General features: G+C 43.2%; 4 protein-coding genes and 1 long non-coding RNA gene across 23 annotated transcripts in view; 3 read left to right on the forward strand and 2 right to left on the reverse strand.

Annotated features, from left to right (window-relative positions):
* The first annotated feature begins 2,838 nt into the window (after positions 1 to 2,838).
* Positions 2,839 to 139,272, forward strand: LOC125464655 (uncharacterized). Its single transcript, XR_007250059.2, has 4 exons — positions 2,839 to 3,121; positions 3,779 to 3,917; positions 137,123 to 137,423; positions 138,965 to 139,272. It is a non-coding gene; the product is annotated as an uncharacterized LOC125464655 (long non-coding RNA).
* Positions 85,025 to 268,619, reverse strand: gtf2ird1 (GTF2I repeat domain containing 1). Of its 13 annotated transcripts, none has more exons than XM_059655254.1 (30): positions 268,325 to 268,470; positions 227,007 to 227,132; positions 218,272 to 218,413; positions 216,026 to 216,172; positions 215,315 to 215,498; positions 214,138 to 214,454; positions 202,151 to 202,249; positions 185,672 to 185,755; positions 178,631 to 178,814; positions 176,382 to 176,407; positions 171,368 to 171,476; positions 160,910 to 160,938; positions 154,885 to 154,965; positions 153,117 to 153,206; positions 150,808 to 150,861; positions 148,748 to 148,813; positions 148,081 to 148,264; positions 145,568 to 145,623; positions 139,291 to 139,359; positions 136,025 to 136,117; positions 133,511 to 133,594; positions 132,179 to 132,362; positions 131,319 to 131,347; positions 124,644 to 124,793; positions 120,249 to 120,296; positions 109,944 to 110,021; positions 109,188 to 109,380; positions 93,459 to 93,496; positions 91,797 to 91,912; positions 85,025 to 85,666 (listed from the first exon to the last, which is right to left on the reverse strand). In XM_059655254.1, exons 2-30 carry the CDS (start codon positions 227,124 to 227,126, stop codon positions 85,598 to 85,600), a joined length of 3,123 nt encoding a protein of 1,040 aa, XP_059511237.1. In that variant the 5' UTR covers positions 227,127 to 227,132; positions 268,325 to 268,470; the 3' UTR covers positions 85,025 to 85,597. The 13 variants fall into 13 exon arrangements, with proteins under 13 accessions (XP_059511237.1, XP_048413255.1, XP_048413256.1 ...); XM_048557298.2 differs by having other exon boundaries at positions 148,748 to 148,810; positions 216,026 to 216,175; XM_048557299.2 differs by having other exon boundaries at positions 124,644 to 124,760; positions 216,026 to 216,175.
* A 43,206-nt stretch (positions 268,620 to 311,825) lies between these two features.
* On the reverse strand, positions 311,826 to 452,657 carry clip2 (CAP-GLY domain containing linker protein 2). 4 transcript variants are annotated; one of them, XM_059655531.1, is made up of 20 exons: positions 452,219 to 452,656; positions 451,890 to 452,107; positions 394,242 to 394,789; positions 373,629 to 373,753; positions 369,987 to 370,200; positions 368,515 to 368,712; positions 366,134 to 366,237; positions 364,075 to 364,135; positions 358,808 to 358,912; positions 354,269 to 355,183; positions 348,729 to 348,786; positions 348,546 to 348,629; positions 347,595 to 347,751; positions 337,857 to 338,016; positions 334,051 to 334,221; positions 331,417 to 331,503; positions 323,559 to 323,662; positions 320,865 to 320,973; positions 319,697 to 319,816; positions 311,826 to 317,031 (listed from the first exon to the last, which is right to left on the reverse strand). In XM_059655531.1, exons 2-20 carry the CDS (start codon positions 451,990 to 451,992, stop codon positions 317,023 to 317,025), a joined length of 3,432 nt encoding a protein of 1,143 aa, XP_059511514.1. In that variant the 5' UTR covers positions 451,993 to 452,107; positions 452,219 to 452,656; the 3' UTR covers positions 311,826 to 317,022. The 4 variants fall into 4 exon arrangements, with proteins under 4 accessions (XP_059511514.1, XP_048413139.2, XP_048413141.1 ...); XM_048557182.2 differs by lacking the exon at positions 358,808 to 358,912 and having other exon boundaries at positions 452,219 to 452,657; XM_048557184.2 differs by lacking the exon at positions 319,697 to 319,816 and having other exon boundaries at positions 452,219 to 452,654.
* Positions 452,658 to 458,126: 5,469 nt separating this feature from the next.
* rad51d (RAD51 paralog D) lies at positions 458,127 to 478,112 on the forward strand. Of its 2 annotated transcripts, XM_048557564.2 has the most exons (10): positions 458,127 to 458,344; positions 459,679 to 459,740; positions 460,898 to 461,016; positions 465,956 to 466,037; positions 467,645 to 467,779; positions 468,004 to 468,099; positions 468,283 to 468,373; positions 471,262 to 471,332; positions 473,241 to 473,408; positions 474,436 to 478,112. In XM_048557564.2, the coding sequence occupies exons 1-10, from the start codon at positions 458,263 to 458,265 to the stop codon at positions 474,538 to 474,540; spliced, it is 1,011 nt and encodes a 336-aa protein (XP_048413521.1). In that variant the 5' UTR covers positions 458,127 to 458,262; the 3' UTR covers positions 474,541 to 478,112. The 2 variants fall into 2 exon arrangements, with proteins under 2 accessions (XP_048413521.1, XP_048413522.1); XM_048557565.2 differs by lacking the exon at positions 467,645 to 467,779.
* Positions 478,113 to 481,954: 3,842 nt separating this feature from the next.
* Positions 481,955 to 549,772, forward strand: part of LOC125464473 (complement factor B-like) — a 76,518-nt gene continuing 8,700 nt past the window's right edge. Inside the window, exons 1-16 of one of the 3 annotated variants that reach the window (XM_048556811.1) lie at positions 481,955 to 482,073; positions 494,210 to 494,416; positions 501,769 to 501,954; positions 509,197 to 509,367; positions 512,263 to 512,337; positions 512,807 to 512,940; positions 515,533 to 515,665; positions 516,985 to 517,119; positions 520,048 to 520,128; positions 523,655 to 523,807; positions 530,312 to 530,442; positions 533,939 to 534,041; positions 537,033 to 537,177; positions 542,026 to 542,111; positions 544,776 to 544,906; position 549,772. The exon at position 549,772 is cut by the window's right edge and continues 81 nt beyond it. In XM_048556811.1, the coding sequence (XP_048412768.1) occupies positions 481,968 to 482,073; positions 494,210 to 494,416; positions 501,769 to 501,954; positions 509,197 to 509,367; positions 512,263 to 512,337; positions 512,807 to 512,940; positions 515,533 to 515,665; positions 516,985 to 517,119; positions 520,048 to 520,128; positions 523,655 to 523,807; positions 530,312 to 530,442; positions 533,939 to 534,041; positions 537,033 to 537,177; positions 542,026 to 542,111; positions 544,776 to 544,906; position 549,772 (1,978 nt within the window). In that variant the 5' untranslated portion in view covers positions 481,955 to 481,967. Of the gene's footprint in view, positions 482,074 to 488,787; positions 488,809 to 494,209; positions 494,417 to 501,768; positions 501,955 to 509,196; positions 509,368 to 512,262; positions 512,338 to 512,806; positions 512,941 to 515,532; positions 515,666 to 516,984; positions 517,120 to 520,047; positions 520,129 to 523,654; positions 523,808 to 530,311; positions 530,443 to 533,938; positions 534,042 to 537,032; positions 537,178 to 542,025; positions 542,112 to 544,775; positions 544,907 to 549,771 lie in introns of those variants that run through there. The other 2 variants (XM_059655496.1, XM_048556812.1) reach the window with 2 other exon arrangements.

The raw sequence follows: 549,772 nt of genomic DNA on the forward strand, positions 1-549,772 counted from the left end.
ATTTTTAAAAAACTAACCAACTAACTGGCTTCCTTGCTGCTTCTAACCAACTAATTCTCTCACTTTTAAATTCAAACTGATTAGCTGTCTCTGCCAGCAAAAGCCTCTTTTGGTACATGTCTTTCTGATAGGCTTTTGCTGGCTAACACAAACTTGACAAATGTTATCTGTTGACTGATGGCTGACAAATTGCTAATGCAAAAATGTGCCCTCTTATTATAATTTTATTGAAGGCAACTTTGTAATCACTCTTAATCTGTCCCCACGTTATTAATGGAGATAACATGGTGTAGAGCTGGTTCTTCATTTTCTGAAGAAGTGTCTCAACCCAAAACGTCAGCTTTCCTCCTCCTCTGATGCTGCTTGGCCTGCTGTGTTCATCCAGCTCTACACCATGTTATCTCAGATTCTCCAGCATCGGCAGTTCCTACTATCTCTCCACAGAATTAATGATCTTTTTAATTTACAATGTAATATTTACAATCTTTGACCAATGGAAAACCTTTTAATAGCCTTCCATAACAATTTTAACACTCAGACCACTTCACTTGAGCCTATTAACCTGCACGCATTCTAACTGCCATCTATCATTTGTATCTAACAAAGGAGGTCCTAGAATACCAAGTGCCCTGGTTCTTTCCTGGATAATTTCCATATTCCTCTTAGAGCCAGTGAGCTGGCCTCAAAGAGTCACTAAAAATAATCTTCAATCAGTCAAGTTACATGTTGCAAAATATTGCTAATTTTAAGCCCCATTACCTACAAAACTACGTCAGAAAGGTGAATTTTAACAAAATGTATAAGTTTCTTCACATCTGGTAGGTATGGTGACAAACAACTTCCTGTCAGGTTTACTCCCTTGCTAGATGTGTGCTGGATGTCATGTTTATTAATAATGCCTTGCAGCTATTCACTTGTAACCATCCCTCCACAATTCAAATTCTATGAAACCCTTCTTGAGTGTCAAACATGAAGGTGTAGGAAGAGTATCTCACAACATCCTGAGCAGAGAATATTTGTTATGTAAAGATGACTCTTTAAATGCCCTCATCAATAATTATTTCTAATTATATCACACTTTTTAAACTATTTTTAAAAATACATCCCAAGGTGTCTCCCAGTTAGGTGAACATAGAAATGAACAGCAAATCTGGTAGGGAAAGACTAGGAGAGATCACTGAAAAAGAGTCACTAAACTCTGCTTTCTGTCCACAGACACTGCCAGATCTGTTGATTTTCTCCAGCATTTGCTGTTTTGATTTCAGATTTCCAGCATCGACAGTTCTTTGTTTCATATTGGACTAGGAGAAGTAGGTTTTGAAACAGTTTTTAAAGGAGAAAAAGGAGGAGAGACAAAGACAGGGATTTGGAAAGAAAGCTTGAGAATAAGACTGGTTGTGTAAAATAAAGTCAGAAAGATGTTTATTAATGCATCCATCTGTGGTGAAGGTATCTGCAAAATTGCAAATTTTTTTCTGTGTCTTTGTAAACAATTTAAGGTTCTTCTTTGTAAATTTGTAAGGAAACAGAAATGGGAATATGTATGACTGAACCGGCTTGCTCTTGGTGTTGTGGAGTACAACATGTCCATTAAAAATTTATCTGCATATTGGAGGCGGAGAGGGAGAAAACATAGGCCAAAAGGCATCCTCCATCTGACCCCAATTGCACACGAATTCTGTCTAGACCAACTTGGAGAGCTCAGTAAATCAAATGCTTTTTCTCAATCCCTTCCTCTTGCCTGGTGACCAGGCCTTGGGTTTCAATGTGTCTTTTTTCTCAAGCGCTGCTTTTGAAGCAAAAGTACAAAGAAGATTTTATTCAGGAAGCCTGATGCTTAGCACTTTTTGAATGGTTATATTGATTAAATATTTATCTTTTAAAAAATCAATTTGTTCCTTTGACTTTTTTTCTTGCTCAGCACATTTTTAAATATTTTCTTGACAACCTAATTTGTTTTTAAGAAAACATAACACTGCAACCCCTCCATTCAAGAAGGGAGAGAGACCAGAAGCAAGAAACTGTAGACCAGTTTGCTTGACTCTATTGTGTGGAGAGTGTAAGAATCGATCCTTAAACAGATTTCAGCTGTGCATTTAGAAAGTCTGAGATAATTAGGAAGATTTAGCACAGAAAATCAAGTTTATCCAATTATTAGAGTTCTTTGAAGGAGCAGAGTGTGCAATGGGTCAAGAGGACCTTCTGTAGGCAATATCCGTATACATGTAGACATGCCTTAGATTTCTAGAAGGCATTTGGTAAGAGCACATGACAGACTATTTGGGGAAATAAAAGCTCATTGTGTAAGCGGTAATATAGACTAGATAGAAGATTGGTCGTTTGGTAGAAAACAAAGAGCAAGCATAAGTTTATCTGATTGGCAGGACGTGATGAGTGGAACGCCACGGCGGCCTGTGCTGGACCTTCAATTCCTACTGTACTCCTTTTACACCTACAATTGTGTTGCCAATTTCCAAATGAACACCATCTAAAAGTTCACTGATAACACCACCGTAGTGGGAATAATATCTAACAACGACAAGTCAAACTACAGAGGGGAGATAGAGGGCTTAGTGATGTGGTGCTATGAAAACAATCTGTTTCTCAACATCGGCAAAACTAAAGAATTAATCATTAATTTCTGAAAGAAAGGAGGTGAACACGCCACCAACTACATCAATGGAACTGAGATTGAGAGGATGAAGAACATTAAGTTCTTCGGTGTGACGATAACTGACAACCTGTCCTGGACTTCCCATGTAGATGCAACAGTCAAGAAGGCATAATAACGCATCTTCCTCAGGCAACTCAGGAAATTTGGTATGTATATAAAGTCCCTCACCAACTTCTACAGATGCTCCACTGAAAGCATACTGTCTGGGTACATAATGGCCTGGTATGCCAACTGCTCTGCCCTGGACCGTAAGAAACTACAGAAGGTGTTACGTGCAGTCGAGACCATCACAGAAGCTAACCTTCTATCCATGGACTCCATTTGCATGGCTCGCTGCCGTGGAAATGTGGCCAACATCATCAAAGATCCTTCATACCCTGGTAATGATCTCCTACGACCTCTTTCGTCAGGCAGAAGATACAGAAGCCTCAACACACACATGAACAGGTACTGGAACTTCTTCTTCCCAGCCAATATTAGACTGATGATTGTGCTCTCTAGTCGTAAATAATGCTGATCTTGCTAATGTTGATCTCACCTAGTGCACGCCCTGTGCAATGTAATCTGAATGCCTCTATCTAAGTCTTTTTGATATGTACATCCTTTCCTTACTACAGTCTGCCTGTAAAGCTTGTAAACAAAGCTTTTCACTGTATTTTGGTACACGTGACAATAAATCAATCAATCAATCAATAAATTTAAAATTTGCATCAATGACTTAGATGAGGGGAGCAAAGGCATGGGAACTAAATTTACAAATAACATCAGGATAGGCATAAGAGCATGTTGTGAAGAAGACGTAAGGAAGTTGCAGACAACTGTCGATAGGCTAAAAGTGAGTGGGAAACATCTGACAGATAGCGTATAATTTTCACTTTGAAATGGTTTACCACTCTTACAGGCCTCAAAAAGTAAGTAGATGACGCGTGAGCTTCTCATTCCTCTAACAAGAAACCGTACAGCCTCCTGAGATCTGGTTTGGTGCAACAATACAGATACATATGAAATTTGAGCATAAATAGACCATTGAGCCTGTAAGCCTGCTCTCCATTATTCAATAAGATCATGGCTGACCAATTTGTGTTTTGAATTCTACATTCCCAGGTACAAGGAGCTGAAGGATCTACTTGTCAAACTTCGCTCAAAGGGGCTGACAGACTACTGTCACAAAAAAAGGACCTGTTGGAAAATCAAGATTGTAGCACTTACACAGTTATTTCCTCAGTAAATACTGTCAAAGCAGGTAAAGTTCATGACAAAACAATAGTTTTCCCCTTGTGTATTTATAGTGTGAACTGGGTGCAGGAAATGATAGAAGTTTCATGTTTGAGGGTAAAATGTCCTAGTATTTGTATTGTTAGGTTAGTCGTTTAAATAATATTGATGATATAGGCTGACAGAGTGACTAACTTTATCAGGTAAACTGAATTTATCTCCAAATATTTTGCTGAATACAAAGGTACTAGTTCAGGGCTTGAATGGATATTTAATCATTCCTTTGTATAAGGTTTTTTAAATTATGGTTTAGTTGTTGATCTTGTTACTATTGGTGTCATCCCAAATTTGCCCAATTTAAAATATGATTCTTTTTGTGAAAAATTGTCTCAGTATAAGGTTTTGGTGCCTCCTGTGGTTTCAGAAAAGCCCACTGAAGCTACAGAAACTATGGCTATGGGTAAACAAAGTAAACATTTCATTTTGTAAAACTGCTGCTAAGAACAATGTTCCTACAAAAGTCATGTTGGAAGAATTAAACACTGGACTTGTTGGTTAAAAAATAATATTACAGTATTAAACTATGGAGGAACAAAATGGCTTTTGTAGAAGCCTTAAAACAATTTGGACTAAAATTGTAGAAAAAAATGACAGCATGTGGCAGAGCAGATAGCAATAGTACGCAACGCAAATAACAATGAATGGAAGAAAAATGTGTTGAAAGGAATTGAAAAATGTAGTAAGTATTGGCTTTATAGACCTTTAGGGAAAGATATTTGCTCTTGAATGCAAAGTTAGATTGTCAAAAAGAAGCAGCAACAGCCATTCCCAAGTTGAACTGTGAAGAGTGAAACTTGGTGAAACAAAAAGAAACAGGGACAGACTAATAGAAAATGTGCAGTAAATAAAAAAGATTGTCAAGCTTTCTTAGCTAATAATAAAGCTAATGGGGTACTTAATGCAGCTAGAGAGGACTTTACCCAGCAAGAAATGAGCTGCTACACGAAAAAAAAGCCAGGATGGAAAAGCAAATCAGTTTGTCAGATCATGAAATACTTACAGTTGAAAATATTGCTGAAAATTGGCGAGATGAGGTAGATTCAATTATTGTGTGGAACAGTTTGGATGTCTTGTCGGCTGAAATGTTTTACAAAAATTTAGACATTTAAACAACATGCAGATAAAGAAGAAAACAGGGATCAGGTGTTGGAGCCTGAATTGAATGTTTCAGAATGCATTTTAAAAAAGCAGTATTATCTGAGACAAGGACCAACAAAAACTCTAATGATAGCCGGTGTCCTGCTTCAAAAAAGACTAAAAACTGCTAAACCTTGTGATTTTTTAAAAAAATATGATATGTAACAGAGGGGAAATGGCAGTAACTACTATCCAAGCTAGTTGGACAATTGTTTACAATAGTAATAACCCCTACTGTAAAAATATTAAAAGGAAGCCTTTACTATGGTAATGTTTTCATTTTTCCATGTTGAGGGGGGAAGTGTGATGAAATCTACAGCATGTAGGACCTGTGGGGAAGTGTGCTCAAGCTGTTGTCTGCACAGATGGCTTGACAAATGTTCTGTTTGTTGCATTAAGGTTGTTTTTTTAAAGACATTTGCTACTAGCAAAAGACTCTTAAGATTTCAGGTTTGTGGGAATAGCTGTGACTTCAGGATTTTGTGAATGAGTTCTGACTTTATGTTGCTAGGGAAATAGAAATCAGGCAAAAGACAACATCATGGCTAGTGAAGTGCAGTATGGATGGGCTGTAAGAACGTTGTGTTGCAGCTGAGAAAAAAGACCCAGCAAGGATGGATTTGTGCATGGGCAGTATTGTGAGAATTCTGAAATAGTGTGCCTTTTGGTGTAAGCTAGGGTTAATGCAAAAATGTTGTCAAATGAGACTTTGTGTCTTCAGCCTCAGCAAAGGATATGGAATTTTATTTTGGAAAGACAAAGTTTTGAGGGATCTTGTGGGTGAGTTAAATATCATGCTTGCTGAAGTGCCTACCTGAGAAATCCATCACAGTTACCTTTGTTATAACTACTATTTAAAGTATAATTTAAAGTACGCATTGAATGTAATTTTTCTCTTAATTCATAAGACCATAAGACATAGGAGTGGAAGTAAGGCCATTCGGCCCATAAGTCCACTCTGCCATTTAATCATGGCTGATGGGCATTTCAACTCCACTTCCCTGCACTCTCCCCATAGCCCTTAATTCCTTGTGAGATCAAGAATTTGTCAATCTCTACAAGAGGTTTATCTTTTTAACGTGTTTGACTTTATTCTTTATAAAATTTGTAGAATATGAAATCTTGCTCATGATTTCTTCTGTTGCAGTTATTCAGTAAATTCAGTTCTGTTAGTTTATTGGTTTCCATGGGTTGTAACTCTTTAAAGGCAATGTCCCTTCTCATAAAGAGGTTACCTATATATTACACAATAGCAATTTGTCCACAAACATACGTATCCACGTGTTTACTTTGATCCACTGATTACATTGACTGAGTCATAAATTAATTCAAGACTTTTCTATCAAACTTCAAGTGAAGTTTCAATCTTCTGTTCTATGTGTGAAACTTCCCTTGCCCATATTGCCTACTGATCAGTGTTCCCTCTAATCTCTTTAGTGGTGAGCAGGCAATTTATGTTTACAAGTTCTATAAGAATTGACAAATGGCAACTTAAAGGGCTGACTTGTGCCCAGCTTGTCAGGGGTGTTATAGATATTGTATATCCAGCTGACTCCCTAATCCTTTGGCTATAAATGTGGTTGGTTCTGGTTGTTACTGAGGCAGCATAACTTTTCAATCTTTCAATCTGTGTTGATATATCACCTCATTTTCCATTTCCTCTTTTAAAATGTTGCTCACTCTAGCTTTGTGTCTGAACAAATATCTTGCTTTTCATTTTTTTTCTTGTTCATACACTTCTACCTTTATATGGCCCATCTGTTCAGGTCATTATGGTGGCCAAAGTATCGCTACCAATTACATCATAAACTTCTTGTGAAGAACTTTCTTAGTAGTCACCACGATTACTTGACCTACTGAAAAGATTAACTCACAATCCCACAAGTGATTTCGTATTTAAATGAAATTTGGACATTTTGGCTGTCCCGCCTGTCCAACCAAAACTGTCTCCAAATCTCCCTATTTCCAGTCACTGAATCCAATTGCTGGGGAAGTAAGCATCAAAATACTCTCTATTGTTATAAATGATGTTTGGCACTGAGGCTGCAGAAAATGACCAGAAGCTGACATGGTTGAGAAGTTTACCCCGCTGGGTTCATTGTCAGGAAACAGGTCCTTCAGATATTTTCTAATCAGCCTGTTTCAAGATACAGGTGGTTCTCCTATAGTGGGATAGTTGCATTTTTGCATGACCTTGCACTATAGAAAATCGCCATAGAAAATTGTGTTACGGGGAAATCATTGTACTTGTACGGCAGGAAGTTTGCATAATCCATACAGAACATAAGAACCAGGAGCAGGAGTAGGCCATCTGGCCCTTCCAGCCTGCTCTGCTATTCAATAAGATCATGGCTGATCTTTTTATGCCCCTAGTTCCACCTACCCACCCTCTCACCATAACTCTTAATTCCTTATTATTCAAAAATTTATCTATGTTAGCTTTAAAAGCATTCAGTGAGGAAGCCTCAATTACTTCAGTGGGCAGGGAATCCCACAGATTCTCACCCTTTTGGGTGAAGAAGCTCCTGCTCAATTCTGTCCTAAATCTGCTTCCCCTAAGTTTGGGGCTATGTCCTCTTGCTCTAGTTTCACCCATCATTGGAAACAACCTCCCTGTTTCTATCTGTTCTATTCCCATCATAATTTTATATGTTTCCATAAGATCCCCATTCATTTTTGTAAATTCCAATGAATATAATCCCAGTCTATTCAGCCTGTACTCATAAGCCAACCCCCTCGTCTCTGGAATCAACCTAATGAATCTCCTCTGCATTACCTCCAGTGCCAGGACATCCTTTTTCAAGTAATGAGACCAAAACTGCACTCAAAACTCTAAGTGTGGCCTCACCAGCACCCTATACAACTGCAACATAACCTTGCTGCTTTTAAATTTAATCCCTCTAGAAATGAAGGACAAAACTCTATTTGCCTTCTCAATTACCTGCCAACCTTCTTCAATTCACATACAAGGACACCCAGGTTCCTCTGCACAGCAGCAGGCTGCAATTTTTCACCATTCAAGTAATAGCCCCTTTTACCATTATTCCTACCAAAATAGATGACTTCATATTTATCAACATTGAATTCCATCTACCAGACCTTCACCTGTTCACTTAAACTAGCTATATCCTTCTGCAAACCTTCAGAGTCCTCTGCACACTTTGCTCTACCCCTCATCTTGTTTCATTTGCAAACTTTGATATACTACACGTGGTCCCTAGCTCCAAAACATCTGTGTAAGTTGTAAACAATTGCAATCCCAACACTGATCACTGAGGCACATTATTAGTCACTTTTCGCTAACCAGAAAGGCACTCAGTTATCCCCATTTCTTTCCTTCCTGTTAGTTAACCAATCCTCATCCACGCTAATACAGAGTTAATGCAATGCTGTTCACTTTTATCTTATGCAGAAGCCTTTTGTGCAGCACCTTGTTGAATGCCTTCTGGAAATTCAGATACACTGCATCTTCTGGGTCCCCGTGGTCCACTGCGCTTATAATGTCTTCATAGAATTCCAGCAAATTAGTCAAGTATAACCTGCCTTGCATGAACCCATGCTGCGTCTGCTCAATGGGACAATTTCTATCTAAGTGTCTCGCTGTTTCTCCCTTGGTGACAGATTCGAGCATTTTCCCCACTACAGAAGTTAAGCTGACCGGCTATAATTCCCCATCTTTTGTCTACCTCCTTTTTTGTCAATGGTGTCACATTGGCTGTTTTTCAATCTGCTGGAACTACCCCAGAGTCCAGCGAATTTTGGAAAATTACCACAAGTGCATTTGCTATTTCTCCCGCTATCTCTTTTAGTACCCTGGGATGCATTCCATCAGGGCCAGGAGACTTGTCTACCTTTAGCTCCGTTAGCTTGCCTGACACTACTTCTTTAATGATAATGATCGTGTCTAGGTCCTCACCTACCTTAGTTTCTTTGTCATCAATTATGGGCAAGTTATTCGTGTCCTCCACTATGAAGACTGACACAAAATTCCTGTTCAATGCCTCAGTTATTTCCTCATTTTCTGTTATTAAATCCCCCTTCTCATCCTCTAAAGGACCAAAATTTACCTTAGCCACTCTTTTTTATTTTATATATTTATAGAAAGTTTACTATGTCTTTATATTCTGAGCTAGTTTAGTCTCATAATACACCTTGCTTTTCTTTATAGGTTTTTTTCTGGCTTTCTGCTGATCTTTAAAGTTTTCCCAGTCTTCTAGTTTCCACTGGTCTTCACCACTTAGTATGCATTATCTTTCATTTTGATAGCCTCCCTTATTTCCTCAGACATCCATGGCCAATTACCGTTTTTCCTTCAGTTCTTTCTTTTCACTATTTCTCACTATTCATCAATCGCATTACAGCCAATTCATGTTAACGAAACACACATTATAGCAGAATTACTTCAATTATTGCACACACCTGGAGAAGGAAGGAGTTGAACTCAGGCCTCCTGGCTCAGGCAGGAAGCTAAGGGAGCTGAGGACCTAGACATGATCATTATCATTAAAGAAGTAGTGTCAGGCAAGCTAACAGAGCTAAAGGTAGACAAGTCTCCTGGCTCTGATGGAATGCATCCGAGGGAAGTAAAAGAGATAGCGGGAGAAATAGCAAATGTACTTGCGGTAATTTTCCAAAATTCGATGGACTCAGGGGTAGTTCCAGCAGATTGAAAAACAGCCAATGTAATGCCATAGGGACACTACCACAGCATCACAAGAACCCAATTTCCATTTGTATGATAGTAAATGTGTAGGACAATTAGGATTGCTAGACAGATTCTGTTGCTACCACCAGTTTCTAAGATAGCTTCAATCCACCACCAAATGTGATTTGCGATGTAGAGTGTAAATTTTGGAGAATTCATGGATGATTTCTGTCCACAAGCTTTAGCAAGTTATCTCAGGAAATCCTCTGCTTCTCACGTCACCATAAACACCTCAGCTCTATGGCACCTTTCGTGCCATTTTGTACTCGCCAGTGACAAACATTATCACAATTGCGAAGATCCTCCAGGATTTCCGCTGCCAGCACCATATTTAAAGCCCAACAGTGCACCAGATCAAATACTGCCAGTCACAAATATCCCTTTCCAATCCAAATACCGGGAGTGAATTGAAAATGATTGGCTTCTGAGAGCACATGGTGGCACGGGTAACACTTCATTGCAAGTAGAGCCTTGCAATTGTAAATTACTTCTTTACATCATCACTTGTCTGATCAACTGTAATTGTAACTGTAGCCATAAGTGCTGCACCGTGTTAAATGCTGCCTGAAGGAGGGCTCCTGTTGCCCGAACACTCAGTGTAGCATTACATTTGTCATTGTTCAATGTGGGAACATCACATGTTGGAAAACCTTCAAACAATTAAAAATATTAAACATTTATTGAGCAGCAGGAAAGTGAAGAAAAACAAAAAAATAGCCATGTTTGCTTCTGTGAATAAACAGGAATTGATTGCCTTTCATTGATTGTAAATTTGTTGTTTGAATGATGTCCTTTTCCAATTCTCATGCATTGAAAGTGAGAATCAATCAAGTCCTTTCTGGCTTGTTGTGATTGACACTACATCACTATCATGGTGGAGGTGATACTGTTCTTGCTTAATGTCTTTATTTTCCTCTTTGAAAGATTGCTACTGTGTTTCCAGCCCTTGAGCGTCCATTAAATTGCCTCTTTACTTGCTCCAGTTACATGTAGAGTAGCATGCAAGCATTATATGACAGACTCTGTCTGGAATGTACTGCAAGGATGCCAACTCCCCAAACTGATTTAAGCATTGGAACTTCATCATCAGATGCCTTATTGTTTACTTAACAGTGGCCCTGGTGCAAGAATGGGGTGCATTGTATCTGTGCTTGGCTTCAGTCCGTGTTGCATAGCCAAGTCCTCACCATAACTGCAGAGGATGGTCCCTGTCACCCACCAGCCATTCTTGTAAGGCCTCTGGCCCCTGAAATGAAGCAGGAACCTAACAGTTATCAAGAATATAGGTAATGTGGCAGCTTCCAGCTATTTGGTACCAATCTTTAAGAGGAAGTGCCAGTAATCACAGATGAGTTGCATGTTTACTGAATGGAAAATATTTCTAATGATGAAGTCAACCACATTATGATGTGGCACTCTCAAGGCGACATTTATACAGTTTATAATGCCCTACACCTGGGCGATTTCAGGTATCACAAAGCCTACTGCCTGCGCTGAAGCACTGATCTTGTCGCGGGGAAATGAGCTGAAGAGGTGTAATCTGGCACAAATTGCCATCAGTAGTAGCCTTGATACATTTGTAGGTTGAGGATTGAGAGCTCCCATACAAGTGCCATTGGAGCTTTGGAAGCAACTAGTTGCATAAACATCCACCGCACCTGTCACCTTGGCAGCCACCAGAATAGAATGGCCATCCTTCCCCTCAGTTCAAAAATCCTGCTCCAGCAGATAATGCAGTTTTGCGATGATGTCCTGGGTGATCCTCAATCTGCAGCAGCAATGTGCCTTGCTCATCTGGAGGATATGGTAATAAAGACAATAGACTTGAGGCCACCAAACTCATCTAGATCCTGAGGACACTTCTGCTCTGACTTTTTCATGTAACTGCTATTTAGCTACTGCTGAAGGTTGCTGCTTGTCCTGGGCTGGTAGGTACATTGCTCTTCCCTGCACTTTTGTTGCACCACTGCCTCAGTAACAATAATCAAGCTGTAGCTGGATCCATTGGTCATGGTTCATAAGAGCCTATATGGCAATACTGAAACCAGAACAGGTTCTTAATAAAGTGAGCAGTCAGCGTTCATATCACACATAAATGTCAGTTTGCCATAGTTATGGACATAGTGGGACCTGGAGGACTCTGATAAGAAAGGCCACAGAATGCCTTATACACAGACCTTTGACATATTGGACCAGACAAAATAGGAACAGGTGTACACTGGTCAACTCCTCAAGTCTTCTTGATTATTCAGTAGGACCATGGCTGATCCAACATTCCTCATATCCACTTTGCTGTGTTTTCCCCATAGCCCTTGATTTCACCCTCTGATTAAGTGCTTATCTATCTAAGCCTTAAATATACCCAAGGCCTCTGCCCCCACAGCTCTCTGTTGCAAGGAGTTCTAAAAACTCTCAACCCTCTGTGAGAAGAAATTCCTCCTTATCTCCATTTATTATTTATTATACTCCATTTGTCAACTTTTTGCTCCTATATTCTGAGACTATGTTCTCTGGGTCCTAGACTCTCCCATGAGGGGAAACATCCTGTCAGTATTTACCCTGTGAAGTCCTCTCAGAATCCAATATGTTTCAATGAGATCATCTCTCATTCTTCTAAACTCCAGTGAATCCCAACCTTTTTAGCCATTGATTTTAAGATAATCCTTCCATACCAGGGATCATCCTAGGAAACCTTCCCTGACAGCCTCCAATGTATATCTTTCCCTAAATCGGGGGTGAAAACAGCTAATAGTGTTCCAGATATAGTCTCACTGGCACCATGTACAGTTGCAGTAAGACTTCCCTGCTCTCATACTCTAAGCTGCTTGAAATAAGGCCAACATTATTCCAGCAGTCTTCCTGATTACCTGCAGGACCTGCATGCTACCTTTCTGTAACTCACATGCAAGCACCTCCAAGTCCCTTTTAAATTGCAACTTTCTACAGTTTTTCTGCATGTAAATTATATTCTGTTTGTTGGTCTCTCTAGTAAAATGAACAACTTTGCAGTTTCCCACATTATACTCTATATATCAATTTTTTGCCCATTAACTTAACCTATCGATATAATTCTTAAACTGTTAGTAATCTTCTTGCAACCAGCCTTTCCACCTATCTTCATACTGTCTGCAAATTTGGCTACAGTACAGTCACTTCAGTCCTGCAAGTCACTGTTATATATTGTAAATAGTTGCAGTCCCAGCACTGTGGAACCCCACTGGTCACGGGTCACCAACCTGAAAAAGAAGCCCTTATCCACACTTACTGTTTCATGCCCATGAGCGAATTTTTTATCCATGCCAAATTGCTACCTCCAACACAGATGGCTCTTGTGACAACATTTTTTGTAAAATACCTCGTTGAATGCTTTTGGAAATCCAAATGCAACACATCTATTCGTTCCCCCTACTTTCTCTGTTTGAGAAGGTTTCCTCAAAAACATTCTTAAAAAAAAGTCAAACAAGATTTCCTTTTCATAAAGCCATGCTGCCTCTGCTTGATTAGCTTATGATTTTCTAAATGTTCTGCTATTCATTGCTTAATAATTGATTTCAATACTTTTCCAACAATAGATGTTAGGTTAGTGGCTTATCAGCTTATAGTTACTGCTTTTTGTTTACCTCCCTTTCTGAATTAGGGGTGTCCAGTGAGCACTCATGTAATGCTCTGATACTTCTCCAGAATCTAAGGACTTTTGAAAAATCACAACCAATGCATCCACTATCTCTGTAGCTACCTCTTTTAGGATCCTAGGATACAAGCCATCAGGGCAGGGGGCTTATCTGCCTTTAGCACCCATTAGTTTGTCTAATACCACTTCTTTAGTTATGATGACATTTAATTCCTCCCCCTTATTCTGATGTTTGCAACATGACGTACAAATGCAGTCGGATGTTCTAAATGTTATGGAATTACTGGAACATTGTCCCTCCACTCCCAAAGCCCCACCACTTTCAAGAAAGACTGTGTTGTATATGACAGTATGTTGTCAACTACTTATACATCAAGATGAGAGAAAATGAACTTTGTATCTTGTGCAGCTGAAGCGATCTTGGATTGTCTTGGCGAATTGTGGACCCACAAGTGTAACTTTTAAAGATAGTAGAAACTGCAGATGCTGGAGAATCTGCGATAACAAGATGTAGAGCTGGATGAACACAGCAGGTTAAGCAACATCAGAGGAGCAAGGGTCTAGGCCCAAAACATCAGCCTTCCTGCTCCTCTGATGTTGCTTGGCCTGTTGTGTTCATCCAGCTCTACACCTTGTTATCTCAGTGTAACTTTTAATGTTGCTTGTGATTACTTCAGCTTTGCAGAGATGACGATGATAAGTTTGTAATGACCAATCACCATATTGCAACGATCAATCTGTGGCTAGTATTTGTATCCATCACAATTGGTCACTGCATGAACTTTGCATACTGAATTCTATGATAATTGACATCTTAAACTTGTACTGTGTAAACGCCTGATTAATCCAATTGAAATTGGGTAATCTTGAAGGGCCTTGCATCACCCACAAGTAGACTCTGTGCGCTTAAAGACATAAAATAATCTTACTGATTCTACTCTGGATGTGGTTGCTGAAGTGATTGTAACAAGGTCAGTCAGCTGGACCTTACAGAATATGAGTTCTCTGTTTGGGACTGTTAATGAAGACTGTTAATGTGGAAAAACACAGGCTGTGATTTGAATGTTAGTCATAGGCTCAGCTGGTTATCTAGATGATTCACCCAAACCTTCATGTTCCTTTCTTGTTTGCGCTCCTTATCAACTCAGAGCTTCCACATGTTCCTAATGATCATTTTTGTTTATGTCTTCATCACCCAACATTACCCCCTAAGCTCCAGGCCTACAGTCTTAGTTATGCCAACCTTAATAATGCTCTGCACTCCATTGAAGCCAGGGTGTTGGCTCTCCTGCTGTAATGCATGTCCTCCACTGCACTACCATCTTCCAACCTTATATGTTGAGCTGCCTATCCTTCACAATTATTGCCCCTTCTGTATCCAAGCATGTTGCCTCAATTCCACAGAACTGACTACCTCAATTTACCTGGCTCCTGATAACCCATCTTAACTTACAGTAAAAATATCCACAAAACTGGCTCTGGCCCCGAGCAATCATGAAGGAAAGCGCTAATTGATCCATGACCAGTACCCTAACTAATCTCTGCTGACTGATTTACCACTAATCCCAGACTAATTTCATTGGACCTGCAGGATTGACCATGCCCCATTCCCTCGACTGTAATGATATGGAACTTCTGATCCTGACTACCTCAAGTGACAACTGACTGTGTCATAGCTCCTGGACTGAAATCAGGCATTGCCCTTGACTGACAGTGGCGAGGCACCCTGATTGATATCAGTCACCCTTAACTGGACTGAGAATTACTCTCCTTAGACTTTGAGACATGGCCATCTTGCTGACACATGTTCAATGTGTTTGCCGTGAAAGCTGCTATAGTGTGACATTGATGCAGCACTTTGCTGTGAGCAACACTTTCACCCCTTTGATTGATCATTGCTGATAAACTTGACAGACAGCTGGTTTTGCATCTGTACTAAAAGGCAAAGAGAGTACAGGGAGGCTGAAAGTTCTGAATGAGATGGTAATGTGCAAAAAGGAAAGGCAAGGAAACCCTTGGATAGAAAATCAATTAAAGTGAAGAAGCCATTTTCACTGGTGGAAGCTCAAACCAGAGGACAAGCTTACAGAATAAAAGGGCATCCATCTAAAACTGGGATACAAAGATATTTCTTCTTCCAGAGGGTATTGAATGCTGGACTCTCTACCCTGAGAGTTGAAGGCTAGTTCACGGAAAGTATTTAAGGAGGAGTTTGAAATTTAAAATTTGAAGAGTTGAGAACCATGAGGAGCTTGCTTGAAAGTGGAGTTGAGGCCTTAGGCAGAACAGCCATGATCTTTTGGAATGGTGGGGTAGGTTTGAAGATTAAATGGCCACTTCTTCTCCTATTTCTTACGTTTCATGATCCCCATCTTGTCTACACTCACAGCATGGGTCCCTTGGTGATCCTAGGCTTTTGGTAAATATGTTATCAGCAGAAATGGCTTTTGGTGACATGATAAATAATGGAGAGCTTCTCACCTGTATTTGGCTGGCAGCTCCCAAGGGTGAGATTTCTTGTAGTCCTAAATTCTGGGGAGGCCCAACAGCAAACATTTGTGTGCCTGGTGGACAATTATTGCTGTAGTCTGTTACCTAAACCAAACATAGGACTCCTGCTCATTCTATAGTCAGAATATGAGACTTACATCGCCATTAAGTTCTGCTCAGTAAGTGTGTCATTGTGTTTCAGTGAGATGAATTAATCCCCCTGTGTTCCACAGTCTGGAAAATTACCGAGGCTCAATTTAGTAAACTTTTATATTGGTTTCACCTTGCAGAGCTTAAGCTTCCAAACATTTAAAATGACAGAGGAATATAAATTCTGTTTTTCTCTCGACAGATGGTCCCAGCTGAATTTTCCCAGCACTTTCATTTTTGTTTGAAATTGAGTTTAATAGATCACATCTTGTTTCATTTTGGTTTTAACAACATGATCTCTTACTGAAACATAAACATGCTATGTTGGAAATTTTGTAAAACCATTAAACAGAAGTTTGTTAACCAAAAGTAATAACGTTAGAATATATGGAGTTGGATTGGGTTACTCTAACACAAACTTACAGATCTTAGACGTGTAGTAAAGGTCTAATCCAATTTAGCCCAAAACACTTCTTTACAGATCTCTTGTTCATCGCTTGTACAGTACATACACCTAAGCTTAATGGTATTCACTTTCAAGTAGCCTCTTCAAGGTTTAACCAAGTTGTGCCCTGTGAAGACTTTCCCATGAATATTCACACAACTGGGGCTTTAAATATTCTCAGTTCAATAAGTAGCCTGTAGTGTTCTAATCAAACTCGCATGGTCTTGAAGTTTCACAAACTATACTCTTTCACTGAGGTAACTTATTTGCAGAACTGTTCTGAACAATCTCAATTTTTCCAGGAAAGAGTATGTTTACATCTGACTTCAAGGAGGTCCCCTTCAAAATTTCCAACATCTTTTAAATCCTTGGGTTTTTCTGAGATGAAAAAAAATCCTTGATTATTCAAAATAACAAATCAAGCTCATGTCTTTAAATGATTTCTCTCTTCAATTGTCAACACCCACAATATAAACAAATTTCCAATGATACTCCAGGAGGCTCTGCAGTCAGATACACCCTGATGATGATTGATTTAATATCATGGCTCCAGAAAGACCAGCCTAGTTCATTTTTAAATCCTACTCTAGACAGGCCCTTCTCAATGTCAAGGCTAAAAAAAATTACATTTACCAACTAAGTACTGGACGTTGAGATGAGATTCTAATTAGTTAGTGTGACATGCCTATTAACAATAATTATTACTCATCAGGCAAGGGGTTGACAGTTTACTTTAGAGTATTGTCCTATCTCAGTGTCATGTTCATAGCATGAGGCATCTTCCTAGTCAGCAAATAAACTCCTGTGCACCAACTATTGGTCATGTCTCAAAGTCTAAGGGAAGTAAGTCTCAGTAAGTCCAGGGGCCTGCCATCATTTGGGGGTTCCTATACAGTCAATCAAAGGTTTCATCCAATATCACTACAAGTGATTGAGCACAGTCAGTCAGACAGTATCCTTTCCTTGTTAGTCTAAATGTTGGGCATTCATCTTCTTTTTAGTCATTTTCTCCTGGATTGGGACAAAGAGATGGATTAGTGAATTGAGTGAAATGAAAGTGGCTATTACCACTGAGGCAAGAGAGGGAATAGTGGTGAAGTGCCCCTAAAGAGTGAGTAGGAGGCACAGTGGCCATGCAGGCTTACTGGTCCGAGAGAATTTGGTGGCTGAGTGAGTGAGGGAAGATGCATGCAAAAGTGAGAGAAATGTATGAGCCTTGATGGGAGGTGGATGCAATAGCTGAGGCAGAGTGAGTGTAAAGATGAAGAGACAAGATGATGATGCCCTGCCAGAGTGGAGAAGGCTTCTGACCTTCCTACTACATTGCTAACCCTCCATCCCAGTGATTAAGACTACAGTGACACAGTTGGTAACTTGAGTCAGGATGGCAGGTTTGGTGTCGTGGTCTCCTCTGCAGTTCCTGCAGGAAGAAGACTGCACTCAAGTGCACCTATTCATCAGAACCTCCAGGTCCCTGTCCAGAAAATGCAGTGCTTGATCAGGTCTACAATGGCCTTTTAAACATGCACCAGGACCAGGAATCCCAAGTTGTCCTGGCAGTGTCTTGTGTTTCTGGTTACAACAAGTGGGAAAATCAGACTAGCATCAGATGAGAGGTGTGCCAAAGGAACATGGTATGTGGCTAATGAGGTTAAAATATTTTAAAATCTGAAGTAATAAGTCATCTACTTCAGCATGGATGTGAAGGTAGAATGAGAATCAAATTCCACTGACAAGCATTGGAGATGTGGTGAACCACTAAGAAGAACCAAACAATGCGTAAGGATCCACGATACAGCAAAAAACACTACTGATGCAGGGACAACTATTAAGGATATACATCCATTCGTGAAATCGTCTGCCAAAGAACTAAAGAACCTTCAGATCAAGGGAGAGCTTTGGATCTCAGACTATTAGAAAGACTGTAAAAGTCAATTAACTTCTAACCAACAAATTACCAAACTTCCAAGTCCAAAGAGAACATGATTGTAAAGAATATTAGAACCTTCAGATCCTCTGAATTTGTAAAATCAAAGTGTTGGAGAGATATACGGTTGTTAATGTAAACATATAAATATATATATATTAATAATGGTATGAGGGAAAAATAATTTGGGCTGATGTGTTCTAGTCTGAAGTTGTCTAAAAGCATTATATTTGAATTTGGCTAGTAAACACCAACCACTGTGTAATGGGGACTTGGTGAGAGTCAAGAAGGAACTTGTAGGAGATGGATTAGAGGTCCTGTTGTGTATTTATATAAGTATGTTGGATTGTCACTTTAAGAGCCTGATCACATAATGTCATGATGATGTAATCAGCCATTTTGGAGGGAAACAGCTCAGTTTAGTCTTGCTGCCTTGTAGAGTGAACACCTCGTATAGGAAAGGTTCTGCAGTCGTTATATGTTTTGGCCATAACATGTTATGTTCTTGAAACATAAAGAAGAGGAAAACTGGCAATGAGGATCAAACCTGCTTAAAGATCAATTAGGGTAATCCACTTAATAATAATAAATATGTGGTCATCAGTACAGATATCGGGGCACATACCATAAAAAAGAAGAAAGGAAATCAAAAGACTTATTGCTGCATTGAAGCAGGTACAGTCAGGAGAAAAAAGGTAATTCACCCCAGGGAAGAGGTGAACAGTGTGAAAGGAGCTTGCTACACACTACACCACGTGCAACACTGTGAGTAATGAGTACTCCACATGGGGAGAAATATTTTGAGCTAGTATTATAATCTTGGAAAGAAACAGGCTGCCTCAGGAATACCTTGTTTTAAATGGGAGGAAGCAAAGTAGTACTAAAATTTTTATGTTTCATCATGCCGTGCAGACCCTTTCCATTATATAAAAAAATTAGAATGGCAGGAAAATTTGGTGGCTTAGCAACGTATAATGGAAATGCAGAGAGCTGGCACTCCCACAAAGTGAGATTCTGTTATTTTCTCCAAGCTAACAGATTTGAAGCAGATATTGTTATACCTGTGGTCCTGAGTAATTTGATGGGAGAAGCTTTTAACCTTATGAGGAGCCTGGACAGACAGAGAAGCCAGATTCTAAAACTAATGAAGAAATTGTAGGAAATCTATGGAATAAATTTTTTACCAAACCATTGGTATTTACTGAAAGGTTCAGATTCCACAAACAAAACCAACATGATTGTGAATGTATCACCATCAGTTTTTTTTTTCAATTTTCAAGAAGTTAGGAGAATTTTGTGAATTTGGACGTATAAAGGTGCTATCAGAGATAGATTGGTGTGTGGTTTAAGATGTAAAGAAATCCAGAAGAGGTTACTGATGGAAAGGGTCCTGGACTTCAAGAAAGCACAAGAAATAGTAGTTTCGGTGGAACTAGCAGCCCAAGAAAGCTCAACACCTAAGCTCGACTATGACAATCCACAAAATGGTGGCTAAGAGACAAGCACCAACACAGACTCAAAATTGCCATTGCTGTGAATAAACAAGTCATGCAGCAGCAAGTTACTGGTATAAAGAAGCTGTATTCAGAAACTGAAGCAAAAAAGAGCAGATTAAATAGGTCTGTTTGTAGAAGAAGCACAAACAATGTATACAGAAAGTACAGAAACAGAAGGAAATCTACATGGTTAAAAAATGGGCTTGATAAAAGCCCAGACTCTCAGTCCAAAGACAAACTGTTATTAATGATACTGGCTGTTGCTGGTGACACTAACAAATACTGGGGCACTCCCTTACTGAATAGCAAACTGTAAGAATGCAAGTGGATGCTAGAGTGGCGGTTTCATTTATACCTGAAAGTGTGTATCAAAAGCAAATCCTCAAAAATTATACTGATAACATACAAAGTTGAAGTCTTTAAGGGATTATATCAATGCGAATGGCCAGTTATATGATCAGTCTGAAGGTTTGACCTTACACATTATCAAAGAAAATCCTGCAGTTTTTATGGGAAGGAATTCAACTGGGCTGAAAGAAATCACTTGTCAGATTCTGAGATTGATGTGTTATGAATTCTAAAGAAACATGCTTTGTTTTCAGTGGGGACCTGGGAAGCATGGAAAGGATCTTTGTCAAATTGAAAATGAAGGATAGGAATCAAGCAAAATGTTGCGAGGCTAGATCAGTGCCTCATGCATTCAGAGCAAAGGTCAAGTCAGAACTAGAGACACTGGTCAAGACAGTTGTCCTTGAACCCTAAATGAGAGTGATTGAGCCACACCTATGAAATTAATGATAATAGAAGATTGATCGGTATGCATCTGCAGGGATTTTAAGGTCACTATTAATCCTGTACTGTGTGCTGAACAGAATCTTTTGCTTTCTATCAATTACCTATTTGCTGGATGAGTTGGAGGTCAGCTTTTTCAGTAAAATGGGCCTTACTCAAGCTTGTCTTCAGATGAATGTAGATTGCGAGTCACAGAAATATGATTATAACTCATAAAAGACTATTCAAATACAAAAAACTGCTATTTAAAATCACACCTGCACTTGTGTTATTCCAACGTGCCATGCATCAGATTTTAAGTTGATTGGGAGGAGTCTCATGTTACCGAGATGATATTTTAGTCATGGGGAAAAATGAAAAAAAGCATCTCACAACTTAGATGCTACTCTTCAGAGAATATTTAGGTCATGTCATTGATGCTAAGGGACTACATAAGTCACCTTCAAAAATAAAAGCCATAACTGAGGCACCAGCACCTAAAAATGACAACCAACTATGATCATTTTTGGGCTTGCTAAGTTACCTGGTAGGTTTGTCCCACATCTTGCAACCATTGTCAAGTTGTTGCATGATTTATTGTGTCTAAACAATAATTGGAAACAAGAAGAACGGTGTGAAAGTGTTATTACACTAACCAAAGAGACTACATTAAAGTCACAAGCCCTGATCCAAAGTAACTTTTGTAATTAGCAATATTGTATGGGGTGGGATCTGTCATTTTTCATATATTAACAGATGATGATGAGAAATGAATATCTTTTGCATCAAGTTCATTAAACAAAGCTGAAATGAGTTTTGCAAGATAAAGAAAGAAGCTCCAGGAATCATTTTTGGCATTTGATGATTCCACCAATATAAATATAGCCTGGAATTTACGTTATTAACAGACAACTGAGCATTACTTCATTTATACAGGGCACAGGTGAGACCTCATATGGTGTACTGTGAACAGAATTAATCACTTAATTTAAGGACAAATATAAATGTTTTATATGTAGTGAACCCTTTGCTACACAGATATTGGAATTGGAGCTTGTCTTATGAGGAAAGTTTTGATTGGCCAAGTTTGTATTTGCAGGGGTATGGAAGAGTAAATGGTGACTTGATTGAGACTTGAAAGATCCTGATGGGTCTGGACAGGGTAGGTGTGAAATGGTTGGGCTGAATCTTATTTTTTTTGGCTGAATGTTTGTTGCACAAGATTTTTTAGAGGCAATTTTTGCTACAAGGTTGAACGGGTTTTCTTTCTATTTCTTTACCAAACTCAAACTACCTGCTCTGCTCTTTGGCATCTTACTTGTTCTAGCCCCATCCTACCACATGTGTTTCGTTGGACAACTTGCCACTGCAGGATATTCTGAAATTGATTGGCATCCCTGGCACAGGTGCCATTTTTAAATGCACCTAGACAAGCACCGTCAGTACACAGTGGCCCTGTACACCTGTACACTTCCTGAAATTTAGCCTAGATGTAGCAACAGAGGTGAAATTTGATGCCCTGCTTTGTGGACAGAATCCTGGATATCGTGTTGGATGGTATGATGCATGTTGAGTGGGGGGCATCCTTTCCAATCAGGAACAGGAGAAGGCAACACCAGATCATGTTAGAGATAGTAAGAACTGCCGATGCTGAAATCAGTGATAACACAGTGTGGAGCTGGCGGTGTACAGCAGGCCAGGCAACTTCAGAGGAACAGGAAAGTTGAAGTTTTGGGTCATCTATTTCTCCCACTAATAGTTTTAAAATCATCAATTTGCATTGTATTTTCTGAAGAAACTGATCTTGGAATATTTTCAATGTTTATGGTTTACCATTTTGATATTCATGTGCCCCTTGAACTGCAGGAACTGAACAGTATGTTTCTGTCCAAAGAGCTCGAAAGAATCTTTCAGAGCATTCTTCTACTAGCATATCTTACTCCTTTTTTTCTCAATCTTCTTCAACGATGGCTATCCCTTGATTCAAGATGATGTCCACTCAAAGTCCTTTGTCACTACAATAGATAACTGAACATGTTGATTTTGCAGAAACTTTTGATCACATCATAACATCCTATGAGCTTGCGGGATCTGGAGTACAAGATTTGTTTCATCTTTCTTTATATGCCACTGCTTTGTATTTTCACGGATTTGTACTCAGAGGATTTGGACTTGTCATGATATCAACTGCTATTATTATGGAATAAATTAGGTCCCACACTGCAGTCTGGTTTTATAAATCTTACTTTGCTTTGTTTTGGTTTTAACAAGTGGTCTCTCACTGAAACATAAACTATTCTGTAGATGTAGTCTTCAACAATAAACCAGAAGTTTATTTAATAAAATAAATGAAAATACAATATGAAAAATCCAAACACATGACATGCTTAGAGATTTTGAAACACAAGTTAAAGTATAATCCCAAAAGACTCCTTTTTAGATCCCCCAAAATACCCATGTACAGTACAAGCCCCCTGTACAGTATTCATCATAACATTTTGATAGGATTAATTTAATTTTGACATCAAGTCCCAAACTAGAAAGTATGATAGCCTCTTTCTAATGCTTTCATACACCTGAGTTCAATTTTCTGAACTTCAAGTACACCGCTACAATATTTTTATTGTTCAAAAACTTCTGTTCTGGAACTAATACTGAATAAATTTTCCCCAAGTTAGAAAAAAAGGACAGAAATTTCTAACAAAAACCCTGATGTACGATTGCTTACCTTGCCCTGATATTGACTCTCCTATTGTACTCAAAAGCCAATTAGTTCTGAAAGCTACCTCTCTATCAAGTTTGCAAAGTATTCACCAGCGCCACAGAAATACTTACAAGTTAATCATTAAATCCTTCAGACACACAGAAAAGAAGCATATGTCAATGATTAAAAATGCAAACTTTAAGCATAATTTAAATTTAATTAAAATATGTATATTTGCCTTCTTGAGGGATGCAATGGTCTAGTGGTATTATTGCTGGACCTCGGGAATGTTCTCAGACCCAGGTTTGAATCCCACCATGGCAAATGATGGAATTTGATTTGATTTTTAAAAAATCTGGATTTAAGAGTCTAATGCTGACCATGAATCCATTGCCGATTGTGATGGAAAACCCATCGGGTTCACTTATGTCCTTTAGGAATGAAAATCTGTCATCCTTACCTGGTCTGGCATACATCTGACTCCAGGTGCACAACAATGTGATTGACTATTACAGATGGGCAATAAATACTAGCCTAGCCAATGATGCCCTCATTCCATGAATGAATAAAAAAAACCACACTGTACATCACATCCTATATTCTTCGGTATATACTTTTTACTATTTTTCTATTTATGTTAAATGTTATTCTTCTAAGCCTGTAAGTGACAATGGTTATCAATTATATATTAAAAAAAGCTTTTTTTTACTGAGATGGCTGGAGTTCCAATGCATTGGAACATGGATCTGATCCCTTTATATAAATATGTACAGTTTTCTTAGAAGCTTGTGTTGGCTTTTTGTTTTTTGCCACTTGAATTATTAAATAAAATCAGAAAAGTTAAATGCACATCATTCAACAGCTTTGGAATTGATTTCTGATGTTAAGTCACACTTAGAATATCTGCCACAATTTCTGTTTCAGTTCTTTATGACCTACTGCACGAGTACCAATTTTTGTTTTGATTCAGATTGGAATCAGCTTTCTTATTTGCTTTGTCAAAGGGCAAAGCAAAAACCATTGAAGTCTACACTTCCTGAAATCTGCTTAATTTCAAAAGTAAAACTTGAGACCTGCTGTACTTGTAACAAGCCTGTCATAATGCTAGGAGCAACAGCAGCTGGCATTATGTAACAACAGGCGTCAGCAATGTTCACAGATCTGAACTACTGAACTAGCCTGAGGCCTTACAGATTGTGAAGATCGAGCTCATTGAAGGACAAAGTAAAGATGCAGACAAAGCAGCAGATTACAGCAACAGTGAATCAGCAATGGCAGAGGGAAAAATAGATAATCATGAAACTGGAAAGGTGAAAATATCGAATTAAACAATTTTTTAACAGCTGTCATCCTGAAAAGGAATAAAATGAAAGAGATTGACATACATAAGAACTAAAGATTGACTTTTGAATTGATCGATGTCAGTGCTATGATGTATCTGTTAAATCTATCCACAGTTACATGAAAAACTAAAAATAACAAAGAAACTGTGTTTAAAAGATATGATTTTTCTGTAAACGTTATTCTGTGGCATTGTTCCCAGTGAGTCAAAGAGCAGTGTCCCAGATGTAACGTCAGAAATAGGATGCTGGAGTCAGAGATAACACAGTGTGGAGCTGGAGGAGCACAGCAGGCCAGGCAGCATCAGAGGAGCAGGAAAGTTGATGTTTTGGGTTGGGACCCTTCATCAGAAATGGGGGAGGGGGAAGGGAGCTCCAAAATAAATAGAGAGAGGAAGGGTGGGGCTGAGGAAGGTAGGTGGGATGGTGATAGTTAAGTGCAGGTAGGTAGTGGTGGGATTGGTCAGTGAACTAGGAGGAGCAGATAGTTGGGAGAGAACAGGTTGTGTCAGGTCAAGGAGGAGGGGATGTGAAGGAGGGTTGTTCATGGGATGAAGGCAGGTGTGGGGAGATTTTGAAACTGGTAAAGTCCACATTGAGATCAATGGGTTGTAGGCTTCCAAGGCAGAACATGAGGTGTTGCTCTTCCAGTTTCCAGGTGCCTTCATTGTGACACTAGAGGAGGCCCAGAGTGGACATGTCGCACAGAGAGGAGGAGTTGCAATAGTTTGTGACTGGAAGGTGTTGTCGTTTGTCGCGAACAGAGTGTAGGTGCTCCAAAAGTGGTCTCCGAGTCTCCACTTGGTCTCACCAATGTGTAGGAGGCCACATCGGGAGCGGTGGCCCGATGGGCAGATGTGCAGGTGAACCTCTGTCTGATGTGATAGGTTTGTTTGGTGCCTTGGATGAAAATGAGGGGTAGGTGTAGGGGCAGGTGTAGCACCTCCTGCGGTTGTAGGGAAAAGCGGTGGGACTAGTGGAGAGTGTGGAGCGGACGAGGGAGCCGCAGAGAGAGCAGTCCCTATGGAAGACAGATAGGCATGAGGAAGGAAATATATCTTTGGTTGTGGGCTTGAATTGCAGATGGTGGAGAATGATACGTTAAATATGGAGGTTAGTGGGGTGATATGTGAGGACAAGGGGATTCTGCCTTTGTTTTTGTTACGGGGAGGGCACGTGAGGACACAGGTGCGGGAAATGCAAAAGATGCAGTTGAGAGCATTTTCAACCACTGAAGAGTGGATGTTGCAGTCCTTGAAATAGGAGAACATCTGGGATGTTCGGGAGTGGAACGCCCCATCTTGGGAGCAGGCGTGGTGGAGGCAGACGAATTGAGAGTATTCTCGCAGGAAGATGGGGGAGAGAAGGTGTAGCCTATGTACCTGTGGGAGTTGCTGGGCTTGAAATAGATGTCAGTTTTGAGGTGGTTACCAAAGATCAAGATGGAGAGGCCCAGGAAGGAGAGAAAGGTATCAGAGATGGTCCAGGTGAACATGAGGTTGGGGTGAAAGGTGTTTGTAACGTTGATGAACTATTCAAGCTCCTCATGGGAGCACAAGGTAGCGCCGATAGTTGTCGATGTAGCAAAAGGAGAGGTGAGGAATAGTGCCAGAGTAACTCGGGAAGAGGGACTGTTTCATGTATCCTACGAAGAGGCAGGCATAGCTTGGGACCATGGGATTCCAATGGCTACCTCCTTAGTCTGTAGAAAGTGGGAGGAGTTGAAGGAGAAGTTGTTACGTGTAAGGACAAGTTCGGTCAAACAGATGAGGGTGTCGGTGGAGGGGGACTGGTAGGGTCTGTGGGAGAGGAAGAAGCAGGGGGCTTTTCAGCCAGCTGCATGGGGAAAGCAAGTATACATGGATGTCCATAGTGAAGCTGAGGTGTTTGGAGCCAGGGAGTTGGAAGTCTTGGAGGAGGTGGAGGACATGGGTGGTGTCCCGGACGTAGGTGGGGAGTTCCTAGACCCGGGAGGGGGGGGGGGGGGTGGGGGGGTTCTAAAACAGAGTTAAGGTAAGCGGAGTGGGGCAGGAGCAGGCAGAGACAATGGGTTGGGACTTTACCAGCTTCAAAATCTCCCCACCCCTGTCTTCATCCCGTGACCAACCCTCCCTCTCATCTCTGCCTTCTTGACATGACACAACCTGTCCATCTTCTCTCCCACCTATCCACTTCTCTCACCTACTGACCAATCCCCATGACTGCCTACCTGCACTCACCAATCGCCATTGCACCTACCTACCCCAGCTCTACCCATCCTCTCTCTATTTATTTCAGAGTTCTCTTCCCCCTCACCCATTTCTGATAAAGGGTCCTGACCTGAAATGTTAACATTCCTGCTCCACTGATGCTGCCTGGCCCGCTGTACTCTTCCAGCTCCACACTGTGTTATCCCAAATGTAATATGTCAGTTACTGGCAATGGATGTTACCCACAAGTTTTTTGACAATTTCTTTCTTCTTTAAAAATGTTACTGCTTAAGATATTTCTTCTCTGTAAGTAGCTTCCAAAGTAAGCTCTAATCAGGATAAGATAGAGCAAGTGGTACACTACAGTTTGTGCAGTTAACTGACCTCAGCCATGATGGTCTGGGAATTTTACATTTATTGCCCTAGGAAACTCATCATTTCATTTAGCCCACCTAAACTAGGATGAAGAAACTAAAGTACACAATGTTCTCACTTTTGATTATTATCCAGTGATCTGTGCTCAAAAAAATTGGCATTTGGATGCTGCATGGAGGCAGAATTGAGTTGGATGTGATACCAGAGTTGCCAAATACGTGTTGTCCTGGCATCTCCGGGAATCAGGATGCATTAGCTGGACACTGTTAAGAGCAACCAGTGGTTTAGCAATATAATGAGGTCAGCCAGGTGGACCTCTTCGAGTATGAGTTCCCTGTTTGTGGCTGTAATCTGGTCCAATGAGGGAGCCCTGGCTAACAGATAAGAACAGGAGGGTCAAACATCCTGGTCATCCTGACAGCTGGCTCATGAGGGAGCTGGATCAGTGTCATGGACTCTCCACATGTAAATTAAGGTTGACTCAGAGACAGGGTACCAAGCTCTGTGGAGTTATTTCAGTGGCAACAAGACAAAAGCGCGCTCCTAAAAAAATTCGCTTGGAACAGTCTTCTTTGAGTTGCAGTAAACATTTCTAGCACCATGCCCTTATTTGGGAAGCTTGACTCATTTGATCCTGCCGTCCACATATGTGGAAAGAATGCAAAATTTTTCTATGGGCAAATGACACTGGGACAGCTGAAAAGCAATGAGTAAATCTCCTGACAGCTTTTGGACCTTTGTGATCAGAGATAATGGGAACTGCAGATGCTGGAGAATCTGAAATAACAAATTGTGGATCTGGATGAACACAGCAGGCCAAGCAGTATCTTAGGAGCACAAAAGCTGATTTTTCGGGACTAGACCCTTCATCAGAAAAGCTTTTCTGATGAAGGGTCTAGGCCCGAAATGTCAGCTTTTGCGCTCCTAAGATGCTGCTTGGCCTGCTGAGTTCATCCAGCTCCACATTTTGTTAGCTTGTGGACCTTTGTCTGTTATTAAGAGCCTAACTTCTACTGAGGCAACAGATGCTAAAATGTTTCAAGAGTTGCTGGATTTATTTAAGTGTCAACAAGGTCAAAACCTTACTGGCGGCAGCTCCCCCACATTCGTGGGAATGGCCAGGTAAATTCTGGACTCAGTTACACATCAACTGTGCAGGCCGTTTCATGGGCTGAATGTTCTTGCTCATTATGGATCCCCATTCAAAGTGGCTGGATGTGCATAGATTTCATGTCAAACTTGGGGACGATGATACAAAAACTGCGCACACCTTTTGTAAGACAGAAGTGTTGGTCACAGATCATGGGCCATTGTTTACCACCAGGGAATTTGAGTAGTTCCTAAAGCTGAATGGTGTTTGACATATAAGGACAGCTCCATACCATCAATTATCCCAATGGTCTGGCAGAAAGAGCAGTCCAAACTTTGAAGGCAGGCTTAAAAAAACAGACTGCAGCTTCATTAGATACCAAACTGTTCTGTTTCCTAGTTGGTTATAGGACCACACCTCATGCAGGGATAGCTCTAGCAATGTTGCAAACGGAGAGAAGACTCCACAGGATATAGCAAGAACTGCAGATGCTGCAGTCAGAGACAACATATTGTGGAGCTGGAGGAACACAGCAGGCCTGGCATCTTCAGAGGATCAGGGAAGTTGACTTCTTGGGTCAGGACCTTTCAACAGGTCCCGACCCAAAACACCGACTTTCCCGTTCCTCTGATGCTGCCTAGCCTGCTGTGTTCCTCCAGCTCCACACTGTGTTGTTTCCATACCAGGTTAAATTTGATCTTCGCAGACCTGGGCGGAAGGGTGAATCAGCATCGGGAACACTAATGGTGGACACAAGACACCGCTAAGCAAGAGAGAGATAACTTCAGGGAACAAATTTTGGTGTAAGAACCACTGGACTGGCCCGGCATGGATAAGAGACATGATGGGCGTGAGGTCAGGTCCAGTGATGTGTAAAGTTTGAGTAGGTGTGCCAGTCTGAACAAGCACCTAGGCCATATAAGAGCTGCAAACTCACAAACAAACATAGCAAGGTATAGAGCTGGATGAACACAGCAGGCCAAGCAGCATCAGAGGAGCAGGAAAGCTGACGTTTCAGGCCTAGACACTTCTTCAGAAAATTACTTCCACAGATACATCAGCACTGTTGGTTGAGCTAAATGGATTAATAATACTTGGAGCCCAGTCAAATATTGAACCCCTCTGACAACTGTATCCACATTGTTAGAAAACAGTGTTTTTTCCAGATTGCTAGCTACCTGAATCTTTATTCTATGCTGAAAAAAATGCTAGAAACTATAATGGGGGTGAGATATTCAAAATCAGAATACACTTGGCATCTTTAAAGTCTTCCTGACTTGATTTGGTTCCATGAAAATCTGGTCTGTTATTTCTGAGGTGACACTTTGACAGATGTCCATAAAATGAAACCTATAATCTTGTTCTACTCCCATTTAGCTTTTCAAGTATAGACAAAACGTCTTTTAAAATATACTACTGAAAGTGATTGTGCTACCTGTTTAGATATTGTATTCAAGACAATAGCTAATTGTTTCATTTGAACAAAGCTCCTTAAACCATTTTTTTTGCCAATTATCTTAAATTTATGTCCTATGGTTACCAGTCTACTTACCAATGATAACAATTTCTTTCTTGAGCGTTATTCCTACAAAAGAACAGCATCTACAGAGCAGAATTTCCTGAGTCATTAAATATAAAGATTGTTAGGAATGCAGAACATCGTTGATGACACCTGTTAATGGTACCAGCTGTTGCATTTGGCCACCATCCCTTTACCAATGCAATATTTTGACAGTGAGGACAAAATGGGGTGCAAACAAGATTATTATTATTGCAACTGTCTTGTGCAATTCATGCAGCAGCATACCTTTAATGCCACAGCTATTAATTAGGTCATTAGATGCTGCATTATTTCATTTCATATTAAATTTCCTTTCAGCTCTATTTCCGTTGATATCCCTTCTCATCTACCTAACCCTTAGCACAGGCTGACAAATATTTGAACCTATTTTGAATGCTTATGGCTGTTCCCATGTGCAGCCACTAACCTTTAAGTAGCCACATTTCTTTAAATTTGAGATGCTGCAAACTCAATGTTCCATTTAGAATTAGTCAAACATGTACGAGAACTCATGTTCATTGTTCATGTGATCAGATCACACAAAATTGCCATAGTTAGTTCAAGATACCGCAGACCTTCTCGACTTTGACAGTAGCTGCTTTGCTGATTAAACTCACATAACAAAATGGATGTCAACAAACAGGTCAAATGCAACATTAGTACAAGTATAGTACAATCGTGTAGTGAAATATGATTCTATTTATAATTTAACTAGAATAAGGGAATTGTACCTTTTACAGAATTATGTCAATTTAATCAGGATCTGAAGAACAAATGTTCTCACTCCATCAAATGAAAAGATAGCATACAGGATGCTGGCACCAAGCTTTCAAGAAAAGGCTTTCAATGAGGTCCAACTAAAGCCGCATTTTAAACAAATGAAATTCCACAGTTTAAGAACTGAGGGACAGAGTTAAATGGTAAACTGTACACCTATTAGCCTGATTTCAACAGTTGGGAAAATACTTAAAGGTCTTATTAAGCGTGCTGGGAGATGAATATAGCAGCAGCAATAGATTGAGTGTGAGGTATCAGAGAGAAAATGTTGGGCACTTATGCTGGTAGCCCTGGCGAAAATTGATACACAGAGAGATCTGGGTGTTCAGGTCCATTGTACCCTGAAGGTGGCAAAGCAGGTCGATAGAGTGGTCAAGGAGGCGTATGGCATGCTTTCATTCATTGGACGGGGTACGAGTAAAAGAGTTGGCAGATCATGTTGCAGTTGTATAGGACTTTGGTTCAACCACATTTGGAATACTGTGTACAGTTCTGGTCAACACATTACCAAAAGGATGTGGATGCTTTGGAGAGGGTGCAGAGGAGGTTCACCAGATGCTGCCTGGTATGGAGGGTGCTGGCTATGAGGAGAGGTTGAGTAGATTAGGATTATTTATATTAGAAAGACAGAGGTTGACCTGATTGAGGTCTGCAAAATCATGAGAGGTATAAACAGGGTGGATAGCAAGAAGCTTTTTCCCAGGGTGGGGTCTCAATTACTAGGGGTCACGATTTCAAGGTGAGAGGAGAACAGTTTAAGGGAGTTATGTGTGGAAAGTTCTTAACGCAGAGGGTGGTGGTTGCTGGGAATGCGTTGCCAGTGGAGGTGTTAGAGGCAGGCACGATACGTCTTTTAAGATGTATCTAGACAGATACATGAATGGGTGGGGGGAGAGGGATATAGATCCTTGGAAAATAGGCAACAGGTTTAGATAGACGATCTGGATCGGCGCAGACTTGTAGGGCCGAAGGACCTGTTCCTGTGCTGTAATTTTCTTTTCTTTGTTCTTAGATTGAAGAAGGTCATTGACCTTCTTCCTGCAATTGCCTTGCACTGACCTGAGTGGCAATCTCAGACCATACTAGCATGGTCTGGTGTTGTGGTGTCTTCTAGTCCTGGGATAAGAGGACATCCCACCTGCACACCACCCAATACAGTAGGTCATCCAGGTCCACTGTATATACAAAACTGGGCTCTATTGTTGCCATGATAATAAAATGTGAGGCTGGATGAACACAGCAGGCCAAGCAGCATCTCAGGAGCACTCCTGAGATGCTGCTTGGCCTGCTGTGTTCATCCAGCCTCACATTTTATTATCTTGGAATTCTCCAGCATCTGCAGTTCCCATTGTCTCTATTGTTTCCATGCCCACTGCAAATGTCAGGATAGGTCTAGTAGTGTTATCACTAGACTTTTATTCCAGAGACCCAGGTAATGTTCTTTGGACCGGGAATTTAATCCCAACATGTCAGGTGGTGAAATTTAAATTTAAGAATAATCTGGAATTAAGAGTCTAATGATGACGATGAAACCATCGCCAATTGTCAGAAAACACATCTGATTCACCTTAGGGAAGCAAATCTATCATAGTTTTCTGGTCAGGCCCCAGACCCACAGCAATGTGGTTGACTCTTAAATGTCCTCTGGGCAATTAGGAACAAGCAATAAATGCTGGTCCAGCCATTATGCCCATATCTTGTGAATAAATTTTTTAAAAAAGTACAAGGCAGCTCCAGACTGATAGTCCTTTTTGGGTGCATGATGGCTTTTAAAACATGGTTTCTTCTGACAGAAATGCATATCAATCCTCGTGTATCATGGCAGTGGTGAGTTTTTTCAGGAACAGTGTGTGGTATGAAGGAGATAGAATCAGAGAGGAGGAATGTCTATGGCTGCAGTAGGTAGTTAATGAGGCAATTTGATAAATGTAACCAGAAAATTTGCTTGGTCTTACAGTTGTCCAAAAATCTTGATACAACTTGCACTTAGTCATAAAAGTAAGGCTATGCCCATCAATCGCTCTATTTGGATCATTGACATAGAGAGCTTATTTTGATATATGCATTGCAAAATGTGCCACACAAATACGTAGGAGATTGTAAGTGCAGTAAGAATATTAAATCTTTGTCTCCACCAATCCCAGCCACCACATCACCCAAGAAAGATATTATTACACTTAACAGCATTTTGTCAAATACTTACAGTTGAAGGTGGGTACAAGTCCAACAATTACAGGGCATCTGGAGGCGTAAATGGTGAGGAAGGGTTTAGAGAGATATGGGCCAAATGCTGGAAAATGGGACTAAATCAGATTGAGATGTCTGGTTAGCACAGATGAGTTGGACCTAAGGGTTTGTTTCCCACTATTTGACTTTATGCACTCTGATACAGCCCATAGAATCTTGGATTATCTTGGTGAATTGTGGCCTGCAGATGGCATTTTTAAATATGTCTGTGATTGCTTCAGCTTCACAGAGATGACTGGGATCAATCTATAATGATCGGTGTCATGGCTAAGATTATGTATCCATGTTGTTTTCAACACAGTTGAGTACTGCATGCACTTCACATGCATAATTCTATGATTACAGATGTCTTTAACTTGTACTGTGTAGGTGTTTGCTCAATGTGATTTCCCCTTGAAGAGCCTCATATCACTCACTGAGGACATCAGCTAAGACAGGAAGTAAACAGTTACTGCCCCACTCCAGATGTAGTGGCAGCCATTTTTCATTTTCATTTTGTGTTTGTGATTCAGATATGTTTATAAGGTAGCATAGGTTGTGCTTTACAGAGTGAATCACAGGCTCAGTCTGTTAATCAAGGTGATTTCCCCAAACTTTCATATTGCTTTTCTCTTGCACTCACTCCTTGTCATCCACATCAGTTCTGAACTTCCCAACATGTGCACTTGATTGTTTCAGTTAAATTTTCATCTTCACATGTTACTCCTTGACCTTCAGGTTTACAGCATAGTTATGCCGACCATCGTGTCGCACTGTCTGCCATTGAAGCCAGGGTGGTGCCCCCTCCTCCAGAGCATTATTGTCTCCCACTGTTATATGTCGAATTGTCCCCAGTCAAAAGTATTATCCCTTGATTGATCTCTGTGTAGTTCCCTGACTGACTTTGCACTATTCCCTGGACTGGTTGCACTGGCCCTGTAGGACTGATCATGGCCCAATCACTGGACTGTAAAGAAATTGAACCCCTGATACTGACTGCTTCAAGTGGCTGTCTGTGCACAAGGCTCTAGACTGAGGTCAAATTATGTCTTAGACTGACTGTGGCAGGATCCGTAATTGTTGACAGTCACCCTTGAGTTATTTGAGGACTGGACTTCTTAAACTTTGACACATGATCATTTGTTCAAAGTACTCCCAGTGTTTTCGCATGAAAATTGCTATAGGTGTGACATTGACATAATACAATGCCCTACAGCAACATGTCTACTCCCCTGACTGATCATTGGTGGCAAACATGGCAAGTTCTCAGGCTTTGTGTCTGCACTAAAAGAAACTGCCATTGTTGTAGAATACAAATTACGCATTAAAGCTCATTAAACAAAAACCCATATGCCACTAGTTCAAACTCCAAATGCTAAAATAAATTATATTAAAATAAAAATTGTAAACACACCTTATATCACGAAACTCACAGTATTGCTTAGAAGGGAGTTCCAGGACTTTGATCTAACAACAGTGAAGGTACAATGATATAGTAACAAATCAGAATTGTTTATGGCTTGGAGGGGAACTTGCAGGTGGCAATGTTCCCATGAGTCTGCTGCCTTATACTTCTAGGTGGTAGAGGTTGTGAGTTTGAAGGTGCTATCAAAGGAACTGTGGTGAATATAGCTGTGTATCTTTTGGATGCTTCACACTGCTGGCATTGTGTGTTGGTGAGGAGAGTGAATGATGAAGATGGTGCATGGGTGCCAATCAAATGTGTTGCCTTGTCCTAGGTGGTGTCAAGCTTCTTATGTGTTGTTGAAGCTTCATGCATCCAGGCAAGCTGGGAGTATTCCATTTCACCCCTGACTTGTGTCTTGTAGGTGGTGAACAGTTGTTGAGGAGTCAGGAAGCAAGGTATCTGTGGTGGAATTCACAACCTTTGACTTTCTATTGTAGCCAGTTTGGTTTCTGATCTTCATAAACTGTAGAACGTTAGTCGGGAATCAGCAATGATAATGCCTTTTTGAATGTTAAGTCGGATTGGTTAGATTCTGTCTTGGTGTCGATGTTCATTGCCTACCGTTGGTGTGATGTACATCTTACTTGCCATTTATCCACCCAAGCCAGGATCATGTCCAGGTTTTGTTGCTTATGGGCGTGATGATATAAAACCTGTCAGAATGAGAGCCAAGCATGCTAATAGCCGAGACAATTAAATTACCTTGACTAAAGGACAGTGGATGTGCCCGTACCTAGGCTCAACCAATACCAAATATAGAAGCATGATTTCACACTTTTAGAACAGCACGTTTTGATCAGTATAAAAGTCTGATCTCATTTTTCAGTTTCTTATGTGATTTGCATTCTTACTTTAAATCTTTGTATCTGTATTTTAGCAAATAATCATATCACAGTTTAATAAATAACTCTCAGCAATAGTTATGTAATGAATGAGCATTTTCATTCTTTTTAAATTCATAGAACTGTGCTGTTTGTTATTTTTAATATTTAAAAATTCTTTAATTGGATTTGAGTATTGCTGACAAGGCCAGTATTTGTTGCCCATACCAAATTACCCTTGAACTTAGTAAAATGCTCAGAAACAAAAAAGGAGTTATATATGAGCTTAAAACATTTGTTATTAATGGACTACACTAAGGAAGTATCTGGTCTGGCCATGATGCACATAAACATTCAAGTTGCAGTTATTTGGGTCCTTGGTTGTATATTCATGTCTTTAATGGGCAGTCTTGTGATAAAGAGTGAATTATTGTCATATTAATCAATGTCACTGCTGCAAAAAAAACTGCTTACATATCTATCAGAAACCACGGTAAACTAGAAGTTGGTTGGACAGCCAACCAAGAACTTGCATAATTGATGCAGATATCCCTCCCAAGGCAACTTGTCACAACTGCCAACCTCCATTTCTATTGAATGATCAGGATCCTGAAAGTAAACCCTCAAGTCAGGCAGAAAGTCTTCAGCCTTTCTCTTCTCAGAAATTTTGAAAGCCACCTTGTTCCCAGAGTATTTATAACAGTCAGTTGCCAGCTGTTACCCAAACTTTGTAGCTTTTGCCCGAGGTAAATGCTGAGAAACAGCAGAATAAGTATTAGGAGTAGTATGATTAAATCCATGGCATTTGTCAGTTTTTATCTGCATAAATATTTTGTTAAATAATCTGGTGGGTGCATTGACTTTCATTTCAAAAGCTGTATTGTTGAGACACACTCTAACTGAAAGAATATAAGGGAAAGGGGTTTGCGATTTCAAGTTCCTGGCTGTCACACCAGATGTTAAGAAAAATGTGTGACCTCCAGTTGCTTTGGACATAGAAGCTAATTGAAACCGAAAGGAAAACACAACCCTCAGAGATCAGATTTCAACAGCAGTACAGGTTAGTCAGACTGAGGAGACGATGTGTAGGAAACAGCTGAAAACAATGAAACTTGAAAATAGGGATCGCAGCAGGGATAGTGACAAAAAGTGCTGCCACTGCTTGAGTTATTTTGAAAGAGCCATTGATTTTCTGCCCAATAAGAATGGTAAGATGACCAATAAGAAGTTTACAAGCAACAAATGAGCTGCTGCCTCCTGTTGCAGATAAGATAAAGGAGAGAGAGGATACCACCATCTTGAGGTAGCAGACTGAAATTTAAAAATGGCCTTTTACATTATCTGAACAAGTGCCCCGCCAGATCTGAGTGGAATAGCCATTCAGTCAATCAGATGACATGTAATTTTTTAAAAAATTCAATCATAGGACATGGGCGTCACTGGCTGGGCCAGATCATCTCTAGTTGCCCTAGAGAAGGTGGTGGTGAGCTGCCTTCTTTAACTGCTGCATTGTGTCATAGAGTCATAGATGCTGTGGGTTGACCCACATGCCCTTAGGGAGGGAAGTTCAGTTCTTTGACCTAGCAACACTGAAAACAGCAATATATTTCCCAGTCTGGATGATGAGCAGGTTCAAAGAGAACTTGAAGGTGGTGGTGTTCCCATGTATCTGCTGCACTTGTTCTTCTGGATGTAAGTGGTCATGGGTTTGGAAGGTGCTGTCCAAGGAACCTTTATGAATTTCTGCAGTGCATCTTGTAGATTGTACACACTGCAGCTACTGAGTGTTGGTGGTGGAGGGAATGGATGCGTGTAGCCTTAGTGTTAAGGGTATGTAACTCTCACCTCACCTCTACAATTCATGTCTTTTGTCCATGCTTGAACTAAGGCTGCAATGAGGTCAGAAGCTAAATGGCCCTGGCAGAACCCAAACTGTTTACCAGTGAGTGGTTATTGCTGAGCAGGTGCCACTTGACTGCACTGTTGACACCTTCCATCACTTTACTGATGGTCGAGAGTAGACTGATGAGGGGATAATTGGGCAAGTTGGATTTGTTCTGCCTTTTGTATACAGGACACACCTGGGAAATTTTCCACATAGTGTTGTAAGTGTTTGAAAAATTTGGCCAAGAGAGTGGCAAGTTCATGAGCAAAAGTCTGAAGTACTACTTCCAGAATGTTGTCAAAGGCCAGTACTGCAGTATCCAATGCCTCCAACTGTTTCTTGATATAGAACATAGAACATTACAGCACAGTACAGGCCCTTCGGCCCTCGATGCTATGCTGACCTGTCATACCAATCTGAAGCCCATCTAACCTACACTATTCCATGTATGTCCATATGCTTGTTCAATGACGACTTAAATGTACCTAAAGTTGGCGAATCTACTACGTCGCAGGCAAAACGTTCCATACCCTTACTACTTTCTGAGTAAAGAAACTACCTCTGACATCTGTCCTATATCTTTCACCCCTCAGTTTAAAGTTATGCCCCCTCGTGCTCACCGTCACATCCCAGGAAAAAGGCTCTCCTTATCCACCCTATCTAACCCTCTGATTATCTTATATGTCTCAATTAAGTCACCTCTCAACCTTCTTCTCTCCAATGAAAACAGCCTCAAGTCCCTCAGCCTTTCCTCGTAAGACCTTCCCTCCATACCAGGCAACATCCTAGTAAATCTCCTCTGCACCCTTTCCAAAGCTGCCACATCATCCTTATAATGTGGTGACCAGAACTGTACGCAATACTCCAAGTGTGGCCGCACCAGAGTTTTGTAAAGCTGCAGCATAACCTCAAGGTTCTGGAACTCAATCCCTCTATTAATAAAAGCTAAAACACTGTATGCCTTCTTAACAACCCTGTCAACCTGGGTGGCAACTTTCAAGGATCTGTGTACATGGACACCGAGATCTCTCTGCTCATATACACTACGAAGAATCTTACCATTAGCCCAGTACTTTGATTTCTGGTTACTCCTACCAAAGTGCATTACCTCACACTTGTCTGCACTAAACTCCATTTGCCACCTCTCAGCCCAGCTCTGCAGCTTATCTATGTCTCTCTGTAACCTACAACATCCTTCGTCACTATCCACAACTCCACCGACCTTAGTGTCGTCTGCAAATTTACTAACCCGTCCTTCTACGCCTTTATCCAGGTAGTTTATAAAAATGGCGAACAGCAGTGGACCCGACATCGACCCTTGTGGTACACCACTAGTAACTGGACTCCAGCATGAACATTTCCCATCAACCACCACCCTCTGTCTTCTTTCAGCAAGCCCCCCTCTGATCCAAACTGCTATATCTCCCACAATCCCATTCCTCTGCATTTTGTACAATTGCCTACTGTGGGGAACCTTATCGAACGCCTTGCTGAAATCCATATACACCACATCAACCAGTTTACTCTCATCTACCTGTTTGGTCACCTTCTCAAGGAACTCAATGAGGTTTATGAGGCACGACCTACCCTTCACAAAACCGTACTGAGTATCCCTAATCAAATTATTCTTTTCTAGATGATTATAAATCCAATCTCTTATAACCTTTTCCAACACAATACCAACAACTAAAGTAAGGCTCACTGGTCTATAATTACCAGGGTTGTCTCTACTCCCCTTCTTGAACAGGGGGACCACATTTGCTATCCTCCAGTCTTCTGGCACTATTCCTGTAGACAATGACGAGTTAAAGATCAATGCCAAAGGCTCGGCAATCTCCTCCCTGGCTTCCCAGAGGATCCTAGGATAAATCCCATCCGGCCCAGGGGACTTATCTATCTTCATACTCTGTAGGATTTCTAATACTTCTTCCATGTGAACCTTAATCCCACCTAGTCTGGTAGCCTGTATCTCAGTATTCTCCTTGACGACGTTGTCGTTTTCTAGAGTGAATACTGTCGAAAAATATTCATTTAGTGGTTTCCCTATCTCCTCTGACTCCACACACAACTTCCCACTACTTTCCTTGATTGGCCCTAATCTTACTCTCATCATTCTTTTATTCCTTAAATACCTATAGAAAGCCTTAGGGTTTACCCTGATCCTATCTGCCAGCAACTTCTCATGTCTCCTCCTGGCTCTTCTGAGCTCTTTCTTTAGGTCTTTCCTGGCTACCTTGTAACCCTCAAGCGCCCTAACTGAGCCTTCACATCTCATCCTAACATAAGCCTTCTTCTTCCTCTTGACCAGAGATTCCACTTCCTTCGTAAACCACGGCTCCAGCACTCTACAGCTTCCTCCCTGCCTGACAGGTACATACTTATCTAGGACACACAGGAGCTTTTCCTTGAATAAGCTCCATATTTCTAATGTGCCCGTCCCCTGCAGTTTCCTTCCCCATCCTATGCTCCCTAAATCTTGCCTAATCTCATCGTAATTGCCTTTCTCCCAGCTATAACTCTTGCCCAGTGGTATATACCTATCCCTTTCCATCACTAAAGTAAACATAACAGAATTGTGATCGCTATCATCAAAGTGTTCACCTACTTCCAAATCTAACACCTGGCCGGGCTCATTACCCAGTACCAAATCTAATGTGCTTCTCCACTTGTTGGCCTATCTACATACTGTGTCAGGAAGCCCTCCTGCACACACTGGACAAAAACTGACCCATCTATAGTACTCGAACTATAGTGTTCCCAGTCAATATTTGGAAAGTTGAAGTCCCCCATGATACCTACCCTGTCTCTCTCACTCCTATCGAGAATCATCTTTGCTATACTTTCCTCTACATATCTGGAACTATTCGGAGGCCTATAGAAAACTCCCAACAGGGTGACCTCTCCTTTCCTGTTTCTAACCTCAGCCCATACTACCTCAGTTGACGAGTCCCCAAACATCCTTTCTGCGACTGTCTTTGACCAACAATGCCACACCTCCCCCTCTTTTACCATCTTCTCTGTTCTTACTGAAACATCTAAATCCCAGAACCTGCAACAACCATTCCTGTCCCTGCTCTATCCATGTCTCCGAAATAGCCACAACATCGAAGTCCTAGGTACCAACCCATGCTGCAAGTTCACCCACCTTATTCTGGATGCTCCTCGCGTTGAAGTAGACACACTTCAAACCAACTTCTTGCTTGCCGGTGCCATCTTGCATCCCTGAAACTTTATTTTGGACCTCCCCACTCTCAACTTTTTCTATACTCAAACTACAATTTTGGTTCCCATCCCCCTGCTGAATTAGTTTAAACCCACCCGAATAGCCTTAGCGAATTTCCCCCCCCCAGGATATCGGTACCCCTCTGGTTCAAGTGAAGACCATCCTGCTTGTAGAGGTCCCACCTACTGCAGAAAGAGCCCCAATTATCCAAGAATCCAAAACCCTCCCTCCTGCACCACCCCTGTAGCCACGTGTTTAACTCCTCTCTCTCCCTATTCCTCGCCTCACTAGCACGTGGCACGGGTAACAAACCAGAGACAACAACTCTGTTTGCCCTAGCTCTAAGCTTCCATCCTAGCTCCCTGAATTTCTGCCTTAAATCCCCATCTCGCTTCCTAACTATGTTGTTGGTGCCTATGTGGACCATGACTTGGGGCTGCTCCCCCTCCCCCTTAAGGACCCCAAAAACACGATCAGAGACACCACGAACCCTGGCAACTGTGAGTCTCTCTCGTCCCCACAGAACCTCCTACCCGTCCCCCTAACTATGGAGTCCCCAATGACTACTGCTCTGCTCCTCTTCCCCCTTCCCTTCTGAGCAGCAGGGCCAGACTCTGTGCCAGAGACCTGTGCCCCACTGCTTTCCCCTGGTAAGTCATCCCCCCCAACAGTATCCAAAACGGTATACTTATTGTTGAGGGGAATGGCCACAGGGGATCCCTGCACTGCCTGCCGGTTCCCTTTCCGTCCCCTGACTGTAACCCATCTGCCTTTTTCCTGTATTTGAGGAGTGACTACCTCCCTGTAACTCCTCTCAATAACGCCCTCTGCCTCCCGAATGATCCGAAGTTCATCCAGCTCCAGCTCCAGTTCCCTAACGCGGTTTTCAAGGAGCTGGAGTTGGGTGCACTTCCTGCAGATGTAGTCAGCAGGGACACTAGTGGTGACCCTTACCTCCCACTTTCTGCAGGAGGAACATTCAACTGCCCTGACCTCCATTCCCATTATTCTAAATTCCCAAAGAGCCTGTTGAAAAATAAAGAATAAAAAATAAACTAGTTACCTTACCAATCTGGCGCACAGAACCTTTTTTTCGGTTAGAGGAGGAGGATGGGTGGGAGACACTACGCGAGTATTGTTTCTGGTAACGCAACCACACAAATTTACTGATAATAAAATGTGAGGCTGGATGAACACAGCAGGCCAAGCAGCATCTCAGGAGCACACTGAGATGCTGCTTGGCCTGCTGTGTTCATCCAGCCTCACATTTTATTATCTTGGAATCTCCAGCATCTGCAGTTCCCATTATCTCTGACACAAATTTACTACCTCACTTACTCAACAGTCCCGTGTCCGCTCCTGCTCAGCGTACGCTCCGCCTATTCACGAGGTAAGTTTTTAAAACAGTGACTCACCTTCCCGGCAGCTACCTGGTGGACGCTTCTGCTCCTCCTGCTGCTGAAACAAAAATGGAGGGCCCCAATGCTCGCGGTAAGTTTTTAAAACAGTGACTCACCTTCCCAGCAGCTACCTGGTCGACGCTCCCGCTCCTCCTGGTGCTGAAACAGGAGCATCACATAGAGTGAATCGAATTTGGCTGAAAACTGGTATCTGTATTGCTGGGGACTACTGGAGGAGGCGTGGATCATCCACGCGGCACTTCTGAATCGTTTATAAATTGACTATAAACTAAAAGCATGCCAAACAGCACAAGTAACAAGTCATATAAGTGATCCCACAGGTCTATGCTTGTCAGTCTAACCACATCCAGTCAGAAATGACGGTAGATAATTAAGTAGCTCACTAGAAGAGGAGTTTCCACAAATATTTCCATCCTCAATGATGAAAGAGCCCAACGCATCAGCGCAAAAGACAAGGTTGAAGCATTCACAGCAATCATCGGCCAGAAGTGCCGAGTCAACAATCCACCTTGGCCTCTGTCTGTGGTTGCCAGCATCACCGATACCAGTCTTTAGCCAGTGCAATTTATAAATTGATCATGAGATAGGCAGGTAGCACTTGAACCAGGGAACAATTTAGAACTCTGTAGAGGTCCGCAGCTAGTCCTAGACTGTCCAAAAGCTCCTGCTTTGGGGTTACCTGACCCATTCTCTTAAAGGGGCTACAAGCACCCCCAACTATATATATTACATCTCTCCCCCTTTATTACAAAAATACCCATTATTGAGCATATATTCAATTGTAACTATTCTACAGGCATCATAGACAACATACATAAGTAGTCAGAAATATTTGCAAAAAACATGGAAAACACGTGAGAACAACCAGTCCCCCACTAATCAAATCATTGTTTCCGTCGTCTACATTGACATGGTTAGTCTGTTGGGGGATGATGTTCTCTAAATGACCATCTTCTACTCAGGAGCCTTTTCTGGTGCAGTCTTCCAGACTTGCTGCCATTCAGTAGATGCGTCCTTCTCTGACTGGCTGCCGTTGTCCTGTGACGCAGCTGCTGTCTCCTCCCTGGGTATGGTCAATGCTGGCTTGTAGACACATGACTCGGTTTACACCAGCGGTTCCATCCTGGCCAGCTCTAAATTTTATGGGACTTTCCCCTTGTTGATGAAGTGCAGTAACCAGGTAATCCACATATCTCCTCCAGACCAGCTCATCTCTGTTCTGCACTGCATACAACACTGTCACTAGAACCCATTTTCCCCCAGATATATAGTTCCAGGCCAAGATGGTCTCTTCTTTCAGGAATATCCTCAATCTTGTGATTCCCACCGTCTGACATCTGTCCTTGATTTTGCTCAACCATTTCCCTGGTCTCTCCTGGATGCAGCAAGCCAGACATGGTTCTCAGCTCAGAAACAGAAGTTGCTGGAAAAGCTCAGCAGGTCTGGCAGCATCTGTGAAGAAAAATCAGAGTTAACGATTCTGGTTCGGTGACCCTTCCCCAGAACTGGTTCTCAGCTGGCAGTTAAACATTCAGGATGCTGCTGAACACTGGGTCATCAAATGTGGCGTGTTACTCTACATGCTGAGGAATTTACCAATTACCCCTCTTAGTGAGCCCTCCCTGTTGGGAGGTTTTTAAAGCTTGCTTCAGGGTTTGTACAAATCTCTCTGCCTGCCCATTTGTGGCCAGGTAATATGTAGCTGATCTCACATGTTTGACTCCATGGTATTCCAGGTACTCCCTGAACTCTCACCACAAACTGTGAACCATTGTCTCTCATGACTTGTTCAGCAAATATCTCATCTTTTTGTCTATTGTTGTTTCTGCTGATACCAATTTCATAATTGCCGCCTTGGGCCACTTGGAGTGGGCATCCATGACCACTAGTAACACTTTTTTACCTTTTCAGCACAGGGCTTCTCTAATCCAATGCGTTGACTCTTTGTGGCTAGACTTGCCACATCAGCGGCATTGTGCAGTTGGTACCACACTCTGCTGAGCTTCCACTACTTTGTGCACCCAGGAACTAACAATCAACTGTGTTGCTTCGCTGGCTACCAACCTCATCAAAGTAGCAATTTTGAAAACTCCCCTGAAATCCAGGTTTCTTCTTGTTCATAGCTTCCATTGAATGGCTTCATGTTGAAGGCCACAAACCAACCAACCTTGAATTTGCTGTGTTCTGCTAACCTCTGAATTGGGCAATGGACTCTCTTTCTGGTTGTATACAACTATAAAAACAGAAATGTTCCATGAACGTCAGTGACTCTGATGCAAAATGATTTTTCAAATTCCACAAATTTCATTTTAGGTCTTTGCTGGTTTCTTTGGTTCACCAGACTCCTTAGAATCACAAATGTCTTGCTTCCAATGGCGCTTAGGAAACCCAGAACCCTTAAGTTTTCAGCCATTCTGCTTTCCCCCGAATAAGCATTAAAATGTTTGGTGTCCAGAATCCAACTTTCCATCTCTTTGTTAAATGGTCCCATCATTCCAAATTGGCCTGCCATAGTTTATCTGTCGCTTGAGTTTAGATAGCTGATAGCTGACTTGCAACTTGAACCCCCTCAATGATGCTCTCTATGGCAATTTCAGTAAACGCCTGGGTGAGTACTTCCCTTTCCAGCCATTAGCTGCAGCCTGAGTCTTCTCACAACTACCCTCGAAATTTTGGTCTATCTCCCAGCCAGTCTACCTCCTTAATCCGGCAGCACTTTCAAAATCTTGGTGACATTCGATTTCCTCCCTTTCTTCTGAAATGACGGCAGCATTCAGTTAGTGGGCTGTGACTCAGCCCTATCACCAGTTATTAGGTTTATAGTCAAATTATAAATTATAAATCATCCATGAAGTAGGCCAGTATCATATGAAGCAGGGAACAATTTGTTACACGTCTGTACAGTTGCACAGCTGGTCCTAGACTGACCCAAAGTTCTTGCTCTGTGTCACCTGACCCAGTATCGTAACAGCAGCAAACACCCCAACTACATGCATAACACTAGTCCTGTTTGATAGCTTTACCAGATTGTCACCTCATTTTTAGGTATGCTTGGTGCTGTATCTGGCATGTCCTCCTGCACTCCTGAACCAGGGTTGGTCGGTTAGCTTGATGGTAACAATTGAATGGGGGATATGTTGGGCCATGAGGCTGCACATTGTGCTGGAGTACATTTCTGCTGCTATTGATGGCCGCAGTGCCTCAGAGATGCCCAAACTTCAATTGCCAGATCTGTTCAAAGTCTGTCCCATTTAACTCCACTGCCGCCATCCTTCCTCTGCTAGCAGAGTGAAAGTCCTTCCATATCCTAACTGACTCTGATAGTGGACACAAAATATAAGTGATCATTCATGGAGACTACAGTAATACAGTGGTTCAATTGGACTTGTATCATGAATGTACTGAGAAGAGACAAAAGAAAAGTTGTAACTGATGCCCAAGGTTTTTCAACAGTGAGAGAACAGATGTTATTGCAAAGATTTGTTTAAGGAAAATTAGTGTTAGTGCTATAATTGGCAACTCTATTTCATGCTTGTGTAGAATATTCAAACAGTTATGCATAATGTGTAATACTTATGTATAACATATAATACTATTTTCATCTCCTTGTTTTGATTTAATATATATCAGTCAAATAGTACAGTGTGTCCTGATCCTTTAACATAGAGGGAAAGGATATACAAAATATTCTTTATAAGCCCAATGGGGGTCTGAACAGGCAATGAGAGTGAACAGGAATAAGAATTGTGGAAGAGGAGAGCAGTCGGGGCAGTTTTTTTTTGAAGAAATAAGGATTTCTGAAATGCTGAATTCAGGGTACTTTTGCAGGTTTTTTTGGGCTTGAATATTGAACATTGTCTAATAATGATATTACTAGAAATGAGAATGACTGCTTGAGTTGTGAATTATTTTGAGATTAAATAGAATGAGTAAGATCATGGAAGATAAGGAAATGGTTAGTCTTGATCGTATTGAATGAGAGCATCGTCTTGGCGTCCCTACACTCACATTCCAGCACATAATTCTTGAGTGGTTGGGAGAATGTTTTTTTTTTGCCACATGCAATGTGCCCTGTGTATTCTTCAGTTACAGCATCCCATATGCAGACCAGCCGTTCTTTATGCTTAGGTGCACATCCTTTATGCTAACTTGCAAGCGTTTTTGATTGTCATGATAAAAACTTGCAAATTGTGTATTTGGGGCACTATGATCTAACATGTGTCACTACATCATTGCTGTTACCTTTCAGAAGGCAGACTGCAGAAGAGACTAGCAATTAAATACCATTTTAACATAGTTTTGCTATTGACTGGTACTGGCTTAAAGTGAGGTGTTTCTGTCTCTCCCATGCTGAAGAAAATACTGCAATTTGTTACTCCGACTAAGTGAGGAAGACAAAAGCCTGACCTCAAATGCCTCCACAGCTCTTGTTCTTTCTGCATTGAGCTTTGGCTTGCTGGGCTCATCTACAAAGTTTTCACCTTCAATAAGGAGTCTGCCTCTGCCTGCCCCAATGTGGAAACCATGGCAACAGTATCGCTATTTTTCTAAGATCCCTGCAGGTGTCTCTAAATGGAAAGCAATTCAATATTACAGGTATAAATCCCTTGGGAATGTACTAATAGCCGCCTTATTGTCTCAAATTGGTATTCTATTATGTGAATTCAAAATGCCAGCAGCCATTTTGTTTGGTTTCTATTATAGTGCTGAACCTGCATCCTGGAAAACACACATTTAAAAAAATTAACCCTTTGTGGACCAAACCTAATTTGTGTTATGAGGTAGTAACGTGATCTATATCAACATCAAAATCCATTTTAGGCCAGATAGGTTAAAAATCTGCTAATATGTCACATCTATTAAAATGTTTTGGCTCACACTGACAGATAGTCACAGCCTAGTTAGCAGCTGAAAACTGAAATACCAAAAATTCGCAGCAGGCAGACAGAATCCATGGAGAGAGAAATAGTTAAAAGTTCGGATGAATGACCTTTTAGCAAAGTCTGAAATGTAACAGGTTTTAAGCATACATACAAGATGAGGAGACAAGAAAATAAAATTGGTATGCCTAAAATAAGATAGAAGAAAGCTAGGATTAAATGACGGAAAGGATCATTGTACAAGACAAAAATGGTTGGTATAAGTCAAGATGGTAAGATGTGTTTAGGACATAAGAACATAAGAAATAGGAGAATGAGTAAGACATTCATTCCCTTAAATCTTTTCCCCACTATATAAGATTATGGCTGATCTCTTCCAGACTTCAACTCCACTTTCGTGCCAACTCCTCATTAACCTCAACTTCCGAGTATTTCAAAAATCTGTCCACGTCCCCATTAAAGACTTCTGGTAATCTAGCCACCATAACTGTCTGGGGTAGAAATGTTCAAACATTCACTACCCTCTGAGAGAAGAAAAATTTTGCATAAAGGTTAATCATCACTAACTGCGTTCATCTGAAAAAGTGGATGTAACAGTTATAGTCAGGAAGACCTAAAGTACCTGATCAAAAGATGAGGTGCTGCTCCTCAAGCTTAATTTGAACTTTGTTACAGCAATGGAAGAGGCCAAGGAAGAACAGAGAGGTCAGGTTTTGAAATCGTACGAAGGTTTAAAATGACAAACAACCAGAAACTCGGGTCTCGCTAGAAGACTGAAAGGAGATGTTGAGCAAAACGATCATTCAATTTCTGTTAGGCCTCTCCAATGTCGTAAGCAGCACGAATACATGGAAAGAGCTATATAGCCGGTTTCAGTAGGGATTTGTGGGCGTGGTATATAAGACGAGTCCTGCCAGATTTCATGATTTACACTATTGCAGGAAAGTGCCATGATGTTGGGGTGCTTAAAGAGTAACAGAAGGGTGACAGAAAGACAATAGTGCCCACAGAATACTGAAAAGCCATAGGAGCAAAAAGTATATTTGTTGTTAGCATTGTGATGGTGGTGGCAGAAATGACAATAATCTTTTGAATTTGGAGATCAATTGTGTGACATGTCATAGTTCTAGAAACGAAATGGGACGGACATACCTGAGGGACCTGTCAACCATGACACAGGGGAATCCTTAGCTGAGGAAAGGTTGTAAAATCTTATACATAAGAAATACAATGGACATGAGGTCGTGTTTTCCAGAATTCAGGCTGCAGTTTCCTGGACTACTGCATTTTATTGTGTACATTAATTACTTGAGCCTAGGGCACAATTTCGAAATTTGCAAGACGCTCACAATTTGGAAGTACCTTAAAACAAGTGAGAAAAATAATAATCAATTACAAATTGTTAAAACTGGTGGAATGGGTAGATTCATGACAGATAAAAATCAATGTAGAAAAGTGTGTCATGATGTGTTTTGGGAGGAACAATGCTGGGCAGCCTACTTAAGGAAGTATTTGAAAACTTTAAGAAGGATACATAAGTATTTTACGACCAATGCTGCAGAATGAGTGTATTGTAGTTACACAGATAGATAGGAAGATATAATATTATTTCTTTAAAAGTCCAGAAGACTTAAAAGGAAATTTCTGACAAATCTTTAAAAATCATAAGTGGTTGAATAAATTGAATAAAGAGAAACTATTCGTTAGTGCTGGAATTGAATCATAAATGGACTGAATTGACTTTGATGTACTATTGAGGGGTGCAGTGGAGTGAATATTGGCATCCTCAGGTCAGTTGAGGCAGAGATGAACAATCTCAGAAAAAGGAATAGTACCCTTACAAGAAATGGAGTGGGGCAAAGGAGTTGTAGGCTTAAGGCAAGTTGCAGTGGCTTTGAGCTGACAACTGATTAGAGAAATAGAGAAAAAAAAGTCAAAGAAAGAAAGGAAAGTGTCAAAGATGGACCAATGGGAAGGGAAGAAGAGATGGAAGTAGAAAGAAATGTTGATGACATTTTACAAATTGGGGCAGCAACAGAAAGCAACATTGATAAAGTTATCATTGTATTGGTAAAAGAGGCAAAAGAGTATCTGTGCAGCACTGGAATAAATAATTTTTCCACACATCCTGTAAAAAAAGTACACATAGCCATGACACAGGTTGCATATTATTCCTTCTATTTGGAGGAAATGAGTGGGGTCAAAGCAGAATCTATTTAATACAAGATCTATTTCAGCCAGGCAGAAATGACGGTGGATTTGATGCTCATGTATGTTCATGGTGATGAATGGACTTCTAGAGGATATGCACATTCATTGGTGAAAAGGGAGATTATCAGGACCAGGAAACTGGAAATTGTTAAAGTGCTAGGGCATGTCAGAAGAATTATGGATGTAGGTCCAGAGTCAATGGAGCAAAACGCAAAGAAACCCATTCTTTGGCTACAACTGAATGGAAACGAAAGGAATCAAGCAAGGATATCAAATTCTAATTGGATTATACTGGAAAGATGTTAGAGGAGCGTGGTTTGTCCAGCCATGTCAATGTCTGCAAACAGGTTCATATGTATGAAGAAGGATGTCCAAGTTATATTGGATGTTATTTGAAATTTTGATAAAGACATTTCATTAAAAATTTGATTACACAGTTCAAACATGCAGTTGTGGGAGCAGGAACTTGGTTTTAGGAACTGACACATGTTTTTGGTGAAGAATGAAGCTTTGGAAATGGGGATTTAGTTACTGATTAAAGAAATTGATAAAAAAAAACCTCCTATGAGCCAAAGATTGGAAACAAAAGATAAAATGTGATAACTTCACATGACCACTGAAGTCTCCTGTCAATGGAACTGAATTCCTGACAGCTATAGATTGATGATAAATTCTTTTGCTGATTTCAATCAATTTCCATTGTTGAGAATAGGCCATAGTCCATCAATTCAGGCATTACCAGGTACATAAAAATTTTGTTGTTTGGAAATTCTATCAAGTTCCCAGGCCCTTATTCTAAGAAACAGATGCTATATACAACTGCACTTAAACAGTCAAAAACTACACTTTTAGTGAGAAATTTGTTCAGTTAACCACACTCCATAAAATTCACGCATTGCTGATTTCTAGCACCCCAGATTTATACAAGCCATTCACACTGAATTAATCCTTAACTAACAGATATCTTTGCACCCTCTTTGGCCTCAGGTAAGGTTCCAGAGAACTGGCTAATGGCCAATATTGTTCCTTTGTTTAAGAAGGGAAACAGAGATAATTCAGGTAATTACAGGCTGGTGAGCCCAACATCAGTGGCGGGGAAGCTGTTGGAGAAGATACTGAGAGAAAAGATTTATTTAAACATGAAAACGAATAGACATGTTGGTGATAAGCAGCATGAGTTTGTGTGGGGAAGATCATGTCTCACCAACTTGATTGAGTTTTTTGAGGAGGTAGCAAAAGTGACTGATATGGGAAGGGTAGTGGATGCTATTTACATTGACTTTAGTAAGGCATTTGATTGGGTACATCATGGCAGGCTGGTACAGAAGGTACAGTCTCATGGGATCTGGGATGAGCTGGCTAGATGAAGACAAAACCGGCTTGGTCATACAAGGTCAGAAATCACTCAACACCAGGTGAAGGTCCGACAGATTTATTTGAAAACACAACCTTTCAAAGCCTTGGTCCTTCTTCAAGTGTTACTGAGAGAGGTAATATCAGACCCCACAGAATTTATAAGTAAAAGATCAAAGGTTCACACCATTGATGAAGATGTACTAAACAAACCAAAGATGCTGTTAAATATTGAGTCAGTTATTAGGTTTTAGTTGATTAATATACAAATGTAAATTCCCGAATTCCTTTCAAGTCATGGTCCTGAGAAAACTAAAGTTGGAAAGAAGTGGTGACATTTTAGGCTAAACAATGCATGTCAGGTGTGAGATCTTGTTTAGAATCTGTTTATGTTTTAGTTTGGAGTCAAATTGGTTTTATTTCTAAAGTAGGAATTTATAAAATGCTATATTGACTGTGTATAAATTGCATGCTTTTTGGACAAAATAAAGTGCGTGTGAGTGTGTGTGTGTGTGAGTGTGTGTGTGTGTATAGTGTGGTAGGATCACCCTTAATGCAACATGAACCCCAGATCCCAGTTGAGGCTGTCCTCATTGGTACCAAACTTGGCGATCAGCCTCTGCTCAGTGACTCTGCATTGTTGTGTTTCCCAGAGTCTGCCTTGGAACCCACTGACCCAAAGATCCAAGGCCAAAAGTCCTTGACTGCCCTCCCCCCACCACCCCGCTCAATCTCTCTCTCTCTCTCCCACACACACACACACACACACACGCACACAAATCTATGGGGTGAATTTGTATTTGCAGATACATTTTATTTTGTTCAAAAAACACATAGTTTATAGACAGTCATTCAATATGGTGTTTTATAAATTCCTACTTTAGAAATAACTGATTCCAAACTAAAACACAAACAGATTCTAAACAAGGCCTCACACATACCATGCATTGTCTGACCTGAAATGTCACCTCTTCCTTTATTCATTCATGGGATGAGGACATCACTGGCCAGGCAGCATTTATTGCCCAGAGGATTGTTAAGAGTCAACCACACTGTTGTGGATCTGGAGTCACATGTAGTCAGGTAAGGATGGCAGTTTCCTTCCTTATCGGATGTTAGTGAACCGGATAGGTTTTTCCCCAACAATTGGCAGTGGATTTATGGCCATCATTGGACTCTTAATTCCAGATATTTATTGAATTCAATTTCCACTATCTGCGATGGCAGATCACCTGGGACTCTGGATTAACAGTCCAGTGGTAATACTGTAGACCATCGACTCGCTGTACACTGATAAAATCTTTAGCTCTTTCAGGACTGTGACTTGAAGGGAATTTGGGGATTTACATGGGCATATTAATCAATTAAAACCTTACAACTGATTAAATACTTAACGGCATCTTGGACTGTGGGAGGAAACTGAGCAACCAGAGGATACCCATTGGGAGAATCTGCAAACTCCACACAGACATTTGCCCAAGGGTCAAATTGAACTTGGGACCCTGGCACTGTATGACAGCAATGCTAATCACTCAGCCACCATGCTCATCTTTGATGGATATAGTTAAAGAATATTACAACCTCAAATCTCCTCTAATTCTGAAATGCTGTTGTTTTTACTTGGCAATTCTCGAACCACCGGAATCCATATTGGGATTTCTGACTAGGTTAAGACAACTGGCTATGTTGTCAAAGACAACTGTGACTTTGGTTTAACCCTTAATGAGATACTTAGTGACCATTTGGTTTGTGGGATTAATGATGTAACTGTGCAAAAATGCCTATTAGCTGAAGCCCAACTGGACTTCAAACAGACACTACAACTGGCTTTTTCATTTGAAATGCGGAAAGTGAAGCATATGAGTTGCAGGGTAGTCCGATGGAAGTGAACACTCGCCAGTCCGACTGAGTTTGGGGAACACCATTTGAGTGCAGGCACTTGTACAGCCTCTCTTGGACATATCCGGATATGAGGCTCTCTAGATCAGCCCACAGCCATACACCAAAACAAAACCAAACCTTGGCCAAACGGTTAAAACTTTCTTCAGGATCCTGGCCTGCAAGCCATTGTAGGTGCTGCCAATATACAGACTTGAGACAGGAAAGAGTCTGATTAGACCTACATTAAGTAAGATAATTCATTGGCCACTATCCAGGAGAGTCATACCCTGGAAAGTCGACCCACACCTGGTTTGGAACAGTTAAATTGTTCAGCAGCATCCAAATCCGAACCAATCAATATAAGCATCTGGTTACATGGTCATATGGTTCTAAAGGAGACCATTGCCGGCATAGCCATATCAGTGATCACAAAACATGATTTTAACAAAATTCACTCTGGACTCCAGCCTTTAACTTTGTGTAAGATCTCGGCCAGGCTGGGAATCTATACTGGGGAACTTTACAGATCAAGGGTAGAACTTAGATTCTGGTGCTTTATGAAAGCAGCTTGTTCAGTTACCAGAAATAGTGGGAACTGCAGATGCTGGAGAATCCAAGATAACAAAGTGTGGGGCTGTATGAACTCAGCAGGCCAAGCAGCACCTTAGGAGCACAAACGCTGACATTTCGGGCCTAGACCCTTCATCAGAAAAGGGGGATGGGGAGAGGATTCTGAAATAAATAGGGAGAGAGGGGGAGGCGGACTGAAGACGACTAGAGGAGAAGATAGGTGGAGAGGAGAGTATGGATGGGGTGGTAGGGAAGGGATAGGTCAGTCCGGGGAGGACGGACAGGTCAAGGGGGCGGGATGAGGTTAGTAGGTAGGAAATGGAGGTGCAACTTGAGGTGGGAGGAGGGGATAGGTGAGACGAAGAACAGGTTAAGCAGGGGGGAACGAGCTGGGCTGGTTTTGGGATGCAGTGGGGGGATGGGGAGATTTTGAAGCTGGTGAAATCCACGTTGATACCATTGGGCTGCAGGGTTCCCAAGGGAATATGAGTTGCTGTTCCTGCAACCTACGGGTGGCATCATTATGGCACTGCAGGAGGCCCAGGATGGACATGTAGTCTAAGGAATGGGAGGAGGAGTTGAAATGGTTCGCGACTGGGAGGGGCAGTTTTTTGCTGCAAACCAAGTGTAGGTGTTCCGCAAAGCAGTCCCCAAGCCTCCGCTTGGTTTCCCCAATGTAGAGGAAGCCACACCGTGTACAGCGGATGCAGTATACCACATTGGCAGATGTGCAGGTGAACATCTTGATGTGGAAAGTCATCTTGGGGCCTGGGATGGGGCTGAGGGAGGTGGTGTGGCGGCAGGTGTAGCACCTCCTGCGGTTGCAGGGGAAAGTGCCGGGTGTGGTGGAGTTGGAGGGGAGTGTGAAGCGGACAAGGGAGTCGTGGAGAGAGTGGTCTCTCCAGAAGGCAGACAAGGGTGGGGTGGGAAAACTGTCTTTAGAGGTGGGGTCGGATTGTTCAGTTACCAGCTGGATTGTAGTAAAAGTCTTGGGCCCAAGCTTGATGGTACAAAATTTGTTGCGAGAGATCCACTAAGATTGGCTCAACATTTTTCAATTAGAAAATGGTTGCCTGAGTGAAGTCCTAATTAAACACATGGAAGTCCAGGAAAGTCTAGGGACTTTCAAAGGAGCCAAGTCTACGTTGAATGTTGACCAGGAAGCAATTCCATGAATGTGTAAGGCCTGACCAGTACGATTTGTTTCATGGGCAAAAATAGAGGCAGCAATCAGAAGGCTGGAAAGTGAAGGAATCATCAAATCAATTCAATTTGCAGAATGGGCAGCAGTGGCTATACCAATTATGAAGCCCGATGGCTTGGTTCGCCTTTGTGGGGATTTGATTCTAATGGTAGACCACTTTTTGCAGCTGAATAAATATCCAATTGCTCAGTTAGAGGATTTATACATAATCTTTACACAATCTATGGACATGAGCCAGACTTTCTTGCAATTGCATTTAGACTAGGATTCCTAGAGGTATGCTACAATTAATAGCCATAAGGGTATTATCAATATACGAGACAGCCATTTGAGGTATCATCAATCTGCTCAATTTTTCAGTGGACAATGGAGAACATTTTGCAAGGCCTACCTCAGATCACCATTTACCTAAATGATGATGTCCTGAAAACAGAGAAAACTACTAAGGAACATTTGGAGAATGTGGATATAGTCCTAAGGCATTTTTCCAAAGCCAGCATACATCTAAGAAGGAGAAGATGGGTGTTCCAAGCCACTCAAGTGACTTACTTGGGATACAGAGCAGGCAAGGTCTGTTGGAAGATAAAGTGAGGGCAATCAAGGGTTCCCTGACTTTCACGTCTGTCCAGGACGTCATTTCTTGGGCTGGTACATTGTATGGGAAAATTCATCCATCGCCTGGGCTCTATTCTGGCACCTTTGCGTCAATTTCCAAAAAAGGATCAGCCTTGGAAATGTGTGCATAGACAAACCCTAGCTTTCAGTTATTACGCTCTAAGGTGTTGGCTCACCATGACCCCAAGTGAGATTATTGGTATAGATATGCGATACCTTCCCATATGGCATTGGGGTAGTATTAGCTCATAGCTGGCCCAATAGAGATGAATACCAATAGTATATACATCCAGAACTTTAGGTACAGCAGAGCGTAAATACACCCACATAGAGTTAATAGGATTAGCGGTCATATTTAAAGTCAGGAAGTTCCACCAATACCTTTGTGGATGAAAATTTGTAATAATCACAGACCACAAACCCCTACTTGGTTTGCTTAAAGAATACAAGGCAGTGCCTCCAATAGCTTCAGGCCATGTTCTGCAGTGGGCTCTAATATGAAGTGCTTATAATTACATGTTAGAACGCTGCCCAGGAGGCCGGATAGTGAATGCAGATGCATTGAGCAGGCTCCCATTAGCACATACACCACTGACGGTACCGCCCATTGCATTGTCTGTAATGATATTAAATTTTCTGGACATGCTCCCAATCACAGCTGACAATATCAGACTTTGGACGCAAACGATCCAGTCCTTTCAAAATCGGAACAACTGGTTGTGATGGAGGAAACCAATGGGCAGTCACAACTAGAATTGAAACCTTTTTGGACTTAAAGAGACCGGCTCATTGTAGAGGACGGCAGTTGTCATGGGGAGCAAGAGTGATTGTCCTGAGCAAAGGTTGCTGCCAAATACTGGTTGAACTCTACCGGGGCCATCCAGAGGTCTCCAAAATGAAAATGTTGGTGAGAAGTTATGCCTGGTGATCAGGCCTAGAGGCAGTCATAGCCATGCTGGTGGGACAGTGTCCAGAGTGCCAACAAGGACAAATATTATTGCCGGCTTTCACCACTTCCATAGGAATGGACAGGTAAATCTTGGACTTGTTTGTCTGTCAACTATGCAGGTCCCTTCATTGGCTCAATGTTCATAGACATAGTATACACCCACTCAGAGTTGTTGGAGACGTGCATAGCGTCCATTTGTCAAACATGGAAACAATGATAGCAAAAACTTCATACATCTTTTTCAATCCACTGAGTCCTGGAAGTATTGAGCATAGATAATGAGCCATCGTTTACCAGCAGGGAGTTTGGATATTTCTTAAAGTAGAATGGTATTCAACAAATAAGGACAGCTCCATACCACCTGTTATCTAATGGCTTATCAGAGAGACCAAACTTATTCAATTAGAGGAGCACCTGTCATGCAACTACAGGGATAGCTCTGGCAGAGTTGCTAATGGGTAGAAGACACAGCACCAGGTTACGTCTGATTGTCCTGTACCTTGGGGGGGAAGATCAAGCAGCATCAGCAATACCAGTTCCATACACCAGACTCTGCCAAGCAAGAGAGACAGTTTGATTCAGAGGATGAAGTTCAGTTGAAGAACTATGGAAATAGCCCCACATGAGTCAGAGGCATTGTCGTCATGAGGTCAGGACCAGTGATGTATAAAGTTTGGTTAGCGTGATAGTCTAGAACAAGAATATGGACCAAATGAAAGCTGCGAATTCGCAAACAATGTGGGAGCAAAACATGCTGTGCCTTGATAACACCATTTGTTTCATACATCCTCATTAGTTGTCTGACCCTTTGATTTTTTCCTTGTAAATTCTGTGTCTGATGCCAACTCTCTCACTAACACCTGTAGAAGAATCCAGGCTTCAAAAGTTTGTGTTTTCAAATAAACCTGTTGGACTATAACCTGATGTTGTATGATTTCTGACCTTGTCCACGCCAGTCCAACACTCGCACCTCTACACCATGACACCCCACTGCATTTGGTGCCTTTTTTGGATGCTGAAGATGCATTTCCTTGTTAAGTTGATCTCCCTGCAGAAATGCAGCCATAACAGCAATTGATCTACACTCCCAAGCATTTGTTACTAACAAAGCCAGAAAATTTTTCAAAATTGTTTTTTCCTGCTGTCAGTAAATGTATTGTTATATCTTTATCATCCGGTTTTTCTTCAAGATATTATGCAACCAGTCTTGCTTTAGCCTTATAAGTTTCATCAGGGAGTGTAAGTTTGGTGGATATCCACATTTGATAGAGCTGGTTGTCCCTTATCTGGCACTTCGATGTGCATCCATATTGTCTCCAGTTCTGTTTATTGGCATTTTTGAACTTCTAGGAACTTGTCTTATTGTTTGTTAATGAAGATTTTGTCATTTATGTAAATGTTTTTCTGTCCACAGATGCTGCTACACCTGCTGAGTTTCTCCAGCTCTTTCTGCTTTTGTTTCAGGTCTCCAGCATCCTCAATCTTTATTTTAGTGATTTCTTTTCTGTACTCACTTTTCTGTATCATCTGTTCAGTTTCTATCTTCTCCTCTTGTATGTCTGGAACCTGTCTGATAGGAATACTTCTGTTTTGCCTGTTCCCATTGTGTTCCAATCTTAGTAGACGCCTTTTTATGTAACTTTCTTACTACTTGGTCTTATAGATGTAATTTTGACCAGTCTAACATTGTGGACATTTACAAACTGCATCAGATTTTTCCTTTTGGCTCAATGTTCCCTGTAATGGATCCCTTTTTGTTATACTGGTTGTCCTATTTGAGGAGACCAGAATTAAATAAATAATTCTTTCTATCCTTGCTGTTCTCTTTGTTTCTGCTCAGTTTCATTTGTCATTAAATTTCTAGTTGTACCACTCTATCCCTCGCAATTTCAAGACTGTCAGAAGTGTTTTAAATTTTACCAAACAATAATGATTGTGGAGTCACTGGAGATACTGTACAATTTGACTGTAATGAATGATTGTTTAAAGCATTTTGTACATCTTTCAGTATTGTCCTCCACCAGCTGCTGCCTACAAAAAGTAGTTCTGACCTTTCTTTACTTCATTGCTTTCTCTTCCTATTATTCCAATTGCTTCAGGGTGCTAAGAAATACTATGCTATAAGGAGATTCTTTTTACTTCTTTTTTCATCTCTATCAGAGTGCAATGTCCTAGACATTCCAACAATTAAAATTTACTCTCCATCAAGAATTTTGCATTCTGCATTTTGAAAAGGCAAATCAGGGCAGGTCTGATATACTTAATGGTAAGGTCCTGTGGAGTGTTGCTGAGCAAAGAGACCTTGGAATGCAAGTTCATAGTTCCTTGAAAGTGGAGTCACAGGTAGATAGGATGGTGAGGAAGGCATCTGGTATGCTTGTCTTTGTTGGTCAGCACATTGAGTGTCGGAGTTGGAAGGTCATGTTGCGGCAGTGCCGGAAATGTCTTTGGCCATTTTTCGAATACTGTGTGCAATTCTCGTCCCCCTGTTTCACAACAGATGTTGTGAGAGAGAGAGGCTGAATAGACTGGGGTTGGGGCTATTTTCCATGGAGCATCAGAGGCTGAGGGGTGACCTTACAAAGGCTTATAAAATCATGAGGGGTATGGATAGAGTTAATAGACAAAGTATTTTCCTGGGTTGGGGGAGTCCAAAACTAGAGGGCATAGGTTTAAGGTGAGAGGAGAAAGATTTAAAAGGGATCTAAGAGGCACCTTTTTACGCAGAGGGTGGTATAAGTATGGAATGAGATCCCAGAGGAAGTGGTGGAGGCTGATACAACTACAATTTTCAAAAGACATTCAGATGGGTATATGAATAGAAAGCATTTAGAGGAATGATAACAACTAGGACTAGATTAATTTAGGATATCTGGTCAACATGGATGAGTTGGACCAAAGAGTCTATTTCCGTGCTGTACATCACTATGACTCAAAGAACTCCAATAAGTGCATGTTCTTTTACATCTTTGGGATACACAATTCAAAAGATATAATGATCAATATAAACAATTTCATATAAAAGTCCAAATAAAATCAGTTATAGTCTTTATCTAGTGTATGTTCTGTCTTTTTGAATATATGGGTGTTTAATCTGTAGAATGATTGTCACCTGCTTTTGCAATGTAATACTTAAGCATTTTGGGCAACAATTGTTTTGTTAATTTACAAAATGTTCCCGTACCTTCTTGGCATGGTATTTTTCTCATTCCTTTGGTTAGTTCTATCAGAGCTTTGCGTTCCAGAGTTTGGTCATTCCAATGTCTGTTTGGATGTGCTAGTGGGTTTGGCTGTGAGAAAGACAGTACTTGTTATTATGTACCTCTGTCTATATTTTCTACAGTTTTTACTCTTGTAACAACTAGAATTTTTTTTCCATTTGGGGGACTCACCTACTGCTGCTTTTGCCATTAGGACTGCCATTTTTAAAAAAAATTGCTTATGAGATGTGGAATGTAGACATTGCTGGCTGAGTCAGCATTTATTGCCTGTCCCAAGCAGCCCTTGTGAAGGTGGTGGTGAGCTGCTGTTTTGAACCGCTGCAGTCCATGTGCTGTAGGTAGAAACATAATGCCATTAGAGATGGAGTTCCACAACTTTGACCCAGTGACAGTGAAGGAACAGAAATCTATTTCCAAGTCAGGATGGCGAGCGGTTCGGACAGAAACTTGCTGTTAGTGGTGTTCCCAGGTATCTGCTGCTCTTGTCCCTCTAGATGGTTGTTGTTGTAGGTTTGGAAGGTGCTGCCCAAGGATCTTTGGTGAATTTCCACAGTGCATCTTGTAGATGATGCACACTGCTATATTGTTCCCCATAAAATGTAGACCATCCTTTTCTATGTCTTTTGTTATGTCTGAAATTTGAGGAGTGCATTCTCTACTAGTGACGATCAGAATTCCATGGGTTACAATTTAAAATTAAATGTTACTGATATGGGCTTGTTGCCTGTGCTTTGTATGCTTCGACCAGTTTCTATGTAAATTCATTTCATTCAGGTACTATAGTTGTGAGATGAACAATAGGGCCAGAGTCAATTTGGAATTCAACACAATTTTATTCACAAAATTAAGATACAAATGGGGCCATAGAGCTGAATATTACCTAAAACCCTGCTCTTTTGTTATAAAACTCCCAATTCTTACATTAATTACTCTACCAATTGCAACATCAAGTCTTTGTCGCAATGCTTATCTAAAATACTAATGACTCCCAGATGAGGATCAGATACTACCTGTGCAGATGAACTTGGTCATGCTATGTATTTGGCTCTGGTAAACTTGGTGAAAGGTTGATCTCCCATGTGGTCATCTTCTCTCTCTCTCTCGCTCTCCCTCCAGATGGTCAGAACTCTACTGATGGGCCAGGTCAAGATTTCACTGAGGGAATAGCCACCAGGTGCCCCTTCTTAACCCTCCCAACTGTATCCTTCCAGAATGTTCTCTGTCCTTCCAGGTCATTGGGATCCCATATATGGAAGACAGTGGGGCTGCATATTCCTTTCTGTATGCATGATCATGACTGGAACCTGGGGTTCCAGTGAGTCTGTTCCAACACACAAAATAGTCCCATTTCCCAGGTAAGTCTGGCTTGTCTTGGTCTGCCTTTGTCTTATGCAAATGTTTTGTGCTTGACCTGTCCTTAAACGTCCCCATTGGGACTGGCTGCTCAAAACTTAACCATTCTCATTGCTAGCTATTGAGGTCCTGGACAGTCTGACCACAGGCAATTATATCTGTGTCTATATCTATATCTATGTTGGGTTTAGAACGAAAAGATCCTTTACCAAGTTTATTTAATAACCAAAAAAATTATTGCTTGATAACAAGACATTTTTTGGCAAACATGTAACCATGTTTGTTATATTAAAGTATGACTATCCAGCTTTTTCTAAATAGCACCACTCACACAGTGATTAATGTCCTTGATGGTGAAATGAATAAGGCATGGAATGTTCAGATGGTTGGCATTCTGGCATATGTGGACTGTTCACTGGATACATATATTTGTCAATGGGATCTTTGCAGATGCAGTCATTCAGGAAATATTAAGATGAAGTTCCTTATAGGCTTCTCACAATAACAGATCAACTAATGTTGCGGGAGCAATATCGGAAGGACAACAAGGACATTTTCCAGAAGCAGGAGAACTGATTTGGTAAGCTTCTTTTCTTCAGCAGGCTGGACACAAACTCCCACACATCCAAGATGCTATTCAAATAAAAACTAGATCTCTGGCAGTCATAAAACCCTGACTTTTCCAAACAAGTCGAGCAATTAGCTAGAACCAAATTGTTAATTAAAAAGAGAACATTCCATCATCTAAAGTAGCTGTTTTGAGATGACCACATGGGAGATCAACCTTTCACCAAGTTTATCAGAGCCAAATACATAGCATGACCAAGTTCAGCTGCACAGGTAGTAGCTCAAACCTTCAAAACTCAAACTGTCAAAAAAATTACATAATCACCCTTTCTAACACCTTTGACAAGTTTTACCTTTGACAATCTGGTCAAGCTTTCCTAGGACTGGCTGTATTTCTACATTCTTACATGGTGTAATGGTTTATTCCCATGGTGTCTGAAGTCATTTATTTCTCAGAAGGAACCACCATGATTATAGCCACTAGAATATTAACAACTACATGTACAAATAGGTGTCAGTTGATGCAAAGCTCCTACAAAAATGGCCATTCTAAGATGGCTACATCAGCACATTGTGCATTATATGAAACTAGTTTCAGTAAAAAAAATTCTGTCTGTCATTATTAAGTTTTCTTTGGAAATTGCCTAATTCTGTTATACTGTTCCATTCTGACCTTTTGAGCTGCTCCATCACACACATAATCTCAATGCACTGAAAATAAAAAAAAATCTTATTTGCATTTTACTTAATCTTCTCGGCCAATGTCCTCCTGCTGTGGTAAATGTTCTTAAACTAATGTTTATCTTATTAATTATCAAACTATAGTTTCATTTTCTTTTATTAAGCTACCCCATCTCTCATATTTGGCAGTGGTTGTCTTTCTTTCAGGAATTGTCATTTGCATTAATCTTTTATGTCTAATTTTTCAATACAGATTGAAATCCTATTTTCCTTTATAAGGCTCTTATTTAAAAGAGTCTGAAGAACTATTATCATAATACTTTCACTACTCTCACCTCGTTGTGTGGATGGAAAATGATGCAAGTGAAATTGGTTAGGAATGACTCCTTTATTGTAAAGAGCAGCTTTAACACCTTAATATCTAGTTTAGATGTGAATTACTAACCTAGTTTCTGATTTTCTCTGTTCTAATTATTTTTGAACCAATTTTATGAATAGTTTTAAAATTCAAATCTTTTGCAGTAGTGGCATGGCCTGTTCACTCATAGGGTTTTTCTGATAATTTTGCTGTAAAAATTTGTCCCAAATTTAAATTACCTAAAGGTAGGGCTTTCAGGGTTTTTTCTTTGCAACGGTTTTTTATTGCATTTTTGTTCTTGAGGCAAGCCTCAATCTAAGACTGTGTTTGTCAAACCTAGGAAATCCACCTCCTTTCTTATAAAGGCTTAATTTTTAAAATTGATGATCGTATGTTCTTTGAGCAGCACAGTTTTCTACAATGTTTCAAATGTTTTGCCAAGTCAGTGCAGGATATGTAAGCAAAATTTCCTTGGATACGTTGAGTCCAACAATGTCAATGTTGATTAGAAGCTATCATTACTGTATTTTTTCCCATAATTTGGGTGCAAAGGATATGACCACAAACTATTTGATAAATTAATGGTAGTTTTCTATGTTCTTGTTTGACTATTGTAGCATCCGGGCTTAGTTCTGAATTTGGGCTGCAGAGGTTTTGTTAACTTGTTTAAAACAGCATAGTCTACTATTAGTCTCCCATCTTATAGTAACTTCAAACAAAGGAAAATTATTTCAGGAATTTTGTTCTTTTTGTATTCCCTGGTTCCTCAAGTGTTCTAATAGTTTCAATTAGGAATAATTTGCCATTGGCCTCTTTAATAGCCCACTATTTTATGAGAGGCATAGATAAAGTGAATAGCAAGGGTCTTTTCCATAGAAGAGTTCAAAACTAGAAGGTATAGGTTTAAGATGAGAGGGGTAAGATTTGAAAGGAACCTGAGGGGCAACTTTTTCACAAAGAGTGTGGGGAGTAAATGGAATAAACTGCCAGAGGAAGTAGTAAAGGCCGATACAGTTACAACATTGAAAAGATATTTGAACAGGTACTTGAAAAGTTTAGTGGGATATAGGCCAGGCAAATGGGACCAATTTAGTTTTGGAAATGCAGTCAGCCTGGACGAGTTGGACAAAAGTACCTGTTTCCGTCCTGTTTCTGAGACTCTAAATCCTCTATCTATTTGGCGAAGTTGAATAAATATACATGCCCACATTAATTTGAGAATTGTTATAGTCCTTCATAATGTGTTCTAATGAGGGTTTTAAGTCTTTTTTCAGTTTTTGCTTTTGGCATAATTTCATTGATTTGTGACTGTTTACGTCGTTGTCATTGACTTTTGTCTTCAGTAAAAGATTGATAAAGGGTTCAATATCTGGCTGTCCTATTAACAAATCAACTGAGAAGTTCTTCACCACAGCTAACTGTAAACTTTTATTTTTGTTGCAATAGTAAGCTGTAGGCTTTTCAATAAGGACTTGAGTGGTTTTATCTTGCCCTAACAGATTGGCATATTTTGATTATTGGGGATAATCTGTACTATTAGTTAAAATAGTTTATTTGATAACAGAGAATTCAGACTCAGTGTCATAAAATATGTTCTAAGCTCCTTGGTTGCCTATATAAGTACTTAGAATTTAGAATTGGCTTTATTGTCAATGAGTCCAATGAAAAGTTTACAATGTTGCCACAGATGGTGCCATCACAGGTACAGGATACCTAGGTACAGATACTTATGTATTTGTTAAGGATTGAAAGCATAATAAAGAAAGTTCAGCATAGGAATACAAAGTTCTCAAAAAGAATTACTGAAAAAGTCCAGCACAAGAATAAAACATTTTTAAAAAAGGACTCAAATTACAGTCTTTTTCACCAAGTCCATGCCAGCACCAAGTCCCCACACTGCACTGGGCTTCAAAACTTGAGACCTCGCTTTCAGTCCACAAGGGTCTTGCCTCCCCCATGGCGGCCTCCAGCCTGGGACTTGCCCCAGGACTCAGCTTCCCCACGCCGGCCTCTGGCCTCCTCTTCAGGGGAATTTTTTTCTCTTTTCCTTGTCATTCCTGTTAGATAATTGTTTGTTTTTACTATATTCACCTCTTAAGGTGTAATCCCTGTAATGGGTTAGCAGTGCGGTTTTGTGAGCAGCTGGTCTACTGTGACCCCATACCTCTTATTTATCATCTTGTGCAGGGTTTCTGTGTTGTGAATGTGGAGGCTGCTGATCTTAACTTTCTCTTACAATAAAAGTCATTCCCATATGGATCACAGAGTCCTCTCTCCCTCACGTGGTCTATCTGTTCTAAGAGAAGCATCTTCCCTGACTATTGAAGCTTATAATTTCATGATTATATTCTACTTTGTGTATCCTGATTTCCAGGTTGCACTTGGGCATATAGACTTGGAGGATTATTACTTTTTGGTCTTATCCCCTCAGCATGTTGTTTAGAGGATGAATTAATTTGATTTTTTTTCTCTTTTACTATCAGACACATGAGAACATGTGCATTTTCAATAATTATTTGGACCTGTAGGAAATTCAACTGACCATTTTGCATATTAACTAAAGCTAAATTTAGTGACAGCACAGTGGAGTCTGTGCACTATGCCCCAATTACTGCCTGTAAGAATTTGATCTTGACAATAGGAGGTCCATGTTCTTCCATTATTTATGTTATGTCTACTGGCATTGGAGGTAATTCATAAATGAGTTGTTTAGCATGTATTTTTTCATGGACATGGATGTTTATTGTCTCCCAGGTAGTTCAAGTATCAGCAGATGGAACAGTTGAAGAGTTTAATGTTTAAATCACTACAGTTTCCATTTCAGAACATCAGTCTCCTTTGATTGGCAAGGCTCAGTCTTTGTACTAGATTATTTTACAACCATTCTAATTTGTTTTGGTATTTGCCCTGGTTTTTGGTTTTCGATAAATATGTTAAATACTTCTTTTTGTCTACTGGGCTAGACAAAACTGATGTTACCAGACCATCTCGAGCAGCTGATCTGTTCTAAGCTCTCTCAGCAATTAAAACATTTCTGTAGGCATTGAAATGATGTCCAGGATCCGACAGGACTGTAAGATAGTATTGACGTCACAGTTGTGCACCAAAAGTGTCTCTAATTGAAAGCCATACACAAAGGTGCATCCACGCCCCCCTGTAATGTTGAGAGATCCTGGTGCACTTGAAGGTTATGTGCTAGGGAGCTGAGCACCTATATTTGTCATGTAAACAGCATAGTGGTTGAAAGGTTGTAAAACTATATTATTTTGCTGTGTGTTTTTCCAATTCTTGCTTTGTTAGGTACTACTCAACCTGGAGTTTTGATGGTACCTTGATTGTTTCTGCCTCCTTCAACAGGAAAAAAAAACATACTACTTGGGTATAGATAGAACATTTGGATTTCAAGCAAAACAGTTTGCCTGGCACCTAAGTGCCTCTCTGATGAAGGGTCTAGGCCCGAAACGTCAGCTTTTGTGCTCCTGAGATGCTGCTTGGCCTGCTGTGTTCATCCAGCCTCACATTTTATTACCTAAGTGTTGTACCAGTTTTTGATCTGGTTATGCTATAGTTTACTTTTCACAGCCTTATCTTAGCAAGTTTTATTCGTGCTTAAGAGGGTAACTTTATTTTGAGTGCATTTTTAAATGGTATTTATCTTGTGCCTGAATGCCTTTGGGCACTAACTGTAATCATTCTACTATATTTAATTAACCCCAGCAAGACAAAGTTACTGTGTTGAACTTACTCTTGCTTAAGTCCTCGACAGGGTGTGATTTTAAATCATTATAGAATCTTAGCATTACCAGCTGTTGACTTGGTCCTGAAACAAAATATTCTCACTCCCAGGAGTATTCAGGCTATTAAAGGTAGTTTAAAATAAAACATACTCACAAGGTATTTTATAGCAGAGGAAGTTCCCCTGTATTAACCAATCTGAGTCCATTGAATTTACTAGTTAAAAACTTAATTGACTTTTTTTGCATCCTAAGATAAAGGCGTGGGTCTATAATTTTCAAAAAATGATTACTTAATCATTTGTTATAAGAACTAATCTCAGATTACAATGTAGAAACTGTTACAATATTATGGTGTTGTGGTGGTTTAAAACAGCCACTTAGTGTCTTGGGCACGGTTATTGCAGACTTTATTCAAGCATATATGAAAAAACATACCATAAAAAGTCCACCAATATCTCTCCTCAAAACATAGTTAGGACGACCATTTATCTTAACTCTTACATTTCATTGCAATGGTTTACAGTTCATTTGTCATTGACTATCATAGTACTTATATATTACATATCCTTATTAATAAACATGACCATATTGCAATATATCCCTTTCATGTTCTCATTAACCCTGTGATGTGTTCTTAGCTCTACATTCTCTGTCTGCTCTGTTATCACCTTAAGTGTTACTCATCCATGTGAAGGTCATTCAGATTTGTAACTTAGTTAAGTTCTCACAGAATTACCTTCATATTTTCATCCTGCATATATTTCTGCTTTAAGAAAATGCTCGTAGCAACATTTTTCTAGTCTGAGCTATTAGTGTGCATTTAAGTATCAATCTTAATCAATGGGCTCACTTCTATACAATATAGAATAGTTAGAATAGCTAATACACCCCTAAGTTAAATGTTGGAATAATAACTCCGAGAAAAATTCACTCAGAAATCTACTGTGTAATGTTCAGTAACAAATCCACTTAAAATTAAAAGTGTGAAGTATTCAAATCCACTTAAAAATAGGCACAGGATGTACTTATAAAACAAATAGTACACTACAATTGTATTCGCAAAATACAAAATATGGTGTCTTGTCTCAGTTTAAGAGGAGTTTTTTTTAATACCTTGACTTGTGTTTGTGCTCAAGATGGCAGGTCTCATCTAATTTTTTCCTACTGAATGAACCTAAAGGAAAATCTGTGGCTCTGGATAAACAGCTTTCAATGTTCTTTATTCTGTTGTCAGATTAAAACAAGGTCTGGGAATGTATGTATGCTTCTTGTAACTTATCTCAATGTTCCTGTCGTGGTGGGTGTGATTTTGGCTAGGAGGGCATGAAATATGGTGGCTAGCCCAGTACATCTCCACCTCCGAGCACATTCTCATGTGCAGTATTAAGGATCTTGTTTGAAGTTCAATAGGCTCCCAATATTATGCTACACCATGGCATGGGCAAGTGCACAGGAGTGCATTTGCAATATTTTTTTAAAATGTTTAAAATGGTGGGAAGGAAGGGCTGAGTTACTATCTTTGATGGGGTTCCCTTTGCCACCTCCACCTAACAGAAAGTAGTACCCTATTCTATCCTATTAGCATGTTCTTTAAAACCCAGACACCACACCTTCTCTCAGGTGCCAAAGACCTTCCTGCCTAAAAGCCCCTAAATTACTTCACCCTGAAATCCACTGGGCCTTCTGCATTGGTTCACCTGCAGTTCTGCAGCACCCACTACGTGGTTCTGGTACCGTCAGGAAGGCCGATTGCCGACAGTTCCAGACAATAGCATTTCCTCCCTCTGAGCAGCTAGCCTCCCACATCAATTTAGATCACGTACAGAGCTTAATAGCTGTGGGAAAGACTTGTTGGCTTGTCAGCTCACTCATGACTTTTCGTACAAACTGGGATAATCAGCTTTCTCCAAAATTTTCTAACCCCTGCCTCAAAGCCACGAGCTACAAGTTTTGTGTATCACTCTGCTTTTGGCAAATAATCAAATCCTACATTTTTTATTTAAATTCCAACACTTCAAATTCTGCACTAATTGGGTTCATTATTTTACTGTTTCAAAAGAGATATTGGAGGCATTATGGTGGCTGTTCATTCATTCAAAGGTGCTCTGTCATTAAGACAGGTAGGTCCTTTGTTTATCGTCAATTGGTTCTTCATCCTGGTCTGTTTCTTTGACAGTTTTTGTCAGTGGTCCATTGCCTTCCACTCTCAAGGACACGAGGAGGAGGCAGGTCCCAAGTTTACCTCAGCTAGAACAGGGAGAAAATCCACACAGTTGGTGTAATTTTGAACCACGAGCTATTCAGCCTGCTGTATTACTAGGAAATTAACCGCTAAGAAGGGTCATAACTTATTGTAGGACAGAAGAAAAATGGCCCAAGGCTCCTGAGTTAATACTTACACTTGCTGGTTCCTGACATTAGTTCATGTTGCCATTTCAGCTTAACTAATATTGCCTCCTGAGTTTAAAATGTAGGTTCCTTCAACCAACATCATCTACTCTTCTCCAGAAGACTTTTAAAGTAGATTGGGGTGAATATCGTCATAGCAGAATGGAACCTTGACCCTGGAGACCTTTGCAGGCATTGTTATCACTACTATTTCAGAGGTGTTAAGAGCCTAGCCCACACCCCCACCATGATCTAGTAGTTCTCCTTAAGCAGTGCATAAATGCCTTTGGCACGTTGCAGTCTCTGGTCTCATTTCGCAATAGCTTGTCATAATCAGTGGGGATTTTCTCAAGTTCTAGAAACACAACTTGGAAATTTTTTCAAGTGCATGTTCTTTTTAACCTAACCCATATGAGGCTGACATGCATGCAATGGATTTCTAAATGTAATCCAGCATTAATAGCCATATAATTAGCATGATATTTTTAGTATCTTTCCTACAGGTATTATTTGTCTGTAACACTCTGTGTTTACATAAGTTGGCTCTGATATGTTGTATGCATTTGAGTTTGATGACAAATTCTCATAGGGGCAACAATTCTCCTGGGAAGAAGTCACTCGGCAGCTGTCAGGGGATGGGAATCAAGAGGGAATGTGTATCATTTCAGATCTTGTCAACTTTACTATTTGCTTCTTCTCATCATTCCTGATGGTACTGATTTAGCTAAGATGCAGCTCTGAGTGAATTGTCACTTCCCTTTTCTGTAAGCAAATGACCATTCTTTCATATACATCATTATGATCAAGTCAGGAGGGGTGAACTGACTTCTCTCTTCATTTCACTTCTTAAATAGTTTCAAGACAGTTTGAATTTAAAAGGAGGTAATATTAGCAATTTCATTAATGCATATTTCGCTATGGATAAATTGGCCTAAGAAGTAAACCAGCCCGTTTATTTAATACAACAAATAGAAAGTTTTACTTTTAAAACTTGCTGAAGTGAAAATGTGGAAATCATTAACTAAAAATTTAAAAAGTATAATTATATCTAATTACACACTAATGCAGAAAAAATCTCCCTGAAGCTTACTCAAAACAGAACTTAACAGAGTATCAAATCTTAGCCAAGTAACATCTAAAGCCAGTAAAACATTATTCGTGAATTATCTACTGTTGAAGGGCCACTTTCTGCGGTAGCTGTTGCTCCTGGAGTTTCTCACTGGAGCAGTTGCAGCTGATTGATTCTTCTTTCCCAGATGCAGACAGTGGTGTTAATTCAGAGTTCTCCTGTTAAGAACTCTTCGCTTCTAGCAATGACGTTTTCAAGTAAAATCTACCCACACCCTAAATGACAATGACAATGGCAGTGGCATGTCAATTGGGAAAATTGGAGAAATTGCAAATATTAGATTCTTAATGCCAGAAAGAAAGGCCCAATTTTCCACCCAAGGTTTTAACAGCGAGATGATAATCTCACTAGTGAGTAGTGGGTGGGCTTACATGCACTATATTATTACATAATTACATTTTCTATACAATTTGTTATTTTCCTAGGCAGTGGAGAGAAACTACATAGTGACAATTCATGACCTGGGAACCTGATGGCTCCAGTTCACTGCTTGCTCTTCTGGGCATCCATCACGGCCAGCCCAATATCTCAGGGTGCGCTCACGGACAGTGCCTTCTTGCTTCCTTCACCCACACAAGTTAGCATTGGATAGCCTCACCTAACCTAGGAACTCTCACCTATCCTAGCCTCACCACATATTCATGGTACATCTTTGACCTACTTAGAATACTGTTCACCATTTTAATGGTGCATGTTGAAGCTCACTGACACCTGAGGACTTACTAACGTTGCACCTATTTGGATATATATAGCATCCCAACTTTGCCTTACCATTCGCTCATTATAGCTTCATTCAGAAATACAGCCCCACAGTTCTTCTGTGTTGTCTTGCCTTTCACTACAGACAAAAAGCCAGATGCATTACCATAGTTGTCAGCAGTGTTCAGTCAAGGCTGCAAACATATCATTGTATGGCAACGTGCTACATCAGTGTCACCATACACAATGTGTCAGCAGCTTCTGTGATAAATACATTAACACATGGCCATTTGGCCAGAAGCACAAAGTTGAAGGAAGTAGTGTACACTACAAGTCAACGGGGACTGTTGTCAGTCAGGAGGTCCAATCACAGACAGTTGAGGGCATCGTCTGATCTCAGTCCAATGACTTGAACGTTGTCATTTGGTTACTTGGGTTGGGATTCTGGATCATTACAGTACAGGATGTAGGCCACAATCAGTCCAGGAGATCCAGGGATTAAGACCAAATTAACTGGGGAGCTGTATAGATATCAGTCAGGGATCTGGTCAGTCATCAACCATGCCTATCTTTTTGATTTGGTAAAGGGGGTGAGCTACAGTAAATCCTAGGAATCCACTTACTGAAAGTTAAGTGGATTATCATGGGCTATTAGTGTGGTAGAAAAGTTGTGAGAAGTCAGTTCTGGAGATCAGAGGCAGCGTGCTGTAATGTGAAGGATTACAAAAAGATGGGGGTCAATTTCACATTGAAAGAAAGAGGTTGCTCCATAAAGGATGTAATCAACCGTCACCACAACCCTGGCTTTAGTAGGGGTGACAGTGTGTTATGATGATTGACATAACTATGCTGTATGCCTGGAGCTCAGGGGGGTAAAGTTGGAAGATGAAAAAACTTAAATGAGGAAGCTGGATGGGAAAGTGTGAAAGCTCAGAACCGATAGGTTCAACTGAATATATCAGGATAAAGAAACATGAATGTTTGGGGGATGGCAGTCATCTCCATTAACAGGTTGAGCCTATATCTCGCCCCACAAAGCACAAACTGTTACTTTCCACTCCCATACAAATCAGATATTTAGTACACATTTAAGATATCTGTGATCACAGAATTCTGCACATGAAGCGTATACAGTGACCAACTATGTTTGTGACTAGGATTTATGTTCAACAATCTTGACCATATCATTAGTCATTATAAACTGATCATTGTTATCTCTATAAAACTTAAGTCTACTGTGATGACTTACAAAGTGTCACCTGAGGGTCATATTTCACGAAAACTATCTAAGTCTCATAGGCAGCAAAAGGATAGTTCTCTGATTTCAAATTGCAAGTATTCACCAATGTGCTCATATGTAATGCTGCCTTTCTTGGGTGATAGGGTGGTGGGAGGCAGTGTCAGAAATCAAACTGCACTTACAATCTCCCACTGTGTTTGTGTGTTAAGGCTAGTGTTGGTACTCATTGGAATAAGCTCCCTATGTCAGAGGTCCATGCACTAGCATTCCATGGCTCTCCTTGCTGGAGTCCTCCATGTCCCACTGAATTGATAATTTTGTAAACTGCCACATGTGTGTGGCGAATGCTGACTACTCACATTTCCAAGAATCTGTTCTATTTCTTATATTGCCCACACAGGTTAATTGGAACCTTGACCATCCAACCTCAGCAGGAGTTATCTTCACTATAGCCACCGTACAACAAAGATACTGAGAAATTGAGGAGGAATAAAATACATCAGCAATCTTAATACCGGCAGCCATCTTAGACAGTTGCCATACAGCCCTCAAAAGCAGGAATCATAAAAAGATCCTCTCAAGATTGAGGTACAGGAGGCCCAGGGTTCATTTTCTTCAGTGCTACTTCTTCCAGCTAATGGAGGTGCAGAGCTGCCACTGAATAAGGATGTCTCAGGACACTGTCTCAGAACTGTGTCATCTGCTGGACTTGTGACATGAATGGATGAGTAACCATCAAAGTGACAGCTGCACTAACATTTTATACAAATAGCCGCTTCCAAGAATCCACTGGGGACTGTGTGGGATCTCTCAATCCTCAACCCACAGATGTACCAAGGCTGTTACTAATGGCAATTTGTGACAGATCACACTACTTAATCTTGTTTCCGTGATAAGGCCAATGCTAAGCCCAGGCAGCAGGCTTTGCAACATAGGTGGCTTCACCCACATTGTTCACCCGACGAAGGAGCTGTGCTCTGAAAGCTTTAGATTTCAAATAAAGCTGTTGGAGCATAACCTGGTGTCGTGTGCCTTCTGACTTTGTCCACCCCAGTTAAACGGGGACACTTCCACATCATGGGCACAAAAAGTGAATCTTGAATGATTTTAATGCAGAGGCCAGCAGGATCTGGTCAGGGGTTGGAATGGAAGGCAGGGGAAAGGGTGAAGGTCCAACTGGTCAACCTGTTTGAACCATGGGCAGGAAGGAAAGACCAGTCCCTGAATTGGGAACTGCTCTTGGATGAGAGTCAAGATCTCCTGCATGGCTATGGGGCTGTTAGCATTGATGGATTCTTCAGGTGGCGTGGAGAGATAAGTCTAGTCCTATGTACCAGGATTTGAAGAACCATTTTTTGGGTCTCACTGGTTGTCATGGTGAGAACCCTCATGACATTTAAGAGGCATTTAGTTGCCATAGCATAGAAGGCTACAGGCCAAGTGATGGAAAATTAGATTAGAATAGGTGCTTGATGACTGTTGCAGACACAATGAGCCGAAGGGCATCTTTCCATTCTGTAAATCTCTATCACTGTATGATTCTTGAAAATTTGCTATGACAAACTACCCAACTGATCACCCCTAATTCTGAAAAGAAAACCTTCAACCTCGGTTCAGGATGAAACTGATCTGTTCTTTTGAAACAAACATGACTGAACAAACATCAAAGATTGTATTTCCTGAGCAATCAGTGTCTGCAAGACTTCAGAGACAATGGTTTGAACCCATGTGCCCGAACATCAGAGCAACAGACTCCAGAGCATGCTACGTTTTATCCTTTTGCATTCAAGAATAACCAATTGGCCAAAGTATTTTTTTAAAGAAAGCTTATCAGTCTGAAAAAAAATCAATTTATTGTCTTTTTCCTGAAGAATCTGTGTGTTTGTGTATGGGGCTTGAGTATATTTAAGAGGATTAAGTACTTATTCTTCTATATACTTATACTAACTATGTGTATTAACTAGTTATTGCATTGATAATCAGTTTTCTTTTGATAAAAAAAACCACACAATTGTGTTTATGATGAGGCCCAGTTGATATACAGTGTTTAACGCCTCATATAGATAAATTACTTAAACGGTCATTAAGATAGCCAGAAAAAGTATTCTTATTTTACATGGATTAGAGGAACTAGAGCCACAGTGAACTCTTCCATCTTCAGTCACAACAACTGCATTTTAGCTTTTGAATGATCTCTTCTTTTGTTGGTGAAAATGACCAGATATACTCTCCATAGATGCTGGCAAACCTACATACTTGCAAAATTACTGCAGTTGCTTCAACTTCTCAGCATTGGCAGCTTCTCCCCACTTCATTCGTCTTTCAGTAGCGCAATGGCTTTTCAAAGTAATGCAAGTGCAATCTCAGTTTAATCGGAGCAGGGCTTAAACTGTCTCTCTCTGCCAATTCTAACCCATTATCCTCTGAATAATCTTGTTGTACACTTACCAGTACAAAATCAGAAATTGCTGGAACAACTCAACAAGTCTAGCAGCATCTGTGGAGAGAAAGTAGAACTTGTGGTACACTAACTCCAGCCAAATGACGATTATTAACGAAGAGAATCATTTACCTAATTTAGTTGTTCTGATATTTTACGCTGACCAATAGGAAGATTGACAATTGTACACTTTTTAGGGAAACAGTTCGAATATTTCTTCCTTTGTCCAGTTCCTGAATGAGGTGTTAACACTCCTCTGTAAGTGATATCAAAAATATGAATCAACTTCAGAATGATAGGTTCAAGAAGTGAAACGAAAGCAAGTGCATTCTAATTCCAGAGGCTTGAGCATTCTGAAGCTGATAGCTCATTTCAGTATTGAAGAGGTTTTGCATTGATGGAAGTGTCATCTTTCAGATGGGGCCCGGTCTGCCCTGTCCAGTGGACATAAAAATATCCCACAACCCAAATTTGAGAAGACTAACAAGCTTTCTCAGGTGTTTTAGCCAATGTTTATCCTTCCGTCAACACCACAAAGAAAGCCTCGCTCCTCATTTATTTCAATGCTGTTGGTTAGTGTTTTCTGTACACATATTGGTTGCTTCATTTTCTCCTTTACAGCTGTAACTAAAATGAAAGTACTTAATTGGTTGTAAAGCACCTTGACGTACCCCTTCCTTCTGAAAAGTGCTGTATAAATATAAACTTTTACTGACTGGAGAATTTGATATTGGAACTACTATAGCAATTAACTTTGAACAAAATTCAGTTGTATTTATTTTCATTTCATAATGACTCTAGATGTGCCTCCAAAGGAAAGACCAATGAAGCTGACAAATCTGCTTCCAAAATGTTCACCTCCAAAAATTTAGATTACAGCAGCCTTCCCACACCAGCCTATGCGGCAGACTGCCATCAAAACTGTTCACATCCATTTAGTTCAATTTCTACTTAAGATTTCATTCCATTGTATATACAAGGCTGCGCTCCAGGACCTACTCTTGGACACAATTCCAGTTCTTTTGCAGAAAGTAGGCTTCACTAAATGGATATTAGCCTTGGAGTGTCCAAGTTCCATTCTTTCTCAGATTCACCAAGAACATTCTTCTTTTGGGTTCCTTTCCTACACTGAAACATCAATGGTTTTCAGGGTATTTTCTGGTCTTAAATTTCCATCAATAGCAGGTCAGTGGTCTTTCAACACTTTGAGGCTTCTTAGGAATTCCCTGGAGTCCTGGCTGTAGATACTGCTAACAATAGCATTTCTGCTGCCTAGTGCTTCTTTCACCTAGTTCTAGACACTTTAATGATGCATATCTCAGCTGCCTCTGACCAATATTAACTTCTCTGACTCTTTATTGCACTAATGAAAACTGATGCTAATCCTTGAACTGCTATCCATTAAAATTTGAATTGATCTGGGTAACCAAATCAGAACTTTCCAAAAGAGCCTAGCCCTTGTTACCAGACGGGAACAAATGTTTCCAGTACTGGAATACTTGGTGCTTAAATGATGTAATCTTGACAGGCTGCCAGCCCACACAGCACAAATGGACAAAAATGCATTTCATCACAGTTTTCTTCAAATGCAGGTCAATACAAGTATTTTTCAGCACAGTTTATACCACCGGTTTTTGGCAGATTTTTTAATGAGTTATCTTCTTGAAACATTGGTGAAGGTAGATCTGCAATGCTATTAACAAGAGAGTTCACAGTTTTTGAACTGTCAGCAGCGAGGAAATCACAAAATCATTCTAATTCAGGAAAAAGAGTGGCTTGGAGGGAATCTAGGAGATGGCACTCTTGTGCACTGCACCCCTTGACCTTGTAGGAGGTAGATGTTCAGAGTCTGGGAGGTGCAATTGAGTTATTTTATTGAAGTACATTATGGAGTTTATGCTATGCACCTTGTATCATGGTTGGAGGGCTTGAATGCATAAGGTGATATTTTGTCCTGGACGGTGTTGAACTCTGTTTTAGGAGCTGCATTCGAGGCAAAGGGAAGTTATTCTGTCACACTCCTGACTTGTGCTTTGTGAATGATGGACAGGCTTTGGAGAGTCAGGAAGTGAGATACTCAAACCAGAACTACTAATCACTCTTGTGGCGACTCCATCCCCATCCTCAATTATGGGGGGAGCCCAACACATCAATGCAAAAGATAAAGCTGAAGCATTTACAACAATTTTCAGATAGCAGTGTTGAGTGGATGATTCATCTCGGCCTCTTCTGAAGATACCCAGCATCACTGATACAGTCTTGAGCCAATTTGATTCACTCCATATGATATCAAGATTGAAGGAACTGCATACTGCAAAGGCTATGTGGCCTGACAACAGGCTGGCAACCAAAGGCTGTGCTTCTGGCAATCGAGTGGCTGCAACAGAGACTATTGGTGGAACATGCCGCAGGAGGAGGCTGACAGAAACTTTAGGCCAGGGCTAGGCCTGGGAGATAAGACTTTAAAATCAGAACTTTTTCCTTTTCTTTTGGATAAGGACTTATAGATCTGGATGCTTTTCTTTTTTCTTTTAGCTCTGTTTCTTTTATTTCTTGTCATTTTTCTATAAATTCTGTTTTTGTATTTTAAGATGGTGCCATAAAATGGTGACTTGGTACACTTTTCACTGTACTCCTGTATTCATGTACTTAAAAACATGTTACTTGTATATAAATACATAATTCAAAGAATGCCACACCCCTCACCAAGCTGTTCTAGCACAGCTACAGTACTGGTACCCATCCAGCAGATTGGAAAATTGTCCAGATATATTTTGTAAACAAAGTAGAATAAATCCAACACAGCCAATTACCACCTCATCAGTCTACTCACAAAGTGATGGAGGGGCTGTCAAGCAGCACTTGCCCAGCAATAATTTTCTGACTGATGCTCAATTTGGCTTCAGCCAGGGCCACTCAACACTTGACCTCACTACAACTTTGGTTGAGACATAGACAAAAGAATTGAACTCCAAAGGTATGAGTGAATCAATTTGCATTTGACTAATTATAGCATCATGGATTCCTAGCAAATATAGAGTATATTGGGAATTATGAGGAAATGCAAGAGGGATTTGAGTCATGCTTGGCACGAAGGAAGTTGGTTGCGATTGTTGGGGGTTAGCCATCTTGACTCCAGCATATCTTTGCAAGAGCTCCTCAGGGTGATGTCCTCGGCTCAATCACTGTCAGCTGTTCAATAAACTTCCCTCGATAAGGTCATAAGTAGGGATGTTTGTTGGTCATTGCACAATGTTCAGCACAATTAGCAACTTCTCCAATACCAAAGCAGTCCACATCCAAATGCAGCAACAGCTAGGCAACATCCAGCAACGGGCTGACAAGTGGCAGGTAACATTCACATCACACAAGTGCCAGCTAATAACCATTTGCAGCACCAGTTAATTGTACTGACATTCAATGCCATTACCATCACTGAATCCCTACCGTGATGGTGTTAACTTCAGAACTTTAGTAACTGTTCATGGATTGAAAGAATCAACAGTAACTCTTTCTGGAATAAACTGTTCAGGGACAAGGAGGAAAAGTTATAAAGGAGTTAAAAACAACCTGCTAATTAGCTATCCCTGGGAAGAAAGAGACAGCAACATAAATAAGCTGTCTACTGGGAGAAAAGAGGTAACACTGCTTGATAACCTGCTGCCTCATGATAAATGGACAATTAAGACTGACTGCAGATGGAAATGTCCTGAAGTAAAGGGGTAAGTTGTGAGACAGGTAGTGTCAAACAGAAAGTCAATGCTGGGTGTAACAGGAACAGGGGAGCTACTTCTGACAAGAATGTAAAGAATCTAAAGGAACATCAATAATGCCACACCACAAACAAAGTCAAAACTATACAAGAATTCAACTCCAGGAATCTTCAGCTGTAGAGCTTTGAAGAACACTGCACAAGGATTGAATCCAGGACACATTGAGAGACAGTGTTGGTTGGAATCATAGCCAAATTCCACCATTAATTGGGTAACAATTGTCTTATTGCTTAGTTGAGAGGTCTTATTTTGGTTGCTACATGCAGTAAAATTTAAGTAATTGTTGCAGTATTTGATTGTCTGTGAGATTTCTTAATAAGTAGCCCAAGTAAAGGTAACTTGTGGTAGTTTACCCACACCACCACTCACAAATGAGGGGTTACCATTGACCCACAACTGAACTAGCCATATAAACACTATTCTACAAGAGATGGTCAGAGGCTAGTAATGGTGTAGGAAGTAACTCACTTCCTGACTCCGAAAGGCTGTCCACCATCTATAAAGGCAACAGTCAGGAATATTCCCCACTTGTCTAGATTTGTGCAGCTCCAACATTACTCAAGAAACTTGACACCATAGTACAAATGTGTTAATATATTAAAGAGATGCTACAACGGGCAGCTTAGAAAAGAAAGTAAATTTAAGTGGTAAAAGAAATAGGGAGTGAAATTTAAAAAAAGTCAGTATGATTCTAGCATGAATCAGAAGCTGAAAATGCAGAAACTTACCCTCCAGATCAGATTGGATAATACAAAACAGCTTTAAAACATCTTCTGGAATATTACACTTTATTTCAGAAAAAAACTACTACTAATGAAAACTATTACACAGTCTCAAATTGATTTGTCTAAGACTGCATTTATTGCCATCACTACCAGCAGTATGTGCCTTGACTATAAGAAGTAGGAGCAGAAGTAGGCCATTTGGCCTCTCGAGCCTGCTCCACCATTCAATAGGATCATGGCTGATCCGACATTCCTCACATCCACTTTCCTGTCTTTTCCCTGTAACCCCTGACTACGAATCTATCTCAGCCTTAAATATACACAAAGATGCTGCCCCACAGTTCTCTGTGGCAAGGAGTTTCAAAGACAATGAACCCTCAGAAGAAATTCCTCCTCATTGCAGTCTTAAATTGGCACTTCTTTATTCTGAAACTACGCCCTCTGATTCTAGACTGTCCCATGACGGGAAGCATCCTCTCAGCATTTACCCTGTCAAGCCCCTTAAAGAATCCTATATGCTTCAATGAGATCAGCTCTCATTCATCTAAGCTCCACCACACTCAGAGTCCAAAGTGATGAGCATTGCATTAGGAGATGTGGCTAGCAAGGGATGGAGGCAGGGACCAGCATACCATGTATAGAACCTTCTGGCCAGTTCCATCACAGTAGTGTGATATCATTGTCCCTATCTGTACACGTAGAGTTGACTCATGCAATCTTGGTGCTGGCAACACATTGCCACTTGTGTAAATATTCTAGGAAAAACATCTTTGATTATACATGATGTTAATGTACGGAGTGCGTTATAGATAGCATTGTTACACACTCAATCTAGAGAGGTTGGCTCAAGCTAGGAAAGGGATTGGATTCATGAACAATTAAATTATTGAACTGACTCATATTAGCTGCAGTTCATCTTTCGTGACAGTGCCGAAATTGGATGGGTCAGAATGCGTTTGTATTGATTACAAGTCAACCCAGTACCATAGACAGATTGGTTCTATTGAGAGATTAACACTAGCGTTCTTTGTTCCAAAATTTGATTTGTTAAAAGTATATTGGCAAGTGCTATTGATCAATATAGCCAAAGAAATAAAAGCTTTTGTAACACTGGATGGGACCTTATCAATGTAAATCAGTGACAGATGCAAAGTTGCAATATTCTTTCTTTTAGCTTTCAACTGGAATTACATTCGTGAACAAGTTATTGTTAATACAACAGTAAACCACAAAATAACCAGAAGCATTCAATTGTTGGTCAATGGAACCAGTGACCTTAGGACCAAACTTGGTCATTAACTATTTTTGAGTATTGATTGTGTCAGCACATGAACTGCACGAGGTGAAACTTACCATGTGACGTTCAGTAAAAATAATGCATTTAAACAGAATCTCTACCAAATAAACAGAACTCATCCATAACCACAGAATCTATTGATCAAAGTAGAATTATTTTTTCATTGGAAATGCATTGATTAGAAGATATTACATAGTATAAATTGCTTGTAAAATTAAAGCATGGAGTCATTGACATCTAAAGCACTGAAAAAGACCCTTCAGCCCACTAAATCTGTCCTGGCCAAAAATAGCCACCTATTATAATCCCATTTTCCAGCACTTGGCCATGTACATCTTGGCATCACAAATGCATATCTAAATACTTCTTAAATGTTATGAGGGTTTCTGTCTCAACCACCCTGACAGGTAGTGAGTTCCAGCTCCTCACCGCACTCTGCGTAAAAAATGTTTTCCTCTCATCCCCTCTAAAACTCCTTTCCCTTGTCTTAAATCATTGCTCCTGGTCATTGATCTATCCACTGAGGGGAAAAGTTCCTTCGAAGCACTTGATTGATAAGGGGCTGGGTCATTTTATTGCAGCCGTGTATGTTTTCTTAAAAATTATACTGGAAGGTCCAGTTGCAGCTAATGGCCCGAGTACCATTTGCAGTGCAGAATCATCCGTTCTACTGAAAAATGCAGCCAGTTTCAGGATATACAACATAAAACAACAATATATTAACACAAGATTAACAAATTTACTGGGCACACCATTCCTGTATTTCCTTTGCCATTGTCGGCTTGTGCTGAAGGCAGAATGAAAAAAGAAGAGCATTAATCTCTTACAGTCTGTGCTGGAAGTGATGAGCGAGCATGAAGAGATAAAGGAACTCTTCAAAAATAGATAAAGTGTTTCCTTGGGCATCAACTATAGCTGCAACTCCAATTTCAAACCTTGGGGTAGTATTATGCAAACAGTTTCAAATTAAAACTTGTTAAAGACAAATAATTTGTAAAGCATCTTTCATGATGTCAGGATTTCCCAATTCAGCTAACCTCATCCTTTGTTGTTTTGTGGCAATAATAAAAATTGGATTCTGCAATTAGTAATGTGCCAGCCAGATGTTCCTGATTTGTCTTATCAAAAAACTCAGAATTGCCCTATCATTATTTCCTCTTAAGATAACAAGGTGTAGAGTTGAACGAACACAGCAGGCCAAGCAGCATCAGAGTAGCAGGAAAGCTGACGTTTTGGGCCTAGACCCTTCTTCAGAAATCAAAACCATTTCTGAAGAAGGGTCTAGGCCCGGAATGTCAGCTTTCCTGCTCCTCTGATGCTGCTTGGCCTGCTGTGTTCATCCAGCTCTACACCTTGTTATCTCAGATTCTCCAGCATCTGCAGTTCCTTCTATCTCTGAAACAATATTTCCTCTTAATCTTTGTTCTCAGGAAAATAGCCTTATTTCTTTCTCATAACCAGTGCTCCTGATCTCAGGAATCAGTGTGAATCTCTCAATACTCTGTTCCTGACCTTGACCTGATAAAGGTGCTCAGTGCAAGTTCTTGTTTCTTGTGTTTGTAGACTTATGTTGCACTATCTCCTTCAAATAGAAAGTTGTGCCAACTATTCTATACCCGTATCCGTAGCTCTATAATCATAATGTCTGCACATTCTCTTTGAAAGCCAAAAATTTGCGCTGCCATAATATTTCCTTGTAATTTTCCCATTATTTCCCCCATTGTTTGCCCTGTTTTTTTTTGCTATTATAAGCTTCTATATAAGCTCATACACTTTATAAGCTACTTCATAGTTTCAAGTTGGATCTAATCACCCTTTGAAATTGATTAAACCCATGCCTTAATTAGATTCCTTTTATCATTCCAAGAATGTATTTGTATTCTTACAAATTTTATATGGGAGCAGAGCCTATATATCCATCACATTTAAAAAACTTGCCTCTGTATATTATGTCATGTTATGCAATTTCTTCCGATAATGTCACATTTTAACCACCGTACTTTACTGAAATCAGAATCCAAGGGAAGAGGGAACACATAAATGAAAAGTCAGGGAAGAAGCTCGAAAACTACAAATAAGGAACTATCAGTAACTTAGGAAACAACAAACTCAGATTAACAGTCAGGAGAACTTTAGAATTTAAAGGAGAGCTAATTGAAGAACTCAGAATATTTCCTGAAAATATTTTAATCGATTATTTTGTTCCTCAGCAAGTGAAATTTCAAAAATGCAAAATAAGGTCCGTGATCTTTAAAAGTGTATCAAAATTAGATATTTCACAATAGTAGGATTTTAAAATTGTCTTGTGTTTTTGAGTATCTTCGGTAATCTTTTTACTTGAAGACCTTGGTGTCCCTTAATAGCATGGGATTAGATTGGATACTTTTAAACAGAGCTGCGATTGTTAACTGAAGGAAGTTCCTGCAGTCCAAACACATGCACAACTGCTCGAGATAAACGAGCTGTATTTACAAACTCTACTGAAACAACTGCTTCTCTTTGGCTTCAACAGTTAGCATTCTTTAGTATTTATTGAATTAAACCACAAGCCAAATGTCAAAAGCTTCATGCACCTGAAAATCTATAATCCTGAGATAACGAGCTGTAGAGCTGGATGAACACAGCAGGCCAAGCAGCATCAGAGGAGCAGGAAGGCTGACGTTTTGGGCCTAGACCCTTCTTCAAAAATCAAAACCCTTTCTGCTGTCGTCATCCAGCTGTACACCTTGTTACCTCAGATTCTCCAATGTCTGCAGTTCCTACTACCTCTGAAACAATTTATAATCCTGGACTCTCCTGTAGTTCAAAAATTGAACTCGGCCTTGAATATATTCAATGCAGTAGCCTCCACAACTCTCTAGGATAGAGAATTCCAAATATTCATTACCCGACGAAAGAAGAAATTCCTCCTTAGCTCCATGGGGAGACCTCTTAGTCGGAAACTATGCCTGCTAATTCAAAACAAAAACAGAAATTGATGGAGAAGCCCAGCATATCTGGCAACAACTGTGAAGAGAAAAACAATGAATGTTTCAAGTCCAGTGATGAGATGTCAGTACCGGCTAATTCGAGCTTGCCCTAAAAGAAGAGACATTCACAGCTTTGAGCCCATCTATCTCCTATTAGAAGGTTCAATGTCACCCATGATTATTACCTTTTTAATGTGCCCCCTGTTATTATCTGACCTATCATTTACTTTACAGGGTAGATCTTGATATGATTTACATCTACTCTTTTTATGTTACCTTACTATGTTAGAGAATCTGAGAGATATTCCTACCAATCTTCTTTTGTTTGTTATTCCTTATTTCTACACAAACCAATTCTACATATTAAAATTTCAAGCCACAATCATTTCATAGCTGTACTGATCTCATCCTTTTCTTATAACTCCACCTTTTTTCTTTCTGCCTATCCTTCCAAAATGTTAAGTATCCCGAATATTAAGTTCCTTGCCTTAGCACCCTTGTAAACCATCATCTCATTCCCATTTATTTTTATTTGAGCCATTAATTCATCTTATTACAAAATCTGCGTACAGGAAGATAAAAAGCTACTAATTCTGTCTTTTTGCTATTTTTCCTACTTTGACCCTAGCGCTGATGCTATCTAATTTTTGTATGTTTTATCCCATCAGAGACGTAAAACAGGAGCTATATCAGTACCAGTCTGACATTAGAGTAGGTTTGTTCAAAATGAGATGCCATTGCCTTGATAGATTTGAAAGGCCCTTCATGTCACCTCTGTATAAATGTCCAGGAACCTGTTGCACTCTGTTCAACATGGCTCTGCAGGAATCGCACCTGAGGAAGGTGAAGAGCTTCAGGTATCCTAGAAGAAACATCCTGTACACTGTAAAAGTGCCTTTAGCCACAAACCTGCCTGTCAGAGAAACCCTCATTTAGATGTGCTTCACTCCAGGTGCTTGCAGCAATGAAAGCTCACTGTTTCAGTTGCTGAGCAGGCATTGAAAAAGAGTTGAGTGTGTCCCATCTCCCCTTACTTTACCACATCAATCTCATCTTTAAATGTCATTTCTGTTCTTCCTTCACACCCCAACATTCCCATCTTCATCTCTCCACTCCAACCACCATCTGCCCCCCATTATCCCAACATACCCATTCCTTCAGGTCCCAATCTCCCTCTCTTTCACCCCTGACTCTCAATGCTTCTTCCTTCAATCTCTGTTCATCTCCCCCGCCATCACCCCTCCATCCCATCCTACATCCACTGCCTCCTATCACGTTGGTCCCCAATCCCCATTCAGCCCGATTTCCCCCAACTTCACCCATGACTTACCTTCCTGTCACCCAGTCACACTCCCTTCGACACTACCTCCTCCCTCACTTGGGAGGAGCTGATGAAATTAAAGCAGAGTTACTCAAAATCACAAATACCCAACCATCCCCCATGGTTTTTGTTGCAGCTGCAAGGAGCAGTCTCTTAGGGTGTACCCGACAACCAAAATCCTAAGGATTTAAGGGACCTCACAGTGTGTAAGAAATCAGTCTAAGATTCCCTGCGACCTCAGAACCTGCAACCTCAAAACACCTCAGGTCATGACACCCAGTGTGGGAAGCACAGAATGAGATGATTTTCTTAATTAAATTCATCTCCTGTCACTAAGTAAAGAGCTTTCCCTTACCGTGTATATTCACGTGATAGTCAAATTTTTCAGACTATTTTTTAAGACCAAACTTATGGGGTCAACTGTTACATGGATACTGCTTTTGAGAGGCTGAAATTCATGCCCATCAAAATTCGCACCATATCATTAGCAGAAGCCAATTTGATCTCTAAACAAATAAAGAAATAAAACACAATGAATTATGGTAACTACTGGGTAAAGACAAAAGGAAACAAAACTTAATTGGTAATTATTCTGTCTGCTTTTCCTTCCTTTTTGTTATTCCCTTTATAAAAAAAAACTTATCTTGGAGTGGCAATGACATCATCGGTGCAGCTGAGCACCAGAATGGCGAAGGCTGGGGACCTGGAGTGGAGCGGGATGGCCAGCAGGCTGGAGATCCAGAGCAGAGCATGACGGCCAACAGGCTAGAGACCCAGAGCAGGGCGGGACAGGACGGCATGGCTAGCTGGCTGGAGATCCAGAGTGGAGCGGGACAGCCACGCAAGAAGTGAACACATAATTATAGTGCTCATTCGATAATGAACTTAAGAAATCTGTAGCCTAACACAATGTTGATGTGAATTGTACATCAAAACATAATAGAATGAAAAGAATTCATTTCCTCATCATAACATTTATTTGCAGGATACCACCTTGACTCACAAATGTTGACCTGTTATCTCTGAAGAATTAGGGTTGACCTTTATACGAAATATGTGGAAAATTCCAGATTTTTTGACCAAAAACAGGTGGTCGCTTTTTACATGAGTATATATGGTGTTGTCCTCTAGGTTTTATTAATAACTGTCTTGTATATGTGTGGGCTCTAGATTTGGACTCTCACCACATGCACATTGACTAACACATTTCCCAATGAGCTTTCTTTTTCTCAACATAAAAGCTCCAGCAAGTTCACTTTCTTAATAGTCATATACTGAGTGCTGGTGCAATTCTTGTAAACCTGTTTGGCTCTTTCTTCAGTGCTTTGTATATTTTGTTTACAGAATGGAGATCAAACCCTGCGCAATATTTCAAATGGGGTCTTTACAATTCTTTTACAGATTTAGCATACATTTCCCACTTTTAAATTCCATACACTTGGAAATAAATTCTGGTGCTGTGTTAAAATTTTTTTTTGTCTTGCTGATCTAGTATGCTGCTTTAAATGATTTTTCTACCTGTATCACAAAATTCCATTGGTATTCTACCTGATGAACCACCTTATTTTCTTAGGCATGGGCACTGCTTCAATTTTTCCTCCCAAAGTGTAACTCATCATATTTATCTTAAAGTATGTTTGACATTTAACTGCCAGTACATAACAGCGGTTTATAGGAGTTTAGTAAGGTTCCCTGAATTTAGCAGCTGGACCGATGACTGTGAATATTCTGCACATTATTACACTTATAAATTGAAATTCTCTGTGCCCATTTGAACCTGAAAGTTGGGCAAAACACACACCAATTCCTGTCTCATCATCTCTGAAACCATAGCTGCTCTGTGACTAACTTCCAAATGGTGTACACGTGGTGTTCAGACAAGACAGATGAAACTTCCTTCACTATTTCCCTTCTTGGATGCAACTCAGAATTTCAAAAAGACTATCTTCATCAATTCTGTAGACAAGTTTGAGCATCGATCCAACTGAAATAGAGTCCAGGATTCCCTTGGAGAAAGCCCTGAAATTTCATGGCTCTACAAGCCTTCATGAACAGGTCTTTATTATAAATAATTTAGTCACTATGTGCGAAAGCAAGGCAGCACATTTATTTAAAGCCCTTGATCACATGGAGACAGTGTAAAAATCAGGATGTGTTCTAGAAGGAAATATTAAAGTTCATACTATATGGTTATGGTACATAATTACATATGTCTTTTTTTCAAAAATCATGCTTGTTCTTGAGAAGGTTGTTAATTAGAAATTTACAGGCCCCTGGATCTGCATGTTGACTGCACCGTAGTCTACCAGGTACATCGGCCATTGCTGTAGAGAAAGGAAGACATGACAGCATCATTGTACAGAACTGGCAGGACATTGAGTTGAAGATGAAAACAAATCAACATTTACTCCTTTGAGTTGTATTTATTAAATGCATAAAACTGAACAATAGAATGAACTCTGCAACTTGCTACAGAAAGTTATGAATTACAGTATATATGAGTTAAGAATGTAGAATAGTAACATCCTTCCTCAAAAACCAACCATCTTCACTCTCCACTATGAAAATTTAAGCCCTGGTTCCCAATGCAGTAATGCATCTCCCTCACCCACCACATTGCAGAGCAGAAGTGGCTTCATGTCCATTTCAGTTCATTTTAATGGTTTATTTTGAAACCATTGCAAAGATTGTCAGATTTCAGTATTTTTCTACATTTGCTCACATATGGTGACTAAGCATAAAGAAGGCCTTTCAGCCCATTTTAATTCATCCAAATCTTTCTGTAATGAACAGAATTTCACTTTTATCAAGAAGTTAGTTCAATGTTCCAAAGGCTGTTGCCAAGAAGAACATGCTGATTTTTTTCTTAATTTTAATTTTTATTAATTTACTTCTAGCTCTGTTTCAAACTCTCAGCTCCTTTATTACCATTCACGTTGACCATCTGTGGTATCGTTCCTATATAAAGCACTTTACATTTCTTAGTAAATTTTATCTATGATTCTCATACAAACCACAAATTGAACCAAATGTAATTGTTGGAGGTCAGTCATCTCAGCTGCAGGAGTTCCTCAAGGTAGTGCACTGGGCCAATCATTTTCAGCTGTTTCACCAATGACCTTCCCTCCATCATAAGGTCAGAAGTGGGGAAGTTTGCCAATGATTACACAATATTCAGCACCATTCAGGACACCCCGGAAAGCAAAGCAATTGTGCCCATATATAGCAAGACCTAACAATATCCAGGCTTGGACTGTTAAGTGGCAAGTAACACTCACGGGCCAGGCAATGACCATCTTCAACTAAAGCGAATCTAATTATCACCTCTTTACATTATTATTGCTGAATCCCTCACTAGTAACATCCAGGGGGCGACTAAATTAGCAGGCAAATGTTCGCAAATGGGATATAGTGTGGTAAAATGTGAAGTTGTTCATTTTGCAAAGAACAAAAGGACAAAAGTATTATTTAAATGAAGAAAAACTGCAACACAAAGCAACTTGGCAGGAACTTATGCACAAGAGCAAGACTTGGTACAGCAGGAAGGCAAATGGAATACTGGTCCTTATTTCAAGGGGGTTGAAGTATAAGAGTAGGGAAGTCATTCTGCTGTACAAGCTGCTTGTGAGACCACATCTGGAGTATTGAGAGCAGTTTTTGATCCCCTTATTTAGGAAAATATTTTATTTCGTCAGGGACAGTTCAGAGAAGGTTCACTGGGATGGTCCCTGGTATGGATTATCTTATGAGCAAAGGTTAAACAGGTTGGAACTCTACTCATTGGAATGTAGAAGAATGAGAGATGAGCTCACTGAAACGTGTCAGATTTTTAAGGGGCTTGATAGGGTAAGTACTGAAGGAATGCTTCTTCTCATGGGAGAGTCTAGGACCAGAGGTCATAGTCTCACTGTTAAAGGGTCCCCATTTAAGACTGAGATGAAGAGGAATTTCTTCTCTCAGAGGGCTGACAGCATAATGATTGTAACAAGGTCAGCCAGATGGACATTATAGAATATGGGTTTTCTGATTGGGGCTGTTAACCTGGTCCAATCAGGAGTCCTGTCTGACTGATGCAAACTGGAGTAACTATTAAGTTTGACAGCCGACTCTGAGGGAATTGGATTAGGGTCAAGAACTCTCCACATGTAAATAAAGGGGGACTTGGTGATGGAATACTAGCTTCGTCAAGTTATTTCAGTAACGATGAGAATGGAATTAATGATGTAGCCTGCAAAAGCACCCATTAGCTGAACCCCAGCTGACTTTCAAACAGATAGTACAACTGGTTTTATCATTGGAAAATGTGGCAAGTGGAGCATATGAGTTGCAGGGTATCGGACACCCTCACCAGTTCGACTGAGCTTGGAGAACATCATTCGGGTGAAGGCAATTGTGTAGACTCACTCAGGACATATCCTAAACAGAGAGACTCTAGGTCAGCCCACAGCAAAACCCCAAGACAAAGTCAAGCCTTGGCCAAATAGATAAAATTTTCTTCAGGATCCTGGCTGGCAAGCCATTGTAGTTGCTGCCGGAATGCAGAGTCAAAGCAGCAAGAGTCCCACTTGGCCCAAACCGAGTAAGAGAACTCATAGGCCAGTATCCTGGAGAATGCACACCCTGGAAAGTCCATCTACTTCTGGTTTGGAACAGTTAAATTGTTCAGCAATATCTGAATCAGACCAATCAAAATAAACAGCTGTTTAAAAGATCATGTCGTTCTAATGGAGCTTGATACCAGTGTGGCTGTTTCAATGATCGTAGAACCAGTCTTTAACAAAATTCGCTCTGGACTCCATCTCTTAGGTTTGCATAAGACCTTGGCTGGACTGAGAACCGATGGCATGGTGCCAGGGACCAAGTTCAATTCCAGCCTCGGGCAAATGTCTGTGTGGAGCTTACACATTCTTCCCGCTTTTCCATGGGTTTATTCAGGGTACTCCAGTTTAGCCCCACAGCCCAATGATGTGCAAGTGAGCTGGATTAGCCATGCTAAATTGCCCATAGTTTGTAAGGGGGGCAATGCAGGGATAGAATAAGGGGTGGTTCTGGGTGAGATGCTCTTTGAGGGCCATTGTGGTCTTGATGGGCTAAATTGCTTGCTTCCACACTGTAAGGATTCGAGATCCTATACCGGGGATCCCTTATAGATTAAGGGGGTATCGTCAGTTTTGGTCTCTTATAAGCAGCCGCCGGTTCAGTTACCACTGATTGTAGTAAAAGGCTTGGGCCCAACCTTGATGGGGTGAAATTGATTGAGAACGATTCACCTTGAATGGTTTAACATTTTTTGATTAGAAAATGGCTGCATGAGTGAAGTCCTAATTAAAGAACATCAGACGCCATTTTTGCCACCTCCAGCATGATGCCACCACCAGACACATACTCCTCTCCCCTCCCTTGTCTGCTTTCCACAGGGACCTTTCACACTGGGACACCCTGATCTATTCTTCCTTCACTTCCAACACACCCCGATAGTCCCTTTGAACCTTCCCCTACAACCAGTGAATGTGTAACACTTGCCCATTTACCTCCTCCCTCCCCAGTACCCAAGGCCCAAACATAACTTCCAGGTGAAACAACATTTCACCTGCACTTCCCAGAATCTAATCTACTGCATTTGCTGCTCACAATGTGGTCTCCTCTACATTGGGGAAAAGAAGCATAGGCTGGACGACTGCTTCACAAAACACCTAAGTTCTATCTGCAAAAAAAAAACCCTGAGCTTCCCATTGACTGCCACTTTAACATATCACCCTGTTCCCTGGCCAACATCTGTGTCTCAGGCTTGCTGGATTGTTCCAGTGAACCTCAGCGCAAGCTAAAAGAACAACACCTCATTTTCCACTTGGGGACCCCGCAGCTCTCTGGACCGAATACTGAGTTCAATAATATTAGTGCCTAAACTCACCCAAATCCTAGGCCCCTACCCCACACACCAGGCCTTGTTATCACATAACCTGCTATTATGTACCACCTGTTGTTAGTCACTAATAGTCCTCATTACAACTATTCACCCTCCTAGCCAGATTGTTACCATCTCCTTTTGTCTGTCCAACAGTTCTTCTCTCACTTTGGGCTCTATCCTTCATCCTAACATTTACTCCTATCCCATCCCCCTGCCTATCTTCTGCATATCAGCCAACATTTTCCCAGATAACATCAGTTCTGAGGAAGGGTCACCACACTCCAAAACGTTAACTCTTATTTGTTTTTCCACAGATGCTTCCAGATCTACTGAGCTTTTCCAGCAACTTCTGTTTTTCTTTCCGATTTAGAGTATCTGCAATTCTTGCGGTTTTCATTCAAAATTAAATACCCAGAAGTCTTCCAGCAAGTCTAGGGACCAAAGGAGCCAAGGCAACCTTGCATGTTGACCAGAAAGCAATTCCATGACTCTGCAAGGCCTGCCCAGTGTCATTTGCCAAATATCCAACCCCTTACATACAGGACTTGTGCGCTAATTGTACGCCCGAGCCTCTTAACCACCATCAGTGGTAACTGAACTAGCTGCTTCTTATAAGGGTGTACCTTATAATGGTATGCTGTTCCAATAAACACAACTTACATTTATAAAAGATTAGAATTTACTCTCTCAAAATTACAGCCAGGTTGTGTCTCTTCTGGAATTTTCTGTGCCTTTTCCGTTGATTCTTCTGTCAGAATATTAACTAATTGTGCCTTTGGACCTGTTGATATTTAGATGGTGCTTCCTCTGCAACATGGAGGAGGCTGATTGAGCTAGCGATTCTCTTTTGAGAGCTGATGGTCGTCAACTCTGGCAGATGGCCAGTTGTCCCCATCGTTTTATACCAATTTTTGACTTATCAATATTTTTCACAACAGTATTGGTCCTAGTGGTCAAAATCATAAGGCTTAGATATAAAATATTTGTGTGTCTAAGTTCGACAAACAGGAGGCTGGAAGAACACAGCAGGCCCGGCAACATCTGGAGGAAAGGAGTGGTCAACATTTCGGGTATTACCCTTCTTCAGGTTCAAATTAATTGGCTAAATTCAAAAACCTGTTGTCTTGGTAAAAACTGCTCCTTAGCCTCCTAACTGTACGGCCTTTCAATTTGGGTGCTCTCTGTGTACTTGCAAACTTTCAAGCTGCTGCTCAGAGATATCCATTTTAAATCTCTGCACAGAAGAAGCACATGATCTTTTAAAGGGACCATGCAATGCTTTCTCCCCCTAGCACTTTACAAACACCAAATTCTAACTTCCTACCACCCAATCCACAAGTACTCTACCCAAATTTGCAACAGTCTTATTGACCAGACACTGAACTGGGGTCATACAAGTGGTGTGGAAAGAAGGGCAGGTCAGACGCTTGGAACTGTGCAGTGAGTAACGCGCTTCCTGTGTATCATCTTCAAGACACAACTCAGGAATGTAAAGGAATACTCCCCTCAAGAAACCCAACATCATCCAAGATAAAGCAGCCCTGTTGGTTAGCACCCCATCCGCTTACTCCCTCATCGCAGAAGCACAGTAACAACAGTGTGTACCATCTACAAGATACACTGTAGCAAATCACTCAGGCTCCGTCACCAGCACCTTCCAAACAGATGACCTCAACCACCTAGAAGGATAAGGGCTGCAGATGCTAGGGAACACTGCCACATCTCTCCAAGCAACACATCATCCTGCTTGGAACTGTACTGACATTTATTTACTGTTGCAGGGTCAAAATCTGAAACTCCCTTCTGAACAGCATTGTGGGTGCCTCAACACCTTAAAGACTCTAAGTAGCTTAAGAAGGCAGCTCACCATCATTTTCTCCAAGGCAATTTGGATGTGGCCTTGCCAGTGATGCCCACAGATGAATGAATGATAAGAAGAAATAAAAAAAATCTGAATGTAGCAGCCCTTCTTAATGCTTCAGAAATTATCCTTGGAATTATGCTATCTAACTTTGCAGGAAAAACTCAGTAACTTTCTACCCATATGAGTAGTGTTATAGGTTATTGGAGACTTTGAACTCTTTGGTATCTCACCAAGTGATCAGTGGTTAAGTCAAGAAGACTTTGCGTCTTGTGTCATCCCCTCCCAGCTGGTAGCAAAGTCACTGTGAGGGAAACCAGGAGCTGTGCCATAAGAAATTTCACCTTCTTTTCTTCACACAGCCAAGGGGGATTAAAGCCAATGGTTGTACCCCGAAAGCCACATTAACTGTTCAAGGCCAACCAACCAATATCAGGCACTGTTCCTGAGATCTGGGCCTAGCTAGCTCAGTGCCACAACTAGTGTGACAATTACGCAGTCAACCACTTTGAGAAGTCCTCCTGCAAATCATTAAACAGTTCTGACCCACAGTAGCACTGACAGAAGCTGAGGCAACAGCCTCTACATTCAGATATGACACCTGCTTAATAGTATGCGATGTAATGTCAGCACAGTGAAATAAAACTAATAACTTAATGTGTATTTAATTTGCAAAATTAGTTACCACAAGAGGGACTGGATTCGGAGATACGCCTGCTTCCATGTTCGAGGATGATGGCACAATGCTCCCCTCTGAAACTCTTCTTCGCTTCCGTTTGTGTGTTGCATCTTGTTTGGATGCTAAAAAGAATTAAAAGATAAATGTACACAGTATTCCAACTGTTAATATGATTCAACAAAACTACATCATCAAGCTGTGAGGATTGACAGCAGTTTCCTATTCCACAAGCTGATACCGTGCACCTTATTCCCCTATCAATGATCTTCCTTTCTAGACCAGAGTATGCAAAATCCTGTTGGGACCACTAGGGATTTCTCCATTTGTTTCTGTATATTTTCAAACATCAGCTAATCTTTATTAGAACTGGATTGTAATTCCCTCCAGAGAACACAAGTTCAAACCCCACCATGACAATTTGAGAGTTTTAATTTAATTAAAAGTAAAATGAAGAAACAAAAAGCAGTGAGACATGAAAGTAAGAAAATCTGACAAACAACTAAGATCTGTACGGCACCTAATTACATAAAATATCCAACGGCTGTTCATAGCAGCACGATAAAAAGAAACATGAAACTAAGACACATTTGACGATTCTAGGTCAGATAACTGAAGATTTGTCCAGGAATACCTGGAGGAAGAAAGCAAGGCCATGAGGTGAAAAAGTGTAGGGAGGGAGATCCAGAGTTTGGGACCTAGCAAATGACCACCCAAGAGGAAGGATAAAAATCTTGGCTGATCAACGGACAAAAATGAGAAGAGACTGCCAATATGTCAGAAGATTGTGGCATTTGAGATTACAAAGACTGAATGGAACAAGCAACTGGTAATAAGGATGACAATTTTAACATAAGAATGTGCTGACTAACTGTCATTGTAGGTCAGCTCAGGGGGTGATAAATGAATGGGACTTCTTAAGATCCACTTATTTAACATTACCCTTCAGGGAAGGAGATCTGCCATTCCAACTTGGCATATATGCGACTCCAGTCCTGCACCAATGTGGCTGAGCCTTAACTGCTTCATGAACCCCGCACACACATGCATACACATATTCAATACGTGCACATATAAGGACACTCGCAAATAGATATATACGCTTAGACTCATGTACATATGCAAATACACAAATTGCACCAGCTGAGGTGGTCACTGCTCAGTACTGATTAGTGATTCAATGAGGCAGAAGAGTAGCCACTGACACTACCAGATCATTCTACTATAACATGATAGCTATGTTCTTGCGTAACCTTGTGCTACAGAAAATTGCCTTGAAAATCACATTATAGGGAAATTGCTGTAGAAAATCATTATACCTGTACAGCAGGAAGTTTGCATTATCCAAACAGCGTTCACTATCCATCAATTGTGTTACAGCCAATTTGCATTAACAAGACACACGTTATAGCACAACTACCTGTACTGCAGTCCTACTACTTTGCAGCAGAAGTCATAAGTCAGCATTTGGCAGCAGGAGTGGGAACTAAATTGTCCTTCCACATAAACAATCTCAGTACCGGTAGTGTCTCTGGATGTAAATCAGGGATCAAAGGCATGCATAGTCCTGGTCCATTTAGATGCAGAATCTACTAACCTCACCATTAGGGGAGCTTGTGTGGGAAAATTTTGAATGTATTAACTGGAGGATTAGATAATACAGTTTCTCACCTGATTTTGATGCTTCATTACAAATCTCTGCAAAAGGCCTGTAAAAGATTAAAAAATGAACACAAGTCATCACCTGTCATTTAACAATGACTAAAGTGAAGCCACTACTGACATTTACTTCAATGGAAGATCTGGAGGTGTGCTTTCCTTCCTCACTAATTACTGCTGCAGTGTGCCATTATTTAAGTATCATATGAATTACTGGCATACACGCTCTTGACTTCAAAAAGCAGCAACCAGGAAGATTGGTCTGGCCCCTCACACTTACCAGAAGTCAGGTTATAGAACATACAACTTAGGAGCAGGGAGAGGCCATTTGGTCCTTCAAGCCTACTCCACCATTCAATAGTATCATGGTTGATCTGATTGTAATCTCAGCTCTACTTTCTTGCCCATATCCCTTGGCTATTGCAAATCTACCCTACTCAGCATAGAAAAACTTAAAGACCCATTTCCATTATTTCAGGGGAAGAGAATTCCATACTGAAATTAGCCTTTAAATGAAAGTAAATCGCCCTACTTATATCTAAAAAGCCAACCTCCTATTCTTAAACTATGTCCTCTAGTTTTATTCTCCTCCACAATGGGTCCTCTTTTCTTTGTCATTTATATCAATGATTTGGATGAGAGTATAGGAGGCACGGTTAGTACGTTTGTGGACCACTTCAAAATTGGTTGCATAGTATACAGTGAAGAAGTTTTTCTAAGATGACAAAGGGACATTGATCAAAAAAGTCAATGGGTTGAAAAATGGCAGATGGGGTTCAATCTGGATAAATGCGAGGTATTGCATTTTGGTACAATAAACAAGGGTAGGGATTATACAATTAATGGTTGGGATTTGGGTAGTAAAAACTGAAAGAACTAGGGATACTAAATCAGGAACAAAAACAGAAGTTGCTTGAAAAGCTCAGCAGGTCTGGCAGCATCTGTGAGGAAAAAATCAAAGTTAAGGTTTCGGGTCTGGTGACCCTTTCTTAGAAGTGTGTTGTAGAACAGAAGGACCTGAGGGTGCAGATTCATAATTTTTTGAAATTTGCATCACATACAGACAAGGTGGATAAAAAGATGTTTGGCATGCTTGCCTTCATTGTTCAATCCTTTTAGTATAGGAGTTGGGAAGTCACGCTGAGGTTGACAGGACATTGGTGAGGCTTACTGTGTCCAGTTCTGGTCATCCAGTTATAGGAAAGATATAATTAAGCCAGAGAGGGTTCAGAAGTCATTCACCAGGATGTTGCCAGGTATGGAAAGTTACCGTTATAGAGAAAGGCTGGGACTTTTTTTCACTGGAGCATAGGAGGTTGAGAGGCAACCTGATAAAAGTTTATAAAATAACGAGATGTATAGATAGAATTAATGGTAGTTGTCTTTTCCTTAGGGCAGAGAATCTTAAGACTAGGGGGCACATTTTGAAGGTGAGAAGAAAGATTTAGAAAAGATATGAGATGCAAATTTTTTACACAGAGGGTGGTTCACTTGTATGAACTTCCTGAGGAAGTGGTAGATATGGATACAATTATAACGTTTAAAAGACATTTGGATAGATATACGAATAGGAAAGGTTTGGAGGGATATAGGGCCAGGAGCAGGCAGGTGGGACTAGTCTAGTTTGGGATAATGTTCAGCGTTAGCTGGTCGGACCGAAAGGTCTGTTTCTGTGCTGGATGACTCCAAGAGGAAACCCTTTCAGTATCCACCCTGTCCAGTCCCCTCAAGATCTTACGATGTTACAATAAGATCACCTGCCAGTCTTCCAAATTCCAATGAATGCAAGCTCTGTCCATTCAATCTTTTCTCATCAGATAAACCCTTCACTCCAGAAGTGAGTAAAGTGAACTTTCTGTGAACAGCTTCTGAAGCAGTAGCTTATTTCAAGTAAAGAAATCAAAACTACATAGTATTCCGGATGTGTTCTTGTCAATGGCCTGCACAGCTGCAGTAAAACCTATTTTTGTATTGCATTCCTCCCAAAATAAAGAACAATATTCCATTCACCTTCTTAATCACTTGCTGTAACTCCATTCCAACTTTATGTGGTTCACGTAGCAGGACATCCAGATCCTTCTGCACCACCAAGTTCTGCAATCTCTCTCCACTTAAATAATTTACTGCTTAGGTCAGTAAATGCAGCTGCTAATTTGCACACAGCAAGGGATCAGAGTCATGAAGTGGACAAATGACCCAAAATTGTATTTTTGGTGTATTGTTGATGGAACCAGGAAGTCAAGAGAATTAGGTGAAAACATGAAAAGATGAGGAGGATGTAAAGAGGCTTCTGGGTAATTTAGATAAGTTGACAGAGTCAGCAAATATGGGGCATTATGGCCTGGATAAATGTGAAGTTGCCCACTTCAGCAGGAAAACTAGAATGGCAGAGAGTATTTAAATTGTGATTGATGGGGAAGGGTTGATTTCCATAGGGATGTGGGTGTCTTTGTGCACTAGGGTTTGGAAGGGGCTGAGTACAGGAACAAGATGTCTTGTTGCAGCTGTACATGGCCTTAGTGAAACCTACCTGGATTACTGTGTGCAGTTTTAGACCCTTCTGCCAAGAAAAAATTACTTGCAACTGAGAGAGCATAGTGAAAGTTCACCAGACTGATTCTGTGGATGGCAGATTTGTCAAACAATGACAGATTGGTCAACTGGGCCAGTATTCACTGGTGTTTAAAACAATGAAACGAGATTGCATTGAAACACAATGTTCTGACAGGGTTGGATAGACTGGATGCAGGGATGATGTTTCCACTGGTTCGGGCTCTAGGATAAGAGGGACACAGTGTCAAGATTGTTTCAGAGATAGCAGGAACTGCAGATGCTGGAGAATCTGAGATAACAAGGTGTAGAGCTGGGTGAACACAGCAGGCCAAGCAGCATCAGAGGAGCAGGTAAGCTGACGTTTCGGGCCTAGGCCCTTCTTCAGAAAGGGCGTAGGCATGAAACGTCAGCCTTCCTGCTCCTCTGATGCTGCTTGGCCTGCTGTTTTCATCCAGCTCTACACGTTGTTATCACAGTGTCAAGATTTGCAGTTTTCAGACTGAGGTTAGGAAAAATGTTTTCACTCATGGGGCGGTAAGCGTCTGGAGTTCACTACCACAGAAGGCTGTAGAGACAAAGTCACTGAATATATGTAAGAAAGGAATAGATTTTTTAAAGTTAAAAGGTGTCAAGGGGGTGTGGGAAGAGAGCAAGATATGGTTTTGAGATAAAGATTGGCCATGATCATGTTTAATGGTGGATTGGGCTCAATGGGTTGAATGGCCTATTCCTTCTATTTTCTACATTTCTAAGTTTTAAATATTTTAAAATTCTGTCACGGAATCTGTTTTGACCACTGACAGTCATGGAGTCACACAGCACAGAAACAGACCCTTTGGTCCAATCAATCCATTCCGAACATTATCCCAAGCTAAATCAGTCCCACCAGTCTGCGCCTAGCCCATATCCCTCCAGACCATTCCTATTCATGTACCTATCCAAATGTCTTTTAACCTTTGTAATTGTACCCGCATCCACCCACTTGCTCAGGAAGTTCATTGTACACGTGAACCACACTGTTAGAAATTTGCCTCATGTCTTTTTAAAATCTGTCTCCTCTAAGCTAGTCTTGAAATCCCCTGTCCTAGATAAAACACAACTACCATTAACTCCATCTATACCTCTCATTATTTTATAGACTTCTTCCAAGTCACCTCTCAACCTCCAACACTCCAATGAAAAACGTCCCAGTCTATCCAGTCTTTCTTTACAACTCAAGCCTCCTGTACCTAGTAACATCCTGGTAAATGACTTCTGAACCCTCACCAGCTTGATAATACCCTTTCTATAACTGGACAACCAGAATTGGACGTAGTATTCCAGAAGAAGTCCTGTACAACCTCTGCATGACTTCCCAACTCCTATACTCAAAAGGACTGAGCAATGAAGCTAAGTGTGCCGAACACCTTTTTAACTAAGATAACAAGGTGTAGAGTTGGAGGAACACAGCAGGCCAAGCAGCATCAGAGGAGCAGGAAAGCTGACGTTTCGGGTCGAGACCCTTCTTCAGAACTGGGGGAAGGGAAGCAAATTCTGAAATAAATAAGGAGAGATGGGGAGGCAGATATAAGATGGATAAAGGAGCAGATAGATGGAGAGGAGACAGACAGGCCAAAGAGGCAGGGATGGAGCCGGTAAAGGTGAATGTAGGTGGGGAGTTAGGGAGGGGTAGGTCGATCCAGGGACAACCGACAGGTCAAGGAGGTGGAATGAGGTTAGTGGGTAGGAGATGGAGGTGGGAGGGGTGTTGAGGGGATAGGTAGAAGGAAGGACAGGTTAGGGAGGTGGGTCGAGCTGGGCTGGTTTTGGGATGTGGTCGGGGAGGGGAGATTTTGAAGCTTGTGAAGTCCACGTTGATACCAATGGGCTACAGGGCTCCCAAGCGAAATATGAGATTCTGTTCCTAAGCTTTCGGGTGGCATCATTGTGACAACCTTTTTAACTACCCTGTCGACATGTGACACAAACTTCAAAGAAATATGTACTTTCACCCGTAGGACCCTCTGTTCTACAATACTACCCAAAGCCCCACCATTAATTGTATAAGCCCTACCCTTGTTCATTGTATTAAAATGCAATACCTTGCATTTATCCAGAATGAATTCTATTTGCCATTTTTCCACCCATTGACCCATTGGATGAAGATCCCTTTGTAATCTTAGAAAACCTTCTTCACTATCTATCATGCCACCAATTTTGGTGTCATCCATAAACTTACTAACCATGTGTTCCACATTGTCATTTATACAAATGATTTGAATGAGAAACCAAAGAGAACCCAGAACTGATCCCTGTGGAACAGTGCTAGTCACAGGCCTGCAGTCTGAAAAGCAACCCTCCACCATTACTCTCTGTCTCCTACCATGAATCCCACCACGTATCCAATTGGCAAGCTCACCCTGAATTGCACATGACATAACTTTATGAATTAGTCTAACACGCAGAACCTTGTTGAAGGCTTTACTAAAATCCAAATAAGCAATGTCTACTGCTCTGCCATCATTAATCTTTCTGGTAACTTCCTCAATCACGTTTGTGAAACACGATTTTCTCGCACAAAACCACAGCAATTATCCCTCATCAATTTTTGCCTAAGTGCCCATAAATCCTGAATTTTTATAATCACCTCCAACAATTTACTCTCAACTGCAAGTTAGACTCACAGATCTATAGTTCCCCACTTTCTCCTTACAACCTTTCTTAAACAAAAGTACAAGGTTAGCCACCCTTCGGTCATCAGGCACCTCACCGTAGATCCAGATGATGCAAATATTTCTGCAAGGCGTCTCGTAATTTCATGCCTTACTTCCCACAATGTTCTGGAATACATTAGATCAGGTCCCAGAGATTTATCCACCTTAATATTTTCTCAGACCTCCCGAACATCCTGTTCTGTACAGTGAACTGTTTCTAAAACATCAAAAGTTTATTTCTCCACAATCTCTTGACTCCATTTCTTTCTCCACAGTAAAAACTGACACAAAATATTCATTTAGTACCTCTCCCGTCTCCTGGGGTTCAACACAAAGGTGACTTCCATGATCTTTAAGAGGCTCTACCCTCTCTCTAGTTACGCTCTTGCTCTTCATCTTGTGTAAAGTTTGAAGTGAAATGTGGAACCGTAACTACTCAGTCATCCATCTGGACTGCTGTGAAGTTTCATTTCAAGTTATGCACTCTCAGTGGTGGGTTGAATGTGAATGCTCCCACATGGACTACCCAATGACAATAACTGAAATGGCATCCAGGGGAAGCTAGCTATGTTGGCAAATTAAAAGCAATGTTGATTTGTTGTCAACGAAAATGTTGTTTCTGCCACAAGTGGTGAGGATCTGGAATGCACAATCTGAAAACGTGGGAGGAGGCATATAGACACAAGGCCTTTGAAAGTAAATTGGGTCATTATCCACAGAGACAAAAAAACACAGCCATGGGGAGTGGCATTAAGTGAATTCCTCTTGCAGAGAGTGTGCCACAGGCGTGAGGGGCCAAATGGCCTCCTTTTGTCCTGTAACTGTTCTACAATTCTAAACACAAGGGTGAAAGAACAAAAGGATACACTGCTTGGGTTAAAGGACTGTGTGTACTGAGTGCTGCTCTGTTCATTACTCTACCTGAAGGCTGTGATTGCATGAGACAGGGTGCAGAGGAGATTCATCAGGATGTTGCTTGGGATGGAGCATTTCTGTTATAAATCTCCAACTTCTTACAGTGCAGAAGCAGGCATTTGGTCCACCATGCCTGCACAAGAGTAGGTGGACTGGGGCGGTTTTTCTGAGAGCAGAGAAGGCTGAGGAGAGGAACCAGATTGAGGTATACAAAATTCTGAGGGGCATAGATAGGGTGGGTAGGAAAAACTTTTCCCCTTAGTAGAAGGGTCAGTAAATGAGGTATATATTTAAAACAAAAGGAACAGGGTTTCGAGGGGAATTAAGGAAGCTTTTTGTATCCAGAAGACGGTGGGGATCTTGAGCTCATTGCCTTGAAAGGGTGATAGAGGCGCAACCCATTATAACATTTAAGAAGCGCTCACAAGTGATGGAGTTGCCTTATTCATAAGAAATGAAATTAAATCAACGGCAAGAAACTAATTAGGGTCAGATGATGTAGAATCTGTGCCGGTAGAGTTGAGGAAGCACCAAGATTTTAAAAAAAACCATAATGGGAGTTATGTATAGGCCTCCGAACAATAGTCAGGATTTGGGGCACCAGATACACCACGAGATAGAAAAGGCATGTAAAAAAGGCAAGTTACAGTGCTGGTGGTGGGGTGGATTTCAATATGCAGGTGGACTGGGAAAATCACATTGGTAGTGGATTGCAAGAACGTCCAAGCGTTGGCTTTTTGGAGCAGCTTGTGGTGGAGCCCACTCAAAACGCAGTACAACAAGGCAGACTTGATAAAGGACCTTAAAGTGAAGGAACCCTTCGGAGGCAGCGATCATAATATGATTGAATTTACTCTGTAATTTGAGAGGAAGAAACTGGAATCAGATGTAATGGAATTACAGTTGAATAAAGGCAACTACAGAGACATGAGGGAGGAGCTGACCAGAATTGACTGGGAGACGAACCTAGCAGGAAGGACAGTAAGTTTCTGGGTGTAATTTGGGAGACACAGCAAAAATTCACCCTAGGACAAAAGCAGCAAACTAACGGGAGGACAAGGCAATCCTGGCTGACAAGGGAAGTCAGGGACAGCTTGAAAGCAAAAGAGAAAGCATATAATGCAGCGAAGGGAACTGGGAAACCAAAGGACTGGGAAACCTACAAAGACCAACGGCAGACAACTAAAGAAGAAATTAGGAGGGAAAAGATTAAATATGAGGGTAAGGTAGCCAATAATATAAAACTAGATTGCAAGAGTTTCTTTAGATATGTAAAGGGAAAAAGAGAGGCAAGTGTGGATAATCGACTGCTGGAAAGTGATGCTGGAGAATTAGTAATGGAGAACAAAGAAATGGCAGAGGAACTGAACAATTATTTTGTGTCAGTCTCCATGGTGGAAGACACTTGTAATATTCCAAAAATTCAAGAGAGTCAGTGGTAGTGGTCGCGGTGGTGTAGGCGAGGTGTAGAGGAGGTAAATATGGTGGCCGTCACCAAGCAAAAGTTGCTAGAAAAACTGAAAGGTCTGAAGGTGGAAAGAAAACCTACTTCAGCTGGACTACATCCCAGAGTTCTGAAGGACATAGCTGTAGAGATAGTGGATGTGTTAGTGATGATCTTTCAGGAATCACTGGAGTCCGGAACGGTCCCAAAGGACTGGAAAATCACTAATGTAACCCCTCATTTAAGAAGGGAGTAGGGCAGAAGATGGGAAATTACAGGCTGATTAACCTGACCTCAGTTACTGTTAAGATTTGAGTCCATTGAGAAAGAGAGGATTTCTGAATATTTGGAAGTGCATGGTAAAATAGGGCAAAGCCAGCATAGCTTCATCAAGGGGAGGTCATGCCTGACAAATCTGTTGGAATTCCTTGAGGTAACAAGCAGGTTAGACCAGGGAGAGCCAACAGATATTATTTACCTGGACTTCCAGAGGCCTTTGGCAAGGTGCTGCACAGGAGGCTGCTGAGTAAAATAAGAGCCCATGGTGTTAGAAGCGAGGTACTAGCATGGATAGAAGACTGGCTGTCTGGCAGAAAACAGAGAGTGGAGATAAAATGGTCCTCTTCTGGATGACAGCCAGTGACTAGTGGTGTTCCGCAAGGGTCAGTGTTGGAACACAAATTTCCACTTTAAGCATTAATGATCTAGATGAAGAAACTGAGGGCATTCTGGCTAAGTTTGCAGATAATAGAAAGATAGGAGAAGCACAGGTAGTATTGAGGAGGCAGGAAGGCCGCACAAGAATTTAGACAGTTTAGGAGAGTGGGGCAAAGAAATGGCAGGTGGAATATAATGTGGTAAAACGAGGTCATGCACTTTGGTAGGAAGAGGAGGCACGGACTATTTTCTAAATGGGGAGAAAATTCAGAAATCTGAAGTGCAACGGGACTTAGGAGTCCTAGTCTAGGATTCTTTTAAGGTAAACTTGCAGGTTTACTCAGTCGTTAGGAAGGCAAATACGAGGTTGGCATTTATTTCAAGAAGGGTAGATTATAACAGCAGGGATGTAATTCTGAGGCTTTATAAAGCTTTAGCCAGACTACATTTACAGTATTGAGAGAAATTTTGGGCCCATACATCAGAAAGGATGTATTGGGCCCACAGCAGGTTCACGAGAATGATCCTAGGAATGAAAGGATTAACATGTGAGGAACATTTGAGGAATCTGGGTCTACACTTGATGGAGTTTAGAAGGGTGAGGGGGAGATTATAGAATCAAAGAAACATAGAAGATAGTCAGGAGGCCATTCAGCCCTTCAAGCCTGCTCCACCTCCTTCACAATCATGGCTTAGCATCCAACTCAATAGCCTAATCCTGCTTTCTCCCCATAATCTTTGATCCCATTTGCTCCAAGTGCTATATCTAGTTGTCTCTTGAATACACTCAATGTTTTGGTATCAACTACTTCCTGTGGGAATGAATTCCACAGATTCACCACTCTTTGTGTGAAGAAATGTCTCCTCATCTCCATCCAAAATAGTCTACCCTGAATCCTCATGCTGTGACCCTTAGTTCCAGCCACACGCACCATCGGGAACTTCCCCCTGTCCTGTTATAATTCTAGGAGTCTCTATGAGACCCCCCTCCCATTAATCTGAACTCCAGCGAAAACTATCCCAATCTAGTCAATCTCTCCTCATACTGCAGACCCGCCATCCCCAGGATCAGCTGGGTAAACCTTTGCGAGCAAGAGCATCCTTCCACAGAAAGAGGCGCCAAAACTGCACACAATATTCTAGGTGTGGCCTCACCAAGGCCCTGTATAACTCCAACACATCCCTGCTCCTGTACTTGAAACCTCTCACAATGAAGGCCAATGTACCATTTGCCAATTTTACCACTTGATGCACCTGCATGCTGACCTTCTTGAAACTTACAGAACACCGAATGCCCTGGACAGAGTGGATGTTGGGCACAGCGTTAGAGTAAAGGGAAAACCTTTTAGAACGGAGATGAAAAGAAACTTCTTCAGCCAGAGAGTGGTGAATCTATGGAATTCATTGCCACCGAAGGCTGGTGAGGCCAGGTCCTTGAGTATATTTAAGGCGGGGTAAGATAGGTTTGTGATTGTTAAGCAGATCAAAGGTTATATGGAGAAAGCAGGAGAATGGGATTCAGAAACTTATCAGCCACAATTGACTGGCAAAGCATACCCGATGGGCCAAATGGACTAATTTCTGCTCCTGTGTCTTCAGGTTGATTATCAGTTGAAACACCACAGTATACAAGGGCTTACGGGTCAAATACTAGAAAATGAGACTAATGTAGTCGAGCAGACACAATGGGCTGAAGGGCTTATTTCTATGGTAGAATGTGAGGGAGTTTGACTGAAGCAGAATTTGATCGATTCAGTCTGCTTAGCCCAGCTGATTGGATTGCTGGTGAAATAACTGCACAGAGGCCAGTATCCCATCACCAAATTACCCCTTATTTATGTGCTCAGTATCCTGGCAGTGGCCAGCCAGCTCAGAGTCGATCCCTTAAGTCAGGAGATACTTTGAATCCCCTGTTTTTAGCTGTCAGCCAGGGCTCCTTGATTAGCCCAGGTTAACAACCTTAATCAAGGATCTTATAGTCAATAAGTCAATCACTTCAGTTGGTTTGTGATGCAAAGTGATGACAGTAGTGTGGGTTCACAATTCACATACTGGCTGCCCATGAAGGACAGCTCTTCTCAACCATGCCGGAGGACTGGGGACCCCCAGGACACACCAGCACCAATCATTCTCTCGAATGACAGAACAGTACTGTGGTGACTTTATACATAGATTCTTTTCAATACTAAGTAATTTTCACAGTTATCCACTTTTGAGCTTTGGAGTAACAGTTTAAGTTATTATTTTACTGGTTACCATGGCTGTTAAGTCATTTGAGGCACAAATGGTCAACTAAATGCTAAGAAACAAATCAATTGAGCACTAAGCTAGCACTTGCATTCACTGATTAAAAGAAACAAACAAAGGTTTGATTGAAATCCCGCTTAGTGAAAACATATACTTCTCACTCTTACAAATTGAGCTTTTCTAAAAGTATGGTCTCCAGAAGTTCAGGTTTAACCAGGTTTTTCTTTCTAATAAGCTCAGGGCAGTGATTTATCCCCTACAATTCCTGCACCTGAATGCATATTTATCCAGCTATTTTCAGCAGCTTTGAGGTACATGCTCCTGAAGGCGATGGGGCTGCTTTAATTATGCAAAACAGTTGCCATTCATGACATCAAGACCTAACTTGCAATTTTAATCTCAGGCCATGGGTAACATTATGTCTGTTAGGTGACCCAGATTTCAGCCAGAACGTGGTGTTAGTTGGTTTAATTTTATTTTTGTTTCTTTGTAAGCTGAAAGAGTAGGGAGTGCTCCTCCAGACCACACAAAGGAATCTTGGGGATCTCCTATTTTCTCTGCCTCATCCTTGGCTGTCCGCCATCTAGCTCCTAAACTCTGGAATTTGTTCCGTTTAGCTCTGTGCCACTCTTCTCTTCTTTAAGGCACTCCTTAAAACCAACCTCTTGATTAATTTTTTGATCACCTTCCTCTTTTGTTTGGTTTTTAAATTATGTTCCCGTGAAGCACTTTGGGATGATTGTGGTGAGGCTGACAGATTTACAAATATGTATTTTAATATCATTTACTGCAAGTTTGAGCTCTTGGAATTCTAAGCTGAACATGGATTTGTCTGTGTGTTTTTAAATTAACAATCCGTTTTTTAAAAACTACAATATGTAGAATTCCAAGCAAGGCCAAATTACCCAGAGCTCCAGGAGAACTACCCATAAGGCTTAGTGGGAGAACTCTCCAAACTTTTTTCAGTCTGTTCTGCAAAGTCGAAAGTGAACAATGTTTCAAGCTCCAACCTGCTGCCTTTTGATGGAATAACATGCTAAACAACGTTCCTAATGAAATCATCCTAGAGTAAAACATTATTAGTCCTGGATCAGAGTGTTGAGATACACAGTGGAAAAGAAGTGAAGGTAAAGTCTTATAGGTTTGAAAATAAAAAAGAAGGAATGAAAGCTGCTTCAGGAACTGTATAGCCCTGAATGGAAGCTAAATCAAGAGCAAAATAGTAAGTTTAGAAAGTCATCAATAGTTGAAGCAGAGGAGATTAAGTTTTAATAACTAAAAGCCCATCAGAATATTTTAAAAAAAAGTCTCTTTCTCCCTTGTAAATGAGATGGACTAAGTCTTTCGTAGGTACAGAACTAGATATTCCTGGAATTGCAACAACGTTTGGAAGCTGTAGCAGGGTGTACTGAATCTAATATGAAGCTGATGTTTCTCGGTCAATCTATAAACAGTACTTGGGTTACTTCTGATATAGATTTAAAATTCTTTGAATCTAAGTTCTAAGGGAATAGAGTGGGTTTTGTTTATCTTCATGATTGTTAATAAACTTTTGTTTTGTTGTATTGTTTAAACAAAGACTGCAACATTGTGTCCTTCTGTTTTAAGAAGAATTAATTTTATCAAAATGTATGATGTATCCAGGAGGTGTGTGTCAGAGGTCTGATTTGACTGGTACTAACTTTAACTGGACATTACTCCATTACAGTTGGAGTCATGAGATCATGACATGATTTAGTACTTTAAAGGTGATTGTAAACATATGAGTTGTTATAATTGTGGGACTTTAAATTATACTGGACAACCTGCTTGTTGCATCTTTTCTGCACCATTAGAATGGGGGTGAATGCATGTGTTAACTGGTCAGAGAAATGTGATGTTGGCAACCTTCATCGTACTGTTCTTCAGCAAGAAACATTACATCAACAAATGAAAAGGGCTCATTACTCCACTGCCACTGAAGGTAGGCGAGGTATTATTTTCACCCCTGTAAATAGGAGTGTGGAGTAATCAGATCAGCCATGAATTCATTGAACTTAAGGGGCCCATAATTCATACATTATCAATATATCGCCAATCTTAGTGGACACATTTCAACAAAACTTGATATATAGAAGGGTTTGGCCCAAGGAAGAAGTGATTTGTTTTTGGTGAAAATGTCAATCCAGACCTAGATCCTGGAACTTTTCAAACATTCTGTTAAACATTGGGAGAAAGAATAAATTGACTTTAAAAAAATGTGCTGGACTGTTTTAGGAAGTGTTGGATTGTCTGGGCTGCCAAAGCAGTTACAATTGTCAAGATATGAGCAGAGTTCTAAGAGCAGGTTCTCAGATGTGGACTAGCCTGAAGCCTCCTCAAAGACAGGGTATATTCGACTACAATTATCTTTTTAAAACCTGTAGCTACAGAACCTCAATCAAGCAGGGGAAAACTTAAAGGAAGAGCTGTGCAAATGTAATAGTTTTGAATTAACACAACATGGGAAGGTATGCAATCAACTGAGAGCCATTTTCATTATTTTCAAGGGGTTTATATGAAAAATAAGGTTTGTCACAAAAATTTCTCATCTATTTTTCCCCCACTGTAAATCGTGGTAAAATTACACAGCATTTTAGCCCTCAACCTTATTGTGAGAAACCAACCTTTATTCACTCAATAAAATAATTATGCAACAAAATAAATTAACTCTTATTACATCTTATTAATGTCATTACAATATATAACATGAGAAGTTAGACAGTGGGTTCCTACCCAAAACACAGACTCCACTTTAATAATTTAGGCTCTATCTGCCAGCTTTTCAAAAGAAATTTCTTCTTCCAATCGTTTGCAGAGTTCCCATAAACAAACTGATCATTGTTACAGTGCTTTCTCGTGAGCTGATTTTGCAGTGTTGAGAGAACCCCACAGTTAACAATGACCCTGACTTACAGTTATCTTTTTACAGCACTAAATGTAGCCTCATGCTGTTCAATCCTACTCACTTCAAATGGTGGAATTTGAACATAAGTAGGCAGAACAAATTTATCTGTAAATAAATATTAATTAATAAACACAGCACAAACATTCAGCAAAAAAAAGGCAATTCAAACAAAATGAACATAAAAACAAACACCCATATATTAATTATTCTTTGAAAGAAATATCTTTGTATGTAAGAACTAAAATGAATGCCCTTTAAAGACAAAGAACTGGATACTGACAGAAGAAATTCAGTGAGAATCAGCCTGCACAGAAGGAGGCCACTATATATATCCTGCCTACGTCAGTTCTTTGAAACAGCTAACCAATTAGCCCTATTCCCCCGCTCCTTCCTCACAGTCCTACAAATTATTCCTTTTCAAGCTGATTCCTCTTTGTAAGTGACAATTGAAACAGCTTCTACTGCCCTTGAAGGCAGTGTGTTCCAGATCATAAGAACATGCTGAAAAAAAAATCCTCTTCATCTTCCCTCCTCCACCTCTCCTTGTTTTCTTTTTGCCAATTATTACAAATCGGTGTTCTTCGGTTACTGACCTTCCTGCCAATGACAAAAAAGGATTTGCTTTCATCATAGCCTAACACAAGTTGAAATGCCTCCCTGAAAAAGGGAGCTCAAAGCAAACCTTTCATCTGCTCAAATGTATCCCTGTCCTGTCCTTAACCACACAGTTAGACTTAGCTGTACTATACAATTTAATGGGAATATAATTCATACTTTTCAAAGCCAAAATGTTAAAATATACACATGCAAGTGAAGCTCAACTGGATAATACAAGGATTACCTCTTTGTTCACCTCTTTTAGAAGTTGCACATTTCTAGGATATGCATGTTCCAACACAATCTCAATGAATTAGATATTATTTTATATGGCTCACAGGAAATCTATGCCCTGGTGCAGTCATGTGCAATTTAATCAGTGAATGACAAGATTTCTTCACAAAATGTAGTATTTGGATTCTGACCCTCAAGGATGTGTTCTCAGCCCTCCACTGTACGCCCTGTACACCCACTACTGTGTTGCCAAATGCCAAACAAATGCCATCTACAAGTTCACTGATGATACCACCATGGTACAGCAGATATCAAACAACAATGAGTCAGAATACAGAAGGGAGATAGAAGGCTTGGTGATGTAGTGCAATGAATACAAACTCTCTTCAAATGTCAGCTAAAGAACTGACCATTGACTTCAGAAAGGAAGGAGGCAATCCCTACTGTGCCCCCCACCCCCCCACCCAACTACATCAACAGTGTCAAGTTCCCAGGAGTGATGATAACTGAAAACCTGTCCAGGACTTCCCACGTAGATGCAACAGTCAAGAAGGCAGAACAATGCCACTTCTTCCTCAGGCGGCTCAGGAAATTTGGCGTGTCCATAAGGTCCCTTACCAACTTCTACAGATGCACCATTGAAAGCATACTGTCCAGGTGCATAACGGGTTGGTATGGCAACTGCTCCGTCTAGGACCATAAGAAACTACAGAAGGTAGTGTGCCTAGCCCAGATCATCACTGAAGCTACCTTCTATCCATGGAGAGAGATAATGGGAACTGCAGATGCTGGAGAATCTGAGATAACAAGGTGTAGAGCTAGATGAACACAGCAGGCCAAGCAGCAGAGGAGCAGAAGGCTAACGTTTCAGGCCCAGACCCTTCAGTTTCTAGGCTCGAAATGTCAGCCTTCCTGCTCCACTGATACTGCTTGACCTGCTGTGTTCATCCAACTCTACACCTTGTCATCTCTCTTCCATCCATGGACTCCATTTACACTTCTTGTTGCCAAGCAAAGGCTGCCAATGTTATCAAAGACCCATCATACCCCATAATGCTCTCCTACAACTTCTTCCATCAGGCACAAGATACAGAAGCTTGAACACATGCACCAGCAGAATCAAGAACAGCTTCTTCCCTGCCATTATTAGACTGCTGAGTGAACTCTCAACTTCAAATAATGTTGAGCTTACTAATTTTGTTCTTGGCTTGCGCATGTCCGATGCAATGTAACCTGTATGCATCGTTTTGTCCAAGTTTTCTTTATTCTATGATCTGTATGTCCTCATTTACAATGATGTGCCAATAATGCTTGCAAACACAGCTTTTCACTGTACTTAGGTACACATAACAATAAATCAAATCAATCAATCAACCATGAAACAAATTTTGTATCTTTGTGACTCAACTGAACAACATTGCCATTAAATAGTGAACTATGAATTTCTTGTTAATGATAAGGATCTGCACACTTACTGTAACTGACTTTTAATGGTCATCCTGATTCTGTCTCGGACTGTTAAAATTTTTTCCAATCTGCTAAGATCGTAAGTGGTCGGGTTCCGGAAAAGGATGTCCTCAGGTAACCCAGTCACTTCAATCGCATCAGGATTATCTCGGATTAATTTGTATGGCACCAAAACAGGCCGGTTCAGTCCCAGGGCCTCTCCTGAAAGATAACGTATCACAAGTATAAACTATAAAGTGTGTTAATTTACCCCATTGCAGGCTATGTACCTAGTTGGATGAAAAAGCATGCTCCTTTCCTATGGCATACCTTTCACTTCACTGCTGTCTACCTTGTATGGTCACAGCTCAGTGATTATGAGTTGGCTGAGAACTGACAGACTAATGCATTAGAAAAGAGAATCTCCCTGAATCCAATATCGACATGTGTCAATGATCAAAGGTTATCCCAGCATTTAAAGCCTTTAAGGGGAGTTTTCCAGATGCGTGTTTTTAAATAAGACTGGTGCTAATGATTAAAAACTTATGCTAACTGCTATTAATAGAATTTATGTAAAGTTACAGATTATATATCTTCAGAGTTTTGCTGTAACATAATTCATAGTGGAGCAAACAAAATTACAAATAAACTGAATTTAAAAGCATAAACAGAATTTTAAAGATCACTAAAATAATAATTATAACATTCCCAAATATTAGAACTGGAACACAAATTTCAGACAGGGAAAAATGTTTAACTCAGTATTGAACGCTGAGGAAACTCACCGTATTTTTCATTGAATAATTCCTTCACTTGCTCTCTGAGTATCACCTTCTCTCCAAGTCTGTTTGCCTCTTCATCCTCTAAATTGTGAAGAGTAACCAAAATATTAAAACAACACATGAAGAGGTCACCAGGTAAAGTGCATACATTCATCACTTTGTCAACTCAATATAATTACAATTACACAACTCCGCCATGAGACTTCCGTCTGCCTGGTTGAGACCCTGTAACTATAAAACAGGAAAAGGAAATATTTTTAATTTCCCATCTCACAGAACATTAAAGCAACCCACAAAATTCTTTCAATGAAAGGTAATTTGCCCTATCTCCCAAAGTTAACAATCCTTTAAAACACTCCAGGAGTTGGAACTGCCTGTCTAGTTATTCCTTGTGTTGAACAACGATGTACTGTTGAAATGCTTTTAACTTCAGGATATATTGTTTACAGACAAACGAACTAACAAACTGGAGAGAAAACATGAGGTTGGGGGTAATAATCACACCAAATGCACTTGCATAGTTGAGGTATCAAAAATGCTGTACATATCTATTACTTAGTTCCAGAGCAGAAGAATAAACCTGAAGTTATTTCAAACTTTCACCACACATGATACCTAACCACAGATTCCTCACTCTATTTACATTAAATAATCCCTCCATGCTCTTTATACACTAATAATCCCCTGACACAGTTTGCACTAAGGAGTAAAATATATTTTTCCCCCTGAAGACATTCCTGAGTTAAAAGGACTACTACTTATTTTTTGGGACCTATGTTTTAGCTTTCAAAGGCTCCTTTTTCTTGATCACTAACTCTCATTAGATAATACCAATGTTATATGACTGCATTGTTTGCTTGGAGGATTTCCTTCTTTCAGCACAAGAAAGGAAGAAAAACTCCTGTCTGGCCTTGGAAATTCTACTCTCCTTAATTTAGAGGTAATCCAAATCTTTGCTGCTGGCTAAAATCGCGGTGTGCTCCTTTCCCCTGTGATCCCTACCCTTGCTACTCTATATAACTTCCCAATTAGGTGTCTTGATTTTAAACATATCTTCTTGGCGAGTGTTTGCAGAGGAGTCTGGGTGTCACGGTGCATGAGTCGCAGATAGTTTGTCAGCAGGTAGAGCAAGTAATTAGGAAAGCTAATAGAATGTGAACATTTATTGTTAAGAGGAAGTGAATATAGAAGTTATGCTTTAATTTTGCAGGGCACTGGTGCAACTACATCTGCAGTACTGTGTACAGTAATGGTCAGCTTACCTAAGGAAGGATATAAATGTTTTGGAACAGTTCAAATAAAGTTTACCGGATTTATACCTGGAATGGACAAGTTCTTACGAGAAAAGGTTGGACAGACTGGGCTTGTATCTGCTAGAGTTTGAAGAGTAGGTGGTGACTTGATTGAAACATGTAAGATTGGGTGGGGTCTTGACAATGAGGTGTAGGAATCATGTTTGTTTCCACTTATGGAAAAATCTAGAACTACGGGTCACTGTTTAAAAATGTGGGTGCCACTCATTTAAAATAGATATTAAGCACAATGCTTTCTTGTCAGAGGGTCTTTGGAACGGTCTCCCTGAAAGGTGGTGGAAGCAGATTCTTTGACTATTTTAAGACAGATGTTCATAGATTCTTGTTAAACAACAGGTTGTACGGTTGTCAGGGTAGGCAAAAATGTGGATTTTAGGTTCATAATCAGATTAGCCATGAACTTTCTGAATGGCGAAGCAAGGTTGAAGGACTGAATGACTCTTAACTCATATGTTTAATGTTTCCAAATCCCTCCATAATAAACCCAAACCACACACCCCCCATAATCCCTAACCCTAGCACAATCTCATCCAGAGCCACAACTTCCAAAGATACGGAGTTCTGGCCTCCTATGCACCAACTTTATTTGCACCACCATTAGTGGGGGTCTTCAGTTACCATTTCTCCCTGCACATCATCTCTCTTTAACAAACACTTGTTTACTCGATCTAACATTTCCTTCTCCTGTGGTTCATATCATATCCTGGTCTATAATGCTCCTGTGAATTAGCTTGGCCTGTCTCATTGTTAAAGATGCAATATAGATTAAAGCTGCAATACTGGACTTTATTTACCCAAATCTAATTGCTGCTTTGTTATCTAAGGTTTTGAGTCCTTCAGACTCCTTTTGTACCCCTCTCACTTTTGAGTGTAATTCACAAGCACTATAACTCAGCTCAGGTTACTGATGGAGATCAGGAAATGTTGGCATAAACTGATGGCACACTCAACTTTTCCATCCTTATCTCCAGGTTATGAGGTAGGCCTTTGACTGGAGAATGTATTTGCAAAGATACAGAAAACTGTATTGCCATAGTCATGTGACTTCTCATGATTGCTTTTAGTTTAGAAAGGGAAGACCTTAAAACCTACAGATGGAACATGCTGGAAGAACAGTTGAAATTGCATACATTTTGAGAACTGTAGGAAGCAGCCATAAATAAATAGAAGAGCAATCCGTCATTGTAAACTACTGGGTGGGTCAGGTTGACTTTGAACTTTCCTGTCCCTTCAACTGTGAAGACGAAAGGTGACATGAGACAGAATTGGAACCTCTTCCAATATCAATGGCTGATCACAGAATTGAATTGAAAACCTGAACAAATATGAGTATTGACTCAGTTCTGGAAGAAGGTACCACAAGCTGTATTGCATTCCAGAACTCACTGAGGAGCAGAAAAGTCAGACTGGAGAAATATTGACAACCTTAAAGATACATTATAACCCTTTACTAATGTTATTTGTGAGCAATATATTTTCAGAATCGGAGCTCACGGAGAGTGGAAGAATACTGATCAGCATTGACCTGCACAAAGACATCTAGCTGACTGTTGCAAAGTTGATCTCATAAGAGATGGGATAATCTTAAGAATAAGAGATTCCACCATGTCAGCACACCTGCTGAGATAAATGTACTCAAAAACTATTGTGCAAAAGCTCAGAGGTTGTTAATCATCAGTTGGGGAGAATTAATGGGAGAACTCGTGAAGCCTGAGTGACAGTCCAGGCCCAGAAAAAACAACACAATGTAAAAAGAAAGAGGAAATACTTACAGAAAAGACAAGTCAGGCCAGAACACAGGATGGAAATATTGCAGAGGACACCACAGTGAAAAAAAAAACACGCCCAGTGCGGGGAAAGCAGTGTTCAAATTACAACATGCTGATTCACTTTATATGCAAGTATTTATTTTTAAAAAAGTAAAACAAGCCAATAAAGATTGTTGCTGGAGAGATGTTGAATGACACCATCTAGCTTAATGACAAATGGAATATGATTGTTAAAATGGTCGCTGCAGAAGGACAGCATCAACGATAGGCACTGTACTATGAAACATCATGTGTGTCCCAGAACTATTAGAATTGGCTCACGATGATCATCTAAAATTAAAGGCTCCAATGGCAAAGTTGAGGCTATATGATAGAATGATCCTCATCCCAAGAAGATATCAAAGCAATGGAAGATAGTATGCAAAAGTTACTCTTCTTACCTGAAACATAGAACGTAGAACATAAAACAGTACAGCACAATGCAGGCCCTCCGGCCCACAACGTTGTGTCAAATTTTTACCTTAAACCAAAGGACTATCTAACATCCACTCCTACCTTATACTATCATCCATATGCCTATCTAGTAGCCACTTAAATGCCTCTAATGAGGCAGACTACACTGTCCGTTCCAGTGAGGCATCCATGCCCCGATCACTCGCTGAGTAAAGAACCTACCACTGATGTCTCCCCTATATCTATCTCCACTCACTTTAAATCTATGCCCCCTCATAATAGCTTCCTCCACCCTAGGAAAAAGTCTCTGGCTGTCCACTCTATCCACTCTGATCGTTTTGTACACCTCTACCACATCACCTCTCATCCTTTTCCCAGTCGCAAACCATTTTAACTCCCCCTCTCATTCTTCAGATGACATGTCCATCATGGGCCTCCTGCAAGTGCCACAATGATGCCACCCGAAGGTTGCAAGAACAGCAACTCATATTCTGCTTGGGAACCCTGCAGCCCAATGGTACCAATGTGGACTTCACAAGCTTCAAAATCCCCCCTTCCCCCACTGCATCCCAAAACCAGACCAGCTCATCCCCTCCCCCCACTGCATCCCAAAACCAGCCCAGCCCGTCTCCGCTTCCCTAACCTGTTCTTCCTCTCACCCATCCCTTCCTCCCACCTCAAGCCGCACCTCCATTTCCTACCTACCACCTCATCCCGCCTCCTTGACCTGTCCGTCTTCCCCAAACGGACCTATCCCCTCCCTACCTCCTCACCTATACTCTCCTCTCTACCTATCTTCTTTTCTCTCCATCTTCGGTCTGCCTCCCCCTCTCTCCCTATTTATTCCAGTTCCCTCTCCCCATCCCCCTCTCTCATGAAGGGTCTAGGCCCGAAACGTCAGCTTTTGTGCTCCTGAGATGCTGCTTGGCCTGCTGTGTTCATCCAGCTCCACACTTTGTTACCTCTCATCCTTTGTTGTTCTAAAGAGAAACGCCCTAGCTCTCTTAACTTTTCCTCATAAGACCTTCCCTCCACTCCAGGCAGCATCTTGGTAAATCGCCTCTGTACTTTTTCCAACGCTTCCACATCTTTCCTGTAATGAGGCGACCAGAACTGGACACAGTACTCCAGATGTGGCCAAACCAGCTGGAGCATAACTTCTCAGCTCTTGAACTCAATCCCTCTATTAATGAAAGCTAACACACCAAGTGCCTCCTTAACAACTCTATCCACCTGGGTAGCATCTTTCAGGGAACTGTGAACATGAACCCCAAGATCCCTCTGCTCCTCCACACTGCCAAGAATCTTTCTGTTCACCCTGTATTCTGGTTTCAAATTTGTCCTTCCAAAATGAATCACCTCACACTTTTTCAGGGGTATACTCCATCTGCCACTTCTCAGCCCGGTCTGCATCCGATCAATGTCCCTTTGTAACCTAGAACAGCCCTCCGCACTATCCACAACTTGATCCACCTTCGTAATCCACCCTTCCACTCCTAGATCCAAATCATTTACAAAAATCACAAATTGATGAGGACCCAGAACAGATCCTTGTGGTACACAACTTGTAACTAGGCACCATGTTGAATATTTTCCACCTACTGCCGCCCTTAGAAGACAAAGGGTCAGCCAATTGTGAATCCAATCTGCCACATTTCCCCTATTCCATGCCTCCTTACTTTCTGCATGAGCCTACCATGGGGAACCTTATCGAATGCCTTACTTAAATCCACGTATACCACATCCACTGCTCTACCTTCATCCACGTGTTTGGTCACCTTTTCAAAGAATTCAATAAATTTTGTGAGGCATGATCTACCATCACAAATCCATGCTGATTATCACGAATCAAACTATGCCTATCCAAGTGATCATAAATCCTATCTGTCTGAACCCTTTCCAGTAATTTGACCACCACTGACGTAAGGCTAATTGGCCTGTAATTTCTGGGGTTACCCCTACTTCCTTTTTTGAAATGAGTCTAAAGCTTGGACTGGCAACCCTACATGTGCCTGAAGAAATTTATGGAATATTTCAAGCGTCTAAGTCATTGACCACTGATCAGGTCCTAAAAGATTATAAAGACATTTGCACAGGTTTTGGATATCTCCTAGGTGATTATCACAAAGTGAATGAGAGCATGAAACTAACTCAGTACTGCTGAGCAAAGTTCCAGATGCTATCAATTCTATCCTCAAAGGCAAGGTGAGGGAATAATCACAAAAGTGGCAGCTTCTATAACCTGGAAGCATAACACAAGCAGTGTAACAACCTGCAAAGCTGAGGGTGAGCACAGATCCAAAAGGATTTCAAAGTTTTGAAGAGATCTCACTACCCTGGACAACCTTTGAAGAAATTTGGCCAAATTGGCCAAGGCAAAAGGTGTGTGTTTTCCCAGCTGCAAAGGACAGTGACTGGAAGCATATTTAAAATAATATTTCTATGGACATCATCACCCTGTTCCAGATTGTATCTCAGGTTTGGTATACACCACAAACATTGAAATATTTCTTCAGTTCTTAAGGTGTCACATTGAGCAACATGTTGAATCAGTGTGTGAAATTCAACACTAGATGCTATAGGACCTTTATCTCTTTAGTAGAGAATTTATTTGTGGAAGTTTTGCAATATATTACAGGCAATAGGGCAGTAACTGACCACTGCAGGTAGACAGTTAGAATTCACAGCTGAGTTAATGGCTAAGGACAACATATCCTCAATTAGCCTGGCTTCCCTTTAGGCAAAGTGCATAGGTCTCCTCTCTGCCTCCTCCCGATTGTATAGCTGCAAGCCACAGTACTCCCCTCAAGTCATCCATTTCCACGAAATGATGCCCCTGTCTTCTAGCTGGCTGTGTAATGCAAGTTATTGATAGCTAGATTTCATTTCCAAAGAGGAGGAAGGATTTCATACTGAAAGTGCTGTACCTACATAATTGGCTTCTCTAATAACATCAAAACCTAAGCCTGAACGAGTGCCATAAATGGAATAAAACATAAAATGGAGTGGATTTTAATTGCTTACGTCTTCTAAATCTGAAACTTACTGAGTTAGTTAAAACACAACAAACATGGCAGGAGAGGCGATGTGTTGAAGCTGTAGCATACGGACACTACTGAAAACCTGTATGATCCACTGCAACCATATCTGTAATAACTGTCTGCAGCTCAAGGAATTTTGCCTCAGATACAATGCATCAGGGAGTGGGAATTGCCTGGGTGTTTTGTTCCAGGAGACCATCAGATCTCTTAGGTTAGGTACAGGTACAGCATCTTAAAACCCATTGGAAAATTGGACACTTTATTAAGCTGCAGAGCATGAATTTTAATTATTATGAAATGAGTAAACTAAATTTGTCCTCACGTTTGGCTAAGTGCTGCACTGGTGCAAAGGCATTCCCAACTAGTTATTAGGCTTCACGTGTCTATCTTCACGCACACTTCGAGTGGTGTGACTGACCCTCAACTGCCCTCAACCTGGTTTGACCTGACAACATCAAGATCCAGCATGGACTAAGCCTTGAGGTTGTGGATTTGAGACACCGTACCTATGCTTAAGACATGATCTGAGATCAGGGCAGGAGCATGTAACAGCGAGTGAGGCAGGTATGACAATCAAGAAGGTACCAATGAAGGACCCTCAGCCTTTGTAGGTACATAATACTTTTGGTGATTTTTGTAGCTTGTATGGACAAAGCAGATACTGCAGGAAGTTTGAGCAAATTGACAATAACTCCTCAATGCTGGGCATCATTCAAATGGGCAGAGTAAAATGGAATGTAATTTTATCAGGGGATAGTATAATTCAGGAGATAGATACCATTCTCTGCAGCTGAGGGTGTGAGTCTGTGTTGCATTGCTTAGAGCATTCATAATGAAGTGGATGAATTCATGGTGCAAATACAAATAAATGTTGAGAATACAATAGCCATTGCACAGAGGTACACACAAGGTGCCCACAGCCAGTACCTGAATATTTTAATGTATCTGACTTTTTGGAAGACCACGATGAATGGTTAAAAAGGTGGTGATGGAGCTCTATTAATAAAAATAGAAACAATCTTGGCTCAGTGGAACAAGATGCAGAAACAGTTTGGAGGGAAGACACAGTGGTAAAAGGAAGTTACCGGTGACATGGTTCATAGGCCGACAAACACTAGCTCCATTAGGCCAGAGGATAAACAAAAAGAAAGTCTTATAAGAAAGGTACTGCAATAACCTTGGGTGATTTAATCTTTGTTCAGAGGTTGTGGGCATTGCTGGCTGGACCAGCAATTATTGCCAATCCCTAGTTGCCCTTAACAAGGTAGCCGTTGCAGTCCATTTGATTTAGGTAGACCCAGAGTGATGAGGGGTAGAGTGTTTGTGGCCCAGCAAAACTGAAGGAATGGCAGCATATTTCTAAGTCTGGATGGTGAGTAGCTTAGAGGGAAACTTGTAGATGGATGTGTTCCTAAGTATCTGTGTCCTCAATGATAGTGGTTACGGCTTCAGAAGGTGGTCTCTCTAGAAACGTGGTGAATTTCTGCAGTACATCTTGTAGATGGTACATATGCTACTACTGAATATTAGCAGTGGAAGGACTGAATGTTTGTGTATGCATTGCCAATCAATCAGGCTGGTTGTCCTGGATAGTGTTGAGCTACTTGCGTGCTATTGAAGCTGCACTCATCCAGGAAAATGGAGAATATTCCATCATACCCTTGACTTCGGCCTTGTAGCTGTACACAGTTCAATTTCTGATCAATGGTAACTCCCAGGATATTGATAGTGGGAGTTCAGTGATGGTAATGCCATACAATATGAAAAGCAATGGTTATATTCTCTCTTGTTGGTGATGGTCATAGCTTGGCACTTGTGTGACTTAAATATCACTTGACACTTGTCAGCCCAAATTTGAATTTTGTCTCGGTCTTGCTGCATTTGAACATGGCCCGCTTGAGTATTTGAAGAGTCATGAATGGTGCTTAATGTTGTTCAATTGCCAGCAACATCAACACCACTGACCCTACTACAGAGTGAAGGTCATTGATTAAGCAGCTGAAGTTAGTTGGTTCTCTGGCACTACTCTGTGGAGATATCCTGAGGCTGAGATGACAGACCTCCAACAACCACAACCATGGTGTGCCTCTAGGATCTGTTTTGGGACCACTGCTATTTGTCATTTTTATAAATGACTTGGGTGCAGGCATAGGTGGATGGGTTAGTAAGTTTGCAGATTACACTAAAGTCAGTGGAGTGGTGGACAGTGTGGAAGAATGTTGCAGGTTGCAGGGAGACTTGGATAAACTGCAGAATTGGGCTGAAAGGTGGCAAATGGAGTTCAATGTGGATAAATGTAAGGTGATTCACTTTGGGAAGAATAACAGAAAGGCAGAATACCGGGTCAATGGAAAGATTCTTGGTAGTGTGGATGTGCAGAGGGATCTTGGCGTCCATGTACGTAGATCCCTGAAAATTGCCACCCAGGTTGATAGTGCTGTTAAGAAGGCTTACAGTGTGTTAAGGTTTTATTGGTAGAGGGATTGAGTTCTGGCGCTGTGATGTCATGCTGCAACTGTACAAAACTCTAGTGTGGCTTCACTTGGAATATTGCGTGCAGTTCTGGTCGCCCCATTACAGGAAGGATGTGAAAGCATTGGAAAGGTTGCAGAGGAGATTTACCAGGATGTTGCCTGGTCTGGAGCGAAGGCCTTATGAAGAAAGGCTGAGGGTCTTGGGTCTGTTCTCATTGGAGGGAAGGCGGCTAAGAGGAAATTTAATAGAGACATTCAAGATGATCAGAGGAATGGATAGGGTGGACAGTGACAGTCTTTTTCCGAGGATGACGATATCAGCTTGTACGAGGGGGCACAGCTACAAATTGAGGGGCGATAGATTTAAGACAGATGTCAGAGGCAGGTTCTTTACTCAGAGTGGTAAGGGCATGGAACGCCCTGCCTGCCAATGTGGTGAACTCAGCCACACTGGGGGCATTTAAACAGTCCTTGGATAAGCATATGGATAATGATGGGATAGTGTAGGGGAGGGGCTTAGATTAGTTCACAAGCCGGCGCAACATCGAGGGGCAAAGGACTTGTCCTGCGCTGTATGGTTCTATGTTCTATCTGCCTGTGTATTAGGTATGACTCCAATTGGCGGAGGTTCTTCCCCCACTTCCATTTTTGCTAGGGCTCCTTGATGCTGCACTCGGTCAAATGTGGCCTTGATGTCAAAGGCTATCACTCTTACCTCCCCTCTGGAGTTTAGCTCTTTTTTTCTATGTTTGAACCAAGGCTGTATAGACACCAAGCGTTGAGTGGGCTTGGCGGAACCAAAACTGGGTCTCAGTGATTGTTACTGCTGAGCAAATCAAGCTTGATAGTACTGTTGATGATCCTGCCTTGACGCACCCCACCCCCATCCAAATCCCCAAACGTACACTTGTACACGAAACAGTGGGCAACCTGAAACTAAACTCTGGAGCTCGGATATTCTCTGCTTAACTGGCTAAAATAAAATTAATTGCAAGAGTAAAAACTGCTTCAATATTATTTACAGATCAGTTGAGAGACTATGGTCATTCGTCAGTGATGATAAATTGAACCTTTAGCTTAATGGTTGCAAAAGGACACAAGGTGGTGTGTGTGGGGTACGAGACAGTGCAATCCTCAGCCCACATGGACAGACCCTTGTGCAGTCAATGAAAGGAGTCAGCAGAAATATGATGCAATGCCCCATGTACAACTGGATGAATGCAAGTGTAGCTGTCAAAATACAATAAGGAGGTCTTACCCTGTAAAGCAGCATATGCTTTTTCCAATGACGTTATTCTTCTAGGTGCTTGAATTTGGAGAAAGCAGAAAGTAAAATAAAAAAGCAACAATTTCAGTTACAAACTCAGACCCCCATTAGAAAACCAACAAAATATGTAGCTCCTATTATTTTACTCTGGACTAAATGGGATTGATCCATTTACTCAAAGTCCATGTCATAGTAAAGTGAGAACCAGTCTCATGGAGTGGATTATTATACACCATCATGATATTTAAATCATCTTCAAAGTTCAGTTAATTAGGCACTTCACCAATCAACCCAATTTAATGATGGCAGGTTTAGTTGGTTTTCAAGTTCATCTCTGCTGAGATGGTATACCCAACTGCCATGCGATGTTCCAAGTGTGGTTTCAACTCACCCAACTCAGATGAGCAATTTGGAGTGATTCACAATCATGCCTTTCCAGGGCTGTCACATTAACTGGGGCTAATTGCACTCAGATCGCACCTCTTTCTGACTGAAGCAGAAGCAGCTTTGAGCTCAGACAATGATTGCGGAATTTGAGTTCAAGGAACTTACTGGAAATAAAACAAGGTCAAAACAAATCCTGTTCCACAGAATGTTTCCACAGCAAAATGAAGTGTGATTCCATGTTGGTTTCACTCATTATTGGATAGTGAAAGATTTGATGACCTGACAAGCATCGGCAAGCTTTTGGAACTTGCTTCAGTGAAAAGGTGCCCACAACTAGATTTCATTATTAAGGAAATCCCAGATGACAGCTACTTATTTTTAGCAATACACTGAGCAACATGCTTGGGCGGACTGAATACTTATTGGTTAAAATTGGTTTATTACATAAACACTGATGCAATTTTGGTATGGTAGGAGTTAGAGCTTTGTGCAGTCAAGGGCACCAAACTGTGGTGTCTTAAATGAGCTAAAGGTCTGGAAGTCAGAAGCAAGGAGGTTGGCTTGGAGAGCATTAGGAAAAGCCAAAGTAAAGGCATGGATGAGACTACCAGCAGTGATGAAATTTAGGAACAGTCTAGAGTGAAAGTAGGTAAGATGACCCCCAGAGGCTTGTGTTGTTCTTGGAGGATGAATTGACACTACAAATAGTTAATGGCAACCAAACCTAACACAAGACTGGCAAGGGACAAGCAGCCTATGTACATATGAATTTTAGGACTGAGATTAGTGCTATCACTACAAGCCATGGCATGTTATAAGTTTTGTAGGACAACAGGAAACAAATACAAGTCATGTGAACAAGGATGTTGATTGAGCATACATGGGTTTGGGGATGGTACTAAAACATGTTTCGGGTCTGGGACAATTGGAACGCAATAAAATGTGGCCCAAATAACTTCTCAAAGCTATTGTTAAATGTTACACTAAGACAAGAGAATACAGAATCATGAAACACAAGAAACTATTGGGTTCATCCAGTGTCATTGCCAGCTCCTTGTTCTCCAGTCAGTTCTATTCTCCTGGCTTTTCTGTACAGTCCTGTAAATTTTCTTTTACAAGTTATTTTTGAATCCATTCTCACCATTCTTTCAGGCACCCATTCCAGCTCATAACAACTCAGTCAGTAATAACAAAAAATTCTCATCACAATTCTTTTGCTAATTCCTTGAAATCCGTATTCTCTTGATATGAGCTGTTCTGTGCTGGGAATAGTTGCTCATTGGAATAATTACTCATTTCAACAGTTTCCCCAGGATCTCATGGCCAAATCAGCTTATTCGTACTGTCTAAACAAATAATCCCAAAGAACTGAGAATCATGGTGATCAGACAAAATCAGAAATTGCTTGAAAGACTCACCAGCTCTGGCAGCATGTGTGGAGAGAAAGCAGAGTTAACGTTTCAGAACGGAAGTTCTAAAGGCGGCTCGCTGGACCCAAAACATTAATTCTGTCTTCTCTCCACAGATGCTGCCAGAACTGTTGAGTTTTTCCAGCAACTTCTGTTTTTGTTTCATGTTTATTGTCTTTTGGCTTGTATTCTGAGTGAGGAAACTGTTAGTTGCTCTGCCTGTTTCGTTTGTTTTACAAAGGAAGAAGTTCGGTTAAATACATGTTTTGATCAATGTTGCTTTCTCTTGCAAAAGTTACACCGGACCAGAAATCCAGAGGCATCCATACGTGCTACAGCAAATGAGGTATTGCCTCATGAGTAGACAGTGCAGAGCACATCAATGTCAGGATCACTGAAATCAGGGTGTGGCTGCAATGTCTCACAAAATGTAATAATCCTACTCGAGTTGAGGTGAGGATACTGTTCTCTGTTCACCCCGCAGCCTCATAACAGCAACAATGATAGGATTACAAACTCCTTTCACCACTCCTTTCAATCTCCAACAATTATTTCACTACAGTTTCACTACACCACACTGCCCACATTTCAGCTGTTCTATCACAACAACTACAATCTCCAAGTAGCTGATATACCTCTCACTAAGTACACTACCTATCTTGTGGGAGAAGATGGTATGGAATTCAGGGCAGCAACATAGGTGTCGAATAGGAAGAGCTCACGTGTGCACTCTTACCCCCTCAAAGAAAGACTCCTTGCTACCATGGACGGGGCAGAGTTGCACCCGTGGTTATGCAACAACATCTTGTGTTAATAAAACATGGCAGAAAAGGCGCCAGGCCATTATAAACAGCAAATGTAACCACGATCAGGAATTTCCAATCTTATTTCTGCCACAGTCCATTTCCATTGTAGGAAGAGCCTTAAATTTGTAACTTTGTCACTAAAGGTTATGTGGGAGAGATAAAGGTCAAGTTGTGCAGTTAGTTAGATCCTCAGCCCTTTAAAAATTAGACAAAATGCCTGCCCAGGTCAGTGAGCACTAAAAAAAAATCTGCTCCAGTAGTTACAATAACTGGCTTTGATATTGTCACAATGACTACCATTAGATCATTATTAATACTTGGCTGCTTTCAAAAACCTGCAATTACCCCTGCAGAAGATTGTCCATTTATAGTTTGAGTGACAGTTTTAAGAGGAAGTTAAAGGATCAGATGCCTTTGATTTGACTTTATGAATGCAAACCTGTTAGCTTAATAAGGAATTAAGTGTTTGTTGGTTTTTAAAAATGTTGAATGGGCTTTCATAAATGGAATTTCAAAGACAGTAATGCATATTTAATTTTTTTATTTCAACTCCACTTGGTTGTTTTTGTCTGCTCTTGGTACATAGCTGATGAGTTTGCATGGAGGATTTATAGGGTAAAGGTGGTGGGTGGGGGATAGGTTGGCACAAACGATGCATGGGACTATTAATGGGTGATGAGGTGTGGATGAGTAGGGGTTATGAGGCCTATTTAACAAAACAACTCAGACAAAATCCCAGGAAATAAGGTGGATGCTTTAAACAGATATAACATATAGTGTGGAGCTGGATGAACACAGCAGGCCAGGCAGCATCAGAGGAGCAGGAAAGCTGACGTTTTGGGTTGGGACCCTTCTTCAGAATTGGAGATACTTAAGAGACCAGAATGATAGTGTGGACATGTCGGAGGGTTGTGGGACTAGAGGATATTTAAATTGAGCCAAGGTTGGTCAATTTTTATAGGTGTGAAAGGTTGTGATGTGCATTCAAACTTTGGTGGAGGTATTGTACAGCAATTCTTCAACGTGATCATTGTATCCCTTTGGACGCCCTTCCCATCCCATACACACTGTAGAATAACCATCTAGAATCCAATTCTTCCTATGCTTCCCACCACATGCTAATTCATGTTCTTTTCAGCACTGAAAATATGGAAGCCCTTGTACCCCCTGAAAAAGTGTAGGCAAGTCTTCAGGAAGAAGCACTGTCACTCAACCAGATTCTCAGAACCAGCCCAGACAGTAGCACACTTTGCAGGCTGGTTTCTTGCACATTGTGATTCACTGGATCCAAGTTTACAGGAGCTGGAGAAGGGGAAGAGGATGGCACAGGTACCAGTACACCAGTGGGCAAGGCTACTACTGACTTTGCTGTACAAAATGTAGTCAGGGGGTCGAGGCTACCAAAGAGGTTAGTGGAAGTTGTGCAGGAAATGCCAGACTCATTGGGCAGGCCATCAAACAAGACCTCGAACACAATCTCCTGAGACAGGGAGGAGTTCAGCTCCAAATTATCTCAAGGCTTCAAACAAATCATGGAGCCAGTACTTTCCAATGTGGACTGAGTAGTCAGCTCCATTAGTATCACAGTGAAAGCCACCATTATGCTGCCCGTTCTGACAACCTCCTCACTCAGAAGGGAGGAAAGAGTAAAGAACTTCAATATTTATATCGTAGAGCAAAATGTTTCATAGCCAAGGGATTTCAAAGAGTAGTCACTGTTGGAATGCAGGAAACAGTTCAGACAATTTTGACGAAGCGTCATAGATCTGAAAGTGTGACCCTACCTTCTTCATTTCGTTGAGTGTTTCCAGCATTTTCTGTTTTTATTTCAGATTTCCAGCAGCATTTTGCCTTCTGAGGATCTTGAAATTCTTTTGCGGGGACACAGGCAGCCAGCGGCACTGGGTGAGGATAAGGTTGATGAGTGTGCAGGCCTTGTGGGAAATGCAGAGTTGTGGATTAGCTGAATGCGTAGAGGGTGGAAGCAGAGAGGCCAGTGAGGAGGGCTTTAAAGAAATCACTCTTCAAGATGAAGATAAAGTGGGCCTGTCAGGTGGTCCATAATATAAGGGAGCACTGAAGGCCTGGCACCTTGCATTGTTGGGAATGGTTCACTGAGGCCTGCTCCATGCCCAACAATGCTCCAAACACATGGCTGTGACAACCGAAAGATTCACCCCCACAAAATGCCCAGGAAAATTCAATCATGCAGGTGGCCAATGAGAGATCCCAAAAATGGAATGGACAGAATCTGTGGGGAACTGCCCATCCAGTCGCAAGCTCTTTCGCTCTTCCATTTGTTGCTGGAAGGCTCACAGTAACATGAGAGAAGCAGCCTGCAACTGGAGGAGGTGGGCGGCAGCAGTGAGTGAGACTGCCATGTCTGCTGCAGGAGGACAGGGGTGGGCGAGAAGCAAGGCCGGTGCTTAGGGACCCTTGGAGTAGGTAAGTGAGGCTGCAAAAGGCAGTGAAGAGCTGCAAACGGGGACAGCAGCTGCTAAGAGGAAAGATAGGCTGCCAATGAATGTAGGGGAGGGCGCTGTATAGAGGGTCTGTCAAGGGTGGAAAACAATGGATTGTGGGACTGTGACAGGGAGTTGCACTGACAAGGGGATGGGGGGGGGGGGGGGGGGGGGGAGAAGCGGAAAAGAAAAAGGGTCCATAAAAGGGACAGAACAGAATTAAACCTTTTAACAATGGAATATTCATCTATGTGAGAACCAGGAAAACTTGAATTCACTGAAGTAATGAATTTCTTACAAACGACTAGAGAATCTAGCTTATGCCTGATAATAGTTCCAGGGCTACTATATGGGGGAAAATATAGTGAATGCTATTGGAATGAACATTAAATTGGATAATTTAACATTAAACAGTTTTATCATAGAAAAATTTGCACTGTGTATTATCTATTGCATCTCAGAAATGCCTCATAAATTGTGAATTATTTAATACAGTGATTGTAGTAGAGAATTATGCATCCATTTAGCTGTGCCCTCACAGTCCACAGAAACCATGTTTATGGCCTTTTTCCTTGTGGAAGTGAGTCAGGGTCATGTCCACAAAACCACATCCTCACAAAACTCTATTTTATTGTATACATTTTAAGGTTGACTTCTATGGACTAAACATGGCTTCGGTCAATCGTAGGATTCAAGTTGAATGTAATTTCTGGAAAGCTTCAATCAGCATTTGTCAGGATTAAGCTCAGATCTCATTCTCCTGGAGTTTCATAATCTGGGGAGATGCAGCCTCTACTATTCTTTTGTGTTTGCAGGCTGCAAGTGACTGAGGAAAAAAAGACAGCCTGAAGCCACCAATGCATCCACTACTTCTAGAGCTATTTCCTTACGTACTCTGGGATGTAGATTATCAGGCCCTGGGGATTTATCAGCCTTCAATCCCAACCGTTATCTCAGCACCATTTCTCTACCAATATAGATCTCCCTCAGTTCTTCCCCCTCACTAAATCCTGCATCCCGCATCCTGCAACAATTCTGGTATCCGATTTGTGTTGTCTTTTGTGAAGACAGAACCAAAGTATGTATTCAGTTCCTCAACCATTTCTCTGTCCCCTATTATACATTCCCCCATTTCTGTATGTGGGGGAACCTACATTTGTCTTTACCAGTCTGTTTCTCACAAACCTTATGGAGTTCTTTGAGGATGTGACTAGAAAAGTTGATGAGGGTCGAGCTGTGGATGTGGTGTATATGGACTTCAGCAAGGCATTTGATAAGATTCCCCATGGTAGGCTCATTCAGAAGGTCAGGAAGAATGGGATACAGGGGAACTTAGCTGTCTGGATACAGAATTGGCTGGCCAACAGAAGACAGCGAGTGGTAGTAGAAGGAAAATATTCTGCCTGGAAGTCAGTGGTGAGTGGTGTTCCACAGGGCTCTGTCCTTGGGCCTCTACTGTTTGCAATTTTTATTAATGACTTGGATGAGGGGATTGAAGGATGGGTCAGAAAGTTTGCAGACGACACAAAGGTTAGAGGTGACGTTGACAGTATAGAGGGCTGTTGTAGGCTGCAGCGGGACACTGACAGGATGCAGAGATGGGCTGAGAGGTGGCAGAAGGAGTTCAACCTGGATAAATGCGAGGTGATGCATTTTGGAAGGTCAAATTTGAAAGCTGAGTACAGGATTAAGGATAGGATTTTTAGCAGGGTGGAGGAACAGAGGGATCTTGGCGTGCAGATACATAGATCCCTTAAAATGGCCACCCAAGTGGACAGGGTTGTTAAGAAAGCATATGGTGTTTTGGCTTTCATTAGCAGGGGGATCAAGTTTAAGAGTCGTGAGATCTTGTTGCAGCTCTATAAAACTTTGGTTAGACCGCACTTGGAATACTGCGTCCAGTTCTGGTCGCCCTATTATCGGAAAGATGTGGATGCTTTGGAGAGGGTTCAGAGGAGGTTTACCAGGATGCTGCCTGGACTGGAGGGCATATCTTATGAAGAGAGGTTAACTGAGCTCGGACTCTTTTCATTGGAGAAAAGGAGGAGGAGAGGGGACCTAATTGAGGTATACAAGATAATGAGAGGCATAGATAGAGTTGATAGCCAGAGACTATTTCCCAGGGCAGAAATGGCTAACACGAGGGGTCATAGTTTTAAGCTGGTTGGAGGAAAGTATAGAGGGGATGTCAGAGGCGGGTTCTTTACACAGAGAGTTGAGAGAGCATGGAATGCGTTGCCAGCAGCAGTTGTGGAAGCAAGGTGATTGGGGACATTTAAGAGACTGCTGGACATGCATATGGTCACAGAAATTTGAGGGTGCATACATGAGGATCAATGGTCGGCACAACATTGTGGGCTGAAGGGCCTGTTCTGTGCTGTACTGTTCTATGTTCTATGAAGTGGTGCCAACAAACTAACATCTATCTCATACAATGTCCAATAGGTTTTGACATGGACTAGAAGATTAACCTTGTTATACCTGTAGAGGTGTTAATAGCCCCATTGATCACTAAAGGTGAACACTGAACCCCTGGCCTGAGAGACAGAGACGAATGTTTAAACTGGAACTGACTCCTTCATGGCCTCATCACATGTTCAAAGCTCCTGTGCTCTTTGAATAAAAACACTTTAATAATGCATTTTCTGAGCATTTGTCTCAGTCTGGTTTAAAACAAAATCTAGTTTAAAACAAAATCTAGTCTGTCATTAACATCAGTTTGTTAGCAATCTGACCAGTGACAACAACTAAACCTCAGGCTTAGCTAAGGTTGGCTCCCATCTAAATCCCCTTCAAAACCTGGTTAAAGGAGAAAATGCCTTTGCCCGAGTGTCAAAGTCTGTACACCAAATGATTTTTGTGACATACCTACATCAATTGTAAAGTGAATTGTGTAACTTTCCGACTGCACCCACCTGAAACTGAGATGGGTTTTTCTTTATGGAAAAATAACTTAACTGGACACCAATTTTGGGACTCTGACAAAAATCATGCGAATTAACATCCAGATCTTTAATTTCTGTTTTTGAAATTATTCTTAGCTGGAAACTTTTTCCTTTCTTTACCTCCCACTCGCCTCATTGTACGCTTATGTGTGCATATGTTGTGACAATCAACTCCCAAGTTTGAATGCATAATTAAAACATATTTCATTTTCAGGGTTAAAGAATTTGTTCTGGGTTATTTTTAATTTAAACTTAACATTTTGAGATTTGGGGAAAATATGTCACAGCCCACATCAGACAAATTTCCATCCTTGAAGACAGGAAGACAAGAAACATTTGAAAAAAACATATATCCCTCTGGACAGAAGAGAAGAAAATAAAATATGATTTAATTAACTTATCTTCTTTTCCCATCTATAACGGTTACGTTTAAAAAAATTGTTGCTAACTTATGCTTGTTGTCCTGTGCCAATTTCAGTACTATAGCATCTAGGAAATGTGTCCATCTCGTGTGCATTAAGTATAATAGATTGACGATGATTACTGAGGATAATAATGAATTCTTCTAATTCTGCTTCTGTGCAAGTGCAAATACCCAATCGTTCAATATACCCATAGAAGGTAATGTTACTATATGATTACACCACCTCATAAAAGATGAGAGAGATTGAAAAAGGAACGCTTGAAAACTAGATCGTAGCCCTTGAGAAAATCTCAGGGGGAATCCTGTGAAGTAACATACTTTGATCTCTGATATCCAATATGCATTGTATCTGAAATTGTAGTCTAGAAGCATTTTGAGCATTCAGAGCCTGAAGGCAGATTGTGTTAGACTGATTAACATTTCATACAAATTATGGAAAGCTCTGAAGAGCCTCTGATCACCTTCAAGTATTTTATCATTTAAAAGAAATCTGTAGCCATGACCTTTTACTTGTTTTTCTCCTTAAAAATAATGTAAAGCTTTGAGTTGTTTCTTAGAACAAAAACGCTTTAATCATTTCTTTAAAACTAATTCCATCTGCCACATCACTCTCTTGACTCAGGGACATTTCATACTGTCATATGTATATGAACATTTCTGTGTTTAAACAAAGTTATGGAGACAGTGGCTTAGACAGAGTCTGAAAGGAGGCAATAGTTGTGGAGGAAGCTCAGAGATGGTGGTGAGGAGGAGACCCAAAAAAGACATGCAACTTGGTTAAAATGCTTCTTTTGTGCAGATTTAGGATGCCTTCTCATCTTGCCTATCCATATAGGCCCTGACACCTTGAACCTGGAAATGCTGGAAGATGCTTCCAAGTGGTGATAACATATTCTTGTGGAACCTATCAGGGAATAAGATTCAGTCCTGCAGCCGTACTGACAAAGCACATCCAAGGTCTGGCAATGTGTTCACAGCTGACAGGGTAACCTCTGAACTCTGGCTTCACCATGTCCTTCCAAGCCAAGTCAGATAAATTTCCACCCACAGTCACCATTTTTGCACACGCTATTCAAGCCTTCCATTTTCCCACAAACAATATGACATGATCCTGTAGTATAATCATGATTGAGAACAAGATCGAATAACCAGTCAAACGGCCATTCAGCGAACTAGTAATTTGAATGGTTCAAATGTTATCATCACAAGCACCAAATAATCCGGTCAAACAAGTGACAATGGCTATTTACCATAGTTTTACATACTGATCATGTACACAGCAACTTTCCTCCCTAACAACTCATGTGGGATCTTGCCAGAAGACCACTCCTAGTTACTTTGTGGTATGTGCCCACTCTGCCATTTTGTGCTGCTCACTAAGGATTGTTTGAGGTAGTTCACTGTCACCAATCTACCTTTATCTTGGGCTTATCCACAGGTTAGTGAAGGATACTCAGTTGTACAATATCTACAGAAGAGGCACTGTTAGATAATTAATTAATTGCACAATAGCAATAAATACAGCTACATTTGGTTAGGTACAATTATTAGGGCCGTAGGAAACTCTTAGGTGATCTACAGAGATGGAGTACAGCTCCCAAAGATTGTGTGTGATATCAGTAAAATGAGTGGAGCCAATAAAACATCACCATTAACCCCTTTACCACAATTCTCTTACACAATGCTTCATGCTATCCAATCTCAATTGAAACAGTGAGGCATGCTGAGTTTCTAATTAGACCAAGTGATAGTGACCTTCACAGAGTGGTGCACCGAGTGCATCAACCTCAATATCTTCATTTTTGGGAAGATACATTTTGTATGTTTTCTAATTGCCAAATAGGTTCTGCTTCCAAGTGGGGAATGCAAGATGGTCTCAATTTCTCTAGGAACAGAGGTGGTCCAGTGCTTATTTTGCAGGGTCAGGAGATAGCCTAGCAGCTACAAGTGCTATAGGGCTTGAAATGGTAGCTGCTTTAGTTCAATGCATTCCTTGGAGCAAGTCAGTGATCTACTGTGGGTGGGGCACCAATCCGAGAACCAGCTCCTGCCATTCAGCTGTTGGTGGGCTCAGTCTGCATACCCACACAAGACCAATCCATTTTCCTGTCAGTCAGAGATAATGTCAGCAATTATCCAGTGAAGCACAGCCCATAATACTTCCCGTGAACCATGCTGAAGATTTTTCTGAGCTTTATTATTGTCTACTGAGTAGAGTAGAAGACTTTCCTTACATTGGTCAGGTCTCCAGCACACAATCCTATCTATGTATACACCAACAAGCTATGACAGGATCAGATATATTGTCAGCTCTCTCTGTCTTATATCTCACTCAAAGAGAAGGTCAATCTTATGAATGTGTGCTCTCAATGGAAATCTTCTCCACTACAAGTGCATATTGGGGATGAGGATTCGGGAATTTGTTTCTGGGACATGTTACCTGACCTCATTTACACCAACGAGGGAGAATTGGCAGTGTAACTGATCTGTAATCACTTTCTAGGGTCTCATTCCTAAAATCAATGATTCCCCTTTAGCACAGTCACTCAGAGAAGCAAATTTATGAATTTACTATGATTACCCAGGGTTAGGATACAATGGACGTAGATGGTAACTTTGTGTCCTTACCGGGTTTGGGAATGAGTCCTTGGAAAGGCCTGTAAAATGACAAAAGCATACAAGTTTTACAAGTGTGTGAAACCATTCATCAGAATGTAGTGTGACTGAGCCTGTGAGGACATCAGAAAAATGAGAATAAAAGCCATGTGGCCCTTTAAGCCTGGCTAGCAATTCATTAAGACCACAGTCAATCTTCTGCCTCAATGCCACCTTTATACATTATCCATGTTATTCTTTGACTCACTCTATCACAACCATGTTTTAAAAAAAAATATCATCACTGCAACTATGCTGAGATCTGGAGTACCGCGCACTGTTTTGGTTGTGTTAGTAAGGAAAGATATAGACCTGTCCTAAAGAAAGTGCAAAGATGAACAGATTGGTTCCTGCGTTGACTGCATTGTCCAATGAGGATGTTAGAATAATGAGCGATAATCTAATGGATATCAATAAATCTGTCATGTCTGTGTGAAACACACTCAACAACAGGGCATCTACCACGCTCTAGGTTAAAGATTTACAACCCTCTTCAATGAAGCAATTTCTCCACACCTTGGTTCTAAATAGATGGCCCCATCATTCCATGTCTGTGACTGTTAATTCCAGACTCCCATGCCAAGGGAAATATCCTCCAGTATCCACTGTCAGGTTCCTTTCAGATTTCATATGTTTGTGGTGGATCAGTGGAAGAGCAGAATGTGTATAATTCTGGTTTCCACACCATAGGATGTTGAAACAGTGGGGGAAGTGCAGTACACATTGACTTGCATGGATGAATGGAGAAATACTGGTACAATGAAATAATTGACAAATTACAGTTGTTTTTGTCAAAACAGAGGAGCTCGCAGGTTTGGTTTGATAGAGGTTACCTGGTTATGGTGAATTTGATTTTGTCAGCCACGGCCAAGATCCTCTCCAGGTTCTGGGATCCAAATGTGCAGGGTTTTCGAAACGGTATGCCAGGCGGAAGCCCTTCGATTATAACAGAGCCAGGGTTGCTTTTTATCCGTTTATATGGAACTTGCACGGGATATTTTATACCTAAAGCTTCTCCTATAAATAACAAGAAGTGAGGCAATCACACTCACAGCTCTGCAATGTTTATGGAGTGTACAAACCAACATAAACAAGGACTGACACAGATGACTGGGACACAGAATGATGACACACATGATGAATTACCAACCTCAACTGCTGTGTGGAAGGGAGCACCAAGCAACAGTTAGGTAGTTCTCTACCTCATCTTATTCAGTGCTCAACAGTGAGGGGGGTGGGGAAAAAGAAGTGTATCCTTAACATTTCTAGAGCAGAGATAATCTAGCTTTGTGATCAACTCAGAATTGATTAATAATATATGTGCAAAGTAACAATTAACTTTGAGTGGTCTTAATCAAGGACATGGAATTTCTAATACTGCTGAGAAACCTATTGAAATATGAGCTTAAAAATGATTACTGTGATGCAACTGTTTAATATGCGTCTGAATTCCTCTGTCCATTATGTTCGCAGAGGCATTGGGCGTGTCTCCTGCCTGTAGAGACACTGCTGTAGTTAAAACAATACAAAACTGACCATACTTCTAAAGTACTGGGGTGACAGTGAAGTGCTTTGAAACTTACTGAAGCTGTGACAGGTGCTATACAACTACAAGATTTTACTTTTGCCTTCCTTCCTTTAGCTAAGTCCGAATCCCGGTCAGCTGGGAAATTTGTCCTTAAGCAAAGTATGTGACAAAGTTGAAACTCTGGAGGGAATACAATGAAGAAAATAATTCATTCGCTAATGGACCAATGAATAGCATAACCCGTATACTCTTTGATTAAGTTCATGCTGCCTAATACATTCTTTCAAGCAATCCATCTTCTGATTGTGCAAGTGATGTGCCGTTGGATTCCTTTCTGCATTAAAGGTGCTATATGAATGCAAGCTGCTGTTGTTGCTCACTGTCCAAGTTTATGAAGCTCTATAAAATACTAAAATGAAACCTCTACTCTTGCACTGTCCACTTAGCATGATTTATGCAACCCTCCACGCTCTCTCGCTCACTCTCTCCAAAGCAGGTGAAAGAGGGAGTAACATATCGGGATATTGTAACTTAGTCCCACTTATTTGCAACTACAAACAGAGCAGCCGTTCTGATTTAAACTCATCCACAAATAATGTAACAGTGCTGAATGCGACCCTTCCCATGTCCCCATTACCATATTTGCGATTGAACAGGTCCTGAACTTGCTCCCGTAGGTTATTGGCAATGTCCACTCTCGTGAGCTTTGCATCGTAATTTTCTGCAAATTAAAAATTTCCAGAACTAGAGTTGGGCTCCACAGACCATCAAGTCAAAACTACAGATGCTCCTCCAGGAACAGACATCCACCATTTACATAAGGCACTTTACAAGGTCCTTCAGCAGGATCACACTGGTTACTGTCTTGAGTTTTACCTAGTCATAACAGAAAACATGGGGTTTTCACCACCCTAGACTGAGTAATCATGGGCCTAGAGCACTGGGTTTTATAATACAGTTGACAGGAGTTTACCGACTCATTGTTTCTGGGCCAATTTGTTTCCTCAACTGGTGCATAACAATTCTCACAAGCTCAAAGGATAAGTACTGGAGCAAACAGCAATGCAAATTGCCCTCAGCAAGACCCCAGGGCAGTGCTTCCCAAAATTATTTCCAGGGCAATCCTACTTTAATGCCTTAGACCTTGTGTAATCCCAGGTTGGGTTGATGAGCAATTTGTTGGGGAGGGGTGGGGGGGCAGGGAAGAGGAGTTTCAGTCAAGTAGTGGAGGAGTTGCAGGGCTGTTAGGTTTGGGAGGCAGGTGTGAATGAACAGAAACAGAGTTGGGGGGCGGGGGGCGGTAGTTGATGTACTCAGATAATTTTTTGCTGCACAAGCAGCAATCAGGCCCAAGACAGCAGTTCATTAGGACAGACTCACCAACAAAATAAACACAAGGATTGCAAAAGGCCACAGGCTGAGAGACACGAATAGGAAGGCCCATCTTCTATTAGTACGATCAATGACCAGGGGCCATAGATTTAAGAGATAAAAGGCTAAGATGAGAGTTGAGGAGAAACTTTTTCCACTCAGGAGGATGGCGGGAACACATTGCCTCAAAGGTCGGTTCGGTCAGAAACTCTTGTAACATTTAAGCAGCATTTAGACAGCCTCCAGGCCAAATGTGAAAACTGAAACATGGGATTAGTGGAGTCAGGTCTTTGCCAACAGGCACAGAGATCATAAATGGCCTCCCTCTATGCTGTAAACCTCCGAGTCCTGCCAGATATCACTCTCAGCTCCACATGGACCTAAGTGTTGCATTAAAGCTCATGACACCAAAAATCTCACCTCTCAACCCCAGTGGGGTCACAAGTCTTGTCCTAGAGGCTAGATCGGCTTTCAAGTCAAATTCATCCTTGGATAATGGATTAGGCTTCATCCTCAAAGGGACATGGCTACAAACTGTCAATTGTGTTACGAGGTTAATGTTCAGAAATAGCTATTACTAATCCAATTGCCTGACTATCTAGCATCAGCAGGATTCAAAGCCCCTGTCTCCTCCAGCCCCCCTGAGAGTTTGCAGCAGCTTCAAGTGACAGGCTTTACTGGGATGCTCAGGCTGCACTTCAATCAAATTCTAATCATAAAAACCCCTCAAAAGCGTTCTGCATTTCATGCATTCCTGGATCAAACATCACTACCGCATTCCACTGAAGCATCCCTAAGTCTCATGTATCGGTAGAACATCGTAATAATTAAAGAGAAAATTAGACAGTGCTTGTGCTGAATGATAGTTTCATACTGTGGGTGCGTGGCCAACTGACAGCTGTGATATGACCCTTCACCAAACCCAAATCTCACAAGGCTAAGTGAGTGATAACGGGAACTGCAGATGCTGGAGAATCCAAGATAACAAAGTGTGGAGCTGGATGAACACAGCAGGACAAGCAGCATCTCAGCAGCACAAAAGCTGACGTTTCGGGCCTAGACCCTTCATCAGAGAGGGGGATGGGGAGAGGGAACTGGAATAAATAGGGAGAGAGGGGGAGGTGGACCGAAGATGGAGAAAAAAAGATAGGTGAGAGGAGAGTATAGGTGAGGAGGTAGGGAGGGGACAGGTCAGTTTGGGGAAGACGGACAGGTCAAGGAGGCGGGATGAGATGGTAGGTAGGAAATGGAGGTGCGGCTTGAGGTGGGAGGAAGGGATGGGTGAGAGGAAGAACAGGTTAGGGAAGTGGAGACAGGCTGGGCTGGTTTTGGGATGCAGTGGAGGGGAGGGGGCAGGCTGGACTGGTTTTGTGATGCAGTGTTGGGGGGGGGGGGAAAACTGGACTGGTTTTGGGATGCAGTGGTGGAAGGAGATTTTGAAGCTTGTGAAGTCCACATTGATACCATTGGGCTGCAGGGTTCCCAAGCGGAATAGGAGTTGCTGTTCCTCCAACCTTCGGGTGGCATCATTGTGGCACTGCAAGAGGCCCATGATGGACATGTTGTCTGAGGAATGGGAGGGGGAGTTAAAATGGTTCGCGACTGGGAGGTGCAGTTGTTTGTTGTGAACCGAGCGGAGGTGTTCTGCAAAGCGGTTCTCACAAGGCTGGTACAGCATTGGCAGGGACATGGGTGGAAAACCAGCTCAGAATTAGGATCTGTGCTTTCACTGAGCATCTTTATCAGGTAACTCCCCAAACAGAAATGAGCACTTGCTCACCTGGGATTGTCACTTCAATAATGTTGAGGGAATTGTTGACCTTATTTCCATCTGAATTTGTCAGGTACTTTGCTGTCGTCTTGTCTGGTGTTTCTAGCGTAAAGAAAAACTGACATTAGACGGGAGGGTGAGATTGAGAGACTTCTGAAATATCAACCTCCACTCTCCCCATAAACTTGCACCTTTTCCCCCCGCCAGGAACCTCCTCCACCCCCTCCCCCACCCCTATCCTTACTCTGTTACTAATTTTGGTTTCTATGGGGAGGCTAAAAAGTTGCGTGACAGAGGAAGAAAAGTAGAAAGATATGCTAATAATGTCAGATCAAGAAAAACACAGGCCAGCTGGACCGAACAGTGTCATTCTATGCTGTATATAATATGCCTTAAAGTATCTGACTGTGTCATAGACTTTCAGCCTCTTTGTCTCAGTAGTAGCTGAATTAACTCTGAAAATTTTGAACAATGTATTATTCTTGGAGCAATTTTAGCAAATCAGTCACTGGGAGCAAAGACACAGCCACTGGTCCCTAAGATATGGAGTTAAAAGAACAAAAAGCAGTTTTTCCGATTGCCTGATTTTCAAGTATTTTGCTGAGAATAATGTAGAGTACGTTACCAAGGTGATTCACGGAACAGTAGCCAGCAAACAATCAAATATCTCAATGCTTTCAAAAATTGCAGCATTCTTCATCATTTTACACATCTTTCAGCAGTGCTGTGAATATCTAGGTTTTAATTCATATAAATCAGAATATAACATAGTTGTAGGAACTACAGTTTTTTCTTAATCTAAATGGAAATACCTAATTAAGAAACTGGCATGAATCTCAAGTGAGTGCAATCAAACAAGTATGAAGTTAATTACAGTTAAAAATCCTACCTATGTTTATCAGTAAGGCCAGTGTTAGAAATGTAAGCACCAAAGAAAGGGTGACCTATTTCTGGATCACTAGGTGAAGCTAGACTGTCAATCATTACCAACATAAAAACAGCTAAAAGCTAGCAATTCTCAGAAAGAGGGTCATGAGACTCCATTAGAGATGGATATCTGAGTGCTGCATGGAACATAACTATAATTAGTTTGCATTTCTGTTTCAGGGCATCGTGAAACATGGTGGGTTGTCATGGAGATAGGCTGTAATGGTGAAGATATCCCAATGTTTAATCACTGCATCCCTGGCCACTGCAGAGGAACAGGAAGTAGGTGCCAGTGATATAGTCAATACGTGCCTGGAACTGGAGCTGAGCACCCACTTCACTTACAGACACCAGCACCATGCTAATGATGCTGGCCATCCAACTGAATGTTCACCCTCACCATCTACAGTCGCCACTCTGTCGTTCTGCTTGGAGCCCTACTCACTGGCCTGCTCCGCACTCCATTTCATTCGCCTGCCAGGTACTTTGCACACCACTCCCTTGACCGTCCTACTCCCTCACTCTTGATGCAGTGGGTCATGAATGAAAAAGGAGGCTCTGAGGAATTGGGAGTAGGACAGCCGGAGAGGTAGTGAGTGAGGCTGCCAGGTTTTGCTAATAGGGCAGTAAACATACCACACAATCCCAGGATTTGAATTGAATTGATTTAAAATATCTTTTCAAAAACATTTTATTAGCACTGCAGTTTTTAAAATATCTTTTGACTTGATAGAGGTTTACAAAATGATCAGAGGTACAGATAGAGTGGACAGCCAGAGACTTTTCCTAAGGTGGTGGTAGCTATTACAAGGGGGCATAGTTTTAAAGTGAGTGGAAGTAGATATAGGGAAGTGGTCAGGGGGTACGTTCTTTACTCAGAGTGGTAGGTGCGTGGAATGCATTGCCAGAGTGGGTAGTGGAGTCAGCCTCATTAGGGGCATTTAAGCGGCTATTAGATAGGCATATGGTAGATTGCAAAAGGAAGAGGCTGAGATTAGACAGGCCTTAGGTTTAGGGTAAAAGTTCGGCACAACATCATGGGCCGAAGGACCTGTACTGTTCTATGTTTTATGTTCATTGCTCAATGTTACAGATAGTCCCATTCTTTGATCCAGGCAATCAACAAGCACTGTCCTCACAGTTGTTTGAGCTTCACGTCTGCACTTATAGTGGCAGCAAATACAGGTTGTTTAATTTATGTGCATGTGCTTACTAACAAAAACGAACAGTTCAGTTTGGAAAACGACAAGAAGCAATTTCAGATTTGATAGTCTACAAGCTATAACTCTGAGCTGTGGCAGCTAAAAGGAAATTAACACTCATCACACATGCATTTAAGCAAAGAAAATACTAAGTCTGTTGCTCATTGTGGTGTACGTGTTGGGAAGGATTTGGGAAGGTAACTGTATTTGTGCCAACAATCAGGACAAGGAGCTGACGTCTTTCAGAAGTTGGGGCTCACTTGGCCAATAGCTAATGTACGGTTTCCCGCAAATCTTGTAACTTGATTCAAACTGGGTAACTAAAATACATTCTGGACGGCTATGGCATACATTTGGATTGGTCCCCAAAAGAAGAGAATGAACTTTTCCAGCTTTTATTTGATAATGGAACTCCTGGAAAGTAGAAAGTAACAAATAGAACTGAGCATACACTATAACCTGTAGAAACCATAGGGGATAGTGATGAATTCTTTTTACATACAATAAATATTGTTTTTGAATAGAAATATGATATTCTGGAGATGCTGGAGAATCCCAGATAACAAAGTGTGGAGCTGGATGAACACAGTAGGCCAAGCAGCATCTTAGGAGCACAAAAGCTGACGTTTCGGGCCTAGACCCTCGAAGGGACTAGGCCCGAAACGTCAGCTTTTGTGCTCCTAAGATGCTGCTTGGCCTGCTGTGTTCATCCAGCTCCACATTTTGTTAGCTTGTGACATAGTCTTGTCATTTAATCACAGTGTTTGGATTTCTATGTTCTCTGACAAGATCATAGCAATAATTTCCATGTATTGTTCAGTTTATTCCAGGTCTGCACAAAGATGTAATTTTAGAAAGACCCTCCAACATTTGTTGTCCACTACTTCACCTGACAAAAGGAGCAGTGCTTTGAAAGCTTGTGATTTTAAATAAACCTTTGGACTATAACCTGGAGTCATGTAACTTCGGCTTTATAGGTATGACAACTGATGCTCGATAAATGATTAATTCTAAACACAAGACTGATTGACTGTCATGATCTCAGTGAATGGTGGAACAAGCTCCGAATTAAATGTCCTGCTCTTGGTCTGGTAACTGGGGAGAGGGTTATTCTCTTTGACTGACTATGAATGGTATTGCACAAACCTGTTTGGATCTGTCTTTTTAGCTGCGTTGCTTCACCTTTCACATAGTCATGAGGCTCTTGTGTTGTTGCTGGAATAAACATAACAATGGTTACAATGATCCTGAAATCTAAATGATTCAAACACCAGTGGAACAGCAATACTCAGAAAACAGCAGAATTTCTTCCACTCAACAATTTCATCTAGAATTTCTCAGTGGGAGTACAGCAGAGCAGATATACCATTCTCCTCCATTTATAGCACAGACCCCTGCAGTTCTGCTCTTGTGCGATTGTGCACCCTCTATCATAGATCATCATAGACCAAAGAATCCCTACAGTGTGGAAACAGGCCCTTCAGCCCAATGAGTCCACAGTGACCCTCAGAGCATCCCACCCAGACCCATCCCCCTATAGCCCACCTAATCTACACATCCCTGAACACTACAGGCAATTTAGCATTGTCAATCCATCTAACCTGCATGTCTTTGGTCTGTGGGAGGAAACTGGAGCACCGGAACGAACCCACAGACATGGGGAGAATGTGCAAACTCCACCAAGACAGTCGCCCGAGAATGGAATTGAACCCAGGTTCCTGGCGCTGTGAGGCAGCAGTGCTAACCACTGAGCTATGTATGGTGCCACAACTGAACACCAAATGTGTGTTACGAGCTGGCTAGGGACCAATAACCTTTTTTTAGAGCAAACAATGTTTATCCAGGAGACTTGCCGAGAGAATAAAGGTCACAAGTTTCCACAGTTTTAAACAGGAAACTATAAGCTTTACAACGGCTTAAGCAGTAATAAATTGCATGTGTTTTGAAGCTTGTATTACTAACACCCAGAATTAATCGGCTGGTATCAGACACCCCACAGTGCACATCAAACGCAGTCAGGACAGATCCCATAGATTTCCCAGCATTTTCACCCAGTTGTTAACAGCTCAGTGAATCATCAAATTTCATCGTAAACATCCGCTCTGTCATGGACTATATCAATGACTGCTCCTCCTCTGGTCCTCCTTCATGCTTGTTTCTAGGGCTTGCATTCCTTTAGACTCCAAAACTACACTCCAGTCTTCATTGAGGAGTATAACCCCAGCTCTTCACTGACAGCTAGCTTCATGAAGCCAGGGCTGTCACTAGGTTTCTGCCAGAGCTCCTATCTTGCTCAGCTGCATCAAGCAGATACTAGTGGTAAGATTTTCAACCCCATCTCTCTCACCTGCTCTTAACTTGTGAGCTCTGAACCTCTTGACAGCATCCTCCAAAAGAAAACCAGTGACCTTTCCACTTACTCAGCTTCCCAGGTCTTATTCACAGCTGATTCCAACACTTAGCTGCAGACTAATTCTGAGAACATCTTCCTAAGTTCTAACAGCACAGAGCCATTCAACTGCATCTCCTCACCAAGTCTCCTCCCGAAATGTCAGCTTTCTGCTCCTAAGATGCTGCTTTGCCTGCTGTGTTCATCTCGCTATACACCTTGTTATCTCGGATTCTCCAACACCGGCAGTTCCTATTATCTCCTCCACAGAATCTGCGTTCAGCTGCCTGTAGCACTCCTAAGATGTGGTCTTGTGTCTCTCTGTTTCAGCAAATAGCTGCGTCCAACCACCATCTCTGGTGGCTCAGTTGCTAGCGCTGCTGCCTCACTGCGCCACAGAACTGGATTTGATTCCACTCTCAGGCAACTGTCTGTGTAGAGTTAGCACCTTCTCCCCGTGTCTGCGTGCGTTTCATCCGGGTGCTCCGGTTTCCTCCCACAGTCCGAAAGATGTGCAGGTTAGGTGGTTTGGTCATGCTCAATTGTCTATAATGTCCAGGCATGTGCAGGTTAGGTGGATGAGCCTTGGGAAATTCACAGTTACAGGGACAGGGGTGGGTCTGGGTGGGGCATTCTTTGGAGAGTGAGCGTGGACTCAATGAGTCGAATGGCCTGTTTCCACAATGTAGGGATTCTATGATTCTTTGAACTCCTCTTCAGCAATTCTGAAACTGTCCTGAATGACTTATTGACAACTTTGTGTTAAGTTCCCTCCCTGTCAGTGGATAAAACCAAATGCATCTAACATTTTTGAAACTGTCGAATGTAGCACCTTGAAGGTTATATTCTCACAGGAGGCTGGAAATGGATTCATCATATCTGAAATTAAAGGATAGTTGTGCAAGGACTCCTGCCAGGATAAGAGGAGTCGAAGCTGGGTGAGTCACCACATTCAGGATGGCAACAAAGGAGTTCTTCGGTCAAACTAGTTAGTCTGGAGATAAGGTGTTCCTGTGGATTTCAAAGCATTCCTGCACATTAGGTTTAAGACAGTAGACATAATACAAGTAACTGTAGCCTCTTTCTGAGCATATTTTAATACTTCCTCAATTTTTTCTCCTCTTTCTATGAGTTCAAAAGGCTTTTGTCCTCAACTCTCTTTTAAGTCTGCCTCCCCATTCACATCAATCCCTTCCATCCTGCTTTACATCCCTTGATCTGCGAAGCACTTTGGAAGTGCTGTGTGGGTGCATGCTGTTTCTAAGGAATGCTCCGGTTATTATATATCAGTGGATCGCCAAAGCGCCAAAATTTGTCTAAGAGCATACTACGAAACTGAAGAGGAACTGAAGAGCTCTGCTGAAAGCAGACATATCACCTTATTTGAATCAACACAAGAACATGGTGGCCAGGCTCAAAATAAAGATATCAAAGTGTGTGGCTGGATGAACACAGCAGGCCAAGCAACAGAGGAGCACAAAAGCTGACGTTTCGGGCCTAGACCCTTCATTAGAAGAGGGGGATGGGGAGAGGATTCTGAAATAAATAGGGAGAAAATATAAACTGTCAGAATTCGCAATGTCACTGACTCCAGGGGCTGATTATATATTCACAACCTCATTCAAAGCAATCCTTCGTCCTTGGTTAGTTCAGTTGAGTGGATGGCTGTTGTTTGATACCAACAGCATGGTTCCAATGCCTGCACTAGCCGAAGCATGAAGGTTCTGTCTTCTCAATGTTGGCCCTTGTCCAAGGCATGCTGACCCTCAGGTCAAAGTCACCACGTTTCATCTCTCTCTGATAAGGGCTACGAGACTTTCCCTTTTCCAGTTGACGTGTCCAACCCATTCAAAAGAACAGAAGCATGAGCAGTCATTGTAGAGGGAGATTTTCCGGTAATGATACGATAGCAAAATAATGCCAATGGAAGGAGGTGCTGACAGTCTGCCAGGGTATATCCACTTTCATCTTCCATTACATAATTCCAGGTTCCCTGTGTGAACTTTGGCTGACAATGTGAACTTGTGCCCATCACTTTTTAAGCTTTAATAACAAAGTGTGGAGCTGGATGAACACAGCAGGCCAAGCAGCATCTCAGGAGCACAAAAGCTGACGTTTCGGGCCTAGACCCTCCATCAGAGCTCTGGTGTGATTTTTTTTTCCCAGCAGGGTGATTGTCCTGAGGTGGTAATGGTTATATTCTGTTCTGTACAATGCAAATAACTAGTTTAACTGCATATGCACTGCCAGGTCTAGGGGGGGAAACCTTTAGGTCCTGCTTTCTTCTGCCAAAAACACTCATTATTCCAGAATCACCCTGGAATGTAAAAACTACCCCAGGCTTCTGTTCTCCACGACAAAGAGTCTTTCGAAAACACCACTCTGCTGCATCCTCCAACCCCATGTTCAGGGACCTCAGGGATCTGTTTGTCATGAAGGTTGATTCCAGCTGACCAGCTGTCTCTCCCACCAGGCCCAAACGTCATGAGGTTCTGAGCTAGCTTTGAACTTGCATATTTCCCAAATCTCCATCCAATTTCCCACTAGAAAAGAAAGCCTTGCATTTAAAAAAGTGCCTTTCACAACCTCAGGATATCCCAAAGTGCTGTCCTGTAATTTCCACAGGCTCTGTATATCCATAGGACCCCGCCTCCCAATCCATCAAGGAGCGCATTAAACACTGCCCAGATGATGACATCATATCGACAAGGGCATGGGACCTGTTTTTGCTCTCAGATGTGTCCCTCATAGTCTCAGTGACAACGTGTAATCAGACCAGTGTAACTTGTATCTGGTGCTTTCATGCAATAACCTACGTATTGTCGAACATGAAAGCGCCTTCTAAGTAGACTAACAAATGGTTTACCTTGTCCACATTGGACCAACCAGGCCCTGAAGATCCCTAACAAGGAGGAAGGCTGTGCCAGCAAATCTACCATCTTTCATCATGATAAGCAGTGGTGACAATTCATCCTATAACAGAACAACTTCCTCCTCTCCTGTCCCAGACAATTCCCAGACTGCTCACTACCTTGGTGCCATATCTGACTCTGAAAACAGTTTCCAACATCCAGAGTTCCCCATCACCAAGACTGCCTAGTCCCTCTTATGTTAAATCACCTGACTCCACCCATGCCTTAGCTCACTTGATGCCAAAACCCTCATCCTTCACTACTCAGATATTCTCCTGGTCAGACTCTGAACATCCATAAACCCGATCACTTTACAAACTCCACTGCCTACTTCCCAAATGACACTGAGTCTAGCTTACCCATAACCGATCACTCCACCTTGCCCCCAACAGCTATCTTATATTCGATTCCCAGCTTGGCAATGCCTCAATATTAAAATCCAACTGCTTGTTTGCAAGCCCCCTCTATTTCTGTACTGCCTTCCAACTCTGGCTTCTTTCATAACCTGATTCACTCCATCACTGGTGGCCGTATCTACAACTGTCAAGGTCCTAAGCTGGGAATTCTCCGTATAAGCCACTTTGCCACTTGCCTGCTTTAAGTCGTTCCTTAAAGGCCACCACTCTGTGCCAGCTTTTGGCCAATTAATCTTCCTTTGTAGCTTGTTATCAAATAATATGCAAAGGAACACAGGGGCTTGTCTGTTCAGTAAAACAGCTTTCCTGCTCCTCTGATACAGCCTGGCCTGCTGCGTTCCTCCAGCTCCACACTGTGCAATCTCTGCACGTTACTTTTTCTCTCTGATGAAGGGTCTAGGCCCGAAACGTCAGCTTTTGTGCTCCTGAGATGCTGCTTGGCCTGCTGTGTTCATCCAGCCTCACATTTTATTATCTTGGAATCTCCAGCATCTGCAGTTCCCATTATCTCTGTTACTTTTTCAGGTTGATTTTGGAGGCCACACTACCATCCAGTGGTGAAAGTGAATATAGCAGGTGTTGCAAGGACTCAAATGGAGTGTGCCTAGTCATAAGACCATATGACGATAAGACATAGGAGTGGTGGATATGACTGAGTTTATCAATCTCTTTGTAACTTCTTAAAAGAAAAATCAGAATTAGTATCTCACTACATTTCTGACTTCTGTCTTTCAATCAGATATTCTGATCTGAAACATTGCTGCAGTTTTCCACTCCAGGATTAAAAGACTTAAAATTTTACACATTTGTTATTGTTCAGCGTAAAATACAAACATGGAAATCTCATTTTCCTGCCGATTAAAGAGCATAGTACTCGTCTCTGATTGGATTTGAGTCTTTTTCCAGAGACTGCAAAGGAGAACAAATTAGAAAACAACAAAAAGATTGCAGTACACGGTGAAACCTGATCATTTACAATTGAAAGGGATAATGCAGGCCTGACCAACCAATCACACATGGGGCTAATTTTGTACTGGGATATTCCTTCAGAGCTCACTGTTATTTACAGCCTGATGCTGTTGTCCATAGCAACTGTAGATCCATCCCTTATCACCCTCTTAGCTCATTCATGATCTAAATCTTCGATGGTGGAGATCCTTTCACATGTGAGGAAAGGCAGGGAAAGATTCATTGCTGGCTGTCTAAGATAGGCCCAAGCAGCAGACCAAGACACTACCAGGAACTAGGAGTGGATCACTGGTATCACCTTTCAACCTCAACCACTGGAGTCAAGGAAAGTAAAAATCAGAAGCGTCTTAAACATATAAAGCACCTGTTGGACTCAGCCGGTATTTCTCAAGAACACGTTCTCGGAATGGGGGCATTTCTTATAAGGCCTTCATTTACTGTCCTTCCTAGTTTCCTAGTGTGGGATCAAATGGAGTTTGTCTACTCGTGAGGGAGGTTAGGAGCCAGCGCTGTTATTCTGTGAATGGAGTCACAATTGGGTTATTCAGACAGAGAAAGGAATCAGATTTCTCTCCCCAAGGAAGGGTGAATGAATCTGTTGGCTATTTACAATTACCGTATCTTTGTGTTCACTTTTACTGATATTACATTTTGATTTCTAGGAATTTATTTCAGAAGTCTAAACTCAAATTCTCCATCTTTTGCTACACTTGGCCTGGTACAGTCTACTTTCTTACCTGCTGTATTCTTTTTCTCCTTGCATGAATCTTGTCCTTCAAGTAGAAGTTGTGGCCTGCAAGCATAATTTTAGCATATTAATGATGAGCTTAACTTCCATCAAATAAAAAGCATCCAGTTCTTTTCAAAGCAAAGCATCAAAGGGAAGAAAAATCTCCACAAAAGGCCTGGAATGAGGAAACTAATTTTAAAATTACAACACGCTGAACCAACTTCCCACTGTTGGTAGGGTGTTACAGCACTTCCTGTCAGGAGTACCTGATGGAAAGATGCCATTGCTGTGGACAGCTGTTGTTTAATCGCTCCGTTCAGAATCCTCGATCCCAAATAGGACTGGTGTTCATTAGTTTGCCCACAAGCAGAAATTTGGAGAACAGTTCTCAAAATATACCAACAAAAATATAGATTTTTCTCTTTGGAAGTAGCTGCTAGTTTAGTAGAATGGGTGCAGCACACCAGGGATGAGGGAGGGGTTGAGAAGTTCTTGAAGTGGCGAGAATTGATGTTTTGGATGTGAGTGTGCTCGCTGAGCTGGAAGGTTCATTTTCAGACGTTTCATCACCATTCTAGGTAACATCATCAGTGAGCCTCCGGTGAAGCGCTGGTGTTATGTCCCGCTTTCTGTTTATCTGTTTAGGTTTCCTTGGGTTGGTGATGTCATTTCCTTTTCTTTTTCTCAGAGGGTGGTAGATGGGCTCCAAATCAATGTGTTTGTTGATGGAGTTCCAGTTGGAATGCCATGCTTCTAGGAATTCTCGTGCATGTCTCTGTTTGGCTGGTCCTAGGATGGATGTGTTGTCCCAATCAAAGCTTCTATGGACTACCAAAAATTCACAAACCAGGAGCCCCCCTCACACCCATAGTCTCGCTACCTGAAACACCAACGTACAGGTTAGCCAAGGAACTACACCAAAGACTAAAACACCTCGTAGAAGACTCACGCCATTCCATTCACTCCACCCAAGAATTCCTGAACACCAAAGACACCAAGATAGGAGAGGATGAAATAATGGTCTTCTTTGACGTAACAGCCCTGTTCACATCCATCAACATCAACCTGGCCAAAGAAACACTGAATACACTATTAGAAGAACCAAAGACACATACACCAGACACCACCAACCTCATCAGCAAGGACATCATCATCAAACTAGTGGACCTATGCCTTACCACCCACTTCACTTTCAATAACAAAACCTACAGACAAACCAACGGTACGCCCATGGGATCCCCGATATCAGGGTTCTTAGCAGAGGCAGTAATGCAGAGACTCAAACAAAAAGCTCTGCCAATCATCCAACCCCAACTTTGGGTCCGCTACGTGGATGACACCTTTGTCATCACTAAACAAAACAAATTAGAGGAAACCTTCAAGACCGTCAATAATACCCTTACTGGCTTAACATTCACAAAAGAGGAGGAAAACAACAACAAACTGCCATTCCTAGATGTCACAGTAGAGCGAACAGCCAATGGGGAACTTCAAACCAGCGTCTACAGGAAAACAACACCATACGGACCAAATACTGAACTACAGGAGCAACCATCCCAACACCCACAAACGAAGCTGCATTAGAACATTATTCCAACAAGCCACCACACACTGCAGCACAGAGGAACTACACAGAGCAGAAGAAAATCACCTACACAGCGTATTCAAAAAGAATGGGTACCCTATGAACACAGTCCGCTGATTTCTCAGCAACAAAACGGGCCCAGAAACCATAACCACTCTCGCCGACATCAAAGACATTTCCAAAATGACTGCCAGACTACTCGGACCTCTTGGCATCATGGTAGCCCACAAACCCGCCAGCACACTAAAACAGTAGCTAATGAATTTAAAAGACCCTATACAGACAAGCAAAACGAACGTCATCTACAAAATACCTTGCAAGATCTATGACAAACACTACATTGGACAAACAGGCAGAAAGCTAGCCACCAGGATACATGAACATCAACTAGCCACAAAACGACATGACCCACTATCACTATCATCCTTACATAGATGAGGAAGGACACCACTTTGATTGGGACAACGCATCCATCCTAGGATAAGCCAAACTGAGACATGCATGAGAATTCTTAGAAGCATGGCATTCCAACCGGAACTCCATCAACAAACACATTGATTTGGAGCCCATCTACCACCCTCTGAGAAAAAGAACAGGAAATGACATCACCAATGCAGGAAATGACATCACCAACCCAAGGAAACCTAAACAGATAAATAGAAAGCAGGACATAACACCAGCGCTTCACCAGAGGCTCTCTGATGATGTTACCTAGAATGGCGACGAAACGTCTGAAAATGAACCTTCCAGCTCAGCGAGCAAATTCACATCCAGAACCTCAACTTGAGCTACAAATCTTCTCACTAACTGATGTTTTGTTTCTCATGTGCACTGTTCTAATGAAGGTGTTGGGGTGGGAGAATTCTTGCTATCTCAAGACTTGCTCAAGCATCATCAAGCAGTTACTCATTCACCATGTTTCTGATAATTCTTACTTTTTGATGATAAACTGAATGCCTTCGCTCGCTTCTAAAATCTTCTGAAGCTTCGAAATTCCAAAGCAATTGGGTCTCCTGAATGGGATACCCTCTGGCAAACCTTCTACAAGTAATTCCTCAGGATGGGACTGGAATTTCAAATAAGGGATCTTCACAGGATTGGAAAGTCCCATCGCTTCACCTGAAACAGAAATGGCAGTGGTAACACCTTTGAAGGCTGAAGGAATCCAGGAGACTGCGAGTCTGTTGAATCTTACACTGGGGAGAGGGTTACAGTTGGAATGCTCTCCAGTGGTTTCACTTTGGTGCTCAAATTCTCGCTCTGCTGTGTGAAGTTACAAGATGGGTTCTCAGAGTAGGCCCGGTGCCCTCACTTCTCTGGCCACTCCTCCTGCTTCAAGCAGGCTGGATGTGTTCAAAACTGACCCACCATTGTATCAGGATGTTCCATTTGTAGGACATCGTACACTTACTACCACCACCCACCATCTTCCTTAATCTTGCAGTCAGCAGTGCACAAGTTTAATATCTGATTGTGGGGAGAAGAAAAGACTCCAACAGTGCACTCATTCCCAAGCTCAGTTTAATAATGAAAACCTCAAGCCTCTAAGTGTAGTTCTATCTGATGAGCAATATACAATATTAACAATGCCTTCTAACTCACCATACTTTCTGTCGAAAAGGATCTCAACCTGCTTCCTCAGTTCTGTAATCTTTTCATTCCATTCTTCTGAAGGAAAGTACAGTGTGAGAAAAGAAGTCATATAAGAGCTTGTACATAAATCAGAACTATTGACTATTATTAATCCTTTAGGGAGTGAGGACAGAGTGTGGCATCAAGGAACTTTAGTGCCAGTTGGACAATAAGATCATAAGCTGCAGGAGCAGAAATAGGCCAATCAGTCCATCGAGTCTTCTCCGCCATTCCATAGCTGTTCGGATAATCCTCAACTCCACTTTCCTGCTTTTTCCCCATAACCCTTGATTCCCTCACGGATTAAAAATCTACCTCAGCCTTGACTATCCTTAACGACCAAGACACAACAGCCCTCTGCGATAAAGAATTCCACAGATTCAATACCCTGTGACAACCATTCCTCATCTCTTCCTAAATGGGAAGCCCCTTATTCCGAGATTATGCCATCTGGTCTTGGACTCCCGCAGAACGGGAAACAACCTTGCTATATCTATCCTGTCAAGTCCCCTAAGAATCTTATAGTTTCAAGAAGGTGTCTCGTTCTTCTGAACTCTAATGAGTGTTAGCCCAACTGACTCAACATCTTCTTGTAACAGAAACTCCGACTCAACACAGTGAACCTTCTCTGGACTGGCTCCTTTCTTTAGGGATGGGGACTAAAACCGTTCACAGTATTCCAGCCATTGCCTTGGATAGTTTTAGCAAGCCAGTCAGGAAGAAGGGTCACCGGACCCGAAACACTAACTCTGATTTTCTTCTTTACAGATGCTGCTAGACATGCTGAGCTTTTCCAGCAACTTCTGTTTTTGTTCAGCAAATATTCCCTATTTTTACTCATTCCCTTTGAAATAAAGGCCAACATTCCATGGCCTTCCGTATTACCTGTTGAATTTGATGGAGCCTTTTATGATTTATGCTGTAATACTCTGCAATCTTTCTCCATTTAAACACTATTCAGTTCCTCCAATTTTTTTTTAACCAAAGTGCATAAACTCACATCCTTCCACGTTACATGCCTGCTAAGTTTTATCACACTCACTTCACCTTTCTGTTTGCTTGTGTCATCTTCAACACATGCAGTGCACAATACCATGCTACCCCTTCTCCTGCTGGGTGGTCTATGACCCTCTTATTATATTGGCGTGCTATATCACGATGCTATTCGCTGCCACTGTTCTCTTCAGGCAGAAGAGGAGATCAGGACCTGCTTGGTCTAGTGTGGTGGAGGGCAGCCACTGACTGGTCTAACTAGAGAAGTTAACGAGGTATAGCTTATTGCACTGCAGCAAAACATTACAGGTTACAGAAATGATGGACTTGGTTACAGAGACGAAGACGAAGATCTGATGATAGATCCCACTCTTTCAAGACGGTACTGTCCTCAAAACCATGTCATCATAACAGGTGGAGCTAACGGCATTCCTCAGCATTAGCCCTTTCACACCCTACACATCACCTTTCACCGACTTCTCAGTCGCAACTCCCAGTACCTTCAGACAAATAATACAAAACCTAAGGTAACAGTCTCAGTCCTCTGGTAACACTCACATCAGAGTCAGTGTGTTCAAGCCCAACTGCTGACTGGAACTTATAAATTAATATTAAAAAACTAAGGGACTGCTGCATTATTGGTCAATGTCACCACTACAGAGAAGCATATCATTCTGTCTCCCCTCTTATGTGGGCATAAACACCTCGCAGCAGAAGAAGGGAGAATGCTTCCTCCTATCACGGAATATTTCTCTCTACCAACGTCACTAAAAACAGATGAACTGTTCATTCTCTGTGCTATTTATGGGATCTTGCTATGGTTACAGATTAGCTGCTTGGTGATGGGGACATCTTGAAACCATGAGAGGCACTAATTACAGAATGATAAATTCCTCCTTCTCTTCTCCCCCTTTCAGTTTCGGGGTGCTCTCTGTGCTAAACTTCCAATATCAAAATGGTAAGATCATTCTTCTGCACACTTTCTCCCAGCAGCATCCTATCAGCCCAATTGGCAGTAACAGTCACAAATTACTGACCTTTGACCAGCATGTGTTGATCTTCATGATTAGAAACATTGTCCTGTGCAGCATCTGAGGTCAGCAAAGTGGAACACATCAATGTTGCAGTTAGTTACGATCAACAATCTTTCATAGATGACATGAAAATTGACAGGCTGGTAAATCATAAAGAGAATAGCTGAAAACTGCAGGAAGACATCAACAGACTGTTCAGCTGAGCAAAAGAGTGGCAGAATTAAACCTGGAAATGTGCAAGGCAGAAAAGGTTTACTAGGATGCTACCTGTATTGGAAGCTTTGAGTCATAAGGAGAGAGAGAGCGCGAGAGAGATCAGATAGGCTGGGACATTTTCCCCTGGAGCTAAGGAGACTGAGAGGTGACCTCACAGAGGTTTATAAAATCATGAGACACATACATAAGGCAGACAGCCGACAGCTTTTCCCCAGGGTAGGGGAGTGTAAAACTAGAGGGCATAGGTTTAAGGTGAGAGGGGAGAGATACAAAAGGGTCCAGAGTGACAAATTTTTCCCCCCCAACACAGAGGGTGGTGAGTATCTGGAATGGGCTGCCAGAGATTGTGTTGGAGGCGAGTACAATTTTGTCCTTTAAGAAACATCTGGATGGGTACATGGGTGGGATAGGTATGGGGGGGGATATGGAACAAACACAGGCCGATGTGACTAGTTTAATTGTGAAAGCTGGGCTGAAGGGCCTGTTTCCATGCTGTAAACCTCTGTGACTCTTGTGTCTTTGGGCAGAGCTAATAAGGGATTTCATGATGAATGGCTGAACCTTGGAAAATACTGAAGATCAAAAAGACCTTGGTGTGTATATTCACAGCTCACTTATCAGGGCAGGTAGATAACGAAGACATATGGAATATGCAACTTTACTAGTTGATGCATACAGTACAAGTGCAGGGAGGTTATGCTAGAAATTTGTAAAACGCTGTTAGGCCACAACTGGAGTATCAAGTGCAGTTCTGGTCACTACATGACAGAAAGGACGTGATTGCATGAGAGGGGAGCTTTATCGGGATGCTGATGGGGTTGGAGGAGTTGGGCTGTGAGGATAGATTGGATAGGCAGAAGTTGTTTGCCTTGGAGCAGTGAAGGTTGAGCAGGGACTTGATAGAGGCATATAAGATTGTGAGGAGCAGAATAGGAATAGGATGAATAGGAGTCTGGGTGGGATTGGGGTGCTAGGAGAGTGGAGGAAAAACGCTTCCTGCCCAAGAAGATGGTTGGAGTCTGGAACACACTGGCTGCAAGAGTGGTTGAGTCAAAAACTCTTGTAACATTTTCAGCAATAATCAAAAGTCACTTATATTACTATAAATGTCCAGGGCAATGGACCAAAAGCTGAAAAATAGAACTAATGTAGTTAAGACTTTATTGACTGGCATTGACACAGTGGGCTGAATGGCCTTCTTATGTTCTATAATCATCTATGAGACTCAAGTCCACAGCACATAAAAAGGTGCTGGAACAGCTTGGCAGTGGTGAGGAGTAGATTGCAAACCAATCAGGCTGCCTCTGCCAGCCTGGAACTGCTTCCGATAGGCACATCTGCCAGATTCATCCACAGACAAAGCAGCTCAACTATTGGGAAGGAGTTGGGACTGGTTGAGTAGAAATATAATCTTTATTTTAAAGAATTCTGCATATTCAGCTGTGGCTGAATTGGCAGCAAAAATGTATGCCTTTAATCAACAGTTTGAGAGTTTAAGTTCTGCTCGAGGATTGATGTACAAAAATCAAAACTGACACTAGTGCAGTACTGGGAGAGTGCTGCAATGTTGGAGCTGCTGTGTTTCGAAAGGAGATGTCAAACTGAGTCCTTGGTTTATATAAAAGATGCAAGAGATCTGAATACATTATTCTGAGGTCTTGGTCAATATTTAAACCTTAATCATCATCTCATCACAGACTGTGTAGACCTTTCAGCTTGGGTGCTTCATTGAGGAGGTTTGCTGTGCTACACTTTAAAATACAAATGTATTTCATTGTCACAGTGCCTTATAGCCATAGTTGGTGGTCAGGAAAACTGGATATAAAAGTAAGAGATAGCAGGAACTGCAGATGCTGGAGAATCTCAGATAACAAGATGTAGAGCTGGATGAACAGAGCAGGCAGGCTGATGTTTCAGGCCTAGACCCTTCTTCAGAAGGGCCTTTTCTGGAGAAGAGTCCAGACCTGAAACATTAGCCTTCCTGCTCCTCTGATGCTGCTTAGCCTGCTCTGTTCATCCAGCTCTACACTTTGTCAACTCATATAAAAGTAAGTCTTTCTTTTTTATCCACTAAGTTACAAGGAGAGATCAGGTACCTGATGCAGATTCCAGCAATATGCTAGTTTCCTCAGAGGGGGATTTGGTGGACAGGTTTTCACTGATGTCCTCCGAGGTAGCATGTGGATCTGTTGGGAGACGCAGAACAATAACATACCCAGTGAGAACGAAAAGGCTGTTAGAGTGGATGATCTGAAGCTTCGTGTAATCCTGCTGTCTTGCTCTTTCACTTTTTCACAGATATACAGACACAAAGAAATATGCATTTAAGTTAAATAAAATAAATAGCAAAGAAAAATGGCTAATCCCTCATATCCGCTTATGAGTGTGTCATTCAGGGCTGCCACTTTAATAGCACCAGGCAGCAATATTTATCTTTGTTCACACATTGCCTGACCAATTCATTGCAGATCTTTCTCTTCTCCTTCAGGCTACAGGAACCACCAGATTCCCAGCTCCTGGGCTTTTAACAAAAGTGGAGCATTGGTCAGCAGCAATTTTCATCAGGTTGCAATTGCAATCTTCTGAAAATATTCCTACCTGCTGTCTAATGTCTAATTTAAAAAGAAAATGTGCAAAATGCAGAGGAATGCTCTGAACGTAAGAAATTATACAGAAAATGTCTGGAAGGTCTGGCTTTTAAACATGTACGTAGATAAGCAACATGACTGAAGATTGCCCACAAGAACAAGGACAAAGATCTGACTGCTGGATGACAATTTGATGCCATTACTTCCTCACAGACATCCTTGACTGCTACAGGATGCTGATTTACAGAGGCAACATGTACCTTTGACATCACCATGAAGGGATTTAGCTTTAACATTTATCTATGCCTCTGCTGCTCAGTCACAATCTTGTAGAGAACAAACATTCTACTCACATGTCTCTGGCAGAAACAGAGATTCACATTTTAGGAAGTATTTACAGAATTCACTGCATTGTTGGAGACTATTCAGCCCATCATACCAGTGCTAGTCCTCTGAAAGCTATATCCAAATAGTATTCTGCTCCTGCCCAACAATAATCGTTTGAAAAAGATTTATCCATTTCCTTTTTTGATAACTATCCTACATTTATTTCCATCTCAGCTTCTGGTCAGCTGATCTATGGCCTAAAAACATGTGGAAAAAGTAAATAAATTTCCTTCAATTTTAACTAATGTCTTCATTTACTGTTTAGTGGAAGTATTTATTGCTGATTTATCTCAAAGAGCTTCCATAACATTGGCCACTTCCACCAGAAGGGAATGAGCTCCATTCCAGTTTTGTTTAAACCTCTCTCTATCGCTCCATTGCAGTTATTCCGCATGCTGCCCACTGCCTTCATGTTCATTATAAAGATGGCTGTCAAAATAGGGACAATGACTGATGACTTAAAACGGGCTAGCTCCGAATTTTGGACCTTTTCCCATTTTTACATCTAGTGGCTGCCTGTTTGGAGCACCTGGCTGGTCAAAATCGGAACCTGTCCGGAATTGGTCCACATCCTACCTAGGAGTCAATGAGGTGCAAACAGGAAAAGGGGCCAGAGAATATGAAATGGTGCTAGGGACAAGTAGTTACAATTTTTTTTGTAAAAGATTTATTTACAAAACTGCTATGGTGTAGAGGAGGCCAGTTGGTCCATCATGTTTGGACTGGAAATTTCCGCTGTCATCATTAATGGTGGAGCTTCTGTCTTTCACATTTCAGATCTGTCTGTAACTGTATTTCCAAAGACAATCAAATCATGCAGTCAAGTGTGTTCAATCAGTTCAAGAATTACTCTCCTCCCATCTCAGGGCAGGGTTTATTTACTTTTTACCTTGAACAGTGATTTGAATGATTTCTGAATCTTCTGGCTCTGTCTTCACTTTTTTCATTGTTGACAGATCAATGGAGGCACCTGTGGGTCGAGGTGGAAAAGGAAATGGATCATCACAAAGTCCCTGGTACAGTTGCCCCTCGGCTTTGTGGGCAGCATGCTCACAAACTGGTGAAAAAAACTAAGAGGCACAGGATGTTTCTTGTATTGTGCTTTCAACAGATGTATGTGGAAGAGTCCACTGCATTTAGAGTCATAGAGTCACTATGCTTCTAGATTCACATGCCAATAAGGATGGCAGATTTCCTTCCCTAGTGAAGCAGATATGTTTATACTACTATCAACGATGGTTTCACAGCCACCGTTGCTGACACTCATTTTACACTTACGAATTGAATTTAAGTTTCACCAGCAGCCATGGTGGGATTTAAACTCCTGTCCCCAAAGCACTAGCCTAGGCCTCAGGACTACTAGCCCAATGACATAACCACAATGCCACTGCCTCCCCTTCCCAGTGACTGGTCACACGAGTGAGGTGAGACAATGAGCCCAGTATAAGCTGGGAAGGAAGGGAGGGAGGGAGGGAAGAAAAGACAAGAGGATTGAAAAGCCTGCCTCTTGTACATCTCCCAGCAGCACACTAGTCACCCAGAATTATTTGTGGATCCAAGGATTTGATTCTTGCTTTCCCTCTCTCCTGGAAATTGCCAGAAAAGCCAACACAAACAGTTAACACGACCGCTAACCTGTTCCTTCCAGCAGAACCCATCATGGGCTTTCCTCAAGGTGCTTCTAAAAAGACCACAAGCCACTGAAGCAGAAGTTGGCCATTCAGCCCATTGAGTCTGCTCCACCATAAAAACAGTGCAAAAGAGTAGTCCAGTTTCAAACTTGAGTCAATAGAACTCCAGGCTATCACATCAATCTTCCCCTTCCACCTGACAAATCTCCCCTGTTTACTGTTTTCCACTAACAGTCTTCTAAGGTCCTGTTCCTACTGATGCTGCCTATAAACTGTGTGAAGTTTGATCCTTTGTCCATGCAATATTTAACTTGATAACCTTTGCTTCTCTTTCAATAGTGACAGAATTGAATAGATACCACATTGAGTATAGTTCACCAATCTACTATTGCCTGGAAAAGTTAACTCCTATTAAGCCCTCACCCGAAGGCTGTTGGTTAACTGATGCCCCTTAGTTCTAGCACTTTTAGACTAAGTTAAATTAACTACAAGCCAGCAATACCAAATTTTCATACGCAGGTAAAAATTACCAAGGTGTCATAAAAATCCTGTGTTTAATGCCCTGCTCTAACATTAACAGAGTTATCAATGCAATAAAAGGTGGCATTTGCTATGCTCGCCTTTAATGGTCTGGGCATTGAGTATAGGAGTTGGCAGGTCATATTGCAGCTGTAAACGACATTGGTTAGGCCACTTTTGGAATACTGTGTTCAATTCTCGTGCCCCTGCTTTAGGAAAGATGTTGTGAAACTTACAAGAGTTCAGAAAAGATTTACAATGATGTTATCAGGGTTGGCGGGTTTGAGCTGTAGGGAGGCTGAATAGGCTGGAGCTATTTTCCCTGGAGTATTGGAGGCTGAGGGGTGACCTTACTGAGACTTATAAAATCATAAGAGGCATGAATAGGATAAGTAGACCTGGTCTTTTCCTTGGGTTGGGGGTGTCCAAAACTAGAGGGCATAGATCTAAGGCGAGAGGAGAAAGATTTAAAAGGGACCTGAGGGGTACGTTTTTCACACAGAGGGTAGTGCACATATAAAGAGTGAGCCATCAGAGGAAGTGGTGGAGGCTGGTACCATGACAACATCTACAAAGCATCTAGGTGGTACATGAATAGGAAGGGTTAAAAGTGATATGGGCCAAATGGGGAAAAGTTAATGTAGGATATCTGGTTGGCACAGACAATGCAGAGCAAAGGGCCTGTTTCCATGCTGTACATCTCTACGACTCTAAATGGGCTAAGAAAGAGGAGAAACAAGTTAGTTGTTTGAAGAACATTATCATCTGCATGTGCAATGCAAAAATCACAAAACAGTTTTAATGGCCACTAAGATAAATTATATTTCCAACGAATGGACAACTTGAAACAGCACAGAAATAGACCATTCAGCATAGTTAGCCCGTGCTGGTGTTTATAGCCTCCTTCACACCATTTATTTCATGTCATTCTTTCAACATTTCTTTCTGTAATGCATCTATCTAGTTTCCTTCTGAAAAAAAATCCATATAATTGGGGTCAACTACTTTTTGGGGTAAAGTTCCATACTTAACTGAGTCACATATCCTCCACATATCCCGGTTGGATTTATCAGTAAAATTTTGCACCCTCGTCTTGAATCCTCCCAGTAATGGAACTCTCTTTTTGACCATCTTGTATAACCTATTCATGTTTACATTGACCTCAATCACAAGTCCTTTAATCCTTTTTGAAAGGCTTCCCTGCCTGTCCAATGCTTGCTTTGGTACAGAATCATAAAATGGTTTCAGCTCAGAAGGAAGCTATTCATCCTGAAACAAAATCACAGCTAAGGAATTGCAATTTGTTTCTGTCTGTTTAAAAATAGAGAATGAATAACAATGCTTCCTCAGCTGTAGACACTCCATAGTGAGAAACATTAAAACAGGGAGGCGCCATTTTCCTCCACCAGTAACGGCCTCAAGGAACCTTCTCCTGTTTATGTGGTTAAACTCACTCTCTGTCTCCCCAAAGCCTGTCCACTATTTACCAGACACAAGTGAGGAAGACTCACGATTTGTCTGCATGGTACATCACCATCACAAGACATTATCCAGGACAAAGCAGCCCACTCGACTGGCACCTCATTCACCACCTTCAACATTCACTCCCTTCACCACAGATGCACAGTATCAGCTGTGCGTACCATCTACAAGATGAATTACAACAACTCACGAAAACTCCTTCAACAGCATCCTCCAAATGCGTGACCCTCTACCATCTAGATTTGGACCAAAAGGAAGTGGATGTGCGGACGCGCTACCAGTCGCACAGTCCTCTCCAAGCCTCACACCACCCATACTTGGAAATATATTGTTGCTCCTTCAAATGTCACTCGGTCAAAATTCTAGAATGACCTTCCTGACAGCATCGTGGGGGTTACCTACAGCACATGGCAACACTTCACAAGGTGAATTAAGGATGGGTGACAAACACTGGCCCAGCCAACACAACCTGTGAATCAGTTTAGAAAGTGTGTGTGGCTGTGTGTTGGGATGAGAATTTAAGAGAAAGAAAATCTGGGTGGAGTTTGTTCTGATCCTGGTGCTTTCCTCACCTTGGCGCTCTTGATACACCTTCATTTAAGAACAATTCAATATGGACTGGAACATTAAGAAGCAGAAAAAAAAACTGTGCAAATAAGTTTGAGAATTTCCAGGAAGATCAGACTTACAACTTTCAGAGTGTAGTACAGAAATCACATAGTTACTTGTGATAATGGGGACTGCGGATGCTGGAGAATCCAAGATAATAAAATGTGAGGCTGGATGAACACAGCAGGCCCAGCAGCATCTCGGGAGCACAAAAGCTGACGTTTCGGGCCTAGACCCTTCATCAGAGAGGGGGATGGGGTGAGGGTTCCGGAATAAATAGGGAGAGAGGGGGAGGCGGACCGAAGATGGAGAGAAAAGAAGATAGGTGGAGAGGAGAGTATAGGTGGGGAGGTAGGGAGGGGATAGGTCAGTCCATGGAAGACAGACAGGTCAAGGAGGTGGGATGAGGTTAGTAGGTAGGAGATGGAGGTGCGGCTTCGGGTGGGAGGAAGGGATGGGTGAGAGGAAGAACAGGTTAGGGAGGCAGAGACAGGTTGGACTGGTTTTGGGATGCAGTGGGTGGAGGGGAAGAGCTGGGCTGGTCGTGTGGTGCAGTGGGGGGAGGGGACGAACTGGGCTGGTTTTGGGATGCGGTGGGGGAAGGGGAGATTTTGAAGCCAGTGAAGTCCACATTGATACCATTGGGCTGCAGGGTTCCCAAGCGGCCTGCCCTGGTCGACCCATCGTCTCAGCCTGCTCCTGCCCCACCGAACTCATCTCCACCTATCTGGACTCCATTTTATCCCCTTTGGTCCAGGAACTCCCCACCTACGTCCGTGACACCACTCATGCCCTCCACCTCCTCCAGGACTTCCAATTCCCTGGCCCCCAACACCTCATTTTCACCATGGACGTCCAGTCCCTATACACCTGCATTCCGCATGCAGATGTCCTCAAGGCCCTCCGCTTCTTCCTGTCCTGCAGGCCCGACCAGTCCCCCTCCACCGACACCCTCATCCGCCTAGCCGAACTCGTCCTCACCCTCAACAACTTCTCTTTCGATTCCTCCCACTTCCTACAGACTAAGTGGGTGGCCATGGGCACCCGCATGGGCCCCAGCTATGCCTGCCTCTTTGTAGGTTACGTGGAACAGTCCCTCTTCCGCACCTACACAGGCCCCAAACCCCACCTCTTCCTCCGTTACATTGATGACTGTATTGGCGCCGCCTCTTGCTCCCCAGAGGAGCTCGAACAGTTTATCCACTTCACCAACACCTTCCACCCCAACCTTCAGTTCACCTGGGCCATCTCCAGCATATCCCTCACCTTCCTGGATCTCTCAGTCTCCATCTCAGGCAATCAGCTTGTAACTGATGTCCATTTCAAGCCCACCGACTACCACAGCTACCTAGAATACACCTCCTCACACCCACCCTCCTGCAAAAATTCCATCCCCTATTCCCAATTCCTCCGCCTCCGCCGCATCTGCTCCCACGATGAGGCATTCCACTCCCGCACATCCCAGATGTCCAAGTTCTTCAAGGACCGCAACTTTCCCCCCACAGTGGTCGAGAATGCCCTTGACCGCGTCTCCCGCATTTCCCGCAACACATCCCTCACACCCAGCCCCTGCCATAACCACCCAAAGAGGATCCCCCTCGTTCTCACACACCACCCCACCAACCTCCGGATACAACTCATCATCCTCCGACACTTCCGCCATCTACAATCCGACCCCACCACCCAAGACATTTTTCCATCCCCACCCCTGTCTGCTTTCCAGAGAGACCACTCTCTCCGTGACTCCCTTGTTCACTCCACACTGCCCTCCAACCCCACCACACCCAGCACCTTCCCCTGCAACCGCAGGAAATGCCACACTTGCCCCCACACCTCCTCCCTCACCCCTATCCCAGGCCCCAAGATGACTTTCCACATTAAGCAGAGGTTCACCTGCACATCTGCCAATGTGACATACTGCATCCACTGTACCCGGTGTGGCTTCCTCTACATTGGGGAAACCAAGCGGAGGCTTGGGGACCGCTTTGCAGAACACCTCTGCTCGGTTCGCAATAAACAACTGCACCTCCCAGTCGCAAACCATTTCCACTCCCCCTCCCATTCTTTAGATGACATGTCCATCATGGGCCTCCTGCAGTGCCACAATGATGCCACCCAAAGGTTGCAGGAACAGCAACTCATATTCCGCTTGGGAACCCTGCAGCCCAATGGTATCAATGTGGACTTCACCAGCTTTAAAATCTCCCCTTCCCCCACTGCATCCCAAAACCAGCCCAGTTTGTCCCCTCCCCCCACTACACCACACAACCAGCCCAGCTCTTCCCCTCCACCCACTGCATCCCAAAACCAGTCCAACCTGTCTCTGCCTCCCTAACCTGTTCTTGCTCTCACCCATGCATTCCTCCCACCCCAAGCCGCACCTTCATCTCCTACCTACTAACCTCATCCCACCTCCTTGACTTGTCCGTCTTCCCTGGACTGACCTATCCCCTCCCTACCTCCCCACCTATACTCTCCTCTCCACCTATCTTCTTTTCTCTCCATCTTCGGTCCGCCTCCCCCTCTCTCCCTATTTATTCCGGAACCCTCACCCCATCCCCCTCTCTGATGAAGGGTCTAGGCCCGAAACGTCAGCTTTTGTGCTCCTGAGATGCTGCTGGGCCTGCTGTGTTCATCCAGCCTCACATTTTATTATCTCACATAGTTACTTACCCGTTTCACCATCTTTCACCTTCACCGACCTGAAATGAAAAGAAAACACACTTTTCAAAATCCAAAATATCATTACACAGGGTAGGACATGATGAGTTGGTAGATGAAATAAACAGCTAGAATTTGTCCTTGTGACAAAGATTGGGCAGGTCCTCCAACATTTTAGCAGTGAGGACAAGCACGAGATTATATTCCTAACAATTGACCATTCAGCATAATTAGGTGGGTTATAAGGGGATGGGTTAAACTCCATGCTGGTGTTTAAAGTCTTTTCCACACCATTTAATTCATGCCATTCTTTCAACATTTCTTTCTGTAGTGCACTTATCTAATTTCTTATTTCTGAAAACAAAATCCATATAATGTGGGCCAACTACTTCTCGGGGTAACGTTCCATATTTAACTGAGTCAGGAAATTCCTCCTCAGATCCCTATTGGATTTATTAGAAACTACCTTAAAATTTTGTACCCTGGTCTTGAATCCTCCCACTAGCGGAACTCTCTTTTTGATTATCTTTGGCCCAACAAGTCCACACCGACCCTTGGAGCATCCCACCCAAACCCATCCCCCTTATAACCCACCTAATCTACACATCCCTGAACACTACAGGGCAATATAGCACGGCCACTCCACCCAACCTGCCCGTTTGGACTGTGGGAGGAAACCGGAGCACCCGAAGGAAACCCACGCAGACACGGGGAGAATGCGCAAACTCCACACAGACAGTCACCTGAGGTTGGAATCGAACCTGGGTCCCTACCACTGTGAGGCAGCAGTGCTAACCACTGAGCCACCGTGCTGCCCCTAATCGTCCTCAATCTATTCATTGTTACCTGGACCTCAATCAGAAGTTCTCTAATCCTTTTCGAGCTTTGGCACATAATCAGAAAATGGTTTCAGCTCTAAAAGGAGGCCGTTCAGCCTGTCTGTGCTGTACCCAGTACTGTTGGTTGTGGAACATGGACTGCAGTATTTTCATAAGGCAGCTCATCACGATCTTCTACAGGGAAATAAGGGATGGACAATAAATGCTGACCTGGCTAGTGATACCCAGATCCCATGAGTAAAATTTTTAAAAAATCTATAAAGGAGCAGAATTGTAAGCCTGAGGCACAACATTAAAGGGAAGAGATAACAGTTAAAGAATTGGAGGCCCATCACATGACTGATTGTGAATTACACGATAAAAACCAGAAGAATTGTGGGTGCTATAATTCAAAAACAAAAAATAGAAACAGCTGGACAAGCTCAGCAGGCTTGACAGCATCAGATTTGCACTGGCACAGACCACAACACACAAGGGTCTACCCTTTCACTGAGGAGTTGGGACCAGGCACGACAGTTGCTCTCAGGAGCCTGGGCTGTGAGGGAGGGGTTAACAAACAGAGCCCCAATCCCTCCACAGCATTCAATACCTCCCAGCGAGAACGCACAGTGAGATCAAAATGGAGTTCATCTCTGATGGCACCCATTGAAAACCCTGCTCATGCATGAACACCATCAGCTCGGGTAAACCACTAGAGGCTGCCAACCAGCACCATATGGTGGGCTGGTGGTCACATTTGTGAATTAGTAATCCAGAGATTCTGATTGACATTCCTGGGAATATGCACTCAAATCCTATCATGAGCATCTGAATTCAATTTCAACATAAATCTGGTAATAGACAGCTGGTGTTAGTAAAAATAAACAGAAAACATCTTATACAGTCTGGGGAAAAAGAAATCCTTGTCATCTTGCACTTTGTTAACCAAAACCAGAGAAATCCTTCAGCAAAATTAACCATCCAGTACTCGTTCCTGATTAGCTATAACCAAACAATCAAAAAGGTGCTTGTGGTGCAGTGGTAGTGTCCTACCCATGGGCCAGGAGACCTGGATTCAAGTCCCACCTGTTCCACAGCTGTGTAATAACATCTAGAACAGGTTGAATAGAAAAACAGGTTTGATTTAAAAGAAAACCTAAAGAATCGAGGGTCCTCGTGACACAGCGGTTGTGGCTCTGCTTCGGAGCCTGGAGGCCTGGGCACAAGTTCCACCTGCTCCAGAGGTGTGTAATAACATCTTTCAACAATTTTCTACAAATTGGCTAATGCGTTATGAAAAGTCTTAATCAACTACTGATATCATGATTTATGCAGCCAAAGGAAGGAGGTAAAAAACCAAATCCTGACCTTTGTCAAATTAATCAAATCCATCCATGACAGCTTCTTACAAATCTCAGTGAAATGATACCTTGGGAAAGCACTGACTGATTATATTTGTTGGCATCGATGGTTTGCTTTCAGTTTTAATGGGACTTCCTTGTTAATAGAGTCACTCAAGCCGTTCTTAACTTCATCCAAATCAGAATGTTTCTGTGTATTTTTGATGGTTAAAGGGATGTTGTAAAAGCTTTGGAAGCAGATCTCTTAATCCAAGAATGAAATCTGAACAGTTTAATGCAGAGTTGAACAGAAACACAACAACAAGTTCAGTTAACTGAACTTAAAAAGAAAAGGGCAACATAACAATGTAGAGAAATTAGATATCTGCAGAGGAAAGGATGACTAAAGAAGGAAACCAATGACTAGGTAGGATGAGAGATCATCTATGTCTACAGAAATGAAGACCAAGTATTCCAGAGAATACCAGCATTACATTACTTTTCACTGCAAGTTGATACTATGACAATGTGATTTTACCTGCTTTGCAGATCGAAATTGACAAATATGACTTGGTGGGCATAACGGAGACATGGCTGCAAGGGGATCAGGATTGGGAGCTGAATATCCAAGGATATACATCTTATCGAAAAGATAGGCAGGTGGGATGAGGGGGTGGGGTTGCCTTATCAGTAAGAAATGAAATGAAATCAATAGGAAGAAACGAAGTAGGGTCAGATGGTACAGAATCTGTGTGGGTAGAATTGAGGAACCGCAAAAGGTGACAAAAGCATTGTTGGAGTTATGTACAGGCCTCCAAACAGTGGTCAGGAGCTAGGGTGCAAGATACACACCTTTTCTATCTCCTGGTGTAAGAAAGGCAAAGTTACAGTGATCATGGGGGATTTCAATATGCAGGTGGACTGGGAAAATCATGTTGGTAGTGGATTGCAAGAAAAGGAGTTTGTCAAATGTCTATGAAATGGTTTTTTGGAGCAGCTTGTGATGGAGCCCACAAGGGAACAGGCAATTCTGGATTTAGTGTTGTGCAATGAGGCAGACTTGATAAGGAGCTCAAGGTAAAGGAACCCTTAGGAGGCAGTGATCATAAGATGATAGAATTTGCTCTGCAATTTGAGGGGGAGAAGATAGAATCAGAGGTAACATTATTACTGCTGAATAAAGACAACTACAGAGGGACGAGGGAGGGGCTGGGCAGAATTGACTGGAAGAGGAGCCTAGCAGGAAAGACAGTGGAGCAGCAATGGCATGAGTTTCTGGGAGTAATTCAGGAGACACAGCAAAAATTCATTCCTAGGGAAAAGCAGCATGATGCAGGGAGGATAAGACAACCATGGCTGACTAAGGAAGTTAGAGATTGCATTAAAGCAAAAGAGAAAGCATATAATGTGGTGAAGGGCAGTGGGAAACCAGAAGACTGGGAAGCTTACAAAGACCAACAGAGGGCAGCAAAAAAAAACAAGGAGGGAGAAGATTAAATATGAAGGTAAGCTAGCCAGTAATACAAAGGAAGACTACGAATTTCTTTAGATATATAAAGGGCAAAAGAGAAGCAAAAGTGGATATTGGACCACTGGAAAATGATGGTGGAGAGATAGTAGTGGGGAACAAGGAAATGGCTGAGGAACTGAATTATTACTTCACGTCAGTCTTCATGGTGGAAGACATGAGTAATCTCCCAAAAATTCAAGAGAGTCAGGGGGCAGAGCTGAGTATGGTGGCCATCACCAAGGAAAAGGTGCTAGTAAAACTGAATAGTCTGAACGTTGACAAGTCACCTGGACCAGATGGACTACATCTCAAAATTCTAAAGGAGATAGCTGATGAGATAGTGGAAGCGTTAGTGGTGATCTTTCAGGAATCACTAGAATAAGGGAGGGTCCCAGTGGACTGGAAAATTCCTAATGTGACACCTCTGTTTAAAAAGGGAGTAAGGCAAAAAACTGAAAATTACAGGTCGATTAGCCTAACCTTGGTCATGGGTAAGATTTGAGTCCATTGTGAAGGATGAGATTTCTGAATATTTGGAAGTGCATGGCAAAATAGGGCAAAGTTAGCATGGCTTCATCAAGGGGTGGTCATGCCCGATAAACCTGTTAGAATTCTTTGAGGGAATAAAGAGCAGGGTAGACCAAGGAGAGCCAATGGATATTATCTGCATGGACTTCAAGAAGGACTTTGGCAAGGTGCCATACAGGAGGCTCCTGAGTAAGATAAGGGCCCATGGTTTTAGAGGCAAGGTGCTAGCATGGATTGAAGATTGGCTGTCTGGCAGAAAGCAGAGAGTGGGTTTAAAAGCAGAGAGTGGTCCTTCTCAGGATGGCAGCAAGTGACAAGTGGTGTTCCACAAGGGTCAGTGTTGGGGCCACAACTTTTTATATATTAATGATGTCGAGGAAGGAACTGTGGACATTCTGGTTAAGTTTGCAGATGATACAAAGATCAGTAGAGGGACGGGTAGTGTTGAGGATGTGAGGAGGCTTCAGTAGGATTTGGACAGGTTAGGAGAGTGGGCAAAGAAGTGGCAGATGGAGTACAACATTGGAAAGTGTGAGGTCATGCACTTTGGTAAGAAGAATAAACACATGGACTATTTTCTAAATGGGGAGAAAATTCAGAAGTCTGAAGTGCAAAGAGGCTTGGGAGTTCTAGTCCAGGATTCTCTCAAGGTAAACTTGCAGGGTGAGTCATAATCAGGAAGGCAAATGTAATGTTGGCATTTAATTTGAGAGGACTTGAATATAAAAGCAGCGATGTACTACTGAGGATCTATAAGGCTCTGGTCAGGCCACGTTTGGAGTATTGTGTGCAGTTTTGTGCCCCATGTTTCAGGAAAGATGTACTGGCTCTGGAGCCAGAGGTTCACAAGAATGGGCCCAGGAATGAAAAGCTTAACAAATGAGGAATGTTTGAGGACTCTGGGACTATACTCATTGGCGTTTAGAAGGATGAGAGGGGATCTAATTGAAATTCTCAGAATACTGAATGGCCTGGACAGAGTGGATGTTGGGAAGCTGTTTCCATTGGTAGGAGAGACTAGAGCCTGAGGGCACAGCCTTAGAGTAAAGGGAAGACCTTTTAGAACGGAAATAAGGAGAAACTTCTTCAGCCAGAGAGTGATGAATCTATGGAAAACACTGCGACAGAAGGCTGTGGAGGCCAGGTCATTGAGTACATTTAAGACTGAGATAGATAGGTTCTTGATTATCAAGGGGATCAAGGGTTATGGGGAGAAATGGGAAAATGGGATTGAGGAATTTATCAGCCATGATTGAATGGCAGAGCGATCAGGCAAATGGCCTAATTTCTGTCCAATGTCTTATATAGTCTATGCTATCCCTTACAACATAAGAAACTACGCATGGGTATCTTGGTATTGAATGTAACAAACTAATAGCTAACTACTCCATATGGGCATTCCGTTTACAGGCACATAAATGTCTGGACTAATATTAAGATATTAGATTATATCAGAGCAGTGTGTTTTCAATAGCATGTCATGCCTCAAGTGATCTTAGGATAAGATTGAGATATGAGATCATTATATCCTCATGTCATATCATATCATGAGTATTTCTCTTAAAGGTATACTGACCATGAGATAGAACATGACAAAATGGTAGAGTGGTGCATTCCATATCCACATCACAAATAGATAGCTTCATGTGGAGACATATGTGTGACAGTGAGTTTTGAGAAGATTTGTAGCTCAGGTTGAGGTTCTGGATGTGAGTTTACTCGCTGAGCTGGAAGGTTAGTTTTCAGACGTTTCGTCACTATTCTAGATAACATCATCAGTGAGCCTCCGATGAGGTGCTGGTGTTATGTCCCGCTCTCCATTTATCTGGTTAGGTTTCCTTGGGTTGGTGATGTCATTTCCTGTTCTTTTTCTCAGGGGATGGTAGATTGGCTCCAAATCAATGTGTTTGTTGATGGAGTTCCGGTTGGAATGCCATGCTTCTAGGAATTCTCGTGCGTGTCTCTGTTTGGCATGTCCTAGGATGGATGTGTTGTCCCAATGACCCAAGAATGGGTACCCTATGAACACAGTCCGCCGATTCCTCAGCAATAAACCCAAACAAACAGACAAAACGGGCTCAGAAACCATAACCACTCTCCCCTACATCAAAGACATTTCCGAAATGACTGCCAGACTACTCGGACCTCTTGGCATCAGGGTAGCCCACAAACCCACCAACACACTAAAACAGCAGCTAATGAACTTTAGACCCTATACAGATAACAAACAAAATGAACGTCATCTACAAAATATCTTGCAAGAACTGTGACAAACACTACATTGGACAAACAGGCAGAAAGCTAGCCACCAGGATACATGAACATCAACTAGCCACAAAACGACATGACCCACTATCACTCGTATCCTTACATACAGATGAGGAAGGACACCATTTTGATTGGGACAACACATCCATCCTAGGACAAGCCAAACAGAGACATGCACGAGAATTCCTAGAAGCATGGCATTCCAACCGGAACTCCATCAACAAACACATTGATTTGGAGCCAATCTACCATCCCCTGAGAAAAAGAACAGGAAATGACATCACCAACCCAAGGAAACCTAACCAGATAAAGAGAGAGTGGGACGTAACACCAGCGCTTCGTCGGAGGCTCACTGATGATGTTACCTAGAATGGTGACGAAACGTCTGAAAACTAACCTTCCAGCTCAGCGAGCAAACTCACATCCAGATCATATGTGTGACACTTTATGTATAACAGTAATCCTAATCTTATCAAGCTGTACTGTAAATGTGGCCATTACCAAGTTAGTCTGCAATCATGGACCTTGGGATAACATCATTACACTGTTACTCAACAAAACCAGCTAACCCTGGGTCTTAAATTTAAATTAGGACAATCATGCTTCTGCTATTATGATTTTGATGAATTATATCACAGAATCCCTACAATGGTGAACATCTGAAAGGAATCCTCACTCATTAATTGCCTGGTAGTAATAACAAAAGTCTTTGATCATACTAAATAAAGTAATGCTAGGTTAATGGGACTTTCATATTTAATTACACTTTGCTCTGTTTAATCCAATGGTCCTGTTGTGATTAGTTTGGCCTAGTTAAGCATCACATAATTTGTATTGAGCTTTTCTTTTAAAAAAAATAGTTCAGAGGTGAACTAATTCAGGCAGTTTTAAAGTCACTCAAATATGAATGGCAGATCTAATCTTCTGACATGAGCTTGGTGTAAAGCAAGAAAGATCAGTCTGATCTTCTTTAAACTCACCATCGTAGAATCTCTACAGCGCAGAAAGAGGACATTCGGCCCAGAAACTGACAGTGACCCTCTGAACATGCCCCACCTCATACCTACAACTGCACAGTTACCCTGGTTAACCCACCTCCATATCCCAGGGCATGGTGGGTAATTTGGCATGGCCAATACACCTAATCTAATCTTTTGACTGTGGGAGGAAACACATGCACTCACAGGGAGAAGATGCAAACTCCACACAGACAGTTGCCTGAGGTTAGAACTGAACCTGGCACTACAAGGCAGTGGTGCTAACCACTGAGCCACTGCTCTCCCTTCATAATGAGTAGGTATTGAAAACTTTGATATAATATTTCTTGTACTACTGTGCTGAAGTTAGCATTCAAGTGTGATAAGTCACACCTTTGTGAAACATTATTTCTGCAACTCTTAGTAATTTGTACCGATTTTAAATAGGCACAAGTGTGAAAAAAATCCAGAGCAGTCTAGGAAGGTAATTTTGTTTATTCATAGCACACTCTTCAAACCATTCCGTTTTCATGGAGGTAATTCCAGTCCTGAAAGCAGACTGTGACGTACAAAGAGACGATTCAGCTGACCACGTCTCAGCCGTGATTATTGTTTGACCCAATCCCATTTTCCAGCTCTTGCTCTTTGTGACGTAGGATGGCTTTAGCACTGAATGCAGATCCAAGCACTTATTAAATGTGTTTTTGCCTCTGCTACCCTGTCAGGCAGTGAATTCCCGATCGCTCTCCCCACCCTGTCTCTGGGTGGAAAATAAACCCTCTCATTCTCTAATGCCCTACGATTAACTTAAATCATGCCTCCTAGCTATTGGCTTCTCTAGTCTTCCTATCCTCTCTATCCAGGCTTTTCAATTTTAAATGCCTCAGATAAAGCTCTTCAGACTTATCTCTTGCAAGTAAAGTAACTTTCACCTCTTCAAGCTGTCTTTAAAGCTGAAATTTTCACTTTCTGGCAACATCCCCATGAATCTCCTCAGTATGTGCTGTGGTCCTGTTACATCTTTCTGGAATGTGGTAACCAAAACTGACCTAACACCGGTTTTATGCACTACTAGCATAGCTCCCTTGTCTTACTTCTCTGCTTAGATTAATAAAGGAAAGTATCATACCTTGCCAAGGGAACCAGTGAGTTTGATGGCTCAGCACGGATTCAGGAAAACCTCAACTGTGTGGGTTCAATTCTTGTTCTGGCTAATGTGGCCTAATGACCAGCCTCTCCACGCTGTCCCTGTGAAAGGGATTACAAACCACCCACCCACCAAATCTGCCAAGAAAGAACAGCTCAGGATAAAACATCAGACGATTCCACCTCTGGGGCAGACCACACAAACTGCTACCTGTTTTGGTCCCATCAGGGTTCTGCAGTCACATTCTCAAAAGATACTGTCGTTTTTCTGCAATTCTCAGATATCCACTGTTTATTGTGTATTCCATTGTCATGCTGGTCTTTCCCAAATGCATTCCATCACACTTCTGCAAATTGCCTCTTTCCTGCCCACCTGAACAGCCCATCGATATCTCCCAGTAGTCAACAGCTTCCTTCCTCATTATCAACCACAAAACCAATAGACAATTTCTTATTAAAAATGTAGGGCAATGGTTAAGTGTTGGATTTTTAAATCCAGAAGCGAGTCACTGTGTTCCGTGGCAACCCACTGGAAATAACCAAGTCAAGAAACATCCACTAAACATAACGCTTTGCTTCCACTGAACTTATTTTGGATTCACTCTTGTCACTTGCTATTGGATCTCATGTGCTTTCACTTTTTGGGTGAGTCAGCCATTTGATGCCTTGCCTAAAGCCTTACTAAAATTCATGTTACCCCCATTAAACTTTTTAGGTTAATCAAGTTAGTTAAACAGTACCTACACTTATCATATCCATGCTGATGTCCTTTGCTAATCTGTGCCTCTCTAAATGACAGTTTCATGTGTCCTTCAGAATTTTTCCCAATAGTTTTGTGCATTACCGGAGATTAGGCTGAATCACCTTTAATTACACAAAATATCCCTTCCTCCCTTTTAAACCACAGCATTACATTAACAGCACTGTGCCTGTAGCCAGAAAGGATTGGGAAATGATGGTCAGGGTCTCTGTACTTTCCACTCTTGTTCATTTCACCAGCCTGGGATTCATGTAAACGAGGCCTGGCAATTTATTCACTCTCCAAGATGCTAAACTCTTTCTCCTCCATCCAATATTTCACACTCTTTATTCTGAACGCCTGATTTGTTCCCATCTTTGTGAAGAAAGATGGAAAGTATTCATTAAGAACTATATCTACATCCTTTGCTTCTGCACAAAAGTTACCATTTTTTGTTTCCAATCAACCTTACTCTTTGCTTAGTTATCCAAATTATGTTGGAGCCTTGTACGTGAAGCAAACTGATATCCATTAAATGAGTACGGGTGGCTATAAAAAACTGATTTTAAGAAACTTTTAAAATATAAAAGTGCTGTTCTAAATTTTTGGGCCATTTGCTTGGTGATTGATATTACATTAATGAAGGATATGAGGACAGGATTATCTATGTTGGGACTTATGAAAGAATGATTCAATAGGTAACAGCCATGGCTGGATGGGAGCATTGAATTAGGAGAGTGAGGATTCACACCAGAGGCTTGAAAGTCAAGGATGACTGGCCAGAACAGGACTGAGGAAGTGCTGTACTGTCACAGGTGTCATCTTTTGATGAAACAGGCAAGATGAGGGTCCAAATGTCTGCTCAGATGGATAAACAAAAATTCTAAAGCATTATTCAAGTACAAGGGAAGTTCTGGGAATACAGACTGTTTTGACCCCTCATTAAAACCAATCCCACTGTGAATTATTGAGTTGAGTGGTTTAACGTGTACAAATTGGATCAGCGATTTGTACACTGTCATGATTAGTACACTTCAAAGAGTAGTTCAATGGTAATAAGTTGCGTTGGATGTCCTGAGGTTGTTACATAAAAGCAAGTTCCATCTTTGTCAATGATTACTCAATGAAGTTCACGATTTCCTACCTGCAAATGTGGTTCTTTGGGGTCATGTCCAGTGCCATTGTTCTGTGAGACTCCTCATCCAAAGGGGAATGGCTATCCGGTTTGGAACCATCCCGTATGTATTTGTTCCCTGGAACAAACAGAACATTCATATTCTTAAGCTGCCTTTGCAAGAACTGCTTGGTTTTGAGGTTTCCAATTACAGCAAAGAATTCAGCAATGCAGATAGGAGAGCATTTCCTCACCAAAGGCCTGCTCTGTTTTGAAGAATCAATTTTAACAAGGCTTTTCTGCAGTGGTTGCAAGAAAGTACGACGTTTAAATACAATATTGATTCTAATTGTGTCATTAAACAGCACTAAAATCAGTGGGCAGGGAGGAGAGAGGTGGACCTATTTACATTATAATGACATTGTCAATTCCAGCAAAATGATGCAATTTTGAGCCATTAATATTAGATAAATCAGAGAAACTGACTGGCAACCATGTATATATGGGGGAGTAGGTAGGTTGAGTGAGTTGGCAAATAGAGGATAATGTGAAAAAGTGTGAACTTGTCCATTTTAGCAGAATAGTAAAAACAGCTTTATGTAAATGGTAAAAGTTTACAAAGCTCAAAGATGCAGAAGTAGCTGAACGTCATAGTGCATGAATTGCAAAAGGTTAACGTACAAATACAGCAAATAATTAGGAAAGTTATTAGAATGTTGTCATTTGCTGCAAGGAGAATTGAATATAGAAGTTAAATGATTATGCTTTAGTTATACAGGCCATTAATGAGACCAGATCTGATAATACTGTATATCATATTGACCACCTCGTTGAAAAAGGATAATAGTACAGGAGTAGCAGTTCAAAGAATATTTATTAGACTAATATCTGGAAATGGCTGGTTGCTTTATGAGGGAAAATTGGACAGGATAGGCTGGTGGAATGAGCTTCCAGAGTAAGTGAGGGATGCAGGTACAGTTATAATGTTTAAAAGACATTTGGATAAGTACATGAATAAGAAATGTTTGCAGGGATATGGGCCAAGGTCAGGTAGATGGAGCTAGTTTAGTTTGGGATTATGGTCGGTGTAGACCAAAGGGTCTGTTTCCATGCTATATGACTCTTTTGTATCTGGAGTTCAGAACAGTTTGTTGATTGATTGAAACATGTATAATTTTGAGGGGCTTGTGGACAGAATGGTTCGCCTTGAGGGAACATGTAGAACAAATGGTCACCATTTCAAAAAAAGTATTGTCCATTTAAGAGACAGGTGGCTCTGCTATTGTTTGGAGCCTCTTCCTTGGCTTAGTTAATTGTCTACCACCATTAATGATTGGATGTAGCAGGGCTGTAGTGTTTTGATCTGATCAGTGGTCATAGAATCACTTAGCTCCATCTAAGGCATGCTGCTAAGGAGGCAGGTATCCCAGTTTTACCAGGTTGGCAACTCATTTTTCCTTCTGTCCGGTGCCGCTTCCACATGCTGCCCTGCATGCCTCATTGAACCAGCTTGGTTCCCTGGCTTGATGGTAATTGTTGAGTGAGGGATGAGATTACAGCCTGTGGTTGAACAATTCTGCTGTTGTTGATAGCCAGCATCCCCTAAATGGACAATGCCTGGTTTTCAGCTGCTGGACTTGTGTTGAAACTATTCCATTTAGCACAATGTTAGTGCCAAATAGTGTAATGGAGTATGTTGTCAGTGTCAAAATGGGACTTTGTCCCACAAGGTCTAAGAGGTGGTCATTTTGCAATTCATGCACCATGACACTCAGCTCCTTCTGCATCTCTGAGCTCTGTAAGCTTTTACTATTCATATAAAAGCACAAAACTGCCATAGAGTCAGATGCATCAATGGCAGGTGGATGGATGAGAATGAGGTCACGTAGGTTTTCTTTGTTGTTGGTTTTCCCACCACCTACAGCAGGTGAAGTCTATATCCCTCAGGAAACTGGAAGCTCTCTGTATCTACCTTATTGAACTCCTGATAGAGAGAAAAAAACAATTGATCTGTTTGTTGTTCCTAATGGTTAAAGCCTCTCAGTTTATGTTGTCATCGACACAAAACTTTTGTGGTTTCACTTCTAGCTTATTCTACATTGTTTGTATAGAATGAGACCCAATATGTGCATCAATCGTGTCTAAACAGAGTTAGACAAAAGCTTAACACAACTGCTTCATTTCCGAATTCTGCTACATTGAGAAAGAAACCTAGTCTTTTGTTGGCATCCTCATGCTACTGGTCACCAGTGCTGCCACTTCTAATGATGGAGAATCTGTACCCAAGATCTCTTTGCCCCTCTACCCAATTTAGACTCCTTTTTTCAAGGAGTACATGTACCCCATTTTCCTGCAACCGAAATGCACTATTTATTTACAATTAACTTCATTTGTCAATAACATGCCCAATCTGCAAGTATTTTGGTGCAATTGCCTTCGGTGTTAACAATATGTAGAAACTGGTATCATCCACATATTTTGAAATTTTACTTCCAATTCTGAAATGTGAATGGTTTGTAAATTGTGAACAAAATAGTTTCCCACACAAATTCCTATGGAACAAGCCACCCCTCACCTTTCAGCAATCTGCGTATGCATTGTGTACTTTGTTTTGTAACAAGGCTTCTGTTTGAGGAGAGATTGAGTAGACTGGGACTAGACTCATTGGAATTCAGAAGAATGAGGGTGGGGGTGGAAATCTTATAGAAACATATAAAATTATGAAGGAAAGACATAAAGGTAGAAGCAGGGAGGCTGTTTCCACTGGCAGGTGAAACTAGCACTACGGGGCATAGCCTCAAAATAAAGGGGCAGCAGATTTAGGACTGAGCTGAGGAGGAACTTTTTCACCCAAAGGGTTGTGAATCTGCAGAATTCTCTGCCCACTGAAGCAGTTGAGGCTACGTTATTGAATGCTTTTAAGGCAAAGATAGATAGATAGATTTGTGAACAGTAAAGGAATTAAAGGCTATGGTGAGAGGGTGGGCAAGCGGCGCAGAGTCCACAAGATGATCAGTCATGATCTTATTGAATGGCAGAGTGGGCTCGAGGGGCCAGATGGCCTACTCCTGCTCCTATTTCTTATTGACTGCTTTATTTGACCATGTGGCACCTTATTAAAGGACTCTTGATAATCTAAGCATTTTACATCTACCTCATTATCTTTCCCCACTGTCTTTGTAACATCTCAAAAGAACACATTTGCTCAACCATGACCTTCCCTTCTAAAGTGCTTGTTCATTATTGTTTATGATGTACTTTTGGTTTCTAAAGGTTTTTCTATTACGTTTTGAAGTAAAACTTCCATTATCATTCCTACTGTTAAGCTCACCTGCCTATAGTTCCCTAGAGTTGTTCTTTCCTTTCTAAGTATGAGAATAACATTAGCTGTCCACCAGCTCTCCGGTTCTAATGATTTTTTAATTTTTATATGCTGCTCGAAAGGATTGCGCTGACTGTTTGGCAGAGGCATTGCCATGGAGAATGCAACAATTAATGATCACTGACACTTATCTACCATGCTTTCTTTAAATGTTAAACTAGGCAGATTGATTCCGATCGGACAGGATGTTAGCTCACTTCTTCAGACAGTGAAGGCTGCTGCCTGTTTTGTTGAGTTGAAACAGGTGCAACGTATGCATATATTCTGTATACAATGAACAGTGCCGTGTGTATTCAAATATGTAGCTTCTATTACACACAAGTGTGCTACACCACACAGCCAATTTAACCAATTTGTCAATTTGACAGTGAAATTAAATTTGCATCACTGTGGCATACCTATTTGGAAATGACACTGGCAATAAAATATTACAACCCAAATATCATTAAGTAATACAATGGTGCTGTACAGCAGCATGTTGTTTGGCCATCAATTTTGCACTGGCTCTTTTGAAGAGGATTTCAATTATGTTCTTGACAAATAATTCACAGCATTCTCACTTGAAGGCTTCTCATGAATCCTTTAAAACACTTACATGGCATGGAATGCCTCAAGTCTGGCGATGTTTTGAAGTAAACATGGGTTATATTTGAAAATCTCTTTTACAATGAATGATCAAATTACAGAACATGAAAGCATTGCCACAGCAGGTTTAACAAGATTAAAAGGATTGAATAAACTGTGCAAGCATCAAGTTATGCTGTTTATCCATTGTAAACCTCAGGGCATCTCACTGTTCCCTGCCACCCCTGAAATACAGCCACACCTCCAAGGGATATGAACTGACACAGAGAAAACAATTAAAGCAGCTGCCTTTTTGTGGCTGCCTGCAGGCTCTTGGAATGAATTTGAACACTGTGCTCTTAGTGTGCTCACGCTCCTTGAGTAGGTAGGCCAACTCAGCAGATATGAGGAGGCGAGGTTGTGTCTTTCTCTGCGTCATGGTTGACAAGCACCTTGGCATTTATTTCATTTTCTGGAATTAGGGATGGGGAGGGAGCGAGTAAGGGAGCAATCAAGGGACGGGGAGGGAACGATCGAGGGAGCGAGCAGCAATTCCATAAATTTTACAATTAGATGCTCTCTTTCCCAGGTTAATGCTACAACAACTCTGAAGCCAAAGAGATGTGTTTTTTATCCCCCCCAGGGGACTTCCAGGAAGAGTAGCAAACAGCATCATAATGGCAAGATTCTACTCTCATTGTCTGGAGGTCACCAACTCAAACGTCCAAGGAGCTTGGCACGACTACTTTGCAAATGAAACCATTCTATGATCACACCTTGGGCAGGGACCACAGGGAGATCCAAACTACCACTGATCCATGCTCTAGGCCACTTTGTTGATGGTTGGAGGGGGCTTTTCAAGAATCTCTCTGACACAAACGTACCTCCCTCTAATTAATTCAACAGAAGCTTAACCACCAATGTTCTCACTAAAACGGGATTCCCCATCAATTCCATCTGTCGAACATGATTGCTGAAGGGAGGCTGAGTTGAGCATTTTCATGGGGCCCATCTCAGCAGCGCAGGTCACAAGGCAGAGGTAAACAGAAGGCCTGACTTTACCAGGCAATAGCCATCTACCGTTCACTGCCTACTTACCGGTTAGAACTCGCTCATCAAACATCCTGTAGGAAACAGAGACAAATAAAAAAAATGAATTTGGCGTTTACAAAATGCACAAGCATTTCAATCAGCACAAACCTTCTGATTTAGCAACCGAAACTCAATTACAATGAGTAGCAGGCCAACGGCTGCACAACAGAGATGCTGTGTGCAAACATAATGAGGACGCGCTCCTGATGTTATTGTCCAGGTGACCAGCAACTGAGATACACATTACTGTAGCTGCGTACCCCAGCAGCCAGAAACCAGCCACACAACGATATGCAAACCTTCTGGTTTTAGTTTCCTTTAGCAGAACACAACTTACGATGCGCCCTTCCCCAGACTCACTGTAATACAAGGCCAAGTTCAATCCACTGGTGGCTCAGATCCTATGCAGGAGGCCCTTTAGTTTTCATTGGAAAGAGCTAAGCTACTGGTCATAGTACATAGGTGTGAGGTTATACACAGTTCGTTATAAATCAATCCTCCTCACTCTTCGATTTTCAAAGTTTGTAAAATGTATTTGAAATGACAAGACCTCCCAGCCTACAATGTGCTATATGACTCTGACTCTATGAAGGAAAAACAGCAGCACCTTTTGTTTCAATCAACACAGACCCTGCTGGTACCCTGTGGCTCACGTGTAGTCACTTTGACTGTCTGGTTTAAAGTTGCTGAGAGTACCTTTAAATCCGGTCACCATGGCTGGGGTCTTTAAGCCTCTTTGGGGGCAACGTGCAGATGACAGTGCCAACATTCACACTGCTTTGCAGTGTGCCAGTTTGGTGACTCTATCCTACCATCGGATCACATTTTCTGGAGATGGAATTAGAGGTGACATGCCCTTGAGAAACAGGTAGCCAAATACCTGATGATTAAAGACCGCCAGAAAGATGATTCTCGTTCAGGCGCCCTCAAGTTGACCAAATGTCTGGAGGTAATCTCCTGATGGTGAAGCTCAGGGCCAGCACTCTGGCGCATGCTTCGAGGGCTTCCTTGAAATTAACTGCAGCCCTCCACAATAGTGGCCTCAAAACTAAGGCCCCCTTTCTGTCTTTCACCCAAACTGCTGCTTCTTTGGGCTGGTGAGCCTATCGTTGGACGCTGATTGGTCAATTCACAGAAAATTCTTGGTGACTGTATCCCACACAGTGCCAGGTCTACTCCATTTGCCTCACTTGGCCCCAACATCAGGGTAAATCCAGCCCCCACATAAGAAGTTTTAAATGAAGAACTGCAATTCTCACACTGGTGCCAAGCTTAGCTCAACGCATTCCTCGGGTTTGAATTCCATGACAACCAGCAATCAATAAACATCATACAGAGATGAACTTACTGCAGGAGATTGTACTACAGTTGGTTTTTGAGTAGCTCTGACTGGATTTAAACGGACAGCCAAGAAACCAAAACTATGCTAATAAAAGTATGACATATTTGTCACAGGTACAGTGCCCCCTCTTAGCACCAAGGCGACATAGCAAAAAAAACAGTTCGTTCAGCTTTGCCTCATCTGTATTCCAGCACATAAAACCAGCAGCAAGGCAAAAAGGAGGTGCCGGGAATGCTGCATCCATGTGAAATCCCAATGGGATAGTAATGAGCAGAGACTCACTGCTTCTGTACAAGGTTCTTAGGGAAAATTGGTTGGATGTCTTTGAACACCCCCTTCTGACCGATTGCAGAGTAGAATTGATCATGAGTAGGACACAGGCACTCTGGAACCAGAGTCTGGTTTGCAGAAAAGTGCAGTTTGAAAAAGCAGGAAATTCCTTCAACATCTACGATGATCTGTCAAGTAAATGGGGCTGTGGCATTCCATCTGCACAATGCAGTGTGTTTTGCTTGGGGTTTGTTTCCATAACTAATGACCTCAGAGTAAAAGGCACAATCCAGCTTAAAAGCCAGAGGCTAATCAGAACCAAATGCACCCACTGACAATTGATGAGATTGAGTGAGATGTCAAACTGCACAATGAAGTCAAAGGGCAGCAATATTTATCCATTGCAATCAATCCTGTGGACTTCATTCATAGAGGTCTAAAGCCTCACTTGAACCGCTTTATTTCAGCAGGGGCATCAGCTGGCCAATACAATTGGCATAGCCGACACTGAAGCGAAAACCAGCCAGTATTCTAACTCCTGATCCGTGAGCACAGAATGACTCATGTATGCTGCCTTAGACTCGGCTGTTATGTCACCTGTGAGTGAACTGCTCACTGGCCACAACTCCCGAACCCAGCTTACCTTTTAATAACAAACCGAACTTTGTGTCTTGCTTCCAAGATACGTTTCAGTTTGGGAACCCCATAGGTGCAAGGTCGCTTGAAGGGAATTCCTTCTGGTATCCCTATGATTTCCACCGCCTCTGGGTCGCAGGCAATCTTCCTGTATGGAACAGGAACCATATGATCCAAACCTAAGGCCTCAGCTACAGAAAACACAGATGACAACAGTTTAAAATATGTTAACATTTACCAGCTTGCTGAGCAAGGCCTGGGCATTTGTACACACATCATATCATACAGCACAAAATCAGGCCATTCAGCCCAACTACTCTATCTTGGTGCTTAGATTGCCCTCAAGCCTCCAGCTTTCTTTCCTCTTCTGGGTCAGTCAACATTACTCTATAGAGACAATAAAGATTGCAGATGCTGGAAGCCAGAGTCTGTGGAAGTGAAGCTGGAAAAGTACAGCAGGTCAGACAGCATCTGAGCAGCAGGAAAGTCAACGGTTCAGGCCAAAACCCTTACTGTATAATTCCCGATCCCTCATGTGCTAACCTTTCCTCTCGAAGTATATCTGAACTGTTCTCTTTTAACCACTCCCTGTGGTAGCAAATTCTACATTCTCACCACAACCCTGCTCAGAGGGGTTTCTCCTGAAGTAAATCGCTAATTCTTGCATTAATGAGACACTAGGTTGGCTCTTCCCTGCCACTAAAAACACACTGGCTGTGTCCGCCAAAAGCTTATTTTAAAATTTTAAAAGACCGTATTTGTTCTAGTCAAAAATGGTTTTTGGGAAGAAATCACTGAGGTATACAGGCGCAATGAAAAAGTGTAAAACAGGCAGTAAAGTGGACACCTGGCTGCCAACTAGAGGGCATGGCAGGCAAATTAGAGGCAGTGGGTCTTGATAGTAGCGTTAATTATACTGTTCTCACCAAGGAAACTCAGCAACATCACCAAATAGACTTACTCACTTTTGTGCTGCACGTTTCTTGAACTTTCTTCACTTACCCCACACCTCCCTGAGATCTAGCTTAATAAATAGATGACTTTAATCTCAACAAATATCGAGTTCGGTGTTGGGGGGAAGAGAGTGGGGGTGAGGGGGCTGGCTGCAGGGAGAATGAAATGAAACTAGAAATTTTTAAAAGGAATGCAAATTCTGCAGAAGTTCACTGTTCTGATTTTGCTGTCAGACCTCCCCTGGCATTCACCCCATCTGGCTGCTAAACCTGACAGGACCCCTGGAGGGCACAGCTCCGAGCAAAAACATCACAGGTAGCTGCAGCAGCATATTATCTGCTGAGGTCAACCTGAGAGCAAGTGTAATTAAAATTGCAGTTTCCAGCTTAATGGCTTAATTTTTTTTAAAAATTGCTTTGCAGCACCAAAGATTGACACTTGGAAGGGTAGTATCTGTTGTCTGAGGAACTATTGTTCAATTTGAATCAATGAAATGAAGAGGTATTCGTGCTGGGGAAACACAGCATTTTGTTTTCAGGGACTAGATTGAGTACTTTCAGGTTAGTCACAAGATGAATTCATAGAGTGTACTGCAGCATGCAAATGAAAACAACTTGTACTTTGTCTCTTTCCCCAGGATCTAATTTTCACAGTCCTATTTTGTGAACAAACATTTCTGGGAGAAATTTTAAGTGTGTGTATTTTAACTAATTCCTTTTAATGAATGTGACGTGTGGGGCAGAGGATCAGCCAATGTGTTGTAACCTATACAGTCACACGCTTTTAATGGTACGTACAGTTATATCATCCATTTCAGGATTAAATATAGACAATACATTCACATAAATATATACCAACCGCCATCTGAAACATTTGTAAACTCTCCACTTGGTGAGCACAACTAAATGGTGCTTCTTTAATTCCATATTTTAAATATAGGTCAATGCTATATTTATGAATATTGAAACATAGAAACTCAGCAGGCTGGAGGGAGAAACAGATTTAATGTTGAGTCAATGTGACTTTTCTTCAGTTCTTCACTTCTGAAGAAATCATGAAGGATTTGAAATGTTAAGTCTGTTTCTCCGCCCACAAATGCTGCTAGACCTGCTGAGTTCCTCCAGCTGTTTCTGCTTATATGTCAATTCTCAGAATCCACAATATTTTGCTTTCATTAGAGTGTTTTATTGACTAAACTGTGTCATGATGACTCTGCGAACATCTCACCTGACACAATTAGTGACCAGAAAAGGATGACAAAATCAGAAGTTACTTGACACCAGGTGATAATCCTATAGATTTATTTGAACACACCAGCTTTCGGAGCATTGCTTCTTCCCTGGGTGTAGTGAGAGAGGTGTCAAGACCCAGAATTGAAAAGTAAAAGATCAAAGAATCATACAACTGATGTGAATGTATTGAATAAAACAAAAATGCTGGCTCACTCCCTCCTGTTAAATCTTTAACCAGTTAGAAACGTGATGCAGGTCTCCACTGATTAAAATGCAAATCCCAGAATTTCTCTCAAGTCACTGCCCCAAGATAACCAAAGGTTTTATCAATGTATACAAGAGGTGACATCTCAGGCCAGACAATGCATTTTAGGTGCGAGGCTGTGTTTAGAATCTGGATGTGTTTTAATCTGGAGTCAGACTGGTTTTACTTCCAAAGCAGGAATTTATAAAATGCCCCATTGACTGTCTGTGTCTGCAAATTGTGTGCTTTTTGAACAAAATAGAATGTATCTAAAAAATACTGTTCAAATAAACCTGTTGGACTATAACCTGGTGTCATGTGATTTTTGACTTTTATCAGGCGATGAAGGAGCAGTGCTCTGAAAGCTTGCTATTTCAAAATAAACCCATTGGACTATAACCTGGTGTTGTGTGACTTCTGATTTTGTCCACCTCAGCCCAACGCAGGACCTGAAAAGGCCAAACAGAAGACAGAGAAACGATCTCACATGCAAACAGTGCCATTATTTACACAGTAACCAGCTGGTAAACCTGTGGCATTGGTTGGGAACTGTTTTTGGACGATGAATCAACATCTCACAGCACTCACAGCCAGACTTACTATGCCCCAGGGCCTGTGCTGACCAAGGCGCAGTGCTTTTATATCAGTGCAAAACATACAATGGGGAAGGAGATGGTTAATTCTATCCAGAACCTATTTAAACCAAGCTGACTGTAATGAGCAAGCCTGAGCAGTCCTGCTGGGATTCTGCAGCCAGGCTGGCTACACAGCACTACTGCAGCAAAAAGCATCTGTGGCAATCTAAATTAATTTAGATTCAGTATTTTTATTTTTCTTGGACAAAGTATGCAAACTTCAAGACAGATAGATAATCATTCTAACACATTGTGCTTGTTTCACTCGTTCATTCACCCAGCATCAGCCAACAGGAACACCCTCCACTCTGTGGATACGGGTGGAAAATTACCCATTTAAGCCTTTGGAGTAATGTTGTTAAACATGTTTAAAAGAACATTCTACAGATTGGAACATTTCAGATAAATGGATGGTTACACAGGTAATTATCATGCACATGGACTGACTACAGCAATTTATGAGCTAATGTAGAAAGATTTTATAGGAAATCTGCGGAGAATATACAGACTAGATTCTTCCAAAATTGATCGCTCCTCAACCAAGTCTCTCATTTCCATTCACTTTGGCCAGATGAACAGAACTGGATTTTAAGTCAACAGCGTAATCCTGACTAAAAAACTGTAAGAAACCCAGATTACGACTGCATCGGAATTAAAAATCAAGCCTGTATGCTGCAAAGTTGTAACTTGGGGATCTACCAGAAGCAGCTCACATTTTCCTGGCAGCCACATCATTTTCAAATCCCTTCCTTAAACAGTAGTATTCTCAAACAGACCAAAAACACAACAATCAAAATTGCTAAGTCTTAAACATTCAACTGCCTGATGTCTACATGACATAGCAATAACAGCTTTCATTCCAATATTTTTCAGTGGCATTATCTTAGATGAACACTACTGGTATTGCGTGGATTTGGCCACTTCTGCCAGTATGTGGTGTTGAGATAATTCTCCTTTGTCTTGGCAATAACTAGTGATTAGTGGTAGAGGATACACCACAGAGTATTTACAGAAGAGGAACTGTTCTTGGATAGCAATAAGATTTGTTACATTTGATCAGGCAAGGTTATAATGAGAGCAGCTCCAGATATATCTGCTCCCTCTGAAAGCTCGAGTAGAACTCAGGTCTCCACCCACAGACTGTGGGGCATCGGTAAAATGAGGGGTTGAGCCAATAACACTTTCAGAACCATTGCCCTATACGATATCTCTTCAAAGCTTGTTTATTTTGCCACAGTTAATCCGTTATACAATCACATGCACATCTGTATGACATGGACCACATCCCGGTCTCTAACCTCACTAATCCAGGTGGTCTAGCTTTTCCACACTTTTCTCAGAATCACCATCTCTTTGAAAGAATGGGAGGGCTCGAGATAGGAGATGGTCGATTTTGGTGGGGACCTGCAGATTGCTTCTCTGTTAGAAGTCAGGGGTCCGTTCTGTTCTTCGTGGATATTATGATTGATCTGTTACCTTAACTGGAAAGCCCTTAATCTCCTGAATTTCCTTCCTGGAAGGCAGCTACTCTATTGAAAGAAATACTTTCTTCCATGTGGCATTCCTGTATTTCTGGGTGTGGCAAACACTTTCCAATTGGAAGAGGTAATCTCTGTCTACAGCATCTTGGATGCTTACACCAGGCAGCTTCCTGGACCTGTGAACATTGGACTGGCTCCAATGGAGTCATAGGCAGCTCACTCTCCTCAAATTGATCAGCAGGCTGGAGACCTTCAGGCATCTATTGTGGGTTTAACTGCGGAAGTAGGCTTTTCAGACACTCATCATGCCCCTGAAAGATTGCTGCTCGTTCTGTACTGCTTCTGTCCGTTGACTGTTCTGTTTTCAAAGACAGAGATTGTGGTCTACTTAGATGTTGAGGAGGCCATTTGACAATGTGTCACACAGTAAGCTGCACCCATGGGTGTTAGAGACAAAGGTACTGGCATGGATAAGGGTTGGCTGACTGGCAGAATGTAAACAATGGAGATCAAGGGATCTTTTCTCAGCATGGCAGCCAGTGACTTATGGAGTTCCACAGGGGTCCACATTGGGACCACAACTTTCACATTATACATTAACGATCTGGTCAAAAGGACCTGAGGGCATCGTTGCAGAGTTTGCAGATGACACAAAGATAGGTGGAGGGACAGGTAATGTTAAGGAAGCAGGGAGGATGCAGAAGGACTTGGACAGGCTAGGAGAGTGGGCAAAGAGTGAGATTATACACTTCGGTCAGAAGAATAGAGGAGTTGAGTATTTTCTAAATAGGGAAAGCCTTCAGAAATCTGAAGCACAAAGGGAATTAGGAGGAGTCCAAGTTCAAGGTACCCTGATGGTTAAGACATAGGTACAGTGGGCAGTTAGGAAGGCAAATGCAATATTAGCATTCATTCAAAAGTACCAGAATAAAACAGCAGGAATGTACTGCTGAGGCTGTATAATGTACTGGTCGTACAGAAGTTGGAATATTGAGAGCAGTTTTGGGCCCTGTATCTAAGGAAGGCTTTGCTAGCCTTGGAAGACCAGAAGAGGTTCACAAATATGATCCTTGTCACATAAGGAGCGGCTGAGGACTCTAGGACTGTACTCAATAGAGTTTAGAAGGATGGTGGGGGTGGCAGGGAAAATCTGACTGAAGCTGAAAGAATACTGACAGACCTTATTGAGTGGACATGGAGATGATGTTTCTAGCAGTAGAAGAGAGTAAGATCAAGGGGCACAACCTCAGGGTGAAGGGTCAACCCTTTGATTCCTTCAGGCAGAGGGTAGTGAATCTGTGGAACTGATTGAGTATATTTAAGACAGAGATAGGTTCTTGATTAGTAAAAGGATTAAAAGTTATGGGGAGAATGCAGGGGAATGGGGCTAAGAAACATACGATTCGATGGTAGAGCAGGGTTAGTGACCTGAATTCAGCTCCAATATCTTGGTCTTATGAACTTTTCAACTAGTCTTGTGAAGTTTGTGACTACAGCCTCTCTACTGACAACTTTGTTGATAACTGTGTTTTTGATGCTGACTGATTGTCGGTGTCTTCTTAAAGTGGCAATGCTTTTAAAGTGGTAAACACACTTGAATTTTTTTTAAGAGAAACTCAGGAGGTCTGGCAGTATTTGCAGAGAGAAAGCAGAGTTAACATTTCAAGTCCAGCGACCCTTCTTCAGAACTGAAGAACTGTTGTTTTCTCTCCACAGATGCTGACTTTCTCTGGCAACTTCTATTTTTGTTTCGGACTCCCAGCATCTGCAGTTCTTTGTTTTTATGCTTTCTTTTTATTCTTCTGAATTTCTTCTCATGCTGGGAGTCAGATTTCATCCACTACAACCATGTGGGAATTTCCCAGGTGATCATTCCCTGACCTCTACCATTACAAGGTACTGGGTAAAAGGCTGTTTGAGGCACAGTCAGTTCTGCTATAACATGTTTCTTCAACGCAAAGTGGCTTTAACTCAGTTGAAGAATTTAGACCAAAATTTGTAGAACGCGAAGTTACCTTACCTGTACTGGCTAGTATGCGATTTTGGCCCCATTAGTTTAAATGGAGCAGCTACTGTGGGATTTTCTTATACTGCGAGATTGCACAAGAATGAAACTATCACGTTATATCAGAACCTATTGCAGTGTCCTGCCACCGGCTACTCCTTTGTCTTGGGCCTATCGAGTGATTAAAAGTAGAGGATATACCACCATAGACTCTGTACAGGAGACACGCTGCTCTGGATAACAGAAAGATTCATTGCAATGACAGCAACTAGAAGAACTACATTTGGTCAAGCAGACTTATTCAGAGCTTGGGACCTGCTACAGATATATCTACTCCATCCAGAAGCTGCAGTAGAACTCCTTGTTTCTACACACAGGCTGTGCACAGCCAATGTAACATGAACATTAACCCCTTCGGGACTATGACTTAATTCACTACTTTCAGTCAGTGCGAGTTATAAACATGCAATGAAAAGTAAACTGAACTCATGACTCACCGTATCTGCTGTTGAAAAGAATCTGCACACATTCCCTCAGAATGTTGATATCTTCCGTTTCCTTTATATACAAGTTCCATTTCTCTGTGAAATAAGATCAGAGATACTGTAAATCTCTCCTACTCGGGAAGCCCAACGAGTAGTGGCCTATGGGTGTCCAGGGACTCTTACCATGTACAGCCCCCTCCTGTAGAGTGTTCCCATGCACATGTTCCCTGTGCCCTTGCCCGTTTGCAGCAGTAAGATGGGGGCATGGGATGGGGGCGGGGGGTGGTGGGGTGCGGGGAAGGTTGGTAGATTCATGTGTTGCATTCCAGTCAGGGCCTGCCCCAGTTGGGGGGCATCTGGAGGGGACGGGGCTCCCCACAGTTTGCCACAATGGGCTGAAGGAGGTAACTGGGCTTATTGTAAAACCACAGGGTCTTCAACATCCATTGGAAACGCAGGCCCTGAGGGGCATTATTCCTGGCTCTTGCTTACAGTGCCTGATCTCTCCTTAGTAAATCAGCTGGGAATGACAGGACTAAAATAGGGAACTCGCAGCTAACGGAATCAGCAGCAAAAGCGGCATCCCATCGCTCCATGTTGCAGCAATTAGATTAAGTCTTAATTAAGACCGTTTGTAATTAAGAAAACCTGGACAAAACAACAGGAAACACAAGTTAAAGGCCCTTCAATGAACAAACAGGATATCACTGTGCTCAGAGAAGAGTACAATACTCATTCCATGGGTGAAGGGCCACATGCAAGATGGAAGAATTTACATTTAAACAAATATATCACACGCTTCAGATCTCCAGAAAATGCCTTGATGCATTACAGCCAATGGATTGTTTTTGGATGTGGTTATTGTACAGGAGCACAGCAAGGTTCCACAAACATCAATGAGATAATGACATGTTTGTTGAAGTATAGAAGCTGATCAGGAGAACTCCTCCCTGTTATTTTCAAATAATGCTGTAGACTCTTTTATGGACATTCAAGACAGCAAATGGAGCTTTTGTTTGACACAGCCTTTCTGAAAGGCAGCACCTCTGACAGTGCTGCACTCCTGCAACACTATGCTGAAGTGTCAGCTGAAATGCAATGCTTGGTCCTGGTCTGGAGTTTGAATCCAGAGCTTTTCCTAGCTCGATGATGAATGGTACCTTTAAGTCAAACCAAAGAAGGTCCACACTAACTGCAGGTTATATATAATCCCTGCATGCAGGTGCATTAAGTTGTAGAAAGTAGTTGCCCACTTGCTTTCTACCACAACCACAAACAGAAAGACAGTTTTATTTAAAGCTGTTCAATTTTATTTCTGCCAGTAAGCATGCAGTCTGTTCGAATCCTTTCAATACGCTGTCCAATATCTGTCCTAACTCTCACCTAGGGACCTGCCTCTGTTATTCAGAAAATCCTGTGAATAGTGATGAAATACTAAGAGCAGTTGTCTACTCATGGACATGATGAACTGAGGATTGTAAGCCAGTATCTGAACCAAGTACTCTGGGGCTTGGGTGGCCCGGCAGTGTAAAACTCACTCTGCGAGGTCCCAAACTGCGTCCATCAGAGCAGCACATTACATTCCCCACACCAGCCACCCTGGGGTTGCTCTAAATGATGCTGCCAACCTGGAGCCTGTTGTCTCCTTGGTACTACGCACCTCCTGGAACCCTGCAGTCTCAGCTCAAACGTTACGCATTTCATCTCCTGGACAAGCTACACCCACACAAAGCCAGCCCAGGGATTACACCTGCAACAGTGTTTAATGAACCTATTACATATAAACACAGAAAATGCTGGACAAATTCAGCAGATCTGCCAAAAGGGGAAACACAGTTAGCTTTTGATATCAAGGACCTTACTTCAGAATTGAAAGCTGGAGAAACGTCTGGCGAGGAGAGTAAAGAAGATGAAGAACAACAAGAGTAAAGGACAGGGGGTGGAAGAGATTTAAAGGAACCAAAAGCAAAGGGAGTGGTAATTTTTATGGGTTCATAAACAATAAAAAGAGTGGGTGTGGATGGCAGAATAATGAACAGCTGTGAGGAAGGGAAAAATATCAAAGGATGAAATTAAGACCAGCCCATACAAAAAAGAAAGGAAACAGCAAATAAAAGCTTGTGGCATGAAATTGTTAAACTGAATATAACGTCCAGAGGGCTGTAGATCACCCCATGAAAAGATATGGTACTGTCTGGTTGCCAATTACCTCACCAACTCCCAACACAGTTGTCTATTGACCTTCTGCTTATTATAAAGTTGGAGTATGTAATGAATAAGAGGCATCCTCTCTCAACCTATGCCAACAACAGTTGACTCTTGTGATGCGGTGGTAATGTCCCTCCCTCAACACAGGAGGCCTAGAGGCGCAATAACATCTCTGACCAGGTGGATTCGATGATAACACCACCAATAACAGACACAGAGAAATGGTGTATACAAAGTAACTGAAGATCATTTAAACAGTTGTCAGGCTGTCAAAAGAAACAGGCAAGGACATGTTTTTGTTACTTTAGTCAAATAGAATCATGAGTAGCTTGTACTGAATCCCTGGATCACTAGTTGGATTGACAAACCAAATCGATTCTGGTACTACTCTACAATCACTTGAAGATGCTCTGAGAAAGCAACTTCTTCAAATGAGGATTTCTGGCCTGCATTTCTGGCAAGGTTTTTTTTAAAAAATTCATTCATGGGACGAGTGTGTCACTGGCTAGGCCCAGCATTCACTGCCCATCGCAGAGCATAAGCTAAGAGTCAAATGCAGTCCAGGCCAGGCAGATTTTCTGAAGGGCATTTGTGAAACAGATGGGTCTTCCTAACAATCAGATTCATGGTCATCATTAGATTCTTAATTCCAGATTTTTTACTGAGCTCAAATTCCAGCATCTGCTGTGGCAGGATTCGAACCCGGGACCCCAGAACATTACCTGAGTCTCAGGAGTAATAAAACAGAAAGAACTGCGAATGCTGTAAAAACTGGATTTGCTGGAAAAGCTCAGCAGGTCTAGCAGCATCTGTAAAGAAAAAAAACTCAGTTAACATTTTGGGTCCGGTGACCCTTCCTCAGAACCAGCCCCGAAACGTTAACTATGAGTTTTTTTCTTCACAGACGCTGCCAGACCTGCTGAGCTTTTCAGCAACTTCTGCTTTTGACTCAGAATTAAATAGTCCAGCGAAACCATTAGGCCATCATCTGCCCCACATGTTTTTATAAAAGAAAGATCCAAATATACTCTGATATGAAGTCGTTGGGACTGAAACGTGATGTTCACATTCACAGAATGTTCTGAATTACTTTTGAAATGCAGTCACTGCCGAGTAAGTGGCCATATGTTGTACAGTCAGTAGGTAAATGCAGCATTAAAATGTGCATACTGCAAAGTTCCATTAACTGCAATGAGATCAAAGAGCAAATAACTTCATCCAGTGAGAGCACAATGATTTTTGGCCGTTCTCTGCCCACTTCTTCTTTGAAGATGAGGTGTGCTGAGTTTAATGTCTAGAAGGCAAGCAGGACCTGGGCTTAACCGTGCCTTCGTTATAACAGCACTCGGTCAGTTCAGTAGCAAAGTATCAATCTACATTACATCCACAAGGCCCGAGATGCAGCTACAAGCCGCCATCTTTTCGATTCAGGGGTAAATGCCTAATTCTCCGATTAATTTCTCATTTTGATTACACTGTGTCGCATCCATTAGTCTCCATTTAGCCCTCATGCTTAAACAAACATTTGTAGGTTTGATATGATTGTGGTAGAGATGACAGCTCTAAAAAGATCCCAGTCATACTCTTCAAACCTTGCTCTAAGTATTTATTCTCTTTCAAAGGTTGTGGCACCTCCTGCAGTCAGGTTGGTGTAGTAGCCTGTCTACTGTCTCCGTTCAGTACCCACTCCTCTCAGATAAATCAGGACAAGGGCCGCTACCAGACCATGTATCCAGGCAATCAGAGACAGTGCTCCTTGCTTCTGGTCACACTGGCTGATGTTTCACTCACCTTAGGCCAAAGGCACACGGCTGCATTGTAACCTCCCGCAGCAAATGCTGACAAAGCCCAGGCAGGGGAATGACCCTGCACCGTTTGGGGCCGATCAGTGACTAATTCAGGGTCCAGGGCCCCCGGAGAGATATTCCGACTGTAATTTGCATTGACAATCTTTGTCAGACAATCAGGGATATAAGACAAAGTATCCCAACTGTCACTTTTACCCCATGCAGAAATAAAGCAGAAATTTACTGAGCTGACTCTGACCAAATGGTAATAAAAAACAAAGCAGTGTGGTTGCTGGATATCTGAAATAGAAACAAAGTGCTGGAGAAACTCAACAGGTCAGGCAGCATCTGTGGAGAGAGAAACAGAGTTAACGTTTCAAGTGTGATGTGGCTCATCTTCAGACTGAGGGGGTGGGCTGAGAAAAGGTTTTTTTTGACATTGTTCACAAGAGGGGCATGTGGAACGAACGGCGAAGGGGACCAGAGTAAAAGACAAAGGGAACGCTAATGGCAGTAGGGGACAGATCGCAATGAAGAATGTGCTAATAGCAGAAAATCGATTATGTGGACATACGAAAATTGGGAGGAGGCCATTCAGCCCCTTGAATCTGCTCCGCCATTCTGCAAGATTTTTACTGTAACTTCAAATCTGAAATCCTACCTACTCTGATGATCTTTCAACCCCTTGCTTAACAAGAATCTATCTACCTCAGCCTTAAAAAATATTCAAGAATCAACTCTGCCGAGAGCAAGCCTGTTTAAACAAGAGAAAAGATGATGGCACGTGTTTCAAACTGAGGACAGAGCTCATTCCTTGAAGTGGTTGAATTCAGTGAGGAGTCCTGAATGTTATAAAGTGTCTAAGTGGAAAATGGGTTACTGTTCTTTGAGATGCAAGTTAAACTGTGCCCACTGCATTTTTCTCCCGAGATGCCTTCTGTGCTTGAGACCTAGTAATGAGGGTAGAACGAGAGGATTTTAAAAGTGCCAAAGGACGCTGTTCAGCCCATTATGTGCTTACTCTCTGGAAGAGATATCCACTGAAGCCCATTGCACTGTACTGGAAAAATGCTCTTTTCAGACACTATTACGGATCAGCTTCCACCTGCTTTCTTGGCAGCGTCCCCATTCTAAATAAAACACTTCCTCCTATCTCTTCCTCTGCTCTTCTGGGCAGATTTGAGAGTTAATTTGCTAAAGCAGCATTTAGGAGAGTTGAGAATTAATTGAAAATTGCCCAGCCCGCACCTTTATTACTTTGCAGGGGGCCTTTTTAAGATCTGGTGCGTTCCAGTTGTGGGAGGAGGAAGGAATGCAGCAGCAATACAACTGATGGACCAGAAAAATCAATTTCTCTGCAAAGAGTGCAGTGAGGTTTGCAGGGGCACACTGATTAGACACAGGGATAGGAACTAATGCACCGTACTCACTAACAGCCCATACACTTCATACTCCACAGGATGGTTATTAATGCACCTCAGGAAAGATTACAGAATTAGCACAATGCAGAGAATAGAACTAATCTGCCTTTTCCCATCTCCCTGAGCACCACTTCCATCAAAGTAATCATCCAATGCTATCTTAAATGCCTCAACTGAACTTGTCTCCACCACATTTCCAGGCAATGCATTCCAGGCCCTAACTACAACTCAACTCGTGATAACTTCTCTCTCACATCATCTCTGCTTTGTTTGCACATTCACTTTAAACCTATGCCCTGTCGCTGTTTCTTTCTGGGAACAGCTCCTCCTCTATCTACTCTGCCCAGTCCTCATCAAGGCTCAAAGAGGAGCATGATTGTGCAGCTTGATAAAACAAGAAGCTAAGACACATTCCAATGTCTGCACAATACCATACAACAGTGGTTAAAACATTCTGTGACCCCTCAACTACAGGGCCACTTGATTATTCCAAAGGGTCATGCGTACTACTAGCTGTATTGAAGCAGCCACAGATGTCCTACTCTACAATTGAACCACCTCCAGAAACGTCAAGGCAGAGATCCCCTACAAAGGCACAGATGAGGCAGGGGCTGTGCCTGTGATAGGGTTAGCACTGCAGGGCTGCATGCAGGCTGTTCTTGCCATCGCCCATACTCCACAGCAGATAACACAGACTGCTCAACAGCAGAGTATTGCACAGACCTTGCACATTCCTCAAGTCTAACACTGCAGAACCACCCTGAGCAGTGGAACAAAGCTACCGGCAAGAACTGCAGTGATGACTGACGGGTGATCTTACACCATCCCGGCAAAACACTGAGCTGGTGATTCCCAAATCCCAAAGTGGTGCAGCAGGATCGATCAGTCTCACTCAGCACCAACAACTCAGCTCATGGTCCTTGCTCAAACCTAGCCCCTTGGATTGAGCTTTTCTGCCCAAGTATGCATTCAGGTCTGATCCTGGGTTCATATAGGGAAGCAATTACAGAATCCATCACTTCTGCGAAGGAAGATGCATTAGTGTGAAACTGTGCTCTGTGTATTATTGCAGTGTGACCAGTGTACAACATCTTCTCCAATAGGGATCACTGTGCAACCAATTAAACACAGCATTGCAATGACACAAAAATAGGTGCTTGATCATAATGCTATCTTGCTGTGATCATCTTGTCTTTATTGACTGTTATTGTATTCGCAAACCTGTGAGGCATCATGACAGTTATAGACAGGCAAAATAAATACCTCATTCTACCTCAGTGAGGCCATTGCATGAAAATGCTTGATGGGCAAACACATCTCCATGACGACGAATGGAACAATACAATTTGTATGGCATTGCTTAGTGGGTGTCGTCGCTTCTGTGACTGTTAGCTGTGGCTACACATCTAGATATTTAAATTAATCTCTTCTGCAGCTGGTATGTCCCAGCATGTCCACTCCTGTCCCCAGGTATTCACATTAATCTTTGGTGCTTACCTTAGCCATTAGTTAGCGAGAGGATTTCTTGTACTCTTCCTGTAATGTCTGTAACGACCCTCGCTTTAATTTATTAACATCTCGGACATGCTCCTTCACTTGTGGGGAAGTGTTCACACTTGGAGTTCATTTTACTTCTGCTTCACGCCAACCATGAATGCCTCTTTCCTCCACAGACCATTTCCAGTCAACACTGCACAGTCCAGGGCAGGACTAATGGAACTTGGGGATTTAAATCCATTACCACCTCCTTCAAACAGCAAACCTTACTAAGCTGATGTCTCTGCAGATATACATTGTGGTGCACACACACATTTGAACAAAATCTCATTGTACAGATACAAGGTCTGCAGGGGAGCAGAACTTCTGGATAAGGCAAACTCATTGTGCAAATAGAGGTTTCACCCCACGGTGGTTTCCAGATGAGATGTCATCAGCAGCATTAACAGGATAAACATCATTGGGTCAGAGCAAAGTAAAAATTTTAAAAAAGTGTTTAAATCTTAAAAATCATAAAAGAACTGGTCATATCAATAAACTGTAAAGATTTAAGCGCATTCAAACTCAACCTGGTCCCTTGGATTTAGTAGATACAAACGCAGAATGATTAGAAGGTCTGTTCAATTCCCAGCTGTTCTTCAGTGCTGACCATCAACCATTGAACCTTCAGCGCATGATGCTGGTTTGTCAACAGCAAAGTGTTTCACTGAGGCTAAATGCTTACGTTATCTCCTGTAATGTGGGGAACTGGGCATAGATACCCTGGTATTGATGAATCCAACAGACATTTATTACATCTACCCACAAATCTTACATTCCTCAGGCACATACATGTCTGAGCTAACATTAAATGATTAGGCTACAAAGGAGGAGCATGCATTCAGCAGCATGTCATGCTTCAAGTGATCTCTGGGTGAAGTACAGAGGCCAGTATGCCATTACCAGGTCACTCTTTATTTACTTGTGCACAGTACATTGGCTGTGATCAGCCAGCTTAGAGACAGTCCCCTGAACTGAGGAGACTCTCTGAATCCCCTGTTTATAAATTCATTCACAGGATGAAGGCATTGCTGGGATAGGCCAGTATTTACTGTCCAAAGGGCAGTTTAAGAGTCAACAACATTGGCTATGGGTCTGGAGTGGCATGTAGGCCAGATCAGGTAAAGATAGCAGTTTTTGGGACTAAAGGACTTTAGTGAACCCATTGGGATTTTCCCCCCAATTGTTAGTCAGGGCTCCCTGATTGGGGTTGTAAAGACCTCAGTCAGTGAGATCCACCTAGTTCCAATCCCTACACTGGGTAAGCTGAAATAGAAGATCTTTACAGGTCACAGTAGGATATCATTAGCATGTTTCTTAAAACCTTTCTAACGGAGAGACACAACAGCAAGAATGAAAAATAGCTAGGAACTAAGTCCCCACAGCTTGAATTTTAGCAAGTTAAATCCACAGTACATTTAGAGTCATACAGTTATACAGCACAGAAACAAGTCCTTCACTCCAACTCATCCAATGCTGACCAGATATCCTAAAGTAACTAGTCCCATTTGCTAGCATTGGTCCATATCCCTCTAAATGCTTCCTGTTCAGGTGCCCATCCAGGTGCCTCTTAAATATTGCGATTGTATCCTCCTCCACCACTTCCTCTGGCAGCTTGTTCCATAAATGTGCCACCCTTTGCGTGAAAAAGTTGTTCCTCAGGTCCCTTTTAAATCTTTCCCTTCTCAATTTAAACCTATGCCTTCTAGTTTTGGACTCCCCTACCCTGGGGATAAGACCTTGGCTATTTACCTTGTCCATGCTCCTCATGATTTTATAAACCTCTATACGGCCATCCCTCAGCCTGTGACACTCCAGGGAAAACATCCCCAGACAATTCAGCTTCTCCCTACTGCTCAAACCTGTCTACCTTGGCAACATCCTTGAAAGGGCTCAGAAAAGATTTACATGTTTAACAACATCTTTCCTACAACAGGGAGACCATAATTGAACACAGTATTCTAAAATGTCTGCACCAATGTCCGGTACCACCACGACATGACATCCCAACTCCCTGACTCGATGCAGTGATCAATGAAGGGAAGCATTCCAAATGCCTTCTTTATCGCCCTGTCTACCTGCGAAACCACTTTCAGGGAACTATGCACCAACACCTCAGGTCTCTTGGTTCAGCAACACTGTCCAGGACCCTACCATTCACTGTACAAATCCTTCCCTGATGTGCCTTTCCAAAATGCAACACCTCATATTTACCTAAATTAAACTCCATCTGCCACTTTATAAAATTTATTAACTCATTATTCATAGAAGCAGTAAGGTGACTTAAATTCTACCCAGACCTTTTGGGGCAAAATGGAAATTGAATAAAATGACAGGACATGGCTCAGCTGTGCTGCATCTCTGCTCCTAGGTAAGGAATGGCAGTCTACAATTCCCAAGGCACTGGGCCCTTCCAGGACTCTGGATGTGGGGAAAATTACTCCCCAAACCCTACACGTTTACCTTCTCGGCAGAGAAATTGTTAGGTATAAAAACAAGGAAGCTGCACCTCACTGGGTATTGTACATATGTTGCAAGATCAGTGAAGTGGGTATGGCATGGAAGTGGTAACAATTCCATCAGAATGTCATTTTTTAAAAATTTGATCGTGCATTGCCAGTATTTGTCACCCATTACTAAGTGCCCTTCAGCAGGTGGTAGTGAGCCAATCCAGAGGGTAATTGGAATTGACTCATATTGGTGCAAGTCTGGAGTCACATGTAGGCTAGATCAAGTAAGGATGACAGATTCCTTCCCCGAGGATAGTTGCAAGCCAGACAGCATTTTATAACGGAGATAGCAAGAACTGCAGATGCTGGACTCAGAGGCAATATAGAGTGGAGCCGGAGGAACACAGCAGGTCTCTGATGCTGCCTGGCCTGCTGTGTTCCTCCAGTACTTTATAATGATCTGGTAGTTCCATGATCACGACTGATGAGATTAAATTTTTACATCTGATTTATTGACTCATTGATTTTAAATTCTCTCAGCTGTTATAGTGCGATTTGAAACCCTCTTTGCAACATTAGGTTGAGCTTCTGGATTACTATTCCAGTATGACCTCTACATTATTATTGTTAAAACTATAAAGGCACTGGTCAGACCGCAGCCCGAGTACTGTAAAACATTCTAAAGTGGAGGCAGTCTAGAGAAGGTTCACTCAGCTGACGTCAGGTATCAAGGGACTGGTCTCAAGGATGAAGTTAAGTTGGTTGGGTCTGTACTCATTGGATTTTAGAAATATGAGAGGCAATGCTATTGAAACATACAAGATTCTTAGGGGGCCTGATTGTGTAGATGTAGAGAGATTATTCTCCCTTGAGAGACAGTCGAGGACCAGAGTCATAATCTCAGAATAAGGGTCGCCCAGTTCAGGGACGAGGAGGAATTTCTCCTCTCAGAGAGCAATGAATCTGTGAAATTCATTACCGCACAGGGCTGTCACGGCCTGGTTATTAAGGCTGAGATAGACCGATTTTTAAATTGGTAAGGAAATCAACAGTGATAGAGGCAGGGAAATGAAGTTGAGGATTATCAGATCAGTCACAAACTCAACGAATGGTGGAGCTGATCCAATGAGTTAAGTGACCTACTTCTGCTCCTCTGCTATATGGTCCAAACTCATTAATAAACACAAGTGTAAAATAATCTTTCAAAGGTTGCCCGATCCCCAGTGAAACAATGGGTTAGAAACTGGTCTTTCTCTGGGTTCATGCCCAACTCAGGCTGAATTGGAAAAGTGTAATGAATGCAGGCCATCTCAATCTAATCTGGAGATCTTTCTGGCGCATCAGAAATTTGGCACCGATTGTCAGTATCACTCAGAGCGGATGTTTGGTGTGGGTAATGAATTGTAAATATCAGTAAGGGATAATCTTCAGAGACTGGGGCCAAGAACAGTGTGCACCCAGTTTTATGCTGAACCTGATGCACTGGACCTGGCTGATCCTGACAGGAAGTGGCTCAAAAGTGACCACTGTTCAGCATTGCAAGCTTTCCTTTGAATGAGGTAAACACAAAGATATTTTCACTCAATATATACCAAATCAAAATGGCACCAAATATATTTAGACTATCTCAATCCACAGTGACTACAGGAACACTTCAGTCATGTTTCACAGTTTCCAACTTTACCCTTTTGGAAATGTTTATTCATCCTTGTGGCCACTTCTGTAATTAACTTTGAGGTTCAGATTCCCTTATGCCTGTCCTAGATGATGTTTCAAGATTCCCTGTGTTACATCACTCTGGGGTAGCGCACTGGAAATAGAAGCTCGCTAAATTTGGAATGGTCACAGAGGTTAAAAATTTTACAGGATAATAAAATGTGAGGCTGGACGAACACAGCAGGCCAAGCAGCATCTCAGGAGCACAAAAGCTGACGTTTCGGGCCTAGACCCTTCATCAGAGCTCCAAGATAATAAAATGTGAGGCTGGACGAACACAGCAGGCCAAGCAGCATCTCAGGAGCACAAAAGCTGACGTTTCGGGCCTAGACCCTTCATCAGATGTGTGCAAAATTCACCAATTTACCCAAATTTCAGACCGAAGTTAACAGAAAGCATGGAGCATGTTTCTGTGAATAGCAAGAATTATTATATATTACACAGACAGATTCTGGCTACAGGTAAACAATTATGATTCATCTGCATATGATTCTGTTTAAAATGCTAAGCCTCTTATAGAACATCTACTTGTACTACATATTCTCTACACGTACGTACATGTTCTTTTTTAGGGTGTGGATGGTGGGAAAGAATGGGAAGGCAGTTCAGCGGTCTCTGTTCAAAGGTTTTACTAAATAGTCCTTTTGGCTTGGCCTTCATTCTTCAGCCAGTTTCATTAGTGTGCAGGTGGCATAGAGCAATTAGTTTGCACTTATGAAGTCTCTGACTTACTGGTTTAAAAGCTACAACTTACAGAAACTGACAGAGGAAATCAACTGGCTTTCTTCAGGCTTAAGGATTTTTTTTAAAAAAGTACAGAATAAAAAGACAGCTCCTTCCTTCTTGGAGGTCTGATGGCTTCCACCAAACATTCACATGCTCAAGTCAATAAATGTGGCGCCGGAAAAGCACAGCAGGTCAGACAGCATCTGAGGAGCAGGAAAGTCGACGTTTTGGGGCAGACCACTTCTTCAGGCCCCGATGAAGGGTTCCAACCTGAAAAATCAACTTTCCCGCTCCTCAGATGCTGTCTGACCTGCAGTACTTTTCCAGTTCTACATTTATTGACCCTAACTTTCCAGCATTTGCAATCCTTACTGTCTCCATTCACATGCTCAAGCTGTTCAGCTACCTGGGAGCCAATCACATGGTTGTTGGTAGGCAGAAGGATTTGTCATTGGTCTACAGAACCAATAAGCTACTTGTTGCTTACCGAAACTCCCTTTATTCACATCCCCAGGCTCCTGTTAATCTGCAGTTATTCCTCTACTTCTTGAGCAAACAGCAGTGTACCACAGCGCTAACAATGAGTGCCAGCTAAGTTGCTTTGAAAAGTGTAACAATTCCTTCAACAGTCCTTAGTGTTAAAAAAAAACACAAAAAACCTTCAGATCTGCAATTAGTCTGCCCTCAAGTCGGCCCATACTTACAGGAATTGATTCAAAATTATAATCACTACACTCAGCCTACCTTCTCTGGAATGTAGTCGGCAACACAGCATGTGATTTCAAAACAGTTACTGACAAATTTTACTTGGCAAAATTAAGCTCAGCCTGTCCTGCCTACTGTGTTAATCCTTTATTATTATTATTACTACTACATCACCCTCTAACTGCAGATTATCCAAAAACAGATTCTTATCGGTGATCTGTTAATATCACTTAGCAGGTAGTCAGTAGATGAAAGGGATTGACCGTTTCTGTGACACTGCTCACTCAGACTGGCTCCAATTTACTGCACCTCCCTGCAAACTACAAGTAGATGTTTTATTCTCCTTTTATTTGACAAGCCTCATTGGAAAACAAGGACCCACAGGATCGGATTTAAAAAGCGGTCCAAACACTCATTCAGCTCATCACCCAGTCTTATCCAAAAAAAACAATACAGCAAGCTATCAATACTGGAATGTTGAAAAGTATTATATATACGGCCAGACAAGTCTGTTATTTAGCTAGAAAATTCCAAAACTAGTAACGCTGAACAACCACTCTTATCAAAAATGTATCCAATGTCCCTCAACATTTTCAGCACTATCTACAGCCACTGACCAAACTGCTTCACATCATCTACAGATAGTCAGTGGGACAGAGTAGACATTGAAACGATTTTCAAGGATAAAAACAATGGTTCTAGAAATTGTAGCAAGAAATTGTGCTTATAATTCTTAAGTATCTTCCTTGACAGTTAATTTAAAACATTATAATACAGTAATTTATAACATAAGTTAAATAATAACATCCTCCAAACTAGTGGTTTCTAGTGCAGTACAATTTCACTATACGTCTATGCCCCTTTAGTCTATCATCTCACCACCAATAATCCAATTCCCAGGCACTGGAATTCTCTACATATACCCCATCACCTCTCATAATGCCGATCCTCTTTTTAGACTATCCTTAATCTCTACCTTTCTCAAGAAACATTTTGGTCACAATCAAAGCACTCACATGAAAATGCATTCTCAATTCAGCCTACACTGACCCCATAGCTCGTGACTGATTTCTACAGGGCAGTGAGTCGAAATTCTGCCTGCTCAGATTTGTCAGTGTAAGGCTGTTACAAAGAATTTCATCTGACACTTGTCCTACATCCAGGGCATTCAGTCCTATTTTGCACCACACAGATCACATTTAGTATCATTTCGTGGGTTTTCGCAGCTGCAGATGTGACTTTTAAGTGTGTATAAAGCTTAAAGAACAGTAGCAATGCCTTCTTATGAATCACAGAGTGTCTAGCTGTACTGTACCTTTTCTAGACATTGTTACAATGGGGGTGGGGAGGATACTTCAGTTCCCCAACTTTCAAATTCCCAGTGGATTCATTTTCTTCTAAGCATGAGGCTACATATCTCTCTAATAAAAATATAGTCAGCCAATATCCATTGCATCAGTAAGAAGTCAATTACAAGATTTTTTTTGAGTAAAAGCAAAATGTAATTTTATTAAAAACCAGAAGAACTGCGGATGCTGTAAATCAGGAACAAAAACGAAGTTGCTGGAAAAGCTCAGCAGGTCTGGCAGCATCTGTGAAGGAGAAAATAGAGTTGACGTTTCGGGTTCCGAGGAAGGGTCACCAGACTCGAAACATTAACTGCTTTCTCCTACACAAATGTAATTTTATTATTTATTAATCCCAAGATAATATAATAACTGGCATAGACACACACAGGTACAAAAGGTAAAAAGGATAGTGTCCAGCAGGACACTAAAGGAAGATGAAAGGAATATTTGGCTTAGTGTGTCATTAAAGGATAAGGTTTTAACCAGAAGCCAGTGTTTAATTAGTATCTTGGGACATCAGCAGTAGTGAAGGTTTCCATTGTCCTTTGAGTTTTCTCTGAATTATGTTTCTTTTTATTTTGTTGTATCGCGGCACAGTTTCCTTCTCAAGATGCCAAGTGAATTTTTGTTTTCTAACTTCCTGGTTCAAATTCTGCAGACAAAAATCCATCTCCCTGATGTGCAGAAAAGCATCTTCTTGAAATACAACCTGGTTTGTGTGTTTCCATGTTTGAGTTCATTGTTTCCAAGCTTGACAATTGTTGATGATTTCTTTCATCTTCAACATGTGAAACTGATCAAATAAGTGAAAACGAAAATAGGAAATAGGAATCTAGACTGGGTGGTCTAGTTTCAGGGGTCTTTTTCTCCCAACCCCATAAAATGTTAGAAAATTGTCTGAATTAAAACTTGCTTCCGCATAACTTGTGTGGTTAGAAGATTGCTGCTGCCATTTTAAGCCAGTGATTTGTCCTTTTCTGTAAACCATTCCAATCTATAAAAATCCCTAATGTTAAAATCAGACCGTGGAATTCGCAGTCGTTGTGACTGTTTTATATTATCACCTGTGCTATATATTACCCTGTGTTCTGCTGTGTATTGGCTCAGCCTATTTATGGTACTGAAACGCTCAGGTCAGGATTTAAACTCTAATACATGCCGATCTTATGAAGTGAGATACTGATTCCAGTGTCTCTGGAATATGGGAGAAAGCAAGCATATTTCATCAACTGGATCAAAATGGTTACAAAGTAAATAACATACCAATTGCACACCTGTTTACTCGTTAGCAAAAAGCCAAATTTATCACAGCTGATACACCAGCTTTATGTAAAATATGGGCCTGGTTGGCTAGAGACTTGCTGCTGCTCTTTGTCAGTGAGTTACAGACGAGAGCGATAGTTTGCAGGGGATAATCACACACATTTTGTTTCACCCTTAAGATGTTAAAGAGTACTTGAAATGTCATAGTATGTAAGGCTCTGAGCCAACTGCTGGAAAATAATTTAATACAGATAGCTGCTTGATGACAGGCAAATACAATGGGCTTGCTTATGACACCAAAAGTTTGCGGCTTGAGGTCACGTTGGTAGGATAAACACCTGAAGAGCTTTTTTTTGGTGTAAGATGCAAAATAAAAGGTGCAGACGGAAGGCTGGGCAAGCCATAATACTGTAAATACAACTGTTATAGAGTGCTCACCAATTATTGATGGGAGATATAAAGATTTATCAGTTCGTCAGCTCCTATTGTAACTCGTATTGTTGTGCAAAGAGTTTAAATGAACTATGTACTATCACATTACTGTCACTGTGAACAATGCAATTAAGTGACCAAACTTAGTAAGCAACACTAGTTACAAGATTCTCTCTTTAATGAATACATAGTTATGGACACCATCTTGACAGCCTCAACACAACTTGATAAATAATCCCAACAAGGAAATATTTGAAATAATTTAAGTTGAGATAATAATGAAGATCATAGATTTCCCTGACAAATCACCACGAGCAGGGCCTTAGTCAATTCTGCAGTAGCAGAATAGCCCAGCCCAGAAGTGTAATAGAAAGCATGTGTTGCACAAACATAACTATGTGGGTGTCTGGAAGGAATCTCAGGAACATGTTAATTAATCTTGGAGGTTAAATACAGAGAGTGTTATTGAATTTGATGTTACTGTTATTGCCCATGAGTCTACTGATACAGTTGGACACTTGATTTCTGTGAGAAGCCTACAGGTCAGATAAGCTGGTACAGAGGCTCCAGATTGAGGGAAAAGTTCTGTTTGATACAGAATACAAATAGATGTCATGGTACTAAAGGAAGAGCAGTAGCAAGGGCAGCTACACTCAGAGATAACCCAGGACCTGCCAGTCTGTACAGCACAACTATACAACACAACAGCTGCTAGCCTCACACTGGGACCCTGGCATCCTACTGCATTAATGTTGCCCATACCCTAACATGCCCCAGCAGAGTCTGTCTGGTATTACCCTGCGCTGCTCCCCTCAATGAAGATCCCATTGCTCCACTGACCAATGTGTCATGATTCCCTCCCCTCTGTGCTCCCGAGAGAACATGCAAAATGTGTTACCTGCTTTATCGTGTACTATAGAAAAAAGGAGCCGCTTTGAAACGTGTGAATGTTGAGAGATGTTGCTGAGTTCACCAATAAACCCTGTTGTATTTTTACCTAGAAATGAGGAGAACACAGTTAGCATGGAGATGGAGTACACTGGAAATATGTCCTGAGACTAGGGAGGAAGCCAGTACATCGATATCCCTATTTCCACTTTGTAGGATGTGACAGCATATTTAGACTCCCCAAAAGATTAAATTACAACTCCCACCTTCAACTCCCCTTCCCCCAGCTCCATCTTGTTTTTAGCCCAGCAATTACAGTCATTCCTTTATGAAAGGACAGGCAGAGAATTAAAAATCAGGTTATAATTTAAGTGTGTCGCGGGGGATGGGGGGAGGGGAAAAGGTTCAATCTGATGTATTTTGCTATTATTGTGGGGTCAAGAACCAAAAGGACACAATGAGGGGTAAGGCAGTGGGAGAGTGAGACAGAGACTATAGACACTGGTACAACAGATACTGCCACTGTCCTGTTCTATTCTCCGGCAATGTAACAGTAAGACAGAGTAAGTTACGTTATATACAATTAGGTAGGATATATAGAAACAGGCCATTTGGCCCAACCAGACTATGTCAGTGTTCGTATCCCATTACAGTTTCCTCCCATCTTTCATCTAAATCTGTCATCATAATCATCCAATTCTCTGTGTTCTGAGGACGGGTCACTTGACCTGGAATGTTAACTTTGATTTCTCTCCACAGATGCTGCCAGACCCGCTGAGCTGTTGTGATCATAATCCTCTATCCTGCTTTCCCTCAGTCTCCACTAACTCCCTCTTAAACTATTCGTTCAATCAGTCCTTGGGGCAGCAAACCCATATTTAACCACTCTGGGGAAGAAAGTTTCTCCTGATTCTCCTTCTGGATATCTTGGTGACTCTCTCACATCAATGGTTATTCTAGCTTGTCTCTTTGTCTGAAGTGGAAATGCTTTATCTACCTGCACTCTATCAAAACCTTTCATAATTTCAAACACCTTCATCAGGGGAGCTTACTTTTTCTCGTGAGAGAAAAGACAAAGCCTGTCATTTCTTTCACCGAGATGTGCCCCCAAGCATTTCTGGGATCAACCTGTATCCTCTCCAATTCCTCTTGATCCTTTTTTTTTTACAAATGCAGATGATCATTCCTGCAAACAGTACTAAGCATATGGTCAGACCAGGGTTTAATACAGGTGTAATGCAGCTTTGTTATCAACTCTATCACTTTAGATAAAGCCTGCTGTTTAGTTTGTAATTTGCTGACCTTGCTAACTTGTGCAGCACCTTTTAGAGACTGGTGTATTTATGTTCCCAGATCCCTTTGTTCCTCTAGCCCATTGAGACTTGCACCTTTCAAGGCTTAAGTGGCCTCATTTCAGTAGCGCCCGACGCTTCACCATGTTAAACTTAATTTGCCAGTTACTCATCCATTCTACAAGTTCAAGTATTTTCAGATTCATCCATTCAGAGATGTTATGACCCAACCCTGGAGCAGGTAGGACTTGAATCCAGCCCTCCTGGTTCAGAGGTAGAGACACTACCACCTGTCAAGAGCCATTCCAGAAGTTCACCATGTTTTGCTAAATTGCTGCAGTTGTCCACCAAATTGGATATTGTTTCCTATTTAATGTCATCTATTAATTTAGAACTTGTTATTGCAAATTGAACACAATGGCAACCCTATCCTCTGTCACTTTCAATACTTTACTCCCCGTTCTCTGCTTTCTGTCTAGCAAACCATACTCCCTGATTCCAGACTCTCTAACCTTATTCATTTGTCTATTACTGCGCTCCTTACTGAAGGCCACTTGCAAATCCAGACAGATTACTTCTACTGCATTACCATCACCTACTGTTGCCTCCAAAAGTAAAAATTCAGCATGCTTGGTCAAATCAACATTTTTCCCTTTAGAAGTTCGTGCTGAGTTTCACTGCTGTATTTTTCATTTGTGAGTTCTTCTACATGCTCCTGATATTCCATTATTTTCCTCCCACAGACAGTAAGCGGACTGGTCAATAATTCCCTAAATGTGTTCTGGCTCCCTTCCTGAGTAGAAGCTAACTATCAGTTCTCTGGCTCTCTGAATGAATAGTCAATACATGTATGAAGGTCTTTGCTATCTGATCTATACACACGTTCTTTCAAAATGTGTACATTACAACCAGACGAGGGGTTTTATCTTCAAGTCTATCAGTTACATCAATACACCCCTCATTGTTGTTAAATTTTAAATGTACTTTTAAATCTTTTCATAATTTGACATGTCAAATTATCCTGCCTCCCTGTTTAATTATTTGCTATTTATGTCATCTCTATACCATTATGTGGTATTATCCTGAGGTTAGTGGGTCTATTCCCATCACAGCAGTTTTTTAAAAATAGATGTAAAACATTTGACTATTTTGTTTTATTGTTCTTTTGATCTTTGATAACTTAATGTTGTTCCTCTTTACTATTAGAATTTTTCTAAACTTCTCTCAATCTCTTATCCTGCATTCGTCTGCTCTCTACGTCCTCTACCTGTTTACCTCTTTTTGAAGCCTTATTTACTCCCTTAGATCTACTTTCATGCACACAGCACTATTAGAATTGGGTTTTTTTCTCTTCTTAAAGCGCAATACATTTACTTGCACATTCTGTTGAACTTTTGTAAAAGATGTTTTGCATTGTTGTTCACCGAATTTGCTGCTCTATTATTTCTCCCAAGTTCAATTCTCAGTCCCTCAAAATCAGCTTTTCTCCTGTATGTTAACTTGATCTTTGTCATAGCAGGAGCTATCTTTAAGAACTACACCAGAAGCTACATGAGCTGCACTATAATCTATATGAAGCATGTGTTAATAAGAACACAGTCTACCATATGAGTAAACTTTAAAAAATGCCATACATCACAATAACCAGGTCAAGGTAGTGCAGCTTAAAAGACATTTCTGGGTATAATACCTTTAACCTGGCAGGTCATCCAGCCCTACAGGATAAAAGATAGGGAAATAGTTCTGTTGAAGAGTGCAGGTTGGAGAGGAAGGAACTCAAGGAGAGGGTGTTGTCTGGACAGAAATTCCATGATAACCCAGGCCCCATTATAGTTTATACCAACATCAGGAGGGGATAGTACAGGTGAGATAAACTGCCTTCATCTGAATACGTGACCATGAACATCCAGACTGACTGCTTCCACATCATGTAGGAAGTGACATGATCAGCTCCTCAAACAACAGTGTCTCATTAACAGAAACACAGCATTAATGCTGAGTGTACTATGAGGCTGTGATCTCACTTTCCTGATCCCAGATTCAACACAATGACAGTGACTCTTAGCTTGGTGATTTGTAAGTTAGTTCCTAATCAGCTCTATCATCTTGTGGGATTAGGGAAGTTTCTGAGGCGGCTCAGTGTATGCCAGAGAGCTGACCTGGACACTTGCAAGGACCTAGCTTTGGAACTGAAGGAACAGGTTCAGGTCCCAGCTGCTCCAGAGGTATGTAGTAACAGGTTGATAGAAATACCTGCCCTGGAGACAGAGTTTATCCACTAAATTTACAAAAAATTAGAAGACTAGAAGGAATAAATTATGAGACCACTCTCTGTGCAATGTTATAGTACCATAGTGATAGCAACTGCATTTCTTGTAAAGTTTTGATTTGCCAAAGTGGTGTAAAGGCAGCTGACCACCACAACCCCTCCCTCACAGGGAGTGACCCGCCCCTTGCTCTCCCCTTCGGCAGAGAGCAAGTGACGCCGCCCCCTCACTCTCCCCTTCGGCAGGGAGCGACGCCGCCCCCTCACTCTCCCCTTCGGCAGGGAGCGACGCCGCCCCCTCACTCTCCCCTTCGGCAGGGAGCGACGCCGCCCCCTCACTCTCCCCTTCGGCAGGGAGCGACAACGCCCCTCACTTTGGTGCAGTGCAATGGATCAGCCTAAATGATCCATATAAAGAGTCTATGTACAAATGTATTCTCCCTGTTTTCTCATTAAAACCTGTTATGATTATGTATGGATGAATACAGCTCAGTGCAGTTAGAGACAGATTCACTTTGTGAAGAATATAAATAGATACAAGATGCTCTGCTTAAATGTAAAAGCTCAGGGTGAGGCAGCTCTAAGTTGGTCTCCCAGCTCCAGCATTTCTGACAACTGGGAAATGGCTTTGCTTTCAATTTGAAGCCAGCTTTAATGTGCTAGTTAAGCCAGGAAGATTTCTTCTGATGTGAATATCTTTCAACTGTGTCTCATTCAACGTGGAAACGAGACTCCCAGTCAAAGGAAATGTCAAGCATTAATAATGCATTGAAGGTGGTTTAAAGGCCAATGGGACACTTGATCCTCTAGCCTGAGAAAGAGAAACACAGTCTGAACCATGAGAAGCTTGGCTCCTGTTGTACAGACATGCCAGCTCACAGCACTGTCTGAGCTGCTGCACTTAGGATGGTTTCCTGCTACAATCCTCTTCAACTGTAGCGAGCCTCAAGGTCCAACTGGTTAGAGGGAAACCACCATCTGTTTAATTAGAAGAGTTTCTTGTATTGAACAATAAATAGTGTATTACAAGCTAGCAACTAACTACGTAAGACATTGTTAGAGAAACTCTGAGGAGGACCCAGTGCTAGGTCACACCCTTATAAGATCATAGGCTGTTTTGCCCACGATCCATATGGCATCATGCAGGTGGGCTGAGCTAATGGCATGCCTCAGTATTAACCCTTTCATGTACAGCAGCTATCAGAGTCATCCTAGGTTAAACAGAACCAAAACTTGAGCAGGAACATAAGACACATTTTGTCAAGTACTCTCAGTACTATTCCTGCTGCTGATGATTAGAAAAAGACTGTTTGAGAGGGGAAACATTGAAAAGGGACCTAAGGGGCAATTTTTTCATGCAGAGGGTGGTGCATGTGTGCGATGAGCTGCCAGAGGAAGTGGAGGAGGCTGGGAACAATTACAACATTTAAAAGGCATCTGGACAGGTACATGAATAGGTAGGGGTTAGAAGGATATGGGCCAAATGCTGGAAAATAGGACTAGATCAGTTTAGGATATCTGGTTATCAATGACAAATTGAACCAAAGCATCTGTTTCCGTGCTGTACAGCTCGATGACGCAATGTTACTAACGTGTGCACACTTTTAGTCTTCTGCACACATCTGATCGGTATAATGTGCTAATCACAACCATCTTGCATCCATATGTATTTCCTGACAACATTGCCTCAATCATAGATTCCTGAGTCCCACTTTATAATAGCAACTGCAACAGCACCCCTGGAGGGAAGCTGTTATTAAACAGTGACAAATTACAAAGGGAATTTCCATTGACACAGGAGTTAAAATATGGAAACCCAGAACAAGAACAAGATGTACAAATTCAAAATGAAAATTAAATTAAATCTACATGCCTTGGTCCAGTTAACTTCTTTATTCAACTCTTGTCTTGATCCCCTGTGTGCACTTCCATTGGAGATTAACAAAAGGTTCTGAAGATTTCCTATTTGTCAAGCCCATTTCCCGTTATCACAATTATTTTTGCTTTGCAGTATTGGTAATGCTCATTGTGTGATGGTAATTCTAGCTCTGTCGCTTCTAAAGGTTCGCGACATGACACTTTCAGTTGAGACCTCCGTTCGCTAGTGGCACTGTTGTGGGAGTTCACTATTGTGGCCTGCTACAACAAAGGCATTCCCTCTGACTCACAACAAGCAAAGCCACAAAAGCCTCACCCACATCTCAAATAAAATTCTCCATTACCTTTCTCACCCCAAAACATACAATTGGTTAAAAAAAAACTGGCACATCACTGCACATTTACGCAACTCTCAATGGTTCTGCAGGATGTCGGGAGGCCAATTCATAATTCATTCCCACAAGTCATTCTGACAGGACCTCCTTCTTGGTTTTCCCTCATGCAATAATCATGGAGTACTGCACCGTTCCACGCAAATCTTAAATGGAGATGCATGCAATATAACGACCATATAGTGCGGACGCAGGTCATTTGGCTCATTGAGGCCACAGTGATCCTCTGAAGAGCATGCCACCCAAACCCACCCCCTATCCTATCCCTGCATTTTCCACCTTACACACTCAGGGCAATTCACCTAAACTGCACATGTTTGGACTGCGGGAGGAAACCCATGCAGACATGGGGAGAACGTGCAAATTCCACGCAGACAGTCACATGAGGATTGAATCAAATCCAGGTCCCTTGGCGCTGTGAGGCAGCAGTGCTAACCACTGAGCCACCGTGCTGCAGTGCTGATATAACAGGGCTTTTCAAAAAGAAAGTTTTCTGTCAAGCACTTACTCAGTAATTTATGTTTTGCCAAGAATCCGGAGTTAGATAAACCACTAACAAAGCGTTACAAACCACCTGTTAATCTGCACTGGTTTTGATTTTGAACAATAATTACTGTTGATTTACCTCTCCAGCACTGGTCACTTAAACAATGAGGGGGTAGGCTTGGTGTTTCTGCAGTAGTGACAATTTGTTATCTTATGCTGCTGTAACTCTCAATTACCTATTGTCATGGCTTCAATTTACATTTTTCTTCACGATAAATTAAATATATTTGTTTTCAGCAATGTAAGAAACTGCCTAATGATGGGTGATCACTATTTGTTGTGAACGATCTTGTGAAGTCCATATTCTCCGGTAGTTTAAATACATGGTTTTTGTCAAAGAGCAGGCTACGCTGGACCTGAATGAGACTGTGATCCGAGGCCAACACTACGTTACCACACAGGTTGGGTGAGTTATGACAAGGGATATGAGCAGGTCCCCTCAACCAAGATTCACCCAAAAGGAAGCTTCCTTTAGATTTCCATAAAGGATGATTGATAGCTGTCTCGCCTCAGAAAATTGGTGGTTGAGGCCTTGTTACATATTCCAGATCACACCCTCGAAACATTTCTGCCATAACCTCAGCGGGCATCAGCAGAAACCCAGTTCAAATGTGTTATCAAAATAACTGCTGAGTTTCCAGCACAATTTTAGAGGTGGAGGAAATGCCAAATTGACTCAGGGAGGTTAAAGATCCCACGGCAGGTACTGAAGAACATGATGCTCTCCCAGTATGTCAGGCTCTATAAATCCTTGCTGAATATTTTCCACATAGAGAGAGAGAGAGAGAGAGAGAGAGAGAGAGAGAGAGAAACAGCAGCAGCAGTTACTGGCCATCCAGTAGAGTAGCTCATTGGTTTATGAAATGCTCTGGAACATCCTGAGGATATAAACAGTGAAATATCAAAGCACGTTCTTCCTTTCTTGACTGATTGAGGTCATCTTTAAATTTAGCCAATGAACTGGTCCATTTCTTCAAGAGCAGGAGTAGAGTTTTTGCTTCAAACTCTGGCTTGCGTTGCACACCACACATCATCCATAGCCCAGCTGAGAACGGGCACCGGCAAGTGCCAGGGAGCCCTGTTGATGCCTACTCAGATATACCAGGGTGGAAAGGCAGGTGGGTCATAGTGGCAGGCTCCTGCACCTATAGCCTGTCTCAAAAGATCAGAAGTTTGCCTGGCACTGTACTTATCTAGTAAACTGCTGGGGCAGGGGCTGGGAGTTAACATGGTGTCGTACTTAAAAAAGTGGCAAAGTCATTTCTATTCCTTAACAACAAAGTACAAGGAGTACAAGCATCACACAGAGTATTCTACAGCGACTGTGCTGAAAATGCCAAGGCTGTTCAAATAATTATCTGTAAAATGTGAGCCAACACTGCAGAAAGTAAGCAAATATTGATATAACAGTATACCCCCAAAATCCGACTAAATGGCACAATCCCCTCCTTAAAATTTTGCAAAGCTATGAATTCCGTCGTTCAGTGTTGGCAGGTTTTCAATTAATATCCCATAACCACAGGATGTTGCTGCCAAAACAGGACAGGCTTTGCCCCTGAGCCTTTTAAATGCTCACTGTGGAATGGAGCTGGTGTGCCGGTCTAGAACACATCACTGGCAAGAAGGATCAAATGGATGACAACAACAACAAAATAAATGGAAAGATGGTTCAGAGGATGTTAGATTTAGCTTTGCAAATTAGAAAGCTGTACTTGTGTGTACAACCATTTACTAGATAATTGTTGAATATTTTGCAAGTTTTTTGCTTCTCTTTAAAGCACTCACAGACTGCTCAGCTGCCTGCACCAGTTGTGTTGTCTTGTCAAACACCCAGTTTTGCATTTTCCCCGAGCGGTGCAAGATGTGAAACAGAATCCTAACGCCACCCAGGCAAGTTCTCAACTTTGCTCGGGGCACCCCCATGGCACGAGGCTTTTAAAGCCAGCAAAGACAATCACAAACTGCATCCCCCTGCACCAGTCCCTGTCATAGCTGATGTTTAATGGCTGGCAGCAGCCACAACACCTGAGGGAGGTACCCGGGGCGCCTGGAGGAAACCCAAACAGGCACAGGGTGAATATGCACACTCCACACGGACAATCACCCGAGGGTGGAATCGAACCAGTGTCTGTAGCAGACGGACATGAATCTGTGGGAAAAGGCACTGAGTCTGAATTGGATTCAATTTCTGAGTCTAATCGGCTCGGTCATCCTCAACTGAGTTAGAATCACAGAATCCCTACAGTGCGGAAAGATGCCATTTAGCCCATTGAGCTTGCACAACCTAGCCCTGTAACCCCACCATGACTTTTACCATGGCCAACCCACCTAAGGGCAGCACAGTGGCTCAGTGGTTAGCACTGCTGCTTCACAGCACCAGGGACCCGAGTGTGATTTCACCCTTGGGGTGAAAGTCCCTGCGGAGTGTGGGCATTCTCCCTGTGTCTGCGTGGGTTTCCTCCCACAGTCCAAAGATGTGCAGGTGACATGGATTGGCCATGCTAAATTATCCATAGTGCTCAGAGATGGTTAGGTTAGGTGGATTTGACATGGTAAATGCAGGGTTACAGGGAAAGGGTAAGAGGGATGGGTCTGGGTGGGAAGGGGCAGTGTGGACTTGATGGGCTGAATAGCTTGTTTCCATACTGTAGGGATTCTTGGATTCTGAGCCTGCACATCCCTGGAGACTACGGGGTAATTTAGCATGGCCAATCCACTTAACTTAATCTTTGGACTGTGGGAGGAAACCTGTGCACCTGGAGAAAACCCACATGACATGGGGAGAATGTGCAAACTCCACACTGGTACTGGAATTGAACCCGGGTCCCTGGCGCTGTGATCCATTGTGTCTCCCATTCCCAAACCAGACAAAAGTTCTGTTCAATTTGACATGAAGAAGGTAGTTCCCTGGTTTATGTTACCCGTGGGACGCCATGGCCATCCTATATCATGTACATCAGGCAAATTGTATGTAGTTTGCCTGTGCTTTTCCACCCAATCCAACTCAAGGGAGGCTGAAGTGGGAGCTGGAAAAATGCTAGCAACAGTAGTCACATTGCTTGGCGCATACTGTAGACTCCAAACAGGCAGCGGGCAGCAGAGGAGCAGGTATGTAGACAATTCATTAAGGTGCGTAAAATAATTCTATTCGAGGATTTCAACTTGCCCAACATTAATTGGGATAGTCAAAGTGTAAAGGGGTTTAAAAGAAGCTGAATTCTTAAAATGTATTCAGGAGAGCTTTTTATATCAACATGTAGAAAGTCCGATAAGAGACGGTGCAGGGCTGGAACTAATTCTGGAGGGTGAAGCTAGATATGTGCGCAAGGTGGCAGCGGGAGACCATTTTTGTGACAATGACTACAACACCTTACATTGTTATGGAAAAGGTAAAACATGGTCTGCATACAGGGTTCTGGACTGGTGGGGGGGGGGGGGGTGGCGGTGTTGGTGTGGAGGTGCGGAGAAAGGCAGATTTCATTAAAACAAGGTCAGAATCTGGCCAAAAGTAGACTAGTACCAACTTCTCGGTAAATTCAAAGCAGGACAGTGGAGGGGGCATTCAAATGTGAGAGTACAGGCCCAACTTGAAAGTGAAACGTAGGAGCACAAGTCCAGAGAACCCTGGGTGTCAAGGAATATTCAAGACTAGATAAGACGGAAAAGAGGAGCTTTTAACAGGTACTAAGAGAGCAAATCAACAGAGGTCCCAGTGAAGCGTAGAAAGTGCAGTGAATAGTTAAGGAGGAAAACTTACGAAAGCAATTAGGAGAACGAAGAGGGGAGATGAATAAACACTTGCTGGTAAGAGCCGGGAGAATCTCAAAGTCATTCCACATATCAAGGGGAAGATAACCAGGAAATGAAAAGGGCCTACTGGCTACCAAGAGGGCATTCTGTGCACGGAGGCAGTGGACATTGGTAAAATGTTAAATGAGATCTTCTTGTTTGTATTTACTCAGCAGAAAAATACAGAATTCAGGAAGAGTGGCTGTGAGGCTCTTGAGCAGATTGATGTAGGGAATAAAGAGGTATGGAGGCTTTGGCAAGCTTAAAACTAGACAAACTGGAAGATTCATAATCGCAGGCTGCCATGGGAGAGGAGGGAGGAAATTACAGGGCCCTGACCACAGGGGAGGCTGGTAGAGATAAACCAGGGAATTATGGGCCAGAGGGAAACTATTGGAGAACATTTCTGAAGGACAGAATTAATCTCCACTTGGAGTGCAAGGTGTGATCATGATTGTCAGCATGGCTTTGACAGGGGGAGGTCATGTTTAACAAATTTGAATGAAATTTTCCAAGGGGGTGACCAGGAGTGTAGACGAGGGCAGTGTGGTAGATGTAGTTTATACAGATTTCAGCAAAAGCTTTGATAGGGGCCCACGTGGGAGACTGATAAAGAAGGTAAAAGCACACGGGATCTAGGGTAACTTGGCAAGTTAGATCCGAAATTGGCTTAGTAACAGGAGACAGAGGGTTGTGGTAAAAGGCTGTTTGAGTGACTGGAAGCCGATGTCCAGTGGCATACCACAGGGATCAGTGCTGGGTCCCTTATTGATCATGATATATTGTAAACACTATAGAAGAAAATGCTGAGGGGTGGGGAATGATAAATATTTTTGTGGATGACTCAAAGACAGGCAGGGTGGTTGACCCGGAGGAGGGAGATGTTAGGTTGGAGGGAGATTGGTCAGATGGGCAGATCAGTGGGAAATTTAACCCTGATAAGTGTACGGTGATGTACTTTGGAAAAACTAACAAGATAAATGTATACTCAGGACCCTAGGAAGCTTGTCCACAGATCCTAAAAGGTGGCAAAACAGATTAATAGGGGTCATTAATGCGGCATAGGAGTCCATGACCTGCGTTTATCAGTTATAGCATAGATTATGAAAGCAGAGAAATCATGCTGAAACCGTACAGAAAACAACTTTGGCGAGGGCACTGCTGGGGTGCTATGTGCAGTTCTGGTTACTGTATTATAGGAAGGATGTGATTGCACTGGAGGGGTTGCAGAGGAGATTCACCAGGATGCTACCTGGATGGAGCAGTTCAGTAATGGAGAGAGGCTGGATAAGTTCAGGTTGTTTTCTTTAGAGCAGATAGAGGTGTACAAGACTAGGAGGGGCATGGACAGAATGAATAAAAAGCAGCTGTTCCTTCTACTTGAAGGGGACACAGTTTTAAGCTGAAAGGCAGGAGGTTTAAAGGGAATGAGTGAAAATTTCTTTCTCCCCCATTCAGACGATGATGGGAATCTGGAATGCACTGCCTGGGAGTGTAGTTGAGACAAGAAACCTCACAACTTTAATAAAGGTATCTAGATGAGGACTGATGGGACTAGTGTACATTTAGAGTAGTTTTGTCAGCGCAGACTCTATAGGCTGATGTATGATGCCATGCTTGCGGTGGAGAGTGAGGGACATTGTTAGCATATGGTGGATTAGCTACACACTGAAACTAATTATGTTCTAGCTGTTCGGGAGGAGATCCGGGGGAACAAGAGAGACTTTACAGATCTCCTGACACTGTGCAATCTGCACATAACAATCCCTCAGCATTTTTACTGCCTTTTTTCTTTAAGGCAAGTGCGTCTGGTTTGAATATAAAAGGCTTTTACCGGTATCATCAGCACAGTCTCGAGCAGGGGTGAGCTTATTCGAGTCCATCACAATTGAGGCTCCAGTGGGCGAAAGGCCGTGATTAAGGTTTGTCATAGGCCTCACAGTCAAAAGTTCTTGGTTTAAGTCCAATGGAATCCTGGATCCTGGGAGGTCATAAAGAAATCGTGGTGGTGTCCGTCCATTGCTCATGTCCTGATTGGATACTTTAGTCACCGGACTCTCCCGATTAAAATCACAAGTGCTTTTCCCAGGCTGGATCTCCCGATCCCGGTCCACATGAGACCTCACCTCCTGAAGATCCTCATCAAATGACCTGGAGAAAACAGACGGGTACAGGGATAGGAAAATGAGAAGATCATTGAGCCGCAGTGACAATTCAGTTTTAAACTTAAAAACACACATACATTCGCTGTACATTCACTGGGACTCGGACTGAAGCTCCTACATACTGAGATTGAGGAACTGCAGATAAGGGACATCTCACAACGGGGACTCCCCAGATTTGAGGAGGGCAGTGTACAATTCGGAAGAACTCAAAAGTGTTTGAGTATCACAACTTGCAAGCTCACAATCTCACCATCAAAAGACAGGAGTGTGTAAGGCTACACATCTACAAGCATTTACGTCACAGATTAATTTTGGCTCAGTGGCAGTCCTGTCACTTCTGAGTCAGAGTTGTGTGACAGAGACTTGAGCAGAATCACCTGACTGACACAAACACCGCAATGAGAGTGTGTGGCACTGTCAGAGGTACTGCACGTTGATGGGACATTGAACTGAGGTCTTGTCCCAAAATAAAAATGCCTTGACTCCGATCAAAGAAGAGCAGGTGGGTTTTCTACCAGTGTCCTTGCCAATATTTTGTCTACACGAACACCTAACACAGATTTTGTACTATTGTTCATTGCTCTTTGTGGGCACATCTCCTATGTTACAAACAGTGTGCAACTTAGAACGTATTTCATTAGCCATAAAGCTCTTTGGAATGCCGCGGAGATGCAAGTGTTGTTCCTTCACTACATTCTGAATGTCCTTTATTTGATATCAAGTTTGCTCAGTGATGGAGTGGAATGGGAAAAAAAAATACTGCCTTGCTCAGCCTCTGAGTGTGCGAGTGAGTCAGCCTTCTCTCTCTCTCTGTCCTGTCTAACAATACATTTCACGGGCAAATACCTTTTTAGAATAAATCGGATTCGGTTACTCCGCTCCAGAATTCTCTTCAGAGTATGGGCTTCGTACTCGGTTGGCCGCTTGAAGCTGACCCCGTCAGGCAGCCCATGCACCACGACCGAAGGTGGATCCTTCAAGATTTTCTCATAAGGCACGGGGACAATTGAAGACTTTTCCAGTGCCTCACCTGAAACCAACGCGGGTTTTCATCATTAAATGACTTCGAAAATCCAAACCCACCCCAGACAGGTTGTAATTCTCGACATTGTCCCACATTACCTCACAGCAACCACATTTCCTTTAGTCTCACAGGGATGCTGTCACGTACCACAAATTTCAACAATGGTGCTGGAAATAGTAAAATGATGCTTAGTTTAAAAAAAATTGATGACAGCTAGTATTGACATAATTCTCCACAATAAGTCTTTCCTGATTAAATGATGACAGTCTTTAAACCTACAAGAATTAGACCTTAAGGCCTTAAAATGAATTACACCCAGCAGTGGGTCCAGAACGGTAGGCCACCAGAGCCAGGGAATTCGAGTGGAACTGTACCCCCAGCAGGGCAAGGGAGTGCCAGTGGAGCAGTGCCCCAGCACACGCCTGCCGCAGGGTTCATGCTGTGTACTCTACTTTGTGTATACCTGAAACCCCATCAAAAAGTAGTACAGCCGCTCCTCCGAATATGTAACTGCCCAAACTCCACACACTCACTGTAAAGCACAGCAAACACTTCTTCCACCATTTTGCGCAGGACAAAAACATCCGCCATGGGATCCAGCGAATCCCTTTGAACATTCCGGCCATTGTCCGTCACCATTTTCAACATCTCCATCTCCCGGAGGTGTGCGTTCCAGTTGGCTGCTGGACAGAGAGAGGGAGAGACTGAGATTTAGCTCACAGATCAAAGTAAGGAGACAACGCAAAATCTATAATGTAGTTCTCAGTGCAGAAATGTGGCCTAAGCTTTAACTGGCTGCTATATTAGTCAGAAGCTCAAACTCTCACTTTAAACAGGGTCAGAGCATCCATTAGAATAAGGGAGGAAGGACTTAAGATCAATATTTTAAGCCTACGGCTGGAATGACAGTGTTAGCCTTACTGTGCGTTTAAATTTATTTAAACCACATAGCCTTACTGTGCGTTTAAATTTATTTAAACCACATATTGGAAGACAACCCAGGGCCACCTTCCCAGCCCAAGGACACAGAACAAATGCTCACATTGAAAGAAGAGGCAGATGATTTGTACCCCTAGATCTGTTTAATTTGGTCCTGAGCCAAAAAGCTATCCGGGGCAATTTGAGATAAAACGGTGTGAAGCTGGATGAACACAGCAGGCCAAGCAGCAGAGGAGCAGGAAAGCTGAAGAAGGGTCTCGACCCAAATCGTCAGCCTTCCTGCTCCTCTGATGCTGCTTGGCCTGCTGAGTTCATCCAGCTTCACACCATGTTATCTCAGATTCTCCAGCACCTGCAGTTCCTACTATCTCTGGAGCAATTTGGGCATGGGATTCAACAACCCACAGATGACCACGCACTGCACTGCCTTGTGGGTTGCATTAATATTTCCTCCACAAAAACAGCAATGGCTGGAACAGGTCAACAGGTCTGCCAGTGTGTGTGGAGAGAAATCAGAGTTATTGTTTCAGGACGAGTGGCCTTTCCTCAATTGCTGACAGACCTGCTCAGCTTTTCCAGCTGGTTCTGTTTCTGATTTACAGTGTCTGCAATTCCTTTGGTTTTTAATTAATATTCCCTTGTTTTTCACCTCCTCATTGCGCAGGATTGTCTCCTACTCCTGAACAAAAGGTGAATTTGGCTTCCTCTGTCTCACCCGAGTTGGCAGATAGGAAAAGTATTCCCAGACTGTAACTCATAATGCTTTAATAATTTGCGCTTTGCTCCCATCTGGATCCAGGAATGGTGCTTCATGACCATTCTGGGCTCAGGATTTGGATACTATACCAAGCTCACCCCAACGGATTCCGTAACAATTCAGAGTTTGGGTGTTTGCCTGGGACTATTTATAAAAATGGATACCATAATATCCTGGGCGTCCAATTAAATCCTTTACATAAAATAAATGAAGCATTAACTGCTCCCCCTTTGTCTCTGAGGAGATATCATAATCAGTAGGAAAAAAATCCGTGTGTAACCTCAATAAGTACGGACACAGTTTGGGATAAAGCCCAGAGATGTTCTAAAGCCCAACACCAGCAAAATACAGCATATGTTTTATTAACTGGCACCTATGAATCAGCAGGGTGCTGGTTAATCAAATATTCTGGATAATCAAGAGATATACATAACGACAGTAAACTCTGACCAAACAAAGCTTCAATATCCCTGAAAAATCTATGTTAAAGACATCAACAGACCTCCTAAAATCATTGTAAAAACACACATTAAGTAATAGGAACATAATGCAGGGGTTATACACATTGTTATACTCTATTTACAGCATAAAGACTCAGCATTGCTGTAGACAGTTATGTTTGAGTTACATTTTGCTGGTTTATCAAAGTGCCAGTTAAAATAAAGTTTGCCAAACTGCATTGGTCACCGTTGGTACATATTAATCACCCGTGTGCCTTTGTACAGAGCAAATTTGTCCCAAAAACAGTGACAAAATGAGCTACAGTTGCTCAAAGGCACCATAAGCACTTCCTTGTGTTTCTTTGAAAGGCGCACTGGGACCTTGTATGTCCACTCTGAGGCAGTAGCACCTTTGCATAACATTTTCCCCAAACGTGGCATCTCCGAGAGTCCAGCACTCCCTCGTCACTTCTCTGAAGGTTCAGATGGTGTTAAGCGCTCAAGCATTGCAATGGAACATCAAAGCAATGGAAATATCAGTACAAAAACAAAGCACAATATTCAGTCTTTAAAGTCAGTATTAGAAGCTTGCAGAGCAGATCAAGTAGTCCCAGAGTGCAGTAACCAAGAGGTGTAAACTTACTGCAATATTTGACAAATTCTTTTTGCAGTTCCCTCCTGGCATTTAAAAATAATTTTCCTTTCTCTGTTCCCAGAACAAACATGGTTTCCTCATGAACGGCAATACAGGCCACTTCAGTGTTTAACTTTGAGAGCGCTGTGCACTGCAGAACGCAAGAGATCACAAAGAGGTTAGTGTCTAGAGATGGCTGGAAACAAGCAAGAAGTCAAAATCCTTAGACTGTGAAAGGAAATTCTGCCGTGCAATACTCAAGAAATTTAATGCGCAAAAGGAATCTCCATGATCTCACCCCTGAAGTCATCAATAAGGAGGGTAAATATGGAGATGGATAGTCTGCTGTTTCACTATTCACAATGTAAGTTCTACACTGGGGAGACAAAATATAAACTGGATAACCACTTTGCAGAACACCTACCCTGTCTATAAAAATGACTCCAAGATCCCAGTTGCCTGTCACTTCAACACACCACCATGCTCCCTGGCCAATATTTCTGGTTCAGGCGTGCAGGGGTACCCCAGCGAGGTTCAGCACAAATTGGAGGAACAGCATCTTATTTTCCACTCGGGGACCCTGCCGCTTTCAGGGCTGCACAAGGTTAGCACAGCTGCCTCACTGTCACGGTGGCTCAGTGGTTAACACTGCTGTCTCTCAGCAGCAGGGGCCCGGGTTCAATTCCAGCCTCGGGCAACTGTCTCACAGAATCATACCACAGAGTCCCTAGAGTGTGGAAACAGGCCATTCGACCCAACAGGTCCACAGTGATCCTCTGAAGGAAATCACACACAGCCCATCCCCCAACCAATATTTCCCATGGCTAACACATCTAAACTACGCACCCCTGGCCACTACGGGACAATTTAGCATGGCCAGTCCACCTAACATGTACATGTGGGAAGAAACCCACGCAGACACAGAGACTATGCAAACTCACACAGCCTAAGTCCCTGTGTTCCGAGGCAGCAATGCTAGTCACTGAGCCACCATGGCACCCCTGTGCCTATATGGGTTTCCATTCATTCCCTCCCACAGTCTGAAGATGTGCAGATTAGGGGGAATTGGCCATGCTTCAATTACCCCATAGAGTTCAGGGAGGTGCAGGCTGGGTGGATTAACCGTGGCAAGAATAAAATGGGCAGGGTTACAGGGGTAGGTCGGGATGCTCTTCGGACAGTCACCACAGACTCTCTGGGCCGAATCACCACCTTCTGTAAGGATCCTATGACTCAATATCAAATTCAATAATATTAGAGCCAGAAAACCTCCTTCCATGCCTTTTACCCAGACTCCTCCACACCTCAGGTCCCGTCATCACATATTGCTTTTAGCACAGCCAACCCATTCTCACTCACTCGTTGTCTCCATCATCACCTATCTTATCTATCTTATCACCTTCCCTGGAATACGATCAACAATCACTTGATCTGCCCAACTTCTTTCCTCTCTCTGTCCCTCTGTGGGCTCCACCCTCACTTAGCTGCTCACTTCCTCCACCCTCCTGCCCCTAACCACCAAAACAAAACACCACTCTTTCCTTAGCGAGATCACTTCCAAAGAAGGGTCACCTGTCGCAAAATGTTAGCACCTATTGGAAGAAAGCAGAGTTGTCACACCTGCTGAGTTTCTCCAGCAATTTCTGTTTCAGGCTGATTTCTAATTAACTAAGCGTAGCTCTAGAATGGGAAGACCTCGGATTTCCAAAAGAAAATCCCGGCATCCTCTGTGGGAACGTTTGGATTAGTAATGGTCCTTAACCCGGCCGCCAAATGCAAGACAAAAGGAAGGGACTTCCAAACATTGTCAAGAGATACAAAATATCAGGAAGAATCACAGCATTTACAACAAAATTCAAACCAATAAGACAGTCTTCAGACAGGTAATTTTGATTGGAGCTCTGAGCTTCAGGAATGTACAAGTTTAGGTCTGTCATCAGGAAATGTTTTCCAGGGATCAATGTGGAATAAAGGCAGGTGATGGCCTAGGGGTGTTATTATTAGACTATTAATCCAGAGACTCAGATTTGAATCCTGTCATGGCAGATGGCAGAATTTGAATTCAATAAATTGTAATTAAGAGTCTAATGATGAATCCGTTGACAGAAAAACCCATCTGGTTCACTAATGTTCTCTAGGGAGGGAAACTGCCATCTTTACCCGGTCTGGCCTACATGTGACACCGGACCAACAGCAATGTGACTGACTCTTAACTGCCCTCTGGGCAATTAGGAATGGGCAATAAACAGTGGCCTAGCCAGCGATACCCTCATCCCATGAATGAATTAAATCAAGGTAGGATTGTTTGGAAATGCTCCATTATAAATGACTTGCATATGTCAAAGCTTTAATTGAATGGAAAAAATGTTGGCTGAAAGAAACAATAGTACCTCACAAGTGGTTTAACTGCTTCAGTCTTTCCTTCATCGCATTGTTGTTGACAGCTTGTATGTTACTTAAGTGTCTCATCAATTAATAACACACTGAGTTTCACACAATTTCCCCAGTCCACGGATGTTCTACCCCTTAACTGTGATTTGTCTCTCCTTTTCTTATTTTGTGAACAAGCATGACACAGAAATTTGCTTGGGATTCTTACTGATACTTCAGAGCAGCCCAGGGAATGCAACTGGCAAACACATACAATAGTACCATGTTAAATGCTATTACAAATCATTCTCCTGGCTGCATTGTTGTCATTCGAATAGATTTGGTGAGAGGAATATTAAACCATGGGCACGTATTTATAGTTAAACACAAAGACTTGCCTTTTTATACCATCTTTTATCTCAGGTAGTCCCAAACCAAGTACTTTGGGGATGGATATTTTTAATGGACGTGCTATGACCCACAGCTCTGGAGCAGATGGGACTTGAACCTGGGTCTGCTAGCTCAGGTAGGGGCACTATCACTGCAGGCCAGCATTTTGGGGTGTAATCATTGTTGCAATTTGGGAAAGGCAGCAGCCAATTTACTCATAACCAAGTGCCACAAACAGCAACAAAGTAAAGGTCAGCTCATCAGCTTTAGTTGAGGGACAAATAATGTGGACACTGAAGAACTGTCAACTTCTCCCCTCAGCAGACAGTTTCCAGCTATTTGTTTAAAATTATACTGCTGGTACTTCTCAAAAAGACAAGGAATAAGGAAGCTTCTCACTCGTTACTTTCGACAGTTTATGACATCAGCACCTGATCTTGGAAAATTAGTCCAACTCCCATTTTAAAGAAGATCAGTAAACCACCAGGAAACTTCAATGTTAATACAAGCTAGGAGAGGGCGATTGTTGTACATGGAGGGGAATATTGTGCATACACCTTACTTTAAGACAGATTATTTTTTTCAAGATTCTGTGTGCTGGATATGTACAATGTTACAACTCTGCCTGACAGTTAGTCTACTCTGTGTCTAAAAGTTATACACGCAGAAATCAATTAGATTGCCTCAACATCTGCTTCACAACTTTAGAGCATTTTATGGTTTTAAATTAATTAGCCCACAGAGTTAATGAACACCTAATGAGGGACAGATTGTTTAGATTATTATTAACATGCCATAGATGATACTGCAAATTACATTGATTTTATTCTTTCTTGCATTTTCAAAGAGAAAAGTATATATAAACCACTGCTACTTGTATTGAGTTCTGATCACCAACCTGAAAAACTAACGCTGCCTTTGTCTCAGCGGTGCCGCCAATTAATTCCAGCAGTTTCCATTTTATTTCAGTTTTTATCACAAACAGTATCTTGTCTTTGTGCTATTTGAGTCATTTTTCATGTGCCTGTCTTCAATTTTCACTTTACTGAGTCACTAGCTGTGTTATAGCTCATCAGTTATAGCACAGCTTATAAGTAGCCATCTCTGTCGATATGCAGAAAGAGCTGGACAGTATCCAGGCTTGGGCTGATGAAATGATAAGTAACATAGAAATGCCAAGTAATGACCATCTCCTGCAAGACAAAATCCGACAGTTCCAGTCCTTTACAGGACTGTGGGTGTACCTACACCACATGGAATACACGGTTCAAGGTAGCTCGCCACCCTCTCAAGGGCAGGTGGGTTTGAGACCGTGATCAGATGGGCCAGTGGGCTGACAAGTGGCAGATGGAGTTTAATTCAGATAAATGTGAGTATTGCATTTTGGAAAGGCAAAGCACGGCAGGATTTATATACTTAATGGTAATGTCCTGGGGAGTGTCGCTGAACAAAGTGGCCTTAGGGCGCAGATGCATACTTCCTTGAAATTGGAGTTGCAGGTAGGCAGAGTAAGTGAAAGCATGCTTGCCTTTATTGGTCAGTGCATTCAGAATAGGAGTTGGGAGGTCATGTTATGGCTGCACAGGGCATTGGTTAGGCTACTTTTGTAATACTGCATGCAATTCTGGCCTCCCAGCTGCAGGAAGGATGTTGTTATACTTGAAAGACTTACAAGGATGTTATCAGGGTTGGAGGGTTTCAAGTATAGGGAGATGCTGAAGAACATGAAGCTATTTTCCCCGGAGCGGAGGTCGAGGGGTAACCTTACAGAGGTTTACAAAATCATGAGGGACATAGATAGGGTGAAAAGCCAAGGTCTTTTCCCCAGGAAATGGCAGTCCAAAACTGAAGGGTTTAAGGTGAGAGGGGAAAGACTTAAAAAGGGTCCCAATGGGTAACTTTCTCATGCAGAGTGGTGTTTGTATGGACTAAGCTGCCAGAGGAAGTGGTAGAAGCTCGTACAATTACGACATTTAAAAGGCATCTAGAAGGGTACATGAATAGGAAGGGTTTAAGAGGGACATGGGGCAAATGCTAACAATTGGGATCAATTTAGGATATCTGGTGGGTGTGAACAAATTGGACCGAAGGGTCTGTTTCTGAGCTGTATGACTCTAAATGGCTTTTGAACAAAAGGAGACTCAAATCCCATGAGTGAAAGGAACAAAAAGAAAGCCTGAGAGACCATAACATGTAGGAGCAGAATTAGGCTGTTTGGCTCATGAAGTCTTCTCTGCCATTCAATGAGATCATCTTTGATCTCATAATCCTCAACTATTTCCTGCCTTATTGTCAAAAACCTTAAGTTCCTTATTGATTAAATTTGACTATTACAGTCTTGAACATATATAGTGATCCAGCCTCAATGGAATTCCACAGACTGACTACCCAATACATTCAGTATTTCCAGTTCTAAATATTACTGTTTTTTGATCAGAGCATTGACTGTAGGGGATAACGGGAACTGCAGATGCTGGAGAATCCAAGATGATAAAGTGTGAAGCTGGATGAACACAGCAGGCCAAGTAGCATCTTAGGAGCACAAAAGCTGACGTTTCAGGCCGAGACTGTAGGAGTCGGGGCATCAGGTTCTAGTGGTACAAGATATTGATGAGGCCACTTTTGGAGGACAGCATACAATTTTGGTTGCTGTGCTATAAGGAGGATGCTGTTAAACTAGAAAGGGTGCGGAAACTCTTTACAAGGCTGTTGCCGGAACTGGAGGGTTTGAATTATAGGGAGAAGCTGAATAGGCTGGGGCAGTCGTCTCAATCCAAAATGTCAGCTTTCCTGCCCCTCTGATGCTGCTCGGCCTGCTGTGTTCATGCAGCTGTACACGGAATAGGCTGGGATCGTTTTCACTGAAGCAGAGATGGAGGGGCAACCTTGGAGAGGTTTATAAAATCATGAGCGGCATAGATAAAGTGAATAGCAAAGGTCTCGTTAAGCTATATCTTTCTGTTTCAAATTCTTAAAACTATTCAAAATAGAGCAGGATTGTGGCAATTGCAGGAAAGCTTTTCACTATATTTTATTGTTTTTGTCATTGTAAAATACACAGGACAATAAAATCATTCCTTCTTTTCCCCAGGGTAGGGGAGTCCAAAACTAGTGGGCATAGGTTGAGGGTGAGAGGGGAAAGATTTAAAGGGCACCTGAGGGGGCAATTGTTTCACATGGAGGATGGGGTATACATGTAACAGCCAGAAGTAGTATGCAGGTCCATTTACAAGATTTAAAAGACATTTTGACAGGTACACGAATAGGAAAGGTTAAAGAGGGTTATGGACTTAAATGTAGGCAAATGGGCCTAGTTCAGTTTGGGGAACCTGGTCAGCACAGACAAGTTGGGCTGAAGGGCCTGTTTCTGTGCTGTGTGACCCTATGACTGGTTCTCCTTCTGGGCGGGAGCAGGAGGACAAGGGGATTTCCTGCCCCATCCATTTGGAAGCACGCTTACCCTCACTTAGCTTTATCCTCAAGAATGTGCACAGAGTCCCAGTGAGAGTGTCTGATTTCCAATAGTGCAGGCTTTTGACCTACATTTCTGCCTGGCAGCCAATGCCCAGAGGGAAAATGTGAGTCCAAGTATTTCCCCCTCTGAGGCTTTTGTGTGTATCCCACTCTCTTAGTACTGCCACTTGTTGTGGGTTTGCTTCACGGGACACATGCTAATGCTGCAGCATGCTGGGAAAAGTACCCCCAGTGTTTGCTGGGAACTGATTTAGACAAATCTCTCCATCTGTTTTGTGCAGCAATGAACCTAAAATCTTTCAAAAGATGTTGAGGCCTCTGAGTAGAAACACTGCTCAAAGTACACAAACATAATTTTACACATAACTGTCTTAGGACATGATAAAATTGATGAGAAAAACAGCAGCTGGAAGAATAAAGTGGTCACATGCTGCTTTGATAATGACTGTACCGATAGGATGCAGCAACTAAAGGTCCACAAGCCGCATGGACAGTGTTAATAAACTTAATAAATTAACTTAAAGCTAACAAAGCCATTCAAAAAAAGAAATCAACCCAAGCAATAAAGGCTCTCTTCTGGGAGGAGGGAACTAAAAATGAGAGAAGACATATTCAACAATTATTCAAACATTCATACTCGTTATGATGGTTTGGGTTCTGCCAGGGCCACTCAGCTCCTGACCTGATTACAGTTTGGTCCAAAACATGGACAAAACAACTGAATTCCAGAGGTGAGGTGAGAGGGACTGTTCTTGATATCAAGGTAGCATTTGACAAGAGGCATGAAGGAGTCCCAGAAAAACTGGAGTCAATGGGAATTGGTGGTTGGGCTGAGGTGGGGGGGTGGGTGGGGAAACTTTGTGCAGGCTAAGGTCATATCTAGCACAAGGGAGATCATAGTTATTGTTGGAGGTCAATCATCTCAACATCAGACATCTCTGTGGGAGTTCCTCAGTGTAGAGTCCAAAATGCCATCATCTTCAGCTGCTTTATCAATTACCGTTCCCACCATAAAAACATCAGAAAGTGGGAATGTTTGCTGATGATCACACAATACTCAGCAGCATGCAGTCCATGTTTGAATGCATCAAGACCTGGACAATACCCAGGCAAGTAATATTTGCACCACACAGCTCGTGGACAATCACCATCTCCAACAACATAGTTATATTCTATGTCCTGACGTTCCATGCCGCTACCACTTCTGAATCCTCCATTATCATCCATTGCTCAGAAAGGGAACTGGACTGACTATACAAGTAATGTGGTTACAAGAACAGGTCACAGGCTAGGAATCATGCAGCAACTAACTCATGTCCTGTCTTCTAGACAAAAGGCAGGAGTGTGATGGAAGACTTCCTACTTGCCTAGATGGGCGCAGCTTCAACACTCAAGAAGCTTGACACCTTCCAGGATAAAGCTGTCTGTATGACTAGCACCTTCAACATTCACTCCCTCCGCCACTGATGCACAATGTGTACCATTTACAAGGTGCACAGCAAGTCAACAAAGCTCCTTTGGCAGCATCTCCATTACCCAGAAGGGAAGGACAGCACATGCATGGGAACACTACCACCTATAAGTTCTCCAAACCTCACATCTTCCTGACTTGGGATGACATTGCCGCTCCTTCACTGCCAGACAGAATCCTGGAAGTCCCTTCCTAACTGCACTGAGGGTGTACCCCCAACCAAGGGCAGAAGCCCTTCAAGGAAAGCAGCTCCACACAGCCTTCTCCATAGCAATCAAAGTTAGGCAATAAAAGTGGGCCTAGCTAGCAAAGACCACATTCAAGGAAAAAAATTTAAAGGAAGAAATAAATGGTGATACAGGACAAGCGGGATCCCAGAGTGAAACCTTCACTGACAGGCCTCAAGTTCTACTTTTGCTCTTTCTTTACCATGGTGGTTATTAGCCGCTGAACATATTCATAAGATGCTACCGATATACTTTTAACAAAAGAATGTAAAATACTTTTTCACAAAAGCAAAACATCACTATTACAGCATACAAATACTATTTGAAACAATCTCACTACAAACATCAAAAATAATAACTCAATAACAATCTAACAAACACTAAAACCTTAGAAAAGGGGTCTCTACTTGCAAATTCATTGTGAAGTTGACGTGACTGTAATTGATTTCTTTTTGGGAGATTTCAGCATTCGCTTCATGTTACCTTCTTTAGCTAATGTCTCTTCCCGAGGCTCTTAAACAAGCTGCTAACACAGCTCACTTGATTCTTTACATGGATTACTTCAACTTCTCTCCCATGGCTTTTCTCCTACTGACTGCCCTGCTGCTCTTAGAGATGGTTTCAAACCCAAGTTTCCAAATAATAGCGATATACCACAAATATTTATCAGATGAGTAAATATCTGATCCCCATGTTAAAAGAGAGAGATTGAAACAATGCAAAGGTCGCAAAAAGATTCACGGGAATGATATCAGAGTGGAGAAGTTATACTTAGCAGGCAAGACTGTCCTAATGGAGCAGATTGCACTGACCATGGAGTCCAAGGCAGACACCAAGCTGGTGATAATGTCCTTCTTGTCTCGGAAGTTCTGTAGATGTTCGTGACAGTTATTACTCCTGGCACCTTCTTCCAGACTCCCAATATGTGCCATGTTTACCTTGAGAAAGAGATAACAAGAGTAAAGAATCCACTACTGAAACTCAAGGGCTTTCCTATGTACCATTACACTATAACATTGGTTTCCTGTCTCACATTTCCATCCGATTCCTTTGGAGGATTATAATCAATTAGGCCGGATAGACTTCCTGTTTGTGTCACAGGCGTTCTCGGTCAGGTCCACCGGCGTCGAGCCGGTGTTCTTCTCTGACCACTGCCTCCTGCTGGCCGACTGTCACTTACAGGACGACCAGCCGGCCAGCAAGGGGACGTGGAAGCTCAACACGACTCTGTTGACCCCAGAGAACGTCGAGGAGCTTCAGGGGGAGTACGCTGGTTGGAGAACCATGAAACCCCTCTTTGAGTCTCCGGGCGACTGGTGGGAGACGGTGAAGGAGAACATCAAGAGGCTCTTTGTCCTCAAGGGTGTTCGCAAGGCGAGAGAGAGGCAGGAAAAGCTGTCACAAATCAAATCATTCACAAACTAATGTCAGCACAGTGGTCAGGCAGCACCAGAGGAGCAGGAAAGTCGACTTCTCGGGTTGGGACACTTCATCAGTTCCTGACCCATAATATTGACTTTCCTGCTCCTCTGATGCTACCCGACCTGCTGTGTTCCTCCAGCTCCACATTGTATTGACTCTGACTTCCAGAATCCGCAGTTCTTGCTACGTCCAATTCACAAACTAAATGCAGTCAATATGATGCTCTGAAGGTGTCATTTCCTATTGTTGAAAATGTATTGATGCTGCAAATGACTTTGGTTTCCAAATTACTTAATGTCAAGTCAAATATCCCAATAAAACATAATTATCAACTTTTACTATTAGTTTTGACCATCCCGCTCTCCTCAAGCCATTGAGCCATTGTTGGGATATTGGCCACCGGTTAATGAACCCTATTCCTAGGGTCATCGAATCCCTACAGTGTGGAAACAGGTTATTCAGCCCAACGGGTCCACACCAACCCTCCAAAGAGCATCCAACCCAGACCCATCCCCCTACCCTGCATTCTCCGTGGCTAATCCATCTCGTGTGCACATCCCTGAACACTACAGGCAATTTAGCATGGCCAATCCTCCTAGCCCGCATGTCTTTGGACTGAGGAGGGAAAATGGAGCACCCGGGAGGAAATCCACACAGCCACAGGGAGAAAATGCAGACTCCCGAGGGAGGAATTGAACCCGGGTTCCTGGCGCCATGAGGCAGCAGTGTTAACCACTGTGCCACCGAGCTGCCCCATGTGATTAGGTTGCGAACATCAACCGGTAGGGAGGGAGGCCCAGGGGGTTGACCTGATAATGTTTGACAACTCTCCCAATGTCTGAGGCTCGCTCATAAGCATCAAGAGAAACTGTCAACAGGAACCACATGGGAGAAGAGGATTGTCTAACATTGACGCCCATAAACACATTACCAAACGGTAAGGAGCAATGGGAACAAACACTGATTCCCTACCCTTCTCATTGGGGTCGGTGCAGCTTCGGAACTTAGTGGCTTAGATCACTGGCAGGGTAGGGCAGGGCTTAAGCAGAGACCAGTAAGTGCTTCAGTGCAGTCCTCCACTAGGAACTGGGTTGTAGTACTCTTTTTTTAAGAAAAGCATGAAGTAGACCTGGGCACCATTTTGGCAAAGAGTCAACGCCCTTGTCCACTCTGATCAGCCATTGCATCCAATGCTGCTTCGTGTTACCAGTCCAGCTACAAGTGCCTGGTTCAGATTTCCAGGACCTGTACATTTTCTGCCCTTTTGTTTAGTGCCGACTGTTTTAGTTTCTATTGCAGCTCAAAGTCTAACGCCAACATTTATCTTTCCCATCACCAATATCAACTCTTTCAAAGACACTAAAAAAACTTTCACTTGTCTTCGAACTGAAAGCCACACACCCACACATACACACAGCAGCATTTATTGCTGATGAGTCAATGCTAAGCACAGACATGTCCAGCTCCAAGAAGCGACTGGAGTTCTGTGTGGGTCCTCTTGAAACCAAAGTAAGAGATCCCTGGGAGAATGCACATCTCGGAAATAATAATTCTTAACCAATCCATCTAGAAACAACCACAGCCTTGGGCTCCAGCAATCTTGATGAGTCACCATCATGTTACGAAAGAGAAATGCTCCTACTGTAATATCTGTGATTCACATGCACACTGTTACATACATGTGAGCTCTTGATTTGACGCAATCACATTATATGGTTATTAAACAGTCCAGGCGGATCTGGCTTCTCCTGCAGTGATCATGCTCTTTTAAGCAAATATTGAATTTCTTATGATCACCGCAACAACAAAAAAAAATTTGTTGATAGGCTATAATTAAACCTGTCATTCAGTGCATGACATTATATGTAGTAAATTCGCCTAATGACAACAAGCATTTATGCAGCTCCCCTAACAAAGTAAAACATTCCACGGTCTTGTATTATCAGACAGATAACTGGCACCAAGCAGGCAAAAAGACAAGTGGAATGATGGCCCAAAACTAAAGGCTTAAGAAATGCCTTAAAAGGAGGTGAGACAAAGGCTTATAAGAACAAGGCCAACGTGACGCTTGAACACAAAGATTGGAAGGTTAAATTCCAGGCTCTAGTAAACCTGGTGCCCATGTAGGTCAGTGTGCACACGTCACTGTACCCTCTAAGACACCCACTGGGTTAAACTCTCCAGTTACAGCTCTCTGCTCCATCACTGATTGTACCATTACACACCCACACATTGACACAGGTGTACGCCAACACATCTGATCATGTAGTGCCACTGAACAGCCTGGGACCATCCAAGTTGATTTCTAGTTGGGCTGCAAAATGTCAGGTGTCTCCCCCTGTGGAAGAGAAGAATTTAAAAACTTCTGATGAGATTCCTTCAATCCTGGAAGTTACTTCTGTACCCAAAGGCAGAGTTGCTCCTTTCAGGATTTTAAGGTCAAAAAATCCCCCACTGCTCTGTGAAATTCAGATTTAACAACATAAAGGCCAGCAGTAATTATGCCCAACTGAATTAGAAGGCCCACAGAAAGCTCACTGTTATCACCACAGTCACAATAACTTCACCCCATTACATCCCATGCTCAATCCATGAACACTACGGGGACAGAATGCAATACCTATACAGAGGCTGCCTGATGCCAAAAAACAAACCAACAGGTTCAGCAGAAAAATGTTCAAACCCTGGAGATCAGGGGATAAAACCGAGAGAAGCAGATGGACAGGTCAGTGGAGGACAACCTCACTCTTGGTTCCAGGTCAGAATTTCCAGTGTCCTCTCTACTTGTGCACAGCTTCCAGTCTGTGTGTACCGCCCTACATTACAATCAGCTAACACTTAGTACAGACAGACGCTTGCTGTCACGCTGATATGAGATACAGGCAGGGGGCTACCTGGACCAACAAGCAGTGGCTCTTTAGCATTTGTTCAGTGCCATGTTCAATGGTCCAACCAGTGAGACAAAGTGCCCTGTTACAGCAGAGATTATAGTCCAGCAAGCAAAAGACCTATAAAACAATTGTCAGAATGCTCCCTTGACTAATCTTTCAGCAAGGTACTGTGTACAGGTATATTCAAAAACACAATTGTAAAACTATGAACGTTTATCTCAGCAACACAACAGAGCCAACTTTCCCTCAGGACAGTCAAAACCACACTGTTTTTCATCACCTCGATCCATTCAGAGTTGCCTGACCTCTTTCTCCCTAGAAGCTGTAAATGGAGACATTCTGCTGCATCACCAAGTCCTCCCAATTTTAACGGCTGCTATGCTACCCTCTTTGGATACGCAGAGACTCAGAATCCCTAGTGTGGAGGCAGACCATTCGGCCCATCAAGTCCACACCAACCCTCTGCAGAGCATCTCATCCAGACCCACCCCCCTACCCTATCCCTGCAACCTGGCATTTCCCATGGCTAACCCACCTAAGCTACACATTTTTGGAATGTCGGAGGAAACTGGAGCATCCGGAGGAAACCCACTCGGTCCACGCCCACCCCGAAGACGAGGGGCCGGGGCCGGGGCCGGGTCCGCGCCCGCACTGAGGCCGGGAGTTCTGGTACTGGTCCGGGTCCGGGTCTGCCCCGAGAACGGGGGTCCAGGTCCGCGCCCACCCTGAGGCTGGGAGTCCTGGTACTGGTACAGATCCGGGTCTAAGTCTACCCTGTGGACGGTGGTCTGGGTCCACGCCCGCCCTGAGGCCAGGTGCCCTAGTACTGGTACAGGCTCGGGTCTGCCCGAGAACGGGGGTCCGGGTCCGTGCCCACTCTGAGGCCAGGCGCCCTGGTACGGGTACGGGTACGGGTCCAGGTCCGCCCAAAGGCCAAGAGTCCACGCCCTCCCCAGCTTTTACCCCGGGCATCGACAATGCAGTCCGAACATGGGAGAATGACGGGGTGGGGGTGACGGCAGTAGAAAGAACAAAACATCAAGGGAGACAAAAGAAACATAGCAAAGAAAAATCCAAGTGTCAGATTTCCATGGAGTCGTGATTCTATCATAGCCATCTGAAAGGGGTAGGTCTGGAACTCCTGTCTAGTGCCTGTCATCTCTGTTGGGTTGGGACAAAAGTACAGGTACCAAGAGGGCACACACCATTCCTGACTCCATTGTAGGGGTAGGCACCTCAGTCTAATCTACAATCTGTGCGGAACCTGGGTGAGCTTTTGATCGTTCACAGCCACTCAGTAGGAATCATAATCCAGAGTCTGGATTTGAGAACTTTTGGAGACCGTGCCCTATTTCCCAGCCTTCCTCCTCAATGGTCTTCCAAGCCATTTCACTCGGAATGCACTATGTACAACAGAAACAATGGCAAACATGGGATTGCTGAAAACAGCACACTCATTCAGAAATCTTTAAAAAAAACCTGCAACCCTCTAAATCACACAGTGTAATTATATCTTCAGTAATAGAGGTTTTAATCACTACACAGCTCCGAATCTTACCCAAATAAACTTAGAGACGTTGTTCTTTTTGCAATTTTTTTGGTCAATTTATCATACTCACAAGAGGTGATCAATCAAGCAAGTGTAATAATCAGCTTCAATTGTCAATCGACAGGTCCCTGGCTGAGGTGATGCATCCGTTAGTCTTGGCTCTCAGCCAAGCATTCATAACATGCACAGGTGCAGAGCATGTCTGGTCGCTTCTACTGAAACAGCAGTTTATTTTCAATGAATGTTTACAAACTGGTGTTTATTTATCCCCATCAACATTTTCCAGCTTGTTATTATAAGTCTCATTGGTTCTGTACATAATGGGTGAAAGTGTGTTAAGAGGGTCATGAAAGGGACAGGTGGAGGATGTGAGTTGACATGCTGGGCATACTGGTAATGAAAATAGTTGGGTAGGCATGAGGATAGAACAAGGTTCTGAGCGGGGCTAAAAAGGCCAAACATTGTGTGAAATAACCAGAATAAATCCCCTTGGAAAGGCTATTAACCAGTCCACCTCAAAGCTCTTAACTACTTACTACTACTACTGGGGTTGGTGGGCCCAGCTCCATCTGACTTGAACTATCTGCCTCAGTCACCAAAGTTCAACGCTTAATCTTTTTCAATCCACAGGTGAATTCCTAGAGTCAGACTCAATTACAAACATTTTTTCAAAAGCCAGTTGTTGATTCTTAGTAAGACACATCCTTAGGGTTTAGAAATCACAGTGAAAGGAATGCTTAGCATATCCCTAAGATATTTCATACATTTTTCATACACCATTTAACTGAGGTGGTGCCTTATGCATCTTAAATGGGTTAATGCTGCCACTAAAATGGCATGTACAAATGTCACAAACACATTAATTGACTCAAAAGTTAAAAAGGTTATTTCAATGCTACTGTCTGATTCTTAGCCACATTCATGCAGTCTGGACAAACAAAAAGGGAAACTGCTTTTGCCTTTCGGGACTGACTTCGGGGTCGATTTGTTGAACTGTAGTAAGAGAAAACTGGGAATATTCCATCCATCACTCAGAAAATTTAAACCAAGAGTAAATGGTAAACGATTGCTTTGTTAGAATTCTAACAAACCTCGAGGTTCTTCAGCCAAGTTAAGGACAGAGTTATTCTCAAACAATTCCAAAATGGACAACTTGGAAGCACACCAGCAGACAAAAGATCTAACAGAGTCACAAAGGGAAAAGTATAGACACCCTATAACATGGTTTTAGACCAGTTTAGGATATCTGGTTAGCATGGATGATTTGGACCAAAAGGTTTGTTTCTGTGCTGTATAACTCCATGACTCTGAACTCTTCTCTTTGAAGCACAGTCCAGGCAATTACAAGATATTCCTGGAGGATTGACAATCCTGAGACAAAGGGAAAATTACTGCTGGCTAGGATCAAATGCAAATTTATCTCAAATCTGATCAGTGACACTGAAGATCTGAAAAAAGTGAAAAGTGCTCACAAGGAACACAGTATGGAGTTGGAGGAACACAGTAGGCCAGACAGCATCAGAGAAGCAGGCAAGTTGACATTTCGGGTCAGGATCCTTTTTTAGCTAGGGTTTGAAGTAGCATTTCTGAAGGGTTCCAACCCAAAATGTCAACTTTCCTGCTTTTCTGATGCTGCCTGGACTGCTGTGTTCCTCTAGCTCTACACCTTGTTATCTTGAACTCCAGCATCTGCAGGTCTTACTCTCTCTAAGTGCTCACAAGATGGACTGTTAACATGAAGTATCAATGATCTGAAATCAGAACCTTGTGGTCAAGGAGCATGTCTCCCAAAATGCATTTCACAACACAATCAATCTGTAACAGCTAACTATGATGATATAATGTGTGATTTATATACTTTAATGTCATTTATTTTAGTTTTGGCTTCTGAACTAGTGGCACATGGGCTTGATTTGTGTCTGTGAAGGGATTTAAGAATTAACTTGTACATATTTCTGTAGCCATGGTAAGTTCTTTTTAAAAAACAACTCAAGGGCTCAATGTGGACTTGACAAGTTTCAGGATCTCCCCTCCCCCGACCTCATCCCAAAGCCATCCCATCTCGTCCCCGCTTCCTTGACCTGTCAGTCTTTACTCCCACCTCACTGACCAACCCCACCCCTACTTCCTACCTACTAGCCTCATCCCTGCCTCCTTGACCTGTCGGTCTTCCCTCCCACCTATCCATCCCTCCCTCCCCACTGACCAACCCCCATCCCAACTCCCTATCTACACTCACCTTTACTGGCTCCATCCCCACCTCCTTGACCTGTCTGTCTTCTTTCCACCTACCTGCTCCTCAATCCACCTTCCATCATCGCCTCCCCTTCTATTTATTTCAGAGTTCCTTTCCCCTCCCCCATTTCTGAAGGTGGTCCAGGCCCAAACCATCAGCTTTCCTGCTCCTCTGATGCTGCTTGGCCTGCTGTGTTCCTCCAGCTCTACCAATTGTTATCTCAGACTCTCCAGCATCGGTATTTCCTACTAGCCCTTATGAGAAAGGCCACCTGGGAAGTAATGGGTTTTGATTTCTTTGCATCAGTTTTATGAGCAACACAAGAAATAATGCTATATTACGTTTCAGTTTCGACTGTAAGGGATGATTGCTTTTTGATTAGGGAAATTACCCTTAGGCCAGAAAGCCCTTTTGTTTTCAGATTTGTAGAAGTCTTGGCTGGAACTGGATGTGTAAGATAGTTGCTCCTGCAGAAAGGGAGATAACTTAGAATTGCTCAGAAATAGGTTAACTGAATATGAGGAGTTTAATTTGAAACATTCAAGACAAGTCAAGAAGGACTTGGTTCGAGCCCTCAGAGGGACATCTGAAGCTGAAAAAGTTCACCTGTATGAAGACAAGGAAAAGGCTAACAGATGATTAAGAATGGGCACTGACACCACAATTAAACTAACCCCTGTAAATATGAAAGAGAACAAAATTCCAGCTAATGTGAGCACTTTGAAGGAGCTGTGACAAGATTAATGTGATTGTATTTTATCATGTGTTTCAAAATCATTAAAAACTTGCGTTGTGTGTACACTGAATTCTGCTAATAATGCATGCTCTGTCAAGGCAAATTGGCTATAACGCGTTAGAACGTAGAAAAGTACAGCACAGTACAGGCCCTTTGGCCCACGATGTTGTGCCGTGGAATAATCCTAATCCAAAAATAAAATAACCTAACTTAACCTACATTCCCCTCAATTCACTGCTGTCCACGTGCATGTCCAGCAGTCGCTTAAATGTCACTAATGACTCCGCTTCCACGACTACCACTGGCTAACTACTCCATGCGCTCAACTCTCTGGGTGAAGAACCTCCCTTTGACGTCTCCTCTTTACCTTCCTCCTAACACCTTAAAACTATGACCCCTCGTGGCAGTCGATCCTCTTGACAAACAGGGGGATGCCAGAACTAGGGCGGCACCATGGCTCAGTGGTTAGCACTGCAGCCTCACAGCGCCAGGGACCCGGGTTCAATTCTAGCCTCGGGTAACTGTCTGTGTGGAGTTTGCACATTGTCCCCGTGTCTGTGTGGGTTTCCTCCGGGTGCGCCGGTTTCCTTCCACAGTCCAAAGACGTGCAGGCTACGTGGATTGGCCATGCTAAATTGCCTGTAGAGTTCAGGGGTGTGTGGGTTATAGGGGGATGGGTCTGGGTGGGATGCTTCAAGGGGCAGTGTGGACTTGTTGGGCCGACGGGCTTGTTTCCATACTGTAGGGAATCTAATAATAACTTGCGTTGGCTATAATATGATTCCACTGGTGCTCGGAGGAGCACACATCGACATCACGCTACAACCTCTTCCCCATCAAGTCATCTTAACAATTTTTCCCCCCGAGGTGAAATATTGAATTCACGTTTATTTCATTATTGGATATGAATTAGACATTCATTCAAATTGTGCTATCTTGTTGTGCAGTAAGGCACCATCACATTAAAGCAGAACCAACTCTAAACAGCTCAGATTATTCTGATATTTTCATTCTTTTGACATAATAAACTTCTGTCTTATTATTTATACTCTCAAACTGGCGACTGCTAAACCCTGTTTAAGTGCTAAGGAGAAGAACTACTGCCCAGAAAAGAGAATGAGACATATCTCTGCCACAGGTAATTACCAAGCAGTGACATGGTAGAACTAACATCAATTGTAACACCTCACAGCAATATGTCTGTTTTCAAAACACTGCTTAGTAATACAGATCTTGAACTGAATAGAACAGAATTAGAAATAGGTTCTATTGTCACTTTTACTCAACTGCAGGGATACAGCACTACAGTGAAAAGTTTACAATGTCATCACTCAAGGCACCATCCTAGGTACAAAATCTGAGGTAAAAAGTGTAAAATTAAAGAAATAAATTAAAAGTTCAACATTACAGTCCACTTCTGTGTAAAGTAGTACATAAGAAATCAAGTTAAAGTTCCAAATTACAGTCCTTCTTGAGCCATGGGCCTGCAGTCGCTCCACGCTGGGCTTTCCCCAAGAGGGCTCAACTTCCTCCCCCGTGCTGGGCTTGATCTCTCGATCCCCGTGCCGTCTCACCGCTGACCACCATCCGGGCTCACCAGTTGCCTCGCCACAGGCAGCCAGGGTCCCTGTCTGGTGCCGCTCCGGGCCTGCAGCTGTTTCCATAGAGCCATTGACTGCCAGAGTTCGGCATGGGCACACCAAACACCAAAGACAGACATGCTGTTGAAGTTTCTTTTCTAGCCTTCCAAGAGTTACAAACAAACAATCTCAACAAGTCAGAATTCAGGGACAAAGCCACCATACTTTTCCCTTATAAATCAAAGGTGTCTCTCTTTTTCACAATATATCTTTTCTTTCAGGGCTGGGGTAGACAAAGGGAATTTTAGATGGAGTTACTATCATCTTGAGGCACGGACACATTCAGGCATACTCTCCTCAACTGGGTCTTCTGTTCTATCCCTACAGTTTGAGGCTTTGGCCCTAATTTTAATTTTAATAAATTTTAGCAGGTAACACCTTTTCCAATGCTTGCTTGTGTGTCCATCTTCACCTCAATACAATTCCGTTTCATAGAAGAAATAACATGCACCTGAATGAAAAGGCCCATTGTTTATCCCAAATGATAATTTCCCCATTGCACGCCGAGAAGGACAGAACTCACAGCTTCCTTTCGACAACTCCAATATCGACTACTAGTTTGACACAGTCAGCTTGATCTCCCTTGAAATTCCTCAAAGTAAATCTGGAACACTGCAATGAAAGTAGCCTGTCCCTCTGAGGCCATAACACAGCTTGATGTTTATAATGATGATACCTTGGCTTTGAGAGGTGCACTTTGTCCTGTGTTTTTTTTTTGAAGAGAGGTTTTAAGAGAACTGTCTATTTGAATCCAATAAAATAAATGGCTTATGATGTCTTCAGACTATTTTTAAAAAATTGGAACAATAGAAGCAGCTTGAATGGGTGGGGTCAAGCTTCCACAGAACCAAGGTTTTAAGTTTAAATTTCAATACCAGTTGCTAGGGTCTCGAAGTGGAGGGGGGGGGGGAGAGGAGAAAGGACCCTCATCCCATGAATGGATCGTAATGGGTTATTTTAGAAAAAGCTTTGAAAACTGTGTATAATTTTGGTCTCTATATTTGAAAAAAGCAGAAGCAATTTGACAGAGATTTGACGAGACAGATTCCTAGGAATGACAGGTTATCGAGTTATCAAGAACAGTGAAACAGGTTAGAAGAACAAGGGGTGATCTTGTTTAAGCATACAAAAGATTCTGAGGGGATTGCTGGGGTAGATATTGACAGAATGTTTCTACTAGGAGGGAAATCCTCAACAAGAGGACATAGTTTTAAAAGAAAGTCCCTTATTCTGTACCTAAGAGGTGAAGGAATTTATTTCCCACAGGATAGCAAATGTCTGGAATTCTCTACCTCACAGTTGGGGAGGCTAGATCACTGGAAGTATTTAAAGAGGTAAAGGTTAGATTTTTGAAATAGAGGAGTTGAAGGCAATGAAGAGCTGGCACTGAATAGTTGAAGCCTGGGGCAGATCAGCCATGATCGTATTGAATGGTAAGGCAAGTTGGTGGGGCTGAATGGCCTACTCCTGCTCCAATTTTTGTTGTTCTTAAACCAGAATGATTTCTTAGATAACATATTCAAGAGCAGCATGCAGATGAGAAATAGGAGGGGTCCAAGAATACATCTTTAGGAGACACCAAGGAGTAACAGTGTGGGGCTGGGAAGAGCAATCGTTGCAGATGATGATCTGATAATGGTTAAATAAGAATGGACGCTTCCTGAAACTCTTCATCTCCCTTTCCTCCCTGAAGAAGCTCTGTCAAACTTGGATCTTTGGCTGGCTACTAGTCCTGATTCATAGTAAGTTAATCAAGGAAGTTATGCAAGTCTGAAGCACTGCAGTGCTGTTGCCAATTCTGGGCTTCACTCTTTAGAAAGGTTGTAACCCAAGGACAGGGATTTTAATTGACTGGCAACGTAAGAAAACTTGTTCTTTGTTTTGAAAAAAAAGACAGCATGTTACCTAATCTGGAAACAGTCCAAAAAAGGTACAAGTTGTGTCAAATATAATAAGTTTGTTTTTTTTTTAAAAAAAAGTCTTCCAGATTTATATTTTGAATGTGAACCGTCACCTCAGAAGCAGAGTCTACCCTCTTAGTATCTAAACACCAACAGGATGCTAAAAACTTTGGAGTTTAAAAGGCAACAAAGTAACAGATGGTATGAACTAATGAGTTACTGGTTTGAAAATATATCTAACATCTTTTATGGCACAACAGTAATGTCCCTACCTCTGAGCTACCTGCTCCAGAATTGTCTCTGAATAGATTGATTAGAAAATATTTATTTCACGTGTATAACCAGGACTCCACGGCGCAATTGGCAATAAAGATTTTTGTAGAAATCTGAACATTTCTTCAGGATTAAATGATTGGCTCCCATTTGCAAAAACACTATTTTGGAACTTTTGAACGCACTGCATGCAAACAGAAAGGCATTTGTTAAAGACCAAGTTTCAGAAATATTTCAGTGAAGCCTGAAGGTATAAAAGGTAAGGCCATGGGAAACCAGCTTCAATTAGAGAGTAAAAACTGAAAGAACTGCGGATGCCGTAAATCAGGAACGAAAACAAAGTCGCTGCAAAAGCTCAGCAGGCCTGGCAGCATCTGTAAAGGAGAAAATCAGAGTGAACGTTTTGGGTCTGGTGACTGAGAAAGAGTCACTGGGCCCGAAACATTAACTCAGCTTCTTCCTTTACAGATGGTGCCAGATCTGCTGGGCTTTTCCAGCAAGTTTGTTTTTGTTCAATGAGAGAGATATGGTTCATTCTAAGAGAGGGGGCCGTAAAGAATGGAGAGATCCAGGGAAGTTCACGGGTAAAGACTGAAAAAATGATCATTGTACAATACGGTAATTCAAACTGTTCAAGATTGTTTAGTGTTGATGATAAGTGTGCAGATTCTGTAGGAGTTATAGAAAATAAGGAGGGACCTCTCATACCCAAGTCATGCACCGCCCACGAGGATCAAACTGTCACAGTTGACAGTTTGCCAGATCCTGGACAAATCAGTTTTGATGATCAATAAGAGACCACTAATCCCAAAGAACCCCTGCCAAAAGTGGGTACTAAAGTCAAATATTTACCAGAGAGAGCTATTCAATCAAGAAATGTAATGAACATCAGGAGATAAGGGAAAACTGTTGGAAATTATGAAAGCTGGACGCAAGTACAGGATGAGGGACATGACATTAGGGCCGTGGATTGGGAAGACATGAAAACGCAATGCAGGTTCAAGCAGTAGTTCTGGGAGCAAACATGCCCCTACAAAGAGATCATAAACCGTTGAAAGAAATTCTGTTAATAGGAAACAGAAGCTGTTCAAAACAGTAGCTGTCCAAAAAGAGAGAGAGGGGGTAAGATAGAAAGTATACTTTAACAAGGACAAGAAATATAGACGAAGCCAGCATTACCACCAAGAGCAGAGGCCCGTGAGATTAACAAGGTCTTAATGGCTATGAACAAACTGGAAGATGCCAAACTACAAAAATGAAAAAGCCAAAGAGAATTTGGGCCGTAGAGAGAGGCGCCAGATAGGGGAGAACGAGCTGCCTATGTGGAAAAAGTGTCTCCTGATGGGACTAATAAGACCAAATCAAGGCTCGTGACACAAGATAGCACAAAGACTAACGGTGGGACAAAGATATGGGAATAGATTCGTGGATGGTAGGAAAGCCACCATCTTACATTCAGTGGCCAGAGATTGGGACAGTGACCAGGGTGAGGGGCTGAATGGAAGAACAAGGGAGTGAGCATTCAACCTTGAATGATGCAGCAACAGGAGGAAGAATGGTGCATGTGACATGGACAGAACGACTGGCAGTTTTATCTTCCTGTTCAGTGTCAGGAGATGCAGGGTTTGGTTCTGTTTCACTCACTTGCGATCTGTGAGAACAAATCAATCTTCCCAGGTCTTTTCCCTCCCCTCTGGATAAATTAAATGTCTTTCACAGGGAACATAAGCCCTCGTTAACTTTGATACATTGGCTCCGAGTCTACTCAAATGAAGAAGCTAAGTATGAGATTAGACAGCGAGCCAAAGAGATCTTGCAAGGTTGTGCTGGCTCCTTGACTGAGTGCACCAATGTCAGGCCCAGAGCCCAGAAAATAAACAAATAATGTCACAAATCCTGGCCTCAAGAAGACCCTGAAATGCATTTGCCACTCATCAGGCAGGAGCAAACAGTGTTAAAACCTCAAATTAGACCTTGAATTGTGACTCTAAGTCAGAATTAAAACACTCCAAACCCTGCCCTAAACCACCCACCTCAATCTCTACCCTACCCAAGGTTGGTGTCACCTGTGAATTTGAACACTTGTGTCTGTAATTTCCGTCTAGGAACAATCTGGAGGATTCTAGCATGGCCTGGTTTATAAATCACCTCAGTTCCTTCCCTCCCTGACAAGTTTACTTGAAGGCACAAGCTGGAATGATGTGATTTTTGACATTGTCCACCCCAGCACCTCCAGATCTCTCCCTCCTGGAAATTTCACTCCTCTTCCAGCTTATAGTCATGCCCCCATATTAAACGAGTCAAGCAGGAGACAACGTCAGTGCCCCGTGTTAGTCACTGCACCCTTTGTGGGCCAACTGCCTAACAATAACATGGCTGTGAAGCAGTTTCCCCAATGGCAAAACAACAGGAGCAACATTAAGCAATGTAGACCCTGGCAAAACACAAATGGCAAACATAGTTTCTGCGTACAGATATGGTACTTGCCATATGATCATCAGATGCTAAGCATGGTTGGAACATTAATCCCTTCCTGTACCCACTGATTATTTTCAATAAAATTGAAAAACCCAGAACAAGAACATGCTGCAAAACTTCAGGGGGAGGTAATGGCCTAGTGGTAATGGCTGGACTGTTATTGCAGAGACCAGATAACGTTCTGCGGACCCAGATTCAAACCCTGCCACAGCAGATGGTGGAATTTGAATTCAATAAAACATCTGGAATTAAGAATCTAATGACGACCATGAATCCATTGTTGGAAAAACCCACTTGGCTCACTAATTTGTATCCCTATAAGTTGGTATTATTTGTCCTTTAGGGAAGGAAACTGCCATCCTTACCTGGTCTAGCCTACATGTGACTCCAGACCCACAGCAATGTGGGTGACTCTTAACTGCCCTCTGGGCAATAAATGCTGCCTGGTCAACGAAACCCTCATCCCGTGAATGAATAAAGAAGTAAAATTCAATATGACTGAGCAAACCAGATAAATACGTTGTATATTCTTGTAGGACACCTGATTTATTTGAGTTCTCACAAAGAAAAGCCTCAAAGGGATTCGTAGAACTAAATCTGAAAAATGTCTTTGTTTTTATGTCTGTTAGAAAACAATTGTGGGATAACACTGCGTAGAGCTGGAGGAACACTGCAGGCCAAGCAGCATCAGAGGATCAGGAAGGCTGATGTTTCGGGCCTAGACCCTTCTTCAGAAAGGGGGGAGGGGAAGGAGATTCTGAAATAAATAGCGGGGGGAGGCAGATGGAAGATGGATAAAATGAGCAGATAGGTAGAGAGGAGACAGACAGGTCAAAGAGGCAGGGGATGGAGCCAGTAAAGAGGAGTGTAGATAGGGAGTTAGGGTGTTCCCTTGTCCTTCTAAATGGTGGCGATCACAGGTTTGGAAGGTGCTGTTGGAGGAATCTTGGTGAGTTACGCAGTGCATCTTGTAGATAGCACACACTGGGAAGGGAGAGGCGGTGGATATGGTGTCATTAAAGGACGCAATGTCTTTGAGTGCATTGAATTTCTTCCCTTGTTGGAACTGTACTCTTCCAGGGAAGTGAGGAGTATGCTTTGTAGGTGGTGGACAGAGGGCATATAAGTGACAGGAGGCAGGTTACCCCCTACAGATTTCCCAGCATCCGACCTATTCTTGTAACCACTGCACTGATACGGCCAGTCCAGATCAACTTCTCAACTTATCAGCAGTAACACCAGGATGTTGATTGGGCGGGGGGGCGGGGGGGGGGGGGGGGGGGGGGGGGAGCGCAACTCAAAAAAGGTGGTAATGTATTGAATGTCAAAGCCAATGGCTAGTTTCTCTCAATCCTATTTACTGGGCACTTGTGTGGCACAAATATTACTTGCCACTTTTCATCCCAAGCCTGGATATTGTTCAGTTCTTGCTGCATTTGACTTGGACTGCTTCTGTATCTGAGGAGTTGCAAACGGTGCTGAACATTGGACAAATCAGTGAAAATCCCCACTTCTGACCTAATGATGGAGAGAAGGTCATTGATGAAATAGCTGAAGACGGTTGGGCCTAGGGACACTACCTTGAGGAACTCCTGCAGAGACAGAGCCATTCTGTAACAGTGATGACTGATCTCCAGCAACTACAACCATCTTCCTTCGTGCTCAGCAGGGGTCCAACCAGCAGAAAAATTTCCTCAATTCACAATTACTGCATTTTTGCAAGGATTCCGTGATGCCACATGCAGTCAAGTACACCCTTAACATCAAAGGGTAGTCAATTTCACCTTTGCAGTTCAGCTCTTCTGTCTATATTTCACCAAAGATCTAATAAAATTAAGAGGCACGAGGCTCTGAAAGCCAATGACCAGGTATCAAACAAGTGCAGTTTGATAGCACCACTGACAAATATCGATTTGCTGATGATTGAGAATTGACTGGTAGGCTGGTAAATGGCTGGCTGGATTTGTCTTGCTTTTTGTGGATTACATATGACTACAAAAAGTGACAAAACACACTGAATAGAAAACATTGGCACAGCCAGCAATAATAGTCCAAATTATCGAGTTGTAGAGCCCGAAATCAGACCCTTCGGTCCAAACCATCTCTACCAATCAGATATCCTAAACTAATGTAGGCCCATTTGCCAGCATTTGGCCCATACTTCTAAACCCTTCCTATTCATGAACCCATCTGGATCCCTCTTGAATGCTGCAATTGTTCCAGACTCCTCCACTTCCTCTGGTGGCTTGAAAAACATTACCACAAATTAGATTAGTACATAGAAGGTGTGTGTTCCACCAGAGATTAATACCAAATTATAGGGATACAAATATTGTTATTAACCAATTAGTTATTTTATAAATGCACTGCTTTGGCAGATTCAGAAGGTAATGGAGAAAATAATTAATACTTGTACAGTTTATCACTGGAAGCAGAAGTTTAAGTTGAGAAGGGCGGATTACATTTCTGCAGACTTTGCCGTTTAACTAAAAACTCTCAGACAAGCTGTCTATACTGCAGATCTTTATTTGGAAGATCTTTTCTTCACCAGCATCAAACCCTCCATTTCTGTAGTATCTATCAGGACTGTAAAGATACTATGAGGCTGTGTTGTGCTGTTTCGAAATAAGACTCAAGCTCCCATGAGTCCTTCTTCGGAAATCAACCTTTCCAGTTGTGTTATGAAACACTGTCAAGAGCATGTAGGACTTGAACCCTGGCCTTCTGGACCAAAAGATGGGGACACAATGGCTGCATGACCAGCTCCTGTGGGCGTTTGCTAACAGAGACTTTATCAGCACGACTGACCTTGGGCACAGCAGTATCTGTGCTAACATCTGGCTTCTAACTGCTAGCCGTACACACGCTTTATTGACAGCAGATAGCTCTGGAGAGTACTGGGGCTCTCCAAGTCCAGCCTGAGCACTGTTGTAATCCTAGCCCAAGCCAGCCAAGGTCATCACACACAGTGTAGCCATAGTGGCTTCTATCTCTGTTCGAGTCCCTGGACCTTTCTAACCCTGGAGAATATAAGGAGAATGTGTTAGAACCACCAAAGCCTTCTTTATTGCAGTCAAATACAAAGTCCTGTTTCCAACAACATATTAATTGAACATTAATAATTTACACCTGGCATTTTGCCATTTTTCAACAGATTTACCTGAAATTGTTGACAGCTCTGAAAGCTGGCCACTAACATTAGTCTCCCCAAAATTGAAGTTCCAGAGTCATCATTAACTTCCATCAATCTCAGGAACATCCTGAAGGTCTCAGGGTATGCTGTGATTGGGGGACTTCTTTAGAAATTCCACATGCACGTTATTCGAGACCAGTTATTATACGGCTTTGATCTGGCAAATTGCTTTAAAACAAACTCACCTAGTACCTTATGTACATTGAAAGGCTAATTCTCAACTAAACAGACAACCCTTCCCAGTAATAATGACAGGGATCAAGGATAAACAGAATGCCTTTAAGATTCCAGTGACTCTACAGGACCAAAGGCTGTCCAATTAAAATTGAGACCTCAAATAACAATTATTTCAAAGCTTCAAACACTGCAGAGATCAGATCCTTGTAGCCTAGTTACCGGTACAAGTCAAATGCTTGCTTTGGCTCTCCATAATGTTTGATCTTCCTTTCATTCTCTCCATGGTGTCTCATTTACATTTGAAATTGCCTTCAATGTTGAAAAATCATCACCTTCAAGATGTGCAGGTCACTCCCCAACATAACATCAATGGTTATTAATGTACACTGTTCTGCTCACTCCAGCCATCCTTCCTGTGGAAAATTATTTCAGTACATGCATCCTTCATGTCCAGTCTCCATTCTGGCCACTCTTTGCTAATATGTCCCTTGCCTCCTCCTGAGCTCTTGCTCAGCATTTTTAAATGGCAGGAATACAGATCAAAGAATCATGGAAGACACAACTTGGGATATCGAATCTGTGTTGGTCCTTTCACAGGACAATCCACTGGTCCCATTGCCCCACCCTTCCTCCACATCACGTCAATTCTTTTACAAAGGTTACTATGCATCTGTAACCATCAGCCTGCCCAGCACTCTAACCCATAAGGTAAAATTTTACCTCATGCTGCCTCTAGATCTTTTTCCAATCATCCTTAATTCAGTGTCCTCTGGCAGATCCCACCAGAATCTTTATTTATGCAACAAACTCAAATCAACCATCAATGCTCGCCTGGTGTGTGACTGAGCAAGTAGAGTCCCAGTACAGAAGGATGAATGTAGAAGGTGAAAATTCAAATACTATTCATCATTTTACAAACTACCCCAGTAATTGCAGATATCCTGCACCAGTGTCATTATAATCACTAACGTCACAGGCATGTTGTTTCGTTAAAGTGACAGACAATCCTGCAAATGTCACATGCTGAAGGAGCAGGACAAAATCAGTCAAGTCCCTCGGCCACGCTTCGTCAAGGTAGATCAAGTGATGTTGCTACTTGAATAATCAAATCCCAGAAAGAAGTCTGGCTTGATAGATTGTATTTTGTTTCCCTTTTTGAACATGCTGGGTGATCTTCCAAGCATGCAGCTTTGGTTTTAACAATAAATCAGAAACTTGTTATAAAAGAGGAATTTGATTTTTGTTTAAAAAAATCAAGCTACTGAAATGCAACATTTTGAAAGATTGCAAAACACACAACAAAACCAAATCTCATCTAATCTCCAGCATCATCACCTTACTAGCAGGCAAAAATCCAGAGGAATACCTTTCCCATCAAATCTGATGTGTAGTTTCCTCAATTCCAGTCTCATGAGCTATAAGGCCTTTTCATTTAACCATTCACACAACTTTGACATTAGACTTTGTCTGTGAAACTCCCAGACTGACTGTTTTTAACTGAAACTAAGCCCAAGCCTATCTCCATTTTTTCCCTTGGGAGAAGTCATACTTGCATCTGACTTCAGTCAGGTCCTAGAAGTTTTCCAATCTCCAGGTTTGTTTTCTAAGCTAAAATCAAGCCTTTATGATTCCAAAAAACGAATGTCTTGATTTCTCTTGCCTGTCTTAAATTATCTATAATCTAAAAGTCAAACATCCATGCATACTCCAAGAGGCACAAACTGGTTTAAAGTCATAGTTGCTGAACGGCTGGTCCAGTTCAATTATTAAACCCCCTTTGCAAAAATAGACCACTAAAATTAAAAACGCAGAAGAAAAAAACATGAGTATTAATAAATCACAAGGCCCTCAGCACATAATCCACATAATCCATTTGATTATATTTTAACACGTTGCTTACCAAAAATCAAACTTGTGCCTTGCACTGGATCTATCATATTTTCAAGTAGACCAATCCAAAAAGGCAAAACATTCTGTGAGAGAAAAATGCCTTATCTGTTTTAAATGAGTAACTGCCTGCTTTTGAACAGTATCTCCGAGTTCTAGATTGTCCCACAAGAGGAAATGTCATCTCCACATCTACCCCGAAATACATTAACCCCGAGGAGTCTTTGACAATCAATGAGAAATCACTGTAAAATCAGCAAATGAAAGGGAGTCAGGAAAACTACAATTACTGGGGAAGTGGCACTGAGCACATCATTGGAGTTGCAGGCTGGGTCCTGATGGACTTCATCCCAGAATCTGAGAAGTGACTAGTGAGATAGCTGATAGAATTTCCAAAATTCTCCAGATTCGCCACAGATTCCAGTAGATTGGAAAATAACAAATGTAACACCTTTATTCAAAAACAGTGGGAAAGCAAGTTAATTTAATGTTTGTTAATATTAGAAGTTATTACAAAACATGTTACACAGGCATTTAGAACGTTTGGCGGCAACTGGGCAGAGTCAACATGGTTTTGTGAAAGAGGAATTATGTTTAACCAAATTATTATAGTTCTTTGAAAAACTAACATGGATTTGGGATAAAGAGAAACCTACCATTCCGGAAGGCATTTGAAAATATGACACACCATAAAAGGTCATTGTGAAAAACAAAAGCACACAGAGGAGTTGGTAATATTCACACAGATAGGAGATTGGCTGGCTAACAGGAAACACAGCTGGGCGTAAACAGTACATTTCCTGGTCTGCTAGAGGTAACAAGCAGGGTGCCACACGGATCTGTGCTGGGCGTTCAACATTTCACAATCTATTTGATGACTCGGATGAAGAGACTGAAGATATGGCCACCTTTGTGAACTCATTTACACAGTAAAACATTCCAAACTACATTAATCATGGTTTCAATCAGATTGGCCATGACTTTATTGAGTGGCGGGATCAGGCTCCAGGGCAGAGAGAACAGTGTGGAGTGGAGGAGCAGGGAGAGTCAATGTTTCGGGTCAGGGCGCTTCTTCAGAACTCGGTTCAGCCAAGAGTTCATACATAGCCTGTGAATGAAGCAAACCATCAATGCTGACAACTCAGTCAGCTGAATCTAAAACAGGTAGGGTTGAAGAAAACTCAAAATCATCTGCTAAGCAGAATGGATGAGCCAAGGCTGCCCTATCACCCTTGCCAGGAAAAACAGTGGCAGAGGAAAGCAAGAAACCAGAGACCCCAGCAAAAGATCCACAATGTCAGAGGCGCAACTACAGTCTTAAAGGAGCCGCATTATCCAGTAAAGCAGATTACCAGCTTAAAACAGCTGAGCCAATCAGGTCCATGGCAGTATATTTCCAGTCTTCTAACATTTTATCATCGTTCAGGTTGGATAATAATCAGTAATGTTCCCTGTTCAGCTGCAGAGGAATGTCAGCAACTTACATTTATTTGGCACCTTGAACACAAAGCATTTCGGTGTGTGGAGATTGGAGTGGAAATAAAATAACTTAACCCCAATCCCATTTTGTCAAAAAAATAGGTTTGCATAAAAGGGGCACCTTCCACAACTCAAATTGTTGAAAATTTATCTACAGCCACCTGCGATAGGGTAGTCACTGCTGTAAAACAAGGAATGTGGTAATCAGTGTACACAGCAAGCTCGCACAAATAGCAAAGAGATAATGACTAGATGGGTTTTTCTCTCTAAAAATGTCTGTTGAATGAGACACAATTATGACCCGAATGAGATAATCCCTTGCTCTTTTTCAAATTACAGCCAAAGAGTCATTTAGATCAATTAAAGAGGGCAGGCAGAGCTGTTACAACGTGCCTCACCCAAAATGGTTTTTAAGATTGAGAGGGAGTTCCAGGAATGCAGGCTGAAGTGAGTATAAAACAGAGCATAGGACTCGAAGAACCTACCATTGCTTTATTTAAAAAAAAGGGTTTTATAATATTCACTCAAGGGATGTTGACATTGCTGGTGAAGTCGATATTTATTGCTCATCCCTAATTCCACTTTGGAGGTGGTGATGGTGAGCTGCTACAGTCCAGGTACCGTAAACACACCCACAGCACTGTTCAGGAGAAAGTTTCAAGATTTTGACCCAATGCAGAAAAGCCAATACAGTTCAAAGTCAGACCGGTATGACTGACAAAGATGCAAAGCTGGTGTCATTTCCTTCTGGATGGAAGACATCACTGGTTTGAGAAGAACTGCCAAAGAAGCCATGGTGATTTGCTGCACTGCATCTTGTCGAGGGTACGCGCTGCAGCCATGCTGCACTAGCATGATGTGAATGTTTATGGGAGTGGATTGGTTGACAGCCAGACAGGTGACTTTGTTATGGATGGTTTGAATGTAATGACAGAATGAGGAATACTAAATTAATATTCCAGCTCATTAAATTAAAGACTGTGGTGGATACCATTCTCTTGATGACCACCCATAGTGCCTCAAATGCCTAGTTTGGAGCTATGAGATCTGTCCAGAAACTATCTTGATGAACATGAAGCCAGTGCCACACAAACACAAGGTATGGAGTCCTAACACGAAGACAGGACCTTGCGTGTATACCACTCGGGATAGTCAATCCTACTAATGAAAAGGCGCCAGGAAAACTGGGGACGATATGTTTCTTCTCACGTCGCTTCTCTCACTACTTGCTTAAGACCATTGTACCAGCTCTGTTTTGCTTTATTGTTATGCAGTCCTGCCATGAGAAGGTGGTTGTGTGCTGCATTCTTGAACTGCTGCAGTCTACGTGCAGTAGGTAGAGCCACGGCACTGCTAGAGAGAATTCCCAGTTATTGACCCAATGACAGTGAAGGGATGGCAATATATTTCAAATTCAGGATGGTGCCGGGCTTGGAGGGAAGCTTGCTGATGGTAGTGTTCCCATGAAATGCCTATCCTTGTCTTGCTAGATAGGATTGGTCACCATTTTGGAAGGTGCTGTCTAAGAAGCCTTTGTGAATTTCTGCGGTGCATCTTGTAGATATTAGCAGCAGTCAATGGTGTCAATGGTGCAGGGAGTGCATGTGCCAATCAATCAGGCTGCTTTGTTTGTGTTTGTTCATTCAGAGGGTGTAAGCATCACTGCCTAGACCAGCAGTCACTGCTCCAATAGGTCGGCATTTAGAGTCAATCTCATACGTCACACAAAGTAAGGATACTTAAAGGACATTTTACGACAATCGATAGTGGGCCAGGTCTTCATTCCAGATTTTTGCATAACTTAAATTCTACTACCTGCTATGGTGGGATTTGAACCCACGCCCCCAGAATATCGCCTGGGGTTCTGGACTGCCAGTCCAGTGCCGTTACCACTATGGTACCACCTCCCCTGGACATTGTCAAGCTACTTGAGCATCGTCAGAAACGCAATCATCCAGCACCTTCCTGACTGGTGCCATGTAGATGGTGGACAGGTTCTGGGGATTCAGGTGGTGAGTTACTCACTACAGTATCCCTGTCTTCTGATCTGCTCTTGTAGCCACCGTATTTATATGGCAGTTGAGTTTCTGGTCAATGGTAACCCCTAGGCTGTTGACAGTGGGGGGAATTCGGCAATATTTAAAAGATCTGGAGGCAACACCTGAGATAAATTTTAGCTGGTCTGTGCCTGGGTGTGTGCTGAAGGGAGACTCAATCACAGTATTCAAAAAGAGAGCTGGAGAGCTTTAGGGGGAGAGAGAGAGAGGGCATGTAGGGCCATGGGGTAAAGCAGAGAGCTGGCATGAACATGGCATATACTGTAATCATCCTATGATTCATTATTAGTGAGGAGTCTAGTTTTCTAGACTTACCGTGCCTTTGTCATGCCTGATATTTAGGTTAATGCTGGACGATCCATCCAAGTTTTACGCTTAATCTTTTCATTTATCATCGTAGTTTGGTCCAACAAAAAAAAAGCATATTGGAGTAAACTCAAATATTATTGTCTGGAAAGTCATATGTAAGCCAGACCAGGCAAGGATGACATTAGTGAATAAAATAAATTTTAAGAATAAAAGTTTCACGATTACCATTATTGACACCAGATTGTTTATTTCAGATTTACTAAATTAGATAAATTTAGAATTCCCTAGTTGCTGTAGTGATATTTTAACTCAAGGTTTCAGATCTTTAGTTCAGCCCTCTGGAGGATAGCTCAGTAACAGAACCACAATCATACCATTCTTGGATTGTGGTTTCCTTGACCTGACAAAACACAAAGCTCTCACTCAAATATTTAAAAGTAGACATTTGTTTTTCAAGTTTAGGATCATAATTAAGGCAACACCCCCTTAACCTGAGCAGTTGGGTGAACAAGTGATAAAAACATTCCTCTCTTGCGGCCACTCCTGGAAAACAGCAAGTGTGGGAATTAAAAGGCCATTCTCAGGTTGGTCCCAGAGAATAAGGTTAAGAACAAGCAGGACTCAAGTCCCTGCAGTTCTTTTAAGACCTGCCTCCTGCTGCCTTCTCCAATCTCACTGGTAGGATCACTGTAGCAATCCCAATGCTCTCCAAAGACAGGATGAGAAAATGGCTGCTTCTCTCCATCCCCTTGAAATTGGATGAAGTGGTTAGTCGGGAATCCAAACTCTGGGAAAATCTAAAAATCTTGCATGATCAGGCTCTCAATGTTTCCAGATTTGGAATACTGGAGCAAAAATCAATTGTAAAGATAATAAAAAAAACACAATTGATTAAAATGATTTAAAATGAATGCACACACAGTTGGCTGAATGGTCTTCCTCTGCACTGCAACAGACTTGTTTCTGCATTACAAACAGAATACACAGAAATTAATGAGAGGGTGAGACGTTACTCAATTGGCCTGCACAGTTCAATTAAACTAGGGCTTTCAGACCTACCTGCAACTAATCCTCAGCAGCTAATTTTGCATTGATGCCAGTCTGTACAGAGCAAACCTATTGTCAGAGGAGCTGCAACAAGCATGCCCAGGCAGAAAATGGTTTCCTGTACAACTACAATACAAGCACTTCAGCACACTGCAAAAACGAGGTTGATGCACTGACTTCCCTCCAGGTATTCAATTAAAAGCAACAAGTCAGCACAAGCACAGCCAGTTTGCCTTTCTCACACCCTAGTTGTAACTGGGGGCCAGCTCTCAGTTAGTGGGCAGAGATGGCATTCAGAAAATCACCTACTGCTCCAGAAGGTCAAGGCACGATGGTAGAGAGCTCACAATAAAGGAAAAGTCGCTTGGTTATCTGGTGCAGAGAAGGCCCAGCATTTGTTGCTGGTATTTTGTCTGAGAAGAAATACACCTTTTTTTTTGTTCTGTGCTGAACGCAGCATCTCTCTGGTTTGGGTAGCCTAGGCAGGAACACACTGCTATTTCCAACCTGGTAAAAATTACGGGCAGACCCTGATGACATTATGGAATCCTAAGATGTTCATGTTAAAAAGAGGCTCTGTAGTCCTGAATGGAATATCACAGTCTGTCAGATCTATAGGATTTCAGGATGATGAGTGAGCAGCCTATTCACTAAATGTTCAATCCAGCATGAGAACTGTGGGCCATCAGTGATCACTGACCTAGCCATCTACTGATCAAGGTCACACTCTGATCAGTCAAGTAGAATGTCACAAACAATAACTGCTCTTCCCTTCCTGAAGTCAGTATCTCTCATTAGCAAATAGCATGAGGCCAGGTTACGAGCTGTACAAATGTGAGATGCTGGTATCATTGGCAAATAAGCACACGTGCTGCAATAGCCAAAGGACAATAACGTAAAATGAACAAGATCCGATCAAAGCGGGCATTGTAGCTTAAAACACAAAGCAACTTAATATCCCATTGTACCCAAAATCAACGATGCTTTCCTCATGCGCTATCTGGATTTGTGGTAAAATAAATTGTGAGTGCTTTTATGACTAAGTCAACAACTAATTCTGTATTGAATGACGCAGCCACCAGTCTTCCTTGTATAGTAATTCCCATCTTCTTGTATCTCAAATTATGTTTTAACCTAGTGGTGAAATGAATTTCACATTAAACCAGTTCCTAGTGGCCACAAGCCCACAACATTCAATAATCTCCGCTTCCCAACTTCTACACAAACTTTCAATCCCACACAGAGAGATCACAGGTTGGCTGCTGTGGAAATCGGAAAACATCACACTTGCAGAAACCTAGTTCTACTTATATTAAAAACAGCAAGTGCCAAAGAAACTCAGCAGGTCTGGCTACATTTGTGGAGAGAGAAACAGCGTTAACATCTCAACTCCAGTATAAATCCTCTTCGAAACTATTTCTTTGCCCTAATCTTTGTAGGTTGATTGACTGGACTGGAGGGAGATTTTCTTTAACAATGACAACACAAGAGCAAGCATCCCATGTGGCTGGACTACACTCCCCGACTTGATAAGACCAAAACTCACAAGAATAAGTTAATGCATACTTACCATAGGCTCAGACCATCAAAAGGTTATTTTGTACTTGTTTATTAAGACAAGACCTCAAGACATGGGGGCAAAAATAGGCCATTCAGCCCATCAAATTTACTCCATCAATCAGATCGTTGCTAAACTGGTCAGTGTCAACTCTACTTTCTTGCCTTTTCCTCAAAACCCTAGATTCCCATACTAATTAAAGATCTATCTCAGCTTTAAATAAACTTAATGAGCCAGCCTTGACAGAACTCTCATGGCAAAATATTCCACAAATTCGCAACCCTCCAAGAGGAGGCAATGGAGCAATTTCTTCAGCGCACAACCCCTTATTTTGAGATGATGCCCTCTGCCCCTACACTGCACCTCAAGGACAAACAATCTTTCCACATCTACCCGGTCAAGTTCCCTAAGAATCTTTGTTTCAATAAGGTCTCTTCTCATTCCAAATTCAAACAGGACAGGTCTCATTTACTCAACTACTCTTCACAAGACAGTCTCCCAACAGCCTAGTGAACCCTATCGCAGCCTGCCTCCTACACCAGTATATCTTAGAGAATGGCCTCAGAACTGTTCACAGTATCCCATCTGAGGTTGGACTGCTCTTGACTTAAAGTCCAACATTTAATGTGCCTTCCCAACTATCTGTTGAACTTGGGTGCTAGCTTTCTGACTCGTACACAAGGTCTCCCAAATCCCTCTGTTCTGCCACACTCTCCATTTAAATAATTATTCAACTTCTCTACCCTTCCTTCAAGTGCATAACCTCACATTTTTCCACATTATATTCCTTTTGCCATCTTCTTTCACACCATTAGTGAAGTATTCGAAAAAGAAATATCCTACAAAAAAAAACAAATCATGCGTCACGATAGTAACTGGCATGGACAAAAATCTGAGAAAGCCCCCTGCTCACTGTGTTCAAAGGAGCCGGACTCATTCTGTAACCGAGTTAGGGCAAACGTACACCATCACCAAGAAGATAAAAACGCTCTCCTTAATGACTGACGGTTAATCCAAGTCTTTAGATATCTGCCCATTTTCATCACCTAACTCAGTTAAACAACAGGACTGGGCCAATATCCCAGAATTCCTTTATCACGTCCTTAGCTAATCATCCACCATTGTTCCGCCTCTGCTTGAAAAGAAGGGAGGAGAGACTATCTGGAAGTTTAAGTGCCTTTGGTGATAACTTTCCCATCCATTTGTCTAGTTTCAGGCTTATTTGCTTTGCACTTGTGTCTCATGTGTGAAGTTAAATAATTGGTTTAAGTACATCAGCATTCTGCACAGTGTTTTAACACCTAGATCATGTTTCCTTTCAATTAAAACAAATTCAAATGTTGCTGGTCTCTCTTTATAGTACCAAGTCATCAATGCTTCTCTGAACCTTTTCCAATGGATTTTTCCTATTTATATAAACAGTATCGAAAACCACACACTCTATTCTCCACTTTGTCAACCATATTACTTTCCATCACCAAAACTACCTACTTCCAGCTGCAGAACATTGCTCTTATCTGTCTTGTTGTTGAAAGTCTCACCCATGCCTTTGTTACCTTCTAGACCTGACAAGTTCGATACAGAGATAGTAGGAACTGCAGACGCTGGAGAATCTGAGATAACAAGGTGTGGCGCTGAATGAACACAGCAGGCCCAGCAGAAGAGCAGGAAGACAACAAGGTGTACAGCTTCATTTTTGAAGAAGGGTCTAGGCCCAAAATTTCAGTCTTCCCGCTCCTCGGCCTGCTGTGCTCAACCAGCTCTACACCTTGTCGTCTCAAGTTCAGTACAGTCCTGCTGGTCTCCCACTTCTAAAATTAAACTTTATCCACAACTCTGGGGCCCATACCCCATCAAGTTCCATTCACCTACCACCTCACAGCTCTCTAACCTAAATGGTCTTTCCATCAGAAATGGCCCAACAAAATTCTCGTCTTTGTTTCCAAAGTCTATGGTCTGAGCCCTTGCAATCTATGTAACTCCCAGCCTTTCTAGAACCCTCAGCAATATTTCAACTCTTCCAACTGACCTTTTAATGTTTTCCTGATGTTATTCATTTCACTTCCAGTGGCTCTGCCTGGCCCTCAACTCTCCATTTCTTTAGTTCTTGTTCCTCTTTTATGACAGTGCATTTTTGGGGGAAAAAAGCTTTTTGTCAAAGTAATATTTTGTACAAATTGACTTTTAAAGGTATTTATCCCTATATTAAAATGTCTAAAATGCATATTGACTTATCCAGTCTCACAAAAATATGACACTTGACATTTCTTCTCTTTTTCCCAACTGAGTCAATACACACCTATTGTGAATACAGGCTGCCTAAACTAGTACATAAAACTCGTTCAGAGTGTGTAGTCATAAGTTAACAACAGCACACCCTCAGGACTGCAGAGAGTGTTGCGCTGTGTTATGTACTGTACTGAGAAAATATTAACATGTGCCTCCTAACAGGCAGTGATTATTAAACTAACTTTGAAAGAGAGACACAATCAATTGCTCAGATCTTGCCATAAACTATACTCCCTCCCCAGTTAAAAATAGCAACCATGTAAAATGTTAACATGTAAAATGGTACAAGTGGGCCATTTTCCAAAATGGAATATGACTAAACCAACATTAACAATACCTGAAATGTAACAGGTCAGGTTGCATACTCATGTCTAAAACACGTGACCAAATCTGGCAAGAAATTTGCATAGAAATGAAAAAGAATGCATAACAATAATATATGCTTATCAGAATTACCATTTGACATACAACAATGAAAACAACCTTTTTTTTCCTTCCTTCCTACATAGTAGTAATTAACCTATCTGGCTTCTTTTCATTTTTTAAAATTTATTAATGGAATCAGGCATCACTGGCCTGGTCAGCATTTGTTGCCCAGAGCTAGTGGGTCTGGAGTCACATGGAGGCCAGACCAGGGAAGGTCAGCAGTTTGCTTCCCTGGAAGAACATTAGTGAGCCAGATGGGTTTTTCTAACAATTGACAATGTGTCTGGATATCTGCTTTGATTTCCATTAGCTTGGCTCTGCTCGGTCAACAGCTCAGACTTTGTCGAACTTGAACCGGACTTTGACTTTTACCAACTCCCCCATTAATGGTTGGGACTGTGATATCCATTGTTTTTCCCCCAAAGACCCTTACTCACTTTCTATGACTGGACGATATTGTAGAGGCAGTAAACAAACAGTTTCTTTCTGACTTTCAGAAGGGCTGTCAGAGGAATTTGGACTATAAGGAGGCGCCCCCTGCTTTCCTATTATCAGTTTGGCTCCTTCAAGCAAATAATCTGCACCACAGTGATGGAGTCTCTCTCTAAACATCAATAAGCATGTAGATGCAGCTAGTCTTTTCACAGCAGTTCCTTTTACTATGACCTCCTGACCACTGCTGAACATGTGTTTCATAGCTCAGTCTCACTTTGTCTTTCTTTTCTCCTAATTTGTTACGATGCCAAAAAATAAAGCAGAATGCACTTTTTTCCAGCTGCATGTTTAAACATGCTTGTGCAACCGGTTATATACCATGGGATTATTCTGTAGCAGAACACAACACTATCCAGCATGTGCTGAAGAGAAACATTGAAACTAGATTGCAGCCGAGCAAACACGGCTCAATCTGTACATTTCTTCCAGCAGTACTGTGTGATATGGTGATACCCATTGGCATTTAACGTCATCCTTATGCAGAAATATTCAAACTCTGATGTAAATTGTGGACCATTATCTGATGCCAACACCTCCAGCAACTCAAATTCTAAACCAGCTTCTGAAAACCTCAACAACTTTTGTACTTGTGGCACTGGGCACAGATTCAATGTTTATACACTTGCTACAGGCTGTTGACAAAAACAAGTTACTCTTTCCGTTTCACTTCAAAGAAATCGGCGTTGTGCTCACGCAGCAGTTTGTTTTTGTAACCATGGAATGAAACGGTTGGACAATTTCATACTCTCAGACACACTTCATAACTTTTCACCAATTTGTCAATATCTCTAAACCAAAACAAAGACCTGCAGACACTGAAGGTTTGAAACAAAAACAAACTGCTTTCTCTCCACAGATGCTGCCAGACCTATTGAGTCTTTCTATTTTTGCTTCAATATCTCTGAACAACTGGAGATAACATAATTAACTCCCTATTACTCTGAACCATTTCCGTGGGCTCTTGAAGTTCCTTTAACAATCTCGCACTGAAGTTGATAGAACAGTGACTTGAACCCTGTAAGACACACCTTTGATCTACACTCAATTAACTACATGCGATATACTTCTGCACTGTGCTATCATCACAATAATTACATTAGCCATCCATAACATATCTGAGCAATTTCCTGGGCATCACACCCGTTTGGGTTGCTTTTCTTATTTCGCTGGCAGACATCTCATGTCACTTTCTGTGTAAAGCAATACACAGGTAACCTCAATGGCTAGTAATGGTTCTGATCTCCTATAGTGTGGAACATGTTAGGTGCAGCAGACACTAGTGGGAACTTTTTGCACTGGTGTGTGTGACCTCTCTCCAGAAAGGAAAACATCTCACTCGTAAAAAGTGCATTCCCTGATTCTGAAATTCTGCACAAGATACATTCTCCCAAAATGCACACTATAAAATCCTGACGCAACTTAATCTGATTTACTGAGATCTCCTCTCGTTCTTCTCACATAGGCCTAACTTATTCAATCAATCTTCACAAAATGAGACCTTCATCCTCAGACGAAATCAAGTGACCTTTGTCAACATTACCCCTAAAGCAATGATATACTTTTTCCAAAGGAAGGGAGGTCATGTTTCAGTTACACAGAGCAATGGTGAAACCACATCTGGAGTCCTACATACAGTGTTAATCACCTCATTCAAGGGAGAACTTAAAGCTTTCAAAGCAGTTCTGACATCATACTAACACCCAGAATTGACGAGTTGTCTTACGAGGCATGGGTTGTACAGGCTCAGCTTATGTGTGCTCGGGTTTGGAAGATTAAGACGCTGGGCGTGAGGATGTTGCTTCCTCCTGTGGGAGAACCTAGAACTGGGGGTCATGGTTGCAAAATAAGGGGTCACCAGTTAAAACAGATGTGAGGTGAAATATTCTCTACCAGAGGGTCGATGGCCTTTGGAACTCTCTGCTTGAATAGGTATTGGAAACAGAATCCTCGAATGTTTTTAAAGCACAGTTGGATGAACATGTGGTAAGCAAATGGGGTGAAAGGTTATGGCGGGGGGGGTGCTGGAAATGTGGATTTAAGGTACCATCAGATGCGCAATGATCTTAAGTGCCAGAACAGACTGTAGAACCTGAATAGCCTACTTCTGCTTATGGATCATATGATTGTAAGGAGACCAAAACTATGCTGATAATTCAGATGCCATCTCCTGAAGGCACTATCCAACCTAGCGAGACTTCCCTAATTTTATTGCAAGGGAAAGGCAACATTAGGGACAAAATTTCGTTTGCTTCGAAATCACTTGCTGTACTTATCAGGTCTCTCAGACAGCCCCGTACCACCAAGTGCTGCAATCACTCTCCATTCAAATAACGGGCTGATTTTCTGTTGCTCCTGCCAAAGTGAAGACATTCACATTTCCTCACATTATATTCCGCCTGCCAAAATTTAACCACTCACTTACATCTCTTCGCAGACTCTCTACCTTCTCTTGACAACTTAATTTTAGCAAATTCAGCCACTAATCAGCTGGTCCCTTCAGCCAAGTCGTGACTATAGATCGGAAATGGTTAAGGCCACACCACTGATCATGAATCTATCCGCTAGTTAGTCCTTGGCGACCCAAAATACCCAGACATTTGCCATTACAGTTTGCTTCCTACGAGATAACCAATCTTTTATCCATGCCAATGACTAGTTCTGAAGACTGGATTGGAATGCAGTTATGCTTTCTCCCTTTTCTCCATCTGCCCCTCCACTACACTTTAAAAGAGAAGGTCTTGCAGAAGCTATTCTGAGGATGACATCGAGAAACCACCCCAGCTGCTATCCTCCTGTAAATGGCTCAAGACTCACGCAACTTTAGCAACGTGCCCTGACACAGAACTAAAAGTGTAAATAAATAAAGACAAAATTAGCTCATTATTCCTGAAACATCAATCAGATTTTCCCCAAATATCTCATCCTGCCCTTTACCTGCCAGCAACCCAAGGTGACATCAGGAAATATTACAAATCTCTCCCACAAACAGTTTATAACAAGCCTGTGTAAATTGCAGTAGTCCCAAAATAGGCCAACTGTGTGGAAATTGCTGCTTGTTCATCCTCAGGCAAAGCTTTTCCATTTAACACCACCTTCTACAATTTATCGTTGACCCAATTTGTAATCAAGATTACTAACTTAGAAGCTCTGAACAGCTTCTTGGATTTGGCACATCACCAACCTTGCCTCGGGGAATATAAAGTTTTATATCTCTCTAGAAGGATTTTTATTACTTTGTTATTGCCTTGGTGTAACTTCTACACAGGTGTTGTAACACCAGTGGGAATGTCCTACTGAACAAGAAGTGTCATATCCCCCAATACAGCTTGTGATATTCAGCTGATGGCTTGTTCGATCTTTAAAACTATTTGTCCCAGTACACTCTATAGGAAATTAATTAAATTGGTCCTTAGATCAATCAGATTTTGTTGTTGCCTGAGAGAAGTATGCAAATCACCAGCAACTTGTTAATATCAAGTCTTAGTCAAGAGGAACAGCACAGCTTTATAAACTTAAAATAAACTTGATTGTATGAAATATTATGGTCATCTTAATTCTCTTCTATGTAGAATATGTCGGAAAATATTTACAATGCCTAGTATTTTGTAAAGCAATTCTCTCTCTCTCTCTCAACAGTTTAATAGCCACATCACCAAATGTACCAGGTCTCCTGAAGTCCAGAAACTGCCTTTTCAGTCAATTGCTCTTGTAGAATTAGTTATTGGGAATACATGTCTTTTTTATGGACTGTGGTGAACTAGAAGATATTGAATTGTTTGGACACTTTCTGGATTAAATGGGTATTACTATGTCATTTTTTGATCGTCAACAATTGGTTGGGGACCATGACCTGCATGCTGATTACAGCAAGTGAACACAGTCTTTAGAAATAACCACACAAAGCTTTGAGGGACAAAAAATATGGAGTTCATTGATCTTAAATTGTTAGAAAACTCTCTTTGGAAGATATTATGAGGGTCCCTGTGCTGATGGCGGCCTGGAAACCCATTCTGAACTTGTCTTTTGGTTTCCTGAGCCTAAAGGTCTCCATTTGATGTTGATTATCTTATGAAAGATGAAAACCTGAACCTCGAACAAGAGTAAAAGACTTGCATCCAGTCTGGTTTCCATCCAAACTAAAGCCATGTTTGGAAGATCATTCTCCAGCGACTAGAAATTTGATTTTAAAATCAACAAGAAAAATGGTAGACCTTGAAAATTCACCAATTTCTAACTTTCCAGACCATCGGCCAAGTAAGGGTCCTTTTTTTTGCATTTTAAAACAAAATATCTCTACAGAGATTTGGTTGCCTTTTGTGTTGTGTAAATGCAACTGCTTTGGGATATAGCTCCAAATCCAGATTACATTTTAGATATTTATCCAGTTTTTCCACTTGTTTTAAAGTGTGTGTTGTTTTATAATAAGTGGATAATGTTGAGCTCAGAGAAGCCTGGTCAAAGTCTCATATTCTGGATAATGGTACAAAACTTTTACATCAACAGTGCAACAAGTGGAGTGGTTGAGGCTTGATCACCAGGGTATTCCTCCCATCATAGTCATAACACATGATTCAAGGATTAACAATTATCCTACTCACAGTAATCGGTTTACTGGATTATACGTGTTCTCGAACTATCCTCCCAATTCATTCCAGACTCAAATTTTACCAAACTCAAATCAGACTTTTGAAACTGCAAAATCCATATTCTCACAATGCAGTTACAATATAATAAAACCAATACTAAAAATTATATAAATACACATTGGAAAATGTCAGTAGGAGGTCAATTACCCTTCATAACGACTGCTTTTGAAGAAATACTCAGGTTGTTTTAGCTACTAGTGGATTAGCAGGTTTTTGTCTTTTTGTAAAAGATTCAGTGTTGGTGTAACACATCTGATCAAACAAAGTCACCATCCCCAGGCAGAGGGTTACAATTGATTCTAACTTAACAAAACAGCAGAAATAAAATGCATTGCAGTATGGTTTTGGAAACCTGCTTCTAACCATTAATTCTTTTTGAAATCACAAACTTCCAGGAGGAAGCATTCAAAAAAACTTAACAGTACCTCACTTCTTTATATCTGAAAAAAAAGACCAATCCCAGAATTGGTAATAGAACTCTCAGCTGTACAGCTGTAATGATTCACCAGTTGACAGCTTTCCAGACATATTGGTCCATTAGGTAAAATGGAACCAGACATTCAAAATGGACACACAAGTAGCTTGTTCAGATCAGAGCAATCCCCATACCATTTCAATCCATGCAACCGTTAGCCGTTTAAAATCATGACCAACATTATCTAGGAGCAAAAGAGACAATTTCTCACATTTTAAAGAAAACTGAAAATTCTATTGATGTCAACTATTTTGACAGCAATCTTTCACTAGTGTAAAATGGTACAGTGTATATGGGGCATTAATACCACCTTATAAATAAATCAGAATATGGAACTTGCAAATATCACAAAATAAGCTGAACACTTTGCACACAGGAAGACTTTTGTAGATGTAGCTCTCATTTGGTCAAATAGTGACATTAAACTACAGGATAAATGTTGAATGTCAAGATTTCTTCAAGTTAAATGATGTGCAGCAGCTCAGAATAAACTTTGCAGGGCCCCACCATAAGCCTGGAGGCCAACACATCAGTCTGCTTTCACACTCTCAACAAGACCTAAAGAATGCAACAATCTTACATTCAACTATCTTCTTTGTGACATTTTCAAAGCCATGTGATATCACTTTGCTATATGTCTCCATCACCCCCACTGCACACTCCCCACCCCAATCATACAAACATCAATTATAGATTCACACTTTTCTAGGTAAGGTTCAGATATTCGACTGCGAAGAGAAAGCCTGGAACAGAAAATGATTTAAGACTGCAGAAGGAAATAGATCCACTTGACTGAGCAATTAGTCACTAGCAGAGGGCAATCTGTTTCAGACCAATCTCTGACCAGCAGAGCAATGACTAACACCAGATCACCAGGAAGGAATGCAAAGACGAGAAGCAGGACTTTCCAGCAATACTTTATTATTGAAAAAGCAGTCCCACAATTTTGAAGGAAGGCAAAACAGGGAGGATAAAACAAAAGTCTGATGACATCTTTTACATTATCTAGCAAAAAAGACAAAGTTATTGACTAAACTAGTTAAATCTCTCTCCTTCTTTGAACGGCAATCATTGTAACCAGTGACATCCAACAACTGTCAAATAAAGTTCACAAAAACTGAAAGAACTGTAGATGCTGGAAATCAGAAACAAAAAACAGAAATTGTTGCAAAAGCTCAGCAGGCCTGGCAGTATCTGTGGACAGAAATCAGAGTTAATGCTTTGATTCCAGTGACCCTTCTTCAGAACTGGTGTTACTCTCAGAAGTAAAGTCCTGTTACTGTCAGAATGAAATGCAGTGCGAATCTCTTTACAGAATCTTTTTCTTTCTCCTTTCCCCAACCCCAAAGAGAGAGAGTGGGGCGCGCGCGCACACTCACACACACAGAGTTGCATGACAAGGGTGAAAAATCGCAATCCTAATTCCAGACCCTTTGTGTCCATGGCGACCAGTATTCATCTCCTAGGAAACTAATCTCGTGGTATTTGAACAATGTAACTATGGTTTTTACACTCTCGGAGACTGATCTTTTTATCTGCACATAACTCATTCTATCATTACACCACCAAAATAGCTAAACACAAATCCAACCTCTAACTCTCTGCTGACACCACAATTCAGACTTTATAAAGGGCCAGGGCTTGAAGATTCAACAACACCACGTAGAAGTAGAGATTAAAACCAAGTGACTGCCCAACACAGATGAAGAAAATCCTCAACTCAGTAAAATTTATACAATGAATGAGCATATGAAAACATCAGAGTGGAAAGTTCGCTGGCCATCTGGCCACTCCCACACGGTTGTGGGTCCACTATCCACCTTGCTAAGAGGTGGTGTATCCCTCAGTGCTAATCCCTGGGAAGGAGGTGAAATGATTTAAGGTGCCAGCGAAAACATACATCATTTACGATGAAAACTATAAGAGTTAGAAGTGAGATAAAGTTATACTGCAGCAGATTCAGGAGAAGGAGAGGTTTACAAATATATGATCATGAAAACACAATAAGAGCAGCACCAGGACATTCAGCCCCATGAGACTGTCTCACCAGTTGTTAAGATTGACATTGAAACTATTTTGCCAGCTGGAGACCAATTTCACCCTGCCCCTGTAGCCAGCAGTAGGTTTTGTATGCAGGCCATTCACTCAGCATCTCTGCCAAAATGACACAATCCCTTATCATTTGTTTCAAAAACAAAATGGTTAAATTGCATTCTTCTGACTCCGATATCAACTTCACCTTCTGCATAAAATTCCAAACCTCAGAGACCAGAAAAGTCAACTTTTGATTAAGTTCTGCCAGTGTGGATCGTCAGCTCTGTGCATCTCAGGCAGTTTTAAAAATTGGAAACCTGGCCAACCAAGGTGGCACTGGAATAACTTCAGGAAGAACTGAGAGAGTTTGACAGCACTGTGCTGACTCGAAACAGCTGGAGAATGCTGCATCAAGTGGGATTGGTTCATGTTGGGAAACGTGATTGGAATGGATGAATTGGACCAAAGGGTCTGTTTCTGTGCTGCATGACTCTAGCATCATCCAGCTCGTAAACTGGGTTGGTCTTATCAACACAAAAATCTGAAAGTGACTCAACCACCTGTGCCTTGCCAAGACTGAGTATCTTGGCTCGTCATTCACCAAATCCAAATAATGTTACGTGGCAATGAACAGGACAAACAGGTTACTGTCAGATCAGTTTTAATCCCCCAGGGTCACGCTGAAGCTGGGCAGTGACCTGGTCAGGTTGTACCTGGAGAACTGGAGGCAACTCCAGCTGATGTGATATAGAGGGCCAACAAATATCCCGAGGCCACATCGTGAAGAGCGATAAAAGGTAAGAGGTATAAAGTCACCAACCTGGGCTGTTCAGACTCAAAAAGGAGAAGATCAAAGAGCACTTTAACTGGATACAATAAAATGAATTAATGGGCCAAATGATGGGTTTGTAATTCTGAGCATAACGGCCTTTATCTACACTTTCTAGCAAGTACCAGTGAGTAGCTCACGTGCACGTACTGCGACAGTGAACACTATACGCTGATTGTGGAGAGATGAAAGAACACAAATAGAATCATGGAATCTCTATAGTGTGGCAGCTGGCCATTTAGCCCACTGAGTCCATACTGACTCTTTGAAGAGCATCCACCCAGCCCAACCCCCTACCATACCACCCCGGCATTTCCTATGGATAATGGGAATAATTTTTTTTTTAAAAAGGTGCAATTCAGATTTTAGCAAAAGTAAAGGGTACTGAGTAAAATTCTGTGCTGTGTCTATTTTAAATATGAAAAGGATCCAATAGGGCAGAATTTGCCCTTCTAAAATTAGGATTTATGTGGAGAATTTGTTAAGGGCAACTAGGGACGAGAAAAAAAAGTGCTGGCCAGTCATTGACCCTTGGGTCCCAAGAGTGAATATTCAAAATAAAAATGCTACAATAAAGTACTAGGGAGAGAAACCCGAGACAATAAATTAAAGAGCATCACACCATGTTACATAAGGGGGGCTTAATCACAATTCTTCGTATACTATATTGTAATTGCTACACTCAGTTCATCTCTTGCAAAGCTGAAGGAGAAATGAAAACGTGCAAGAGGTTAAAAGGAGTATCTGTATAACTGAAAGGTGCTTCAAGTATTCTGTACCAAGAAATGCAAGGCTATTAATGACATCTGTGGGATCCACTTATTGCATTACAATTAAATGGCAGGTCAACATTTATCCTTGACAAGGGTGTTAATAGAGTCCGGCATCTTCTTACAACATGAGGTGTTTGTTATGGTTCAGTGGTCAGCACTTTCACCTCTGAGTCAACAGGCTATGTATTGAAAACCTGAACGCAACTTTGAGATTGATGCCCCAGAGGGCGCTGCACTGCACGGGGTGGCATTTTTCAGAGCTCAAGTCAAACTGAGGTCCTCAAAAGTGGATATAAATAATCCCATTGCATTTCCAAGAAGAACAGTGGAGCTCTTCTTTGATGTCCTGCTCAATATTTATCCCTTAACCAACATCACCGAAACAAGCACAGTGGCTCAGTGGTTAGCACTGCTGCCTCACCAGTGCCATGACCCAGGTTTGATTTCACCCTCATGTGGCTGCACAAACTCTACACAGATAATCTCCCCACGTCTGGACTCCTCCATGCTAAATTGCCCATAGTGTCCAGAGATATGCAAGGTAAGTGGGTTAGCCATGGGAAATGCAGGGTTACAGGGATAGGGTGTATCTGGGGTGGGATACTTTTTGGAGGATCTGGTGCTCAACTGGCCAAATGGCCTGGACCTATACCGTAGGGATTCTATGATTCTAAACGATCTGGTGCTCACTACTGTTTGTGGGAGTTTGCTCATATTAGTTGTTGTGTTTCTTACACAACATCTGTGATAACCCATCAAAACATACATTGGTGGCTGTAAGGCACTTCAGAGCTTCCTGTTCTCTCTAGAGTTTAGGATAATGAAGTGTGACTTCAGTGAGAAACACAATCTTCATAGAGACTCGACAAGGTAGGTGCAGGAGAGAAGTTTCCTGTGGGGGAGGGTTGGCAATTGAAGGAATCAAGTCTAAGGATTAGGCCATTAATGTCTGAGATGAGGAGATATTTCTTCAAAGGCTGGTAACTCTTTGGAATTCTTTATCCCAGAGTGCTGTAGACACAAAATCGTTGAGTATGTTCAAGACCATCATTCCCACTAATTCTTCAATCTTCTGCATGGACCGCCAAGGTGTTGTTCAAGATAGAGATTGATAGGTCTCTAAGCATTTAACACGTGAAAGGATATGCGCGCCGTGTGGGGGAAATGCCACTGAGGTGAAGATGAGCCATGATCCAGTTGAATGGCGAAGCAGGCTGAAGGAGGCTAATGGTCCATTCCTGCTCCTATTTCCTATTCAGCCATAGGAAGCATCATATAAAAAAGGTATTTCCTTTACAAATGCACCTGGTCACAAATGAGTAGTTTCATGACTGGTCAGATGGAAGTCAAGGTTCCATGGGAGAGAATATTAACAATCACTTAGGGGCACTCAATGCAAATTTATTACTGACATGGAGCTCCACTGCACATATTGATTACCCCCATCGTTCTGTAAATATTGCAAATACTGGCACACTTTCAGAGACAAGCTAGAAATAAAGAAAAAGCTGAGAAGCCAAGTGTACAATAACTTTATCTAATAGCTAGGGCAGGTTAGGGCACACTGAATGCTCTATCATTGCTAAAAACTGTTGCTTTAAAAACACAGCACTGTAAGTAACAATTCCCTCAACAAGAACAAAATACCCACAAGCTGATGACCTTCAGGGACCCCTGGAGTTCACAGTTGAAAAGAAAACTTAGTCACAGGAAACACCAATACTGAAACAAGCACAGAAGCACCCTCAAAAGGAGGTAAACGGAACCCATTCACTGCGAATAAAGTCAAAAGCTTGAATTGAAATCAGGAAGGAAAACCTTTCAGACAATACAATACTGCGGTTATAATTATTAACAAAGTTGACACAATCCAAGTGAAACCCTACACTTTAGATCAGTGACAGAGTTGGGAATATAGAACTGGAGGAACTGGGTCAGTTTGGTGTGTTCGAACGTTCACAAACTGCGGAAATGGGCCTCGCACGAACGTGCAAACCGACAAGGGGAAAGGAAAGTGGGCGACTGCTAGTGACTGACCGCGGCGCAGTGAGGGAGTCTCGGCCTAAAGAGCACGCAGCAGACCGCTGCACACAGGTCGCAGCTGGAACTACCAGGAACTGACAGTCGGCGGGGGAGGGCCGTACAAAATACCAGATTAACGAAAACAGCGGCATCCGTGAAAAACCTTACAGCCCAAACCCAACCCCGAACCCCTTCCACTGCAAAACACAAGTGAAAACCCTCACTGCCTGATCTCCTGGCAGCGTGACCCAGCCAGTCACGTGTCGCCGCAGTATACAATATGTATCTGTAAAAATATGAAACATTGTTACAAGTTGCTCGTGTTTGTTTCTCTGTTTGTTACTTACACCATTCAATTTAGTCGGCCCACCACAGCGCTGATCTCTCTTCTTTCTCCCAAAAAAACCACACACACATATACACAAGGGGTTCCTTATTTTTTAAAAATATATTTTGAAAAAAAAGTCCTTAATTTCTCCTTTAGACCAATCCGGATTTTTTTCTGTTTCTTTTTTGTTTTGAAATGTACAATCCGGAGTGTGTTTCTGATACAGAGGAGAAAAAAATAAATGGGATGTCTTTTTGTCCTGATTGCAGACTAGGCACTGAAGGAGGTTTGGCAGATTTTTTTTGCTGGCTCTGCTCAGACTAGCCTTTGTTCTCTAATCCCAGTAAAGCGGCAACTCATTCGCCCCTGCTAATCCCAGCTCCAGTCCTACACACTCCTTCATTGGCTGTAATTTACATACGGATTAAGGCACACACACATACATATGTCCCATTCTTTTTGCCAAATTACGGCACCTTCAAACTGACAAGAGGAAGAATCGGGGGCGGTGGAGAGACGTGAAATTGACAAAAAAGTGCCTTAAACCGCGTCAATTTCCCGAATTAAAATATTCCCATCTTCCCCCACCCTCAAACAAAAACCCGAGGGAGGGGGGTTGCATAAATTTAAAAACAAGTACGACGTGATTTTTTTTCCCTGAAAAGGGATCTTTCACAGGACGGTTGCTTTTGTGGTGCAGGATGTCATGGGTTTGCAAGATTGCAGCCCTGCATGAAGTAGCCGTGTCCGTTAATCTGCAGGATTTAAAAACCGTGCAAGGGTTTTTCATTTTGCTCTCCCTTTCAGGTTGTAGATTAGGCAGAACATGTGATCCTCCCACGGGGCTGATAGAAAGAGACAGATATATATATATATACACACACACGCGCATCAAATGGCCGACTGCACGGTTACGTTTGTGCGTCTGAGGTTTTATCACTGTGTAGGCTGAAAGGGGAGAGCAGACCGACGACACGTACCTGCTCCGAAGCATAATTTGAAGATTCAGCGGTAGTCCCGAATCATCGACAGTTTGAGCGTTCCTTTACAAACATTAAGGATGTGATGCGTTTCAAAGCCATATTCAGGAGTTAAACTTTGCAGCGGAGAGGCTGCGCAGTAAAGCGGACAGCTGATAAGTAAATTGAACTCACCTCTGTGTTCTTCACTTTACTGACTTCTCAGTTAACTCTCTGCCTGCTGCCGTTCCTCCCAGACACGGGCCACAGTGCAGTTCCATGTTATTTGGCCCTAACAGGGAAAGGGGCTGCCTATACGGAAATAAGGTGAATTCGCCGCTCAGTAACCCGGAGCCGTTTTAATCGCTCGAACCTCGAGGCTGTTCCTTTGGCAGAGCGGTAATGTTCCCTATCTCTGAACGATAGGGCCTGGGTTCAAATCCTGCTTTTTTCCCCCCAAAGGTTTATAACGTGCCCAAACTGGCCGACTGGGTGAAAGTACTCCATCAAGTCAGGCTTAGAGGGTCAGTTACTGAACATAATCCCTGGAGGTTAACAAAATAATGTAAAAGTTTATTACAAAAAAAAACACAAACTATATTTGGCCAAAAATTTCTTTTCAAATGGTTACATTACAAATACAACAGAACTCTAGGTCAGCCACACTAGTTTGCACTGTCTCCATATAGGATCCCTAGAGTTTGGAGCAGATCATTCAGCCCATTGAATCCACATTAACTCTCCAAAGGGCATCCCATCCAGACCAACCCCACCAATTTTATCCCTGTAGCTTTGCATTTCCCAGGGCTAACCCACCTAGCCTGCACATCCCTGGACCACTATGGGTAATTTAGCACTGTCAGTCCACGTAACTTGCACATCTTAGGACTGTGGGAGGAAACTGGAGTACCCAGAGGAAACATACGCAAAATGTGCAAACTCCACATAGTTGTTCAAGGGTAGATTTGAACCTGGGTCCCTGGCACTGTGAGGCAGCAGCGCTAACCGCTGAGCTACCATGTTGCACAAAAATCTCCTTGGAGTTTCCCAAAATCTGTTCGCCTCAGGACCAGTTGTGGACTGAACAGGTCAAAGCTGTCTGGGGTAGAATCCCAAAACTCTGGAATGAAGACTGTGGAAATTGTAAGGAGCCGGACCTTATACAATATGAGTTCCCATTTGGGGCTGTTAATCTCATCCAATCAGGGAGTCCTGGCTGATATAAAAGGATGACAATCAGGGATATCAAGTCCCTGAAAGCCTGACTCAATGAGGGGCAGTGCTATTTGTCAATGACAGTGTGACCCCCTTTGGAAGCATATACATGGGGAAGGAAGCTGTCTAAGGTTGATTGTATAGATAAACTGAGGCTAAAACAAATTGCAGGAAATAAATTTTCAAAGAACCAATTGACAATATCCAACAGAAATATTTTCCATCACAAAACAAAAATACGCTCACATTTACTGGCTCCATCCCTGCCTCTTTAACTTGTCTGTCTCCTCTGCACCTATCTTCTCCTCCATCCATCTTCAATCTGCCTCCCCCTCTCTCCCTATTTATTTCAGAACCCTCTTCCCCTCCCCCATTTCTGATGAAGGGTCTAGGCCCGAAACATCAGTTTTCCTGCTCCTAAGATGCTGCTTGCCCTGCTGTGTTCATGCAGCTCGACACCTTGTTCTCACAGTGAGAAAGGTCTTGGCTAAGTAAGGAAGTTAAGAATAGGGTTTGATTAAAATAAGTTTATAATGTTGTGAAGAGCAGTAATAGCTTGAGAATTGTAAGTGTTTTAAGAAATCAGCAAAAAGTTGAGAAATGGAGAATCGATAATATGAGAGTAAACTAGACTGAGTTTAAAAACTGATCATAAAAACTGTTATGTGTACAAAAAATGTGTCTTAAGAAAATTTTGGTCCCTTGAGGGAGGGACAGAAGCAATGATCATAGGGAATGAGGAAACAGCAGAGATTTTCAATTAATATTTTATGTTTGTTTTCACCAGAAAATACAAATTACATCCTGGAAGAGACAAATATCGACAGAGGAAAAGTACTTGAGGACCCTTAGGGAAAAGTTCTGACAAATCTTTAGGATCTGATGGCTTAATTCCTGGGGTTTTAAAAGCAGTCCTTGCAGAGATAGTGAATGCACTAGTCATGCTTTCTGAATGGCCCACAGATTGGAAGTTAAATGCAAAACTGCTTTTCAATAATGGAGGAAGAGAGAGCGTCGCTGTATTACCCAGATATTGGTAAACAGGATTCCAGAACAAGCCCAAGAATGAAATTCTGAGGAAAAGCCACTGGACCTGAAATGTTAATGATTTCTCTCCACAAATGCTGCCAGACCTGCTGAGCTTTTCCACCAACTTCTGTTTCTGTCCCAGAATGAAACCTGACTTGTTAGATCACAAGTTTTATTTTTGCAAATTGCTACTGTGGAAGTCAGACACCGAACATATCCCCAAGAGACTGCCAATGTACACTTAACAAAACAGCATAAATGTTTATTACATGAAAAAAAATCCTCACAAACTACATTTGGCTATATAATTATTTTCTAATGATCATATTACACATATCATAAAGAAAGATGTAACCATTTTACCCACAACAATAACCTTAAGGACACTGAAACCTCTGTGAATGATTGCTCTGTCTCCACTTCAAAAGTCTTTGTTCATTTGACATGGTTATAAATAACTTAATTTTGACAAATTTCTGCATTCACTCTATGGAATTTCTCTCAGTTAATTTCCCTTCCTGAGACTCTTAAACAAACTACTATCCCAGCTCACTTATTATTTAACATTTTCTGCCTCTAGATTCTTCTTCTAAACACTGCAACACTTTTCTTTTCTGACTATCCCTGCACAGACAGATGTTAACCATATTTCGCCTTTGGGTGGACCTCTCTGAACAAAAGCTGCGCACTACCTGACTACTGTAGGATGATTTTGTCCTTCTATGATACTGGACACTTGTCACTATGTAAAAGCAGCTTTTTGAAATACATGTTTCCCCGTTGCACTGAATTGCTCACCTCAAGGGTTTAGCTACTCCATCTTCCGAACAAACACGTTCCCAGGAAGCCCATTACCACTGACAGATCTCACAAATTAAACCAAAACTATATCTCCGCTTTCTGAACATGCGTTATTAAAGTACAAATCAAATTTGAAGCTAAACATTATATCTCCACTTTAGAACTTTGTTACAGACCACAAAAAGCTCCCTCAAAACACATTACAAAGATAGCCTGGACCCTAGAAGATAGCCTAACATTTTCTTATCTTAAAGATAAATGTAGGGCTTTGTGTTCCAAGTACAATTTTAATGATTAAACTAACCAATTTCAAGGAAAATATAAGACCATAAGACATAGGAGTGGCAGTAAGGCCATTCGGCCCATCAAGTATATTCTGCCATTTAATCATGGTTGATGGGCATTTAAACTTCACTTATCTGTACTCTCCCCATTGTCCTTAATTCCTTGCGAGATCAAGAATTTATCAATCTCTGTCTTGAAAACATTTAACGTCCCGGCCTCCACCGCGCTCCGTGGCAATGAATTCCACAGGCCTGCCATTTTACACTACTGTTAAATTATAGACGATAAAAAATAAAAGAAAAGTGTTAGCTTATTTGTAACTCTATTGAATTGCTTAACAAAATAATATACATACTAACTACTACTAATTAACTGTTCCAATATGGTAGCATCGCATAAATGCACCCTTGGCAAAGGCAAATTCAGTAAGATAAACTGTTTCCATGCAATTCTAACAGCAGGAAGACAGCCCCAGCTTTTAGCTGTAACAGAGAGAGGAAAAAAACCTTCCATGCCCAGCTGCAAGGCCGCAGCAACTGCCAGAAGTTAAAATTAAAAATGTGGGAGCTTCAGCCCACTCATTAAGGCTGTTTCTGTTGTTCCAACTTTGAAAAGAAAACAAGTCTTCACAAGCTGTTTACTTTATTGGCTTTGAGCAGATTGCTCGACACCTCTGCCTCAAACTTTCTTCATTAAAAAAGCCAGGGCAAAATATATCTCTTAAAGCCATAGTATCATCATTACCTCCAATTCTCTGATTATAGTAATGTATTGTGAGTTTGTAGCACATAGGATAGATAGCGTGCCACCAGTCATTGGCAAGATACAGGCATTTTTATTAGGAAAGGATTGATGGAAACAATCACATTTTGTCAAAGCTTTTCATTTTGTGCCTATCAGGACAATTCACAAGAATACCAATTTGGGGCAAAACCTACATTACAACGCAGAGTGGAAAGTTACACTCTGTCATCCCAAAATTTATCATTTTTCTTCCGACTCTGTTTTCTATACATTAACCAATTCTCGATATATGCTGATATATCACACTGATTCCATAATCCCCAATTTTGCATATCATTCTCTCTTGTGGTACATGATTGAATGCCTACTGAAAATCCAAATATACCACATCTACTGTTTTCTCTTTATCTAGCATTTTTACAGAAGTTCATATTTTTCCTTTGGCACTACAGCAATTAAGAGTGAACCACATTGCTATGGGTCTGGAATCACATGTAGGCCAGACCAGGTAAGGAGGGAATTTTCCTTCCCTAAAGGACTTTAGTGAAGCAGATGGATTTTTCTAATAATCAACAATGGATTCATGGTCATCATTAGATTCTGAATTCCAGATTTTTTTTTAATTGAATTTAAATTCCACTGTCTGCTGTGGCACATTTTTCTTCAACTTGAAGATCAAGTGAGACTGTATGGTTTACATTTCAGCTGCACAAATCTATCAATGTAACCTTCCCAATGCCCAAACAACATTAGCAACAGCAAGTCAGTTGGGAAAATATGGCAAGAGCAAAAAAAAATTGAGATTGTCAATGTTGAGGAAAAATTAGGCAATTTTCCACCCAAGGTGTGAGATAGAATCTCACTAGTCTAAGGTTAAAGGCCTATTTCCATGTATTAGCAACTTTTTATCGTCTAATCTCAACTCATTTGCATAGTTTGCTACTTTTCTAGAAATCTGGTGGTGACAATGGCCAACATGAATATCTGAGCAGGTATTTGGAACTTACAGCTTGATGCTTGCTTTTCTGGGCCTCAATTTCAGCCGACCTTCTCCAACACCTCAGGGTATGCTTCAGGGGCAGTGACCACCTGCATCCTACCTCCAAGGAGGTTGGCATCAGGCAAGGACCAGCCTCATCTCATTACCAGGTCACATCAATGACTCACTTGTATAGGTTCGTCACTTCAATGCTTTGGAGCTCACCTGATGCAACGTTTGCAATGCTGCTGTGAGGTCACATTGCATGGTGGGATAGGCAGCATCACAGGCATCAGAATGCAGTGCCCCTCAGGGCTGTCAACCTGCTTACTTAGAGCTCATCTACTTCGCGCTTACGTGGGTAATCGCTGCATCTCGACTTCACCTTTTTGTGCACTGTCACATCTTTCTGAACTTTGCGCATCACAGCATTTCTGTCTTGACCTGTCATGATTACCAGTAATGACTTGTCGAGAGAACAGACATAGAATCCCTAAAGTGCTGAAAGAGGCCATTCAGCCCATCGAGTCCACACCAACCCTACAAAGAGCATCCCAATCAGACCCACCCCTCCTATCCCTGTAAATCTACATTTCCCCTGGCTAACCCACCTCGCCTACACATTCCTGTGGGCAATTTAGCGTTGCCAATCCACCTAACCTGCACGTTTAGATTGTGGGAAGAAACTGGAGCACCCAGAGAAAATCCATGCAGACATAGGGAGTATGTGCAAACTCCACACAGTTAGTTGCCCAAGATGGAATCAAACCTGATCCTCTGGCACTGTGAGGCAGCAGCGCTAACTGTAGAGGCACTGAGCCATTCCATATGTATGGCGTAGAGCAGTGTGTTACATCAGTGTCAGACTTATGGTAAGTACCAGCAGCTTGTGTGCCAAACGCACTGCATGTGTTTCAACCAAATGACCATGTTTCGAGGTCGAAGAGGAACAATCCTGAGTCAAGTCATCGGTGACAGTCAGTCAAGCACATTGTCTAATGTCAGTCTCAGTATGGACATGGTCAGTCAGGTGTTTAGGGCATTGAGGGTCGGCGGTCTGTACCATTACAATCCTGGGAGTGAGCCATTGTCAGTCCTGCAGCTCTAATGCAATCAGTCTGGGCATTACTGGTATGGTAGTTGGCAAAGAAAAACAGAGATCACTCAGGAGTATGGTCAATCATCAGTTGGGCTATCCTTCCAGCTCAGTCAGAAGGTGGGCCATAGACAAGACTTGGGGGCCAGTTCACTGAAAATCACAGAGGCACCCTGCTTTGATGGGCATTTCGGGGAAGTCAGGAGTAGGGATTGCAGCCAGAATACTGGGAGACAGATGGACCAATAATTATGACGGCATTGTGATTGAGACAACAATGCATTGCAAGACATTGTTCATTGTGTTGGGGAGATTGGTAATTTATGGTCATCATCATCTGTTCCACTCACTTGTATTTGGCGGAATGGTGGCTCAGTGGTTAGCACTGCAGCCTCACAGCGCCAGGGACCCAGGTTCAATTCCAGCCTTCCAGTCTGTGCGGAGTTTGCACATTCTCCCCGTGTCTGCATGGGTTTCCTCCGGGTGCTCTGGTTTCCTCCCACAGTCCAAAGATGTGCAGGCTAGGTGGATTGGCCATGCTAAATTGGTCGTAGTGTTCAGGGGTGTGTGGGTTATAGGTGAAGGGGTCTGGATTGTATGCTTCAAGGGGCGGTGTGGACTTGTTGGGCCGGAAGGCCTGCTTCCATACTGTAGGTAATCTAATCCCCCTTCTATCAATAGCCGAAGAAAACCACAGCAATTTCCTGTCCTCTTCGGTTCTGAAGAGGACTCATATCAGACTTAAAACATTTCACTCTGTTTCTTTCCCCCTCAGATGCTGCCAGATCTGTGATTTTCTCCAGCTTTTTCTGTTTTCTTTTAAATCTAAGGTCTCATACGCTGCACAAGGGCTTTGAGCTCATTTCCCTTGATCTGAAATGTAAAGTGGTCACCAATGCTCTCTTACATACAATGCTGCCTTTCCTGGATGATAATGGTGAGGTGGGGAGGGGGTGTTGGATGCTGGAATGACAAGGTCTCAGTAATTCTACCTCAAACTCAGACTCTTATTATATTGCTGTAACAGGGCTTGGCTGCACATTGGAAGGTCCACATCTGAAGGTTCACAAAGCAGAATTCCATGTTATAGACCTCCATATCTCCCTGTATGGAGGACTATGCTAAACTACCATTTGTATGTGATGTGAATACTGACTGCTCACATTGCTAAGAATCTGTTCTGTTTCTGATAATCGCCACACATTTGTTTGGGACTATGATCCTTCCAACTACAGCCAGGGCTATCTTTATTGTATCCACAGGGCAATGATGTTGCAGAGAAATTGGGAAGCAGTAGACATGCCATCAATCCCAGCACCAACCTCCATCTGAACAGCTTCCACATGAAGATGTTGCTGCAGAAAGACCCTCACGATGTAACGAGGAGAGAAGACCCAGACTGTGCTGCCATTTCCCCCTGATGAATGATGCCCAATGCTATTGGTGGCACCATGGCATACACTCGGAATGGAGCTGCAGTAGGAACCCTCAACATTGACTCTGGACCCCATGAAGTCTCATGGCTTCAGGTTAAACATGGGCCAGGAAACCTCCTGCTAATTACCAAGTACTGCCCTCCCTTAGCTAATGAATCAATACTCTTCCATGGTGAATAACACATGGAGGAAGCACTGAGGATGGCAAGGGCACAAGATATACGCTGGGTGGGGGATTTCAACGTCCAGCGTGAGGAATGGTTCCGCAGCAATGTTACTGATCGACCTGGTCGGGTCCTGAATGAAATAACTGCTACACTGGGTCTGTGGCAGATGGTGAGGGAACCAACAAGAGGGAAAAATGTATTTGACCCCATCTTTATCGATCTGCCAGCTGCAGATACATCTGTCCGTGACAGTAATGGTAGGAACAACCTTTGCACAGTCCTTGTGGAGATGAAGTCCCCCCTTCACGTTGAGAATAACCTTCACCATGTTGTGTGGCACGATCACTGTGCTGAATGGCTCAGACTTTGAGCCAATCTAGCAGATCAAGAATGGATCCATCCATGAGGTGCTGTGAACCATCAATGGCAGCCGAATTGTATTCCAGCACAATCTGTTACCTCGTGATCTGGTATATCCTCCCACTCAACCATTACCATCAAGCTAGGAGGGCATGCCAGGGCCAACACTGGGAATCTCTGAAAATGAGGTGTCAGCCTGGTGAAGCTACCAAACAGCATAGTCACTTCCTGACTCCCAAATGCCTGTCCATCATCTAAAAGGTACTAGTCAGGAGAGTGATAGAATACTCCCCACTTGCCTGGGTGCAGCCCCAACAACACTCAAGACAACAGGACAAGGCAGGCTGCTTGATTGGCACTACATCTGCAAATATTCACTCCCTCCACCACCGACACTCAGTAGCAGCAGAAATATGTACTATCTATAAGATGCACCGCAGAAATTCATCAAAGATCCTCAGACACCACCTTCCAAACCCATGACCATTTATCTAGAAGGGCAAGGTCAGCAGATCCATGGGAACACCACCACCTCCAAGCCACTCACTATCCTGACTAGGAAATATATCACTGTACCTTCACTATTGCTGGGTCAAAATCCTGGAATTTCCTCCCTAATATCATTAATGGCTCAACCTGCAGCAGGTGGACTGCAGCGCTTCAGGAAGGCAGCTCACTGCCACCTTCTCAGGAGCATATAGGGATGGGCAATAAATGCTGGCCTAGACAGCAATGCCCACATCCCACAAGTGAATAATAAAAAAATCACGACTGATGATGTTCCAGGAGACTGTAACAGAGCTGTGTCACCTGCTGGGCCAGGAACTTGTGAACTGAGGAGCTGGGTGGCCATCCAATCCCAGTGACTGCCAACATGACAGGTGTATGGGCTTTTCATGCAACTGGCTGCTTGCAAGGATCCACTGAGGACCTGCATGGGGTCTCTCAATCCTCCACAGATATATCAATACTGTAACCGATAGCAATTTGCGCTGGATTATGTCGCTTTACCTAACTGCCCGGTGATGAAGTCAGCGCTGTGGCCTGGGCGGTAATCTTCGCAACGTTGCTGGCTTTTCCCGAGTGTAGGGTACCTCAGGCTGTACACACATTGTAGTGAAAGGGCCAGATCATAAGCCGGCTAACTTCATCAATAGGAAAGGGTTTATTTCCATAAATGTAGAAGTTATTTGTGATCATTAGTACCACTTCTCAGAGGTGTATGCTGGTGCCTGGACAGCTGCCATGATGTCTGTATACTTGATGTTCCTGCTCCATTTCGAGGGCAGACCAGTCCAACTCCTCCCTGCCTCGTTGATCTGTCCATCCTCCTTCCCACTATCTGCCCCTCCTCAACTGGCCAACCCCCAACCCACCTACACTCACCTTTACTGGCTCCATCCCCTCCTCTTTGACCTGTCTGTCTCCTCTCCACCTATCTGCTCCTTTATCCACCTTCCATCCGCCTCCCACTCTCTCTCTCTGTCTCTATTTCAGAGCCCCATTCCTTACAGGAATGGTTCCTGGGAAACAAGGGCTACCCTCTGCAACTGTGGCTGATGCCTGTGTTACAAAACCCCTGACTGAGCTGGAGCTAACTCTCAACTCGGGCAATAGTGGACCAGCTGACAGGTTTCCTGAAGAACAATTCTGAGGCTTGGATTGGTCTGGCCAGGCCTTGCAATCCAATCCAGACAGAGTGTGAGGCATGATCCTCGCAGGCTGTGCTCCGCACAACTGGAACTGGCAGAGGGGACATGATGGAATCTCAAGATCTGGGAGGACTGGTTTCTGAGGAAGAAATTGAGGCCATTGAGTAGGAAGAACATCGCCCTCACTGTGATAGAATGGTGCAACTTTGTGTGCGACAAATCAGACAGGGCATAATGAAGAGAAAGTAGGAACTGCTGATGCTGGAGTCTGGGATAATAAGGTGTGGAGCTGGATGAACACAGCAGGCCAAGCAGCATCAGAGGAGCAGGAAAGCTGACATTTTGGATCTGGACCCTTCTTCAGAAGTGGGGGAGGGGAATGGGACTCTGAAATAGAGACAGAGGGAGAGAGTGGGAGGCAGATGGAAGGTGGATAAAGGAGCAGATAGGTGGAGAGGAGACAGACAGGTCAAAGAGGAGGGGATGGAGCCAGTAAAGGTGAGTGTAGGTGGGATGGGGGTTGGCCAGTTGGGAAGGAGGGGCAGGTAGGTGGGAAGGAGGATGGACAGATCAAGGAGGCAGGAAGGAGTTGGACTGGTCTTGGGATGCGGTCGGGGGTGGGGAGATTTTGAAGCTTGTGAAAACCGCGCCGAGACCATTGGGCTGCAGGGTTGCCAAGCAAAATATGAGGTGCTGTTCCTGCAGCCTTCGGGTGGCATCATTGTGGCAGTGGAGGAGGCCCAGGATGGACATGCCGCCCAAGGAGTAGGAGGGGGAGTTGAAGTGGTTCGCGACTGGGAGGTGTTGTCATTAGTTGCGAACCGAGCATAGGTGTTTAACAAAGCGGTCTCCAAGCCTCCGTGTAGTTTCCCGGATGTAGAGGAGGCCACATCAGGAACAGTGGATACAATATACCACATTAACAGATGTGCAGGTGAACATCTGCTTTTTGTGGAAGGTTTTCTTAGGGCCTGGGATGGGGGTGAGGGAGGAGGTGTGGGGGCAGGTGTAGCACATCCTGCGGTTGCAGGGAAAAGTGCGGGGGGTGGTGGGGCTAGTGGGGAGTGTGTGGAGCGGCCAATGGAGTCATGGAGAGAGCGGTCCCTCTGGAAAGCAGATAAGGGTGGGGAGGGAAAAATGTCCTTGGTAGTGGGGTCGGATTGCAGATAGCGGAAGTGGTGGAGGATGATGCGTTGAATGTAATTAACTCTGGTTTTAATAGACGTAAGCCTGAACAGTGATGATTCATTGACAGTGGCATATCAAGGAAACAAACTAACATTGAAGGCTGATTTTATCCAGACAAACTAAGGACGTCTCTTACAGAAACAATACTATATTTACACGCATTTGAGGCACTAGGAGGACTCAATAACTGAACGGACTCCCAATTAACTTCAGCAGCAAGGCCTGAGCCAGTGATCTTTCCCCACTGCGCATTGGCAGCAGCTGCCCCAAGCTTTAGTGCCTCCTTCAGCATTTAGTCTTGGAACTTGGAATGTTCCAGTCTGCAACACTTGGTCAAGGTCAACTCCTTACTCTGGAAGACCAACAAGTTTCAGGCAGACCAAAGAATGCTCTTCACTGAGTTGATTGTCCTCCAGGTGCAGTTCATGTTAGTCTTGGGGTGTATCCTGGGGAACCACCCGGACAGCACAGAGTCCCGCATCATGGAGCCGTTCGGGACAAACCACTACAAAAATCATTGCATCTCTCTCCAGAGCATCTTTGCAAAGGCACATTCCAGAAAGAAATATGTGACAAACGCTACTGCACAGAACCAAACTGCATTTATGACTAGGTTTATATACAAGGATGTTTTTTATTATGAATAAAGTATATTTTTGAAATTAAAAAAAGTGATTATTCATTGAGAGTAAATGGCGTTATCTGAATGGCGAAGCAGGTCCTATTTATTCTCAGAAACAAATGCAATAATTTTGTTTATCTTTTCTTCCCTTTTTCTGTTGCTGAATAAAAGCTAATGTTAATGGTTTAAAGGCTGTACAACACGCAATGGCCCATATTAAAACAAATAAGATGCTACACAATTCTGGATGTTGGAGAAAGAATGGTACTGCTCAGGGAGAGATCTAACAAGGTGTGGTGCTCAGGCTGAGCCACCTCTGTATCATCATTCTTGTAGCTGCAGTTACCATGACCAGTTGATCAGGTGATGTAAAGAGGAAATTTATTTATGAATGAGATTTTCTGCTTCCAATGAAAAGTCACTGTGCAATCTTGTGCCTTCAGCAGCTGTTCTTTTATATTTCCCTCCAATAACATTGGCTGTGAAGGGTTATTTGTGGCTGGCAGGGACTGAGCTGAGACACAGCTGAGCTTTAAACATTGTGCTGGTGATGTCAAGCCTCAAATGTTCTAGCAGCGGTGAGTATTTCTGCTGTTGGTTGGCGCTCACAAGTGCATTGTCATAGAGGCATGGTAGACACACAATGAAGAGTTCAGCAGAGAATTTTGTGGCATAAATCTCTAGAACTCGTGGAAAGAACCTCTTTTGCTCAACATTGAAACTTGCAATTTGCCATTTTGATCAAGGAGAGCTTCTCTATCAAGTTGTGTATCCAAGTGTAGATTACCAGTCTATCAGTAATGTTAACCAATGGGTAAATGTTGGCATGTTTATCTCACCACCTTTGATCGGCTATGAGGGTCTGATTGACATGAGACTCCCCAAGCAGGTGCTTTACTCCCAGCTTCGAAACAGCAGGCAAGCCCCAGGTGGACAGGGGAAGTGGTTCAGTGATACCCTCAAGGCCTCAATAGGGAAGTGCAGTATTCCCACAGACACCTAGGAATCACAGACCCAAAACCATCCAAAGTGGAGGAAGCATCCAGGAAGCACCTTGAGACCTGTCATTGGGGAAAAGCAGAATCCAGGCAAAAACAGTGAAAGGTGCATGCTGTTACACCAACGTGACACCCACTCCTTCCTGCGATCACCTTCTGGCCCAAGTGTAACACAGCCTGTGGGTAACCATTTTGGTCTATACAGCCGCCTACGGACTCACCCTGAAAAGAGTCATCTCCATCTGTGAGGGACTGGCGGTGATGATGATGTTGATGATGATGTTGGCTGGTACATCATGTTGGGGGTGATCTGCCTGCTCATCTTTGAACTAGTGCGATGCTTTATTGTACATCTCCCTGATGGACTTCCCAAAAACAGAGCAGCACTTGACTGTCACCCAAAATATAGTGCCCTGGTGAGATTGAACCCACAACTTTCTATCAGCAATGCAAGAGCCCTAACAATTGAAACATTCCAGTCTCCAACATTCTTGGCTAATTCACGCTTGCTTTTCCTAGACATACTGGGGTGGGGGGAATGAGAGAGGAAAACGATACCCCTGTTTCCATTTTTCTGGTGAAGGGTTGACATTCTGCACATACCTGACTGGAAGTGACATGGTGTCTTATTCGAAATTCTGACGCTGGACAAAGCTGCATCTTTCAGTCACGAGCTAAGCTGACACAGGGGAAGCTAGCAGGTACAAATTAAGATTGAAACATTTTCCGCTCCTTTGAGAGAAGGACTTCAGCTTAAGATGAATGGATTGATGCATCTGTCAAAAATGAACAACGGGCGAAATTTATTGAATACTCTATTCCATGTGGCTTCAGTCTGTTTTCCCAGTCTGTTTTCAGAGCTGGATATTGATGCCTGGTGAGGCATAGGGACCTACACTCCAGAATGAAGCTGTAGCTTCAGCACAGAATGATTTCCACAGGAAAAAAAAGAAAGCCTGTGGACAGATGAAGGGTCCTACAGTGGAGCGTTAAGTACAAATTACCATGCACCATTACCTTTCGTCAATTGTTAGTTATTTGTCTCTCTTTTTTTGTTCTCATTTCCACAATGGAGTCAGGGACTTGCATTGGATCAGTCCATGCTTAAGGAGAAACAACTGCAAAAGTTTGCCATTGGCTTCCATAGCTCCCACTCTTACTGCCTGCCATCAGGCTTATTGGAAGGATTTACAGACTGATAATCAACCTGTTTGGTAACAACACTAACAAATCTTCCATGACCAACAAGTCTTAGTGTGGGTCCCAAACCTGGTGATTCCAACTGAGAGGGAAGGACACTGCCACTAGACCATAAGATCCCCCTGTGGGTAATTTTTGGAGCAATCGTTAGATTGGATGCCCAAAATGTGACGTCACAAAGCATAAGAATAGATGCAGGCTACTCAGCCCATTGAGCCTGTTTTGCCGTTCAATGAGATTATGACTGACCTAATAGTCCACAACTCCATTTATCTGCCTTATCTTTACGTATCTTGACTTTTGATTTCCTTACTGATTAAAAATCTGTCTTAGCCTTGACTATACTTAATGACCCAGTCTCAACAGTCCCCTCTAATGAAGAATTCCACAGATTCACCAACCTCTGAGAGAAGAAATTCCTCCTTATCGCTTTCTTTAATTGGCAACCCCTTATCGCGGTGCCTGAAGTGGGGATGGCCGAAACCACAAAGTGTGATGATCACCAGCAATCTGTCCCAGTCCACTCACATTGATGTGACAGCCAAGAAAGCACAACAACACCTCTACTTCCTCAGGAGGCTCAGGAAATTCAGCTTGTCTGCGAAGACTCTCACCAATTTTTACAGATGCATCATAGAAGGCATTCCATTCAGATGCATCAAAGCTTGGTATGACAACAGGTCTGCCCAGGACTGTAGGAAACTTGAAAGAGTTGTGAACACAGCCTATCCATCCTGCAAGCCAACCTTCTGTCCACTGACCTCATCTGTAATTCTTGCTGCCTCAGGATGACTGCCAACACTGCCAATAAAAGATTTCTTCCACCCTGAAATATTAAATCTATTGGTTCCCCCTTATCTATCCTGCTTCTTATCCCCTCAAATAATTCTAAAAGATTTGTCAGGCAAAATTTCTCTTCTGTGAAATAATGTTGACTTGATTATATAGAAATCCATTTCAAAACGTTTTATTAGTTATCTGCTATATTAGCTCAAACATTTTCCCAATGACGGAATTTAGCTAACTGGCCAATAGTTACCTGTTTTGTCTCCTTCCCTTTCTAAACAAAGGAATTACGTTGGCAGTATTCCCATTCCCTGGGATTTTTCCAGAATCTAAGGATTGTTGAAGGATTACTATCAGTGTATCCACAAACTCTGTAGCCACATCCTTTAGTATCCTCTGTAGCTACTTTGCTTAAAGCAGTAAGTGAGTGGTTAAGGGAGGAGAAGGGCTGATCAGACACCAAAAAAGTGTTTTACATGGAGATAGGCTTAGGTGTTCAATGAATGTTTGCATCTGTCCCCTCCCCTAGAATAGGAACTCCATCACTAGAAGGGTTCAAAATGAATAAGGAAGCAGTCTTGGATAGACTATCAGTAGTTAAAGTAGAAAAGGCGCTGGGACTAGATAAGATGCATCCAAGGATTTTAAAGGAATTGAAGGGAGAAGTTGTTGAGGCACTGGTCTTAATATTTCAGTCTTCCCCAGGACTCAGGGTAGGTGCCAGAAGCATGGATAATTGCCAACATTCATATCCTTGTTCAAGAAATGTTGTGATGCTTATCCCAGCAATTATAGACCAGTTTGTTTAATTTTGTTAGTCGGGCAAGGTTTGGAAACAATTATTCGGGATAGAATCAGTAGTCCCATGGAAAAAGGTGGGTTGATTCGAAAGAGTCAGCATGGATTTCTAAATGGGAAATCATAATTTAAATAACTTTTAGAATTTTTTTGACAATGTGATGGACAGGTTTAATAAAGGTAATAAAAATAGACATCGCTGGAAAAGCTCAGCAAGTCTGGTAGCACCTGTAAAGAAAAACCAGAGTTAACATTTGGGTCCAATGATCGTCTCTCAGAACTGATGATAGCTAGGAAAATGTCAGTTTATATGAAGAAGGTAGGGTGGGGGGAGGGGCTAAAGACTAAATAATATGTGGGGATAGAGCCCAAAGAGAGAGCGCAGTTGGACAAACAGAAGAGTTGGTAACGATCTGGCTGGGAGGATGAATAGTTGTTAATGGGTTCTGTTAGTAGCTAGCAATAGGTAGTCTGTAATGGCAGGCTGTGTGATAATAAGGCCTGGTGTGTGGGGTAGGGGATTAGGACATGAGAGAGTTCAGGCCCTAAGATTATTTAATATTGAGTCCGGAGGGCTACAGGGTCCCCAAGCGGAAAATGAGATGTTGCTCTCCCAGCCTGTGCTGGGCTTCACTGGAACAATGCAGCAAGCCTGAGACAGAGATGTTGGCCAGGGAGCAGGGTGATGTACTAAAGTGGCAGCCATCTGGAAGCTCAGGGCCTTTTCTTGCAAGCAGGACATAGATATTCTGCAAAGCAGTCACCCGGTCTACACTTCTTTTCTTCAATGTAGAAGAGACCACATTGTGAGCAGCAAATGCAGTAGGCTAAGGGAAGTGCAGGTAGAGTTTGGTCCTTGGATACAGAGAAGGGAGGAGGTAAACGGGCAGGTTTTACACCTTCAGCAGTTGCAGGGGAAGGTGTATGGGGCTGTGAGAATGAAGGAAGAGTGGACCAGGGTGCCACAGAGGGAAGCGTCCCTGTGGAAGGTGGACAAGGGAGGGAAGGAGAAAGTGTCTAGTGGTGGCACCTCACTGTAGGCAGCAGAAACAGCAGCTGATTATCTTCTGGATGTGGATGCTGGTAGGATGGTAGGTAAGGACAAGGGGGCCGTATTGTTGTTATGGAAGGAAGACAGGGGATGAGGGTGGAAGTGCGGGAAATGGGTCAGACCTCGTTGAGGGGCCTGTCACCAATGCTGGGAAATCCTTGGTTTAGGAAGAAAGTGGACATTTCGGAGGCTCCATCTCAAAGTTGGCATCATCGGAACATATGTGACAGAGACGGAGGAACTGAGTGAATAGGATGGAGTCTTTTCAGGAAGCAGGTAGCAAGGATGTATGGCCCAGGTAGCTGTTGGAGTCAGTGGGTTTATAGTGGATATTAGTGGCCAGTCTATCTCCAAGAATGGAAACAGAGATGTTGAGGAAGGGAAGGGAGGAGTCAGAGATAGACCAGGTGAAAGTGAGGGCAGGGTGGAAATTGGAAGTGAAATCAATGAACTTTTCCAATTCCCGATGAGAGAGGGAAGCAGCGTCGATGATGTCATCAATATGCCAGGGAAAAAATTGTTGGTGGGCGCCGGAATAGGACTGGAACAAGGAATGTTCCAAGTACCCCACGAAGAGACAGGCATAACTGGGGCTCGTGGGTAGCCATGGCAACCCCTGAGACCTCAAGAAAATGAGAGGAGCTAAAAGAGATGTTGTTGAGGGTGAGGTGGGTGGTAGTGGGTGGGGATGGTTCAGGCCTTTGCTCCAGGAAGAAATGGAAAGCCCTAAAACTCTCTTGGTGGGGGATGGGCGTGTAAAGGAATCGCATGTCCATGGTAAAGAGGAGGCAGCTGGAGACTGCAAACCGGAAATTCTGAAGCTAGCGCAAAGTGTCAGTGGAATCACGGATGTATGTTGGCAGGGACTGGACCTGGGGAGAGAAGACTGCGCCAAGTTAGGAAGAGATGTGTTCTTTGGGGCAGGAGAAGACATTGGACCTGCCAGGCAGTGCTGTTTGAGGATTTTTGAACGGATGAAGAAGTGAGCTGTGCAGAGCTGGGGGACTATCAGGTTGGAAGCTCTGATGGGGGTTGGTGGGGTGGTGGGGGAAATCACCAGAAGAAATGAGATCCATAACTGTCCTGGATACAATGGCCTAATATGTCATGGTGGGATCATGGTCCAGGGGAAGATAGGAGGAGATATCTGAGAGTTGGCGCTCAGCCTCTGCAATATGGACTATAACAGACTATAACAGCACCACCCTTAATGGCATGTTTAATAACAAAATCAGGTTAACAACGGTAATGTTCATTAAGCGATAGACATGGATTTCCAGAAAGCATTTGATACAGTGACTCCCTACAGACTTGGGAGGAAAGTTTTAGATCGGTGTGTAAAATGGACAGTGGCAACATGGATAAAAAATTGGCGTAGTGATAGGAAACAGAGAATATTGGTCAACGGATATTTTTGGGTTGGAGGAATATTTGTAGTGGAGCTGCCCAAGGGCTCAGTATTGGGAACCTTGCTTTTCCTAATGATCTAGATCTTGGCATGCAAGGGACAATTTTCAAGTTTGCAGATGACACTAAACTTGAAAGAATTGTGAGGAAGACAGTGGGGAACTCCAGAAGGAAATTGATGAATTGCTGGAGTGGGTAGATAGGTTCAGTGCAGAGAAATGGGAGATATTGCACTTTGGTAGGAAGTATATTGAAAGACAATATTAAATAGCATGACAACCCTAAGGGGGTGCAGAAGCAGAAGGATCTGGAGGTATATGTGCAGAAATCATTGAATGTGCAGGGCAGGTAGAGAGAGCAGTAAATAAAACATACACTATTCTTAGCTTTATTAATAGGGCATGGAGTACAAGAACAAAGAGATGGTGTTGGACTTGTACAAGACACTTGTTAGACCTTGTGGGCACCACATTATAGGAAAGTTGCAAATGCATTGGAGAGAGTGTGGAAGTGATTTACTGGAATGGTTCCAGGTATGAGAAATCTTAGCTGTGAGGACAGTTGAAGAAGTTGGGACTAGCCTCCCTGGAGAAACAAGAACGTGCCGAGAGGAGATCTGATGGAGGTTTTCAAAATCGTAAGTGGGCTGCACAGTTGGAGCTGTTTTGGCTTGTAAAAAAAACAAGAATGAGAAACATTGGCTTAATGTGATGCACAAAGCCAGGGGGACGTGAGAAAAAGCTATTTCACACAGTGAGCAGTGAGGGTTTGGAATGTACTGCCTGGTAGGGTGGCAGAGGCAGGTTCAATTGAGGAATTCAAGAGGGTTTTGGATGATTATTTTGATGGAAATGGTTTGCAGGGATATGGGAAAAAGGCAAGTGATTGGCTCAAGGGGATGATAGAATTGGACTAGATCATAGTGTTGTAATGGGTAGAAAGACCTCCATAACAATTGTGTAATTTTGTGATTCCTTGGAAGTATCCTATCACCAGCATTTGCCCCCATTAGTTTCCTGAGTACAACAACAAAGTTGCTGGAAAAGCTCAGCAGGTCTGGCAGCATCTGTGAAGGAGAAAACCGAGTTAACGTTTCAGGTGCGGTGACCCTTCCTCAGGACTCCTGAGTGCTTTTTCTCTGATGGTAGTTATTGATCTATTTTCTTCCCCTTACCTTCATCTCTTTGATTACTTCACAGTTTTGGAATACCATTAATGACATGTGCTGCAAAGACAAAGTATTTATTCAACTCCTCTGCCATTCCTGGTCCCCATTATTATTTCCCCAGCCTCATTCTCTGAGGGCCTAATGTATCAATAACTTTTATAATGTTATAAATATTTAAAGGAGCTTCTCCTGTCCATTTTTATATTACTTGTTCATTTGCCCACATGGGTTCCTTTCTTCCTCTTTCGTTTGGTCCTCTTTTGTTGGCTATTAAAAACTTTCCAGTTCTCTGGATTTATCACCAATATTTGCCACATTGTATGCTTTTTCTTTCAATTCCCTTGGTTAACCATATTTGGTTTCTCTTCTTCTTAGAATCCTTCTTCCACACAGGGATATATCTTTATTGTGAGCCAGGAATCACTCTCTTAAACATCTGCCATTGCTCCTCAACTATCTTTTCAACTAAACTCCTTCCCTAGTCCACTCCATCCAACTTTGCCATCATCCCTATATACTCACTGTTATTTAAGTTTAGCACAGCTATTTCTGCCCTGAGTTTCTCACTGTCAAGATGAATGTGAAAATGTAGATTTAGCTCACATTGAAGTGGGAAAAAAAACACTCAGATTTCCAGTAAAAACTCCGGGCTACACTGACCAATCGATGTTGAATGGGACTTTACATTTCTCTAAAGCAATATGGAACATCGGGGACAATTTTGCAGGTCTACTCTCGGGTGACAGCTCTGGTTGAGATGGTGTCTCTCACTTAGATGATTGAGTGTTCAAGTCCCACTCCAGAGGTTTTTAGATTTAGATTTGACTGCCAATTGTACAGAAGTACAGTACAGTGAAAAGTGTCTAATGTCATCACGTAAGGCACCATCTTAGGTACAAAGGTGCCTCGGTACAAAAAACAATTAGATACAAAATAGTAAATGAGAGAAACAAAGTTAAAAAGTTAAGCATTGTGGACCATCATGGTATAAGCAGAAAAATAAAGAAATCACATAACAACTAAGATTAAAGTTCTTCTTAATATAAACGAGAAAAATAAAGACATAAGTTAAAAGTTTGACAGAGATAATGGGAACTGCAGATGCTGGAGAATCCAAGATAACAAAGTGTGGAGCTGGATGAACACAGCAGGCCAAGCAGCATCTCAGGAGCACAAAAGCTGACGTTTCGGGCCTAGACCCTTCATCAGCAGGTTCTAGGCCCGAAACATCAGCTTTTGTGCTCCTAAGGTGCTGCTTGGCCTGCTGTGTTCATCCAGGTCCACACTTTGTTATCTCTAAAAGTTTGACAGTCTTTCTTTAATGCTTAGCCATCATGGGGTCCCAATCCCCTCTGCGCGGCTTGCTCTCCAGGGACCTCAGCTGCCTGTTCTCGATGCTGCTCAATGTTAGATACCGGGGCATCTCGCTCACTGCTCACTCTTCTCACATTGGGCTGAACAACCAAGTCCACGCTCTGGACCCAACGAAGCCGCGATGCCATTGCTGCTGCAGTCGAAGATGCTGCCTCTGATCTCCTCCTGCTGCCTCCAGAACATGCATGGGGCAGGACCTGCATGCAGCCTCCGAACACAAAATCTATGTTGCTGCTTCAGGGAGGGTACTAAGTAAGAGCTGCAACATTCAGCTTTGTCCTCTGCTTCATGAAAGCTGCTATATAAATGCGAGTTAGTTTGTTCTGTCTTTTGCTTAAGACTAGGTTTGGAATGTTAACCGTATCTTTAGAAATTGAAGACCGATGATTTCTTTCAGTATCTATTGAGTGTTTACCATACCAGTCAAACCCAGCAAAGGGAATCAAGCTTTGAGTGTTGGACATTTAGTCTTCATTCTATGAAGTCCTCCTGCATGAAAGCAGACGGGCCAAGGGCTATGGACTAAATACTAGAAAATGGGATTAGAATAGTTAGGTGTTTGTTTATGACCAGCACATACACAGTGGGCCAAAGGCCTTTCTCAGTGCTATAGCTCCCTATGGCTCTATGAAAGCACCTTAACATGTACCATACATTTCAGCTGTGAACAAATTGAATAAGACTGTGGGATAGGGTAAATAAAGCAGAACCTTTTGTACGATGTCCGTTTCTTCCTAGTGCAACTGTGTACCATTTAATCAACTAGTGATTTTGGAAACATCCATCAACATTTTCTTAAAATAAATTCTCCATTCATATACATCGCCAGCAAATTAATTGTTCCAGGAGAAAAAGTTAACAGTGGAGTGGCTCATGGTTCTTTCAGCTTTCTTAAAAATTGGTAATATCTATTCGTTGATGTTTATATCAGGAAATTAGATGTTTGACTTTTCAACATGACTTGGATCTTCCCAGTGCAGATTTTGCATTGCCCATTAAATCTTGTTGCTTTCCTTTCCCAGTGGACCCTAATTACTTAATAATGGAGTTGAGTGTAGCTATAAGCAAACTCTATTTCCTTCTAAAGTGATTAGACAAATAAAATTGACAAAAAACAGACTTTATTAAAAATGAAGTGTTTTCACAGACAATATAAAACCACAAACATTAAATACTATGCCTTATGATTTTTTTCATTCTTCTAAATATTTAGCAGTACAAATTGCAGGAAAGGGCTTGCCTTTATATAGCAGCCTTCAGGATCTCAAACCATTTTAAAACAGCTGGATTCAAGTGTTTTCAAAGCAGAAAGGGAAATAATTTGCACACTGTTAGATTCTACAAAAGGAACCAGATAAAAAAAAGTTCAAAATGTCACTGATTTCAACTCTACTAGAGATCTTTCCCTTACTCTCTCCAACTTTGTAAAACCTCAATCCAGTTTAACCCTCTTCTAGTTACTTTCCAATCGCAAACAAGTTCGACTTGGTGGACCCATTGTTTCCTTCTTCCTTCACAATTTATTTCTCGGAAGATTCTGTATTCAAGTCCTACATTGGTAGCCAAGCCCGGCTCTTTTTCCAACACACTGATGACTATGTCAATGTCATTTACTGGTCTCACACTGAACTGGAAGAGTTGCTCAGCGTTCCATCCGAATTCTACCCCATCCTCACCTTTACATGATCCATCTCAGGCTCTTCCCTTCCTCGATTTCTCTCCCACTAATCCTGAGGAAAGGCAGTCAACTGATATCTACTATAAACTCTTTAAAGGTCAAAGCAGCTTCAATTACCCTTCCTCTCATCCTGGTTTCTACAAGGATTTTATTCTTTCTCCCCATTTTTCTGTCTGTTTCTTCAGATGAAGAGTAATCTAGACTCGAAACATGAGCTTGCTCTCTCTCTCTGTCTGTGGATGCAGTCTGACCTGCTGTGATCTCAAGCATGTGTTGATTTCATCTGGTTCTTTGGTATTGTGACAGTATTGGGTCCTGACCCAAACAAGAGAGGATTGGGGGCTTAAAAAAAGGAGGGGGACTGGTTGAATGTATACTGTAGGCTATCGGTTGGAAAGAGTTAGAGAAGAAAATTTGCACTTAAATTAAAGAAAGATGAAGGACTTTGCAGCAGAAGAGGGCACTCTTCCTTTTGAGCTATGAGTAAAATAATCATCACTGAAATGAGGAAAAAAAAGAGAGACAGAGTCTCTCAAACAAAAACAATTTTGTAAATCACTGAATTTCCAGGAAACATTATAAACTTCTCCATGAAAACCAACACTATATATAAACGAGTAAATGAAGTGAAATAAACCTTCATTGCTGTTTATCTTTTATGTAACCCTTCAATCAGACTTTAAGAAATGAAGAGGAGCTGGTCTTCTTCCTTCAGCATGGATCCATAGCATCTGATCAAGACAAAGGCAAATACCGTGAGAAACCTTGTTCACTTGATGGGAAAGTGCCGTAGGAAAATCAAGCTGTTTGATGTGTCTGGAAATGGATTGCCCACCAATTAACAAGAATAATGTCCAATGTGTGAGATCCATGGGGGAAGCAGTTCCTTCATTCTCAGCTCCTCACCCTCAATTTGGTCCAAATGGCTGTGCTTCTAAAGAATAAACATATTTTTCAGAATAAGTCTAAGATAAAATGTTGAATAAATCTCGCAAACAAACCATTATTGGAGCCTGTGAAACACATCTCATGGATGCATGTTGGCTCATAGTGAATGTCTCTGTTAGATAATTGGGGTAACACTAATTGATTTCTATACTGAATGAAAGGCCTACAGTCCAGAGTTTGCAGGGAATTTCTACAACAGACTCCAATTTTCTACTCCCAAATTTATTGAAAAAGAAGTGGTTGCGATGAGTCAATCAGCAAAGAGTTCATTCACTGAGATAAACATTCACTATTATGTCCATCCACTACTTAGTTGTTGAGTTGAATTTCTTGCTATTGATTCCTGAGAATTCCATCTACACGTGTTTGCATTTTGTTCATCATACAACTCCCCAAAATGGACTTCCCCTTTCCAAATAACATCTCAACACTTCAGAAACTCAACTGCATAATCTGCACACGTAGTGATTGCAGCTTTGATCTCCAACCTGGATGGCCACACAGCTTTTACTGAAACATTCTCAGTGGTCCTTGCCTTCAGTTTCATTATAACTTCTATAATTACAGTGAGCGCTCCCTGTGAACGATATATCCTCAACCCATTCCTCTACCCAACTGGAAAAAGGCAGCAACCCAGTGTCAACTTGACAGGTGGCATTCCAGAAGTTGCTGTACTGGAAGAGCTCTTTCAGCACAGAAATCAAGGCTGGAGCATAGGGCTGTAGGACAAGTATCAGTGGGAAAGTGGGTTGGGAGTGGGGTCATGTTGTTGCATAGCATGGTGCTCTATCAATGTCTGAAGTGGTGCACATACCAGCACAGGGTTTGCAGAAAGAGCATGGTGGCGTGTAAAAGGAAAAGGGGAGACATGTTTAGTGGGAGAAGGGTGGACTCCATTCAGTTGGAAGGTCCAGGGTTTGGGCAATTTCTAAATGTTAGAGTTGGCCACAGTCAGTCAGGTAGTTGGTCTGATGCATGATCAGGTAGGAGGCTCCACTTCAATCTGAGCTTTGAGTCATGGTTACTCGTGGAAGTCAAGCTAAATCAGTCTAGGTCTTGCAAGTCACTCAGTCAAGGGCATCTTACCAATTCAGTCCAGGAGAGGGGCTGCGGTCAATAACGGCAATCCTGCAAATGATACTCAGTGGATGGGCCCCCAGTTAGTAGGGGATGGGGGGACATAAATGATACATAATCCTGGGCGGATTTAGAATCTGCTCATCGCATCAATTCAATTCAAATCTGGAGATTGGCCTGTATTCATTAGATGAGAAAATGATTACAAATGGGTGGGGTGGGGAGCGGAATTTGATGATAATGGGGAAGGATTTTACAGGATTGGTGAAGGGACTGGATGGTCTCGAAATAAGAGGAAGACAAGGCAAGCGATGTTTACTCTGGCTTTGATACAAGAGGATGCAAGTCCTGTAATCCATGTCCTCCAATGCATTCGAGATAATGGGAACTGCAGATGCTGGAGAATTCCAAGATAATAAAATGTGAGGCTGGATGAACACAGCAGGCCAAGCAGCATCTCAGGAGCACAAAAGCTGACGTTTCGGGCCTAGACCCTTCATCAGAGAGGGGGATGGGGAGAGGGAACTGGAATAAATAGGGAGAGAGGGGGAGGCGGACCGAAGATGGAGAGTAAAGAAGATAGGTGGAGAGAGTATAGGTGGGGAGGTAGGGAGGGGATAGGTCAGTCCAGGGAAGATGGACAGGTCAAGGAGGTGGGATGAGGTTAGTAGGTAGACGGGGGTGCGGCTTGGGGTGGGAGGAAGGGATGGGTGAGAGGAAGAACCGGTTAGGGAGGCAGAGACAGGTTGGACTGGTTTTGGGATGCAGTGGGTGGGGGGGAAGAGCTGGGCTGGTTGTGTGGTGCAGTGGGGGGAGGGGACGAACTGGGCTGGTTTAGGGATGCAGTAGGGGAAGGGGAGATTTTGAAACTGGTGAAGTCCACATTGATACCATATGGCTGCAGGGTTCCCAGGCGGAATATGAGTTGCTGTTCCTGCAACCTTCGGGTGGCATCATTGTGGCACTGCAGGAGGCCCATGATGGACATGTCATCTAAAGAATGGGAGGTGGAGTGGAAATGGTTTGCGACTGGGATGTGCAGTTGTTTGTTGCGAACTGAGCGGAGGTGTTCTGCAAAGCGGTCTCCAAGCCTCCGCTTGGTTTCCCCAATGTAGAGGAAGCCGCACCGGGTACAGTGGATGCAGTATACCACATTGGCAGATGTGCAGGTGAACCTCTGCTTAATGTGGAATGTCATCTTGGGGCCTGGGATAGGGGTGAGGGAGGAGGCGTGGGGACAAGTGTAGCATTTCCTGCGGTTGCAGGGGAAGGTGCCGGGTGTGGTGGGGTTGGAGGGCAGTGTGGAGCGAACAAGGGAGTCACGGAGAGAGTGATCTCTCCGGAAAGCAGACAGGGGTGGGGATGGAAAAATGTCTTGGGTGGTGGGGTCGGATTGTAAATGGCGGAAGTGTCGGAGGATGATGCGTTGTATCCGGAGGTTGGTAGGGTGGTGTGTGAGAATGAGGGGGATCCTCTTAGGGTGGTTGTGGCGGGGGCGGGGTGTGAGGGATGTGTTGCGGGAAATACGGGAGACGCGGTCAAGGGCGTTCTCGATCACTGTGGGGGGAAAGTTGCGGTCCTTAAAGAACTTGGACATCTGGGATGTGCGGGAGTGGAATGTCTTATCGTGGGAGCAGATGCGGCGGAGGCGGAGGAATTGGGAATAGGGGATGGAATTTTTGCAGGAGGGTGGGTGGGAGGAGGTGTATTCTAGGTAGCTGTGGGAGTCGGTGGGCTTGAAATGGACATCAGTTACAAGCTAGTTGCCTGAGATGGAGACTGAGAGGTCCAGGAAGGTGAGGGATGTGCTGGAGATGGCCCAGGTGAACTGAAGGTTGGGGTGGAAGGTGTTGGTGAAGTGGATGAACTGTTCGAGCTCCTCTGGGGAGCAAGAGGCGGCGCCGATACAGTCATCAATGTACCGGAGGAAGAGGTGGGGTTTGGGGCCTGTGTAGGTGCGGAAGAGGGACTGTTCCACGTAACCTACAAAGAGGCAGGCATAGCTGGGGCCCATGCGGGTGCCCATGGCCACCCCCTTAGTCTGTAGGAAGTGGGAGGAGTCAAAAGAGAAGTTGTTGAGTGTGAGGACGAGTTCAGCTAGGCGGATGAGAGTGTCGGTGGAGGGGGACTGGTCGGGCCTGCGGGACAGGAAGAAGCGGAGGGCCTTGAGGCCATCTCCATGCGGAATGCAGGTGTGCGGGACAGGAAGAAGCGGAGGGTCTTGAGGCCATCTCCATGCGGATTGAGGGACAGGAAGAAGCGGAGGGCCTTGAGGCCATCTCCATCCTCCAATGCATTATTGACTCGTTCCGTCCTTATAAATTGTGTTGCTCCTCCTTAACAATTATTGTCCACTCTGGATCCCAGTGTGCTGTCTCCAATCTACAGAACTGAGTTCCCTGGCTTCCCTGTGACAGCAATGGCCCTTTAATTTTCATTGAGCTGACCTCTCCCCCATGACCGACCATGTTCCAACCCACAACTGACTTAGGCGAACAGCCCAACTGATGAGTAAACCCCAGACTGACTTACCACAAATTCCCAGGCTGCTTGAACTGGAGCTATCGTGCTGACTGTGGATCACTCCCCAGGCTGTAGCGATACAGTCCCCATGGCCCTGACCCCTCTAGACAGCAACTGACTGTGTACAAGCCCCTGGTCTGATAGGAGACACAGCCCGTGACCTACAACCCTCCGATAGAAGGATGTGTCACCAATAGCTAGATGTTAATGCACATAAATGAGCCTCTGATCGTTCACGATTCCCATTTCGCTGTTCAACACTTGGTTGGAAAATTGAATGGTTTTGCTCTCAATGGCAAGTATCTCCTGACTGCCTATCTCACATGACTTTCTTACCCATGTGCATGAGCAGGACACAGGAGCTGTTTTTGCTCAATCAATGGAGCAGGTGTTAGATCACTTAGGCCTCAAACCTGTTTATCCTCTCAGTAAGATCACCAATGGCTAATCTGATTGTAACCATAAATCTGCACTTCCTGAATAACTTTCATCCTCCTCACTTATCAACAATCTATCTATTTCTTCCTTAAAAGCATTCAAGGGTCTTTACTTCCACCAGCTTACATAACTTTCTGAGAGAGAATATCTCTGTTTAAATGAGCAATTCTGATTTTTAGACAGTGACTTCTAGTTCTGGATTCTACCACAACAGGAAACATCCTTTCTACATCTACCCTTCCAAGAACAGACTGAATTTGATATGTTTCAATCAAGATGTTCTTTACTCTTCTACATTCCAGCAGATGTGAGCCGAGTCTGTGCAAGCTGCCAGTCTGAAGATGTACAGGTTAGGGTGGGTTAGCCATGGGAAATTGCCCAGAGTGTCCAGGGATGTGCAGGTTAGGGTGAGTTAGCCATGGGAAATTGCCCATGGTGTCCAGGGATGTGCAGGTTAGGATGGGTTAGCCATGGGAAATTGCCCATGGTGTCCAGGTTAGGGTGGGTTAGCCATGGGAAATTGCCCAGAGTGTCCAGGCATGTGCAGGTTAGGGTGGGTTAGCCATGGGAAATGCAGGGTTATAGAGATAGGGTAGGGGGGTGCTCTAGGTGGGATGCTCTTCAGAGGGTCAGTGTGAACTTGATGGGCTGAATGGCCTGTTTCCACACTATGGGGATTCTGTGAACCTTTCCTCATAAGATAGTCCTCATTCCAGGTATCAGTCTGGTAAATCCTCTCGGATCTGCCTTTCAACACATTAACATCCTTCCTACAATGAAATGATTAGTACAGACAGAGTGCTCAAGATATGATCTCCCCAGTGCCCTGTATAACTGTTGTAAAACCTCCCCGTGTATTCAAGTCTCTTGGTGTCAAATGATAACATTGTGTTAGCTTTCTTCATTACTTGCTCGATACTTATGAGATTCATCCATGACCATACACACAGATTCCTCTACACCGCACTGCTCTACGATTTCTCACCATTGAGATGACTTCGATGATTTGCTTCTTTTACATTGTTCCTGCTAAAATAGACAATTTCACATTTTCCCACATTATATATAATTTTGCCACATCGTTGCCCACTCACTTAACGTATCTATATCTTTTTGCAGCCTTCTTGTGACTTCTTCAGAACTTATCTTCATACTTATCTTTGTGTGGTCAGAAGTTTTGGCAAGTATATCTTCTGTCCCTTCATCTCAGTCATTCATATCATTTATAAACTGTTGACGTCCTTGCACTGACCACTGAGGCACACCATCATCATATCTTGTTAACCTGAAAAATGCATAATTCTGCCAATTCTCTGTTCCTTGTCAGCTGTAAATGCTGTTTCTCTGGTAACATTCTAAAGGATTTCCCGTCAGGAATATTGCCACAGCTAATAAACTAAAGGATTGTGAGTGGTCTGCTCCCAAAGTTAGGAGTGGGCTCTAGCCTGCTAATGTCCCTGGAAGTGGGATACAGCTCCGCCTGCTGTCAGAGTCATTAAACTAGACCCACTCACCCCACAGGCTTTCCCTGCATTATTCTCCTCTTCATGTGTTTATCTCCAGTTCCCGTTTGAAAGTCAGGATTGGGTCTGTCTCTTTTCAAGTAGCACATCCTAATCGCTCACTGCGGACAACAGATTTTCCTCCAGTTCTTGCTTCTTTTGCTTTCATCACAGTAAATCAGCGTCCTGTGGATTTCTGTCTCTGCAACAAGGCGAACTTTCTCCCTCAACACTGTCGAAACCTTGGATAACAAGGTGTGGAGCTGGATGAACACAACAGGCCAAGCAGCATCAGAGCAGCAGAAAAGCTGATGTTTTGGGCCTAGACCCTTCTTCAGAAAAACCTTCATAGTTTCGATCATTCGTAGCAAATCACCTCAAAATCTTTGCTGCACCAACGAGCACAGCCCTTGTTTGTCCAATCTGTTCACATCAGTTGAAGTTTCTGATTCCTGAAACTTTACTTGCAAATCATTTCTTATTAAAAGCCTCCTGACATATGGTGCTTTGCTGAGACACAATACTTCTGCTGAGGAAAGTCAGTGTTTTGCAAAAGTGCATCAGAACATCCTTGTTATAACTCTCTGTCCTATTTATAAAGTCTCAGATCCTGTATGCCTTATTAAATAACTTCTCAAACTCCTCTGCCACCTTCATACGCCCACTGTCCTTCAGTTCCTATAACTCCTTTATAAGACCTCCTTCAGTTTTCCTACCAAAATGTATTACTTCACACTTCCTGGTATTCCATTTCATCTGCCACCTCCTATCTGCAGATCCCACCAGCATGTCCTCTCGGGGCCTCTCACGGTTCAAAATCATCTCTTGTATCATCTGTGAATTGTACAGTTGTTTTACTGGTGAGCGCTGTCACTAATAACATCTATCCGCCTGCATTCATTTTACTGTAACACCCTGCACAAAGAAACAAAGAAGTTTTTACATTATGGATTTTGGTTCTTTTACACATTGCACAGCTGCCGTTACTGTGTAAGTGATGCTAAACAGTTTCTCAAATCCTTCTATACCCTGTTGGCTGAGGGGAATTCAGAATGTGAGAACTCTTACAAAATGTTCCAACAAAAATTGCACCCTGTCCCCTTCCCCAGTTTGGTTGAATTTATTCCTCAAACGACGCAGTGCTATATAAATGCAAGCGATTGTTGTAGGCAGACAAATGAAATTGTGGACATTTACAAATAGTTTTCATTAACTGATAAGTGGATCTCCACTAACATGGAAGTATACAGTGCAGTACAGGCTATTTGGCCCATCATTATCCAATGGCTGCTCTTTACTGCAAGTCCCACAAAACTTTTCCAAGTATATATCCAGTTACCTGTTGTAAGCTATGCTTGATTCAGTCAGCACCCTTTGAAGTTTTGCATTTTACACAGAGGGTGGTTCGCATGTGGAATTAACTCCCTGAGGAAGTGGTGGATATTGGTACAGACATAATGCTTACAAGACATTTGGATAAGTACATGAATAAGAAAGGTTGGAAGGATATGGGCCAAGTGCTGAGGGTGGAACTAGTTTAGTTTGGGATTATTGTCAATATGGACTTAAGGGTCTCTTTCTGTGCTGTGTGACTCTATACATAACTCTAATTGGCTTTTGGGTTTAGACGCCATAGTGACGGTTGTCAATGAATGCAGACTTGTATCAAAACTCAGTTAAGTTTAAGGAAGACTTAACGTGAAACATAACAGGGATCTACGCGAATTTTTTTTTAATCAGCCTATTCCAATACGTTATGACACACCTCAGGTGCAAGTAAGGCTTGAACTCCTGGCCTCTTGGCTCAAAGATAGGGACACTATCACCACATCAAAGGAACTCCTCCAGCGCCTTGGTAATTTTGGGTGTCAGCTATAGCTCAGTCTTGGCATTTTCACCTCTGACTCTGGTGTTTGTGGGTTCAGTCCCATGAGAATCACTTGAACATGAGCTGGGCTAACACTTCTGTGCAGTGCAGATGGAATGCAGCACTGTATTGGGTGCTATCACTCCATTAGCTACTTGTAAAGGGCTCAGATAGCAGAGAGAGGGAGTAAATGGTCATTTTTGAAAGTAGGAAGTGCTGGTTACAACTTACTTTGGTAATTTGGACTTTGGACGTCAAAATGCAATACCAAAACTTCTTGGATGACATCAAATGAATGGGATGTGGAAGACTGACAAAAGAAAGGTTATAATAAAGTTGGAGCATGGGTAAAAAATTGCAATATGAAGCCTCCTTTGATAGGAAGAATGGGCACTCATTACTGATATGTGCAAGTCTAGGCAATACAGGAACCAAAGGATCTCACTGCACAGATACATCAATAATTAGGAGTTGCACCACAGGTTAGAAGGTCCACAGGAAAAAAAAACAAACCAGACATTCCTGAGGGATAGAATTGAAATGTAGGGAAATTTTGCTCAAAGTGTACTGAATCCTTGTTGGTTGGCACGGTATCTCAGTGGATTGGTATAGCTGCCTCACAGTGCCAGTGACCCAGGTTCAATTCCACACTCTGTCTGTGTGGAGTGTGTCTTTGCAGGTTTCCTCTGGGTGGTCCACCTCATCCCACAGTCCAAATATGAGCAGGTTAGAGGGATTGGCCGTGCAAAATTGCCCATAGTGTGCAGGCTAGGTGCATTATCCATGGGAGATGCAAGGTTACAGGTATAGGTTAGGTTGCTCTTCAGAGGGTCAGCGAGCACTTGATGGGCTGAATGGCCTGCTTCCACACTATAGGGATTCTAGCCCATTTAAGGCTGGATTTTTTCTGATCTCTGGGACTTTTAACAATCATGGGTAGAAACAGGATGCCTCAAGTTCTTCCCCCATTTCTGATAGATGCCATTTTTCTTGAGAGGGAAAGGTTGGACAGGAATCACACCCAAACTCAGCAGGAGTATTTGAAACCTTTTTCACTGTGACAGGGTCTTAAACCTCAGTGCGAGAAGAGTCACAGATTTATGAAGTATGCTTAAACATTTGTGCAGGGGAAATAAGGTTTAAATAGCAAGATTAAAAAAAAAACTTTATGTGTTAAAAAAGACTAAGACTTTCAGTTAGAATTACAAAAAATGTCCTTCACTGGCCAGTTTTGATTGACAGACCATCTGGTGTAGTTTAGAAAATTTTGCAAAGACTGTTTTCCTAATGGAGATTGTTATGAATGCTTAGCTGAGCTTTAAAGGCACAAGAACATTGGGCAGAGGGGTTGAGTTGACATTTTTATTGATATTTTAAAGAGGCTATTACAAGCACAGATATTTATAATGTAGTTTCGTGAATAGAAATTAGATTTTTTTTTCAGAAATGAAGACCTGACGGGACTGAAACACTCTGAAAGGATATGAGAAGTTGAAATTTTCTTAGTGCTGACTGCGTACGTGTATGAATTTTATTAGTTTGTCGGAAATTTCATATTTTGTCACCATGAGGCTCTTGATTTCTGCCAAAAGTGGATCTCGGTGGCCTGGCTTGGCGGACTTTCAGCCCAGTGCTGTGGTCTCTTGGCTCGGTGTCGGGGTTCAGTCTTGGCCTAGTGTGGGGATTTTTCGGCCCGCTGTGGTGGTTTCTCAGTCCGGTGTTGGGGGATGTCTCTCTCGGCCCAGTGTGGGTGTCTCTCTCGGGCCAGTGTGGGGTGTGTCTCTCAGCCCAGTGTGGGTGTCTGTCAGCCTGGTGTGGTGGTCTCTCAGTTGCTGGTGTGGCCTTAGCGTGCACCTCTAGCCTTGAAATGTTTCCAGATTGTTCTCCCAGTCTCCACAGCCTTACGGTGAAGCTTGGCATAGTCTGGAGTCATGGCTAAGGGTGGACTAGAAGTGAGGTGCTGGTGTGGACTGGCCCGGAAGAACTGTTATTCTTAACATTTTATTTCTTCATTTTTCTACTTTATTCCTATGATCTGTAATGCTGGGCGTTTTATTTCATTATTTTTCTTTTTTTTTCCCCTAGGAATTTGTACTTAAGAGTCTATACCCAGATACCTCTGTACTTAAGGTGGCTGTGTCAGTGGCAATTTGTAAACCTTTCACTGCCAATGTTTGAGTACATGTAAGGTTAATGCTAAGCAGCTATCAAGGTGGCATGGTTGTGTGAGGTGGCATGGAGAGCATGAATTAGCATCAAGATGGCATGGAGTTTGAAGGGGCATGGGATTGGGTGCAGGTGCGTGGGTGTGAAGGCTAAGATGGCCTGACAGCCTTTAATACAACTGGGCAAAGACCCAGAGAACCGAAGCAAGCCTCCGAACCAGCCCAGCTTGGCACTGAGCCCCTTACCATCTGCCTTCAGGCTGGCTGGATCCAAATCTGTCCCATCTCCACTCGGCCCAGCCCTTTAAACTGAGATAAGTCTGTTGAGTTAATAAAATGTGAGGCTGGATGAACACAGCAGGCCAAGCAGCATCTCAGGAGCAGAAAAGCTGATGTTTCGGGCCTAGACCCTTCATCAGATGAAGGGTCTAGGCCCGAAACGTCAGCTTTTGTGCTCCTGAGATGCTGCTTGGCCTGCTGTGTTCATCCAGCCTCACATTTTATTATCTTGGAATTCTCCAGCATCTGCAGTTCCCATTATCTCTAAGTCTGTCGGTTGACCAGTTTCATGGCTCAAGTTGATGCTATGTGGCATTCTGGTCAACGTTATAAAAGAAGTAGGGAGACAGCAGAGAAGGTTTACAAGGAGGAGACCAGAATGGTGTGGGTACCCACCTCTGGAAAGGAGCAACAGGCTGAGAAAAGGTCACGAGGTGACGTTAAAGTGATGCTTAAGATTATGAAAGGTTTTGATGGAGTGGATAAAGAGAGCATGTTTTTCCTTACGAGGAAGAGCATAACAGGAGATTTTCAACAGCACGGTCACCAAGAAATCTAATAGGGAACTCAGAAGAAACATCTTTATATTATCGGTGTGGCACTGTGACACTCACTACAACAAGCAGCCAATGCAGTGAATGCATTTAAAGGAAATCTTGACAGTCATCTGAAGGAAAAAGGAATAGAGGGTAAATTTTGATGAGGAAAGAAGATCCGAGAGGCAGCATCAACAAATGGCCTGTTGCTGTGCTGTATATCCTCTGTTATCTTGTGTGTGATATCTTACAGTCGAGACATGAAACCAAAGTCCCCACCCAATCTCTCAAGTGTTTGTAAAAGATCCTGAGATGTTACTTTATAGGGGAACAATGGAATTCTTTGAAGCACCTTGTCCAATATTTATCCTTAACGTATGTCACTGAAACAGATATGTTTTGTGGGAACTTGTGGTATGCCAATTGACAGCTGCGCTTTCAATATCACTCTGCAGGAGTATTTCATCATTTGCAAAATGTCTTGGGTCAACCAAAGGTTGTGAAAGGTGTCAAATATCTTTCTTCACAATCCAACACTCTCCAAGGTAAACATCAGCAGTTGAAATGCAGCACATCCGACCTCACAAATCTTGCCATGCGAGGCAGACAGGAGTTACAAAAGAGAGCCAATTAATTGGAGTCAGGGAAGCTGGTGACTGAAAACAACAAAACTGACCTGTCCTGGTTTCCTAAGGATTGCTGATCTGGTCAAAGCCACTCCCCCTCTTGTGTTGTGTTGTGTTTCATGCTCAGTGTGACAGTTTACCTTTGAGGGACGTGCTTACAATATCACCAACTGCATCACAGCATTTGACCTGAGGAGATGAAGATCTCATACTCCATCTTATCCCAGATCACTTAAAGCATGGCACTCCAGTAGAAGCAAATAGTACTGTAACCAAATAGTTTAATGTTAGCCCAGACACTTATGTACTTGCAGAATGTAACAATACCTGCATTGTAATAAACTTGTGTTATATTCTTCACTACTGTGATACCCACATCTAGTTTCCCTATGTTACACGGAATAACATCATCTTTACCTCTTCTGGTAAAACTCCCAGATGGAGGCATATGCACAACACTATCCATTCAGTTAGTGGCAGATTTCTGATGTATTCCTATTCATGGGGCCACTAAACAGAGTTTCACAGTACAATAATCAGGCCGCTCAAAGCCTGCATTTGAGGTACAATATGATGGTGCAAATTGTCTGATTTTCCATGGAATTTTACATATGCAGACTTCGGAATGTTGAAATGATAAATTGGGAGTGACAGTTCCCCTGAGATTAAATGAAAATTTGCAAATGGCTTCAGTATTTGCCTGAAACATCATTTAACATTTCACAATTAGTCCAAATGACTGGGTGAAAACCAATACCTGATACAGGGTGTTCCCCAGACAGAGGGAAAGGTAGGTCATTGGTCATATAGGCACCCCTGAGACAGACGCCACAGTTCTGTGGTTACAATTGTTCCATAGCACTCAGGCGATGTGCTGAATGAGGAGAGGTTTCAAATAAATATTGGGAAGGCCATACTCGTTGCCTTTGGTCCTTGAGACCAAATTTGCTGTTTGTCCACTGACCCTATCGCTTTCCTCAGCAATGCCTGAAACTGAAGCAGACTGTTAGTGACAATTGGCATCCTATTTGGTTCTGAGATAAGCTTCTGAGATCAGCGTCCATACCATTGGCCGGATTTCTTACATTCACCTTTGTAACATTAACCACTTCTCCCTGCCCAGTTCATGTCCTTCATGCATTTCCTCCATTACAATATTCCAAAAGTCTTCAGTGACTGTAGAGTATGTTGATCCTAAAAGGCACTATAAAAAAATGCATGACTTTCTTATTTCTTTGTTACTTTTAGGCTCAACTATTCTGATGCTTCCCTGACTGACCTCCTATCTTCTGACACCCTAACTTGTACTACGTTTGCACTTGCACCTGTACCTCGTGTGCTCACTGCGTTACATCGGCTCCAATCCGCCACACCTTGTTTTCAAATCCCACTATGTCCTCAACCCTCCTCTGCATAACGAGTCACAGTCGATAAAGTTTAAACAGTTTCAGCATTCCTCCAAATCCAGCTTCTTCAGCTTCCGTAACTTTCAACTCTCTATCTTTGGCAACTGTGTCTTCAGATGATAAAGCCTTCAGCTCTGGAATTCTCTCCAAAACTTGCTGCCTTTCTTCCTTCCTGTCAGACAATCCCTTTACGTCCTCTATCACCAAAGTTACCCATCCCGGTAGCGTCTTATGTACCTCAGCTTGAAATGTTGCTTGATTTCGAGAAACAGGTGAGAACTTGCTATTTTAAGGGTGCTACATAAATGCAAGCCTATTGTTGTAGGCAGAAAAACAAAATTGTAGACATTGACAAATAGTTTTAATTAGTTGATCAGTGGATCTCTATTAACGTGGAATTATACAGCGCAGCATAGGCTATTTGGCCCATCGTTTTCCAACTGCTGCTGTTTACTGCAAGTCCCACAAAACCTTTCCAAGTATATAGACAACACAGTGTGGAGCTGGAGGAACACAGGAGGCCAGGCAGCATCAGAGGAGCAGGAAAGCTGACGTTTCGAGTCGGAAGCCTTCTGAAGTGGGATTTGAAAACAAGGGCAGGGATTTAAAAATCAAGGTAGAAGTCAAGTCTGAAGAAGGGCCCTGACCCAAAACATCAGCTTTCCTGCTTCTCTGATGCTGCCTGGTCCGCTGTGTTCTCCTCTAGCTCCACACTGTGTTACCTGTGACTCCAACATTGGCAGTTCTTACTATCTCTTTCCAAGTATATGCCCAGTTTCTCCTTGTAAGTTACTCTTGACTCAGTCAACACCCTCTCAGGGATCTAGGCCCGAAACATTAGCCTTCCTGCTCCTGAGATGCTGCTTGGCCTCCTGTGTTCATCCAGCTCCACACCTTGTTATCTCAGATTCTCCAGCATCTGCAGTTCCTACTAGCTCTGAAACCCTTTGAAGTTACGTATTTTACACAGAGGGTGGTTCGCGTGTGGAATGAACTTCCTGAGGAAGTGGTGGAGTGGGCATAATACAACGTTTAAAAGACAGTTGGATAAGTACATGAATAGGAAAGGTTTGGAGGGATATGGGCCAGGAGCAGGCAGGTTGGACAGTTTAGTTTGGAACTATGTTTAGCATGGACTGGTTGGACTGCAGGGTCTGTTTCTGTTCTGTATGACTCTACGACTCTATGACTATAACAGCCCACCACGTTTAAACATGATTTCTGAAACTTGAACTGAAAGTTGTTGCCCTTGTGAGGTAGGGAGAATGGATTGTTACAGTTGCAAGTCACCTAGACAGCAACAAGGGCATCACAATGCTGTGCATTAATTATACAAAGAGCCCAGAAAATATTAAAGGTAAAAACCCCGATTTGGGGAAGAACAAATTTCAGTGGTTTCAGTGAGGATCGAGCCCAGGTGGATTAGAAAAAGCGAATGCAGAGTAAAACTGAAGGATGGCAGTCAGGAAAGAGAGAGATAGATCAGGCGTAAATTATGCATGTTCCTTTGAAGGGGGAAGGTAAAGAATTTATAGTTAATCTGTCCCAGATGACAAAAGAAGTTAAAGTTTAAATGAAAAGGGAGACATATGACAAATGTCTGCCGCAGAATTCAAAGCAATAACCAGGCGGATTACAGAAAGTAAGGACAGAACTGAAAGCAAATATGTGCAGCAAAGATGAGTTGAACAAATAGGATTAAAGGGCAACTTTAAAATCAATCCCAAAGTATTTTATAAATGTATGTAAACGTTTATATTCGTTAGGTCAGAAGTGGGGCTGTTCACTGATACTTACATTTGATTCAGTGCCATTTGTGACACCTGAAACAGTCCATCTCCACATGCTGGACAGCTTTCAGGATGGGCTGATGAGTGGCAAGTAATATTCCCAACAGCCAATTGTCCAGACACTAGCCATAGCCAAGTAGAGAGAATCTACCCATCACTCTGCGACATCACAGAACCCCACACCACCAACATCCTGTGGGCTTACCATTAAGCAAAAACTGAACTGGAGCAGCCATATCAACATTGTGGTGGCAAGAGCAGGTCAGGAGTAGGGAATCCTGCAATGGGAAATCAGTTGATTTCCCTGTTCGTTAGGAAGAAAGGTAACCTTCATCAGGATCCAAAACCCAATGTTCACATCGAGACAGAGGACATAAGAGTATACAGCATGGAGACAGACCCTTCAGTCTAACTTGTCTGAAACTAAACCAGTCCTACCCATCTGCGTTTGGTCCATATCCCTCCAAACCATTCCTATTCATGTACTTATCCCGATGTCTTCTAAATACTGTGTGTGCAAAAACCATTTCTTCTGGCAGTTCATTCCACGCACAAACCACACTATGCGTAAAAAGAGTTGTCCCTCATGACCTTTTAAAAGCTTTCTCCTCTCACCTAGTTTTGAACTAGGGAAGAGACCCCTATCTTTCATCCTTTCAATGCCCCTCATGATTTTATAAACCTGTCCAAGGTCACTCCTCAACCTCCTACGCTCCAGTGAAAAAAGTCCCAGCCTATCCAGTCTATTTTTACCACTCAAACCCTCCGTTCCCAGAAGCATCTTGGTAAATCTTTTCTGAATCCTCTCCAGTTTAATAATATCCTTCCTATAGCAGGGTGACCAGAACTGCGCACAGTACTCCAGAACTTGCCTCACCAAAGTCCTGTACAACTCAACGTACCGTCCCAACTCCTGTATGCTAAGGTCTGAGTGATGAAGATAAGTGTGCTGAACGCCTTTTTAACCGGCCTGTCTATCTGTGACACAAAGTTTAAAGAATCACGTACCTAAAACCCTGGAGTTTTCCATTCTACAACACTACCCAGGACATGACCATTAATTGTATAAACCTTGCCCTCATTTGTTTTACCAAACTGCAATAACTTGTATATATCCAAATTAAACTCCATTTGCTACTCCTCAGTCCATTGGTCCAATTCATCAAGATCTCTTTGTACCCTTCTCCGCTGCCCGTAATACCAACAATTTTGGTGTCATCCATAAACTTACTAACCATGCCTCTGATATTCTCAACCAAAGCGTTTATATGAATAACGAAGAAATGTGGACCCAGCACCAAGCCCTGAGGGACTCCACTGCTCACAGGCCCCCAGTCCAAGAAACCAACCCTCCAACACCACCCTCTGTCTCCTATGGTACAATTTTGCCATTCAGACAATTTTAGATTTATTTATTTGTCACATGTACTGAGGAATACATAAGTACAGCTGGAAGTGCTCAAAGTCGCTATTACGTGGAACTCACTTGGTTACAAAAACTGGAATTAGAAGCTTTGACAGAGCTAAAAGGGAAGTAAGAAAAAAATAAGTTCAGCTCTCACAGTCCCAAATCCCATCTCCACGATGCTGGAGGCGCCGTTGCAATCACTAGGCCCCGCTCTCATCGTCACAGTCTCACTATCACTGTCTCAGCGGCCCCGCTCTCGCCGTCCCTGCTCTCACTGTCCCACCAACCTACTCTCGATCTGTCACCGTGGCTGTAGGACACGGCCCGCACATTGTCCTCCTGGCACACGCTTCCCTGTCACAACCCAACTCCTTCAGTAGGTCGTTAAAAGTGCAGGGGATGGGAGTGGGGGCAATAATTACTGCGGAGAGAAGAGAGTAGAGGAAGAAAAAAAAGATGGAACTGGTGAGCAGAGTGGAACTCCGAATAGAGCAGCTAACTCTGTCATCATCACTGAATCCCATGCAATCTAACTTCACTAATTAGTCTACCATTTGGAACTGTGTCAAAGGCTTCACTAAAGTCCAAATAAACAATGTTTATTGCTCTGCCCTCATCAATTGTTTTAGTTACTGCCTCAAAAATCTCAATCAAGTTTGTGAGACAGGGTTTTCCTTGCACAAAGCCTTGCTGACTATCCCTAATCATTCCTCGCTTCTGCAAATGCATATAAATCCTACCTTTCAAAAACACCTCTGTCAATGTACCCACCACTGTATCAGATTCACAGCCCCAGGCTTCTCCTTGCAGCCTTTTGGGTAAAAGCAAGCAGTTTGCATCAGTGTTCAAGGAGGAAGATGAAGTGAAGGTTAAGTTATAAGTCGCGAGTGACGTTATGGGCACGATAGTAACAGAAGTTGCATTTAAAACGTTAATGTTCATGAACATTGAGAAGTCATCTCTTATTCCACTGATAATGGCCCTAATATTTTCCAAATTCTTGTTTGCAACAAGTAGCCTTGCCCACTGTAGACTGAAACCCAGGCGAATGTTACCCTCCTAATCACCTTCCTACATGCACACTTTAGCCTGTCCTTACTGACCATCTTGTTACCACCCTGTAAAGCCCCTGAGACTTTAGGTTTTTGGCACATCTTGCATCTTATTTGTTATTAATTGCCACAGCAGATGAAAAAGATGTTGATATTGGCATTAGCTACAATCCAGAGTCAAAAACAGAAACTGAACCACACCCAAAATATCAGTCTGCCTCCTCTCTTTGTACACAAACCACTGGCCTCTGCAGTGGCATTTTAGTTTCAGATTTCTGCCCGCATCAGTATTTCCGTTTTTCTTCTCCAGAGTCAGGCTGTATTAATTTTGCTGGTAACTGGACTTACTCCAGCATCAATCTGTATTAGTTCTGGTCCATCATTTGCCGATGTTGCAGATTATTACACACAGTCTTCAAGATTTTGAGGGTTTTGTATTTAATTTCGTTGGCCTTTACCCATTTTCTTAACATTTCACATATTTGTGCAAATTCTTAGCTCTATCCACAATTTTGACGGCTTCTCCTCATTAAAGATATCTGTGTTTGAATCCTCCAGTGGTTGTGAATGGGAAACTGTAAAGCAAAGTGACGTTTAATGATGCTCCACCTGGCAAGTGGATTTGTGTGTGGAAAAAAATGGCATCACAATAGACCCCTGTTAAGCACATAATATCTGTGCCACACAAACGCCAATAGGAGACAATCTAATCAGTGCCCCTTGATATCCTATAGTGTTACCACCACTGAAGCCCCCACTATCAACATCCTGGAGTTATCATCGACTAGAAGCTCAACTGGACTCACTGGATAAACAGAGTGGCTACAAGAGCAGGTCAGAGGCTAGGAATACTGTGGCACATAAATCACCCCCGACTCCTCAAAGCCTGTCTACAAGGCACAAGTCAGGAGTGTGATGGAATACCCACCACTTGCCTGGATGAGTGCAGCCCCGACAACACTCAAGAAGCTTGACATCATCCCGGACAAAGCAGCCCGCGTGATTGTCACCACATCCACAAACATTCACTCCCTCTGTCACCGACACTCAGTCACAACTGCATGTGCAAGATGCACTGCAGAACTTCACTGAAGACCCTCCGTCAGATTCTTCCAAACCCACGGCCACTTCCATCCAGGCTGGTAAGGCCAGCAGGTACATATACCCTGAAAGCTCCCCTCCACGTCACTCACCATCCTGACTTGGAAATACATCGCTGTTCCTTTGCTGTGGCTGAGTCAAAATCCTCAAAGTCCCTCCCTGACTCCCATACATCAGGCACAAAATATCTTCGGTCTGTCTCTGTATTTTCTCTGTCAAAGTTCATGCCCTACATGCTTAGCGATATTCAGTTATGTTTTTCTCATTTGCATTTTAACACTATAACTATCCAATTCTGGGATTGCTTATTTAGTTTTCTTTTGTATTGGCTTAGTCTATGTTCAACATTGCATTTTAAGCATGTTTCACTTAGCTTCAATTGAGATATCCCTTGTAACTTATACCTAATCAATTTATTTTAATGTTTCAAATCTTTTGTTGCTTATCCTTTCAAAATTGGATAATTCTGTCTTAATCCTTCTTCATGCTAATTTTAAAACTTTATCAGATTAAAACATGGTTTATGTATGTAAAGACAGAGGTTACTGTTGCCCTAAGTTCCACGTATTTATAAATTCTAATTATCTGTCAGTGAATACATTGAAAATTTGGATATTCAGGGTATAATTTCTTCATTAACTGGTTAGAAAACTCTTCTGCTGATCATCTCCTGCTTCACGACCACAACTGTATTTGTACAACACCTTTCATAATCTCAGGAGGTCCCAAATGTTTCCTGACCACTATTTTCCACTGACTGGGAGACACTCGACACGATTCAGACAAGCAGACCATAAGATATAGGAGCTGCATTAGGCCATTTGGCCCATTGAGAATGCTCTGCCATTCGATCACGGTTGATACGTTTCTCAACTCCTCATAACCTTTGATCCCCATACCAATCAATTCAACTACCTCTGTCTTAAATATACTCAATGACTCGGTCTCCGTAGCCGGCTGCAGCCAAGTGTTGCACAGATGCACCATCCGCTGACTGCACAAGTTCCTCTACATTTCAGTTCTAAAGTGTTGTCCCTTCATTCTGAGGCTGTGCCCTCCAGTCCTAGTCTCTCTACTAGGAAAATCATGTTCTCCATGTCCACTCTATCCAGGCCTCTCAGAATTCTGTTAGTTTCAAACAGACCCCCTCTCATCCTTCTAAACTCCATCACGTGCAGACCCAGAGTCTTCAACCTTACCTCATATAACAAGTCCTTCATCCCTGGGATCATTCTTGCAAATCTGCCCTGGACCACCTCCAATACCGACACATCATTCCTTAGATACTGCTCATGATAGTCCAAATGTGGTCTGACCAGAGCCTTATACAGCCTCAGATGAAAATCCCTGCTCTTATATTCTAGCCCTTTTGAAATAAATGCTAGCATTCCACTTCCCTTCCTAACTGCCAACTAAACCTGTATGTTAATCTCAAGAGAATCCTGAACTGGGACCCTTTGGAGCTTCAGATTTCCAAAGCCTTTCCCCATTTAGAAAATAGTCTACATCTCTACTCTTCCTGCCAATGTGCATAACCTCACGCTTTCACACATTGTATTCCATCTGCCACCTATTTGTTCATTCCTCTAGCCTGCCCAAGTCCTGCTGTAGTTTCAGTTTCCTCACACGATTGTCTCCCCACCTATCTAGGTGTCATCAGCAAAGGATCAACTGAAACAGGGGATTTAGAATCTTCCCAGTTGAGGGGACAGATTCTGAACTGGCTGGACATAACCAGTGTACCGTGCATGTGTAAATAAAGGGTAACGTGCTGATGGGATACCAGCCTCTGTGCACTGGTTTCCTCGCTCCTCATTGCTACTTCTCCAGTCTTATTTTCCAGTGGTCCAATGTCTACTCTTACCTCTCCCTCACCTTCTATACATCTAACAAAAAGCTCCTACAATCTTTTATGTTACTAGCAAGCTTCTCCTCATTTTCATCCACTCCCTTGCTAAATGCTTTTTGAGACTTTTTAAAAGACTTCCCGATCCTCTGGCTTCGCACTAATCTTCACCAATCCAGCTCATCGGCCACGGCTGTCTCAATGGGCAGCCCGTTCCTTCTCCCCACACCCAGGCGCGCACGCGCACACACACACACACACACACACACAATTGGAGTGTGATTGGGCTGAAGGTTCTCCAGAAACCGAGCCACCAAAGGACTTAAAGAAAGATGGGAGATTTAAAACGCAAGTGTTGCCAAACTGGAAGTCAGTCAGTGAGAACGGGATTGGTGGGGAAGGGTGGGTGATTAGGACTTGGTCTCGGTTAGACCAATACCCAGTGAAGGACAAGTGACTGGAAGCTTCTCGGTGCATTTTTCTGACGCACAGCGGGACTTTAACCAGTTAAGTATTATCTATGGATCAATTCTTGCCTAACCTGAGAAAAGATTCGCTGGGTTTAAGAGAATAGGGAACATCTCCGTAAGGAGGTAGACAGGGTCTCCATGTAGGCCGCTCAGTCGTTTGATCTGGTCAGTCTAGCCTGTTGGATGCTGACCTCTAAATGCATCAGACACACATCAAGAAAAAGATCTTCAGTACCAATGACTAGTTGTTAGTCAAACTGTTACACAAAGATTGGATTCACCACATTCCAGTGTCATCAGAAATGCCAGAGTTAAAGATGCCATGGCAGGATTTGAACACACATCCCCAGAACATTATCTGGGTCTCTGGATTAACTGCCCAGCAATAAACCACCAAGGCATTGCCTCCCCTGCGTAATGATGTTCTTTGCCTCTAACCAATGTAATAAAGCAGTCAAAGAAAACAGCATTGATTTTATTTTGAAAACAAGGTTAACACATGTACATCTTCATGCAGTTTACTGTAACGGGTACAGCTTTAGCCATAATGGAGGGTTACACATTAAATATTCACAACCAGATCCACACATTAAGACGATAAATGGGAATTTGGGTTGGGTCTGACAATAATCTGCATCACAGGTACTGGAGTACAGGGAGACCATTTTATATTTCCTATGTACAGTGTGGAAATCTGATGGGTTAACAAAGCTATATTGCTTTCACTATACCACATACAGATGAGGGATATGCCCACAATTCACTGCACCTTTCAGCACCATTTATCCATTCAACAGCCCCATTACAATGACTCAGGAAAAATGCTTCTGGTGGACTGGTTATGTACACTTTACTTAGGAATCAAAGATTAGTCACAGACAGTTTTATTCTTTACTGTGTAGCTATAATACCTTTTGGGGGTTTAATTATGTTGGTTCTATCAAGCAGCCTCAATGTAAAGCTTGTTTAAGATGGTAACATCAGAATGGGTGTGTGGACGTTCTGGGAACTGCTGGAGATGGGTGAGCTACGTGGATTGGGTCCACAGCACAACTCATTATCATGTAGATGTCACAAAAATCCACGATGGCACAGATTTGCTCTTCTGAAGAGTTAGAAGACTACAATTGAGATGGGAGTGGAGGGGGCGATGTTTCAAATTCGCCCTTCCCTGATCTTCTGAATTTCTAATCTCAGCCACACTGCAGCTTACAGCAGTGCCTCCTCAACCTTAAGCAGTGGGCAGACGATGAGGTGTAGGAGGCCTCGTTGCCAGCTGTATTTCTGTGCCCACAAGAGCTAGATGGGAAATGCTGTACTCCCAAGCCACATTACGTTCCTCCTTATGGCTACCAGGGAGATGAAACTTGCCAACATCCAATGGGGGTTGTAAATGGAACCGAGGCAGAGGGAGGGAAGGGCAAGGAAAACGTTTCATAACCTCATTACAAAAAGAGTGCAGATTTGCAAAGCTCCTTTTCATACAAAATGACACTCCTCAGGGAGAGAAATGTCTTAGAAGCCACCTTCATATTTACAGTAATGAATGGCCAAATCAGAAACCCAAGGTTCCTCACTGCCTACTCCTATCTGCTGTCTTTTATTGTTGTTACAGATAGTCGACTCAGAACAGAACGAGACATTTCATGTGAGGCTACTATATTGGTTATGAATGATCTTGGAGTCAATAGGGCGCAATCCACATGGTTTTAGCCACAGAGCCTGATGACCAATCAGCCTGTACCAGCTCACTCTGCCAACCAATAATCTCTCTCAGCGAGCTATCACTTGCAGCCTGCCTACTGGAAGTATTTGATGTTTGTTACGTTACGGAGAACTGAAGTCACATAACAGATTGATTTCATACAGTTTTATATTTTACATATATATGTATATCTGTATATATGTGTGTGTGCGCGTGTGGGAATGCAACATTTAGAAATGAGAAGGGGCAATGCTTTGTGACAATCTTAGTGCTTTGTACCATGAGGGGGGAATAGCAGGCGAAGAAGCGGCTAGACAGGTAGAGGTCTGTTACCCTGAACAGGTCATATCCAAAGCAAGAGAGAAACATGGTATCCATGTTTCTACAGTTACTTTGCTAATGGAACATTTACGAGGTCTACTCTGATTAGTGCACTTTAGTTTACTAGAGTTAACTAATTCACATTTTGACTGAAAAGGCAATCAAAATCAATCTTGCAATTTAAATATCAACCTACATCCACATCATTGAATTAAACCTACATAACATCCCATTCATCCCGGATTACTATTCCTAAGGAAACATGTGGAAGCCAAAATGTGGCCAGGATAAAAAATTATGAATAAGATTTCATTATGTCTGAATTTCATTGGTTTGGAATCAATTCACTGTCAGTGCCCTGGATAGACTCATGTGCAAGGCTGGTGGGTGAATCTGACCCTTAGTTGTATTAAAATAGTGAAAACATTCCTGGACCCCTCAGGAGAAGATGTTTATAGTGAAACATTAACTTTGATTTCACTTCACTGGTGTTGCCTGCTGAGGTTTCCCAGCACTTTCTGTTTTAGTTTATGATTAAAACAAGTCGCTCGGATGGTTGGAAAGAAGTCATTACCTGCGGGAGGGGACCAGAACAAGGATTAGGTACAATGTTGCATTTAGAGCAAGAACGATGATCTGCAATTGCTCCTCGTAAGTGGTAGTGAAAACCGGAACTCCCTCCCACAAAAGGCCATTGAGATGAAGTTAATTGAAATTTTGACATGAAAATTATTTTAAATTTAACTTCTGGTTTAAATAAAAAAGTCATTACTTTAAAATTCTATTTTGAACTGAATCAAGTTCAGAATCCTTGCTGGAAAAAGACACAAAGGATTTAATTCCACATCCCTACCCTGTACAAAATGCTGTAGTTTGACACAGGGAATTGTCTCCATACTTCCTCATTAAGTCCTGCTTTTTCTTGGAAAGGAAAAACTAGAGGAGACAGACTCGCTGCCGTGACTTCAAAACAGGCTTCCACCGTAGTGGCACAGTGGTTAACACTGCTACCTCACAGCACTGGGGACCTGGGTTTGACTCCGCTCTCAGGGAACTATCTGTGTGGAGTTTGTACGCTCTGCCTGTGTCCCCATGGGTTTCCTCGGGGAGCTCTGGTTTCCTACCACAGTCTAAAGATGTGCAGGTTGGGTAGACTGGCCCCGGGAAATGCAGGGGTGGAGGGTTGGGTCTCAGTGGGATGCTCTTTGGAGGGTTGGTGTGGACTCGATGGGCCAAAGTGCCTGATTCCACTCTGTATGGATTCTATGAATCTCTGCCACGTTAGTGGGAAGGACAAAACCAGTTTTCAGCCACTCCAGGCAAGGGACACTTTCATTTTTTTAAAAACTCTTCATGCAACCAGACAAGATTTGGGGGAGGGTACAGTACTTTGCTGAGAGTCAGGGCTGGTAAGAGAATGGAGTTGCCTCCCATCTTTGAAGCTTAAAGAAAGATACATAGCAAAGAAGCTCAAAATGGAAAACATACATTCATCAGACCACAATACCAAATTGGCAATCCAGCTCAGTTACTGAAGAATGGCCGATTGTAGGGGCATTGTTTTGAGGCACAGTTCTTGGGGGCAGAGTACAGGTAGCTTTACTCTGGATCTAAGTGAGCTACATTTGACATTGGAGTGCTTGTCAATAACAATGGTTGCATGTAAAGGGTTAATTTCCCCCCCAACAATAACACTCCCCACTGTGCCCAGCACAAAACACGGATAAAAATGGGAATATTTCCTAAAAAAGCTGAAATGATTGTCTCTATTCTTAAACAATACAATACAATACTTAAACTATTCCTTTTAAACAAAATTAAATAACTATCGTGTACTGCATTAGCTGGGTCTATGTTCTTGCAACTTTGGACAACAGTTTGGGTCAAGGATCATATTTGAACTTTGACTTATTCAAAGTCAACAAATCTAAGGAATTCTGCATTGTTTGGTATTTTTATTTAGTGTCTAATTTTGATATCAAACTAATAATGTGATTCTTTCCCCCTGCATATCGGAGACAATGGAGCCTGTCTCAGTGCTGCAAGGAATGGAAATACTTAAAAGAAAACATTTCTGAAAATATACCACTGGCCCAGAGAATCAATAAATTTCCCAGGATCTTGGTTTGTCCCACTAGGAGCCTGATGAAGGGTCTGAGCTTGATCTGAGAGGGAAGGTGATGGCCTAATGGTATTATTGCTGGAATATTAATCCAGAGACGGAGATAATGTTCTGGGGACCTGGGTTCGAATCCCGTCACAGCAGATGGTGGAATTTGATTTCAATAAATATCTGGAATTAAGAGTCTAATGATGACCAAGAATTCATTGTCAATTGTTGGAAAAACCCACCTGGTTCACTAATATCCTTTAGGGAAGGAAACTGCCATCCTTACCTGGTCTGGCCTACATGTGGCTCCAGACCCACAGCAACAAGGCTGACTCTTAACCCCCCTCTGGGCAATTAGAGATGGGCAATAAATGCTGGCCTGGCCAGTGACACCATCATTCTGTGAATGAATAAAGAAAAAAAAGATAGACCCTGAAGCTGCAGTGGGAGAACAGGGTGGGGTAGCGCTGTGTTTTAAGTATCAAACAAGATGTCAAATAAGAAAAGAAGAAAGTAACTCTTCTTCGCCTATTTACTGTAACTTCTAAATAATTTGATGTAAGCGTTTACCACTTTTTTTACTGTCACACATCAAATCTGAACACGAAGGGCAAGTCTGCATTCGGTTTCAAGCAAGTGATGGAGTTTTTTCCGAGCTCTCAGGAAGCTGAAAACTACCTTTAGCAATGATGACAGACATCAGGGCTGGATTGCATCCAAGCTCCTCACAAACAGGCCCTGAACACATTGGGTTTTAGCTAAAACACAGACCAGGAGAATATTTTATTTTCCTCACAGAGGTCAAGAATCCTTGGGAATCTCTTCCCCAAAAGACGACAGTAAAGGAAATGCTCAAATATTTTTTAAGACCAACACAGAAATATTCTTGACAAGTAAAGGGGTGGAAGATTATCAGAGCTGGACAGGAAAGTGGAGTTATTAGACCAGCCATGCTCTTATTGAATGGAGGAGGCGGCTTGCTCCGAACCAACAAAGTGCCTCAAATCCGTGGTCCAAAGCTAAGAAGGGATTTTATTTGCAGACAGCCAAACAAAATTCATGTTTGCTGCCTGAAACAGGAAGCAGGAGAATATAGACTGGCTTGGGCTAGATCTCATCAGTGTTTCAGTAGGGTGCTGTTTCTCCCATTTTTTTGAAAAGCGTGTCTCAACCTCGACTTTGTGGCTGTCCTACTGATATTTCAACACTTGGGAACATGGGTGGATGGGAACCTGCGGACAGGCTGGTGATCAACAAGAGAATTCCAACCTGAATGGGGACAGATGTCATGCAGATTTGTTTTGTGATATTAAATACTACATAATGCAAACCCATTGATCCGAAACTCCTCTTCTTAAAGCGCAGCGTCGTCTCCTGCTCTGCTTGCATGAAAAACAAAAGTGCGTCCATGTTATCCCGCAGGTTCAGGTGATGTTCGCTCCCTTAAAAGTCTGGCTTGCAGCAAGTGGATAAGCTGACAGTACAAAACTGCGTGAGTCCTGAAGCACCGCTCTCCTAACGAGGCTGCAGGGGTGACACAAGGGCTTTAGAACTCCAAGCTCTATCAGTGATAGGATGCAGTCAGATAAACACGAGTCTTCAAGCTGGGGCAGCTGTCTGCTAGTGCACATGAGGGAAACCAGTAAACGACTAATGTCCCATTCGCAAACACCTCTGGCGTCAGTGCTGGGTCTGGGAATGGAGAGAGAGAGGGAGGGAGAGACAGAAGTAACGAGAAAAAAAATACACTGGGAGAGATATGCACCACCCCTGGAGTTGCAGGCTCAGGGGAAAATCCATTTCATTTCACTCATAATCAACAGAGAACCCAGCCCCTTCCTGCTCAATCACAGGCAAAAAACAACTCACAGCATCAGATCCTGGGCCCCCGTGTGTGCCAGGTAATATAGATATTTGTCTATGGGGCTGTTACCCTGTTTGAGTGGGAGGGGAGAGGATGAGGAAAGGGAAGAGGAAGGGGAAGGGGAAAGAGAAGGTGGGACGGGTGGAAGAGAGTAAAACGATCTGGGGGTGGGTATGTGGTGAGGAAGGTCAAGTGCGGGTTGGGGGTGGGGGTGAGTCGTGAGTTATTTGGTGATGGGTCATTGGAGTCAATACCTCAGCGGAGGTGTGAACAGCATGGCCCAGAAGAGGGATGTCCCTGTTATAAAGAAGGGCTTACACTGTGGAAGCATTTAGGGGAAATCTTCATTTTGGGTGAGCTTGTTTTTGCTGGGGCAAACAGAGCGATATCCTACTTTAATTCCTAAAGGATCTTTGCTGGTACTGGCTGGGGCATGAGTTATGGCCTGTTGTGAGTGGGGAAAGCTGATAACTGTCTTTTCGTCAGCACATTACTCTTTACAAGCTGCGGAAGCAGGTAATTGTCAAAATTATTATTGATTTGTTAATAATAACTTGCATTCGAAGTTGGGAGTGGAGGTTTCCTTCATTCCACACAACCCAGTGTCAGCCCCAACACCCTTCTCGACACCCAGACCACAAAATTGGAAACAACGTTTAATATTCTTTCCAGGCAAGTGTTATCACAAGGGGGCCCCTCCTGCCATCTACTGTCCGTGACTCAGCACTGCAGGCACTCTACCCATTGTCACAGAAGCCTTCTCGCTGATAATCGTCGCCGGACCCGGAACGTTAACTCTAACGTTCTCTGCACAGATGCTGCCAGATTTTCCTGCAATTTCTACTTTTCTTCGCTGATCCTCGAGATGTGAGCAGAAAGGATTCGAAGTGGAAGTGTGCAGAGAGTGAGTTTGTTGCAAGCAAGTGAGCTGTAAGCTAGCTTACAACCAGAGAAACATGCTCTCTGGCTACCAGCAACACATATGTGGCAATGCCCGGGACTTGTTCAAAATGATTGGCTGCCAATTCAAATCTTCCTCATAGCTAGCCCCTGTTGAGAGTTTCATGACCACTCTCAGAGCCTCCAGCTCTCCGGAATATGGTCTGCTTCTGTGGTTGTCCTCCAACCCCCTAGATATATTTGCCATCACCTTCACTCAGTCTGATTCTCTCCTGTCTGCTCCATTCTGGAATACTGCTCCCTGTGGTCTCTCCCATGCACAAGTCCAAATGCGAGTTTGCCAACATCCTGGGAATTAATGATTCAGACACTCACCTGGTACATTAACAAAACTGTGCATTTTATTTTCCCATTTTCTTCATTATTTATTTTCCCTTTGTGGCTTTAATTAACTATATTATATTGTAACAGTGAGAAGTGGCAAATGGAATTTAATTTAGATAAATGCAAGGTGTGGCATTTTGGTAAAACAAACAAGGACAGCACTGAAACAATGAATGATAGGGCTCTGCGTAATGTTGTAGACCAGAGAGACCTAGAGGTTCAGGTACATAATCCTTTGGAATTTGCGTCACAGATAAACAGAGTGGTTAAGAAGGTGTTCATCACACTTGTCTTCATTGCTCAGTCCTTTGAGTATTGGAGTTGGGACATTATGTTGAGATGTACAGGGCATTGGAAAGGCCACTTCTACAGTACTGTGTGAAGTTATAGTCACCCTGCTTTAGGAAAGATATTATTAAACTGGAAAGGGTTTAGAAAAGATTTACTGGGAATGGAAGGTTTGAGTTATAAAACTAGACTGTAAAGGCTGGGACTTTTCCACTGGAGCATAGGAGTCTGGGGGGTGATCTCATAGTGGTTTATAAAATCATGAGGGGCATTGGCAGGGTGAATGACAGGGGTCTTTCCTCTAGGATTCAAATCTAAGGGGTATATTTTTAAGGTGAGAGGAGAAGGATTTCAAAAGGAAATGGGGGCGGCAACTAATTTACACAGTGTGGTTCATGTGTGGAATGAACTGCCGAAGAAAGTGGTGGATACAGGTCCAGTAAAAACATTTTAAAAATATTTGGAAAGAGACATGAACAGGAAAGGTTTGGAGTGGTATGGGCAAAACGCAAGCAGGTGGGACTGGTTTAGTTTGGGAAGAGGGTCAGTGTCGATTAGTTGGCCCCAAGGGTCTGTTTCCATGCTGTATAACTCTGTAGTAACAATCACACTGCACATAAACGCAATGAGTTGCAGAGAATAGCCATGGTTTGATGAGAACAGGAAAGATAAGAGGTAAAACACAAGCTGCTGTGCGTAGGAATATGACAGCGAATGGTTTCAGAGCTTGATGCATCTGGATTTGAACAGCACCTGAAGATGTACAAGTTCATTTCTCTCTATTTCCTTCCTTATGCACAACTCTCCTCTCAGGCTGCTTGCGAGCTCTTTAAATTGTCCAAACCGAAGTCTGAAGTTAGGCTGAGATTCTGACTGAGGAAAGGGAAGTGTTAATCTTTTTACGTCACCCAGCACTCGCCAAGTGCCACATGGCACCAAAATCAGAAACTACAACTCAACAAGTTTGATTTGAACGGTGGGTATCTGATAATACCAGTGAAATGTAAATGATGGCAAATAGACCTGGCATTGAAGGGATCTGTCTGAAGGCTAGGAATCAAGAAGAATAGACCAGCTGCTCACTGACTGGCTCAAAATCTCAAAGATCGTAGAATCCCTACAGTGTGGAAACAGGCCCTTCAGCCCAACAAGTCCACACCAACCCTTGGGGCATCCCACCCAGACCCCTCCCCCAATAACCCACCTAATCTACACATGCCTGAACACTACGGGCAATTTAGTACAGCCAATCCACCTAACCTGCACGTCCCTGGACTGTGGGAGGAAACCGGAGCACCCGGAGGAAACCAAGCAGACACGGGGGAGAATGTGCAAACTCCACACAGACAGTCGCCCGATGGTGGAATCGAACCCTGGCACTGTGAGGCAGCAGTGCTAGCCACTGTGCCACCGTGCCGCCCCTAAACAAGAAGAGGGGGAACACATTTCCTTCTTCATTGCCTTAAGGTCTCAACCACTCCGGACTTTTAACAGTTCTAACACAAAATAAAAGAGGAATGAAAATTATCCTGTTTCTCTCTCTCTCGCTCTCTCCCTCCGTTCATCTTCTTATCCACCTGCTTTACGCACCCAATGGTCTTTGAGCTTCCGAACCTATAAGATTCCTTCTTTCTGATATCTGAACACTGTTCCTACTCCAGCCACATCACTGCAGCATTTATCTACCAAGACTCCCTCTTTCCTAATTCTTCAAACTGTGGAATTCTTCACCCTTGCCTTCTCATTCTCCAGCAGCAAAGAGTTTCCAACACCAAAACTTGATATTCTGTGACCATTACTTGGCAATACCCCTATCATTTTTCCAACATCTTCCCCATTCTCTTCAAATCTTGACAGATCCCAGGGGGCTGGCCTGATGATGTCAGTCGAAAAAAAAGTGTTTTCACGAACAGTTACTGACCTTTTCTGTAGACTCGCCTCGATCTGCAGATGTGGACTGTTTATTGCACACATCTCCTGACCCTTTTAGCTGTAATGACTCTGGAGAAGCACAAACACTCATCTCTTCTCTGTAAAGAGAAACAAAATTGACTTTTTACGTTACTTGTTTTGCTGAGAATTTACCCCTGTTTGAAAGCCTCAACATACAGGCTGGGAATAAACTGCTCTCACAACTGCTTTGATAACAGAACGTTGAGGGTACGTTTTAAAAGCGAGATCGTACCTCATTAAAAAAAGGGAGCAAACAACGTTGGTGCAATGGAATCTCAAAACACACATTCCAAATTATTAAATCTAAGAAAGTGAGATCATGATAAAAGCAGTAGTTTAGTGCCTTGCAAATCAAAATTCCACAAATCATCAAATAAACAGTACTTAGAACGAGGCAATTCACAACAAACCCTCATTTTTTTTTGTATTTTTGAGAGAGAATTAACTCCTTCTGATGTCCTAGTCCAATTGCTTACAACTATGGGGTTTATCAAATTTGTGTTTTGGACTGTGACTTTAATTTAAGACAAAATTAAGACAGTCATATAACCTGTTCTATGTCTGCTTGACAGTGAGTCCTGACAGTTTGACTGTTAGGGATTAAATGGGGGGGGGGGGTCAGATTGTTTTATAGGGAAGTGGGTACAAGGTTTTGCCCATGAAGACTGTAGCAGCAGGCTATGTGCTAACAATGCACAGACTGTGAGTTTCCAAAATCACAGAGAAATATCAACAGTGTTGGTTTACTTCCAAGGTAAAAGGGAATTAGAGTCTTTAAGAAAGCTCATCAGCACCTCTACCTGGACACAGGGCCCACATCACTTAAGTTGCCACAGAAGTGGATTTTGGAGAGGAAAGTGCGCAAAATACCCCTGGAAACTCAAACATGGTTAGTCTCCAAGGATCTGGGAGAGTGAGAGTGGTTGCGGATGATAAGATGCTGAGGTTTATTATCCAGGAAGGTGGATGCAAACACATGCTCAGCTTTGAAAGACTGAATTTGTGAAGTATTAAAACAAAGCTGGAAGGTTGAGCGAGCTGCGCTAGAGACAGAATCTTCAGGGAAAGAAATTATTGTGAAAGACAGTTCTGAAATTGTAAGTTTCAAGACTGACAAACAGCAAGATGAGAAATAAACAGTCGGGAGCTAAAAATCATCTTGGACTGTTTCTGGAAGAATTCAACATCTACTGAAAGTATGCTGCGGTGTGAGATGCTGTGTTCTAATAGAAAATAGGGAACGGTTTGTTTTGTGGTTTACAGTCTGGTCACCCTGCTGTGGGAAAGATGTTAGTAAACTGGAAAGAGTGCAAAAAATATTCAGATTAGATTCCCTAGTGTGGAAACAGGCCCTTTGACCCAACAAGTCCACACCGCCCCTTGCAGCATCCCACCCAGACCCACCCCTCTATAACTCACACATCCCTGAACATTACAGGCGATTGAGCATGTCCAATCCACCTAACCTGCACATCTTTGGACTGTGGGAGGAAAACGGAGCACCTGGAGAAAAGCCACGCAGACACGGGGAGAACGTGCAAACTCTACACAGACAGTCACCTGAGGCTGGAATTGAACCTGGGTCCCTGGTGCTGTGAGGCTGCAGTGCTAACCACTGAGCCACCGTGCCGCCCATACAAGGATGCTACCAAGAGGGGAAGATTTGAGCTTTAGGGAGAGGCTGCATAGGCCAGGACTTTATTCCCTGGAGTGTAGGAGGCTGAGGGATGACCTTGTGGAGGTTTATACAATCATGACGGGCATGGATAGGGTGAACAGCTAAGGCCTTTTTCCTGCGGTGGGGGAGTCCAAAACCAGAAGGCATAGGTTTAAGGTTAGAGGGGAAAGATTTAAAAGGGACCAGAGGAGCAAATGTTTCACACAGAGGGTGGTGCGTGTATGGAACAAGCTGCCAGAGGGAGTGGTAGATGCAGGTACAGTTGCAACATTTAAAAGGCATGTGGACATGCAATGACTGGGAAAGGTTTAGAGAGAAATGGGCCAAACACAGGAAAATGGGACTAGTTCAGTTTGGGAAACCTGGCCAGCATGATGAGTCAGGCTGAAGGGCCTGTTTCCGTGCTGTGACTCAATGGGTCAAAATCAAAGACACAAAAGAACTGCTGGAAAAGCTCAGGAGGTCTCACAGCATCTGTGGAGAGAGAATGCTTCAGGTTCAGTGACACTTCTTCAGAACTGAGAGACATTTATTTAGTCAATGGCGCTATGCATCATTTATTACAGTGAAAGTCTAAGGGCATGAGCTTTTCTTGCATTATCATTTCATTATTAACTAGAAATGTGAATTTAAAAAAAAATTATTGGTGTCTTAAGAGATTGTAAAAATTTGCATCCCCTACAGGTGGCTTGTCAAGGTGAAGAGACACAGAGTAACTAAAGCCCAAAGCTCCATTAATCTTGCAGTGCTAGCCATTAGCTGCACTTTGGGACAGCTTAGGGTTACAATGACTCCGAATTTCCTCCTTTTCCCTAGCCCATGTATTTTGCCTTTCCACAGCTCACAATCTGGCTTGGGTTGGTAACTCAGTGACATGAACAGGCACAGCAAGAGATATCTACTCAGGTCACAATGCAATCTTTGGTAGCTCAACATTTTCTGTGCTGCTACCGGGACAGAGATGAAATGTAGAGAGACCCGCACATTTCCTTGAAGAGTTTTTCTATTCTTCTGTTTTCTGTCACCAATAACTGTTTCGCACGACCGGAGTCAGAATGGCGCTGCGGAGAACGAGACCTCGAGAAATCCTGTGGGGCACAGAAATTGGGAAATAGAGTCACTTCTGCCGTTTCACCTCCGTTTACAGTCTGATAGAAACAAGTTTGCAAGCATTTGGTTGCCTTTAATTGTCTCTGATCCTGTGGAAAATATGCGTGGCCTTGGCTTTTCTGTCCTAGATTATCGTTCATTCGTGGCTGGATTGAGACAAGTAACTTTAATTTTTTAAAAACCATTTCTAAATGGGATGGGGTGGCACAGTCGGTTAGACGCCAGACTTTCATCTCTGGACTCAGAGTTAAAACCAATCTGCATTGAGGTTACCAACTCAGTTCAGAGTTAATCCTGAAGGATATGTTACATGACCTCCACATTCCAATCACCCACCCTGCCAAACGTCAAAACATTTACCGCCAGGAAATTAAAAGAGAAATTTTAAAAGTGTTTAAAATGCCCCTAATGTTACTCTCTTGTTACTTAATCCTCACAGTGTCCAGGAATCAAACGCCTACACACTCTGGTCTCAAGCACATTGCTAGAAAGGTAGTAACCCTACCTGTGCTGATTGGATAAAAAAGCATGTTCTTCCTGTCAAAGGTCTCAACTAAAACAGCAAAATCTATTTAGTGTAAGTTTCTAAAGTGAAAATCCTACAAACACAATACAGGAGCTGACTGTTCTTGTCTACTGAACATGGGGAGGTGCTCCTTGAATTAGCAAACAGAGATGGACAGCCTTGTAAGAGTGCTATCTACTGGTAGGGTGCATTTACAGCACCAAGCCATTGTGCAGATAGCAGTGTGTCCCTCTGCAGTGTGGCGTTAGAATTCAAAATAAAAACCGACAGAATTATGGATGCTGGAATTCAGAAACAAAAACATAAATTGCTTGAAGATCTCAGCGGGTCTGGCAGCATCTGTGCAGAGAAAGCAGAGTTAAGGTTTCAGGTCCAGTGATCATTCCTCAGAACTGTTGGTAGCTGGGAAAAGAGAACGTAGGAACTGCCGATGGTGCAGAATCTGAGATAACGAGGTGTAGAGCTGGATGGACACAGCAGGCCAAGCAGCATCAGAGGAACAGGTAAGTGACGTTTCAGGTCTGGACCCTTCTTCAGAAGAAAGATTTCTGAAAAAGGGTCTAGGCCCGAAACGTCAGCTTTCCTGCTCCTCTGATGCTGCTTGGCCTGCTGTGTCCATCCAGCTCTACACCTGGTTATCTGAGCTGGGAAAAGGTTGTTTTTAATGGTCAAGATAGGATGGGAGAGGGGGTAAGGAGTAAACGATAGGTGGGGATACAGCCCAAAGAAGCAGAAGAGCAGCTGGACGGACAAAGGAATGGGTAACAATCAGGCCATGAAGGTGAATAACTATTAATGGGCACCGTTCGTGGCTAACACTGGGTTGAGTGTAATAGCAGGCTTGGTTTGTAGGGGGTGGAGTAAGGACATGGGGGAAGGTTCCTCAAGCCCTATAGTTGTTGAACTCGATATTGAGTCTGGAAGCTGTGGGGCTCCCAAGTGGAAAATGAGGCATTGTTCTTCCAGCTTGTGCTGCGGTTTGCTGGAGCACTGCAGCAAGCCAGAGGCAGAGGTGTTGGCCGGGGAACTGGGTGGTGTGTTGAAGTGGCAGACAACTGGAAGCTCAGGATCTTTTTTGCGAGCGGAACATAGCTGTTCTGGGAAGCAGTCACCCAGGCTACACACTGTTAGCCACTAACTGGCCCCATTAGTAGCTACTCATTCTGCTGGGCTGATCATTACCTACTCCTTTGTCTGTCCAACCTCTCTCCTCTCTCTTTGGAGTCTATGCCCACCTATCATTTACTCCTTAGCCCCTCTCCCCATCCTATCTTCTGCAGAAAGAATAACTTTTCCCTGAATACTGAGAGTTCTGAGGTAGGGTCATTGTACCTGAAACATTAAGTCTGATTTGTCCACAGATGCTGCCAGACACGTTATAATTCAATTTGCCTTAGAGACAATAAACAATAGACAATAGGTGCAGGAGTAGGCCATTCAGCCCTTCGAGCCAGCACCACCATTCATTATGATCATGGCTGATCATCCACAATCAGTATCCTGTTCCTGCCTTATCCCCATAACCCTTGATTCCACTATCTTTAACAGCTCTATCCATCTCTTTCTTGAAAGTGTCCAGAGAGTTGGCCTCCACTGCCTTCTGGGACAGAGCATTCCATATATCCACCACTCTCTGGGTGAAGAGGTTTTTCCACAACTCTGTTCTAAATGGCCTACCCCTTATTTTTAAACTGTGTCCTCTGGTTCTGGACTCACCCATCTGCGGAAACATGCGTCCTGCCTCCCTTAATAATCTGATACGCCTCAATCAGATCCCCTCTCATGCTTCTAAACTCAAGTGTATACAAGCCTAGTCGCTCCAATCTTTCAACATATGATAGTCCCGCCATTCCGGGAATTGACCTCGTGAACCTACGCTGCACTCCCTCAATAGCAAGAATGTGCTTCCTCAAATTTGGAGACCAAACCTGCACACAATACTCCAGGTGCGGTCTCACCAGGGCCCTGTACAGCTGCAGAAGGACCTCTTTGCTCCTATACTTAATTCCTCTTGTTATGAAGGCCAGCATGCTATTAGCTTTCTTCACTGCCTGCTGTACCTGCATGCTTGCTTTCATTGACTGGAACACCTCGATCTCGTTGTGCTTCCCCTTTACCTAACTTGCCTCCATTGAGATAGTAATCTGCCTTCCTGTTCTTGCCACCAAAGTGTATAACCACACATTTATCCACATTAAATTGCATCTGCCATGCATCCGTCCACTCACCTAACCTGTCCAAGTCACCCTGTATTCTCATAACATCCTCCTCACATTTCACACTGCCACCCAGCTTTTTGTCATCAGCAAATTTGCTCATATTATTTTTCGTGCCTTCATCTATATCATTAATGTATATTGTAAACAGCTGCGGTCCCAGCACCGAACCTTGTGGTACCCCACTGGTCACTGCCTGCCATTCTGAAAGGGACCCGTTTATCACTACTCTTTGCTTCCTGTCAGCCAGCCAATTTTCAATCCAACTCAGTATTTTGCCCCCAATACCATGTGCCCTAATTTTGCTCACTATTCTCCTATGTGGGACTTTATCAAAGGCTTTCTGAAAGTCCAGGTACACTACATCCACTGGCTCTCCCTTGTCCATCTTCATAGTTACATCCTCAAAAAATTCCAGAAGATTAGTCAAGCACGATTTCCCCGTCGTAAATCCATGCTGACTCTGACCTATCCTGTTACTGCTATCCAAACGAGTCGTAATTTCATCCTTTATAATTGACTCCAGCATCTTTCCCACCACTGACGTCAGGCTAATCTGTCTATAATTCCCTGTTTTCTCTCTCCCTCCTTTCTTGAAAAGTGGGAGGACATTAGCCACCCTCCAATCCGCAGGAACTGATCCTGAATCCATAGAACATTGGAAAATGATTACCAATGAGTCCACGATTTCTAGAGCCACCTCCTTAAGTACCCTGGGATGCAGACCATCAGGTCCCGGGGACTTATCAGCTTTCAGGCCTAAGTCTATCCAACACCATTTCCGGCCTAATATAAATACCCTTCAGTTTGTCCATTACCCTCGGTCCTTCAGCCACTATTACATCTGGGAGATTGCTTGTGTCTTCCCTATTGAAGACAGATCCAAAGTACCTATTCAACTCTTCTGCCATTTCCTTGTTTTCCATAATAAATTCACCCGTTTCTGACTTCAAGGGCCCAATTTTAGTCTTAACCAATTTTCTTTTCTTTTCACATACCTAAAAAAGCTTTTACTATCCTCCTTTATATTTTTGCCAGTTTGCCTTTGTACCTCATTTTTTCTCTGTGTATTGCCTTTTTAGTTATCCTCTGTTGCTCTTTAAAAGTTTCCCAGTCCTCTGGCTTCCTGCTCATCTTTGCTATGTTATACTTCTTCTCTTTTATCTTTATACAGTGCATAACTTCCCTCGTCAGCCACGGCTGCCCCCGCCTCCCCTTAGGATCTTTCTTCCTCTTTGGAATGAACTGATCCTGCACCTTCTGAATTATATCCAGAAATTCCTGCCATTGTGGTTCCACTGCCATCCCTGCTAGGGTGGTGACCATTGCACTTTGGCCAGCTCCTCCCTCATAGCTCCATAGTTCCCTTTATTCAACTGCAATACTGACACTTCCAATTCTCCCTTCGCCCTCTCAAATTGATTCTCCCTCTCCCTCTTATCTGGGTGTGAAACTTCTGCCTTCTGCTTGTTGCCACAATTCTACATGTGGTGAGAGTTTTCTATCACTGTTTCGAGTTGTATAACTCTGTAGTGATGGGTGTGGAAGACACTGAAACTCTGCCCTGGCCTCTGGGTTTCTGATCAACCCCCAGTTGTTTGCAATCATGGGGGTACAACTGGACTGCTCCTCGAATTAAAGTACAACTTGGGAGGGCAAACAGGGGCGACACAGAACAGAAGCTGCTCAAAGGAGGAGGGAGGGAGGGAGAAGGGGAAACAGGTTCAAAGGAGGAGGCCACAGTCACTCAGGGGTGTTGTTCAAGGAGCAAATCCACCACAAACTCAAGGCACTGTCAGTAGCTATAACTGTGGAGATCACCTTGCCTCATTATTTTGTCCACCACACAGTTCACCATCCGCTGCTGCTGTGTGGGGTGTCAATGCCAGATTTTATGAACTGAGAGATTACTACATTTCATTCTCTGTCTCCAGAGAGACTGAATATGTCACTTCACTAGGATTGTAGCCTTCCCCATCGTGTCGCCTGCCAGCGACCATATACCTGCTGTGTTTGTGGATGGTGCCTGCCAATGGTGCCACATGCTGCAGCTGAAAGAGGTGGCACGCCCTTTAGCCTCCAGCTGGTGCACAACCAGACACTGCGAACCATGTCTGGTATCTTGGCAGTAGTTGTGGCGCTGTTATGCTCGAATAGTCCAGTGGAAAAGGGTGATGAGCTTGTGACAGGAGCCGCGCGCTGACCACATGGCTGAATGAGGCCGCTGTGCAAAACCAGCTGCAGAGAATCACCAAATTGCCAAAGTGTGACAGCGCAGGAGGCGGCCACCCGGCTCAAAAATGTCTGCACCAGCTCTCGAAACAAGCATCACAACTTAATAAAAGCCCGAAAGAACTGCGGGTGCTATAAATCAGGAGCAAATGCAAAGTTGCTGGAAAAGCTCAGCAGGTCTGGCAACACCTATGAAGGGAATAAACACAGTGAACGTTTCAGGTCCGGTGTTCCGAGGAAGGGTCACTGGGTCCCAAACATTAACTCTGTTTTCACCCCTTCATCACAACTTAGTGTAACTCTCCTGCCTTTCCCTCATAGCCCCTGCTCATTGTTTCCAGTTAAATGGTCATGCTGTGCCCTCTCAAATGCCCCAACTAAACCTGCATCCACATTCCCAGGAACTACATTCCTGACCCTAACTATCCGCTTTGTCTCTCACATCACATTTACTGCTTTTGACAATCACTTGAACCCTGTGCTGTCCCATTCTTGAACCTTCGATGAGCAGGACCAGTTTACATATTGTTATGGTCCAGATCCCCTCAAAATATTTTAAGAAGATAGCCTACATCCTAAATTTTTCTTATTTTAAAAGTAAATGTAACATGCTATGTCCCAGATGCAATTCGATTAGACAAATTACTCGACGTTAAGCAAAACACAATTTATTTCAACATTGTATTTAAAATACAACAAATGAAAGGAGAACTTAACTCTATTGGAAAAATTAACAGTGTAACAAATACAGTAATTATTATTAATAAACTGTTCCAATACAATAACATCCCATAAACACTGCCCTTGGCAAAAAGGCAGATTCAGAAAAGTAGATTTGTCTCACAGGTATCCTAGCAGTAGACAGCAACCCCAGATACTAGCTGTAACTGAGAAAATGAAAAGATAACTTCCACTTCTCAAAGCTTCAGCAGCTTCTGCTGAACCTAAAAACTGAAAAAGAAAACCTAGAAATCCTGGTTCTGAGAGAGTTGGCCACACCCGTCCAGGCTGCGTCTGTTGATCTAACTTATAAAAAACACCCACGGCCTCACAAGCTGTTGATGTTACCATAGACTGCTCAGCTCCTCTTGTTCAACGTCTCGCTTAAAAAGAAACCAGGACAAAACACACCTCTTTACGGCCGCAGCATCGTCACAATGTCAGTAACCTTGCTACCTCACAAAAGGGAAGAGCAGACATGATGAAATGATGGTTCCACCAAGACCAGTCTGAAGGAGCCCTGCGGCAGAGTGAAGCTGTGAGGATTAGTGGTGGTCTGCTGTACGGTCCACCTCAGCGTCATCCGGAGGTGGGATGGACCAACGGCCAGCATTAGCTACAAAGTCTGAGGAACCAGAAGGCAGCAGATAGGACAGCCCTTCACTTTCTGCAGAGAATTTATCTGACTGTGCTGCCCATTAAAACAATCCCAATACCTCACTCAGCCACATTCGCACAGCTAACTAACACTGTCACTGACCATTAACAGCATCACCATGGCTATAAGGCAAACATATAAACAACCACAAAATCAACATCACAGGCCATGCCTGCATTCAAAAACCAACCTGTCACCCTTATGCATTCCTCTGTTGTGGGTCCTCCATGTTCAAGTCAGAATTCAGTCATGGCAGAGACTCCCAGGTAAGCAGTGGGAACACTTTGCCAATGTTGTGGCCTCAGTTCATCACCAGTATGGGCTTGATGGGCCGAATGGCCTGCTTCTACACAGTAGGGATTCTTTGATTCTTTGACCCCCCCTCCCTTCCTGACTCACAGGGATTCCCTCTGGCATATGACCAACCAAAACAAAGAAAGTTTATTCATGTGAAGAACTGTGAACACTTGGAGACCAAGTAAAGAATCAGAGTGCATGCTCCTACAAGCAGCTCATCGACCTGATCCTCCAACCCCAGCAGCAGCTTCGGCAATATGGCCATTGCAGAGGGCAGCTGAGAGTCAACCACACCGCTTTGGTTCTGAAGTCACACACAGGCCAAACCTTAACCCTAACCCTATTGTGGGTTTCTTTCCTTAACAGACATTAGAGTACCATACGGTTATCTTCACAACCATTGACAAGGTCGCAGTCAAGACTGGTTTTTTCAGCTGATATTGGTTGAATTAAAAAATTCCACCATCTGCCATGGAGGGATTTGAACACGTATCCCCACTGCATTAACTTGGGCCTCTGGAGTACTTGTCCAATTACAATACCACTGCACCACAATCTGCCCCAATCGCCTGCCTGGTGTCTGGGAGTATGGCTTCTCTCTGATTCAGCTGGAGGCTGCTCTGGCGCCAAGTGATACTCTCAGTAGCCCATGGGGTGGATGGGGATGGTGAGCATGGCTGTGGGTGTGGGGTTGTGTGGTGGGGGGCTAATTTCTAATGGAAACTTATATTCACCCTGACCCTATCCACCATCCCCACTCCCACTAATTGTGAGAAGCTTTCAGGAGTTAGAGATTGGGCTTGTTTCAGGGCAGTGGCGATGGCCTAGGGTTATTATCGCTGCACTGTTAATCCAGAGACCCAGGTAACCTTCTGGGGACCCGGATTCAAATCCCACCACAGCAGCTGGTGGAGACTGAGTTCAATAAGTATCTGGAATTAAGAAGCTAGTGAGGACTGTGAATCCATTGTTCCTTTTGAAGCAGAATGTTGATTTAATGACGCTGTGTTCACTTTTCGAAAAAAAGAAGCTTGTGAAGATGCTTTTATGTGAAAGTGTTAAAACGCTGACCGTGTTGCTCACCTCTTGTTTGAAGCATCTGCTGTCTGTCATTGCCTCAAGCTGGCCTCGCTGATGGACTCCATTTGCAGAGCCTGCGCTGTCGAGAGTCTGATAAACAGAGAACAACCACAGGGGAGCTTAATCAGAACTGCCATCAGGAACATCTATTCCACTCCTGAAAAATGCACACATCAAATGTAGTGTCATTTTTAAAAAATACTGCTACGTCAGCAGCTTTCTTTTTTGAAAAAATAAGGTACTTGACTGGTTTAAAGAATGACCGATGATCACTGGAATGGGAGCAATGTTACATTCAATTCTGACCTACGGTCTTCATATTCCTACATGTCCAGGAAAACCGGATCCGTAAGCTCAAAACTCCTGATCCAGCTCATAATCTCCACTTCCAATCCAGATCGAACAAAGTTCCAGAGTGGCTTACTCACAGCTTTTGGGCCCGTCCTTCTCCTCCAGGCTCAAAAAGCACAGCTCTCTTCAGGCAACTGCAGAGGAACTCCTTGGCAGGCTTTTTAGAAACACCTCCCACTGCTTTATATTCCACTAAGTAATAACTTACATGTCCCAAAGCCTCCGTGAAGCGCTACCAAGGAAACATAAGTTTGTGAGGTAAATGGGTGAGGTGGCAACGTGGTAGGGGGACCGGATGGGACCGGGGACGGCGGGGCGGGGGGGGGGGGGGTGGGGGGGTGAGAGGGGATGGGGGGGATGGGTGAGAGGAGATGGGGGTGTGGGTGAGAGGACAGGAGGGTGGGTGATGGGCAAGGGGGTGGGTGAGAGGAGATGGGGGGTGGGAGAGAGGAGAGGAGGGTGGGTGAGAGGACAGGAGGGTGGGTGATGGGCAAGGGGGTGGGTGAGAGGAGAGGAGGATGGGGGAGAGATGGGGGTGGGTGAGAGGACAGGGGTGGGTGAGAGGAGAGGAGGATGGGTGAGATGGTAGGGGTTGAGTTAGGGGGTAAGAGGGCAGATGAAGGAGTACGGGGGCACATTGGGTTGGTGTAGGATAGTGAGGGGCTAGTGGAGGGAGGGTGGCTTAAGTCCAATCAGAGCGCTGTAATTGGAATGATCTGATGGGAATTCAAAGGGTGGAGCTGGAGGTTCGGAACTCAGGGGATGCAGTCAGGGTTTGGGAAGGGGAGTTAGAGGGTCTAGTTGTCATTGGGCAGTCAAGGCTGTGGAGCGATTGTCAGGGAGAGGGTGAGGGGGGCCGTGTAGGTCAGTTACATAGTTGCCTGGGAGATCAAACTTTTTTTTTCAATCCATTTCAATAGACAATAGGTGCTGGAGTAGGCCATTCGGCCCTTCGAGCCACCACCACCATTCATTATGATCATGTCTGATCATCCACAATCAGTATCCTGTTCCTGCCTTATCCCCATAACTCTTGATTCCACTACCTTTAAGAGCTCTATCCATCTCTTTCTTGAAAGTATCCAGAGAGTTGGCCTCCACTTCTGGGGCAGAGCATTCTATATATCCACCACTCTCTGGGTGAAGAATTTTCTCCTCAACTCTGTTCTAAATGGCCTACCCCTTATTTTTAAACTGTGTCCTCTGGTTCTGGACTCACCCATCTGCGGAAACATGCTTCCTGCCTCCAGAGTCTCCAATCCCTTAATAATCTTATAAGCCTCAATCAGATCCCCTCTCATCCTTCTAAACTCAGGCGTATACAAGCCCAGTCGCTCCAATCTTTCAACATATGATAGTCCCACCATTCTGGGAATTGACCTCATGAATCTACGCTGCAATCCCTCAATAGCAAGAATGTCCTTCCTCAAATTTGGAGACCAAAAATGCACACAATACTCCAGGTGCAGTCTCACCAGGGCCCTGTACAGCTGCAGAAGGACCTCTTTGCTCCTATACTCAATTCCTCTTGTTATGAAGGCCAGCATGCTGTTAGCTTTCTTCACTGCCTGCTGTACCTGCATGCTTGCTTTCATTGACTGATGTACAAGAACACCTAGATCTCGTTGTGCTTCCCCTTTACCTAACTTGACTCCATTGAGATAGTAATCTGCCTTCCTGCTCTTGCCACCAAAGTGTATAACCGCACATTTATCCACATTAAACTGCATCTGCCATGCATCCGTCCACTCACCTAGCCTGTCCAAGTCACCCTGTATTCTCATAACATCCTCCTCAAATTTCACACTGCCACCCAGCTTTGTGTCATTGGCAAATTTACTGATATTATTTTTAATGCCTTCGTCTATATCATTAATATATATCGTAAACACATCTTGTTGAAGAAGTTAATCAGTATCCCCTAATGTCACCAACACAGAATCAGAATCAGGGAGCTTTGCAGAAGATTTCAGATGCTGAGTATTTCCACTTTAAATTCCCAGAGAATCCCTGCTGGGTCCCTGCATCGGGATGACCCAGAAACCCCAATATAAATCCCATTCGGTCTCCAAATACCTAGAAACTGGGAGATATCAGCTAATCTCCCTTATACCGAAGACATTTTACAACATTCAACAGAGAGAGCATCAGCAGCTAGCAGCAGGAATCTGGGCAGACAATCATTACCATGAGAAAAGTGTTTAATCAAGCAGGTAGGTTTGAAGGAGCGAGGTGGGGGTAATGCAGATAGAGATGGAGAGGTTTAATCGAGGACTGGAATCTTGCCTGCATGGCTTCCATCAGCCTTTCCATTTGCTGGTTCTGCTCCAGTGCACTCCGCAGGGCCTCTTCAGTGTTAACCAGCCTTTGCTGCAGTTTGCAAATCTCCGTGTCTGTTTCTGTGTCCTGTAGAGAGGATGGGCGCCGCTTTTGGTCGGGCTTGTACTTTTCAGTCCCCTAGACAGAGAAAGAAAATGAGGAAGAGAGATTCAGAGAGAAAGTGTGAGACAGAGAAAGAATGAACTATCAGACAAATACTTAAAACAGAAGCAACCTATTTCATTTCAGCTACTTTAGTACACAGTGTCGAACGCTGAACTGAAAAGGAGCGTATCATAATGATTTCAGTGAACTGTAATGGCAGCTTCACTGAGCACTGGATGCCATCGTCCAGCTGTGAGGTTTTCACTTTGCTTCCCCTTTCACCACTTCTTCAACTCTGATTTCTCACTTGATCTGCCTTTCTCCCATTACCTCAGATGGAACAGGAGAAAGGAAGTCATTCCTGTACCGATGGAGGCAGAGCCTACCCATAATGCTCAGCGAGGACGCAGCCACTCGACAATGATTACATACCCTTGCAGCAAAGGTGAAGTCTGCTTCCGTTGGGAATGAATTGGACATTACTCCACCACTATTCAATTTAGACTGGATTGTGACTAACACGGATAACAGAATTCTGAGTCTGGTTGGCTTAAATGTGTCTCTGATATACAACTTGGAATGCCTGATCCTGTCAATACAGGGTGGAGCAAAACCCAATGGAGGACAGCAGTCACTTTTTATCAGAAGCATTTGCACTGTGAAAATATATTGAAAGAAAAGGTAAACACATAAAAAAGCAGAACAAAGTGCAGATTTTGAAACAAACGCAAAAGTTCTGGATGTGAGATTGCTCGCTGAGCTGGAAGGTTAGTTTTCAGACGTTTCGTCACCATTCTAGGTAACATCATCAGTGAGCCTCCGACGAGGCGCTGGTGTTATGTCCCGCTTTCTATTTAGCTGTTTAGGTGTCCTTGGGTTGGTGATGTCATTTCCTGCGTTGGTGATGTCATTTCCTGTTCTTTTTCTCAGGGGGTGGTAGATTGGCTCCAAGTCAGTGTGTTTGTTGATGGAGTTCCGGTTGGAATGCCATGCTTCTAGGAATTCTCGTGCATGTCTCTGTTTGGCTTGTCCTAGGATGGATGCATTGTCCCAATCAAAGTGGTGTCCTTCCTCATCTGTATGTAAGGATATGAGTGATAGTGGGTCATGTCGTTTTGTGGCTCGTTGATGTTCATGTATCCTGGTGGCTAGCTTTCTGCCAGTTTGTCCAATGTAGTGTTTGTCACAGTTCTTGCAAGGTATTTTGTAGATGACGTTCGTTTTATTTGTTGTCTGTATAGGGTCTTTTAAGTTTATTAGCTGCTGTTTTAGTGTGACTGCCAGACTACTCGGACTTCTTGGCATCAGGGTAGCCCACAAACCCACCAACACACTAAAACAGCAGCTAATGAACTTAAAAGACCCTATACAGACAACAAATAAAACGAACGTCATCTACAAAATACCTTGCAAGAACTGTGACAAACAATACATTGGACAAACTGGCAGAAAGCTAGCCACCAGGATACATGAACATCAACTAGCCACAAAACGACATGACCCACTATCATTAGTATCCTTACATACAGATGAGGAAGGACACCACTTTGATTGGGACAACACATCCATCCTAGGACAAGCCAAACAGAGACACGCACGAGAATTCCTAGAAGCACGGCATTCCAACCGGAACTGCATCAACAAACACATTGATTTGGAGCCAATCTACCACCCCCTGAGAAAAAGAACAGGAAATGACATCACCAACCCAAGGACACCTAACCAGCTAAATAAAAAGCGGGACATAACACCAGCGCTTCATCGGAGGCTCACTGATGTTACCTAGAATGGTGATGAAACGTCTGAAAACTAACCTTCCAGCTCAGCGAGCAATCTCACATCCAGAACCTCAACCTGAGCTACAAATCTTCTCAAAACACGCTAACAAACTCAAAGTTTCCGTCCCTGGAGAATGGACACACTTGCACTGGAGTAGCGCCTTTCACAATCTCGGGATGCCCCAAAGCACTTTGCAGCCAAAGAGGAAACATGAAAAAGCAGAACAAAAATAAAGTGCTTCAGCTCAAAATCTTCAGCCTCTTTAAGGAATATTCCGGATGCACAAAGTGAATATCAGGCAGGATTTATGATTATGGAATGCTGAGTTAATTAAAGCATTCTACAGTGATCCTTTAATTAGCTCTAGATTCCAGAATTAACCTGATTGCATCATTTAAATATACCTTGGAACCATGGGCTGTCCTCTGTTTCTCTTTGTCTCTCTCTGATATGAAGCTGATCTGGACAGTAACATAACACAATAATATTTTTTCCCAATTCATTGTCAAGAATAACATATAGCACCAATAACCTTTAATGTCCTACATTATGTAGCCCATCTTATTCAGTTTAATAAATTGGAAAGAATCCAAGCCTCAGTATGTGTATATACCTGGAAATGCTCAATGCTGATATAAGGGACAGAATCTTGAGTCTTCCCCTGCGGTGAGTTTGGTGTTTTGGTGGGGTGGGGGTATTTAATGAGGGTGGATAGTGGTTCCCATCCCGATTAAGTCCAAGACATGGAGGGCAGTGGAGTCGAAATGCCCCTATTGATCGAGTGGCAGGTGAAAAGCAGACAAACGGACTGGCGCACTGATGGATTTGGTCAGGGATGGAGCAGACGGAGGAGATTCGGATCCCTCATTCAAAAGTACTCTGTGTCCCCTTAAGGGACCTGGCATTAGAAGGAAAGTGCCTTCTGAGAACCACTCTCCTGTCTCTTTCTATCAATCGCTCACCCCACAACAACCTCTATTCACTGCCGCTCTCCTTTGACCTGGGATCCAGCAATCATCCTCAGCATCAGGTGGGTGTTATATTGGGAGTAGCCACTATCTCCCAGTGGGGCTGCTGATTCAATTCAGCTGCTGGCCTCTGATTGGGTGGGACTTCTGACCCTGGACTCTTTGATACCGGGCCTGTGAAGTGCTAAAGTGGAACCTGACAGGGGAAGGCTTTCCCCGAAGTAGGCACTAATGGTTCCCGGTGGGATCTCCTGCCAAGATCCCTAGATCCATCACCTGCACAAGACTCCAGTCACGAGCACAAACTGAAAAAGTTTTTCCTCCACAGTGCTGTCCATCAACATGCACAAAAGTTGTTTGAAATAATCAGTAATTATACATTCAACAAACTGTAGGTGGCATTCCCATTTTTAACTATTCAATAACATACAGTCTGTATAAACCACAAACAGGTCATATTAACCTTCAGTCTATAGGTGTGTACTTGCATGACAGCAGCCATCTGATTTGATACAACATGAACTTCACATTTCAGGAAACTCTGCAGCCGTACCATCGACAATTCCCAAAAAGTCAAAATGGAAGTCAAAAATCAATGATTAACTGGGTCCTTGCTGAGGAGCAGCAGATGGGACCGACGTGTGGAAGGAGCTGTGAGACTGAGTCGTGAATAAACCACCCACGAAGAAAATGGTTTCAGCTTCTCTCTCGCGGATTGGCTTCGATCTAAACCTGAATAACTGTGCCCTACTTTCCAGAAACTGAGGAAAAGTTAATCTGAATATTTGTGTCAAAAAGAGTAACCAACTTCGCATAATGTCTTTGACATTTACGTAAACTGAACCAATCGCTCCGTTCACTGACGCTGCTGTCAAATTGCACAATATATTCACTGGCTAAAAGGAGCTGCTGTTTACTCACCAGACCATAGAGTTTCTCTCGGAGAACTTTGATGTCTTCCTGTAGTTTCTGTTCCTTCATTCTCCACTCGGCTTTGTGGACTTCACGGCTGAGGTCCTTTTCCCCTCCGCTGGGGTGACGATTGGTCTCCAAGAGCAAAGAGCGTAGTTCATTGAGGTTCCTGGTTTAGTGAATAATTGAGAGATGCAGTGAAGAGGAAGGTACAAATCAGTGGGAGAGGGGTACAAATTATTGTCAGTGCGCAACTCTCTTGATCCAGTGCAGATAGACAGCTGAGGGATCATAACATTGCTAGTCCAACTGAAGATTGAAATGGAAGAGAAGCAGCTTGATTTTGAGCCCCAGGCTGGGTTGTGCTCGGTCTAACAGCATCCTTGTCAGCTAGTTTCCTGACTTTAGCAAGACCCCAGGCCAATTGCACACAGGCAGGATGAAGGCATTGCGTAGCTGAGATGGCTCACCAAGGACCATTTAAAGTTAATTAAAGGGGTGGACTGCAATTTTCCAGATAACCGTTAGGAGCGCTGAAGGCCAGACTGGGAGACCTGGTGCTCCAGCAGTAGCTCTCCGAGCCTGGTAAGATGCAGGAACTGCTGCAGGCCATCCTGTGGGGAGAATCCACCAACTGAAACCCCCCCTACACACCCCCAATCACCACCATTGCGTTCTTCCAAACATTTATCATTGGGGAAAATTCTTCATCGTCTCATTTAATGTCTTGCATTTGCTTAACACTACAAACACTTAAAGCAACTCGCTTAAAGTGTCGCATCTCAAAAAGAGTCTCAATTGAAAAGAACATTGCTAGAAAAGTCATCCAGACTTTTAATAATGAGCAGAGGACTGAAAGTAACCCTGTTCAATCTCTTTCTCTGGGCCTTCAGTTAAAATGATGGATTCAGGTGGGAGTATTACTGAGAAAATTCCCTGAAAATTTGTCAAATAGAATGACAGATTCCCCACAGTGTAGAAGCAGGCTGTTTGGCCTATTGTGTCCACACCGATCCTCTGAAAAGTATCTCACCAGACCAACAACCCTATCCTATAACCCTGCATTCCCCACGGCTAACCCACACATCCCTGCACACGAGGGGCAATTTAGCATGGCCAATCCATCTAACCTGCACATCTTTGGACTGTGGGAGGAAACCCACGCAGACATGGGGAGAAGGTGCAAACTCTGCACAGATAGTTGCTCAAGTGTGGAATCAAACCCAGGTCCTAGGTACTGTGAAGCAGCAGTGCTAACCGCTGAGCCACCGTGCCACACATTGCAACTTTAATTGATTCAAATAATCCATGCTGATAAATCCAATTGATTCATTGCGAAATAAAGAGTTGTTGGAAAAATATTTCCGTTTAGTAGGTTAACTCAGAACTTTCAAAAATCAAGTAGTAAGCATTTCTTGCTGATATTGTTCAATGGTCTTTATCGATTACTGGATTTGTCAATGCATCTACAGTTAAAGATATAAAAAAAATTACATATTGACTGCTATGTCGATGGGACAAGCCAAGTGTTTCATTTCAAATCAACTACTCCTGTTCTGAAAGCAAACTGGGCAGTTAATTTGTTGAATCAAATTGGAGAGAGAATTCTCCCCAGTACATCCTCCCAGGGTGACCCAACTCCATGGCCTACCACGCTGTATAACTCTGACTCTATATGAAGATATGAAACAGGAGCAGAGTAGACAGCTCTGCCTTTGAACCCCGCTCCTCCAATTAGTACCATTGTGGCTAATCCGTTCTTGTTTCAAATTCCACATTTCTACCTACCCTGCGATAACCTTCGATTCACCTACCTACCAAGAATCTATCTATCCATCTGTATCTGAAAAAATATTCAATGACTCTACCCTCATGTGTTCTGAGGAAGTGAGTTCCAAAGTCACCCAACGCTCTGAGAGAGAAAAAAATTCTCACCTCTGTTCTGAAAGGGTGGCCCACAGCTTTTAAACACCATGTTTTTGGCCCAGAAGAGGGAACATCCTTTCCGCATTCTCCAAGACCACATTGTATCTTATAAATGTCAAATCAAGGCAACCCTCACTCTCCTAAACTATACAGGAAACAAGTGCAGTCTGCCCAATCTACCCTCACAAAACAACCTGCTCATGTCAAGTATCAATCTGGTAAACCTCCTGTGAACCACTTCCAGTGCATTTATCTCCTTCCTTAAATGAGACCAAATTACCACAGAACATTCAAATTGTACTCCCATCAATGCCCTGAATAACTGAAGCATAACATCCTTACCTTGACGTTCGATTCCTCTTCTAAAAAGGAGGATATCCTATTACCTTCTTAGTTGCTTGCTGCACCCATATACCAACTTCTGTGACTCATGAACACAAGCACCTAGATCCACTGACACCTTGGAATTCTGCAGTCGTTCTCCACTGACAGTATATTGTGTTTTTGTTATTCTTCCTGTCAAGGAAACTTGATATTTTCCAAATTTTTGCCCACTCACTCAACCTATTTATGTCTGCCTCGAACCTCCTTATGTTGGCTTCAGAACATTATGTTCCTGTTTTTAAAAAAAATGAACTGCCAATGCTGGAATCCCGAAACGAAAACAGAAATTGATGCAGTAAGCAGGTCTGTGGAGAGGAAGCAGAGTTAACATTTTGGATCCAGTGTTCCTTCCTCAGAACTCAAGTAACGGTCACTGGACCTGAAATATTTACTCTGCTTTCCTTCTGTTTTAATTTGTCTACCTATCTTTGTGTCATCTGCAAATATAATTACAATGTCTTCATTCCCCTCATTTAAGTCATAGATTGTCCTTCCTGGTCTCCATGCTACTTGGTATTGTAAACGATTTCCCACTCCTTTTTAACCTCACATCCCCCTCCTTAAAACCTGACCAAAGCCCCTCTGTATTTGTGAAGCACACGCCTCCTGCTTTCTCTGTTTCCTCTCCTTAATCCTCTAGTACTGAGAATGAATGCAGCATACAATAGATGCTGGAAATTTGATATTAAAACAGGAACATTCAGCACTATATATAATCGATCCGGAAGGTTAATTCTGTTTATCCCTCTGCTAATGTTTCCAATCTGTTTTGATTCCTTGAACATTATCATCTTTCAAATTTGAACCAATCTTTCCTAATACTCCAAGGTTCACTCTACCCAGTCAGGCTCTCATGAAATGGCCCTGTCTCTTTAGACTTTCTATAACCTTTGTCATGGCTGATCATGTACTTTCCTTTCAATCCTCTGCACCGTTATCCAGTTTAGTGGAACTGCCTTCAGTTGGTTCCTTTCCTACCTCTCCCTTATACCTGAAACATCTGAACAGCTCTTTGCTCCCTGCACAAGGGTCATTTGGAGTTCTTCAATGATCTATTCTTCAGTCTCTCCCATTTCTGATCTAGATGTTATAATCTCATCGAAAAACACGTGCCTCAGAGTTCCTCAGGCATTCTGTTGTTCCTGCAGCTACAACTATATTGGGGTACAACAGAAATCCTGGTTCCACACAGATTCAATTTAGCCTCATCGGAACCGCGCAGACTCTGCACTGCCTCCATGCTCAGAATGCTTGTTCAACAGCTGGACTTGGATAAGAAATACATTCTTCCAGTTAAATCTTAGGAATTTGCAAGTCACTGCCTTTCGCCTCTGCTACATCTTCCTTTTCCTCGTCTCCAATTGCTTTTCCCTTCCTGGCTGCTGTGATAGGTCAATCCAGGCTATATGCATCTCCATCACCATTAACTTTATGACCAATCCCATGCCCTTTTGCTTCATCAAGACCTCTTTCTACCTCCGCAATGTTGCCATTTTGTTCACACCTAGGCCTATTTCAGCTAAGGACTTCATTCCAAGGCACTGTTGACTGGCTTTGAATTTCCTATTTGCTCTGGGTTCAGCAAAAATCCTTCGACTTGTCTTCATAACCTGCACCATGTTTCGCTTGCCCTTCTCCCTAATAGTTTGCTTGAGCTCCTGCTTACCAAAACATCAAATTCAAAGTTCTCATTCCATTGCTAGAATTTCTGCTTCATTCTTTATTTCTCTATTTTTGTACCTAACCTATTTTACTATCTATGATTTGTAACTGGCTACTTTGTACCTAAGATGGTGCCGTCTGTGGCAATGTTGCACACTTTTCACTGTAGTCTGTACTTTCATACTTGAGTACATGTGACAATAAACCTAACACTAATTCTAAATTCCTTTAGGACCTCCTTGCTTCCTGTTTCTGTAACTGCCACAAGCTCTAGAACCTTTCCCCAATTTTGCAGTTTCTTGAATCTAGCCTCTTGGATATCACCTACACACTTTGCAAGCTCTGGAATTCTATTTGGGGTGGCAGGGTGGCTCAGTGGTTAGCACTGCAGCCTCACAGCACCAGGGACCCAGGTTCGATGCCAACCTCGGGTGACTGTCTGTGTGGAGCTTGCACATTCTCCCCGTCTCTGCGTGGGTTTCCTCCGGGTGCTCCGGTTTCCTCCCGCAGTCCAAAGATGTGCAGGCTAGGTGGATTGGCCATGCTCAATTGCCCGTAGTGTTCAGGGGTGTGTGGGTTATAGGGGGGATGGGTCTGGTTGGGATGCTTCAAAAGGGCGGTGTGGACTTGTTGGGCCGAAGGGCCTGTTTCCACACTGTAGGGAATCTAATCTAATCTAATCTATTCTGAATACTTGCCACTTCCTGTTCCTTATAAAGCCCCAATCACCTTTATTAATATCTCTTTATGTGAGTCCATGTTCATTTGTGTGTGAGAGGCCACATTTCATCAATAAAATTCAACAATTTGTTGTCGACAACATTGTCTCATAAATGACAAACGGAATGAGATAAATGGATTTTTCTTCCACAAGGAAACCATCAGAATTTAGCCAACATCTCAGGAAAAAAAACAAATTATTCTGGGACCTTGCTGCTAACATTTGGTAATTTTGCAGAATAGTGTTCATTAGAGCATTTATTAAATTTTTAATTAACTTCTAAAACTTCTCCTGGGGAGAAATGGTATAATTTTTTTGTCTGGTGTTAATATGAATAGTTTAGAGAGTCTGGTATGAGCTTGTTTCATAGCAATTGACTAGATCCCTGCTCAATTGAGCTTGACTGATTTCAAAGTCTATATAGTAAATCCTCTGTGTCTGAATCGCATATTTGCTCATCTGCGCCAAAACATAAGCAATATCAAAAATCAACATCCAGCGTCAAAAATCATGATATTTTTAAACATACTTTTAATGAGCTCCACACTCATGAATTTCAGCATTCACAGGAAGTTCTCAGGAACACAACCCTCTTGGGTATTTGATTTGATTTGTTACAGTCAAGTGTACCAAACTACAGTGAAAAGTGTTGTTTTACATGCTTTCCAAGCAAATGCTACTTTACAAGAGTTTTGGGGTAACAGAACAGAGTGAAGGATACAGGGTTGCAGCTGCCAAGAAGGTGCAGAGAGAGATCAACATTAACATTAGAAAGGTCTATTCAAAATACTGATAACAGCGGGGAAGGAACTATTTTATATCGTATTATAATATTTGTTAATCATCACATAGTAGGGGGAGTCTTTTGGCTGGGGAAGGAACAAGGAGGCCAATAAAGTAACTGTGGCAGACAGGGCAGAAGAGAAGATGGGATAAAGGTATGGAATACCAAAGTGATTACGGAAAGGGGAAGGCTGCCCCAATGGGGATGCGTTTAGGGCATTTGTAATCAATCAGATCAGTATCATTATGCATGAAGGCACTGCCTGGGTTGTGACAGTTCTTGAGTCCATTTGTGAGTCGATTTTTACATGAGTTGGAACACATAGAACATAGGACATTACAGCACAGTACAGGCCCTTCGGCCCTCGATGTTGTGCCAACCTGTCATACCGATCTCAAGCCTGTCTAACCTACACTATTCCATGTATGTCCATATGCTTATCCAATGACGACTTAAATGTTCCTAAAGTTGGCGAATCTACTACCGTTGCAGGCAAAGCATTCCATTCCCTTACTACTCTCTGAGTAAAGAAACTACCTCTGACATCTGTCCTATATCTTTCACCCCTCAATTTAAAGCTATACCCCCTCATGCTCACCGTCACCATCCTAGGAAAAAGGCTCTCCCTATCCACCCTATCTAACCGTCTGATTATTTTATATGCTTCAATTAAGTCATCTCTCAACCTTCTCTCTAATGAAAACAGCCTCAAGTCCCTCAGCCTTTCCTCGTAAGACCTTCCCTCCATACCAGGCAACATCCTAGTAAATCTCCTTTGCACCCGTTCCAAAGCTTCCACATCCTTCTGATAATGCGGTGACCAGAACTGTACGCAATACTCCAAGTGCGGCCGCACCAGAGTTTTGCACAGCTTCACCATAACCTCTTGGTTCCGGAACTCGATCCCTCTATTAATAAAAGCTAAAACACTGTATGCCTTCTTAACAACTCTGTCAACCTGGGTGGCAACTTTCAAGGATCTGTGTACATGGACACCGAGATCTCTCTGCTCATATACACTACTAAGAATGTTACCATTAGCCCTGTACTTTGCCTTCCGGTTACTCCCACCAAAGTGCATCACCTCACACTTGTCTGCATTAAACTCCATTTGCCACCTCTCAGCCTAGCTCTGCAGCTTATCTATGTCTCTCTGCAGCCTACAGCATCCTTTGTCACTATCCACAACTCCACCGACCTTAGTGTCGTCTGCAAATTTACTAACCCATCCTTCTACGCCCTCATCCAGGTCATTTATAAAAATGACCAACTGCAGTGGACCCAACACCGATCCTTGTGGTACACCACTAGTTACTGGTCTCCAGGATGAACATTTCCCATCAACTACCACCCTCTGTCTTCTTTCAGCAAGCCAATTTCCGATCCAAACTGCCATTATCTCCCACAATTCCATTCCTCCGCATTTTGTACAATAGCCTACTGTGGGGAACCTCATCGAACGCCTTGCTGAAATCCATATACACCGCATCAACCGGTTTACTCATCTACCTGTTTGGTCACCTTCTCAAAGAACTCAATAAGGTTTGTGAGGCACGACCTTCCCTTCACAAAACCGTGCTGACTATCCCTAATCAATTTATTCTTTTCTAGATGATTATAAATCCTATCCCTTATAACTTTTTCCAACACTTTACCAACAACTGAGGTAAGGCTCACTAGTCTATAATTACCAGGGTTGTCTCTACTCCCCTTCTTGAACTGGGGAACCACATTTGCTATCCTCCAGTCATCTGGCACTATTCCTGTAGACAATGATGAGTTAAAGATCAATGCCAAAGGCTCGGCAATCTCCTCCCTGGCTTCCCAGAGGATCCGAGGTTAAATCCCATCCGGCCCAGGGGACTTATCTATCTCCACAATGCAGGACAACATAAAGCAGCTGTTGGTAAGTACAGGAAATGCTCGTGTGTCAGATCTTTAAAATTATTCCCCTGTATGGAATCATGTTTGTAAGTCGAATGTTCAGAAATCGGAGACCCCTGCACTGTTATGATCTAAAGTGGAGATGGCAAAGCAGAGGACTAATAGTGAACAGTTCTGTTAAAATGTGAACTTTACACTGTGAGTGACTGAATTCTGCATTGCATGTCCAATTCCCTGGGAGGCACCATGGCCAATGGTCTGCAGATTGAGAACCAGCCACTACATGTTCAGTCAGAAGCCCATTCCCCTGAACAGACATCAGCCTCGAACTGAGGGGTAGCCAATGTTTGTGAATGATTGTGTTCACAAGAATTACTGCATCACTCAACAGGGTGCCATGTTGGTGGCTTGGTGGCTCAGTGGGTTAGAGATCTGGGTGTTCAGGTCTATTGTTCCCTGAAGGTGACAAAGCAGGTCAATAGGGTGGTCAAGGCAGCATATGGCATGCTTTCCTTCATTGGGCGGGGTATTGAGTACAAGAGTTGGCAGGTCATGTCGCAGTTGTATAGGACTTTGGTTCGGGCACATTTGGAGTACTGTGTGCAGTTCTGGTCACCACATTACCAAAAGGATGTGGATGCTTTGGAGAGGGTGCAGAGGACGTTCACCAGGATGTTGCCTGGTATGGAGGGTGCTAGCTATGAAGAGAGGTTGAATAGATTAGGATTATTTTCATTAGAAAGATGGAGATTGAGGGGGGAACCTGATTGAGGTCTACAAAATCATGAGGGGTATAGACAGGGTGGATAGCAAAAAGCTTTTTCCCAGGGTGGGGGACTCAATTACTAGGGGTCATGATTTCAAAGTGAGAGGAGGAAAGTTTAAGGGAGATATGTGTGGAAAGTTCTTTACACAGAGGGTGGTGGGTGCCTGGAACGCCTTGCCAGCGGAGGTGGTAGACGCAGACACGTTAGCGTCTTTTAAGATATATTTGGACAGGTACATGGATGGGCAGGGAGCAAATGGACACAAACCCTTAGAAAATAGATGACAGGTTAGACAGAGGATCTTGATCGGTGCAGGCTTGGAGGGCTGAAGGGCCTGTTCCTGTGCCGTAATTTTCTTTGTTCTTTGTTCTGCCTCACAGTGCTAGGTACCCGGGTTTAATTCTACCCTCGGGCGACTGTGTGGAGTTTGCACATTCTCCCTCTGTCTGCGTGGGTTTCCTTTCACAGTCCAAAGATGTGCAGGTTTAATGGTTTAGCTGTGCTAAATTATCCACAGTGACCAGGGATGTGTAGGTTAGATGTGGTGGCCATGGGAAATGCAGAGTTACAAGGATAGGGTAGGGGTGTGGATCTGGGTGGGATGCTGTTCAGAGTTTGGTGTGTACTCATTGGCCTGAATGGCCTGTTTTAACACTGTTGGGATTCTCAGGGCCAGTCAGTCTGCGGTTATCCCAGGATGATTCAAATCTAACTCTTCTCTTTCATCGAGGCAATCACACAGGATAGCCAAGGACCAAATGCATTTTTCTGGCCTTGAAAAACATTGCTTCCAGAGAGGAGTCTGCAGGTGTGAATACTGCTGCTGCTCTTAGTAAGTAATGCTTCGCTATTATTTACAATGAAAAACACTGACTGGTTTGCAAACAGCACAAATACTGTTGGCCATCACTCATCGTATAGTTAGGTCTAACACACAGTTGTAATGTTTAACCACGACCCTAACCCAAGCCTTTAGGCCTCTGCTTTGAGCAACTGGAGCTGTTTAAAGAATTCAGAACAGAGGTAAGGTGAAACAGGTTTTAAATTCAGCTTCATCTGTAACAACAGCATAAGCCTAACTTAAAGTAACATTATTCAACCTAAGGCAGTATTTAACTTCATTACAGACGTAAACTGCTCAACGGAATCCAAAAATAGCATTTGTTTATAAAGCAAAGCAAGTTGTCTCAAATAAAATGCAAGACAATTTTCCACCATCTGGCGAGAATTCTTTGCTGAGTCATCAGCAGGAACAGTGTTTATACAGTGATAATGGGAACTGCAGATGCTGGAGAATCCAAGATAATAAAATGTGAGGCTGGATGAACACAGATGAAGGGTCTAGGCCCGAAACGTCAGCTTTTGTGCTCCTGAGATGCTGCTGGGCCTGCTGTGTTCATCCTGCCTCACATTTTATTATCTTATTACAGTGTTTATACAGATGGATTTTTCCTTCCCTGGTTACTGAAGAACACTTGTAAAAACTTCCCACGGTTGTCTGCCCCTCCAGCCCCATTTTCAGTCTCTCTGGTTTTGAATGGTTACTTGCTGCCCCTCCATACCATGCACAGACTTTTAACAATGGCATCTACAGCCGTTAAAAGATGGGGAACTCTCACCGTTCCTTCTTCAGCAGCTCTTGACTAATGATGACCAGCTGACCCGAAGCATCATGGGATTTACGGGTCAGGGCCTCCAGCTCCATTTCCAGCTTGGCTTTCTCCTTTGTTGTTGCGTCGGCCTTCTTCTCGGAAGATTTTGACTTGTGTTCCAGAGCTGTGGAGGCGAAAGGGGTGGTTACTGGCAGCATGACCCTGTAGAAAGTTCTGTACCTGGGGAACTATACACACAGTCAAATCTACTGCATGAAAGTCAGATGAGTTATTAGCTGATTATAATCAAGCCTCTCCAAGTTAGTACAGTATTGGTTGTCCTCATCTTTCATTATTTCCCACCAACTCAACTAGGTCATTCCCAAAGACATGAAGTTTTATTTCAACCACAGCATTCAGTGATACGAGGAAAGGATCTTACAAAGGAGGCAAGAGGAAGGTGGAGAGTTAAGGGGATTTGGAAAGTGGGTTCAGGGTGAATCAAACAGCATGGTGGTGTTTAGGCACAGCCAATGGTGAGCAAAAGAAATGTAATGAGCACAAGGTGGAAGAATGCAGCAATCTCAGACGGCTGTACGGCTGAAGACAATTACCAGAGACATGGAACAATGAGACCATAAATGGATTTTAATAGGAGATCAAATTTATTGTGTCTTCAGGAACAAACTAGCTGCTTCTACTTAAATGAGTTCAGCAAGCCTATGCTACACACTAAGGAGTGGATAACAAGAACTATATCAATTTTTCTTTCTCTTCATTTTCATGAATTACATTGTTGTGCTTTCTATGCAGGAGAAGATGACATAAAAAGGAGAGAGGAACGCATTTCTGTTTATCAAAATTATGAAGTATTCCCCCCGACCAAAGGTTTGCTCTTTATCTTCCATAAAAATTTACATAATGTCCAAAGTACGTCTCAGTATTTTTTCATTAGAGTGACACGAACTAGCTACTTACCAACAATCTGCGTCTTTAGTAACTCGATCTGTGATGACATTGAAGAAACATCCTTTTCTCTTTTACCAAGTTTGTCTAATAAGTCTAAAAGATGGCAAAACAACCAATTGAGAAAGTGAGCATTGAGATCAAGGTTGTGCAGAAGTACCGACAAGCAAAACTTCAAATTACTTCGGAAATTACCTTCTATTGACTGTTTCATTTTCATTTTCTCTTTCAAGATGTTATTGCTGTCAATGGCCTGTAAGCATATCAATAAAGTTATTGAACTGTGATGGCCGAGGTTCAAACTCACAGTATTCCCTCGATGTTCAGTAGGCCCTGATTACATAATGGAAATTATACTGTGTGTTCTCCGTGCAAACACTTACCACATGCGTGAAAATCCTCTGCATTAATTTAGCACGAGTACGAACCACAGAAATTCCATAAGCATTCATAGGTGAACAACATCAATAGATAGCTCTACCCTCAACACTTTTCATTGCAGAACCAGTTATGGTTCATCTGCTTCCCTCAAACATTTCTAACGTCCCCGTATATTTTAGCTCGCAGTAGTCGGCAACACAGTAACCCTTACCTTAACTCAAAATATTGCTAATTATTACCCCAAAGCAGCTCATGGGTGCTCTCAAAACGGTGGAGGAAGAGCCACTTGGGTTTGAATTTCCTCTAAAGACTACCACCCCAGGAAAAAGTCTAATTTCCATAAATAGGTTTACATCTTGCAATGTAGCTTTACAGGCATGCTGAGTGGGAATCACATACCTGACATTTTAACAACCTAAATTATCACTGTTTCATTAAATTGAAATGAGTATAGATCCGATTGTAAATGCCCAGAGTAGATCTAATGCCTGCAACAACAGAGTCCCACTCCAATGAGAAGAGGCCAGACACGGCACTGTAAGAAAAGGCAGTGCTAACTCTCCACCAGCCCTTCAAGGTAGTCCCAGCGTGTGATGCAGTGCTGAATTTCTGTTTATACATTGGTCAGAAAACATCATGCAGGCAGACGAGGTATTGAAGACTAAATTATGAGTTGTTTATTGGAGAATGTCATCTACATGAGATGTTAGAGAAGCAATACTCTAACTCGATACTGTAACCTTCTTCTGAAACCATAATAACACAGCCAACTTAAGAGTCCTTATAAAGCATCTATATTTTATGCAGTTGCACATCTCGATGCTCAGGGAACACCTGACAAAAGAATGAAACAAGACGAACCAAAGAAATGGAATCTGTCACTAAGATGTACCTGGTCTAGCAGCTTCTCACCAAGTAAGTTTCTGAAGGAATCCCAAACCCTTTTCAGCAGTTCTTTCAACAAATGTTACCTTCCATCGAGAAATACAATGTCCTGATGTCTCTGGTCTTCTCTTTGTTGAATAAATTATTCTGTTCTGATTTTTGTAAAACTATGTTTTATCATATTCTTGTTGCAAAATACGCCTTATTATAAGAATCAATGAAGCAAGATATCCTGGTGTTTCAGATCGTCACCTGGTTGGCAGAATCTGTAGGTCTGAATCAGACTTCATGTATACAGATACCCCCTCAACAGATAAAAGCCATTCACGATTGGCACAGGAAGCCAGCAGCAATTGCCAAGTGTTTCATTCTCTCGGACCACCACGTACTCCTCAAAGCAGGAGTGCCCCACTTTCACAGGAACATTGCAGACACCTAGCAAAGTGCACAAGAAGTCATCCAGCACAGTCATTAGGGAGGGCGGGAGGTTCTTTACCCTGTCGCCAATCCTGTATTTCTGACTACTGAAGACCATTTGGCAGGTCCTTTGTCGGCAGTAGCTTGTGAGTGTCTGTGTGCACCACTGCAGGACTGCATCACTCACCAATAGAAGCCAAATGGCCATCGCAATGGAGGACCACGAATCCTGAAGGGTATAGGGTGTAACATTCAGAGCCTGAGCTCCAGCCCAATTATACTGGATGTTTTGGATATTAGATTGCAGGAAGCCACTCAATCTAGTGTGAGGGAGCAGATTCAATGACGGAAGGTCTCTGTTGACGCACAGCCAACATGAAGCTTCTAATTTACAACTTGTGTCCATGTGCAAGCGGCCCTCCTGAAGACTAGCTTCCTAAGCAGCCATTGAGATGATAAGTGGTTTAATGATAGAGCTCTGGATCATTGCCAGTGGGGGCATCCTCCATGGTCAAGAATGTCTGAAGTCTTCAGGCTCCGTAGTACATTAAGGTCCATTAACCTCCTTCATGAAGCAGCTCTCAGCTTGTAGATAATACAGCAATTACACACTTGGGCTAGGGAGCCCCATCGAGATGGAAGGCAAGGCAGTGACCTCGAAGAGGATTGCAAGCCGGACAAGAAAAGCACAAGGTAAATTACATACATTTCTCATTAAGTACCCCTCACCTTGGCACACATTCCTACCTGCATGTCTGCTATACAACTCCCTGGCACATGTAAATGCTTACAGTGAGGACGACAGTTAGCTTTCTAAAAGCAAGCAAGAGATAACACCATCAGTGCTGCCGTGGAGTTAAACAAGGTTGCAGCATGTTGTAAAGCATGAGCGAAACCATCTGCTTCAGCTGCGTCCCACCAACTGAGGCAGCCTCACTGCTACACTGACCAAGAGGAGCACGCTGTCAGCATTGTACCCAGAACTGTCCAAAGACAAGAGCGCTGCAGCAAAGCCATGCACACAATGACATGCAATGTTACTTGGCAAGCGTGTGGTGTCGTGCTCCTTGTCCCAGAGTGAGGGGCTTAAACTAAAAAAAACTCAGTGGCCGCGTCAGTGATGCATTGAAAGAATCTGAAACAGACATCAAGAAGGGAAAGTACCAGAAGCTTAATAAAGTTAGTATGCAAGCTGTAACTTCTTGAAAATGTTTCTTCATGTGAATACATGCTTTTCTCTGCACTGAATTGCATTGGTTTGGGCCCATCTGCGTGCTCTTTTGCCATCCACATGAAGAAATCTGCTTAATTTCCAAATCCAGCTCAGTCCAAAACAAATGAAATAATCGTGTTAAAATTGAGTGCATTAATTTTCTTATTGATAAAGAAGAAACTTTGCAGCGCTGAACTGCACAGAACAAATACCTGGTTCCAAACTGGTGATTGTAAGTAAGAGGTCAGTGTCTTGGTTTCCCGAGGATTAATAGGTGAAGGGAGGAGAGGATGGCATAGCTCGCAAGTTGATGCTTCCTTCTGTATAATGAAGCCTGGTGCACTGTCTCCTACACTATGACCGACTTACCAGGTAGCCCAGGAAATGGGATAACTTTGCAGCCCTTTGGTTTCACAGAGTACTCCTCTGCCCCCAGGGTAAACAAGATAATCATGGTGTTCAGGCAATGTTAGGGAGAAATGCGAGAAAAGCTGAACAGATAACCATTCATCATGACTGCTGCACTGTTGTAAGCCTTGGGCGTAATGCCAGGTGGATTTCTGGCATAAATAGGGAGGATGTTGCAGTTGGCATCACATCAAAGTGATACCCAATATATGCATCACTACCAGGCATAGGAAGCGTAGCTAGACAGCACACCTTGGGAAATGGTCAACTTAAATGAAGCCTAACTTCGCTTAACCTCAGCTCAGTGCCACTGTGCACTAACTTAGATCTGCAACTTATGTCAAGACCTTTCAAACTTTATTAACCAGAAGATTTGCTCCAGTGTTATTACTTCTGAGAGAAAGCTCAGCTCCATTCTCATAGGTCAGTGCTGGCCTGGGAAAGGACCACTGAGATCTGGGTTCAAAGCTCACCGCAGATTAAGCAGCTTAATCCAAAGTGACATTTCACCATAGAATCACAGGCTAGCAACTTTGATAAAAGGCTCATGGTTTTTGTTTGGCTCTCAAGCTGTTGGCTTGCAGCTAAGAGGTGGTTATGATTTTCTGGCATTGGCCTCATTTAGAGCAGGCAGCAACAAATGGGCACCGCGATGCATCCAACAGCAGGACTGGTTGGCAAGTCAGACAACCAAGACCTGGCCGCAGTGGGTTTCAGCTGATGGTCAGACCCTTTCTTAGGTGTCGCGGTGAGTTCATAACAATCGATAGAAGTGAGGCATTAATGTAATGCATCTGCCTGGGCAACTGCACCAAATAAATTCCTTATTTGCTGCTCGAAGCATCTTACCATTTCCAAATTGACTGCGTGATCATGAACTACAAAGTAATTGATAGTTTATGAAAGAGTTTGGCCATATCAGAGGGGTAGGTGCCAGGCCTCCTACACACGGGAGGATTCCTGCTGCCACTGATACTTTATCTGCAGAGGTTGGTCACCTGTCATGGCTGCCAGATACATCCTGGCAACTGGCTGATGGTTCTGGGGAAGGGCACAGGCAAGTTCCCTCCTGAGGGCAGACAGCTGATCTCTCACAGTGGTGTCCTCTAGTGGCTGAAAACCTCGCCAGCATGGAAACGTCACCCACCTCCTGAGCCCGGCCTTGTCAGGCTTACCTAACCATGTCCATTGAGGCCTCTGCAGTCACCTCTTCTAGCCTGACCTCCTCCACAGCTACTTACTCAGGGGGTTACTGCTAGCCCAGCATGGTCACCTCACTGAGCACTCTGAATAGGCAACATTTCTTAAGGGTGGTCATCCTCCCACAAGGGGGCAGGTGCCTGAACTTTGGTCAACCAGGGTGTTGGGAAGGCGGGAGGTGAGGCTGGGGGAAGATGAGTGTGTGGCATGAGGTGAGGATGTGAGAGGGGATGCGGGGAGATAGGGATGAGGGTCGGTGAGGGTGGGAATGGGAGGAGGTGAGGTTTGGGTGGGGAATGGGGGGAGGAGGTGAGTGTGGGGTTGTGAGGGGTGGAGATGAAAGTGAGGGAAGGTAAAAGTGTGGGGGGAGGTGAGGTTGTGAGAGGGGTTGGGGGGGAAAGTGAAGATGGGGTGGTAATGTCTCTCCAGCTGATAGCCAGGCCCTATGTCGCTGTTCAAAATTAAACCCCCTTCTTTGTCTTTCTCACTTTGAGGATAAAAATGGCTGCTATCTTATTCATCCTTACTTCTTTTGATGCCATCCATTAGTTGTTGGAGTATAGTCCTAGGACACTGGCTCCCATCAGTATCTGGTATAGGAACCTACATGTTTATCAGCTTTGAGGGGGGCAGCGGTCTGTGATTAGAAATGGGAACTATGGCCAATGTTGTCCTCTTTAAAACAGGGTCACCCAGGGCAATAAAATCATGTCTTCCCACTGCCTGCTGGACCATTAACTCTTCCTCAGAGTGAGGGCTGGGTCTCGGCTTCATTACTCACTGCAGACGTTTAACTGAGACACGGACAACTCCTGGAAAATGCCTCTTTAAACTTCCTGCAGCTTTGTTGGCCCTTTTCTCCATTTGGCTGTGATATGCAATGTTAAGAACTCTAGTATGCATCAGCTGTGCTCAAAATTATTGAACCATTAAATTACATTTCATATAAGCAAATATATTATATTCCCCTGCCCTTTAACAGAACAGTAACATTGGTCTACAACTCAATGTACAGATGGCACATAAGGTTAAACCCATTTCATTGTCTATTTAACATGTAATTATGGTCAAATTATTTTCAACTTGTTTAAGCTCAGTTATTAGAATTGTTAAGTTTTCTTTTATATATTCAAGTTGATTTTAACCAGGGCACAGTAAGACTAATATGATTTCTCCTACCACAGACCGACCAGAGATATATTTCATGTTTTTATTTTGTGTATTCTCATACTTCAGAAGAATGGTGAGCTTCTAGTGCTTGCAGCTTCTCCTGAAGGTTCTTAAATTCCTGCTTGTGTTGGATCTCAGACTTCTGGAGCGCCTCGTAGTCTGTCATTTTTCTCTCGGCTGCAGCTATCTGCTCCTTTAAAAAGCTGATGGCCTGTGCCTGGTCTTTGTACCCAGCATGAAGTTTCTCCTGCTCACTAAATCTCAGCTCAGCATTTCGGAGCTGATCGATGGTCACCTGGAGCTCTTGCCTGTGCTGACATGTCGTAACCTCCAACTTGTTCTGCCAGTTTGCATTGCACTCTTCCAGTTCGTATTTGGCTTCTTGCAACTTAACTTTGAAGTCCTCTTTCTCCTTGATGTGCAGTGCCATCTCAATCTCATGCTTGGCTTTCAGATTCTCCCACTCGAGTTGGTGTTCCATCTTCAGGCTTTCTATGGTGGCTCTTAGCTCGACCAGCTCACTATTCTGAACATCACTACCTGCAATCAATGAGACTTTAAGTTCCTCCAGAGACTTCTGGTGGTCAGATACTAAAGTGTCCAGTTTGTTCTTCCAGTTGTCCATCATCTCCATGTTTTCCTTAGTTGCTTGGTGGAGCTTCTGTCGGAGGTCAATGATATCCTGCAAGTATTTCTCGTTAGTGGCCTTCAACTTTTCCATTTCCTCCTGATACTCCTGCAACCTGGCCTCATATTTTTCCTTCAGTAAGTCGGTCTCATTTTGGTGCTCTTTGTTGACTGCCGACAGCTGGTCTCGTAACTTGAAGACCTCTGACTGCAGACTGAGGCTCTGCTCTGGTGTGTCTGACTTGTCCGAGTTTCTCAGCCTCTGCTGCAGTTCCTCAATTTCGCTGTTCTTCAAATTCAGTTCATCCTCCAGCTGGACAATCCTGGACTTTTCAGCTACCGTTGTGAGCTGCAGTGAGGAAATCAAAGAAAACGCTGTTAGTACTCAGTGATTTGCAGCTCAGATAGTCCCTACTGACAGAATGCCAGTTGGGTATAATAGCTTCTATACATTATTTGTTGTAACACTGCTGTCCTGGATCTTTTATTTTAAGGTGCAGCGGAAACACGGTTTTCATTCAGATTTAGTTTGGCTGACAGCAGGTCTGATAAAAGTACACCTGTAACATCATTGTGTGTCACAACAGCGAGTCAATGTGCTTCGTATGTGAAGCCCAGTCTTTGCCATGCTGCATGGAATCTTCAATAATGGGAAAGTGCTGGAAATGATTCCAACCAAGGCACAGCACTGCTTTCAACATTTACAGGATGCTGCCATTTCTCAAACACTTACACACTAAAAGTTAGGAAACCCCGGGAAATCTAAGGTTATGAATTCCTGTCCATTTGTATTAGAATTATGATACAGAGGAGTCATTTTGTTGGTTCTCACTCAGTCAGCGAACGGGTGCATCTGTGAGGCACAGCAAAGTAGTATTTGTTCCAAGGATGTAGTGCCACTTCATTTTCATTATCCTGAGCCTATCTATCAGCTAACTCTATTCACCAATCCCTTGTATAGAAACTGTTATGGTCCACTGAGAGTGGGGAAGTGATGGTGTTGGAGTGCCTATGTTACTGGACTAATAAACCAGAGTCCCAGGCTAATGTGACGTAGGTACTATTCCCACCATGGGCGTGTGAAATTTAAAAATCAATAAAATGTCTGGAATTAAAAGCCCACTGAATGGAGGCCATGTAACCATCGTTGATTAAAATTTCCCCAAAGGGAAATACAGCACAAAAACAGACCATTGGATGCTCCAACCATGTGCTAACACATTTTGCCCTTCCATATTGAAACGGTCTTCACTTACAGGATCCATATCCCTCTATTTCCTTCCTATTCATGTATTTGTCTAGGTGCTTCTCAAATGCTGTTATGGTCTGTTTCCACCACCTCCTCCTCTGGCAACACTCTGTACCAGGCACTCACTATCCTTTGTGTGAAAAACTTGCCTCATGCATTTCTTTTAAACTGCTCACCACCCCCCACCACCTCTCCACTTTGAACCCGTGTCCCCTAGTGATTGACCCCTCCACCCCGGGGGAAAAAAGCCTCATACTTTCCATTCTACCAATGCCATTCACTAATTTGCCATCTCTACCTGGTCTGGCCTATGCGACTCTAGATCCATACCAATTAGGGATGGATAGTAAATGCCAGCCTAGTCAACAAATCCTGCATCTCATGAATGAAGAAAACTATTGACTATATTCTGTATTATGCATGTAGCAACTGCAATTTTCCTGCACAATTTCAATGTGTGGCATTTAGTTTTATTCAGACAAACTTCCTTTATTCTTTCTTCATTCACAGGATGAGGGCATCACTGGGTAGCCCATCATTTATTGCCCATCCCTATTTGTCCAGAGGGCAGTTAAGAGTCAAACACATTGCTGTTTGTCTGGAGTCACATATAGGCCAGACCAGGTACGGATGGCAGTTTACTTCCCTAAAAGATATTAGTGAATCAGATGGGTTTTTCCTGACAATTGACAATGGATTCATGGCCATCATTAGATTTTTAATTCCAGATATTTGAATTCAAATTCCACCATCTGCTGTGGCCGGATTCGAACCCAGGTCCCCAGAACATTACCTGTGTTTCTGGATTAACAGTCCAGCAGTAATATCACGAGGCCATCGCAGGCATCCTTCCCCATAATTTTTAATGCCCGTTTATCCTGGTTTCTGGAAATTTTTTGTTGCATTGCTTCACCTTCCCTTTGGAGAGCAGTGGGGATGTGTCGGAAGAATGAGTAGACTGATCACCTGCAACTTTTGGCATCATTAATGCTTCAATATTTTCACAAAAAGTTGGTTTTGCAAGTCCAGCAAGTAATTAAGACGACAAATAGAATATTGTATGTCACTGCTGGACGGATGAAATTCAAGAATAAGGAGGTTATGTTGCAGCTGTACCAGGTGCTGGTGAGGCCACACCTGGAGTACTGTGTATAGTTTTGGTCTCCTTACTTGGAGAAAGGATGTACTGGCACTGGAGGGGGTGCAGAGGAGATTCAGCAGGTTGATTTCAGAAATGAGAAGGTTGCCTTAGGAGAAGAGATTGGATGAAGCAGAATGGGTCTTTACTCATTGGAATTCAGAAGGAGGAGGCAGGATCTTATAAAAACATGCAAAATTATGATGGTAATAGATAAGGTGGAAGCAGGGAGTTTGTTTCCACTGGAGTGTGGAACTAGAACAAGACAGCATAGCCTCAAAACGAGGGGCAGCGGATTTAGGACTGAATTGAGGAGGAACCTCTTCACCCAAAGGGTTGTGAATCTGTGGCACTCCCTGCCCAGTGAAGCAGTCAAGTCTTCCTCATTGAATGTTTTCAAGGCAAAGGTAGATAGATTTTTGAACTGTAAAGAAATTAAAGGTTATGGTGAGAGGGTGGGTAAGTGGAGCTGAGTCCATGAAAAGATCAGCCATGATCTTATTGAATGGTGGGGCAGGCTCCAGGGGCTAGGTGGCCTACTCCTGCTCCAGGCTCTTATGTTCTAATGTTTCACAAACGAGAGCAGATTCATAGTTTAATGTCTCGGGGGCACTTACATCCCAACATCTGCCAACTTTTATCTCATGGGGCTCATCATAATGCCCCTTTTCCAAATTCCCTTTATATAACATCTAAAATAACACCTCCCAGGACTGCAACCTCGGCCTAGCAAGATAAGGGGACTGTATTTCTTCCAAGCTAAACACCATCCTGATTTGGACATATATCATCTTTGGTTCATTGTCGCTGGGTTAAAATCCCTGGCACTTTTGACCAAGTGGTACTGTGGAATTACCTTCACCACACAGACAACAGCAGCTCACCATTATCTTCCCAAGGGCAACCACCGACTAGCAATAAATGCCAGTGATCCCCACGTCATGGCACACAGTTGGCAAACTATCTCTGCTATCATGTTTAATCATAGCTGGACTTAATATTGAGAACAGAGTTGAGGCGGCAGTGGCCAATGAGCCCGAAATACCATGTTGTTAACAGAAATTCATTATTTGGTCGACGAGGTATTGTACTACTTTAATCGGATAATAAGATTGGAGTCTGTGGTTGCTGTCCAGCACTTTCAGCAATTCAACACCAACAATGCGTCCAGTTGCTTTCACATGCAGCCGATATCATAGACAGATTGGGGTGAGTGAAGGGGCGGGGTGGGGTGGGGATGGTGAGGAGTGAGGGCGTATCAGGGAGCTGCTCCTCCACACGTTTACCAGAAAGCTCAGCTTCTCGATACACACTCAATGAATTAGATGATGTGCCAAGCAATGTTTAGCAGACCAACACCAAGCCGAAAAATGAAACAAAAAAGGGCTCTGAAAACGCAGATGCCAAAAGAAAACCAGGCCCACCATTTTTCCTTTCCGATGTGAGGAGCAAGATTGTGAACAAAGCCAATGCACTTGAAATCAAAACAAAGCTTTGGTGATGCCAAGCCATTCTCGGGCAAGCTATGAGACTGACTGAGGGAAAGGCACTGAGGGGTGAGGGATTGGCACATGAACTGGCTTTACCCGAGTGTCTTCAAACTCCTTCTGGAGTTTTCCAGCTTTAGTCCTTTCAAACAGCAGGCTGTGCTCGAGCTCCCGAATGCGGGCATGCTCTAACTTTGTTTGAGTCTGTTAGTCCCGAGGGAAGAAGAAGAAAAAGAGAGAGACAGAGAGAGAGAAAAAGAGACACAAAGACACTGTAACAGCTCAACACAATAAAATTACAAAGAGGGAGGCAAATGCAATAAAGGTTACAAAGTCAAACATTCAGAATGAAGGACAAGATTTCTCCTGGATGAGCCCGCTGATCTTACACATTGTGCATTCAGAGCAAATCCAAAGGGGGTATTACATTTCATTAGAGCAGATCTACACTAAAGTTTGAGCTTCCAGGTTAGTCATGCATACAAAGGTAACACAAAGCTTGCTCAACATCCCATCCTTGGCAGGGGACTGGTTAATCACTGGACTTGCATTCACAGCAGCAAGACCACAATTAGGACTTCCAATAGACTGATAAACAGTCTATAACACAGTACCACCATATCACCTTGAGAAAGAACACTCAGAGGATAGCTCTCTTGCTTTCCTTTGTTGCAGAAATAACAAAAGCAATGGATGCATTTTTTAAAAACACCACAAATCATGAATTGTGTTGTTTCCATTCCCTACATACTTCAGGCTAATGGTTTGCTCGGAGTAAAACAAGGTGGGTTTTTGCATACCGTTCTTGTAATTTTCAAAAAAATGATGGAAGTGCGAAGAAATAGCGGCCAGAGCTGCAAACTGCTTATCTCTTCATGGAAGAATCAAAATGAGTTTACCTGGAGAATTCTACTGCTGAATTTCCATGGTTAATGCTCATCCTTCGCACTGTCCACAGCCTCTCTCATTTGGCCCAAATGACAGTTTTAACACTATTTACACACAGTCTGATAGTTACTGTTAGCATAACACCAACGAATAAGCAACTGATCATCTATCCTTCTGTATCAGTTTTTCATCTTGAATTACTTCTGAATCAAATTGGCTGCCTCTCAGTTTCTTGGAAAACCCTCGCCCTCCAATAAGTTTTTAATCTTCTGAATATTTGTAAACTTCTTTCCTTGCAATCATGGGGCACAGCCTCAACACTGCCAGATCCAGGGCAGTCTGTTGTCATGGGTCATTAAAAGAAAACCCAGTTATACCACACATGGGCTCTCTAGAGGGATCAGGGTCATCAAATTTGAGATGGGGGGTGGGGGGGGAGGTTGCAGAGGTGGAGTGCCATTTTCAACAAAGCAACCATCAGCCTTAGGCCCCTGAAGTTTGGGCGCAGTTTGTAGGATCGTACAGTACAGAAGATGCCTTTTGGCCTGTTGAGTCTGCATGGACAAAACTAAACCTATTAGTTTGGATGTTATGATATTTTTAGCAAAAAGGGATGTGTGATGAATGCTAAGAGTAAGGAATCTCACCTTGGTTAAGGCAAGAGCTTTCCCCATACTATCGCAAGTCCTGGGCTTATTTACACTGCAGAACATTGTCATCCAAAACGGCCAAAATCAAAAACTGGAGCTTGGATACTGAAGTGCCCCAGAAACTGCATGAGCCAATGACTTAAATAAGGAACTGGCAGCAAGCCAGAGGAAGTGCACAACGTGAATGTTTAAAAATAAAATCAAGCCCCCAGTGAGAAACATTTCCTTCACCACCTGACTCATTTAGATAGTCATTCATCTAATCTGTGCTGGTTAATGAACAAAACTCCAATAGGAAATACCTTGGGCTGCGTTTTATTGGACTTCACCACTCAGTTTTATTTTCATAAATGATTGCCTGTTCCAGGCAGCTTCATTCATGAGAGGTCCTCAAATAAGAGCCAATTTGCAACTTCCATAGAAACTGAACTCTCCTGCAGGAACTCATTGTACTCAACAGGTTACTAATATATAGGTTACTCCATAGAACACAGAACATAGAACATTACAGCACAGTACAGGCCCTTCGGCCCTCGATGTTGTGCCGACCTGTCATATCGATCTCAAGCCCATCTGACCTACACTATTCCACGTACGTCCATATGCTTATCCAGTGACAACTTAAATGTACCTAAAGTTGGCGAATCTACTACCGTTGCAGGCAAAGCGTTCCATTCCCTTACTACTCTCTGAGTAAAGAATAAGGGGGTTACTAAACACAGGGGCCTTCTACAGTACAGTTTGACAATGGAAAAAGAAATAGTTCAAAGAGACAATCAAGAGGACCTTCGTGCATCTATACACAAAAGCAGCATGGGACAAAAAAGTGTAAGGATAACAAGTTTATAATTGTAAACAATAGTGGAAGCACAATGATCAAGATCAAATTTGCAAAAAGAGTGAAATATTTCAACAAGAGACGTAGCTGCAGGAATGGCACAGACTGCGATCTCTATATATTAAACAGTACGTGGCAGGTAGGACGGACAAGAGTGAGGGAAATGTGAAGGTTTGATCTTATAAATGGTGATAGCACTAGCTCAATGGAGCTGAATGGTCAAAGTTTGGGAAAATAGGACTTACAGGCAATTTAGGTAGGGATAGAGGAATATTAAATGCAAGAAGTTACTTATAGGAGTGAGTTTTAAGCACAGCACGACAGAGTAGAAAGTAAGAAATAGTGGGAGTTTGTCAGAAAGGTACGCAATAATCGTGAAGGACACTGATCTATGTATACACTGGAAACGTCAGACAGGAAAAGTCAGCCTAGATGAGGAGTTCATAGAATGCTTTTAGACGGTTTCTTTGAACAGCATGTTCTGGAGCCAGAAAGCAATTTATACTAAAACTGGTACAGCACAATGAGATAGAATTAATTAATGATATCGTACCAAAAGACATTTCTGGGCAGCAGTAATCATAATATTGTTGTACTTTACATTCAGTTTGAGGGACAGAAGGGTGAATCCGAGACTAGTATTTTAAATTTAAGTAAAGACAATTCTGAGAACATGAAAGCTGAGTTAACTTAAGTGAACTTGCAATGTAGCTTAAAGTTTAAGTCAATAGAGATGCAGTGGAAGATTTTGAAGGGATGTTATGTTAGAATACAGAAAATAAATACATTCTAATGAGCAAGAAAAGTTCTAAGGAGAGTACCCACATACCATAATATACTAGAGAAGTTATAGATGCTGTCAAATTTAAAGGAAAAACATATTAATGCACACTAATGAGTGGCATATCAGAAGACTAGATATATTATTTTTTAAAAAGTAAAGAATGACTGAAAAAGGTAATAAAAATGGGAAAATGGAGCACCAGGGAAAACGTATAAAAACTTATAAGAACAGACAGTAAGGGGTTCTAAAGAATTAAAAAAAAATAACAAAATGAGTTTTGGTCCAATGGAAAGTGAGCTTGGGAAATTAGTAATGGAAAATAAAGTGGATAACTGGAACAGGTATTTTGCATCAAGTTTCACTTCAGAGGATACAAGCAACATCCCAGAAATAGCCATAAATCAGGAATCAGAAGGGAGGGAGGAACTCAATCAAATTACAATCACCAGGGAAATGGGACTGAGCAAATTCTTGGAGCTTTGGGGTGACATGTCACCAGGTCCTGCTAGACTTCATCCTCAGAAATGGCTAGCGGGAGAGTTGATGCATTGGTCTTAGATTTCCAAAATTCCCAGATTTGAGGAAAATTCCCTTTGATTGGAAAATATTGAATACAGCTTCATTATTAAAAAAAGAGGAGATTTAAAAAGAACGGAACTAAAAGGCCATACCTTAACATCTGTCTTGTGAAAATATTAGAAGCTATTATTAAAGACATTACAGCTGTCAGGGCACTCAAAGATGTCTATGATCGACAGGAAGAGTCAACACGGTTTTGTGAAACTGGGGAAAGTCACAATTTACTGGAATTCCTTGAGTGGATAAAGAGGAAACGGAATCCTGTCCGTAGATTTCCAGTGAATAGTTGCTAAGGTACTACATCAACAATTATTGCAGAAGTTTTAAACACTGATGCAGGCAGTAACTTGCTGGTATGGGTTGAAGATTGGCTAATTAACAGCATAGCTCTCCTTTTGTATAGAAAAATGTAAACGCATTGGAAGTAGTCCAGTGATGATTTACAGAATGACAGAGTTGCCTTCTAAGGGAAGCTGAACAGTCTGTGTAGGAGGTGACTTGAGTGAAACAGACAAAATCCTGAAGGGTCATGACAGGGTGGGACGTGGAAAGTATATTTCAAGTGGGAGAATCCAGAACTACAGATGACTGTTTAGAAATAAAGGGTTATCCATTTAAGACAAGGATGAGGAAAAGTTTTTTTTCCTCACAGAGGATAACTCTTTGAAACTTCCCTCCTCAAAAGGCAGTGGAAGTGGAGTCTTTGAAGCGTTTTAAGGCAAGGGGCTGGAAGGTTATTGAAATGACGTATTCAGAATAGCCACAATCTTTTTCAACAATGGACCAGAGAGGTGCCAACTCCTGCTCCGAATTTAAACTTTCAAATGTGTGTTCATAGTTATCCCTATTCTTTTCAACCCACTCTGACAAAGCAAAGCCGTGACTTCTAATTCTACCCTCAGGTGGAAGAAATAACTATCTGTCCTCTGTTCCAGAGCGAAAACTGTTTCTTTCCAAAATCAGTAACAAAAACTACAACTTACCAATTTATAAAACCAATTGCAGGTCCATCATATTACAGTGAGTTAAATTTCTTTATTAAAAGCGTGAGGAAAGGACTGAGTTGATTAGGATAACTCCAGCAGTTTTCATGCCATTTTATTTCTGAATGACTGGCTTTGGTACTGAAAGGTTCCATAGTGATGGCTTGTTTTTGAAAGGGCATGTCCAGGAACCCAGAAACCTTCCGTAATAAAAATAAGCATCTTCCTATATGCCACGGTGGCCAGGCAAGCAGCAATTTCAGTGGAGGGGATAGCAGAATACATTCACCTGAAGACATTTTGATAAACACTAGCAATTAAAGACAGGCAGCTGTACAGCATAGAACACCCTTCAATCCAACTCATCCATGCTGACCAGAAATCCTAAATTAATTCAGTCCCATTTGCCAGCTTTTGGCCCTTATCCCTCTAAACTGCTGCTATTCATGTACCCACCCAGACGCCTTTTAAATGCTGTATTTGTTATCTTGACTGATGGGCACCTGCCAAGCAACACTGACATGGCACCAAGAAAACTGTGGGAATGCAACGCTGGAAAATGCAGCTTGGGTTTATTGATCAACAGCCCAATGTCATTCATCAATAAAGATACTGATCGCATTATCTGCATTCAATGCTTTTACCTCTAAATCTCCTTTGGTAATTGATTCCTCTTCCACTCGGAACTGGAGATCCTCAATTTTCCTGTTGAGCAGCAACGGCAAAGGTGTAAAACGAACATTAAATCTTCAGAAACATTACACGGGCCAATATTTTGTTGTAACTTGTTAGAAACGAGTGACATTTTCTTATGTAAAAACTGAAGAGTAAGATCTTGGCTTTGATGTGTTAGAAAGCTGCAGTTGTCAAGAACCCATTGAAATTTTTAATCTGCGATCCGAAGGGTTTTGCTGGGCAAGGAGGTCAATGGATCAGTGATATTGGAGTTGAGGCAGATAGACGGAGCTGATTTTGTCGAATGGCAGAGACAGGACTGAAACAGCTACTTCAGAAACTTGTTCAGCCTCACCCTCTGCAAACCCCAGCTCCTACAGATTCACAGAGTCATGCAGCACATGAAACAGACCCTTCAGTCCAACCCGACTATGATCCCAAACTAACTAGACCCACCTGCCTGCACTTAGCACCTATCCCTCCAAATGATGGCACTGTGGCTCAGAGGTTAACACCACAGCCTCACAGCACCAGCGACCCAGGTTCAATTCCAGCCTTGGGTAACTGATTGTGCAAACCCTGCATATTCTCCACATGTCTGTGTGGGTTTCCTCTGGATGCTCCAGTTTCCTCCCACAGTCCAAAGATGTGCAGGCTAGTTGGATTGGCCATGCTAAATTGCCCGTAGTGTTCAGGGGTGTGTGGGTTATAGGGGGATGGGTCTGGGTGGGATGCTCCAAGGGGTGGTGGGGACTTGTTGGGCCGAAGGGCCTGTTTCCACACAGTAGGGAATTTAATCAAACCTTTCCTATTCACAAACTTATCCAAATGTCATCTTTAACTTTAAAAATAACCACGGTGGCTCAGTGGTCAGCACTACTACCTCACAGCACCAGGGATCCAGGTTCGATTCCACCCTTGGGTGGCTGTCTGTGTGGAGTTTGCGCGTCGTCCCCGCGGTCTGTGTGGGTTTCCTCCCACAGTCCCAAAGGTGTGCCAGTTAGGTGGAATGGCCATGATAAATTGTCCAAAGATGCTAGGTGGGAAGTGCAGGGTAACAGGGATAGGGTCTGGGTGGAATAGTCTTCACAGGGTTGGTGTGGATTCGATGGGCTAAATGGCCTGCTTTCACACTGATTCTATGAACCAAAAATTAATCAAAGTAAACATCTTATTCTACTGAAATGTAATAACTGTAAGCGATCTAGGAGTAAGCTTGCTATCTCAGGTGTAGTTGTGAGATCCACACTATTGTCAGTCCGTCATTTTGATTCTTGTGCTTTGATGTGCTAGTCCTGGTATCTTGTCCCTCTAATGTACTGAATACACTGAGCCTTCAGCTATCTGAGCCCTACACCCTCACCAAAACTTTCTTCACACCTTTTAAAGTCATCTCGGTGGACTTTCACCTTCTTCACAAACCGTTCTTTAAAAATCTTTCCCAGTTCTTTTACACCTTTTTCGAAGTGGATCTATGACTTGAAAGACACTCTATAAAGCCACTGTATAAACACAAGTCATCCTGATTGGAATTAATGTGGTGAACCAGAAACTATGTGAAATGGTATCAAAACAGCACCAAACCAGACAGGTTGATCATCAATTCTTCAATCTTACTGTGCTCAAAGGATAAAGACACCAAAGGTTAAGGCTGGGAAGGTATTCCCACTTTGTCATTCGTCTGTAACAAATGCACTCTTCGTTTGGGTTCAGTGCTGGTCTAATACAGCACAGTTTAAAAATGGAGCAAATCTCCTCTCTATTGATTCTCTCCTCTTCTATCTGGTTCTTTGAACCTACAATCACACAAGTCCTTACCTTTGAATACAGGTCAATCAGAGACCAACCTACCTGGACGAGAAGTTTCTGGACTGACAACAGACCAATTAAATCTAAAAAACTTTACATCTTCCTCATTCCTGCTGCTTCCTGGGCTTACCAGGTTACCTTCATCTTCCCCTCTCCCCTTCCCAAGACCCGTAACCTTTTCTCTTTTTCTCCACGCCCTGACTTGGAATTTCCAATTACCTTTTCTCCTCTTCCAGTGTGTTTAACAGCTCCAGTTTTTGTCTCTCAGCGTTGTTTAGCCTGGTTCGTACAATCTGTAGGTTCATCTCAGCCTCCGTGGCGTACTGCAGGGGAACAAGGCAGGCAGTCACTGCTTATCTGAACGGTTTCGAACCAACCGCATTTTCACTGGGACTGAGGAGTCCTGCATGCTCATAGGGTTCATCGCAGCAAACCCTGTGCAATGTTACTCTCTGATATAAATAGGAGAAGCGGTGGAGCTCAGTTTATTGGGGTGGTAATGAGATTAACGGAAGGCTGGGGTCAAAGGCAATTCAGCAGCCTGTCGGAATCGCCAGTGGGATCATTGAGTTGCCTTCAAGGCTTCAGGCCCTTTAAGGGGGAGATACATCGTGGGCTGAAGGGCCTGTTCTGTGCTGTACTGTTCTATGTTCTATGTTCTATCTGAGCTCAGACCCTGATCGGGGAGCCAGCAGTTCTTCCAATTCAACAGCACCACCCAGGGTGGTGGCCACTGCTGGAACTGCACCCAAGCTAGAGGAAAGCAGCAAAGACACTATTCTCTGAAGAAGACAAGTGGGGGTTGGTGCCACTGAGGCCAGTCAGGAAGGCCCCAAGCAGGTGGGGAGGGAAGGCGGGTTTCTGCAGAGGATGACATTGTTGCTGACTGACTCTGCACATGCTACAAGAGTGAAATTGCAAGGTGATCACCAGGGTTCAGAGGGGACAAATCAGAGGGTTCACCTCTTGCTAGCAGAATGCTTGTCGTGGTAGGAAGAGGCCGTCAAATGGCTGCTCAATTGACTTCTCAGTGGAAAGACCATCCTCCACAGTCCATTCCTGAAAGAATTCCACAGGAGGGCTCTTGTAGCATCACGGTAGTGTCACTCCCCCTGGGCCATGAGGCCCGGGGTTCACCTGCCCCCGAGGTTTAAAATAACATCTCCAAACATGTTGATTAGGAAATCTCAAAAATTCAAGACTGTTGTGAACGTGCAGGACGTCCCTCCCAATTCTCCGGCACACAGCAATCCATCTCAGCTGCTCTCAAAGATTCTCTTAAGCCATCCTCAGGGTTTAGTTTTGGGAGCATCCTCTGTCAACAGAATGTGCACCGTTCAACTAAACTCCAACTGGCAATGTCTGGTACTCTGTTCAGTCAAACAGCCAACGTATGGAACTGGTGTTAAATGACAAAATAACTGATAATGCAAATCTAATCCATGACACACGCTTAAGTCATGTCTAAGGAAGTCTATTAGTACTAGTTGATCAGGGTGGCACAGTGGTTAGCATTATGGACCTCACAGCGCCAGGGACCCAGGTTCATTCCTATCCTTGGGCGACTATCCGTGTGAAGTTTGTACATTCTCCCTGTGTCTGTGTGGGTTTCGTCTGGGTGCCCTGGTTTCCTCCCACCATCCAAAGATGTGCAGGTTAGGTGGATTGGTCGTGCTAAATTTCCCGTAGTGTCTAGGGATATGCAAGTAATGTGGATTGGCCATGGGAAATACAGTGTTATGGGTCTCGGTGGGGTAATCTTTGGAGGGTTGGTGCACACTTGATGGGCTAAATGGCTTGCTTCCACACTGTAGGGATTCTAAGATATTTGTGTAGTCATACTGTGCTGGCTGTGAAAAAGAAAGTGAGCCATTGAATGTACATCTCTGAGGCCCTACAAGGAGCAGACTGTGGCGTTATGGCAATGTCACGGCACTAGGAAGCCACAGCCCTAGGAAACTGTCCTGGGGACTGTGAATCAAATGTGAATTCAATAAAAATCTGGGGTCAAAAAGCTGGTGTAACAGTGATCACTGTGGCTCTCAGAGGTGTACCTTTTCCTGGGGCTTTTTTCTGAATTTAGGTTTTGAGAGAGCAGTGCAGAGTAGCCTGCTCCAAAACCAGAACAAAGTAACAGCCTGTGTGGATTTGCATGGCCTCACAAAGCTGCACGGTTGTTCTGCTTTCGCTTTAGCTAAAAAAAAAAAGTGGTGTGTCGTTGGAATTCCCAGAGATCTATAGATTGTCACGAGGTAATGACGTTTACATAATGAGCTGTTGCAGGCATGATGGGCTGAATGGCCTCTTTCTGCAGCGTAACAGTTCCGTTATATTTTGATTTTCAAGACAGATAAATATTAGGGTGCTTTCAGAACAAAGGGATATTGAGGTAATGCAGGAATGTGGTTAGTCAGGATCTTGTTGAATGGCAGGGTAGGACTAACGGGACAGGATGACCATTCAAGCTCCTACAGCCTGTGTTCCTATTGCCCTGGTCCTGGGAATCTACATCACTTTGCGAATTTCAAAAGCTAGTGTTATGATTGATGTTGGTTTCAGAGGGTCCTGTCCTCTCGCTATGCCCTGGCCTGATTCTGTACCTGTGCATGTGTGGCCTTCAGGAGAGCCAGCTCTTTCTCCACCTCACAGATATGGCTGGTTGCCTTGGCCACCTCAGCGCGCTCCAGGTCTCGCTCGGCCAACAGCTGTTCAATGTGCTGCTGCTTCTCCTTCAGGGCTTCCTGCAGGGCGGTGGTGCCAGAGATCTTCCGGGCGTAGCGAGAGGATGTCTCAGTCAGCTGGCAGTGAGAGAGAGGGAGAGACACGCTAATGGCGGCCTGTAATACTCAATCAATCATCGACTGCGTATCAACACCTCAAGATCAAAAATCAGACAGACAGCAACAGGGTGACATGTAACGGGGAGGGTCACATGTGGGGGTGGGGTGAGGTGTCCTGGGGGTGCAGCGTGATTGTGTCTGCTTAGTTGGGAGGGGTGTGTGCGCATGTGTGTGTCCGTGTGGCTGTCTGCGTCTGTGTGCGTGTGTGTCTGTGCATGTACATGTGTGTCCTTATGTATGTATGTGTGTTAATATCTGGTTGTAGAGAGACATGTCTGGGTTGGGGGGGTTATGTGTGCCTGGGTGTAGGAGGTGTGGGTGTCTGCTTGGGGATGGAGCAGAAGCTGAAGTTGGGAGTGGGTGTGAGCCTGGGGGTGGGTGTGGTGTGTATCTGGTGGTTGGGGGTGTGTGTATATATATATCTGTGGGTGGAAGGGGTGGGGTTGTGTGCGCGCCTAGGGTAGGAAGGGGTCTGTGTGTCCAGGGATGGGAGGGGTCTGCACAGCATTTCATCCCCGTCCAAAGGAGGGCAGCAGTGATGGGGTAGGAGACGCATGAAGATACAGGTCAAGTTGTGATGGAGGCTGGGGAAGGGTGAGACAAGACGAGAAACATCTGGTGAAAGACCAATACTAGTTTAACATGCGCTAGTATATTCCAACAGAGTGCTCGGACATGGACAGACTAACGGCACAGGCAGCAGTGCAAGACCAGGCTTCACCAAAAGTAAGACTTATCTGCTCCAATCTGTATTTGGATACCAAATGTCAGCAGGATTTTAATAGCCCCAAATAAGCTGCAGAAACTCAGCAGGTCTAGCAGCAGCTGTACAGACAAAGCAGAGTCAACGTTTCTGTAGTGACTATCAGCCAGGTGGAACTTATAGAATACGAGTTCCCTGACTGTTAACCTGGTCCAGTCAGGGAGCCCTGGCTGACAGATAAGAACAGGAGTGTCAGAGGCTCTGATACTCTGGTACCTGACTCCGAATGATGCAATACTAAAGTCACCAACTGTACATGTGTAACGAAAGATTGACTCCGGTGGCAGGATACTGGCCTCGGCGGAGTTATCCCAGTCTCGAGTCCGGTAAGCCTTCTTCAGAATAGAAAAGGGTCACTGGATCTGAAAAATTGACTCTGTTTTCTCTCTACAGAGACTCCTCACCTGCGGAGTTTCTCTAGCAGTTCAGATCGGCAGCATCCCCAGTCCTTGGTCTTTTGTTTCCTTACCAATCCAGTGCGGCTCGGTCTGCCCCCGACAGAAGAGGCCACGGAACTGACTGAACTTATCGAAGAGCTGCTTGGGCTCTGCGTCAAGGCCGAGACCCCCATGGCCATCCTCTTACTCTTCTTGGTTTTGGCTGGTGTGGTGGACGGGAAGCCGATCCTCATCACCTTGTGAATGGGAGCAAAGAGACCAAACTTGGGTGGACACTGGAAGTATCTGCGACGGACAGAAACAAGGAGGTCAGAGGAAACGTGTCAGGAGCCCGGGCTAAGACAGCGCTCGCCACCTGCAGGAGTGGCAAGATGAGGGAGGAGCTGCTGGGGTGGATTTCAACAATTGTGCACCCTGGAAACTGACCCAATCTGAATTGTAGGGTCATACATGGGGGATACTGGCAAGTCCTCAGACCAAAACTCAGAAAATTGCAGCCACAGAATCATAGAAACCCCGCAGATTGGAAACAAGCCATTGGGCCCAACAAGTCCACACTGCCCCTCTGAACAGCATTCCAGCCAGACCCATTCCCCCACCCCTGCATTCCCCTTGCCTAACCCACCTAGACAACTCCTTCTTAAGGATCTCTTCACCATTACGCACCTTCAATCCCTTAGAAAGACCTGACCTCCCTGAGCAGTAAGGCACACACAAAGTTGCTCCCCACCCTTGAATCAGGAAGGCAATCCATTAGGAATCAGATAGGTCACTCAGCAATCATTTTACAGATCACAAGCTCCCACAAAGTGTAAATGACCCAACGAACATTTCCTTGGAGATGAGCAGGTTCCGAGCAGAAGACTCAGCGATCAGCCTTGACTTGGGTGTCATTTTTTTTTGGTATCAACGTGAACTGGATGCTGGAGTTCAACTCGAAGTTGGAGCTGAGGTTCAGGGGAGCAGTGAAGCCTTGACTAACTTCTGAAATTAAAATGTTTCCTAGATTAACGAAACAATTTGACCTTTACAAAACTAAACCTTCAGCAAAATGAATGTGCTGGCGGATCGCAATGATGGGAGACAGATTGGAATATCATAGGTCAAATTATTAAAAAGAATTCAAGAATTCAAACATACTAAATGAGTATTTTGCATCTTTGTTTACTGTGGTGAAGGATATGGAATATGTAGAAGGTGGGGAAATAAACAGCTGCATCTTGAAAAATGTTCATATCACAGATGGACAGCTTAAATCGCATAAAGGTGGATAAATCCCCAGGGCCTGATCAGGTGTACCCTAGAACTCTGTGGGAAGTGATTGCCGGGCCCCTTGCTGAGATATTTGTACATCGATAGCCACGGGTGAGGTGTCAGAAGACTGGAGATCAGCTAACATGGTGCCACTATTTCGGAACGGTGGTAAGGAAAAGCCAGGGAACTATAGACCGATGAGCCTGACATCGGTGGTGGGCAAGTTGTTAGAGGGAATCCTGAGGGACAGGATTTACATGTATTTGGAAAGGCAAGGACTGATTAGAGCATAGTGCATGGGAGGTTGTGTCTCATTAACTTAACAGAGTTTTTTGAAGAAGTAATGAAGAAGATTAGTGAGAGCAGAGCTGTGGATGGGATCTATACAGACTTCAGTAAGGCATTCGACAATGTTCCTCATGGTAGCAAGGTTAGATCATATGGAATACAGGAAGAACAAGCTATTTGGATACAGAACTGGCTAGGAGGTAGGTGACAGAGGTGGTGGAGGGTTGCTTTTCACTGGTCACAGGCGTCCATTCTGGTGTGTCACAAGGATCAGTGCTGGGTCCACTGCTTTTTATCATTTATATGAACAATCTGGACATGAACATAGGAGGTATGGTTAGTAAATTTGCAGATGACACTAAAACTGGAGGTGTAGTGGGTAGCAAAGATACAACAGGATCTTGATCTGATGGGCCAATGGACTGAGGAGTGGCAGATGGAGTTTAATTTAGATAAATGTGAGGTCCTGCATTTTGGAAAGGCAATTCAGGGCAGGATTTATACACTTAATGGTAAGGTCCTGAGGAGTGTTGCTGAACAAAGAGACCTTGGAGTGCAGGTTCATAGTTCCTTGAAAGTGGAATTGCAGGTCGATAGGGTGGTGAAGGCAGCGTTTGGTATGCTTGCCTTTATTGGTCAGTGTATTGAGTATAGGAGTTGGGAGGGTCATGTTGCAGCTGTACAGGACATTGGTAAGGCCACAATTGGAATACTGTGTGCAATCCCTGCTATAGGAAGGATGTTAGACAATAGACAATAGATAATAGGTGTGGGAGTAAGCCATTCGGCCCTTTGAGTCAGCACCACCATTCATTATGATCATGGCTGATCATCCACAATCAGTATCCTGTTCCTGCCTTATCCCCATAATCCTATAACCCTTGTTGTTAAACTTGAAAGGGTTCAGGAAAGATTTACAAGGATGTTGCTAGAGTTGGGAGGGTTTAAGCTACAGGTACAGGCTGTAAAGGCTGGGAACTTAAAGAGATTTATAAAATCACAAAGGGCATGGATAGGGTAAATAAGCCAGGGCTTTTTTCTGGGTGGTGGAGTCCAAAACTAGAGGGTATAGGTTTACGGTGAGAATGGAAAGATATAAAATGGACCTAAGGGGCAACTTTTTCAAGCAGAAAGTGGCGCGTATATGAAATGAGTTGCCAGAGGAAGAGGTGGAGACTGGTACAATTACAACATTTAAAAGACATCTGGATGGGGATGTGAATAGGAAGGGTTCAGAGGGATATGGGCCAAATGCTGGCAAATGGGACTAGATTAATTGCGGATATCTGGAAGGCACAGACGAGTTGGAAAGAAGGGTCTGTTCCCGTGCTGTGCAGATCTATAACTTTATGGCTCTTCAATCAAACTGGCTTCTGCTCTTGTTTATGCTTGTGATGAATTGTCTTCCACATTATCCTGTTCTTTTCTCCGTTATCTATGTATTCATCCAGTGTCCTCCTCAAGCATGTCCAATGGCATGAAAAAGAAAATGTGATCCTATTTATAAGAGGTGTGTTATAGGATCTGTCACTCACTTTTTGGTCAAGCAGACCTTAATTACTAGGTCATATACCACATAATACGACAGTGTGGAAGGAGGCCACTTGGTCCATCGGGGCCACACTGGCCCGCTGAAGAGCATTCCACCCAGATCTATCCCCCTACCCTGCATTTCCCATGGCTCACCCACCCAGCCTGCACACCCCTGAACACTATGGACCTGCACATCTTTGGACTGTGGGAGGAAACCAGAGCACCCGGAGGAAACCCACGCAGACACAGGGAGAATGTGCAAACGCCACACAGACGGTCGCCCGAGGATGGGATCGAACCCGGGTCCCTGGTGCTGTAAGTCAGCAGCACTAACCACTGAGCCACCCCGCCCTCAGAAATAGGACACTTCTTTTCTAACTTAATAATTGCACACTCCAGTTTTAGTTGCACGTAAAGAGCAACAAAATTCAAATATAAATGAAGCCTTTGGTTAGAATTTAATGGAGGGTCTCATTCAGGAGTTGGTGACCGCTCAGCAATCAGACACTTCCCAGGGGAGCAAGGAGGATGGTGGGGATTGTTTTTTTTTGTGGGGGGGGGGCAGGGCACCCGGGTAATGTCAAAGACACAACCCAGCCACTCAGGTGAGCTGTGAGGTTAATAAGGGGGACTATAACCTTGTGCCAGCGACAGCGCCATCATTTTTCCCCAGTGGTTCATCCAGTTCAACTCCACACCACTCGCCCTTTGCAAAATCCGTCTCTCCGACATACTTTACAACTCCGGTTTTGGTGCCACCCACCTGTAAAAGAAAAGATAAAAGGAATCTAAGTATAAATAAAAACCATCGCTGTGTCAATATGATTTCAGTCATCACAGCATGAATGTGTCTGCCAAATGGGTGAGCTTGGTCCCCCCTCCATCATAGTTCTACTAAATTTATAGCCAGTCGTGGCAGAGAAGGTTGGCACCGAGTGTTCAGCCCAGTAGGGCACACTTGGCAAAGACCTTCAAGGGTGGGGCTGGATCCTCATTTTCACAACTTCCCTTGCCCATCAGAAACCCCAGCCTTCCACCTCTTGCATAAAAACCAGCACCTAGAGGACATTCAGTGCATGAAACCTCGTAGTTGCCTACCACACTTGGTAATGTAAACTTGCATTTACCTTGTTACAGTGGTTTGATTTCTGCTCATCACTGAAGCCGCAGACCTCCAGCGTCTGGTCCTGGTCTGACTCCAGAGCTCAGTAATGAGAGGGAGCTGTTGAGGCAGGGAGAAAGGGCACCCTGAGGCATTACTGGACTTTGTCTGCACCATCAGTGTGTTTTAAAGCTCGGTTTGTGCATGGGAAGGAAGGGCAGAGGGAAATGGGTACATTTAACTTTAGTTAAACCAATTTGGAGTCACTTTAAGCAGTTGTGAGTGTCACATTACAAGTTTGCACTCCAGAAGCAGAACATTTAAAAGGTGGGGTGTGATCTCAGGGCAAGTTATTGTATTCTGGAGGTAGCGTAGTTTTCCAGTTACAAGATCATCTTTTACCCACAAAGTCAAATGCATTCCCACTGACACCTGCAGTCCAGTCATAGACTTCCAGCAGTAAACAGCCATTTCTGCAGATACCCACATTGGATACACTTAGAATCACATTCAGCCCACACCAACCCACCAAAGGGCATCCCATCCAGACCCATGCCCCCCACAACTCTGCATTTCTTGTGGCTGACCCATCTAGCTTGCATATCCTTGGACTCGACAGGGCAATTTCCTACAGCCAAACCGGAGCACCCAGAGGGCAACCCACACAGGCACAGGGAGAAGGTGTAAATTCCATACAGACAGCTGCCTGGATTCGAACCTGGGTCCCTGATGCTATAAGGCAGCAGTGTTAACCACAGGAGCCACCATCTCATTAAGTAAACAAGGGCAGTGAATTAGAGATAATGGGAACTGCAGATGCTGGAGAATCCAAGACAACAAAATGAGAGGCTGGATGAACACAGCAGGCCAAGCAGCATCTCAGGAGCACAAAAGCTGACGTTTCGGGCCTAGACCCTTCATCAGAGAAGGGCAGTGAATTGTCAGTGGGGTGCGGCTGAACAGACAAACGGCCGAGCTCTCAAGTTTCATCCTCTGATTTAAAAGTCAAATGAAAAGACGTCCTTTTTAAGCCATGAAACTGTGCAGTCACTATGGCAATCAAAGGCTAAGTTCTCAACATGTTAGAATCTTAGACATCAGTGCCTTGAGAACCTGGTTTAAATCCTAACCTGATAGCTGGTGGAATATAAATGCAATGAGTACTAAATCTGGAATGCAAAACTAGTCTCAGTCAAGGTGCCATGTAATTACCACGCCTGCTATAAAAATCAAGCTGGTTCACTAATGCCCTTCAGGGAGGATAATCTGCCTCCTTGCCTGGTCTGGTCTATGTGAGATTCCAGATCCACAGCAATGCAGTTAGTGTCTTAAACTGTCTTCTCCTAGCTCAAGGGCAATTAGTGATGTTGTAATTAAACCAACATCCTTCATAAGAAAAAATAACAAGATTAAGATTCTACTGCAGTCACTCAATGTCAGTTGGAGGCAGTCATATTGTGGTTTGCAGAACCCTCTGTCCCAACTAGTTCTCACCACCTCCCAGACTGGGAAGCATACGAGCGCAAGGAAACTTCAATGCATTAATATTAAGAAAGAAGACCACTGAATGGACTAGTGTTGTAAACTTAAATAAGGGTGAGACAGCAGAGCTAGATGAACTGAAATTGCAAATTAGGTTAAAGAAGAGGTCAGAAGAGATGCATTGACAAATATTTCAGGGAAAAGCATTTCAATATTTAAGGACATATCTTAGAATGTTGGAATAGATATATTTCAATGAGAAAGAATAGATCCAAGAGATGGGCCCACCCTCCATGGTTAATTAGAAATGTTAAAGAAAGGAAGAGCTTATAAATGCCCAAGGTCAGGAGGCTGGCTACAATAAACACACCAACCCAGGATGATTGAAGGTAAACGGAGGGAAGATTAGAGTATGAGGTCTGGAAATATAAAAAAAGATAGTAACAGTTACTGTAGATTTTTTTAAGAAAGTCAACGAAGTGAGAGCTGGCCCTATACAATGTGAGCATGGAGAATGAAACAAACACTTTGCACCGTCTTCACTATGGAAGGTAAGACAAATCAGATTAGATGGTGTAGAAGCAGAAGGAGGCCATTCAGTCCATCAAGCCTGCTTGACCATTCAATGAGATCATGATAATCCTCAGCTCCACTCTCCTGCCTTTCCCCTCTAATCTGGAATTCTCTTACTGACTAAAAACTGGTCTATCTCAGCCCTGAATGTACTTAACAACCCAGCTTTGACAGCCAACTGTGAAAAAGAACTGCATAGATTCACAACTTTCTGACAGAAATTCATCCTCAATCTTATCTTAAAAGAGAGACCCCTTTATTCTGAGGTGATACTCTCTGGTCCTACTCTACCACAACAGGAAACGACTTTTCCATATTTACTGCACAAGTCCCCAAAGAATCTTTTTAGACTCTTAATTCCAGATATTTATTGAGCTCAAATTCCACCATCTACCATAGCAGAGATAATGGGAACTGCAGATGCTGGAGATTCCAAGATAATGAAATGTGAGGCTGGATGAACACAGCAGGCCAAGCAGCATCTCAGGAGCACAAAAGCTGACGTTTCGGGCCCATCAGATGAAGGGTCTAGGCCCGAAACGTCAGCTTTTGTGCTCCTGAGATGCTGCTTGGCCTGCTGTGTTCATCCAGCCTCACATTTCATTATCTACCATAGCAGGACTGGAACCCAGGTCTCCAGAATATTCTGTTTCTCAGGATTAATTTTATTGTCACGTGTGCTGAAATACACGTGGACGTAGCCCAATGAAGGTTCACTAGACTGTTACCAGGTATGGAGAGACTGTCTTATGAGGATAAAAGATTTACAAGGATTTTGCGGGACTAGAGGGTTTGAGCTCTACAGAGAGGCTGAATAGGCTGGGGCTATTGTTTTTGATCGGGTACAGGCAGATCACAGCAAGCAAAGGATGTACAAATCAAACGGTGTTAGAGGCATACAGGTCACATTGCAGGTTATATTATTTGAGGCTAGAGTTCATTCAACAGTCTGACAATGGCCAGAAAGAAGCTGTTCCTGAACCTGCTTGAGTGTGTGTTCGGGCTTCTGTATCTTCTGCCTGATGGGAGAGATTGTAGGAGCTCTTTACCGGGGTGCGATGGGTCTTTGAGGGTGTTGGCCGCCTTTCTGCAGCAGCGAGCCATGCAAATGGAGACCATGGGTGGAAGGTTGGCTTCTGCGATGGTCTGGGCTGTGCACATCACCTTCTGTAGTTTGGACAGAGCAGTTGTCACACCAGGCCGTTATGTCCCCGGACAGTATGCTTCCAATAAAAACAAAAGAGCTGCCGATGTTATAAATCAGGAATGAAAACAGAAGTTTCTGGAAAAGCTCAGGAGGTTTGGCAGCATCTGTGAAGAAAATATCAGTGTTAATGTTTTGGGTCCAGTGACCCTTCCTCAGAACTGATTTCAATGGTGCATCTGGAGAGGTTGGTGAGGGACCTTATGGACATGTCAAATTTTCTGAGCCACCTGAGGAAGAAGAGGTGTTGTTCTACCTTCCTGACTGTCGCATTTACGTGGGAAGTCCAGGGCAGGTTGTCGGTTATCATCACTTTGAAGAAATTAATGCTCCTCACCCTCTCAACCTCAGTTCTGGGTTTGTTTCAGTAAGGTTACCTCCTATTCTTTTGTATTGCAACAAGTACAGACCCAATCTACTCAACCTCTCAGACCCATACAGTGACCCAACTGACCCATCAGACATCCAATCTAACCTAGTCCCATTTACCAGCGTATGGCCCATATCCCTCTAAACCTATCCATCTGCCTCTTGAATCTTGTAATTGTGGCAGCCTCCACCACTTCCTCCGACAGCTCGTTTCAAACACACACCATCCTCTGTGTGTAAAAGATTAATCCTCAGGTCCCTTTTAAATCTTTTCCCTCTCACCTTAAACCTATCCCCGCTACGTTTGGACTCCCTAATCCTAGAAAAAGACCTTGGCTATTCACCATATCCATGCCCCTCATGATTTTATAAACCCCTATAAGCTCACCCCCGAGCCTCCGACACTCCAGGGAAAATAGCCCCAGCCTATTCAGCCTCTCTCTAGAGCTCAAACCCTCTAGTCCTGCAACATCCTTGTGAATCTTTTATCCTCATAAGACAGTCTCTCCATACCTGGTAACAGTCTAGTGAACCTTCGTTGGGCTACGTCCACTGCCTGTATATATTTCTTTAGATAACGAGCCCAAACTGTTCACAGTATTCATGCCATAGCCTGACTAGAGCCTTGTATAGTTTTATACATTTCACCACTTCTATATTCCATTTGCATTAAAACAAAGGCCAACAACCAGTGCCCTTCCTTACTACCTGTTGAACTTGGATGTTAGCTCATTGTGATTAATGGACCAGGACTCTCAAATCCCTGTTCTGCAGTCTTTCTCCATTCAAGTAATTTTCAACGCCTCTCCTCTTCCAGCCAAAATCCAAAGCTTAGCATTTCCCCACGTTATATTCCATCTGTCAAGATTCTGTCCATTCACTGAATCCATTCTATCCCTCTGCAGACTCTGTGCCGTCCTCACCACTTGTCTTCCCACCTATTTTTGTGTCACCTGCAGACTTGGCTGAAGTACATTCAATTTCCTCATCGAAGTCATTAATGTAAAAATATTGTACATATGTAACAGCCCAAAAATACTGTAAATCATGAAATGGGAGGGAGGAAATGAAACAAAATCATTATGACTGGGGAAGAGGAACGGAGAAAATAGTTGGAACTGCAGGCTATCAGGTCTCCAGATCCTAATGGACTTCATCCTAAGGTCTTAAAATAAGTGGCTATTGAGACATTGAATAGTTGGTTCTAATTTTCTGAAATTCTCTAGTCACAGAGAATGTTCCATTAGTGAATGTAACTCTTTACAAAATAAACAGAGAACAAGAAACTAAAAGCCAGTTAATTTAATTTTTATCATGAGAAAAACATTTGAAACTATTTGAAAGAACTTGAACAGCAATAGCAGAGGGTTTGTTGGTGAAATCTTTTGGGATGTACTTATGTTGCCATTAATGTTTAACTGGAGAGGCATCAGCGCAGAATTGACGTAAACCAATGGGTCCCACCCTCACCCAAACACTATCATTTACCCTGAACCAACACAAACTGTGGCTGGTAAAGGATGTTGAACTGTCACCATGTCGGTAAAGTAGCATTTCACTTGTCAATGTTATCGCTAGCCGGTCCCACTCCTCCATCAATGAAAACTCTTGTCCTCACTTTGGCAAAATCACCCCTTTCATTCCTTTATAAAACCATTCTATACTTTTGGTCAATGGCCTGGCTGCAGATGGATAAGGGCTGAGGGAGAACTGAGTCATAATTCAGTTTTGCAATACTTCTCTACTTTTGTTATAGGGGATACATTAGCCTAGCGGCAAATTCAAATCCCATCACAGGCAAAGTGAATGAATTAATTTGTGGATTGACAGGAAGTGACAAAATGTGGCCAACAGAACCCCACTGGTTCACTAATTTCTGCCGAGGAACCCCAACCTAGTTTGGCCCTTGGGTGACCCCAGTGCCTGACTGTAAGTCAGGTGTTGCAGGAGCAGGGCACACAATAGTTTGTGCCAACAGGTAGTCTGGGCTCTCAAGCCTTTAGCTTGCTCAGTAAGCTGCTGAATACTTGAGCAAAGGAAACAGGAAACCCAGCAAGATATCTCCTGAACAATTAAATTTGAGAAATAAAGAAGGCAGGACTGAAAAAGGATAAACTAAAGGGAGCGGATTCAATGTTGAGTCAGTTATAGAAAGGGAAATAAAAAGAGTCAGAAAGAGAAATGTGATTAATTGGCGGAAAGGAAAAACAGATAGGAAACCAACCCTAGTTTGAACAATCTCCATTAGAAGTTTAAAACCTGAAGGAATAAAACTCCACAGCTACTGAATTTTTTTTGGCACAAAAGGTTAATTGCCAGTCATTGACATTAATTATTGAAAGGGAACTTGTGTAAATCTTAACTGTAAGATGGGATTAATAAGCAATAAACTGGCAAATACGTTTCCTAACACAGATTGGAAGGCTCGGGGCCAGATGTGGTTTTTATGAGGCTAACAATGAAGTGGCACAACATAGACAGAAACTTTTGAACAATCATAACTGTCAGTGCATCAGCTCTGCTCTGACACCGATGCACCCATTTACTGATTAACAACCAGCACTATTAACTCCGAAATTCTTCCCCTCTAACTCTCTGAATTCCTTCCAAGTAAGAGGCAATAAGCACTGCCTTGTCAGAGCTGCCCATGTCACAAGCATAACGTATAAAAGGATCCTATACTTGCATTTATAATGAAAACTGCCTATGGATAATTTACACTGTAGTTACACCCTCCCAACAGTGATGGCGCCGCAGTATGCCTTCTGGATTAAAACAGAGACTGTTTCAACATGTCAAATTTATTTTAGATAGTTAATAGGCACCCATTTGTAAATTTAGTTATTGGTTACATTACAATAAAAATAAAAATGCATTATTTGTTATGTACATCCAGTGGTGACACTTAAAAAGCAGCATATACTCTATTACAGTCTAATCCACCCAGCCTGCACATCCCAACACTTTGAACAATTTAGCACGGCCAATCCACCAAACCTGGACTGAAATAGCTCACATGAGAGTGATATCCCTAAACCATGGCTCTCAGTGGCCCAGACTGTTTAGTGAGTGCTCAGAAAAATGGCATAGTGTCTGAAAATGGTAAAATACTCAGTGTGTTGGTGCTTGCCCGTGGAAATTGGGAATCTAGAGGACAGGGAGGTGCTCCAAATGTTCACAGACAAGCAACATAGCCACATCTCTGTTTGTGAAAGTGCTTTGTGATCCCGCCGTCACAGGATCAGAGAGGAAACAGGGCAATGAACTGGTGAACAGCACCCACCTCACACTCGAGCTGCTCAGTACAGGCTCACTGGGAAGGAAACCAAAGCTCACTGAAGGGCGGTAAAACTGCTGAGCCAGCAGACATCACATTCATGCGGGAGTTCGCCTAGCGCTTCACAGGACTGCATAACTTTACTCGATGCACTCTCTGGAAGGTTCTGAAGTGTCAGGGTGAAGCAAAAAGAAGCTGGGCAATCAAATCATTCTCACAGAGTCAAGAATGCAGCTTAACTCATGAAATAGCTGACACAGTAGCATATTAGCATTCTGTGTCCAGTCCTGCCTTGCAGAATGCAAATTCCGGGAGAAATGAAGAAGCAGCAGGCTCAGTGTAAAGTGTGTCAGACTAGTAGGCCATAAATCAGGGCTGTGAGAACAAGGAGTTCTGCTCTGTTTGGTATAAAGGAGCAACTCACTAAAAACCAGAGGGTTGTTAACCGGAGCATGGGAAAGCCACTGTTCCCAGCTGTAACAAGTCACATGCCAAACATACGCTCAAAGTTTATCCAAGAAAAGATACTGAAACTGGAAACACAATGCTAAGGTGAAAGTAGCCATGAAAATATATTCATATTGCATACACACGTACACACCCTGACACACCCAAAATGAAATATGTTTTAAATGTGGACAGATTTTTGGAATTCATCAAGGCTAATTGATCCAGTGACTTGATGCAAATCAAGGACAACAATGACCATGTTTCACAGCTACGAGAAAAGGCCAGAAAAGAAAAAAGCAACTTGAACTGATGCCAATGCGTGTGTTGTGCTCTCAAACATACCACAGCTGAGACAAAATAAAGATTTGCATTGATATAGTGCCCTTCATGACCCGAGGGTGTCCTAAGGCATATTACAGCCGATTCAGCGTACAGTACTGTCAATGTCGCAATGACAAAAGCATCTCTGCTAACTTGTGCACTGCAAATTCCCAGAAAAACACAGAAGAGTACAGCACAAGATACCTGCCCACCATGTCCACGCCAACCATGGCATCATTCTAAACGAATCCCACCCATCTGTGCATATTCCCTATTGCTCCACTCCCTGCCTGTTCATGTGTCTATCTAAGAGATTATGATTTCATCAAAAGGGATGCAAAGGGCTTGAAAACTGGAGCACACATTATAACATGAGGCTTGCACGGACCATAACATGCAGTTTGCACAGAATATAACATGCAGTTTACACAGACCGTAACATGCACCTTGCACAGAACGTAACTTGCAGGATCAAATAAATTTGTCTATTCAACGCTGATTTTTCTTCTTTTTTAGAAATAAATAGGTTGATTTAACGCTGCAACACTCGGCTGTAACAGCTTCATGGAAGTCAGCCAACAGGAAGTAGTAATGACGGTGTGGTGATGTCATGATCAACATAGCAGACTCACAACTGACAGAGCACAAGTTCAAGGCCCATCAACATAAATAATGTTCAAAAACTCCCATAAAAACACAATTAACACCGATTTCTTTCAAGACTCATTCTTTCCATCCTGTGAAAAAAGTTGAAACACCACCTGGCTTGCTGTTTTAGGACGACAGAATCCCCATCATCTCTCGCAGGAACTAGAAGATTGCCATAAGTCCAGTCAACATTGCCAACATACTCAGACTTCTTCTAAATAGGTGACACAGAAGAGAACGAAGAACACACTCCTGATTTGTACAGTGAAGTGAGGCAAGGCATTTCATTCAGAAGAACATGGAAAGACAGTATGAAATAGGGTGTACTAATTGAATGGGGAGGCAGGGGCAGAGGTAACTGAAGGTGACAGGACAGCTGAAGAGAACAGCAAGGAAAGCATGTACAGTCCTGAGCTTTTTTAAGTAAGGGACAGAGTATGGGAGCAAGAGGTGATGTTGAACTTGTATAAAACATTTGTTAGATCTCAGCTGGAGTACTGTGTACAGTTCTGAGAGCTACACTATAAGAAGGTTGTAAACATATTGCAGAGACAGTTTATGAGAATGGTCTAAGGGACAAGGAACTTCACTCATGAGGATAGGTTGCAGGGCCTGTTCTCGCTGGAGAGAAGGAAGCTAAGAGGTGATCTGATAGACAGTGAGTATTTATGGCCTGTAATGCACTGCCTGGAAATGAGGTGAAGCACATTGTAGCATGCATTGAATGGAATTTTACTCACACACACACACACACACACACACACACACAATGTCATGACTTGCTAAGTGCTCATTCAGGTACTTCTTAAAGAATCTGAGGCAAATCAACTCTACCACCCTCCCAGGCAGCACATTGCAGACCGTCACCACTCTCTGAATAAAAGAGATTTTTCTTACATACCTCTCACCCTCTTGCCCCTAACCTTGAACCTGTGTCTCCTCATGACTGACCCTTCAACTCAGCTCTGTCTATGCCCCTCATAATATTGTACACTTTAATCAGATTGCCCTTCAGGCTTCTCTGCTCCAATGAAAACAACCTGAGCCTATCCAACCTTTCCTCATCTCTTCAATTTTCCATCCCATGCTGGTGAATCTGCACCCTCTCCAGCACAATCACATCTCTCCTGTGAGGTGATGACTAGAACTGTACACAGTACTCCAAACGTGGACTCACCAAAGTTCTATACAGCCCAAACGTGACTATCCTGCTTTTGTAATCTACAATGTGATTCACAAAGGGAATTACCCCATATGCCTTTTTTACCACCTTACTAACATGCCCCTCCACCTTCATAAATTGGGTTAGCACGCCTTCTGCAATCTCCTCCCTTGCCCCCTACAGCATGCTGGGGCACAATTCATCAGGACCTGAAGATTTGTCCACTTTAAACCAGCCAACACCTTCAATGGCTTGTCCTTCCCTATGTCAATTTGCTCAAGCACCTCACAGTCTCTCCCCCTGGGTCCTACATCTTCATCCTCATTCTCGAGTAAAGGAGGGGGTAAAATATTGGTTCAGCCCACTACTAAAGTCCTGGATGAGAGTTTGCTCGCTGAGCTGGAAGGTTAGTTTTCAGACATTTCGTCACCATTCTAGGTAACATCATCAGTGAGCCTCCGACGAAGCGCTGGTCTTATGTCCCGCTTTCTATTTATCTGGTTAGGTTTCCTTGGGTTGGTGATGTCATTTCCTGTTCTTTTTCTCAGTGGATGGTAGATTGGCTCCAAATCAATGTGTTTGTTGATGGAGTTCCGGTTGGAATGCCATGCTTCTAGGAATTCTCGTGCATGTCTCTGTTTGGCTTGTCCTAGGATGGATGTGTTGTCCCAATCAAAGTGGTGTCCTTCCTTATCTGTATGTAAGGATATGAGTGATAGTGGGTCATGTCGTTTTGTGGCTAGTTGATGTTCATGTATCCTGGTGGCTAGCTTTCTGCCAGTTTGTCCAAACTGACATGAACATCAACTAGCCACAAAACGACATGACCCACTATCACTCGTATCCTTACAACAGATAAGGAAGGACACCACTTTGATTGGGACAACACATCCATCCTAGGACAAGCCAAACAGAGACATGCACGAGAATTCCTAGAAGCATGGCATTCCAACCGGAACTCCATCAACAAACACATTGATTTGGAGCCAATCTACCATCCCCTGAGAAAAAGAACAGGAAATGACATCACCAACACAGGAAATGACATCACCAACCCAAGGAAACCTAACCAGATAAATAGAAAGCGGGACATAACACCAGCGCCTCGTCGGAGGCTCACTGATGATGTTACCTAGAATGGTGATGAAACGTCTGAAAACTAACCTTCCAGCTCAGCGAGCAAACTCACATCCAGAGCCTCAACCTGAGCTACAAATCTTCTCAAAACTCACTAAAGTCCTCTGGCTGCAGCCACACACGGCCTTCTTGATCCCCAATGGGCTGTACTCTTTCCACGGTTATCCTGTTCCCACCAATATACTTACAGAATAGCTGAGGATTTTACCTACTTTTACCAGCCAGAGATTTCTCAAATCCCCTCTTTGCTTTCCATCTTTTTTTAATCATAGAAAATCATAGAATCGCTACAGTGTGGAAACAGGCCCTTCAGCCCAACAAGTCCACACTGACCCACACAGCATCCCACCCAGACCCAATCCCTGAAGACTAGGGGCAATTTAGCACAGCCAATCCGCCCTAACCTGCACATCTTTGGACCGTGGGAGGAAACTGAAGCACATGGAGGAAACCCACGCAGATTTGCTTTCTGAAGCTCCACCCTGCACGCCTTTAATGACTGCTGATGTGTCCCCCTCCCTTGTTTTGTAAAGAGCTTTTCTGTATCAACCTGAACAGGATGCTATAAAAATTCCAGCAGCATAGTAGCTTAGTGGTTAGCACAGCTGCCACACGGTGCCAGGGACCCGGGTTCGATCCCAATCTCGGGTGACTGTCTGTGTGGAGTGTGCACCTTCTCCCTGTGTCTGTGTGGGTTTCCTCTAGGTGCTCTGGTTTCCTCACACAGTCCAAAGATGTCAAGGTTGGGTGGATTGGCCATGCTAAATTTCCCATAGTGTCCAGGGATGCGTAAGTTAGGTGGATTAGCCATGGGAATTGCAGAGTGATAGGGTAGAGGTGTGGGGCTGGGTGGGATGCTCTTCGGAGGGCCAGTGTGGACTTGATGGACCAAGCGACCTGCTTCCACACCACTGGGATTCTACAATTCTACGATAACTCCAAGTTGCTGTCGTAGTTTGAACAAGACTTGGAAAGAATAAAATATGTTTGACATCGGAAGTGACCTCTTTCAAAAAGAAACAGCTGATGCATGCCCTCTCAACAGGGTCACTAATTTAATTAAACCCATTAGCAGATGATTTGTGAGGGAACGAGGTCTGTTTAATAAATCATAACTGATAGACCAGACCAGGCAGGAGCTCCGCAGCAGACAAGGGCTGTGAGAATTAGGTTGAAGATTTAGTGCCTGGTTATCTGTGCATACTTGCTCATGAGACGACATGATATTCAGTGAACAGAAGGGCATTTGGTCAATCTCAGCGATCCATCCATCCAGGATAGTCCTCCAGAGCGGTTAAATCATTTCTTCAAATTATCTAAAGGATTTCTTCAGTCCACTTCCCACTCTCAAACAGTGCTCCATGCATTGAGTCATCACCCTTGTCTTCGATTTCCTTTATACTGAATTGTGCGAGAGTTCTTTTGCTTTCCCCCCTCAGTTCAATTCAAAAACAATATTCTGGATTTACTGTTCCTGTTTCCTTAACTGCTGTGTAGGACCTCCATTCCAAGCCATAACACTTGCCTTTCTCCTCACCTTTCCTCTTTACTTGGGTTCCCACATGTGTGATCAACCTGCAGGTCATCACTGCACTTCATCTTGTGTTGGTAGCCAGAAAAGGATATCAGGATGAGCCCAGACTGCTAAACCAGCTATCCAGCCGCCGAGCTGCTAATCTCAGGACTGCCCTTGAAAAGACAGCCCATTCACCATCTTGAGCTCAGATTCCAGCTTCCTGGCTCATACGCCCATGAATCCTAAAAGCAGTCCCAAATGTCGACACTGCCTTGTTCCCCTACAGACTCCAAGCAGTATGGTGAAATCTATGAGCTTCCTTTCGGAAATGGCTCTGAGGCCAGCTATCAGAATATTCAGGTGAATAGTGACCTCCCTAGGGATGCCTCCCCCTGATTTGAATGAGCCTGCAGCAGTGCGACTTTGATCCACATCCCTCTAAACCCTTCCCATCCATGTACCGATCCAAATGGTTTTTTAAATGTTGCTCTTGTACCTGCCTCAACCACTTTCTCTGGTAGCCCATTCCATATACGCACCACTCTCTGTGTGAAGAAGTTGCCTCTCAGGTCCTTCTTAAATCTTTCCCCTCTCACCCTAAACTCATGCCCTCTAGTTTTCAGTTCCCCAATCCTGGGGAAAAGACTATATCCATTCATCCTATCTCTGCTCCTCATGATTTTATACACCTCAATAAAGTCATCACACACGCACACTTACTTTTGCTCTGTCTCGCTCACACAGACATATACACACACATATAAACATATGGGGTGAATCATTTCATCCAAGATGTTTGTTTATTTGCAGATACATGCTATTTTCTTCAAGAAACACGCAAATTATAGTCACAGTCAGTCAGTGTGGCATTTTATAAATTCTTGCTTTTGGAATAAAACCAGCCTGAATCCAGGTTAAAATACTGAGACAGATTCTGGACAAGGACTCACACCTACAATTCAGTGTTGGACCAGACATGTTACCTATTGTTCAAAGTTTGGAAAGTTAGGCAGACACTGATGAAACCTTCTATTATCTCGGCACAGTGATTTGAAACAGATTCTGGAAGCTGCATCTTAATCAATTGAAACTTGCGATGCCTTTCTAAGATAATAAAATGTGAGGCTGGATGAACACAGCAGGCCAAGCAGCATCTCAGGAGCACAAAAGCTGACGTTTCGGGCCTAGACCCTTCATCAGATGAAGGGTCTAGGCCCGAAACGTCAGCTTTTGTGCTCCTGAGATGCTGCTTGGCCTGCTGTGTTCATCCAGCCTCACATTTTATTATCTTGGAATTCTCCAGCATCTGCAGTTCCCATTATCTCTGATGCCTTTCTAACACAGTTCTTCACATCCTGCTTCTGCAATTTCTGGAATGCAGCAATGTATGAACAATTAAAGTTTGACTGCCTGCTGTTCAGTCAGATATTTTAGGGTTTTTTTTCACTTCACTCACACCAGTTGTATGATCCTTTGATTTCTGTGCCCTTCATCTCTCTGCCAATAAACTCCTGTGTCTGTGTGCTCTCCTCTCACTTCACCTGAAGGAGCTGCACCACAAAAGCTTGTGATTTTAAATAAACCTGTTGGATTATAACCTGGTGTCGTGTGATTTTTGACAGTGAGAGTTTGGGCAGACGTTAGTGTGGGGTGGGGCAGGAGCTGGGGGAGCTTGTGGCACATGATACATGGTGCCAGTATCTATCTGTCAGAATGGGTAAATAGGGCAATAAACAGAAACAAAAAGGATACTCATGTCCAGGGTGGTAAAAAGATAACACTTACATGAATCAGAGTGATCAATCCACGTAATGAATGTCCACAATTAGTTAGGGGAAATTAAGGGCGGCACGGTGGCTCAGTGGTTAGTACTGCAGACTCACAGCACCAGGGACCCGGGTTCAATTCCCGCCTCAGGGGTGTAGAGTTTGCACATTCTCCCCGTGTCTGTGTGGGTTTCTTCCGGGTGCTCCAGTTTCCTCCCACAGTCCAAAGATGTGCAGGTTAGGTGGATTGGCCATGCTAAATTGCCCATAGTGTTCAGGGGTGCGTGGGTTATAGGGGGGATGGGTCTGGGTGGGATGCTTCAAAAGGGCGGTGTGGACTTGTTGGGCCGAAGGGCCTGTTTCCACACTGTAGGGAATCTAATCTAATCTAAAAGAATTAGGAATCATTTGAGACAGAACAACTTACCACAAAATGAGGGGAGGGAAAATCGAGGAACTTATTGGAAAGTTGAACCACTGGACCAAATGATCTTCAGTCATTGTTATTTCTGGCCCTCACCTTCAAGAGAAAACCAGAAAGTATCCGCAGTTTCAAAGAATAATGATGAATATGCAAAAATCTTCATAACAAGAGGATTTGCATATAGGATCAAGGATGTCTTGCTGAAAACATACAGGGCATTGGTGAGACCACATCTGGTACATTGTGTGTAGTTTTTGTCTCTTATCTGATGGAGGATGCTCTTGCTGTAGAGGGAGTGCAGCGAAGGTTTACCAAATAAATTCCTGGGATGCCAGGACTGACGCATGAGGAGAGATTGAGTTGATTAGGATTATACTCATAGGAGTTTAGAAGAATGATACGAGGATCTCATCGAAACCTATGAAATTCGCACAGGATTAGCCAGGTTAGATGTGTGAAAGATGTTCCCAGTAGTGGGGTGCTCAGAACCAGGGGTCATAGGTTAAAAGGGCAATTATTTTAGGACGTGAAATGAGGAGAAATGTCTTCCCCCACAGAGTGGCGAGCCTGTGGGATTCACTGCCACAAGTATAGTTGTGGGTCAAGACATCATGTGTTTTCTAGAAGGAGGTAGATATAGCTTTTCTGGCTGAAAGGATCAAGGGATACTGGGGAGGGTGGGATTAGGGTATTGAGCTCGGCGATCAGCCATGACTTACTGAATGGTAAAGCAAGCTCAAGGAGTCAAAAAGCTTACTCCTGCTCCTATGCTTCTATGTGTAACTACACCGAACACGTTGAGTCCTGTGGGAACTCTGTCAGTTTCAATTAGGTCGCGTCTCATTCTTCAAAACTCTGGAAAGTGCAGAGTTTCCTCAATCTTTCTTGTGTAGATTCTCCAACATGGGGAAACAATTTCTCTGTGCTTACTGAGGCAAGAACTTCAGAAACCTGTATGGTTCAACACAACTGTCATTCTAAATGTGTTTTGTAAATTACAGGAGGAACTATGTGCAATTTCTTCTCAGACAGTCATAGAGTCATACAGTATGGAAACAGACCCTTTGTCCCCAGTCCTGAAATCCATCTTAACACAACTCTCTCATCCCAGGGGGCCAATCTAGTAAGCCTTTCGACATTGTCTCCAGAGTGAGGGTCAACTTCCTAAAATATGGAAACTCAAACTGCACCAGCAGCCTGTTCTATTACAGCAACATTTATTTATTGTTGTACTCCAATCCTATTGCAATAATGACCAACAAGTCACCTGTCCTCCTAAATACTTGCTGCATCTGCCTGCTAGCTCTTCAGTTACACCAGCCTTTAAATATTTTTCAAAATGAGGTATGAATTTTACATTTTTTCTCTTTTTACAACTCAAAGTGAATAATCTCATGCCTCTCCATATTATCCATGTGTCACCTTCTGATCCAGTCAGGTAAACTGTCTACCACAAAAACAGAAATTGCTGGTGAAACTCAGCAGGTCTGGGAGCAGCTGTGAGGAGAACGCAGAGTTAATGTTTCGAGTCTGAACTTCAGAAGGACTTGGAACATTAACTCTGGGTCTAGCGGCATCTATGGAGAGAAAGCAGACTCAATGTTCCACGTCCTTCTGAAGTTCAGACTCAGAGCGTTAACTCTGCTTTCTCTCCATAGATGCTGCCAGATTCATCAGGTTTCTCCAGCAATTTCTGTTTTTGTTTCAGATCTCCTGCTCTTCGTTTTATTTTATGCAATCTGTCTACATCTCTTTGTAGCCTCTCTGCGTCCTCCTGAGAGACTAGTCCTTTGTATTGTCAGCAAACCTGGTCAGATTACTTTCTGTCTCAGTAACTGATATAGTTTATCAATAACCAAGGCCCTTGCAGCACTTCACTAGTTACGGCCTACTGACTAGAAAATACCCATTTATCCCTCCTGTCTGTTTTCTGTCCATTAACCTCTACAGATATTTTCTCATCAACCTCTTCTGAGATGTTACACATCTCTGCAGCACGTGCAGCTTAAACCTGGACCTCATGGTCCAAAGGCAGGGTCACTACTGTTATGCCACAATAGCCCTCTTTAACTTCTAGATACTAGCCACAAAACCCCAAGGGCCTTGCGTTGTGTATTCATGCTCTGTGTGGCATCTGCAGTCTCAGGAATCAGGTCTCTTTCCCCGATAAAAGTCTGTGCTACAAGCAAGGGGGAAAGGAGATTTTCAAGAAGCTGTAAAAATGAGGATTAAGTTTTGCTTTGTAATAATGAGCCTGTTTAAAGGCTTGTAGGTTAATTCTGTTCTTCTCAGTCTTCAGCCCATTATTAGGATAACAGGCTAGTTTCCTCTCTACACTAGACCAACCTGGATTTGGAGTCAATCAACACCCAAAGGCCTCTTTCTTGTTTGGGGAAAGGCAACACTATACCAGTTACTCCACAAACTTGCGCCAACATCAATAGACCTCATATTCCACAGAACGGTCAGCATGGTTAGGTCAAGTACATATCTTCCTGTTGTTTCTGTCAGCATAGACATGGTGGGCCAAAGGGTTTTCCTCCTTTGTGTCTCCATGACATTCTGTGCCAACTGGCTGCCCATCCTCTGGAATCAGTGAACCATCCTCAATTGTCACAGGTCAAATATTCCTTCTCACTGTCGAAATAAAGAATGTTTTGTATTTAATCTAAACTCTACCATTGACCAGAAACTGAACTGCACCAGCTATATAAATACTGAGGCTACGCAAACAGATCAGTGGCAAGGAATCCTACAGTGACTAACTTGTCTCCTATCTCCCCAAATCTTGTCCACTAAAGCACAAGTCAGGATTGTGATAGGATATTCCACACTTGCCTGCATGAGTACAATTTGAACTGTACTCAAGGAGCTTGACACTATCCAGTACAATTAAAACATCAAAAGCTAGTTGATACCAATAGTGACAAAGCAGCTCATTTGGCAGGCACTCCATCCTCTACGTTCAATATTCACTCCCTTCATCACCAATGCCTAGCGGTAAAAGTATGAACCATCAACAAGATGCACTGCAGCTTCTCCAAGGCTCCTCTGACAGCAGCTTTCAAACGCATGACCGTTACCACTGAGGAGAAGGGCAGCAGTTACATGGGAACGTCACCTCCTGATGATGATGAGGAACTCTTGAGTCTGGTTTGGATCCAAAGAATCAATGTACTGTCTCCAGGCCTCAGGTAAACCTTGTTATTTAATGTTAAAAAAGCAAGACTTATTCTTTTTGGAACTACTTACTTAAAATACTCCATCTTTAGTGATATATCATGTGATGTTGACCTTAAAGAATCTCAGTCAAGGCAAAGTTTAATTTTTAAAAGTGTGGTTGAATGGATTTTAGTGCACGGATGTTGAGTGAATTTCTTATCCTTAGTGATCATTTTCTGAAATCCTTGCAGTGCTGGAAATGTTTCAGGAGTTAATTGTTATTTTCTTCTTGGAACCTAGAACACAAACAATTCTCTCTCCTCATTTTAAGCATTCTTCTAGTCTTTTAAACTTTGATTTGGTATGAGAATGACTCTCGCGTGATGAATACAGACAAGAACATCTACAAACTTGTTACCTTTTGTTACAACACAGGCAACCAAACCAATCAGTTAGCGAGTTTTGAGAAGATTTGTGGCTCCGGTTGAGGTTCTGGATGTGAGTTTGCTCGCTGAGCTGGAAGGTTAGTTTTCAGACGTTTCGTCACCATTCTAGGTAACCAATCAGTCTTTCCACATCTGTCTCCGCAAAGCAGTAAAATTAAAACCAAAGACAACTCAAAATTGATTTCAATGGTTCCTGACCAGACTTCTGAATACCCCATCCTAGACTTTGCGAATAATCAATTCATTGGATAAACATATAGATAACAATGGAATAGTGCAGCTTAGATGGACTTCAGATTAGTTTCACACGTTGGCGCAACAGAGGGCCGAAGGACCTGTATTGAACTGTAGTGTTCCATATTCTATGTACATTTCCCCTTCCAAACCACTCAACATCCTGACTTGGAAATGTATTTCTCCTTTTGCTTTTGCCAGCCCAAAATCCTGGAACGCCCTCCCTCACAGCACCGAGGACTGCAGCAATCCAAGTTCAAGAAGATAGCTCTACACCATCACCTCCAGGATAAATACAGATGGCCAATAAATGCTTATCCAGCCACTGAGGCCCAAATCCCATGAACAAACATTGTTAAAACCTTTATAACAATGCTGAGAAAATTACAAACGCACAATCCTGTCAACAGGTGCCAGTACTGGGCACCTTAAACTTGCGTCCTGCTGTCAACTGTGATAGGATCACAATTTGCAAATTATATCTAGGATCCTGCCTGAAACAAACAATGTTCACTTTGATCAATGTCACTGAAACATTTGTTTCTTCAGGTGGACGGTACCAGTAAAATTACATGCCCATTAAGCCAAGTATGAACAGAAATGTAATATATTAACTTTATTGTCATGGCTTACGAGTCTACCAATGTCCTGCAGTTTACGCCAATCATTTGATTTGATCTTTTGATTGATTACTTTCTAAATGATAAAATATATGAGAAACAATGGATGTCCAAAGATGTTTTGGCGTTCTTGCACATAGATGACTAGGGAAGGCGGTCTGTCATATTTTGAGGAGTGGATTATAATGGGATTGGAGTCATCTTTCAGCAACACAAAGTCTTGGCTCATGTACACCTGGATTATTGTGTTCATTTCTGGACTTTAGAAAAATATAGTGGGGATACTTCAGCACTTACTTACCAAAATTAAATCTATTCTCCAAGGATCAAGTTAAGGGGAGGGGTTTCATAAGCAAGGGTTGTATTGTTTGGAATTTACAAGCTTATGGAGTGATTTGATGAAAATTTCCAAGATATTACAGGGAACAGAGACACTTTGCTGTTTGAAGAGTCTAGAACTGAATAATATCGTCCAAAAATGAGAGGCTGGCCTGCTGTATTCTAATCCTCGTGAAGCAACAAACAGCCTTCCCTAATAATCTGTGGAGCTGGATGAACACAGCTGGCCAAACAGCATCTCAGGAGCACAAAAGCTGACATTTCGGGCCTAGGATCTCATGAGATGCTGCTTGGCCTACTGTGTTCATCCAGCTCCACACTTTGTTATCTTGGATTCTCCAGCATCTGCAGTTCCCATTATCACTTCCCTAATAATCTGTTGCATGAGCCCCTAAATAACTTTGGACATCCACTGGCTCCTGCTTTTTATCATTTAGTAAGTAATCAACCAAAAGAAAGCTCCTATCAGTTCCCTTCAATGACTGATGTAAACCACATGGCCTCGTTAGGCTCATCAACAAATAAAATTAGGAGTGAAATTAGGAACCATTTCTACACACACACAAAGGTGGAGAGATTTGATACGTTGTTCTGCAAGTAGCAGCTGAGACTAAGTCAACTGGCCATTTTAAACAGAGTTAGATAGATTGATGCGTCTTATCCCAAGATATTAAATGTGAAATGAGACAATGAAAAGCTTCATGAACTAATCTCAATCTCATTCAATAAGGGCTAAATAAGCTTCCTTCAGTTTTGACAATCACAAGCTAAATGACTACACAGCAGTGGGCTTGGAAATAAAATTCAAAGGAAATGAATGCAGATCTTGCTTTGAGAAAGAAAACAGCACAACTTTAGAGCTGGACATTTTCCTGCCTAGTTTCGGTATTGGAGGACTTGCTTTAAATCTCAACAGGGCACAGTTAACCTCAGGGCAGATGGCAAAAGCTGTGATCAACAATTTACACACTGGTGAGTCTATCAACTATCAATGTCCCCTCAGGAATGAAAGAACTTACCAGAACACGATCCCCACATCTCAGGTCCTTGTCCCCTTTCTTTACAGATCCACTGTCAGACAGGTTTGATCCTGACTCATTCCCCGTCTTCATGGAACTGTTCAAAATGCTTTCCCTCAGGGGGATTGCGCAGTTGACGCGTTGGGTTGAGAGTGGTGGGGTGGCAGTACCATGTTGCGAGGCTGCGGCTGGAAATGTAACAGAGTCTCCGGAATGGGCATCACTTCCGGCACCATCACTCGAGGGGCGAAGCGCCAGCTTTGAGGGCCGGGTGAAAATGCCTTGTAAAGCTCCGCATTCGAAGTACCGCACGCCGCCGACCGAACCATCGTTTTTGCCCACGGGCTCATCGAGGACAACTCCTGCCCACTTTCCGGGAGCAAACTGTGTTTCCCCAAGGAACTGTATGATGCCAGGCTTCACACCATTCACCCAGATACGATCCCCGATGGCAAAATCGCCAATGCAATCGTCACCCACCTCGGCACTCTTTGAGGGCAATTTGTCGCTAGGTACAGGGACTGAAGCTTGCTTGTGCAATGGGGAACCTGAAAACCAACACAGTAAAAGAAAGGATCAGTTTGAGGGATATGCTAGTTCCATTTCAGAATTAATACATGTATAGATCAACAACAAATTTGGAAAAGGTTAAGTATAGGGGATATCTTTACCAGTACAGTCATTGAACAGCATGCACTGAGCAAAAAACAGTAAATAGTAGCCTATCAATATGCTAGGTCCTAACAATGGACTTCATTCCCACAGTATTATATAACAAAAGCCCTAATCTCACCAATACTGGGTGACCACTATAGATGTCAATGATATGAAGAAATGAACTACCGAGAAGCATAAAAGAGAAGGACCAAGAGGAAGCAGGAGTACAAAGGAAGAGGAAAGTTGCAGATGACATTCAGGGATGGAAAGTCACTCTGAGGTGAGGAACTAAGTTTTGAAGAGCCGTGCTAAGCCTACTGATAGGGAGGCAGGATAGTGGATCAATCCAGACCAGCCTTACCCTAGCCGGTCAATGGTTAGAAAATTAATTATTGGCAAGATTATACCATGTTGAAAACACTCCAATTAAAATGTCTGGACTTCGGGGACCTTGGGTTTACAAGAGGACAAAACTGCTAAAACTAGGTTGCAGCAAATAGAAAGATAATAATGCAAGACTGTGAGATAGAGAAAAAAAACCAACAACTAGGAAACCTATGACTGAGCAAGAATTAAATCAAATTAAAAAGGAAATAGGAACAGCAAATAATGGATAGAATGAATGAAAATGAAGGGATCTGAAATATCTTTGTTTAGTATTTTGTATCAATGTTTACGGATGCTGACTGGGGTACTGAAGAATGTAGAACAGCCAAATATGGAGGTACCAATCCAAAGAAAGCACTGTCACAAATTATCAAGTATTCTAAAGCCAATAAAGTGCCCTTTAAAGTATAGTTATTGTTGTGATGTCGGAAACATGGCATGAAATTGTGCACACCAAGATTCCACAAACAACAATGAGATAAATACTTCATTGCTTATCGTTCACCGTGGCATCTTTCATGACGTGCCGGGAAGCATTTTGGAAAATATGTTTCATTTCTGCATTAAAAATATTCCATTTATAATTTACAACATACTAGAATACTAGAAGTTTATTTACTTGGAAGCTGACTGGTGCACACCTTTCATGATATACATTGATATTTACCACATTTTCATTACACATTGTTGAAAATAGGTTTATCAATGAAGTAAAATAGCTTTATTCAGGGGTGGAAATTATCCACAGTCATTTCAAATAATAAACAGATTCTGAAACTAAGAAACGGTTCTGTTTATAAAGGTGTTTATTAGTCAGCTTCCTAGTAAATTAACTTCTAGTAATTAACTGCTTTATAAAAAAGGTGTCAATTAATTCCCCCGAGGCTAAAAAAACAGCTTTAGAGAGCTTCCTCAAATATTCACAAACAACAGAAACTCACCATAGTGGTAATTATGACCAACACAGAACACAATATTTTCTGGACTAGCAACGACCTTGGAAACTAAACTCAGCTTAATTTGTGTTTGGAATTTCTTGATGAAATAGCAGTGCAACCACTAATCTCTAGAGTCCCCAACACTTCATCCCTTCATGCATCTTCCATCATTGTGAATTTGGAAAACAGCAAGTCATCAACTCTTTATGGAAACCAGAAAGTTGGCAAATAAAGAGATTGCAGTGAATGTTGCACACAGGAATTTTCATAATATGTTTACATTCCATAAAACTTTATATTAAGCTTGATGCACATTATATCAGCAGAATTGTGCTGGATTTAAAGCGAATGGTTGGGTTAAGTCAGCATCTTTCCACATTGGCAATGTGTGCACAACAATCGGCAATCTGTGCTTTCATGAATTTCTTTCATTGTCCATTTATGGAGAAATTACTTGGATGGAAGCACAAGTAAAGAAGGCAAGTAAGACCCATCTGGGGAAGGGTCTGGGCCCGAAGTGTCAGCCTTCCTGCTCCTCTGACGCTGCTTGGCCTGCTGTGTTCATCCAGCTCTGCACCTTGTTGTCTCAGATTCTCCAGCATCTGCAGTTCCTACTATCTATAAAGAAGGCAAGTGATGCTCAAATGTACAAAGATTAGGCTTCAGTTGGAGACTTGCAAACAGATTATAGGAAGAAGATATGCAAAGCCGGGTTAATGACTCTCACCAGGACTAATGAGGCAGTCAGAGTAGCTTCCTTCTGTTCTAGAAGTCTAATATACTGAAATAGGAAAGACACATCATCTCAATTGACAAAGGATTTCCTACACAAAACACCTTATGTAGATCTGATCAACTCAGTGGCATTAAATGGATTCTGTAACATTTGCTTTATGAAATATTTTCAGTGATATGCACATTGTATCCTGATTAATGGACCATGTTTTCCCAAACTAGCCCAATTACCATTCTATGTTCCAGTTGTTGTGGTAATAATACTCTGAATGTCTAGAGCTTTACAAATGAACTCACAAAGCCAGGTTAAACCTTTGATGCTCCAATATGCAATGCATCTCAAGTCTCTGAAACAGAACTGGTGGTCATGCATCTGCCGAAATTCTCTTGGTGGAGAGCCGACGGGCACTTCCTGATCTCGCAATAGTGAAGGCTAAAGACTGACTCTGCTGGTGTTTTGACTTGTCTGCACAGAAGGTCCAGGGAGAGAACACTGTCCTCATCGATTACAGATGAAACAGGAATGGAGGTGTTATGCTCTTCTACAGAGGTAAGAGATATGACATCACTGTTGCATTGTTCCTGGTCAGAGTTTGACCTCACGTCTCCAGAGCTGATGGTTAATGATGGAGATAAATGTCTTCGAGTGTGAATAACTATATCTCACTAGATCTCAACTTAACTTTTCAGGAGTGAAATTTTGGACTAGATTTTCTTGTAGCTTGTGTCGACAGAAGTTCACCTCATCTGAAGTGACTGGGATAAATGTGAAGTGCAAATGCTTATCCAATCAGCCTTAAAATGTTTGGATGGCAACTCCTCAATTGTACCTTCAGGAGCTGAGTGGGAATATCCTGCTCATTTTAAACTGGAAGGTCAAATTTTCTTTGTTTCACTTAATACAAAAACACAAGTGACAGGAGAACTAGAATCTGGAGGACGTGATTTCAACATCCACAACATATTTTGGTTGTGTAATAGGAATGTAAAACTTTGGAGAATGATCAGGCCATTCAGCCGGTCAAGGTTGCTGTACTATTCAATAAGATCACGGCTAAGCTGGTGATGTTCTCCACCCCATTTTCCTGTCTGCCCTCCATGGTCCTTAACTTCCTTGGCTATCAAGAACCCATCAAATTCAGCCTTAAATAAATTCAGTGATGCAGCCTCCACTATTTTCTGGGGAACTGAATTCCATTGATGAACAAAATCATTTTCATTTTAAAGGGAAATCTGTTACTCTTAACTGTGCTCTCTAGTTCAAGTCTCCCCAATGCTACAGTAATCAACTTCCCAGTATCCCACCAATCAGTACCTCCAGCATTTCAAATTCTGGTCCCAGTTGATGTTGTTACTCGATAAATCAGATCCCAGGCTGAAACCTGGCTTGATAGATTTTTAAAACATATATAAACAAGGTGATCTTTCACTGGAGCACAAGCACGCAATGCTGCAGATTTGCTTTTGACATTAAAACAGAAGTTTGTTAAGCAAATGAAAATGAAGATAAAATAGAATAAAGCAAACTATTACATAATTTGAAAGATTTCAAAAGAGACAGTAAGGATACACCTATCTCAACAGCATCCCTTTACAATACTCAAACAGCAGAGTGAATTCCCTAGTCTATTATACCTATAAGCTTAAAATAACTGTTTCAGTTCCCTGTCTTGACAGTTAGACAGACAGTCTGTTCCACGATTATTCACCATACTGAGTTTCGACTTTGTCAGCTTCAAAAACCCCCTTCAGGTTTCTAACCAAACACATCCGATCTGGAATTTCAAATTAAATCGTCATAACTGCGGTAACCCATTTCTAACTCTTTTGGAATAAGTCATTGTTCTGGGAGAACTGTTTCATACATCTAACATTAACCAGAACATCTAAGAATTGAAATCAGAAGCTTTCTAAGTTATAGGCTTTTCCTTCAGCAAAAAACAAAGAACCAATTCCCGATCTTACTAACTAAAAGCTAGCGAATGTTTTTTGATGGTATTCTGCCAATTCTTAAAGGCTGCCCAATGCAAACTGCAAACCAACTGTCATTACATCTCCAGAAGAGTTCTCTCATATACGGCGTAAAAAAACTGCAACAAAAATACTGACAATTCAATCATTGAAGGTCCTTATACACATAGACCAAAAGCCACATCCAACAAGTTCAAGATCTAAAAACAGAACTAAATTACAGTAAAACATATGTAAATCACACACTTTACATCACTCCATGTTCTAATAAGATCAATTCTGATAATTCCAAACTCCAATAGCTACAGGTCTAGTCCAATCCTTGCTTATGGGATAACACCATCATCCAGGGAATGAGTCAAATGTACCTTCTCTGAACTGTTTCTCACACAATTCCAACCTTTTTCATATACAGAGACTAAACCTGTACACAATATTCAAGATGTGGTCTCATCAAGGATTTTTACAGTCATAATATAACTTCTCTATTTTTATATATCATCCCCCTTGCACTAAAAGCCATTTGCATTTAACTTGCTGTAACTGTAAAGTAATGTTTAGTGATTTGTGTACCAAGAAGGCTAGATTCCTCTGCACCTTAGAGTTGTGCAATCTCTCTCCAATGTACTGCATTTCATTTTTCCTGCCAAAATGGACAATTCACATTTTTCTACATTATACTTCCTGCCAAGTTTTTTGCTGACTTCCTTAGCTTATTTATACCCTTTTGGAGATGATCTACCTCCTCTTGACAATTTACTTTCCTACCTGTCTTGGTGTTATCAGCAAATATAGCTAACATCCAATCAGGCCCTGCATTCACGTAATCAACAGAGATTGCAAATAATGGAGTATCCAACATTAGTCTTTTTGACACACCACTAGTTACAGCTTGTCAATCTGACCCATTTATCCCTATCCTCTGCTTCCTGTTTGCCAATTCTTTGTCCATACTAATATGTTAGTGCCTAAAGCAGGTGCTATAGCAATCTTAGATCACCTTATCTTTTGGAAATCCAAACACGGCACATTTCCCTTTTATCACTTAGCCTGTTATTTTCTCAGAACAAAATTAGTTTAACATAATTTCTCTGTCACAAAGTCATGTTGACTCTGCCTGATTACATTATGATTCGCTAAGCATCCTGTTACAACCCGTTTAATAACGGAATCTAGCAATTTCACAACAACACTCATTAGGCTGAACTGGCCTGTAGTTTTCTGCTTTCCATCTTCCTCCTTTCTTGAATGAAGGTGTTGCTTTGGCAATTTCCCAATCCACTGGGACTATTCAAGAAACAAAGGAGTTCTGGATAGTTCTCTGTTCCATGGCCCCCAGGATGCAGGATGTGCACTCTGCAGAATATGCCTGGGTCTAATAGACATTTCCAGCACCTTATCCCCTGGTAAAGGTGGTATTTTTAAGTTCCTTACTATTGTTCGTTGAGGACCTTGGAAAATTTTCCAAGTCTTCTGCAGTTCATTATTTATTCACCAAAGATGCGTTCCTCTCAAAGTATCTTTCTTTCTCACTGGAGTAAATCTTTGCCAACAGATATTATTAAGTGTCTCCTTAAAGGTGTGCCATTGTAACACTACTGTTCTACTTTGGTTTCCAGTTTACTTTCACTAATTCTACCTTCATGCTGTCATAATGATTTTATTCAGGTTTAAAACACTAGTCTGACAGCCGCATATCCCCCCTACAAACTGAATGTAAAATTCTACAATGTTATGATCACTATCACCAATGTCTCCTTTGCCAGGAGGTTATTGCTTAATCCCATTTTATTACACATTACCAAGTCTAAAATAGTCTTCTCCCCAGTTAGCTCTAGCACATTGCGAGTCATTGACATAAATAGACCCTTCAGTCCAACTCGTCCATGCCATCCAGATCGCCTAAACTAAACTAGTCCTATTTGCCTGAGTTTGGCCCATATCAGGCCGAACCTTTCCTATTTGAAAAAACACTATCTTGAACAAACTCTGTGAACTTATTTTCTAGGTTGACTTTGCAAATCTGATTCAACCATCCACATATAGATTGAAGTCATTCATGACTGTTGTGGTGCATTTCTTACCTGTCCCATCTATCCCTTCCTGTAGGTTTTGTCCTTTAGCGTAACTACTGTGAGAATGCTGCTAAACAACTTGCACTAGTGGCCTTTTAACCTATACTGTTAAGTACCTCCACCCAAGATGATTCTCCATTGCATCCTTTTGACAATACACAATGAATCTGTTCACACCATGATCTGCCTGAGGATTTCAACCTTGTCTCCAAAGTCATTATACACCAAGATCCAAAGAGAATTGGAGGAAGGGATTTCCTGCGAGTAGTCTGGAGGATACATTCCACTGACAAGGCTGTCAGAGAACAGCAGCACATGAAGGGCAAAACTGCCAAAGAGTCAGAATAAGAGTATCCTGGAGGGGGGTAAGAGATTGCGGTGCTTGGGAAAGAGATGTGGAGAGAGAGAATTGGGTCACAGGAAGTCAATACTGATACAAACCTGGGGAGAAAGTTTTCTTTATTTTTTTACGTGATGTGTATGTCCTGGCAAGGCTGGCCTATGTTGTCAACTCCTAGTGTCCCTTCAATGCAGTGACTTGCTAAGGCCATTTCAGAGGGCAGTTAATCACATTGCTGTGGGTCTGGAGTCACACGTAGGCTAGGGAAGAGTGAAATATTTCCTTTCTTAAGGTACATTAGAGAACCAGATGGTACTTTACAATACTCAATGATAGCTTCAGGGTCACCACTGGTGAGATTAGACTTGGATTCCAAATGGGCAAGTGAGACTTAGTTTAGATGGCTGAGTTGAAATGGACTGAGACATATATATGGGCTTCAAGAAAACAATTCAGTGTAGCTACAAATAAACAAATAATCTCAGAAATGGGCAAGATTTAAAAGCAAGTTCATGGCCAAATAAAATGCCAAAAATCTAAATTGGTTCCAACCTGAGGGAACGATTAGGATATCCTAGTGGGAACACAAGCAATGGTTATTCACAATGAGATGCTGCATCTCATGTATGACTTAATGCTGGCTCAGCATTCAAGGCAATCAAGAGAGCAGGAGACACGACAGAGTGTGGTGGGGGTGAATGTCTTCAACAGCTGATGGGAAAAGCAAGTGTTTGCTTCTTCAAGAAGAGAAGCAGCCAGGAACAGAGCCCCAGGTCGTTCCTGAGATGGATTGCAAAGAGACTGTGAGAAACTCATGGCTGCGAAGGAGGAAGTAGGAATGGAACAATTCAGCAGAGCCCCCACATTTGGGGGGGGGGGGGTGGTGTTGGAGGAGGGTAGCATGGCATGGCATGCAAGAAAAATAATCATACAGGGATAGTCACAATACAGAGAAATCCATTCAATTTAATTTGGGCAACACTGCCAGTCACATGAGTGGCATTCAAACAATGAATAATGGAAGAAATGGGTGTTCAACTGGAATTGAAGCAGATTAGATGGAAGCGATAGAAACAACGGAGTGATACTTGTAAAGGGAAGATGGACATTGGCCTGCTGAGAGGGTGATGGTGCTGGATATCTTGCACTTTAGCAAAGGGGGACTATGTGCCATATGCTACACCAACATCACCACTCTGTGAATTACTTACCACAATAAAATGCATTTCCTCTTTCCCCATTCTATTTGCATGTGAGGGAAAATCCTTTCCTCATCTACACACGTACACATTGAAGTCTGTTTCCAACAATCACCACTCAGATTTTCCTTAAGATAATAAATCCATTGAGTTTTACACATGAGGCTTACATCACCACATCTGGAGCCTCTGATGCATTACAGGCTTGCAAACCACTCAGAGTTACTCAGTTCCTCTCCTGCGTGCACAGCCTGCAGAAGTGGATACCCTGGCGGAATGCATCTGTTTAACACCAACCTCCCACTCCACCTGCCTGGTGCCAGCTCTTCAACTGCAGCAGCAACAGCACAGCACACTGTTGGGAGAACAAGGGAACCAGTGTACTTGATCTCGAGCAACTCTGCTGAGGCAGAAACTACTGTAGAAGCCAGGCTGGCTGAAGCAGACAGACACAGTCATGGAGGATGTCAAACTACCTTCCAAAAATAGCTTCATGCTGCATGAAGCCACAGCAACTTCAGGGGCTGTGTGTGTGTGTGTGTGTGCGCGTGTTGGGGGGGGGGGGGGGGGGTAGGGTAGGGAATGACAAAACATGTGAATCAGAAAACGGCTCCTTGTTCTCTCAGGACTGAGTCACTAAGGCAAAGCTGCAGTTCCAATAAACATTCCCCGATAGTCTATCCCTCCAGCACAAATGGAAGAATTCCAATCCAGTCTCCATTGTTCAGACAGCACCAAATCCTAATTTTTTTTTTACTTCCTTCCTGATCGAACTCCATTCCTCGGGGTCTGCACTAAGGATTTTTTTTTCTCCTCCCTGGGCAGTAGTATTGAATCAAGCTGCAGAGACTGGTTTAATTTAAGCGGAAAACAGAGACGTGGGCACTGATTCCACAGCACTGGGTTTCAATACTTTTTTATTTAAAAAAAAATCAGCTCCTGTTTTATTTCTTCCGGTTGCCCCTGCCCCAGCTCCCCCTTCGCTGCCAACCCTTGCCATGGCATATCTGTGGGCACCGGGAGCTTCAATCCAGACAGGACGAGCCAAAACCAGACAAAATTCCAGCTGCCAGCCCACATCTTTGGGAAGTAGAAGGGGCGCCTCCTTATTCCAAGCCAGTTAGCTCAGCTGCCTGGACGGTTTTGGTTTGCGATGGAGAGTGGGTTCAGTTCTGACTCTCCTACCTCAGCCTCTCCCTTCGCCTCAGGTCAAACCACCCCAAGTTGCATCCTCCCACCCCCCCAAAATAGGGAAGCAGCTCTGGGGCTATGGTGACTTCTGCTTTCTTCACCAGGCTAAAAGGAAATCAGCAAAGTTCAGAGTTTCCAAGTGTGTAGAAATCCACTGATACTTACCCACCTCCTTCCTTCCATTCAAATTCACTTTGATATTACTTCTCCATGAACTGTGTGTACAAGTTCAATGTAGACCCAAGAGCACTGAGCTGGGAGGGAGGCACCTTACCTGCAGGAAGTGGTAAGCTAGTCCTGTTGTACATTGCTCTGGCAGGTTGAGTCTGTCACTCGTTCCTCAGGATATACGGACAACGGTTAATTTCAACATCCTGCACTCAATTTGCCCATTACTAAGCTGTAATTTTATATCAAATCAAATTATTCCAAGACACCACGCCAGTTCCTTTTCAGATTCCTCAGCCTTGTGTCATACTGGAAAACGTTCAGTGTTAGAAACAAAAACATGTGGGAGGAAGAACAGTTTTAAAAAAAAGGCAGGCAACTTGCTTCTTAAGGAACAATTTAAAAGGATTATAAATTGTAAATTAAACAAGAAGATCAAAGAATGAAGTGCTCACATCTCCCAACTTGAAAGACTTGCATTTACATAGCGCTTTTTTGCAACACGGTTTGCGGCAATGAAGTGTTCTGTTGGAAATATGGGGAACACAGCAACCAATTGGCACTTCCAAAACTTCAATGCGATAATGAGCAAATTAGTCATGTTTTTTGTGTGTGATTTGCTGATTGAGGGATAAGTATTGGCCACAAATTGGGAGAACTCAACACTCTACTTCAAAAGAATGTCATGGGATCTTCCACGTCCACCCAAGCAGGCAGCTGGAGGGTTTGGTTTGACTGGCACTGCCCTGAATTTAGCAGGTCCTTCTTCACACTGACCTTAGGCTGTGAACCACACAACACTGACTTGTATCACAGCTCCACAGCCTTCCCCATTTCATAAGTTGACTTTCCTTTGGCAAAATTGCCCATTTCTCACTTGTCGAGCATTAGACCTGGGAAAGAAACCTTTTTCATTGGAGGTATCACCCATTAGCGTCAAGCTCCCTCTGCTCACTCTATTATGTAGGGTATTCCACAGCTATCCCTCCGTCCCTGAAACTACTCATTTCAGAGATGCATCTGCCTGTTTATCACAGCAGCCAGACATCACATGAACTTGGTCATTACAGCTTGGTGATCTCTCCAGATTGACAATTTGTGACAAAGTTGCGACATGGGGGCCATGTGAAACAGAACTAAGGTTTCGGGTGCCCATTTCATATAGGTCTTAGAATGAATAGACACTGGTGACTTGTGACTTTGTAGTCTGGGCTCGATTCAAATGGGATCACAGGGCTGAAATACTTCGCTGTAATCACCCTGACTTATTGTCTTATATTAAAAGAGACAGATTTGTCTAAGCCACTGTAAATTGTTGTGAGGCGGCTTTGGAACTTAACAATGTTTAATTGTCTTTAAAACGTAATTGAAGTCTCTTTATTAAAGCTCTCAGCTGGTCACTGTAAGCCTGAATTTATAGGTAGCTATTTGAAACGCTTCACTGATTTCAGTAATAGGCAGCGTTGTTGACGTGCAGTCTAAAAGCAGGGATTATCATAAAGTGAACGTTGCTCTTAACCAATGACAATCTTTAACCTTGCAGCCCGAGAGCTTTGTTACTCATTTCAGTCTGTCATATGACTTCCTTCAAAACAATCGAGAAAGGGAGCCCAGTAAGTGGAAAACACCATGATCCACTGGCAGTAATTATTAGCAGGAACTGAATAGTAAAATCAAACTGCAGCTAATTAACAGGACAGGCCTGGTCCAGGGAAAGATGGGAAATTTGGCAGCTCTATGCGGACTGGCTTCACTGTTTGTGGGCATCCGCTTTCTCCATCAACTTTCCTCTTCTGTAACATGAGGTGTAATGGCCCATTGAATGACATGATCATTTGAGGAGACGAACTGCAAGCATTTCCCTACACCACCAGGAGAATGATGATACCAGGAAGAAAGAACAGCCAACACATACAAACTAAAAGGATATGCCAGTAAGTTCAACATACAGCTTACCAGTGAAAGCGCACTGGAGGAGACAAAGGCTTCATGCAAGCTGGAAGGCCCTGCCTACCCAGGTACGTATCAGTGACTGGAACAGGGACCAGCAGTTAGGCAGGCTCTCCCCAGTGGTCCTACGTATGCAGGGATCTATGGACAGCAGTTGGTCAGCTCTTGGAGCAGAAAGGAAATGCATTGTTCTAATTGTCCAGGGCGTAGAAGTGTAGGTGAACAAAAAGCACAGACATCCCAAGCATCAATCTATTACTACTACAGTATATCACATTTCCATTATTCTACAAGGGGAATAGGAGCAAAAGAAACTGTCCTGATGGCCTCGTGGTAACAATGAAATAGAGGAGAAGAGTCAAGGGAATTTTAAAATGAATTTTAAAAGTGAAGGTCTCACATCCCACTCACCTTTCAGAGGCCCTTGCAGTGCCTTATATCACACTGTGAGGGTGTGTGACTTTGACAGGCAAAGCATTATTGTCACAGTCAAATCAGACAGCCACGGTGTAATTGGGATCTTGATTTAAAATTTTACCATCTGCAGTATGGGAGTCTCCAGCATCGTGGAACACAAAGGGAGGAAATCTCAAGAATGTAAGATTCTGATCAGTTCTGGAAATAAGGTCAATGATCTTAAACACTGACACAGTTTCTGCCTACATACATGCTGCAGGACCTGCTCAGTATTTACCAGCAATCTCTGGTGTTTGTGTTTTTAGAAACACAAAATCCTTGTGGCCAGTTGGAACAAGGGTGCTCCCTCAACCTGTCCGAGAAGACTTCAGCTTGTGGGCTGCCAAATGTGGACTTTCTCCCCCTTCCACAGCAATAATTGTCCCCAGCCCTGATTTCTCAGCACCCACTCCAGGCCAGCCCCTCCCAGTTGCCTGGGACTGTTTACTATGACAATGACAAACGCCACAAGTGGGGAACAGTAGCAAGGGTTTATGTAGGGTCCCACCATTAAAGTCAGTAGCGTGTTTTTGGCTGTCCTCTGGACACGCACGCGCACACAGACACGTGTATGCACGCGCACACACAGACACGCGCACACACAGACACGCGCACACACAGACACGCGCACACACAGACACGCGCACACAGAGACATGCACACATGCATACGCGCACACACAGACATGCACACATGCATACGCGCACACACAGACATGCACACAGGCAGACAAACAGTGAATTTATTTGCATGTGGACTGCGTTGTTGTTTTGCAGAGATCTTGAACAATAGCCCACTTGCAAGCAAAGTCTGGCCGTTCAAGTCCTCACTATCTCGGTGCCAACAAATTGTTTCAACCTCTGTTGGCCAGGAAGACAAACGACTGAAAGAGAATCAGTACAGAGACAAAGTGCAGTGAGGGACAGTTCATGCTTCAATATCAACTGAAAAGAAAGGAGAAGTTATACTGACTACACTGATGGTCTCAAATGTTTTGCTGTCTGTGAAATAAAGCGTCTTACAAATTTGGGGTTGGGGGGGATGCGGGGATTGGAACCACTGGCGACAGAATGAGGCCACCAGTACAGGGTGAATTCCTGTAGTATCTTACCTTGCATGTGTGCCTGTCTGTGCATAATTAAGATACCTTTGTGTGCTCGGTTAATTACTTCACTTTGCCTTACAAACCAAATCAAACAACTTCAACCCACGTTACAGAGATAGTAGGAACTGCAGATGCTGGGAAATCTGAGATAACAAGGTGTCAAGCTGGATGAACACAGCAGGCCAAGCAGCAGAGGAGCAGGAAAGCTGATGTTTTGGGTCAAGACCCTTCTTCCGAACTCACGTTACTTTTCTCTACGTTTGGAAAGATCACATCAGTCCCTGTGTTACTAGAGACAGGCAATGGGAGGCAAGCTCTTGGGGAAAAAGGAGGCAACTAGTACATGTTAAAGGACTAGGTGAAACTCCTGAGTCCAACTGCAAACCCAAATGAAAACACTCTCCGTTCCAAAGGTATCCAAGGAAATGAAACTGGCGACAGTCACAACAAACTCACCCCTAGTGAGTGGGGAAACTATGGATCAAATTTCTGAAAGACCACACAAATAGTCAAGTACTCGCATGGAGTTTGCGGTGCACGAGGCCAATCAGCAGCTCCATCCAAACAGAACTAAGATTCCCAGAACTCCCTGTTGTTTACCTCACAGCGACAGTGAGAGGGTTAGCGCAGCTTTTCTGGATGGTGCGCGCCGCCTATAGATGTGCACCAGGACTTTTCTGCGGTGCCAGCCTCTGGCCGCGCTGTCCAGCCCTGCCAGCATCTAGTCTGTCCATCACCTCACAGTGATGCGTGGTTAAATGCTGATCCATACAGGGAGCTAGCTGAGGGGGCCGGATGGACCAGCGCAGGGAGTATTTCCAAGATAACAAAGTGTGGAGCTGGATGAACACAGCAGGCCAAGCAGCATCTTAGGAGCACAAAAGCTGACGTTTCGGGCCTAGACCCTTCATCAGAGAGGGGGATGGGGTGAGGGTTCTGGAATAAATAGGGAGAGAGGGGGAGGCGGACCGAAGATGGAGAGTAAAGAAGAGAGGTGGAGAGAGTGTAGGTGGGGAGGTAGGGAGGGGATAGGTCAGTCCAGGGAGGACGAACAGGTCAAGGAGGTGGGATGAGGTTAGCACGTAGGAAATGGAGGTGCGGCTTGAGGTGGGAGGAAGGAGGAAGGGATGGTTGAGAGGAAGAACAGGTTAGAGAGGCAGAGACAGGCTGGGCTGGTTTTGGGATGCAGGTGGGGGGAGGGGATGAGCTGGGCTGGTTGTGTGATGCTACTGCAGGAAGTGCTACACTTGCCCCCACACCTCCTCCCTCACCCTCATCCCAGGCCCCAAGATGACTTTCCACATTAAGCAGAGGTTCACCTGCACATCTGCCAATGTGGTATACTGTATCCATTGTACCCGGTGTGGCTTCCTCTACATTGGGGAAACCAAGCGGAGGCTTGGGGACCGCTTTGCAGAACACCACCGCTCGGTTCGCAATAAACAACTGCACCTCCCAGTCGCGAACCATTTCCACTCCCCCTCCCATTCTTTAGATGACATGTCCATCATGGGCCTCCTGCAGTGCCACAATGATGCCACCCGAAGGTTGCAGGAACAGCAACTCATATTCCGCTTGGGAACCCTGCAGCCGAACGGTATCAATGTGGACTTCACCAGCTTCAAAATCTCCCCTTCCCCCACTGCATCACACAACCAGCCCAGCTCATCCCCTCCCCCCCACTGCATCCCAAAACCAGCCCAGCCTTCCTTTCCCCAAGGAGAACTGTCCCCAACTTCTCCAAGTCTGGCCTCATCACAGAAGTTATGACTGAAGCTAATAACTGAAGGAGCTGCCCGAAAATATCCCTCAGGAAAATCAACCTGGAAAACACTCAATATAGTAGGAGAAATGCAGAGTCTGAAGTTCAAACGTCACCAACTGGATGCTTAAACACACCGACTTTCCCCGAATGCTCTCCCCATTCTGTTGTTAAAGCATAGTTCCTTGACCAATAAGAAGTATAGGCAGTTAAAGAACTGAATGCAACTTTATTAAGATTGACAAGTCTCCAGGCCAGGACCAGATTTGTCCTCGGCTGCTTTGGGAAACGAGAAATGCAATGGCTTCGCCACTTGCGAAGATCTTTGCATCCTCGCTCTCCACTGGAGTCGTACCTGAGGACTGGAGAGAGGCAAATGTAATTCCTCTCTTCAAGAAAGGAAATAGGGAAATCCCCGGCAATTATAGACTAGTAAGTCTCACGTCAGTCATCTGCAAGGTGTTAGAAAGGATTGTGAGCGGTCGGATTTATGACCATCTGGAAGAGCGTGGCTTGATTAAATGCAGTCAACACGGCTTTGTGAGGGGCAGGTCATGCCTCACAAACCTTATTGAGTTCTTTGAGGATGTGACTAGAAAAATTGATGAGGGTCGAGCTGTGGATGTGGTGTATATGGACTTCAGTAAGGCATTTGATAAGGTTCCCCATGGTAGGCTCATTCAGAAGGTCAGGAGGAATGGGATACAGGGGAACTTAGCTGTCTGGATACAGAATTGGCTGGCCAACAGAAGGCAGCGAGTGGTAGTAGAAGGAAAATATTCTGCCTGGAAGTCAGTGGTGAGTGGTGTTCCACAGGGCTCTGTCCTTGAGCCTCTACTGTTTGTAATTTTTATTAATGACTTGGATGAGGGGATTGAAGGATGGGTCAGCAGGTTTGCAGACGACACGAAGGTTGGAGGTGTCGTTGACAGTATAGAGGGCTGTTGTAGGCTGCAGTGGGACATTGACAGGATGCAGAGATGGGCTGAGAGGTGGTAGATGGAGTTCAACCTGGATAAATGCGAGGTGATGCATTTTGGAAGGTCGAATTTGAAAGCTGAGTACAGGATTAAGGATAGGATTCTTGGCAGTGTGGAGGAACAGAGGGATCTTGGTGTGCAGATACATAGATCCCTTAAAATGGCCACCCAAGTGGACAGGGTTGTTAAGAAAGCATATGGTGTTTTGGCTTTCATTAGCAGGGGTATTGAGTTTAAGAGTCGTGAGATCTTGTTGCAGCTCTATAAAACTTTGGTTAGACCGCACTTGGAATACTGCGTCCAGTTCTGGGCGCCCTATTATAGGAAAGATGTGGATGCTTTGGAGAGGGTTCAGAGGAGGTTTACCAGGATGCTGCCTGGACTGGAGGGCTTATCTTATGAAGAGAGATTGACTGAGCTTGGACTTTTTTCATTGGAGAAAAGGAGGAGGAGAGGGGACCTAATTGAGGTATACAAGATAATGAGAGGCATAGATAGAGTTGATAGCCAGAGATTATTTCCCAGGGCAGAAAAGGCTAACACGAGGGGTCATAGTTTTAAGCTGGTTGGAGGAAAGTATAGAGGGGATGTCAGAGACGGGTTCTTTACACAGAGAGTTGTGAGAACATGGAATGCGTTGCCAGCAGCAGTTGTGGAAGCAAGGTCATTGGGGACATTTAAGAGTCTGCTGGACATGCATATGGTCACAGAAATTTGAGGGTGCATACATGAGGATCAATGTTCGGCACAACATTGTGGGCTGAAGGGCCTGTTCTGTGCTGTACTGTTCTATGTTCTATGTTCTATCAGACTCCATGCGCCAAGGAGACCCTAATAGAAATCTTAAAAGGTGGTAGGAGCAGGGAGTGAAGTTTCATTGGGATTCCATTAATTTCTCAGCCAAGATGAAATGGGAGACCAGTAAACATTCCTTGGAATTTCAGACCTTTACATCTTGGATTTCTAGTCCCATCTTGGTGTCCATGTACATAGATCCCTGAAAGTTGCCACCCAGGTTGATAGTGCTGTTAAGAAGGCTTACAGTGTGTTAAGGTTTTATTGGTAGAGGGATTGAGTTCTGGCGCTGTGATGTCATGCTGCAACTGTACAAAACACTAGTGCGGCCTCATTTGGAATATTGCATGCAGTTCTGGTCGCCCCATTACAGGAAGGATGTGGAAGCATTGGAAAAGGTGCAGAGGAGATTTACCAGGATGTTGCCTGGTCTGGAGCGCAGGCCCTATGAAGAAAGGCTGAGGGACTTGGGTCTGTTCTCATTGGAGAGAAGGAGGCTAGGAGGGGATTTAATAGAGACATGCAAAATGATCAGAGGATTAGATAGTGTGGACAGTGAGAGCCTTTTTCCGAAGATGATGACTTCAGCTTGTACAAGGGGGCATAGCTACAAATTGAGGGGTAATAGATTTAAGGCAGATGTTAGAGGCAGGTTCTTTACTCAGAGAGTGGTAAGGGCGTGGAACGCCCTGCCTGCCAAAGTAGTTAACTCAGCCACATTAGGGGCATTTAAGCAGTCCTTGGATAAGCATATGGATAATGATGGGATGGTGTAGGGGGAGGGGCTTAGATTAGTTCACAGGTCGGCGCAACATTGAGGGCCGAACGGCGTGTTCTGCGCTGTATTGTTCTATGTTCTATGACATGACACGGTCACACACACACACCCCTGACACCAGTGAGGCACGATTCATCCATCAAATTTAACATGGTCAGAGGCAGGTTCGTGCCGGGTGAAATCAAACTGTGGTCTCTCTTGTGCTGTATAATTTACTGGGACTCAAGGCTATCATCAGCAGGAGTCATGTGTTTAAGACTACTGTTTTCTGGTGTTACGCACTGTCTACTGGTGACTCTCACCCAGAGTTACTGACATCATTTAACAATAATAACCTGCTCATGTGACTGACTGACAGATATTGTCTGTAGATACTGAAGGTGGCGGGGGTGGATGGTCACTTGTGCCGAAGAGGCTGGGATTTTTTTTCGCCTGGAGCATAGGAAACTGAGGGGCGACTTTAAAGAGGTCTAAAAATCATGAGAGGTACAGATCCTGCACATAGCCAACAACTTTTCCCCATGATTGAGAAGTCTAAAACTAGGAGGGCGTTGGTTTAATGTGAGATGAGAGAGATACAGAAAGGTCCAGAGGTGCAATTTTTTCCACACAGAGGGTGGTGAGAATCTGGAATGGGCTGCCAGAGGTTGTGGTGCAGGGGAGTACAATTTTGTCCTTTAAGAAACATTTGGACAGGTACATGGATGGGATAGATATGTGGGGATATGGATCAAACACAGGCAAATGGGACTAGTTTAATTGTGAAAGCTGGGCAGCATGGGAAAGATAGGCTGAAGGGCCTGTTTCGATAGTGTAGACTTCTAATGACTATGTATAGAAAGTTGTGTATAGGACAGAAACCAAACGTAGGTATTCATGCCTGAGTCTGGCACTTCAGGGATAATCAATGTAGGCATCACTCAGAGAGCAGTGCTGAACTGTTACCTGCACAACAACATAACGAAAATTCAGAAGGAATCCACTAGTTTTAAGACTTCCTGAGAATGTGATAGGTACTATATAAATTCGAGTTCATTTTGCTTTCTTTTTAACTCTTCTTAATGATTTTGGTATTTGGGTCCAGAGCCAAGGTATACATCATCCCTTGATATTCAATGGCATCATCATCACTGAATCTCCCACTGTCAACTTCATGGGGATTACCACTGTAACACCAGAACCTGAACTGAACCAGCCATACAAATACACTGGCTATAGAGTGGGCAAGAAGCTGGGAGCTCTGGACTGAGTAACTCACCTGAAGTCCCAAAACCTGTCTACCATTGACAAGAAACAAGTCAGGAGAGTGAAGGAATATTCCACTCTTGCCTGGATGAGTGAAGCTCTGACAAATGCTTAACAAGCTCAGCACCAAAGCTGCCTGTTTGACCCAGCAACTGTGCTATATTTCCAAGTCTTTGAGAGAGTTGGAGAAGAACTTGCAGGTGGTGGTGTTCCCACATATCTGCTGCCCTTGTCCGTTGGGTGGTATGGGGCGTGAGTTTGGAGGATGCTGTCGAATGAGCCTTGGTAATTTGTTGCAGTACAAGTTGTAGATGGTTGTCCAGGTCCTACTGCTGCTGAGGGATGTGCTGCAGTCACAAGCTCAGCAGGATCGGAGTCTGGTATTCTCAGTCAGGTTACCAGTGCTCCACACACTCTCATTCTGTCTGGCACAAGGCAGTTTTTGTGATGTGTGTTAATATCAATAGCAAGTGATAGATTGCTGGTGATTGTGGGGCCTGGATATGTGAATCTGTGAGAACAATCACATTGCCCATTCACAACGACAAGGGTCTTCCCCATACTGACAATCAAACCAACTCTTTACAGATTGGAGACAGTCTATCCATTGACCACTGCAAACACGGGCCTCAGTGCAATATCCTCAGTGTAAAGGAACTTTCTGATAAGGAGTTGGTGTGTTTTTATCTTGGATATCCTGTGAGCAAGGATGAACAGCTTTCTGTCAGTTCTGGAATGTAAGTAAGCTATCTTCTGTAATAACCTGAGGATTTATAACAGCAGCGAAGAGAATAATACGCCAACATGCGTTGGTACCAGAACACAATCCTTGTTCGATCCATTGTGGATGTCACCAGGTTATTAAATTCATCAGATAAATACCAGTTGAAATTTAACGTAGAGAGTTACACAATGGTGCATTTTAGGAGAATGAACAAAAATTGAAGATAGGGTTAGCAGTTAAGACACTTCAGGATTCAGATATACAAATCCTGAAATGGGAAAACAAAAAGCATACAATAAAAGGTCCTGTCAGAAATGGTGGAATAAGTACAAGTGTGAGTGAAGAATGCAGACCCTATCCAAAGCAGCGGGTGTAGAGGGGATCTGAGAAAACATTTTTTCACCCAGAGGGTGATGGGTATCTTACCTAAAATAGGGTGGTAGAAGCAGGTACCCTCTAGACATTTAAGTAGCATTTGGATGAGCACATGGAACACCACAGAATACAAGACTACAGGCCAAATGCTGGAACTGGGGTTGGAGTAGATGGATGTTTGATGACTGACACAGACATGATGGGCCAAAGGGCCTCCTTCCATGCTGTAAAAACTCTATGTTTCTAAATTACTAGCAGCTAGAGTACCGTATCCAGGGTACCATCCATGGAGAAGCTGCATCGAGATCATGCCCAGAGATCAGAGCCTGGGGTTCTGAGATCCTGGCACATTTCACTTTGTGAGGGATATCTTCTAATTGTATTCACATTTGATGCGGTAAACCAGGACAAACTATTTCTGCTGGTTAATTAATCGATAACAATTCATCAGGATTTCAAACCATCACCAAATGCATAAAAGAAGAGTTTAGCAGCATCTTTTTTTGCAATGAGGTAAAATGTTAAGACATGGAAAATCCTACCAGCAAGTTTGAAAGAAGTGAGTACGTATTTGAAACAGAAAAATTAATAATTAGATCATAAGACCGTATGATATAAGATGACCATTAGGCCCTTCAAGATTGCTCTACCATTCGATGAAGGTTCAAAAGTTTCTCAACCTCATTCTCCTGCCTTCTCCCTGTAACCCTTGATCCCCTCACCTATTAAGGAAGGTCCAGAGGTGCAATTTTTTCCACACAGAGGGTGGTGAGAATCTGGAATGGGCTGCCAGAGGTTGTGGTGCAGGGGAGCACTCAATGCCTGGGCCTCCACAGCGTTCTGTGGCAATGAGCTCCACAGATTAACCACCCTTGAGCTGAAGAAATTCCTCCTCATTTCAGTTCTGAAGTGATGTCCCTTTACTCTGAGGCTGTGCCCTTGTGTCCTAATCTTTCCTATCAGTGCAAACATCTTCTCCATGTCCACTCTATTCAGACCTCTCGGTATTTTGTAAGTTTCAATCAGGTCCCCCGTCAACCTTCAAGTACAGACCCAGAGTCCTCAACTGCTCCTCATATGACAAGCCCTTCATCCCTGGAATCATTCCTGTAAACCTCGGCTGGACCCCCTCCAAGGCCAGCACGTCCTTCCTTGGATAATGGGTCCCTAAAACTGTTCTCAATATTCCAAATGCGGTCTGACCAGAGCCTTGTACAGCCTCAGCAGTACATTCCTGCTGTAGCTTTCTAGCCCTCCTGATATCACAATATCATACCTGCCAATTTCAATCTGTGCTACAAGCTCATTTACTTGTCTTGTATACTGCATGCATTTAAGTACAACACCCTCAGTCCTGTATTGACCATGCCCCTTGTCGCAGAGCTGTCTCCTTATCTGGTGTACCTGAAGTTAGGTTTCTGACGCTTTCCACACTCTCAGTCCTATTACCAATTCTGGAAACTTTAATAACCTCTGTTGAGGCCTCTTCTCCCTTCAACCAGTTCAATGTTGAGGAAAATAGCAGAGGAAAGAGGACTGATTATTACCAACTATGATCATTCAGTTAAGGCTAGGTGCATTTCTGGTGACAGATATTGCCTCCTGAGGGAGAACATGGAGAAGGGACGAGTACCCCTAGGGCTCTGATCAACAGAGGAAACAAGGGCTGAGGTTCTGCTGTGGGAGTCTGAAGATCCACCAAAACCTCAGAATAATCTCTGGAGTCCTCCTGAGAACCAAAAGCAAATTGGCAAAAGCCAGACCGGTTTAGAAACATGGCTAACACAGTGGTCTGGGATCACTTCAAGGGACACTGCAGAAAGAGGGAACTGTTCCTTTGCAAACAGAATCCACTTAGGCTCAGCAGGAACCTGCACTCTGGCAAAATGCAAACTCGCGTGGTAGTTTGAGCTGTAAAACAATATGGGGTGGGGGAGGGGGCGCTTGTACGGTTAAGGTAAGCTTAAAAGTGAACTCTAGTAAGAAATGTTCCATTCACCTGAATACACCTGTGATTGAAGCTGACCACTGAAGATGGTTTGGAAATAGAAGCCAATTCATGCAGCTCCACTCCTCAGAATTTCCACCATCCTGTGGAGCTGCAGATTGTAGGTTAGGGTACAAAACATAGGCAGAGCAGAACAATTTAGCACTGAGATGGCTATGTCAGGAGCAAGGAAAGAAAACCAGACAGGTTTTCCGTCCACAGATAAATGTGTCACAGCTATTAGTCCAGTCAACGAGGTAAACTACATACTAGGCTCCTTGTAATCATTAACTAGTGGCACTATACCTGAAGAAACGCTGCACAAATTCAGTTATTCATGGGCCTGTATGTTCCACTGCCAAGCAACAGTCTGTTTTTTTTTAAGAAAGAAAAACCCCTTTTGAAGAAGAAGAGCAGGTGTATACCCCAGCCCATGTCCCAGTCAGCAGAAAGCCACAGTCAGTGAGCCAGGACAACATTCCTCTTCTCATTCAGTGAGTTTCTCCCGGAGGAGCACCCTGTTCACTCCGAATGTGCAGGTGAAGCTACAGGGCATCACCCAGCACCGCTGCCTGCGACAAAGCATTGCTTTGTATCCTCATGACCATTGATCAGAACGCCATATCATGATTGGACAAACTGTCCATTTTGAAATACATATGTTGCAATTAAAAGAAATACAACCAAAAGATGACTCTGGATGTTTGTTCAGTAGCTCTCTGGAGAGGAGGCTTAGATTCTTGCACCTGCAAGTGTTGACGAGGTATCAATGGGTTACAAATTAAACGGTGAACATCTCAGACCATGAATGTGACGAGATAAAAGACAGCAATCTGGGAAAGAAATACAGTGGAGATTCCTCTTTTAAGATTACACAGGGACCCAAATTGAAAACCTGGCATATATGTGCTAGTGGGCTGCAGTATTTGTATGTGCTCACCTTGGTTTCAGAACTAGAGTGCTGTGAAAGTCACAGTTAAAGGAATTCCTGCACTTCAGGTAAAGGACACGCTCACTCACTGCTGGAAACCAGCCAGCAATAAGAAATAGGACAAATGAATGACAGTTAACCTACAAAGGCCAATAGTCTCAACATCAACTGTTCCTAATTTCCAGATTTACAGCGATACATCAATAGTGATACCTCCCCTTCAACGATCAACCTTGTTGAATTACCACAATAATAAACCAAACTGAATCCCACCAATGAAAGTGCCAGTGTTAAAGCAAACTGCATTATTACATTTTCTCTGGGGTAGTCTGCGCCCTGCCTACGCTTGGCATTACCACACAATTACTTCAACCTTGTTCTGTAGCCTCGTGGCTCTATCCCACACTGGAAGTCGACCTCCTCAAAAAACAGTTTTTATTCTCATTTGCCAAAACAGTGGCATTACTGTACGAGTGGCATTTCCAACTGTGTTAAACATTTCCGTGTGGAGACTCCTTCCCACTCCCTTTCTAAGTAACAGGCAGAGTGGGCCATGGTGAGGGAAGCCATGTGACATGATAGGAACGTGCAGCAGTGTGGGCACAGAATTGTATCGGAGATAATGGGAACTGCAGATGCTGGAGAATCCAAGATAGTAAAGTGTGAAGCTGGATGAACACAGCAGGCCAAGCAGCATCTCAGGAGCACAAAAGCTGACGTTTTGGGCTTACACCCATCTAGGCCCGAAACGTCAGCTTTTGTGCTCCTGAGATGCTGCTTGGCCAGCTGTGTTCATCTAGCTTCACAATTTATTATCCTGGGCTCAGAATTGTGTTTTCTTTACGAGAACTAAATCACGCGACAGTCCAACTGAATGAGCGAACATCATCAGGTGAGTCCTTTAAGAGAGTGGAGTTTTGTGCAAAGCAATTAATCTGTACCTAATCTGTATCTGTTCCCAGTCCCGTGGAATTAAACAGGAAAGCCCCAAGCGGCTGCATTTGCAAACCCAGCGCCAAAGATTCAGTTGTCATTGCCCTCCCCCACTCAGTGTACCCTCCAATGATAAAACAATGCACAAGACAAGCCAAGTGATGTGCAGTGTTGATAGAACAGAATGCTACCATTACAGGCACCGAACCTCCCTTACATTCATTCACGAATAAAGAACAAATGGGCATCAAAAAGTCCTTCTTATTAAAAACAAACCAACTCAAGACAAAAGATGTAGGCAATTATTTTACACAGCAAGGTTAGTTCTAGGTGTAGTTCATGCAGCAATCTTGTTCATTTGAATTCTTGCTGCTTCTATTATTGAGCTGAATTATCAGGCAAATGGTAGGATGACTCGGGTCATTCTCGGTCACTCTTTAATCCTGGATAGGGACTTCTTTTTACCCCCTGCAAAGACTCATATGGAAAGTTAAAACAAATTCATGGGCAATGCATGCTCAGATTTACACTGTGGAAGGAGTATGTGTCTCTGTGCCAGGCTGTATACTGGCAAGGGCACACGCGGCAGGCTATCCTCACATTAATCCTATCTGGTGCCCAAAGCAAAAGCCTTTGGGAGTGCAGCTGGAAGTTGTCCTCAGGGTCAAATGAAGCAAATAAATCGGGCATGTTCAAGAGATCAAAGTTAGGGGAAAGCAGAGATCTTGGAGGGTCGGGATCTGGGATCTGGGATCAACACCCTTCGGCCCATTGTGTCCACGTGAGTCATTCAACATCCATTTATTCCAACTCCATTTTCCAGCACACGGTCCTTAGCCCCGTACATTATGGTATGTCAAGTGCCCATCTAACCACTTCTTAGTTGTCTTGATGGATACTGCCTGTACCACTCTTTCAGGCAGCAGTTTCTAGAAACACACAACCCTCTGGGTAAAGAAACCATTTTACTCAAAGCCCCTCTTAAACCTCCTGCTCCTTCCCTTGAAACTGTGCCGTTTGGAAATAACCCTTCTACCAAGGGGCAAACTTCCACATTGCCCACCGTGTCTACGCTCCTCAGAACTTATACACCTCAATCTGATTCCCCCTGCTGCCCACACCACCCCCACACCTCGGCCTTCTCAGCTTGAAGGAAAACAAGCCCCACCTATCGCATCTCTCCTCATAGTTCACTTGCTCCAGCCCAGGCAACAATCTCTCACACTACAGAAACCCGGAGATCATTAAAAACTCCACTGACCATTTCCTAACTCACACCAACTCTCGTTCTCCTATCACCTCCACACTCAAAGGCCTACACTGGTTCCCAGTCAAGCAGCATTTTAAAATGTTTTTCTTTATTTCGAGATTGCTCCACGGTCTCGGCCCTTGCTTCTCTGTGACCTCCTCCAGATCCCAACCCTCCAAGATCTCTGCTTTCCTCTAACTTTGATCTCTTGAACATCCCCGATTTATTTGCTTCCCATTAGTGACCGTGCCTTAAGTTGTCAAAGCCATAAGCTCAAGAAACTCCTCCTAACGCCTATCCATCTATTACTTTGTTACCTCGAACACAGTCTGAGAACTGGGGTCAGCCTGTTCAGGAGTGATTCTCGTAAGCACTGCCACACACAGAGTGGGAGAGGTTTAGAACTCTCTTCCACAAATGGCAGTGGATGCTGGATCAGCCGTTAATTTTAAATCAGAGATAACACTTTGTTAAGCAAAGTTGTTAAGGGATATGGGCCAAAAGTAGGTTTATGTAGTTAAGCAATAGATCAGCCATAATCTCATTGAATAACAGAACAGGTTGGAGGGGCTGAATGGCTGACTCATGTTCCTATGCTTCCTTCTGTAATGTCCCTGCCTTCTTGACTTTATCTGACCTCATGTCATCCAGTCTCACAATGCTCCCATGAAACACCTTGGGATGTTTCATTTTGTTAAAGGTGCTATGTAAATATATAGTTGCAGTTGACAGAGAATCTGAGTAAATGTTGACAATAAGTCAGGCTCAGTATTGAATCTGACAATTTCTATTTGCAATCACTGCTCCCCTCACGTCAGAGAGCATGTATTGGTAATGATTCTGCTGTTGTCCATCACAGCTCCTCAATTCGAGAAAGGAAGGATTTATCTTGTCCCACTGGCTGGTGCCATCATCCCTGTTACTTTTTCAAAATGCCAGGCTTCAGCCTATCACAGGCCTTCTCTTTTGTTCTTCTCCCCCAAAACGCTGGCAGCAATCCTGCTCCATCTCCAGCCTTCAATTAAAAGCAAAAAAATTGTGGATGGTGGAAATCTGAAACAAACACAGAATGCTGGAGAATCTCAGCAGCTGTGGAGACAGAAGCAGAATTACCATCTCCAGTGCAGTACAAATCTTCTTCCAAACTAAAAGGTTCGTGGATGTCCTGGACTCAAATGTCAATTCAGATTCTCCCTCCGCAGGTGCTCCAAGACCAGTTGAGTTTCTCCAGCATTCCCCAGGCTAGTTCCATCTCTGACCTCTGCCATTTCTGCCTAAAATGATTGTCAACCTCAAACATGAACTGGTTTCCTCCCTCCACAAGTGCTGCCTCACCTGCTGAGTACCTCTAACATTTCTGGCCCATTTCGTTAGGTCAGGTCTCCAGCCTCTGCAGTATTTTGCAATTAAATGTGCAAGATAATGTCATTGATGACTTAATTCCAAGTGTTTCCATGTTGTGCTAAGGGTGGAGACCTGAAGGCATAACAATTATAAAACAAAGAACACATATACCTAGACAGCAGTTGATAACAAAAATGCAGTAATCAAGATAGTGGAGGCAAATATATGCAAATGTTAGAAATGGTAAAGAATATACTGTAAAATAGAGTTTGTGTGGACATCTATTTAGTCTCCATTCCAATACCAGCTTGAAAGACAATCTGGCAGATAATCAGGAGGTGCAGTCCTTCACAGATACATGGTAGATAGTCTAACTGATGTGGTTTCACACAGAGGTTGATCCTTTGTGTTTCACATTAGAACGTGGCGCTAGTTACATCGGAAGAGACCAATCACAGATTAGTGCGGCCTCTTCCATGTGAATGAAGCAATGTTTATGAATTGGTGCTTGTTCATCACCAGTTATCCTCAGCAATGCTCTCAGCCTGCAGTCAGGTGACCCACCCCAAGATCACCTTTTTGTGAATCTGTGGATCCAGTCATGGTCAGCTTCAGCTCATTTGGAGAATGGATCTAGCAGATTGTAAGAGATCCCGAGATCTAAAGAACCAAAAGAACTGCAAATCCTGTAAACCAGGAACAGAAGCAGAAATGGGCACAGAAGTTGCTGGAAAAACTCAGCAGGTCTGGCAGCATCTGCGAAGAGAAATCAGAGGTAAAGATTCAGGTCAGTGGAAGGGTCACTGGAAGCGAAATGTTAATTTTGCTTTTTCTTCAAATGCTGCCAGACCTGCTGAGCTTTTCTAGCAACTTCTGTTTTTGATCCTGAGATCTGGACAGGGTCATGGATTAGACAGGTCAATGCTGAAATGGTCTGGCGGACTTTGTGAAAGATGCCCTTCAGTGCAGAATTTGGAGAACAGCGCAGGGTTAGAGTGGATGCCTCTGTGGTCTCACAAAGTCCAAATGGCAATGCAGCAAGACAGCACCCTGCATCTCAGGTGCAGTGTTCATTTTTGTTACGTTCTGTGAAAATCTTGCCATGCTTCACTAAATTGAAGCAACCTATCATTCTTAGTTTGTTGCTGTTGAATGATACAACAAAAGAAAGTGTCTGTTGCTAACACAGGTCAATCAGCATTACATTAAATAGAATGGTCATGAGTCTTTGTATTCTCTCTCGCTTTCCAGTTGAGAAGAAACCTGACTTTCTCAGATGACACAAGAAGCACAAGGAAGTCCCAAAGTAATCCAGTCATTGAGAAATGTTTTGATGTATAGTTTCTGTAACATTTTACGAAATGTGCACACAGCAAGTTCCCACAAACTCAAATATAATAAAAACCTGATAACGTGCTAATTTTTAAGCAGGTACTAGTTAAAGGGAAAGTGTTACTCTGTACACCAGGAAGACTCTGCTCTTCTTCAACATAGTGCCGTGGGTAATTTAGAGCTGCCAGAGGTGGGGAAAGTAACAGCTCATCTGAAACATGACACCTCCGACAATGCAGCATCTCCTCAGTGCAACACTGGGAGAGTCAGCCTAGAATCCAGCACATCAGTCAAAGCAAGTGGATGACCTGCAAGCTGCCTGGTCGCAATAAATGAAGACTATGCTGACTTGCATGGCATTTTGGAACCCACTGCAGTTGACAGGGTGTTCTTGCAGGCCTTTCAGTCCAAGAGTGAACATCACAGTCTCCTCATGTGCAGCTCGTCTGCTGTGTACAAGTACCCACTGTATGCTGCAAGGCATCAGCCCCACCCTTTGATCCACACTCGTCTTGCCAAGAAGAAGTTTCTCATTGGGCTGGTCATTGTCTACTGGATGGAACGTCTCAACCTCAGCCAGTTGAAATCAATGAGGAAAACTTCTGTGCACAAATAACAAGGCAGTCTCTGCTCTCTCACAAGGGAATCTTTAAGCCTTGTTTAACCCTTCATAGAACCATAACGAAGAGCTGGTCTCAGCCGCAACCTCAAGACAACTTCAATCCATTATCAAGCTGCCCCAGGACAAGGTCTGGTCCATCTGTCCATTAAGATCAATGGAGAAATCCTGCCAAAAGGTGGAAATGTTTCGCTTACTTGGGAAGCCATGTCTCATCAAAGACTGACATCGATACAGCGAGTCAACAGCGCACCCAATCTGCGAGATCCCCCCGACCCGAAATGGCGAAGGGTGACAGTCTTCAGCAGCCACGTTTTCCACATCGATATCAACATCCTCGTGGTTAAGGTAGTCATCCTTCTGTCTCTCCTATGTGGCTCTGAAAGCTGGGGTATTGTATAAAGACTACCTCAAGGCCCTTAGGAGAAGTACCATCAATGCTGCTTGATTCTCTACATCGGCCAGGTGCGCTAACATCAGTGCCCCTGAAGGAACCAAACTGCACCAGCATCGAGACCCCTACCATCCGAAACCAACTCCGCCGGGCCAGTCACATGCTTAGGAGGCCGGAGTCCCAAAGCATATCATCCTCACCCAGCTCAAACAAGAGGTGGGCTAAGGAAGCTTCTCAAGAAACTTGCTGAGAGCTTCCCTCTGGCAGTATAACATCAATGTCAATGTAGGGGAGACCCTCAGTCAGAAGGCACCGGCTCAGAGGAATCTCCTGCATGGGGGACACAATTCCTTGAGAACACCCAGCAGGAAGAGGAAGTATGGGAAAAGGAACCAGAGAAAGGAATGCCAGTGATCTCAAGGCCAAGGACACTTCCACGTTCTGGAAACACCTATCAAATGCGTGGTCGGAGATGTGGCTCTGGGACTGGTCTCATCAGCCCCACAAGGATGCGCAGAACACACTTCCTGCGTGGACGATTTTTCTCATTAGTGAATGATTACCGATGATTATGGCTCAATTTACTGCCCAGCAACTTGTATTTCTGAAAAACCTTTAGCAAACAAATATTCCAAGGTACCATACAGGAGCACAATCAGACCAATTTAACACAAACGGAGCGGCGCAAGCTAGGGGAGCCAAAAGCCCGGACAAACAGGGAGATTTCCAGGGCTGTCATAAAAGGGGCAGAGAGATGTCAACAGAGACAGAGAAGTCTTTCCTGTAATATGCACGCCAATGGCCAACACATCTTTCCTCCCCGCCCTAATCATCTTTGTCATTGCTCAAGCATATCACTGTAATCCCAATCATTAAACTTCTCTTCTCCCAGCTCCAAACTGGGCTTATCTACAGCACATGGGCTGCAGTGGTTCAAGATGGTAGTTCATCAGGACCTTCTCAGCTGCGACAAGATATGGCCAATAAATGCTGACCCAGCCCGTGGCACCCGTGCCCCACTAATTGCTCACTTTCAGTTTAGCTATGCAGCTGCTGGATCATCAATAATTCTCATAAAACATCAGCTTTTTCTTGCTCTTTCTGTGACAGATTGCTGTTAATTTTTTTGTGGTGGTGGGAAACACGGTGCAGGGTGGCACGGTGGCTCAACGGTTAGCACTGTTGCCTCACAGCACCAGGGACCTGGGTTCAATTCCACCCTCGGGCAACTGTCTGTGTGGAGTTTGCACGTTCTCCCCGTGTCTGGTGGGTTTCCTCCCACAGTCCAAAGATACACAGGTTACAAGGTTTGGCCATGGGAAATTGCCCCAAGTGTTCAGGGATGTGTAGACAGGGTGGGCTATAGGGGGAATGGGTCTGGGTGGAATGCACCAAGGGTTGGTGTGGACTTGTTGGGCCGAAGGGCCTGTTTCCACACTGTAGGGATTCTGTGATGAAACTTCAGAGAGCTCTTCTTATGAAAGTGTCATTATAGCCAAGCGCATGCAAAACGGTGCTCAAAATCACAAGGGGTCTCGGCAAAGCAGTTCAGGAGGCACCATCCCATTGGTAGGAGTGCAGAGAACCTGAGTGTACCAGTTTAAGGTGACTGGCGAAGCAAAAATCAGAGGTGATGCACGGAAAATGTTTTTTTCTGGAGCAAATGCTTAGGAATTTATTTTTAAATTCACTCACGGGATGAGGGTGTCACACTGATTAGGCCAGCGTTTATTGGCCCAGAGGGCAGTTAAGAGCCAATCGTACTGGTGTGGGTCTGGAGCTGCACACAGGCCAGACCAGGTAAGGGTGGCAGTTTGCTTCCCTTGAGGGCATTTGTGAACCGGACTGACTTTTCCTGACAATCGACCTTGGTTTCATGGTCACCAGGAATTTCAGATTCTTTGGATGAACTGTCAGATTCAGAATAGACTGCCCAGAAAGGTGAAAGACTGAATTATTGCTTCAAAAGAGAATGGGATAAATTTTACAGACAGAAGAAATGTACATGATTACACTCAAGTGGGACTAAGTAGCTTATGTGGAGAACTGGTATAGACATGAAACGCTGAGCGGGTTCTTACTCTGCCACTATTGCCCGGTGCTTCCAAAGGAATGTCACACAAGGACGACACCAAAATACATACACCAACATACATAGCTCGTCTAATATGTTCCAGAAAGTTTAATTAGGGTCAGACAAGGTTCATGGTCCTGCTGAATAAATGTAACTGGTTTCAGAATCTGAAGCCCTGTGTAAACTAGGCCTCGATCATTTGATAACAACAGTTGCTGGACAGTGACTGTCCCAGCTAAAGAAAGCTGTTTTACTGCTCGACGTGATCCTTTTCAATTCCAGCCCTCTCACTGCACAACTATGAAAGTGGACTGATTGGTAGGACAAGAACAAAACCGCAGCTGAAAGCACTCTTACTGTCAAAGCTCCTGCCAGGTTTCCATGGTGAAGAAGAAAAAGGGGTTGTAGAATTCAGTCTCTCTCCAACAGCAAGGATTCAGACAAGAACCCGGATTCAGCAGAACAATGCCTGCTTATTTCTAGGCACATAGTTCAATCCCTCACAAACACCCAGCTGATTAAATTCTCCGGGCCCAGTCCCTCTGGAACATCCAGCGACAGAAATGCAATTTATTTCTATAGCAGAGAGATTCCTCTCATGGGGAAACTCTCTCCGTTTGATGTATCAATCAATGAATGAATAAAGGGTCGAGTGATATTTGGCAAAATGCTGGGGTGGCAAAGCCCATCTTCATCTTGAACCTTATACTGGTAGAAGCCAGAAGAAAAATCTTCCATTGTCAAATTAACTAATCCCACTTGGATCTGCAAAACTCTCAGTCATACAGTGCCTGAACTTCAGATAAAATGTGTACGTGCACTGCCAGGTAGTTTTAAAACTGAAAAATGAGAAAGTAAATTGAAACAAGCCAAGAGAAAAGATAGGTTCAAGGGTTTAGGGAGTAACACTTCATTAAAAAAATGATCATAGAGTCATAGAGCTGTACAGAGTACAAGCAGACCCTTCAGTCCAACTCATCTCTGCTGGCCAGATATCCTAAATTAGTTTAGTCCTATTTGCCAGCATTTGGCCCATATCCCTCTAAACCCATCCTATTCATATATCCACCCAGGTACCTTTTACATGTTGTAATTGTACCAGTCTCCACCACTTCCTCTGGCAGCTCATTCCTTTCGGGCACCGCCCTTTCTGCGAAAAAGTTTCCCCTCAGCTCTCTTTTAAATCTTTCCCCTTTCACCTTAAAACTATGCCCTCTGGTTTTTGATTCCCCTACCCTGGAAAAAAGACCTTGGCTATTTGCCCTTTCATGATTTTGTAACAGGGAGGGACAAAAATTTGACTGGAACAACACATTGATAATCGCACAAGCCAAGCAGAGACACGTCAGGGAATTCCTGGAGGCCCAGTATTTCAACTGGAACTCCATCAGCAAACACATTGAATTAGACCATGTGTACAAACCACGGAGAAACAGAACAGGAAGTAATACTAACCGCCCCAACAAAGCAAGGCATATAAATAACAAGCAGGACAGAACACCGACCCTTCACTGGAGGTGCACTGACAATGTTACTTAGCAGAGTGATGAAATGCTTGCAACCAAGCCTCATCCACAACCTGAGCTATAAATATTCTCCGTTCTCCACTACATTAGTCAATGCTGGCTACAGAGTGTGTCCGGAACAGTACGCATTATCCGAAGGGCCAGCAGCCTGAGTACACAGATCCGTACAAGCCAGGAAATTCCCAGGTTTGATCCCTGGTCTCTGCTGGCAGGCAGGGAGACAGCTGGGATGCCACAAGTGTCCTCTGTGCCAGTAATCCCCACCTCACACCCACCTCCCCATCACTAAGGGGTGGCCCTTTTGGGAAAGTGAACTATTCTGCATTGCCTGCCACAGTCAATATTTACTACTGAGTCCCATACCGAGACCATGCATTTGTTGGGGTACGGAGGGAGGGCTTCTATGGAACTGTACCCCAACAGTGAACATTTCCGAGGGAGACAGGAATAAAGCTGGCATAAAAATAAAACTTTTACAAAAAAAAATTCAGGGAATAATTGATGGGACAGAGTGTGTAAAGAGAGAGAGACAACCTCTAAGCTTCTGAATTGTAAACTACAAACGGAGACCAGGTTTACCATCAGGTGACAAAGAGTCTGTGAAGATTAAAAATTACAACGGCTTTACAAGAATGTGTAAGTTCTCTTTAACCGCTCTTTCAATGAAAGTCTTGTCCCCCTGTTAGGGAAAAGGTTAACATCTTGGTTGTAATATTGTTGAGAAAGAAATTTCAATTATTCATTAACATCCCTAGAGTATGGTTAAAACTGGAGTTATGAGAATTAAACAAGAGATCCCTTAATCATCTGACGTAAAGTCAGGTTATGATCTATAGAAATGCTGGGGAAAGAGTGCTCCTTCCCCAGGCATTCCACAGATATCCATTGATTCCAACATTTCGAACTGTTCCAGCAGAGATTCAACCCCTATCTGGTTTTGAAGCTAGTGTGCAGCCTGTCTTCCTGATGGGAAATAGCACAATGTCTCACAATCCTGTGAGGCATCTCTACCGTTAGGGTAGAGCTTCTACTTGAGAAACGGAATCAGACTGTAACTAACAGATCGGGAATGTGAGACTTCCTGTCATGCTCTTCCAGCATATGCCAGGAATGTGGAAGGAGGCATCTTTCCCCGAATAATCCACAGCGAAGGCTTTGATGGGGATGAATTTTGATTCCATCCCGTCTCTCCATCGTTTCAACTTTAGAGGTGTGCTCCCAGTGAGAGACTGTACAAAAGGAGCTACAAAAGCAAAAACCTGGCTCCCACATGGCATCCTAATGGTTATACAGACTGTGCAGCCTATCTTTAACATGTAAAATACTACAACTATATGTTCAGCCAACTAAAAGAGATTGTTACACTTGGATATCGTGTCAGTGTTACTGTCTAAAATTTATTCTTTTTTAGGAGCTAAAACCTCAAATTATTTCCGCTCAGTGAAGCAGTATTCTGAAGACAAGGAAACTTCTGTGAAGATTGGAGAATGAACCAATAGCTGAAAGAATACTTTAATAACTGATTGGCTGACCTGAGAACACTCTACAAATTTTATGGAGCTATCTTGGCAAACTCTGAGAATCTAGGGACCTGTGAGTGATTTACTAGAACACAGAAGCCAGGAAAGCCTACAATTACAGATGATGAGCAGAACAATGGTAAACTGTTCAGCAAGTTCTTGAGTAATGCAGTTGTTGCCAATTCCCCACAAGCCCCAAATGCAATATAACATTTCAGATGTCAGTCTATCAGAATAGTGCAGGCAATCTGCACAGCGCACTATTCCTCAAATAAACCCTAATTCTAAAACTGTGGTGGTCTCTGTCACGTTAATGATAATGCTGTGGTAATAAATAGTTGGTTAAGGGATTTATTAGCTCTGTGGGTTAATTTACTTGATACAGTCAAACACGTGATAAGTTATAAAGCAGAAAACCAATGGGGCTTTATGTTTACAGCTTACAAACCCACAACAGACAAACTGACAGGCAGAGTCGCGATATTATCTACACACCACACACCGAGTCCTTGAAGTTAAGCTCTCTTATAGACAATGTAGCTATACAATAGTGTCCTTTGCACAGTTATTACTCAAAGAAAGTTGATAACTGGCTCAAAAAGGTGTGGAGTTCTGTTTTCTAAATCAAACGATTTTTCTCTTAGAGTATAAAGAACCATGCAAGGATATAGGTGCCTGAAGTAAGAACTCATTCCTCCCGGATGAATCTGGAATAGATGGTGAATGTCAGTAGCCTATCTTCACCACATCAAGGTGCACTGGTTGCAGGATGATGGCTCTGGTTATTGGTGACCAATTACTTCAATCCCAGGACATTGCTGCAGGGGTTTCTCAGGGCAGTGCCTCAGAGCCAGTTGCTTATTCAGTGTTTTTCCTTCTAATGGTAAGGTCAGCAGTGGGGATATCATTTACAGTGCATTTAGTATCATTTGCAACTTCGGATATGCTGAAGCAGTCCATACCCTTAAACAGCAAGTTGACATTCAGGTTTGGGCTGATTAGCGGCAAGTCAAATCCATGGCATACAAGGCCCTGACAATGATTGTCTCCAATACTGGAGAAGCTAATCAGCTCTCCTTGACACTCAATGGCATTAGCACCATTGACATTTCCCCATTATCAACATCCTGAGGGTTACTACTGACCAGAAACTCAACTAGGCTAACCATATAAACACAGTGGCTGCACGAGCAGGTCAGAGGCTCGGAATACAGTGGTGAGTAATCACTTCCTAGCTCCCCAGAGCTTGTCCGCCATCAACAAAGGCACAAGTCAGGAGTGTGATGGAATACTCCCCAGTTGCCTGATGACTGCAGCTCCAACAACACCCAAGAAACTTGACACCATCTCTCTTGATGGTTACCTCATCCACCAAGTGCAACAATGTGTACCATCTGTAAGATGCACTGTAGCAACGCACCAAGGCTCCTTCAACCTCATCTTCGAAACCCAATGGCTCTACTATCTAGAAGGACAAGGGCAGCAAACTCATGGGAAACACAACCACCATTAAGTGTCCCCTCCAAACATTCCTGACTTGCAGTTATATTGCCATTCCTTCAGTGTGTCAAAACCCTGCAGTTTCCTTTCCATGAATATTGTGGGTGGACCTACACCACATGGATTACGTGGTTTTCACCTTCAGAAGGGCAATTAGGTGCGGACACTTTATACTGCTTAGCCTGTGATATTCACATCCCATGGGAAAAAACAAGAAAATGAACCCAGCAATGTTCCCATGAGAACGTTACATAAGGACTAGGATCAGGAGTAGGTCATTCAAACCTTCAAGACTGCTCCATCATTCGAGAAGATCATGACTGATTTTCTATATCTACAACATTTTTCTGCACTATCCCCATATTCTTTATGTTTATAGTATGTATAAATCTATCGATCTCAGTCTTGAAGACTGCATCTCCACAGCGCTCTGGAGCAGAGAATTCCAAAGGCTCACTACCCTGAGTGAAGAGATTCCTCCCTATTTCAGTTCGAAACAGCCTGTCCATTATTCAGAAGCTTAGATCTCTAGTTCTAGACTGAACAGCCAAGGGGAACATTCTTCCTGTATCTACCCTGTCAAACTCTGCATGTGTGAAGGAGATCACCTCTCATTCTTCTGAACTCCAGAGAACACTGGCTCAGTCTATTTAATATTTCCTCACACAGCAATCCTTCTACCACACAATAGTTTGATGATCGTTTATTGCACTGTTTTTACGGCAAGTAGATTTTTTTTGGGTAAGGAGACCGAAACTATACCTAATAGTCCAGGTGTGCTCTCATCAAGGCTCTATATAATGGTGGTAAGACACATTCATTATTAAACTCAAATCGTCTTGTTATAAAGGCCAACATTCTGTCAGAATTGCTTCCTCTACACGTCATAATTTTCAGTGACTCATGAACAAAAACATCAAATTCCCTTGAGGTTCAACACTCCCTAGCGTCCCACCGTGAGAAGTGATTGCATTCACACGTGCCGGGATTGACACAGTAGATGGAGTAAGGATGTTTCCCTTGGCTGTGCAGTCTAGAACTATGGATCTCAGCTTCAGAATAACGGACAGGCTGTTCAGGACTGAGATAGAAGGAATCTCTTCACTCAGGGATTGTCAACCTTTAGAATACCTAAAGAAATACTGTCTGTTTCCAACTTTCTACCAAAGTTGAGAACCTCACATTTCTCGATTTGCATTCCATTTGCCATATTTTGGCCCACTCACTTAGTCTCTCCAAATCCTTTCAATCTCCTCACAACTCATACGCCCATGCAGTTTGGTCTGAATTGCAAAGAATTATTTTAGTCTCCACATTCAAATTATCAATATGTGAGACCAGCTGGTGCCCAAGCCCTGATGCTTACGGTCCCTCACTTATTTTGGAGTTGACTGACTGAGATGTTATATTCTTTCATATTCTGGTCTGTTAACTAGTTCTCGATCCATGCCAATATATTCTTGCCAATCCCATGTGTTCCAATGTTGTTTCCTAACTTCTTGTGTGGGACTGTCTCAAAGGGTTCTGAAAAATCTAAATATACCACATCTAGCAGTTCACCTATTCTGTTAGTTCCCCCATGAAAACAAAAACTCTTAACAGGTGTCTCAAATATGATTTCACTTTCATCAATTCTTTGAGTCATCCAATACTAGCCTGGGTTTACAACTGGCCTTAATTATATAGATTCTAGCATTTTCTCTCCTATTGACAGGATAACATTTCAATGGTTCCCTGTTTTCTCTCTCCCTCATTTCTTAAATAACAGAGCCACAACTGTCTTTTTCCCATCCTTGAAGACTAGGCTGTGGAGTTCAGATAGATGACAACTAATGCATTTATCGGCTCGACAACCATCTTTTTCAACAATCTGGGAAATAGATCATTAGCTCGAGGGGTTGGGTTTTAACTACTTTAAGTCCCATTAATTTCTCCTGTGCTACTTATTTTTTATTACTATTAATGTCTTGTAGTGTCTAATTTATACCAGTACTGGGATTCTCCATTAATTTAAGGAGTATTAACATTTTTTTCTCTGTGAAAACAGAGAAAGGCTTTGCTTAGTTCATCTTCCATTCCCCATTCCCCAATGTAAATTCTCCTGATTCTATTTGAAATGGACCCACATTTATTTTTGCTGATCTTTTTCTCTTTACAGACTTAAAGAAGCTTTTACAGTCCACTTTTTAAGTTCAATCCTAGTTTATTCTTTTACTTTGCAGTCAGTATTCCTTTGTGAACTTTCTAGATAAGTTGCATGATAATAATTAAGCTGCAAACATTCTAACTGGCTGCTTTCCTAATTTTACCCTGGGGATTGTGGGCAGCCAAAGTGTCCCTCCTGAAGCTCTGGCAAAAGTCAACTAAATCAATACAGAATGCAGGTTGAACCTGGGGCCTTTCTGTCTCAGGGCTCACTCTGACATATCTGGCAACTCAAATTATATTTTTAAGTGTACGTTGAATTACTGTACACTGAATGAAATAATGGAAATATGTATGAACAGATTGACTGGACATTTAAATTGTACCCCTATCTCCTTGACTTTTCAAGGGGGGGGGGGCGGTGACTGTAATACTGAGCAGCAGGATGTCTGATCAAACATTCAAATCAAGGCGGAAATCAGATAGCTGAAGGCTGATCATCCACCAATACCACCAGCTAGCTACAGCTCCAAAGCTGGCCATCAGGTTGAAGCTAATGTCTGATAGCACAAGGTAATCACCGAGCTCTGGGAAGGAGCTTGCAACTGATTATCCATGTGGGCCCACCCAGAATCCTCTGCTGACCCTGAGCTCCTCTCCCCCCTGCCCCCCGGATGACCTGTTAGAAAATGCATAATGGATTGCTCATTCAGGTCTGTTATTACATTGGCAGTCAGGTCCAGACAACACCATTACAATCAAACATTCAAAGGAGGGCTCTGCAGGGGTTTTGCAAGTGTCCTTCCCGCATGCACTGGAAAGCTTGTTAAAATAAATGACAATGCAAATGCATCAGTGGGTACGTGCCCCTGTATGATTTTAATTGCCCATTCTACCGGGTGGCAAGGGTTCAACTATCTGGCTCAGAACACAACGACAATGCCAACCCAGGACAGGGTGTGAGCAAAGGAACAGTTTCTTATGAACAGTACTCTCTCACCTGCATCACCAGCTAATTCTCCTGTGTCTTTTCAGTGAGAGGCACAGAGATTAGCTGCTAGTGAAGCTGCTGAGAACACTGCCTATGCAGTGAGTGTGGGGAGTGGGATCTTTAGACAAATGCTTGTGAACCGTCCAAGTGGTATCTCACGTAAAGTCAGATTTGTTGGTTTCAAAGATAATGCTCAAAAGTCAAGCTTAAAGATGTAAGCATTCTCCCACAAAGAAAAGTGCACTAATACACTTACGCAATCCTAACGTGCCTCATTTTTATGGCCGGGAGGAAGTGAACACAAAGCAGCAAGGGATGAAAAGCACTGCCACAGCAACTTTGTAATAATGACTCACCATAGGAACTTTCGTTTTCTCCTTCATCCTCTGGCTGGTCAGGTTTCTTTCCCACTTTACTCTCCCACTGATTCCTTTCCATTTCATAACCCAGCTCTTCTCCTCCTTTTGCATTTCCATCTACACCCCATCTGTTTCTGTTGCACCTTCCTTTCTGTTCTTTCCCATTTTCTGTCCTTACACATTCTCCTCCTTCATATGGCAGTTCTTTTGTTCACTTATGCTTTCTTCAGCCCATCTTTCTCCTTCTCTGTTTCAGTACCATTGCCTTCCTTTCTTCTGCCCCCTCTTCCTCCTCCAGGGTCTGCTCTCTGTGAGGCTGGATAACTGGGAGTGAAGGGGATGCTGGTTGGCTTGATTGTGCTGCATTAACAAAACCCCTTTTATACCCCATTAACCCAGAGAGACATCCTGCGATAGCTGCCTCACCCTGTCACGTCCTTCCTGAAACCAACAGGGAATGGGGAAGAACAGCAATATCCTGGGCAATGGGCTATATGTTACACTGAGGGAGCATAGCTTAGTGGTGGCACAGTTGACTGCAGATCAAGAGGTCCCCAGTTCAAATCTGGGTGCCCGGCTATACAAGCACCTCGACTGAACAGGAGCAGTATTAGATGGCTCAGTGGTTAGCACTGCAGTGCCAGGGACCTGGGTTCGATTCTACCCTCCGGTACCTGCCCATGTGGAGTTCGCACATTCTCCTTGCGTCTATGAGGGTTTCCTCCCACAGTCCAAAGATGTGCAGGTTGGGTGGATTAGCTATAGGAAATGCAGGGTTGAAGGGATACGGGGGAAGGTTGGGCCTGGATTAGATGCTCTTCAGAAGGTTGGCGAAGGCCTCATGGGCTGAATGGCCTCTTTCCACAGTGGAGGAATTCTGTGTTCCAGTTTCCTCCTTTGTGGAAGACTATGGTTATCAGCTTTAATGCAATAGACAAGTATCCTCTGGGTGTTACATAACAATCTAGTCAAAACGTGTCCAAACAACTCACCTTGAGCTGGGTGGAGGGGTTAGGATGGGATCTTAGCGGATATACAACACAGACAGGCCTGATCCTGTATGTCAAACGGAGCTGTGCTGGGTGGAATTTTCAACTGCCCATCCATAGGCCCCATTCTCCACTTCAGTATGACAACTATTGGTGCTATAGGTCAATGCCCAAAAGCTCTATGAAAAAATGGCAAGTCTCCCCGAAGCAGGTGAAGCGCAGGAGGCTAAAGAATGGGAAATATGGAGACAGATACTCATCTCCCACATAAGTCTGTAACTGTCCTAATGCAGAACATTCATTTTAAAAAGCTGATTGCGGATCATGGAGGAGGCAAGGCTGAAGGTAAGCCTTGGGAACTGCCTAATACTAATGCGCTGGGGCTTGGTAAGACTTTCTAGAAACAGGCAACTGGAGATGGTTGGCGCCTCTCCCCTGTTGAGGCCCTTGTTATCTCAGCAACGTTCTGTCCATATACTCGGCTAAATCAGTCTCTGCATCTGTACAAGCAGCAGTGCCCTCAAATGCACAGTCCTCACAGTGGTAAATGCAAAAGAAGATGTCAAATAAAGAGATTCTAATAATATTTGCATATGCCTTTTGTGTCAGTGTGTAAGTCACTGCTTCATTCCATAGCTGTGTGACCTTCTCCAGCCCTGAAAACCTCAGACCTCTGCAAATTGAGGCCTCCTGCTTATCTCTGATTTTAATCGGCACTTCTGCGTTCAGCTCCCAAGACTCTAACCTCTGGAATCACCTCCTTAAGCCACCTTCCCTTCCTCTTCAGGTAGTTCTGTAAACCTATCTTTCTGACCACCTTTGGGGCTGAGTCCGCAAATATCCTGTTAAAAAGACCTGGGGTCATTTTGAGTTTGAATATTCAGCTGTGATGCCAGCACTCAAAATGTACAGTGAGGTGGAGGGTTGGGTGGAGGGTTGGGAGGGGGTTGGGGCGGGGGGACGGTGGCGGTGAAGAAAGAAAATCGCTTGTGACACAGCAAAATCCCCCAGGGGTAAGATTATTCACAGCAGTGACCACTCAGAAGGAAGTTCTGGGACTCTAATTCCCCAGCATTGACGACTCAGCCCAGGCATCACGGTTCGTCACGTCATGCAGCATTGTCAGACGTTTGAGTAAATTATGTCAGTGCTGATGCACTTTAGGGAAGGAAACTATCATCCTTACCAGGTCTGGCCGACATGCGACTCCAGACCCACAGCAACGTGGTTGACTCTTAACAGCCCTCTGGGCAATTGGGGATGCAATAAATGCTGCCCAGCCAGCGATGCCCTCATCCCACGAATGCATTAAAAGAAACTTTTCAAATGGCAGTCATGACAACCAAGATTTTTTTCATGCTATTTCAGTTTTCCTTCATAAAAACAATTATATTCTGGTGGTGGACACATTGAGCTCAATTGGTGTATTTTAGAACACCTTTGTTTGCTGTTTGCTAACTGATGTGGGGTTAAACAAAGCACGGACAATAATCGAAGATAATAAAGTGTGGAGCTGGATGAACACAGCAGGCCAAGCAGCATCTTAGGAGCACAAAAGCTGACGTTTCAGGCCTAGACCGTTCATCTAAGCCTGAAACATCAGCTTTTGTGCTCCTAAGATGCTGCTTGGCCTGCTGTGTTCATCCAGCTCCACACTTTGTTATCTTGGGTTCTCCAACATCTGCAGTTCCCATTATCACTGACAGATAATAATCGATGTTGAAAGGCACGAATAAGATAGATTTGTTTTCGGTTGGTTTACTGTCGCAGGACAACAGTGTAGGGTGTCTACTTCGTGACTTGTTCAGAGTCTTTCAATGCATGGGAAATGACTGTTGGGGACATGCTGTACTTTTAAGTACTAATTAGTACTTTTCTCTCAACTTGATCATTTGAATGAAGGTCTTGGCCCTTTCTAAAATGATGATAAAATTAAACTGAAAGGAAAACTGCCATCAGACCCCAAGAACATCACACTGACTATTTTTGACACAGTTTTGAACTCCAGGGGCACGTGTACTGTATTTTCTGTTGGTCAGGATTGGTTTACACTCAGACTCACTGGTTCTCCATTACAAACGTGAGCAGCTGCAGTTCCAGCCTTAAACCAGTGTTAACAGCTGCTGTAGATAAGTTTCAGGAATGAGCTCAACAATATCTTGATGCCCAGAGACCAATCTGCAATCTAACACTTTAGAAAGGACTGTTTCAGGCCAGTGGTTCCAGTCTGTGCTGACATTAGGGGAATGATAAAACCAAAAACGCTTTGCTGCAAAGTACATAAAGGTCTCAAAGTACTTTTAAAAATTATTGCACACTCGAAAGGGATCCCTGGCAAAGCCAATGTTTCATAGAATCTTGACAGTGTGGAAACAGGCCATTCGGTCCATCAAGTCTATACCAACCCTCCGAAGAGCATGCCACCCAGACCCACTTGTCGACAATATCCTTCATTTCCCAAGGCTAACCCACCTAGTTTGCGCATCCCTTGACACAATGGGAGACTTCCTATGGCTAATCTACTTAACCTGTGCATCTTTGGGCTGTGGGAGGAAACTGAAGCACCCGGACGAAACCCACGTAGACATGGGAAAACATGCAACCTCCACACAGCCAGTCGCCTGAGGCTGGAATTGAACCAGTGTCCCCGGCACTGTGAGGCAGTATTGCTAACTACTGGCCCACCATGTCACCTTTGTTGCCAATCCCTAACTGCCCTTGTAATGTCGAAGAGTTATCTTCTTGAATCATTGCTCTCTGTGGCGCTGCTGGAAATAGAGTTCAGGCTTTTGCCCCAGCGACTGCAAGAAAAATGGTGATATATCTCCTAGTCAGGACGGCATGCAACTCAGACCGGAACTTGGATATGATGTCTCCACGTATCTGCTGCCCCAGTCCTCCTGGATGGTAGAGATCCCAGGAACCTTGGTGAATTGCTGTGGTGCATTTGTAGATGATACACACAGAATGACAGAATCGTTACAACGCAGAAACATCCTGCAGTGTCTGCGATGGCTCTCCAAACAAGTAATTCACTCAGTTGCATTCAACAGCCTTCTCCCCACAGCTCTGCACATTCCTCCCCCTTAGCAATTAGTCTAATTCCATTTTAAAGGCTTCCGTTTAACCTGCCTCCACCACACACTCAGGCAGAGCATTCCAACCCCTAACCACTTGCTATGTGAACCAGTTTCCCTTATTTAATTGGTGTTTCCTTTAAAAAAAATACTTTATATATGTGCCTACTCATTCTCCAACCTTTCACAAGTGGGAACAGTTTCTCCATTCATACTGTCTTGGCCACACACCATTTTCAGTCCTTCTGTCGAATCTCCTCTCACTTTCTCTTCGAGGAAAATAGTCCAAACTTCAACATTTGCAAAAATGTTTTCAGCCAGAAGTGCCCAGTGGACAATCCATTTTGGCCTCCTCCAGGGGACCCCAGAATTACAGATGTCAACTTTCAGCCAATTCGATTCACTCCGCATGATATCACAAAACAGTCGGAGAACACTGGATACTGCAAAGGCTATGGGCCCGGACAACATTCCAGCAACAGTACTGAAGACTTGTGCTCCAGCACTTGCCGCTCCCCTGGCCATGCTCTTCCAGTAAAGTTACAACACTGGTATCTACCCGGCAATGTGGAAAATTGCCCAAGTATGTCCTGTGCTCAAAAAGCAGGACAAATCCAATCCGGCCAATTACCGCCCCATCTCTTGATCATCAGTAAAGTGATGGAAGGTGTCATCAACAGTACTATCAAGCATCACCTGCTCAGCAATAATCTGCTCAGTGATGCCCAGTTTGGGTTCTGCCAGGGCCACTCAGTTCCTGACGTTATTACAGCCTTCGTTCAAACATGGGCAAAAGAGCTGAATTCCAGAGGTGAGGCGAGAGTGACAGCCCTTGATATCAAGGCTGCATTTGACCGAGTGTAGTATCAAGGAGCCCCTCAGCAAAAAGGGAGTCAAAAGGAATCAGAGACAGAATTATCCGTTGGTCAGAGTCATACTTGACACACGGGAAGATGGTCGTGGTTGTTAGAGGTCAATCATCTCAGCTCCAGGACATCACTGCAGGAGTTCCTCAGGGTAGTGTCTTAGCCCCAACCATCTTCAGCTGCTTCATCAACAACCTTCCCTTCATCATAAAGTCAGAAGTGGGGATGTTTGATGATTGCACAATGTTCAGCACCATTCGCAGCTCCTCAGATACTGAAGCGGTCCATGTTCACACCACATATGTGCCAAGCATGACCACGATATTCACGCCTTGATAGTCAATGGTGTTGTCATCGCTGCATCTCTCGTATTTGCAATAGAAATTATACCTTTCATATACCCCCTGAACCTGGATCCTGGCTTTATGTGAGTCATGTATGAAGACCCCAAAATCCCCTTGCATTGTAGCTTTCTGTAATCATTTTTCATATAAATTAAATTCACCTTTGTTCTTCCTGCCAAAATACATGACCTCACATTTTCCCACATTATATTCCTGCTGCCAGGTTTTTAGCCTGCCTACACACCCTCCCATAGACTCTGCGTTATCTTAATCACCTGCCTTCCCACCTATTTTCGCGTCACCCAAACTCATCCAAGTCATTAATATACAATGTCAATAATTAAGGCCTCAGCTTGGATCCTTGTGACATGACACAAGTTACAGGTTGCCATTCTGAAACCGTTTCCCTTAATCCTAACACTCAATCTTTTATTAATTAGTGAATCCCCTATCTACTGGTCAGCCCAAGCCTGAATATTGTCCATATCTTGCCAGCTGCAGGCATGGACTGCTTCAATATTCGAGGAGCTATGAATGGTACTAAACACTGTCTAATCATCAGCAACATCACCACTTCTAATCTCATGAAGAAGGGAAGGTTATCGATAATATCATGCAACTTTCGGGACTGGGTCTTCAATGAATAATGTGCTCCAATAACCAGACACAGAGTTGCCTCTCTGATTCCCATTAAGTTCTATTTTGGTGGGGCTTTGCGGCATTTAGGACAGTCATCTTTCAGAAATTCTGTAGGTTTCAACCAAGTCTGTGGAGATGTCAGGAGAAAAGTGGATGTCTGTGTTACGGCTAACGCAGCCTGGTTAGGGATGTGGCCATTTCTGGAGCACAAGTCTTCAATGTTACAGCCAGGATATTCTCAGGAACCAGTGCTTTTAGCTGTTCCTAATATTGGATGGAGTCAAGTGAATCGGCTGAAGACCAGTACATCCATGATGTCGGAGAGCTCGAGAGTAGGTCAGTATGAATCATCCACTCGGCACGTACAGTTGAAGAAACCAATACATTGGAAAAGGTTTCATGCTAAGGCAGCACAACTTATTCAAAGATGGAAAAATAAAGAGGGTTCTACAATCTGTACTGTAAGTAGCGAGTTCCGTCATACTGACTCCATTTAAAGAGCAGTTTTGTCAGGAGAAACCTCATAACACAGTCTTTAAAAGGGTCATTCACCATCTTCATCAAACGTCATCGGCAAGCTTTTGTCTTCTTGACAAGTAGATCGAAAGGTGGCTGATATAAAGAATGGTGCCATGAACATGTCAAACGTGGCCTTTCTGACATCTTGCTGAATCTTTTTAAGAGAAGTATTGCTCCTTTGTGTGTAACATTTCACTATACAAACCACTAAACAAAAAACGTTAAACTTGACAGATTGATAGATCACCCCGAATGTGGAGTTGCAATGTGTGTCCTTAAAGAGATGAACACTGAAGATATTGCTGAGGATTTTAACCAGGAATTGATGCATTGGCGAGGACTTAAAGAGAACAACATGGAGGTTCAGAACAGAAGTGATGTGACCTGCAGAACGCATTTGTTCTTATTAGAAGAAAGGGGACCCGTAAAAGACTTCAAATGCTGTGTGAAATGGTCAATGTTGATTAAAATGATCCGCAAGGGCAAATGTTGGAGGGTTAACACTGAATAAATGAGATTTAAAGTCATAGGATTCTACTCCTTGTCCCTGTCAAGGAAGGGTATGCAACAGCCTCTCAACTAAGAGATAATAGGAACTGTAGATGCTGGAGAATCTGAGATAACAAGGTGCAGAGCTTGTTGAACACAGCAGGCCAAGCAGCATCAGAGGAGCAGGAAGGCTGACATTTCGGGCCTAGACCCTTCTTCAGAAATGGGGGAAGGGAAGGAGGCTCTGAAGTAAATAGGGAGAGAGGGGGAGGCAGATAGAAGATGGACAGAGGAGAAGATAGGTGGAGAGGACACAGACTGGTCAAAGAGGCTGGGATGGAGCCAGTAAAGGTGAGCGTAGGTGAGGAGGTAGGGAGGAGAGAAGTCAGTCCAGGGAGGATGGACAGGTCAAGAGGGCGGGATGAAGTTAGCAGGTAGGAAATGTGGGTGTGGCTTGAGGAAGGAGGAGGGGATAGGTGACATGAAGAACAGGTTAGGGAGGCGGGGACAAGCCGAGCTCGTTTTGGGATGCGGTAGGGTAGAGGAGATTTTGAAGCTGGTGAAGTCCACATTGATACCATTGGGCTGCAGGGTTCCCAAGCGGAATATGAGTTGCTGTTCCTGCAACCTTCGGGTGGCATCGTTGTGGCACTGCAGGAGGCCCAGGATGGACATGCTGTGTGCGGAATAGGAGGGGGAGTTGAAGTGATTCGCGACTGGGAGGTGCAGTTGTTTAGTGTGAACCAAGAGTAGGTGTTCTGCAAAGCAGTCCTCAAGCCTCCGCTTGGTTTCCCGATGTAGAGGAGGCCACAATGGGAACAAGTGGATGCAGTACACCACATTGGCAGATGTGCAGGTGAACATCTGTTTGATGTGGAAGGTCTTCTTAGGGCCTGGGATGTGGTTAAGGGAGGAGGTGTGGGGGCAGGAGTAGCACTCCCTGCGGTTGCAGGGAGAAGTGCCGGGTGTGGTGGGGCTGGAGGGGTCTGTGGAGCGGACAAGGGAGTCACGGAGAGAGCGGTCCCTCCGGAAAGCAGATAAGGGTGGTAGTGGGGTCGGATTGCAGATGGCGGAAGTGTTGGAGGATGATGCGTTGTATCCAGAGTTTGGTGGGGTGGTACGTGAGGATGAGGGGGATTCTGTGTTGCTTGTTATTGCGGGGAGCAGGTGTGAGGGATGAGTTGCGGGAAATGCGGGAGACACGGTCAAGGATGTTCTCGACTACTGAGGAGGGGGAAGTTGTGGTCCTTGAAAAATGAGGACATCTGAGATGTAGGGAGTGGAATGTCTCATCCTGGGAGCAGATGCAGCGGAGGCAAAGGAAATGGGAATACGGGATGACATTTTTGCAGGAAGGTGGGTAAGAGGAGGTGTATTCTAGGTAGCTGTCGGAGTCGGTGGGCTTGAAATAGATATCGGTTTCGAGGTGGTTGCCTAAGATGGGGACAGATAGGTCCAGGAAGGAGAGAGGTATTAGAGATGTCCAGGTGAGCTTAAGGTTGGGGTGGAAGGTGTTGGTAAAGTGGATGAACTGTTCGAGCGCCTTGTGGGAGCACAAGGCGGTGCTGATACAGTCATCGATGTAACAGAGGAATAGGTGAGGTTTAGGACCAGTGTAGGAATTGAAGAGGGATCATTCCACGTAACCTACAAAGAGGCAGGCATAGCTTGGGCCCATGCAGGTACCCACTGATCTCCGTCTTTTTTTTAAAATGAAAACCCATTATCAAAATTAACTAAATTAAATAATCAAACAGCAACAGTTAACACTAAAGTGACTCCAGCCACTTTTAAAAAAGTCAGGTGGGGAACCAGATGCAAACACCTAACCCTCAATTCTGACCAATACAGATTTCCTCGGTAAAGTGGGATGTTAAATACAGGCACGAAATGCACATCCACTGTGCCATGTGAAAATAACCCAGAGTTTAAAAAGACCCAATTTCCAAATGACGTAATTCATAACTTGAGTGCCATGAATTTACAGAGGAGGCATCAATGGTCTTGAAGACTGACAGTTTTAAGAATGTATTAAAGGATTAGCATGTTTGCTGTGGTTATTGAATAGACATTTTTGCTTTTATAATTGGTTGACCATTAGAGGGTAGTTAAATTCATTGACTGGGTTTCACAATTGAGTGTTTTTGTCCTGCACTGAACTAAGATTTTCTTTCATCTTCTCAGTCCGGTTCCCCCTGCCCCTAAAAGTGGCTATTGAAGTGGCATGGAGAGAGGCACAGACGGAGGGTTGAAGGACCTAACAGCCCTTTATAACACCAGGGCAAAGGTTTAAAGAACCGAATCACATCTTCTATCCAGCATACCCCTGCACTTACCCACCTCCAAGGTGACCTCTGACCTGCCTCCAGAGGCTGCAGGACCGATTCAATCAAGCCCCGTTCTCTCAGGGTCCAGAAACAGCGCATGTTGGGGACCTTGAAACTGACCAGATCTTCCCAGTTGGGACAGTGCCTGGCGCAAGCTAACCACCTGCTCAGTGAAAATCCGGCTCCTTGCCTATCCATCATGTATCAGCAACCGTCCATCAGTGTTGTCCACGGGCATGGGTGTGAAGTGCAGCACCCTTATTCAAATCCCATTACCTCATCACCCACGCACATGCTGACCAGCTTTTGGTGAAACAGGTTTTTAAATCCTCATTCCCATCCATATAACCTCCTCCAGCCCCAAAGGTATCAGTGCTCCTCCACTTCTGGACTCTCAAGGACCTGAGTTTAAAATCACTCTACTATTGGGAGCCATGCCTACAATAGCTGAGTATTCAGTCCTGGAATTCCCTCTTATACTGCTCTTTCCTTCAAGAGATTTCTGTTTTAATTCAATCATGGCATGATAGGCCCTGCATTTATCGCACAAGTCAACCCAATGGTGGTGGTTCTGGAGTCATATATAGCTGGGAGATGGTCACATAACAGTGACCAGATGGACTTTTCCCCACTACAATCAGCAATGGATTTGCTCTTAACTCCACTTTTCTTTTTAAATTGAATTCAAATTCCACTATCTGCCATAGCAGGATTTGAATTCAAATTCCACTATCTGCCATAGCAGGATTTGAACCTGGGTCACCAGAACTTTACCTGAGTTGCTGGATTAACAGTCCAGTGATAATACCGCTAGGCTGTCACCTCTCCACTCTTAAAACTGACCTCTGACCAACCTCTCAGCTGCTGCTCTAATATTGCCTTCCGTAGCTAAGTGTCAAATTTGTTTTCCCATGCCCCCGTGAAGCACTTTGGGCTGTTTTCTTACATTAAAGATACCAAATAAATACAAGTCACTGGGCTTCCTTATCAAAGTGCATACAGAACGTTGAGTGTGTCACTTGGGAGACTGGGAGACTGGTAGAGGGGCATGATGGGCAGGAAATGCACACTAAGAGACGACTATGACTTGCTGGCTGTTGTCACCACAGCCTCTCTGAAGAGGGAAAATTGGGAGCAGGTGCAATAATTTCTGCATGGCCTGCATTTAGCACAGAATGTCCATTTGTGGTTGTAACAATGACTTGTATTAGCAACCAATGTCAGGCAGCTGGATAACCTCATAAAGGCTCAGGAATCGCTGAGCAAATTCACCGTTTGCTTTTTTTCGAAGGGGCGAAAACAGAGAGATTGTGTCTCAGACAATTCTGCCTCATATTGTTCCAGAAAATCAAAATCCTCTCAAAGCACCAACGGAAAGTCAGTTTTATCTCATTTCAAAAGCTTCAGCACAGTCCCTGTATAACTGTAATATGATATCAAACTGGTTGGAATCTATCCCTCTCCTAACACAGGCTTAAAAGTCGTGCGCACTCCAATTTAAGCCCAGTCGCTGGCTTTCTAATACTTGTAAGTGTTGGTTACTAATAGCTCAGGGCTAACTGGAGAGCAGCAGTGCCCTTATGGTAGTCAACCCGGTCTCAACCAGACTGATTACATGAACTAATCGAATATAGTCGAGGAGACAGTGGGGAGATATTAATTCTCTCATTTACTCCGGCTGGAGGAAGGGGTCCCTTACTAATTTCCCAACTCTCTCTTGTTTATGTACACAGTGGGTGGCTTTCTTGTCCCATCACTAATTCAGGCTCTTAAAAGTGTAATAGAAGGGGCCAAACCATGCAGGCATCCTGAAAAGCAAAAGTTGGAGTTGCTTGTGGGCTTTTAGTGGGAGCGGGACCCTCATTCAAAGACACTCAGAGGCTGATAGAGAGGCTTGGTAGCAGTAACTGGGGGCCCACTCTGAGCTACTGCCTGCATCCCACCCTTGCTGCTTAGCCGATTCTCCTCTTTGGCGCCATCCCCTTAATCAGCCTTCCACCATCACTGAAAGAACTGCGGATGATCTAAATCAGGAACGAAAACACAAATTGCTGGAAAAGCTCAGCAGGTCTGGCAGCATCTGAGAAGAAAAATCAGTCAACATTTCAGGTCTGGTGACCAGTTCTGAGGAAGGGCCATTGGTCATCAGTGGATGGAGCCTCTTCCCCAGGGTCTCCCTGACGCTGGCAAAGATAAGCCACTGCTGAGTTAAAAGCCCAGTTGGCACTCAACTCACGGAGCCTTCTCAAAGAGGCAATGCCAGACTCTCGCTGGCTCTTCAACTAATGTTGAATATCGCCATCAATACATTAAATGCTGCATCCGATCTGGGTGAATATAGGGACACCAACCGTGGAATTCCTGCATTAGTGCTTTCAGTGCAGAGACCAGTTACAGAAGATGCCCTTTGGCACAGTCGGCAGCTTCCGCTAAACATTCTCTGTCAAGTAGAAAATGTCAGCACAGTGCTTCCTGCATATCTTTCTACAAACATGAGGCACCAATGCTTTCTTGTCACAAGAAACACTCAATGACTCAGTACAGTCTACTCCATGCCTTCAAATGAGGAGGATACACCAACAGATCAATGGATAAGTGGGTTAGTCAGGAGGTGATGACCTATGGTATTATCGCTGGACTGTTAATCCAAAGACCCAGGTAATATTTTAGGGACCCAGGGTTCAAAGCCTGCCATGGCAGATGATGGAATTTGAATTTGATAAAAATACCTGGAATTAAGAGTCTAAAGACGACCATGAATCTATTGACAATTGTTGGGAAAGCCCACTGGTACACTCATGCCCTTTAAGAAAGGAAACTGCTATCCTGCATGCAACTCCAGACCCACAGCAATGCGGTTGACTCTTAAATGCTGGCCCTAGCCAGTGAAATCCATGTCCTGTGAATGAATTTTTTAAAAAAACGTGATACAAGTCTATGCCTTGACCAGGTTGAAAGGGAGGGTACGGATGGACCTGGTGGCTGTGTGCTGGGAAAAGCAGCTCAATGTCAGTCAGATGCCTTTCAATTCGTCCTCACACTCAACAACTTCTCTTTTGACTCCTCCCACTTCCTACAGACTAAGGGGGTGGCCATGGGCACCCGCATGGGCCCCAGCTATGCCTGCCTCTTTGTAGGTTACATGGAACAGTCCCTCTTCCGCACCTACACAGGCCCCAAACCCCACCTCTTCCTCCGGTACATTGATGACTGTATCGGCGCCGCCTCTTGCTCCCCAGAGGAGCTCGAACAGTTCATCCACTTCACCAACACCTTCCACCCCAACCTTCAGTTCACCTGGGCCATCTCCAGCACATCCCTCACCTTCCTGGACCTCTCAGTCTCCATCTCAGGCAACCAGCTTGTAACTGATGTCCACTTCAAGCCCACCGACTCCCACAGCTACCTAGAATACACCTCCTCCCACCCACCCTCCTGCAAAAATTCCATCCCCTATTCCCAATTCCTCCGCCTCCGCCGCATCTGCTCCCACGACAAGACATTCCACTCCCGCACATCCCAGATGTCCAAGTTCTTTAAGGACCGCAACTTTCCCCCCACGGTGATCGAGAACGCCCTTGACCGCGTCTCCCGCATTTCCCGCGACACATCCCTCACACCCCGCCCCCGCCACAACCGCCCCAAGAGGATCCCCCTCGTTCTCACACATCACCCTACCAACCTCCGGATACAACGCATTATCCTCCGACACTTCCGCCATTTACAATCCGACCCCACCACCCAAGACATTTTTCCAACCCCTCCCCTGTCTGCTTTCCGGAGAGACCACTCTCTCCGCGACTCCCTTGTTCGCTCCACACTGCCCTCCAAACCCACCACACCCGGCACCTTCCCCTGCAACCGCAGGAAATGCTACACTTGTCCCCACACCTCCTCCCTCACCCCCATCCCAGGCCTCAAGATGACATTCCACATCAAGCAGAGGTTCACCTGCACATCTGCCAATGTGGTATACTGCATCCACTGTACCCGGTGCAGCTTCCTCTACATTGGGGAAACCAAGCGGAGGCTTGGGGACCGCTTTGCAGAACACCTCCGCTCAGTTCGCAAAAAACAACTGCACCTCCCAGTCGCAAACCATTTCCACTCCCCCTCCCATTCTCTTGATGACATGTCCATCATGGGCCTCCTGCACTGCCACAATGATGCCACCCGAAGGTTGCAGGAACAGCAACTCATATTCCGCCTGGGAACCCTGCAGCCATATGGTATCAATGTGGACTTCACCAGTTTCAAAATCTCCCCTTCCCCTACTGCATCCCTCAACCAGCCCAGTTCGTCCCCTCCCCCCACTGCACCACACAACCAGCCCAGCTCTTCCCCCCCACCCACTGCATCCCAAAACCAGTCCAACCTGTCTCTGCCTCCCTAACCGGTTCTTCCTCTCACCCATCCCTTCCTCCCACCCCAAGCCGCACCCCCCGCTACCTACTAACCTCATCCCACCTCCTTGACCTGTCCGTCTTCCCTGGACTGACCTATTCCCTCCCTACCTCCCCACCTACACTCTCTCCACCTATCTTCTTTACTCTCCATCTTCGGTCCGCCTCCCCCTCTCTCCCTATTTATTCCAGTTCCCTCCCCCCATCCCCCTCTCTGATGAAGGGTCTAGGCCCGAAACGTCAGCTTTTGTGCTCCTGAGATGCTGCTTGGCCTGCTGTGTTCATCCAGCCTCACATTTTATTGCCTTTCAATTCTGCTTTCTTTGCTGGAATGTTTACATTGCATGCGTGGAGTAAAGATAGGAGGGGATAAAGTTAGGATATTCAGTGTGATTAAAGGACTTGTTGGTATGTGGCTGTTCATTTAGCTCAATTGCTAAATGCTGTTCTTTCTGTTCCACACCAGTCTCCTCCCCCATACATCATCAAATTCTGTCAGCATATCATTTAATACTACAGACCAGCAGAGTAACAGTTATCGTTAACAGCTGAACAATCCACAAAAGAGAAGGAAGAATAATGTGACACATGGAAGGGAAATGTAACTTTCAAAGCTCCATAACACATGGAAAAAGCTGTCCAATTCCCTGAATATAAACTCTGCTGAGTGACATTCCATCAAGTCTGCAGCTTGTTTCTAGACGACATTGTCAATGCTGCAGCCTGACATGTCTGCAACCAGTCAACCTTTCAACATCATTACACGCACAAAGAAAATCAATATATTACTTGGGAACGCAATATCCAATCTTCCTTATAATGGAAGACAGGCAGCATGCAGTAGATTTAAGTGTCTACCGAACGAAGCAGGTCACACACTCTTCTGTGTGAATACAAGGGGCCCTCTGGCTTAGTCTGACTGGTTGAGAGCACTAGCATGCTCACAAACAAACAACTTCACATTGTGTCGACAATCCCGGGTGGAGATAGCGATATTTCCGGAGAACACTGGAGACACACTGACTTTGGACCAGCTAAAATCTCATTATGTAGAGTCAGTGCTTAATTTGCTTCAACACATTATCCACTTAATCTAAAAAGCATTTGAAAAGACTCTCTCCACCATGCTGCAACTGGAAATTTTCCATAGTTTTGACTGATATCGAATGATTATCAGCTTTAGTTACACATTAAACAACGAAAGAAAAAACAAGGACTTGCATTTAAGTCACATTTTTCCTGGCCTCAGACCATCCTTACACTTCCCAGTCCTCGGTCCTATTAGTTTTCTGATAAAATGATCATTGGAGAAAATTTATGTTCCTCCCTCCCTTTCTCTTCCTGATTTTCCACTATTCTGGAGATATATTTTGTGTCTTCTACTTTGAAGACAAATACATGATACTTATTTGAATTGTCTACCGCTTCATAGAACATGAAACATTACAGCACTTTGGCCCTTGATGTTGTGCCGACCTGTCATACCAATCTGAAGCCCATCTAACCTACACTATTCCATGCACTTCCTTGTGAGCTTGTTGATTTACTCACTCAGCTGGCTTGTTTTCGTTTAGATTTCGTCACCATGCTAGGTAACATCATCAGTGAGGCCTCTGATGAAGCTATGTTATTCTACACCACTTGGAATTTATACTGACCAGCTCATTATGTGGGTGGTGTCATTTCTGGTTTTGATCTGAATGGGTTTGTATATGGGGTCCAATTCTACGTGTTTGTTGATTGCATTATGGGTTGAGAACAATGCCTCTAGAAATTCCCGTGCGTGTCTATGTTTGGCTCGGGCTACTATAGGAACATTGTCCCACTTAAACTTCCTTGTTTACAATTATTAATCCCCAGCCTCACCCTCAAAGAAACCAGCACTCACTTTAGCTATTCTTATCCTTCTTAATATATGTCGAGGTCAAAAGTCACATGACACCAGGTTACAGATGAACAGTCTTGTTTGAAATCACAGGCTTTCCTAGCACTGCTCCCTCATCAGGTCCAGTGCCCAAAAAGCTTGTGATTTCAAATAAATCTGTTGGACTATAACCTGGTGTCACGTGGCATTTGAGCGTGTCCACCCCAGTCCAACACCAGCACCTACACATCAAATATATTTTGAAGTAAATGGGGGCTACCAAGGCAGGGGCTGAGCCATAGAGGGGTTTGGAAACAAAATGACAGCTTTAAAATTATGTTATTGCTCAAGAGTGACCCAGTACAGGTTAGTGACTTTGGGGCAGGGGGAATGGCAGGCATAAACTGATTTGGTGCAAGCTGGAATACGGCAAACAAGTTTTGAAAGAGGTAGAAAAGTTTATAAAAGGGTGGAAAATGGGAGGACAGTCAACATGTAATGGAATAGTCAGATTTATAGGTGATAAAAGGCAATGGTGAGCATTTCAATATCAGAGGTGGAAACAGATACTGTTAGTGACACTCCAGCTTGTATCACAGTCTGGTTCTGCGTCATATAGTTGTGGTAGTTCTGAGATGGTGTTGGTGTCTAGGAAATGCAGTTTGGAGCATGAAAAACAATGGCTTTCATCTTCCCAATAATTATTTGGAAGGTATTCCTGCACGTCCAGTACTGAATGTAAATGGGAAGAGTCAAGAGAGGTGTTGGCGTGATAAAACAAAAAACTGCAAATGAAGAAAATCTGAAACGAAAACTGAAATTGCTGGAGAAATACAGTAGGTCTGGGAGCATCCATGGACAGAAAACAGGGTTAATGTTTCGGGTTCAGTTCCCCTTCTTCAGAACTATAAGTAGCTGGGAAATGGAGGTATATATTCTCAGACGGGCTTGGGGAGAGGAAGTAAAGGAGTTAGATATAGGTAGAGGTGGAGCGCAGAGGCACAGAAAGACAGTTAAACAGACAAAGGGATGGATAATGATGGCTCACAGAGAAAGAAAAGCCGCTAACGGGGACCAACCAAGTCATTTTCACCTACTGTCCAACTGTCTTTCTCTCCCTCTGGGCTCCATGTCCATTTATCACTTACTCCCATACTCTTCTCCCTCGGCCTGGTCTTCAGAATACATAGCCATCTTTTCTTAGTTATTAGTGGTTCTGAACCCGCATCACTGGACTCAAAATGTTGACTTTGCTTTCTCTCCATAGAGACCTACTGAGTTTCTCCAGCGATTTCCATTCCTTTTTACGATCGTGTGATAAGATTGGGTATGGTCAGCACACAGGGTGAAGTAGATTCCTGTGCTTTGGGATGACCGAGGGAAAACATGTGGATAAGAAATGGGAGGCACCGAGAATAAATTCTTGAGGCAACAGTCATAGCCCCAGAGTCATACAGCACGGAAACAGACCCTTCGGTCCAACTAGTCCGTGCCATGTAGCCAGACTAAATTTGTCCCACTTGCCTGTGTTTGGCCCTTATCTCTCCGAACCTTTCCTATTCGGACATGAAGAAAAGCCTTTTCACTCAGGAGGATAGTAGGTGTCTGCAACTCACTGTTTGAAATGGTCATGGAGGCAGAAGCTCTCAAACCACTTAAGCAATGTCTGGATATGCAGCTAAAATTCCATAAATTCTAGGGAACACACCAAGTACTGGAAAATAGGATCAGGCCAAGTGGTTCACTTCTTGGCAGGCGCAAACACAATAGCATAGTGGCCTCCTTTTGTGCCATAAATTTTCCACATGTTTTAAATATTCCATAATTGAAAAGGAGGAATGTCAGGGATGTGTTTAGAGATCGGAGGAAGTGACAGGTGGATTGCTCTTTAGGAATGCTAGCATTGAAATGATGGACCAAATGGCCTTATTCTGTGCTGTATTGATTCTATGAAACTATTAAAAGATTACTTAAACAATGAAAAAATGGGAAGAAAATCCATTTTGGGCAATTCACTAGCTATGGATAAGGGATAAAGCTGGGATTAGCTGGGTGTTGTCCAACAAGTTGGATGAATGTGAAGAGATGATAAAGAAAGATGGTGTGGTTAATAGGCTGCAGTCAGATTGTGAAAGACGAAGATAAACAATTTACTTTTGTCGCAGTTGTATAAGGGGCTGCTTTTGTTTTGCTAACGGTCTAATTCGATACAGTGATAGGGGTACAGACCTTACTGGAGATTCAAACATGGAGTTCCAGGAAAGATGGGCCCATATTTGGGAGGCTACAGCACATTAAATGGTACTGGTGAGTCCCACAAGAAATAAAAAGATTTTTTTCGACCCAACCTGCGCCATGCTGCTTATTTTCTGGAACCCTGAAATTCACGCAGAAGTTTAACTTCAGGGACTGCAGTAAATTCAGTAATTGTCCAAAGTATTTGAATCTCTCTGAAGGAACGTAGCCATCAAAAGGAAAGGTCAACTCAGAGGGAAGATAGTTTTCATCACATTCTCTCAGGACCTCTAAGAAAGGAACTGGATTTGAAAATTAAAAAGCAAGCCGTGAGCATTTAACTTGAAGACAATGGCATTGAGGTTTTCCAGGATGTTCCCTCGGTTAGAGAGTTTTAGTTCTGGAGACAGATTGGACAGACTGGGAATGCTTTTCTTGGAACAGGGGAGACTGAGAAGGGGCGTGATCGAAATGTCTGAAGTTATGAAGGATATAGACAGCACTCTCCCCCCTTGCTGAGGGATCAATGACCAGTGGCATTGATGTATGGTAAGAGGCAGGAGGTTTAGAGGGGATGTGACAAAAGACCCTTCACCCAGAGTGCGGTGGGAATCTGGAACTCAGCGCCTGTAAGGATGGGAGAGGCAGAAACTCTCCTAACATTTAAGAAGCATTTAGATATGCCCCCGCAATGTTGAGACTATGGGCTGAGGTGGAAAATGGCATTAGAATGGTTTGTGGTAGTTCTTGGCCTGCATGGACATGATGGGCTGAAGGGCTTATACTGTGCTGTAGACCTCTCTGACTATTACAATGTTTCATTCATAATATCAATTTGCATTTATATAGCACCTTCAACACAAAGTCCCCAGGAGCTTCACAGGCATGTTATCAAATGAAAATTGAGACAGCGCCACATGACTGTGAGAGAACAGGTAAATAAATTTTAATTGCAGTTTGGAATGCTCCAATGATAAATTCAATTGTATCTCAAGTGATTTTTCCCCCAGAAATTATGGTCTGATATACCATCCCTTTAGCAGGTGCAAAAACAAAGGGTTTGTGCGTCTCAAAGAAATCCCGAGCATTGCAGTGATCTGGGAATCGAGTTGTTGGTCGCTTTGACTCCTACCCTCACAGCTCATTCTCACTGTTTCTTACCTTCCTTGGGCCCAGCGACTGCTGCAGAGCCACGGCCCATTGGGCTGGAGTGCTTGTTGCCCCGGCCCGGGGCTTTTAACCCACTGGGTTTCAGCAAGCTCATCTCCCCTAACGACTGCCTCTTTCTCTCTCTCTCTCTCTGCAGTCGACAAAGCTCTTTCTTCAGGAGAACTGGTTGTTAAGCTCACACATCTCTCCAGATAACCATTGCTGCCAATCTGAAAGAGAAAGACACAAAAGGGGGAAGAAAATGCATCAGAGTCTGGACCAGAAACCCGCCCTATCTGCACTGAGTGTCTTGTAGTCACTGCTGCATAACGTCTTCTTACCGCCTCTGTACTCTCCTGCAGCTCCTTCCCTGCTCTTCCAGCTACTGTCGGTGGCCTCGCCCCTGCACTCGTGTCTTCCTGCAGCTCTCTCTCTCTCTCGTCTCTGTCTCTCTGTTTTGCTCGGATGGAAGGATGCTGAGAAAAACTGACAGCAAACCCAAGTCACATGGATTTCACACACACACAGTCTTCTTCACTAAAGGGCTGGAGAGATACCGGGGAACTGTCCAGTACAAAACCAAACCCCAAGCCCAAGGTTTGTCCAGCCAGCTGCCGCTGTGTGGAAGAGCTCCCCGGGACTGCAATGTTCCCAAATCCCGGTTAGAGGAGCCGGGGAGGCAGTTACAGCTGTGATTGACTCTCTGCGCTTTGCTGAGGAAATGAACAAAAGGGAGTGATGATGGGGGGAGGGAGGGTGATGTTTCTATGCCAGCCGGCTTTATGGATTATTCATCGGGGAAGGTGGGGGGGGGGTGGAAGCAGCTGGGACAGGAAATGAATGGCAAACAAAGACGGAAGCTTGAATCTGGTGAAAGCACCCATTGCCCCTCAGCATAGAAGGAAAGCAGTCGTGCGGTGGGAGAGAGCAGAGTACCAAAGATCTGGCTCGTGACAGTTTCCATGTGCAACGCTGACATTTCAGTCACAAAATATACACCAGATCCCCTTTAAACAACCTCCCCCCACCCCCAATCCCACTTTTTTTGTTATTTGTAAACCACCCTCCTGATAGCTGTTTTTATTTCAAATTGTGCCTAGACTGGGAAGAGGAAATCAGCTGAGTCCTTATTCCTGCTCATTCCCAACCCTGAACCCTACTGGAAAGTGTAAACAAACAGGCATTCACTGCGAATTATAAACTTAAAGAAAGATTTACATTTGCACAAAAACCTTCATTATCACAGGGGGTCCCAGATCAGGTCCTGCTGAAGTGTGTGCGGCCAATTCACTAACTGCTCCCCTGACTGCACCTAACTATCAGCTGGATCACTGAGGTTAACAGGGCTTCTTTATATCCACTAGAGAGGGCAAGCAGGGTTTTAGTTCAACATCTCATCCAAAGAATGTCAGGCACAAGTTGTGATGCCACTTGCAGTTGAACATCTGCCAGAGTTTGATGGGCGTGTACCCACCATACTGAGACTTGTTTGATCTGCTGGGCGCCACACTGGATTACAGGAATGGAAAATCCCTTCTGAGGCTTGAGATCAAATGCAGCCCAGCTCAGGATTATGATTCCACATCTCTTCACTCCTTGGGAATGCTAACTGCCAGTTCATGCTGGTTTACGGGTATCTTAGACCTGAAACCTGGTCCCCTTAGCAATGACATGGATGTTACCCAAACCCATTTCATATTGGCTGGTACAGTTCCCTACAACATATTCCTGTTTGAGTGCACTGGAAGATCCCAGCAAAAATTTTAAATTCCTTCCCTACCTTGTCTCCAGGAAGCAAATCTAGCACCTTTACTGGTATCTCTGTAACCCTCTGTACTTTTAACAATCTCTCTCTAAATATCACCATAACCTTCAGCGTTAATATCTGTATTATTCAGTAATAATATCTGTGCCCTATCTAATTAATATCATTATCATCACAATCATGAATAGCATTATCATCACCGCAACTCTGTGTTGTTAATATGACCATAAGATGTAGGAGCACAATAGGTCATTTGGCTCCTCATTGGTGCTCCTCCGATCAATGAGATCATGGCTAATCTGATAGTACACAAATCTACCTTTCTGCTTTATCCCATAATCTGTGCTTCCCTTAATTAGAAATCCATCAAACTCAATTGTGAATCGACAGAGCCCAACAGCCCCCTGCTGTAAGGAATTCCACAGAATCACCTCCCTCAGAGGCCAAAAAAATTCCTCCTCATCTCCATCTTAAATGGGTGACCTGTGCTCAGAGATTATGTCCTCTCCTCCTGGATTCTTCCACAAGGAGAAATAATCTTTCCGCTTCTACCCTGACATGTGCACAGAATCTTGTATATTTTAGCAAGATTGCTTCTCATTCTTCTATGTTCCAATGAGCACAGGCCCAACCTACTCAATTTCTCCTCATTAGAAAACCCTGCGATACTGTGATCAATCCAGTGAGCCTTCTCCGAACTGCTTCCAAAATAAGTATATCACAATAAATCTCTGTTATTAATATTTATGTCACTTAATATTCTTAGTATCTCACCAATCCCCAATCTTCCTTCTCAACTTAAAAATGGGGCTGAATCAATAAAGTCAAGGTTGACTTTCTTTGATCCTGGAAGGGATGGTTTTATTCAAAGCTTTCGATTTCATGGGGATAACCTTTATTTTAATTCTTTCATGGGAGTGGGGCTTGGGAAAACCGGCATTTGTTGCCCATTCTTAAAGAGAATCTTGAACTGTGTAGCAAGATAGGTCATTTCAGAAGGCAGTTAGCGGTTTAGCACATTGCTGTGGGACTGGGTTCACATTTTGGCTAGATAGGGTAAGCATGACAGATTTCCTTCCCTAAAGGACATTAGTGAGCCAGGCAGGTTTTTACAACAATTGATGATAGTTTCATGTCAAACATAGCTACAGAGAAACCAATTCTGCTGGCTGAAGAGTCTGGGACCCAGGGCGGGGTGGGGTGGGGAGGTTGTGGTGGGGTGGGGGTGCTTTTGGTCATGGTCTGTAAATTAAAGCCATAGCTTTCAATGAAAAAAAAATTAAATCCAGAAGGTGGTAGAGATCTGGAACTCTCTTTCACAAGTAGCATTTGATGCCAGGTCAATTGTTAATTTGAGATTGACAAATATTGTTTAAGCAAAAGCTGTTCATAGAAATGTGACAAAATAATTTATGGATTTCAGTAACACATGAACCAGATGGATTGAAGAGGCTCATCTTGTTCCTTAGTTCATTTCTGAGGAGGGAAGCACTGGACACAAAACAAAATTCTTGGAGACAACAATAGGAATTGTGGGAACACCCAGCGAGTCCAGAAGGGATTCTGGGATCAGGATATTAACAGGCAAAATAGTTCCAAGGATGATGTTCGATCCAGTGATGTCTTCCATCCACTGATATTCCAGGTCATACTAATTGCTGAGAGATGCAAACGAGATTGAGTTGATGAATGTAAAAGTATTCATCATAAAATATGCACAAGATGCATCTAAAAAGGAGCCGTATTGGGGGAGCTTTGGCAGCATCAGATAGTAGAGGTCGAAAGAATGCAACTTCAGCAACAATATGAATATGCTGCTGATGTTAACTGGGTTACCTAGAAACATGGAAAACAGGAGCAGGACCTATCAAGCCCATTCCACCATTTAACATGATCATGGCTGATCCATTAACACAATGCCATACTTCCCCATATCCTTTGATGCCTTTAGTGACTAGAAATCTATTCAATTCCTCAATGATGTGGCCACCGCATTCTTATATGGTAGATAATTCCACAGGTTCACCACCCTCTCGTTCTGAAAGGATCTGTCCTATATCTGGAAAGCCTCACCCAGACAGGAAGAACATCATCCCTGTATCCAGTCTGTCCAGCTCTTTCAAAGTTTTATATGTTTCAATGTGATCCAAGTCTCATCTTTCCAAACTCCAGTGAATACTGTCCCAATCAACCCAACCCCTTCTCATACAATAAACCTGCCATCCCAGGAATCAGTCTGAATTGGAAAATAGTTGCTAAGGTATCACAAGCAGGGTTTAAGATGCTTAGAATATAAGCAGGGGGTTCAGAAATGGTATAGTCAAGAAGGCCCATGTCTCTAACCAGAAGAAACACCACATTTAAATTAGTAGACTGGAAGATCTGATAAAAAAAAAATCCTTCTCATAGTATTAGACTGGATTGTTGTGGTGAGATTTTAATGCTGATACAGGAACCCCTAATAGCAATGCAAAAACAAAAGTTCCTGACCAAGAAGGAAAATAACGAATTAGTGTTTTTTACCCCTCAAAAACAGGAGCAGGGATGATACAGAAATTATGAGATTGGTTTTGGAAAGGTACAAGGGACAAAGGAGGCAAATCAATTTCCATAGCTTCAGTCAGAACTCTCCCCTTGGATAGAACAAATTGGGAAAACCATAAGTACATGGGAGGAACCAGGCACAAGGATGGGAGTGATCTTCAAACAAGTAAAAGTGGCACCATTTGAGCATTTGAGATAATGGGAACTGCAGATGCTGGAGATTCCAAGATAATAAAATGTGAGGCTGGACGAACACAGCAGGCCAAGCAGCATCTCAGGAGCACAAAAGCTGACGTTTCGGGCCTAGACCCTTCATCAGAGAGGGGGATGGGGGGAGGGAACTGGAATAAATAGGGAGAGAGGGGGAGGCGGACCGAAGATGGAGAGTAAAGAAGATAGGTGGAGAGAGTGTAGGTGGGGAGGTAGGGAGGGGATAGGTCAGTCCAGGGAAGACGGACAGGTCAAGGAGGTGGGATGAGGTTAGTAGGTAGCGGGGGGTGCGGCTTGGGGTGGGAGGAAGGGATGGGTGAGAGGAAGAACCGGTTAGGGAGGCAGAGACAGGTTGGACTGGTTTTGGGATGCAGTGGGTGGGGGGGAAGAGCTGGGCTGGTTGTGTGGTGCAGTGGGGGGAGGGGACGAACTGGGCTGGTTGAGGGATGCAGTAGGGGAAGGGGAGATTTTGAAACTGGTGAAGTCCACATTGATACCATATGGCTGCAGGGTTCCCAGGCGGAATATGAGTTGCTGTTCCTGCAACCTTCGGGTGGCATCATTGTGGCAGTGCAGGAGGCCCATGATGGACATGTCATCAAGAGAATGGGAGGGGGAGTGGAAATGGTTTGCGACTGGGAGGTGCAGTTGTTTTTTGCGAACTGAGCGGAGGTGTTCTGCAAAGCGGTCCCCAAGCCTCCGCTTGGTTTCCCCAATGTAGAGGAAGCCGCACCGGGTACAGTGGATGCAGTATACCACATTGGCAGATGTGCAGGTGAACCTCTGCTTGATGTGGAATGTCATCTTGGGGCCTGGGATGGGGGTGAGGGAGGAGGTGTGGGGACAAGTGTAGCATTTCCTGCGGTTGCAGGAGAAGGTGCCGGGTGTGGTGGGTTTGGAGGGCAGTGTGGAGCGAACAAGGGAGTCACGGAGAGAGTGGTCTCTCCGGAAAGCAGACAGGGGAGGGGATGGAAAAATGTCTTGGGTGGTGGGGTCGGATTGTAAATGGCGGAAGTGTCGGAGGATAATTTACTTTCAGGTTTCATTTGAAGGCAATCTCATTTGTGATAAATATTAGAGAAAGAGGTGAAGGGTAACAGACCAAAGTTGAATATGCAGATAGAAGACTGTCACCAATGGAGGAAGGCCTGGAGGGGGTGTTGCTGAGGGAAGATGTGTGTGCAGCCTCATTCGCCACAGGGAATGGGGGCACATAGTTTGTTATGCCCCCGAGGGAAGTGGTGCTGCATAGTGAGATTGGCTTGGAGGGGTTGTGTGTGCTGCACAGTGTGATTTGCCCCCAGGAAGGGGATGCTGCACAGTGTGATTTGCCCCTATGGGGGTAGGGGAGCACACTGTATGATTTGTTGCAGGGAAGGGACATGCACTGTTGGATTTGCCCCTGTGGGGGCAGGGGAGCACACTGTATGATTTGTTGCAGGGAAGGGACCTGCACTGTTGGATTTGCCTCCAGGAAAGAGGTGCTGCATTATGTGATTTGCCCCCTCCCCCAGGAGGTGGCGGGGACCTGTGTTATTTGCCCCAGGGAGGGGGAGATGTTGCACAGTGTGATTTGTCCTGAGCTCTGCACTTGCTGCGATTGGCTTTGGCTACGGTTGTTGTCAATTTCCATTGTGCTCGGTTTTGTGAGGCGAGATGTGATGATTATTTACGGTAGATGATTTGTTTCAGCAGGCCGGTCTATGCGAGGACTTACGGGATCGGTTCATTTTAACGATGACATCACTCGGTGAATAAACTCGACTGTGTCAATTTCTGGCGGGAAAATGTAGCGAGAGCGGGAGTTACATTGAACCGGGAGGAGCTGAGTGCGACTGCCTTAACAGGTCTATCCCTTACCCCAGCATGGTCCTCCTTCGGGAGGGGATCTGTCCTGGAGCCACCGCCCAACTCATCCAGGCTTTGAGAGATCAGAATATACTAACAGGTAGGGAGGCAGGGGAACCGTATGTGGTCACCCCTCACCCGCAAAGGAAGACTTACAAGAACTGCAGATGCCTGAGTCAGAGATAAGAGGGCTTCTCTGTTTATTTCCCAGCTCCCTCCCCGTTTCTGAACAAGGGTCCCGACCCGAAACGTCAGCTTTCCTGCTCCTCTGGTGTTGCCTGGCCTGCTGTGTTCCTCCAGCTCCACACTGTACTATCACTTACATTTACGTGCCGCTTTGCACAGCCTCGGGAAAACCCCGGTCGCTCACAGGCCTGTTGAAGTACAATCTATGTAAATGCTGCACAGTCTTCTCTTTTTTGATCGAAAGACTGCCACGCCTCAACCTGGATTGCTCCCCACGCAAGCTGAATCTCGCCAGGCTTTAGTTTGCTGCAATTCAATTGGTGACAATAAGGATTGGGCACACTCCAAAGTTGCTTCCCCACTCTGGCCCTGTTTCCTGTAAGTGTCAACAACCCAGAAGAAACCGTTCTCTTTTTCACCACTTTGTTGGAGACGAGAAAGGGCTGGCTGCTTGATATGAGGCGGTGTGGGTGATTGAAGATTGAACTAAAATTTTAGCAATAAGCCTGAACAGAGTTGGCAGACCACCTCTCTGAAAAATGCAGTAATATTTATCTGCTACTGACTTCCAATTGCTGAGTATCGTAGGGTGATATTCTCTTTAAAGATATAGTATAAACGCGAGCAGTGTTTACCCCGTAACATGATTTCCAATCCAGCTCTGGTTCAATGGTGTAAAAAGTCGACCACCCCTCATAGTTTCGAGGACCTGATTTTTTTTTTCTTCCTCCGTTCATTCACAGGATAAGGGTGTTTCTGGCTAGGCCAGTATTGATTGCTCAGAGGGCAGCTAAGTGTCAACCACACTGCTACGGGTCTGAAGCCACATGTAGACCAGAGCAGGACTGCAGATTACCGTCACTCAAGGACGTTAGCGAACCAGATGTGTTTTACAATTACCAGCGTTTACATGATCACCACTAAACTAGCTCTTAATTCTAGATTTATTTTAATGGATTGAAATTTCAATGTTGACCATCATACGATTTGAACCATGTCTCCAGAACTTTAGCCCAGCGACACCGAGTACTGCACTTGTCCTGTAGGTGAAAAGCTGTCTTGTATTTGGATGTATAGCATCACATGACCTCTGGTCCTCACCAGTGAGCAGTGCACTATCTGCCTCATGCTGACTGGGGGCAAGAATGGTGTGTTAACTTCATGAAGGTATCACACTGAGGCTGCTGAGCTTGGGATTAAGGACGTGATACTCTAATCGAATCTCATGCTCACTTTAATCTTTTTCAGTTGTGCAGTTGGCATCTGCAGATATTGAAGACCTGGCGCAGAAAAGCTCCATTTCCTATAAGGTAATGAGGGCACTGTTTCGAGTGTTGATACCAGGTCCTCAAAAGTCAGTCTAAAGCCACTCTGTTCAATATTCAACATCTTTGTGTGTTAAACCTTTGTAGTTTAGTGATAGTTACAAGGGATTGTCAGCTGGAGTTAATAAGTGCTGTACGAGACTTAGAGCAGGCTGATGTTTTAAGAGGTTTTCTGATTGTGAGGCATCTCTGACAAGGCCAGTATTTATTGCTGATCCTTAGTTTCCCTGAGTCAGTGCTTGTTAGAACTGAGTAGATTACTAGATCATTTCAGAGGGCACTCTAGAGTCACCCATGTTGCTATGGGACAATAATCACATGCAGAGCAGGTTTTCCTCTCAAGGAAAGTACTGAGCTATCTCCTTCAAGGACTTTGTGTCACACAGTACTTTGTTTTACAATGCACATTGAGACAAACTTCGACTGTGCCTGGAGGGCCATCAACTCAGTGAAAGACACTCTCTGACCTGCTCAAAACTTGTTGGTCTTCCAGAACAAGGAGTTGATCCTGACTGAGTGTTGCAGACTGGCACATTCCAAGGCTTAGGGAGGCACTAAAGCTTGGGCCAGCTGCTGCTAAGGTATTGTGAAGAAAGATCACTGTCTGAGGCCCTTCTGATGTTATATAGGGATCTGTTCAGTTGTTGGATCTTCCCAGTGCTTGAAATATATGTTAATCTAGTCTTCTTCAATTAAGAGATGCCTTTGGTTTGTTTGGACAGAGTCAAATTCCAATGTTTGTTTCGTTGATATTCTTTTGTACAAGACTACACCGCGTTTGTTGTGTGTGTGTGTGTGTGTGTGTGTGTGTGTGTGTGTCTAAGTATAAGAACAGGATGTTTTTATCAATAAAGTATGTTTTTGAAGTAAAAAGAAAGAAGCACTTTGTTTAATAATGCTCCTGTGAAATGCCTTGAGACATTAAAGGCACAATATAAATATAAGTTGTTATTGTAGTCAATTTGGTTTTCAACAATCCGACAGCTTTGTCATTTGGAATTTTCCGAGTTTGTTTTAAACCGAAATCGAATTCTTGAACCGCCGAGATGGGGTTTGAATGAGGACGTTGTGTTGTGTGATCCTGGTGCTGTTCCTGAATATCTGCTCCCCATGTGTTTGCTGATATTCTTTGTCTCCCCCAGACACTGGTCGCTGTGAGGAGGGTACTGTTTGTCCAATACTCTCCATTCCCTTCCACTGGGACAGATTTCTATGAGGAGCTGCTGGCTTCCACGGCCATCCTGTCAACTGGAAACCAAAGGTGGGGTACTAGACTGGGTGGGTGCTGAAATGTTATTTCTCCTCGAGGGACAGACTAGAACGAGAGGATACAATTTAAAAATAGGTGCCTTCTGCTTAACGCGGACCTTGTGGAACTCAGCTCACCAGAGAGCAGCGGAAACGGGTCATTAGATATTTTTAATTGGAGGGAGGGAGGGAGGGATATTCTTGACAAATGAGGGCAGCAAAGTGTATTGTGGGTTCATCAGGAATGTGGAATTGAGGCAACAGTCCGATCAGCCACGATCTCATCATATAGCAGAGCATGACTGAAGGCCTGAACAGTCTACTCCCAATTCATATGTTCACATCTACATAGGTGATGTTATTTTGTTTCCAGCGGGGTATTTTACATGATGTAGTAATACCTTGCAATCTCTCATAACATCGGAGACTGGGTGCGGATATCGTGGCATTGAAGAATTCAACAGATATTTTACTACAGCCATCTGTTGTATATAATCATTGCTATCACAGGCACATATTTATAGCTGTTCAGTTAGAACAGATCAGCATGCTTTCAGTCCCAAAACGTTCACTTACCCTGTGAAAACCTCTTTTGGAAGAATGTTTCAGACATCTACCTTTTCTGTGAACAAAAGCCCCCTTCTGCGAACAAAAGCTAGTGCAGATGCAGCGGTGTGAATGGCCGCCTTCTGCTCTGTTTCATTCTGTGAAATCTTCCTATTTCATTCAAATTGCCTAGCTCCCAATTTAACAATATGTGCCCTCATTCTGAATTCAACCGCCAATGGGAACAGCTATCCTGCATAGATGTCCTGTAGAATCCTTAATTAGCAGTTAGGTGAGCATTCATGCTATAAACTCGGGGAAGCCAGGCCAGGTTTATGTAACCTGTGTTCATAATAATCCCTTAAACCCTGGAATCATTTGTGCCAATGTACAATAAACCCTAGACAACAAAGTGTGAAGCTGGACGAACACAGCAGGCCAAGCAGCATCTTGGGAGCACAAAAGCTGACGTTTCAGGCCTAGACCCTTCAACAGAGAGGGGGATGGGGAGAAGGTTCTGGAATAAATAGGGAGAGAGGGGGAGGCGGACCAAAGACTGAGAGAAAAGAAGATAGGTGGGGAGGTAGGGAGGGGATAGGTCAGTCCAGGGAAGACGGACAGGTCAAGGAGGTGGGATGAGGTTATTAGGTAGGAAATGGAGGTGCGGCTTGAGGTGGGAGGAAGGGATGGGTGACCCTTGTCTGCCTTCCGGAGAGACCACTCTCTCCGTGACTCCCTTGTTCGCTCCACACTGCCCTCCAACCCCACCACACCCGGCACCTTCCCCTGCAACCGGACGAAGTGCTACACTTGCCCCCACACCTCCTCCCTCACCCCCATCCCAGGCCCCAAGATGACATTCCACATCAAGCAGAGGTTCACCTGCACATCTGCCAATGTGACATACTGCATCCACTGTACCCGGTGTGGCTACCTGTACATTGAGGAAACCAAGCGGAGGCTTGGGGGCCACCTTGCAGAACACCTCCTCTCGGTTCGCAATAAACAACTGCACCTCCCAGTCGCGAACCATTTTAACTCCCCCTCCCATTCTTTAGACGACATGTCCATCATGGGCCTCCTGCAGTGCCACAATGATGCCACTCGAAGGTTGCAGGAACAGCAACTCATATTCTGCTTGGGAACCCTGCAGCCCAATGGTATCAATGTGGACTTCACCAGCTTCAAAATCTCCCCTTCCCCCACCGCATCCCAAAACCAGCCCAGTTCATCCCCTACCCCACTGCATCACACAACCAGCCCAGCTCATCCCCTCCCCCCACTGCATCCCAAAACCAGTCCAACCTGTCTCTGCCTCCCTAACCGGTTCTTCCTCTCACCCATCCCTTCCTCCCACTCAAGCCGCACCTCCATCTCCTACCTACTAACCTCATCCCACCTCCTTGACCTGTCTGTCTTCCCTGGACTGACCTACCCACTCCCTACCTCCCCACCTATACTGTCCTCTCCACCTATCTTCTTTTCTCTCCATCTTCGGTCCGCCTCCCCCTCTCTCCCTATTTATTCCAGAACCCTCACCCTATCCCCCTCTCTGATGAAGGGTCTAGGCCCAAAACGTCAGCTTTTGTGCTCCTGAGATGCTGCTGGGCCTGCTGTGTTCATCCAGCTTCACATTTTTTTGTCTTGGATTCTCCAGCATCTGCAGTTCCCATTATCTCTGCAGTAAACCCTATCCTGTTTTCTGCTAGTTTATAAGAATGAGCAATGGAGTTTGTCTTAGTAATGTCCAGGTACCCCTGGTCACTTTGCACAGATTTGTCACAAAATGTCAAAGTACAACTGGGCCTGTGAACAGTGTTGATCTGAGACTGGGAGGGACAGATGTAGAGTGTAAGGACCCAAAGTTATTGAGCGTTCTCTTCATTTGTTCCTAACCATCAATGTACCCTGCATTTCCGCAATCGCGGTGGACTCCCTCCCATAACAGTGTGTCTGCCTCACCTCGACAAATACATAATGGAATCAGGAGAAACCGCAATTTAATACCTGAGGAGTAACTTCCTTCTTCATGTTTCATTGTCTGTCTTTCAAGGTATAGCGCAGAGCTAAGCACCCACTCCTTCTGTGATTTTGAGTTTTGGGTTTGTTCTTTAACAATGGGATGAGAAATCTGGATGGTTTATGTCCATTTTGATGGGAGTTGAATAATTTCTTTCATCTTGTCAATCATGGTGACCTCTAAAAGCCAGGTTATAGGAACAGGGGGAAGTTATGAAGAACAGTGGGTCATTGTGCTGAATTTCTGGGCTTCACCTGCTTTGAGTATTGAGAGTCAGTTTGCTTCAGGCAGCTGGGGGAGTGCGAGAAGGGGCCTGGACACGGCAGGGTTGAGGAGGAGTCAGGGAGGGGAACGGTGCTGGATTTGGCAGGGTGAAGGGGTGTAGCGCTGGATTTGGCAGGGTGAAGGGGGTGGTGCTGGATTTGGCAGGGTGAAGGGGGTGGTGCTGGGTTTGGCAGGGTGAAAGGGGTGGCGGTGGATTTGCCAGGGGTGTCGCTGGGTTTGGCAGGGTGAAGGGGGTGGCGCTGGGTTTGGCAGGGTGAAGGGGGTGGTGCTGGGTTTGCCGGGGTGGCGCTGGACTTGGCAGGGTGAAGGGGGTGGCGCTGGACTTGGCAGGGTGAAGGGGGTGGTGCTGGCTTTGCCAGGGGTGGCGCTGGATTTGGCAGGGTGAAGGGGGTGGCGCTGGGTTTGCCAGGGGTGGCGCTGGATTTTTGGCAGGGTGAAGGGGGTGGCGCTGGGTTTGGCAGTGTGAAGGGGGTGGCGCTGGGTTTGCCAGGGTGAAGGGGGTGGCGCTGGGTTTGCCAGGGTGAAGGGGGTGGCGCTGGATTTGGCAGGGTGAAGGGGTGGCGCTGGATTTGGCAGGGTGAAGGGGGTGGTGCTGGATTTGCCAGGGGTGGCGCTGGGTTTGGCAGGGTGAAGGGGGTGGTGCTGGGTTTGGCAGGGTGAAGGGGGTGGTGCTGGGTTTGCCAGGAGTGGCGCTGGGTTTGGCAGGGTGAAGGGGGTGGTGCTGGGGTTGGCAGGGTGAAGGGGGTGGTGCTGGGTTTGCCAGGAGTGGCGCTGGATTTGGCAGGGTGAAGGGGGTGGTGCTGGGTTTGCCAGGGGTGGCGCTGGATTTTTGGCAGGGTGAAGGGGGTGGCGCTGGGTTTGGCAGGGGTGGCGCTGGGTTTGCCAGGGTGAAGGGGGTGGCGCTGGATTTGGCAGGGTGAAGGGGTGGCGCTGGATTTGGCAGGGTGAAGGGGGTGGTGCTGGGTTTGGCAGGGTGAAGGGGGTGGTGCTGGGTTTGCCAGGGTGAAGGGGGTGGCACTGGATTTGGCAGGATGAAGGGGGTGGCGCTGGGTTTGCCAGGGGTGGCGCTGGATTGTTGGCAGGGTGAAGGGGGTGGCGCTGGGTTTGGCAGTGTGAAGGGGGTGGCGCTGGGTTTGCCAGGGGTGGCGCTGGGTTTGCCAGGGTGAAGGGGGTGGCGCTGGATTTGGCAGGGTGAAGGGGTGGTGCTGGGTTTGCCAGGGGTGGCGCTGGGTTTGGCAGGGTGAAGGGGGTGGTGCTGGGTTTGCCAGGGGTGGCGCTGGGTTTAGCAGGGTGAAGGGGGTGGCAGTGGATTTGGCAGGGTGAAGGGGGTGGTGCTGGATTTGGCAGGGGCAAGGGGGTGGTGCTGGATTTGGCTGCTACTGGTGTCTCCTTTTCTGACTCCATAGCAATACATTGCAAGCTATGGACTTTAGTAAATTTACTGAGCACCTCTAAGTCGAACAAGAGCTTTGCCTCCACCACATTGTATTTCTGTTACGTTAAGGAGTTTGAATTGATCTCCCTGTCACTCTGTTAGAATTACACAAGACACTAGTGTGAGCCCAGCTGAGGTATTGTTTCCAGTCCTAGTCAATGCAGCTGAGGACGTGAGGGAGCACTGAAGAGGTTTGCAAGAATGGCCCAGGCATGAGGAATTTTATTTTATGAAGATAGTTTTCTCTAATCAGAATTCAGAATCATGGAAGGCTGGGACTGAATAAGTAGGGAGAAGATGCTCCAATTCAGAAAAGGATCAAGAACGTGATGGTGCAGATTTCATTTGTTTTAATGAACAAAGCAAAAGTGATGCGATTAAAATGTTTTCATGCAATGAGTGGTTAAAGTCTGGAATGTGCTGTTTAAGAGTGTGGTGGGGACAGGTTCAGTGGAGACTTTCAGAAGTAAATGAGGAGATTATTTGAAAAGGCCGAATGCGCAGTGTTACAGGGAGAGGACAGGAAAGTGCCAATAAGTGAGGTGTTAGTTTGGAAAGCTGGCACAAACCTGATGGTTTGAATGGTCTCCTTCACTGTAAGACGGCTGTGAATCTGTCTGGTTGTGTTCGAGGCTGCTCTTGATCTGTTTTCTGTGCTGTCCGCAGCCTCGATACGTTGCTGGACTCAGGCCTTTACACTGGAGAGCTAATAGAGTTTGTTGGAGCACCAGGCAGCGGCAAGACACAGGTAAAGGCCATTTGATCTTTAACAGCAAACGTACTTTAAAATGTGGCTGTGCTTGCAGGGGAGCTGGTGCCCCTGAACCTCCACAGCCATTTGCAGCAAAAAAAAATCCACAGCCTGTGATGGCCACCAGTCCTGGGCTGACCCTGGCAATGTATGCCACACTAAGTGGGGACCCTGGCACAACGACATATTATTGTTTGGCAGCTGGAATTACCTTGTCTCCTAATAGTGTCTTAGTTTTTGCTGTTTTCTCCTGGAGAGCAAGGCAATGAGACAATAATGGCATGGACCAGGGTAGGCCTCAAATTGAGGCCCAGGGTGGTGTAGGCACTCTCAATTCATATGCCTTCCAAATAACTTTTTGATTCCATTTTTTTTTCAATACTACTCTGTACCTATAGTCTCAAATATGGAACCAAATATATCATGATATATGTGAGGGGCCTCTAGCTGGAGTAGAGCTGGGTGTAGATGGGAGTGAGAGTGATGAGAGAGGCCTGTCCATCTTCCCTGTTGCCCACTGTCAGGTGTTGTCCTGGCAACCAGCCTGTTCCCAAGGGGGAGGATTGCCTCAGCGGACTTCAGTGACCCTCACCCCCACCACCGTTGACCTTGAATGACGGCTCAGAGGCCCAGGCTGTGGGCTTCCCATCCAGACAAAATGCAGATTGCTGGGCTCTCGAATGGGGAGGGCCAATAAGAGATGCGAAAACAGTAGATTTCTGTGGCAGGAGAGTGATTGAGGGGGAACGCCCTCGAAATGTAGACGTCCTCTCTCCGCCTTCTTGGAAATTGAAGTAAAAAATACGGCCTTGGTAAGGGGTTTGCTGGAGATTCCACTCCCACCAACCCCACCCTGCTGACATGAGATCTGCCTGGAGATTTAGACTTTATCTCTGAGGACCACCTGGCCCTGGTTTGCCTATGACCAGCCGAACTGATGACCCTGCTGCCCCAGCTCCCTTGCTGTCTGAGCAGAGGGAGAGAATGGCCCAGGGTAGTGTGATGGAGCTGGGGAAACTGGTATTGCCTGTTGGCAGCATGAAGGTCTGCATCAGCTCGTACCAAGCCCACTCCAATGGAGGGTAAAAATCCCTCTCACTGGGCTCTTGAACCTAACCATTCCAAAATAATTCACAATTCCTGCCATCTTTTGATTGTGTGATGATTTTTCAGGCTATGTCATAAAATCTCTAGAGTGCAGCAAGAAGCTGTTCAGCCCATTGAGTCCAAACTGACCCACTGAAGAGACCTAGCCATCAGATGCAGTCCCCCACCCTATCCCCATAACCCCACACTTCCCGTGGCTAACCCACCGATCCTGCAAATCCCAAGATACTATGGGCAATTTAGCACAACCAGTCCACCTAAACTGCACATCTTTGGACTGTGGGAGGAAACCAAATCACCTGGAGGAAACTCTCGCAGACACGGGGAGAATGTGCAAACTCCACACAGACAGTTGCCTGAGGCTGGAATCGAACCCAGGTCCCTGTTGACTGTACTGGTGAACGGAGCTTACATCAGCGGACATTTGTGGGAGCTAGGTGTTAGGGACTGAGCTTGTGTTTCAGCAGCTTGACCTGTCGTGTAACTCGCTGTTAAAGGTGTGCCTCAGCTTGGCAGTCAACATAGCGTGTGAGCTGAAGCAGAGAGTGCGCTACATCGATTCAACAGGGGGACTGTGTGCCTCTCGGCTTCTGCATCTGATCCAAGAGCAGGTTAACAGCTTGGAAGGACAGGTAGGAGAACACTCTGTTCCTGCTCAGGTTTGAGCCTGCATTCCCTTCAAAAAAAAAGGTCTAATTAATTATGGTTAGAAAGTATCTCATTGTCTATGCACAATATTGGAGGCATGAAGGGTGCTATGTCAATGCAAAGCTTTTTGTTTTAACCCTCCCTTCTTTGTCACATTCTGTCTCTCGGCCCGTCTTGCTCTCCTCCTTCCCCCATCCCCGTTTCACAGAGCAAGGCACTCCAGCGGATTGAAGTGGCGCGTGTGTTTGAAGTGTACCATCTGTTAGATGCACTGCAGGACCTCAGGACCAGCTTCACAGGCCAGGTACAGACTGGAAAGGAGTTGGGGAAGCGGGGTAGTGGTGAGGGCTGGGGAAGGGAGGAGTGAGTAAGGATATCCACCGGTCACCTTTCCGATGCTCGTGTTCTCTCCACCACCCCCGTATCCAGTATCCCCTCTTCCTCTTCCCCACTCATTCCATGCTGCTAACTCCTATTGTTTCTGTAGGTGACCAGTGCTTGCAGCTCTGTGAAGGCTGTAGTGATTGATTCAGTCTCTGCTGTACTCTCCTCTCTCCTGGGAGGCCATCAGCTCGAAGGTGAGATGCTGCATGAAAGACTCCATTCAGCTGCAACGAGTTTAAACTCAGCAAGGGAGCTGTTAGACCAGATTAGTGCCTGCAGCTCACTCCCAACTCAGCTGCACCACCAGGAGGCAGGATCTACAAAGAGACCCAGCTCCTTGTGTAGCAGGACTGAAAGGGATTTCAGAATAGGTTGAACAGCATGCACCATTTCATGTACAAAAGATGAAAGAAGCATCAAGTTTGAGGTGTTTGGGATCATTAGAAGAGAGAGAACCATTACGGTGGCTCAGTGGCTAGCACTGTTGCCTCTCAGCGCCAGGGACCCAGGTTCAGTTCCACCCTTGGGTGACTGTCTATGTGGAGTTTGCACGTTCTCCCTGTGTCTGCGTGGGTTTCCTCTGGATCCGCCAGTTCACTCCCACAGTGCAGAGGTGTGCAGGTTAGGTGGATTGGCCGTGCTAAATTGCCTGTCGTGTCCAGGGATGTGCACGTGAGGTGGGTTAGCCATGGAAAATGCGGGGCTACAGGGATGGGGTAGGGGGATGGGTCTGGGTGGGATGCTCTTGGGTGGGTCAGTGTGGACTTGTTGGGCGGAACGGCCTGTTTCCATCCGGTAGGGATTCAATGATTATTGACAAGGTGTCAAAACCTCAAATTAGCGGGTGAGGTGAAGAGTCACTTTTACCTAGAAGGAAGTAGGAATCTAAAATGTTTTACATCAAAAGCTGCTGAGCTGACTTCATTGAAACGTCAAAACTGAGATTGATACATTTTTATTACCTACAAGTGTTCAGGGATATCAAAGTGGCAAGTAAATGGAATCGAGATACAAATCTACCAAGATCTAAATGAAGAATCAGCGAACAGGCTTGAGGGGCCGAATGGCCCGGTCCTGTTCCCAGGTATCTAGTGACCATGTTAGGTGCAGCATTGGTACGGGAGCAGATCAGCTCCTAATTCGTTCAGGTCGGGATGGTGAGCAGGACACACAATACAGGTCAGGAATATAATAGCATCCCCTCAAGCTGAGCAGCTGGAGTTCAATTCCCCCGCACGTGGGCAAAGAAGAGGAGCTGAGAGGGACAGTACAGCAGCTGGCAGTGTACAGGCAGTGAGCTGAGGGTAAGGGGGTCGCGGTAGGCCAGGAATGACCCGATGTAGCAGTACCATCACTAGGGCATCACCAAGAATCATAAATTAATTTCCAGGTTACTCTTGTGAGTGATGGCGCGGGAAGAGGCCATGGTCATGTTAATTGAGTTGTGCTTTTAATCATTTCTAAATGACAAGTGAATCACTGATGGGGCAGGTGTATAAGGCTAATTGACAGGGATGAATCACTCAATTGGATCGTGTGTCTCTTTCTGTGATCGGTGGGGGAGGTGATAAACTTCCTGATTGGTCTCCGAACCCGTTCAATGATGGGAATATGACTTCAGGTCACTTAATGCAATTAGAAATCCAAGGTTATTGGCAATATATAAAGTAGCCAGGATAATGGTTGTGCAGAACCTACACACATCCATCATTCCCTAAGTGGACAAATTGAAGGAAAGTAGGAGGAGATGGCAGCATAATGGTAAAGTCAGGAGTGATTCAGAGATGAAAGGGGACATGGGTTCAATTCCCACTGTGGCAGCTGGTGGAGTTTACATTCAAGTGATTGTAAACATATTTGGAATTTGAAAGTTTGTCATCGGTGATGATGACCACAAAATGATCACTGATTGTCCAAAGCCTGTCTGGCTCACTCATGTCCTGTAGGGAGGGCAATCTGCCATCTTTGCCTGGTCTGAACTACATGTGACTCACGGCCCACAGCCATTCAAAAACAAGCCATTCAAGAGATTAGGAATGTGCGACAAATGCAGGCCTTGCCAGTGACACTGGCATTCTGTAAAAGGAGAACGCTGCAGGGAATGGTTAGTAGATATCAAAGGTCCCAGCACAGGAGAAGCCAGAGGTTCAGTAAGATGGCCTAGTCCTGTGGCTATGACTTTTTTTTTCCTCCACTCCTGGGACATGGGCGTTACTGGCTGGCCAGCATTCATTGCCCATCCCAGCTGCCCTTGAATTACTAAACCATTTCAGAAGGTAGTTAAGAGTCAACCATATTGCTGTGTGCCCGGAGTCATTTGTAGGCCAGACCCGGTGAGGATGTGGATTTTCTTCCCTGAGGGGCATTAGTGAGGAAGACTGGTTTTTCCCAATGATCGACAATTGTTCCAGTTTTTTTAATATTGAATTCAAATTCTGACATTTGCTGTGGTGGGATTTGAACCCAGGTCCCCCGAACGTTAGCTGAATTTCTGGATTCATAATCCAGCGATACCACCACCAGGCCATTGCCTCTCCAAATATTAGATTAGCAATTTGAAGCTGGTGAGTTTGACTCCAGCTGTGACAAGTTGTAAATGTTGAAATCTAGTCATTCATGTCTGATACCAAGGAAATTACTTGTATAAATGGAATCTGGGTTAAAATCCATCAATGTCCTGTGGAGAAAAGAGCCTCAACTATAATGATTGGGCCCACCTTGGGATCCAAGAAGGGCTGAACTCTGTCTTCCTGGAGGCAGAGTCCCCATATCTCCCCCGGTCTCAGATTTGGCCGCGTGTCCAGTGGTCTGTTCCCATCTGCACTTAAATTAAACAATCTACATGTGAGCTAGCAGCAGTGGCCCAGTTTGAGATACTGCAACACTTGTGTTGTACAAAACTTCTTCCATCTGGGTTTTGGGGAGCAAGTTATTTTAGAGTTGGCCAGGTAAGGAGGTGTCATTTTGCAATGTGTATTCAGAGTCCCTCAGCATCTGTGTTGCTGTCTTTCTTTCTCAACACTGAAGGCATCTCTTCGATTTTGAACAATTAACTCTGTGTGTCTTTGTTTTTTTTCCGTAGGTATGTCTCTCATGATGCAACTTGCAAGGGAACTGAAGATGATGGCCAGGGAACTAAATGTTGCTGTAATAGTGAGTACTAGAACCTCAGACCTGTCAATGGCTTTTCAGATTGCAGCATAACAGGAGAAAAAGCCTAACACAAAGTTTTGATTGTCATAGTACAAGGATTTATCAGAATGAAACAATAGATGAGCAACTTACAGTTACTTGGAGCAGAGAAGGTTATGAGGCGATTTAATGGAGGTGATCAGAATTATGAATGGTTTTCTTGCAGTAAATGAAAAGGAACTGTTTTCATAGGCAGTTTGTTCAGGAACCAGAGGGTACAGATATAAGAACGAGAAGGATGAGAACCTATTTTATGTAGTCTGTCGGTGTGATCTTTGTCTGGGAGGATGATGTGAGCATATTTAACAGTAATTTCCAACTGGCTGATTACCTGTAAAAGAGAATTTTCAGGGCTAGGTGGAAAGAGCTGAGCACTGAGCTCAATTGGATTGCTCCTTCAGCGAGATTGCACTATCACATTGGGCTGAATGGCCTCAAGTGTTGTTTGGACAGACTGCTTAGCTAACATGCAGTGTAGGACGAGCAGAAATTTTCATTGGTTAAACGTTGGAATAACTGAAACGGCGGATTTTGGTCCCCACTTCAATCTCTGTTCCCTAGCAACTGACTCCATACCTCTCCCTAATAACTGCCTAGACAGAACCAGTCTGTCGTGACTTTGTGTCATGTTTGACCGTAAGATGCACATCCATCTCGATGTCAAATTCCATCTCAGTAACATTGCCTGGCTCCACTCCTTCCTCAGCTCATCGGCTGCTGAAGCCATCATTACCTCTAGACTTGACCATTCCCTGGCTCTTCAGGCCAGCTTTCCACATTCTAATTTTACTAAAATAAAGATGGATCAGGTTAGACAGCCCCTTGAAAGGGCCCTCTAAGGAAAAAAAAACTCCAAAATGTTTGACTGAAACCTATAAAGGAAACGTATTAAATGGTCCTCTCGAGGTGTGATGGAACATCCCATCTCCTGTGGTATCCACCGCTCCCTAAAGACCTTGCTCATGCTGGTGGACTCCGTACACTTCACCTCCATGGACACCGGGGTGTAGATGTTCCCACAGAAAAGGGGTTATGCAGCTGGGTGCTGAGACCCCCTCCATGGCTCACAACTGGCCTTTTTTTTTGTGATCGCTTTGTCCATTTCCCACATTCCACCCTCTAAATGGGACATTGTCCAAAACTCTGTCTGAACTCACACAGAGTTCGGGTTGTTTGTCAGTACCTATCTCGCTTACCCCCAGCTTTAGACTGCGATCAAGCAATGTGCATAGTTACAAAAAAAAATCTCAACCTTGTTTTTAAATCCCTCCCTGTCTCTCTAATCTCCTTTAGCTACATATCCCTCCTTATTAACGGCCTTCCTCAAATTCTTATACTGTGAACCTACTCTGCGCTTAAATATTCCACAGTTTGTAGCGGTGCCAAGACCATAAACTCTGGTCTTCCATCCCCTCCAGCTCACTTTCCTCCTCTGGGATTGTTCCTTCAAACCCACCTCTTTGTTTGGCCAATTGCCCGGATACATTTCGCTCAGTGTCCTACTTTGTTTCATAATGTTGCTGTGAAACACCTTGGGCTTTTTTTTATAATTAAACATTAAAGGCACATCCAAAATGTTGTTCCTTAATATTATGATTCCAATCCATTTCTTATCCAGTTGTGCATTTGTTCCTTTCCTGAAGGCGGAGCTCTGTGCTAAAATAGGTGGAAAGTGCCCTTCTTGTGGCACCTTTCCCAATCGTAGGACAAAGTGTTTTACAGTCAATTTTAAATTCTTTCAAAGTGTAATTACTTAGCGTAGGGAATGTGGCAACCGGTTTTCATACAGCGAGCTCTGTGAACAGCAAGGAGCTAATGACCTGGTTGCATTCACCGAGTTGTATTGACTTTCTCCCCCCACTTGCCCAGGTGACCAATAGTGTTGTCCAGGACCCTGGTGGCAGGGGTGTGAAGCCAGCTCTGGGGCGCTCGTGGAGTTACGTTCCCAATGTCCGTGTCCTGCTCCAGCGTGGGACAGGAGGGGATGGTCTGCAGCCAGCGAAGCGCACTGCAACTATCCTGAAGTCATCCCGGCAGGTAGGGGCTGCTAGAAATCCTTGGACGTGCAGGGGTGTGGGGTGATGGGTGGCATCCTGCCTCCTTTACCATCTGTGCACCAGCCCCTTGCAACATTGGCTCACAAGACACACATCATCAATTTTCCTTCTCTCTCTCTCTCTCTCTCTTCCTGTCCCATTATTATAAACAACGGTTATCCTGCCTGTTCCTTGTTCCTTTTGGTTTCTGCAACCCCACCAATGCAAATTGGCCAAGTTACTAATAACCACTGCTTCCAACTCTGCACTCCAGCCCCCAAACTCTTCCTGGCCTGTACTGTGGAGGTCTTTCCCATCAACTGAGGCATCGCAACTTAACGCTCCCTTGTTTCACTTTTGAAGTGTGAAGTCGAATTTCCCTTCAAATGTAGTTCTCTTCACTGAGACAGGAAGCATGTTCTTGGAGTTATCTGGTGTGCTTATGCCATCTTTTGCAGGACACAATTGTCCCACAGATGCTGTTGCGAGGCAGGGTCTCAAAATCAGTGATACAGACATTGGATTCTCCATTCCTGCTCTCTGGGGAAGCTCTGTACCCATACTGTACATTAGTAAGATCTCCTGTTCCAAACTGCAAAAACAGCGGCTGCTTTAATCCCTCCCACTTTCTAATTCATTGACCCTGGAGGTAGACTCTTATCACCTCACTATACATTGATATGGGTGAGGAGAACTAGCTTGGGAAGGATGATGGCATTGACACTACAGACTATCAGAAACAAAGAGGGAGTGGTTATTTCTGGTAGTGCATTTGAGATTGAGGGAAGTTGCTCTTGATAAGTACATGATTCAGGCACCTACCCAACCTCTGCACAGTCTTAAGCTGCCTCCATTCAGCATCTTCTGACTTGCCCTGTGGAGAGGAAGGTGTCTCTCAGCAGCATTGTTGTAAATGTTATTGGTGTGAGCCCGGTATCTCACTTCTCCATTATCAGTCCCGTCCATTCATGTTCTGTCTCCTAAACTGCTCAAACCCTGATCGTGTGTGTCTTTTCTTTTCCCCTCAGCCTACCAGAAGAAGCACAGAGTTTGACATCACTTCCTGTGGAACACTGACCAATCGAACTACTTCCTCCCAGCATTCTGCTGGTGACCTTGACAACACAGATTGAAGCTTGGCTGGGCCTTATGACAACGGAGAGCTGTGTGTCAGTGTTTTATTTTAAACTGCAGTGGGTCTATTTGGTGGTGGTGATGAAGATGGGACCTTTGTGTCTGGCCACCTTTTGGGAGCAGTTGCGTGACGGCCTGTTGTCCTTGTACAAAGCCCATCCTTTATGTTGTGGCTGCAGCATTCGGGTCACCTCCCCCTCCTCCTAAGAAGTGAGTGGTCTGCAAAGAGGTAGCACGTTGGAGAGATCTTGGAAACCTCAAGCCAGTAGTGCATACGGGTGCCTGGCAGCACTGCATCAGACAGTTCGAGTTAGTTGCAGGAACTGTTTTCAGTGTACAATTGTAAAGACTTGGCTCTGGGTGAAGCTAGTGGCTGTAGACTTGGTGAGACATTAAACAATGAATGGCCAAATGTCTTTATACATCAACAACCAACAACTTGCATCGCAGTGTGAGGTTACATTTTTAAATCTTTTCCCTATAATCTTACCCTCGGGAATTGATGGGCAGTCTCATCCTGGCACACTTTTTCTGGATAAATAAAACCCTTGTGCACTAAAAGGTGCTGTTTGACATTCAGTACCTGGCAGGTCCTTCTGTGCGCTCTGACTTTTTAACCTTGGGAATGGGTGGCCTGGAACGCTGAAGAGACAAACTGTTTTGTAGCTGGAGCTAGTAAATAGTCATACAGCTATGGAAACAGACCCTTCAGTCCAACTAGTCCACGCTGACCATGTTCCCAAACTAAACTGCTCCCACCTCCCTGTGCTTGGCCCATAACCCTTGAAACCTTTCCTATTCATGTACTCATCCAAATGTCTTTAAACATTGTAACTTTACCAGCATCCGCCACTTCCTCTGGCAGTTCATTATGCACACAAACCACCCTTTGTGTGGAAAAAAATGCACCCCGTGTCCTCCTTAAGTCTCTCACCCTAAAAATATGCCCCCTAGTTCTGAACTCCCCCACTTCAGGGAAAATACCCTTATCATTCACCTTATCTATGCCCCTCATGATGTTATAAACGTCTATAAGGTCACCCTTCAACCTCCTGTGCTCCAGAGAAAAAAAATCCCAGCCATTTCAGTCTATTTTTATATCTCAAACCCTCCATCCCCAGCAACGTCCTGGTAAATCTTTTCTGAACCTTCTCCAGTTCAATGATTTCCTTCCTATAACAGAGTGATCAGAACTGCACACTGTGCTCCATAGGAGGCCTCCCTAATGGGCTATACAACTTCAACATGGCATCCCAACTCCTACACTCGAAGGTCTGAGCAATGAAGGCAAGTATGCTAAAAGCTTTCTCAACCAACTTGACTACCGATGATGCAAATTTCAAACAATTATGTACTAGGTGTCTCTGTTCTACAACACCATCCAGAACCCTATCTGTAAGTGTGTATGTCCTGCCCCTGTTTGTTTTACCAAAAAGCAATAACTCACATTTATCCAAATTCAACTCCATTTGCCACTCCTCAGCCCATAGACACAAATTGACTTCGATCTCTTTGTAATCCTTAGATAACCTTTTTCACTGCCCACTATGCCACCAATTTTGGTGTCATCCGTAAACTTACTAACCATGCCTCCTATATGCAAACCCAAATTGTTGCTGTAAGTGACAAATGAAAGTGGGACCTAGCTGTGATCCTTGTGGCATTGCACTGGTCACAAGCCTCCAGTCTGAAAAATAATCCTCCACCACCACCCTCTGTCTTCTGCTGACATTAAGCCAATTTTGTACCCAACTGGCAAGCTTTTCCTGAATCCTATGTGATCGAACTTTGCTAATTAGTCCATCATTGGGAACCTTCTCAAAGTAGTGTTGTCCCCTCCCTTTAGTATACATCAGAAACCTCCCACCCCTGTAAAGTTACAACCAGCACTGCCTTCATGAAATCCTGCAAATACTAGGTGTACCAGCGTGAGCATCTTCTCCCAGGTCAGTATAACCTCACAGAGGCATTGATCGCTCTTGACCAGCCGCGTTGGGTGGGCTGCAATGCCTGACCCAAACCTCTCAGCTCTGCAATGATAAGTGATCACTAGGAGGGCAGAAGAATTGCTACAAAGGCACCCTGAAAGCAGTTCCAAACAAAAGCAACAACAGCCCTGCTGGCAAGTGGGAATTGCTTGCCCTGGAATGCAAACTGGAGAAGAAGCATCCACTTCAGGTATCGCACTTGGAGGCCAAGCGCGAGCAGCGGAAAGAGTGGCTAGAATCCAGAATGTTCCAGCCTCATCAAACACAACCAGCCCCACGAATGGCCGAATCTGCAGTTCCAGCAATGGATTATTTAGCCGCCCCCCCCTCTCCCAGAGTAGAAGCAAGTCATCCTTGATCCCAAGGAACTGCCAAGAAAATATCTTTTGAGTACCCAATCTGGCCTAGAGGCCTTCGTTCGCGATAAATGCTTATTTACATCACCAGCTTTGAACTTGACCTACTATGTCTACTACAGAACCTTGATCATTAACCATGAGATACCTGCATTAGCTGTTCAGAGTGCAAAATGTTTCAAGTCTAACTGACCATGAAGAATTAACTTTAATGCTTTCGTTGCCATGTTGATAACCCACCATCTTGCCATCACAACCTATAGCTTTGCCAGGGCCTTTCCAATCGATCATTCTCTTAAAATATACTAAATTTCCTCAATATGTTTGAAAAATACACTTGACCTCATCCTCAAAGAGACGCTGAAGATTCATCTATCCATGACAATGTCAGTAAGAATGACTAATACGTAGTCCTCATAGAGATAGAGTCCCACACTGAGAGTGCCCACCATTGCGTTGTGTGACAGTAACTCTGCACTATATGGGACAGACTTCGAACAGATCAAGCGACGCAAGCTTGGCCATCCATGATGTGCTAAAGTACCGAATAGTACTAAAGTTCAGTGCTCTCGAACTTGCTGCAAAACTGGCATCAACCTGGCAATGTGGAAAATTGCCCAGGTATGTCTTGCCCACAAAAAAAAAGGCACATGTCCAACCTGGCCAATTATCTCCCTTGTCAGTCTACTCTCGGTCATCAGTAAAGTGATGGAAGTTGTCATCAACTGTGCTCTGAAGACATGCTTAGCTACAACCTGCTTACTAGTTCTGCCAGAGCCACTTGGCTCCTGATACCAATACAGCCTTGGTTCAAATGTGGGTAAAAGAGTTGAATTCCAGAAGTGAGATGAGAATGACAGCCCTTGACATAAGGCTGGGTTTGACTGTGGCATCAAAGCACGCTAGTAAAACAAATCAGGGAGATGGTCGTGGCTGCTGGAGGTCGGTCATCTCTGTTCCAGGACAGCTCTGCAGGAGCTCCACAACCATCTTCAGCTGCTTCACCAGTGATTTTCATATTATCAGAACAATATGATAATTAATAACGAACCATAACCAATGGCTGTGTTGCAATATGTTACATGCAATAAGTTGTATTCAGGAGGAGTATATTTCTTTAAGGCTATAAAGTCCAATTGCTAAATGAATATAACAATTTCATTTTCAATCTTGTGCCTGCTGCTGCTTCTGTGTAACTGAAGTGTAAATAAATCTGATTAGTTGTTAGCTGACTGTTGACTATGCTTTCCACATTCAGATAGTGAGAAAATCTGATATAAATCCCAACTTTTGGGAGTTGCCAGCAGGGTGGTTGTTTAATGTTGGGTACGGCAGTCCCTGTCCAAAGGGGTAACTGCTGCTAATGCCCCAGGTGTGGAGAGCAGTCTCTCGGTGTGAGGTTCATGCAGTGACCACAAGGTGGAGTCTTCTGACATCTTTTTAAAAACTAAAATGTAAAATCATTTTTTTAAAGAATGTAATTCCATGCGTAGGGCTAGAAGAGAATACTTCGGGTAAGTGATGGTTTTGGAGAGTTCACTTCTTGTGGTGAGCGTTTGCAATTCACTTTCATTTCAGGTTTCTAGTCGACCAAGGGCCCAATCTGAATGGCACAGACCTGGTCAGAGATTTACTGCCAGGTAGATGCAGTTATTGGCTGTGTGTTTCAACCTGAGGCACTTATCCTCTTTTTTTTATCAAAATAGGTCTCTCTGTGATTCACTCAGAGGCTCATTTTCCAACTTTGGGCCTAACATTTTAGGAAAGTCGGTCAAAATGACGGCGGTGTCTCTGGCACGCTTATCAGCTTCCATTTGCCCTTGATATTCCTGTAAATATACTAACTCATCACTATCAGTGTTGTAGAGTATTTCACAATTTATTCTTTTGTAAACAATGATTCTGTGCTTGAATACAGCATAAAGTTAACCATTGGCGAACTCTGCATACTCTTCTCTCGGCTGTGTCAGAGAGCCGAGTGTGCCAGCAAGCTGTGGGCCAGCATTTTCTCAGCAATAGTTTGCTACCTCCTCACTCCCAGTGATGGTGTTTTACACTATCGCAGATACAGAGCATAATAACGTAGTTGCTACACCAACCGAGTAGTAAAATGGTGTTCCAGCTAAAGCAGAGGATATGGGTTTAAGCTTCAATCCAGACCTCACCACCTGGGCTGACACTCTCATGCTGCACTGGCATATGTGCCACTTTTTGAGTTAAACCTCTGGCTGCAGTCAGACATAAAGTATTCCAATGGGACAACATGCATCCCCCAACTCTCAAGCAGGGATTATTTAATAATCTAATCTGTACAAGCAACTCGCCCTACATCACAACAGTGTCTGTATTACTTCAATGGCTGTAAAGTGCTTTATGATGTCCTGGATTAGTGTAAGATGGTACACAAACAGATACATTTCTTTCTTCCTTCCTTCCTTCCTGGTTAGAAACAACAGGGTAAGGATGACAATCGTTGGGTTGGGATTTTCCAATTCTGTGCGCTGCTCATTGGCTTGAATTCTTGTTTGCTTTAAAGGACCGAAATGAACAGGCAGGTGAGTGTAAAATTATAGCTCTACGTTGTTTGTTGCTGCTGCTGATAATTCAAACATCCACTTCCAAAACATGAAAGCAGGACTTGAACAATGTCCCTTCAAGTAGCACCATTGAATCTGATTTTTTCAAGTGTCTAACTTCTACTCAATGACTCTGTTCAGTATTTCCTAAACTGGATGAATGGACCCTGACACAGGGAGGTGCTGAGCTGTGATCCTGTAAGGAAAGCTTGCAACTCCAAACAGTGGGTTCTTGACTAAACTGCCTGAAGTAAATGGACAAGAAAAGTCAAAGCAGAAAGCTTGAAGGCAGGACCTTGCATGCAGTTAGAGACTCCATAAATATTAATTGGTCTTTATTTCAGTTTTCCCATCCTCTTCCCCCATACTGATGGTGTGCTAACCTCCAGTGTTGGGTCAAGTCACGCATGACCCTCAGTCGTTTCACTTTTGACAGTGACAATCTGGAACAGTCCTGGAAGTAATGGAGATGCGGCAATTATTTTTCTCTCAAGTTCAGGAACTTTTGGGACTTCCTTCCTGAAAACATGATGGAAGCAGACTCCTTGAATATTTTTAAGGCAGAGATAGATCAATCCTTGTTAAGTAAGGGCATAAATGGGAATTTGACGTTCCAGTCAGATCAGCTGATTGTGATCAATGGTGGAGTTAGGCTCAAGGGGGCCCAGAAGAAATTGATTAACCTTGCCTTGCAATGGAGTGAACGACGTGCCCCTGAGAAATATCTGCCTACCTGCAGATCCACTTAATAAAGGGGCACTTTAAGCAGCTAACATTAAGATTGCCCCGACCTTGTACAGATCCACAGATTTGGCCAGATATCCTAGATAACAAAGTGTGAAGCTGGATGAACACAGCAGGCCAAGCAGCATCTCAGGAGCACAAAAACTGACGTTTCGGGCCTAGACCCTTTATCAGATGAAGCGTCTAGGCCCGAAACGTCAGTTTTTGTGCTCCTGAGATGCTGCTTGGCCTGCTGTGTTCATCCAGCTCCACACTTTGTTATCTTGGATTCTCCAGCATCTGCAGTTCCCATTATCTCTGGCCAGATATCCTGATAGGTTGTCAAAGTGAAACTATTATTACCTGCAGCAATGCTACCTGGGATTGCCTGATTCCTGCAGATTTGCCCCGGAATCTCCTAAAATCCGAGATTAATCTTCAATGCATATCTGCTACAAAAAAAGGGGGAATCTAACTATCATCAAAAGTTTCTTTACAAGAATCTTCGAACAGTTCCGTTCATTGGTTGTGAGAAATGTTTGAGGCATCTAACTGAATAAAGAAGAGTATTTTCTGGTGATTTGAGGCGGTGCTGCAGAATATGGGACAGAGTAGAAGATGAATGGCAGTGGATCCAAGTTGGATTTCTGATTAATTTTCCACCATAATTATGTCCAGAGTTTGCAACATTAAACCCCCATTGATTCCCATCTGTGCTAGAGTGCACGAAATTCAGATATTGCCTGTGATGCGTTTCTAACCAACAACCGTAGCTCAGGGAGCTGGTGCAGTAGACTTCCCCACAATACAATTCCTGAGCCTCTAGCATGAGTAGAATATGAGAAAATCTTCAACCATTTTGCCTGATATCTATCAGCGCAGCTGTAGTCCACCAGAAACTGAAAACTTTCAACATTCAGCAAATGAGCTTTAGATGACCCAAAGACCTTATTTCCCATCCAACTATCCACTCTTCGAAGAGCAAACTGAATGATCTCTCCTGTAGCAGCCTGGAGGTTGAATAAAGGATGTATTAGCTCCCAACATTCATTGTCCCATTCATAGTTTAGCAGCCTTCCTCCTGCCAACTGAAAAGAATATCTTTAAGCAGCTTTTCCCCAACAACATATAATAATTCAGAAAACCAAACACACCCCCCACCCCCTTGTAGAAAACTACTAGGATTCATAGAACCCCTACAGTGTGGAAGCAAGTTCTCCAAAAAGCGTCCCACCCAGACCCACCCCTCCACTATATCCCTATAACCCTGCATTTCCCATGGCTAATCTGCCTAAACTGCACAACCCTGGACACTGTGGGGCAATTTAGCATAGCCAATCTACTTAACCTGCATATCTTTGGACTTTGGGAAGAAACACCCACAAACACTGGAAAAATGTGTTAACTCCACACAGACAGTTGCCCAAGGATGGAATCAATTGCGGGTCCCTGGTGCTGTGAGGCACAGTGCTAACCACATAGACACTCCAGTAGAAGTTATCTGATCTGTTATGTGCTGGGGTTAGAAGTGTGTTTTGTTGGCTCAGAGAGAATAAGAGAAATCTCATCGCCAAGCTCTGTCCCTTCCTGCCTGCTGTGCAGACAAATTAGTGATTAGTGATTTCACAGCAAAGCAAACATCAGATGAAACATTCCAGAAAATGATTGGCAGTAGATCAGAAAAGTTGTCTCCAGCCTACCCTGACTTTAATCATTAACCAACAGAAACTATACACTGTGGGTCGCATTCTCAACATCAGATTTTGCATTCTGTTCTCTACTGATGGCTAGTCAGTTCAGCACATTCTTTTCCTGGGCCAGACTGAATGGACAGATTATGGAATTCATACTGTTGCTAACTATTGGAGTCTTGCCAGCTGTAATATCTGGTACAGTGCTTCCCTAAGTGCTTTATTCGACCTTTTTACTTCAATAATTGTTGTTGCACCTTTTTTTACTTCAATCTTCAATTGTTTGTATAATGAGATTTGTGTACATGATGTGATATTGATACTAGCTTGGGCTGTTGGAAAAGGAGTGATACACTGCACTTCATTGGAAGTGATAGAGCAGGTACCTGTCCAGAGGTGTACAGGGCTACCTAGCCATTGATTGTGGTCAAGAACCAGATATGTATTCTGTGGCTGGTGCTGTAAGGAGGCTTCAGAAATGTTCAAGAATGGCCCAGGTGACAATAAAAATTCAAAACCAAATCAATGCCACAATAGAATGAATAATATGATAGCAGAACCATCCTCAGTATCAGCCTTGAGGCAGCTTGGTGGCTCAGTGGTTAGCACAGCTGCTTCATAGCTCCAGGGACCCAGGCTCGATTCCACCCTCGAGTGGCTGTTATGTGGAGTTTGCACATTCTCCCCGTGTCTGCATGGGTTTCCTCCTGCAGTCCAAAGATGTGCAGGCTAGGTGACTTGGCTGTGCTAAATCGCCCACACTGTCAAGGATTGTGTAAATTAAGTTGATCAGCCATGGGAAATACAGGGTTACAGAGAGAGGGTGGGATGCTGTTTGGAGAGTTGGTGTGGACTTATTGGGCCGAATGGCCTATTCCCACATTGTAGTGATTCTATGATTCAGTACATCAGGAATGCCTTTTCTTAAAATCTACTCATGGGACCTAGGCATTGCATGCTGGCCTGTACATATTGCTTGACCCTAGTTGTCCTGGAGAAGGTGGCGGTGAGCTGCCTGTTGAACTACTGCAGTCCACATGCTGTGAGTAGACTCACATTGCCATTAGGGAGAGAAATCTAGGATTTTGACACAGCGACATTGAAGGAACCACGATATAGTTCAAGTTCAGGGGAACAAGCAAGAGGTGGTGTTCCCATCTATCCGCTGCCCTTGTCCTTCTAGATGGAAGTGGTTTGGAAAGGGCTGTCTGAGGATCTTTGGTGAATTTCCACAGTACGTCTTATGGACAGTACACACTGCTGCGACTGAGCATTGGAGGGAGTGGATGCTTGTGAATGTGGAGCTAATCAAACAGGCTTACTTTGTCCTAGATGTTGTCAAATCTCTTGAGTGTTGTTGGAGTTGTACATATCCAGGTAAGGTGGGAATATTCCATCACACTCCTGACTTGTGCCTTATGGATGGTGGTCAGGCTTTGAGGGGTTCTGGAGATGAGACACTCACAATTGTATTCCTAGCCTCTGCCCTGCTCTTGCAGGCACTGTGTTTATATGACAAATTCAGTTGAACTTCTGGTCAATGATAACCCCCAGGATGTTGACAGTAGGGGATTCAGGGTAATTGACTACTGTTAATGGGGGAATTGAACTGTCACCAGTGCATATAATCCTTGGTGTTTAACTTTGGACGACCTTGTGAGGTTCTGTCTTAGTACAGCAATTCCAAATGCACAAGCAACAGAGATTAACAGAGTCAGAGTTTTTACAGCACAAAGGTTCTTCAGCCCATCGTGCCCAAACTAGCCATCAAGATTCTATTTATTCTGATCCCAGTTTCTAGCACTTGGCCCATTTTTTTTAATATGCAAGTGCTACCACACACAACCAAATGGCTTTTCTGACTAGTAAACCACCTCTGACAATTTTCACCTACCAACCACCACCAGCAAATTACCCATGTTTTCCAATTGATTAATTTACATTCAAAGCCCCATTAAGGGCAATGCGCACCATCAGAGGTGAGGGAGAGATAGGAGAGAGTGAGGGGGCTAAATCAAAATGGAGTTGGAAAGGGAGATAAAAGCTCTGTACCCACTGCGGTGCCCACCTCACTCGAAAGGCATCAAAAGTATTCGTCAACACAGCGTGCTCACTCTCTAAGGACTCACTGGCACAAATGTAGCCATAGAATTGGGGCAGCCACCCCTTATCTTGCATACTATGTCATTTTAAGTGTTCATTTAAATACTTCCTAAATGTCTTGATGGTTCTGCTCCATTTCTAGGCTGTTTAGTTTTAGCTATTGAACTCTAGTAGTACTCAGCATGTGAGTCAAGCGTCCGATCTCCAATCCCATCATCAACTGGAATTTGTTAAGTGGGACATAATCCAGTGGGAGTGAAAGATGCATTCTGTTGGGGAAAACAGATAACTGTTACATTGGCTTATTATGAGTCATGTAGATCAAACATGGTACTGACTAAGGAGTATGTGGTTCACAGTGTGATTTCCTCTCCCAATGGGTGTTGAAGGATTTGGTGTCATTTTTCCTCATGATTAGTAAGCATTGCAGTTTGTTCAAACTGGGCTAATATTAAGATATGGTTAACATCAATTTCAGTGTATTGTCATATAGAACAGCAAGTATATGTAAATGATATCAGAACAGATTATTCATTGTAGTCCAGTCTAAATCAGATTAATGTCACAGCCCATCGAGGTAGTGTGCTGGACATCAAGTCTCGCTATTCCTGCTATCACCGCAAATGTTAAATTTTATGGAACTGTCAAAGATCCCAGTTTGCCTCTGAATGACTGCCCCCCATGATAAAAACAAAACACACCAGGTTTTTTCAGTAACAATAAAAAACCTTTTTTAACACTAACATTGAGAACTGTAAAAGAACACAATTTCTAATTTATGTAACTTAAACTCTTAGCCCTTTTTAAAACTCACATAAACTCAAAGAAATACAGACAAACACAAGCAGTAAGAGTGGAGGAAAAGAAATCACAGGTCTGAAATCACTAAACTCGACGGGTTAGTTCCAGAATTCTTTTCCTTTCTGTGAGGATACCTTGATGTTACCTGCACAGGAAACAATCAGTCTTTAGTTCACTGGTTACTTGGTCATTTCGAGGACATTTTCTTCCCTTTCGGTTTTCAAATTATTTCTTTCAAAGACTTTGGTTTTCCCCAGTGCTTTTGGATAAGGCAATTTTTCCCAACAAAGAAGGTAGAGAGGTGTTGATCCTCCTGGGCCTGCTCTATCTTCTAGTTTCATTCTTCCTCTTTCTGTAACGCATGTCTGGTTTGTTAATTTCTCTGTCCATATTCCAAAAAAAAGCTGTTTCTTACTTAAAGCAATTCGTTAAAGCCACCTAATATCGAAGATCAAAGCCTAGAAATTAGTTCTGGTCACACTTATGAATAGAGACCGAACATATTTTTGACATTCCTCTGTCCACTATTTGAAGGATTAATGAAACTATTCGAAAGCTATCAATTAAGTTTCTAAAATGACATGCCAAAAGAGGGGAATCAAATCATTAGACCCGTGAAAATCTCTGTCATTCAAACAAACTGCAACCGAGTTTTCCGAATCACAAGTGAGAGAATCAGAAGTAGCCCACTCAGAAACAAACTGAGAAATTCCCCTTCGGTTTTCTGAGGTGGAGTCTACAACTCCTCACCACTTGTGACACAGAATCACAATACGATAGGAGGACATTCAGCCCATCTTGCTTGTGCTGCGCCTTTAAAAGATCTATCTAGTTAGTCCCACCGATCACTCTTTCCCCATGCTCCCTTTCCTATTGGATTATCAAACTGTACATGGAAATACCATCTTGTTTTAAAGTTTTGAAGCAAACTCATGGCTACCAAATATTTTGTTAACTTCTTCGAGAGAGCAATCATTGAAAATATATATTTCCTTTCGCATAACCTAATTATCTGCCTGTAGATTTCTTCATGTGCATGCCTATGGATTTCCGATGTGCTCTTTGATCTTACCATCTGTACTAGTTTCAAATAATATGCCAACTGGGCCGTAACCATAGGAACAGGTTTGAACCCCTGGAACATGTTCTGCGATTCAGTGAAATCCTGGCTGATCTGTAACCTAACCTAATAAACTAACCTTTGTTACCTTACCTTTAAACTCCTCGGTTAATAAATATTTATCAATCTGTTTTAAATGAACAATTAATCAGTAATAAAGCACTATTTGTGGAATAGAGTTCCAAACTCCTGCTGTGCTCTGTTTGTAGAAGTATTTCCTAACTTCAGTGCTGGGAGGCCCTATTCTAGCTTTGAGCTATATCCTCTAACCTCTGACTTCTCAATCATTTTTGATTTGTTTTGGTTCATTACTGCCTCGTGTACAGTGAAAAGTGTTGTCTTAGATGCTTTATTAACAGGTCGTATTATACAAGTGCATCAGGATAACAGAACAGAGTGCAGGGTACAGTGTTACAGCTGCTGAGAAGGTGCAGAATGAGATCAACATTAACATTAATGAGGTCCATTCAAAAGTCTGATAACTGTGGGGAAGAAGCTGTTCTTGAATCTGTTTGTGTGTGTACACAAAATTGTATATCTTCTGCCTGATGGAAGACTTTGGACGAGAGTCTAACTGGGGTGGAAGGCTCTTTGACTATGTTGATTGCTTTCCCGAGGCAGTGCGAAGTATAAATGGAGTCAGTGGATCGAAGGCTGGTTTGTGTGATGGACTGGGCTACGTTGACAATTCTGTAGTTTCTTGCGGTTTTAGAAAGAGCAGATGTCATACTGCACTATAATATATCCAGAGAGAATGCCTTCTATGGTGTAAGTATAAAAATTGGGAGGAATCTTTGCAGAAATGCTGAATTTCCTTAGCCTCCTGAGGAAGTAGTATGCTATTTCTGTCAAATAGTTTCTTCTTATCACATCTGTTCTCCTTAAGACCTTAAAAATGTTAGCCCTTTGCAGTCTAGCTAGATCGTGGGATTGCTCTTTGCAATTGAATAATTGGGATTTGGGGCTCATTCTGGCAACCTGTGCTACACTCCCACCAAGGGCCATATATCCTTCCTGAGCTGTAGTGTCCAGAATAGAAGACAGTGCTGCAGATGTGGCTATATGGCTTTGAATAGCTGTCATGCAATGTCTTCCATCTTGTATTCTAGTTGTACTACAGCTACGAAACTGGCATTGACAGACAATTGCGAAGATTGTCCAGGTGTGTTCTGTACATAGGAAGCAGGACAAATCTAAGCCAGCCAGTTATTATCCCATCAGCCTACCCTTGATCATCAGTAAAAGGACGAATGTTTACATCAAGCAGAGGTAGTTCGGCAATAACCTGCTCAGTGACACTCGGTTTGGGTGACCAGGGCCAACAGAGCCACCTCGCTCCTGACCTCATTCCAGCCTTTGTCTGAGCATCGACAAAAGAGCTGAATTCCAGAGATGAGGTGAGAGTGATTGCCTTTGATGTCATAGAACGGTACTGCACAGGAACAGGCCCTTTGGCCCACCAAGTCTATGCTGACCATGATGTAGTGCTAAACTAATCCCATCTGCCTTCCTGTCCATATCCCTCTATTCCCTGATAATAAAATGTGAGGCTGGATGAACACAGCAGGCCAAGCAGCATCTCAGGAGCACAAAAGCTTATCAGAGATAATGGGAACTGCAGATGCTGGAGAATCTAAGATAATAAAATGTCCCTCTACTCCCTGCCTGTTCATGTGTTTGACTAAGTGCCTCTTACATGTTGTCATATCTGCTTCCTCCACCTCCTCTGCAGTGCACAAAAAGGCATCCCCTACCCTTTATGTAAACAAAAACAAATTTACCTCCCACATCTCCTTGAAACCTCCCCTCTCTCTCACCTTAACTTATGCCTCTAGTATTTGACACTTCCACCCTGGGGTAAAGACTTTGACTACCCACCCTATCCCTGCCTCTCATAATTTTATACACTGCTATCAGGTCACCCCACAGCCTCCAACACTAGTGAATACCATCCAAGTTTGTCCAAACTCTCCTTCTAACTACTCCACTCTAATCCAGGCAACGTCCTGGTTGATAATCCTCTTTTGCACCTTCTCCAAAGTCTTCACATCCTTCCAAAGTGTGGTGGCTGAAACTGCACACAATACTCCAAATATGGACTAACTAAACTTTTACACAGCTCATCATGACTTTCCAGCTTTTATACTCAGTTCTCCGACAGATGAAGGCAAGCGTGCTAAACACCTTCTTTATCACGTTATCCAAAATTCGTATCACCACTTTCAGGGAGCTATGGACTTGCACCCCCAATCCCTCTGCATATCAATATGCCCAAGGGTTCTGCTATTTACTGTATATTTTCCTCTTGCATATAACCTCCCAAAATGCACTCTCACTTGTTCAAATTAAACTCCATCTGCCATTTTCTCCACCCAATTTTCCAACTGGACTATGTCCTGCTGTATCCTTTGACAATTTTCCTCAATATCCGCAACTCCATCAATTTTGTGTTGTCTGCAAGTTTAGTAATCAGACAACTTAAATTTTATCCACATCATTTCTATATATTACAAACAACAGACGTCCCAGCACTGATCCTGGTGGAACACCAATGCTTACAGGCCTCCAGTCAGAAAAATATCTTACCACAACTACCTTCTGTCTTCTATGACCAAACTAATTCACTGTTTTAAAAACTTACCGTGAGCATCGGGGCCCTCCATTTTTGTTTCAGCAGCAGGAGGAGCAGGAGCATCGACCAAGTAGCTGCCGGGAAGGTGATTCACTGTTTTAAAACTTTCCTCGTGAATAGGCGGAGTGTACACTGAGCAGGAGCGGACACAGGACTGTTGAGTAAGTGAGGTAGTAAATTTGTGTGGTTGCGTTACCAGAAACAATACTCGCGTAGTGTCTCCCACCCATCCTCCTCCTCTAACCGAAAAAAAGGTTCTGTGCGCCAGATTGGTAAGGTAACTAGTTTATTTTTTATTCTTTATTTTTTAACAGTCTCTTTGGGAATTTAGAATAATGGGAATGGAGGTCAGGGCAGTTGAATGTTCCTCCTGCAGAATGTGGGAGGTAAGGGTCGCCACTAGTGTCCCTGCTGACTACATCTGCGGGAAGTGCACCCAACTCCAGCTCCTCGAAAACCGCGTTAGGGAATTGGAGCTGGAGCTGGATGAACTTCGGATCATTCGGGAGGCAGAGGGGGTTATTGAGAGGAGTTACAGGGAGGTAGTCACTCCTCAAGTACAAGAAAACGGCAGATGGGTTACAGTCAGGGTCCGGAAAGGGAACCGGCAGGCAGTGCAGGGATCCCCTGTGGCCATTCTCCTCAACAATAAGTATACCGTTTTGGATACTGTTGGGGGGGATGACTTACCAGGGGAAAGCAGTGGGGCCCGGGGTTTCTGGCACAGAGTCTGTCCCTGCTGCTCATAAGGGAAGGGGGAAGAGGAGCAGAGCAGTAGTCATTGGGGACTCCATAGTTAGGGGGACAGATAGGAGGTTCTGTGGGGACGAGAGAGACTCACGGTTGGTGTGTTGCCTCCCAGGTGTCCAGGGTTCGTGATGTCTCTGATCGTGTTTTTGGGATCCTTAAGGGGGAGGGGGAGCAGCCCCAAGTCGTGGTCCACATAGGCATCAACGACATAGGTAGGAAGAGAAATGGAGATTTCAGGCAGAAATTCAGGGAGCTAGGATGGAAGCTTAGAGCTAGGACGAACAGAGTTGTTCTCTCTGGTTTGTTACCCGTACCACGTGCTAGTGAGACAAGGAATAGGGGAGAGAGGAGTTAAACACGTGGCTACAGGGGTGGTGCAGGAGGGAGGGTTTTGGATTCTTGGATAATTGGGGCTCTTTCTGCAGTAGGTGGGACCTCTACAAGCAGGATGGTCTTCACCTGAACCAGAGGTGTACCGATATCCTGGGGGGGGATATTTGCTAAGGCTATTCGGGTGGGTTTAAACTAATTCAGCAGGGGGATGGGAACTAAAATTGTAGTTCAAGTATAGAAAAGGTTGAGAGTAGGGAGGTCCAAAATAAAGTTTCAGGGATGCAAGATAGCACCGGCAAGCAAGAAGTTGGTTTGAAGTGTGTCTACTTCAACGCCAGGAGCATCCGGAATAAGGTGGGCGAACTTGCAGCATGGATTGGTACCTGGGACTTCAATGTTGTGGCCATTTCGGAGACATGGATAGAGCAGGGACAGGAATGGTTGTTGCAGGTTCTGGGATTTAGATGTTTCAGTAAGAACAGAGAAGATGGTAAAAGAGGGGGAGGTGTGGCATTGTTGGTCAAAGACAGTCGCAGAAAGGATGTTTGGGGACTTGTCAACTGAGGTAGTATGGGCTGAGGTTAGAAACAGGAAAGGAGAAGTCACCCTGTTGGGAGTTTTCTATAGGCCTCCGAATAGTTTCAGATATGTAGAGGAAAGATAGCAAAGATGATTCTCGATAGGAGTGAGAGAGACAGGGTAGTTGTCATGGGGGACTTCAACGTTCCAAATATTGACTGGGAACACTATAGTTCGAGTACTATGGATGGGTCAGTTTTTGTCCAGAGTGTGCAGGAGGGCTTCCTGACACAGTATGTAGATAGGCCAACAAGGGGCGAAGCCACATTAGATTTGGTACTGGGTAATAAGCCCGGCCAGGTGTTAGATTTGGAAGTAGGTGAGCACTTTGGTGATAGCGATCACAATTCTGTTATGTTTACTTTAGTGATGGAAAGGGATAGGTGTATACCACTGGGCAAGAGTTATAGCTGGGGGAGAGGCAATTACGATGAGATTAGGCAAGGTTCAGGGAGCATAGGATGGGAAAGGAAACTGCAGGGGATGGGCACATTAGAATTGTGGAGCTTATTCAAGGAAAAGCTCCTGTGTGTCCTAGATAAGTATGTACCTGTCAGGCAGGGAGGAAGCTGTAGAGCGTGGGAGCCGTGGTTTACGAAGGAAGTGGAATCTCTGGTCAAGAGGAAGAAGAAGGCTGATGATAGGATAAGATGTGAGGGCTCAGTTAGGGCACTTGAAGGTTACAAGATAGCCAGGAAAGACCTAAAGAGAGAGCTCAGAAGAGCCAGGAGGAGACATGAGAAGTTGTTGGCGGATAGGATCAGGGTAAACCCTAAGGCTTTCTATAGGTATTTAAGGAATAAAAGAATAACGAGAGTAAGATTAGGGCCAATCAAGGATAGTAGTGGGAAGTTGTGTGTGGAGTCAGAGGAGATAGGGGAAGCACTAAATAAATATTTTTCAACAGTATTCACACTAGAAAATGACAATGTTGGCGAGGAGAATACTGAGATACAGGCTACTAGGCTAGGTGGGATTGAGGTTCACATGGAAGAGGTATTAGAAATCCTACAGAGTGTGAAAATAGATAAATCCCCTGGGCTGGATGGGATCATCCTAGGATCCTGTTGGAAGCCAGGGAGGAGATTGCCGAGCCTTTGGCATTGATCTTTAACTCGTCATTGTCTACAGGAATAGTGCCAGAAGAATGGAGGACAGCAAATGTGGTTCCCCTGTTCAAGAAGCGGAGTAGAGACAACCCTGGTAATTATAGACCAGTGAGCCTTACCTCCGTTGTTGGTAAAGTGTTGGAAAAGGTTATAAGGGATAGGAGTTATAATCATCTCGAAAAGAATAATTTGATTAGGGATAGTCAGCACGGTTTTGTGAAGGGTAGGTCGTGCCTCACAAACCTTATTGAGTTCTTTGAGAAGGTGACCAAACAGGTAGATGAGAGTAAACCGGTTGATGTGGTGTATGTAGATTTCAGCAAGGCGTTCGATAAGGTTCCAGTAGGCTATTGTACAAAATGCGGAGGAATGGGATTGTGGGAGATATAGCAGTTTGGATTGGAAATTGGCTTGGTTAAGAGGTGACTTAATTGAGACATACAAGATAATCAGAGGGTTAGATAGGGTGGATAGGGAGAGCCTTTTTCCTAGGATGGTGACGGCGAGCACGAGGGGGCAGATTGTTGGTGTGGAACATAGAAGATGCTGCATGAGTGCAGTAAGTGGTGCTTTCAAAGTTGATGCTGACACTTACTATTCAATAAAGTAGGAAAAGGAAGGAGTTTAACAATGAATTATTTTATCGTGTGGTTTGATGCCATGCTATGGGTATCCCAGGCTGGACTAGAAAAAGGCAAAGTCAAAGTCTGCCTTTAAGCTTAGACTTCGAAGTAGCCTTATTTATTTTACATTCATACCAAATATTGCTTTGCACAGTAATCATAGACATACAAAGCAAGTTGCTTCTGGTTTAAAATCTAAACCATGCCTGGCTTTTAACTGTCAATCATTAACCGGTGTTTTTTTCCACTGGTAATGCCTGTATAAAGTCAGCACTCTGCTCTCAAAAACAGAAATTACTGGAAAAGCCAAACAGATCTAGTCGAGTGACCCTTCCTCAGGCCTCCCCTCAGTTCTGAGGAAGGGTCACTGAACCTGAAACGTTAACTCTGATTTCTCTCCACAGAAGCTGCCAGATCTGTTTGGCTTTCCCGATAATTCCTGTCTTTTTTTCTGAGATACCGCATCTGCAGTTCTTTTGTTTTTATTTAGCTTTCTCCTCCCTTTCAGCTCTATGCCACCAAGTGACTATTTGCTCCTAATTATGATAGCGAACTGAGGTAAATACAGAAAGTGTGAAGGAGAACTTACTCAGGAAATTAGGGTGGCAAAATCCTTGAGTGAGCCCATAATGATTGGAATCATATATCAAGAGGAGAATGAAAGGGTGTGGTTGATTAGTTCCTAAAAATACTGTTTTTCTCTGGAGGAAGAGGTCATCGGGTTCAAAATGAATATCTTGCTACAATCTTCCCTGCTGACGTTGCCAATGTCACAGAAAGGGAGGAGGCCGTAGAAATTTCACATACAAGAAATAAGAAAGAAAAGATATCCAAAAGGTTGGAAGCAGTTAAGGTAGAAAAGGCATCAGAGATAATAGGAACTGCAGATGCTGGAGAATCCGAGATAACAAGGTGTAGAGCTGGATGAACACAGCAGGCCAAGCAGCATCTTTGGAGCAGGAAGACTGATGTTTTGGGCCTAGACCCTTCAACAGAAAAAAATCACATTTTTTTCTGATGAAGGATCTAAGCCCGAAACATCAGCCTTCCTGCTCCTAAAATGCTGCTTGGCCTGCTGTGTTCATCCAGCTCTACACCTTGTTATCAAGGTAGAAAAGGCATTTGCTTGCGGAGACCATGGTTGGACTGCACAGTCTTCCAATCCTTAGATATGGATGTGGTTCCAGATGGCAATCGACGATAAACATTATGTCCCTTACTTTTGTTTTAAAACAACTGAAAGATAAACTCAACAACTATAGGTGAGTCAGTTTAATTTCTGTTGTGTGGAAACATTTAGAGAGAAAGCTTAATTTTGACTTTAAGAAGTTAATAAAAGCAGCCAGCATGGATTTGGTATAGATGAATTGTGTTTAGCTAACGTGATAAAGTTCTTTGATAAAGTAACAGGTTGATAATGAATGTAGATATGAGCTTTCATATTAATGAAGGATCACCTAATATGTTTGTGGTAGAATTGAAGCCTGGAAATCAGTGCGGTTGCAGAATTGGTTTAAAGAGTGAAAACTGAGAGTAGCAGCAAACTGGTAACAAATGGTCTCCTTTGGGGGTCAGTATTAAGACCAGTCTTTTTGGTACATATACCCAACTGGGTTTGGTTACAGTTGGCATCATTTCAGAGTTTAAACATCATTCACAGAACGGCTGCTATGGGTCATCAAGTTATTTGCTTTTCCGACCTGCAGTTACTCTTTCAAACACTGGTTTTTAAAACAGCTCTTTCACATTTCGGTCCCCAGCTTTTAAAAACACACTGAAAAAAAGGTACGGTCCTTACAAGAGGCAGAAATATCCCCACATGTATGAAACTGCAAAGTGAAAGTAGACAAGGTGTTAGGTTGAGTTACTCAATTGTGATAATTCCGGTCAGGAAGTAGTGAAAGAAATCGGCAATGGTTGTCTTTCCTGATCATTAACAGACAAACGTCTTCTAGAGAGTGCATGAGCAACAGTAGTTGAGGACGCAGTCAGGTTCACTATGTTTGAAATACCCCAGTGATTTAGCGACTCAGGCTCAAGCACAAAGATTGTTACTTAATTGTGTTGAACCTTGGCAATCATATGTAGCTTCAGGAGAGGACATGGGAGCATTGTTCTGTGATCATCTCTTTCTCCTTCAATGTCAGTACATTTTGTTACTGAGAGATGGGTTTGCTTCCTGGTAGAGGAAATAGATTCGCTGAAAGACAAATATGAATATTGACAGTGATAAATGTACTCATATCCAATCTTGTGCTCTTTACATTCATGGATAATATTGTAGAAGATCAACTTTGCAGTAATGACGAGGTCATTCAAGGAGGAAGGATTGAATGGCCAACGAGTCCAGTCAAAGGCAGTGTGATGACTTATATTTGCCCAGTTGGATTCCGACCCTATCCAGTCAGCTGGAGATACTGCACCCGTTTCGGGAACTGGAGTCGCCTCAGAAATGTTTATCACAAAACAGCACTTGAAGCAACATGCAAAGGTTTGTCTTCAAAATGTTGAAGTCCCTTTTCCAAGTGATCTGACTCTTCAAAATGTCATTTATAATGAAATTAAAAGTCGATACATAATGTTTAAATGATGATACAGACTGAAATCACTCTTGGAAAATTGGTCTTGATCTTGGGAAACCCAAAGTATAATCTTGTCATTTTGATGGGCTGCTTTCGTTATGACTTATTCCTGATCAATGAATATTTATTTGGCCCTTCAAAACTATCTACTGTAGAAGTCAGCTTTTCTTAGTTACACAAGGTTGTCCAAGTTACAGCTGATCTTCTATGGTTTTGAAACAATAATATATCAACATACTTGATAATTGGACTGAAACATCAAATTACACACCTACCCAATAAAAATAGATACCCTCATCACCAACAGTCACAAATCAATCCTCTGTCCAAGCACCAGTTCTCCAAGCCGAGACACTTCATGATCACTTGTATTTCATATCCCCTCAATCTTTATAGCTCCGTATTAGATCTTTTAACTAGACACTAGTTAGTTGATAAATACGCTAACTGGACAGTTTGATCCTCAATATGAAATTGAAACTGAAAGCTTTCCCTTCTCCACAATACTCTTAAATCACAGATATCTATTGCATTTATTTCTCCCTAACTCAATGTGTAGCTCCATCAATATTCCAGACATTACCATTCCTGACCTTTTGGGCTTTAAACTAGATTTGAAATATTTCAACTCACTCTAAGACCTCTATTCTACCTGTGCATTGATTGTTCTGGTGTGAACCATGAATCTAGATTGACCTGATACCACTGGGAGTCAAGCCCCACTGATCTTCTATTGGTCTTGAAACAATAATATATCAACATACTTGATAATTGGACTGAAACATCAAATTACATACCTACCCAATAAAAATGGATACCCTCATCACCAACAGTCACATGTCAATCCTCTATTTTAATTCTGCTCATACAAAGCAGTTTTGAGGTATGTTTTAAGTTAAGCTTATTAATAGCACAAACTCTCAAACACTTAGTCCTATCCCTCCCCCTAGATCTTGAACACACCGTTGAACATTAAGCTGATATTTCCATGTTCACTTTGAACAACTTCTCCTGTAGTTCATCTCCATATCAAAGGTGGGGCCATGTGAACCCGCCTTGCTCCCAGCTACATCTCTCTCTTTGTAGGGTATGTGGAACTTCCTTTGTTCTAGTCCTACTCGGGATTCCACCCACAATCCCTTCTATGATCCATCGATGATGTCTTTGGTGCTGCTTCCTGCTCTCACCAGGAATTGGAAAAATTGATCAGTTTTGTTTCCAATCTCCATCCTTCTCTCACTTCACCTGGTCTATCTCTCACTCTTTCCTTCCGTTCCTTGACTTCACTGTTTCCATTTTTGAGAGTAGGATGTCCATCAAAATCCATCAGAAACCCAATGACTCTCACAGTTGCCTTGACAATACCTCACACCCTGCCTTCACCATCTAGCCTCTGACACAACCTCTCTTTTCAACCAAAGATTCCACCTCACTGTGGTTGACGGGACTTTCAATTGTGTCCGACCCATCTTCCATACGTCTGCCCCCAACCCTTCTCCCTATCCCCTCCAGGACAATGATAGGCTTTCTCTTGTCCTTACTTACCAACCCATTAGTCTCCATATTCAAAGGAGGAAACTTCTCCGTCACCTCCAACAGGATTGCATCGCTAAACATATCTTCTCTTCCCTTCCACTGTCAGCATTCCGCAGAGACCATTCCCTCCAGGATACCCTGGCCCACTCCTCCCTCACTCTTAATGCTTCCTCACTCCCATGCAATTGCAGAAGTTATAACACTTCCCTATTCACCTCCTCCCTTCTCACCGTCCATGTGAAGCAGCACTTTACTCCAGCCTAGTTTACTGTATTCACTGCTGACAATGCAGGCTTTCTTTACATTGGTGAGACCAAATGCAGACTGGGTGACCATTTTCTGGAGGATTGCCGCCCTATCCCGTTAGTAATGATCCCAACCGCTCAGTTGCTTGCCACTTGAATAACAGTTTTGCTATCAGGTAAACATTTCCTGTCCTGGACCTGCTGCAATGTTCCAATGAAGCACAACATAAGCTCAAGGAACAACACCTCCATTTTCACTGAGGCACCTTACAACCCTGAGATCTCCGTATTGAATTCAACAACTTCGGATACTGACAGCTTTATGACCGCTCTCTATTATTCTTACATTTTCTTCGCTCCCACCGTTCCCCACAGCTCAGTCATGTATGAATCTTATTTTGCATTTAGAAGCAAGGAATAATTCTCTCTGTTTCACGTCTTAATTTATACCTTGTTCCCATCTCTCTATTTCCTTTCTCCACTCATAAACAATCCTTTTGTGTTTTACATTGGGTTTCCATACCATCTGCCCTCTTACTCCTCCTCTATCTCTGTATAGAAATTAATCTATTTCCAATATCTTTCAGTCCTAAACAAACTAGACTGGAAACATTAACTTTCTTTTGAAATAACTCCACAGAAGCCTGTATCCTGTCACCAAGCCACCCTTTATTGACACATGGAATGTCCTTGACACTAATCCAGATTCCTGAGAGCCAGCTGTCAGAGTGAACGGAACCTCTCACATTTCTGCTTATGTGTGTCAGCAAGGGCTCCCTGATTGGACCAGGTTAACAGCCCCAATCAGGGAACTCATATTCTATGAGGTCCACCTGGCTGACCTGGTTATAATCACTACATCCTTCCCCTTCTGAGTCCGAGAACGCAGGCTGGTTCCTTTTTTGTAGTTTCTCCTGCAGTAATTTAGCACCAGGTCAGGTTCCTCCAACTCTGCCTCAGATACAGGTGGTGTGTAGCACACAGTGGCTAGACTCTTGTGCCCAGAGTGTCTCAGAAGAAATTAATTCTCTTCAGGAGGCAGCAACATCTGGTGCGCCCAATCTCAGATTCTAAGGTACCTTCAATACCTCAGGTGTTCTGCCAACCTTTCCGACTGTTCCAAGGAGCAGCCCCATTTGTGAGGCTGCTGCTTTCATATGGTCTATGCGCTTGGTCAGGACCGTCGCAGCTACCCAAATTTTATTCATCACTGGAACTGACCTCGCGTTGACCATGCCTATTACCCACGCAGGGCCATTCCCCTAGTTCCTACATCAAACTTCGTCACCTGTAGTAAACTGTCTCTCGGAATCTTGTCCTGAGCATTGGCGTTCTTGATTCTATTTACCCTCTCCCCATCAGGACTGTGCAGATCAGATTTAACCTGGTGTGGAGTCTTCTCCCCGTTAGCAACTCTGCTGGAGCTGTCCCTGTAGTTGTATGAAGGGTAGTTCTATAATCAGATAAGAACTGGGATAGTTTGGCGAAGCTGTAGGCCATATTGTTAAGTCTGCCTTCAAAGTTTGAACTGCTCTTTTTGTCAGACCATTGGATGATGGATGATATGGAGCTCTCCTTGTATGCAAAATGCCATTCGACCTTAGGAAGTTTTTTAATCGTTGTCCCCGTGTTTGATGAATGAACTCTACGCACGTCCAGCCACTTTGACCTGCATAGTTGACATGCAACCGAGCCTAGGGTTTACCCAGCCATCCCCACGAATGTGGGGGAGCTGCTGGCAGTAATTTCAGTCCTTGTTGGCACTCTGCGCACTGCCCCACCAATGTGGCTAATTCTGCATCCCGTCCTGGTCACCAGACAGAATTTCTCGCTAATATCTTCATTTTGGAAACCCCTGGATGACCCTGGCAGAGTTCCAACAGTATATGGTGGCGACCTTTGCGTGGGACACTTGCTCTTGCTTCCCACAATAATATGCCGTCCCCTACTGTGATCTGGTCTCTCTGGCTCTAAAATGGTTTCAATTCTGGCTGTGATGGCCCTTTGGTTTGCCTTGTCCACACCAACTGTTTCAGGACCAGATCTTTCTGTGTCCAAAGTCTGATAAAGCTGTGACTAGAAGAGTGTCCAGAAAATTTTAAACCATTATAGACTCTTCCTGTGGTGGTAGAACCGGTGATGTACCAGCCAGAGGGAGGCAACTCAATGCATCTGCATTGGCTACTCAGCCTCCTGGACAGTTTTCCAACTTATAATTATACCCACTTAGTATTAGAGCTCACTGCTGAGTTCAGCCAGAAGCTATGGGCAGCTTGAAGCTTTGTCCTTTTTAAGTAAACCTGGCAGGGATTTGTGGTCCATAATTATTACAAATTTACATCCGTAAGGTATTGGTGGAACTTCCTGACCCAAATATGACCACCAACTCTTTCTTCTCCATCTGGATGTATTTATTCCCTGCATTAGCCAGTGTCCTAGAAGCGCATGCGATTGGGTGTTCCTCTCCACTTGGGCCACTAATGAGCTAATACCACCCCAATGCTGCACAGGGAGGCATTGCATGTCGATACCAGATTTCACTTGGGATCACAGTGTGCTGACGCCTTAGAGGATGACTGCTGTTTCTTCACTCCTCCGAAAGCTATGGCTTGTAGCATGTGACCATTTCCAAGGCTGACCCTTTTCTAACAGTTAATGTGAGGGTGCCAGGATGGAAACCAGGTTGTGTATGAACTTTCTGTAATAATTTACCAGCTCCTAAGACCTAAGCTCCAGCACTGACTTGATCACCCTCACTTTATCTTCCAACGGGTGTAACCTGGCTTTGTCGACTCTGTAGACCAAGTAGGTCACTGGGACACACATTTTTCTCTTCCAAGGCATACACCTACCTGGGAAAAACGTCTAAGCACTATGCCCAAATTCTCTAAATGCTGCTTTTAGTCTTCCCTGTTATTAGCACATCATCTAGATAAATGCTGACCCGGGATAGACCTTGTAAAATGTTCTCCGTGATCCGCTGAAATGATGAAGGGCTAACGATACCCCAAATGGCAGCCTCGTATATTGCTACAAATCCTCGTGGGTATGAATTGTAGCATAATTCTGGGATTTCGCATCTAACCTTAATAGCAAGGATGGTTGGGTGATGTCCAGCTTCGTGAAAAACATACCACGCCCACCCCCACCACCAACCCAACACCCAATACCAACACCCCCCACCAACGCCCCTGGCCAGCTTTGAGTATAAATCATCCATGTGGATATTTATCCAGCTGCAAAAAGCCATTTTCCTTTTGTTTAAAATGTTCACAAATGCAAACTGACCTGTTGGGCTTCACAATAGGTATGACCGATGCTGCCTGTTGTGCACACTGGGTTGGTGTGAGATACCTTCGCTTTGTAGCCTTCTGATTACTGCCTCTACGTTTACCCATAAGGCAAATGGCACTGGGCAGGTCTTGAAGAATTATGCAGTTACTTCCTGGTCAACATGCAAGGTGGGCCTTGGCTTCTTTGATAGTCCCTGGAGCTTCCTGAAAATCGTCTGGGAAATTAATTAGGAATTCACACAGGCAGTCATTATCTAATCAGAATAATGTTGAGGCAATCTAGGTGAGTCTTTCTCAACCAGTTTCTCCCCGTCAAGACTGGGCCTGAGCCTTTTACTATAACCAGTGGTAACTGAACTAGCTGCTCCTCATAAGAGACGGGAACAGAGGTTGTACCCATAATCTGTAAATGCTCCCTACTATAGGTTCTCAGTCTGGCTGGGGTCTTGCCCAAATGTAAGTGTTGGAGTCCAGAACAAATTTTGTGAAAGGCTGGTTCTGTGATCACTGTGCCAGGGTCGACCTCCAATAGGCCGGGTGACGATTTAACCAAACATTTACTTTGAATAGTTCTGCTGGGAGGAAATTGAACTGTTCCGAACTGCATGGAGATGGACTTACCAGGTTTCCAGGCCCTCTCCTGGACACTGGCCTATGAGTTCTCTTGCTCAATTTAGGAAGTGTGTGACTCCTTTGCTGTCTCGAACCCACATACTGGCAGCAACTTTCATGGCTTGCCAGCGCTGACCCCGAAGAAAATATTAACTGTTTGGCTGAGGTTTGGCTTTGTTTTTGGGTTTCTGCTGTGAGCCAACCTAGAGTCCCTCTGATCATGATAAGTCCTGAGCGAGGCTATGCAATTGCCTTCATTCAAGTGGTGTTCCCCAAACACTGTCAGGCTAATAAGGGTGTCCACTTCCATCAGAAGATCTTGCAACTCATATACTCCAGTTACTGCATTTTCCCATGATAAAACCAGTTGTTGTGCCTGTTTGAAGTCCAGTTGGGCTTCAGCTAGCAGGCACTTTTGCATGTCTACATCATTAACTCCTCGGCACAGTGGCTCAGTGGTTAGCACTGCAGCCTCACAGCGCCAGGGACCCAGGTTCGATTCCAGCCTAGGGTGACTGTCTGTGTGGAGTTTGCACATTCTCCCCGTGTCTGTGTGGGTTTCCTCTGGGTGCTCCGGTTTCCTCCCACCGTCCAAAGATGTGCAGGCTAGGTGGATTGGCCATGCTAAATTGCCCGTAGTGTTTAGGGGTGTGTGGGTTATAGCGGGATGGGTCTGGCTGGGATGCTTCAAGGGGCGGTGTGGACTTGTTGGGCCGAATGGCCTGTTTCCACACTGTAGGGAATCTAATCTAATCAAATCTCATACCAATTGGATTCTCAGTGTCTCATTAAATGTTAAACCAAAGTCACATGCTTCAGCTAGTCACCTTAACCTTGTCCAAAATCTCGATTCAGATTGCCCTGGTTCTTGAATTGCCAAACAAAAATGATAGCATTTCAGAAGTAGAGCAAGCTTGGGTTGATAATATTCCATAATTAAATCCATGAACTCTTGAAAGGTTTTAGTATCTGGTGCCTCATGGGAAGTTAGACTCCTTGTAACCAAAACAGCTTCAGGTCCACAAGCTGTCAGGAGAATTACTTCTTGCTTTTCATCTCGTCCGATGTCATTTTCCTGGCAACAATAGCACATTCTTTCCACATACTGGGCCCAGTCTTCGATGGTAGGATTGAAGGAGTCAAGCCTCCCAAATAATCAGTGCTAGCCCCAACTGAAAGATGACTGCTGTGAGCAAGTTTCTTCAGGACATGCTTTGCTCTTGTCCCCACTGAAATAAATCCACAGAGGCTGCTATCCATTGCCAAGTCACTCTTTATTTACTGATCCAGCTCTCTCACAGCCAGCTCTCATAGGGTGAGAATGTCTGATAATCCTGTTTTTGTATGTCAGCCAGGGCTCCCTGATTGGGGTTGTTAATCTGGTCCAATCAGGGAGCTCATAGATTATGAAGTCAACCTGGCTGACCTCATAATCACTACAGGTTCCTCTCTCCACAGGTACTACCAGGCCTGCTGAGTTTCTCCAACATTTTCTGCTCCTGCCATCCCCATGTAGGGAATGTTATAGTTTCTGATGTAATCATTTTTTAACTCTCCCCTGAACTATCATTACAGAAATTAAATGCCTTAGACCGGAGCAATTTGAATTTGGAATATATGACCCTGTGAAGAGCATATACAAAGTCAACGATTCCATCACGTTTCAGTGCTTTGATGGATACTTGCTTATTGGCTCAGCTACAATTACCTGTTTACCGAATGGGCATTGGAGTGGGAATTTGCCGAGATGTGACGCTGGAGGTATTTATTAGCTTTTATTTCTTTTTGCTATTCAAATGAACAACAATCTCATTAAGACCAGGCCGGATGGTGGCACAGAAGTAATCAGTCAGGATTTGGATTTGTTTCCAGGGGTTCCTGTACATAATTTCCAGGTTCGATTCTCTGTCTGAGCCCATTATAAGGAGACATTTAATCTACAATTACTTCGGGGATTACTGCTAAGATATCAATTTTCTGTGCTGGTGAAAGCTAGTTTAATGCACACCTTAACCTCATGACTCATAAAATGACTAATCTGATTTGATTTGATTTTTACTATTGTCACATGTACTGAGATACTGTTGTTGAAATCTCTGTCATCATATGCAGACCTTAGTTTGAAAATGACAACATTATATTAGCTGTTCCATGAAACACAGGATAACAGTTGAGATTACTTGATCATCACCCATGGTTGGATGTCACATATTTCAGCAGGTTGAGCCCATACAGTTCTAAAGATTAAAAGATAAGCTTAACAGATTTAAAACTTCACTTTTTAACACTTCTACACACAAAGATGTTTGGAGCAATCTTCCACAAATGGCAATTGATGCTGGATCAGTTGTTAGTTTTAAATCTGAGATGGGTAATCTTTTCTGAAGCAAAGGGATAGGGTCCAAAGGTAGTTACATGGAGTTAGGCTACAGATCAGCCACGATTTCATTAAATGGCTTAACAGGCTCGAGGGGCTGAATGGCCTACCTCTGTTCCTATGCTCAATTTGATTGGAGAGTGCTTATTCAACAAAAGAAAGAACTGCATTTGTATAGTCACATCTGCTAAACAGATCCCAAACTGCTTCATATAGAACAGACTGCACTATGCCATTGTTACTAAAAGAGAGAGAAGCATATTTAATTTATTTAATGCTACTTTCTTCCGCCTGCATATTTTAGTGAGTTTCAGACAATGAAAAGCCTTTAACAGCAGTGAATGTATAAGGTAAGGCAGAACAGGGAGCTAATTTGTATACTGTAAGGTTACAAAAAGTTAGTGATAAATGTGAACATAATGGAAAGAACTGAAACAGGCTATTAGGTCCTTTTAAGCTGCTCTGTCATTCAAACAGTAATGATTGATGTTCTGTCTGTATTCAAGCTTTCTGAATTATTCTCCTTGCTTATTATAGTTTATTAAAAAAACAGTCAATCTCTATTATAATTTAAATCTATTCAACGACCATAGATCTGTGGGTCTCTGGGGTAAAGAATTGCAAACAGTCACGTCCCATTATGTAAGGAAATTTCTGCTCACCTCAGTCTCAAATTGCCCTCAATCTGAGACTGTGACCTCTAACTCTTAGACATCTAAGTCAAAACAGTGTGGAGCTGGAGGAACACAGCAGGTCAGACAGTATCGGTGGCGGGGAGGGTGCGCGGGGGCGGAATCAGTCCTGGTGAAAGGTACCAACCTGAAGCTTCGACTCTGCTGCTCCTCCAATGCTGCCTGACCTGCTGTGTGCCTCCAGCTCTACACAGTATTGACTCTGACTCCAGCATCTGCAGTTCTGGCTTTGTCTTAGACATCCCAGTCCCCACACCCCATAGACAATGTGTATGATCAGCTGTTTTACTTCTAAATTGAAGGAAAATATCAACTGAGCCTACTTCACCAGTTCTCACAGAGCAGACCCCTCACTCCAGGATAAATGGCCAAATCAGCTGTTTTCTTGTTTTCTTTATTGGAGGTAAATGTTGACCTAGACATTGGAAAAACTCCCCTTCCCAGTCACTTGTTCCTACTCCCTACGGGAGACCCTCATGGATGGCCTTCTGTAGCTATCACCTTAAAACGCCCCAACCCTGGTACCAAGACTCCTCTCCTCCTGTTCACCTGCACTTCCAATGCCTCCTTCATTCTGCCCCTTAGTAACAACGTTACAAACAGAGTTGGTGGTGATGTTTGTCATAATTTGCGATAATTTATATTACAGCCCTGTTGTTAACTACAGCCTCAATTTCAGATACAGACTGTCTTTAAGGCGAATAGGCTGACTTGATTGGGTGGCCTCTAAACCACTTCTGGGACCTAATGTGCGCGCAGTGATTGGAGGCAATGTTCCCAGTGACATGGTGGCTGTAGTGATTGGAACCAGGTTGATCTCATTGACCACGCGGTCCTTGATTAGAGTTGTTAACCTGGGCCAATCCGGAAAGCCCTGGCCAACCAATATAAACAGGGGATTTAGAATCTCCCAGTTCAGAGGACTGGCTCCAAGCTGGCTGGTCACAAGGCAAGAAAGGGTGACTTGCTGACAGAACAGCAGCTTCCATGCAGTTATTCTAATGTTGATGGGAGAAAACAGGTCATGCCTGAAGAACATTTGTTTGCAACTGTCATCTTGGAGTTGGGGGTAAGCATTTCTGGCACCATGCCTTTATTTAGGAAGCTTGACTCATTTGATCCTGGTGTCTGGGGCAAGTATGAGGGGGAAAAATGCAGTATTTTTTTCTGGACATGGGGCAGATGAAAAGCAGCGAGTAATCCTTCTGACTGCTTGTGGGCCTGGAGCATTTTCAGTTATAAGGGGCTTAACTTTCCCAGAGGTACCAGATAGCAAATCCTTCCAGGAGTTGACAGAGTTTAAGGAATATCATGACCCCAAACCACCTCTAATCAGAGACACTATTGGTTTTATTTGGCTGACAGAGAACCAGGGGAATCCATATCAGGATTTTGATGAGGTTAAGATGACTGGCAGAGGTGTGTGATTTTGCGTTAGCCCAGAATGAGATGCTGAGAGACTGTTTAGTATGTGGGATTAATGAGGTAACAGTGTAGAAGTGCTGACTAGCCGAAGCCCAACAGGGATTTCAGACAGGCACTGCAAGTGGCTTTGTCATTAGAGAATGTGGGAACTACAGGACATCCCAATGGAAGTGGACAGCCTGACCTGAGCTTGGGGAGCATCACTTGAGATTAGGCAACTGCAGAGCCTTGGACAGGGTATATCCTCAGCAGAGGGACCCCGCAACAAAGCCAAGCCTCAGCCAAGTGGCTTAAAATTTCTTTGGGATCTGGGTCAGCAAGCCATTGTATTTGCTGCCAGTATGTGGGCCCAAGACAGCAAAGGAGTCCTCCAAGGCCTGACTTGAGTATGAAAACTTGTAGGCCAGTTCCTAGGAGAGTGAACACCCTGGAAAGTCCCCCAACATGTGGGTTGAAAACAAGCAAATAGCTTAGTAACATCCAAATCGGAATCAATTAAAATGAATGTTTTGGTTAAACAGTCACCCAGTTCCCATGGAAATTGACATCAGAACAGCTGTATCTATGGTTGCAGAATATGTCCTTAACAAGATTCGCTATCATCTCCAACTCTTTAGTTTGTACAAGACCTTGGCCAGACTGGGAATATACAATGGGGAACTGTTGCAAAATAAGGGTATGATTTTGTTTCCAGTCTCCTATGAGAAGCAGTTGGTGCTGTTATCACAGATAGTATTATGAGGCTCAGGCCCAAGCGTATTAGGGTGAAATTGGTTAAAGGTTTACTTACGATTGGCTGAATATTTTTCAATTAGAAAATGGCTGCCTTAGTGAAGTACCCAGGAGTATGAGGAAGGGCTTGGGACTATCAAAGGGACCAAAGCCACTTCATGTTGACCAGGACACAATTTGCCATGCCCACTGGTGCCATTTGCCTTGTGGGCAAAAGCAGAGGCTGAAATTGGGAGGCTGGAGGGGGAAGGAATCACCAAACCAGTGCAGTTTGCAGAATGGGCAACATAGGCATATCGATTGTGAGGGCTGATGGCTCAATTTGCCTTTGTGGGGATTTCGAACAAACTGTAAACTGCTTTTTGCAGCTGGATAAATGGCTGATCCCTCACATAGATACAAACTTGGTGGGAAGCTGGACATGAGCCATGCCTACCTGTAATTGCGACTGGATGAGCAATCTCTAAAGTATGCTATAACTAATTCCCATGAGGGTTTATATCAAAATATGCAAGGCTATCAACTGGGAATCATCAGTCTGAGCTCTGGTCCAGCGGACCATGGAAAACACTTTACAAGGGCTACCCCAGGTTACCATTTACCTGGATGATGTGCTAATAACTGGGCAGACCAATAAAGAGCACTTGGACATAGCACTGAAGTTTTTCCCAGGTGAACATTCACCTTAGAAGGGAAAGCTGTGTTTCTCACACCCCAAATGACCTACTTGGGTTACTGAGTCAACAAAACCAAGCTGCGAGCATCATTCACAATATACAGGCTCTCGCGAGTTTTGGTACTGGCCAATGCGACATCATTTACCAGCAGGGAATTCAAATATTTCCTAAAGTCCAATGACAATTGGCACACAAGTACAGCTCCATACCATCCATTGTCCAATGGTCTAGTGGAAAGAGCGGTCCAAATGTTGAAGACACATTTAAAGAAGCAGCCTATAGCATCACTTGATACCAAACTGTCCCAGTTCCTGTTCGATTATAGGGTCACCACGCACACAACAGTGATAGCTCTGGCAGAGATGCTGATGGGGAGAAGACTCCCCACCAGGTTAAACCTGCTATTCCCAAGTCTGGTTGGTTGTGGGGGGTGAAACAGCAGCAGGAACACCAGTGCCAGCCACATGCCTCCTCTAAGCGAGACATAAAATTTAGTTTAGGGGATGAAGATTGGGGCTGGAACTGTGAAAATGGCCCTGTATGGGTACAAGGCGAGGTTGGTGCAAGGTCAGCTCCTGTGACTTACAAAGATCAGGGAGGTGATACAGCCCAGAAGAAACATGTGGGTCATCTGGAAGTTGTTACCGCAAACAGGGCAGGAGCAAAACATACCCGGCCCCTCAGAACAGCCCAAAGTGCTCCCCCTCTGTCTTGTGTCGAGAAACCTCAGTCTGAGTTGGATACCGCTTCAATACTGGTACCCACAGAAGAGGAGGAAACTCTCCTGAGACACTCTGGACATGCTGCCTGGCCCTGAGTCTGAATCAGGGGAACCAGATGTGGGGCGAAAATGTTGCAGGAAAATCTACAAGTCAAAGACCAGGCCAACATGCCCAAAGGTAATGGGGGAGGGATGTAGTGATTAGAACCATGTGGACCTCATTGACTACTAGATCATTGGCCCAGGTTAACATCCCCAATCAATTGGGAAAGCCCTGGCTGACAAATATAACCAGGAGATGAGGAGAATCTCCTCAGTTCAGGGGACAGACTCTGAGCTGGCTGATCACAGACGGTGTAATGTGCAAACATCAATAAAGGGTGACTTGGTGATGGGGTATTTATTTCAGTAAAATTTGGGTCAAAACCATAACCCTTCAGATAAGGTGGGTGTGCAAAGTTGGCATGTTGCTCTCCCTAATCTGGGCAGACATGCTCAATACAAACTCAAAAACCTTAAACCTAAGAACAGGATTTTTGTGAGGTGCTTAGCTGGACCTAGAATTCCAGGATGCAATTTCTGAAAATCACAAGTGGGAAAGCATTTCCATTCTCACGTGAACAGTTTGAAGACTGAATCTCCAATTGTGGTGTTTTAGACACAGTTTGACTGAATCAGTTTAAAAACAAAATCAAAATCAGGCTCGTGTCATAGTCAGAGATGTACAGCACAGAAACAGACCCTACAGTTCAACCTGTCCACACTGACCAGATATCCTAAATTAGTCTATTCCCATTTGCTAGCATTTGGCCAATATCCCTCTTAAACCCTTCCTCATCATATATCCAGGCTGATTCCTTTTAAATGCTGTAATCGTACCACTTCCTCCGGCAGCTCATTCCATACACACTCCAGACCCTGTATGGAAAAGTAACCCCTCAGGACCCTTTTAAATCTCTCCTGCTCACCTCAAGTCTATGCCTCCTAACTTTTGGACTCCCCTGTCCTGGGGAAAAGACCTTGATTTGTTCACCCTAACTATGCACCTCATGATTTTATAAATCTCTAAGGTCACCCCTCAGCTCAGCCCCTGATGCTCCATGGAAAATAGCCCCAGCCTATTCAGCCTCTCCGTAGCTCAAACCCTCCAAACCTGGCAACGTCCTTGTGAAACTTTTCTGAACCCTTTGAAGTTCATTAACATCTTTTCTATACCAGTGAGACCAGAATTTAACACAGTATTCCAAAGGTGGCCTAACCAATGTCCTCTGCAGTCACAACGTGACATCCCAACTACTTCACGCAGTACACTGACCAATAAAGGCAAGTGCACCAAACACCACCTTCACTATCCTATCTACCTGGGACTCCACTTTCGAGAAACTGCAAACCTGCACCCCAAGTTTGGCAACGCTCCCCAGCACCTTACCATTAAGTGTATAAGTGCTGCCCTGAATTGGCTTTGCAAAATGCATCACCTCACATTTATCTAAATTAAACTCCATCTGCCCTTCTCGGCCTATTGGCCCATCTGATCAAGGTCCCATTGTGCTCTGAGATTACCTTACTTGCTGTCCACTAGACACCTATTTTGGTGCCATCTACAAATTTACTAACCATACCTCTTATGTTCACATCCAAATCATTTTGTAAATGACAAAGTAGCATCGATCTTTATGGTACCTACTGGTCACAGGCTTCCAGCCTCCAGTCTGAAAAACAACCCTCCAGCACTAGCCTTGGTCTCCTACCTTCAAGCCAATTTTGTATCCAAATGGCTAGTTCTTCCTGTTTTCCATGCGTTCTAACCTTGCTAACTAGTCTACCATGCTAACCAGCTAACCTTGTCAAAAGCTTTGCTGAAGTAGACACATAGACAATGTCCACCTCTCCGCCTTCATCAATCTTCCTTGTCACTTCAAACAGATCACTCAAATTAGTGAGACATGATTTCCCATGCACAAAGCCACGTCGACTCTCTCTAATCAGTCCTTGCCTTTCCAAATACATGTAAATCCTGTCCCTCAGGATCACCTCCAACAACTTACCCACTTCACCCTCACTGGTCTATAGTTCCCTTACCATCTCTCTTAAATGATGGCACCGTATTAGCCGTCATCTAGTCTTCAGACAGTCACCCTTGGCTATTGATGATACAAATATCTCAGCAAGGGGCTTAAGAATCACTTTCTCAGCTTCCCTCAGTTCTAGGGTACACATGATCAGCTCCTGGTGATTTATCTACCTTTATGAGTTTTAAGCCATCCAGCACCACCACCTCTATAATATGGACATTTTTCAAGATATCGCTATTTATTTTTCGAAGTTCTCTGCTTTTAAGAGGATCAGTTTTCCACATGATTGTATTTTTCTACTTAGGCACATTCTGCTCCAACCCTGGAATTCCTTTTGGTGCAAGGAAGAGTGGGACGTCTTACGGTGTTCTTTCAATGGTCCAATATAATTGTGGCACATACATTCTACGTGGTTCAAAACAGCGCACATGCTTGGAGACTGGTCAATGGTCTGGAGTGGAGCCTCGATGTGAAAGTAAACTTCTTTATATCTCATTTATTCTGAATCCTTTATTACATCTAGTCGGCCTCCCGCGGGATTATTTGCAACAAAGAATTCAGGAGAACCATCTTTAAAGGTGCTATACAAATGCACCTTTCACAATGTCAGGTCTTGACAAACCATTTTGTAAGCAATGAAGTGCAGTCACCATTGTAGTGTGGGAATGGCAACAATTAATTGGCACAGCAATCTCCCACAAACAGCAACGTGAAAGGGGGCAGATAATCTGTTTTATTGGGGAGTAAAATATTTTCCTTTTCCATCTTATAAAATATTGGTCAGCTTGTTCTCTTTCAGAAAGCCAGGTGTTGAAGGGGTTGTTGATAAGCAGCATTTTACATGCTCTTACATTTATTTGCAGGAAGAAATATTGCAAGCATGTATCTCCTTAGTCAATCACACCTGAGCCCGTATGTGTTTGTGAAACCCTGGTGAATGCCCTCCACCTGCAATATTGTGCAACACAATTCAACAGGGAGCATTCCCCTGATTTTTCTTGAAATAGTGTCTTGAACCCTTCCACCACCCTAGGTCACAGATATAACCTTGGTTTAATAGACAAATGATGGTGCCTTTGGAAGTTCAACAGTTCCAGCATTGCACCGGAGTCTCAGCCTTGTGAGTAAGTGTTCAAGATTAGGAATGGGATTTAAATCTAACACTGTGATAGTGAGCAGCCACCAAACCAGCAAGTGGCTAGAATATGGAGCTTATAACTCAATGGAGTATTTGAGGAAAATAGCATGGTTACATATAAAAGAAGGCTCAAGGTGTGGGCCATTTGCAGAACGGGGCTTCGGGAATTTTCAAACCAGTTCCCAATATGAATGATTCTTCAAAGTAATGTGTTGGTTTTAGTCAGATCTGGCTATGGCCTACAAAAAGGAAGAGAAGACAGCGAGGAGGCACCAATCAGTGGTGATATAATTGTTTGGAGGAATAAACCAAAGAGGCTTCTTTTGAATTTTCTTCAACCTTTTTTTGTTTTGCAAACAGAATTCTTGAAGACAATTGGAGGTATTAGCCTCAGCAATTAGTTACATCTTCAGGCCAATTAGAGGGAATTTCTTTGGCTCAACTTATTTAGTCTCACTCCCTAGCTCACTTTGTACAGTCTAAGATTTTCCTCAACAAATTTTTCTCAATTCTCTTTTAAAAGGAGCAGCAGATGTAATTATCAAGGCTTTCAGCCAGTACATTCCAAATTGCAACATGTTATGAAAAAGATAATTTCCTTAAATAACAAATAGCTCATATCCCCTGTTATTTAGCAAAGAAAATCATGTGCTGAAATTATTCTAAGGTACTGCTTCTTCTGTTGCAAGATTAGTTAGTGTAATAATGTCACCAACACAAAGCGCTATTTTAGGTACAGAGTACCCAGGTACAATTCTTAGTTACAGGATGGAGAAATGCAGAAAAACAAAGTTGCTATACAGAATATAACCATAGATTAGAAAGTCAGAAAAACCAAGAAGCAAAGTTAAAAGACAAACATCACAGTGTATCTCCAAGGACTGTCTGTAGCAGACCAGCGCAGGGGAGCTTCCATGTGCTGAGTCTGCTGGCTACCGTTATGTTCTGTGCCAGGCCACTGTCCCTGCTCCAAGCACTGGTTGCTGGCATCCTTGCTTTGAGCTTGCTTTCCACTCCATCAAATCAGTGGAGTTTGACACGAGCAGTTCAACTTCAAACCAGACAACATGTGCATCTGACCCATCTGGCAAGTGGTTGGCTCTGAGCTTTGGTCTGGGCCCATTCCATCATTTACCTTTACACAATGACCTTGGGCGGCATGGTGGCTCAGTGGTTAGCACTGCAGCCTCACAGCTCCAGGGACCCGGGTTCGATTCCAGCCTCAGGCGACTGTCTGTGTGGAGTTTGCACATTCTCCCCGTGTCTGCGTGGGTTTCCTCCGGGTGCTCTGGTTTCCTCCCGCAGTCCAAAGATGTGCAGGCTAGGTGGATTGGCCATACTAAATTGCCCATAGTGCTCAGGGTGTGTGGATTATAGGTGAAGGGGTCTAGGTGGGATGCTTCAAGGGACGGTGTGGACTTGTTGGGCTGAATGGCCTGTTTCCACACTGTAGAGAATCTAATCTAATCAAATAAATGAAGACTTCTCTCCTCATTGATTACACTCAATGATCCCAGTGTAGATGCTGAAGCCATTTACATAGGTGTTATTTTAAATGTATTGTTTAGGCTATGGATAAACAGGTGGACATTGGAAGTGCTTTTTGTGGAACACAGATGTAAGTGGGACTTTGAGATACTCTTTTGGCATAGTGGTAGTGTCTGTACCTCTGGGCTTGAAGACCTGGGTTCAAATCCCATGCAAGATGTGAAAATCATGGAGGTATGTTGACGACCAAAACAAATTAAAAACAGACATTGGGCTGGTTGGTAGGAGGCAGAAATTTAATTCTGGATTCTGTAAATAATTGTCTTGTAAAGAGAAGGATTTTGACTAGATTCATACTACACCATCTGGCTTGGGATCCATTTAATAATTAAGACTCAGTCACAAAGACCTCTCTCCTCCTTCAATTCAGACGAGTTTTCAAGTTAAGGCAAGACAGACAAAGGGACTGTGCTACGTCATATATGTTGCACACTTACTCAAGGTACAACTGCAGGTACAGAATGATCCCCTGGTACACTGAACTTTGAGATACCATTATTGGACATGTCACTGAGGCAACCCCGAATGGAGGGAGCTGCCAAGATCTTGATATAATGTCTTATCACATTAAGTTGCTTGTGCAGTGAAGGTGAGACACATGAGGCTGAGGCATACTCAGTAATATGTTCATAAATGGCTATTACTCATAGCACAATGCTCATGCTACATTTCACTTTTGAATAGGCAGAGAAGCTTTTGATGATGTGGAGGATCTGGCAAAAGTATTGAATATCTTGCTGTCAACAATACGGAACAGAGGTAGGATCAACGCACATCTGATTTTCATTCTGATCATTACTGTTAGTTCTACCTGCTCCTGTCCTATAGTGCTGCTGATGGGAATGTTGGGTTTGGGATATGATGTCTAATTGCTAACCTACCCTGTGTTTTCAGGATTATGGGTTGGAACTTCCTGGGTAGACTGGCCTACAGAGAGGTACCTAGTTGCGGGATTGGATGGCAGAACCTGAAGCCCTGTGCATTCAATGGATTTATTCCATGACCCATTTCCAAGTATGTTGACACAGGATGGACTAAAACAATGGTGGCACTCCAGTCCTTTGACATCTGTACAGATCAATCTCTTAACTGATATTTCAACAAAAGTGTATTCTCAGCAGCAAATAATGGAGTGGTCTGGAAGGAACAAGCACAGAGGATGTCCCTATTTAAGATTGTCAAGGCAATGTTGTTGTCTTCAGTCATACATGTGTTTATATCTCCTCAGATCTGAACTCAGGGGCACAAATTCCTGGTCGGAAGAGAAAGGTTGATGTCTTCTTTGTCATTGATGCTTCAATAACTGTTGGAAATGAAAACTTCTTGAGGTCTTTTAAATTTGTTAAGACCTTTATTAACAGGGTGAGTATGATTGGAAGAACTGTGGAACTATCTTCCAAGTTCTATAGCTGACCAGTGTGAGGAATGAGTTATGGCAGAGCGGTATAAAAGAATTACAAAAGAAACAGACAATAGCCTGATCCTGGGTTTTCACTGAGTGCTGTGAACATTTTAAATACATGATAAACTTTGCAACATATCAGAAAAGTGGTGACTGGAAAGTGAGTTAGAAACTGTTTGTATAATAATCACTTATTTGTATCATGCCTTCAATGTTGTAAAATATCTTAAGGGATGTTTGCAGAAAACATGGATTCTGAAACACCTGGATTAAAAAAAAGCTTTCTCAAAGAACTAGAGTTTTAGTGTTTTCAAGGAGTTAAAGAAGAAATTCTCGTGTTTAGGGCCCAAGTAAATGAAGGAACAATTAAAATTGAGGGTGCTGGGGAGACCAGAAATCAATGAATGCGGATATCGCAGAGGTTTATAAAATTGGAGAAAATTACAGAGATAAGGAAGGGGCAAAGTCATGGACAACATTAGAAACAAGGATGAGAATTCCATAATCAAGATATTGCTTACTAGGAGACCAGTGTATGTCAGAGGGTAGGGATAGGTCATCGGAAATTGGCATGTGTAACGACATGGTTATCAGATTCTCAGATGACCTCAGATGCACTTTGGAAATGCCATGGGAGACCAGTGAACAGTGTGATAGAATAGGCAAGTCTAAAAGTAAGAAAGGCATGGATGAGGATTTCATCAGCAGAAGTGCTGAGGGAGGTGAGGTTGTCAATGTGGCAATAGGTGCTTTTGGTGAAGGCGTGAGTATGTAGTTAGCAGCTTATTTCAGAGTTAAATATGAGACCAAAGTTGCAAACAGACTGGTTTAATCTCTGATCGTTGCCAGGAAAAAGGAGAGAGTTGATAGCTGGGGAACAGAAATGCAACAGGGACCGGAAACAATTGCTTCTGTCTTCTCAAATTTAATTGGAGGAAACTCAGTTCATCCAGTGTTGGAGGTTGGATTAAAATATGTGGTAATTTAGGAATGGAAAAGTTGGATAGTGCATGTTGTGAGAACAAGTGAAAATTAACACTGTCTTTTCACGCAGCACTTAGGGGTGAAATAGGAGGCAGTTAAAGATAAATCATGAGGGACACCAGAGTTACCAGTCTTGGACTTGGAAGAGAGGCCATTGGAAGTGATCCTCTTGCTCTGATTATATAGATAAGAATGGTGCTTAATGAGAAAGATCCCACTTAGCCAGACAGCCACAGACAAAATTTGGAGAGGAAGGGAGGAATCAAAACTTATAGCTAAGTCAAGGTGAGATAGCTTACCTAGCTTGTATGATATTGGATGTCATTTATCACATTGAGAAAGGCTGGTTCAATATTGTGGCAGAGGCTTTAAACCTAATTTGGAAGGATTCACGGACAGAGTTCCACAAAAGATGTTGGGAGTCAACATTTTTTGGAGAGGAGAAAGAAGCTACAAGTGGGATTATAGTTTTGTACAGGTAGAGGAGCCACCCATTTGCATGCTGAGAAGGACCATACCTGAACACATAACCGTTAACAGATAAGAAACTTGGTTGTTCAATGATTTAGTGGGAATTGGAGCCAAGTGAGTATCAGTTGGATCTTATAAGATTAAGTTGAAAGGAAGAGATAAGAGAGAAGGATTTGAGTTTGGGGATGGGGCAGTTTGGCCTGGTGGATAGCGAAAGGGAGGAAAGAGCAGAGGCCAGCAGATCATATCTCAATCGTGTTGACAAAGACATTTCCAAACTCCTCACACTCAACTCCTTTTGGGTGAGTGGAGCAGACAGGGAGAGGGATTTAAGGAGATGATTTGTGGTGAAGGAGCTTGGAGTTGTTGCTAGAGTCCAGTCTCTCCAGGAAGTAAGAGCAATATAGACAAAAACCAGATCTGACAGCACTCTATCTGGTCCAAGCAGGTCTGGCGGTGAATGGCTATACATGTTAAATGCGTTCAAGTCTGGAACCCTTTGATTTAGGGGATCAATAATGAAGCCTGTACATGGGCCACAGTAGTAGTTTTAATGGGGCTATGGCATCGAAGGTGGTGCAGTTGAGCAAGCCAGAAACTGCAGAAATAGTGTGTGGTGAACAGAGGGCCCAACGCTAGATAGCTGGTACTTTGAATCATTGGTTTTTGGAGCCTACTTCCATAAGGAGCAGTGTAGGCGATCATGACAGATGTTTAATCTGCAACAGGGAGGTTATTTGGGAACAAGCAGGACGAGAGAGTTAAGGTCACAATCGGATCAGTCATGGTCTTATTATCAAGAGCTTAAGGCTGCTTCTATTTCTTGCGTTCCTTTAGAAGAACTGACAACAATACCAGCAAACACCATTGATAACTCAGTCTATGCCATGTACACAAAATGCTTCTTGTATTTACTTTGCAGAAAAAGTCAATGTACTTCATAATTTATGGAGCTCTGAGATCTGACAAGATATTCTACATTGCAATTCTTCCTTTCATATCTGTATGAATATTAAAAACACATCAAAGGAGGATTGATATTAGGAACAATGCACAATATTTAGTTTAAGCGATCCTCTTTCCTTGCAATGTATTAGGTGTCAGATATGAAAGGGATGGTCCGGTATGAAGTGATCGCTTTTGGATCATGTCCCATCGTGATTACAAATATTAGGGAAAACCTCACTCCGAAGGCTGTGATGGAAAGAATAGCACAGGTTGAATACAGAGGTAAGTTGATTCAGGTCCACTGTGCCTGGGATGAGAAAAAGGAAGACTGTAGGAACTTGTAGTGTCTTTGGCCAGCAGCTGGAGGATAATGGGAGGTCGGAATCCCCTTTAGCAGATAGAGGGCTGAGAGAGGATCATGCATTACTGTGCAGTAGGAAAACATGGAGAGATAGGTATAGACTGGGTTGGGGATGGGGGTGTTAGGAGTCGGAGAGGGTTGGAGGTGCTGGGGTGAGGGGGCTAAAAGCTACTCCCAATCACAAAAAAGGTACTATATGTGAAATATTCTGCAGTCAGCCTATCAGAATCCCTTGGACATGTGGATCATCAGTGGGATAGTACAGATATGTAGATGGAAGAAAAGAATGTGAGGAATGTATAAAGAGGGAATGTTGACACCAATATGTATTGGAAAATGGGCAGAATGGCTCTTGAAGCAAAAAGCTTCTTCTATAGCAAGCAACATCTACAGAAAAGCAGCAGGATATTTATAGTTCATACCAGATCCCATTAATTCTGAGGGTTTCTTTATTGTAGTGACAAACGTAAACAGATGGAGTTGGACTGATAGTCTGCAGGGTGACTACCAAGTCTCATGTCCTGATTCAAAAGGTCTGCAAAGATGTTTGAGAATCAATGATTCCCAGTGGTGTGGTCTCCAGCCAGGATTGATCCGGCTGCATGCTCCATTCTGACCAGGAACAGTGGTGACACTGATGTATAGAGGAGAAAGTGCTCCAGATACAGCAGGCATGAAATCATAGCATTAAATACATGTTTAGTTGAAGTCATTCATTGAGTACAAGAAACAAAGAATGGGGAACCTCACCAATGCCGCTCAGTCTGTGTCCGACACAGGGTGTCCCTTTCACCTGAGGAAAGTCAGCAAGGTAGGCAAGGATTTCAGGCAGACCCACTCCCATCCAGACAACATTAGATCTTACCTTTTAAATCTGAAAAATGACAGAGGACGGATATATTTTTAATTCTCTCAAGCTATCAATCATCTCTCAGCGGGTTCAGTTCCATATTTGCGTCAACGGTTTGAATTCTTAAAGGCACAGCATCAGTGGGTGTTGAGTTTGGACAAGTAAGCTCTGGGTCAGGCCAGAAAAGATTAACACATTAATGACAACTTCCTTGTCTTCATGAGCAGTAATACCTGATCATTTCTACATCTTCGGTCATCTACCTCTTTAGCTTGCACCTTCATTCTATTTGGCACCTCTCACTCTGGGCATGTGCCTCTAATGGAAAAGAGGATGGGAAATGTTAAGGATTTGATTGATAAATAATGTGTTTTCTTTTTGATGTTGAAGACTATTTCAATAACACTGGGAGAAGAACAGGTCCCGCACTGGAGGTGGTCTACTCATCCATCAACAAAACTGTCAATCTTCACGCTGGAGATGGCCAAGCCATTCCAAAACAGGTCATCATTCTAATTACTGCTGGTGAGTCTGTGGGGGGGGGGGGGGTGCGATGGGAGAATGGGAAGGGGAGTGCGGGATGGGGGAAGGTGGTTGATCATAGGTAATGATTCTGTCTTATAAGTACTTATAAATAGGGTGGGGAATGGGATTGCATTTTGGGACTGGACAGGATAGGGGTGAGTACATTTATGCTGATTGAATTTTATGAAAAAAGTCCAACGAGTTATTGCCTGTCACTTCACACTTGAGGAAATTAAACCAGTAAACTTTCATTTGGTTTGATGTCCAGTTTCTCTCTTAGAAACTTCAGGATGACCTGCTCCAAGACTGTGCTGCCTGGACAGGCTCATCAGAGTGACAGCATCTGTCTGCCTCTATCTGGGCTGCAGTCTTGCACACTTGTGGAAGAGGTATAATGTGTACAGATATCCCTATTGCCCAATTGTAGGAAGGATATTATTAAGCTGGAGAGGGTTCAGAAGAGATTTGCCAGGTCTGGAAGGTTTTGAGTTATAAAGAGAGGCTGAATAGGGTGGGAGTTTTTCACTGGAGCGTAGGAGATTGAGGGGTGACCTTATGGGGATTTATAAAAGTATACATAGCTACTGTTAATGGTAGATGTCTTTCCCTAGGATGAGGGTTTCAAGACTAGGGGGCATATTTTTAAGGTTAGAGGGGAGAGATTTTAAAAAAGGCATGACAGGCACTTTCTTTGCACATAGGGTGATTCATGTGTGGAATCAACTTCCCAAGGAAGGGATGGATGCAGGTACAGTTACAACATTTAAAAGACACTTAGATAAGTACATGAATAGAAAAGGTTGGGAGGGATATGGACCAGTGCAGGCAGGTGGGACTAGATTAGTTTGGGGTTATGTTTGGCATGGGCTAGAGGGTCCATTTCTGTGTTGTGACTCTCTATTGAAAGTCTGTGTGGTCGATATGACATCTCATGTGTATGTCCTCGAATTCATTCAATTGTCCAGTGACTCAGATAATACATGTTTCAAATCAAGGACATCTCAAAGTCCTTCAAAGTGAATGACTATTTTGGTTTAAGTAGATATATCACCAACATTCCACACACTCTCACAGCCAACCCGTGAGAATTGTTCATGGAGTCTTGTTGACTTTAATTGAGATCAAAAACGTTACTTAGGATCCCTGTAGGGTCCACTTTGATCCAAAGAAACTGACTGGATCAGGGTTAAATAGCACAATTCGGTATAGTTTCTGCCTATTGATAAGGGAAAGTCGTGGGCTACATGTATGTGATTTCCTGCTGACTAGTTCTTAGAGTGGGACGTATATTCCAGAAATTTAGCACTCTAGAGCCCTTCAAGGCTTCACCATTGTTCAATAAATTCATGGTTAATTTCCATTTCTTGTCTCCTGTTTGTCCCCCATTACCTTTGACTGTCTTGTCTATCAGAACTATCTATCTTGGCCTTGAGGCCTGGCCTCCACTACTTTCTGGAAAAGAGAATTCCATACGTTAATGATTCTCCTCAGGAAATAATTTCTCAGATCTCTGCCTTAAAATGGATGACGCTTACTCTTATTCTGAAATTATTCATAAGAGGTAACATCCTCCCTGTCATGTCCCTTCAGAATCTTCTAAGTTTCACTAAGATCTCCTCTCATTCTTCTAAACCACAGTTTCAATTCCTGAGCTCACCATGAAGGTCGCACCTTCTCAACCTTACCTAGTTACAATGGCCCTCTGGTTAAACCTCCACCAGCCATGTCTCTGTAAGGAGACAGCAGCTCTATGGTCCTCTGGGTCTATGATGATCTTGTCTTTAGTTAGCTCTACAATAAGTCCTCACTTAAAGCTGTACAAAAATGACCTTCAGTGAATCATGATTTCTCATTAAAAACTGTGAAAGCTGTAGTTAGGTTCCCTAGGGCTTTCCTCGACAGAAAAAAATTATATCCTGTCAGTTGAAATGTTGGGGGGAGATGATGGAATAATGGTATTGTCGCTGGATTAATAATCCAGAACTCCTGGATAATGTTCTGGGGACATGGTTTCCACTCCCAGCATGGCAGGTGGTGAAATCTGAATTCCATTAAAAATATTTTAAAAACATTAGTTCATTGGAAGGCATGTAAGCGCTGTCAATCATTGTAAAACCTGATCACTAATATCCTTAAGGGAGGGAAATCTGCCATCTTTACCTGGTCTGGCCTGCATGTGCCTCTAGACCCATGGCAATGTGGTTGACTATAAACTGCCCTCTGGGCAATTAATGTTGGCCTAGCCAATAATGCTCACATCCCACAACCGAATAAATAAAAAGAAACAGTTTACATTGATAAATGACCAAATTGGCAAATGAAATAGCTGGGAAAATAACAAAAAAAACTGTAAAACAAGGAAGAAGGTAACTTGCTTCCTGTTCACTATGAACAGATACTTTATGCTGCACTGTTTTGCATTCAGTCTTGTGTACAATTTAACTTACAAATGTACTCCGCACCAGAATCTATCCATAATCTGGGGACCTCCTACTGGCTATTTACTTCGAAGAGAGGAATGTAACACAGTGAGCTGTCCCATCAGATACTGAGCTGCAATTCAGGATTCTTTACCTACACAACCACCATCATACTCTGCCTACCTCTGTCTCTCTAAATCACATACCTCCATCAAACCCATATCTTTAATTAGGCTTTTGGTAAGATTTTTCATTTGCACCACTGAGAGGGCTTTTGTTTTCAACATTTCTGCTCTGTAAACTCATTTATTGTTATTGCTGTTTTGTTTATTTCAAGTACATTTTTTAACCTTTCTCTTCTGGTCTCAGGAATATACTTTTCCCTCAGCAGGTGAACAGGTAAATGTTACGGTGTGCACACTCAGGCTTTTTGCAATGAAAATTATTTTCCTCAATGTGTTACTCTCTGCTGCAAAAATATATTCCATTTCTGTTGTTTTTTTAACAGGACAGTACAATGGATCACCAGCACCCTTCATTGTCACAGAGAAGATTTCAAATCTAGTCTCCCACTTGCCAGATCATCTAGGTAATCCATTGGACTGCCTGAATAACACAAGTGTGATCCATGGGACTGATAAAACCGCCAGTGTAACCTCTAAATGGTGTCAGCTGTGGCTCAGTTGGTAATGTTTGTGCTGCCGAATCTCAAAGTTTGACTTTCAAGTCCCAAAAGTGTAGAATATTACAGCATGAAAACAGGCCCATCAGTTTATCACTTTCTGCTTGTCCTCCAACATTCTAATCTCATTTTCCAACACTCAGCCCGTAGTTTTGTATGCTGTAATGTTTCAAGTGTTCCTCTAAATGTATCTTAAATATCAACTCTACCACCCCTTCAGGCAGTGAGTTCCAGACACCACCTGCTCTCTGGTGACAAAGATTTTCATCAAATCTCCTTCTCAGCCTCTTGCTCCTTATCATAAGTGTCCCCTGGTTATTGACTTCCTTACTAAGGGGAAATATTTCTTTCCATCTAACGTGTCTGTGCCCCTCATAACTTTGCACACTTTGAATCAGATCCCCCGCCTCTTAGCCTTCTCTGCTCTAGTGAAACTAACTCCTGCCTTTCCAATCTTCCCTCCTAGCTGCATGATTTCAGACCAGGCTATATTCTGGTGAATCTCCTCTGCACCCTTTCTAGACCAGTTATGTCCTTATGGTGTAGCGACCAGAATTGTACACAACGTCAATTAGTCCATAGATGGTGTTATGCATAGGTCCATCATAGCTCCCTTTTCTTGTATTCAGTGCCTTAACAAATAAAGGCATGTATGCTATTTCTTCTTAATCACCTTATCCTGTCCTGCTGCCTTCAATGATCTATGGACATGCCCCTCTGACCCATTGTACTTCCTAGGGTCCTACAATCCAATGTATACTCCCATATCTTGTTAGTCCTTCCAAAATCCATCACCTCACATGTTTCCAGATTAAATTCTATTTGCCACAATTCTGCTCATCTGACCAGCCACATATATCATCTTAGTCTAAGGCTTTCCTCATCACAATCTACTACATCAATTTTCATGTCATCCGCAAATGTACTGATCACATCTCCTACATTCATGCCTAGATCATTAATGTACACAACAGCAGGGGACCCAGCACCAAGCCATGTTGAATGTCACTGGACTCGGGCTCCTTGACACACAATCACCCTGTGACCATCATGCTCTGCATCAGGCTACACTGCTAAATTTGAATCCAATTTGCCAAATTGCCTTGGATCCCATGGGCCTTTAGTTTCTTAATCAGTCTGCCATGCAAGACCTTGTCAAGAGCCACCTTGAAGCCTATGTAGACTACATCAATTGCACTACACTCACATACATACCTAATTATCTCTTTGAAAAATTCAATCAAATTTGTCAGATATGATCTTCCCCTGACAAAGCCATGCTGACTGTTGTTGACTTATCTTTGCCTCTCCAAACAAAGATTAATTTTGTCCCTTTAAACATGTTTCAAATAGCTTCTCTATCACTGGTGTTTGACTTACTGGCCTGTAATTTCCTGGCTTATCCTTACCGCTTTTCTTGAATATCAGTACCACATCAGCTGTCGCCCAGCCCTCTGACACCTCTTCTGTGGCCAGAGAGGATCTGAACATTAACATCAAAACCTCCGCAATCTCAGCCAACTACCTGGAGTACATCACATCTGGGCCTGGGAATTTATCCATTTTCAGACTCCCCAAAACCAGTAATTCTTCTTCCTTCTCAATGCTCATTTGTCTGAGTATATTACAGTGCCCCTCCCTGATTTCTATATCTACATTATTCTTCTTTATAGCAAATAGCTTGAGCACAAAGGTCAATGCTGACACAGTAACCTAGCGCTGAGACAGTGCTCCACTGTTGGTGGTGTTAACTTGCAGGTAAGGCACTATTTGTGGATGTAAAAATCCTATGACACTTTGAAGAAATGCAAGGTACCCTGGCCAATATTTACCTCTCAATCAACATCACAACAAACCAATGACCCTGGTCATTTTCATATTGTTGTTCATTAGAGTTTGCTGCGTGCAAAATTTGCTTTTACATTTCTTGCATTACAGTGGCCCCAGGTCTGGTTGTGAAAAATACTTTATCTAAGAACACCTATTTATTTCCCATTCTGCCCAAATAAAAGTGGGGCCATTTCTAGTTGGTCAGAATGGAATGACATTAATGGGACAGACAGCCTCCAAATGGGGTTTCTTGAGTTATCGCCTGGGTTAATATGGGCCGCCTTCTCACTATCACTGGCGTGTGGCCTATTATGCTAGAGGATGGAATTGTCTGTTTGTGGAAATTGGTTCCTTCAAATTTGCAAATCGGAATCTCCTGTTGTGCAAAGGATCCAAATACCATTTTAAGTCAGAACTGGCCCAAGATGTGAGCTTTTCTTGCTGTGTTCAGCTTCAATGTAGTCATTGCCAAGACAATTGGCTGTTACTGTGCTGAGTTCTCCCTGAACATGGGAGATGTACTGGTCATCGCATTATAAGAAGGATGTGGAAGTATTGGAAAGGGTGCAGAGGAGACTTAACAGGATGTTGCCTGGTATGGAGGGAAGGTCTTAAAGGAAAGGCTGAGGGACTTGAGGCTGTCTTCGTTACAGAGAAGAAGGTTAAGCTGTAGTGTTCTATGTTCTATATGCCACTCCAGTCCCTCTCTATGGTTGGACAGCCCCCAGCTGCTGCAGTCTAGCACCAGCCTAACTTCAGCAAAGGGACCATCAGTTTGCAATGGATGGTTTGTCAGTCTTGTGTAAGTTGGGTTAGGTTACTCGGGTTGCTGTGGTTTCCCAGCACTGGAAAGTACCTACGTTTTTGTATTTTGCCTGCTCTCAAGTTAACATTAGCTCTTTTCATCTCTGAATGGAGTCAATGGCAATCACAAAGCCCACAAGCAATGGACCATGCAGACTTAAATGATGACAACTACTCTGTAATAACAGCTTAAAAGTCTAGAGATAGACAGAGCTAGAAGCAGTGTTATTCATATCTTTCTATGGAACACGTGGGTGATGTAAATGTAACAGTGCCTCCTCCCACCTCCAATCAGCCAAGTCTTCTCACCATCTCTCGAAGGAATTGTCTCGATCTGGTCTTTTTTTTGTTGCACCCTTCAGTGTCCATTCCCCTCGTGAGGCCTCAGTGAGCATTGGCAGGGCATTGAAATGCAGAGGGCATCATAACTATGACATCTCCACTTTCCCTGCCGTACCTATTGGACAGGGAAAAGGACTGGTGGCTTTAGCTGGTCTTCCCACTTCCTAGACCAGAGCACTGATGTCCATTGAAGAGTCATATGCTCACAGCCAACTGACCAACCACATCTGTCATCTCCCTGCTAAAAAATTGAGTTTACCATCCAGGCATCAGAGAACACATGCAGTAATGTTCCACTCTGCCAGGCATGGGAATCATGTCTGAATAACTTGGAAGTTACCATTAAGCTATTTTTTCTTCATTCCCAATAATCCATGTGAGCCAGGGATTCCCTTGAATAATGCCAACCCACTTAGCTCTACAACCTCTCTAATCACCTGTCCTTCTTTTGCGACAGATATCGTTGTGATTGGAATTGGTGAAGTATTCAAAGACCATCTTGAGCATTTGGTACCAACAACATTGAGATCAACAAAAAGGCACCAGTATGCTTTCTACTTGCCAAGCTACCATTATTTGGAAAAGGCACAAGAAGTGCAGAAAAAGCATGGTAAATTGAGTTATGGTGCTGAGTTCTGTTCAGAAATTGATAATTTGTCCAAACCATTTAGAATTTCAGCCATGGTCAATAGAGAAGACACCGTGCTGTATACCTTTACAACTCTATGACCAGTAGCCATCTGGGTCAGTGGGCGTTAATTAAGTGTGATCTGGAGTATCTGTTGATGAGTCATTCATGTAATTGTTAACCAAGTGGGTTATTCTTGGGGATAGTAGGAACTGCTGATGCTGGAGTCGGAGATAAGTGTAGAGCTCGAGAAACACAGCAGGCCAAGCAGCATCTTAGGAGCAGGAATGCAGATGTTTTGGGTCGGGGCCCTTCAGAAAATTTTCTGAAGAAGGCTCCAAACCCAAAACGTCAGCTTTCCTGCTCCTCTGATGCTGTTTGGCCTGCTGTGTTCATCCAGCTCCACACCTTGTTATCTGGTTAATTCTTGGAATGCTTTGTCTGAGTTGAGTTTTGTCGGCTAATCTTCTGACACTGTAACAGGTTTGACCATGAGCTCTTTACTCCTGTGCAATGTTGTACCTCTGGACAAACTAAGACCCACCTGTCTATAATGTTGTTATAATCAGGTGTGGAGAGCTCCAATGGGTTTCCCTTCCTCTGTTTCCTCTATAGTTACATATTAGTTTCTTAAAGGATGTCCTGGCCCATTCAGGGAGTGTTTTGAGTATCTACTTGCTGTGACAACAAAATACACCAACAGTCCAGTTTCCACGTGCTTTTAAAAAGAATGAGCATAATACTTATTGTACCTAAACTTATCTAGGAAAAATAACAGACACTGACTTCCACGTGCACACATACAAAGTTTACACACTAACACACATTAATACATACACAAACATACTAAAACACACAGACACACAGTAACACATTAACACAATGTACTAACACGCACACATGTGCTCACAAACACACATGCTAACACACATACACATCTGGTAACTTAATACCAATAAAATGAAATGAATGGTAGTCGAAGGTTTAGTACTTGATTGGCTGCAGGTTCAACTAGATGGTCCTTTTGAGTTCAATGTCCAGCAGATTTAAAAATGTAACCAGATTATTTATCAGGTCACCTGGTGATAGCAGCTGAGGTGGACTTTTCTGACTGTTGTTGATAGTCAAAATCAGCAGAATGGATTCAAAACTTGAGAAAGGCAACGGGGGCAGAAGATAAAAATCAGCAGGAACACTGTTCAACCTATGTCTATCTGTCACAGCTGAAGTGTGGTGTTACGTGAAAGCAGGTAGATGATTGGTGAGTATTTTCAGTGTTTCTTTTGATTTGGCCAAGTTCTTTAAGTAAAGAGACATTCTTACAGTTGTACAGCACAGTTAAAAAGTTCACTTTAAAAATATTTAACATTCAATTGAATGAATTAAACAGAATACAGATGGGTGTGCAGGTGATGTGTTGCACCTGTAGTATGTGGGAGCTAATGGATGCTGCGAACCACAGTGACCGCATCTGTAGTGACTATTGGCTGTTTGGGGAACCTCAGCTCAGAGTTGATGAGCTAGAGTCTGAGTTGCTAATAGTGACATTAAATTTGGCCCATTGCCAAGAGGGTGTGATTGTGAGTAAGGGAGGTAAGGTGATCTAGAATTTTAGCTTTGGAAGAGCCCTCACTAGCCACCTTGTCCATTGAGGGTTTTGTTCCCAGTGTGGATAAGGGGACAGACTGCAGGGGCCACGGCACAATGATCTAGATATAATGGGTAGAAAAGAGAAATGTTCTAGGAATCGGGAAACCATAATTAGGAGAATAGATTCTATCCTCTGCAGCATGGACAGTGTTTCCTACCTGGTGTCAAGGTTCTGGGCATCTCTTCTAGGTTGGAGAAAAACCTGGTGTGGGAAGATAGATCTAGTTGCCATGGTCCACATGAGTACCAATGACAGAGACAGGACTAGGAAGTTCTTCTGACTGATTACAAACAGCTCAGAGCTAAATGAGATGTTAGAACCACAGAGTTAATTATCTCCGGATTACTGTCTGAGCCATATGCATATCTGCTTAGGGTAAATGAGATTAAAGAGGTAAGTGATTGATGTGGGAGAATCTGGTTTATGGGCTGCTGGCACCGGTAATGGATAAATAGTGAAATGTTCCATGGAACTGGCTTCATTTGAATGATGCTGGGACCTGTGTCCCAGTGTGAAGAGGTGAAGAATACTCAAATTGTGACAGGAAAGAAAAGGTATATGCAGAAGAGTGCAGTAGATATTTAGAATCAGAGTGAATAATAGTGGAGAACATTCGCAGCTTAAGGTTGTTTGCTGAATGCACACAGCATTTTTATAATAAGGTAGATGAGTTGAAGACACAAATGGAAGTAAATGACTGAAACATGACTTGATAGATCACATTTTGTTTTGGTTTTATAAATGTAGTCTCTTGCTCAAGCATAAGAACATAATTGTATCAGAGATAACGGGAACTGCAGATGCTGGAAAATCCGAGATAACAAAGTGTGGAGCTGGTACTTAAAGCTGAGCATCTTTAATGGCTCCAGGAAGAAATTATCTGCACTTTCAGGCTGAAAGTTAGTCATGAGTAACTAAGGCCTATTGATGTATTGGAGACAGCACTCTAATGTGACTACTACACGCAGTCTGGGTACTGGACCAGGACTGTGTTTTGGGTACTATACAAATGCTATTTTTTTTTCAATTGTTAAGTGTATTTTGGGATTGGTAGGATTACACTTCTACTGTGTGTTTAACAACCTTGGAATTTGTGCTTAAGTAGTTTGAGTCACTCTGGTTTTTCTTCATTTATTGTGTTCATAAACTTCTGTTTTATTCTTAAAGCAGCATTCTGTTCTTATGAGATAACAAAGTGTGGAGCTGGATGAACACAGCAGGCCAAGCAGCATCTTAGGAGCACAAAAGCTGACGTTTCAGGCCTCGACTCTTCATCAGAAAAGGGGGATGGGGGAGAGGGTTCTGAAATAAATAGGGACAGAGGGGGATGCAGATCGCAGATGGATAGAGGAGAAGGTAGGTGGAGAGGAGGCAGACAAGCAAAAGGGGCGGGGATGAGCCAGTAGAGGTGAGTGCAGGTGGGGAGGTAGGGAGGGGATGGGTCAGTCCGGGGAGGACGGACAGGCCAAGGGAGGACGGACCGGCCTAGAGACCACTGGAGTTCTTTCAGAATATAACAAGTAGCATTGATAATGGGGAGCTGATAAATATAGTATATTTGGGTTTTCAGAAGATATTCAATTATGTTGTCACATAAGGTAGTTTCACGAGGTGGGAGCTCATTGCATTGGTGATGATTTATTAGTGTGGATTGAGGATCAGCCACCTGAAGATGAGAAGTTGGGATTAATGAGTCTTTTTCAGTTTGGAAAATCAGAACTAGTGGACCATGACACAGGTTATTTCTAGGGCCTCGAGTATTTACTATCTGTGTTAATGACTTGTAGGAGGGGGCAGAGGGTGTCCTATCAAACTCTGCTGATAATACAAACATAGATGGAAGAATGTGTTGCAATGAAAACATAAGGAATCTGAGGAGGATACAGACTGAGTGAGCAGTGAAAAATTTGGCAGCTGGAGTATAATGTAGGAAAGTGTGAAGCCATGCATAATTGTGGGAAGGATCAAAAGGTAGCCGAGAGAGAGATTCCAAAAAAAGCAGTGCAGAGGAATCTGGCTTTTCTTATGCATGAATTACAAAATGTTTGCATGCAGGTGCAGCTAGCAGTTAGTAAAGCACATGGAATTTAGGCCTTTATTGAAAGGAGGTTGAAGTTTTAAAATTAGAGAACTCTTGTTACACCTTTTTATGGGCCTTTGGTGAGACTGCACCTCAAGTACTGTGTACAGTATTGGTCACAGTATTTAAGAGAATATTACTGGCATTGAAGACAGTTCAAAACAGGTCCATTAGGCTCAGAGATAGAAAAAAAACTGCAGATGCTGGAGTCATAGACAACATAGTGAGGAGCTGGAGGAACACAGCAGGCCAGGCAGCATCAGAGGAGCAGGAAAGCTGACGTTTCGGGTTGGGACCCTTCTTCAGAAAAAGGATCCTTCTGAAGAAGGGTTCCAACCCGAAATGTCCTCTTTCCTGCTCCTCTGAAGCTGCCCGGCCTCTGGATTCATTAGGCTGGTTCCTGAAATGAAGAGGTTGATTTAAGAACAGCCAAACAGATCAAGCCTTTATTCATGAGATTTTAGAAGAATGAGGAGGGGTGATCTTGTGGAAACATGAGATTTTGAGGGGGCTTTTCAGGGTAGATATTGAGTAGATGTTTCCACTCAAATCACGAATCTCAGGACACAATTACATAATGAAGAGGCACTAATTTTAAAGCTTAGAAACAAAAGTATGTCTTCTCTTCAAGGGTAATGAATGTCAGGAACTTACTGCCTACTACTTGTGGAGGCTTGATCACTAAAATTATTTAAAAAGAAGGTAGTTAGACCATACCCACTTGGTGTAAAGGCACCATACACACCCAGCATCCTACATGCCTGGTACCCTACCAAGTGGTGCCCTGGCACCCACCCACCTAGTGTCCTGCCACTCTACCCTCCTGGCACCTTACACGAGGTACCTTACCTGCCTGGCACCTGACCCACTCAGTACCTACACAGCTAGTATCCTCTATACCTGTACCCTACCCAAACTGGTAACTTACCCAACCAGCACCTTAACCTCCACATCTGTTACTTACTTACCCTTCACAGGAGCTGTCAAAGTGGCTGCTTGTGTTGTCAGACAGTTAAACCACAGAATAGGGGAACTCCTGCAGTGCAAAGGCAACGGGTTTAACTTCCCCTGAATCTCCGGTGCTTGACAGTTCAAGGATAAAGTCTGCGTTTCAGAGGGAGCTGTGATTGGAAACTTCTGCCAGGAATGATTTCCTACTGCAAGACAAACAGGACTATGATCACCACTCCTGAGAAAATCTGGCCCATTTCTCTTAATCAACAATTTATGACCTAAAGGAATGAAAATGAAAAATGTAAAATATTCCTTTTCTGCGTTTGAGATGTTGATTAACATTGTAATTATCGTGTCTTTAAAAGGCAACTCAGACATTTAATTCCATGCTTCGTACATATTTGAATGTGGATTTAATATAAACCCAACAGGTATCTTTTTAATATCGAATCCTTCACGGGATGTGGGCTTTACTGACTAGGCAACATTTACCCTCCATCCACAAGTGCCCGAGGACAAAGCGGTGGTGAGCTACTTCCTACCACACCAGTCAATGAGGTGTAGAAACACTGTCAGTGCTGTTAGTGCAGCATGTTCCAGGATATTTCCCCAGTATTTGTGAAAGATTCTAAAGTTAGATTGTGTGTAGAGGAGGAGAAGTGGCAAGAAGGGGAAATAATTGGCCCTCGCTTCCTGACAACACCTCAGCAAGTAAGTGTTGGGCAAGAAGGTCCATTGGGTCTTTCTGGCCTCACCAGTCAATAAGGCTTTTAAGTGGTCCGTTGATGGCTACTTACTTAAAGATCGCAACTCGTCAGCTCTCCACTTGCATGCACCAGTTGGAAAGCCAGGGCGACTTGCCCAGCTCGTGAGTGCATCTCCATTTGCCCATTCTTGGGGTAATGGAGACAGATGGTCAGGGGCAGTGGACACCCACCAGCTCATGCCTCCACCTGCTCTGACAGCCCTGGCCTTTCCCATCTCATGGGAAGTAAATGCGAACCCCCTACCTTCACAGGTTCCCCTGCAGAGGCTCCTTCAACCAATGCTTTTTAGGGCTAAAGGCTTCTAAGACTTGACACTGATCTGCCTGACTGTACACTCTGTGCCAACAACAGAAAATTGTGTCCCGTGTTATTTTTTCAGCGAAATGCAGCTTGATGAATTAGTTGCCTCTCATACAGATAACCAACATCTATTCACGCATAGTCAGATATATGTTCATCCTTAACAAAAGGCAGACGATGTGTATCCTTTTTACAGACCAGCCACAGGCTTCATACAACATCTTGGCCTGTTTCCACAAATAAATGAATTCCGAGCTATAGAAAACAAACCACTGCACATCACATTTTGCATTCTTTGCTTTCCTTAATATAATGATTCACACAGATGAGCAGTGATTATTGGTTTTAACCTCCTCTATCTGTACTTAGACTTGTATCCCATTGTTGCATTTTAGCCAGAAATTCAGCAAGCTGATTTTTTCCGCTTACGTTTGGTTCTCCTGGGAATGTTGACCCCCTCAGTACAGTCCCATATGGGGCCATCAGTGGATAACAATGGCAGAAAGCTGCATCAAAATCTTCACTCCATAGCTTCTCATAAGAGCTCCCCATGGATTCCTCTGTAGGCTTCTACTGTGTGCCACAGTGTACTTATAAAGTTAATTTAAACTGGACCAATTCAGATTATTTAGATTCCAATTTCAATTTGTTGCTTAATTTATATTCTGCTGTTCCTTCTTAACACAAGGGCACTTCACTTAAACTTCATTAGATCTTGCCTTTATTTGTTGTAGGTAACACACAGCTCTCAGATTGTGGCATCCGAGGGAACACTGTACAAAGACCTGTTTCAAGAATATTTGGTGGTATCAAATCAAAAGAATATGAATGGCCATGGCAGGTCATCATTAATTTAAAGAACAATGTAAGTGAACACCTTTTAAGGCTCCCAAATAACAGAGTATTGTTAAATATATCCACTTGACATAACAGCATCCATATGGCTTTCTTCAGAGTTTTGATCCCAACCCTAAACACCTGGGATAGTAGGAACTGCAGATGCTGGAGAATCTGAGATAACAAGGTGTAGAGCTGGATGAACACAGCAGGCCAAGCAGCATCAGAGGAGCGGGAAAGAAACCTTTCTACAGAAGGGTCTAGGCCTGAAATGTCAGCTTTCCTGGTCCTCTGATGCTGCTTGGCCTGCTGTACTCCTCCAGCTCTACAACTTGTTATCTCCTATACACCTGGAGATGTGTTTGAACATAGAACGTAGAAAAGTACAGCTCAGTACAGGCCCTTTGGCCCACAGTGTTGTGGGGTGGAATATTCCTAATCCAAAAACAAAATAAACTAACCTACATTCCCCTCAAATTCACTGCTGTCCATGTGCATGTCCAGCAGTCGCTTAAATGTCACTAATGACTCTGCTTCCATGATTACCACTGGTAAACTATTCCATGCGCTCACAACTCTCTGGGTGAAGAACCTCCCTCTGACCTCTCCTCTATACCTTCATCCTAACACCTTAAAGCTATGACCCCTCGTGGCAGTCAATCCTGCCCTGGGGAAAAGTCTCCGGCTATCGACTCTATCCATGCCTCTCATTACCTTGTACACCTCAATCAGGTCACCTCTCTTCCTCCTTCTCTCCAGAGAGAAAAGTCCGAGCTCGGTCAACCTGTCCTCGTAAGACAAGCCCTCCAGTCCAGGCAGCATCCTGGTAAACCTCCTTTGCACACTCTCCAAAGCCTCCACATCTTTCCTGTAATAGGGCGACCAGAACTGGACACAATATTCCAAGTGTTGTCTCACCAGGGCTTTGTAGAGCTGCAGCATAACCTCGCGGCTCTTAAACTCGATCCCCCTGTTAATGAAAGCAAAAACACCATATGCTTTCTTAACAACCTTCTCCACCTGGGTGGCAACTTTGAGGGAGCTATGCACTTGAACACCAAGATCCTGCTGTTCCTCCACACTGCTGAGAATCCTGCCTTTAATCCTATAATTGGATTGGACTTTTATCATTTCAGGAACATCTGAAGAAAACAGCAGCAGAAGGCAAAGACTTGAAACAAGCTACTAACCAAACTTAGAGTCACACAGCACAGAAACTTCGATCCAACTCATCCATGCTGACCAAGTTCCCAAACTAAACCAGTCCCATTTGCCTGCACCTGGCCCATATCCCTCAACCTTCCCTATTTATGTACATGTCCAAAAGTCTTTTAAATTTTCTAATTGTACCCACCTCTATCACTTCCTCTGGTAGATACAGGCACCATCCTCAGTTTGGAAAAGATGCCCCTCAGTTCCCTTTCCTTAACAAAAGGAGGTTTGGACTCCCCTACCCTTGGGGGGAAAAAAACCTTGATGATTCGCCTCATGATTTTATAACCTCTGTGAGGTCACCCTTCAGTCTCTGACACTCCAGGGAAAAAGGTCATAGCCTATTATTATAACTTAAACCCTTCAGTCCTGGTAACATCCTTGAACATTTATTACATGCCCTTTCATGTTTGACATCTTTCCTATAGCAAGCAGACCAGAATGGTACACAGTATTCTGAAAGGGCAGCATGGTGATTCAGTGTTTAGCACTGCTTCTCTCATAGTGCCAGGGATGGGTTTCCTCCCACAGCCCAAAGGATGTGCTGGCTCAGTGAATTAAATTGTCTATAAGTGTCCAGAAGCTGGAATTGAACTTGGGTACCAGTGCTGTGAGGCACCAGTGCTAATCACTGAGCCATCATGCCTTTCACTCTGTCACTGATTCCAGGTGACATCTTTGCTTTCAACTTGTTAATTGAAGCATTGAATCATGTGTCATTATCTCTGCCCCTTTTCTTTTCCTTCTGATAGTGTTAATTCACTTCTGCCATCATTGGCATCTAGCTCTGTAATGCACTTCACTCATTATCTACACTTTCCTGTTTGAAGAGCAGTCCTCTTTCCCTGCTCCTTACACAGCCTAATGTCTGTAGTTATTGGTTTTCTTCTGCCAGGACTTTAACCTTCCCATGGGATCTATTGAGGTCGTGCTGCTTTTCTCATTTCTTCTCTTTTCTACATAGAACATAGAACACAGTACAGGCCCTTCGGCCCACCATGTTGTGCCAAACTTTTACCCTAATCCTAAAGTCTATCTAATCTCCACCCCTATCTTATACTATCATTGTATATCCTATCCGTTCTATTGAATTGCCTATCTAATGAGGCTGAATACACTACCCTCTCCGGCAGTGCATTCCATGCCCCAACCACTCTCTGAATAAAGAACCTATATCTGACATCTCCCCAAATCTACCTCCATTTACTTTAAAACTATGCCCCCTCGTAATAGCTTCCTCCACCTTATGAAAAAGTCTCTGGCAGTCCACTCTATCTATACCTCTGATCGTTTTGTACACCTCTATCAAGTCACCTCTCATCCTTCAATGTTCTAAAGAGAAAAGCCCTAGCTCTCTCAACCTTTCCTCATAAGACCTTTCCTCCATTCCAGGCAACATCCTGGTAAATCTCCTCTGCACCTTTTCCAACACTTCCACATCTTTCCTGTAATGAGGCGACCAGGACTGGACACAATACTCCAGATGTGGCTGAACCAGGCTTTTGTATAGCTGGAGCATAACTTCACGGCTCTTGAACTCAATCCCTCTATTAATGAAAGCTAACACATCACATGCCTTCTGAACAACTCTATCCAGCTGGGTGGCAGCTTTCAGGGAACCGTGGACATGATCCCCAAGATCCCTCTGCTCCTCCACACTGCCAAGAATCTTTCTGTTCACCCTGTATTCTGCTTTCAAATTTGTCCTTCCAAAATGAATCACTCACACTTTTCAGGGTTATACTCCATCTGCCACTTCTCAGCCCAGCTCTGCATCCTATCAACATCCCTTTGTAACTGAGAACAGCTCTCCGCACTATCCACAACTCAACCCACCTTCATATTGTCAAACCATACCATCTCTTCATACCATTTTTTCTTGACCTTTCTAATGCCTTTTTAATATGCTTATAAGTGTCCTCATACTCTTTGTGGTTTTATTCTGTCTCCTTCTCTCAATCATATCTCATGTTTTATCATTCATTCACTCCTGGTGTTTCCACGTCTCTTTCTTAGGGACCATCTGAGTTACAATGAATTTCATGCTCTGTTTCAAAGCATTGTAAGATCCCACAAACAACAACAACAATGTTAATTGCTCTAACTTGGGGAAAAAAAATTTGCCATCCATCTAAATAGTATTAGTATTCTCAACATTCATTCCAAACATTTAGCTGGAGACTCAGTTTGCTTTCCAAAGATGAAACTTCTATCTACATGGTGCTCTCTTCATTCCTCTGGGCAATGGGCCTAAAATTTATTTTCGACTTGTTCTGCTAATTACTTTTATATTCTTTGGCTTCTTTAAATAGGAAATTTGTGGAGGGTCAATCATCTCGAAACGCTGGATTCTCTCTGCTGCTCATTGTTTTAATGGCAGTCGGGAAATGACAAACATCTTGACTATACAGACTGGTAAGGTCAGGTCCTTTCTTTAAAACATATTTTCAGATCCTCTAAGGGGTGCGTTAATGTGTCAATCTGACTTATTTGGCAGAATTCTCACCTCTTAATGAATAGATTAGCCCAACTCCAGGATTTTAGCACATATTGTAGTTGACATTTCGTTGCGGGACTAGAGGACTGCTGCGTCGTCAGGGGTGGAGTATTCCAGAAGATCACTTTGGATAAATGTGAGGTTTTCCACTTTGGGAGCAAAAGCAGGCAGGTGGATTATGAGTTGAATAGTGATGGACTGGGAAAGGGGGGAGGGGTACAATGAGACCTGGGTGTCTTTGGACACCAGACACTGAATGTAACCATTGTAAGAGCATCAGGTAGTGAAGAAGGCAAATGCTATGTTTGCCTTCATAGCGAGAGGGGTGGAGTCCAGGAGCAGGGGTGTCTAGATTTGAAATGTTAGCTTGCTTTCTCTCCGTGGATACTGCCTGACCCACTGTGATCTCCAGCTTTCTTTTTGGTTTCCAGTGCAATTTTACAGGGTGTTGGTGAGACCATTGTTTTAGCTTCCTTATCTGAGAAGGTTGTTCTCGTCATGGAAGGAATACAACAACGGTTTACCAGACTGATCCTTGCGATGTGAGGTTTTTTGATTTGATTTGATTTATTATTGTCGCGCACCTTGAAATAATGGAAAGTTTTGTTTTTTGTGCAGTACAGGCAGATCATAGCATACACAGATCTTAGAGTAGAACAGAGCGAGGAATAGAAAGTTACAGATGCAAAGAAGGCGCACAAAAAGTAGACATTAACATTAGTTTCAAAATTTGAGAGGTCTATTCTGATTAATAACATCACGGAAGAAGCTGTTCTTGAACCTGATCTGTGAAAGCAGACTGGATTAGTTAGGGTTATATTTACTGGAATTTAGAAGACTGAGTGTGTATTTTATAGAAATCTATAAAGCTCTGACAGGACCACATAGAGTAAACACAGGGAAGGAGTTGTTTACATTTATTCACAGGATGTAGGCATCACTGGCTTAATTGCCCAATCCTAGACTAGTCAAGAGTCAACAGTCTGGAGTCACACATAGGTCGGACCAGGTAAGGGTAGCAATTTCCTTCCCTAAAGGACCTTAGTGAACCAGATGCGATTTTCCTCCAGCAATCATTATTAAATTCAAATTTCACAATTTGCTGTGTTGGGATTTGAACACAGATTCCTGAGGCATTCTCTGGGTCTCTGGATTAATAGTGCAGTGACAATACCACTAGGGTATCACCTCTATGTTTCTGGGAATACAGGACCAAAGGTCACAGTCTAAGGATACAGGGTACTCCATTTAGGACTGAGACAAAGAGAAATATCTTCATCCAGAGAGCGGCGAGCCTGTGGATTTCTCTGTCACAAAAAAGTGGTTGAGGTCAAAACATTTAATGTTTTCAAGAAGGAGTTAGATATACCCTAAAGGGGTCAAAGGATATGGAGAGAAAGCAGGAATCAAATTGAATTGTGGAGCAGTCTCAGAGGGTTGAATGGCTTACTCCTGTTCTTACTTTCTATGCTTCTAATAGACACAAAAATGAGGTTTAAAGCATCCAGAAATGCAAACAAATCCACAGCGTGCTATTTTACAAAGCTACCAAGTTTTTTCTCCCCTCTACACAACCCACTGATGTCCAGGGGAGTCCCTGAGGAAAGGTTGGAGTGCTTGTGTTTCACTCAGATATAAGGAAAGATTAAACAAAATGAAGCAAGAGGGTGTTTTAAGTCTGGGTGAAGTTGAGAGCAAGCTGGAAATTGTAAGCAAAATTGATGAACTTTTCCGATTCCAGATGAGAGAGGGAAGTAGCACCGTTGATGTAATCGACCTACCAGTGAAAGAGTTGAGGGTGAGGTCCAGAGCAGGACTGGAAAAAGGAATGTTCCACATACCCCACAGAGACACCGGCATTACTGGGGCCCATGCGGATAACCACAGCCATGCCTATGACCTGATAAAAGCTGGTGGAGTTGTTCAAAGTGAGGATGAGTTCAGCCAGTTGGAGGAGGGTAATAAAGGATGGTGACAGTACTACAACATTGCTATATGTGCACTCTTGACCTCCCTCTCCATTGATACTGCCTCCCATTGGCTCAGAGTGGTCCTGCTCCTCAGTCCCACAGCTCATTCAACTAGGGATTGAATTAAATTCCACCGAACATAATGGTACCATTATTGGCTTAGAATCACAGGATGCCTACAGTGTGAAAGCAGGCCTTTTGGCCCATAGAGTCCATACCGACCCTCCAAAGGACATCTCACCCAGACCCACCCTATCCTTGGAACTCCCATGGCCAACCCACCTCACTGGCACATTTTTAGATCGTAGGAGGAAACTGGATCACGCAGACACGGGGCGAATAAGCCAACTCAACACAGTTGGTTGCCTGAGGCTGGAATTAAACCTTGAACTCTGGCACTGTGAGGCAGCAGTGCTAAGCATTGACCTAACGTGCTATTCCCCCTTTCTACCTCACTCCTTCTCTTCCATCCCACAACAGTGGCTTGGGTGGGATAAAGCAGAACATTTTGGGACCTGCGAAGGTGGAGACCTACCTTCTCCAATTGTTAACAGCATCTTCTTGTTAAGGCTCATCAGTGGTTAGCCCTTTACCACGGCAAACCAAATGGTCCTTACAGCCAGTCAGGGAAACAGGACTAATAGCAGCCCCCTTCTCTGCACGCATTCCACACCAGGCAGGCAAAATTATGTTAATCCGGAAACAGCCCGCACAACATATTGAGTGAGAATGGAGATAGAGGCTGGAGCCTTGATCTCCCTGTGATTACTAGAAGTTTCTTATTCTCTTTTGCCAATTTTTGCACCATTATTCAAAATACAACACTTTGAGCTGTTTGTATATCACAGAAAATCTCAATGGGATGAACATCGGGTTTCTTATGTAAACTGTGATCCAGTCTGAGAGTTGGCGATCTAACTGCTGAATACTTCCTTCCAGGCTCAGTCAACAGAAAGAAAATGTCGCGGGAGTTTCAAGTGGTAGAAGTGATTATCCATGAAAACTTTAGCCGCCCTTCAGAGATGAACAACGACATTGCCCTTTTGAAGACTAAAGATCCCATTCTGTTTGATGCTCATGTGAGGTACTGCCATTCATTTCGAGTAACACAATGACTTTGATTTATTGAGGACTGTAAATGGAAGAGTGAAGGTAGACTAACTGATTAAAAGAGGAATATTTTGACAACGCGTGTGAAGTGTTCGGTTATAAAGTTTACAGTGGGGAAGATGACCCTTCAGCCCTCTGTGTAAATGATGACCTGGTGGAGTATTCCAAACACTTACTATTGGTATGCTCTTTGAATAATTTGTTATTCATTACATTCGACAGTTTGGGGGAATGTGTGGTACCAAGTAGCACCAGTAGAGGGTGGGGGGTGTGGTGAAACACTAAGGGCTAAATTTCACAGGGTGGTCTCAAGTTTTGCAAGAATTGTTCGGCAGCTAGCAGGAACCCATTCCACATTTTTGACCTCTCTCTCCATCAGCATCACCTCACACTGGCTGAGAATGGTTCTGCTCCTCAGTTCCACTCAGTTCTTTGGCTTGTTCAACTAGGGATTGCTTTAAATTCCACGCAATCCAATAATGTCACATTAGCTTGGGTGGGATAAAGCAGAACATCTCAGGATCAGACCTACCTTCTCCAACTGCTGAGATAAGAGCCTCTTCTTGTTAAGGCTTACCAGTGATCGCTCCTTCACCGCTGCAAACCAAGTGATCCTTTATACCCAGGTGCGGAAACAGGGCGAATGGCAGCTTCCTTTTCCGCACAAATGCCACACCAGGCAGGCATGGATTATGTTAATGCAGAAACTGTGGGTGGTTCAACCAATTTGGGAATGGTTCTTCCATCCTCAGGAGGGATCAGCAGTGCCAGGACTCAGCAGTAGGCTCAGGGAGACAACACAGGAGGTGAGTGATATTCAGGGGGCATGGGTGAGGGAGATGGAGGGGACAGATTTTGGAGGACAGGTAAGGAGGAACAAAGCCGAGGGAGTCGGGGGAGTGGATCTATGTTAGGAGCGGTGTCCCCGATATGTAAAGGGACCCTTCTGGATGTTGTGACCCACTCCCATACAGGCCTTTACAAAATTGTTATTCGCACATGGGCTCCTCACTCCCACCCATCGACCCACAATAGCCATTCTGAGATGAAGAGAAATGTCTTCACCCAGTGAGTGGTGAGTCTGTGGATATCTCTTACACAGAAAGCAGCTGCGCCCAAAGTAGTAAATGTTTTCCCAAAGGATTTAGATATAGGGCTGAAAGAATTTTTTTTTTGTCTATTCATTTGTGGGATGTGGGCATCGCTGGCTGGCCAGCATTTCTTGCCCATCCCTAGTGGAATCTAAGTGGAAGGGCGAAAGCGGGCACAGGGGACTGAGTTGGATGATTAGCCTCAATCCTATTAAATGGCAGAACATATCAAAGGGTTGAATTGCCTACTCCTGCTCCAATTTTCTATATTTAATGATTTGGGCAGCATGAAATCCTGGTCATTTAACTTGCTAACATTGCCTGTGAGTTCTTTAGTTTAATATATTAGGCGTTCTGCTAATTTTAGTGCCCACTGCCCTCCAGTGATGGGGAATGAGTCAAGGGTAGATGGAAGCTACTGGTCATGCCACTCTTTGTTTTCTCTGCACCCCATCCTCCAGAGAAAACACACCTGGCAAGAATGTAAAACATATCCCATCGGCATGGGATTTGAGGGTCCTGATTCCCTGATACATGAGCTGCTGTGTGCCCATATCGACATGTTTTCAAGAAAGAACAAAGAAAAAATTACTCACAGAATCAGGCCGTTCGGCCCTCCAAGCCTGTGCCCACATGTTTTGCCCTTCCATACTAAAACGTTCTTCACTTACAGGATCCATTTCCCTCTATTGCCTTCCTATTCATGTATTCGTCCAGGTGCTTCTTGAATGCTGCTATTATCTGTTTCCACCACCTCCTCTGCCGGCACTCACTACCAGGTGCTCGCCACCCCCCCACTTTGTGTGAAAAACTTACCACACACATCTCTTAAACTTCTCCCCTCACACCTTGAACCCGTGTCCCCCAGTAATTGACCCCTCTCCCCGGGGAAAAAGCCCCATACTTTCCACTCTATCCATGCCATTCACAATCTTATAAACGTCTATTAGGTCGCCCCTTGACCTTCTGGTTCCAGTGGAAACAAACCCAGTCTATCCAACCTTTATTCAAGCTGTAATCTCCCATACCAGGCAACATCCTGGTAAGGGTGTGGACATGGGTTTGATAGCAAACGTTTTGTCACCCTGCTCCGTCACATCGTCAGTGGCCTTCAGTGAAGCGCTGGTGTTCTGCCCTGTTTGTTATTTATATGCCTCGGTTTGCTGGGGCGGTCGGTATTACTTCCAGTTCTGTTTTTCAGTGGTTTGTACACAGGGCCCAGTTCAAAGTGTTTGTTGATGGAATTCTGGTTGGAATACCAGGCCTCCAGGAATTCCCTGGTGTGTCTCTGTTTGACTTGTGGGATTTTGGATGCGTTGTCCCCGTCAACTGAAGGCAAACATGCCATAAGCTTTTCTTCTTGCCTTATCTACCTTTAGTAATCTGTGGACTTACACATCCAGATCCCTCTGCGCATGAATATGCCTAAGGGTTCTGCCATTCACTATAATTTCTACCTGTACTTGACCTTCCAAAATGCACCACCTCACATTTGTCCGGATTAAACTCCACCTGCCATCTTTCTGCCCATGCGTCCAACTGATCTATATCCTGCTGTATCCTTTGGTAATCTTCTTCGCTATCATCAACTTCACCAATCTTTATATCGTCCACAAACTTACTAATTAGATCAGCTACATTTTTCTCCAAGTCATTTATGTAGGTCATGAATGGCAGAGATCCCAGCACTGATCGTGGTGAAACACCACTAGTCATAGCCGTCCATTCTGAAAAGCATCCTTCCACAGCTACCCTGTGTCTCCTATGACTAAGCCAGTTCTGTACCCATTTTTCCAGCTCACTATGTGACTTCACCTTTTGTATTGGAAAAGGGCCTAAAAAAATGGCCTTCCCTTCTACCTCGCAGCAGGCCAATGGGCTTACAGAAGTACCACAAGGATAAAGTCTCATGACCTCATGCAGATAGGCAAGATCAATGAGTGAATCTCCCAATGAGTTCTCCTACTCACCCTCCACCAGCCTCGGCGCCATCTTCACTCACCTGGTACTTGCCCTTGGCATTACTGCTCTCATGGTCTAAGATCCAGATAGCCCACCTTGTCCTGTTAAAGCTGCCATTGCTGCCAGCCTTTGACCTTCCCCACAGCTGGAGCTTGGTCCTTTGCCAGTTTTCTAACATCTGTACCATTCCGGCTTTAAACCTCTGGTGGCTCAGTGCTGCGCTGACAGCGTTGCAATCAATGGGGAGGTCGCCTCCACATTTGCCGGTCAGTTCGGGATAGGTGGGTTCATGTGGGAGGGGAGCACTGGGAGTTGTAGTCCACACCAATGGGAGGCCAGTGGCCCACACTGTGGGACTAGGGTGGGGTTGGGCACTGCAGGGAGGTCCAGCAATCACCACTGTGGTCTGAGTGGATAAATAGATGCATGCAGTGACTGGAGATGTCTATCTCCACAAGTCGGGCACTTGATGGTGAGGCTACAGTGCTGGCACAGGATTTGCTGCCAGCCAGCTCCCGGCCAACCTCAAAACAAACTAGGCTACAACCTCCCTCTGTGAGGATGCCTTCCACCCTCTACCAGGCGAGAGTGGCCCTTTCACCGGATGCTAGCACAGATCAGAAAATGTAGGAGCAGGGTAGGCCATTTGGCCACTGAGTCTGCTCTGACCTTCAATGAGCTCATGGCTGATGTGGTGACCTTTATCCCCATTTGCCTGTCCCACCCGTTGCAGTGGCACACCTGGGCTCAACACAGGCGTGAGATGAGTGTGGGGTCCATCATGGTGGGGGTGGGGGCGCAGGCCTGACACATCCAGCGGGGAGGCCCATGCCCCACCAGCAAGATTTTATCTGCATCCTAAAATAGATGCCAATTGCCCCTCGATGGAAAACCAGAATTGCAGGGCAGCTGTGGTTCCCAGAGTCCATCACTAGGTAAATCTTCTGGAAGTGCGGAACATATCAGAGAATCACACTGACTGGCAGCATTGCAATTTTCCATACCGTCCTGCTTCTAAAGCTGTCTTCGTTGGGCAAGGGAAGATTCCAATATCTGGCTGATGTTTATACAGATCACTGTGGGCCAACAGACCCCTCAAGACAGTCCTTGTGCTGATCCAAGTGACTGAACGTATCATATCCCATATCCTTACCTGTCCTGTTTCCCAAATTTCCTGACTACATCTACATGTGCGTGAAGTAGCAAAGCCATCCCTCTACATTTTGAATGCATTGTTAATAAATCTGAGATAGCAAGAACTGTAGATGCTGGAGTCAGACATAACAAAGTGTAGAGATCTGAAGGAGGGTCCCAACCTGAAACATCAGCTTTCCTGCTCCTCTGCTGCCTGGCCTGCTGTGTTTCTCCAGCTCCATACTGTGTTATCTCTTGTGAATAAATCTTCCAGGACTTGCAGAAGGATGATTTTAAAAGAAATGAAATCCTAAAACTAAGGTTTGAAGAGCATCCTTTGACCTACCTCAGGAAGGGAGTTAATCAAGCAATACCTTGCCTTCTGAAGCTTAAGAGGAGAACAGCAGTCATAATTTAAATTCGCCTCCACACTTTCTTCTGTCTGTGAGAGAATATAAATTTATTACAAATCGAAAGTGAAGGAGCAGCAAAGTATTTGCTGATGCTGAAAGGGTAGGATTGGTGGGTGGCCCGTGCCATCTTTTACCCCACCCAAGGGCAAGTGGGGTAAAAGAGATTTGTGAGAACCACCATTCTAAGCAAGCTGAACCAATCCCTCGGCTTATCTCTTGCAGACCAGTCTGTCTACCTTGCACAAAGAAAAGTGCAGAGCTCCTCTCCTCAGCAGCTGGTAGCTGGGATGAAGCCTGTCATTACGAAGGTAATACAAATTTGCCAAGATTTGTTTTAAACAAGGAATCTCCGACAGATCCATAACTTGCACCAGATCAGCTGACATATTCTGATATCTTGTTTGAAAATGTTTCATTCTCTCAGGTTCATCTTCATTTGTCTTTCTGCTGGTCCTAGCTTTTCTCACAACCAGTGATTTGCATTTGCTGTTTAACATTTAGGGTCGTATAGACATCACAGAACGGGGCAAACTGACTATTATAATCTCATGCACAAAGAAAGCATTTATGTAAAAACCGAAAGAATTGCAGATACTAGATTGGTGGAAAAGCTCAGCAGGCCTGAAGAGAAATCAGAGTTAATGTTTTCAGCTTAAGTGACCCTTCCTTAGAACTTCCTCAAAACGTTTATGTGCATGTATAATCTTACAAGCGCTCACATCATAGTGGGTAGTGTGCCTGCCTCTGAACCAGAAGCTTCAGGTTCAAGCCCTACTCCAGGTTCTGATAGCTCACAGCTGTGAGTTGTGTAACAACTCGCAAATCCTTCTAGCACACATCAGTGTCAGACGGTCAGAGTGAGAGAGGGAGAGATTCATGCTCAGCTCTGTGATGGAATGTAAGCTGGAACCTCTACCATGGCTATCCATCGCTCCTGACCACAAAATGCAGGTTAAAATGTATGTTGCCACTCCTTTGTAGGGCCAGTTGGCTGGATGGCCTCTTGTGGATCAAATTGGTGCCAAAAACATAGGGCTCAACGAGAGTGGAATTAGGACGTGCCTCCCTGCTGCACAAGCAGGACTGGGATCATGGAGAAGAGGGTTGAATCTGCTTTTGAGCAGAGAACTGATGTGAAAAAAAGTCACAGACGGTTACCCAATCTTTGAGAAGCTGGGATCCTCTAGTTGGACAGAGCCAACATTGACTGGAAATACATCTATAATTTGACCCAACAGAAACATCACAGAAATTCCGTTTCAAAACAGTTCACCTAACGTGAGAATAAATCAAACACACTATTCTGTCATTGCTGATAGGTTAAACTCCATTTTTCCACAAGCGAATGTCTGAAACTTCAAAGGGAGAGAATTCACCCTTAGTGCTAAACCAGTTTTAACAACTGCGCCCTTGACTAGACAACAACACCCTTTTAAAGTGGCACCAATTCAGAAATAGGTGGGCATTGAACCAAACGAGATTATCAAGACAGCTTGGTCAAAAAATGTGTGTTTAAAGAGAAGTCTTAAAACAGGAGAAAGTGGGAAAGGATAGAGCACAGAGCCCAGGCAGCAGTAGGTTGGATGAAAGAAGTGAGAAATGATGTACAACTGGGCAGAATTGGAGGAACAGAGGAGTCTAGAAGGACTGTAGAACTGGTGGAGATTACAGATATAGAGGGGAAAAGTGATGAAGGCTTCAAACATGAAGAGGAGAATGTTACAATCGTAACATTAAGGAACAGAGCACCAAGAGTTATTGAAGAATAGTTTGGCTCTGATTAGGATATGGACAGCAGACAGAGGAATGAAGTAACATTAACAAGGAAACAGAAGTTGGAAGCCAACGATAAAGAACAATGGAAGAACTGTGTGAAGGTGGTGAATGTAACTGTTTTAGTGGCTGATGGACTGAGGTGGGGCTACTTGAGGTGGTCAACGTTATGAAGGTGGGAGCAGGTGGTTCAACATTTAATATAGATTGAGAGGATTTAGGATTCAGAAGCTCAGTTAGCAGACAAATAGAACACAGATTTGGCCAACAGTTCAGTGTACCCTGTGAAAGTGCTGAGGGGAAAGGCATAGGATCAGTGAGAAGGATCAAAAATGATGGTTTGGACTCCCCAACATTTAACTGGAGAGATGTAGAGTCACTCTGACTGGTATCAAACAATATTTCCCTTTGCGTTTTTCCCTTGATGGATTATCCTCACATCAACTCACCACCTTCTCAAAGGCAACTAAATAAATGCTGGCCCAGATGGTGATGGCCATGTCCCACGAGTGAACGAACAGAACATGTACTCCGGAAATGCATTTGCACCGACCCATACTGGCATTCCTGCTCCAGAGACTGAATGTCAGGCAATCAGACTGACAAAGCAGTTTGTGGAGGAAGACCCTTAGATCACCACCACAGCATGGAAGCAGACCCCTCCGTTCAACCAGCCCACACCGACCATGTTCTCAAACTTACCTAGTTCCCAACAATATCCCATATCCCTACAAATCTTTCCTATTCATTTATTTATCCAAATGTCTTTTCAATGTTGCCAGTGCACATGCAGGAAGTTCATTCCACACACGAACCACGCTCTTGTGTGAAAAAATTGCCCGTCGCATCCTTTTCTAAGTATTCCACCTCTCACCTTAAAAATATTTCACCTGGTTTTAAACTCCCCCACCTAGCATAAAGACCCTTGTCATTCGCCTTACCTGTGCCTCTTATGATTTTATTAACCTCAATAAATGCTTTAGAGAAAAGATCCCAGCCTATCCATTCTGTTTTTCTCCCTCAAGCCCTCCATTCCCTGCAACAACCTGGTAAATATTTTCTGAACCCTCTCCTGTTTGTACCAGTTATTGATGCCAGATTCCTGACTGCACAACAGCCAATATCTAAGTATGTTGAAGTAGGGATGTGTGTTCAGTTGAATATTTGCTGCTGAATTATCTATTAACATTTTGTCCCAGATGGGCTATTGACAAGTCATGGTGGAAGAAATCAAAAAATAATGTCAGGTTTCATCACTGGATGGGGATACTATAAAAAACATGGATATATATCATCTTTTAACTTAAACCATGCACAAGTGAACATTGAGGTACGTGGTTCCCTGGTTTCTGTCTGTATCTCTTTACCTTCACAGTTCCTGTTTGTTCAGGCGGTTGACTAGAGTGTGTGTTATTTTATGGTGAAAAGTTCATAGAATCCCTACAGTATGGAAGCAGGTCATTTGGCTCAGCAACCCTCCAAAGAGCACCTGCTCCCCCCACCCCCCCACCTTAACCCTAACTGTGCATTTCCCACAGCTAACCCACCTGTCCTGCACATCCCTGGGTACAATGGGTAATTTCCCATGGCCAGTGCACTCTAACCTGCGCGTCTTTGGACTGTGGGAGGAAACTGGAGCAACCCCACACAGACACAGGGAAGAATGTGCAAACTCCACTCAGAGCCTGACGCTGGAATTGAACCTGGGTCTATAGTGCTGTGAGACAGGCAGTGCTAACCACCGAGCTACTGTGCCACCCATTAAGCAGGCTGGAGCTGTCACCTTATCAAATGTGTATGGTCCTGGGATGACCTGACCAGGTGGACGCTAAGAGGATGTTTTGAGAGACACCAGGACTGGTACACACAGTTCAAAATAAACGATCTTCCACTTAAGATGGAAGTGAGTTTTCTCCCTCACAGCATCCTTAATCTTTGGAACTGTCTTCCCCAGAGTGCTACCGGTGGGGTCATTGAATATTTATTAAGGGTCGGTGGATAGATTCTTCTCTAACGAGAGATCAAATGTTACCAGGGGCAGTAGAGAATGAGGAAATAGGGGCCATTATTGGATCGGCCATTTTCCTCTTGAATGGTGGAGGGGCCAAATGGCCTTAATGTTCTCCTCACTGGGAGGTTTGTACAAGCTCAAAAGCTCCTCAGATCCGGCCCAGCTGACAGCGCGGAGGTTGTCAGGCCTCTCCTGTTGGCTACGACTGGACTGTTCAATGGGCAGCTACGCCAGTCAGTCATGTGGTCATTGTTGATTCAACCCACTCACTGGACCAGATGTGCATCAGACTCGGCCTTTTAACAGATAAAAACAAGTGGATTTTTGCAGCTGGCATTTAAAAATCTAAAAGCCTGACGTGTGTTCAACCCGAACTCCCTTCTTCTAGTTTTAACAGCGTAGCGTTTATCCTCCCTGGAGCCAATTGTAGAGACTGAAACCAAGGCTCCTCACTTTCTGGATAGCGTTTATTAACTGCTCCATCTTGCAGCTCCTTCCACACACCAATCCTACCTACTTTCCCATTATATCAGCCCGGTCGAGTCATTAAGCTGCCTAATGTTTGTGATACTAATAGGCAGGATAGCGGCTCAGACAGCTGAACTGCTCTCAGAACATGAGTTGATTATCGCAGTACATGTGCCTGAGAATTAAACACCACCTTAACCCTGGTTGGCTGGGATTCCCATGCTTCAGTGGCTCCCCATGACCCATGAAAAATTCCTGTTGGCTCCCAAAATCCTTGAAACTTCCAATTATCTGTCCCTGTTTTGTCTTCCATCCCACCCTTTCTCCAGCAACAACCTTTCCCACCAATCTCCCAGCCCTACTGACCCAGCTCAGGCCCTTCCATACCCTTCATCTCCATCTCCTGGGCATGGCCTGTAACTGAAGGGCAGCCCTGCCATGCCAATCTAACAGGCTGCAGTCAAAAAGTAGGAAGTAAAAATCTTAATCAGGTTCTTCCATTACAGTTGACAAAACACACACAGACACACGCTCACAGTCACACACACACACACGCTCACACAGACACACACTCACACACACACACACACACACACACACACACACACACACGTATGCACGCACACGTACACATGCACAAGCACACACACGCACACAGACTCACACACAGATGCGCATATGCACCAGACATACGCACATGTGCACACTCACACATACACACACACACACACACACACACACAGACTCACACACACAGATTCGCATACGCAACAGGTGCACACACAGCACACTCATATACACAGATGCATGCACACAGACGCACACACACATGCAGACATGTACACAGACACACACAAACACGTGCACAAGAATGCGCACAGACGCACACATAGACGTGCACACTCACACACAGACATGCACATAGACACAGACACAGACGTGCACACACGCATTCACACACTCAAGCACGCATACAGATGTGCACACAGACACGCACATGTAGATGCACACAGGCACACGCACAAAAGCACACACAGATGTGCACACACACACACAAACACGTGCACACACAAGCGTGAACACATACACAGGCATGCATGCACACGTGTACACACACACAGACGGACATGCTCACGTGTGCACGTGCATGCATTTGTGTGCATGCATACAGGCACACACAGACGCAAGAACACACGTACATACACACACGCACACACACGCACATGTATGCAGATGCACAAGCACACGCATGCACACACAGACGCTCATAAGCACCCAGACACACACACACACACACACACACACACACACACACAAACGCACATGTATGCAGATGCACAAGCACATGCATGCACACACAGACGCCCATAAGCACCCAGACACACACACACACAGACGGATGCACACAGACGCACACATAGACATGTGCACACTCACACACAGACATGCACAGACACACAGACACAGACACATACACATGCAAGCACACACACAAGTGCACACAGACACGCACACACAAACGCACATACAGATGCACACAGACACAAGCACACAAAGGCGCGCACACACAGATGCATGCACAGACACATACACAGACACACACAAACACATGCACATGCAGGTGCACGCACACCCACACACACACAGATGTGCACACACGAAGATGCGCACGCACAGACGCACACAGACACAGACACATGCACACAAGTGCACACACAGACACTCACACACACCTCTCACACCGACATGCGCACACACGCAGGCACACACACAGATATGCACACACAAATGCACATGTAGACATGCCCACACACTGACACACACACAAAAGCATACACAGACGTGCACATAGACACATACACACAGGCATGTACACATAGACACACACAAAAACGTGCACACGCAAGCATGCACACACACAGATACACATGCACACGTGCACACACACAGACAGACATGCTCACGTGCACGCAGCATGCATTCATGCGCACACATACAGATGCACAGACACAAGCACACACAGGCGCACGCACACATGCATGCACAGGCACGTACACAGACACACACAAACACATGCACAAGCACATGCGTGCACACATGCACACACAGAAGAAAACACACAGGCGCACACACAGGTGTGCACACAGACATACACATGCACACAGACACACAGATGCACACACATGCAAGCGCACACACAGACACACACACTGTTGCACACATTGATACATGCACACAGAGACATGTACACATACACACAAACACATGCACACACAGGCACACACACACTGACATATACACACACACAGACACAGACGCACACACACACAGACACGCACAAGTACAGAAGCACGTGTCCCCACACACTCAGATGCCCACGCACACACAGATGCACATAAACAGACGCATACATGTGCACACACAAGCGCACACGCATGTGAGCACACACACGCAAGCACACACACAGGTGCATATGCACCCTTTCTCATACACACACACACACACAGACGGACACACACAAGCATACAGATGAATGCACACACACAGGCGTGCACACAGATGGACACTCTTGCACACACACAGGCAGACATGCAGATGCACACACACAGGCGCACACACAAGTGCACACACATACACATAGATGCCTATGCACACATGTGCACACGCACAAGTGCACACACAGACACACACAGACGCAAGTGCACACATAGATGCTCATACGCACACGTGCGTACACATGCACACACTCACATACAAACACACACAGACACACACACGTGCACACAGACACAAACATGCATCCACATATGTGTGTACACATGCACAACACATGCACACGCAAACACAGACGCACATGTGCACAGAGATACACATGCATACGCACACGCGTGCACACAGACACACACATGCATATACATACCTGTGCGTACACATACAAGCACACAGAGATGCAAGAACACACTCACAAGCACACACGCAAGCACACACACAGGCGCACATTCACACTCACACTCTCTCACACACAGTTTTCTGCAAGTTCTACAAAGCCCATGCCTGCCCCCAAGTTAATAGAATCCAATGCACTGTCAGGTTTCCAGTCATCCTTTGTACTACATGCTAGTGAACAAGGGTCTGGTCCTTCAGGGGGGTAGTAACCATGGTAACCAGGAGCTGAGGGGAAACATTTAGCCCCATGACTCATATCCCAGCCTGTTTACGATTGACAGTCAAGCAAGATGCCCAAAGGAAACTCGCAGAATCGCAGAATTGCTACTGTCCAGAGGGAGAAAGTCCTTCAGGCCATCATGTCTGTACTATCTTTCTGAGCGGTTAGCATTGTGCCAATCTCCCAATCACATCTGGGTGGTCTTGAGGCACTGTAATCCTGGAGATAGCCTGAAGACCCATGGAGGTGAGGAAGTTTAGAAATGCCCCCTGTGCCTCGCCACCACCATCCTCACGCTTCCCTCCACCCCCTCCTCACCACTGCACTGCCAGCCCCTGCACCCCCGACCCCGAATCCTACATGGGCACAGTTTACAGCATCACAGGGAATGACTGACAAGGTCCCTCCAGTATGATACATTATCTCCTGTTACTACCCTCTTAATGTTAAAAAGGGCCTACTTAGTAAGTCTGGAGAATGAGCCCACGACATATGAACATTGGGCTTTCTGATGATTAAAACATACCTCTACTGGCTCTGTTTTCTGCAGC

Source organism: Stegostoma tigrinum, chromosome 27 (genome assembly GCF_030684315.1).
Source record: "Stegostoma tigrinum isolate sSteTig4 chromosome 27, sSteTig4.hap1, whole genome shotgun sequence".
In the NCBI taxonomy this organism is placed as follows: Eukaryota; Metazoa; Chordata; class Chondrichthyes; order Orectolobiformes; family Stegostomatidae; genus Stegostoma; species Stegostoma tigrinum.

Bases quoted from the DNA above. Each gene is read 5' to 3' on its own strand.
- gtf2ird1 (XM_048557297.2), bottom strand. From the start codon at position 227,126: ATGGCACATATTGGGAGTCTGGAAGAAGGTGCCAGGAGTAATAACTGT. The intron at 178,815-185,671 runs GTGAGTCATGAG...TGTTTTCTGTAG, and splicing joins TCTTTTCAACAGCAGATACG to CTGAGGCCTTAGGTTTGGAT. The intron at 160,939-171,367 runs GTAGGAAATCGT...TTTTCATTTCAG, and splicing joins CCAAAGAACCACATTTGCAG to GTCGGTGAAGGTGAAAGATG.
- clip2 (XM_059655531.1), bottom strand. From the start codon at position 451,992: ATGAGCTTGCTGAAACCCAGTGGGTTAAAAGCCCCGGGCCGGGGCAAC. The intron at 320,974-323,558 runs GTGCGGGTCTCT...TTCTCTTTACAG, and splicing joins GAAAAACTCTTCAAGGAAAT to AGAAGAGATGAGTGTTTGTG. The intron at 319,817-320,864 runs GTCAGTAACTGT...CCCTTTCCTCAG, and splicing joins GAGGCGAGTCTACAGAAAAG to TCAGAATCTCAGCCTAACTT.
- rad51d (XM_048557564.2), top strand. From the start codon at position 458,263: ATGGTCCTCCTTCGGGAGGGGATCTGTCCTGGAGCCACCGCCCAACTC. The intron at 459,741-460,897 runs GTAATGAGGGCA...TGTCTCCCCCAG, and splicing joins AAAGCTCCATTTCCTATAAG to ACACTGGTCGCTGTGAGGAG. The intron at 461,017-465,955 runs GTGGGGTACTAG...TGCTGTCCGCAG, and splicing joins CTGTCAACTGGAAACCAAAG to CCTCGATACGTTGCTGGACT.